This window comes from Callithrix jacchus, chromosome 8 (assembly GCF_049354715.1).
Source record: "Callithrix jacchus isolate 240 chromosome 8, calJac240_pri, whole genome shotgun sequence".
Taxonomy (NCBI): domain Eukaryota; kingdom Metazoa; phylum Chordata; class Mammalia; order Primates; family Cebidae; genus Callithrix; species Callithrix jacchus.
The window spans coordinates 108,728,780-109,234,687 of NC_133509.1; the positions used below are offsets into that span (position 1 = coordinate 108,728,780).

Sequence of the window (505,908 nt, forward strand, 5' to 3'; positions counted from 1 at the left end):
ATACTTACATAATCTTTATTTAAAAAAGAATAAAAACAGGCTGGGTGCGGTGGCTCATGCCGGTAATCCCAGCACTTTGGGAGGCCGAGGTGGGCAGATCACCTTAGGTCAGGAGTTTGAGACCAGCCTGGCCAATACGATGAAACCCCATCTTTACCAAAAATACAAATATTAGCCAAGCATGATGGCAGGTGTGTATAATCCCAGCTACCTAGGAGGCTGAGGCAGGAGAATTGATTGAACCCAGGAGGTGGAGGTTGCAGTGATCTGAGATTGTGCCACTGCACTCCAGCCTGGGCAACAGAGTGAGACTCCATCTCAAAACAAAACAAAACAAAAACAAAGAATAAAACAAACGCTATATCAGCTAGGTAATCAAAGTCGACATCAACACTCACAAATCATGTTGACAATATACCCTTGATATGATATCATGAAAATGACACCTTTATCTCTGCGATCTTCCTTCCCAAGTCTCATAACTCCAGTCTACTTGTGAGAAAACCATCAGATAAATCTCACTAGAGGGCCATCCTACAAAGTACTCCAAAACTCAGTAGGTCATCAAAAACAAGGAAAGTCTGAAAAACTGTCACAACCCAGAGAAACCTAAGGAAATATGACACCAAAATGTAAAGTAGTATCTTAAACAGGATCCTGGGACAGACAGACAAGGCTTTAGGTAAAAACTAAGGAAATATGAATAAACTATGGACTTTAGTTAATAACAGGTCAACATTAATCTATCAATTGTGACAAATGTACCCTCTCAATGTAAGATGTTAATAAGAGGAGAAAATGGATGTGGGAAAGGGGAAGGTAACATGGGAACTCTATTATTTGCTCCATGTTTTTGCAAATCTAAAATTTTCTGAAAAAATAAATCTATTAATAAAAAATAAAATTGGCTGCCCTCTTAAAAAATTAGTTTACCTGGGCCGGGCGCGGTGGCTCAAGCCTGTAATCCCAGCACTTTGGGAGGCCGAGGCGGGTGGATCACGAGGTCAACAGATCGAGACCATCCTGGTCAACATGGTGAAACCCCGTCTCTACTAAAATTTACAAAAAATTAGCTGGGCACGGTGGCGCATGCCTGTAATCCCAGCTACTCAGGAGGCTGAGGCAGGAGAATTGCCTGAACCCAGGGGGCGGAGGTTGCGGTGAGCCGAGATTGCGCCATTCCACTCCAGCCTGGGTAACAAGAGCGAAACTCCGTCTCAAAAAAAAAAATAATAATAATTAGTTTACCTGATGATTCCACTTAAACCGTCAAGGTCTTGATATGCTAAAAGTAAGTATTTAACACATTCATATTGTTATGGACTAAACTTTCTAATATACTTTTTTAGAGACAGAGTCTTGCTATGATGCCCAGGCTGGATAGAGTGCAGTGGCTATTCACAGGCACCACCACAGTGTATTAAAACTCCGAACTCCTAGGCCAGGTGCAGTGGCTCACACCTGTAATCTCAGCACTTTGGGAGGCCAAGGTGGGCAGATCACCTGAGATGGGGGTTTCAAGACCAGCCTGACCAACATGGAGAAACTCCAACTCTACTAAAAATACAAAATTCGTTGGGTGTGGTGGCACATTACAGGCGTGTGCCTGTAACCCCAGCTACAAGTTACTTAGGAGGCTAAGGCAGGAGAATTACTTGAACCCAGGAGGCGGAGGTTGCAGTGAGCCGAGATTACGCCATTGTACGTAATCTTGTTACACCTGGGCAACAAGAGCGAAACCCTGTCTCAAAAAAAAAAAAACAAAAAAACCTAACTCCTGGGTTCAAGTGATCTCCCACCTCAGCCTCCCAAGTAGCTGAAACTACAGGCACATGGCACCATACTTGTCTAATTTTTCAAATTTTCTTTTAGAGATAAGGTCTCACTATGTTGCCCAGGCTGGTCTTGAACTCAAGCTATGCTCCTGCCTTAGCCGCCAAAGTGCTGGGATAATAGGTGTGAGCCACCAAACCTGGTCCCTAAACATTTTTGTGTGTGTTTTGTTTTGTTTTGAGATGGAGTCTCTCTCTGTTGCCCGGGCTGGAGTGCAGTGGCACAATCTTGGCTCACTGCAACCTCTGCCTCCCAGGTTCAAGCAGTCCTCCTCCCTCAGCCCCACTAGTAGCTGGGATTACAGGCACATGCCACCATGCCTGGCTAATTTTTGTATTCTTAGTAGAGATGGGGTTTCACCATGTTGGCCAGCTGGTCTCAAACTCCTGACCTCAGGTGATCCACCTGCCTCAGTCTCCCCAAGTTCTGGGGTTGCAGGTGTGAGCCACCACATCCGGCCCCTAAACATTTAAATAGCTGTTTTAAAACATATTTAAGTAGGGCCAAAGTCTATAATCTCAGCACTTTGGGAGGCCAAGGCAGGAGGATTGCTTGAGCCTGGGAGTTAGAGACCAGCCCAAACACATGGCAAAATCCCATATTTAAGGAAAAAATAAATTAAAAATTAGCTGGGCATGGCGACATGTGCCCATAAGCCCAGCTACTCTAGAGGCTGAGATGGGACCTAGGGGAGGTCAAGGCTGCAACAAACCAAGATCATGCCACAGCACTCCAGCCTGGGTGACAAAACAAGACCCTGTTTAAAAAAAAAGAAAGAAAGAAAGAAAGAAAGAAAGAAAAAATGTAAATATAATTGTAATTAGATTCTAATCTTTCCATTGGCACTGCTGAATTACTTCAGAGTAGGTGAGCACAGTTTGAAATCCACTAATCCACCCTGCTGGAAGAAGGGAAATAAAAGATAACTCCTTAGTCTTTGTCTCTGAAACTCTCTGGATCTCTAAGGTGGAGGAAAAACTCTTCGCATCAAGGCAAAGCACTTAAAATAAACTCAATGATTTCCCCATCCCTCCCGCCACCACCCAAGACACTGTGTGAGCAACTGTTTGAAGCCAAGGCTGCAGTTGTCTTTGTCCTGCATCTGCCTGTCAAGCCCAGTGCTCCCCAGCCATGAGAAGGGCAGAAAGCTGGAATTAAGTGGGGCAACAGATGGTTGGGACATGGCCTCTTGATGCTCAGCTGCACTGTCCAGCCTGCCAAGCTGTGTACATTTCAAACGTTTGAGGTTCAACCAAAGGAGACAAGTAATGATTTTAAATCACTTGCTGAAACACATGGTTAATCCCTGGGTAGCCAGAGAAGAGTGCTTTCAAACCCTACTTAAATCTAGTTGGGGAGCAAGGAAACCCCGTGTGCTTTCTTGGCTTTGAATCCAGATCGGGCCATCCTATGTGCAGCTGGGCATTTGTTCAGGATGGCAATGTGCATCCTGCTTTCTATGCTTTTTGAAAGGGTCAGGTGTTTCTGTCTGTGTGCTGATTTGGGGTGAGGGTGGGGAGAGGATAGAATGTTCAGCAGGTAGGTTTGGATCCCAAGGAATGAGGTACCCTGGCATTTGCCTCCTGGTCTGGAATTGGGGAACTCCTAGGTTAAACTGCTTCGTAAATTCCATTAGCTGTTTTTCCCTGCCCTGGTTCAGGTCTTTCTTATTTCTTGGATAGATATTGCCAACAGTCTTTGGTTTCTTCTCAGTCCTGTCAGTAGGCTCTCCCACTACACAGGGGCATCTGTTATTACGTGGCATCTCCCATCCTGAACATACCCTTTCCTTGCCTCTGCCTCTCTCTCCAACTACTGTTCCATCTCTCCCCTTCATCACAAAACTTCTTGAATAGTCAGGGCCAGGTGTGGTGACTCATGCCTACCATCCTAATGCTTTTGGAGGCTGAGGCAGAAGGATCGTTTGAGGCTAGGAGTTGGCGACCCACCAGGGCAACATAGTTGGACACCGTCTCCACCAAAAAATTTAAAAACTAGCCCAGCATGGTGGTGCACACCTGTACCCCCAGTAACTCTGGAGGCTGAGGTGGGAGGATCATTTCAGCCCAGGAGTTCAAGGCTACAATGAGCTATTATCCTGCCACTGCATTCCAGCCTGGGTGACAGAGCAAGATCCTATCTCAAAAAAAAAGGAAAGAAAGAGAGAGTCTGCTCTCCCTGGTTTCATTCTTTCTGTTGACTCATCTGCCCCTACTGTTCCACTGAAACTTCCCTTGTAAAGGTCACCAGCAACTTATATGTTGCAAAATCTAGTGGATCTATCTCTGCCCTCGTAGAACTTGACCCTTCAGTAGCATTTGACACAATTGACAACTTCCTCCTTCTGGAGGCATTCTTCCTTCTTGGTTTTAACGATGTCACTCTCTCCTGGTTTTCCTCTACCTCTATAGCCTCCTCTTCTCAGTCTCCTTGGCAGGCTTCTCCTTTACCTGACCATTATGTGTTGGGGCACTTCAGGGCTTGGTTCTGAAATAGCATCTAGTCTCAATCTAAAGCTCTCCAAACCATCCCCTCTACTCCAGAGCTCTAAGTACCACCGAGATACTGATGACGCCCAATTTTACGTCTCCATGCCTGAGCCCAGACTCATCCGTCCTGCTCCTGCTTTGTCTCCACATGGCTAACGGGCACTCCAAATCATGCATTTCCACAACGGAGCTCTTCATTGTCTTTATCCTCAAAGTCTCTCCCTCTTCTCTCCCCACCCCTTCACCCCTTTAACTTCATCTGTTTGCACAGGGCAAATTTTAGAAGTCGTCTTTCATTCTTCCTTTTTCCTCATCTCCCACATCCAGCCCATCACCATGTTTAGTCAGTTCTCCTAATACCGCTAATACATCTTGTCTCTACCCCACTTTTCTTTCCATTTCCGCAGACACAACCTTAGTCTAAGCCACCCTCATTTCACCCCTAGACAACTGAAAAAGCCTCTTTAGTAGCCTCCCTGCTTCACAACAGTCCCTCCCAAATTCCTTCTCCACCAGAAGTGAGAATGAACACTTCAAAAATGTAATTTGGGGCTGGGTGCAGTGGCTCCTTCCTGTCATCCCAGCACTTTGGGAGGCTAAGGTGGGCAGATCACTTGAAGTCAGAAGTTCCAGACCATTCTGGCCAACATGAAACCCCATCTCTACTAAAAATACAAAAATTTGCTGGGCATGGAATTACACCTATAATTCCAGCTACTCAGGAGGCTGAGGCACAAGAATCACTTGAACCCAGAAGGCAGAGGTCGCAATAAGCCAAGATGGGACCACTGCACCCTAGCCTGGACAACAGAGCAAGGCTCTGTCCCCCCCCCAAAAAAGGTAATTTGGTGATATATAGTCATAGTCTCATTAAAGGAGTATTTATTGAGTGTCTGCTGTTCTGCTGTGTATCAGATAGTGAAAAAGTCTCTGCTCTTGTGAAACTTACAGTCTCATGCTGAGAGACAAGCAATAAACATAATTAAATTAATGTGTTAGAAGGTAATAATAATAACTGTATAGAAAAAAGTAGATGAGGTAAGGGGATCTCAGGGAAATAGGTCTATGTGTTTGCTGCAGGGGTTGTTGTAATTTTAAATAGGGAGTAGGGAATGTTTGATCTCTAAACATCACTTCCTACTCAAAGAGTTCCTAAGAGCAATGTCTAGCCCCATGCCAGGGCTAAGAAATGCATAAGATGATTCTGAAATATCTTGTTACACCAGAAAGCAAAGAACCTAACAAAGACTGGGTGCCATCAAAAAGACCCAGTAGCCAAGTCAAGAGAATCCCATTGGCCAAATATGGAACAATTTGAGTGTCTGAAAGAATAATGACTGCAATGGGTTAAAATGTATACATGTCAAAATACCTGAGTTCATAGTGCTACTTTTAAAGTAAAAGCACAACCCATGGGTCACCTTTGGCAGGTTCTAGGGAACCAATTAATTATTCTGAAAACTGGCAAATAAAAGGACAGAATTAAGCTTATAGCCTGCTTTCTCTACATGAAAATAACCAGGGAAACCAAAGAGTTGATGAGGAAGAGTTCCTTTTTATAGACATATTTCAGCTAAGAAATGAAGAAAAATCAATCTAGGCCATGATCACCAACAGCTTCTACCATCACAAAAAAAGGGAGAGCCAGTCTGGGTGCGGTGGACGCCTGTAATCCCAGGACTTTGGGAGGCCAAGGTGTGAGGATCACCTGAGGTCAGGAGTTCAAGACCAGCCTGACCAACATAGAGAAACCTCATCTCTACTAAAAATACAAAATTAGCCGAGCATGGCGGCACATGCCTGTAATTCCAGCTACTTGGAAGGCTGAGGCAGGAGAATCACTTGAACCCAGGAGGTGGAGGTTTCGGTGAGCTGAAATGGTGCCATTGCACTCCACCTGGCCAGCACAGCAAGACTCTGTCTCAAAAAAGAAAGAAAAAAAAAAAGAGAGAGAGAGAGCCAGATATTAAGCTCCTGACGGAGGGACACAGTACATCTTGTGAAGTAGTTTGGGTTTCCAGATAAAATACACAATGTCCAGTTAAATTTGGATTTCAAATAAATATAAACTAATTTTTAGTATAAATATATCTCAAATGTTCCATGAGCCATACATATGCTAAAAGATGTTTGAGGACCATGGGTGGTGACTCACACCTATAATGCCAGCATTTTGAGAGGCCTAGACAGGCAGATCACTTGAACCCAGGAGTTCAAGACTAGCCTGGGCAACATAGCAAGATCTCATCATTACAAAAAATAACAAAATTAGCCGGGCAAGGTGGTGCATGCCTGTGGTCCCAGCTCCCTGGGAGGCTGAGGTGGGAGGATCACTTGAGCCTGGGAGGTAGAGTCTGCGGTGAGCCGAGATTGCCACTGCACTCCAGCCTGGGCAACATAGCAAGACCCCGTTTCAAAAAAAAAAAAGCTCATTATCTGAAATTAAAATTTAACTGGGCATCTTGTATTTTTATATGCTAAACCTGGCAACCTTAGAAGTAGTCTGGCCAAAATAGTCACACCTGAACCCACTTTAACCTCAAAGTCTAACTACCAGGAAATACAGCAACATCATAATCAGCAACATTCAGACTGTGAGAAACTTCGTCCTGCAGAACAGACAACGCAACTTTTTCAGCATGTAGAAAAAGAGAGAGAGAAAAAGAGACCGAATTTTGTTTAGATTCTGATTCAGAAAATCAAGGGTAGGTGCAGCCACTACAAAAAATAGTCTGGCTTCTGAGATCCCCTTCCTCTGACTCCAGGCTTCCCCTGGGGTGTCACATCATAGTGCACAACCCCAAACCACTTTGAATTGAGGCTCCTTAGAGGCAATCTTGAGAGATGCTTGGAGCCACGTCTTGTTTTACTAAACCCCCGGTTACAAGTGGAGGGGTGATGTGAGGAGGGGAGAAAAAACTAAGATCCTACTTTTTGGGGTTGGATGAGATGAGAGCTGAGGTCCAGCAACTGCAATGTGAGAGGGCACTTTGGGGAAGGAGAAGAGATGTTTTAAAAAGGCAGCGATTGGCAAGTTTTGTTGGTGATGTGTGATGTCTGCCCCTCCTTTTCCTGCTCATGCCTTTGGAGCAGGGTAATTTGGATGCTGGGCTGAATCTCCAGGGCTTAGAAGTGTGGATGAAGTCCGGGTGCAGTGGCTCATACCTGTAATCCTAGCGCTTTGGAAGTCAAGGCGGGTGGATCACTTGAAGTCAGCAGTTCAAGACCAGCCTGGACAACATGGTGAAACCCTGCCTCTTCTAAAAATACAAAAATTAGCTGGCCGTGGTGGTGCATGCCTATCTATAATCCCAGCTACTTGGGAGGCTGAGGCAGGAGAATCACTTGAACCCAGGAGGCGGAGGTTGCAGTGAGCTGAGATTGTACCACTCACAATCTCAGGGGACAGAGTAAGACTCCATCTCAAAACAACAACAACAAACAATGAGAAGGGTGGATGACAAAGTCATGGCTACCTTCAGGCCATATCACACCAGATTCTATTTAGACCTGTCTCCCTTCTACGAACCCCTCGAGGGTACAGACTGTGTTTCCAGCTTTAGGTTCCCTACTGCGTGTTAAAGTGCCTGTCACTTCATACATATCTGTTGAGTGAATGAATGAATGAGTGAATGAAGCCCCATCATTTACAGAGATGGTGGTCTTCAGGTATACAATTGCCTTATGGAACACTGTACTTAACCTTTGCCATTTTCGCACACCAGGAAGGAATATTCTAGACTTAGCAACTAGACTCTGGTTGGGCATAGTGGCTCAAACTTGTAATCCCAGCACTTGAAGAGGCTGGGATAAGAGAATCACTTGAGCCCGGGCGTTCAAGACCAGCCTGGGCAACATGGCGAGACCCTGTCTCTACAAAAAATAAAAAATTAGCTGGGCATGGTGGCATGTGCCTATAGTCCCAGAAACTTGGGAGGCTGAGGTGGGAGGATAGCTTGAGCCTGGGAGGTTGAAGCTGCAGCAAGTCGTGATTGTGCCACTGCACTCCTGCCGGGGCAATAGGGCAAGACCCTGTCTCATAAAAAAAAGAAAAGGAAAGAAAGAGAGAGAAAATGAAAAAAAAATGCATAGACCATATTTGGACAATTTAACAAATAATTACAAAGCAGCCCTCTGTGTAACCACACTCAAGTCAAGAAATAGTAATGGCCGGATATAGCAGTTCATGCCTGTAATGCCAACATTTAGGGAGGCCAAAGTGGGAGGATTGCTTGAGCCCAGGAGTTAAAGGCTGCAGTGAGTTATGGTTGCACCACGGCACTCCAGCCTGGATGTCAGCACAAGACCCTGAAAAACAAACAAACAAAAAAAAAAAACAAAGAAAAGAAAAAGAGAGAGAGAAGATTCAGCTCACTGGGGCTGAAGCCCTGGAGTCACTTTCCCAGGCATCCTGAGAGGCTTTCCTCTGTGAATGGAAACAGCAGGCTTCCTGTTTTCTCTTGCAGTGCAGCTTTGTGAGTGTCTGCGGTGTATGTGTCTTGGGATGTGTTATGGGAGCTGTGATGAGGCTCACATCACAATCAGAAGATGCCCTTGGAAGGAGGACCCTGGACAAGGCAGGAAAAATAATGAGGGAAACCAGGAGTCTGGAAAGCCCTGGCAGCCATGAAAGTTTTGAGCCTGCACCAGTCACCATCTGTATACAAGAGAAAGAAAGAAGAAATGAAAGATACCACTCCCTTCACCCCAAGCCTCTATCTAGAAGAAAGAAAAATGCAAAGAAAAAAACGTTGGAGAAAGGCTGCCGCGTGAGAACCCTGGGCTTGACTTAAAAGGTTCTCCGTCTATGGCATGATGTCACAATTCATTTTTTATATCTGAATAACATTGTTCTTCTGTAGCATCATCTTGTGAGCTAAAAATGTATCCCATTGGTACTGCTATTAAAATATTTTGTTTTTTTTTTTCCCTGAGGTTTTTAGGGGAAAAACTAAGACTTAATCTTTTTTTTCCTGCATAGTCATACATTTTATTCCTCAGACATAGTCCTGAAACTCATATTCGCCTGCAAAGGTGGAGGTTTTCACCACTGGCAGTGCACAAAAAACTCACGCTATGAGTTAGGCAGGCATTATACAGTGAGGAGGGCTAGAAAGGCACAGAGACAGCGGCAGCACAGGTACAGTAGTCAGAAGGCACCCCAGGCTGCAGACTCTGTGGGGGGCAGAGACCATCCACCATTGACACACAGTAGGTGTTCTGTACAGGTTTGTTGAATGAGTAAATGAAAAGAAAGACTATCACACATATATAATGATAGCAAGACTATCACTATCATATATATGTAAGCCACCATGCCTGGCCAAAAAAAAAAATTAAATTATTTCTTTAAAAAGTGAAAAAACAGGTCGGACATGGTGGTTCACACTCCTACCACTTCAGGAGGCCAAGGTGGGTGAATTGCCTGAGCTCAGGAGTTTGAGACCAGCCTGGGCAACATCGTGAAACCCCGTCTCTACTAAAACACAAAAAATTAGCCAGGCGAAGTGGCATGTGCCTGTAATCCCAGCTACTTGGGAGGCTGAGGCAGGAGAATTGCTTGAACCCAGGAGACGGAGGTTGCAGTGAGCTGAGATTGTACCACTGCAGTCCAGGCTGGGTGACAGAGTGAGACTCCATCTCTTAAAAATAAATAAATAAAATTTTTTTAAAAAGTAAAAAAATCCTAGAAAAAAGAAGCCCAATTTATCTATTGTTCAGTCTCACATAGGACCTGAAAATGGCATTTCCAGGTGCTTCTCAAGGAAGCTGAATCCATTTCACCAGAGTAGGAGGTACTAGAGCCAGCACCAGACTTCATCAGGAAACTCCAGCACTCTTGGGAACAGCATTGGAACCCCAGGGGATTTGAAGGTTGTTTTTTTTTTTTTTTTTTTTTTTTAAATAAATTAGGAAATTCCACCCTTCAAGTAAAGACTACAAATTTTTTTTGTGCAAGCTGATAGAACTTCAGTTTTGGGAGGCTGTGTTAGTTTCCCTGGGCTGCCATCACAAAATAAACAAACTGGGTTGCGTAAAACAACAGAAATTCCTTGTCTCACAGTTCTAGAGGCTGCATGTCTGAAATCAAGGTGTCGGCAAGGTGGTGCTTCCTCTGGCAGATGTCGCAGAGCCCTTCCTTGCCTCTTCCTAGTTGCTGGTAGTTTGCCTTGGCTTGCAGCAGCAGCGGCCCAGGCTATCCCTGTGGTTCTCTGTCTTCATACGCCACCTTCTTATGACACCAGTCATGTTGGATTAGGGGTCCATCCTACTCCAGTGTGACCTAACCTTAACTCATGACATCTGTAATGACCTATTTCCAAATAAGGTCAGACTCTGAGGTACTGGGTTAAGGGATTAAAACTTCAACATATCTTTTTTGTTTTGTTGAGATGAAGTCTTGCTCTGTTGCCCAGGCTGGAGTGCAGTGGCATGATCTTGGCTCACTGCAAACTCTGCCTCCCGGGTTCAAGTAATTCTCCTGCCTCAGCCTCCCAAGTAGCTGGGATAACAGGCACATGCCACACACCTGACTAATTTTTGTATTTTTAAGTAGATATGGTGTTTCACCATGTTAGCCAGACTGGTCTCAAACTCCTGACCTCAGGTGAACTGCCGGCATTGCCTCTCAAAGTGCTGGGATTACAGGCATGAGCCACTGCGCTCGGCCCAATATCTTTTTGAGGGGATCATAATTTAATTCATAACAGAGACATCAGGGGGAACATGCTCCAGTTAAAACTGAGTTCAATTCAGTGTCTCAATTGGCAAAGAGAATCAAATTGTTACCTGCTTGGTCACTGCATTCCACCTGAATCTGATGACGCTTTTCTGTACTCTGGTACCTACTTTCACCATAGCAGCTGTCATACTATAACGTAATTTACCATCTGTCATTTTTACCAGGCTGTACGTCTTGGCTCTTATTTTCCTTTTTTTTTTTTTTCGAGATGGAGTCTCATTCTGTCACCCAGGCTGGAGTGCAATGGTGGGATCTTAGCTCACTGCAACCTCCACCTCCCAGGTTCAAGCAATTCTGCCTCAACCTCTAGAATAGCTGGGATTACAGGCGCTCACTACCACACGCAGGTAATTTTTATATTTTTAGTAAAGATGAGGTTTTGCCATGTTGACCGGGCTAGTTTTGAGCTCCTGACCTCAAGTAATCCTCCCTCCTTGGCCTCCCACAGTGCTAGGATTGCAGACGTGAGCCACAGTGCCTGGCGTTACTTCCCTTTTTATTACCTCTCTTTAGCACTGCAGTAGGCACACAAGTTTCCTGAATAAAATGAATACCATGTCACAAATCATTTTGGAGATAGTCAATGACTACTTACACAGCTTCATTAAAAGCCACACAATTTCTGCTTAGTGCCCTTAACAGCTCTCTCTCTGCTCACATCTCATTCCAGGCAACCTGTAGAATTGGCCATGCTCTTTAATTTGTGAAATACCTTGGCTCCCACCTTCCTGCCTATCCCTCTTGCTTAATTCCAGTTGCCTCAGTTTCCGTGGGTTGCCACCTACCAGTTTTCCCAGTGAGCAATGACCATGTGTGTCAGTTTCACTTCTGCCCGTGGGTGCCTCCTCCTGACTGTCCTCGCTCCTCCCTTGGCAGCCAGTGCACGAGCCAGGCCTGGTCACCCCACCCAAGTCAATACTCTGCACCCCGGGCTCCTGCTCAGCTGAGAGAGGGGATCAGACTGTCTATGACCTCCCTTAATTTTTTTTTATTTATTGAAGTCCCTCCTAATTTAATTATTTATTTTGACAGCTTTATTGAAATATGGCTCACATGCCCATAAAAATCCCTCTTTTTAAAGGTGCAGTATAGTAGCTTTAGTGTGTGCACAGAGCTGTGCAACCAGCAGCATTTCCTAATGCCAGAGCATTTTCATCGCCCCCCCAGGAGAAATCCCAGACCCATTAGCAGTCCCTCTCCATTCCAATTCCCCTTAGGCCTTGGCTACCTAAGGGGAATTATTTGGATTGTTTCCACCTTTTTGGCCATAATGAATAATGTTGCTATAAACATTTAATCTACTTTCCATCTTGGTGGATTTGCCTATTCTAGATATTTCATATGAATGGAATCATACAATATGTGGTCTTTTATGTATGTTTTCTTTCTTTCTTTTTGAGTCAGGGTTTCTTGCTCTGTTGCCCAGATTCTCTTAGGCAGTGCCCTGCCAGTACTGTGGTACAAACATAACTCACTGCAGCCTCAACCTCCCAGGCTCAAGTGATCCTCCCACCTCAACCTCCTGAGTAGTTGACACTACAGGCACACACAACAACACTCAGCCAAATTTTTAATTTTTAATAGAGATAGGGTCTCACCATATTGTCCAGGCTGGTCTTTAACTCCTGGGCTTAAAAGACTCACCCACCTCAGCCTCCCAAAGTGCTAGGATTAAATGCATGAGCCACCACATTCAGCCTGGGTTATTTCACTTAGCATAAAGTTTCCTTTCCTTCCTTCCCTTTTTCCTTCCTTCCTTTTTTCCTTCCCTTCCTTCCTTCCCTCCCTCCCTCCTTCCCTGCCTCCCTCCTTCCTCCCTCCCTCCCTTCCTTCCTTCCCTTTCTCTCTCTCTTTCTTTTTTTTTTAAGGTAGAGTCTCTTTTATCCAAGCTGGAATACAGCGGCATGATCACAGTTCACTGAAATGTGAAGCCTCAAACTCCTGTGCTCAAGTGAGTCTCCCACCTCAGCTTCCCAAAACTCTGGGATTGCAGGCATGAGCCACTGCACCCAGCTAGCATACTGTTTTCTCTCTCTCTCTCTTTTTTTTTCCTTTTGAGACAGGGTATCTCTCTGTCCCCTAAGGTAGAGTGCAGTGGTGCAATCTTGGCTCACTGCAACCTCTGCCTCCCAGGCGCGAGCGATTCTACCACTTCAGCCTCCTGAGTAGCTGGGACTATAGACACACACCACCACACCCAGCTAACTTTTGTGTGTGTGTGTGTGTGTGTGTGTGTATTATTATTATTATTATTTTGAGACAGAATCTTACTCCATCTCCCAGACTGGAGTGCAATGGCATGATCTCGACTCACTGCAACCTCCTCCTCCCGAGTTCAAATGATTCTCCTGCCTCAGCCTCCCAGATAGCTGGGACTATAGACATGTGCCACCATGCCCAGCTAATTTTTGTATTTTTAGTAGAGATGGGGTTTCACCTTGTTGGCCAGGATGGTCTCGATCTCTTGACCTCATGATCCACCTGCCTCGGCCTCCCAAAGTGCTGGGATTACAGGCATGAGCCACTGTGCTTGGTCAACTTTTATATTTTTTGGCAGAGACAGGGTTTTGCCATGTTGGCCGGGCTGGCATAATGTTTTCAAGGTTCGTCTGTGTTGTAGCCTATATTAGTACTTCATTCCTTTTTATGAATAAATAAAACATAAGTTTATACCATGTTTATTTACCACTCATCAGTTGATGAACATTTATTTGGATTGTTTCCACCTTTTTGGCCATAGTGAATAATGTTGCTATAAACATTTATGTACAAGTTTTTGTTGGAATATGTTTTCAACTCTCTTGGAATGGGATTGCGGGGTTACAAGGTAACTTTTTGTTTTAACTCTTTGAAGAACTGCCAGATTATTTTCCAAAAAGTCTGTACCATTTTACATTCCCATCAGCAATGTGTAAGGGTTTGATTTCTCCAAATCTTTGACATTTATTATTATCTTTCTTATAGCCATTCTAGTGAACATAAAGTGGTATCTATTGTGGTTTTGGTTGGCATTTCCCTGATAGCTGATGATGTTGAGCATCTTTTCATGTGTTTATCGACCATTTGGATGTCTATCCCTTTGTCTATTTTCAAAATTTAGTTATTTGTCTTTTTATTGTAGAGTTGTGAGAGTTTTTTATATTCTGGCTACAAGCCTCTTAAGATACATGATTTACAAACATTTTCTCCCATTCTGTGGGTTGTCTTTTTACTTTCTTGACGGTGTTCTTTGCAATGCAAAAGTTTTACTTCGATGAAGTCCAATTTATCTATTTTTTTATTTTGTCACTTGTGCTTTTGATGAGATATCCGAGAACCTGTTGCCTAATTCAAGATTATATTGATTTACTGCTATATTTTCTTCTACAAGTTTTATATAGTTTTTAACCTCTTAACATTCATTGCCATAATCCCTTCCCTTCATTTTTAGTTTAGCATCTCCCAAAGGCAAATGCATTTTATAGCAGGTTTGTTTGATATAATTTTCTCTATATCATCTGTTGCTGTCTTTACCCTGGGATGAGCCATCTCCTTAAAAAAGCTGTTCATATTCAGTTCTGTGAAACATTCATACCTTCAACAACCTTTGCCTTCCATCCTGTCAAAAACAAACACATATGAAATAAAATATGCTTTCCAACTTCCAGTCATCTTTGTCTGCCTACCACAGACAAAGACTGGATTTCCTCCAGGCGTTGACAACTTTGGAGGTGGTTTGAAGGTTGATGGTTTAAAGCAGGACAATCTCCTGTGACCTAAATCCTGAGGAAGAAGGAAGATAACTGCAGAACTCTTCAGAGGGGCCCTTGCTGCTTGGCAAGCTGTCACCCCACCACAAGCCTGACCACCCAGGGCCCTTTCGCATCTGCGGCCCATTGTTCCTGGGGTTTGGATTATTCAGTTCAGCCATTGTCTGAGCCATTGTCAGCCAAGATGTTTGGGTTTGGAAATTTTTCAGTATGCCTTTGAGGAAATAATATCATACTTTCTCTCTGAATTGTATATTTATTGATCTTTGTAAGTTGGTAGCAAAATTAGTTTTTGTTTCCTTGGGCATTGGATATGTATGGTTGTTGATCCTGTCCCAATGTTGTGTTTGTTCTCATATTTGTTGGCAAATCTTTTAACTTTTTATTTATTTGAACCACTTCCAAAACAAGAAAGAATTCACTTTAAAAAAAAATCAGGCTCATGCCTGTAATCCCAGCACTTTGGGAGGCTGAGACTGGTAGATCACGAGGTCAGGAGTTAGAGACCAGCCTGACCAACATGGTGAAACCCCATCTCTACTAAAAATACAAAAATTTGCCAGTAGTGGTGGTGCGCGCCTGTAATCCCAGCTACTCAGGAGGTTGAGGCAGGAGAATCACTTGAACCCAGTAGGCAGAGGTTGCAGTGAGCTAAAATCACGCCACTGTACTCCAGCCTGGGTGACAAAGCAAGACTCTATCTAAACAAAACAAAACAAAAACTTCTTTTTTTTTTTTTTTTTGAGTTTTGAGACACTGTTTCAATCTGTCACCCAGACTGCAATGCAGTGGCATGATCATGAGAGCTCAGTGCAGCCTTGACCTCCCAAGCTCAAGCAATCCTCCCACCTCAGCCCCCTGAGTAGCTGGGACTAATGGTGCACTCCACCATGCCGGGCTTTTTTTTCTTGTATTTTGTATTTGTTTTTAGAGACGGGTTTTGCCATGTTGCTTGAACTCCTGGGCTCACGGGATACACCTGCCTTGGCCTCCCAAAATGCTGAGATTACATGTGTGAGTCATTGTGCCCAGCCCAAACAATTTTTTTATCTGGTTAAGTTTTCTAGGCACTCCTGGAAGAACAGGGCCAGAAGGAAAGACAGTTTAAATCTGACATGTCTTCGCATATGAAGTCATTGCTTTATTCTTTTTTGAACCAAACCTCCCCAAACAATGTAGTTAGCAAGAGCTACATTTATAAATTTCTATAATGAGATAATCACTTTCCCTAAGGGTGAAGCAGCTAAAATCTGGCCATCCAAATACTTCATTTTCTAATAAGTCAGTCCACACAAAACAGAGAGACATAGCCCAGTCACTTTTCCAAGGGAGATTTTCAAAGCCGATGTGCAACTATTTTCTGTTACCTAATAAATTGAAATAACATCCATTATTCAAAAAGTCGTCATTGTGTGGCCGGGCACAGTGGCTCGTGCCTGTAGACCCAGCACTTTGGGAGGCCACGGTGGGCAGATCACTTGAGGTCAGGAGTTTGAGACTAGGCTGGCCAACATGGTAAAACCCCATCTCTACTAAAAATACAAAAATTAGCTGGGCTTGGTGGCGGGTGCTGGTAGTCCCAGATATTCAGGAGACTGAGGCACAAGACTCACTTAAACCTGGGTGGCAGAGGTTGCAGTGAGCTGAGATCATGTCACCCCAGCCTGGATGACAGAGCAAGACTCTGTCTCAAAATAAAAAACAAAACAAAACAAAAAGAAAGGCACTGCATGAGGGAACCTATAGAAGACCACAAAACACTTGGTTGTCAAAACTCCACAGCCCTTTAGAAGTGTGGATCCAAGGAAGCACTTGATCCCTTCACTGTTGATTTGTTCCTGGAAATGCCAGGCCCTTTGGTCAAGATAGTATAAATAGATCTAAAGCCCAAACAGTGGCATGGGGATTTGGCCCATCTCAGTGAGTGTCAGGATGCTTTAATGGAAATAACTAGGTTAATAACATGTATGGAAATTTTATTTACCATTGAGCCTTTAAAAGATACCCATGAGGGCCAGGTGTGGTGATTCGCACCTGTAATCCCAGCACTTTGGGAGGCCAAGGTAGGCAGATCACGAGGTCAGGCAGGCAGATCATGAGGTTACGAGACTGAGACCATCCTGGCCAACATGGTGAAACGCTGTCTCTACTAAAAATATAAAAATTAGCTGGGTGTGGTGGCACATGCCTGTAATCCCAGCTACTCAGGAGGCTGAGGCAGGAGAATCACTTGAACCAGGGAATCGGAGGTTGCAGTGAGCCAAGATGGTGCCGCTGCACTCCAGCCTGGTGACAGAAGATACCCATGAGATCTTATTGATCCAGTTAAAATGAAGCAGTGTAAAATGATTGATTTGTATAGTGTGAATAAATCTTTTAGTAAAGTGTCTGTGTGTAAAAAGAAATAATTAAAGTGTTTTCTCCAGGTAATAAAACTGTTTTTCTCATTTTATACTTTTCCAAAAATGTTTTTATAATAAGTATATTTTTACTTTTATAATCATAAAGAAAGAAAGTAGGGTAATTCTATTTTGAAAAAAATAATTAGGTCATTACTTTTAACACAAATGCATGTTCAGAATTTTGAAAATATGCAGCCAAGAGCACATATTTGAATGTGCTGCTCTGCAGAAAAACTTAATAAGCAGCCTTAATGGTTATGAAGCAGGTGGGGCCCAGCCCTAAATTCCAGGTCACAGGGCAGGTTGCCAGGGCAGCCGGCTCATGGGTGCTTCTGCCCCCCAATGGACAATTCTGGAAAGTGCAGGTTCTGGCCTGCGTGTTTCTCCAGGGACAGGACCTGGAATGTTTTAGAACCCAGAGACATTTGGAAAAACTGGCCTCACTGCTCAAAACTGTTCTGGAAGATCTTACCATGGAGCAACTAATCATGTAGCAGTCGTTTCATATTTCCTACACTCATTTTCAACACACAGATTTATTTTTTTTAATATGCACACTTCATTCTAGACACTGGCATATGTGTAGAACGTACAGATAAAATCATAAATTTCTTTTTTGTGTCCCCCTACTATTAAAAAAAAAACTCTGGGTACATAGCCATTTTTATAGTACAAATTATACTGTATTATACTTTTATTCTTTTTTATTTTATTTGAGATAGGGTCTCACTCTCACCCAGCCTGGAGTGCAGTGGCACGATGATGACATGATGACAGCTCACTGCAGCTTCTATCTCCTGGGCTCAAGTGATTCTCCTGCTTCAGTCTCCTGAGTAGCTGGGACTATAGGCACGTGCCACCATGCTCGGCTAATTTTTGTATTTTTTAAATTTCCCTATGTTGCCTAGCCTTTTGTTATTCTTTATTTTTATTGTATTTATTTATTATTATTTTTTGAGATGAAGTCTCACTTTCTCACCCAGGCTGGAGTGCATGATCTTGGCTCATTGCAACCTCCACCTCCCGGATTCAAGAGATTCTCCTGCCTCAGCCTCCTGAGTAGCTGGGATTACAGGCATGCACCACCACGCCCAGCTAATTTTTGTATTTTTAGTAGAGATGGGTTTTTGCCATGTTGGTCAGGCTGGTCTTGAACTCCTGACCTCAGATGATCTCCCTGTCTTGGGCTCCCAAAGCGTTGGGATTACAGGTGTGAGCCACTCTGCCCAACCGCTTTTGTTATTCTTTGACTTGCTTCTTCACCTGTAGATATACCCTGGCAGGGTCAGGACTAGGGTAAGGCAGGCAGGACCCTGTCTGACCCTGAGAATGGCCTCCTTGCACGCTGTGCCCCTTCCCAGTACATGTAGGTCCACCTCATTCTTGTTGACTCCTGCATAGTATTCTACAGTAGGAATGAAACACCATTTCCCTCTTGATGAACCTTTAGGTTGTTTTCAATTTCTAGCTGTTACTAAAATGCTGTGTTGACATCCTAATAGATGGGTTGTTTTTGTTTTTGAGATGGAGTCTCACTCTGTCTCCCAGGCTGGAGTGCAATGGTGTGATCTCGACTCACTGCAACCTCCACTTCCCAGGTTGAAGTGATTCTCCTGCCTCAGCCTCCCAAGTAGCTGGGATTACAGGCATGCACCACCACACCCAGCTAATTTTGTATTTTTAGTAGAGATGGGGTTTCACCATGTTGGTCAGGCTGATCTCAAATTCCTGACCTCAGGTGATCCACCCACCTTGGCCTCCCAAAGTACTGGGATTACAGACATGAGCCACCATGCCCAACAGGACTTCGCTTCTTGTGTGTGATTTTTGGCCTTTCAAGTAGAATATAACACCTTGGCTAGTTTGTTGTTGTCTGTGTGGATTTTTTCTTTTTCATTGTCTTGGTTCATGAGTGACCTACGGGGATAGCCAGTGAATCTGAGTTCGTTGTTTGAATTCCACAAACATAACATTAAGGGAAAGAAGCATGATACAGAAGAATGTACACAGTGGGAATCCACACATATAAAATTCAAATGCAGGTGGTAGATTATAAAGAATAAGAAGGAATTAACATCATGAAAGTTAGGATAGGCCAGGCGCAGTGGCTTACACCTGTAATCCCAGCACTTTGGGAGGCCAAGTCACGTGGATCACTTGAGGTTAGTAGTTCGAGACCAGCCTAGCCAACATGGATAAACCCCATCTATACTACAAATACAAAAATTAGCCATGCTTGGTGGTGGGCATCCATAGTCCCAGCTACTTGGGAGACTGAGATAGGAGAATCACTTGAACCTAGGAGACAGAGGTTGCAGTGAGCCGAGATTGCATCACTGCACTCCAGCCTGGGTGACAGCTCGAGACTCCATCTCAAAAAAAAAAAAGAAGAAAGCCAGTTAGGATAATGGTAATTCTGATAGGAGGGAGATGGTTGTGATCACTAAGGGGATGCACAGGGAGCTTGTTGGATGCTGATTATTACTATTTCTTTCTTTTTTTTTTTTGAGACGGAGTTTCGCTCTTGTTACCCAGGCTGGAGTGCAATGGCGCGATCTCGGCTCACCGCAACCTCTGCCTCCTGGGTTCAGGCAATTCTCCTGCCTCAGCCTCCTGAGTAGCTGGGATTACAGGCACACACCACCATGCTCAGCTAATTTTTTGTATTTTTAGTAGAGACGGGGTTTCACGATGTTGACCAGGATGGTCTCAATCTCTTGACCTCGTGATCTACGCGCCTCGGCCTCCCAAAGTGCTGGGATTACAGGCTTGAGCCACCGTGCCTGGCCTACTATTTCTTTCCTTTTTTTTTAAGACAGGGTCTTGCTCTGTTGCCGAGGCTTGAGTGCAATAGCACAATCACAACTCACTGTAGCCTCGACCTTCCAGGCTCAAATGATCCTCTCGCCTCAGCCCTCCAAGTAGCTGGGACTACAGGCGCATGTCACCATGCCCAGTAATTTTAAAATTTTTTGTAGAGATGAGACATCACTTTGTTGCCCAGTCTGGTTTGAACTTCTGGGATCAAGCAATCCTCCGGCCTTGGCCTCCCAATATGCTGGAATTACAAGTGGAAGCCGCCATGCTTGGCCATAATTATTTCTTGACCTGAGTGTTGGTTACACAGCAGTCTGCTTTGTAATTATTTTTCAAACTATCCAAATATATTCTATACATTTTTCTTTTTTGAGACAGAGTCGCTCTGGCTGGAGTGCAGTAGCTCAATCTTGGCTCACTGCAACTTCTACCTCCAGGGTTCAATCAATTCTCCTGCCTCAGCCTCCTGAGTAGCTGGGACTACATGTGTGGGCCACCACTTCCAGCTAATTTTTTGGTATTTTTAGTAGAGACGGGGTTTCAGCATGTTGGCCAGGCTGGTCTTGAACTCCTGACCTCAGATGATCCGGTCAGCTAGGCCTCTCAAAGAGCTGAGTTTATAGGCGTGAGCCACCAGCCTTCTATGCATTTTTACTATTTTGAAAAGCAGAAATAAAGGAAGAAAGAAAAGGAGGGAAGGCGAAAGGAAGAAAAGAGAGAAAGGAGGGAGAGAAGAATGGAAGGAAGGAAAGGAATGCCAGCTCCTTGAATCAGACCTCTTTTGTTTGTATAGCTAATCCAGACGAGGTTCTGGGAGACCTGGAGAAGTGGTCAGGTTTTTGGCACATAGCATCTGTGAATAATCAACTGTGCTAGGCACTGCCAAATACTTTTCCAAGTGACTGAATCCAGTGTAGTCTCTCCCCAGTCGTGTATGAGTTCCCATTATTACACATCCTCTTTACCATTTGATATCATCAGATGTAGATATCGTATGTTGTTTAAGTTGCATTCTCCTGCTAATTAACAAAGTTGAGCTTTAAAAAAATTTTTTTTCTGAGACAGAGTCTCGCTCTGTCACCCAGGCTGAAGTGCAGTGATGTGATCTCAGCTGACTGCAACCTCCGCCTCCTGAGTTCAAGCAATTCTCCTGTGTCAGCCTCCCTAGTAGCTGGGACTATAGGCGTGTGCCACCACACTCAGCTAATTTTTTTTTTGTATTTTTAGTAGTGACATAGTTTCACCATGTTAGCCAGGATGGTCTCGATCTCCTGACCTTGTGATCTGTGCACCTTGGCCTCACTCTAGTTCATAAACCACCGCACCAGGCAGAGCATCTTTTAAATATATTTTTCGTCTTTTGTGAAATCCCCATTTTTTTTCTAATGTATTTGTTTGTTTGTTTTTCTATGAATTCATTGGAATACGCATGTACTTTGGATATTAGGGCTTTGCTGGTTGCAAATGTCTTTTTGACGGCTTGTTGCCTGTGTTTTTATAAGTGGGAAGGGTAGAGGCAGCGGGGCCCAACACCTCTGAATTCCTTTGTTTGGGTGCCTTGGGGAATTTGCTCAGCCTTCATGAGCAGTGGCTGCCCTTTCTGATGCAACTAGGAGTTCCTGGCACCACGACCGGAGGTCCTGCTCTCCCCTCAAGAGGCAAGTTGCCCAGGAAGCCAGGGAGGCCCCTGTGAGAATGACAGTGTGTGTGCTGCACAGGCAGGGCCTGTTTTGGGTTTTCTTTCCTCCTACTCTCTTCCATTAGCAGAGAAAATGGAGTTTGGGCGCTGTGTCAACCGCGTAAACTTTTACTCATACATCAGTGCAGAAAAGAACAAAATAGGAAAGGACTTCGTGATCTACCAATTTCTGCAGCCCTTTTTACTAGCCTGGATTTTGTCTAGGAAACAATAGAAGAGGCTACCTAAGAACATGAATGCAACCGTGCCAGGGCAGAGAGAGAATTTCCCATTTTGCCAGGGTACAGGCACATGGCCTGCATCAGCATGTGAAGCCAACATAAAGAATGTCACTAATGGGCTTGGAGGTCATTAGCAACCCTGCCTAAAATACCTATCTGAATAAGGGACTGGCTCCCAGCAGGAAGTGAGGGGTAACTGAATTGTTTCTAGTAGTCCTTTCCTATTATGCTATGCTAATTCTCTCTGAGCGGAGACTTGGCTGGTGTGGAGGGCATGGTAGATCCTGAATTAATCATCATTTAAACAATTTTTGCATGTGACAGGGACAAGAATTTTTGAGGTATAATTAGTCAATTTCTCTTTGCCTCCCCAATCCCATTCCTTCCCCAACCCCAACCTCTTGAGAAAACTTTTGGTTTGTGAGTTATGGAGACTCCAACATTTGTGGACCAGTACGGACTTGGAGGTGGGAGATAGTGGCGGGTGTGGGGGGAGAGAGAGAAAGAATGAACCCACAGGGCCACAGGGGTGTTGCAGCCTTTGGGGAACTGAAGACAGATTTAAACAATTTCCTTAAGAGGGGAACTTTGAAGGTGAAGAACTTGCTGTTGCTTGAATAAGGTAGCTCTTTCCTCATCCAACCTTCTGAAGGAGATTTATTTTTATTTTATTTGAGACAGGGTCTCCCTCTGTTACCTAGGCTGGAGTGCAGTGGTGCCATCAAGACTCATTGGAGCTTCAACCTCCTGGGCTCAAGTGATCCTTCTGCCTCCAAGTAGCTGAGACTATAGGCTCATGCCACCACATCTGACTAATTTATATATATATACATATATTTATTTTATTTTTTAATTTTTTGGTAGAGACAGGGTTTTACCGTGTTTCCCAGGCTGGTCTTGAACTCCTGGGCTCAACAGATCCGCCTGCCTCAGCCTCCCAAAGTGCTGGGATTACCTGAGATTTAGTAAAAGTTTTGTTACTTTCAAGGTTGTTTGCAGTTAAATTTGCATTTCTTTTGACCGAGATGCAGCTCTGATGTAGGCCTTGGGAAGGAGATGGGGGTTCAGATGTATGAGGGTGACACTAGTGTGCTCCTCTTTATCTGCTCAGCATCATCTTAAACACAAACAACATTTATTCATTTGGTATAGTTGCACAGGATGTAAAATAGTTGAAAACCTGGGACCCTTGGGACTTCCTTCCGAAATTCCCCACAGGCACATCCAGAAGGCTGCTCCAACTCTAAGACCTGCGACTCCTTGGGTGTGAGTATCTCCCTGTTATACCCATAAATGACTTTTGAATCTAAGGGCAGATCTTTAAATTTAACTTCATCTGGCCAGGGGCAGTGGCTTACACCTGTAATCCCAGCACTTTGGGAGGCTGAGGCTGGCAGATCAATCACTTGAGGTCAGGGGTTCAAGACCAGCCTGGCCAACATGGTGAAAGCCCATCTCCACTAAAAATACAAAAATTAGCTGGGTGTGGTGGCATGTACCTTTAATCCCTCAGCTAAATTGAGAAGCAGGAGAATCACTTGAACCTGGGAGGTGGAGGTTGCAGTGAGCCGAGTTAATGCCACTTTACTCCTGCCTGGGTGACATCACTCACATTTCAGCCTCTATCTCAAAAAATAAAAGAAAATAAAATGTAAATAAATAACTAAATTTAACTTTATCAGGTTCAGTCCATTGTTCCATCTTATGAGGTCTGTTTTAGGTTGGGTTTTCTCAGACGCCAGCCCTGAGATAAGGATTTGACTTTGGGAGGCTGAGGCTGAAGGATTGCTTGAACCCAGGAGTCTGAGACTCAGCCAGAGGAACATAGGGAGACTGTGTCTCTACAAAAATTATTTCTAAAAAAAATTAGCCAGGCATAGTGGCTCATGCCTGTAGTCCAAGGTAATCAGGATGCTGAGGTGGAAGGATTGCTTGAGCCCAGGAAGTCGAGGCTTCAATGAGCCATGATCCCGCCATTGCTCTCCAGCAACAGAGAGATACCCTGTCTCAAAAAAAAAGGGAAAAAAAAAAGGATTTGAATGCAAGTAGTATATTTGGGAAGCATCCCAGGAAGCATCAGTGGGAGCTGGAGGAATGACAGGCTCAGCTACTACCCCACACTAACAAGGGGAGCCAGCAAGACAATCATGATGTGTAAAGCCACTGTTTCATTTCTGCCGTCCAAATCGCATGCAATCGCCTACAATCTTTCACTTGTGGCCAAGCGTAACTCATACACCATGGGGGAGGGAATTCTGGGAAATGTAGTTCCAGTTGCTCTATAACTGCACAACTTCACTGATGAATGTACAGAGAGAACCAGTCTCAGTCCCCAGGCACTGATGAATGCATAGAGAAAACTAGTCTCCGTCCCCAGGGGTGGACATGCAGAACAGGTATTTTGTTTTCCAGATCAATTGAGTTTCTGCCTCTGTGCCCCAGTCAGACAGCTGACAAAATATTTAACTATGGTCATTCCCAGTGTTTGACAATTTGCAATCAGGCAAAGATTCCACAGTCTTACCCAATTCCAAGTTGGAAGTGGCCTTCTGACATTGAGTCATGCCTGGCTACTGAAGATCCCCACTGAGACATTGTCCCTTTCTCTGGAGCCCCTTCAGGTCTGCTGACACCTTTGTTTCTACACCCACTTGGGACATAAGACTTGTTTGCAAGACTGAGGGCCCCAATTCCTTTCCTCTCTGAGGCTTTGCCACCTCACTGGGGCCCTACTAGGAAACCAGGACTGAAGGAAATACGTTCCCTTCAACTTTCCTTTTTTTGAGACACAGTCTCACTCTGTTGACCAGGCTGGAGTGTGGCGGCGCCATCTCAGCTCATTGCAACCTTTGCCTCCCGTGGTCAAGCAATTTTCCTGCCTCAGCCTCCCAAGTAGCTGGGATTACAGGTGCCCGCAACCATGCCCAGCTAACTTTTGTATTTTTAGCGGAGATGGGGTTTCACCATGTTGGCCAGTCTGGTCTCAAGCTCCTAGCCTCAAGTGATCCATCTGCCTCAGCCTCCCAAAATGCTTGGATTACAGGCATGAGCCACTGCACCCGGCCCCCTTCAACTTTCTTAAAAACACTTCTGTAAAACTCTTGAAACTTTTCCTTCTCTCCTCCTTGCATTTCTACCGCAAACTTCCTACATTCTCCTAAGGACTTAGTAGAAAAGAACAGAAAAGATTCTATCCCTTTTCTTATTAATCTTTTGTTATAGGAGCGTCAGCCATGAACCTAGCAATGAGTGAGGAAAGACATTACTTTTCTCCCCTACAGAAGCATAAATAAAAAAGATACATTAAAAAAAAAAAAGTTCAATGGATCTCACAAGCATGGCCACCTATACACCTGGCCCACACAGGCTGACCCCTGGGAAGCACCAAAGCAGCTGGATTTAAAGAAAGTCTTATCAGACCTCCGGGTCTAAACAAGCTGCAGAATTAAAGGTGCCCCAGGGAGGCTGACTTTTATAAAGGAAATCCAGGAATAAAAAGAAGCAAGCTTTCAGGTGTTCCAATTTGTGACATGCCTTGAGCTGGATTTTATGTTGTTCTTTACAGTAAGAGGTGAGGTACTGTGTGTACATACATGCTTGGTATGTGGGGACTGTGTGTGCACCAGCATCTAAGACAGGGATTTCAAAAACTGTAGCAGCACAGGCACCATAAAACAGAGAGAACCTTGGCCGGGCCTAGTGGCTCATGCCTGTAATCCCAGCATTTTGGGAGGCTGAGGTGTGTAGATCACCTGAGGTCAGGAGTTCAAGACCAGCCTAGCCAACATGATGAAAACCCATCTCTACTAAAAATACAAAATAAATTAGCCAGCATGGTGATGGGTGCCTGTAATCCCAGCTATTTGGGAAGCTGAGGCAGGAGATTCGCTTGAACCTGGGAGGTGGAGGTTACAGTGAGCCGAGATCACGTCACTGCACTCCAGCCTGGGCAGCAAGAGTGACACTGTGTCTCACGAAAAAATAATTAAAAAAAAGAACGTAGAGAGTCGTGTTGGATGACTACATGATCAACAGAAACCCACTGTCCCCTGAAGAGCTACTTAACAAGAGTTTCTTCTTGCTGAATCTTAAAGTATAAAAATCTTTAATAATTTACTCACAGGAATATAACTCCGGGCACACAAAACACGTCTTTATTCGTGTGTTCGTCTATCCACTTTGATGATGCACCTGTCATTTAGCTGTTTCTCAAGATGATGTTCAGCAGTTGGCTGCTTACTAGTCCTTTTTCAACTAGTTCCTGAAAATAGTGGCTTAATTGAACGTTCTCCCTGTGAGTAATTTCTTACTATTGTTAAGGATTTGGTTGCTCCTTGTGTTTTAGACTAGTTGCATTTGACACCCTTTCAATTCATTTTCATTTCTGATTTTGTTATGCACAGACCTCTCCTCCCCCAAGCAAGGTACATCCTCTGCCTCCCACACAGAAGGTACATCTTCTGCCTCCCAACACATCTACCCAGTGGCACTGTGCTATCTGTCAGAAGATATTATTATAATATCAGCCTAGTGGATTTCGTGTTCAGGTTGGTGAAATGGTGAAATCAACTGAAAGAGGTATGTTCATAACAATGTTTATAAGGAGATCGGAAGAAATAGAGGATGGGCCAGGCATGGTGGCTCATCCCTGTAATCTCAGCATTTTGGGAGGCCAAGGCAGTCAGATCACCTGAGGTCAGGAGTTCGAGACCAGCCTGGACAACATGGTGAAACTCTGTCTCTACTAAAAATGCAAAAAATTAGCTGGGCATGGTGGCACATGCCTGTAGTCCCAGCTACTCAGGAGGCTGAGGCAGGAGAATTGCTTGAACCAGGCAGGTGGAGGTTGCAGTGAGCTGAGATCGTGACACTGTACTCCAGCCTGAAAAAAAAGAAAAAAATGAAAAATGACTACAGTTGTGAATAGATAACTGGTGAAAAACCTGAAAAAGCTGTTCATGTAACACATGTTGTTCACATGCACACCAGTGAGTGTACGGAAGGAAAAATGCTTCCCTCCACTCTTCTAGGCTCTTTGGCTGGTTTGTGAATGCAATTGACATGACAGTAACAGAAGAAACAATTTTATGTATGTATGCACAAGAGTCTCTCAAAATACAAGACTCAAGGAGAGGGCCAGACAATCCACATTTAGGTATCATCCTCAGCAATGGAAAGAAATAGGGGTTTGGGGCTTCTGGAGATAGAATCGAGACAAATGATGGGAATATATATATTTTATATATTACGTGATATGTACAGTATATACTACAGGTTGAACATCCTTTATTCAAAATATTTGGGACCAGAAGTGTTTTGGATATGGAATGTGAGGGGAGAAAATGTATGGGGAAGGTTGGGCGCGCATAGCTCACTCCTGTAATCCAAGCACTTTGGGAGGCCAAGGCAGGTAGATCACCTGAGGTCAGTTTCAAGACCAGCCTTACCAATATGGTGAAACCCCTGTCTCTACTAAAAATACAAAAATTAGCCAGGCGTGGTGGCACATACCTGTAATCCCAGCTGCTTGGGAGGCTGAGGCAGGAAAATTCCTTGAACCCGGGAGGCAGAGTTTGCAATGAGCTGACATCATGCCACCGCACTCTAGCCTGGGCGACAGAGTGAGACACTGTCTGAAAAAAAAATACATATATATGGGGAATAATAAAGGTTGCCTTGTTTTGCCAATACAGGTCTCTCAGGTGATAAAAGTGGTCTCAATGTAGCTCTCTTCCTGGTACAGATATTTTTACTAATGAAAATTTCCTTTACAAAAGGGGAAAATTATACTTTAGGCAATTGCAGGGGAAGTAAAGAGAGTTTCCGGTGTTGGCAGGTTCTCTATTTCTTTTATCTGCAAATAATTGATATTCCAAAGTGGCATATTTTGGGCTGGCATATTCTAAACTTTTTCAAGAGCCTGATTCCAATTACTTTTCTCCATGTGAACAGTTAAGGGCACCATGCTGAAGAGAAGACACCTAAGTGATGACTTGAATACAGTCTTCAACTACTTATTTTTATTTTTAATAAAGATATGGGGTTTCACTATGTTGCCAAGGCTAATCTCTAACTCCTGGACTCAAGCAATCCTCCTGCCTCAGCCTCTCAAGTGCTGGGGTTACAGGCATAAGCCACCATGCCTGGCCTTCTTCAACTATTTTTACTTATATATAATCTCTACACTTTTGTAAAACTATCTTTTGTCATGATAAACACTGAAGCAGGATGAGAAACAATTGCCTATACTGTAAAATAATTATTTGGAGAAAATTGGCATTTTCCCCAACTGTATGGTTGTTCTTTGAAAGGTAAATTGCTAGGTGAGCGCGGTGGCTCATGCCTATAATCTCATCACTTTGGGAGGCTGAGGCGGGTGGGTCACGAGGTCAAGAGATTGAGACCATCCTGGTCAACATGGTGAAAACCCCGTCTCTACTAAAAATACAAAAAATTAGCTGGGCATGGTGGCATGTGCCTGTAATCCCAGCTACTCAGGAGGCTGAGGCAGGAGAATTGCCTGAACCCAGGAGGCGGAGGTTGCGGTGAGCCGAGATAGCGCCATTGCACTCCAGCCTGGGTAACAAGAGTGAAACTCCGTCTCAAAAAAAAAAAAAAAAAAAAAAAAGAAAGGTAAATTGGTAATTTTATTTATTTATGTTTAAATATTTATTTATTCATTCATTTATTGAGATGAGATCTTGCTCCATTGCCCAGGCTGGAGTGCAGTGTCAGGATCCCAGCTCACTGCAACCTGGAACTCCTGGACTCAAGGAATCCTCCTACCTCAGCCCCGTGAGTAGGAGAAACTACAGGCACAGGTCACCAGCTAATCTTTTTTTTTTCCCCACAACAACAAGCAGGCTTTATTGCAGTATTATAAAACACTTTGCATTTTGGCAATATTTTACAACACATTTCACTCCAAGGGTTGGGGAGGAGAAGGCTGGAAACTAAAAGGGAAAATCTTGATGAACATTTCTTAAACAAACAAACCAAAAAAAAAAAAAAAACTGTCCCAGCCCTCTCACCCAGCCAAATAAAAATCTAACAATCCAAATGTCACTTAATTTCACTACCCAAGAAGATGCCATGAGGAAAGCAGAAGGCGAAACTCTGGCAATTTCCCTGTGGATCATGTCAGAGACAAAGGAACATTCAGAACAGTCATCAGTATGGTTGATTGCACCGATTGTTTCTGTAGTGGTTTCTTCCTTCAATTTTGCTTCCACAGCCACCTTGGTCTCCTCCGTAGGCCCCACCTCAGTCTCCTCCATAGGTGCCTGGCTAATCTTTTAAAAATTTTTTTTGTTGTCCAGACAAAGTGGCTGACATCTATAATCCCAGCCCTTTGGGAAGACGAGGCAGCTGGATCACCTGAGGTCAGGAGTTCGAGATGAGCCTTGCCAACACAGCAAAACCCCATCTCTACTGAAAATACAAAAATTAGCCTGGTGTGGTGTTGGGTGCCTGTAATCTCAGCTACTCAGGAGGTTGAGGCAGGGAGCATTGCTTGAATCCAGGAGGTGGAGATTGCAGTGAACCGAAATCTCACTACTGCACTTCAGCCTAGGCAACAGAGTGAGACTCCGTCTCAAAAAAAAAAAAAATTTTTTTTTTTTGTAGAAGCTGGGGGCAGTGGCTCATGCCTGTAATCCCAGCACTTAGGATGCCAAGGCAGGAGGATTGCTTGAGCCCAAGAGTTCAAGACCAACCTAGGCAACATAGTGAGACTCTATCTCATAAATTTTTTTTTTTGAGACGGAGTTTCCCTCTTGTTACCCAGGCTGGAGTACAATGGCGCTATCTCGGCTCACTGCAACCTCCGCCTCCTGGATTCAGGCAATTCTCCTGCCTCAGCCTCCTGAGTAGCTGGGATTACAGGCATGTACCACCATGCCCAGCTAATTTTTTGTATTTTTAGTAGAGACGGGGTTTCACCATGTTGACCAGGATGGTCTCAATCTCTTGACCTCATGACCCACCCGCCTCAGCTTCCCAAAGTGATGAGATTATAGGCATGAGCCACCGCACCTGGCCTAAATTTCTTTTTTAATAATGAAAATTTATTATAGAGACAGGGTCTCACTTTGTTGACTAGGCTGGTCTCAAACTCCTAGGCTCAAGCAGTTCTCTTGCCTTAGCCTCCCAAAGTGTTGTGATTACAGGCATAAGCCCACACACCTGGCCCAGATTCTTTATTATACAACACTCCTTTTCTTTAGAAGCCTAAAGCACTGGACAGAGAAAGTTCAGGGAATGATGACAGTAACCACTACAGTGTCATTCAGTATTTCAGTATGCAGTAAAGGTTTATGATCCCTTTACTGTAAAATATGAAAATCTGAAACAGTTCTTCAAAACATTTTTGTTGTTGGACATAAAAAACACAGTGTTTGACTCCGCTATAGTATCTTGTTGTTATATTACGGTTTACTTGCTTATGTGCTATTTATATCTTCCCTTTACTTTTTTTCCACCTCCCAAAGTAGTTAAACCTACCGCTTTCACATAGAATGTATTTAATTTCACAAAACTATAAGGTATTCTATAAATTATTGCTATAAATCACTAGTGTGAATTACTATAAATCAAACAAGTAATAATAGTATTACTTTAAATTAAATCACTAATGTGATTCATGGTAATTTCATTCTTTATGTTTTCACAGTTTCCTTTTTCCAATAGATACTCATGGGTAAAATAATTACCAATAAATTGACGTCAGCATTCTTCCCTCTGCTGTAAAAAATCTAAATGGAAATTCTGTATGTTTTTGTTTTGTGGGGGACAGGGTCTCCTCTGTCACCCAGGCTGGAGTGGCATGATCATATATCAGCATCACAGCTCAGCATAACCTCAAACTGCTGGGATCAAGCAATCTTCCCACCTTTGCCTCCTGAGTAGCTGGGACTATAGGGGTGTGTCACCACATTTGACTAATATTTTTTTGAAATTTTTGTAGAGACAAGGTCTCACTATGTTGTCCAGGCTCGAACTCCTGGCCTCAAGTGATCCTCCCTCCTTGGCCTACAAAACTGCTGGAATGATAGGTGCGAGCCACTGTGCCCAAATTCTGTATCTTTTTATGTCAAGGAATTTGAACTACTCATGCGCAAGTATATATATGGCATAGAGTGGTGTTTATGATCTGTATCTATATCATCATTTGGATGTACACGTATAAATAAAGTTATTACTTAACAAAATACTACCCAGTCACGTGGTAACTTCTTAGGACTGAATTCTGGCCACAGCAGGAGAATGTGGTAGCAAATGTCAATGGAAGACAGAAATTGAAGAGCTTTTGCAAGTGCCAAGAGTCATCACAATCGAGACTGGTTGATGAGAATGCATGCTGAGGTATGGATTGGCAGCTCCCCTAAAACCACAAGCTTTTGCCCACTATTTCTTCAGTAGCCAACAAGAAAAAGGGAATAGCTGGGGCCAGATAGCCGGAAGTCCCCTCTGGACTATAAGAAGGGAGTCTTATAGGATTGGTGGAACAGCTAGTTGAGAAACAGCAGCTATTATATAGCTTTTCAGGGCTGGGCATGGTGGCTCACGCCTGTAATCCCAGCACTTTGGGAGGCCGAGGCGGGTGGATCACAAGGTCAAGAGATTGAGACCATCCAGGTCAACATGGTGAAACCCCGTCTCTACTAAAAATACAAAAAATTAGCTGGGCATGGTGGTGCATGCCTGTAATCCCAGCTACTCAGGAGGCTGAGGCAGGAGAATTGCCTGAGCCCAGGAGGCGGAGGTTGCGGTGAGCCGAGATTGCGCCATTGCACTCCAGCCTGGGTAACAAGAGCGAAACTCTGTCTCAAAAAAAAAAAAAAAAAAAAAAAATATATATATATATATATATATATATATATATATAGCTTTTCATATAAAAGAAGTGTTTGAACGTATATGATACTAGGCCTCATCTACTCCTGGGTTCTCAAGAATTGAACGTGGAAAAGGAAAATGCAAATAACAGCAGTTAAAGTTGTTCCTACAGCACATGCTTTTACTCTGAAGGTCTCTCCTCTAAGCAGTAATTTAGCCCAACTCCTGTTTTAAGATTCTTATGAGGCTGGGTGCGGTGGCTCATGCCTGTAATCCTAATGCTTTTGGAGGCCGAGGCAGGCGGATCACTTGAGGTCAAGAGTTTGAGACCAGCCTGGCCAACATGGTGAAACCCTGTCTCTACTAAAAATACAAAAAATAAAAAATTAGCCAGGTGTGGTGGCACGCACCTGTAATCCTAGCTACTCAGGAGGTTGAGGCAGGAGAAACACTTAAGCCTGGGAAGCGGAGGTTGCAGTGAGCCAAGATCGAACCACTGCACTGCACTCCAGCCTGGGTAACAGAGCAAGACTCCGTCTCAAATAAAACAAAAAACAAAAGATTTTTATGAAATGACAAAATCACAAGTAAGGGTGTTATTGTTGCAATCATGTATGCTTCATTTTTCCACTACTGAAGGATAAAACTCTCTGGGGGGTAAAATTCAACACTCAATTTAACAATAGTGCTGCAAAGAAATTCACATCAAAGCGTAAAACCAGCCTAGTTTAAAAAAATCCAGATAAAATGAAGTGGGCCATGATAATGGTATAGTCTTTCAATTATGGGTCTCATGTTATGAGGATAATAAATTATTTCCTAAATATTGATTAAGGTTCTCAATGCCACTCATGGTAAGTAGAGGGGTAGCCACTTGACAGGTGAGAAAATTAAGAAAGACTCTATGACTGACCCAGAGATGAATGAGAAGTCACAGAGAAGATGCAGAAACTGAATTCCTGATCTCAGCTCCTTTCTCAACTGAATATCTAATGCTTTCCCTTTCTTTCTTTTGTTTTCTTTTTTGAGACAGGGTCTCACTCTGTCGTCTAGGCTGGAGTGCAGTGGGGCAATCACAGCTGACTGCAGCCTTGACCTTCTGGGCTCAAGTGAGCCTCCCAACTCAGCCTCCTGAGTACCTGGGATCACAGGCGCACACCACCATGCCCAGCTAATTTTGTTCATTTTTTTGTATAGACAAGGTCTCACTATGTTGCCCAGGCTGGTCTCAAACTCCTGAGCTCAAATGATACTCTCGCTTCGCCTCCCAAAGTGCTAGGATTACAGGTGTGAGCCACTGCACCCAGCATACCTAATGCTTTTCAAACCCTGACCGCAACGCTTGAAAGTCTTACTGAGATAATGCAGACAACTTGAATTAGGAGAAGAATCCCAGATTTTCCATCAAATTTACAAATATATCTTGTACTTTTAATATATGTCAAAGATTATACTAGGCACTGGGGCTCTAAAATGAGAAAGAGGCTGAGAGCAGTGGCTCATGCCTGTAATCCCAACACTTTGGGAAGCTGTAGTGGGAGAATTATGTGAGGCCAGGAGTTTGAGAACAGCCTAGGCCACATGCATGACTCTGTCTCTATAGAAAAATTAAAAAGAAAAAGAATCTTCCCTGGGTCTATGGGTTTTCATTTCTGAAGCCTCCTGTATCTTGTAAACCTTGATTAGGCCTGGCATGGTGGCTCACACCTGTAATCCCAGCACTTTAGGAGGCCACGGTGGTGGATCACCTGCAGTCAGGAGTTTGAGACCAGCCTGGCCAACACTGTGAAACTCCATCTCTACTAAAAATACAAAAATTAGCTGGGCATGGTGGCAGGTGCTTATAATCCCAGCTACTCAGGAGGCTGAGGCAGGAGAATTACTTGAACCTGGGAGGCAGGGGTTGCAGTGAGCCGAGATTGCACCACTGCACTCTAGCCTGGACGACAGAGGAAGACTCTGTCTCAAAAAAAAAAAAACCAAACAACAAAAAAACCCACCTTGATGAAATAAATTTGTTATGCTTTTTTCTCTTGTTAATTTGTCTGTTTTTATAGGAGTGTCAGCCATATCACACCTTTCCACCCCTATGATTATAAAAGTCTTGGACATGTAGCCATAGAAATAGTACATGAAAAGAAAGACAGAGGGGATCAACAGATGGCAGCAAATTAAAGAAATTAGAAAAAAAATACTCTAAGATAGGTAGCTTTATTCCCCACTATGAAAATGAAAACTAGCTTAATTTACTATTTTAAAAACTAACCAAGTTATTTTATCTTGAATAAGTAACATAACTTTTTTTTTTCTCTGTACTATGAAGGAGTTGAATTAGATCAGGGTTTCTAAAAAAAAAATTTTTTAAGCTAATGCCCCTTTTTTTTTTTAACAATACTGTCTCCCCCCCCAACTTTTATTTTTATTTTGTTATTTCTATAGTTTTTAGAGATGGGGTCTTACTATGTTGCCTAGGCTAGAGTGCAGTGACTATTCACAGGCACCATCACAATGCACTGTGGCCTCAAATTCCTGGGCTCAAGTGATCTTCCTGTCTCAGCTTCCCAAGTAACTGGGACTATAGACACGTACCATCATATTTGGCTGTGACAATGCCTTTTTTGAGTTACACAGAAATTTCAAGTCTTTCTCTAAAATTATTTGGAATTCAAAAAATAAACAGATTTCTAGTAATGATCAAGTGAGGAGATTGGTACATTCAATCTCCTTCCACTAAAAAGAAACAACTATGAAGCTGAACAAAATTAACATAAGCCACCCTTTTGTGCTTCATAAATTGACCAAAAGCATAGAACAATGAGAAGCATTTATGCTTGAAGAACACTGAACTTCAGGTAAGAATCAGAGGGATCTGAGGTATTCTGGCCTGGGGCTACTCCCATTTCCCCACCATCACTCCAGCTGAATATGTGGAGGTTCTGCAGGGTAGGGCAGGTCATAAAAACTGGTAGCTTTTTTTGCTGTGATTGAAGGGTGACACTTTATTTGGAGCAGGGAGAATGCCAATGCTTAGAGCTATTGTCAATGCAAGTGACTTCTCTGATCCAGGTGAGCAGGAGAGACCAACAGCTTGGCTCTATGAGTCTGTTGTGGTTGGGGCAAGCATATTCCTAGCTGAGGCAGCATGCATAGTGGAGACCAAAGAGGGGCCAACCTATTCACACAAGCCTTGATGACACTGGAGCTGTACATATATACGTAAGAGACTCAAAAAGGCCCTGTAGAACAGAAAACGTGGAGCATACTTGAAGACAGTCTCAACTCTGAACATACTCCCCTAAACATGCACAGATCCATCAGCAGAGGACAAAAGACTTACTAGCCCAGTCTGGAGTGCAGTGGCGCGATCTTGGCTCACTGCAGTCTCCACCTCCCAGGTTCAAGTGACTCTCCCACCTCAGCCTCCTGAGTAGTTGGGACTATAGGCAGGCACCACCACACCTGGTTAATTTTTGTATTTTTTTGGTAGAGATGGGTTCTTACCATGTTGGCCAGGCTAGTCTCAAACTCTTGGCCTCAAATGATCCACCCACCTCAGCCTCCCAAAGTGTTGGGTTTGGCATGTGCTGGGTCTTGTGCTGCACAAGAGTTTAAAGACCTAAGAGGGAACAGTGGGGTATAAAGAAAGACACATACAGAGACATAGAGAAAGCTGGGCCAGGCGGTCTGAGAGGTGAGGCTGTCAGTCTCTTTGGCCCCGACCTGTCTCAGTGTACTTTATTTGTTCACAAAGCGTATAGCAGAGGGAGGGTGCAGTTACTTAGAACAGCCTGTGGTTATTATTCTCATACTTCAGTTAACATACTTTAGCTAACAACTACCTTGCAGCAAGGTCAGTGAAAGCTGGTTATCTCTCCAGGCTCATCTCTGTTCTCTCCGAGACATACACATCCTCCTATTACAGTTTCACTTCTCTGAAGTTCAACCAAAGTTCACAGCAGCCTTGCTGCTGATCCCCCAGGGGTTGGAGGTGCGCTACTCTGGCTCCCTACAGTTGGGATTAAAAGGCGTGAGCCACCATGCATGGTCATTTCACTCCTAATGTCACTGCCACCTATTTCCCTGCATCCCTTAGAGGTAAACACCTTTGTCGTTTTTGGTTTATGTTTCCGGCTTCTTTTCATAAAAACAAGCAGATATATATTTAACTTTTTTTGTTTTTTTGAGACAGGGTCATGTTTTGGCCAGGCTGGAGTACAGTGGCACGATCATAGCTCACTGCAGCCTCCACCTTCAAGGCTCAAGGCGTCCTCCCACTTCAGCCTTCCAAGTACCTGTGACCATAGGCATGCACTACCACACCTGGCTAATTTTTGTATTTTTTTAGGGTAGAGATGGGGTTTTGCCTTTTTGCCCAGGCTGGTCTTGAATTCCTGGGCTCAAGCGATCCATCCACCTCGGCCTCCCAAAGTGCTGGGAGTATAGGCGTGATGAGCCACCGAGCCTGGCCCATATGTATGTTTTCTCTCTCTCTCTTTTTTTTTTTTTTTTTTTTTTGAGATGGAGTCTCACTCTGTCATTAGGCTGGAGTCCAAAGGCACGATCTCGGCTCATTGCAACCTCTAAGCCCCTGGTTCAAGCGATTCTTGGCCTCAGCTTCCCGAGTAGCTGCGACTACAAGCACGTGCCACCATGCCCAGCTAATTTTTGTATTTTTAGTAGAGATGGGGTTTCACCATGTTGACCAGGATGGTCTCCATCTCCTGACCTCATGATCCATCCACTTCGGCCTCCCAAACTGCTGGGATTACAGGCATGAGCCACTGCACTCTGCCTTAAAGAGCATTTTCATATCCCGTTTTGTGAACTGTCCATGTCTTTTGCTCATTTTTCTGTAGTAGTTTAGGGGTTTTTTTTTTGGCCCTCCATTCAGTTGTTAAAAGTTCTTTATAAATTCAAGATATTAGCCATCTCTTTATTATGTATTGCAAACATTTTCTCCCAGTTTGTTATTTATCTTTTGACTTTGCTAATGTTTTTCCATGTAAAAGCTTTTAGTTTTTATGTAAAAACTGAATGATATTTTATTGTGGTATTTTAACTTAGCAAAGAGAATTCTTCATTTGTGCAGAATAAATTTTAAGGTTAAATAGTGGAAGAAACTAAAATACGACATTATTACTTTAATTGTATCACCTTCTCGGTTTAAGAACATTACATCTTTCTTTAGACTGTCTAAGGGAAAGTAAAAAATTCCAAACTAATTCTTCAAGACTTCCACAACTGGGCCCAGCTGGGTTTTCCAGAAAGAGCAGACACTTTGAGAAGCTTCCACTTGGCGTATGATCATCTTATTTTTCTAGATGTAGAGGGATGACCGTGCAGACACATTATGTCACTTTGCCTCTTCAGGGTCACAGTGGTTCTCATCCAATCTCTTTCCTAAAAATTTGGGATTTTAACCTCGGACCTGGGAGTCTCTGCAGCTGAATCCAGAGAGAAAGTCTACATAGCTAACCTCAGACCTGGGAGTCTCTGGAGCTAAATCCAGAAAGTCTCCATAGCTCAGAACAACTCTGGTTTCTGCCTGGAGTTTGACTTTCAGTTCTCTCTTGGATTCTGAAATGTCCCACTATCTTTTGAAGAAATCTTCCCTTTTTTTAAAAAAAAACTTATGCTAGGTACTCAGAATCAAGAGAATCTTTTTTGTTTTTGTTTTGATACTCTACCTGTGTCATGTAGGCTGGAGTACAGTGGTGTAATCATAGCTCACTGCAGCATTAAACTCCTGACTCAAGTGATCTTCCTGCTTTAGCCTCCTGAGTAGCTGGGACTACAGGTCCACACCACAAGACCTGGCTAATTTTTCATATCTTTTTTGTTGAGACAGGATCTCACTATGTTGCACACGCTGGTCTCAAACTCCTGGCCTCAAAGCAATTCTCAAACAAAGAGGACAGGAATAGAAATAAAAGATGTTTAAAAAAAAAAAAAGAGCCGGGCGCGGTGGCTCAAGCCTGTAATCCCAGCACTTTGGGAGGCCGAGGCGGGTGGATCACAAGGTCAACATACGGAGACCACCCTGGTCAACATGGTGAAACCCCGTCTCTACTCAAAATACAAAAAATTAGCTGGGCATGGTGGCGCGTGCCTGTAATGCCAGCTACTCGGGAGGCTGAGGCAGGAGAATTGCCTGAACCCAGGAGGCCGAGGTTGCGGTGAGCCGAGATCGCGCATTGCACTCCAACCTGGGTAACAAGAGCGAAACTCCGTCTCAAAAAAAAAAAAAAAAAAAGCCTGTAATCCCCTCACTTTGGGAGGCTGAGGCAGGTGGATCACAAGGTTAGGAGTTCGAGACCAGCCTGGCCAACATAGTGAAACCCCGTCTCTACTAAAAATACAAAAATTAGTAGGGCATGCTGGTACACACCTGTAATACCAGCTACTGAGGAGACTGAGGCAGAATCGCTTGAACCCAGGAGGTGAAGATTGTGGTGAACCAAGAATGTGCCACTGTACTCCAGACTGGGGAACAGAACGAGATCCTGCCACTAAAATTAAAAAATAAAAAGATTTTCGCTGTAAACCAATTCACAGATTCAATGCAAGTCTAATGAAAATCCCATCAAGATTTTTAAGGAAACTTCACAGATCATCCCAGCACTTTGGGAGGCCTAGGCAGGCAGATCACCTGAGGTCACAAGTTCTAGACCAGCATGGCCAACATGGTGAAACCCCATCTCTACAAAAATACAAAAATTAGCTGGGTGTGGTGGCATGCACCTATAGTACCCTGAGGCTGAAGCAGGAGAATCACTTGAACCTGGGAGGCAGAGGTTGCAGTGAGCCCAGATCACACCACTGCATTCCAGCCTGGGCGACAGAGTGAGACTCAGTCTCAAAAAAACAACAACAAAAATTCATATGGAAGGCCCCAAAGTTGCCAAGACATTTCTGAAGAAAAATAATGTTGGAGACTTATCTTACTCGATAATAGAATTTGTAATAAATCTATAGTAATTAAAACAGTGTGACATAGAGATAGACCAAAACCTTACAAACATCCAGCCAACAGAACAATAGAACAGAATAGAGAGCCCAGAAACAGACCAACACGTAAGTATGTACAAACTTGCAGTATGACAAAAGTCAAGACCACACCTAGTATATTTAGAATTCCAGGCAAATTTTTATTTTATTTTTTTCACGGGGCCCCTGGCTATATAAACAACTTGATTTAAAAATGTATTGCCTGGCCAGGCACGGCGGGCTCACGCCTGTAATCTCAGCAGTTTGGGAGGCCAAGGCAGGAAGATCACTTGAGGCCAGAGATTCAAGACCAGCCTGGCCAACATAGTGAAACCCCATCTCTACTAAACACATGAAAAATTAGCTGGGAGTGGTGGTGCGTGCCTGTAATCCCAGCTATTCAGGAGGCTGAGGCACTGCCACCACGTCCTGCTAATTTTTGTATCTTTAGTAAAGACGGGGTTTCATCATGTTGGCCAGCCTGGTCTCAACTTCTGACCTCAGATGATCCACCCACCTCAGCTACCAAAAGTGCTGGGATTACAGGCATGAGCCACTGCGCCCAGCCTCCTTTTTTCTTTTTTGGAGACCGAGTCTCACTCTGTCACTCAGGTTCAATCTTGGCTCACTGCAACCTCCACCTCCTGGGTTCCAGTGATTCTCCTGCTTCCGCCTCCCCAGTAGATGGGATTACAGGCATTCGCCACCATGGCTGGCTAATTTTTTTGTATTTTTGGTAGAGACAGGGTTTCGCCAGGTTGGTCAGGCTGGTCTTGAAAATTTTAATAAAATTTTCTTTATTAGGCCAGGTGCAGTGGCTCACAATGGAATCTAGCACTTCGTGAGGCCAAGATGGGCAGATGACTTGAGCCCAGGAGTTTGGGACAAACCTGGGCAACATGGCAAAATACTGTCCCTATAAAAAATGCAGAAAATTAGCTGGGCATGGTGGCGTGTACTTGTAGTCCTAACTTCTTGGGAAGTTGAGGTGGAAGAATCACCTGAGCCCAGGAAGTTGAGATTGCAGTGAGCCATGATTGAACCACTGCACTCCTGCCTGGGTGACAAGGTAAGCCCCTGTCTCCAAAAATGTTTTCTCATTACTGAATAAAAAATAATATAAAAATAACAATAATTGGCCGGGCATGGTGGCTCATGCCTGTAATCCAAGCACTTTGGGAGGCTGAGGTGGGTGGATCACTTTTGGTCAGGAGTTCAAGACGAGCCTTGTCAACATGTTGAAACCCCATCTCTAATAAAGACACAAAAATTTATCTGGGCATGGTGGCGGGTGCCTGTAATCCCAGCTACTTGGAAAGCTGAGGCATGAGAACACTTGAACCCGGAAGACAGAGGTTGCAGTGAGCCAAGATTGTGCCATTGCACTCCAGCCTGGGTGACAGAGTGAGACTTTGTCTCAAAAAATAAATAAATAAAATAATAATTGAAGACAAAAAGTCCATGATTCAGTACCCTAATAATAAAATCAATATATGAGTGTTTCCACATTAACTTCTAGTCCTTGTCTGTGTGTACATTCAACAGTTACATTTTCCCAGTAATATTCAGATTTTACTTTCTCACTAATTATACCATTAAAATTTTTAAACTGCTTTATTGAGATACAGGTTACATATTATGCAATTCACCTATTGTAAGTGTAGTTAGATGATTTTTAGTGAATGTATACAGTGGTGCCACTGTTGCCATTATCTAGTTTACAGACTCTTCTTTTTTATTTATTTATTTATTTAATGAATTATTATTATTATTATTTTAAGACAGGGTTTCACCATATTGGTCAAGCTGTTCTTGAACTCCCAACCTCAGGTGATCCGCCCACCTTGGCCTCCAAAGTGCTTGGATTATAGGCGTGAGCCACCACGCCTGGCCATTTCCAGACTCTTCTATCACCCTGAAGAAAAGTTCTGTTTTGCCCACTTGGTGTCAATTCACATTCTTAGCCCAGCCTCTAATCTGCTTTCTGTCTCTGTAGTTTTGCCTATTCTAGAAGTTTCATATAAATGGAGTCCTACAGTATGTGACTTTTTGTGTCAGGCTTCTTTCAGTTTATATATATATGTATTGAGATGGAGTCTTGCTCTGTTTCCCTGGCTGAAGTGCCCTAGCCTTGGTTTCACCATGTTGGCCAGGCTGGTCTCAAACTTCGGACTTCATGATCCACCCGCCTTGGCCTCCCAAAGTGCTGGTATTATAGGCATGAGCCACTGTGCCTGGCCTCACTTGACATATTTTTGAGATCTATGCATGTTGCTGCATATATCAGCAGGTCATTTCTTTTTTAAAAAATAAATGGACTGTTTTGTTTTTAAGACAGCATTTCGCTCTTGTTGCCCAAGCTGGAGTGGCGGTGGCACAATCTTGGCTCACTGCAACCTCTGTCGCCTGAGTTCAAGTGATTCTCCTGCCTCAGCCTCTCCAGTAGCTAGGACTGCAGGTGCACACCACCTGCACACCACCATGGTGCACACCACCATGCCCGGCTAATTTTCTTATTTTTTTGTAGTAGAGATGGGATTTCATCATGTTGGCCAGGCTGGTCTTGAACTCCTTACCTTAAGTGAGCCGTCTGCCTCAGCCTCCCAAAGTGCTGAGCCACTGCTCACAGCCCCTGGGACCATTTATTAATTGGGTTGATTGTCTTTATATATATATCCTTGGTTTTTTTTCTTTTCTCATTTGGACATTCAGCAGCCCTATCTCATAATTATCTCTATACTATTGAGTTATGAGTTCTTTATGTGTTCTCAATATAAGTCCTGTATCAGATGTATGATTTGCAAATATTTTCTTCCAGTGTGTGGCTTATCTTTTTTTTTTCTTTTTTCTTTTCCTTTTTGAGAATCACAATCTGTCACCTGGGCTGGAGGATAGTGGCATGATCAAGGCTTACCGTAGCCTTGACCTCCCAGGCTCAACCAATCCTCCCACCACAGCCTGCTGAGTAGTTGGGACTATAGGCATGCACCACCACATTCAGCTATTAATAATTATTTTTTGAATTTCAGTAGAGACGAAGTCTCCCTCTGTTGCCCAGGCTGGTCTAGAAATCCTAAGCTCAAGCAATCTGCCTACCTTTCATTTTCTTAAGGTACTTTACGTTTTAAATTTTGATAAATTCTAATTTATTACATCTTCTTCTATGGTTTCTGTCTTTGGCATCTTTTTTTGAGTTTCATAGTTTTACCTCTTCGATTTTAGTTTATAATCCTTTTTTTTTTTTTTTTTTTGGATGGAGTCTTGCTTTGTCACCAAGGCTGGAGTGCAGTGGCGCGATCTTGGCTCATGGCAACCTCCGCCTCCTGGGTTCAAGCGACTCTCCCAGCTCTGCCTCCCGAGTAGCTGGGATTGAAGACACGTGTCACCACACCCGGCTAATTTTGTATTTTTAGTAGAGACAGGTTTTCACCATATTGGCCAGGCTGGTCTCGAACTCCCGACCTCAGGTGATCTGCCTGCTCAACCTCCCAAAGTGCTGGGATTACAGGCATGGGCCACCGCATCTGGCCATTTGGAATTAATTTTTGTATTTTGTGTGAGCAAAGGTTCAAGTTTCTTTTAGTTGTTGTTTTATGGGGTTTTGCTTTCGTTTTTTAGCATATGGATATCCAATTGCACCAGCATCATTTATTGAGATTATCATTGTACTACTGAATTGTCTTGATTCCTTTGTCAAAAATCAATTGACTATAATGAAGGAAGGGTTTATTTCAAGGCTGTCTCTTGTCTTCCATTGATCTATCTATCCTTGCATCAACAACACAATGCCTTGATTACTACATTTTATAAGTACAGTATTTATACAATTTAAGAATACATCCTAGGCTGGGCACAGTGGCTCATGCCTGTAATCCCAGCACTTTGGGAGGCTGAGGTGGGCAGATCACCTGAGGTCAGGAGTTGGAGACCAGCCTGACCAACATGGAGAAACCCCCATCTCTACTAAAAATACAAAATTAGCAGGGCATGGTGGCACATGCATGTAGATCTAGCTACTCAGAAGGCTGAGACAGGAGAATAGCTTGAACCCAGGAGATGGAGGTTGCAGTGAGCTGAGATAGCGCCACTGCACTCCAGCCTGGGCAACAAAAGTGAAAGTCTGTCTCAAAAAAAAAAAAATACAGAGATTTCAATTATACTATTATTACTTACCTAGCAAATTATCAAGTAAGGCAACTGTAGTAGGCAGCCTCTATGCTGGTCTTCCATGATTCTTACCTCCTAAAGAGGTATTGATTCCCTTGAGTGTGGGATGGATTTAGTGACTTGCTTCCAATGAACAGAAGTGGCAGAAATAATGGGATGTCACTCTTAAGCTTGGGTCACACAAAAGATTGCGGCTTCTGGCTAGGCTCACACCTCTAATCCCAGCACTTTGGGAGGCTGAAGCAGGTGAATCACAAGGTCAGGAGTTTAAGACCAGACTGGCTGAAACCCTGTCTCTACTAAAAATACAAAGAAAAAAAAATTAGCTGGGCGCAGTGGCTGGAACCTGTAATCCCAGCTAGTCAGGAGGCTAAGGCAGGAGAATCGCTTGAACCCTGGAGGTGGAGGTTGCAGTAAGCTGAGATCATGCCACTGCACTCTAGGTGTGCTCTCTATCTCTTTATTGGCCTGCTTGCTCTGAGAAGGCAGCAGGATGCACACACATGTTTTTACTTATCTGCTGGCTCACCTCACTAGCATGAGGCAGTTCCATGGAGAGGTGCACATGTTAAGGAACTGAGAGTGGCCTCCAGCCAACAATCAACCAGGAATTGAGGCCCTCAATTAATCCAACAGCCCATAAGGAATAGAGACCCATGTAAGAAAGCTTGGAAATAGCCAAGCATGGGGGCTCATGCCTGTAATCCCAGCACTTTGAGAGGCTGAGGTGGGAGGATCACTTGAGGCTGGGAGTTTGAGACCACCTTGGCCAACATAGTGAAACTCTGTCTCTACTAAAAATACAAAAATTAGCTGGGTGCAGTGGTGCATGTCTGTAGTCCCAGGTACTGGGGAAGCTAAAGCATGAGAATCACTTGAACCTGGGAGGTGGAGGCTGCAGTGAGCTGAGACTGTGCCACTGCACTCCAGTATGGGCAACAGAGTGAGACTAAAAAAAAAGAAAAAAGGGCTTTGAAGTGGATTCTTCCCCAGCTTAGTCTTCTTATGAGACCACAGCCCAGCCCAGACTGGTAGCTTGAGTATGGAGACCTTGAACCAGAAGTACCCAGCTAAACTGTGCCTGGCTTCCTGACCCTTCAAAACTCTGAAATGATATAATAAAATTCACTGTTTTAAACCACTAAGTTTTGGGGGTAATTTGTTTGCAGCAAAAGATAACAAATTGACTGTTGTTGTATTACAATAGCCAATCTTCAAAGATTTTTCTTTCAAGGTTTTCAGTTGGCATGCAAGAATTTCTAAACCTCTAAGAGTGTTTAAGCTATCTTTTCTGAAATTATACTTCAAAGGACAGTTGTGAATGCAGAGCCAAAAAAAGTTGATCACATTTATAAATATCCATAGAAGTTGGCAATCATATGAATGTTCTTTTTTTAAGACAAAGTTTTGCTTTTGTTGCCCAGGTTGGAGCACAGTGGTTGCTGGAGCAATCTTGGCTCACTGCAACCTGAGCCTCCCAGGTTCGAGTGATTCTCCTGCCTCAGCCTCTTCAGTAGCTGGGATGACAGGAGCCCACCACCACTCCCAGCTAAATTTGTATTTTTTTTCTTTTAACCTTGGAAATGTGGGTTTTCATTTTTCCAAAAATTGCACCAAGGTAAAGCAAAGCTCTAGTTGATGTGGGTGTGTTGTTTAGGCGTTAGCAGTATTGCCCTCATCATGTGCTCATTGGACAGTAGCACAACCCCAAGAAAAGGATGGTAGTAATTTTGTATTTTTGGTAGAGACAGGGTTTCTCCATGTTGGTCAGGCTGGTCTCAAACTCCCAACTTCAGGTGATCCACTTGCCTTGGCCTCCCAATATGCTGGGATTATAGGCATAAGCCACTGCGCCTGGCCCACATGAATGTTCGCAATTTAACACCTTATACAGTTAGAGTCTTTGAAATAATTTGATGACACAGAAAGATCTGTCTCCACCAGTAACTGCAGGGGAGAAGACAAATCTCACTCATCTCTTTCTGAGACATCTTTTGCTAATTTTGAAGACTTGGCATTTTTAGGTTCAGGCTCTGGATTTCATTAGTCAGCATTATAAGTAAAATGTAGATTAGTGGAACTAAACTTTACTGGCAGAAGTGGAGGAAAAAATATGGCCGGGCACAGTGGCTCACACCTGTAATCTCAGCACTTTGGAAGGCCGAGGCAGGCAAATCACCTGAGGTCAGGAGTTCAATACCAACCTGGCCAATATGGTGAAAATACTAAAAATACAAAAATTACCTGGGCTTGGTGGTGTGCGCCTGTAGTCCCAGCTACTTGGGAGGCTGAGGCAGAAGAATTGCTTGAACCCGGGAGGCAGAGGTTGCAGTGAGCTGAGATGGCAATACTGCACTCCAGCCTGGGTGACAGAGCGAGACTCCATCTCAAAAAAAAGAAAAAAGAAAAAGAAAATGATTAAATGATTCTCAGGAATTGCTTGAATGATGAGAAGGAGGCAGTAAAAATTTCTGCAAAGTGGGAGGAGTAGGGAATTCCAGATTTATAGCAAATATAACAAAGGGTCAGGTGCTTAGACTCAGGTAGGATAACTTGCTCCTTTACTTATTAGTAACTTAACCTGACTTAGTACTTAACTGGTTTAACCTCAATTTCCTCATTCGTAAAATGGGAATAATGGTAATAGGGCTGTTTTGAAAATTAAATCCTAGGCTGGGTGTGTTGGCTCACTCCTGTAATCCCAGCACTTTGGGAGGCCGAGGCTGGCGGATGACAAGGTCAGGAGTTCAACACCAGCCTGATGAACATGGTGAAACCCCATCTCTACTAAAAATACAAAAATTAGCTGGGTGTGGTGGTGCATGCCTGTAATCCCAGCTACTCGGGAGGCTGAGGCAGGAGAATCTCTTGAACCCTGGGGGGTGGAGGATGTGGTGAGATCGTGCCACTGCACTCCAGCCTGGGAGACAAAGGGAGACTTCGGCTCAAAAAAAAAAAAAAAGGAAAGAAAATTAAATCATGTAGGCAAAAAATAACATAAAGCATTATCTAACTCAAACTAAGCATTATATAAATGATAGTAATCTTTGGTGTTAGAGAAAATTTAGAAGTAGAGGAAAAACAAGATGAAAATGTACCTGTAAATCCTCCACTCATTTCTTGAATTTTTGGGAATGGCAACTCATTTTGGCGAGAAAAATTACACTTGTTACAAAGAGTTCACAGACCCTAGAATCAAGAGAGCTAAAACTAATTTACATATATATGTACATATATGTATTTTTTTAATTTTTGAGACAAGATGTCAGTCTGTCATCCAGGCTGGAGTGCAGCAGTGTGATCAAGGCTTGCTGCAGCCTACTGAGTAGCTGGGACTACTGGCAAGCAACACCACACCACACTACTGGCTAATTTTATTTTATTTTTTGAAGAAACATGCTTTCACCACGTTGTGCAGGCTGGTCTCGAACTCCTGGGCTCAAGCAATCTGTCTGCCTCTGCCTCCCAAAGATCTAAGATTACAGGCATGAGCCACTGTGCCCAGCCCCAAAACTAATTAAGTATTGCAGGGTTTCTTTTCTATTTTGAAAGATTGTTTCTTTTAAATCAAGTTCTAGATTACCTTTATTTTATACTACTACTTTTTGTCCATGACAGATAAAAGAGATTAGCTCCTGTCTGAAAATATTTGCAAAGTAGTGTAATTCTCTTACTCCTTTCTGAAGCTTTCCCAAAGAAGCAAAAATGTTCAGACATAAAGCTACCAGACGCTCCAATCTGTTTGGTTACTATTCCCTTGGTCACCAATCCAGTCATCTTTCAGCTACTCCACGCATGACGCGTGCTGAGCTATTAGCTCCCACACGAATACAAGCAATTCTTTTTTTTTTTTTTTGGGGGGGGGGGCGGAGTTTTGCTCTTTTTGCCCAGGCTGGAATGCGATGGCATGATCTCGGCTCACCGCAACCTCCGCCTCCCGGGTTCAAGTGATTCTCCTGCCTCAGCCTCCCGAGTAGCTGGGATTACAGCCGTGCGCCACCACGCCCAGCTATTTTTGTATTTTTAGTAGAGTCAGGCTGGTCTCGAACTCCCAACTTCAAGTGATCCGTCCGTCTCAGCCTCCCAAAGTGCTGGAATTACAGGCCTGAGCCACAGCGCCCAGCTGAATACAAGCAATTTTTTTGTTGTTGTTGAGACAGAGTCTCGCTCCGTCGCCAGGCACCAAACTGGAGTGCAGTGGCGCAATCTCGGCTCACTGCAACCCCTGCCTCCTGGGTTCAAGCAATTCTCCTGCCTCAGCCTCCTGAGTAGCTGGAATTACAGGCGCGCGCCACCACGCCCAGCTAATTTTTAGTAGAGACGGGGATTTCACCATGTTGGCCAGGATGGTCTCGATCTCCTGACCTTGTGATCTGCCGCCTCAGCCTCCCAAAGTTCTGGGATTACAGGCGTGAGCCACCGCGCCCGGCCTTATTTATTTATTTCTTTTTTACTTTTCTTTTTCTTTTTTTTACTCTCGTTTGTAATCTGAAAGGAGAATACAAACAATTTTTAATCCTGCCTAATTCAGATGATCTTTCTTAGAGTTTGAAGTCCCTGGGGATCCGAAGCTGTCCTAGGTACACACTTTGCACAACCCAGTCCGGCACAAAAAGAGACGACTAATAATTAATGAAATTGAGAAATCAACCCACACTGAATAATCTGAGGAACATGGTATTCTTTGTGAAATAAAAGAGTCGCAAAGGGGCCCTGGATCAGCGTCCAGAGAGAGGGGTTTCATCCCAGCACTGCCCCTAACCAGCTGAAAGGTAGGCGGTCCAATCACATCAGCTCTCCGAGACTCAGTTTCTCCATCTATAAAACAAGGAGTAGGCTTGACGGTCCCTCTCTCACTATAATTTCCCGGTCGAGGTTCTGGGAGAAGTCCACAAAACTAGTAAAACTCCTTCAAGAACTGCTAAATGTGAACCTACTGGTCAAAGTTGCAAGATTTGCTTTTTGGGTCAAGGCAGTGGGAACGGCCACAGGGAACCAATCGCGGTTAATTTATTAATACACTTTGCCCAGACTTGTAACTCTTCCGGGCCCGTCAGCATTTCCCCTGCTTCTCCCGGAAACGTGGGGCGCCCAGGAATCTTCCCTAAACTTCCAAACCCCGCCCCTGGGAGGGGAGGGGGCACGGAGCAGGGCCTAGTCGCGCGCCTGCGTACTGCGGACGGAGGGCCGCGGCCTGGCGGCGAGCTGGGGTTGTACTATATAGCCCCCTTTCCGGCAAATCGCGCGAGATTTCGCTCCCCCTGGGCTCCACGACGGTCAGCGACGCGCAAGCTACTGCTGGAACTGCGGCTCTCGGCTGTTTCGGGCCCCCGCGGTGAGAGAGGAGACTCTCAACCAGGGTGACTTCCAGGCGTCTTCCTGGAGCTACCGGGGACACTGGTGTTACTGCCCGGGACACTGGGATAGGGAATGCTCGAGAAGCAGAAGCAGGTTTTGGGGTGTTTTTGAATTCTTAGGGGAAAGCAGCCTAAGGTTTTGAGGTGTTTAGGGTGTCTCTGGAACTTTCATTTAACACAGATTTGTTGAGCACCTACCGTGTGCTGGGCTTAGGGGATTGGACTCACATCATTGAAAAAAAGCAGACGAGTCCTTATCCTCTTATCGCTGAGGATCTGGGCAGTTAGTTTGAAATTCTGGGCTAGAGACGCGAATTAATACTAATTTCCATATAAAGTGGTTGGTAGCTGGAGCTATAGGGTAAGGTGAGGTCACTGAGAAAGGGAAGAGCCGGGTAGGAATCCCCACATACAAGACTTGGGGAGAGGAGAGGACTGGCAGAGAGATCCAGAAAGACATGTGTTTGTTTTGTTTGTTTGCTTTTTGAGACAAAATCACTCTGTCACCCAGCCAGGCTGGAGTGCCCTGGCTCCGTTTCGGCTCACTGCAACCTCAACCTCCTGGGCTCAGGTTGTTCTCCAGCCTCTCTCTCCCGTGTAGCTGGGACTACAGGCTCTCTCCCGTGTAGCTAGGACTACAGGCACCCGCCACCACGCCTAGCTAATTTTTCTATTTTTGGTAGAGACGGGTTTCGTCATGTTGGCCAGGCTGGGCTCAAATTCCTGGCCTCAAGTGATTCTCCCACCTCAGCCTCCCAAAGCGCTGAAATTACAGGTATGAGCCACCGCCTTGGGCCCAGAAAGACACATTTTATTATTATTTTTTTTGAAACGGAGTTTTGCTCTTGTCACCCAGGCTGGAGTACAATGGCGCAATCTTGGCTCACTGCAACCTCTGCCTCCCAGGTTCAAGCTATTCTCTAGTCTCAGCCTTCTGAGTAGCTGGGATTACAGGCGCCTGCCCCCACACCCGGCTAATTTTTGTATTTTTAGTAGAGATGAGGTTTCACCATACTGGCCAAGCTGGTCTCAAACTCCTGACCTCAGGTGATCCGCCTACCTCAGCCTCCCGAAGTGCTGGGATTATAGGCCTGAGCCACCATGCCCGGCCCCTTTTCTCATCTATAAAATTGAGAGGATATTACCAACTTCACAGTTTTTTGGGGGGGGGGGTGTGGGTGGGGGGAAGTGGTTTAAATAGGATAATAAATGAGATTTGCTCAGTTCCTGGCATTTAGGCAAAGGAAACAGGTTGAGAGAAGGGACTTTTTCCAAGGTCCCATCTGGTTAGAACCAGTACAGGTTCTTCCTAGTTAAATGCCCTTTCCCTTTTACCAGGCTCCAAGGTATACACAGCATGCTCTTTATCATCACATCAGAGCAAATTCATCTGTTATTATTTTGGAATATTAGCAGCAAGTAGGAATGCACTTAATATCATCCCAGGCGAATAGGATTTGCTGAGTTTTTTCCCCCCAGTTGGGATGAATTTAACAATCCACCCATCTTTCAGATCTTGAACTTGGTGTGTCTTATTTTAGCTGTTAGTTTTATGACTAACGTTATCTAGATGTTATTTATCTTTATTTTTTTGGGGATGAAGTTTTGCTCTTGTCCCCCAGGCTGGAGTGCAGTGGCTCAATTACTGCAAACTCTGCCTCCTAGTTTCAAGCAGTTCTGCCTCAGCCTCTCGAGTAGCTGGGATTATAGGTGCACACCACCATGCCTGGCTAATTTTTGTATTTTTAGTAGAGACAGGGTTTCACCATGTTGGCCAGGCTGGTCTCAAACTCCTGACCTCAAGTGATCCATCCACCTCAGCCTCCCAAAGTGCTAGGACTACAGGTGTTAGCCACCATGCCCAGCTAAGTTATCTGTATATTAAATGTGTGGGGTTTTGGTACTCTTGAGGGATATCACACAATTAATCCTATATTAACTGTAGTATTTGACACTTGAAAAGTTTCTAATTTAATACAGAATGAAAGAACTATAATAGTATATTTTTCATGCTGATGAGCAGTGTTTGGACCAATCTATAATATACATATTAATATTTTAAAGAAGTAAAGCATACCATTGACAGAGAAGAGGGCAAATATAACATTTCATTTGGAAAGATTGCTTTGAAAATGTAGCCATTATGGTTCTATTACTACCTAAGGACTTTTTTTTTTTTTTTGACACTGAGTTTCGCTCTTATTGCCCAGGCTAGAATGCAATGACACGATCTCAGCTCACCGCAACCTCCGCCTCCCGGTTCAAATGATTTTCCTGGCTCAGCCTCCCGAGTAGCTGGGATTACAGGCATGCGCCACCATGCCCAGCTAATTTTGTATTTTCTTTTCTTTTTTTTTTGAGACGGAGTTTCGCTCTTGTTATCCAGGCTGGAGTGCAATGGCACAATCTTAGCTCACTGCAACCTCCGCCTCCTGGTTTCAGGCAGTTCTTCTGCCTCAGCCTCCTGAGTAGCTGGGAGTACAGGCACGCGCCACCATGCCCAGATAATTTTTTTTTGTATTTTCAGTAGAGACGGGGTTTCACCATGTTGTCCAGGATGGTCTCGATCTCTTGACCCCGTGATCCACCCGCCTCGGTCTCCCAGAGTGTTGGGATTACAGGCGTGAGCCACCGGGCCCAGCCTAATTTTGTATTTTCAATAGGGACTGGGTTTCTCCATGTTGGTCAGACTGGTCTCGAACTCCTGACCTCTGGTGATTGGCCACCTCAACCTCCCAAAATGCTGGGATTACAGGCAGTAGCCACCATGCCTAGCTACTTAAGGACTCTTAGACCCACTTAACTTGGAAAACTTTGACTTTTTAACCCTTATATAATTGACACATGGTGATTCTGTAGAAAATTTCCTTTTTAAAACATATGTAACCCTACATGACGTTAGGGAGCTCTTAGTGCGATGAATGCATGTGGCACTGCCCTTAAAGATTATTGCCTGAAAAATTGAACCTGAAGTAATGAAGCCTCTAGATGTAACTAGCAGTCATGGATAAGGGGAGGAGATAGAAGGGACTTTTCCTTTTTTCTTTAAAAACTAGTCATTTACCTTGTGATGATAAGTGACACCATGAGAAAGCAATCAGAGAACATTCTACAGAGTAATGAATAAACAAGTCAAGAGCATGAAATAAACAGGGAAGGAGACTTAAAGTGTAGTATGCGGACCTTGAATCCTTATTTTAATGAACCAACTGTAAAAAGACATCTTTGAGACAATCAGGAAATTTGAATATGCACTATGCATTACATGATGATAAGGAATTACCTGTACTATTACTTCTGATAGGTGTTATAATAATGGCATAGTGTTTATGTTTAAATCTGTGATGGCGGTGATTTGCTTCAAGGGGAAGCTGGGCTTCTTTTAGCTGGGCGACATAATGTCTAGAAGGAGAGGATAGTCTTTAAGGGCAACTAGCTGTCCTGTCAGAACCAGTGAGATTATACAGTCATTTGTCACATAATGATGGTTCAGACAGTGACAGACGATGAGTCTCCTATAACATTATAATGGAATTGAAAAATTCCTCTTGCCTGGTGATGTCATAGTCATCAGAACGTTATAAGGCAATTACTTTTTTTTTATTATTTATTTTTTGAGACAGGGTCTCACTGTGTTACCCAGACTGGAGTGCAGTGGTGCAATCTCAGCTCACCACACCTTCACCTCCTGAGTTCAAGTGATTCTCCTGCCTCAGCGTCCCAAATAGCTGGGATTACAGGTGCATGCCACCACGGCCAGCAGTTTTTTATATTTTTAGTAGAGACGGGATTTCACCATGTTGGCCAGGCTGGTCTTAAACTCCTGACCTCAAATGATCCACCTGCCTTGGCCTCCCAAAGTGCTGGGATTACAGGCATGAGCCACTGCAGCTACCCTGTTACTTTACTTTTTGAGAAATTTAGTGTAGTCTAAGTGTATAGTGTAGTCTAAGTGTATAAAGTCTAAATAACCTACAATAATGTCCTAGGCTTTCACATTCCCTCACCACTCACTCACTGACTCACCCAGAGCAACTTCTATTCTGCTAGGCTCCATTCATGGTAAGGTGCCCTATAGAGATACTATTTTTAAATCTTTTATCCCATATTTTTTTTACCTTTTCTATGTTAGATACACAAATACTTACCATTGTGTTCCAGTTGTCTGCAGCATTCAGTACAGCAACATGCCATATAGGTTTGTACCCTGGAAGTTATAGGCTAAACCATGTAGCCTAGGTGTCTAGTAATCTGTGCCATCTAGGTTTGTGTAAGTACACTCTGATATTCACACAACGATGAAATCACCAATGTCATATTTCTCAGCATGTATCCCAGTAGAAAAGCTGTACAAAGCACTCACAACAGTGCCTGGCATGTAGTAACACTAAGGGCTTGATTTTCTAATTTTCAGTGGTGGATAAAGTAAGCAAAGTTATTTTCTTTCTTTTTTCTTTTTTTTTTTGAGATGGAGTCTCACTCTGTTGCAATGGTGCCATCTTGGCTAACTGCAACCTCTGCCTCCCAGGTTGAAGCCATTCTCCTGCCTCAGCCTTCTGAGTAGGTAGGACTACAGGCTCCCGCCACCATGCTCAGCTGATTTTTGTATTTTTAGTAAACAGGGTTTCACAATGTTGGCCAGGATGGTCTTGATCTCTTGACCTTGTGATCCACCCACCTTGACCTCCCAAAGTGCTGGGATTACGGGTGTGAGCCACTGTGCCAGGCTAGCGAAGTGATTTTCAACAAGTCAGTTAGTGCTAGTACTGGAACTTCATTTTGTTTCTTTCATTAGCTCAAATTGTAAATCCAGAATAAACTGGCCAGATGCAGTGGCTCACAACTGTAATCCCAGCACTTTGGGAGGCCAAGGTGGGAGGATCACTTGAGACCAGCCTGGGCAATATAGCAAGACCCCATCTCAAAAAACAAAACCAAACAGAATAAACTGATCCTTTACTTGTTGGCCGTATTGTGATATGGAATTTCCTATAGGAAGGATTTTTAAATTCCTTTGATGTATTACTTTTATCATCAGCTAAACTATTAATAAATTTTTGTTTTTTTAAAATTCACCATTGATAAGAAGGCAAAGGAATTTTCATTTTGGTAAATGAATAGAAGAGCCTTTGAAAATTTGGTTACGTGGCTAGGTGTGTTGGCTTATGCTTGTAATCCCAGCACTTTGGGAGGCCGAGGCGGACGTATCACTTGAGGTCAGAAGTTTAAGACCAGCCTGGCCAACATGGTGAAACTCCGTCTCTTCTAAAAATACCAAAAAATTAGCAGGGTGTCGTGGTGCATGCCTGTAATCTCAGCTACATGGGAGGCTGAGTCAGGAGAATCACTTGAACCCAGGAAGCAGAGGTTGCGGTGTGCCGTGATTGCACCACTGCACTCCAGCCTGGTTGACAGAGTGAGACTCTGTCTAAAAAAAAAAATGTGATTACATGTCAATTAAGCAGTTAGTGTTTTTATTTTGCCACTAGATTAACTCCTAGCTCTGGGGTAATGTATCATATTGTTTGTTTTATGTTTTTTTCTTTTATTTAGAAAACAAGTCAAGTGCAGTATTGAGAAGGGGGAAGGCGTAGAACAAGGGATTTGGCCTGTAACTGACTGTGAACAATCAGTTGAGATAATTCACTACCTTTGGACCAGACTTGTGTTGTTTTCTTTTAATTGAATCATAGGAGGCTTCATCATAATGTGCTTAAAGATGCCTGAGCTTGAATTATCTGAGACCAAAAACATTTTGCCTCACTTAATCTTCAGTGAAGTTGTTTGTATTAAGAATTCTAACTAGATGTAGCCTTTTTTCATATGTTTGCTTTAGGAGGCAAACTGACAGGAGAGTTTGTCTTTTTTGGATCCTAAATGTGATTTTTCTCCCTCTTCATTGAGAAACACAAATGGACTTCTTTTTTATTTTTAAATTGTTGAGGCCAGGCGCGGTGGCTCAAGCCTGTAATCCCAGCACTTTGGGAGGCCGAGGCGGGTGGATCACGAGGTCAAGAGATCGAGACCATCCTGGTCAACATGGTGAAACCCCGTCTCTACTAAAAATACAAAAAATTAGCTGGGCATAGTGGTGCATGCCTGTAAACCCAGCTACTCAGGAGGCTGAGGCAGGAGAATTGCCTGAGCCCAGGAGGCGGAGGTTGCGGTGAGCCGAGATCACAGCATTGCACTCCAGCCTGGGTAATAGGAGCGAAACTCCGTCTCAAAAAAAATAAAAATAAAAAATTTGAAATCGTTTAAAAAATAAATAAATAAAAATAAATAAATTGTTGAATTCTTCAAATCTTATTTGTGATTAATTTTTTTTTTCTATTTGTAGGAGTATTTTATGCAGAAATCTTGTGAAACCACTGCCCAATCAGAGTGATGATCGTTCAAAGAGTGGTATTGAATTCTCGACCTGGTATGTATTTGTGAAGAAGGAACAGCTGTGGTCTTTGATAATTATTAATGCCAATGGAGGAATGAATAAAAACTAATGTGATATTCATGTGGTAAATTAAAGTAGTTAGATACTAACACTAGTAAAGATATTAAAAGACACTTTTTAAACTGTGTAATTGTTTTTAAGTGATAGCTTATCAAGGCCGTTTTTAAACAGTGTAATAGTCTTTCAGGTGATAACTTATCCATGCATTTGTTGGTGAAATAAGTTATTTTGGAATCATAATGTTTGAAAGGTTACATTACAAATATATGTGGCTTTTATTTCTTCTTTAGAGTATGTATTATTGGTCCTTAAAATTTGCTTTTCTTTTTTATGTGGAATGTACTAACTTATATCAGTGCTGACATGTAAACTGCATTGTAAAAACAGGTGTGGAAGTAACCTGAAAGATTTGGGTCACAGTTTGCCTGCACACTTGCAGAAGTCACTCAACTTTTCTGATTCAATTTTTGTAAAATGAGCAGTTAGATTAAGATCTTTATGTACTATTCCCACCATATAAATTTAATAATTCTATGAATAGTAGATTTGCATTAAACATATCTGAAGATGAGTACCTTCTAGTGGTAACCTTTTGTTCTTACAAACTTTTCTCAGACCTCAAATTTTCTTTTTTTTTTTTTGAGATGGAATTTCGCCCTTGTTGCCCAGGCTGGAGTGCAGTGGCGTGATCTTGGATCACCACAACTTCCGCCTTCCGGATTCAAGCAATTCTCCTGCCTCAGCCTACTGAGTAGCTGGGACTACAGGTGTGTGCCACCACGCCCAGCTAATTTTTGTATTTTTAGTAGAGATGGGGTTTCACCATGTTGATTGACCAGGATGGTCTTGATCTCTTGACCTTGTGATCTGCCCACCTCGGCTTCCCAAAGTGCCTTACCTCAAATTTTCTGATTTCCTACTTTCTGTTTTTTCAGACTTTATTATTACTACTTTTATATTCATTTAAGTTTCTATAATGATGACCTTTCCTTATAAATTGTTCTCATTCCTCAAATTTTCTAATTTTTCAGATTACTTTTGTATTCATTTAAGTTTCTATTTGCTTCTTAAAATGAGGAAGGAAAGTTTAGCTGCACTCCATCCTGGGTGACAGAGTAAAACCCTCTCTCTTAAAAAAAGAAATACATACGGAGTCATTTCTATAGTTAGAGAAGAATTACAAAACAATGTAGATTTACTTGTGCCTGTTTTAAAAGGAAGTGCTCTGAATCCTAGAGTGACCCTTTAAAGAATAAGTATGACTGGGTGGTAGCTCACACCTGTAATCCCAGCACTTTGGGAGGCCAAGGTGGGTGGATCATGAGGTCAGGAGTTCAAGACCAGGCTGGCCAAGATGTTGAAACCCCATCTCTACTAAAAATACAAAATTTAGCCAGGCGTGGTGGTGAGTGCCTGTAATCCCAGTTAGGCGGGAAGCTGAGGCAGAGAATCACTTGAACCCAGGAGGGAGAGGTTGCAGTGAGCCGAGATTGTGCCACTGTACTCCAGCCTGGGCGACAGAGTAAGACTCCGTCTCAAAAAAAAAAATAATAATAAGTATATCTCAGCACTTTCGGAGGCCAAGGTGGGTGGATCACGAGGTCAGGAGTTTGAGACCAGCCTGGTTAGCATGGTGAAACCCCGTCTCTACTAAAAATACAAAAAGCCGGGAATCGTGGTGCATGCCTGTAATCCCAGCTACTTGGGAGGCTGAGTCAGGAGAACCACTTGAACCCGGGAGGCAGAGGTTCCAGTGAACCAAGATTGCACCACTTAACTGCAGCCTTGGTGATAGAGCGAGACTCTGTCTCAAAAAAAAAAAGTGTATAGTAAAGTGACCCTGCTTACTTTATGTTTTTGCCTATTATTTTAGGAAAAAATGGTAATCCAGTGGCAGAGAATTTCCGAATGGAAGAAGTCTATTTACCAGATAATATCAATGAAGGACAAGTACAAGTTAGAACTCTTTACCTTTCTGTGGATCCTTACATGGTAAGAATCAGGATGTCGTAACTTGGTGTAAAATAACTTTATTTTATTATTTTTCATGTTGTATCTGAATTTTATTGTGCAGTCCCCTTATAGATTGGTAAATATTTGAGCAGTTATATATTGATACCTTTGAATTACAGATTGCCTTCATTTTTATTTACTAGTGAAATTAAGGAATGTTATAGGGGGAATAGATAATAATAGTATATGTATGTGGTTCAGGTGTTTTCAAATGTTCAGATTACTTTCCAGTAGTAAATAAAGCTTGAAAATGGTAAAATAGGATTGCAAATTATCTCAGATCCACTTTACAAGAGAGGCTATATATGAGATCTTTTTCTTTTTTTTTTGAGACAGAGTCTCACTCTGTCACACAGGCTGGAGTGCAGCAGCACGATCTTGGCTCACTGCAACCTCCACCTCTTGGATTCAAGTGATTCTCCTGCCTTAGCCTCCCAAGTAGCTGGGACTACCGGCATATGCCACCATGCCTGGCTAAGTTTCATTTTTTTTTTAGTAGAGATGGGGTTTCACCATATTGGCCAGGCTGGTCTTGAACTCCTGACCTTATGATCCACCTGCCTCGGCCTCCCTAAGTGCTGGGATTACAGGTATGAGCCATCACATGCCCAGCTGGGATCTTTATTTATTTCTAGTTGACGTTCTTTTCTTTTTTTTTTTTTTAAGAGATGAGGTCTTTCTGTGTTGCCCAAGCTGGTCTCAGTTTTGCTGGGCTCAGGCAATCCTCCCACCCTGGCCTCCTGAAGTGCTGGAATTATAGGTGTGAGCCACTGTGCTCAGCTCTGTAGTTGATCTCTTTTTGAAAGGAACAGACTCAGTTATGCTACCTCTAGATAACGAAGATTTATTGAAAAGGTATATATTACCAAACTACAAATAAGAAGCCACTAGGCACAGGGACTTAGGCTCTTTGAGCTGGCTTCTTGCTTTACTTCTGTCAGAGGTCATACAGTCTCTTCTTCACTTCTAACTTCATCCCATGGCCATGACAAGCACAGCTATATATGTCAGTTTACCCCCGCTATTAAGAGTCTCGGCTGGGCATGGTGGCTCATGCCTATAATCTTAGCACGTTGGGAGGCCAAGGCAGGATTACTTGAGCCGAGGAGTTCAAGACCAGCCTGGGCAACAGAGTAAGACCCCGTCTCTACAAAAAATTAAAAATTTAGACAGGTGTGATGGCTTGTGCTTGTAGTCCTAGCTACTTGAGAGGCTGAGGTGGGAGGATTGCTTGAGCCTAGGAGGTTGAGGCTGCATTGAGCCATGATTGCACCACTGCACTTCAGTTTGGGTGACAGAGTGAGACCCTGTCTCAAAAAAAAAAGTCTCATTGCTTGGAATCAGATTGCCGCAATAGAGAAATTGGCCCCATGTGACTGTTTCGTTAAAAATCTATTTCATAGGTTGCTACACAACTTTATGAGTTTCCTCATACTGTTTTAACACATTACTGTAAACTTAGTGGCTTTGTTTTTTTGAGACCGAGTCTCACTTTGTTGCCCAGACTGAAGTGCAGTAGCATGATCACAGCTCACTGCAACCTCCACCTCAGGTTCAAGTGATTCTCCTGCCTCAGCCTCCCGAGTAGCTGGGATTATAGGCATGCACCACCATGCCTGGCTAATTTTTTGTATTTTTAGTAGAGATGGGGTCTCACCAGGTTATCCAGCCTGGTCTTGAACTCCTGACTTCAGGTGATCTGCCCACCTCAGCCTCCTAAAGTGCTGGGATTATAGGCATGAGCCACAGCCCCTGGCAGCTTAGTGACTTCAAATAAAAATTTATTTTTAGAGATCAGAGATCCAAAATTGGTCTTACATGGCTAAAATGAAGATGTTGGCAGGGCTGCATTTCTTCTGGAGGCCCTAGGGACCATCTGTTTCCTTGCCTTGTCCGTCTTCTCAAGGCTGCCCGCATTCCTTGACTTGTAACTTTGCATTTCGCTAGTCTCTGCTTCAGTGGTTAGATCTCTGAACTCTAACTTTTCTTCCTCCCTCTTACAAGGATCTTTGTGATTACATTGAGCCCCCTGGGATAGTCCAGAATAATTTCTCGATTTCAAGATCATTAACTTAATTACATTTGCAAAGTCTCTTTTGCCATATAAGATAACATATTCACAAGTTTCAGGGATTAGGACATGGACATCTTTGTGAGACCATTATTATGCCTACCACACCACCTATGGGTTGGCAGTCCAGGGGTCAGATGGCCCTCTGAATCCGTTCAGCTGTGGTTGGAGGGAGGGTTGGGCAAGGGCTGCCCCTTGGTGGGAGAGCATTGGCCTTAAGAAGGTACAATTGGCCGGGTGCGGTGGCTCATGCCCATAATCCCAGCACTTTGGGAGGCTGAGGTAGGAGGATCACCTGAGGTCAGACCAGCCTGACCATCATGCTGAAACCCTATCTCTACTAAAAATAGAAAAAAAAATTAGCCGAGCGTGGTGGCAGGTGCCTGTAATCCCAGCTACTCAGGAGGCTGAGGCAGGAGAATCGCTTGAACCCGGGATGCAGAGGTTGTAGTGAGCCGACATCGTGCCATTGCACTCTAGCCTGGGTGACAAGAATGTAACTCTGTTTCAAAATAAAAAAATTAACCAGGCATGGTGGCATGCACCTGCAGTCCTGGCTACTCAGCATGCTGAGGTGGGAGAATCCCTTGAGCCAAGGAGGTTGAGGCTGCAGTGAGCTATGCACTCCAGCCTTGGCAACAGAGCAAGATTTTGTCTCTAAAAATATAAAAATAGGCCAGAAGCAGTGGCTCACGCCTGGAATCCAAGCACTTTGGGTGGCCAAGGTGGGTGGATCATGAGGTCAGGAGTTAAAGACCAGCCTGGCCAACATGGTGAAACCCCATCTCTACTAAAGATACAAAAAATTAGTTGGGCATGGTGGCATGCGCCTATAATCCTAGCTACTTAGGAGGGTGAGGCAGGAGAATTACTTGAACCCAGGAGGCAGAGGTTGCAATGAGCCAAGATCAAGCCATTGCACTCCAGCCTGGGTGACAGGACAAGACTCCATCTCAAAAAAACCCCCCAAAAAATAGATAGATGGATAGATAGATAGACAGATAGAAAAAAAGAGAGTACAAGCAAAAGCATGGAGAAAGAGCCAAACTCATTCTTTTATCTGGAACCCACTGCTGCCATAATGGCATTAGTCCGTTCACGAAAGCAGAGCCCTCATGATGAAATTGCCTGTCTTTTTTTTTTTTTGAGACAGGGTCTCACTATGTCCCTTTAGCTGGAGTACAGTGGTGTGATCACGGCTCGTTGCCCCCCCACCCCTTGAACTCCTGGGCTCAAGTGATCCTCCCACTTAAGCCTCTGGAGTAGCTGGGACTATAGGCGTGTTCCACCTTGCCTGGCTAATTTTTGTATTTTTTGTAGAGACAGGGTTTTGCTACATTGCCCAGAACCCCTGAGCTCAAGCAATCTGCCACCCTCAGTTTCCCAAAGTGTTGGGATCATAGGTCTAAGCCACTGTACCTGGCCGAGACCCTGTCTCTTAAAAAAAAAAAAAAAAAAAGATTTTTGGGGAGGAAAAATGATGGAACAACTAGGATTATAATATGAATTGAATTCATGATCTTTACTTTAAACACCCCCAATCTCAAAGCAAAAACAAAAACCAAAAGCCCCTTTTTCCTCCAGGGAAGTAAATATCTTGTCTACTTACTCATTTCATGCTAGAAAGCACAGGCTTGAGATTTTTGCCTCTTTGGTTCTCCATATTCTGTCAGTCAGTCACCAGGTCCTCTGGATCCCACCTCCTAAATACCTCTCAATTCAGTCCATGTCTTAGTAATTCCAGGGAAGTCTACCTAGTCTGAATCACCATTGTTTCTTTCCTAATAGAGTAGGTACCCTTGCACGCACTCTTTGCCCCTTTAAGCCATTTTTCACACTGCAGCCAGAGTGCCAGAGTGATTTTTTTTTATAACAGCAACTAATTGTGTTACCTTGCTTAAAGTGATTTAATGGCTTCCCATTAGTTTCGGGATTGAGACCAATCAGCCTTGACATGGTCTAAGAAGCTACATAACCTGAGCTGGGCTTGGTGGCTCCCCCTTGTAATCAATCCCAGCACTTTGGGAAGCCGAGGTGGGTGGATCACCTAAGGTCAGGAGTTTGAGACTAACCTGGCCAACATGGGGAAACCCCGTCTCTACTAAAAATACAAAAAAATTGGCCAGGCATGATGGCACATGCCTGTAGTCCCAGCTACTCAGGAGGGTAAGATGGGAGAATCACTTGAGCCCAGGAGGTAGAGGTTGCAGTGAGCCGAGATCATGCCACTGCACTCCAGCCTGGGCAACAGAGGAAGACTGTCTCAAAAAAAAAAAAAAAAAAGCTACATAATATGACTTGTTTACATGTCTAGGCTCAGTGAAGGCTGCCAATTACCCTCACACCCTTGTCTCAGTGGATGTCTTTCTTTTGTAACACATCAGTGCCCCCTTCTGCTCAAGCTTTGTATTAATCATGTTTTTAACAGTGTATTTTATGTTGCTTTGACATCTTAGGGGATTTGTGAATCCTAGAGAAACTGTCCCTGGCAGGATTTTCGTATTTTTAGAGATAGCAACTTGCCTTTGAGTCTTGCCATTCATATACAAACCAACCAATCCAAAGCCCACATCCCTAAACACCTTCTCTATCTACCTCACACTGCCCCAGGGCCAGATGCTGCACAACTAAGAATGACCTCTGCATATCAGAGCCCTCTGGCATTATTAAAACTGTCATGTAATGTACTCAAGGTTACCTGCCCTGCTTTCCTGGTTCCTTCCTGTGGAAATCAAAGATACCTCTCTCAAAAAAAAAAAAAAAAAAAAAAAAAAAAAAATGCCTGGGCGCAATGGCTCACACCTGTAATCCTAGCACTTTGGGAGGCAGAGGCAGGTGGATTGCCTGAGCTCAGGAGTTCAAGACCAGCCTGGGCAACAAGGTGAAACCCCGTCTCTACTAAAATACAAAAAATTATCCAGGTGTGGTGGCATGTTCCTGTAAGCCTACGTACTTGGGAGGCTGAGGCAGGAAAATTGCTAGAACCTGGGAGGTGAAGGTTGCAGTGAGCTGAGATCGCACCACTGTACTCCAGCTTGGGCAACAGAGTGAGACTCTGTCTCTTAAAAAAAAAAAGACTCTGGGCCACATTCTTCCTTGCTCCTTTAGCCTCTTGACCAACTCTGGTGCTTCCCCATGCAACCCTTCTTGGCATAGTGTGCCCTCCCCTTTTGGCAACTGTAAGAAATTCTTCTTTCAAGGCAGTTGTCTTTGTATCTATCATTTTACCATACCTGGTTAAAACAGAGTCCCAGGTACATATTAAACCAAGCTCTCATACATGTTTGGCCTCTATCTAAAAGCCTCCTCCCACTCTTTTTCCTTTACCTGGATAATCCCTGTTACTTCCTAGATGCCTGCTTAAAGAGGTTTCCTTTGGTAAATCTCTCTGAATCCTCAGACTAGTCCAAACCTCTCTTTTGTATTTTCCGCTTGACATTTGGCATTTATCCCAATTGAAAGTAATAATTACATGTGTAGTTATTAGATTATCTGTCTCCCCTAATAAAAAGCAAGTTTATGGCCTGGCTGGGTGCCATGGCTCATGCATATAATCCTAGTACATTGGGAAGGTGAGGGAGGAGGATCACTTGAGCCCAGGAGTTTGAGACCATCCTGGGCAACATAGCAAGATGCCATCAATACCAAAAAATGAAATTAGTGTGAGGGTTAAGGCACATACCTGTAGTCCGAACCACTCTGGAGGCTGAGGTGGGAGGATTACTTGAGCCCAGGAGGTCGAAGCTGCAGTGAGGCGTGATCATGCCACGGCACTCCAGCCTGGGCAACAGAGTGAGACCCTGCCTCAAAAAAAAAATAAGTTTATGAAAATAAAGTTTTTATTTATCACTGTATTTCCAGTGACTAGCATAGTGTTTATTAAGTGTTAATTGCAGAAATGAAGGAAGAAAAATCACTTTGGGGTACTTTCACTAGACATTCTCTATGTATCAGTCCTTTAAAAAAAAGAATCAGGCCAGGCGCAGTGGCTCACGACTGTAATCCCAGCACTTTGGGAGTCCGAGGCAGGGGGATCACTCTTGGTCAGAAGTTCGAGACCAGCCTGGCCAACATGGTGAAACCCCGTCTCTACTAAAAACACAAAAATTAGCCAGGCATGGTAGCATGTGCCTGTTATCCCAGCTACTTGGGAGTCTGAGGCAAGAGAATGTATTGATTGAGCCTGGGAGGCGGAGGTTGCAGTGAGCTGAGATTGTACCACTCCAGCCTGGGTGACAGAGAGAGACTCTGTCTAGAAAAAAAAAAAAAAAAAATGGCTGGGTATGATGGCTTGAGCCTATAAATCCCACTACTTGGGAGACTGAGGTGGGAAGATGATTTGAAGCTGGGTGTTCAAGTCTAGCTTGGGCAGCAAAGCAAGACCCCACCTCTAAAAAGTAGAAAAACCTTAAGCAACTTTTTTTTTTTTTTGATACGGAGTCTTGCTCTGTATAGTGGCATGATCTCGGCTCACTGCCACCTCTACCTCCCAGGTTCAAGCAATTCTCATGCCTCAGCCTCCTCAGTAACTGGGATTACAGACGTAAAGTTGCCTAAGAGGCCTGGCACAGTGGCTCACATCTGTAAATCCTAGTGCTCTGGGAGGCTGAGGCAGATGGATCACCTGAGATTAGGAGTTTGAGACCAGCCTGGCCAACATGCGAAATCCTGTCTCTACTAAAAATACAAAAATTAGCCAGGCGTGGTGGTGCATGGCTAAATTTTGTATTTTTAGTAGAGACAGGATTTACAGACGTGAGCCACTGTGCTGGGCCTCTTAAGCAACTTTAAAAAGGAAAAAGGAATAATTGAGATTTTATATCATTCCCAATTCACAGCTAAAATTTATCATCATGTATACAAAGTACATGATTATCCTTAAATGTACATATACAACTTGGCTTCCATATTCTTTTTTATTATTTAAAAAGTTTTTATTTTCATTTGATAGAGTGAGGGGTCTTGCTTTGTTGGCCAGGCTGATCTCAAAGTCTGTGCCTCAAGCGATCATCCTGCCTTGGCCTTCCAAAGTGGTGGGTTTATAGGTGTGCTTTTATATTCTTTTTTTTTTAAAACAGAGTTTCGCTCTTTTTGTCCAGGCTGTAGTGCAATGTTGTGATCTTGGCTTATGCAACCTCTGCCTCCTGGGTTCAAGCAATTCTTCTGCCTCAGCCTCCCGAGTAGCTGGGACTACAGGCATGCGCCACTACACCTGGCTAATTTTGTATTTTTAGTAGAGACCGGGTTTCTCCATGTTGGTCAGGCTAGTCTGGAACTCCTGACCTCAAGTGATCCGCCAGCCTCAGCCTACCAAAGTACTTGGATTACAGGTGTGAGCCACCATACTGAGCATTTTCATATTCTTTAAGTGACTTTATAGGAAAAACTAGTTCAAATATTATTATTTTGGTGGTTAATAACATTCTGTTGTATTAACATCATTTGTTTAGCTATAGGGAATTACTTGTGTGATATTGCGATTTATAAAAGGAAATATTTGGTGTTCTTACTCTTTGCTGGCACACAATTCCTAAAGCCCTTGGAATCTCCAAGATGTCTTTTTGTATGCTAATGAGATGCCTAGTGGCTAGGGGCTCCTGAATAGCCTCAGGATGGGGGCTGATTACCAAGGCAACCAACGGAATGATCTGAGGTTGGAACTTTGGGTTTATCACCAATGGGCAGTGATTTAATCAATCATGCCTACATAAAGAAACCTTCATCAAAACCGTAAAGGACCTGGTTAAGGAGTTTCCAGAAAGCTGAACACATGGAGATTCCTGTAGGGTGGTGTACTAGAGAGGGTGTGGAAATTCCTTGCCTTTTCCGGTATACCTTGCTCCATGCATCTCTTCTATTTGACTTTTCTTTTTTTTTTTAATTCATTAATTTGTTTTTTGTTCTCTTTTGGGGGTCTCTTTTTTTTGGGGGGGGTCTAGCTCTGTCACCAGGCTGGAGTGCAGTGGCACGATCTCTGCTCACTGCAACCTCCTCCTCCCGGGTTCAAGCAATTCTCCTGCCTCAGCCTCCTGAGTAGCTGGGACTACAGGCGCGCACCACCATGCCCAGCTAATTTTTGTATTTTTTAGTAGAGACGGGGTTTCACCATGCTGGCCAGGATGGTCTTGATCTCTTGACCTCGTGATCTGCCCACCTCGGCCTCCCAAAGGGCTGGGATTACAGGCATAAGCCACCGCGCCTGGCCATTTGATCTTTTTTTAATTTTAATTTTTATTTGGCTATTTATCTGTATCCTTTGTAATATCCTGTATAATAAACAGTAAATGTAAGCAAAGTATTTCTCAGAGTTCTTGAAGTGCTCTAGCAAATTAAACCAAAGGAGAGGGTAGAGTGGAGACACTGATTTATAGCCAGTTTGTCAGAAGTACTGACCATAACCTAAGATTTAAGATTGGCATCTGAAGTAGGTGCAGTCTTGTGGGACAGAGCCCTTAATCTATGGGACCTGACACTATATGCAGGTAGATAGTGTCACAGTTGAATTGAATTGAATTGAATTAGACACCCAGTTGATGTCCTCTGCAGAATTGCTTGGTTGGTGTATAGGGAAATACCCTTCCACATCTGTTTGTTTCAGAAGTGTAGTGTTGAGTGGTGAGTGAAAGTAGGAAAAGAGTAGATTTTTTCCCTATATCTCACAGAAGTTATTTCCATTTTTTCTACTAGCTGTGTTTAAGTATCAGGCCCTTGGTCTGGCCGGTGTCTATGGCTGCACTTGCTTTTAAGGAATAGATGGGAGGTGGCACACAAGCAGAAGTAAATGTATTCTTATACAAGCTTCTGCATTAATTCTCTGTTTTGTTTTTTACCCGGGTAAACTGAACCACATAGGACCCCTTCATCAAGAGTCCTTCCATGTTTTCCATTTCCTGGTCCATGCTGTGGTCCTCTACATTTTGGATGTCATGATAGAGGCAAGAGGAAGAGAGCCTTGACTGCTACCCAGAGAAGTTGCTAGCCCTCCTCTGAGACAAGGTGGTCCGACTGTGGCACTCTGTCTTTGAGAGATGAAGAGAGCATTTGTCTGTAATTAGGGGGCATGAAATAGGGAAAGTGCTTGGTCACTTCTTTTTGGGTTCTTTTCTTTTTTTTTTTGGGAGTAAGGCAGGAAGGGAGGGAAGGAGGAAGGTAGGGAGGAAGGAAGGGATGAAGGAAGGAAGGGAGGGAGGGAGGAGGAAGGGAGGGAGGGAGGGAAGGAGGGAAGCAGGGAGGGAGGAAGGGAGGGAGGGAAGGGAAGGAAGGATATCAAGCAATGAGAGAGACATTGCGGACCTGGGTCTAGAGGTTTACAAGTTGATTGCTTTTTTTTTTGAGAGAAGGAAAGAAAAGACAAAAAAAAAAAAATGAGTAAAGGAGAGGAAGAAAGAGGGAGAGAAAGAGGGAGAGTGAACGGAAATATTGCTTTATTCTGAAAAAAAATGGGTATTAATAATGGCCAATCAATGTTTCATTTAAACCTATGAGTAGGTGTGATGTGGTATTGAGAAGAATGTATATTTTGTGTATTTGAAGTGGAGAGCTCTATAAATATTTATTAAGTTTACTTGTTCCGGATCTGAGTTCGAGTCCTTGATATCCTTATTAATTTTCTATCTCATTGAGTCTAAGTCTCTATGTATTTGGGTGTTAGAATCATTAGCTCTTGTTGTTGCATCGGTCCTTTTACCACTATACCTTTGTTGCTTTAAAATCTATTTTATCCGATACAAGAATTGCAACTCCTGCTTTTTATTTATTGATTGATTGATTTTTGCTCTCCATTTGGTTGTTAAATCTTTCTCCATCCCTTTGTTTTGAGTCTTTGTGTATCCTTGCATGTGAAACAGGTCTGGATGTAACATGCCATTGGGTTTTGGCTGTGTCTTTTGATTGGGGAATTTAGTCAATTTAAATTTAGGGTTACTGCCATTTGATGTTAACTGGCTGTTTGATCCATTCGTTGGTGTAAATTCTTCTTTATGTTGGTGCTCTTTACTTTTTGGAATATTTTTAGAAAGGCTAATACTGGTTGTTTCTTTCTGTGTGTAATACTTCTTTCAGAAGCTCTTGTAAAGCAGGCCTGGTGGTAATAAAATCTCTGAGTACTTGCTTGTTCATAAAAGATTTTATTTTTCCTTCAGTTGTGAAGCTTAGTTTGGCTGGATATGAAATTCTGGGCTGAAGGTTCTGTTCCTTGAGGATGTTGAATATTGGCCCCCACTCTCTTCTGGCTTGTAGAGTTTCTGCTGAGAGATCTGCTGTAAGTCTGACAGGCTTGCCTTTGTGGGTAACCTGACCTTTCTCTCTGGCTGCCCTTAGTATTTTCTCCTTCGTTTCAACCCTGGTGAATCTAACGATTATGTGCCTTGGGGTTGCTCTTCTTGAGGAGTATCTTTGTGGTGTTCTCTGTATTACCTGGGGTTGAATATTGACCTGCTTTGCTAGTTCAGGAAAGTTTTCCTGAATAATATCCTGAAGGGTATTTTCCAGCTTGGATTCATTCTCTACGTCACATTCAGGTACACCTATCAAACGTAAATTTGGTCTTTTCACATAGTGCCACATTTCTTGGAGACTTTGCTCATTCCTTTTTATCCTTTGTTCTCTAATCTTGTCTTTTTGTTTTCTTTCATTAAGTTGGACTTTGACCTCTGTTATCCTTTCTTCTGCTTGAACAATTCGAGTGTTTAAACCCGTGCATGCTTCTCGGAGTTCCTGTATTGTATTCTTCAGTTCCATTAATTCACTTATATTCCTCTAAGTTGTCTATTCTCAATAGGATTTCGTCAAACCTTTTTTCAAAGTTCCTAGTTTCTTTACGTTGGGCTACAACGTGTTCTTTTAACTCACCAAAGTTTCTTATCCATTCCTTGAAGCGTGATTCTGTTGTTGGGAGTCGCTCGTTCTCCATCAAGCCTTGTTCCATTGTTGATGTGGAAATGTGATCATCTTTAGAGGAAGAGGCGTTCTGACTTTGAGTATTCTCAGCCTTTTTACGCTGGTTTCTTCCCATCGTTGTAAATTTATCCTCCTGTCCACTTTGAAATTACCAACTTTCAGATTAGGTCTCTTGAGTGGACTTCCAAGTTGTTAGTTCCCAGGGCCAGAACGGCGGTGTTAAGACTGATGGTGCTTTTCTGCCCAGGATTCTCCTGTCTGGCTTCCTTCTTGTGTCCGTAGTAGGCGACTCTGCCTTCCCGGGGCTCCAAACCTTGGTCAGAAGGGGAACCAGTCTCCTTTACTCTGCGCTGAGAGCTGCTGCGCCAAGGTGCTGTCACAGCTGCTGCGCCGGCCTCAGGAGTCATGCTGGGGAGCCGTGTGGGTCCTCCAAGCCTCGGTCAGAAGGGGAGCCGGCCCTGTTTACTCTGCTCCGAGAGCTGCTGCGCCGAGGTGCCAGTGAAACCGCTGCGCCAGCCTCACGAGTTGCTCTGGCGACCTGTGTGATTCCTCCACTGGGGATCTTCTGCTCCGTGAGCGACCAGAATTTGAAAGTGTGGCATCCTCTAGTTCTCCGTGCCTTCCCTGAGAGCTGCAATCCCGAGATGTTAGCTGTCCGACCTACCCTCTGTGGGAAGACTGAGCTCGTTCGGAAAAAACCGGACCGCAGGCTAGAGGAAATTCCTTAAGTTCAGGCTTTATTGAGAGGAAAGAGCCTCCGGGTGGACCAGCCGGGAGGAAGAGGAGAATGGCCGCGCTGCTCAGAGGGGCAGGGTTGTTTTATAGGGGGATGAAGGGCTGGGGGGTGGGGAAGCCAAAAGCCGAGGTGGTGGGCAACTGTTGGTCAGTTTGAACTGCTGGGCGGGAAGCTGGGCGGCGGGAAGCTGGGCGGCGGGAAGCTGGGTGGCTGGAGGGCTAGGGCCGGTATGTAAAGTGAGAGATAAGGGAGCCTCTTTGTGGGGGAGGGAAAGAGAGAGAGAGAGAGCTTTCGCGGTAGGGGCAGAGTTTTCCAAACATTCCCGACTCCTTAAAGAAAAGAAAACGAGGGGGTCAGTGGCATCGGTTGTCTCTCTGGCTACTTCCTGCTGACAAGGGTCGACGGGGGGTTCTGAAGAGGTCTCTTTTCTTAAGGAGCCTGGATGTTCGGGGAGAGGTCTGTTTCTTGGCACTCGTTCAGGGTAGGGTTGGAGCAGCATCTGGTGGATGGTGACTCGAGTCAGTTCTTGAAAGCGCCGCTGTAGGAACTGTAGAAAGCAAGGAGCAATAAGTAAGATTAGGCAAACGGCTACTAGGGGCCCAAGCAATGGGGACAAGAGGGTATACATAGAGGAAGACCACCACACTGTGGCTTCAGCCGAGAACTTCTGACTCTGCAGGTTAGTTTTGAGTTTCTGGAGGCTCTCGATTCGGGTTTCTACTAGGCCAGATTCATTGATGTAGTAACAGCACTCTTCTTGTAGGAAGATACAGGTCCCTCCTCGTTCAGCAGTGAGCAGGTCTAGGGCTCTTCGGTTCTGCAAGGCAACTTGGGCAACTGAGGTGATCTGTCGTTGGAGTGATGCTAAAGACTCAGTAGAGTCATCAATAGCTGCTTGGAGTTGTGAGGTCAGTCGGGCTATGGCCAGGTGAGAGTGGACTAGTGCCCCTCCTCCTAATCCTGCTGCAAGTGCTGAACCAGCAAGGGAGACTCCAACGGCAATGGGTAGGAAGGCAGCTCGTCGGGTGCGGCGATGGGGAGTTTGCAGCATCTGGAATTCGGCTGGGGAATATATAGTGAGTCGAGGGACTAGGGTTACCGGGAGGCATAAAAGAGATGAGGAAAGGCCAATGTAGAGAGTTTTTGTTAAGGTCTTGTTACACCCGAAAAACGTTCCTTGTGGGGCTGTTATATTAGTGGTTACCCGTATAGTTCTGTTACAGCTAGGGAAGTTTCGGCCTAGGGAATAGCACACAGGTAGCTGTTCAAAATCAGGTGGAGTGTAGAGATCGACTTCCCTGACGGGGGAGAAGGAAGAAGTTGAGGCTGAAAGGTTGAGAGGGATGGGGTAGGGGACTGCAACAAAGGGAGTCTGTCCTAAGAAGGCACACATGAGGCATGAGGTTAGGTCAGTTAATCCTGAGAGGTTAGCTAACTTGATTCCTTCTTGGAGAAAGGTTAACCAGGAAAACGGAGGCGAATGTGATTGCAATTGGTCATTCAGAGATTTTTCTTGTAGGCTAATGTCAGAGTGGACTTGGTGGACTGTACGTACGTATGCCTGCCAGATGTACAGGTGGGAAGAGGGATATTTGGTATCTGTGGTCATACACGGCAGCTTTCTGGGGGCTTTTCCACCGGTTGTCCCAGGGGTCAGGTATGAGAAGGGAATACCGTGTAGAACCAATAATGGTGTTTCCTTCTCCATCTACATCTGGGATGATTTTGAGCTGAGATCGGGCAGGTACTGTGGACTCGATAGCTATATGTAGTCGACAGTTCATCCAAGTACATCCCATGCAGGAGCGCCAAGGAGTATTATTGCATGCTCCTGATGGTTGGTCATGGTTGAAGCACATGAGAGGTATAGTAGTATGGACGTTGCGGAATTTGGTGAAGTTCAGCTATATGGCACTTTGGCATCCGGCTGCGGGGCAGTCGGAAGTTGCAAGAAGGTGGTTGTGGCTGTATGGGGGGGTATTACAGATGAAGGTGGTTTTGGCATAGTTCTCAGTTAGGAAGAATCTCCATCTGTAGGGGGTGTGGCTGCTAGGCCCTGGTAAGTTTGACAGATAAAGGGCCAGTAGGAACAGCCTTCCAGCATAAGGAGGGTCCATGAGGGGCCTTTTTTACCCGAGAGAGGTGAACCCAAGATGGGATTTCAGCAATTCTTATAGCTGATGGAGTGGTAAGGAGGACTGTGTATGGTCCTTCCCACTTGGGGGCGAGGGGCTTTGGGGAGAGGGACCTGATAAGAACTGAGTCCCCGGGGGAGACTTTCTGTGTATTTTCAGATGGCTGGGTGGGTTGGGGAAGAGAAGCATTGGCGTGTTCTCGGAGAAGGCTGCGAAGGAGAGTAAAGTAGGGGAGGTAGCTGTCTAGAGGAGTAGTCTCTGGCGGTGGGGGAGTTGAAAGTAGGAAGGGGCAACCATACAGCAGCTCAAATGGGCTAAGCTGTGATGGGCCCCGGGGGCCTGCTCTTACCCTGGTGAGGGTGATAGGAAGTAAGGTTACCCAGGATTGGCGGAGCTCAAGAATGAGCTTAGTCAGATGCTCCTTTATTAGGCCATTGGCCCGTTCCACCTTACCAGAGGACTGAGGATGGTAGGCGGCGTGTAGCTTCCACTGAATTCCTAGAGAGGTAGAAACGGCATTAGTGACTTTGGAGATAAAGGCTGGGCCGTTATCTGACTGTATTGTGGCTGGGAGTCCAAAGCGTGGGATGATGTCTTGAATGAGATGAGTGGCTACTGTCCCAGCAGACTCAGAGGCTGTGGGGTAAGCTTCAATCCAGCCTGAAAAAGTGTCAACAATGGTTAGCAGATACCGGTACTGTTTGTGCTTTGGCATATGGGTGAAATCAATTTGCCAGTCTTGGCCAGGTAGGAACCCGCGTAGCTGATGAAGCTGGCGCCGGGGATGACAGGAACCCTGGGAATTAGTTTTCGCGCAGACAGTACATGAGGACTGGACTTCCTGTATGGTACTGAGGAGATGGTGAGGGTGAAAAAGTGGGTTGAGGAATTGGTATAAGGCTTTAGGCCCAATGTGGAGTGAATTATGGATGTCTTGGATTATCTGGTACCTTTGCTTTTCAGGGAGGATGAGGAGGTTATGCCTGAAGGTCCAGTCATCCTTGAACCGTACCCCGGGGGTAGACTGGAGGGGCTGGAGTTCCGAGGCAGAGTATTGAGGGCTAGGAGAAAAAGGCTGTGTGGGCTGGCGGTGGGGAAGGTTATGACAGCCTTCAGCTTTGAAAGGATGTCTCGCCCCAGAAGGGGAACTGGGCAGGTGGGGATTACTAAAAAAGAGTGGGTGAATGGAGTGGAGTTATATGAGCACATGAGTGGTGGGGTTTGGTAGGGGATACTCGGGGTCCCATCGATTCCCATGACTAAGACCTGGGAAGGGGTGAGATGGCCAGAATAAGAAGGAAGTGCGGAGTAGGTAGCCCCCATGTCTTGTGACCCTAGGTTCGGCGAGGGTAACCGGAGTCGGAAAGCCAGGGCCCCGCTAGTCATCTAGCAGCCCTAGTAGACTGGGGAACGGAGCTCCCTCGGAGGTCGGCTCCTGGCAAGCAGGCTCCTCCCTACTGAGGGTGACCGCCGGCTGCGTAACGCCAGTGTGTCTGTTTTGAGGAACCGGCACCCTGGGGAAGCTGGGGCAGTCTGACTTCCAGTGTCCCGGGAGCCGACAGATAGGGCAAGGCGTAGTTGGTGGCCGTGGTTGTGGACAGGCTCGGGACCAGTGTCCTTCCTTTCCACATTTGAAACATGCCCCTGGAGGGGCATGGGTTTCGGCCTTGGGCTTCTGGTTCCCTGCCGGCCTTAGAGCCGCCACTAGGGCTTGGGTCTGGAGGGCAGCCTTCTGCTTCATGCGAGTTTGGCGGGCAGCCTCAGCCGCATCTTCCCTGGCATTGAATACTTTAAAGGCCATTTTTACCAGGTCTTGGATGGGAGTCTCTGGCCCCTCTTCTGCTTTCTTTAGTTTCTTTCTTATGTCGGGTGCTGATTGGGAGATAAAATGGGAGGCTAATACAGTGGCCCCGTTTTGGGAGGCTGGATCTAGTCAAGTGTACTGGACTAGGGCTTCTTATGTTTGAGTGAGGTATTGGAATTCTTTAACATAGGTGGACGGGTTGGCTGAGAAGGATCCTAAACGTTTCTCAATTTGGGACAGGTCTTGGAGTGAGAAAGGAACATGGACCCTGATTAAACCTTCTGCGCCTGCTACTTCTCGGAGTGGGGCCAGGATAGCTGGCTGGTGGGAGCGGGTGTGGGCCGCCACCGGAGAGGCAAGAGGAAGTGCGGCCTCTGAGGGAGGGGGCTCGGAGGGAGTAGAGGGAGAGCGAGGCATGGCCTCTGAGGTAGGAGGTGCAGAGGGAGTGGGGGAAGGGCGTGCCATTGATGGCGACTGGTTGCTGAGATTGGCAGGAGAGGACAGATGTTCAGGCAGATCCTCCAGTGAGGAGTAGGGAGGGGGAGAGGTAGTGGAGGAAGATTTACGGGGGGTTCGAGATAAGAGGATTTGGTAGGTGGAGCAGGAAGAACATAGGTCGGGGTGGGTATGGAGGTCCCAAAAAGCCTGGACGTAAGGAATTTCATTGTCTTTGCCCGCGCGGCGACAAAAATCGTCGAGATCTCGGAGGGTGTTGAAATCAAAAGTGCCAGTCGGGGGCCAATGTGACTGGTTACTGAGTTTGTATTGGGGCCAAGCCACCTGGGACAGGAAAATAAGCTTTTTCTTTCTGAGGGTTTGGGAATATCCCAATTTGGTAAAATTTTGCAGCAAGCACCCGAGGGGGGTGCTCAGAGGTATTTTGGACTCCGAATTTCCCATGGCAGGCGCAGCTACAGACCCTCCGGCGCGGATGGGCAGATGCAACGAAAAGGCGTCCCCGTTCGTTGCAAATTCCTGGGAGTACAATTAAGTACGGAAAGGGAAGCGGTCAGAGGGGCGTCCCCCGTCTGGCGGCTGTCCCTCGGAAGGCTCCTAGAGCCGGAACGGAAGACTACCTTGGCTCGGCCGAGACTAGGCAAGGAGTCCGTGCGGAACGCCGGAGAGGGAGCAACTGCACCTTGCCGTAGGAAGAGGAGACGGGAAGCGGGGGAAGGCAAAGCAAGAAAAACTTGGCTTACCTTAATCCGAACGTGGAGGTGGCAGGGCCAGTGTTGGGTAGGTCGGGGAGGGGGGCCGTGGCCGGGCCAACGGCCCCAGCTCCCGGGTTTCCGGCACCATTTGTCCGACCTACCCTCTGTGGGAAGACTGAGCTCGTTCGGAAAAAACCGGACCGCAGGCTAGAGGAAATTCCTTAAGTTCAGGCTTTATTGAGAGGAAAGAGCCTCCGGGCGGACCAGCCGGGAGGAAGAGGAGAATGGCAGCGCCGCTCAGAGGGGCAGGGTTGTTTTATGGGGGCTGAAGGGCTGGGGGGTGGGGAAGCCAAAAGCCAAGGTGGTGGGCAACTGTTGGTCAATTTGAACTGCTGGGCGGGAAGCTGGGCGGCGGGAAGCTGGGCGGTGGGAGGGCTAGGGCCGGTATGTAAAGTGAGAGATAAGGGAGCCTCTTTGTGGGGGAGGGAAAGAGAGAGAGAGAGAGAGCTTTCGCGGTAGGGGCAGAGTTTTCCAAACATTAGCGATTGGCCATCTTGAATCGTTCTGGGTTATTTTTAATGGGGAGACAGAATTGCTAGCCCAAAAGAAATCAAGATTTATGGCTTATATGTTGCTAGTTGGTTTTCCATAAAAAATAGTTGTATTATATCAGCAACGTGTGAGTACCTAATTGGCCACAATCCCTTGAAACCATCAAAAAGGATTTTGTATTATTTTTGCTAGTATATTGTGTATAATATTACTTTAATTTCCTTAAGTAATTCTGTAAAAATTTTAGCTTTATTCACTAGCATACATTTCATGCATTCAAATGTATAATTCAGTCACTTTCGAATATTCACAGAGCTTTGCAACTGTCACCACAAATTTAAAATTTTTTATTTAAAAACAAATTTATTTGGCCGGGCACGGTGGCTCACGCCTATAATCCCAGCACTTTGGGAGGCCGAGGCGGGTGGATCACGAGGTCAAGAGATCGAGACCATCCTGATCCACAATGTGAAACCCCGTCTCTACTAAAAATACAAAAATTAGCTGGGCACAGTGGTGCACGCCTGTAGTCCCGGCTACTCAGGAGGCTGAGGCAGGAGAATTGCTTGAACCCAGAAGGCGGAGGTTGTGGTGAGCCGAGATCCTGCCATTGCACTCCAGTCTGGGTAACAACAGCAAAACTCCATCTCAAAACAAAACAAAACAAAACAAATTTATTGACAAAAATTGTTGCCATGCATGGTGGCTCATGCCTGTAATCCCAGCATTTTGGGAGGCCAAGGTAGGTGGATCATGAGGTCAGGAGTTCGAGACAACCAGCCTGGCCAATTTGGTGAAACCCCATCTCTACTAAAAATACAAAAATAAGCCAGGCATGGTAGCACATGCTTGTAGTCCCAGCTACTGGGGAGACTAAGGCAGAAGAATTGCTTGAACCCAGGAGGCAGAGGTTGCAGTGAATTGAGATGGCACAACTGCACTCCAGCCTGGACAATTGGGCGAGACTCCGTCTCAAAAAAAAATTGTCTATGTTTATGATGTACAACATGATATTTTGAAATGTGTTTACATTTTGTAGTAGCTATATCCTGCTAACATGCTAATTAACATGAATACATCATATACTTATTGTTCATGGTGAGAACACTTAGAATTTATCCTTTTGGCAAGTTTCTTTCTTTTTTTTTTGAGATGGGCTCTCACTTTGTCACCCAGGCTGGAGTGCAGTGGTGCAATCTCGGCTCACTGCAACCTCCACCTCCCAGGTTCAAGCAATTCTTCCACCTCAGCCTCCCTAGTAGCTAGGATTACAGACACCTGCCACCATGCCCAGGTAATTTCTGTATTTTTGTAGAGATGGGGTTTCACCATGTTGGGCAAGCTGGTCTTGAATTCCTCAGGTGATCCACCCGCCTTGGCCTCCCAGAGTGCTGGGATTACAGGTGTGAGCCACCTTGCCTGGCCAGTGGCAGTTTTCAAGTATAGAATACATTGTCATTAACTATAGTCACCATGTTGTTTCAGGTCTTATGTTTAAATCTTTAATCTATTTTGAATTGATTTTTGTGTATTGTATGTGATACACTACTCATTATATACTTTTAGTCACTGGGTAAATTCGAGTCGTTTGATATTGGATAAAATTATCTCAATATCTTTTTTTTTAGCGTTGTAGAATGAATGAAGACACTGGCACTGATTATTTAACACCTTGGCAGCTATCTCAAGTGGTTGATGGTGGAGGTATTGGAATTATAGAAGAAAGCAAACACACAAATTTGACTAAAGGCGATTTTGTGACTTCTTTCTATTGGCCCTGGCAGAGCAAGGTTATTCTGGATGGAAATAGCCTTGAAAAGGTGATGTGTATATATATATATATATGAAAATAACTGATTTTTTTCCCCGTGTAATTCTCACTCTGTGCATTTGATACTCAGTTGTGTTTGTAATCAGAGAAAAATAAAAGCATATATTTTCTTTTAGCCAGCTGCTAAAATGCCGAAAGCCTTTGTTCCTTTTCCACTGCTGTGTAGGGAAGTTTAAATTTTCCTTCTGAAGGTTTGTTAATTAAGCCTATTAAACTGATAATAAACAGATTAACAAGAGAAAAACCATTTTATTTATTGTTTTATCTTTTTTCTTTTTCATTTTTTTTAAGCATTGTGGATGTGAATATTATTTTTTCTTTACTTTTTTTGTTTTTTAAACTTGAGCCATAGGTTTCACGAAGCAGGGGAGAAAAAGCATTTTAATTCATGCATGTGCACTGGAGCCTCACAGAATGGGAGACTTAAAGGAGAGGCCTGATGGTTGAAGGGTTTTTTTTGTTTGTATCTGTGCTTGTTTATTTTAGAGATGAGGTCTCACTATGTTGCCTTGGCTGGTCTCAAACTCCTAGGCTCAAATGATCCTCCCACCACAGCCTCCCAAAGTGCAGAGATTACAGACGTGAGCCACTGCGTCTGACTGAAGTTTTTATAGTGTAAAGGAATGGGGCTTGAGGTTTTTGGGGGAAATGACGACAAGAAGGGAAAGGGTAGGAGTGGCATGGTGAACAAAGGTTATCTTATTGTAGAGAAAGTCGCTCACATAATAAAAGTTGTTTCAGAGCAGCCTCCAAAAGAATAGGCATAGCCTGGCTGGGTCTGCTAATGACTTTTATTTTATTTTTATTTTTTATTTTTTGAGGCAGCATCTCACTTTGTCACCCAAACTGGGGTGCAATGGAGTGATCTTGGCTCACTGCAACTTCTGGCCTCCTCGGTTCAAGCCATCCTCTCACCTCAGTCTCCTGAGTAGCTGGGATTACAGGTAAACATACACCACCACGCCCAGCTAATTTTTTGTATTTTTAGTAGAGAAAAGGTTTTGCCATGTTAGCCAGGCTAGTCTCAAACTCCTGACCTTAAGTGATCTGTCTGCCTTTGCCTCACAAAGTGCTGGGATTATAGGCATGAATCACTGCGCCCAGCCATTTTTATTAAACTTTTTATAGAAACAGAGTCTCATCATGTTGCCCTAGCTGGTCTTGAACTCCTGGCCTCAACTGATCCTTCTGCCTCAGTCCCACAAAATGCTGGGATTACAGGTGTGAACCACTGTGCCCAGCCTTTATGGTACATTTTAAGCATCAGTAATGAGAACTGTTGGAGTTTGAGTTGATTTTTTTTTCTTTTTCTTTTTGTCCCTTTTTTTTGTGACAGAGTATGGCTCTGTCACCCAGGCTGGAGTGCAGTGGTGCAGTCTCAGTTCACTGTAAACTCTGCTATCTGGATTCAAGCAATTCTCCTGCCTCACCCTCTCGAGTAGCTGGGATTACAGGCTCCCATTACCACTCCTGGCTACTTTTTGTATTTTTAGTAGAGATGGGGTTTCAGCATCTTGGCCAGGCTGGTCTTGAACTTCTGACCTTATGATCTACCTGCCTCAGCCTCCCAAAGTGCTGGGATTACAGGCATGAGCCACCTCGCCTGGCCTGAGTTGATTTTTATAGGTAAATGTTTACGTTGGAATTGCTCAGAGACTTAAAAATTAATGTTGCCAAGTATTTTTGCATTAAGCATTTCCTTTTTTTTTTTTCATAGTGGGGCATTAACGAGAAAGAATATTTGGTCTCTTATGTGGGAATTTTTTTTTAAGTTTCTTTTTAATATAAAGAGAAGTAATATAGTTTTTTACTCTTTACAAATACATTTTAGAATTTTAGCAAGATTGATGAATGGTTTACTCTTCTAGAAACCATATTGGGTTGTTTATTATACTGACGGACAGACTGCCATAACAAAATACTACAGGCTGGGTGGTTTAAACAACAGAAATTGAGGCCAGTGCGGTGGCTCACGCCTATAATCCCAGCACTTTGGGAGGCTGAGGCGGGTGGATCACGAGGTCAAGAGATTAAGACCATCCTGGTAAACAAGGTGAAGCCCCGTCTCTACTGAAAATACAAAAATTAGCTGGGCATGGTGGTGCGCGCCTGTAGTCCCAGCTACTTGGGAGGCTGAGGCAGGAGAATTGCTTGAACCCAGGAGGCAGAGGTTGTGGTGAGCCGAGATCGTGCCATTGCACTCCAGTCTGGGTAACAACAGTGAAACTCCGTCTCAAAAAAAAAAAAAAAAACCAGAAATTTATTTTCTCACAGTTCTGGAAGCTAGAAGTCCAAGATCAGAGTTCTGGAAAATTTGGTTTCTGGTGAGGCCTTTCCTCCTGGATTGCAGATGACCACATTCTTGCTGTGTCCCCATCTCCAAATAAAGTCACACTGGGGCTTAGGGCTCTACTATATAAATTTTGTGTGGGACACAATTCAGTTCATACACATTGTCTCTACTTTGTCGTCTCAAAACAGGAATTCCTAGTATTATTCTAAAAGGGTATATATTTTTATTTTAGGTAGACCCACAACTTGTAGATGGACACCTTTCGTATTTTCTTGGAGCTATAGGTATGCCTGGTTTGACTTCCTTGATTGGAATACAGGAGAAAGGTCATATAACTGCTGGATCTAATCAGACAATGGTTGTCAGTGGGGCTGCAGGTGCCTGTGGATCCTTGGCTGGACAGGTAAAGTTTCTGAAAATTATTTGATTTTCTGATTGTTTGAGGATTATTATAATTCATAATTGAAATTCCACATATATGTATATCATTTAAAATATAAAATTGGATAATTTTTTTTTTCATGCCTCAGCCTCAAGAGTAGCTGGGACTACAGGTGTGCACTGCTACACCTGGCTAATTTTTGTATTTTTAGTAGAGATGGGGTTTTGCCATGTTGGCCAGGCTGGTCTCAAACTCCTGGCCTCAAGAGATCACCTGCTTCAGGCTCCCAAAGTGCTGGGATTATAGGCATGAGCTACCATGCCCGGCCAAAATTGAATAAATTTATAATGACTTCACACATTTCTTGTATAAATGGTGTTTTCACCCACATAGACTCTCTTAGTAACAGTATGAAAAATGTAGATTTTAGTGTCTTATCCTCTGTTAACCAAAAATAGATGTAGTAAATGCTAAAGCTTTGCTTTCATTATTTTAAGGAAAACAATGAGAGAGAAGCTGTTTGGAATTCCATGAATTAAAAGTCAAACTCACATTTTAAATTAATATACTCAAATAAGAAAGCACTTATTGAATTCTAGAAATGTAAACATTTTGATAGAATTTTATGAAGTGAGCCTGGCACAGTGGCTCATGCCTGCCATCCCAGTGCTTTGGGAGGCCAGGGTGGCAGGATTACTTGAGGAGGGAGCTCAAGACCCGCCTAGGCAGCATAGTAAGACTCTATAGTAAATAAATTAGCCCAGCACGGTGGCATGCCTGTTGTCCTACCTACTTGAGAGGCTGAGGCAGGAAGAAAGAGTACTTGAGCCCAAGAATTCGAAGTTACAGTGAGCTATGATTGAGCCACTGTACTCCAGCCTGGGTGACAGAGTGAGACCCTGTCTCTTTAAAAGAAAAAAAAAAATCTTATAAAAGTACATCCTTTTATAAGTAATAGCCTTTATAATGTGAAACCATTAAAAACAAACATTGTGTCTGAGCTGTGATTTTAGTTCATCACAAGTTTGAAAAATAATGAATTTTGTCTGATGTTTTGGATCTGATTATTCCTTTTATGAAAGCAGATTTAAATTGTTAAATTTTGTTTTTATTTTTATTTTTTTTTAGATGGAGTCTCATTCTGTTGCCCAGGCTGGAGTACAGTGGCGTGATCTCAGCTCACTGCAACCTCTGCCACCTGGGGTCAAGTGATTCTCCTGCCTCAGCCTCTCGAGTAACTGGGATTACAGGCATGCACCACCATGCCCAGCTAATTTTTGTATTTTTTTTTTTTTTTTAGTAGAGACAGGGTTTCACCATATTGGCCAGGCTGGTCTTGAACTCCTGACCTGGTGATCTGCATACCTCGGGCTCCCAAAGTGCTGGGATTATAGGCGTGAGCCACCGTGCCTGGCCGAAATTTTATTTTTTAAATTTAATTATTATTTCTTCTTTGATTTTATATTTTTCAATGAGTGCAAGCCAAAAATTGTGATATTTTAACATTTAAACTACAGATGGTCCCCAACTTATGTATGATAGTTCTACTTTACAATGACACAAAAGTCCTATGCATTCAGTAGAAGCCGTACTTTGAATGCTGAATTTTGGTCTTTTCCCAGGCTAGTGATATCAGTATGACACTCTCTCAAGATGCTGGGCAGCAGCAACAAGCTGTAGCTCCTGGTCAGTGATGTGGTCATGAGGCTAACGAGTGGTACGCTATGGTGTACTGTGTTGCCAGATGATTTTGCGCAGCCATAACTGTTCTAAGCATGTTTTAGGTAGGCTAGGCTAAGCTATGATGTTCAGTAGGTTAGAGATATTAAATGCCAAAAAAAAAAAAGAAGAAAGAAACAAACAAAAAAAGATGTATTAAATGCATTTTTTGTTTTGGATATTTTCAACTAATGATGTGTTTATTGGGATATATCCCCATCATATGTTAAGGAACATAAATCTAACTTTATTCAATTTTAATAATTTTTTTTTAGGATGACGTCTGCCCTCAGTTCTTTAATTTCAAATGAATTTTTATTAAAAGCAGCTTAATCTAACCTAAATTATAATGAACATTGTCATATACCTGTAATATCTTTTATACTTTTACATTTTTACATTTTGATGTGACAAAAGAAAGCCATTTAATTTTCAAATTTCCCCCTTAGATTGGCCATTTATTGGGTTGTTCCAGAGTGGTGGGAATTTGTGGAACACGTGAGAAATGCATCCTTTTGACCTCAGAACTGGGCTTTGATGCTGCAATTAATTATAAAAAAGAGAATGTGGCAGAACAACTTCGTGAATCATGCCCAGCTGGAGTGGATGTTTATTTTGACAATGTTGGCGGTGACATCAGTGATACAGTGATAAGTCAGGTTGTTTGCTGATTTCTATTACAAATTTGAATACTGCATTTTATATGCTATATTTTTACCTAATACAGAAAAAAAATTTATAAAATCGGAGGGATTATTGTGACATAATGTGATGATCAGTATTATATTTAAGTGATATAAAGGAGCTTGCTGGTATCTACTTCCATTCACTTGCAGATTTGTACTATAAACTTCAATTTCAGTTATTTGCTACCAATATTGTATTTTTCACTTTTGGTTTATTTTTGTGAAAAATTTCGTTTGCATTGTTGAAATGATGAAGCTCTGACACCTAACTCACCACTGACCAACTCACAGCCATGGCCCCAGACCTTGTGTAGAGAATGGGTTTCATAGACTGCATGTATTTATGTATATTTACTAACAATATTATAAAATATCAACATGAGGTATTAACACTACATAGTCCTTTGCTGCATGTAAAATTATTTGCAGTTGATATTAAATTATTTAAATCTAAAAAAAAATACAGTTCTACCACTAATAAGTAGCAACAACAACTGATGTAATTCTTTTGCTGATTACCAAACATTTATTTGCCTCTATATGTTCCTTTGGAATGTAATTATTTCTAACTACTTAAAATTCTTAAGTACCTCTAACAGGTAAATCTTAAAAAAAATTGAATTAGTTGACAAAAAAGGATGAATAAATAGTCAAGGAGGCTTTCATTGTGGCAGCTATAAAATCAGTACACGTAAGAAAGGAATATTTTATCATCAGTTTTCTCTATGCAGATGAATGAGAACAGCCACATCATCCTGTGTGGTCAGATTTCTCAATACAACAAAGATGTGCCTTATCCTCCCCCGCTATCCACTGCTATAGAGGCAATCCAGAAAGAAAGAAACATCACAAGGTGTGTTCTCCCCCTTTGCCCTTATTACCAGGTTCAAGGGGGTTTAAATATCATAGATGTGTATCAAATCTATTGTTCTTCATAGATACTTTTTTTTTTTGAGACGGAGTTTCGCTCTTGTTACCCAGACTGGAGTGCAATGGTGCGATCTCCACTCACCACAACCTCCGCCTCCTGGGTTCAGGCAGTTCTCCTGCCTCAGCCTCCTGAGTAGCTGGGATTACAGGCACGTGCCACCATGCCCAGCTAATTTTTTTTGTATTTTTAGTAGAGACGGGGTTTCACCATGTTGACCAGGATGGTCTTAATCTCTTGACCTCGTGATCCACCCGCCTCGGCCTCTGAAAGTGCTGGGATTACAGGCTTGAGCCACTGCGCCTGGCCCACTTTTTCTTTATTAAATAGAACTTTAGGCTGGCCGAAGTGGCTCATGCCTATAATCCCAGCACTTTGGGAAGTCAATGAGGGTGGATCGTCTGAGGTCAGGAGTTCCAGATCAGCCTGGCCAGTATGGTGAAATCCCGTCTCTACTAAAATACAAAAATTACCCGGGCGTGGTGGTGCATGCCTGTAGTCCCAGCTACTCAGGAAGCTGAGGCAGAAGAATTGCTTGAACCCAGGAGGCGGAGGTTGCTGAGCCAAGATCATGCCACTGCACTCAAGGCTGGGCAACAGAGCAAAATTCTGTCTCAAAAAAAAAAAAAGGGCACGGAGACTCACACCTGTAATCCCAGCACTTTGGGAGCCTGAGGCAGCTGGATCACAAGGTCAGGAGTTGGAGACCAGCCTGACCAACATGGTGAAACCCAGCTCTACTAAAAATACAAAAATGAGTGTGGCGGGCACCTGTAATCCCAGCTCCTCGAGAGGCTGAGGCAGGAGAATTGCTTGACCTGGGAGACAGAGGTTGCAGTGTGCCACTGCACTTCAGCCTGGGTGAGAGAGCAAGACTCCATCTCAAAAAAAAAACAAACCTGTATCTGACCAGACTCAATGTGATTAAGTCCTTATATTTTAAGGATGAACAGATATTAGAATTCTGGAATGATTTGATCTTGGAATATCACTCCTGTTATATTCTCTAATCATTATCCTTTTCTTCCTCATTGCAGGGAAAGATTTCTGTTGTTAAATTATAAAGACAAATTTGAGCCTAGCATTCTACAGCTGAGTCAGTGGTTTAAAGAAGGAAAGCTAAAGGTAGAACTTCTATTCTTTATCAATATAATTCTTCCTGTTACTTGATGTAATTTTGAATTATTTAAATGTACTATAGCAAACGTATTAGTTTCATTATAAAACTTCCTACAAAAGTATATTGAATATTATAAATTAACTGTACCTCCCATGTGAGTATAGCCTCCTGATTAAGAAACCCTTACTTATTATTCCCTTTAGCTAAAATTTTCTAGCCTTACTTTCCATAGATTATATTACAGAATCAATAGGTTTTCACCCAAATGTAAAATTGTTATGTTTATTAATTTAACAAATATTTATGGGATGTTACTCTGTTAGAACTGTGCTTTCTCAAGAATCACGTAAGCACCTCCCAATGCTTATACCACCATACTTCTTCCCTGGACATTCTAATATATCTCTTAATTGTTGATTGAAAATCAGGAGTTATTAATCTGGGGTTCAGACATACTGGTCTAGGCTATTTTATTTTTTTGAGATGGAGTCTTGCTGTGTCACCCAGGCTGGAGTGCAGTGGTGCAATCTCAGCTCACTGCAATCTCCACCTCCTGGGTTCAAGCGATTCTCCTGCCTCAGCCTGCCGAGTAGCTGAAATTACAGGCATGTGCCACTTGCTCAGCTAATTTTTGTATTTTTAGTAGTGATGGGGTTTCACCATATTGGCCAGGCTGGTCTTGAACTCCTGACCTCAAGTGATCCACCCACCTCAGCCTCCCAAAGTGCTGGGATTATAGCCATGAGTCACTGCACCCAGACTGGCCTAAGCTATTCTTGAAACCCGCAAATGATAGGCAAGGTTGTACCTTTGTGTGCTTCTGTACTTTTCTTTTCTTTCTTTCTTTTTTTTAAAGAGAGTGTATAGCTTGTGATCTGTTACTGATTAAAGAGATTAAAATAACGGGAAAATAGGATATTACTTTAAAAAAAAATCAATTGATAGGAAACTTTTCTGGGCCACCTACATGAAATAAAGAATATCTATTTTTAGACGGAAAGTGTTAAATAGTATTGCTGGCTTTTGTAAGTATGGAAACTATTATATAGAAACATTGAAGTTCAAAGCCTATTAAATCTAGCTATTTTGATTTACAGATTAAAGAGACAGTAATAAATGGATTGGAAAACATGGGAGGTAAGATGAATGTAACTTATTTATTATATTCATGTGCTCAGCACAAAAAGATAAGTCTTTCTTTAAATTTTATTTTAATTAAAAAAATTTTTTTTGAGACGGAGTCTCACTCTGTCACCCAGGCTGGAGTGCAACGATGCGTTCTTGGCTCACAGCAACCTCTGCCTCCTGGGTTCAAGCAATTCTCCTGCCTCAGCCTCCCAAGTAGCTGGGATTACAGGTGCTCACCACCACACCCGGCTAATTTTTGTATTTTTAAGTAGAGACAGGTTTCACCATGTTGGTTAGGCTGGTCTCAAACCCCTGACCCCGTGATCCACCCACCTCAGCCTCCCAAAGTGCTGGGATTACAGGCACGAGCCACCTTGCCTGCTAAAGTCTTTTATCTTCTTTTTTTTTTTTTTTGAGACAGAGTCTTGCTCTGTCTCCTAGGCTGGCGTGCAGTGGTGTGATCTTGGCTCACTGCAGTCTTCACCTCCCAAGATCAATTGATTCTCCTGCCTCAGCCTCCCAAATAGCTGGGACTACAGTGCCTGGTTTATTTTTATATTTTTAGTAGAGATGGGATTTCACCATATTGGCCAGGCAGTCTGAACTCCTGAACTGAAGTGATTTGCCTGCCTCAGCCTCTCAAAGTGCTGGGATTACAGGCATGAGCTACCATGCCTGGCCAAAGTCTTATATCTTTTAATATTACCTCTCTGGTGTTTTCTCATTTTTTCTTTTCTTTTCTTTTTTTTTTTTTTTTTTGAGGCGGAGTTTTGCTCTTGTTACCCAGGCTGGAGTGCAATGGTGCGATCTTGGCTCACCACAACCTCCTGGGTTCAAGCAGTTCTCCTGCCTCAGCCTCCCAAGTAGCTGGGACTACAGGCGTGTGCCACCATGCCCAGCCAATTGTTTTTGTATTTTTAGTAGAGACGAGATTTCACCATGTTGATCAGGATGGTCTCGATCTCTTGACCTCGTGATCCATTCGCCTCGGCCTCCCAAAGTGCTGGGATTACAGGCGTGAGCCACCGCGCCCGGACTTGTTTTTCTTTTCTTTTCTTTCTTCTTTTTTTTTTTTAAAAAAGAGAGAGTCTCGTTCCACTGCCCAGGCTGGAGCTGACGGTAACTTATGAACCCCTGGGATCAAGCAATCCTCTCACCGAAGTAGCTGGGACTACAATTACCTGCCACCATGGCCAGTGTTTTTTTTTTGTTTGTTTGTTTTTTTTTAATTTTCTATAGAAACCTCGTCTCTACTAAAAATACAAAAAATTAGCTGGGAGTGGTGGCATGCGCCTATAGTCCCAGCTACTGGGGAGGCTGAGGCAGGAGAATCACTTGGACCTGGGAGGCAGAGGTTGCAGTGAGCCAAGATTGCACCACTGCACTCTAGCCTGGTGACAGAGTGAGACTCTGTCTCAAAAAAAGGAAAAAGAAAACAGGGTCTTGCCCTGTTTTCTTGCCCAGGAAACTCCTGGCCTCAAGTGATCCTCCTGCCTCAGCCTCCCAAAATGCTGGAATTTACAGATGTCAGTGCCTGGCCCTTTTTTTTTAATTTTTGAGACAGAGTCATGCTTTGTCACCCGGGCTAGAGTGCAGTGGTGCAATCGTGGCTCACTGCAGCCTCCACCTCCCAGGCTCAGGCGATGCTCCCACCTCAGCCCCCAAAGTTGCTGGGACTACAGGCACACACCACCAATCCTGGCTGATTTTTGTATTTTTATTAGAGATGGGGTTTCACCACATGGGCCAGGCTGGTCACAAACTCCTGACCTCAAGTATTTGCCCACTTTGGCTTCCCAGAGTGCTGCGATTGCAGTCATGAGGCACCATGCTCGCCCTTCACTGACCTTTTATTTCCATATTTTTTTTTAGCTCTAGTCTTCAGACACTGTAAAGAATAATCATTGACGTACATACCAATTAGATACCAATTAAATATTTCCAGTATAGGCAAAAGTTCTTTGAGATGTTAATTGGGTTAGTTTGTGTATAACTTTTTACTTGAGATTTCTTTTCATGACAGTTTTCTTCTGTGATTAATATTCAAAATAATTGAAGTTATTGAAACTAATTTTATATGTTGTACCTTCTGGAAACAAGTATGATAGTGACATTTATCTTTTCAGATAACCTACTTTCTCTTTTTCCAGCTGCATTCCAGTCCATGATGACAGGCGGTAACATTGGAAAGCAGATAGTTTGCATTTCAGAAGAAATCTCTTTGTAATCACTGTAAATGTCATCAAGGCAATCACAGATTTCTTTTCCATTTTGCATATTTTCAAAGATACATTAAAAAATCCTTAGGACATACATAGCTCTTGATTTAAATGTGATGATAGGTGTTATTTTTAGTGGCCATAGGGGATTTGATATACTCATTAATGAATCATACATGTTTTTTTTTGTTTTTTGTTTTTGTTTTTTTTTTTTTAGTAACTATAACATTTAATACTTTATTGAGTCAATCTGTTATTCATGGTGGTTATTATTCTGGAATCACCACTGTAAACATTTAAATTAACCTTTGCATTTTGTTATTTTCTTTGTTCACCACAAACTTTCAACAAATTGTAGCTAGTGTCAGTAATTAGTGAAAACTCCTTACCTTTTTCCATAAAATTCCATGACTGGTATTGAGTAATATTCTTTGTATCCTGAATCTTCTATAAATGTATTAGCAGCACAATCTCGTATATTTTCTAAATTTTTTAAAAATATGAGTTAGGTTATTAAAGACATATCTTTAAACACATCTAAACAATTATAAGAATTATTTGTATGAAATGGTATATATGTAAATGACAAATTTTAAATTTACTATTCCAGAAGACCCTGATAGCAGCTGCATGTATCTAATCCTTACTTTGAGAATGAGGAAAAAAATACAAAAGGGAAGACATACAGTATACAGAAGGTGGAAAAGCAATAACAGTTGAAAAGTAGAATGTTTACACTAAATTCCAGGTGAAGAATTACTGTTCTATAACTTTAGAGGATCTCTGTTCTAATCCTAATTCTTTGAGAAAAAATGGAAGAATGAGTGTCTAGAGATTTCTTTTTTTCTTTTAGGGAGGGAAAGAGGAAGGGAGGAAGGCAGGAAGGGAGGGCAGGAGGAAGAGAGGGAGGAAGGAAGGGAGGAAGGGAGGGAGGGAAGGGAAGGAAGGAATTCAAGCAGTGAGAGAGACGTTGCCGACCTGGATCTAGAGGTTTACAAGTTGATCTCTTTTTTTGGGAGAAGGAAAGAAAAAAAAAAAGAGTAAAGGAGAGAAAGAAAGGAAGAGAGAGAGGGAGGGTGAACGGAAATATTGCTTTATTCTGAAAAAAAAAAATGGGTATTAATAATGGCCAATCAATGTTTCATTTAAACCTATGAGTAGGTGTGAAGTGGTATTGACAAGAATGTATATTTTATGTATTTGAAGTGGAGAGCTCTATAAGTATTTATTAAGTTTACTTGTTCCGGATCTGAGTTCGAGTCCTTGATATCCTTATTAATTTTCTGTCTCATTGAATCTAAGTCTCTATGTATCTGGGTGTTAGGATTGTTAGCTCTTGTTGTTGCATTGATCCTTTTACCACTATACCTTTGTTGCTTTAAAATCTCTTTTATCCACTACGAGAATTGCAACTCCTGCTTTTTATTTATTTATTTTTGCTCTCCATTTGGTTGTTAAATCTTTCTCCGTCCCTTTGTTTTGAGTCTTTGTGTATCCTTGCATGTGAAACAGGTCTGGATGTAACATGCCATTGGGTTTTGGCTGTGTCTTTTGATTGGGGGATTTAGTCAATTTAAATTTAGGGTTACTGCCATTTGATGTTAACTGGCTGTTTGATCCATTCGTTGATGAAAATTCTTTATGTTGGTACTCTTGACTTTTTGGTATATTTTTAGTAAGGCTAATACTGGTTGTTTCTTTCTGTGTGTAATGCCTCTTTCAGAAGCTCTTGTAAAGCAGGCCTGGTGGTAGTAAAATCTCTGAGTACTTGCTTGTTCATAAAAGATTTTATTTTTCCTTCAGTTGTGAAGCTTAGTTTGGCTGGATATGAAATTCTGGGCTGAAGGTTCTGTTCTTTGAGGATGTTGAATATTGGCCCCCACTCTCTTCTGGCTTGTAGAGTTTCTGCTGAGAGATCTGCTGTAAGTCTGATAGGCTTGCCTTTGTGGGTAACCTGACCTTTCTCTCTGGCTGCCCTTAGTATTTTCTCCTTCGTTTCAACCCTGGTGAATCTAACGATTATGTGCCTTGGGGTTGCTCTTGAGGAATATCTTTGTGGTGTTCTCTGTATTACCTGGGGTTGAATATTGACCTGCTTTGCTAGTTCAGGAAAGTTTTCCTGAATAATATCCTGAAGGGTATTTTCCAGCTTGGATTCATTCTCTACGTCACATTCAGGTACACCTATCAAACGTAAATTTGGTCTTTTCACATAGTGCCACATTTCTTGGAGACTTTGCTCATTCCTTTTTATCCTTTGTTCTCTAATCTTGTCTTTTTGTTTTCTTTCATTAAGTTGGACTTTGACCTCTGTTATCCTTTCTTCTGCTTGAACAATTCGAGTGTTTAAACCCGTGCATGCTTCTCGGAGTTCCTGTATTGTATTCTTCAGTTCCATTAATTCACTTATATTCCTCTAAGTTGTCTATTCTCAATAGGATTTCGTCAAACCTTTTTTCAAAGTTCCTAGTTTCTTTACATTGGGCTACAACATGTTCTTTTAACTCACCAAAGTTTCTTATTATCCATTCCTTGAAGAGTGATTCTGTCATTGGGATGCACTCGTTCTCCATCAAGCCTTGTTCCATTGTTGATGTGGAACTGTGATCATCTTTAGAGGAAGAGGCATTCTGACTTTGAGTATTCTCAGCCTTTTTACGCTGGTTTCTTCCCATCATTGTAAATTTATCCTCCTGTCCACTTTGAAATTACCAACTTTCAGATTAGGTCTCTTGATTGTACGTTCAAGTTGTTAGTTCCCAGGGCCAGAACGGCGGCGTTAAGACTGATGGTGCTTTTCTGCCCAGGATTCTCCTGCCTGGCTTCCTTCTTGTGTCTGTAATGGGCGACTCTGCCTTCCCGGGACTCCAAACCTCGGTCAGAAGGGGAACCAGTCTCCTTTACTCTGCGCTGAGAGCTGCCGCTCTGAGATGCCATCACAGCTGCTGCACCGGTCTCAGGAGTCGTGCTGGGGACCCGTGTGGGTCCTCCAAGCCTCGGTCAGAAGGGGAGCCGGCCCTGTTTACTCTGCTCCGAGAGCTGCTGCGCCGAGGTGCTGGCGAAACCGCTGCACCGGCCACAAGAGTCGTGCTGGCGACCGTGTGGTTTCTCCACTGGGGATCTTCTGCTCCGTGAGCGACCAGAATTTGTCTGAAAGTGTGGCATCCTCTAGTTCTCTGCGCTTTGACTGAGAGCTGCAATCCCAAGCTGTTATCGATCGGCCCTCTTGGATCGTTCCTCGTGTCTAGAGATTTCTACCGCACTCTTTGGTTACCTACTCTAGGGCAAATATGGTCCATTAGAAGTCTGTAAATTCTGTGAGGATGATAGCTGTACCTAGCTTATTTATAATTTTATCTCAGATATCCAACACAGTACGTTACATATAACTGTACTTAATTCATTTATGTTAAAATAATACATGAATGAGTGAGTGAGTTGTAAGAATAGTCATTTGGAGAGCTGTCTAGTGCCTCTATCAACAAAGGCTCTTTTTGGTTGGAGAATAGGATAAAAGAGTTGTGAAATGACAAACTGTCTAAGGAATGATCATTTAAACCTGAAAATCTTCCAAAGCATTTTCAATTGAAGGGGTGCTGATATCAAATTCAATTCCTGAAAATATTGATTCTCTTTGTAGTGAAAATTCTGGCATTTAAAATCTCTTCCATAAATAAATGGAGGCAATTCTCACTCTGTCTTGACCTTGTCATCTGTAAAAGGCTGAAGTAGACTAAATATCGAATTTTCATTTTCTTCTTTAAATTCAGTAGAAATGGAATCAGAAAACATATTAACTTTAGGTATCCTATCCCTCTTCTGATATCTTCTTTCTTCTCAAAGTGTTTTTGAATAATCTTTTTTTGAACATATAATCTTTGCTGTAGTCTCTGGTAGGTATAAGTATCAAGATAATCTTGATTATATCTTATAGCATTAGTAAGCCAATAGTCTGTTTCAAATATAAAGACATTTTCATACTGTTGAACTTGTGTGGTACTGAATGTTAACTTTAGCATAATATTTTCAGCATATTTCATAAATACAGCTGTTTATTCAGGGCTACTGGGATCATATGTTGGATCTTCATTTATGTCTTCATCATAGATTCCATTAAAGTCTGGATCCTTTGTAATATCAGTCAAACCTTGTATTTCACTCCGATCATATTTTTCAAAAAAAGCAGATGCATTTCTTTGTATTGCTAAATTTTCCAGCACAGTTTCTTCATCTTGAACTTGATGAGTCTAGGCATTCCTTTTTCGGGCAATCTTAACATTACTAATTAAATCTATGAAGTTTCCTAGAATGGCTGTTTTCCTGTCCGGGAGAGGAACGCTGCATCCGCGCCGTTCCTGTGGTACTGAAAACAGTTGCCGCCGCCTTAGATGGCTTCTCGCAGGGCCTTGAATCCGCCCTTAAGGCCCCCGCAGGGGCGAGCGGAGGCGCACCAGAAAAAACTGAGAGGAACTTTCCGGTAGGTTCGCCCCACCGTGGCGGCTCAGCCCTCCTGGCCTCACCAGCCAACACAACTGCTGCCTGGCCACATGTTTTTAAAAATTAATAAATTTTTAAAAAATAGAATGTTTAAGAGGCACTTTGGTAAAGATTTGTTAAACTAGAAACGTTTTACATGATCTGATACAACCATGAATGACTCTTACACAGTAAGTTTTTTAAAATTAATGTTTAGTAATAACTTTTATTAAAATAGATTGCCTTAAAAATAGAATGAGAATGCTTGTGAAGCACTCAGTAAAGATTTGTTGAACTAGAAATGTTTTACATGATTCTTAAATTGAAACTTGGTGTAAGAATAGAATTGAGATGGCCTTTTCTTCACATTGTAGACAGAAAAGGCTTAATAGTATGACGTGTACATAGGGACTGGGAGCAGGATTGGGGGTTTCAGACTTGTGGAAGTTTTTGGGATAGGAGACCAGCGGCTTTGGGTTGGGAGTAGTATGGGAAGATAAATAACTGAGGTTGGTTAAGTTGATAGATTTACTCCAGAGGATGATCTCTTTGTATTTTGCCAAATAATTTATAGCCGAAAAACTCAATATATATTGCGAAAAATATATGTTTATTTTATGTTAGTAGGCACATACTGTCAAATAGTTTTAAAGATTGAGAGTACAAATAGATGTAAACATCACTTGGAGTATTAGGTGATTAAAAAGATTGATGGCCAGTGCCATGGCTCATGCCTCAAATCCTAGCACTTTGGGAGGCAGAGGCAGGTGGATCACTTGAGGTCAGGAGTTGGAGACCAGCCTGGCCAACATGGTGAAACCCTGTCTCTAAAAATACAAAAATTAGCTGGGTGTGGTGGTGGGCACCTGTAATCCCAGCTACTCAGGAGGCTAGGGCTGGAGAATCGTTTGAACCTGGGAGGCGGAGGTTGCAATTAGGTGAAGATTGGGCCACTGCACTCTAGACTGGACAACAGGAGTGAAACTCCGTCTCAAAAAACAAAAACAGATTGACAACAAAGACAGCTTCAGAAAATGACAGGACTGGGCAAATTAACAAATGTTTGTAAACATGAATATTTAGAACCTTCTGATGTACCTCAATAAGAGTTTGTTTCATTAATTGTAATCAATCCTCGCAGAACAGTAAAACTGAAGGTTTTTCCTGAATGTTTTGGCTTACGATTGTCTACACCCTGCCAATGTAACTTTGTATGCAACATTTGTAATAAGTGGATTAAAACTGTGTTGGTAATCAGCCTCTCCAGTTTACTTGAGCGGCCCTTTCTTGTTACTTTTCCTGGACCATTTCATCTCCTGAGGGGGTTTCATCTTTTCTCTGTATTTGTTAACTAACTCCCAAATCTCCATCTGTATTTCTGACCTCTTTCTTGAGCACTGGACCTTCACCTGCAACCTCCAAGTAAATATCCTCAACTCTGGACTGGTACCTTACACAGTGCTTTTTTGTTTTTGAGAGGGTCTCGCTCTGTAGCCCAGGCTCGAGTGCAGTGGTGCGATCTCAGCTCACTGGAACCTGCGTTTCCTGTGTTCAAGCGATTCTCCTGCCTAAGCCTCCCAGGTAGCTAGGATTAGAAGCGTGTGCTACCAGGCCTGGTATTTTTTTGTATATTTAGTAGAGCGTGCCACCACGCCTGGCTAAATTTTTTGTATTTTTAGTAGAGACCGGGTTTCACCGTCTTAGCCAGGATGGTCCCCAACCTGAAGTGATCCGCCCGCCTCAGCCTCCCAAACTGCTGGGATTACAGGTGTGAGCCACCGCGCCTGGCCTACTCTGCTTTTCTAAAGAGGATTTATCTTCCTCTGAAAATTTCTCCTTTATTTTAAATCACCGTTAGTAATTTGTGTACCCAAACTTGTCATCAAGGCTTATCTTTAACCTTGAAAATTCTTTCTTTCTTTTTTTTTTTTTTGAGACGGAGTTCCGCTCTTGTTGCCCAGGCTGAAGTGCAATGGTGTGATCTGGGCTCACCGCAACCTCCGCCTCTCGGGTTCAAGCGATTCTCCTGCCTCAGTCTCCCGAGTTGCTGGGATTACAGGCATGTGCCACCATACCCGGCTAGAAATGCTTTTTTAAAGAGAACTCCTTTAATTCCCATGGCCGCAACATTAGTTGAGTCTCTCATTCTTCCGCACGCAAATATTTAAATCTAAGTAATTTAAAGAAGTCACTCAAACTCATAAAGTTTTAACAAGCAGTGGCTTCCTGGAAGTCAAGTGTTCAAGCCCCTAGTTGTGACATCCAGGAGCTCTTTACACCCTAATTACAACACGGAACCCAGACTCTGCATAGCCCGTCACGTATATAATGCAAAACTTGATTCTGCAAGTTCCTTTCTCGAGCGGTGAAACTTCGAGGTCCTCTCCATGGAGACCTCTGATAAATGTTTAAGTAGTGATCTTTTCTTTCTGGTTTGCATCCATTGCAAAGCCTCCGCTGATGGGAAAAACTACTCCCTCCGCTACGGCGGGGAGGCAGTGACGTCACAGAATTAGCTGACCTGTTTTTTCGGGCTTCGGAGACCTAGAAGCCCCGAAGGCCGAGAGTGAATGAGTGGGATGGGGGAGGCTGAGGCTCCTCCTGTCCGGGGCTGAGCCGGATGTCGTGAGCCTGGGCAGGGAGCAGCCTTGACGTCGTGGCCAGGAGCGGTGCGGTGCGGCTGCCGCCCAACCCGGCGGCGAGAGAGTGGGTGTGTGCGTGGGGGGCCGGCCAAACTTCCTGTCCCGCGCTCGAGCTGCTTCCGGCGGGAGCCGGAAGACGCTGTGTGTGGACGGAATTCGGGACCGACTGACGGCCTGCTGGCTGCCCGGAACTAGAAGGTGAGCTCCGAGGTGGGCCTGGCCCCACCTGCTCCGCTAGGTACTACCCTTGAGGTCGGGAGCCAGTACCGGCTACTTGGGGGCTGGGGTCGAGTTCGCCCCGGGAGAGGATGGGGAAACCGCCTTCTTTGGGCATCCTTCCTGGATCTGGCGGGCTCGGGAGCGGCCAGTCTGAAGCCCTGCGGCTTCGGCCCTTCCCCTTGCATGTTTTTAGGGGCGATGTTCCAGTTCCTTTGCTTGGTTTTGGGGGCAGGGACCTGGGAACCGTATGTCCTGAGAAAGCCGGCGTCAGCGAGTCCCCGGGGCGGGGACTCGGACTACATCCGCAGCCGGGGCCTGCCTACGGACCTTAGGGCCTTATTACTAAGGCCTTTGTGGTTGAGAGTAGAGGATGCCAGGAGGCCCTCCCCTGAATGTTTCAGCCCAGAGCTGTCCTCTCCTACCACTTACTTTCTGGGTCTGGAAGAGGGACAGCTACCTACTTGGCTGGGCTGGGCTGGGCTGCCGGTTTCTCCTTTGCTTGTCAATTGGGGGAATAGGGGAGAGTGTGTGGGTTGTGAGTGTTTGCAGCCTTTATGCATTTCGCGTCAAATTTATCTTCTGAAGTTTCTCAAGATAATCCAACTTATTAAAAGTTTATCTCACGTGCTCATGAGGCTTGGAAATGCATTTAGGCACCATTTGGAAGTTAAATATTGTTAACTTGGGACTTAAGAATTAGTACTTAGGTTGGCACAAAGGTCAACGCAGCATATTTGCAATAAAAGAAACATTTGGAAATAAAGGGCATTTTGTTAGGAAGTGAGAAATTGCACTTTGTGTTATCTTAGTGTGGTGCAGAGTAAAAGACAACTAAAGTAACAGTCAGAAGTTTCAAGTGGTAGTTTTTTACGTTTTGCATCTAAATAGATGTCTAATTTTTGGCAAGTGACTTAATCTCTAACTTTGGGGAGTTTTTCTGTATGAACAAAGGGGATTACCCTTAGGGTTATGACAATTATTCCGAGGCACTGAACTTTGAATAGGAATGACAAGTATTTCTGTGTTTTGGAAAGATAACTTGAATGGGTGCATAAAAGATCGTTGGAAAGGGGAGTTTTAAAGGCCGGTGACTAGTTAGAAGTCAGTTTTAGGGGCCGGGCGCGGTGGCTCACGCCTGTAATCCCAGCACTTTGGGAGGCCGAGGCGGGTGGATCATGAGGTCAAGAGATAGAGACCATCCTGGCCAACATGGTGAAACCCCGTCTCTACTAAAAATACAAAAAATTAGCTGGGCACAGTGGCGCGTGTCTGTAATCCCAGCTACTCAGGAGGCTGAGGCAGAATTACCTGAACCCAGGAGGCGGAGGTTGCGGTGAGCCGAGATCGCGCCATTGCACTCCATCCTGGGTAACAAGAGCGAACTCCGTCTCAAAAAAAAAAAGAAGTCAGTGTTAATAGTATAGTAGGAAGTTACTAAGAAACCCAAACAGGGCATTACATAGGGAACAGAGAATCACGAGAATTATTTAAAAATGGAGAATGAGAGAGATTTAAAGACCTAGAATTTGCAACTGAGTGGGAGGAAGATTGGGCGATCATTGAAACAGATAATACAAGAAGAAGAACAGGTTTGGTAAGATAATCTGGATTTTGGACATTGTTAGGTTTGAGTTGCTATTGGATATACACGTGGAGATACCTAGCAAGCAGTTAGAAATGAAGGTTTGGAGTTCAGAAGAGAGGACTAGAGAAAAACGTAGTTATAATTTGTAGTGTCATTCATTCATTATACAAATATTTATTTCGTACCTACCAGGTGCTTACTGGGAAGCTTGTGTGGAAGCCTTTAAGCTCATAGTAAACACATTAGAAGTGGGAAGTGACTGGGAATGGGCACAGGATTTCCTTGTGGGGTGATGAAATGTAAAATTGATTGTGGTTTTGGTTGCACAACTCTGAATAAACTAAAGATATTTTAATTGTACTCTTAAAATGAGTCAGTAGTGTGGTATGTGAATTATATCTTAGTGAAACTAATTTTTAAAAAAGATTTACATTGCAGTTTTGGAAATCTGTTAAGTAAGGAATTGGGAACAGGAATGTTTAATTGCATGTTTGTCCTTACACCTGTAGCTAATGTACATGGTACATTGCTGTGTTAAAGATGAGATCCCCACAATACACTTGATAAGATACTGAGTACTCTAGTACAGATTCTTTTGAATTCAGTTGTGTATCTTAATGCATCCTGCTATTTTCTATTTTATTGATATTGTACACATACAAATCATAAACTTGGGCACCAAAATTGTATGGCAGTACTTAGTTATAATATGAATACCCACTTTGAGAAAATGCTCATGTTAATTTTTAAAGATTACTGAAGCAAAAACCCTGAAATAAAAAGATGTGTTAGATAACATATAAGGGACAGTAAATAGTTGTCTGGTTCCTCAGAGATTTTACAATCCCGGAATCTCAAAGTTGGAGGAACCTTAAGAATGACTTAAACAACAAACATATGTTAATTTCTTGGCTTGTTAAGACAAGCTGGAATTGGGGAAGAGGAATTCTTGTTTTTTTGAGAGTCTCCCTTTGTTACCCAAGTTGGAGTACGGTGGCATGATTGCTGCTCAGTGCAGCCTCGATCTGGGCTAAAGCGATCCTCCTACTCAGCCTTCGGAGTAGCTAGGACCACAGGCATGTGTCACCATGAGAAGCTAATTGTAACTTTTTGTTGTTGTTGAAATAGGGTCTTACTGTATTGCCTAGGCTGGGAAGAGGAATTCTTAAGACATGGAGATTCAAGATCAAACCTAGAATATATAGTAATCACTATTCAAGCCAATGATTCCTGTGTCCCTCCTCTGTGGGTGGGAGTCCTGGATTTGCAACTTAATAACTTGGTAATAACCTTGGTTCCTTTCTCACTAAGTAAAGGGATGGATAAATCATATGAAGCTGTTGCAGTGCTTTGAATAAGAAAAATGTGTGTGGAAGGAAAAGTCAGGGATTTATGATACTTTATGTGGGAAACTTGAAAGGAGCATTTCCATTTATATCTTGTAAATGGTTACTTCTTTACAATGAAAAATGAGAATTTCAGGCAGCTAGAAAGAGAGAGGGAGGAACTAATAGGAAAAAAAAAAAACATTTATTCAGGTACTTCTTTTTTTTTTTTTGAGACGGAGTCTTGCTTTGTCGCCCAGGCTGGAGTGCAGTGGCGTGATCTCAGCTCACTGCAACCTCCCGTCTCCCAAGTTCAAGTGATTCTCCTGCCTCAGCCTCCTGAGTAGCTGGGATTACAGGCACCCGCCACATGCCTGGCTAATTTTTGTATTTTTAGTAGAAACAGTTTTGTTGTATTAACCAGACTGGTCTCAAACTCCTGACCTCAGGTGACCTTCCTACCTCAGCTTCCCAAAGTGTTAGGATTACAGGCGTGAGCCACTGTGCCTGGCCTAAATGCCCTCTTTGTAAAGTCTGTCTTGTTCTACCTTTCCATGCAACCTGGTATTAACTGGAAACTTAAAGTATCCATTGATTGAAACTATACCCATCCTGGATACAGTTTACACTGTGTAATTATTTATAATAGTTCTCCCAATTTTAGCAATAATTGTTTCAAATAAAATGGACTCATACTCCAAAATCCTGAAAAGAAACTAAGCTTTAAGAAAGTAAGAATTTAAATTATAGGGAGTGGCTGGGCACAGTAGCTCATACCTGTAATTCCAGCACTTTGGGAGCCTGAAGAGGCGGATCACCTGAGGTAGGGAGTTTGAGACCAGGCTGACCAACATGGTGAAACCCCATGTCTACTAAAAATACAAAATTAACTGGGCCTGGTGGCGCATGCCTGTAATCCCCACTACTTGGGAGGCTGAGGCAGGAGATTTGCTTGAGCCCGGGAGGTGGAGGTTGCTGTGAACCAAGACCATGCCACTGTATTCCAGCCTGGGCAACAAGAGTGAAACTCTGACCCCAAATAAATAAATAAATAAATAAAGTAGGCTGGGCATGGTGGCTCACACCTATAATCCCAGCACTTTGGGAGGCCGAGGCGGGTGGATCACGAGGTCAAGAGATCGAGACCATCCTGGTCAACATGGTGAAACCCCGTCTCTACTAAAAATACAAAAATTAGCTGGGCATGGTGGTGTGCGCCTGTAGTCCCAGCTACTTGGGAGGCTGAGGCAGGAGGCAGAGGTTGCGGTGAGCCAAGATCGTGCCATTGCGCTCCAGCCTGGGTAACAAGCGCGAAACTCCGTCTCAAAAAAAAATAAATTAATTAAAAATAAATAAATAAAGTAAATTATAAGGAGAGAACAGCTGCATCAGGGTCCTGAGAATACTATATTTGGGAAAGACTCTTCAAATTTCAACTTTTTCTTTGTAATTTTATGTAATGTAATTTTAAAAATTATCAAAACAACATGGTTGCCTTTTAGAAAAGTTGGAAAATTGAGAAAAGAAAATTAAGTCACACCAGCCTACCAGACAATATAGCTACTGTCATAGCTATATGAATCTTCTTTTACTTTTTCTGATGCTTATTATAACTAGTTTTAATAATAGCAAGTATATAATTTTGTATTTTATTTTTATAATTTTTTTTTTTTTTTTGAGACAGAGTCACGATCTCAGCTCACTGCAACCTCCACCTCCCGGGTTCAGCTGATTGTCCTGCCTTAGCCGCCAAAGTAGCTGGGATTACAGGCGCATGCTACCACGCCCAGCTAATTCTTGTGTTTTTAGTAGAGACAGGTTTCACCATGTTGGTCAGGCTGGTCTCGAACTCCTAACCTAAGGTGATTCACTGGCCTTGGTCTCCCAAAGTGTTGGGCTGGGATCCACTGTGCCTGGCCTTATTTTTATAGTTTAACATGTCAGTCATCTGCTGTTGCATTGTCTTCATAGCGTTTATTTGTTTGTTTGTTTTTTGAGATGGAGTCTTACTCTGTCGCCCAGGCTGGAGTGTGATGGTTCGATCTTGGCTCGCTGCAACCTTCACCTCCTGGGTTCAAGGGATTCTCCTGCCTCAGCCTCTCGAGTAGCTGGGATTACAGGTGCCTGCCACCATGCCCAGCTATTGTATTTTTAGTAGAGATGGGTTTTCACCATGTTGGCTAGGCTTGTCTTGAACTCCTGACCTAAAGTGATCCACCTGCTTCAGCCTACCAAAGTGCTGGGATTACAGGTGTAAGCCACCATGCCCAACCATTCATAGTATATTTTGAAGTGACAGTACCATATTTCATCAACCATTCCCTAACTGGGCTGTGTGTGTGTGTGTGTGTGTGTGTGTGTGTATATACACACACACACATACATTGCTTTCAGTTTATTATTACATAGGATAAGATGGACATCTTTGGACATGGTTATATCCATATTTAAGATAGTTTCTTAGAATAGATTATTAGAGGTTGAAATACTGCATGAAAGTATAATATTTTTATGGCTTTTGATGCCTGTTGAGCTTGTTGTATTTTAAAACGAGTGTTTTGGTTTGAATTCTTTATTTGCTTGCTTGTTGTGATTTTTTTGGATATGTAAAGAAGTGCCTCTATTTAGCTGTGTTTTCCCACCGCTCTTAATGCCCCTTCTCTTTTTTACCCCTATTCTAGGTTAAATTGGTTACCTACCTAGTACAACATCTTACAGGAAGAGCATAGTATTTCCTAGAGGAATATGAACATAACAGGAAGGTATCATTGGCTCTGAATTAAATTTGAACTTGTCCCCTGAATAGCTACAGGTTTTGGAAGCTGAATCAATGTTATCAGATGAGTTAGAATCCAAACCAGAGGTGAGCCCAGTCAGCTTGTTTCCTTTTCTTTTGGTGGGCTGTATTTCAAAGTTTATTTTTAGTTTAGGGGTCAGCAAACTTTTTCTTTAACGGGCCAGATAATAAATATTTTAGGTTTTATAAGTTATATGGTTTTGATTGTTGCTAAGTATTTTTTCAAAGATTAAAAATTATATTTTTATCTTTTGTGATTGTTTTTATATTTGTTTTTCAGTATATGCAAAATCATTATACATTTAGATAATTATGTAATAAAATCGTATAAATAAAAATATGTGTTTATAAGTATGTATTTACATAAATATGAGATATATGTGATGAATAGGTCTATACATATATAAATATTTACTACCACAAATTCTTTTTATTTTATACATATCTGTGAGTATTTTCTTTCTAAATGTGATTAGGGGATTTAAACATTTTTTGTTGTTCCCTTTTCTTATTTAAATTTAGCACTTCTGTGTTGCAGAGTGGTTACTGATTTTAGAATCAGATTACTTAAATTTGAGGACTGACATTGTGCCTAACAGTCATGTGACCTTAGACAAGTCACTGTAATGTCTATTTGATTCCTCAGCTCTAAAATACACCTTAAATCTTACTGCATTAATGCGATGATTGAATGAGCCAGTACACAGAAAAGTGCTTTGTAAAATATAATCAATATGATACAGTTGATTTTTTTTAAGTCATTATTTTAAAATATAATTATTTTTTATCATTTCTCTATTTGACAGATGGTGGCAGAGGTTAACTTAATCACAGTGAAATGTCACTTAGCAATAGAGATATATGCTGAGAAATGACATTAGGTGATTTCATTATTATGCAAATGAAATGTTAGAGTATACTTACACAAACCTGGATGATGTAGCTTGCTACACTCCTAGGCTACAAACCTATACAACATGTTAATGTACTGTATACTGTAGGCAACTGAAATGCAGTGGTAAACATTTGTATATCTAAACATATCTAAGCATGGAAAAAGTACAGTAAAAATAGGGTATTACAGTCTTATGGGAACCATCATCCTATATGTGGCCTGTTAACTGAAATGTCGTTATACAGCACATGACTTTATAACAGCCATTCTCTAGAACAGAGAACTTGATAAAATAACTTTAGTTATTATGTTGTTTAGTTTTTCTTTGAATATGGATGAGAGACTAGTGAAAAGTCTTAATTATATTACCTTTTGGTAAATTCAGAGGTTTAGATACTTTTCTAACAACTTGTATTTCTCAGTGTTGTCTTTTTTCCCCCCAGCTCCTGGTACAGTTTGTTCAGAATACGTCCATCCCACTGGGACAGGGGCTAGTAGAATCAGAAGCTAAAGATATTACTTGTTTGTCCCTCCTTCCTGTGACCGAAACCTCAGAATGCAGTCGGCTAATGTTACCAGGTAAAGATTAAGATCACTAGAAGAGACAGGATAAAGAAGTCTTAAGAACTTAGTCTACTCTATGTTACTGGTGTAATGAATATATCACTTAATAACCAACTGGTAAAAATTAGGAGTCATGGAGAAAAAGCATCATGAAATCATTGGCATGTTGGTAGTTTAAGCCGTAGGAACCTAGATGATCACCCAGAGAGTGTGAGAATGGGGAAGAAAAGGCCGAGACAAAACTGTGGAACTCTGTATTTAAGGTACAGGGTAGGGCAGGAGAACCTGTAAAGGAGGGAAGAAACAAAGACTAGAGTAGTTATGGCCAGGCATAGTGGCTCATGCCTGTAATTCCAGCACTTTGGGAGGGTGATACAGGAGGATTGCTTGAGCCCAGGAGATTGAGACCAGCCTGGGCAACATGGCAAGACCTCATCTCTACAAAAAATTAGAAATTAGCTGGACATGGTAGTGTGCGCCTATAGTCCTAGCTGCTTAGGAAGCTGAGGTGGGAAGAGCCCAGGAGTTTGAGGCTACAGTAAGCCATGATTGTGCCATTGTACTCCATCCTGAGTGGACAGAGCAAGACACTGTCTAAAAAAAATAGTAATAATAAATTAAATAAATAAATTGTATATAAATACAATGAATAGTTAAGGAAATGGAAACAGAACAGGGTGTCCATCTTCCCTTAGAATAACTGTTATCATAAAGATGGAAGATAACAAGTGTTGATGAAGATATGGAGAAAAGGGAACGTTTGTACACTGTTGGTGGGAATGTAAGTTAGTCCAGCCATTATGAAAATCATATGGAAGTTCCTCAGAAAACTAAAAATAGAGCTACCATATGACCCTGCAATCTCACTTGTAGGAATATATCCAAAGGAATTGAAATCAGTAAGTCAAAGATGTCTACGCTTGTTAATTGCAGCATTATTCACAATAACCAAGATATGGAATCAGCTTTAGTGTTCATCAACTGATAAATGGATTTAAAAAAAGTACATTCTCTGGGTATGGTGGCACATGCCTGTAGTCCCAGCTACTCAGGAGGCTGAGGTAGGAGGATCGCTTGAGCTCAGGAGTTCTGGGTTGTAGTACACTATGCCGATCGGGTGTCTGCACCAAGTTCAGCATCAATATTGTGACCTCCTGGGAGCCGGGGACCACCAGGTTGCCTAAGGAGGGGTGAAGCAGCCCAGGTTGGAAATGGAGCAGGTAAAAACTCCCTTGCTGATCAGTAATGGGATCATGCCTGTGAATAGCCACTGCTTTCCAGCCTGGGCAACATAATGAGATCCTGTCTCTAGGGGGAAAAAAAAAGTACATTCACCTTTTCCATGTTTTAGTTTTAATTTTGATTTAAAGTATTTTAGACATACAAATACAGATATAAATGAAAACCCAAATACTTGCCTCCCAGTCATAAAACACAATATTACAGGCAGGTTGTACACCTATAGTCCCAGTACTTTGGGAGGCCGAGGTGGGTGGATCACTTCAGGTCAAGAGTTCGAGACCAGCCTGGCTGGTGAAATCCTGTCTCTAATAAAAGTACAAAAGTTAGCCAGGCATGGTGGCATAGAAAAAATACCACAGCCTGAAAAACAGCCAGAGGTAAAAAGGTAATGGCAAAAACTGCAATAGCTTTTGCACCAACCTAATATAAAAGTTAAGGAGAGGGAACTCTCTCCAAGAAAAATAAAAAGTAGATCTTATTCTTGAGTTAGTATTCATTTTATAGCTATATTTTTCAAGGAAAAAGTACTGATTTCTGGCCTCAAAAAGGACTAAATTCTGTAATGTCCTAATGTGAATGGTTGGTTATTCACCAACCGTTACTGCCAGGTGACAGAGGATTCTGTTCCTCACTTTTTGGCTGACTGCCTTTGGAACTTAAAGCCATCTCTCTGTTCTTCTGTGAGACAAAGTTTTTATTTGTATAATGAGAATGCTATCTGCTCCTGTAACGATGTTAGCTTCCAAGAGATGTTGGGTGCTGTGTATCAAAATGGTGAGCTCCTGAAAATAGATGCTACATAAAGCTGTGGTATTTTCCCTTTACTAGATGATACTACAAATCATTCCAACTCCTCCAAGGAGGTCCCTTCCTCAGCTGTTTTGAGAAGCCTTCGGGTGAATGTTGGTCCAGACGGAGAGGAGACGAGGGCTCAAACTGTACAGAAATCCCCAGAGTTTTTGTCCACTTCAGAGTCTTCTAGCTTGTTGCAAGATCTACAGCCAAGTGATAACACTTCTTTTATTCTTCTCAACCTAACAAGAGCAGGTATTCTTTGCCTTTTTTGAGTTCTCATGCCTAAGAAAAAAATTAGGGGTGGGGCATATTTAACTTAGTCATACTTAAAATAGAAAGAAGCTTTATTATTTTATTATTTTGGAGAATTGCTGTGTTTGGTGACCATTTGAATATGTAGAGGGAGAGGGAGAACTCTAGTATGACTTTGTGACTCATATCTGGTTTAGGAAATTAGGTAGTGCCATTTACTGAGATAGCACAGGAAGAACAGGCTTGGGGGGAAGTGATTAGTTCCAATTTGTGCCTATTTATGTTGAGATTTTGGAGGGACATTCAGGAGGACGTGTCCTTTAGAGAGTTAGAAACAGGAATCCAGAGTTCTAGAAAAGTCAGTTCGGTGCTTATCAGCATTCAGGAAATGTATGAAACAATGAGCGTGGACTCTGATTCAAGAAAGTCTGAAGCATAAACAGAAAAGAAGGCAAGTCTGGGACCCTGAAAAAAATATTTAAGGGGGCAACAGAAGAACAGGAAGGAGCAGCTGAAAGGGGATGAAGAGAACTAGGAGAGAATGGTAACGGGGAAGCCAAGGGAAGTAGTTTTAAGGCAGAAGAGATACTAAATCATGCCAAATATTACATAATGGGCTTATTAGTGAGATGAAGTGTGTTTCCGGTGACCCTAGCAAGAGCAATTGTTACTGTGGTAGCTGAGGTAGAGGCCAGGGTTAAAGAGACAGGGAATGTAAGACAGTAGATATGCAAGTTAGAAGTAAACTTGTTCAAGAAACTTGACTTTAAAGGAACAGAGGAGAAGGTAATATCTAGAGAAGTACTTGGGGTTTTCTATTCTTTTAAGGTGAGAGACTTGAATTAGGACATATTTAAAGACTGTAGGGAAATATTGGCCGATAGGAACCAGTTGCAAATGGGAGAGAGGAGAAGATTCAAGTATATATGGGGGGATAATTGAAGAATGAGAATGAAATATTGTAGGTGGGGATTAGTCTGGTTGACCAAGAAAGACAGCTTTGCCTCTGTAACCAGAGGAAAGTTAACAACAAGCCTGCAGGCTAAAGGTAGAAAGGTGATAGCCTACTCTTCAATGTGGAAGTTTGAGGTAAAAGGTGAAGGTCTGGAATTGCTTATGTAGGACATGGAGAGTTTTTGAGCCAGGGCAAATAAAAAGCATGGTTGCTAACTTTTCATATAATTTGTTTCTTCCAGGTCTGGGCTCTTCAGCTGAGCACTTAGTGTTTGTACAGGATGAGGCAGAAGATTCAGGGAATGATTTTCTCTCCAGTGAGAGCACGGACAGTAGCATTCCATGGTTCCTCCGGGTTCAGGAGTTGGCCCATGACAGTTTGATTGCTGCTACTCGGGCACAACTGGCAAAAAATGCCAAAACCAGCAGCAATGGTGAGGCCTGTTGCATTTTCCTTGCCACTACTATGTGCAAAGAGATTTGGTAATGCAGTGGCTGCTTTGAGTTGTATATAATTCAAGTTATTTTATTGATGAGAGCAGAAGGCTAGAAATCTGTAAATGGTTTAAATTTTATTTTCTATAAAATAACTTGGCCATGCCAGATTTGTGTCCAAAATCCACTAGTATTCTGAATTTTCAACTTTAATATACAGAGCCCCTTTTAAAGAAAAAATAATACACATTTTGGGGTTAGAGTTGTTTTTATTGTAATGTCCCTTAAATACGCAAAAACAAATTCTGTGTATACCTTATATACCTAGAGCTCTTATACCATCATGAAATCAAAACAGTTATCAGTTAATAGAAATAAAACTACCAAACCCATAAAAATAAAAATAATATTAAGTCATTGTGGCAGAGGATTATCTAAATTGCTGCTCATGGCAATTTATCAATTAGGTATGATGTTTTTAATGCTTTTTCTTTTCAGTTCAGCATACCTGTACTACTTACTCTGTGCCACTTTTCTCTGTTCTGGTAATTTTCAAAGTATTGTCACTGGATCGTCGATGTCATGAGGGAATTGAGAAATGCAAACTCTCAGGCCCATGCCAGACCTACTGAGTCAAAAACGTGGTTCTGATTCGTGTTAAAGCTTGAGAAACACGGTTCTAATCAAACCACTGCAGAATCTTTGCTTATGTAGCATGTTATTAATACTTTTTTAGGTCTGCCTCTGTATTTTCTCATTAGCATGTGATGACTCAATCAATACTGCATGGTTCAGTGCTATCATTATCACAAACTAAGCTTAAACACTTAGTACACAGCTGTTTGGAGTTTATGCAGATGATCTAGTATATACTTATTATTTTTTGATTACTATTCAAATGAAAATAAAAAGTTAAAATTTCTTATAGACAACTAGAGTTTTCTGTGAATATTTTGAAACATGTAATTTTTTTTGGTCTTTTTTTTTCCTTTTTGTGGAAAATGGGGTTTTGCTATATTGCCCAGACAGGTCTCAAACTCCTGGACTCAGGTTCTCCTCCTGCCTCTGCCTACCTAAGTCCTGGGATTATAGGTGTGAGCCACCATGCCCAGCCAAACTCTAAACTTCTATTTGTTTTCAAAATACTTAGTTCTGTTTATGACTACCATAGTGGTACTTTGAATGGTTCATTTTACCATTTTGGTGGGACCTTTAAAGTTCAGATTCTTCCTGAGATGTATGTGCCGATCTCTGGATGCTGAAACCTTCAGCATTTCCTCTTGCATTGAAGAAATAGTGCCGTATTTGCTGGTGAGAAGCAGTGTAGGGAGGGGAGTTTGCAATTTAGAATCTAGGGCGTGGGATCTAGGCCTGGCACCATCATTTACTGGTTCCCTCCCTTGGGCAGTTTAACCTCCCCCTTAGCTTCAACTTTCTTACAATCTGAACATAGAGATCACACAGCTTACCTGATTGGCCTGCTATGGAGATTATATAATATTCTGTCTGGGAAATGCTATAATCAGCAAAGCATTGTGTGGATGTTTTTCTTACTTTCAAAATATGTTGTCTTACTATCTTAACAACTACCATGTATGCCTAAATATTAAATCTCCCCAAATATAAGGCAATATTTCGTTTTTCAACAAGGTAATTCCCTAAACACCTTTTTTTTTTATAAGTTAATTATGCAAACCTTTAGGCATGTAGATAAAATTAACATTGTAGGTTGCTATTTGGAAACTTTATGATTTTGGTTATACATACACATTTTATTTTATTTTTGAGACCAAGTCTTGCTCTGTCACCCAGGCTGGAGTGCAGTGGTGCAATCTCTGCTCACTGCAAACTCCGCCTCCGGGAACCAAGCAAGTCTCTGCCTCAGCCTCCCAAGTTGCTCAGAGTACATGTACATGCCACCATGACTGGCTAATTTTTGTATTTTTGGTAGATACAGGGTTTCACCATGTTGGCCATGGCTGGTCTCAAACTCCTGACCTCAGGTGGTCCACCTGCCTTGGCCTCCTGCAGTGCTGGGATTACAGGCATGAGCCACTGCACCTGGCCCCACATATACATTTTAAATCATATAAAATATATCAATATTGCTTTCACCCACTAACACAAGCTTGTCCAACTCACAGCCTGTGGGCCACATGTAGCCCAGCATGCCTTTGAATACGTTCCAACACAAATTCATAAACTTTCTTAAAACATCATGAGCGGTGTGTGTGTGTGTGTGTGTGTGTGTGTTTTAAAGCTCACCAGCTATCGTTAATATATTTTATGTATGGTCCAAGACAATTCTTTCATTGTGGCTCAGGGAAGCCAAAAGATTGGACACCCTTGCACTAACATGTAATGAAATGATTTTATTCAATATTTTAATGCATTTCTAAGATAAATATCTTTGGCATTGTTAACACTGAAGTTATTTTGTGAGTCCTCTAGCATAGTTTTTCAGAGCACATTATCTTCACTTACAATCTAAGTTTGAAATACAGAAATGTTTTAATTTTGCATAAAATGTATATGAGATCAGCAAAGGCCTTTGGGCCAAATCCCCACTTGTTTTTATAAAGTTTTATGGGAACATAGGTATGCACATTACTTACAAATTGTCTAAGGCTGCTACTATGGCAAAGCTGAGTAGTTGTAACAGAAACCATGTGTCGGTGGGGTGCAGTGGCTCACGCCTGTAATCCCAGCACTTTGGGAGGCCAAAGTGGGCAGATCACTGGAGGGCAGGTGTTCAGGACCAGACTGGCTAACATGGTAGAACTCAAATATACTCTTTTCTGAGGGTTTCTTTTTTTAGGGAAAAATTTGCCTTATTTGAGCATATATTGATTATCTTCATTGTTGAACAGAAGGAGTTTCCGTGATTTCTTAGCCTTGCCTTATTCCATGTATTCATTTTTTCCTGTTTTATGATTATATCAATATTCTTACTATATTTACAAAACTGAATGCAGAAAGCCCCTCTATCACTGATTTGATCTCTGTATTAACATGATTTTTTGGCCTGTGCAGTGGCTCTTGCCTGTAATCCCAGCACTTTGGGAGGCCAAGGTGGGTGGATCTTTTGAGCTCAGAGGCCCTCCTGGGCAATATGGCAAAACACAATTTCTACAAAAAAAAAAAATAAATAATACAAAAAATTAGCCAGGTGTGGTGGTGCACACCTGTCTCTAGTCCCAGCTACTTGGGTGGCTGAGGTGGGAGGATCACCTGAACCAGGAAGGTTGAGGTTGCAGGGAACCAAGATCATGCCACTGGATTCCAGCCTGGGCAACAAAATGAGACCTTTTTAATTTAAAAGAAAAAAGTATGATGTTTTAACAGACCTTTCATTAGAAATCATAGCTGGAGCTCTGGGGTTGGTGGGAAGATTCTTTCATGGCATGTGTATTTTTGCGCTACATGTGTAGTATTTTAAGTAAACACATTTTTAAAAACCTTGGGACAATATTAAAAAGTTAATAGTAACTAGCAGAAAACATCCTAGGTTCTGCTCTGACCTTGGAGCAATTAGTTTTATGACTCATATTTGGTAAAGTATAGCAAGGAGTATATTAATAGATGGGACAAAACCTGCCTTTGATTAACCATCAGGTTCCAGGTAATGTGATAGGTACAACATGCATATTGTCTTTTGGCTGTTGAGGGAGAAATTTGGAGACACAAATCTTACTGCTAAGGTATATTTGGTGGAAAGATATACTGCCTGCATGTGCACATAGCAGAATTAAATGACTATTAATTTTTTTTCCTCTATTGACGTTCAAGTATTTCTTGAAGAAAGTGAAGGAAAAGGACCACCACCTGCTAATCTGGAATTTATACAATATTTAAGTAACTGATTTCATTTACATTTAAGGGAAGCACTCTGTATTCTTCTCCTCACCTCTCTTTATTTTGTTGAACAAAACTCCAGTAGATATTTTCTCTTACTTTTTAAAATGTGGTTAGAAATTTAAATCACCTGAGATTTTGTATTCCTTAAGTATTTTATAACTAAAGAAGAATGGTATGGGAAATTGGAAGGTGGTTCTTAGTTTCTAGAATGATAGGAAATGGCCAAATTCATTTCAGAAGATGGAATCTAAAAATGTCTGTCCGTCAAAGAAATCAGCTGTAAGCCCACACTGGGCCAGAATGACTGCTTCTTCTTAAAATACAGTGGGTTGGTTGGTTTGTTTGTTTTTGAGACAGGGTCTTAACTCTGTTGCTCAGGCTGGAGTGCAGTGGTGTAATCTCAGCTCACTGCAGCCTCCGCCTCCTGGACTCAAGCAAAATACAGTGTTTTTATTCCTCAGAAGATTACCATCTTTGTAGCACCCCAGAATGGGTGTTGCTGTCCCTGCTTCTCCACCAAACTATAATACAGAGTGGGTTTAATTCTGCCTTTTAAGATTTCTAATAGCAAACCATTTTGGATATTTCTTACATTTGTCAAAGTGGCCTAGTCTTGTGAAACAAAGCATGATAGTTTTTGGTAGTTTTTCTGGAGTAAGGGGATGAAGATGTAAAGTACTTGTGTTTCTGTCGTTTTATTATATATATATTTTTTTTTTTGAGACAGAGTCTTGCTTTGTCACCCAGGCTGGAGTGCAGTGGTGCAGTCACAGCTCACTATAGCCTCAGCCTTGGAGCCTCAACTACAGGCCTGTGCCACCATGCCTGGCTAATTTTTGTTTTTTTGTGTTTCATTGAGATATAGTTTCGCCATGTTGCCCAGGCTAGTCTTGAAACTCCTGGGCTCAAGCAGTCCTCCCACCTTGGCTTTCCAAAGTGCTTGGGATTATAGGCATGAGCGCCACACCTGGCCGAGTTTCTACTGTAAGTGCATACAAAGAGAACTGGGGAAGATGAAGATAGATACCTGATTAATGATCACTAGGAGTAAAATATAGGAGCTTTATTGTTTGAGCCTATGTATCTGAGTAGGGTCCTTCCCTGGATTCTAAACATGTGACTCTGTTATAGGAGAAAATGTCCACCTTGGTTCTGGTGATGGGCAACCCAAAGATTCTGGGCCCCTTCCTCAAGTGGAAAAGAAGCTCAAGTGTACAGTTGAAGGCTGTGACCGGACATTTGTATGGCCAGCTCACTTTAAATACCACCTCAAGACTCATCGGTGAGCAAATCCGAGATCTCATATTTGGATATACGTTGATGCAAAAGTTGATTCTTAGAGGAACTTGTCCCTCAGGTTGACAGAATACAGCAAAGTAGGAACTCCAGTTAACTTCTGGTTAAGATGTCTTTTTTTCTTTAATAGAAAGATTGCATTGTCTCATTTATAATTCTTTATAAATATTTAAGGAGACATTTGGGACCTAAAGGCCTTAAACCATGAGTTCTCAATTTTCATTATAAAACAGTTCCTTTGAGAACTTAAAAGTAACAAATAAGCATGGGCCCCTTCCTTTAACCTATGAAATCAGTTTAAGGGGTGGTGCTAGGCATCTGTAGTTTTTTGTTTGATTTTTTTATTAAGAGACTGGATCTCACTGTCTCAAAGGCTGGAGTGCAGTGGCACCATCATAGCTTACTGCAGCCTCAAACTCCTGGGCTCAAGTAATCTTCCTACCACCTCAGCCTCAGTTGGTATTACAGTCTTGCACCACCACACCTGGCTAATTAAAAAAATTTTGTTTAGAGATGAGGTCTCGCTGTTTCACCCAAGCTGTTCTCAAACTCCTGGGCTCTAGTAATCTTCCTGCCTCAGCCTTCTGAGTAGCTGGGATTATAGGCATGAGCCACCACCCAGCTATAGTTTCACAAAGTCTTCAGCCGATTCTCATGTATCCATTTTTTGGACTTACTGTTTGCCTTGAGAGTCAATAGGAGCTTTGATTTGCCATCTCTAGCAAAGAGTATTTTCAGATATTTTTGCTTATGTGATTATTTCTGCAGAAATGACCGCTCCTTCATCTGTCCTGCAGAAGGTTGTGGGAAAAGCTTCTATGTGCTGCAGAGGCTGAAGGTACACATGAGGACCCACAATGGAGAGAAGCCCTTTATGTGCCATGAATCTGGCTGTGGTAAACAGTTTACTACAGCTGGAAACCTGAAGAACCACCGACGTATCCACACAGGTGTGTGCAGCACCAATATTCCCTTGGGCAGTCTATTCCTTCGCTCTGCATGTTTGCCTATCCTTAGGAAAAACTCAAGTGGGAATAGAAATGAAGGTCTGGGGTTGTTGCTAGGACTCTGAAGATGGGGTTTCTTTTTCAAGTGACTTATGGCACTTATAATAACATTTATTGTATTTTTAGCTGTGTGTGTAGAGTGGACAATGTTGATTTCTGTCTCTAGGAGCCAGACCTGTAGGAAGAGTTATTAGACTTTCTCAGACAACAATGATGTGGGGAGATGTGGACAAGATCAGTCTGTGTTCAAATCTTTTTGAACACTGCACAGTTTTAATTTGGAGCAGTAACATTTATTGAGTCACACAAACCATACAGAATCTGTTCTAGTCACTAAATGGGGTAGGGTGGGTAAAAATATAAAAGATAAGATATAATCCCTGACTTTCTTGTTAGAGCCTCACAACATGAGAAACAGAATAGCGAAGTGAATTATTCTGGGTCACACAGCATGTTAATATCTAAGGAGCAAAATAAAGATTCCTTGACTCTTAGTCTAAGAATCTAAGAATCAGCCAGGAGTGGTGGCACATGTCTGTAATCCCAGCTACTTGGGAGGCTGAGGCAGGAGAATTGATTGAACCTGGCCAGCAGGCGGAGGTTGCAGTGAGCCAAGATTGCGTCATTGCACTCCAGACTGGGCAATAAGAGCAGAACTTCGAAGCAAAAAAAAAGAAGAGTCTAAGGGTGATTTTCCAAGCCACTTGGTCCAGCATGTGCTAGTCTCTAGCCAAAGTGTAATCACTGAACCCAGACCACTCTTAGAATGTGTAACTGTTCTTCCCCACTTTCTTGTCACTTTCATTGACTCTTCTTTCTTGATTCTTGCATTGGTAAAATGACAGTGGTAAAAATTAAAAGGCATATATATATAAGGCACATATATATCTATATGCCTTTTATATATATTTATTTATATATGTACTTTTTTTTTTTTTTTAACTGAGTTTCGCTCTTGTTACCCAGGCTGGAGTGCAATGGCGCAATCTTGGCTCACTGCAACCTCTGCCTCCTGGGTTCAAGCAATTCTCCTGCCTCAGCCTCCCGAGTAGCTGGGACTACAGGCATGTGCCACCATGCCCAGCTAATTTTTGTATTTTTAGTAGAGACAGGGTTTCACCCTGTTGACCAGGATGGTCTCGATCTCTTGACCTCCTGATCCATCTGCCTTGGCGTTTCAAAGTTCTGGGATTATAGGCGTGAGCCACTCCGCCCAGCCTTACTTTTGTTTTTTAATCAGTCAAGTGCACTAGTGAGAAGAGGGGAAAAAGTAAAACAAGGCACTTGATCTGTAACTGACTGTGAACATCAGTTATCGCTACTTCAGATCAGCCCATTGTTGTAGCATTTGATAACACTGAACATCTTAAAATGCTTTCCTACTTTCTTATATATTTATTTATTCTTGAGAGAGTCTTATTCTGTCATCCAGTCTGGAGTGCAGTGACGTGATCTCAGCTCATTGCATCCTCTGTGTCCCGGGGTTCAAGCGATTCTCATGCCTTTGCCTCCCAGTAACTGGGATTATAGGCGTGCACCACCATGCACAGACAGTTCTTTTTTTTTTTGAGACGGAGTTTCGCTCTTGTTACCCAGGCTGGAGTGCAATGGCGTGATCTCGGCTCACCGCAACCTCCGCCTCCTGGGTTCAGGCAATTCTCCTGCCTCAGCCTCCTGAGTAGCTGGGATTTCAGGCACACGCCACCGTGCCCAGCTAATTTTTTGTATTTTTGAGTAGAGACGGGGTTTCAGCATGTTGACCAGGATGGTCTCGATCTCCTGACCTTGTGATCCACCCGCCTCGGCCTCCCAAAGTGCTGGGATTACAGGCTTGAGCCACCGCGCCTGGCAATTCTTGTAATTTTAGTAGGGTTTTGCCATGTTGGCTAGGTTAGTCTGGAACTCCTGAACTCAAGTAATCCACTGACCTTGCCCTCCCAAAGTGCTGGGATTACATGTGTGAGCCACCACACCCAGATTTAAAATTCTTCTACTTCAAAATATGACCGGATTTTCCTGTTCTTTTTTTTCTTTCTAATTCTTGCTAGTTTTTATCTCTGTTAATCTCTGAATTGTTCACCAGTTTCAGAATTTCTTGTTCCTTCTCTTTTACTCAGTGAACTCTCTTGTCATAATCTCAGGCCTCAATTTAATTATTTCTCCCTAATAATCTAAATGTCAGTAATAATTAATATGATAATAAAATTAGCATTTATCAACTCCAAAGCTCTTCTAAGGATTTTATTTTCAAATGCTGCAACTCAGTTTATCTCACATGTCAAAACTGGCCTCAAATTTTTATTAGTAGTAATGATAGTAATTAAAGCTACAATTAAGGTCAGGCACAGTGGTTCACACCTGTAATCCCAGCACTTTGGGAGGTCAAGGCAAGCAGATCACTTGAGGGCAGCTGTTCAAGACCAGCCTGGCCAGCACAGCAAAACCCTGTCTTTACTAAAAATACAATTAGCCAGGTGTGGTGGTGAGTGCCTGTAATCCTAGCTACTTGGGAGACTGAGGCAAGAGAATTGCTTGAACCCGGGAGTTGGAGGTTGCAGTGAGCCAAGATCGCACCACTGCACACTCCAGCCTGAGAGACAGAGTGAGACTCTTATCTAAAAAAAAAATTTTCTTTTGGCAGTGGCTTATGCCTGTAATCCCATCACTTTGGGAGGCTGAGGCAGGTGGATCACCTGAGGTCAGGAGTTTGAGACTAGCCTGACCAACATGGTGAAACCCCGTCTCTTCTCAAAATACAAAAATTAGCCAGACGTGGTGGTGCACGCCTGTAATCCCAGCAACTAGAGAGGTAGAGGCAGGAGAATTGCTTGAACCCAGGAGGCGGAGATGCAGTGAGCAAAGATTGAGCCATTGTACTGCAGACTGGGCAACAAGAGTGAAACTCCTTCAAAAAAAAATAAAAATTAAATGAAGCTGTGAATTCAGTGGCTTACTATGAGGGCTTACTATGTGCCAGGCACTATGGTGAATATTTACCTGGTATTATCTTATTTAATGCTGAAACTGTATTGTCTCCATTTTATAGATGAAAAGGGGATTTTTAGAGCATTAAATACCTTCCCAGTACAAATAAGTGATAGGGCCAGGATTTGAAGTCAGGATTGGATTAACAGACCCCAAAGGCCATGTTTTTCACCATTTTGCTGCATTGCCTTTTAAACCCCTTCCTTCTCCTGCATCCCTTATTCCAGCAAAATAACCATCCTCTCAGTTTCCAAATAGGCAGGTATGTTCTCTAACCAGCTTGATGCAGAGATTAAACTTTTTATAAATCCTTTTTGTGTTTTTAGTCTTTAGCTCATCTTTTGAAACATTTGACCTTGTTATTACTAAAATTTTTCGTTTTCTTGACATTTGTTTTGTCACATACATTAGTATATTGTTCATTCTTTCAATAACTTTTGAGTACCTAGCATTCTGGGGGTAGGGATGAGTATACAAATAAGCATTGAAAAAAGTTACTGTTGGAGAATCACAAACATTAAGCTGTGTGGTATAGTCTAAAAGAATGGAATAATCTAGCAGTGCTGTTTCCTCCCAGCAAGCTGAGCTCCCGTATTGTCACCATGCCATATTCCATGCCATTTCCTGAACTTGTCCTGGGCACTCTCAGTTTCAGGGCTCTGCTCACACTATTCCTTGTGCTTGAAATGTCCCTCCATCATTGTCATCTTTTAAATGAACTCTAATTCAGCTGCTTTCAAAAATACTGCAGTGGAGCACTTTTTCTTCTATTTATGAATACATTTGTCTGTCTCACACTAGTCTGTGACCCTTGGAGGATAGAGACTGCATCTTTTTTGTTTGTTTGTTTTGAGTTTTTTTGAGACAGGGTCTCTCTCTGTAGCCCAGGCTTGAGCCTAGGAATTTGAGATCAGCCTGGGAAACATAGTGAGACTCCATCTCCAAAAAAAAACTTATACTTTTAGTTGGATCTAGAAACTGAGTCTTAAAATTGTTAGAAGATAAAAATCCTGATAGCATGTACAGTATTAATCTTGATATCCTCAGAGGGTGGGAATCACTGAAGAAGGTAGGTCAGTGCAGCTCTCCAGCTCTTGGGCCAGGAGGGGAAAGGAAGTATGAAGCTCAGAGGCAGCCATTTTAAGGAAAAGGGCAAGGCTGTCTGGTGGGATGTATACTAAAAGATCACTGAGAGGCAACACTTGCTAGGTAGCCCAGTTGAAATTATAATATGGATTAAATAAATCGGAGTAAGTAAGTCATTTGACTGAATAATGTTGGTGGGAAAAGAGAGTAACAGGTAATCAGTTCATCAGAAGACTGAGTCTTTATCTCATTTTCTGTCTCTAGGAGAGAAACCTTTTCTTTGTGAAGCCCAAGGATGTGGCCGTTCCTTTGCTGAGTATTCTAGCCTCCGAAAACATCTGGTGGTTCACTCAGGTATCAGAACCTTTGCCATTCATAGATTTTAGGAAAAGTAGACAAAAGAATAAAAGGGTCCTGGGGTGATGTAAAGAAATTTAAAAATAAGCCGTTTGCTATAAAGATAGAAAGCTTCTCATTTCTCATCATCATGATGGAATCATAAATCAAGACCCTTAATTCTTATAATCAAGGGGGACATATAATTATTTTCAGCTGCGTTTCTAATCCAGCCCCACCCCCTTTTTTTGAATAGATCAGCAAATTCATTTGGCACTCTGCTGGGTGCTTTATAAGTTACATGAAACGTGGACCCTCTAGGAATTGACATTTGTATTCTTGGAGAGTATTTCGTGTCAGAAGAAAAGAGAGTGATATAAGTTAAAGAGATTGATATAAGTTAAAGAAGCACCAGTAATATTATTGCCTTCTGAGCAGGTGTTAGTGATCCTACTTGAGACACCATTTTGGCAGAAAGTATGCCTTTGGTAAATAGAGCCACAAACCTTATCATTGCAGATGTGGAGAAGAGACAGGAGTAAGATTTAATGACCTGTTTTCTGTTGGGAGCCTTAAATTAATTCCCTGCAGTTTGTCCGTTAGCACACTCTGTGCAGGTATGTCTCATCCTCTTAACCAGAAGTCAGGTACAGCCCAGGGTAAAACCTGTATCTTGTTAGAAGGATTTTTTCCTGTAGGACATGGTTATTTACTTTGAAAACAAGTCTGGGAGTCTAGTTTAAGAAGGGCTTACAATGCCAGGAAGGAGAGTTTCTGGAGCCTACTGGAGGTACAATCTGATGAGATCTGGCCTACTAAAGATGAATCTGGCAATGATGCAGAAGCTAAACTATAATAGGAAGAGATAAGACTTTTTTTCAGTCTGGTCAAGAAGTCTGCTCCATTGTAGTGGCAGGGAGCATGGGAAGAGACCCAGTGGAAGAATCTGTTCAACTCCACAAATGGTTGGCTATAAAGTGATACAGAAATGGAGGCAGCAGGTGAGGATTATTGATTCAAGAAGCATGGTAGCTCACGCCTGTAATCCCAGTACTTTGGGAGGCTGAGATGGGTGGATCATGAGATCAGGAGTTTGAGACCAGCCTGACCAACATGGTAAAACCCCGTCTCTACTAAAAATACAAAAATCAGCTGGGCTTGGTGGCGGGCACCTGTAATCCCAGCTACTCAGGAGGCTGAGGCATAAGAATTGCTTGAACCCGGGAGGTGGAGGTTGCAGTGAGCTGAGATCATGCTACTAGGGGGCACTACAGCCTTAGCGACTCCGTCTCAAAAAAAAAAAGTGATAGTGAAGATAAGGAGGAAAAGGGGGCTTTTCAGTTGTTAGGCTGACTCATTTATTTATAAGAGGGGTTAGAAAAGCGTTGGATGATGAGTGCTAGAGGGGGTCTGTAGACTAGCCTTGTATGCTTGTTGGAGTTCCTGGCACGCAACAGGTTTTTATAATTTGTTGATTTAGTGAGCCAATTAGAATGAATAAATAGATAGCTAAGTAGCAGTGAGTGAGGATACAGCTGAGAGTAAGTAGCTTAACTTTTTTTAGTAGACCTGTTCAGATTTTATTATTTTTCTCTGCTACTGCTCATCAATTTAAAAGCTGGACTCTGGAGAAAATAGGTGATAGAGGTTAATCAGAGTGAGGCTTGCTGAGGAATGAACTCAAGGAGGAGAGGGATTCTAGAATGTAATCAGGTCATTGTTGAGTGACTGGCCATGGGAAACAAGGGGAAGCTAGAACATGATGAGTGGAGAGGAAGAACCAGGAGTTACTTATGAGGAAAGCAAGCTAGTGGAGTACAAACAAGGATGTTGGAGAGAGATAATCGATCAGGGATGTATATTTCAGAGTTGAGATTTTAGGAGTGGAGCAGTTTTTTAATAGGATGACAAGTTCTAAGCAGAGGTGGCAAACTAGTATCCTTTAGGCTAGATGTGGACCTCAGATGTGTTTTGCTTGGATTGTAGAGTGTTTTTATTTTACTTTACTGTGTAAGATTACATGAAAGATTCACAAAAGTAGAGAAAATAAAGATTTTTCTTACATAGCAACAGTACTGGTATACCTATCAAAATTAATACTTTCTTGGTTTTCTCGTATAATCAATCCATGTTCAGTTTTTTCTACTTGTCTCGAAAATCTCTTTTAAAGTCGGTTTGTTTAAATCAGGATCCAACAAGGTCCAATATTATACTTGGTTATTAAGTCTTTTAAATCGAGATCTTTCTACATGGAGTTTTTTATTTTTGTTTTTGTTTTTTTCCCCATAGAGTTGTTGCAAAACAGAGTCAGTTGAGTCCTATAGAATATCCCACATTCTGGATATGTTGGTTCACTTCCATTTATGTCATTTAACTTGTTCCCTTACATTTCCTGTAAATTAAGTAAGCTCTAAAAGCTTCAAAGTTTGGAAGTTTTGTGCAAAAATATGTCAGAGATGGTTCTGTGTGCTTCATTTTGTATCACATCAGGAAGCTCGCAGTGCTTGGTTGTCAGAATTGATCCATGAGTTCAGCTGGTAACAGCCTGATCTCTGTATTGTAAAGTGCCCAATCAACCTTTCTGCCTTTTTTTTTTTTTGAGACAGAGTGTTACTCTGTTGCCCAGGTGAGAGTGCAGTGGGGCTATCTTGGCTCACTGCAGCCTCCACCTCGTGGGTTCAAGCAATTCTTCCTCAGCCACCTGAGTAGTTAGTATTATAGGCGTGTGCCATGACCCCAGCTAATTTTTAGTAGAGACAGGGTTTCACCATGTGGCTAGGCTGGTCTTGAACTCCTGACCTCAAGTCTTCCGCCTACCTTGGTTTCCCAAAGTGCTGGGATTACAGGCATGAGCCACCACACCCAGCCCACCTTTTACCTTTTGATTTCATTCCTAAATGATGCCCGAATCTGTTATTTCATTAAGGATTGTAAAATGGTGGTTTTTCTTATTCTCTTACTCCTTTCACATTAGTTGGAATTCTTCTGTACTATGGGACACTTTAGTTGGACTCTTTTCCATTAATATCAAGTAGGGCTATTTTATCATTTGCATAGGCAAGGCAGGATAAATGTGTAATTCTTTTAATTGTGAATTTTGAGAATAAGGAATTGATGCTCTATTTACTACTAGTGTTTCATGTTTGATGCTCTTTCAAATGAAATGTTTTCTTGATTTTATTTTTGAGTTGTTCATTGCCAGTATATAGAAATACAATTGAATTTTGTACATTGATCTTGCAACCTTGGTAAAACCTTGAGTTTTAGTAGTTTGTTTCTTTTCTTTTTTTCCAACTTTTTAGTTCAGGGGTACATGTGCAGGATGTGCAGGTTAGTTATATAGGTAAAGGTGTCCCATGGTGGTTTGCTGCACAGATCATTTCATCACCTAGGTATTAAGCCCAGCATCCATTAGCTGTTCTTTCTGATGCTCTCTCCCTCCTCCTACTCACCCACCCCCCGTTTTTTTTTTTTTTTTTTTCTGTTTATTTTTTAAGAGACAGAGTCTCACTCTATTGCCCAGGCTAGAGTACAGTGGCACCATCATAGCTCCCTGAAGCCTTTGAACTCCTCGGAACAAATGATCTTCCCATCTGAGTCTCTCCAGTAGCTGGGACTACAGGCTCACACTACCACATCTAGCTAATATGTATTTTTTTGTAAGATATACAGTCTTTTTATGTTGCCCAGGCCGATCTTGAACTCCTGGACTCAAGTGATACTCCCACCTTGACCTCCCAAAATGTTGGGATTGCAGGCATGAGCCCACTGCACCTGGCTGAGTTTTAGTAGTTTTTTAAAAATAGATTTCTTAGTGTTTTTTATATACAAGATCATGTCATCTGAGATTAAAGATAGTTTTGCTTCTTCCTTTCCAATCGAGGTGCCTTTAATTTCCTTTTCTTTTTTTTTTTTTTAGACATGGCTCCCTCTGTTGCTCAGGTTGGAGTGCAGTGGCATGATCATGGCTTATTGCAATCTCAACCTCATGGGCTCGAGCAGTCCTCCCACATGAGCCTCCCAAGGCTGGGACTACAGGCACATGCCCAACTAATTTTTTTTTTTGAGACCGAGTCTTGCTCTGTTGCCCAGGCTGGAGTGCAGTGGGGCAATCTTGGCTCACTGCATCCTCCGCCTCCCAGGTTCAAGTGATTCTCTTGCCTCAGCCTCCTGAGTAGGTGGGATTACAGGTGTGCACCACCATGTCCAGCTAATTTTTGTATTTTTGGTAAAGATGGGTTTTCACCATGTTGTCCAGGGTGGTCTCAAACTCCCAACCTCAGGTGATGCCTACCTCAGCCTCCAAATATGCTGGAATTAAAGGCGTAAGCCACCACACCTGGCCCCCAGCTATTACAAATTTTTTTTTTTTTTTTTTTTTTTTTTTTTACAGAGACAGGATTTTGCCATGTTGACCAGGCCTGGCTCAAGCAATCTTCCTGTCTCAGCCTTCCAGTGTTGGGATTACAGGCGTGAGACACTGCACCTGGCCTTTAATTTCTTTTCTCTTCTTTTTTCCTTTCCTTTCCTTCCCTTCCCTTCTCCTTTTCCCTTTCCCTTTTCCCTTTTTCCTTTTCCCTTTCCTTTCCTCTTTGGAGACAGAGTCTTACTCTCTCCCAGGCTGAAGTGCAATGGTGTACTCTCAGCTCACTGCAACCACTGCCTCCTGGGTTCAAGTGATTCTCCTGCCTCAGCCTCCTGAGTAGCTGGGACTATAGGCACACATCACCACACCCAATAATTTTTGTATTTTTAGTAGAGACGGGGTTTCACTATGTTGGCCAGGCTGGTCTTGAACTCCTGACCTTAGATATGCACCCACCTTGGCCTCCCAAGTGCTGAGATTACAGATGTGAACCACCGTGCCTGACCTAATTTCTTTTTCTGGCTAGAACCTTCAGTACAACATTGAATAGAAGTGTGAGGCTGGGTACAGTAGCTCATGCCTGTAATTCCAGCACTTTGGGAGACTGAGGTGGACAGATCACCTGAGGTCAGGAGTTTGAGACCATCCTGGCCAACAACATGGTGAAACCCCATCTCTACTAAAAATACAAAATCATCCGGGTGTGGTGGCTCACACCTGTAATCCCAGCTACTTGAGAGGCTGAGGCATGAGAATTGCTTAAACCTAGGAGGTGGAGGTGGTAGTGAGCTGAGATCATGCCATTGCACTCCAGTCTGGGTGATGGAGCAAGACTCTCTCAAAAAAAAAAAAAAAAAAAAAAAAAAATGTTGAGAGTAGGCATCCTTGTCTTTTTCCCAGTCTTTGGGGGAAAAACATTTGTTCATTCTTTCATAATTTCTCCTTTTTTTTTTTTGACAGAGCCTCACTCTTTTGCCCAGGTTGGTGTGCATTGGCATGATATCGGCTCACTGCAACCTCCACCTCCTGGGTTCAAGCAATTCTTTTCCTCCAGTCTCTGGAGTAGCAGGGATTACAGGCTCCTACCGCCACGCCCAGCTAATTTTTTTTAATCGAGATGGGGTTTCACCATGTTGATAAGGCTGGTTTCAAACTCTTGACCTCAAATGATCCACCTGCCTCAGCCTCTACAAAAAAATCAGTAAGGGAGGGAAGGAAGAGAAGGGAGAAAGGGACGGAAGAAGAAGGAGTCCATATGTTCATGAGGAATATTGGTCTGTAATGTTTTCTTTGATATCTTTGGCTTTTTTATCAGGGTAATAATAATATTGGCCTCCCTAGTTCAAGTGATTCTTGTGCCTCAGTTTCACCAGTAGCTGGGACTACAGGCATCTACCACCATGTCTTGCTAATTTTTGCATATTTCTAGTAGAGATGGGGTTTTGCCTTGTTAGGCTGGTCTTAAACTCTTGACCTCAAGTGATCCACCTGCCTTAGCCTCCCAAAATGCTGATTTTATAGGTGTGTTATACTGTCCCTGGCCTGGTTGTTATTTTTGGAGCTTCTTATGCTGTATTTATGCTTTTGACATGACTCATTTGTCTTTGTAATAGCCTCTTTGCTTTTTAACACAATAGCAGTTCTTAGGCTCACCTTGGACTTGGAATCAGCTATTCCTCCATGGAGTCTTGATTCCTTATAGTTGGAACCACAGTCTGGGTGCTATGTACCTGTTGCTATTAGGTTGTCATCATTGACAGGGTGCAATGCTTGTAATCCCAGCACTTTGGGAGGCTGAGGGAAGCAGATCACTTTAGCCTAGGAGTTCAAAACCAGCCCGGGTAACACAGTGAAGCCCTGTTTCTACAAAAAAAATTAAAAAATTAGCTGAGCATAGTGACTCATACCTGTAATTCCAGCTACTTGGGAGGCTGAGGCATACGGATTGGTTGAACCCAGGAGGTGGAGGCTGCAGTGAGCTGGGATGAGCCGCTGCACTCTGGCCTGGGCAACAGACTGAGACTCTGTCTCAAAAAGAAAGAAAAAGAAAAAGAAAAGGTTGTCACTGTTTCTAGAACTTTTCAGTGTAAAGAACTAGAGAAGACATTTTTGTTGTTGTTGTTGTTTGTCTTTTTTGAGGTGGAGTCTCGCTCTGTTGTCCAGGCTGGAGTGCAGTGGCATGATCTTGGTTCACTGCAACTGCCACCTCTGCCTCCCTTATTCAAGCAATTCTCCCACCTCAGCCTCCCAAGTAGATGGGATTACAGGCGCACACCACCACGCCTGACTAATTTTTGTATTTTTTTTAGTAGAGAGGGGTTTTGCCATGTTGGCCAGGCTGGTCTTGAACTCCTGGCCTCAAGTGATCTACCCACCTTGGCCTTCCAAAGTGCTGGGATTACAGGCGTGAGCCACCATGCTTGGCCTGTAGAGAAGACATGTTTTTGAAAGGAAGATAATTGGTTCATGTTGATGATTCCAATTTAAATTTTCACATTAAACAATTTTCAGAGGATTTTTTTGTACTTCATATTTTTCTCTTACATTGAAAATCTTGGTTCCTAACATTAATACAATATTGTTTCAAAATGATAATACCAATATTGTTATCAGTTTGTCTAGAGAATGAAGTTGAAGACTTTTGTAGCTGTTTTTCTTAGAATATCTTCTATTAAGGACATACAGTAAAATATTATGTTTAAATACCCTTTAAATCATTGTTTTCATATATCACCAGCCTGATAAATAGATTTGTTTCAGTTTCTTTTTCAAGCTTTTTTAATACGTCAAGTCAAAGCTAGATGTATTCAAAAAGCCTTGATTATAGGTGTCTCATTACCCTCTTCCCTCCCTCCTTCTCTTATAGGTATAACCATTTTTTATTTCCTATTTGGTTTACTTTTCCAGTGGTTCTTTTTGCATATACAAGCAAATCCAGTTTATTTTTTATATTTTTATCCATACATTTTTAAAGTTGAGATATAGTTCACATACCATGAGATTCATCTGTAAAAAAGTGTGTAATCTGGCCGGGCATGTGGCTCCCAGCACTTTGAGAGGCCTACCCGGCTGGATCACCTGAGGTCAGGAGTTCAAAACCAGCCTGGCCAACATGGTGGAACCCCATCTCTACTAAGAATACAAAAATTAGCTGGGTGTGGTGGTGTGTCCTGTGATTCCAACTACTCAGGAGGCCAAAGCATGAGAATCACTTGAACCAGGGAGGCGGAGGTTGCAGTGAACCGAGATCATGCCACTGCTCTCTCCAGCCTGGGTGACAAAGCGAGACTCCATGTCAAAAAAAAAAAAAGCAAAAAGGTGTGTAATGAAGTAGTTTTTAGTACTAATATAGTTATCCTTTGTTATCTGTGATGTATAGGTTCCAGGACCCCAGCAGATACCAAAATCCACAAATACCCAGGTCTCTTACATAAAATGGCATGGTATTTGCATATAACCTACACATATCCTCCCATATGCTTTAAATCATCTCTAGATTACTGATAGTACTTAATACAATGTAAATGCTATGTGAATAGTTATGCTATATTGTTTTTTTTGTGTTTTTTATTGTTTTATTGTATTTATTTATTTTTTGAAACGGAGTCTCCCACTGTCACCCATGCTGGAGTGCAGTGGTGAGATCTCGGCTCACTGCAACCTCCGCCTCCCAGGTTCAAGCAATTCTTCCTCAGCCTCCCGAGTAGCTGGGATTACAGTCACCTGCCACCATGCCCAGCTAATTTTTGTAGTTTTAGTAGAGATGGGGTTTCACTGTGTTGGCCAGGCTGGTCTCAAACTCCTGACCTCGTGATCCGTCTGCCTTGGCCTCCCGAAGTGCTGGGATTACAGGTGTGAGCCACCACGCCGGCCTTATTTATTTATTTTTTAGGCGGATTCTTGCTCTGTTGCATAGGCTGGAGTGCAGTGGCCCATGATCTTGGTTTAATGAAACCTCCACCTCCTGGGTTCAAGTGATTCTCCTGCCTCAGCCTACCAAGTAGCTAGAACTACAGGTGCCTGCCACCATGTCCGACTAATTTTTGTATTTTTAGTAGAGAAAGGGTTTCACTATGTTGGCCAGGCTGGTCTCAAACTCCTGACCTTGTAATCCACCCACCTTTGCCTTCCAGAGTGCCGGGATTATAAGCGTGAGCCACCACATGCAGCCTACTTTATTCCTTTTTATGCCTGAATAATAGTCCATTGTATGGATATACCACATTTTGTTTATCCATTCATCAGTTGATGGATTTGGGTTGTTTGCCACATTTTGACTATTATGTATAATGCTGCTATGAACATTTGTGTACAAGTTTTTATGTGGTTATGTGTTTTCATTTTTTTTAAGTGTATACCTGTAAGTGGAATTGCTGAGTCATATGGTAACTTTCTGTTTAGCTTTTTGGGAAACTGCCATTTTTCCAAAGTGGCTGTACTATTTTACATTCCCACCAGCAGTGTATGAGGATTTCAGTTTCTGTACATCCTGCCCAGCAGTTGTTTCTGTCTGTCTTTGATTATAGAAATACTGGAGTGTATGATTCCTTTTCTTACTTACATAAAGGTGTTGTAGCATGCTGGTTTTTTTTGAGTCAGAGTCTCACTCTGTGGCTCAGACTGGAGTGCAGTGGGGTGATCTTGGCTCACTGCAACCTCCACCTCCTGGGTTCAAGCAATTCTCCTGCCTCAATCTCCCAAGTAGCTGGGATTGCATGCACCCACCACCACACCTGGCTAATTTTTGTATTTTTGTAGAGATGGGGTTTCACCATGTTGGCCAAACTAGTCTCGATCTCCTGACCTCGTGATCCACCTGCCTCAGCTTCCCAAAGTGTGAGCTACTGTGTCTGGCCAAAATAAATTTATTTTAGATTCAGAGGGTACATGTGCAGGTTTGTTATAAGGGTATATTGTGTGATGCTGAGGTTTGGGCTTTAATGATCCTGTTGACCAGGCAGTGGACATAGTAGCTGATAGGTAGTTTTTCAACCCTTGCCCTGTACCCACTTTTGGAATCCCCAATGTTTATTGTTCCCATCATCATGTCCATATGTACCCAGTGTTTAACTCCTACTTATAAGTGAGAACATGTATTTGATTTTCCATTTCTTTGTTAATTTGCTTAGGATAATGGCCTCCAGCTGCATTCATGTTGCTGCAGAGGATATGATTTTGTTCTTTTTTATGGCTGCATAGTATTCCATGGTGTGTATGTACCACATTTTCCTTATCTCATTTACCATTGATGGGCACCTGGTTTGATTCCATATCTTTGCTGTTGTGAATAGTGCTGCAGTGAACTTGTGAGTGTAGGTGTCTTTTTGGTAGAGCAGTTTATTTTCCTTTGGGTAGATAGCCAGTAATGGGATTGCTGGTTCAAATGGTGATTCAATTTTTAGTTTTAAAGCTTTGTAATATTCTACCCTGTTTCTATTATATAGCCTTTTTTCTTCTGTGCAGGACTATTGCAATATCTATAGCTTTTTAGTCAGTCTCTGTGATTAATATTTAGGTTGTTTCCAGTATTTAGCCATTTTAAAATAATGTTGCAGTGATGAATAACCTTGTGCATAGATTATTTCACATTTTGTCACTATAGTTTGGGACATATTCCTAGAAGTGGGATTCCTAGGTCAAAGGGCAAGTGCATCTACATTTTTTCTAGATATTGTCAGATTCCCCCAAAGAGGTTTTTGTATTTTGCATTCCCAGCAAAATACAATCAGCAACGAAGATTGCTGTACCATGTGTTTATCAATTGTGAATTTGTTCCTAGCATTTAGAAATGGAGAGATTCTACTTAAAAATCCTATTTCCAGTGTGTTTAAAACACAAACAAACAGAGAATCTGGCAGTGGTACGCCTTAATCTAAATATGGCAACAGTTGGCTAGAACGGAATAATAGCTGCCCCTTTTCCGGGAAAGGTACTCTCTAGGTTACTGTGACCCCCACTTGGCCATTTTACTTACTTTTGCTGCCTATCAGTCCCCTACAGACATGAGATTTTGACCCCTGCTTCTGAGTATGATTGTCTGGGTAGGTAGAATAGAAACAGAGAATTTAGAACTTGAAGACATAGAAGACAGTTTAGATCATGTTAGAAGAGCCACCAGTGTGAATGTTGATGACCCTAAAGAGTAGTGCCAGGGAGTATGACAAGGGGATATTAGGAACCCAGGATTGGAGTCCTCGAGGAAAGTACATGTCCTAGAGGTCCCTGGAACACTATCTGAAAAAGGAGGCATATTTTTTTGGCTGTCATGATCCTATACCACAGAGATTTTGTGAAGACAGCAGTAGAGCGGGTCTGGAAAGGTCCAGGGGCTAGAAGCAGGGAGTGTGCTAAATCCCACCCAGTGTACTCTTCCTGCCTTCCCCCATGTACTGAGAGACTGGGAAAGGTGGGGAATGGGAAAAGGAGCAGCTGTTTATGTTCAGTTTAACATTCTCTGAGTTTCTTCATCTAGGTCTTGAGTCCATTCTCTTCTGTTGTTTTGGCTTCCCTGTTTAACCTGCTCCCTGTTTCAGGAGAGAAGCCTCATCAGTGCCAAGTCTGTGGGAAGACCTTCTCTCAGAGTGGAAGCAGGAATGTGCATATGAGAAAGCATCACTTGCAGCTGGGAGCAGCTGGGAGTCAAGAGCAGGAGCCACCTGGTGAGGAGGGTGGGTGTAGTAGAGGGCTATCCCTTCTAGGGTTCAAAGAGCCAAATCACTGTCCTGCCTGGTTATCTGGAAATTTTTTGATTCTGTTTTGGGTAGATAGACCTGGTCTCATTTGATGGGCTGATGGTTTCCAAACATAGCTATACAGTAGAATCATCTGCAAGCTTTTAAAATTTATATATTTTTTTGTTGCTTGTCCCCCCCCACCAATAAAACAAAGCAATCTCATAAATGAGATAATTTGCAAGATCCCAGAATCTGTAGTTTTAAAAGTTCCCGTAGTAAGTTTGATGGTAACTAGTGCTGATCCATGAACGAGGATTTCAGTAACACAGTGACAAAAGATTTCTGTATGGCAAAAGTTTAAGCTTTTTTTTTTTAGATGGAGTCTTACTCTGTCACCCAGGCTAGAGTGCAGTGGCGCCATCTCAGCTTACTGCAACCTCCGCCTTCTGGGTTCAGGATTCTTCTGCCTCAGCCTCCTGAGTAGCTGGGATTACAGCCAGGTGCCACCACACCTGGCTAATTTTTGTATTTTCGTAGAGATGGGGTTTCATCATGTTGGCCAGGCTGGAAGCATTTTCTGCTTACCAGTTGTGACTACCTTTTTGCCCTGTCTGAAATTTGACAACTTTTTAATTCTTATTCCTTTGCCATTAATTGTCTTATTCCTTTCCTTAATTGTTCCAAATATTCCTTTCTAAAGGTCCGCCTATCCTGTCTCATATACTAATTCTTCAGATGCTGAAAACAAGCAAGGGTCATTAGGCTTATTACTCTTTCCCTTCTAGGTTTATTCTTGTTTCTCGAAAGTAGGTGAAATAAGAGGTGGCATCCAATACATAGGTTAACTTCTAGTAATGAAAGAGAAGTCCAGCTTCCCGTTGAAAGAAAATGAGGACCAGGCACAGCCTTGACTGCTGTATGTCTCTCACAACCTATTCTCTGTGCAGCTGAGCCACTAATGGGCAGTAGTTTGCTTGAAGAGGCTTCAGTACCCAGTAAAAACCTGGTGTCTATGAATTCCCAGCCCAGCCTTGGTGGAGAGTCCTTGAACCTACCAAATACCAATTCTATCCTGGGAGTTGATGATGGTAAGACTTCCACCTCTCCTTTATTTGGGAAAAATGGGCTGCAACTAGGGGCTAAGGAATGGGGTGTCTCCACAGTGGAGGTTTAAATCTCATTTCTTATGAATAGCTGTGGTATGATTGAGTAGCATTTGTGTTCTTATTCTCTGGGGTGGATAAGTGAGTCTGTTTAAAAAAATTTTTTTTCATTGAAGATAATATAACAAAGAATAAAAAGAAAAAATCTTAAGAAAAAATTATTCATAATCCTAGCATCCTAGCACAACTATTTCTATCTTTCCTATTGCAGTTATGGAAGAACTTAACTTTTAAAACATTTAAACAGAACATAACCAGGTTTTACAGAGGAGATATAAAGCAATTTCTCCATACCTTCAAAAGCCATATCTTCTGGAGAAAAGAAAGGGCTCTCTAGGAAACACTTGCTCCTCTCTGGTATAGAAATTTCACCCAAGTTACACAGGCCAGGCCCTCTTCTCTGAAAAACTTAACAGGTGAGGTCAGCATGCATTTATTCAGTGCCTACTGTGTGCCTGGCACCATGGGAAAGACAAAAGTAGAAGCTAGGGACCTTAATATCCAGTTGAGAAGTGAAAGCTTACATATATATGGGAAACAACATTGAGTACATAAAAGGCAGTATATAGTGAACATTAAATTATATGGTACAGTATAAAAGAGTTATATCAGCTAGAAAACCCCTAGAAGAAACTTTTGATTTTCTGAGGGCTAAGTGGTATATCCTTAAAATATTTCTAGATTTTCATGGTGATCCCACTGATGAACATTTAGTAACTGTGAGATCTTGTGTTTTGCTCTTCATATCATTTTCAGTCAGTGAGTGCTATCAGTGTCATTGGTTCATACCATATTCAGTCAGTGAGTGCTGTCATTATCATTGGTGACTGCTTTAAGGGTGGCTTTGGTTCCCTGACCTGCTTGCCTAAGCAGCTTTTGCCCCGTTTCATACATAGTTTTAATTCAGTTAACAGTGCTAATACCGTATTATTCTAAATCCTGAATTAAGATTTCTTGTCTTTTTTTCTATTCTGTTTCTATAATACTTTCCGAATTCACTGATAGTGCTTATCAGACAGGATTAACTTGGAAGAAATAGAGGAATGTGGGAAATAGAGGAATAGAGTCTGAGAGTTGTTAATGACAGGCTTAATGATGCAGATAGGTATATCTCTGGATTCACTTTTCATTGAAACATTTTTCTGTTGCTTCACAGAAGTGCTTGCTGAAGGATCCCCACGTTCCCTGTCTTCAGTGCCTGATGTGACACATCACTTGGTGACCATGCAGTCAGGGAGGCAATCATATGAAGTTTCTGTCTTAACTGCAGTAAATCCACAAGAGGTAAAGTGGTCTCTTGCCCTTTGTTTCTGTGGAACCTAAGGTGGGGAAGGACTGAGAATTTAGAGGATCTGAAAAAGTCTCCAGTTTCCATTTCCTGGAAACTTTGAAATGAGTATTTTCTTTTAAATTAAGCATGAGTTCAGCTGACAAATTGGAGATTGGTCTGTCACACCTGGGACTCTCAGCTTTAAAGTTCTTTTATACACATTCCTCATTGATGTCTGTTCCCACTGTTCTCTGCCATACTATAACATGAAGATACAGCTTTTATTTTATAAAGGCACACAATGAGCACTGAATAAATGCATGTTGACCTTACCTGTTAAGTTATTCAGAGAATAACAGAGAAGGGCCTGGACTGTGTGGCTTGGGTGAAATTTCTGTACTAGAAAGGAGCAAGTGTTTCTTAGCCCTTTCTTTTCTCCATAAATAACATCTTGGAAAAGGTCCTCAGCAAAAAAGATAATAACACAATCATTAAACATAATTATTGTTCATTCTGCTAGGGTCGTATGTCTGGGAGATACCAGGCTTAACCAAATGGGCATATACAGATTTGTTCATTTGCTTGCTAAATGTGAACCGTTATCTAAATCAGTGGTCTCCAACCTTTTTGGCACCAGGGATCAATTTTGTTCCACCTCAGATCTTCAGGCATTAGATTCTCATAAGGAGCACACAATCCAGATCCCTCAAATGCACAGTTCACAATAAGGTTTGCGCTCCTGTGAGAATCCGTTGCTGCTGCTGATCTGACAGGCATCTGAGGGGGTGTTCAGGTGGTAATGCTTGCTCACCTGCTGCTCACCTCCTGCTGTGCAGCCCAGTTGCTAAAACTGACCATGTGGTCCTCTGGTCCGTGGCCACTGGTCCGTGGCCTGGGGGTTGGTGACCCCTGATCTAAACAGAAGAAAGGTTTTAGGTTGTAAGCACTTTCAACTCTGTGGTTTGGCTTTGACTCAGAAAACAGAATGCAAACCAGTAAGTCTTTTAGAATCTTAGAATATTTTATTCGTCTTGTGTCAGGGAGTGGATGACTTCATCATAAGTACATTCCATATGCATAGGCTTTTGTCAGAATCTATGTAGCTTGGATCCCTTCAGTATTACATTAGGTTTTATGGTGCTCTTCCATCTTCTCTCCTCTTTCTTTTCATTGTAACTTTTACCACAGTAAGCTGTTACATCATTCAAATGACTCTGCATCCTATGTTGAATAGTCTTCATTATTCTGTAATATCCTTGGGGGTATCCAAGATTGCAGGGTTCTGGGCATACATGTTAATGCTTTTGCCAAGACCTTTCTTTTTATTCATTGTTGTGACCCATTGTGTTTGCTTATATTTAGTTTTTGCTGTTGATATCATTTATTCTTTCCTAAGTCACGTTTTCTGGTAACTGCTTTGGAATGAGTCATATATGTCTCACTTACAGAGCCTTCCTCTTTCTCCTCCATTTTTTCTTTTCTTCAATTTTCTGTTTTAAAGCTTTTATTATGGAAATTTTCAGAGTATAGTGAGAGAGAGACACTAGTATAATAAACCCATGTACCAATTTCCTAACTTTGACAATTTTTTTTGTGCAGTGATTGTGCCACTGTACTCCTGGGTGACAGAGTGAGACCCTGTCCCAAAAAAACAAAAACACAATTAACTTTATACTGTTCTTGTTTTATTTCTTTCCTCCTTTTGTTGTTGTTGCTGTTTGTGATGGAGTATTTCAAAGCAAATTGTAGGCATGTCATTTCTTCTGTATATGTTTCAGTATGTGTCTCTTAACAGATACAATGTTTTTTAAAAAATATCACATCTAACAAAGCTGACATTAATTCATTGTATCCTCTAATAGTCTGTGTTTTTTTTTTCTCCCCCTGAAAACTACCTTATGGTGGTTCAGGCTGGGCATGGTGGCTCACACCTGTAATCCCAGCACTTTGGGAGGCCAAGGCTGTTGAATCATGAGGTCAAGATCAAGACCATCCTGGCCAACATGGTGAAACCCCATCTCTACTAAAAATACAAAAATTAGCTGGGTATGGTGGTAAGTACCTTTAGTCCCAGCTACTCAGGAGGCTGAGGCAGGAGCCAGGAAGCCGAGGTTGCAGTGAGTTGAGATTGTGCCACTCCACTCTAGCCTGGCAACAGAGCAAGACTCTATCTCAAAAAAGAAAAAGAAAAACTTCTCTCATCCACTATACGGTTGCCCTGAAATCATTTCAGGAAAATCATCTCCTTTTTCTTTTACGAGTACACATTATTCCAGTAAGCCAATCCACAGCACCTAGCCTTTTCTTTTTTACATTTGAAACCTCAGAGCTTTTCCCTTCTATATTGGTAAGATTTTTTTTTTTTTTAAAGACAGAGTGTCACTCTGTTGCCCAGGCTGGAGTAAAGTGGTGTGATCTGTTCACTGCAACCTCTGCCTCCCAGGTTCAAGCGATTCTCCAGCCTCAGCCTCCTAAGTACCAGGGATTACAGGCATGTACCACCACACCCAGCTAATTTTTGTATTTTTTTTTTTTTTTAGTAGAGACAGGGTTTCACCATATTAGTCAGGCTGGTCTTGAACTCCCGACCTTGTGATCTCCAGCCTTGGCCTCCCAAAGTGCTGGGATTACAGGCATGAGCCACCACACCTGGTCCTATATTGGTAAATGTCTTTTAAAAATTCTCCACATTACCCAAATAAATGCCACATGTACAAAAATTTAATTCATTCAGATAGTTATCACATATCTAGCATGTGTGAGGCACTCTGCAGGTTACTAGTTATATGATAGTAAACAAAGTACAATCTCTGCCTCAAATAACTTATAGGCAGAACCTTCATAGCTATATTTATGGTACCCCTGGAGTTGTGCTGTACAGAGAGGTTAGGATAGGAGGAGTGACAGATCAATCAACTGGCAATTTTTTTTTTTTTTTGAGATGGAGTCTCACTCTGTCTCCCAGGCTAGACTGCAGTGGAATGATCTTGGCTCACTGCAGCCTCCTCCTGGGTTCAAACAATTCTCATGCCTCAGTCTCCCGCATAGCTGGGATTACAGGTGTCTGCCACCACACCTGGCTACTTTTTTGTCTTTTTCATAGAGATGGAGTTTTATCATGTTGGCTAGGCTGGTCTCAAACCCCTGACCTCAAGTGATCCACCTACCTTGGCCTCCCAAAGTGCTGGGATTACAAGCGTGAGCCACTGCACCCAGCCTAAACTGGCAATTTTTTTTTTTTTTTTTTTTTGAGACGAGTTTTGCTCTGTCTCCCAGGCTGGAGGGCAGTGGTACATTCTTGGCTCACTGCAACCTCTGCCTTCCAGGTTCAAGCAATTCTCCTGCTTCAGCCTCCTAAGTAGCTGGGATTACAGCTGCAGGTCGCTGTGTCTGGCTAATTTCTTTGTATTTTTAATAGAGATGGGGTTTTACCACGTTGGCCAGACTGGTTTCAAACTCCTGGCCTCAGGTGATCCACCCACCTTGGCCTACCAAGGTGCAAGGATTACAGGCATGAGCCACCGCATCCAGCATAAACTGGCAGTTTTTAAGTGTAGTAAGTGCCAGTCTTGGGAGAAGTCAGAGAATATGTTTTAGAGTTTGAGACGGGAGGGATGAATAGAAATCATCTTGACGGAGAAGTAGGAGTTGGAAGAATGTAACAGGCAGAAGGACAGCAGTGTGTACGAAGGTAGAAGGTGAGAGGGAAAAGAGCACCTCTGTGGAATCATAAAGGGTTGAGTGTGATAGGACATGGGATGGAGAGATGGGCTGGAAAATTGAGAGCTGGAAAGATAAGCTAGTTCCTCTCTTGAAAGGTCTTACAGACATGATTTTATCCTGGGGGCACTGAAGAACCACTGCACAGTTTTAACTAGGGTATGACATGATCAGATTTGTGTATACAGAATATCCAGTAATAGTACATTTGTTCTCTAGGACCTAGGCACATGAGTCTTGGAACTGACCTCAGAGCATCCACATATGATAGGTGCTGCCCACTTACAGCCTCAAGGAGACAGCACAACACAGGCTGGGTGTGGTGGATCATGCCTATAATCCCAGCACTTTTGGAGGCTAAAGTGGGAGGATCACTTGAGGCCAGGAGTTCGAGACAGGCCTGGGCAACACAACAAGATCCTGTCTCTATAAAAGGTTTTTAAAAAATTAGCCAGGCATGGTGGTATGTACTTGTAGTCTCAGCTACTCCAGAGGCTGAGGCAGGAGGATCGACTTGAGCCCAGGAGTTCAAGGCTACAGTAAACTATGATCGTGCCATTGCACTCCAGCCTGAGAGACATCTCGTCCCAAAAATCAAACAAAAAAAGGAAGTACGGCCTTCACTCCAGGAGAGTGCAAAGGGCCTATATATAAGACACGGTCTCACTCTGTTGCCCAGGCTGGAGTGCAGTGGCTTGATCTTGGCTCACTGCAACCTCCGCTGCCCAGGTTCAAGCAATTCTCCTGCCTCAGCCTCCCGAGTAGCTGGGATTACAGGCACCCAACACCATGCCCAGCTAATTTTCCTATTTTTAGTAAAGACGGGGTTTCACCATGTTGGTCAGGCTGGTCTTGAACTCCTGACCTCACCTGCCTCGGCCTCCCAAAGTGTTGGGATTGCAGGCGTGAGCCACCACGCCTGGTCAGGAAAATATTAATAACACAATGGGGAAAGTGCTGCCCATGATGTAGCTGAAAATCCTGCACTGTCACTTTTTCCTCATTTTTTTTTTTGCATTTACAAACACACTCTCTGTCTGAGCCTCACTTCTTTTGTGTTTTCTCCACTTTTACCATTATTCTTCTCCTCTTATCACAGGCATTTCCACTGCTTATTCCCTCCTTTTCTTTCTTTGCTAGTTTGGATCCTCCAATACCTTCAGTTTTTTCAAGCTATGAGCCCTTCAAGGTTCCAGGCTTAGTCCTCTTCCTCATCCAAGGTCTAAGTATTAACTTGCCATTTCTCCAGTGAGTGAGGAATGTTGATTCCTTAAGAACTTTCAGGTGCCAGAGAAGGTGAAGGCTATTTGCAATACATGCCCATTTCAACTTTTTGGAGATCATCAAGCAGTATAGATCAAAGTCTACTGATACTGATGAACTTGTAATTCCTATAAATATGCTCTAAAAATAAAAATATCAAGCATATCAGAGAACATATCAAGCATATCAGAGAACAACCAAATCTGTTATCAGAAATTATGAGAGGCTGGGTACAGTGGCTCACGCTTGTGATCCTAGCACTTTGGGAGGCTGAGGTGAGAGGATCAGTTTGAGGTGGGAGCATCAGTTGAGCTTCAGAGTTTGAGACCAGCCTGGACAACACAGGGAAATCCTATCTCCACAAACAAAAATAAAATAAAATTAGCTGGTCCTAGCTACTTGGGAGGCTGAGGTTAGAGGATCACTTGGGCCCAGGAGGTTGAGACTACAGTGAGCCATGATCATGCCACTATACTCCGGTCTGGGTGACAGAGCCAAACCCTGATTGTTGTTTTTTTTAAACGAAATTACCATGGGAAAAATATCAAAAACTACAAGTCACCTCTCTCTCTGGTTTAGATGGATAATCTCTATTTTCCCTCATTGTGTCACATCTGAGAATTAGATGGAAGACTCTTGGCACAGGCCCAACTGGGACCCCCCCCCCCCCGCCCAGGGCTTTTGGGCTCTCATACTTACTAAAGGTCATCCTAAATGGGCCTCCATATTTACATTGAGTTCATATTCTTGAACTCAAGAACCAGTATAAGAGATTCCCAGCTAGCTTTAACTACATCTTAGAATGCTTCCCAAATCAAGGCCAAAACAGGAATTACAAATTCTATAGCATTTCTCATAAAGTACCTTTGCAAACATCTGGATCTTGGCCTCCATTAAAAACACACTATTCTTACTTCCCTGCCACACAGCAGCAAATGAAATATGTGGTTTCTTTAAGGTTTCATTTTTCTTTCAATTTTGTTTAAATTTCTTTAAATTCCATATCATTAAACTCTTTTTTTAAACTGTACCATGTATTTATTAAAAACTAAAGTAAAAGTCATTAAGAAAAGAAACAAAGTATAAAACATCTATCAAAATTACAAAAATTCCAGAAGAAGTGGACAAAAATCCAAAAACGCTAATAAACCAATTGAACAGTTACTTAAGGAATAAAATGTAAGCTACAATGACACAATGACAGATTGTGTCTTACAAAAAGCAGAATAAGGTAAGAATTTTTTTTTTTTTTGAGATGGAGTCTAGCTCTGTCACCAGGCTGGAGTGCAATGGCACAATCTGGGCTCACTGCAACCTCTGCCTCCTGGGTTCAAGTGATTCTCCTGCCTCAGCCTCCTGAGTAGCTGAGACTACAGGCGCCCGCCACCACACCCGGCTAAGTATGTCCTCAGAACAAGTCCTGGAGGTTTTCAGCAGGGACTCAGCGATTCCAGCAAGTGTTCCCACAGAGGATCCACTGAAGGAACTTCCCAAGGAGGTCCCATGTCATGTGAAGGAGGCCTGGGGAGTCCAGGAAAGCGATTGCTTACTCCACGTGCAAGGACAGCTTCCTGGAGAGATGTCCCCAGAACAAGTCCTGGAGGTTTTCAACAGGGACTCAGCAATTCCAGCAAGTGTTCCCACAGAGGATCCACTGAAGGAACTTCCCAGGGAGGCCCCATGTCATGTGAAGGAGGCCTTGGGAATCCAGAAAAGTGAATATACCCTCGTGGAAGACTTCTTGTACCAATCCTCAGATGAGGAGGAGCCACCACAGTGTAAAGTGGCCTCAGGAGTCTCAGAGAATGATAAGGAGCAACGGCCACATTCTTCAGTCCCTGGGAGCAGCTCTGTGTTCTCTGCTGGAGCAGATATGGAAGAGTTAGTGCAGACGACCATCAGCATATGCCAAGAAGTCCTCTCCTGGCACCTGTGGAAATAGCAATAGAGATAAAGCCTGAACAGGCAGAAGAAATGACACCCGGCGAGTTCAAGGAGGATGAGGATGTTGAAGAGCCTCACCTGACCTGTTGTGACCTTTGTTTGTCATGCTGCAAATCCCTATAGATTTTTCAAACATCTGGAAGGGCTGAGACACAAGACCTCATCCTGGCCCAGCCACCATCTGGATCATGAGAGTTTTGGGGACTGTGCTACACTCTCTGGACTTTTATATTCTCTAGTTCAATTTTTAAAAAAATATTCTTACTTTAGGCTGGGCGTGGTGGCTCACGCCTGTAATCCCAGCACTTTGGGAGGCCGAGGTGGGCATATCACTAGGTAGAGATTGAGATCATTCTGGCCAACATGGTGAGACTCATTAAACTCTTAATGGTAGATAGGGGGTCTTACCATGAGGCCTCATGGTAAGAAATCCTCCCACTTCAGCCTCCCAAAATGGAGTTACAGGCATGAGCCATAGTGCCCAACCCAGTCATTAAATACTACTGTATAAATTACCTTCATCCAAATTAGGATCACCAAGTAAATACATCTCAAGCTGAAGAATTTGTTTGTTTAGATTTTAATAAGCTCAGTTTTTCTTCTGAATTGTACTGAATTGTTGCCATCTCATTTTTGTCTGTCTGAAAACAGTCTCACCCTGTCATCCAGACTGGAGTGCAGTGGCATGATCATAGCTCACTGCACCCTTGAACTCCTGGGCTCAAGTGATCCTCCTGCCTCAGCCTCCCAAGTAGCTAGGACTACAAGCATATACTACCATGCCTGGCTAATTTTTAAAATTTTCTTTTAGAGACAGGGCCTGTGTTGCCCAAGCTGGTCTCCAACAGTTCTCCTGCCTCAGCCTCCCAAAGTGCTGGGATTATAGACATGAGCCATTGCACTCAGCCTCATTTTGTTTTTATGTTAAAATGGAAACCAACCTCATGAATTACCATACAAAAGCTCCTTTGAATATAGCCTTGTGTATAGAGTAGAATGTTAGTGTTGGCTGCCATTATTCAGGACTCCCTTAAGCTTATCTTCCTTCATCACAGCAAAGGTATTCTTTTAAGCCTAAGGAACCCCTGGGTTGCTTATGAGTGGATTCCAGCTCTCATATAGAACTTACAAAGTGAACAGCTCCTCTTCCTATTTCGTTCTCCTACTTGAGCCTTCAGCCTATCCTTTGGCTGATACTTACTTAAAGAGATTTAGTTTCCACCATTTGTTTTCCCTGTAAGTTAGAGATTCCTCTATCACTAACTGGTGAGTAGGTAACTAAACAAACAATAGTTTGGCTTATAGACTCAAGATATTTGATAGCCAGAGTTAAAATGCCAGCCTTATGACATGGCTAAAGTGCTGTCCCAAGGCCACACTGGGATCTATTAGTTAACGTGTGTGTTTGCTTTGGAAGTAGATTACCCTTCATTCACCCCTGCAGTACATTCTCCATCCTTTACTCTTAAGCCTTTTTCTTAGTATGAATTATTTTTTCTTTAATTCAACTGTAACCTATTCTAGATTTGCTTTCAATCTTTTACAGTTACTAAACCAAGGAGATTTAACTGAAAGACGGACATGAGCACGGGTGCTGACTCCTGGAAGAGCAGCTCTATCTGATCTCAAAACGCATACACTGGGAACAGGATGCCATAGCTCACAACAGAACCAGAATGAATCTTTGAAGGACAGGACTCTGCTTTTGCCACTCTTCCTCTTTCCTGGTACAGAAGATGGATGTAGGAGAGCTTCTTTTCTAACTGCCATCTTATCCAGACAAGGAATGAAGCAATGACTGTGGGCTAGGAAACTGTACCTACCTCTCTTCCCACTGCAAAATTCTGGGATAGACCAAAAGTGAATTTGATTATGTGTTGGCTGAAGTTCCTCACTATGACTGTTGAGGGGAGGTTTTCCTTTGAAGAGTTTTCATCCCAAACTCAGCTGTCTTTTCACATGGATGAAATAATTCCTGCCACCAACAACAGAGCTTCACCAGGAAGTTGAGTTTTCATGATGCCTTGTTGCTTTGAAGAAGGGAGTGATGTCAGTTATCTTGTTACATTCTCCCTTTAGCAACCTGAGTAAGAGACTCTGCCACTGGGCTGCAAAAAAATTAATTACTTGAATCTCCCCTTGGCCCAGGCTGAGGTACTATCTTGTCCTATACCTTCTACTTGGTCACTTTGCTTTCTTTGTTAATGGAACATAAAGTAGCATGTTAAGAGGGATTTCATGTTTTTGTTTTTTTAAAGTTAAAAATTAGATGATGCAGAGATTCAGTTTTTCCTTTAAATAAACAAAACAGCCCAGTCAGTTCTTTGGCTCTTGTTTTACACAAAATTTGTTTTCTTAGAGATTAGGACTTCAGTCTTTCCCTTTAAGATAGTGTACTCATTTCCCATTAGGATTCCATGCAGGGAAGATTGAACTGAGGAATCTTAGGAAACATAACCAGAACATCTTCATTTCTAACTAGCAAGCCCAGGTAGTTATTACTGGATTATCACTCTGTCTCCACCAAAAAAGATACATCTGACAATATGGCAATAAAAACAGATACTTCTGAATTTTTCCAGAAAGATTGTTTTTTTTTTTTAAAGGCATTGAGAAAGGTGCTTTAGTTAGAGCAGGCGCTCTTGCTATCATCCTGTCTCTACAGCTACTGAGAAAGAATATCCAATCATCATCATCATGATTTGAGGTAGAGTCTTGCTCTGTTACCCAGGCTGGAGTGCAGTGATGTAATCATAGCTCACTGTAACCTTGAACTCAAGGGATCTTCCCACCTCAGCCTCCTGAATAGCTAGGACTATAGGCATGCACCACCAGTCCAGCTAACTTTTTGTATTTTTTTTTGGTAGAGATGAGGTCACACTATGTTGCCTAGGCTGGTCTTGAACTCCTGGCTTCAAGCGATCCTCCTGCCTTGGCCTCCCAAAGTGCTGGGATTACGGGCATGAAGCACTGTACCAAGCCAGAAGATCCAATTATTACTGGTGAGAAGAAAGTATTCCAAAGTTCATCTACTAGTAGAAAATCTTGGTTGGTTGGGAAATTTTAAGTTTATTTAAAACGAACTTCATGCTCACAAACACATAGGCACATTCTAAACAGATAATAGGAAATAACTTTTAAATTATTATTAATTTGTTAATGACATGCATGATCATTTAGTATGTAGATTGTGTTCATGGCAATTACTTGTATTCTTAGAATGCCGGTTTTTGCTTCATGCAACCTTTTATACTAGAGCAGTGGTTCTCAACCAGGGACATTTTTGCCCCCTGGGGACATCTGGCAATATCTGGAGACGTTTTTGGTTGTTATAGCTGGGGAGGGGGGTACTAACTGACATCTAGCAGGCAGTGGCCAGGGATGCTGCTAAACATTCTACAATGTACAGGACAGCTCCCTCCTGCAACCCTCAGCAAAGTATTAGGTGGCCCAAGATATTTTTTTCTTTTTCTTTTTGAGGACAGTCTCGCTCTTGCCACCCAGGCTGGAGTACAGTAGTGCGATCTTGGCTCACTGCAGCCTCCACCTCCCGGGTTCAAGTGACTCTCCTGCCTCAGCTGCCCAAGTAGCTGGGATTACAGGCACCCGCCACCAAGCCCAACTAATTTTTGTATTTTTAGTAGAGATGGGGTTTTGCCATGTTGGCCAGGCTAAGGCCCAAAATATGAATAGTGCTAAGGATAAGAAACCCTGTACTAGAAGTTCTAAGTTTTTCATCCCCCATGGGCTAAATGTGATACACAGATGTATTTTATTTTGCCCATACACTATTTCTAAGTAATTTTTAAATTAGTTTGACAGCATGCAAGTTTCTGGCTTGATGAAAATGTGGTTGATGTAGTAATTCTGAGCCTGTACTCTAGCAAGACTTGATACTTTCCAGTCTCTTGTCTCCTACTGTCTGCACCTACCCTACAGATGCATTTATGTTTCCACACTAGCCCCTATAGGCATTTGGGCTTGTGTTCTTTTTTCCTCTACCTATACTCTTAAGTGTGAGGCACAGAGCAGGAACCCTCAACTTCAGGCTACGATCCCTCCCATTTTGATTTCCTTGAACCATTGAACCATTCCCTGTTATCTGCTACTTTTTTTTTTTTTTTTTTGAAGACAGAGTCTTGCTCTGCTGCCCAGGCTGGAGTACAGTGGTACAGTGGTGTGATCTTGGCTTATTACAACCTCTTCCTCTCAGGTTCAAGTGACTCCTGCCTCAGCCTCCTGAGTAGCTGGGATTAGAGGCATGTGTCATCACACCCAGTTAATTTTTGTATTTTTAGGAGAGACAGGGTTTTGCCATGTTGGCCAGGCTGGTCTCAAACTCCTGACCTCAGGTGATCTCCCCACCTCAGCCTCCCAAAGTGCTGGGATTACAGGTGTGAGCCATCACGACCAACTCTTCTTTTCCCCCATCCTGTAGCAGTAGCCATGACTCAAAACCCAAGTTTTGCCTGCCTTGACTCAAACCCAAATTAGCTGCTTAATATTTTTCAAAAGCAATAATTTTAAGTGTAGGGATTAAGCAAGTGATTGGAGATTTTCTGGTGATTGATGAGATAGCTCCTCCAGTACTTTCCTGGGGCTTGCAGGCTGTTCTAGAGATCCTTCTAAATCCTGCTCTGGATCTCTGATGCTGAATTTTGTAGTTTCTTGGATGCTGCAAAATAAATTAAAACATGAATTTTTTTTTTTTTTCCCAGACAGGGTCTCACTGTGTCACCTAGGCTGGAGTGCAGTGGCATGATTTTGGCTCACTGCAGCCTGGACAGCCCGGCTCAAGCAATCTTCCCACCTCAGCTTCCCAGGTAGCTGGGATTACAGGCACACGCCACTGTGCCCAGATAATTTTTTTTTTTTTTTACTTTTTGTAGAGATAGCGTTTTGCTATGTTGCCCAGGCTGGTCTCGAACTCCTGGCTTCAAATGATCCACCCACTTCAGCCTCCCAAAGTGCTGGGATTACAGGCCTGAGCCACTGTGCCCAGTCTGAAAAATAACATTTTAAAGCACTGTGTAAGGTTTAAGAATGGTCTCAACATTATTATTATTTTATATGGGATGTAAAGGAAAATTTCTAGGGGCATAAAACTGAGATAGAAATTAGGGTAGGGGCTAGTAGGATTTTTTTATTTTTGAGACAGTCTCATTCGGTTGCCGGGCGCCAGGCTGGAGTGCAGTGGCACACTCTTGGCTCACTGCAACCTCCGCCTCTTGGGTTCAAGCAATTCTCCTGCCTCAGCCTCCCGAGTAGCTGTGACTACAGGTGCACACCACCACGCCCTGCTAATTTTTGTATTTTTTAGTAGAGATGGGGTTTCACCATGTTGTCCAGGATGGTCACGATCTCTTGACCTTGTGATCTGCCTGCCTTGGCCTCCCAAAATGCTGGGATTACAGGTGTGAGCCACCACGCCCGGCCGGGGGCTACTAGGGTTTAAGATACAAAACAATTAAGAATAATGGAGATAGATCTGTCTTTTCTCAATATCAAAGTGGGTAATGGAGAAGGTGATAATAATAAGCTACCTTCAAGGAATGATAGAAAAAGAGTTTTATAGTTTTATAAGAAGTCAAAATATACGTGATTTTTTTCCAAAAATAAAGTAGTAATAGTTTCGGCTCATGGAATTGGAACTGGAATTGGAAAATGATCTGTTTCAAAATGGAAGAAAACTAAACATAATTTGTCAGATTTTATTCACAACTGCACCACTGTCTAAATTCAAATGTGTTACCTGGAGATCTCTGGATTAGTTATTAATATCATATAAATACAGGATTATGATATCCTAATACCAGTGGCCATTCTAAAGCTTCCTCCCAGTGGTACTACTGGGGATGACAATTTAGAGAGGTGACATCAACATCTCAGGTTACCTGGAAAGGTCCTTGACTTGGGTCTCCTCCTCTTGTACAGCCTGGATACCTTGTCCCTTGCTTCTCACAAAGTCTTCCTCCAGCCCAGCCTGCTTCAGGGCGTCTAGATACCATTGTTCTGCTTCTTTCTTGGCTAGATCCTGTGGGATGGAAATTAATCTGCTGTAGCTGTCTTATGAATTACCAGACAATTCTAAATTACTTAATCAGCATTCTTAGAATACTGCCACTACCACCACCACCCTTACTGTGGGGTACAGATTTGCATGAAAATTACTTAACCCTTGTTTTCATGCCTTAATGTATGTATAAATCACCTGTGGTCTTGTTAAAATGCAAATTTCTCATTTGGTAGGTGTCAGATGAGGCCTGTAATTTTATATTTCTAACACTCCCCAGAGATGCCAAACTGTTGATTTGGGAGCCACAATTTTGAAAAGCAATGACTTAGACTTTTGGGAGACAGATTCAAAAGGACAGATGAAAGATTTTAAAGTAACAAACCATTATCAGGAATACTAAAATAAAATAGAAAATAAAGTACACCAAGACTCTTAATGAAAGGACAGATGGTCTACATGTGGACCAGAAGAATGTTATTTTTTTTGTTTAAGTCTCAAGAACAAAATCAGTACTTTGTATTTTTCCTAGAGAGGTGAGACTGTTGAGCTCTGAAGAGTGAGCTTGCTTAACATTAACATGAAGCACGAGAGATTTCAAACAATGCAGGTTGCTAAGTAAATCCAAGACCGTGTGTGTTTGTGTGAGAGGAGAGACTTATGGATGGAGGAGGAAGTGGACCCAGCAAATGTCTGGATAATGTACTAGCTATAAGATGGAGCTAATGCCCCACCACTGGAACTAGGTCACTAGGGAACCCCAACTTGTCTGAAACTAGAGAGGAAAGAAACCCACATAGCCTAATGCAGCAAATCCAGAGAATCCTTAGGGAGATCTCAGCTGAGTCCAACGTCTGTAAAGTTTTGAAAAAAATATATATATATATTTTGAAATGGAGTCTTGCTCTGTCGCCTAGGCTGGAGTGCAGTGGCACGATCTTGGCTCACTGCAACCTCCGCCTCCTGAGTTCAAGCGATTCTCCTGCCTCAGTCTCCTGAGTAGCTGGGACTACAGGTGTGCGCCACCACGCCCAGCTAATTTTTTGCATTTTTAGTGGAGACAGGGTTTCACTGCATTAGCCAGGATGGTCTTGACCTCCTGACCTTGTGATCCACCCACCTTGGCCTCCCAAAGTGCTGGGATTACAGGTGTGAGCTACCACACCCGGCTGAGAATATCTTAAAATGATAGTCTTCCAGGATACTTTGGGTACACTGCCTATGGGTTAGCTAGCCCTGCTCCACAAGGAACACACACACACACACACACACACACACACACGAAAAAAATAATAATCTTTGAGCCTGAAAGCCACTTACTCTAAGAAGAGCCTTGAGGGGTGTTTGTGAGCTTCCTAATCCTTGGAGACCTATAAATGTGCCACAGATCTAGAGGTGGGGAGGCCCAGGGCAGTAGCACTGCCAAAGGAGAGATGACTTCGCGCACTGTGACAGTGGCTCCAGAGAGCAGAACAAGCCAATGGGCCCTGTGTCTCTGGGGTGTAATGCCCACTCTGATGAAATCTGAATGCTAGACTATAGTGAAAGCTCTAGAAGTAAAATATCCCTTTACAGATGTATTTGGAGTTCACTCTTGGATGAAATCAACACAAGCAGCATTCTCTATTGTACCATTTATTTTGGGAAAAGGTGGGAATGAAATTAGAATTTCTGGGCCTCAAGGAAAGATTTAAAACCTACATATTAAAATTGTTTTAATAATTTCTCAGAGCCCTTTTATATAAGGCAGAAAACAAATAATGGTTTAGTTTTACCTTGGCAACTTGTTCAAAGAGATAGGGCCTTGTTTGTATTCTCTTCTTCATTTCTCCCAATTCTTTCTTATATTCTTTCACTCTTTTACGGTCATTGTTCCTGGAATTAGCAAGATTTTTAGAAATAATTCCATCTTTTCTAATCTAGAATACCCTTCATTTCCAGTTAAGCAGTGTATCTCTCATGTACATTGTAAATTCCTATCTGACTTGGAAAATCATGACCCTGCTGTGATTACAGGAGCCTACCTACCCCAGTAATTCCATTTTGCATTTTCTGGCAACAGGCCAGTGGTCTGTTGGATCTCAAGGCAAGTACCCCTTTTGACACTGACCGGTTCTCTTTCAGCTTTGCTTTGAACACTTCCTCCAGGCTTTTATGGGGATCCATGGCCTTTGCACGCAAGGTCACAGATTTGGACATCGCTTGAGACTTCTTTTTGTGTATCTCCAACCACTGAATACTCTCATCTGCTTTGTTCTTTTTTTCAAGTGCACTTCTAAAGGGAGGAAGCAGAAAAAGAGTATAGATTACTAATTTGGGTATATTGAAAACCAATCTTAGACTGGGCGCGGTGGCTCACGCCTGTAATCCCAGCCCTTTGGGAGGCCAAGGTAGGTGGATCACAGTTCTCCTGAGGCAGGAGAATTGCTAGAACTCAGGAGATGGAGGTTGCAGTGAACTGAGATCGAGCCACAGCACTCCATCCTGGGCAACTCCATACTCTGTCTCAAAAATTAATTAATTAATTAATTAATTTAAAAATGAAATAAAAGCAATCTTAGTAACCTCTTCTGGAAAGTAAGTTGGTGTTTTCAGTGAATGGGGGCATTTTGAAAACAATAAAATTCTAGGATTAAATGTACTGGCAGATGAAGCCTTTCCAGCACTAGGGACATAGTGATTTCCTACCCTAGAAGTGCATTTACTGAAATGGAGAAATGTCAGTTAAAATATCCTTAGGCAGGGTGCAGTGGCTCATGCCTGTAATCCCAGAACTTTGGGAGGCCAAGGTAGGCGGATCACAAGGTCAGAGTTCAAGACCAGCCTGGCCAACATGGTGAAACCCCATCTCTAGCAAAAATACAAAAAAAAATTAGCTGGGTATAGTAGTGGGTAGCTGTAATCCCAGCTACTTGGGAGGCTGAGGCAGGAGAATCACTGAACCTGGGAAGCAGAGGTTGCAGTGAGCCGAGATCAGGCCACTACACTCTAGCCTGGGTGACAGAGCAAGATTCCATCTTGTGGGGGGAGGAGGGGAATATATATATATATATCTCCTTACTTAAATAGCCCAACACTCAATAGGTCTTTGCCTATTTGGATACAAAAATAATACTAACAGCTACCATTTACTGAGCTCCCTATCATGAACCAAGACCGTTACATTTCTTTTTTTTTTTTTTTTAATATATATTTTATTGCATTTCAGGTTTGGGGATACATGTAAAGAACATGCAAGATGGTTGCATAGGCAACAATCTTGTTACATGGCAATGTGGTTTGCTGCCTTCCTCCTCATCACCTATATCTGGCATTTCTCCCCATGTTATCCCTCCCCAACTCCCCACCCCCCGCTGTCCCTCCCCTAGTTCCCCCTAACAAACCCCAGCCTGTGATACTCCCCTCCCTGTGTCCCTGTGTTCTCATTGTTCAACACCCACCTATGAGTGAGAACATGCGGTGTTTGATTTTCTGTTCATGTCAGTTTGCTGAGAATGATGGTTTCCAGGTTCATCCATGTCCCTACAAAGGACACGAACTCATAGTTTTTTATGGCTGCATAGTATTCCATGGTGTATGTGTGCCACATTATCCCTGTCCATTCTATCAATAGGCATTTGGGTTGGTTCCAAGTCTTTGCTACTGTAAACAGTGCTGTAGTGAACGTTTGTGTGCATGTGTCCGTATAATAGAACGATTTATAATCCTTTGGATATATACCCAGTAATGGGATTGCTGGGTCAAATGGAATTTCTATTTCTAGGTCCTTGAGGAATCGCCACACTGTCTTCCGCAATATTTGAACTAATTTACACTCCCACCAACGGTGTACAGGTGTTCCTGTTTCCCCACATCCTCTCTAGCATCTGTTGTCTCCAGATTTTTTAATGATCGCCATTCTAACTGGCATGAGATGGTATCTCAATGTAGTTTTGATTTGCACTTCTCTAATGACCAGTGATGATGAGCATTTTTTCGTATGTTTCTTGGCCTCAGGTATGTCGTCTTTTGCAAAGTGTTCATATCCTTTGCCCACTTTTGAATGGCCTTGTTTTTTTCTTGTAAATCTGTTATACTTCTTTGTAGATTCTGGATATTAGCCCTTTGTCAGATGGGTAGATTGCAAAAAGTTTTTTCCCATTCCGTTGGTTGCCGATTCACTCTGATAACTTTCTTTTGCTATGCAGAAGCTCTGGAGTTTGATTAGTTCCCATTTGCCTATTTTGGCTTTTGTTGCCAATGGTTTTGGTGTTTTAGTCATGAAGTCTTTGCCTATGCCTATGTCCTGAATGGTTTTGCCTAGATTTTCTTCCAGGGTTTTTATGGTGTTAGGTCTTATGTTTAAGTCTTTAATCCATCTGGAGTTAATTTTAGTGTAAGGTGTCAGGAAGGGGTCCAGTTTCTGCTTTCTGCACATGGCTCCACTTTTCCCAACACCATTTATTAAACAGGGAATCCTTTCCCCATTGCTTGTTTTTGTGAGATTTGTCAAAGATCAGATGGTTGTAGATGTGTGCTGTTGCCTCCAAGGACTCTGTTCTGTTCCATTGGTCTCTATCTCTGTCTTGGTACCAGTACCATGCTCTTTTGATTACTGTAGCCTTGTATAGTTTGAAGTCAGGTAGTGTGATGCCTCCATCTTTGTTCTTTGTACTTAGAATTGACTTGGCTATGCGGGCTGTCTTTTGGTTCCATATGAAGTTTAAGGTGTTTTTTTCCAGTTCTGTGAAGAAGGTCATTGGTAGCTTGATGGGGATAGTGTTGAATCTGTAAATTACTCTGGGCAGTATGGCCATTTTCACGCCATTGATTCTTCCTAACCATGAGCATGGAATGTTTCTTCATCTGTTTGTGTCCTCTCTTATTTCTTTGAGCAGTGGTTTGCAGTTCTCCTTGAAGAGGTCCTTTACATTCTTTGTTAGTTGTATTCCTAGGTATTTCATTCTCGTTGTAGCAATTGTGAATGGCAGTTCATCCTTGATTTGGCTCTCTTTAAGTCTGTTATTAGTGTATAGGAATGCTTGTGATTTTTGCACATTGATTTTGTATCCTGAGACTTTGCTGAAGTTGCTTATCAGTTTCAGGAGATTTTGGGCTGAGATGATGGGGTCTTCTAAATATACAATCATGTTGCTTGCAAATAGAGACAATTTGACTTCCTCCTTTCCTAATTGAATATTCTTTATTTCTTTTGCTTGCCCGATTGCTCTGGCTAGAACTTCCAGTACTATATTGAATAGGAGTTGTGAGAGAGGGCATCCTTTTCTAGTGCCAGATTTCAAAGGGAATGCTTGCAGTTTTTGCCCATTCAGTATATTGGATGTGAATTTGTTGTAAATAGCTTTTACTATTTTGAGAAACGTTCTGTCAATACCTAGTTTTTGAGAGTTTTTAGCATAAATGGCTGTTGAATTTTGTCAGAGGCCTTCTCTGCATCTATTCAGATAATAATGTGGTTTTTGTCTTTGGTTCTGTTTATGTGGTGAATTATGTTTATAGACTTGCGTATGTTGAACCAGCCTTGCATCCCCGGGATGAAGCCTACTTGATCATGGTGGATAAGCTTTTTGATGTGCTGTTGCAATCGGTTTGCCAGTATATTACTGAAGATTTTTGCATCTATGTTCATCATGGATGTTGGCCTGAAGTTTTCTTTTTTTGTTGAGTCTCTGCCGGGTTTTGGTATCAGGATGATGTTCGTCTCATAAAATGATTTGGGAAGGATTCCCTCTTTTTGGATTGTTTGGAATAATTTCAGAAGGAGTGGTACCAGCTCCATTTTATATGTCTGGTAGAATTCGGCTGTGAACCCATCTGGACCTGGGCTTTTTTTGGTTGATAGGCTATTAATTGCTGCCTCAACTTCAGCCCTTGTTATTGGTCTATTCAGGGTTTCGACTTCTTCCTGGTTTAGGCTTGGGAGGATGCAAGTGTCCAGGAATTTAGCCATTTCTTTCAGGTTTACTGATTTATATGCATAGAGTTGTTTGTAGTAATCTCTGATGGTGGTATTTCTGTGGAATCTGTGGTGATATCCCCTTTATCATTTTTTATTGCATCTATTTGATTCTTCTCTCTTTTCTTTTTTATTAATCTGGCTAGTGGTCTGTCTATTTTGTTGATCTTTTCAAAAAATCAGTTCCTGGATTTATTGATTTTTTTGAAGGGTTTTTTGTATCTCTAACTCCTTCAGTTCTGCTCTGATCTTAGTTATTTCTTGTCTTCTGCTAGGTTTTTGAGTTTTTTTGATCTTGCTCCTCTAGGTCTTTCAATTTTAACGATAGGGTGTCAATTTTAGATTTTTCCTTGCTTCTTCTTTTTTTTTTTTTTTTTAAAGATGGGGTTTCACCATGATGGCCAGGCTGGTCTTGAACTCCTGACCTCAGGTGATCCACCCACCTTGCCCTCCCAAAGTGCTAGGATTACAGGTGTGAGCCACCGCACCCGGCATTTTCTTTTTCTTTTTTTTTCCTTGCTTCTCATGTGGGCATTTATTGCTATGTATTTTCCTCTAGACACTGCTTTAAATGTGTCCCAGAGACTCTGGTATGTTGTGTCTTTGTTCTCATTGGTTTCGAAGAACATCTTTATTTCTGGCTTCATTTCATTGTTTATCCAGTCAACATCCAAGAGCCAGTTGTTCAGTTTCCATGAAGCTGTATGGTTCTGAGTTAGTTTCTGAATTCTGAGTTTTAACTTGATTGCACTATGGTCTGAGAGACTGTTAGGATTTCCGTTCTTTTGCATTTGCTGAGGAATGATTTATTTCCGATTATGTGGTCAATTTTAGAGTAGGTATGATGTGGTGCTGAGAAGAATGTATATTCTGTGGATTTGGGGTGGAGAGTTCTGTAAATGTCTGTTAGGTTTGCTTGGTCCAGGTCTGAGTTTAAGTCCTGGAAATCCTTGTTAATTTTCTGTCTCGTTGATATGTCTAATATTGACAGTGGAGTGTTAAAGTCTCCCACTATTATTGTGTGGGAGTCTAAGTCTCTTTGTAAGTCATTAAGAACTTGCTTTAAGTATCTGGGTGCTCCTGTATTGGATGCATATATATTTAGGAGCATTAGCTCTTCTTGTTGCATTGATCCTTTTACCATTATGTAATGCCCTTCTTTGTCTCTTTTGATCTTTGTTGGTTTAAAGTCTATTTTATCAGGCCGGGCATGGTGGCTCACGCCTATAATCCCAGCACTGTGGGAGACCGAGGAGGGTGGATCACGAGGTCAAGAGATCGAGACCATCCTGGTCAATAAGGTGCCACCCCGTCTCTACTAAAAATACAAAAAAATTAGCTGGGCATGGTGGTGTGCGCCTGTAGTCCCAGCTACTTGGGAGGCTGAGGCAGGAGAATTGCTTGAACCCAGAAGGTGGAGGTTGCAGTGGTCCGAGATCGTGCCATTGCACTCCAGTCTGGGTAACAACAGAGAAACTCTGTCTCAAAAAAAAAAAGTCTATTTTATCAGAGACTAGGATTGCAACTCCTGCTTTTTTTTTGCTCTCCAGTTGCTTGGTAAATCTTCCTCCATCCCTTTATTTTCAGCCTATGTGTATCCTTGCATGTGAGATGGGTTTCCTGGATACAGCACAGTGATGGGTTGTGACTTTTTATCTAATTTGCCAGTCTGTGTCTTTTGATTGGGGCATTTAGCCCATTTACATTGAAGGTTAATATTGTTATGTGTGAATTTGATCCTGTCATTTTGATGCTAGCTGGTTGTTTTGCTTGTTATTTGATACAGTTTCTTCATTGTGTCGATGCTCTTTACCATTTGGTATGTTTTTGGAGTGGCTGGTACTGGTTGTGCCTTTCTATGTTTAGTGCTTCTTTCAGGCGCTCTTGTAAAGCAGGCCTGGTGGTGATGAAATCTGAGTAATTGCTTGTTCGTAAAGGATTTTATTTCTCCTTTGCTTATGAAACTTAGTTTGGCTGGATATGAAATTCTAGGTTGAAAGTTCTTTTCTTTAAGGATGTTGAATATTGGTCCCCACTCTCTTCTGGCTTGTAGGGTTTCTGCTGAGAGCTCAGCTGTGAGTCTGATGGGCTTCCCTTTGTGGGTAACCTGACCTTTCTATCTTGCTGCCATTAGCATTTTTTCCTTCATTTCAACCCTGGTGAATCTGACTATTATGTGCCTTGAGGTTGCTCTTCTTGAGGAATATCTTTGTGGTGTTCTCTGTATTTCCGGGACTTGAATATTGGCCTGCCTTGCTAGGTTGGGGAAATTCTCCTGGATAATATCCTGAAGAGTCTTTTCCAGCTTGGATTCATTCTCTCCGTCACATTCAGTTACACCTATCAAATGTAGATTAGGTATTTTCACATAATCCCATATTTCTTGGAGGCTTTATTCGTTTCTTTTTACTCTTTTTTCTCTAATCTTGCCTTCTCGTTTTATTTCATTGAGATGATCTTTGACCTTTGATATCCTTTCTTCTGCTTGGTCAATTCGGCTATTTAAACTTGTGTATGCTTTGCGAAGTTCTCGTGTTGTGTTTTTCAGCTCCATTACAACATTTATATTCCTCTCCAAGGTGTTTATTCTCATTAGCATTTCATCAAATCTTTTTTCAAGGTTCTTAGTTTCCTTGCATTGGGTTAGAACATGTTCTTTTAGCTCAGAGAAGTTTCTTATTACCCACCTTCTGAAGCCTGTTTCTGTCAATTCATCAGACTCATTCTCCATCCAGCCTTGTTCCCTTGCTGGTGAGGAGTTGTGATCCCTTGGAGGAGGAGAGACGTTCTGGTTTTGTGTGCTTCCATCCTTTTTTGCGCTGGTTTCTTCCCATCTTTGTGGATTTATTTTCCTGTGGTCTTTGTAGTTGGTGACTTTCAAATGGGGTCTCTGAGTGGATGTCCAGTTTGTTGAAGATGAAGTTATTTCTTTCTGTTTCTTAGTTTTCCTTCTAATAGTCAGGCCCCTCTACTGTAGGACTGCTGGAGGTCCACCCTGCTTGCCTGGGGATCACCTGCAGTGGCCTCTGAGCTCTCGCTTGTAGCTGCAATCTAGAGCTGCTCCTAATCGGCCATCTTGGATCCTTTTCTGACCATTGCATTTCATGTAGTCCTCATAACTCCCATACGAGGTAAATACTAAATCCCCCTGCTGCCATTTTTTTGTAATGAGATGGAATCTTGCTGTTGCTGCCCAGGTTGGAGTGCAGTGGTGCCATCTCCGCTCACTGCAACCTCCGCCTCCTGGGTTCAAGCAATTTTCCTGCTTCAGTATCTTCAGTAGCTAGGTTTACAGCTGCCCACCACCACGCCCAGCTAATATTTATATTTTTAGTAGAGACAGGGTTTCACCATGTTGGCCAGGCTGGTCTTGAACTCTTGACCTCAGGTGATTCATCTGCCTTGCCCTCCCAAAGTGCTAGGATGACAGGCGTGAGTCACTGCACCTGGCCTAACTCCCCTTTTTATAGGAGAGGACGTTGAGGCTCAAGGGAGGTAAGCCACTTGCTCAAAACTACCCAACACGCCAGTAGAAAAGCCCCTATTGGAACCAGGATCTTTTGACTCCCAAGCCTTTGCCCTTGACCACTCTGCTATAAACAGTAGGCTGGAAGGTGCCTGGGTTCATGGTACTTTGGGAATACAAATATGCATATTCAGAGAGAACTGGAAAATGAACCTCCTTCAGTGCAGACTATTTGGGTTCAATTTGTAGCACTTCGTTTGTTCAGTTATCTACAAGGTAATATGTTGAGTTCTTCCAAAAGGAAAATCAATCAAGACTCATATTTGGATGTTTACATTCAAATGGACAGACTAGGAAGAATAACATGAAAATTTAATCTGCTAATATGTCAGATTCCCTGTGGCTGGAATGCAGTTGTGGATATCCTCTATAGGTGGGCCAGCCTCTTTGTTCATGAGGCCTGTGTTTTTGGGCTCTCAGGATACTGAGCAATTGGCCCTGGTTTAGTAGATCTAACCGAAGTTTGAAGAAGAAAGGAGTATCTCTTGGACTGTAAATACTTTTCTATGATCCCTGTTGTGAGGCTTAAGGACCAAGTAGGTTCTGAGTACTCCCCTACAAGCCCCACAGGAAGACATGAGTCCTCTCCCTGGGCTAAGCTGCTCAATACACCATGATCTCTCTTGCCTGCTTTGGCTCAGAAGCCCAGTGTAGGAACACTCCCTGGGGGCTGGCTCAATGAGAACATCATAACAGAGTAAGGTCAGCTGAAGAGTTGGGCTCTTGCTGCCCAACTGACTCTGACATCTCCCCAAGATGAATCTCAGAGAATCTCAAATCTGTGCAATGGATGTCTCATCTTTGCAGCAGCTTCAGCCACCTGCTAGCATTCTTCTCTGAGTTCTTGTTCCTCACAACTCCCTTCGTCTCACCCATGGGCTTTTATCCAGGTTCTCTCTGTTTGGAACCTTCCTTCTCTCCAGGCTTTGTCTGGCCAACTCATCCTGGTTCTTCAGGTTTCACTTTAGACATCTATTCCACAAGACAAGACACCTCTGCTTCAGGCTGCCCAATGCCCTCACAGTCCCATTCCCCCCATCATTGCAGTGCTCAAAAAAGACAGCCATTGCCTCTTTGCTTTTCTGTATTTCAGACTAGATCATAAACTGTAGGGTCCCCAAGATCTCCAGCTTCAACACTGTTGCTGGTACAGAATAAGCCCACGGTGAATATGTGCCAAATGCTGGCTAGCTGTTCTCCAGTACCAGGTATGGAGAACTGCACTTGTTCCTGTCCTAATCCAAAAATTTCCTTTGACCCCTTGAGGTGTCTCTGACAACAGAAAAGGAGGCCCCTCAGCAGGGAGGTTTCCAGCATTTTGGGCCAGAATCAGAGCATGGGTCTTGTACAGCCTGAGCACTCACCTGACTGCAGATTCCCTCTTCCTGGTGGCATCTGTGATGTGCACAGGGAGAGTGTTGGCAGAGAGGGAGGCAAGGCCACTCAGAGAACGACTCCTTGGCAGGGGTGTAGCTGGTGGCTGTGGGGAATCCTAGAAGAAACAAAGACTGGTATTGGTGGGACAGCATGTGTGATTAGTTTCCTTTTTTTTTTGAGACAGTCTCACTGTTTTGCCCAGGCTGGAGTGTAGTGACGCAATCTTGGCTCACTGTAATCTCCACCTGCCTGGTTCAAGCGATTCTTATACTTCAGCCTCTCAAGTAGCTGGGACTATACAAGTTGTGAGCCACCATACCTGGCTAATTTTTGCATTTTTAGTGAGATGGGGTTTTGCCATGTTGGCCAGGCTGATCTCGAATTCCTGACATCAGGTGATCCACCCGCCTCAGCCTCCCAAAGTGCTGGGATTACAGGTGTGAGCCACTGCACCTGGCCATTTTCTATCTCTTTTTTTTTTTTTGGAGACAGAATCTTACTCTGTCACCCAGGCTTGAGTGCAGTGGCGCAATCTCAGCTCACTGCAAACTCTGCTTCCTGGGCTCAAGTGATTCTCCTGCCTCAGCCTCTACTAAAAATACAAAAATTAGCCAGGCATGTTGGCAGGTCCCCGTAATCCCAGCTACTTGGGAGGCTGAGGCAGGAGAATCACTTGAACCCAGGAGGTGGAGGTTGCAGTGAGCCCAGATTGCACCACTGCACTCCAGACTAGGGAACACAGTGAGACTCCGTTAAAAAAAAAAAAAGATAGGAACATGTTGAGAAATCCTTTCCAGTCAGACCTGGACCCACCCTGCATTTCAAGCCCCAGCCCTGACCCTACCACAGCTGCCTGGGCTCTCACTGTCCTCTCTCTGCTGGTGGTGGCATCACAGGGATGCTGAGGGTGGCGCAGGTTGGCAGTCCTCAGCAGGAAGGGCTTGTTGTGAGTGGCCTCTTGGGTTTCTCTTCTTTTGGCTGCTCTTCTCTGGAAGGCCTTGTAAAGGGCTTCATAGTCAGGGACCACAGGATTCACCCGAGGCTGGAATCCAAAGTTAGTGTGCAGAAACCCAAGCTTTTCCTGCTGGGTCCGGGTGGCTGTGCGGGGCTGTGGGTTAGCCCTGTTACTAGAGGAGGCGATAGGGGAAGAGGCCATCTGGAGCATGTCCAGGGCTCTCATCTGGATACGAATTTTCCTGAATAGCTCGGCTTCTGTGGAGAAAGGATGGTGATGGGTAAGAAAGGACCAAGCATGAAACCTGCAGGGTTGGAGGACTTTTCCTTTTACACACTAGCCCTAAGTGTACTGGAGGCAACTATGAACTTTTCAGGAATTCTGACACATGTTAACATCCCATGGGATGCTTGCAGATGGCCTTGATAGGAGTATTTATACCACAGAAAATAACAAACGTTACAAAACAGCTTGCTTTTTTTGTTCTGGAGAGCTTGTCATCCAGAATACCACTGCCTGGGCCAATCGGGCTGCAGAAGCAGCGACCGTCTACACTTAGCACTTCCTATGATTTCTTCAGAGATGAAGCAGGAGGAAGTGGGCCAGTCACCTGCTCCTCTCTCAGGTTTCCTCATCTTAGAGAAAGGCCCCACCAGCTACCCAGCTGCCCAAGCCCTTTGCCCAAATCACTGATTCCTCTGTCTCTCATCAGTCACAGGTTCTGTCCTTTCCTCCTCTTTAACCTCTCTCCAGCCCATCCTCTTTTCTTCATCCCTGCCCCCAGCTGCATTGATTTCTCAACTGAACTGTGAAGTAGCTTCCTCTTGGCTCAACACCCTCCAGTCTTGCTGCCTCTTGGATTATCTACACAGCAATCAGAAGGACCCTTCTGAACTGTATTTCTGGTCATGGGCCACTCTGCTTAAATCCCTCAGTGGCTCTCCTATACCCTTGGGATGAAGTCCAGACTCCCTAACGTGGTTGCAAGGCTCCACGTGTGGCCTGTGCCTGCCTCTCCCTGCCCACTCCCTCTTAGCCTCTACCCTTCCATCCCTTGTAGATGATCCACTTTCTCTCCCCTCCCTGCTACATTCTGCTTACTCCCCTTTTCCTCCCTCTTTGCCCCTCCTTCAATTCAGCCCCAGGGGACCCTCCCTAACTGCTCCCTTCCTTCACCAAACCCCGGGTTAGGTCCCTCCGATACATGCTTCCATGTGTCCCCCCTTTAATCCTTATAAATATCTCATCACATTTGTATGTATTTATCTGTTTTCCTCACATGTCTACAAAGTCCATGTCTGTTCACCATGGAACAGTGCCTGGAGCATGGTATATGCTACTGAAGAGTGAAGAAAGCCTGAGCCCCTTATTTGGAGCTCTACTTTTTGAAATGTGTAATCATCCCCCTGGCTGGGTACGGTGGTTCACACCTGTAATCCCAGCACTATGGGAGGCCAAGGCAGGTGGATCACTGAGGTCGGGAGTTCGAGACCAGCCTGACCAACATGGAGAAACCTCATCTCTACTAAAAATACAAAAAATTAGCTGGGCTTGGTGGTGCACACCTGTAATCTCAGCTACTTGGGAGGCTGAGGCAGAAGAATCGCTGGAACCTGGGAGGTGGAGGTTGCGGTGAGCTGAGATCTCACCATTGCACTCCAGCCTGAGCAACAAAAGCAAAACTCTGTCTCAAAAAAAAAAAAAAAAAAATCATCCCCGAGGTAATTTTTCAGTGACTGACACTATGTCACCATGATGAAGGAGCCATGGGGAGCATCTCAGGGTAGTGTGCTGGTGGTGATGTGAGCCTAAGCTGGTCCTTGAGTGTCCCACTAGTTCTCGATTCCTGCATCTGTGCTGGTACAGAGGCCATCATGTTCATCCACTCAGATGTCAACAGGATGAGCCTTGGGGACACTGTGGGACCTCTCACTCCTTGGTCCATACAGGGCTCCCAATTGTATAGACAGACCTAACCCTCCCTGATGGCCTGCACTAAGCATGCAGTCTCTAGTGGGTCCACCCAGGTAGCGCATCTTCAAGCCAGGCCAACCCCCAGGCGCTGACTAAATCCCTACAGTGTAAGAGGTGAGTGAGGTTAAGATTAAAAAAAAAAAATCCCTATGGTGGGATTGGGACCCTGAGGCAGGAGGTGGCAAGGTGGCAAGAATGTCTTTACCCTGGAGTTTATCCCCAAGGGCTGGCTCCAAAATGGACTTGGGGATCCTTCTGGTGGGCTTCTGCTTGGAGATCTTGGCTTCAGCTGTGGCAGCCAAGTCTCTCTGTCGAGCAGCTTCCTTTAGCTGATCCTCCTTCTCCAGGAAGCTGAAGGGCTTCACAGAAGAGAGGAGCAGTTCTTTCCTCTTCTGGATCCTTGCCCGCCTTTGGGCCTCGCTGCTCTCCATGATCTCTTGGTAGAGGGGCAGGTAGACATGTGCAGGCACAGGTTGTGCCCGGAACTGCCTATGGCATTCGGCCTCTTCCTCGCCCTGCCTTTGGGCCCGCTGCCTCTCCTGCTCAAAGGAGGCAGGCGAGGCCAGCCACTCGGCCTTCTTCCGGGCCTCGCGCAGCATCATGTGGAATGGCCGAGGGACAGTGATGGATGATGCCCAAGAGCTGACACTTCTGTGCTGGGAGGGAATCCTCAAGCCTGAGCAGGGCTGAGTCTGAGCCCTGGGAATGTTGGAGGGAAGGCTGCTCAGGGAGCTGCAGCGCCTTGTGGAGCCACTCCTGGGAAGAAAGCAGATCTGTGTGTGGAGGACAGGGCAGTCAGGAGGCCCCACTCCCTCCAGACCTCCTCCCTGACCCTCCTCCCCAGTTCTCCCTTCCATTGGTCACAGCTGGCTTCTCGGCCTAATACCACAGCCCAAAGGCCTCTATACCCATAACCTTCCCACAGACAATCCTAGCAGCCCTAATGGAAAGTCTCTTCTCAGAATTTTCTCAGAACTGATCACAAAATTGCCACTTTGCACTCGGATATTTCTTTTTTTTTTTTTTCTTTTTTGAGATGGAGTCTTGCTCTGTTGCCCAGGCTGGAGTGCAGTGGCACGATCTCAGTTCACTGCAACCTCCAGCTCCTGGGTTAAGGCGATTCTGAGTAGCTGGGATTACAAGTATGTGCCACCACACCCAGCTATTTTTTTTTTGAATTTTTAGTAGAGATGGAGTTTTACCATGTTGCCCAGGTGGGTCTTGAATGCCTGACCCTTTGATCCACCCGCCTCAGCCTCCGAAAGTGCTGGGATTACAGGCATGAGCCACTGCGCCTGGCCTGCACTCTAGTATTTCATGAGAGAACAGACAATGAGCAAAGTAGAGCTTTAGAGTCAAACAGACCTGGGATTAAATCTTGCTTCAAACTTTGAGCAACGTACTGTTAAAACCTCAGTTTCTTCCTCTGTAGAATGGCAAAAATTAATGTCTACTTACCAGGGTATTGGAGGAGAAAGACTTGACCAAGATAAACGTACTGTGTTGTCATTCTCAGGGAAAGTGTGTTTAAGAAAGGCTTCCCTATATTTTTTATATTTTTATTTGTTGAGACAGAGTCTCACTCTGTCACCCAGGCTGGAGTGCAGTGGCGTGATCTTGGCTCACTGCATCCTCCACCTCCCAGGCTCAAGGGATTCTCGTGTCTCAGCCTCCCGAGTAGCTGGGATTACAGGTGCCTGCCACAACACCTGGCTAATTTTTGTATTTTCAGTAGAGATGGGGTTTCACCATGTTGGCCATGCTGGTCTCAAACTCCTGACCTCAAGTGATTTGCCTGCCTCGGCCTCCCAAAGTGCCAGGATTATAGGTGTGAGCCACCACACCTGAGGAAAGGCTTCCCTTTTGATTAATTTAAGTGCATCCCTGGACTAAGTGTTGCCCAAAGTGATTTAGGATTCCTGGGGCGGAATCAGAACCCCTGTCTGGAGCCAAAAGTTGATTGTTAACTGGCGCCTCAGTAAACGACAACTTGCAGAAGTGCATGAAGCCCAGAGACACGGTGTGACCTGTGCGGAGGTGTGGAGCGAGGCAGCTGTGCAACCGCAGTGCCTTACCTCAGAGCCTGGGGGCACTGGGCCTGCACCTTCCCTCTGTCCTCGTCTTGGAAGAAACTCTCCAGGTCCTCCTCATCTTCAGAGAGGTTTTCATCACTATCTGGGTCAGACTGAAAGAGAGACTCCAACAGATATGGTCTGCCTTTCTGCTTTAGTACCTGTAAGGTCTGGTAAAAGCTCCCAGTTGAGTCAGAAGTAGAATCTATCTCCTCCTCTGGGCTGAGGAACTCAACAAGTTTGCCAGCCCTGGGCAAAACCAGTTCATGCCCAGACAGCTCCTCTCCTGCCTCTGTGTCAGAGGAGGATTTGGGGAGAAATATCTAAAATAGAATAGAAATAAGACTGTGGGTCAAACAATAATTTCAAAGGTATTCAAAACATAACAGTTTCACTTTGAATAAGCCTCTGTATATTAGGGACTGGGGAGGAATTTTTAAAAATAAGCTGTGTTTCTTGCTCTAAAGAAATTTCACAACTTGGTCTATGAAGTGCGCTTGGTTGAAGGGAAGGAAGGGGAGTGAAGAGCTGAAGCTGGTTCCCTGCGCCATACAGTGCAGTAAGCTCTTAGAGTACCTCAGCTGCACCATGCATTCTGACCCCTGTACTCCAGGAATCCTGCCTGTGACAATGTGGCAATGGCCACACTCTGCCTTACTTGGGTTTTACCTACTTCTTGCTCATCTTCCTTCTTCCCCTTTCCTTGTCTCTACTTCTCTGCTTTCCTCACATTCTAGCTAATCTGCACTCTGTCAAGGAATGGATGAAGGCTGGGCACAGTGCTCACACCTGTAATCCCAGCATTTTGGGTGGCTGAGGCAGGCAGATCACCTGATGTCAGGAGTTCGAGACCAGCTTGACTAACATGCTAAAACCCCGTCTCTACAAAAATACAAAAGTTAGCTGGGTGGGGTCCTGTAGTCTCAGCTACTTGGGAGGCTGAGACAGGAGAATCGCTTGAACCCAGGAGGCAGAGGCTGTAGTGAGATGAGATTGTGCCATTGTACTCCAGCCTGGAAAACAAGAGAGAAGCTCCATCTCAAAAAAAAAAAAAGGAATGGATGATTAATGAGAGAGTATGGTCTGGCTGGAAGAGCAATGTCCTAAAAAGTGGGACAGCCAATTAAGTTTTTCAGTACTCCATTGATTCATAAAATATTTACTGGGTGCCTGATGTGCACTGGGCATTTAACCGAGAACAGGACAAACAAGGTCCTTACTCTCATGAAGCTTACACCATAGTGAGAGGAGACAGACAATATAAGATGATAATAAATTCTGTGAAAACCATAAACAACCATGAGCTTATAAAAAGTTGGAGTGCCTCTGGAAAGCTTTTTGGTTGATAAAGTCCATCAGATCTTCTAAAAATGTACCTGTAATCAGTACATCAGTTAGGTTTCTTAACTTGCTGCAGGACACTATGGAAAACCGTAGGGAACTTAGGGTGGGGACGTGATTTTTATAGGGTTCGCTTTCCTGATTTATTTGGGGAACCAGGTATCAACCTGGAATTGTGCTGTCATGAAGTAGGGACAATTTAGTAAGTGAATGAATTAGCAATTTTTTTTTTTTTTTGAGATGAAGTCTCAATCTATCACCCAGGCTGGAGTGCAGTGGTGCAATCTTGGCTCACTGGAACCTCTAGGTTCAAGCAGTTCTCTGCCTCAGCCTCCCAAGTGGCTAAGATTACAGGTGCCTGCTAATTTGTTGTGTATTTTTATTAGAGACAGGGTTTCACCATCTTGGCCAGGCTGGTCCTGAAATCCTGACCTCGTGATCCACCTGCCTTGCCCTCCCAAAGTGCTGGGATTACAGGCATGAGCCACCGTGCCTGACCCAAGCAGTTTTTTTTTTTTTTGGAGACAGGATCTTTCTGTTATCCAGTTTCTGGAGTGCAGTGGTGCAATCATGCCTCACTGCAGCCTGAACCTCCTGGGCTGAGGTGATGATCCTCTCACCTCAGCCTCCTGAGTAGCTGGGACTACAGGCACACACCACCACACCTGGCTAATTTTTGTACTTTTTTTTTTTTTTTTTTGAGACGGAGTTTTCGCTTTTGTTACCCAGGCTGGAGTGCAATGGCACGATCTCGGCTCACTGCAACCTCTGCCTCCTAGGTTCAGGCAGTTCTCCTGCCTCAGCCTCCCAAGTAGCTGGGATTACAGGCACGCGCCACCATGCCCAGCTAATTTTTTGTATTTTTAGTAGAGACGGGGTTTCATCATGTTGACCTGGATGGTCTCGATCTTTTGACCTCGTGATCCACCCACCTCGGCCTCCCAAAGTGCTGGGATTACAGGTGTGAGCCATTGCACCCTGCCTAATAGCAATTCTTGTTCAAAAGGTAAGAATAAAATAGGGTGGGTAATTGATCAGTAAGCATTATCATCTGGAAGAAGGAGTGTACCTATGGTATGGCTCTGAGAGAATCACTGTTTTCTGATGCTCTTGCCTTTGGCATTATCTGTGCCTATGACAGTCTGAGTTATACTTTCTCAGTCCTGGGCTGATTTTTATTTTTCACTGGAGAAATTTTGAATTGACAGCTGTTTGATGAGGAGCCAGGCTTACTAAAATCCAGGGTAAGAGTCAGAGCTATGTATGCGTCCTAGCCCTCACTCTTCTACTGAAGAATGTGCGATCTTTTGGGCAAACTTCTCTTTTTTTTAAAAGACAACTTTATTAAGATATAATTTATTTACAATATATTCACTCATTTAAAGTGGACAATTCAGTAGTTTTTAGTATACCCACAGAGTTGTGCAATTACCATCACAATTTTAGAACACTTTCATAGCCCCTAAAAGAAACTCCAGGCCTCCCCTCTTCCCTCGGCCCGGGAGCCTCGGGGAGGCTGGCGCCTCTTTATTATGTATTTACATTTATTAAAATTAAAAAAAAAAAGAAATTCCATACGTTTTAGTAGTCACTCCCTATTTCCCCTAACCCTCCACACCCCACCAGCCGTAAGCAACTACCAGACTACTTTCTGTCTTTAATAATTTGGGGTCGGCCAGGCGCGGTGGCTCACTTTGGGAGTAATCCCAGCATTTTGGGAGGCTGAGGCTCGTGGATCACTGGAGGCACACGCCACCACACCTGGCTAATTATTCTAAACTTTTTTTTTTTTTTGGAGATAGTCATGGCCTAGGCTGGAGTGCAATGGCCCAATCTCGGCTCACTGCAACCTCCGCCTCCCGGGTTCAAGCGATTCTCCTGCCTCAGGCTCCTGAGTAGCGGAGGATTACAGGCCTGCGCCACCACGCCTAGCTAATTTTTGTGTTTTTGGTAGAGATGGGGTTTCAACCTGTTGGCCAGGCTCTGGTCTCGAACTTCTGACCTCGTGATCCAACTGCCTCGGCCTCCTGAAGTGCTGGGATTACAGGGGTGAGCCCGGCGGCTAATTATTATTATTATTTTTTACTATGCCCCGCCCACCCCGGCTAATTATTTTTGTTTAATTAATTTATTTAGTTTTTGAGACAGAGTCTCCTCCTGTCGCCCAGGCTGGAGTGCAATGGCGTGATTTCAGCTCACTGCGACCTCTGCCTCCTGGGTTAAAGCGATTCTCCTGCCTCAGCCTCCCAAGTAGGTGGGATTACAGACGCCTGCCACCACGCCAAGCATTTTTTTTTTTTTTTAGTAGAGATGGGGTTTCGCCATGTTGGCCAGCCTGGTCTCGGATTCCTGACCTCAGGTGATCCACCCGCCTCGGCCTCCCAAAGGCTGGAATACAGGCGTGAGCCGCGCTCAGCCACATTTGAGGGCAATTTTCTTAACCACTTTGTGCCTCAGGTTTCTCTTCTACAAAAATGGGACGGCAATTATACTACTGATCAAACAGTACTGAGAAGATAAGCGAAAACTGAGTGGCATTGCTATGGTCCTATGAAGAACCGCGTATAAGGTCCAAGAGATACAGGTCTCCAAGTCAGAGTCCGCCTCTTGGTCTCTAAATGATCATTTTAATCCCACGGCCCTGCAGTCTGTCTCCAAGGCAACGCCAAACAGTTTCCTCTATGGGATTTCTTTCCGGGGGGCAGTCCTGATTCCTCTGGTCTCTTTTTCTCCTCACCTGACGCCTCCCCTCCGCGCCGCCGGGGCCTCCCTCAGTCCTCCCCATTTCATTTCAGCTGGGCAGAGTCAGCAGCGATAGTGGCAGCAGCGGTAGCAGCGATGACAGCGGTAGCTATAGGGGCCAGGGTCCACCGCTTTCTAGCTTTGGTGTCTGATTGGTTTCCAGGGCAGCCCCACCCCCGCAGGGTTAGCTTTCCGATTGGCCTATTCTTTTCGTGCATTTTATTTCCGGTTCTGAGGACGCCGCTGAAGCGGGACGGGATTGGAGGGTTCTGCTCCGGAAGCACTATCTAGGTGGGCCTGCTCGTGTCCCGAGTGCGACCGCGCACGTCTGCACCATGGCGGCCCGGCTTGTGAGACGATGGGGCGCTGTGCGTGCAGCTGCCCACAGCGGCCCGCTGGTGCCCTGTCGCAGGTGGTCCGGCGCCTCAACAGACACTGTGTACGACGTGGTGGTGTCGGGTGGAGGCCTGGTGGGCGCTGCCATGGCCTGTGCCTTGGGTAAGCTCCTCTCCAGGCTACTAGTGGCGGGGAACTGGGCCGCAGAGGCACGATGAGAGCCGTGGAGGCCCTAGCACTGCTTGCCCAAAGACAGGTGCTCGGGTCTCGCGACGCTTCTCCCCTACACTCCTAGAGGAACCCCAGGGCCGGCCGGAATGCATGTGGTCGTTCAGGGTTCAGTAGGGTCAAAAGTGGGAGGGGCGTTCTAAGAGCCCTACTCATGGGAAAACAGGCCTTTCCAGGGTTTTCTTTTATATTTGAGAGTTGCAGTTTCTCCAGATCCTGGACAGTACTTGTCATTGTCTTTACTCGGTGTAAAGTGGAATCTCCAGGTTTTAATTTGTATTTCCCGAATGATTAATGATGTTGAATATCCTTTCAAATGCTTATTGGTCATTTGTGTATCTTCTTTGGAGAAATGCATATTCAGACCCTTTGCACTGTTTTTAACTTATTTTTATTTATTTTTTGAGACAGTATCTCACTCTGTGCCTAGGCTGCACTGCAGTGGCACGATCATAGCTCACTGTAGCCTCAACCTCCCGGGCTCAATTGATCCTCCTGCCTCAGCCTCCCACATAGCTGGGACTGCAGGCATGCACCATCACGCGGCTGGTTTTTTGTATTTTTTTTGTAGAGATGAGGTCTCACTATGTTGCCTAAGCTGGTCTGGAACTCCTGGGCTTGAGCAATCCACCTGCCTCAGCCTCCCAAAGTGCTGAGATTACGGGCATTAGCACTCCTGCATAACCATTATCTTATTCTGTATACAAGTCCCTAATCTGATAAATGACTTACAGATATTTCTTCCATTTTGTAGTCTTTTTACTTTCTTGATAATGGTCTTTGAAGCACAAAAGATTTAAGTTTTGATGCAGTCCATTGTATCAGTCTTTTTATCATTTGTGCTTTTGGTGTCATAGCTAAGAAAGTCACAAAGATTTACTACTTGGGCTTTTTTCTAAGTATTTTATGGATTTAGCTGTTACAGAAGTGTATGATCTGCTTTAAGTTAAATTTTGCATATCCTGTGAGATGAGGATCATAGGGTGGAACAGCTGACCTTAGATCAGGGTGTCCAATCTTTTGGCTTCCCCAGGACACATTGGAAGAAGAATTGTCTTGGGTCACACATAAAAAACACTAACAATAGCTGATGAGCTTACACACACACACACACACACACACCTCATAATGTTTAAAGAAAGTTTATGAATTTGTGTTGGGCCAAATTCAAAGCCGTCCTGGGCCATGGTTGGACAAGCTTGCCTTAGATTAAGGGCAGAGGTATGTGGGACTAGAAAACAGTGCCTGTTGGCCAGGCACAGTGGCTCATGTCTAATCCCAGCACTTTGAGGGCCGAGGTGGGTGGATCACCTGAGATCAGGAGTTGAGACCATCCTGACCAACATGGTGAAACCCCATCTCTACTAAAAAAAAAAATACAAAAAATTAGCCAGGCATTGTGGTACGCACCTGTAGTCCCAGCTACTTGGGAGGCTGAGGTGTGAGAATCACTTAAACCTGGGAAGTGGAGGTTGCAGTGAGCTGGGATCACACCACTACACTCCTGGGCAAAAGGAGACTCTGCCTCAGGGAAAAAAAAAAAAGAAAAAGAAGACGGTGCCCTTTACAGAGGATGTCCCTGTGCCCCATCCTCCACAGCAAAAGCTTACTGTCTGTATGGCTGGAGCTTTTTTTTTTTTTTTTGAGACAGTCTTTGCTCTGCCACCTCTGTCACTCAGGCTGGAGTGCAGTGGCAGGATCCCAGCTTACTACAACGTCTGCCTCCTAGGTTCCAGTGATTCTCATGCCTTAGCCTTCCTAGAAACTGGGACCACAGGCACCCGCCATCATACCTGGCTGTTTGGTTTTTATTAGAGACGGGGTTTCACCATGTTGCCCAGGTGGTCTCAAACTCCTGAGCTCAAGTGATCCATCCTCCTTTGTCTCCCAAAGTTCTGGGATTATAGGTGTGAGCCACTGTGTCTGACCTAATGTTTTATTTTTAAAGTTAAAAAAAAATGGGCTGGGCTCAGTGGCTCACTCCTGCAATTGCAGCACTTTGGGTGGCTGAGGCGGGTGGAGTGCCTGAGCTTGGGTAACACAATGAAACCCTGCCTCTACTAAAATACAAAAAAATTAGCCAGGGTGGCAGCATGCCCCTGTAATTCCAGCTACTTGAGAGGCTGAGACAGGAGAATTGCTCGAACCTGGGAGATGGAGGTTGCAGTGAACTGAGATTTCGCCATTGCACTCCAGGCTGGGCGACGGAGCGAGACTCTATCTCAAAAAAGAAAAAAAAATTAATAGTAACTGCCACTTCTTTGTTTTCTTTTTTCTTTTTATTTTTTGAGACAGGCTTTTGCTCTGTCCCCCAGGTAGGAGTGCAGTTGCACAAGCTTGGCTCAGGTTGTGCCACCATGCCTGGCTATTTCTTTTTTTTTAGCCGGAGTCTCACTCTGTTCCCCAGGCTGGAGTGCAGTGGCACAGTCTTGGCTCACTGCAACCTCTGCCTCCCGGGCTCAAATGATTTCTTCTGCCTCAGCCTCCTAAGTAGCTGGGATTACAGGCATGCACCACCACGCCCAGCTAATTTTTGTATTTTTAGTAGAGACAGGGTTTCACTATGTTGGTCAGGAGGGTCTCAGACTCCTGACCTCACCTGCCTAGGCCGCCCAAAGTGTTGGGATTACAAGCATGAGCCACCATGCCTGGCCACCTGGCTAGTTTTTTAAAAACTTTTTCTTTTGTGGAGACAGGGTCTTGCCATGCTGCCCAGGCTGGTCTTGAAGTCCTGGGCTCAAATGATCCTCCCACCTAAGCCTCCGAAAATACTGGAGATTACAGGCATGAGCCACCATAGCCACCATGCCTGGCCCACCTTTTCTTTTATAAACTCTCAATTCTTTTTTTTTTTTTTTTTGAGATGGAGTTTCACTCTTTTTCACTGCTGGAGTACAGTGGCGCAATCTCGGTTCACTGCAACCTCCACCTCCCAGGTTCAAGCGATGCTCCTGGTGCAGCCTCCCAGGTAGCTTAGATTACAGGAGCCTGCCACCACACCTGGCTAAGTTCTTTATATTTTTAGTAGAGACAGGGTTTCACCATGTTGGCCAGGCTGGTCTTGAACTCCTGACCTCTGGTGATCTGCCTGTGTTGACCTCCCAAAGTGCTGGGATTACAGGCGTGAGCCACCACACCCAGCCTTTATAAACTCTAATTTTTTATTCTTGGTTTAATCTTGAGACTGCATTGAATTTTGCTTATTTATTCCCCTTTTTCTTTTGACCAGGAGTTGTAATTTTTAGTGACTTAATACTCTGGAGACAGGAAATAACTGGTGTTTAAATACTGTAGTCTTCATTTTTCCTTTCTAGGGCATTCTGTTTGCTAGTTATGTGTTTGCCGTTATTTGCTTCCTGGCATGTGGCATGTAGTGGTGTTTAGAGAAGGCTTACAGTTGTGGGCACCGTGCTTCTTATGACTGACATGGTGGTGTATGTTATTGCTTAGGACTCTTCATGGGTATAGTGTTTATGTACTCTGTAAGAAATTCATATTCTAAGGGTTAAGTAGTTACTCTTGTTTCTTTTGGTAATGGGAAAGGAACTAAATTGATTTTACTAAAATGACAAAATGTTTGATGTTTGCTTTTTTTTATTTTTTTAGGATATGACGTTCACTTTCATGACAAGAAAATCCTGTTGCTAGAAGCAGGTCCAAAGAAAGTATTGGAGAAATTGTCAGAAACTTACAGCAACAGGGTCAGCTCCATTTCCCCTGGCTCTGCAACGCTTCTCAGTAGTGAGTAGAAGATCCTCCTTCAAAGATCCAATCTCCTTACCCCCTCAGCTTCCTAATATGTCCCATGGGGCAGAGTCATCAGAGCATCTGACAAGGAGGGAGCTCACTGAGGTGGGTGGAGAGAAGCGGGTGGGTTTGGTAGTCTAGCGCATAGTTGAAATTGCTACTGAATCAACTCCCTGTCTGAGGAATACATCCTTGAGGTATGTGGGTCCATCATGTTGACTTCACTTGTGATGTTGTATCATTATGAATTGGTGGAACTGAAATCAGATGAACTAATTATGAACATGCACTTCGAATAGCAGTGCCCTTTTCATCCTGAGTCAAGTCCTCTAGCAAGCTAAGGAGCTTGCATGTGAAATGTTCCTGGGGTGCAGATGAATGTGTGCACATGGAGCCACTGAGCAAATTGTCCTTAGGTCTGCTAGATGATTCCCTCAGACCATCCTGTCTGAAATCACACCATCTCAAATTAAACTCTTCCATCACATTCTAGCCCCTTCCTCTGCTTTTTTTTTTTTTCCATAATGCTTACTACTACCTGGCATTATATTATGTGTTTGCTTTTTATTGTCCATCTCTCCAATTATAATGTCAACTGCAGAAGTGCAGGGACTTTGTTTGTTTTCCCACTCTATTGTATTTGGCACATAGTAGGTGCTCAGTAAATAGTTCTTCAATGAATGAATCTGTTCAGTGCTGTGAAGGACTAAAAAATAAAAAATAGGCCAGACACAGTCATGCGTACCTGTAGTCCTGGCCACTTGGGAGGCTAAGATGGGAGGATTGCTTGAGCCTGGGAGTTTAAGTCTGGCCTGGGCAACATATTGAGACCTTGTATCTTAAAAAAAAAAAAAATGGTTTCAAGTTACTAGAAATCACTTTGTAAAAATAATTTTTTAAAAATTGTCTTTAGGAAGTTTATAATTTCAATAAGATGATGAAGATAAAGAATGATATAGGTTTGGTTTTCTTTTTTATTTCCCCTTTATATGATTTGGCCTTTTGATCATGGAAGCTGGGTCTTTTTTCATGCTGGAACTGGGGAACAGAGTAGCTTAGGTACTAACATCAAACAAAATAGAAGTGGAGAGTATTATTAAAGCACACTGAAAACAGCCTCTTATGGAACAGAATGGAGGGACAAAGGGGAAGCCCAGGTGTCTGTGAGGTCACTCTGATCTTCAGATCCTTTCTTTTGTAGGTTTTGGTGCCTGGGACCATATCTGCAACATGAGATACAGAGCCTTTCGGCGAATGCAGGTGCCCCTTTATCTTTTTCAATTTTGTTAAGATGTCTTGGTCTGTCTTGTGTTAAGATATCCGAGTCCACATTCTCCAAGTGTTCTGTACATGTAGGAGGAATCAGACAAGGTTCACATTCAGTCCAAGGAAGTGGGGAGAAGCATTCTCAGGAGAATTTTCCTATTATTTTATACTTTTCTGCCAGGGAGGCTGACAAATTGTGGTTTTTTGCTCGGTCACTTGGGAAGGCAATATTGTTTCTGATTGGAGTGATGTTTCCTTCTTGGTCTTAATGCAAACTCTCATTTTGTTTCCAGGTGTGGGATGCCTGCTCAGAGGCCCTGATAATGTTTGATAAGGATAATTTAGATGACATGGGCTATATCGTGGAGAATGATGTCATCATGCATGCTCTCACTAAGCAGCTGGAGGCCGTGTCTGGTGAGGCCCCCATCTTCCATCTTGCATTCATTGGGAAGTGAACTGCTTAGGACTTACTGGAAGAAAGGATCTCTTTTACAGATATTCAGTGTCCACCATAGAGAAATCCTCTGATGATTATTTCATGGTTGTTCTTTTTTTTCCCCCTTGAGATGGAGTTTTGCTCTTGTTGCCCAGGCTGGAGTGCAGTGGCGCAGTCCTGGCTCACTGCAACCTCCACCTCCTGGGTTCAAGCAATTTTTTTGCCTTAACCTCCCAAATAGCTGGGATTACAGGCACCTACCACCACGCCTGGCTAATTTTTGTATTTCTAGTAGAGACAGGGTTTCACCATGTTGGCCAGGCTGGTCTTGAACTCCTGAACTCAAGTGATCTGCCCACCTCAGCCTCTCAAAGTGCTGGAATTACAGGCATGAGCCACCGCACCCGGCCAGGATTGTTTTTTTTTTTAAAAAAACAGTTTTATTCAGTTATACATGCCATAAAATTCACCCATTTTAAGTGTACAATTCAGTAACTTTTAGTGTATTTATAGAGTTCCACAACCATCACCTCAAAAAGAAACCCATTTATTCATTCTCCATTCCCACCCCTAGTCCCTGGCAACTACTAATCTGTTTTCTGTCTTTCTAGATTTTCTTATTCTGGACAATTCATGTGATGGAGTCATATAACATGTATTCATCTGTGTCTGACTTCTCACTGAGCATAGTATTTTTGAGATTCATCCATGTAGCTTGTATCAGCTTGATTCCTTTTTGTTGTTGAATAGCATTCCATTTTGTGGATATGCCAAATTTTGCTTACCCATTCATCAGTGATAGACATTTGGGCTGTTTCCACTTCCTGGCAATTGTAAATAATGCTATGAATATTTGTGTACAAGTTTTTGTGTGGACATGTTTTCATTTCTCCTGGCTGTATACTTAGAAGTGGAATTGCTGGGTCATATAATAATCCTATGTTTAGCATATTCAGAAGCTGCCAAACTTTTTTTCTAAAGAGGCTGTACAATTTCACTTTCCCACCAGTATATAAGGGTTCCAGTTTCTCCACATCCTCACCAACACTTGTTTTCCTTTTTTAGAAAAAAAATTGTAGCCGGCTGGGCGCAGTGGCTCACACCTGCAATCCCAGCACTTTGGCAGCTCAAGCGGGTGGATCACCTGAGGTCAGGAGTTCGAGACCAGCCTGACCAACATAGAGAAACCCTATCTCTTCTGAAATTACAAAATTAGCTGGGTGTAGTGGCACATGCCTGTAATCCCAGCTACTCGCAAGGCTGAGGCAGGAGAATTGCTTGAACCCAGGAGGCAGAGGTTGCAGTGAGCCGAGATAGTGCCATTGTACTCCAGCCTGGGTAACAAGAGCGAGACTCCATCTCAAAAAAAAAAAAAAAATATTGTAGCCATCCTAGTGAGAGTGAAGTGATATCTCATGGTAGTAGTGATTGCATTTCCTTAATGACTAATGATGCTGAGTATCTTTTCGTGTCCCTACTGGCCATTTGTGTACCCACTTTGGTGAAATGTCTGTTCAGAATTTTTGCCTCTTTTTAAATTGGATTATTTCTGTTTTTGACTTACAGTTCTTTACATATTCTGAATATAAATTTATCAGTTATGTGATTTGCAAATATCTTGGTGTTCTAGAGAGAGAAAAATTGGAAGCAACTTAAATGCTTTTTGATTTTGGATAGTAGTTCAATGAACCATGATGCAGCTTTTAAAGATAATTTGGATCTAAAATTTAATAGCTTAGAAATTTGTTCTGTAATATATTGGGTCATATGATCATACTTGTGTGTGTGTGCATGTACATGCATAGGAAAGCCATACACCAAAGCTGTAACTGCGGTTGTCTGTGAGTAGTTTGATTAAGGGTGATTCCTGCCCCCCCCCCTTAACCCTTCTTTGTCTTCCAAACTTTTACAGCTGGCTCACTATTATTATTTAAATCACTTTGTTGAGGGTATGACTGACTGACAGAAAAAGGTGTAAATGATGTATACAGTCTGATGTTTTTGGAGAGTATTTTGTTCTGTTTTGAGACAAGCTCTTGCTTTGTCCTCCCTGGCTGGGGTTCAGTGGCTCAAGCAATCCTCTCTCCTCAGCCTCCTGACGAACTGGCACTACAGGTACATGCCATCACGCCTGGCTGATTTTTTTGTAGAGATGTTTCACCATGTTGCCCAGGCTGGTCTTGAACTCCTGGGCTCAAGTGATCCTCCTGCTTCAGCCTCCCTAATTGCTAGGATTACAAGCGTTAGCTACCCGTGCCTGGGTGCATAGAGCATATAGATCTAAATATGGTCATGTCCTTACTGGCCATTTGTGTATCCACTTTGGAGAAATGTCTGTTCAAAATCTTTTGTCTGTTTTTAAATTGGATTATTTCTCTTTTTGAGTTATAGGAGTTCTTTATATATTCTGATATATATTCTAAATCCTCTGGTTTTAGATCTAAGCTATAGTTTAATTTTAGGCAAAGGCTAGGCACGGTGGCTCATGCCTGTAATCCCAGCACTTTGGGAGGCCGAGTCAGGTGGATCACAAGGTCAAGAGATCAAGACCATCCTGGTCAAAAGAGTGAAACCCCGTCTCTACTAAAAATACAAAAAATTAGCTGGGCATGGTGGCGCGTGCCTGTAGTCCCAGCTACTCAGGAGGCTGAGGCAGGAGAATTGCCTGAACCCAGGAGGCGGAGGTTGCGGTGAGCCGAGATTGCGCCATTGCACTCCAGCCTGGGTAACAAGAGCAAAACTCCGTCTCAAAAGGAAAAAAAAATTTTTTTAGGCAAAGCTTTTGGTTATAAGGACCAGTACCCATTCAAGTCAGCTCAAGTTGAGATTGTCTCGTCATAAAGAGGCTGTACAGTTTCACTTTCACACCAGAATATGAGGATTCCAATTTCTCCACATCTTCACCAACACTTATTTTCCTTTTTAAAAAAAAAAAATGGCCAGGCGCAATGGCTCACGCCTGTAATCCCAGCACTTTGGGAGGCCAAGGCAGGCGGATTATGAGGTCAGGAGATCAAAACCATTCTGGCCAACATGGTTAAACCCTGTCTCTACTAAAAATACAAAAATTAGCTGGGTGTGGTGGTGCACGCCTGCAATCCCAGCTACTCGTGAGGCTGAGGCAGGAGAATTGCTTGAACCCGGAGGCGGAGGTTGCAGTGAGCCGAGATCATCACGCCACTGCACTCCAGCCTGGTGCCTGGTGACAGAGCGAGACTCTGTCTCAAAAAAGAAGAAAAGAAGAAAAGAAAAAAAATCGTAGCCATCCTAGTGAGACTGAAATGATATCTCACAGTAGTTACAGTATGCCTGGGGCCACAGAGCATATTGTTTTTATGATCAGAAAAATAAAATGATTTCCAGCTGGAAGAAAATCTTGTACAGGATTTGTTTCAGCCTACGGTGTTCCCAGCTTGTCTACTGTGAAAGCACACATGGGCTCATTTAGGTGTAGGGTAAAAACGGAGGTGCAGAAGCATGTGGACAGTAAGGAAGACTGCCTCTGACGGAGTTCACTGAGAACTTAAATGCCTTTTTTTTTTTTTTTTTGACATTGAGTCATCTCTGTGGCTTCTGTCATCTATTAGCTCACAGACCACAGCATTAATCACTTTTTTTTTTTAATCTTAAATATCAAGACACTGCTGTCCTAGGACCTTGCTTTAGGTTTAGCTATAGCTTTTTCCTCAGCCTATGTAGCCCACCTTTCTAATTTTTTTTTCTCTCTTTTGACCTCCCCAGACCGAGTGACAGTTCTCTACAGGAGCAAAGCCATTCGCTATACCTGGCCTTGTCCATTTCCTATGGCAGACTCCAGCCCTTGGGTTCATATTACCCTAGGTGATGGCAGCACATTCCAGACCAAATTGTTGGTATTTGATTCTTATTTTGCTAGGGGTCTTGTATATCTACATCTTATCCTAGATTCCAGGGCCTCTGGTTTTAGATGTAAGCTATAGTTTAATTTTAGGCAAAGCTTTTGGTTATAAAGAACAGCACCCATTCAAGCCAACTTAAGTTGAGATGGTCTCATCGTAAATCCTAAACAGGAAGCAATCTCATGGGCTGTCTTAGGTCGTGAAGTAACAGACAGCTGGGCCTCCCAGGGCAGGCACCAGAGTTTTGGGAATGGCGGCTGTTCTTTCCCTCTGAGGAGTCGGTGGTCATTGATCTCCTGCCTCTCAGTTTTCTCCTTTCTGCTCACAACCTTCCCTTTTTACTTGGCAGCCATTCCAAACCCTACATCAGAACTAACTATTCAGCTCCAGTGCGTGCCTCATACTGAAACTTTCCTCATTGCTGTAGTTCGAATATCAGGAAAGCCTGGCTGAGTTAACCCATGGCTGGCATCTTTTGAGTCATGTCCAGCTTTGGCTCTGTTGGCCAAGGCTGAGGCAGCACAATGCAGGGGCTCTGCCTCTAGGGGCTGTGAGTGAAGCAGGCCTGGTGGAAGTCTCCTGCCACAGAATGGGCTCACCAACAGTCAGAGCTGGAGGAAACTTTAGCTGGGGGGAGAAAAACTGAAGCAGTTTATGAAGAGGCTGTAAGACTTAGCAGGTTTGTGTGTCCATGCAGATAGGTGCAGATGGTCACAACTCGGGAGTACGACAGGCTGCTGGAATCCAGAATGTGAGCTGGAACTATGACCAGTCTGCTGTTGTGGCTACTCTGCATTTATCAGAGGTAAGATGAGCTGCCATCTGGGGACTCTTCATAGGCACTAGGTACTTCACAGAGAAACTCTTCTCCTCTCTGTTGCAGGCCACGGAAAACAATGTAGCCTGGCAGAGATTTCTTCCCTCTGGGCCCATTGCTCTGCTTCCGGTAAGAATCCTTCTGGCCAGTCTGCCCACATACATGCAGCCTTTCCTCTTCACTTTCTCTCAGCCTTTTTCTGGTTTCAACGGAATATTCCCAGGCTAGTTTTATGTTTGCTTGTTTGTTTGTTTTGAGATGGAGTTTCACTGTTGTTACCCAAACTGGAGCGCAATGGCACGATCTCGGCTCACTGCAACCTCCGCCTTCTGGGTTCAAGCAATTCTCCCGCCTCAGCCTTCCGAGTAGCTGGGACTACAGGCGCGCACCACCATGCCCAGCTAATTTTTGTATTTTTAGTAGAGACGGGGTTTCACCTTGTTGACCAGGATGGTCTTGATCTCTTGACCTCGTGATCTACCCGCCTCGGCCTCCCAAAGTGCTGGGATTATAGGCGTGAGCCACCGCGCCCGGCCCCCAGGCTCGTTTTATGTTCCCTTCTTTTTGTGCTTGAGAGCTTCCAAGTGTAGAAGAAGCTTAGCCCTTGGTATTGGTGTTCTTTTGACACAGCTCTCAGACACCTTGAGTTCCTTGGTTTGGTCCACATCCCATGAACATGCAGCAGAGCTAGTTAGCATGGATGAGGAACAATTTGTGGATGCCGTTAACTCTGCCTTTGTGAGTATCAACTTACCTGGCTGATGATGTGTTGCAGGGGGAGATACAGAAAGGTGGGGTTTTTTTTTTTTTTTTGAGACAGAGTCTTGCCAGGCTGGAGTGCAGTGGCACGATCTTGGCCCACTACAACCTCCATCTCCCAGGTTCAAGGGATTCTCCTGCCTAAGCAGGAGACTACAGGAACTACAGGCATGTGCCACCTTGCCCGTCTAATTTTTGTATTTTTTAGTACAGACGGGATTTCACCATGTTGGCCAGGCTGGTCTCAAACTCTTGACCTCAAGTGATCTGCCCACCTTGGCCTGCCAAAGTGCTGGGATTACAGGCATGAGCCACTGCGCCCAGCCAGAAAAGTAGTTTTGAGTCAGGAAAAAGGAATAAGCATTCATCTGTCCCTTCATAATGATAATGGTTGGTTTGCATTATGTGGAGGAGGGCATACAGGGAAATGTAAAACAATAGAAATAACAAATAACCTTTTGAGGGTCTGGGGCTGCTGTTAGGCCGACTGAAACAGTTGCCTGCGTGGTGGTTAGCATTGGCCTTTTTTTGAAGCTGTAACACTTTGATCATTTTGAACACTGCTAGGTTCCAGTTACCTGAACCTTTTTTTTTTGAGATGGAGTTTCACTTTTGTTGCCTAGGCTGGAGTGCAGTGGCACGATCTCAGCCCACTGCAACTTCGCCTCCTGGGTTCAAGCGATTCTCCTGCCTCAGCCTCCCCAGTAGGTAGGATTATTGGCATGTACCACCATGCCCAGCAAATTTTGTATTTTAGTTGAGACAGGGTTTCTCCATGTTGGTCAGGCTGTCTCGAACTCCCAACCTCAGGTGATCTGCCCACCTTGGCTTCCTAAAGTGCTGGGATTACAGGCGTGAGCCACTGCACCTGGCCTACCTAAACTTTAAAGCCTGATTCATTGCAAGTATTCCCAGGGAAAGGCTGAGCGAATTTCAGCATGGAGCTTAAAAGTAAGCTTAGTAGACAGATGTGGGTTCAATACTGGTTCAACCTGTTAATTTCCTGAAAAAATGGAAATAGTATCACCAACTTCTCTACAGTGTACTAAAGCTATTCCGTGTATTTTTAAAAAGTTCTCTCATTTTGAAAGTCTTTATTCAAAATGAGAGAACTTTTTAAAAATACACGGAGTATCTTTAGTACATTGTAGGTGCTCAACAAATACTAATAATTATTCTGGAGTAGACACAGCCTTTGGATAATATGGGTACCAGTATTATTTTTGGAGCCTAAATGACACTCAAGGCCTGCTATCTTCATAACAATGAACTGAGACTCCACTGCTCTGTAGTAGCAAGAAGAATAAAAGGAACTGAACATACTTAAGTGGGTTCCAAGATAAATGGTGAACAGTACCCCCTCTGAGTACCATACTTAGAGGTCTAGGACCTCTGCAGTGCAGTCATTCACCATTAATTGTGCTTTCTATGTAGCAGGCTCTGGAGATACTGAGAATGGTCTCTGCTTTCAGGAAGTTCCTAGTCAAGTGAGGAAGACCATAAATGACAATGTCAGAAGTAATGGAAGTATGCATAGGATGCTGTGGAAGCATACAGGAGGAAATAAAGGTTGGAGGAGTTACAAAAAGAGGTGGCATCTTCTGGATGCTCTGAGGTGTTATCCTAATGAAATACAGATGGGCATTCTAAGCAGAGGAGAGTCATGTAGGTAGAAGGATATATTATGAGCCACTCTGTGGCCGGTGCATGGTTATTGAGGGTGGGGACTAGTGAAAGGTGAAGCTCAGAGGTAGGCAAGGACCAGCTCATGTGCAGTTTGGCTTGATCCTAAAACCCGTGGGGAGTGATGGGAAGTTGAGCTTTGCACTTGAGGGGTTTATCACTTGTGATCAAGATCAGTGTAGGCAAGTTAGGTAGCATTACCCTAAGCTTTGGTTACAAACAAGGTTTCTTTGTTGAATTTTTAATTCCCTGCTACTCAAATTTCATCTTGTTTGTCTTGTGGCTGATGCTGCTCAGTGGAGTGATGCTGACCACACGGACTTCATCGACACAGCTGGCGCCATGCTGCAATACGCTGTTGGCCTTCTGAAGCCCACTAAGGTCTCGGCTCGCCAGCTGCCCCCAAGCGTAGCAAGGGTGGATGCCAAAAGCCGAGTTCTGTTTCCTCTTGGGTTGGGACATGCGGCTGAGTACGTCAGGCCTCGGGTGGCACTCATTGGGTAAGATGGTAACAGAGCAGGGCCACTCCCCTCTCACTCTGCTGCTAGAGGTTTCACCTGAACTCTTCTTTATTCTTAGGGATGCAGCCCACAGAGTCCATCCGCTTGCGGGACAAGGTGTCAACATGGGCTTTGGGGATATCTCCAGCTTGGCCCATCACCTCAGTACGGCAGCCTTCAATGGGAAAGACTTAGGTAAGGATTCACGTACTGTGGAGAAGTATCCAGAGGTCAGATAGTTAGGCAAGATCAGGGCGCCAAAATGGCCCACAGTAGCAAGAGGGAGTGGACATAAAATATATCTGACTTAAGGGAAGGAAACATTATTGGATTAGAAATTTAATCTTTCCTCTGTCCTCCAGGCTCCATGAGCCACCTCACAGGTTATGAAACAGACAGACAGCGTCACAACACTGCTCTTCTGGCTGCTATAGACTTATTAAAAAGGCTCTATTCCACCAGTGCCACCCCGCTTGTGTTGCTCAGGACGTGGGGCTTGCAGGCCACAAATGCAGTGTCTCCACTCAAGGTAAGAGGGTAAGAGGTTGCTCACAGAGGAATGACTTTGCAAATAGCTCTTAACTTCTTTGAATTAATTTTCTTGGCTGTACAATTATCTTTATGTATCTATCTTCCCAAGGGTTATGAGCAAAAAAGCACTTGCTAGGCTTATAAGTGTTAACATCTAAGCAATAACTTTACCTATAAGAAGGACTTAATAGTGAGTAGGGGGTGTGGTGGCGCATGCCTGTAGTCCTAGCTATTGAGGAGATTGAGATGAGAGGATCACTTAAGCCCAGGAGTTTGAGGCTGTAGCGAGTTATGTTCACATCATTGTACTTAGGCTGGGTGACAGAGCAGGACCAGTGTCTTGAAAAAAATAACGAATAGGGTTTTCTAATGATGAAGATGTTTCAGTTCCTTTTGCTGCTTGGCTTGTTTCCTCCCTGAGAACTTCCATTTAAAGATATATTTTTTTCTGCTGGGTGCAGTGGCTCACACCTGTAATCCCAGCACTTCAGGAACCTGGGGAGGGAGGACCGCTTGAGCCCAGGAGTCTGAGGCTGCAGTGAGCTATGATCACACCATTGCACTCCAGCCCAGTCAACACAGCAAGAACCTGTCTCCAAACTGTGTGTGTGTGTATATTTATATATATGTATATATTTTTTTTAGCTGAAATAAAATGGACTCTTGAGAAGAATATCGACATGGTCTTTTGCTAAGTTTTTGCTTTAATCACCTTGGATATTTTAAAGTTCTTTTCTTCACCTTACAATGTTAAGAGTTTCACTTTTTTCTCCAGGAACAGATTATGGCCTTCGCAAGCAAATGAGTACTCCTAAAGATTACATTGATGAAAAAGAACATCCTGCCACAAGACCGTCATACATATTTTCAAGATGTAATTTAATTTAATAAATTTACTTTACTTGAGAATTCTTTTTCTTCTTTGCTTAATGGGCATCTGGCACCCAAATAATGAATGACAATTTGCCGTGAGGAGTATATATTAGCCAGACCAAAGGTAAAAACTTCGAAGGAAGACTATTACAATTTGGTTGAAAAGAGCTTTTTATTACTAAAACAACAAAAACCCACCAGGTGCTGTCTCACTCATTTCTAATTGTTAACAATCACTTCTAAAGAGAAAATATATATATATGTAATATATATATATATATATATATATATATTTAGTGCTGGTCATAAATTTATAGTTGTTTTTTGATAGAGGTAAGAATTACAAATACTCAGTTGATGCATTTTTGTTAGAATTGCTGTTTAAAAATTAACATCAGAATGCAAATTAAATGTAAATTGCTTCAACCTTTGTTACAGGTACATTGGATTTGCTGAAATCAAAACCAGATCTTATTAATGCTAGTTATTACTTTATCACAGCACCAGATTTCCATTTTATGGTTCCTTTCTGGAACACCATTGTCTGTTTAATAAATAATTCATTGCACAGATCCAAAAACCTTAGGAACCAGATCAAAAGGGAAATTGATTAGCAGCAGAATTTGTTCATGTTTGGTGGCAGACTGGTGGCCAGCTGGAGGGAGGGGAGTTTTACATTGGGTTTTTGAAGAGGTCTCTTCACAAGACCAGAGATGCCTCGTTAAGAGATTTTTAGGTCGTGGATTTGCTTACTATAAAGAACATCTTGCCCAAAAGTCTGATTTGAAGATGAAATGAGAAGAAACAGTCTGCTTTTGAACCAAGTAAGGGATTCTTGGGAATAATTTTTAGAACCATGAGAAATCTGTTCCCACAGGGGCACTTTTCAGGCAAATGCAGAAAATTTAAAAGATTCTACAACAAAAAAGTGACAATGTCATAATCTTCCTGGAATCTCAGGAAAAAGACTTAAAGATGGCAGCTGCTGTGCAAAGCTACGTGACTACTGGTGGAGGCTTTGGGGACAAGTTCATTTTTCACAAAAAAATGGAAAGGTGGCCTAGGTGAGGAAGACACAGACTCTCCAGAAGATTCTTTTTGCAAACAAAATCGGGTAAGATGAAGAATTTTAAGGGACACCTCCATTGACCCACGAGGATGTTCTTCATACTAAAGTGATGTTAACATCTGTCATGTGCCAGGCCATGTCCTAAGTATTTTAAATATATTAACACATTTGCAAAGAGGAAACTATTAGAATCTGTAAGACCTCTTACAAATTCTTAACAAAAAGCCCAAAGGATCCACTGCAGGCAGGATAGGCCTTACAGAAAAAAGTTTTTTTAAAAAATTCTCATTCCAAACTGCTTGTATGATGGACAAGTTGGCTAATTCTCCAGAAGGTCTAATCAAAATTAACAAAAGATATAGATAAGTTTCTGGAGTTAGACTGCAGCTACCCTAGAGTTCAAAGGTATTTGGGATGATCAAAGGAGTCTGCTGGACAGTATGTATGCTTTACAAAATGGCCCCTGCTGTGAATAAAGACCAGAGATTTCTACATCTCTGCATTTGTCAAGCTGGAAGAACCTTGAATGAACACAGATTACCTCTTTATTTATTTTTTAATAGAGATGGGGTTTCACCATCTTGGCCAGGCTGGTCTTAAACTCCTGACCTCGTGATCCACCCATCTCGGCCACCCAGAGTGCTAGGATAACAGGCATGAGCCACCACACCAAGCCCACAGATTACCTCTTGTAAAACTACTGGTTTCTACTGGAGGAAACATGGATGACATTGAGTATTCTGTGACTGGTCTGGCACCCTACTTTTTTTTGACAAAGATGGAAAGAGATCTAAAAGTCATGTCACTCAAGGAACTTGGGAGGAGCTTTTTTCCAAAATACTGAAAGATTTTGGAAGAAGAGACTAGAGCAGAACTAAGACCACTTAGAAGACAGGTAGCTTTCAGCTCAATATAAGGAATTTTTTAACATCAGTGCGGTCCCAAGTGGAATAAGCTGTTTGAACATGCCTCAGCAGAAGCTGAATGACAACCTGTTAGAAATTCTAGGGAATTCTGCACTGAGTACAACATTGGCTTATTTCTTTGGGCTGTTTCCAACTCAAGATTCTGTTATTTCATTATAAGGATTTTTTGAGGAAGGCAGTTGGTGTAAAGGTGACCTTAGTAATAAAAGTCAGTGTGAGAAGTCTGAAGAAAATTCCAAAATGAATTTAAAGACAACAAGAATTTCAGGGACAAGGATACAGAAATTTGCCTCGTTCCTTGCACATGGGAGATGGTCTATTTATTGACTCAATGGAGTAATGTTAAAAAATAAGGTTCTCCATGGACTGTGTGAGGGCCAGGCATATTTAACATCTTTTATGAGAGAGGATGGAAACGGAGTCTACTGTGAAAGCCACAAGTTTGGGGAAATAAAAACACTCCTGGAAAGAAGCTGAACGTTAAGAGCCAAGGCAAAGGGGCCAGACCACAGGGAGATCTTCCAGGTCCAAGAGCATTACAGGGCAGATGAAAAGCAGGGATGAGTATGTCAAAAGTTGCAAGATAAGGCCGGGCGTGGTGTCTCATGCCTATAATCCCAGTACTTTGGGAGGCCGAGGCAGGCAGATCACTTGAGGTCAGGAGTTCGAAACCAGTCTGCCCAACATGATGGAAACCCTGTCTCTACTTAAAATACAAAAATTAGCCAGGAATGGTGGTGGGTACCTGTAATCCCAGCTACTCAGGAGATTGAGACATGAGAATCGCTTAAACGTGGCGGGGTAGAGGTTGCAGTGAGCCAAGATTGCACCACTGCACCCTAGCCTGGGTGACAGAGTGACTCCATCTCAAAAAAAAAAAAGTGCAAGATAATGAATTTGGGATAAATCACAGTCAAGAGCTCTGACCACTTTGATTCAAAAAGGAGAACCTGAGGGACATTAAATATGGTTCTCCTTGGAAATGTTGGTCCAGTGTTCTGATGTGCGCTGACAGCACCAACCAAATCCATGTGGGGTTTTGTCAGGAACGGTGTTGGAAACTCTGAACTAGATAAATAATTCCGAGGATATTAGCTAAACTGATCAGGGGCCAGGACAGGAAGGTACTGTTATAAACAGAGAGAATAAAAGGGCTAACTGAAATAATAGACCCAGGAATAGCACAGACACTGACCTCTCACCACAGACCAGAAGTTAGGGCCTACTTGTATTTCTTAGAAATACAAAGAAAACGAGTTTAGAATCATAGAAAACACTGTTAACACATTAGCCTGGGAGGTGGTACTGGCACTGAATATACACCCATAAAGTCAGATATGTTCATTAATCCCAGAGTTGACTGATGAAAAGCTGATTAAAGGAAAGGTAGGCTACATGAGGCAGCCACACCCTCCCAAAACATGTCCCCAGAGACTAGGTGGCCTCCTTTCTTAAGGCTGTAGTCTATGCACATTTAGGAGTTACTCTCCATCCTATAATATTTAGGATGGCTCCCAGCTGGCTGATTGGAGCTAACACAGAACAGGATCACACAGATTCTGACATGGTCCCCTTTTGTGTTGTTGAATTATACATGGAAAGCAAAACCAGGTATTTTTTTCTTTTTTGGGGGAGGTGGGTGCAGATGAGGGTGGGCGGGGCACCGTATAGGGACGAAAAAATACTCATGTTGATAGATCATGGGATTGCAGTAAGTAGGCTTAGTTTACCATTTAAGAGGAAAATGTAAAAGTATTCAACAGAATGAGGCACTCAAAGGGTTGAAATGAGATTTTTCTTTGGTTCCCAGGGGCCTGTCCCTGGGCTCTCAAAGGTGAAGTTCCAAAGCTATACTTTTTGGCTTACACGGCTCTCTGTGATGCTCTGGTGCCAACTGTGTATTCAAGTGGTTAGGCAGCAGTTCACATTAAATCTAAATCTCTTGGTTCAAGTCCAGGATGTCCCCAGACTAGCTCAGAAACTAAGTCCTCTCTCCTCCCCTTAAAAAGGCTATTGGCAAATGCAGGCCCCCAAGGAAGTGCGTGGCCTCAATGGGAGATGACCAGAGACTGCAGCAGGTGAAAGGTGGCCCCCAAGGCCCATCCTGTCTCTATGTTGTTCACTTTCTTTGTGAGCTGTTGAGAAGAAAAAAAGTCTTCACATTTTCATCCAATTTCCAACTCTTGCATGCACAGCTCTTGGGCAGACAATATTGACCAAGAATAACCACATTGGCAAACCAAGGCAAAATTGACAGGAGCCAGTCTTTGCAGGCTTCCCACTATAACAATTTCCCTGTAGCCATGGCCCATTGGCCATTGCTCCTACATCTGCCTTTCTCATCTCTGAACTGAATGCTTCTGGCCCAGGTCATAGCCCACCAGGCCTTCTAGAGAGATATTTCAGACAGACAATATTCTGAACTCTTCCCTTAACCTTGAAACTACACAGGGCCAGGCGCGGTGGCTCATGCCTATAATCCCAGCACTTTGGGAGGCCGAGGCGGGTGGATCACGAGGTCAAGAGATCGAGACCATCCTGATCAACAAGGTGAAACCTCGTCTCTACTAAAAATACAAAAATTAGCTGCGCATGGTGGTGCGTGCCTGTAGTCCCAGCTACTCGGGAGGCTGAGGCAGAAGAATTGCTTGAACCCAGAAGGCAGAGGTTGCGGTGAGCCGAGATCGTGCCATTGCACTCCAGTCTGGGTAACAACAGTGAAACTCCATCTCAAAAAAAAAAAAAGAGGAAAAAAAAAGAAACTATACAAAATATCCCCTGCTTTATTTTCTGATTCACTAATTTCAGATAAGGCAACCTGTAATGGTAATAGATGTGGTAGAAAGGGCATGATCGACATTGCTTTCTCTTTACTACTTCTGTCTGTCTGTCTCTCTCTCTCTCTCTCTGACTCACTCACTCTTCTTTCCTTTGGTCCATGTCAGTCTTTCTCCTCTAGGATTTTTTTTTCCCCTCTCTGTCTTAGAAGCTCTTTTGGAGGTTTATCTTTTTAGTTCTCTAGTAATCAATTTATTTTTTGTAACTTCTTGTTAATATTTGGCCAATTGTTAGTGACAAAATGAAGTTTTAACATTCCCTGCACAGGAAGATCCTTAGCACCTAGACCAGCATATGTTCCTGCATGTTTTCTTGGTCCGGTCCTTCAGGGCCGCGTAGCCAATCAGATCCTCCCTGAGATCCTGAACAACCCCCAGCTGCCGGCAGCAGTCCAGGTCCTGCCTTCCAACTACAACCTAGAGATCCCCAAGACCATCTGGAGGATCCAGCAAGCCCAGGCCAAAAAAAAAAGGGCATGATCAGGAGGTGAGAATAGATTTAGGAGTATGAAGCAAAACAAAGCTTCTCAACTCCTGCTATGTAAGCAGGTGCCTTTTATAAGCACTAATAATAACCAAACATGGGCCAACACACAGTGGCTTATGCCTGTACTCCCAGCACTTTGGGAGGCCAAGGCAGGTAGATTGCTTGAGCCCAGGAGTTCAAGACCAGCCTGGGAAACATGGCAAAACCCCATCTCTACAAAAAAATTAGCCAGGACTGGTGGCACACACCTGTAGTCCCAGCTACTCGGTGGGCTGAGGTTTCGGTCACTTGAGCCCCAGAGGCAGAGGCAGAGGTTGCAGTGAGCTGAGATCATGTCACTGTACTCCAGCCTGGGTGACAGGGCAAGACCCTGTCTCCAAAAAAAAAAAAAGATGGAGAGCAGTGGCTCATGTCTATAATCCCAGCACTTTGGGAGGCTGAGATGGGTGGATTGCCTGAAATCAGGAGTTGGAGGCCAGCCTGACCAACATTATGAAACCCATCTCCACTGAAAATACAAAATTAGCCAGGCATGGTGGCACATGCCTGTAATCCCAGCTACTTGGGAAGCTGAGGCAGGAGAATCACTTGAACCCAGGAGGTGGAGGTTGCAGTGAACTGAGATTGCACCATTGCACTCCAGCCTGGGCAACAAGAGCAAAACTGTGTCAAAAAAAAAGGAAAAAAAAATAACCAAACAGGACATTTAAGACATTCTAAGCCTTAGGCAAAACTTTAGACCCAAATTCCTTAACTATGTAAGAAGAGGGGCTGGGCATGGTGGCTCATGCCTGTAATCCCAGCACTTTGGGAGGCTGAGGCAGGTGGATCACGAGGTCAGGAGTTTGAGACCAGCCTGGCCAACATAATGAAACCCTGTCTCTACTTTAAAAAATTCAAAAATTACCTGGTATGGTGGCATGTGTCTGTAATCCCAGCTACTCGGGAGGCTGAGGTAGGAGAATTACTTGAACCTGGGAGGTGGAGGTTGCAGTGAGCTGAGATTGCACCACTGCACTCTAGCCTGAGTGACAAGAGCAAGTCTCCCTCTCAAAAAAAAAAAAAAAAAAGGATTAGATTAGTGTTTATCGATGTTTAGTGGTTTCTTGGAAATGCTTCAAAGGAAAAAGGGAGGCCAAGTGATAGAGGAGTTTCAGGCTTCTAATCTCTGCTTCAATTAGAATAGCTCTACTTTTACCAGTTTTGTAATACTGATTTTTGTGTTTTTCTGAGATGGAATTTCACTCTTTGTTGCCCAGGCTGGAGTACAGTGGCATGATCTCAGCTCACTGCAATCTCCACCTCCTGGGTTCAAGTGATTCTCCTGTCTCAGCCTCCCGAGTAGCTGGGATTACAGGTACCCGCCACCACGCTGGGCTGATTTTTATATTTTTAGTAGAGAAAGGGTTTCACCATATTGGCCAGGCTGGTCTCGAACTCCCGACCTCAGGTGATCCCCCTGCCTCGGCCTCCCAAAGTGCTGGGATTACAGGCATCAGCCATCAGGCCCAGCCATATTACTGATATTCTACATAAGCTTTTGTTGAATAAAGATCCCACCATCATCAAAAAAGATTTGTAAACCAGTGGATTGTTCTCTATTGACCTAATATAATTGAGACTAGTCACTGTGCCCAAAACTGGGGATAAATCACTTACTACAGATAAAGTAGAGCCTGCATGTACTCAAACAGATGGAGAGAAACAGGAGGACAAACAGACCTAAGATTCAAGAGGGACTAAATATATGAGGCACACATGAAATATATGACACATGACATGCATGAGGCATTCAGTGTTCATGAGGCCTTAAATAAGCCATTCACTGGTGACACCCTTTTGGTCCCTCACATCCTCTGCCAAAAAAACCCATCTTACAGGCTGAGGTAATGCTACTGGCCAGGTGTGTCTGCCCCCCAGGGCCTCTCCAAATAGGGCAAGTTTGTGTGGGAGCCTCAGGCACACAAACTTGCCCTATTTGCCCTGCCTTGTCTTTGTGCTCCCATGACCAAAGCTCTAGTACATGTAACTACTCCATCAGCAGCAGAGATAGGCAGGACATGCAAACCCAGGACAAACAGAACCCAGGATTCAGAAAGCGTGGCACTCCATCCTGCTTGTACCATGTCTTGTGTGTTTACCTCTCCATCTCTTTCCCCTTGCCTCTCACTCTGAGTTCTAAATTGATTTAATAAACCATGTAGGCCAGGCATGGTGGTTTATGCCTGTAATCCCAACACTTGGGAGGCCAAGGCAGGCAGATCACCTGAGGTCCGGAGTTCAAGAACAGCCTGGCCAACAGGGTGAAATCCGATCTCTACTAAAAATATAAAAAAAATTAGCTGGGCATGGTGGCACATGCCTATAATCCCAGCTACTTGGAAAGTTGAGGCAGGAGAATCGCTTGAACCCGGGAGGCAAAGGTAGTGAGCCGAGATCATGCCATTGCACTCCAGCCTGAGCAACAAGAGACTGTCTCAAAAAAATATCAACCATGTGACTTGGCATCTAAATTTGGGCTGCTAGTATTTCTGTTCTGTGACCTCTGATAGTTTGCCTGGTAACATACTCAGAGGCTGCCACTACATGGAGGTAATTTCCCATATTCCTGGTGCCCAGCACAGTACTTTGTTCATAGCCCAAACAAAAATACCTTATAATTTCACTTCTAGCTACTCTGATTACTGAACAAACTCTTACTCCTCCTCAACCCTGACAAAAGAGGACTGTTAAGGGACTCTGGTGTCCTGTCTCTTACCTGTAAGACTGTGCTATCTGTAAAACCAAAGCCATCCTTTAACAGGGCTGTGATGTAGCTGAGATCCATGCACAGGAAAGGACTGCCTGAGGTGAAGTCTTCCAAGTTATCACACACTGAAAAAGAGAGTGAACAGTGGAGTTCACGTTTGCAACTAACTGAGAGGTGTAGGATTTTCTCTTAGAAGTATAATAAGCAGGCTGGGCGCAGTGGCTCATGCCTGTAATCCCACCACTTTGGGATGCCAAGGTAGGCAGATCACTTGAGGCCAGGAATTCAAGACCAGCCTGGCCAACATGGTGAAACCCCATGTCTACTAAAAATACAAAAATTAGCCGGGCATGGTGATGTGCACCTGTAATTCCAGCTACTCAGGAGACTGAAGCAGGAGAATCACTTGAATGCGGAAGGCAGAGGTTGCAGTGAGCTGAGATTGCTCCGCTACACTCCAGCCAGGGTGACAGAGCAAGACCGTCTCAGAAAAAGAAGATGGGAGGGAAGAAGTAGAATAAACAAGGCAGAAGTCTCCCTTTGGGTAACGCCTAGGCATCTCAGAGACTAGACTGCACTGACTGCCTCTGGAAGACTGCAGCTTCTTAAGAACTTGCACATCTCTGCTTTGATTATCTATTCAAATTTACATGGGCTCTAGTTTATTTGCTTAAGTTTCTATGACCTATTGTGAGGGTTTAGTTCTAAGTCCCTTACCTATGATTAATGCTGAGGCCCAGAAGACAGGAAAATATTATTTAACCCTATTATGGGCTACTGGATAAGATCATTTGCATTTTATTTTTAATTTTTAAAAATTAATTAATTATTTTTTTTAGAGAGAAGGTCTCATGCTGTCACCCAGGCTGGAGTGCAATGGCATGATCACAGCTCCTTGCAGGCTCAAGACCCTAGGTTCACACTATCCTCCTGCCTCAGCCTCCCAAGTGGCCGAGACTACCGGCTCAAGCCACTGTGCCTACCTCTCTGGTAGTTTTGACTGAGTCTCTCAAGGAAGCTTCTGTTGCTGTTTCCCATGTCTTTTGATGCTTAGTGTTTTATTAACACTGATAACACTATTTCAATTTAAAAAAAGAAAGCAAGAAATGTGGAAGGTCTTCACCATTTCCCTAAAGTTTTTTTTTGCTTGTTTTTTAGTTGGATTCTCGCTCTGTTGCCCGGGCTGGAGTGCAGTGGTACAATCCTGGCTCACTACAATTTCCACCTCCAGGTTCAAGCAATTCTCCTGACTTAGCCTCCCAAGTAGCTGGGACTACAGGTGCGTGCCACCATGCCCAGCTAATTTTTGTATTTTTAGCAGAGATAGTGTTTCACCATGTTGGCCAGGATGGCCTCAATCGCTTGACCTCATGATCTGCCAGCTTCGGCCTCCCAAAGTCCTGAGATTACAGGCGTGAGCCACCGCACTTGACTGAAACCAGTCTTCTGACTCGCCTTCTGAGCTGACTGAGATGCTTTTGGTCACCAGAGTTAGCAAGCAGTCTCATAGGCTTGCCTTCAAGGGCTTCCCTCGATACTCACCTTCCCTGGCTTTTCTTTCAAAATCTTCAACTGTTAAAATACCCCCTTTTTCATAATCTGAAATAAAACAGAACATTAGCTGATATCAAAATGCCTTCAAGGAAGCATAAGGAAATTAATTCATTATATACATGTACGTAATGTAATCTATGCACCATATTTTATTTATAATCTATTCCATGTTATGTATATTTAACCACAATAAAAAAACAGACCCATAAAACACAACAATTGGAAATTAATTCATCTTTCTCAGGCCATGACATATCATGTACATATACTTTGACAGTTAAGCAAAAATACTACTTTTGTGATAAGAAAAGTGATCATCAACAGACAGGAAGAAATTTGGGGTGATATGTTTATTATCTTCAATGTAGTGATGGATTCATGGGTGTATACATGACAAAACTTAAATTGTATACTGTAAGTGTACACTTATTGTATGCCAATTATACCTCAATAAACACGTTAAAAAGAAAAAAGACCTCATATAGTTGTTTCAGTCATCTCTCACCTCCAAAAGATTCTAAGTCACTTCCACCCTTTTGTTCGAGTGTACTTGAGAAGAAGTGGGCAATCACCCCAACAAGCACCTCAAGTGCTCTTTCTCCTTTACCTTCTCCACCACAGCCCTGTCTACCTTCCTCTTTGGACACCTGAGGTGAACTCACCAATCATGTCTGTGTCAACAGCTCGGTCATAATAGTAAGAGAAAGCATAGAAGGAGCTTCTCTGGATCTCCTCTGGCTGGTGAAGTTTTCCTTGTACCACCCTCAGCACTTCGGCATAGCAGGGCTCAAAGCCCACCTCCCCTGCCAGGCAAAGGTGCACAGGGGTAAGGTGAGAACAGTGCTGGGGGAAGGGGACTCTCTCTGAGGCGAGCTGCTGGAGACAATGAGGGAACAGCAGAAGGGTCAAAGAAAGCAGGAGAAGGCTGAGGCTCGGGACAAGAGGCTTCAAAACAAAGATGAGCAACGTCTGCAGCCTCATGGCTCTGCTTCTCCATGGCCACTCCCCTGCCTAATCTGTATTCACTAAACCATGGCCAACCTCGTGCTACTGCCTAGCATTACATTCCATAGCATTTATAAACAAGTAGCTAAAGGGCTCACATGCTTCCTTCACTGGAAAGTTCATTTCTTTTTGTTTTGTTTTGTTTTTTTTTGAGACGGAGTTTCGCTCTTGTTACCCAGGCTGGAGTGCAATGGTGCAATCTCGGCTCACCGCAACCTCCACCTCCTGGGTCCAAGCAATTCTCCTGCCTCAGCCTCCCAAGTAGCTGGGATTACAGGCACACGCCACCATGCCCAGCTAATTTTTTTGTATTTTTATTAGAGACAGGGTTTCACCATGTTGACCGGGATGGTCTCGATCTCTTGACCTCGTGATCCACCTGCCTCGGCCTCCCAAAGTGCTGGGATTGTAGGCCTGAGCCACTGCACCCAGCCTCATTTCTTGATATTGTGGTATATACCTTTAATAAATCATTCTTATCTCAGTTTTAAGTTTTACTATACTTTAAATAGTTAACCATTAACTAAATGGGGTTTCACACTGCTGCATTAGACCTAGGCTTAGAATAGGTTTTTTTGTTGTTGTTGAGACAGAACCTCAACTCTGTCACCAGGGTGGAGTGCAGTGGCACGATCTTGGTTCCTGCAACCTCCACCTCCGAGGTTCAAGCGATTCTCGCGCCTAAGCCTCCTGAGTAGCTGGGACAGGCACATGCCACCATGCCCAGCTAATTTTTGTATTTTTTAGTAGAGATGGGGTTTCACGATGTTGGCCAGGATGGTCTCCATCTCTTAAACTCATGATCTGCCCACCTCAGTCTCTGAAAGTACTGGGATTATAGGCGTCACTCACGACACCCAGCTAAAATAGGTTTCTTAATTAATCTGTAAGAGGTGGGGTCTCCCTCTTGCCTAGGCTGGAGTGCAGTGGCATTGCACACTATAGCCTTGAACTCATGGGCTCAAGTGATCCTCTTGCCTCAACCTTTGAGTAGTTGGGACTATAGATGTGCACCATAGGGCTGGGTGCGGTGGCTCATGCCTGTAATCCCAGCACTTTGGGAGGCCGAGGCGGGTGGATCACGAGGTCAAGAGATGGAGACCATCCTGGTCAACATGGTGAAACCCATCTCTACTAAAAATATAAAAAATTAGCTGGGCATAGTGGTGTGTGCCTGTAATCCTAGCTACTCAGGAGGCTGAGGCAGGAGAATTGCCTGAACCCAGAAGGCAGAGGTTGCGGTGAGCCGAGATCGCGCCATTGCACTCCAGCCTGGGTAACAAGAGTGAAACTCCATCTCAAAAAAAAAAAAAAACGATGTGCACCATAGCACTTGGCTAAGTGCAAGTTATCTAATGGGTCCATGACACTTGTCTGATGCAGTATGACAGGTGCCTTGTTCACTGTCACTTCACATCAGTCCTTGGAGGCACACCAAGATTTTTGGAACAAGTCCCTGCAACAAGATAAGCTTTTCTTGAGCTCTGGAAGAAGTTTCCTGTGGGACTTTTCCAGAACTTCCATTGTAAAGGTAACTTTAGTGAAAAAACATCACTTGCCTTCTGGGTTGCCACCATACTGGTATTTCACACCCCCAAAGATCCACTCTGCTTCTAACCATCTCGGTAGACAGGCACTCCGGAAAGTGCGTCCATCAGTCCCTGAAGGAATCCAGGGCACAAGGTAAGAGGTAAGTTAAGTGAGAGAGAGGGAGGAAGTCAAGCAAAGAGCCACTGGGGAGACAAAGAATCACCATGGCAGCTGGGCCTTAAAATCTTATGAAATTCAGTCCTTGACCACATCCTGTGACAGAAATCCTTAACTCAAGATTCACAGACAGGCTTTGTGGGGTTGGTGAATCCCCTGAAAACAGAAGCAAATTTTCATGCACATGTGCTTTTGCCAAAGGGATCCATGGATTTCATCACATCTCAAAGAGATCCAAAACCTACAATAGAGTAAGTCTCCACACCTTTCTAAAAACAGGAAAGAAATGCTATGCTACCTTCCACACTGGTTACTGAGAGGCTTAAATGAAATACACTTGAAGATGTTTCGTAAGCTCTGAAATGCAAAATAGATGTCACTCCAATAATAGCTTACTGTACAAAGTGCCTTAAATGCAAATTCTCATTTAATGTGAGGGAAGGGGCACAGATAGGTTAACTAATGTGCCTCAAATGACAACACTGGGACTGAACCCAGTTCTGCCTGAGCGCAACTGTGAAGAGATGGAGTTACTCAGTTGTTCCACCTGCATGTAGAAGGGACCCTGCTTCCTGTGCCTCCAACGTAAAGCTCAGGGCTTGAGCAAGCTCCTGCCAAATGTATTCTTAAAGCCTGGGATTTCTGCAGACACTTCAGCCTCCTAGACATAGGCTGTTCCCCTGTATAAGTAGACTTCGTTCTACAAATGGCTAATAATATACACCAAAACTTCTAAACTTATCAAATAGAAAAGGAATTTGCTGTTATTAGGTCCATTATATAACATTTGCTTCACGATTCAGGATAAGCTTTTCCTCCAATCAAGGAAGGGAAGAAGCAAGCAGAGTATCTGTGTCGCCCTCACCATCCCCCACCTGGCATAGGTACCCAGACAAACCTTCTGTCTCGAGGGCTCCCAGGGTTGCAAGTCTTGCAGCTTTCAATCCAAATCCCAAGTAACTGTAAAATACAAGATTGGCCAGTTTCATGCTGGTCCTGAAGTTCTCTAGCCTAAAGCTACCGCTTTCAAAAGTAACATGGTTTCTGTTTCCCTCTGGAAAGATGAAAACCTTGTTCTGTCTCTGTGACATATTCATCTCCTATGGTCGACAAGGGGTAACTTCTGCACAGTTTGGATGAAGGCTATGCAGAAAGAATTCCCCATAGTTATCATTCAAAGGCCAGAGACAGTGACAATTCCTAGGGTCCCACACTAGGAACCATTCCCAGAAAAGCTCTCTTTAGCTTAGCTCCCAGTCCCAATTGGGATCAAATTCCAGGCTGGATTCTGAACATTGGAAGGCTAGCTCAAAGGAGCTGGGAAGGACCTTTGCCTGAGCCTTCTTTAAGTGTCCTCTCCCTAGAGAATTTTGAGATGGAGTTTTGCTCTTTCACTCAGGCTGGAGTTAAATGGTGAAATTTCAGTTCACTGCAACTTCCGCTCCCTGGGTTCAAGTGATTCTCCTGCCTCAGCCTCCTCAGTAGCTGGGATTACAGGCGTGTGCCACCACACCCAGCTAATCTTTGTATTTTTAGTAAAGATGGGGTTTTACCATGTTGGCCAGGCTGGTCCTGAACTCTTGACCTTGGGTGACCCAACCGTCTTGGCCTCCCAAAGTGCTAGCATTATAGGCATGAGCCACTGTGCCTGGTCTAGAGAAAATTTTTGACTTTTTTTTTTTTTTTTTCCTCATACCGAGTCTTGCTCTTTTCGCCCTGGCTGGATGGAGTGCAGTGGCATGATCTTGGCTCACTGAAACCTCCGCCTCCCGGATACAAACGATTCTCCTGCCTCAGCTTCCTAAGAAGCTGGGATTACAGGTGCACACTGTTATATCCGGCTAATTTTTGCATGTTTAGTAGAGAGGGGGTATAGAGAGGGGGTTTCACAATGTTGCCCAGGCTGGTCCAAACTCCTGACCTCAGGTAATCCGCTCGCCTTGGCCTCCCAAAGTGCTGGGATTACGGAAATGAAGCCACTACACCCAACCAAAAACTTTTGACTCTTAAGTCATATATTTTAAGGCCAAGAATGGAGAAGGCTCTCAGGTTCCTTGGGCCTTGTAAGTAGCCTGGGTTTCAGTTGATAGGCTTTAGGGAATTGGCAAAGACTTTGTTTTTGCTTATCAAATACAATAACAGATTTGAGAACGCTTTGAAAAGTTAGAAGAATCATACAACATGAAATATTATTCTTCCCTGCCCCCTCCTCACCTATGTGTATAGAGCTTATAGGTGCTGTTAAACATCTCAAACGAAGTGAGGTAGCCCTTAGGAGTTTGTTCCAGAGTTTTCTGCAAATCAGAAAAAGCAAAAAGGCTATTCAGAATCTGTAATTACCTGAGGATGTTCATACCACCACCCCATCCCTCCCAGCAAAAAATCAGAGATGAAGACAGATTAAGCTGCTAATCTCACTAGGCTTGAGGAACTGAAGGGATTCTAAACAGTGAGATGGCAAAGAAATGTTCACCCAATTATTAATTGACTCTGCCTAAGTGTGGTAGAGCTGCTGTCTGAAAATAAGGTGCCACTTTCTTGGCACCATGATATGCCTGCTAAGTGTACCTCTAACCAGATCTTCATTAAATGACTCACCTCAAACTGGGGCAGAAACGTGATTTGGGTGGAGGCTCCCCCCAGGTCCAGGGTCCCCACAGTCTCCTGTCTGTGGCCATGCAGCTGACCTGTCAAATGAGAGCTAGCTCTAAATATCCTCCACATCCTGGGCAGCCCAACACTTGTCTCTCTTGCTCCTATCATACACTGAAGGTATTCCATAAATATTCCACTACTCCCCAGCTCCAAAGTTGCAAGTGACTGTCAACTCAGGACTCTCGTTGCAGCAGAGGCCTTGAAGGCAGGTTATTTATTTTTTTATTTTGAAGTCCTTTTTTGAGACAGTCTTGCTCTACTATCCAGACTGGAGTACAGTGGCACAATCTTTGCTCTCAGCTCACTGCAACCTTTGCCTCCTGGGTTGAAGTGATTCTCCAACTTCCCAAGTAGCTGGGACCACAGGCGTGCACCACCACACCCAGCTAATTTTTGTATTCTTGGTAGAGACGGGTTTTTGCCATATTGGCCAGGCTGGTCTTGAACTCCTGGCCTCAAGTGATCTGCCCACCTCAGCCTCCCAAAGCACTGGAATTACAGGGATGAACCGCCACACCCAGCCTCTTTTCCTTTTTTAAAGAAAAAGAAACAATACAGAATGAAAGAAAGCACTTTTCACTCTTCTGACTATGCATATAAAAAGCTAGTTAAGGTCTAAAGGTAAACTTGAGGATGTATTACCTGTCAGAAAATTCACAGTAACCCAAGCTAATATGCCTAAAAAGAAAGAAAGACAAGATTACATCCCAGAGCATTTTTTTTCTCTTTCCTGACCCATCCTTGTTTTTTTCTCTCTAAATTTCAAGTCTACAGCACATGTTCCCTTCTCCCTGTCTTCTATTTCCTGCTTTCTCATTCCTCCTGTTTATTCCTTTCTCTTCAGGACCCTGTCCCTGGCCCCAGTTCCTCTGGTTAGATCTTTCACTGACCCTGCCTCTCTCCCACTGGAACACATATCAACACCTCTCCCACCTTCATAGGATCCATCCATGATGCTAACACTGTCCTTTGGTACCAGAAAAGGTGACTTCCTGAAGATCTCCTTTACCTAGAGAAAAAGGAAAATTAAAAAAGGATTCCCTAAGGCAATAAAATAGATTTTCATATTTTGACAGTGTCCTGTAAGACTTAGAAAATGACTCCATTTTCCCTAGATAAAATGTTGGCAAAACTCATTCCTTTGCCCTAAGAAATTAAAGAAGCTAGGCAAGCCATTACCAATTTCTTACAAAAACACAAACAGGGATTCCTTTGACTTTAAGTAAAGCTAAATCAAACTATCTAAATGTATAAGTGAACTGGACCTAGGGAAAGGCATACACTTAACACTACCAGCTCAAATCAGGACCCTGTAACTTTTTAAACCTGATGAACTCTACCTGGACATACATTGGAAACTAGGAAGAGCCTTCCCACTCCATTCCTTAGATAAGCTGACATGAACCCACCGTGGTGATGGAGTTCACACCTAAGGGCTGAGGTACCCTACTACCAGCTCCTGTCGGATTCTGGCACATGACTAGGGCCTCTAGAGTATGAGGAGACTCCAGATCTAGACTTAAGGAATCCTGTTTCAGGAGATGAGAATGAAAATCTTACAAAAACATCTTACGCCTCCATAATATAGGCCACTGATATGGGTGTTATGCCTTATGTTTATATAATTATATAATTATCAAGGGAAAGAAAAAAGAATTCTCCAAATAGGAAAAGGAAGAACTCTCGTCTGTTTGCTGTTCTCATTCATATCTGATGAGATGAAACATATCACATGACCACCTCTGGACTGTTTCAACCAGGTAAAACCAGTTAAGTGATCTATAAACAAACTTTTTTTTTTTTTTTTTTTTTGAGACAGAGTTTCGCTAGTTACCCAGGCTGGAGTGCAATGGCGCGATCTCCGCTCACCGAAACTTCCGCCTCCTGGGTTCAGGCAATTCTCCTGCCTCAGCCTTCTAAGTGGCTGGATTACTGGCATGCGCCACCATGCCCAGCTAATTTTTCGTATTTTTTTTAGTAGAGATGGGGTTTCACCTTGTTGACCAGGATGGTCTCAATCTCGACCTCGTGATCCACCCGCCTCGGCCTCCCAAAGTGCTGGGATTACAGGCGTGAGCCACTGCACCCGGCCTTATAAACGAACTTTTAAAGAAAAGACAAATAAATGAACAGGATGAAGCCCAGCCAGAGAGTTTCTACTCTTGCCTTCTCCACTTTGCTCCCCCATCCTTCAGTTTATTCTCAAAACAGCAGCCAGAACGGTGCCTTAAAAATGGATGTTGGCTGAGCACAGTGGCTCACACCTGTAATCCCCCTGTAAAACTGAGGTTAGGAGTTTGAGACCAGCCTGGCCAACCTGATAAAACCCCGTCTACTAAAAATACAAAAATTAGCTGGGCGTGGTGTAATCCTAGCTACTTGGGAGGTTAAGGCATGAGAAATCGCTTGAACTCGGGAGGCAGAAATTGCAGTGAGCCGAGATCAGGCCACTGCACTCCAGCAATGAAGTGAGACTTAAAAAAAAAAAAAAAAAAAAAAAAAAAAAAGGATGTCAAATCACATCTTTGCTTGGCTCAAAACCTTCCAGTGGCAGTTGGGCATGGTGGCTCACACCTGTCATCCCAGCACTTGGGGAGGCAGAAGTCGGTGGATCATCTGAGGTTCGAGACCAGACTGGCCAACATGGTGAAACCCTGTCTCTCCTAAAAATACAAAAAGATTAGAATGGTGGTGGGCACCTGTAATCCCAGCCACTCAGGAGGCTGAGGCAGGAGAATCGCTTAAACCCAGGAGGCAAAAGGTGCGGTGAGCTGAGACCACACCATTGCACTCCAGCCTGGGCAACGAGAGTGAGACTTTGTCTAAAAACAGACAAACAAAAAAAACCACTGAAAAACAAAAAACCTTCCAGTGGCTTCCTTCTTTTTCTTTTTTTTTTTTTTGGGAGAGTCTCTCTCTGTTGCCAGGCGCCAGGTTGGAGTGCAGTGGTGCGATCTTGGCTCACTGCAACCTCTGCCTCACAGGTTCAAGCAATTCTCCTGCCTCAGCCTCCCAAGTAGCTGGGACTACAGGTGTGCGCCACCATGCCCAACTAATTTTTGTATTTTTTATTAGAGACAGGGTTTCACCATGTTGGCCAGGATGGTCTCAATCTCCTGACCTTGTGATCTGCCCACCTTGGCCTCCCAAAGTGCTGGGATTACAGGCATGAGCCACTGAGCCTGGCCATGGCTTCCTTCTTACAGAGAAAGCCAAAGTGCAGGCGATCACCTGAGGTCAGGATTTGGAGACCAGCTTGACCAACATGGTGAAATCCCATCTCTACTAAAAATACAAATTTAGCTGGGTGTGATGGTGCATGCCTGTAATCCCAGCTGAGGCAGCAGAACTGCTTGAACCTGGGAGGTGGAGGTTGCAGTAAGCTGAGATAGAGCCATGGCACTGCAACCTGGGCAACAGCAGCAAAACTTCATCTCAAAAAAAAAAAAAAAAAGGCAAAGTGATTATACTGGCCTTTAAGATCCTACATGATAAGCACCCCTTAGCCCTGCCTCTCTGACTTTACCTCCCATTTATCTCTCATATCACTCATTCCTCTTCAGCTATGTTGACCTGGATGCTGTTCCTAACATACCAACCAAATTCCTGCCTCTGGTCTTTGCCCCTGCTGTTTGCTTAGCCTGGAATATTCTTCCCACAAATTTTTTTTTTTTGAGATGGAGTCTAGCTCTATCACCCCGACTGGAGTGCAGTGGCTTGATCTTGGCTCACTGCAACCTCCACTTCCCGTGTTCAAGTGATTCTCCTGCCTCAGCCTCCTGAGTAGCTGGGATTACTGGCACCTGCCTCCACACCCAGCTAATTTTTGTATTTTTAGTAGAGATGGGGTTTTACCATGTTAGCTAGGCTGGTCTTGAACTCCTCACCTCAGGTGATCCTCCCGCCTCAGCCTCCCAAAGTACTGGGATTACAGGTGTGAGCCACTGTGCCCAGCCTGCTGTGATTTTTAGTTTCAATTTTCTTTTTTTCAATCACCCAGGCTTAAGTGTAGTGGCATGATCTCAGCTCACTACAACCTCCGCCTCCCAGGTTCAAGTGATTCTCCTCTGCCTCAGCCTCCTGAGTAGCTGGGACTACATATGTGAGCCACCACACCCAGCTAATTTTTGTATTTTTAGTAGAGATGGGGTTTCAAACATGTTGGCCATGCTGGTCTCAAACTCCTGACCTCAGGTCATCTGCCTGCCACGGCCTCCTATAGTGCTGGGATTTCCAGCATGAGCCACCACACCTGGTCTTACTTTTCTTTACAGAAATAGGGGTCTTGCTTTGTTGCCTGGACTGGTCTCAAACTCCTGGCCTCAAGCAATCCTCCTGCCTTGGCCTCCCAAAATGTTGAGATGACAGGCTTGAACCACTGCACCCAGCTTGATTTTTTGTTATAATGAGATTCTGCTTATATTCTTCACAACATGAAATTTAAATCTTATTAACTTACATGTTATTGCATAACAAATATGTACAATAAAATTTATAAATACTGAGTTTGGCTGGACACAATGTCTCACACCTGTAATCCCAGTGCTTTGGGAGGCCTAGGAAGGCAGATCACCTGAGGGTAGGAGTTTGAGGCTAGCCTGGGAAACATATAGTGAAACCCCATCTCTACTAAAAGATACAAAAATTAGCTGAAAGTGGTGGCGCATACCTGCCCCAGCTACTTGGGAAGCTGAGGCAGGAGAATCGCTTGAACCCTTGAACCTGAGAGGCAGAGGTTGTAGTGACCCAAGATCATACCATTCTACTCCAGCCTGGGTGACATAGCAAGTCTCCATCTCTCAAATAAATAAATAAATAAGAATAAAAATACTGAGTTTAACAAAACTCTCTATACTTAAATTTTTTTATCTGAATAAGAAAGGAGTTTGAAATATATGACTTGGGGCTGGGTGTAGTGTCTTATGCCTGTAATCCCAGCACTTTCGGAGGCTGGAGCAGGTGGATCACTTTTAGGCCAGGAATTCAAGACCACCCTGGCCCACATAGTGAAACCCTGTCTCTACTAAAAATACAAAAATTAGCCAGGTGTGGTGGCATGTGTCTGTAATCCCAGCTGCTCAGGAAGCTGAGGCTGAAGAATTGCTTAAACCCGGGGGGCAGAGGTTGCAGTGAGCTAAGATCATACTGCACTCTAGCCTGGGTAACAGAGTGAGATTCTGTCTCAAAAAAAAAGGAAAAAAAAAAAAAGAAATATATGACGACCAGGTGTGGTGGCTCCCATCTGTACCAATAATCTTAGCACTTTGGGAAGCCAAGGCAGGTGGACTGCCTGAGCTCAAGAGTTCGAAACCAACCCTGGGCAACATGGTTCTGAAACCCCGTATCTATTTTTAAAAAATTATAAAAATTAGCCAGGTGTGGTGGCACATGCCTGTAATCTCAGCTAATTGGGAGGCTGAGGTAGGAGAATTGCTTAAACCTGGGAGGTAGAGGTTGCAGTGAGCCAAGATTGCACCACTGCACTCAAGCTTATAATTTTTTCTTTTTTTTGAGATGGAGTCTCACTGTTGTGCAGGCTGGAGTGCCATGGCATGATCTCAGCTTAATGCAACCTCCGCCTCCTGGTTGAAGCAATTCTCCTGCCTCAGCCTCCCAAGTAGCTGGGACTACAGGTGTGCACCACAATGCCCAGCTAATTTTTGTATTTTTAGTAGAGAAAGGGTTTCGCCATGTTAACCAGGCTTGTCTCGAACACCTCATCTCAGGCAATCTGCCCACCTTGGCCTCCCAAAGTGCTAGGATTACAGGTGTGAGCCACTGTGCTGGGGCTAAAATAGATACATTTTATTGTACATAAGTTTATCTTAATAAAGTTGATTAAAAACAAATTGATTCTGCTTTAAAAAGTTAAAAGAATGAAGACTATCCTAGATAGAAAGTACTTTAATTTTTGTGTGTGTGTGTGTGTGAGATGGAGTTTCACTCTTGTTACCCAGGCTGGAGTGCAATGGCATGATCTCGGCTCACCACAACCTCTGCCTCCTGGGCTCAGGCAATTCTCCTGCCTCAGCCTCCTGAGTAGCTGGGATTACAGGCACGTGCCACCATGCCCAGCTAATTTTTTGTTATTTTAGTAGAGACGGGGTTTCACCATGTTGAACAGGATGGTCTCGATCTCTTGACCTCCTGATCCACCCGCCTCGGCCTCCCAAAGTGCTGGGATTACAGGCTTGAGCCACCGCGCCCAGCCAGTACTTTAAATTTTTTAGAAAAAGCTCTATACATTTAAGAGTGATAGTTAAAAATGTAAATAATTAGCTATATATAAGAAGAAGTCAGAATCATCACAGTGCTTTGGCAGTGGTGGAATATTGAAGGTAGTGGTCACATTCCAAAAGGCTAAAAATCAAAGTATTCATATAGGGAAAAGGGCAGAATTATCCCAGATGCAGTTTTAAAACTTACCTCAAAGAGCAGAGCCTGGGCTTTGTGTTCTGGCAGTAAACGTAGTCCTGCAGTTGCCTTCAGGACCACTGGGGTCTTTTTCCAGTGACTTCGGGGGATTGAGTCTTTGGCCACCTCTAAGAGCCCTTGAACAGTCTCAGCACCCTTAAAAAAAAGATAACCCATTCATCTGATGTCAATTTAGTGGCTGGCACTGGTCTATTCTGTCAACATACTTTGTGGGAACAAGAGGAGGGAGGTGGCACAGGACTCCAACCCCTCTCTGCTCTGTAGCAGGAGAAACCTAGAGAAGTGGGCCACTTTGAAGGAGGAGAATTGGATAACTTGAGGTCAGGAGTTCAGGATCAGCCTGACCAACATGGCGAAACCCCATTACTACTAAAAAATACAAAAATAAGCTGGGCTTGGTGGCACATGCCTATAGTCCCAGCTACTTGAGAGGCTGAGGCAGGAGCATCATTTGAACCTAAAAGGCAGGGGCTGCAGTGAGCCAAGCTCATGCCTCTGCACTCCAGCCTGCGTAAAAGAGCAAGACTCCATCTCAAAAAAAAAAGAGAGAATCCACTTAATTTTGACAGTCCTAATAAAAATTCTTTTTTTTGAGAGACAGTCTTGCTGTTCCCCAGGCTGGAGTGCAGTGGCATGATCTTGGCTAACTGCAACCTCCACCTCCCGGGTTCAAGTGATGCTCGTGCCTCAGCCACCCAAGTAATTCGGATTACAGGCGAGCGCCACGACACCCAGCTAATTTTTATATTTTTTAGTAGAGATGGGGTGTCACCATGTTGACCAGGCTGGTCTCGAATGCCTGACCTCAAGTGATCCAACTGCCTCAGCTTCCCAAAGTGCTGGGATTATAGGCATGAGCCACCATGCCAGGCCAAATTTTTCTTTTATATTATGGTCATTTTACTTGATTATTTCATGTTTCGTATAAATCAGCTTTAGGTTGGAGAGTTGGGTATAGTGAAGAAAACACAGGCATTAGAGACAGAAGACTTGCATGCTAACCCTGTGGCCTAACTTAGGTCACTTGGCCTTGTTGGGACTTGGTTTCCTCAAGTGTGGGATGGTCGATGTGCCTTCAACCACCAATAACTATTGTGTGTATGAGGCATAGTGAGTGTAGTTGCCACATAAGGTGTGGCAGTAATGATGCGACATTTTTTTATGATCTCCTAAAGAACATGTCAGGCTCATTTTTGTATCACCAGCACCTATATATATGGCACACAGTAGATGCTCAATTTGTAATAAATGAAAACTATTATTTTAAATCCAATGTTTCCCTGAGTAAACTTTTATTCTGATATCTGACTGTTTTTTGATCATTTATTGTTAGCAACTACAACACAATCACCTTTTCTAAATGCCAAGTCAGTTTCTGATAATGTAGTTGCTTTCAACAGATCCTAATTTTCTAGTAGATTTGCTATCCACGTGCTACTGAACTAAGAAAATACACCCTTTCAGTTCTCCAAATGCAAATTATTTTTAACATCAGGCATTTGAATAATGATTATTCTTGTGACAGTGAACAATAAATACCTTTATGTTTGCTCCCCAAGTTTAACATTCTGCCTTATTATATTTTGTTGGTCTCAGACACACAGGATGTAGTATGTTGTAGGTGCTCAAATGTGAAATATAGTCGCCACAAACTCTCCATTCATCTTCTACCACCAAAGATTTTTGTCATCATGGGTTGTTGCCTAATTTCTCAAGTATTGGCATGGTTCCATCCTGCATCAAGGCACTCTGAAATGAAATTCACTGGTCTCCGTCCCTTCAATTGCACAATGTTTATACATTGTGCCCTATAGAACTTCATTTCTATCTTCTGCATTTACATGAACAAATGCACATTGATGGCTTTAACTCAAAATTTTAAACAGTAAATACATAGGGAGAAATCTCTTAAAAGCTAGTGTCATCCTTGCATGACCATACCAATTTTCTAGCCTTCTTCCACCCAGCCCTCAAGAGCCTGGGAAATATAATTAATGTTATCCAGGAAATTAGCTGAGGAGAGAAAGCTGATCTCACACATGACCTCAATCTCATTAGTGAATAGCATGAAATATTTAATAGCAGTGGTGTGGTCAAATGATCAAGGCATTGAGAGTTTAAACATCAAATCATAAGACACTCACCTGCTTAGGTTGATCCACAAAAGCAGAAAGTCCTGGCTTCACAGAATCAAAAACTTCCCCTTCTAGAATTGGAAGCTGTCCTATTTTGTCCATGGAACAAAAGAGAGAGAGAGCTGGTTACCAAAAGTTAGGCAGCTTCAGATGCTGGGCTCTGTAAGCTTTCCTATGACTTCCCATAGTTATCCCAAATGATCCCACTTGTGAGGAATATCTTGCAGGAGAACTGGAAAGCGGGACTAGAGCAATCTCTGAGGGTCCTGCTACCATTTATTTGGTGGACATCTAGCTCCTACTCCTTTCCCCAGGCTCCATAAGTGACCTGAGGAAAAAACACTAACAATTCAGAGAAAGTTAACCCTCAGAGTCCCCTAGCCTTTTGTCCAAGGATGGCAGCGAAACTCTCATGTGATCCTTCTCCCAAAACCACTCCCCATATTCTGAATATTACGGATCCCTGAAGTATCCCATGTTTAGAGAAGAGGAAGAACAAATTATAGCTATTTTTTTTGAACACATGGGTTTCAGACTACAGGCAGCCCAGATCTCTGCTAATTTCACATTGAATTAAACCATGTGTTCTGGCCAAGCATGGTATCTCATTCCTATAATCTCAGCACTTTGGGAGGCCAAGGTGGGAGGATCACTTGAGCCCAGGAGTTTGAAACCAGCCTGGGCAGGTCTCTACAAAAAATTTAAAAATTAGCTGGGCATTGTGGCAAACACCTGTAGTTCCACTTGGAGGACTGAGGTGGAAGGATTGCTTGAGCCCAGGAGATTGAGGTTGCAGTGATCTGTCATCATACCACTGTATTCCAGACCGGGCAACAAAGCAAGACCTTGACTCAAAAAAATTAAAAAATAAAAATGAAAAAACAAAACAAATAAACCATGTGTTCAATTATAGTCCAAAGTTCTCTGAAAAAAGACATACACTATGTATGCAATTCTCTAATTCACATAAAAAGCCTCTCAGCATATTTGTTTCTGGGAACAGATGCTAAAGTGTGGATTTACAGACTCTGGTAAGGGTCCCAGTTGCACTCACCTGGCATTTTCTGCACAAAGGTATAAACATGAATTCGAGTTCCAGTGCTCCCTGCATCAAACATAATTCCATACAAGGTGCTGGCACTCACATTGATGGGGCACATGGAAGACAGGAAGATACCCTCAAACCAAGTCTGCTGGTCCCTGTGGGAGACAGCGCTGCAAACACAGGATACCACCAGCATAAAAAAGACCGTGCCCCAAGAAGTGGCCATTCTCTTCCCAAGATGTGGCTGGGTGGAAGCTTTTGTTTCAGAAGCAATCCTGTTCACACACCTGCAGAGGTGTATAGGACAAAGACACTCAGTTAGACCAACCAGCTTTTTAAATTACACCTGTGAAAGAAGAAACCCTCACTCCCATGCCCAGTTATTCTCTATTCTAATAACCTGTACAGCAAGCTAAACCAGGGTAATGTTGGCTCTTAGCACCTTTTCCAAAGGGTATCTAGTTACAAAAGGAAGTTGGAATTAAAGATAGATTTTCCCATACTTTCCTTTTTAAAAATTAATACAAAATAATTGTACATATTTATGAAATATGGCCAGGCGCGGTGGCTTATGCCTGTAATCCCAGCACTTTGGGAAGCTGAGGTAGGTGGATCACTTGAGGCCAGGAGTTCGAGACTAGCCTGGCCAACATAGTGAAACCCTCTTTAAAATGAAAAAAAAGATTAAAATAAAAACACATTTATGAAATACATGTGATATTTTGGTATATGCAGACAATGTGTAATGATCAGAGTATCTAGAATATCTATTACAACATTTATCTTTTTTGTGTGTGTTGGAAACATTTCAAATCTTCTAGCTATTTTGAAATATTCAATAAAATACTGTTAACTCTAGTTACCCTACTAAACTATCAAACACTAGAACTTATTCCTTCTAATTTTAAGTTTGTACCCATTAAACAAGTTATTTTCATCTCTCCACATCCCACTACCCTTCCCAGGCCCTCTGGTAACTGTGATTCTACCCTACTTCCATGAGATCAACATTTTAGTTCCTATATGTGAGAACATGAAGTATGTATCTTTCTGAGCCTGGCATGTTTCACTTAACATACTGACCCTTTGCTTTTAATTATAGGGTGGGGCCAGGAACAGTGGCTCCTGCCTATAATTCTGGCACTTTGGAAGGCCCAGGTAGAAGAATTCCTTGAGCCTGAGAGTTCATGATCAGCCTGGGCAACACAGCAAAAGCCCTGTCTCTAAAAAAATAAATAGGCCTGGCAATGGTGGCTCACGCCTGTGATCCCAGCATTTTCGGAGGCCGAGACAGGTGGATTACATGAGGTCAGGAGTTTGAGACCAGCCTGGCCAACATGGTGAAAGACTGTCTTTACTAAAAATACAAAAATTAGCCAGGCATGGTGGTACACGCTTGTAATCCCAGCTACTCAGGAGGCTGAGGCAGGAGAACTGCTTGAACCTGTGAGGCAGAGGTTTCAGTGAGCAGAGATCATGCTACTGCACTCCAGCCTGGGTGACACAGCAAGACTTCATCTCAACAAATAAGTAAGTAAGTCAGATATGGTAGCACATGCCTGTAGTCCCAGGTATTTGGAAGGCTGAGGTAGGAAGATCGCCTGAGTCCAGGAGCTCAAGGTTACAGTGAGCTATGATCTGGCCACTGCACTCTCGCCTGGGTGACAAAGCAAGACCTTGTCTCTAAAAATAAATAGTCATTGTAGGGTGGATCTCACATACTCAAAGGCTCTCTGTCACTCTGCTCCTATTGTTGAGTCTAATTTCTCCTTCCATTTTGATGGTTTTCCCTTTAGAATATAAATACCCGTTTCTATCTCCCTCTTTCTTCATTCTCCACCTTTTCTTTTTTTTTTTTTTTTTTTGAGATGGGGACTTACTCTGTCACCCTGGCTGGAGTGCAGTGGCACATCACAATTCACTGCAATCTTTATCTCATGGTTCAAATGATCCTTCCACCTCAGCCTCCCGAGTAGTTGGGGATTACACATGTGTGCCTCCATACCCGGCTTTCTTTTTTGTGGGGTAGAGATGGGGTTATGCCATGTCACCCAGGCTGGTCTCGAACTCCTGGGCTCAAGTGATCCACTTGCCTCGGCCTCCCAAAGTCCTGGGATTACAAGTGTGAGCCACTTCACCTGGCCGGATTTGTTATCACTGGGAAATAATTTTTTAAATGTATAGAAGACTTTTTTTTTTCATCATCCCTCAACAAAGTAATTATAGTGAGTTTGAATGTTCTTGAAACCTATGATAAAAAACACTTGTGGCTGGGCACGTTGGCTCATGCCTGTAATCCCAGCACTTTGGGAGGCCGAGGTGGGTGGATTACTTGAGGTCAGGAGTTCAAGACCAGCGTGACCAGTATGATGAAACCCCATCTCTACTAAAAATACAAAAATTAGCCGGGCATGGTAGCATGTGCCTGTAGTCCCAGCTACTCAGGAAGCTGAGACAGGAGAATTGCTTGAATCCAGGAGGCGGAGGTTGCAGTGAGTCTAGATTGCATCACTGCACCCTAGTCTGGGCTACAGAGGGAGACTCCATCTCAAAAAAAAAAAAAAAGAAAAGGATCGGGCGCAGTGGCTCATGCCTGTAATCCCAGCACTTTGGGAGGCCGAGACGGGTGGATCACGAGGTTGAGAGATCGAGACCATCCTGGTCAACATGGTGAAACCCTGTCTCTACTAAAAATACAGAAAATTAGCTGGGCATGGTGGCACGTGCCTGCAATCCCAGCTACTCAGGAGGCTCAGGCAGGAGAATTGCCTGAATCCAGGAGGCGGAGGTTGCGGTGAGCCGAGATTGCGCCATTGCACTCCAGCCTAGGTAACAAAAGCGAGACTCCGTCTCAAAAAAAAAAAAAAAAAAAAGGAAGAAAAACCACTTGGTAGTATTCAATGGAATCATAGAATCCATCCTACACTGTTGCTTTATTGGCAACTTTTTTTTCCCCGTCTTTTTTTCTGGATGGACATTAAATGAGAAGCAAACACAAAAATGAAGTTTTTTGTTTTGGTGGTTTGTACCTGGCCTCCTGTAAAGTTCAGACTGTGTCCTATGATTTCAACAGTAAAAGAGAATTGGAGTTCCTCAAGGTCAGGGTTTCTTAATCTGAGCACTATTTACTTTTAGGGGCAGTGGCTCACACCTGTAATCTCAGCACTTTAGGAGGCCAATGCCAATGGATCACTTGAGGTTAGGAGTTTGAGACCAGCCTGGCCAACATGGTAAAACCCCATTTCTACTAAAAATACAAAAATTAGTCAGGTGTGGTGGTACAGACCTGTAATCCCAGCCACTTGGGAGGCTGAAGCAGGAGAATCACTTGAACCTGGGAGGCGGAGGCTGCAGTGAGTCAAGATTGCACCACTGTGCTCCAGCCTGGGTGACAGAACCACACTCTGCTTCCAAAAAAAAAAAAAAAACAACAACAAAAACAAAAAACAACAACAACCAAAAAACAAAAGACATTTAGAGCTGGATAGGTTTTTGATGTGGGTCCTGTCCTGTGTAAGGTAGGATATTTAGCAGTATTCCCAGCCTTTACCCACTAGAGGTCAGCAGCACATCCTACCTCTCCACCCACAACCAGTTGTGATAACCAAAAACATCTCCAGAAATTGTCAACTGTCTGTTGGCTAATTTTTCTGCTCTATATATTTACATATAAGATATATTCTATATATTTTACTTTTATTTTAAAAATATTTTCATATATATATATATATATGTATGTATATAAAAATATATTTTCCCTGCCATTTTCTTCTGGTATTAATGAACAATGCCTTTTCTATCCTCTAAGGTAAGGCTTCCTGACTTGCACTTCATATACTTTGAACAGTTTTGCGTCTTCTGATCCAGCTTTCGTCTCTGGATCTCTTATGCAAGTCAGTTTACTGGTTAAGTGACAAGATCTGATCCCAAAGTTTCCCAGGCCCTTCAGCTCTAGCAAAATACTTAATATATTTGGGGTACAGATTAAGGATTCTCAATCATCTCAACTTTGTTGAGTATCTAGAGTTTATCAAAATGTCTCCCTCCCCACAGGTGACATATTACATAAAATAAAGCAAATTAGGCCAGGCATGGTGGCTTACTCCTATAATTCCAGCACTTTGGAAGGCCAAGGTGAGTAGCTCACTTGAGGTCAGGAGTTTGAGACCAGCCTGGCCAACACGGCAAAACCCTATATCTATTAAAATACAAAAAAAATTAATTGGGTATAGTGCCACACGTCTGTAGCCCCAGCTATTCGGGAGGCTGAGGCAAGAGAATTGCTTGAACCTGGGAGGCAAAGGCTGCAGTGAGTGGAAATTGTCCCACTGTACTCCAGCCTGAGCAGTGGGGCAAAAAACAAATAAACAAACAACAAAAAAAGTAAAGTTAATTGCAGCTGGGTGTGGTGGCTCATGCCTATAATCTCAGTACTTAGAGAGGCTGAGGCAAGTGGATCACTTGAGGTCAGGAGAGTACGAGACCAGACTGGGTAGCATGGCAAAACCCCTTCTCTACAGAAAATACAAAACTTAGCCAGGCATGGTGGTGCGGGCCTATAATCCCAGCTATTTGAGAGGCTGAGGGCATGAGAATCGCTTGAACCTTGGAGGATGAGGTTGTAGTGAGCCAAGATTGTGCCACTGCACTCCAGCATGAGAGACAAAGTGAGACTCTATCTCACAATAAATAAACTACACTACATTTGGAAACTTCATCCCACGAAATCACTGATACAGGATAGCTGCCTCGCCAGATTCACATCTTAAATCACTCCCTTTGGCTGATTCTCCTACAGCAAATGAGCTAGACATGCAGATCAAACTAAGTAATTCAGAATGGAAACAACTCTTCAGATTCTGAGTGTTAACAGCTCCTTGCTTTGTCCAACTCTTGGTCCCTCTTCTCCCTTGGAAAGTGAATTAGAGGCATTCTACGCAGCAGCCTGCCTTCCTCTCTGTGACTGCAGTTTCTTCAGAGGTCACCCATATTTTGTATTAATATACCATTGTAGTTTTTGAAAAACCTCCCCTGCTTCTATCTCTATTAAGTAAATGTTTTTCTTCCAGAGATTTCAAGAGAGAAAAAAAGCATGCTAGGTATCTGTTTTCACGGAAAAAACAAAAATCTGCAGAGTCATACCAGGTATTCAGTGCAAAACCAAATAATAGATTTCAGAGAAAACAAAGGATAAACAAATAGAACGCCCCTTTCTGCTCTCAGTAACTACATTCTGACATCACTTCCAACCATAATTTTAAGAATATTTTAAAATGGCATTAGGCTTTAGTTATCTTATTTAAAAATTTTTTTTTTGAGATAAAGTCTCATCCTGTTGCACAAGCTGGAGTGCAGTGGTGCAATCTCGACTCACTACAACCTCCACCTCCCAAGTTCAAGCAATTCCCCTGTGTCAGCCTAGTAGCTACGATTACAGGCACATACCACCACATCCAGCTAATTTTGTATTTTTAGTAGAGATGGGTTTTCACCATGTTGGCCAGGCTAATCTCGAACTCCTAACCTAAGGTGATCCACCTGCCTCAGCCTCCAAAAGTGCTGGGATTACAGTGTGAGCCACAGCGCCCGGCACATTAGTTATTTTTAAATAGCTTACATTTATAGAATGACATCCTATTTTCCACAACCCTAGTCTGCACAGCTTGCTCATTCATTATGTTAAAAATCTTTGTTAAAATCTATGTTAAAAATATGTCACCTTCTCAGTGAGACCTTTCTTGTCCACTTTATTTAAAATTATAACCCATCTGACCACATACATGTTTTTCTACCTTCCTTTTTTGTTTTTCTCCACAGGATTTTTTTTACCATCGAACACATTATATAATTTACTTTTATTTTCATATTTCCTGTTTCCTGCCACCTCCATGCACTATGTGAACTATAAATAGGTAGGCAGAAAAAAAAAATTTTTTTTTATAGAGTCTCGCACTATTGCCCAGGCAGTGAGGTGCACTCTCACCTCACTGCAACACACTCTGCCTCCCAGGTTCAAGTGATTCTTGTGCCTCAGCCTCCCAAGTAGCTGGATTACAAGCATGTGCCATCATGCCTGGCTAATTTTGTACTTTTAATAGAGATGAGGTTTTGCCATGTTGGCCAGGCTGGTCTCAAACACCTGGCCTCAAGTGATCCACCCGCCTCAGCCTCCCAAAGTGCTGGGATTATAGGCGTAAGCCACCTTGCCCACCCCACAGGCAGGAATTTTTATGTTTGCTTTTTATGCACTCCTGGTGCTTGAATAGTGGTGTGAGCACATCGTAGATGTTGAATTAATGCTCCAAAGGGATAAACAATAACCCAGTAAATTCAGGCACTAGATCTCACCCATTTAATAAAAATGTAACGGCTGGTCAGGGACAGTGGCTCAGGCCTGTAATTATGCCAATGCACTCCAGCCTGGGTGACAGAGCGAGACTTTATCTCAAAAAATATATAAAAATAAAAATAGTAATAGCTGACTGCTTTCCAAAAGATTACCCAGCCACTAAAAAAAATCACAATTCCAAGCTTCCAGGAAAGGTTTTCCAGACATTTGTCAGTTATATGAAGGTGACATTAACCCAAATGTGTCAAGTTTTATATGTTACTCAAAACAGTGCAGATAGGTGTACTTTTTGTAGACTAGGGAGATATGCACACAACAGTACATTTAAATCCACTCCTTTCAGAATTGGCTTTCTCATTATCTCCTGCTCACTCTTATTCACCCCCAAAAAAGCCCCATGTCCAATTCTTTTTGTTGAGACTCTGGTGCCAGCCAGTGTTTGTCACTATGTCTGTCTCCTTCTATGGTCTCTTGTGTCTCTTTATACATGGAGTAAACATGAATTCTCCCCACTCAGCCTTCCCAGAGCGTCACACTCTGGCTTCTCTTCTTCCATGTCACTGGAAGCCTGAGACCACAATCCCAGAGGACCTGGGCCCCATTTGTGTGCTCACCTGCTTGTGTCTGCCTGTTCCCTGAGTCCTTGCTTTCGCTGCCGGCTGCCTTTTGCTCTTTGCTCCTGTTTCAGCTCTTCTTAAGCAAGCCTCATGAATCACATTCACCTTTGTGCCAGTTTGCAACTAAACAGTGTGGCATTTTGCTAACTCACTCCTTTCTCTATCCTTCCCTCCTCCCTTACCTTTTCTCTGGGTACAGAAGTGGTCCATCTACTTTTATGATAGTTAACTGCCAACTAGTAGGACTATTGCTTATAGGGCGGAAGTTGCTCAGGAACTCATTTCTGTGTTTTTGTTAACCAAAAAGAAAAGTTAATAGCACTTCTCAATACCTTCCATCCCTAACACACAAGTTAGAAACCTGGTTGGAATATAACTTGGTCTCTTTTTCTTAAAGTCCCAGACTTTAGAAACCTGGGACCTGGGCATTGAACTAATTAATAAGCACTTACTGAGTATCTAATATATACCAGCCACTTGTGCTAGGTTCTTGATATACACAGAGGAATCAGATTATGGGCTCAGATGCAGAAGAAATGTCATCTTACTAGAAAAAACATGACTAGGCATGGTGGCTCATGTCTGTAATCCCAGCACTTTGGGAGGCTGAAGCAGGAGGATCACTTGAGGCCAGGCTTTAAAGACCAGCCTGGGCAACACAGTGAAATCTTTTCTCTACAAAAATTAGAAAAATTAGCTGGGCATGCTGGCATACCAACTGTAGTCCCAGCTACTCAGAAGGCTGAGGTGGGAGAATTGCTTGAACCTAGGAGGTCAAGGCTGCATGAACCATGATTGCATTACTACACTCCAGGCTGGATTACAGAGCAAGACCCTGTCTCAAAAACAGCAGCAGCAGCAGCAGCAACAAACAACCCAGGCAAGTAAACCTACTGTGGTAAGTTCTCTGACAGAAATGCACACAAAGTGCTATAGGCGCAGATACAAGGGACAAGAAACTCAGGTTGGAAGGGGAAAGGTAGAGGTGGGAAAGGACTGGGAGACTTCTTGAGGGATGAGAGGCAGGAATTATCCTGGGAAAATGACACAAGGAGAATTCTGAGAACTTCAAGTATTAAGAGCTTGGTATAGCTGAAATACTTGGAGGTGTACCAGAATAAAGAGGGCCAGTGTGAGGAAAGATGGCTCTGGAAGCAGACAATCAGATTTCAAAAGGAGTAGACTCCTTTTTCTTTCCCATGGTAACATGTGATTGTTAGTTAGGTCTTTCTATTCCCTCCCTAAGCAAACATCATTATTGATTGACTTGGATAAAATGACACAGTATTTCACAACAGTGGAAAATAATGGAATGAGATAGGTGATTAGAAAGGTCCACTAAAAAGTCTAAAAAGAGTGAAATGTAGGCCGGGCATGGTGGCTCACGCCTATAATCCCAGAACTTTGGGAGGCTGAGGCAGGTGGATCATGAGGTCAAGAGATCGAGACCATCTTGGTCAACATGGTGAAACCCCGCCTCTACTAAAAATACAAAAATTAGGTGGGCATGGTGGTGTGCGCCTGTAGTCCCAGCTACTTGGGAGGCTGAGGCAGGAGAATTGCTTGAACCCAGGAGGTGGAGGTTGCGGTGAGCTGAGATCGCGCCATTGCATTCCAGTGTGGGTAACAAGAGCGAAACTCAAAAAAAGAAAAAAGTGAAATGTAAAAGATCCCACTGACAATTCATCTGAGTTCCACAGCTAAGCTAGCCTTAACAAGTTAAGAATTAAACATAAGGCAAGTTTAAAATGTAACTAGAATGAAATTTTTAAACAGTAAGCTGAACTATGGAACCAATATAGTCAAACCACCCAGTGCATAAATAAGCTGACCCAAGCCAAGCCAAACCAAGGTAAATCTAATAAACTTTAAGTTCAGGACAGGCTGCAGCAGAGTGAGCAATGCCTCATTTGAGGATTTAACTTAAGACCTACCCGCTCAATACAAAGGGCCACCGCCCCGACACACCTTGCTATCTGAAGGATGTCTAAGGTGGGGTGTGTGATACCTTTTGTATTCCCAAAGCTAAGTATTAATATTAGGCCTGGAACATGTTGGACACAAGTAATTTAATCCCAAATGGACTTAGTACAATTAGGCTAATGGAACACGCAGGCAGAATAGGGCAAGGAGCACCCACTTTCCCAGTGTCCCACCATGGCCTATATATCACATGTCTGACTCCCAATTTCCCTCCAAACCAGCACAAGGATAGGGCATGTGAAGTCTATTTATTCACATATTAATTCATTCATTTGGCCATTCCAGAAATTAGCAATTGCTTACTGCTGCTTACAAGTACAGCATGCAAAGATAAATCATCTCAGAAACACTTAGAAACTATACTAAGTTGGAAAAAAAAATACATGTCCATAAATTACCTCCACAAAGTGAAAGTGTGTCAAGCAGCACAGTTATTATGCTCTGAAACTTCAAAGCTGGGATGACACAGAAGGCTCTGTGAAAAAGATGGCATCACAGGAGGAGCCCGAGGAGGGAAATGAACTACAACAGGAAAGGAATGCTTTTCAGGAATTAAACCATGAATCAAGACATGGATGTGGAAAAGGGATGGGGGCCCCTAGGGAATAGTGAATGGATCAGTTTGACTATAGCAGGAAATAAAGTTGGAAAGTTAGACTGAGGTCACATAGTAGAGGATACCAAATACTCAGCTAAGGAGTTTGGACTTTACTCTGCAGGTGATAGAAAACACCAAAGATACTGAGCAACGGAGTATCCAAATAGGAATCTGGTAATTACATGTAAGGACTGCAGTCAGGAGCCTTGTCAGGACCACTCAACTGCTTATTTCTACAAATGTTTACTGATGCCTATTAAGTGCTAGGAGCCAGAAAATTAAAGGTGAGGAAAACAGACCTTTTTATTTAAGATGCTGAATCTGGCAGAGGTGGCAGACATATATACAATTAACCATAACATTTTAAACTAAGCATAGCCGGGCGCGGTGGCTCACGCCTGTAATCCCAGCACTTTGGGAGGCCGAGGCAGGTGGATCACGAGGTCAGGAGATCAAGACCATCCTGGTCAACACGGTGAAACCCTGTCTCTACTAAAAATACAAAAAATTAGCTGGGCATGGTGGCGCGTGCCTGTAATCCCAGCTACTCAGGCGGCTGAGGCAGGAGAATTGCCTGAACCCAGGAGGCAGAGGTTGCGGTGAGCCGAGATCGCGCCATTGCACTCCAGCCTGGGTAACAAGAGTGAAACTCCGTTCCAAAAAAAATAAAAAAAACTAAGCATAAAAATGTTAAAGGGGTGAGCCACAGTAGCCCCTGCCAGTAATCCCAGCACTTTGGGAGGCAGAGGTAGATGGATCACCTGAAGTTAGAAGTTTGAGACCACCCTCGCCAACGTGGTGAAATCCCATATCTACTAAAAAAACAAAAATTAGCCAGGTGTGATGGTGTGCACCTGTAATCCCAGCTACTCAGGAGACCGAGACACAAGAATTGCTTTAACCTGGGAGGCAGAGGTTGCGGTGAGCCGAGATCGTGCCATTGGACTCCAGCCTGGGTGAGAGAGTAAGACTCTGCCTCAAAAAAAAAAAAAAGGTAGGCCAGGTACAGTGGCTGACACCTATAATCCCAGCACTTTGGGAGGTCAAGACAGGTAGATCGCTTGAGCTTAGGGGTTTGAGACCAGACTAGGCAACATGATGAAACCCTGTTTCCACCAAAAATACAAAAATTAGTCAGCATGGTGGAATGCACCTGTAGTCCCAGCTATTTGGGAGGCTGAGGTGGGAGAATTGCTTGAGTCCCCAGGGAGGCAGAGGTCACCATGAGCCAAGATTGCACCGCTACACTCCAGCCTGGGTGAGAGTGAACCCTGTCTCAAAAAAAATATATATATGAATATATATTTTTATGATTTATGACTATATAATTTATATATGAATATATATTGTTTATGAATATATATTCATAAATATATGAAAACATATATATATGAAATGGCTGGGGGCAGTGGCTCAGGCCTGTAATCCCAGCACTCTGGGAGGCTGAGGTGGGCGGATCATGAGGTCAACAGATCAAGACCATCCTGGCCAACCTGGTGAAACCCCCTCTCTACTAAAAATACAAAAATTAGCTGGGCATGGTTGCACACACCTGTAGTCCCAGCTACTCAGGAGGCTGAGGCAAGAGAATCGCTTGAACTCATGAGGCAGAGGTTGCAGTGAGCCGAGATTGCACCACTGCACTCCAGCCTGGCAACAGAGTGAGACTCCATCTCAAAAAAAAAAAATTAGCCTGGTGTGGTAGTATTCACCTGTAGTCTCAGCTATTTGGAAGGCTAAGGTATAAGGAGCATTTGACCCTGTGAAGTGTAGGCTGAGGTGAACTATGATTGCACTGCACCACTGACCTCCAGCCTAGGCGATGGAGTGAGACCCTGTCTCAAATAATAATTAAAAGCCAATGTCCTCAATAATTTTTTATATGAATTTGAGAAACAAAAAGTAGGAGGGTATAGGAATGGGTTAGCACTTAATGCAGAGGATAAAGACTGTGGTCAAAGGAACATAATCTGAGATTTAAAAAAAATAGTAACCAATATTTATGGAGATCTTAGCAGTTGCCAAGGACAATGTTAAGTATTCCATGTAAATTAACTCATTTAATTTCACATTACCACTCTGTGAGTTAGGTGCTAATATTAAGATTCCCAATTTATAAGTAAGAAAACTGAGCTTAGAGAAACTAAATATCTTAAGGTCTTTTAAGTGAAAAGGGCCAGAAATCAAACCCAGATGGTTTAATTCCAAAGCCACATTCTTAACTACTAGGCCGCCCAAGGATTATCTAGTATGGCTCTTGGAAAAGACAGATATAGGAGTGGGAGGAGAGTACAGAGCAGAGAATGATCTGAGATGAGGCTGGAAAGTGAGACTTCCATCAGGATGTGAAAGTCTTACAGTAGTCTGATCTTCCTATATTCAATCAAGAGCTTATTTATGTAGAGACAGAGTCTCACTGTTACCCAGGCTTATCTCGAACTCCGAGCCTTATGCAATCCTCCAGCCTCAGCCTCCTGAGTAGCTGAGATAACACGGTCGAGCTACTGTACTCAGCTAATCGAGAGCTTTTGAAGATCTTAGCTTCTTGCTGTTGAATACATTTCCAGAATCCGATCATTTCTGACCACTTCCATTGCTACCACCTTTGCCCAAGCTACTATCACCTTTCATGTGATTTACTAATATCGTCCTAACAGATCTTCCTGTTTTTATCCTCACCCTGCGGAAGTCATTCTCTTGCCTCAGCCTCCCAAGTAGCTGGAGTTACAGGCACCCACCAGCATACCCAGGAAATTTTTGTATTTCTAGTAGAGATGGGGTTTTGCCATGTTGGCCAGGCTGGTCTGGAACTCCTGACATCAGGTGATCCACTCGCCTCAGCCTCCCAAAGTGCTGGGATAACAGGTGTAAGCCACCGTCCCTGGTCTATCTCACCATTTCTGTGGTTTGGGAATTTGAGAGTGGTTTAATCAGATAGTTTTGACTCTGAGGCTCTCTTGAGATTGTAGTCAAGATGTAGGCTGGGGCTGCAGTCATCTGAAGGCTTGACTAGGCCTGGAAGACCCACAACTCCAAGACAGCTCACTCAATGGTTGGCAAGTTGATGCCAGATGTGGGCAGGAAGCCTCAGTAGCTCCCCAGGTAGATCCTCCATAGGACTGCTTCAATGTCTTTATAACACAGTGGCTGGCTTCTTCCAGAGCAGTCAATCCAAGAGCAGGGCAGAAGCAGTAATGTCTTTTATGAGTTAGTCTTGGAAGTCATACACTATCATATCCCTATATTCTAATGCTCTAATGCTCGCACAGACCAGATGACATGTACGAGGGGACTACACAAAGGCATGAATATTAGGAGGTAAGCATCACTGGAGAGCATTATGGAGGCTGGCTATTGTAAGCTGTAACCGATATTTGTGTAATATTTTGTAGGATTTTTTTCCAGTATACCATATATATATTTCTATAAACACATCTTACATACTTATTTTAGAAGCTGCATGTTGAGCTCTCTAGGTGGGCAGTTAAAGGCTGTGGTCGGCTGCCAGAGCTCCTGGCTGTGGGGCCTGAACTAGCAGAGGACCTGGTGAGCACTGAGTTCGGTCACAGAGAAGATATGCTGGTAAAGATTATGACTTCCACTCACTCCTTTGTGCCTCCTGGTGTTTATCCACATGTCCCTGCATGATGTAGTGAGGCTCCCCTCTCAGGAAATCGAAGAACAAAGGAGGGAGGGATCCAGATGGCCGAGTAGGAGCAGCTCTGGATTGCAGCACCCAGTGAGAGCGTGGAGGGACGTTCACTCAGAGACCCCATCTGAAAGTCACCAACTACAAAGACCACAGGTAAATAAATCCACAAAGTTGGGAAGAAACTGGCGCAAAAAGGATGAAAACACACAAAACCAGAATGCCTCTCCTCCTCCAAAAGATCACAATTCCTCACCAGCAAGGGAACAAGGCTGGATGGAGAATGAGTCTGATAAATTGACAGAAACAGGCTTCAGAAGGTGGGTAATAAGAAACTTCTCTGAGCTAAAAGAACATGTTCTAACCCAATGCAAAGAAACTAAGATCCTTGAAAAAAGGTTTGATGAAATGCTAACGACAATAAACAGCTTACAGAGGAATATAAATGAACTGATGGAGCTGAAAAACACAACACGAGAACTTCGCAAAGCATACACAAGTTTAAACAGCCGAAATGATCAAGCCGAAGAAAGGATATCAGAGGCTGAAGATCAACTCAATGAAATAAAACCAGAAGGCAAGATTAGAGAAAAGAGTAAAAAGAAACAAACAAAGCCTCTAAGAAATATGGGATTATGTGAAGAGATCTAATCTACACTTGATAGGTGTAACTGAATGTGACAGAGAGAATGAATCCAAGCTGGAAAAGACTCTTCAGGATATTATCCAGGAGAACTCCCCCAATCTAGCAAGGCAGGCCAATATTCAAGACCAGAGAACACCACAAAGATATTCCTCAAGAAGAGCAACCCCAAGGCACATAATCGTTAGATTCACCAGGGTTGAAATGAAGGAGAAAATGCTAAGGGCAGCCAGAGAGAAAGGTCAGTTACCCACAAAGGGAAGCCTGTCAGACTCACAGCAGATCTCTCAGCAGAAACCCTACAAGCCAGAAGAGAGTGGGGACCAATATTCAACATCCTTAAAGAAAAGAACTTTCAACCTAGAATTTCATATCCAGCCAAACTAAGTTTCATAACTGAAGGAGAAATAACATCCTTTACGAACAAGCAATTGCTCAGAGATTTCATCACCACCAGGCCTGCTTTACAAGAGCACCTGAAAGAAGCACTAAACACAGAAAGACACAACCAGTACCAGCCACTCCAAAAACATACCAAATGATGAAGAGCATCGACACAATGAAGAAACTGCATCAAATAACGGGCGAAACAACCAGCTAGCATCAAAATGGCAGGATCAAATTCACACATAACAATATTAACCTTCAATGTAAATGGGCTAAATGCCCCAATCAAAAGACACAGACTGGCAAATTAGATAAAAAGTCAAAACCCATCAGTGTGCTGCATCCAGGAAACCCATCTCACATGCAAGGATACAGATAGGCTCAAAATAAAGGGATGAAGGAGGATTTACCAAGCAACTGGAGAGCAAAAAAAAAAAAAAAAAAAAAAAAAGTAGTTGCAATCCTAGTCTCTGGTAAATAGACTTTAAACCAACAAAGATCAAAAAGACAAAGAAGGGCATTACATAATGGTAAAAGGATCAATGCAACAAGAACTAATGATCCTAAATATATGCGCACCCAACACCGGACCCAGATACGTCAAGTTCTTAATGATTTACAAAGAGACTTAGACTCCCACACAATAATACTGGGAGACTTTGACACTCCACTATCAATATTAGACAGATCAACGAGACAGAAAATTAACAAGAATATCCAGGACTTGAACTCAGACCTGGACCAAGCAAACCTAACAGACATTTACGGAACTCTCCACCCCAAATCCACAGAATATACATTCTTCAAAGCATCACATCACACCTACTATAAAATTGACCACATAATTGGAAGTAAATCACTCCTCAGCAAATGCAAAAGAACGGAAATCATAACAAACAGTCTCTCAGACCATAGTGCAATCAAGTTAGAACTCAGGATTAAGAAACTCACTCAGAACCACACAGCTTCATGGAAACTGAACACTGGCTCTTAAACAGTGACTGGGATAACAATAAAATGAAGGCAAGATGTTCTTCCAAAGCAACGAGAACAAAGACAACACACCAGAATCTCTGGGACACATTTCAAGCAGTGTCTAGAGGAAAATATATAGCAATAAATGCCCACATAAGAAGCAAGGAAAGATCTAAAATTGACACCCTATCATCAAAATTGAAAGAGCTAGAGGAGCAAGATCAAAAAAACTCAAAACCTAGCAGAAGACAAGAAATAACTAAGATCAGAGCAGAATTGAAGTAGATAGAGACACAAAAAACCCTTCAAAAAAAAATCAATAAATCCAGGAGCTTGTTTTTTGAAAAGATCAACAAAATAGACCACTAGCCAGATTAAATAAAAAAAGAAAAGAGAGAGAATCAAATAGATGTAATAAAAAATGATAAAGGGGATATCACCAGATTTCACAGAAATACAAACCACCATCAGAGATTACTACAAACAACTCTATGCACATAAACCAGTAAATCTGGAAGAAATGAATAAATTCCTAGACACTTGCACCCTCCAGACCTAAACCAGGAAGAAGTCAAAACCCTCAACAGACCAATAACAAGGGCTGAAGTTGAGGCAGAAATTAATAACCTACCAACCAAAAAAAGCCCAGGTCCAGATGGGTTCACAGCCGAATTCTACCAGACAAAGAGGAGCTGGTACCATTCCTTCTGAAATTATTCCAAACAATCCAAAAAGAGGGAATCTTTCCCAAATCATTTTATGAGACCAACATCATCCTGATACCAAAACCTGGCAAAGACTCCACAAGAAAAGAAAACTTCAGGCCAATATCCATGATGAACACAGATGCAAAAATTTTCAGTAAAATACTGACAAACCGACTGCAATCGCACATCAAAAAGCTTATCCATCGTCATCAAGTAGGCTTAATCCCAGGGATGCAAGGCTGGTTCAACATACGCAAGCCTATAAACATTATTCACCACATAAACAGAATCAAATACAAAAACCACATGATTATCTCAATTGATGCAGAGAAGGCCTTTGACAAAATTCAACAGCGCTTTATGCTAAAAACCCTCAATAAACTAGGTATTAACGGAATGTATCTCAAAATAATAAAAGCTATTTACGACAAACCCACAGCCAATATCATACTGAATGGGCAAAAACTGCAAGCATTCCCTTTGAAATCTAGCACTAGACAAGGATGCCCTCTCTCACAACTCCTATTCAATATAGTATTGGAAGTTCTAGCCAGAGCAATCAGGCAAGAAAAAGAAATAAAGGGTATTCAATTAGGAACAGAGGAAGTCAAATTATCTCTATTTGCAGGCACATGATTGTATATTTAAAGACCCCATCATCTCAGCCCAAAATCTCCTGAAACTGATAAGCAACTTCAGCAAAGTCTCAGGATACAAAATCAATGTGCAAAAATCACAAGCATTCCTATATGCCAATAACAGACTTAAAGAGAGCCAAATCAAGAACAAACTGCCATTCACAATTGCTACAAAGAGAATAAAATACCTAGGAATATAACTAACAAAGGAGGTAAAGGACCTCTTCAAGGAGAACTACAAACCACTGCTCAAGGAAATAAGAGAGGACACAAACAGATGGAAAAACATTCCATGCTCATGGTTACAAAGAATCAATTTTGTGAAAATGGCCATACTGCCCAAAGTAATTTATACATTAAATGCTATCCCCATCAAACTGCCAATGACCTTCCTCACAGAACTGGAAAAAAACACCTCAAACTTCATATGGAACCAAAAGAGAGCCCACATAGCCAAGTCAATTCTAAGCAAGAGGAACAAAGCTGGAGGCATCACACTACCTGACTTCAAACTATACTACAAGGCTACAGTAATCAAAACAGCATGGTACTGGTACCAAAACAGAGATATAGACCAATGGAATAGAACAGAGGCCTGGGAGGCAACACCACACATCTACAACCATCTGATCTTTGACAAACCTCACAAAACAAGCAATGGGGAAAGGATTCCTGTTTAATAAATGGTGTTGGGAAAACTGGCTAGCCATGTGCAGGAAGCAGAAATTAGACACCCTTCCTGACACCTTACACTAAAATTAACTCCAGATGGATTAAAGACTTAAACATAAGACCTAACACCATAAAAACCCTGGAAGAAAATCTAGGCAAAACCATTCAGGACATAGGCATAGGCAGGGACTTCGTGACTAAAATACCAAAAGCAATGGCAACAAAAGCCAAGATAGACAAATGGGACCTAATCAAACTCCAGAGCTTCTGCACAGCAAAAGAAACAGTCAGTAGAGTTAATCGGCAACTGCCAGGCATGGTAGCTCACGCCTGTAATCCTAGGACTTTGGGAGGCTGAGGTAGGTGGATCACCTGAGGTCAGGAGTTCAAGACCAGCCTGGCCATCATGGTGAAACCCCATCTTTAAAAAAAAAAAAAAAAAAAAAAAAGTGAATCAGCAACCCACAGAATGGGAAAAAATTTTTGCAATCTACCCATCTGACAAAGGGCTAATACCCAGAATCTACAAAGAACTGAAACAGATTTACAAGAAAAAAACAAGCCCATTCAAAAGTGGGCAAAGGATATGAACAGACACTTCTCAAAAGAAGACATATATGAGGCCAACAAACATACGAAAAAATGGTCATCATCACTGATCATCAGAGAAATGCAAATCAAAGATATCATTTCACACCAGTTAGAATGGCGAACATTTAAATATCTGGAGACAACAGATGCTGGAGAGGATGTGGAGAAAAAGGAATGATTGTACACGGTGGGAGTGTAAATCAGTTCAACCATTGTGTGGCAATTCCTCAAGAACCTGGAAATAGAAATTCCATTTGACCCAGCAATCCCATTACTGGGTATATATCCAAAGGATTATAAATCGTTCTACTATAAGGACACATGCACACGAATGTTCACTGCAGCACTGTTTACAATAGCAAACACTTGGAACCAACCCAAATGCCCATTGATTATAGACTGGACAGGGAAAATGTGGCAAATATACACCAAGGAATACTATGCAACCATAAAAATGATGAGTTTGTGTCCCTTGGAAACCATCATTCTCAGCAAACTGACAGAAGAACAGAAAATCAAACACTGCATGTTCTCACTCATAGGTGGGTGTTGAACAATGAGAACAAATGGACACAGGGAGGGGAGCATTACACACTGAAGTCTGTGTGGGGGAACCAGGGGAGGGACAGCGGAGGGTGGGGAGTTGGGGAGGGATAACATGGGGAGAAATGCCAGATATAGGTGATGGGGAGGAAGGCAGCAAACCACATTGCCGTGTATGTACCTATGCAACAATCCTGCACGTTCTTCACATGTACCCACAAACCTAAAACGCAATAAAAAGAAACTGCATGTTATTCCAATGATATTTTTTGTTTATTCTTAGAAAAAAAAATATAGAAATAAGATGGACTGGTGGCTCACACCTGTAATCCCAACACTTTGGGAGGTCGAGGTGGGTGGATTATCTGAGGTCAGGTGTTCCAAGTCCAGCCTGGCCAAGATGGTGAAACCCCATCTCTTCAAAAATACAAAAATTAGTCAGGATTAATGTCAGGTGCCTGTAATTCCAGTTACTTGGGAGGCTGAGGCGGGAGAATTGCTAGAACCTGGCAGGTGGCGATTGCAGTGAGCCGAGATCGTGCTATTGTACTCCAGCTTGGGCAACAGAGCAAGACTCCATCACAAAAAAAAGACAAAGAAAGAAAGAAAGAGGCAGGGTTTCACTATGTTGGTCAGATTGCTCTCTTCCTGGCCTCAAGCAATCCTCCACCTTGGCCTCTCAACGTGCTAGGATTACAGGTGTGAGCCACTACACTGATTGATATTAACTATTAAAAATGAACAACTGGGCTGGGTGCAGTGGCTCAAGCCTGTAATCCCAGCACTTTGGGAGGCCGAGGCAGGTGGATCACGAGGTCAAGAAATCAAGACCATCCTGGTCAACATGGTGAAACCCTGTCTCTACTAAAAATACAAAAAATTAGCTGGGCATGGTGGCGTGTGCCTGTAATCCCAGCTACTCAGGAGGCTGAGGCAGGAGAATTGCCTGAACCCAGGAGGCGGAGGTTGCGGTGAGCAGAGATCGTGCCATTGCACTCCAGCCTGGGTAACAAGAGCGAAACTCTGTCTAAAAAAAAAGCCAGGCATGGTGGCTTACAGCTATAATCCTAGCACTTTGGGAGGCAGGTGGATCACCTGAGATCAGGAGTTCAAGACCAGTCTGGGCAACATGGTGAAATCCCATCTCTACTAAAAATACAAAAATTAGCTGGGTGTGGTGGTGCACACCTGTAATCCCAGCTACTTGGGAGGTTGAGGCAGGAGAATCGCTTGAAGTCAGGAGGTGGAGGTTGCAGTGAGCCGAGATTGCGCCACTCCAGCCTGGGAGACAGAGTGAGACTTCATCATGAACAAACAAACAAACAAAAAAAAACAAAACAAACAAAATGAACAATGTTGATTTGACTTTAAACTTCTCTGAAAATATCATACCCCATCACCTGAAGCTTTCCATTTTCTATTATAGTCATAATATTTTACTTAAGGAAAATAATTAAAGTCAGAAAAACCAGTACTCACAAAATGTACTTTTTTTTTTTTTTTTTTTTTGGAGATGGAGTCTTGCTCTGTCACCCAGGCTGTAGTGCAATGGCACAATCTCAGCTCACTGCAACCTCCTGGGTTCAAGCAATTCTCCTGCCCCAGCCTCCTGAGTAGCTGGGATTACAGGTGCGTGCCACTATGCCTGGCTAATTTTTGTATTTTTAGTAGAGACAGCGTTTTACCAGGTTGGTCAGGCTGGTCTCCAACTCCTGACCTCATGATCCACCCACTCAGTCTCCCAAAGTGCTAAGATTATGGGTGTGAGCCACCATGCCTGGGCTGTACTACTTGTTTTTTTGTGTGTTTTTTTTCCTTTTTTTTACCATGTCCTTCAGTCAGCTGTACTACTTGTTTCTAAAGGTGGAAATGAATTTAAATATCTCTTTTTTTGAGATGGAGTTTCACTCTTATTGCCCAGGCTAAAGTACAACGGTGCAATCTCAGTTTACCACAACCTCCGCCTCTTGGGTTCAAGTGATTCTCCTGCCTCGGCCTGCAATGTAGCTGGGATTACAAGCTTGTACCACCATGCCCAGCTAATTTTGTATTTTTAGTAGAGACAGGATTTCTCATCAGGCTGGTCTTGAACTCCCAACTTCATGATCTGCCTGCCTCAACCTCCCAAAGTCCTCAGATGGTATAAGCCACAATGCTGGACCTGAAATTTTTTTTAACTCAGTTTTTCTTAGATTGTTGTTAAGGACTTACATATAATGAGACCAATGAGCATGGCACCTCCTGGGGGAAGACACTGAGCAGAAAGAACTTCCAACAGGTAGAGAGGGAAGGTCCTTGCTCCAAATCTGACCATGTTTCCAGAGTAGATTCACAGATCAGAAGGCTAGTGGAATGATATATCCTTTTATTTTTTCTTTTTTCAGACAGCATCTTGTTGTGCCCAGACTGGCCTCAAATTCCTGAGCTCTAGTGATCCTCCTGCCTCGGCCTTCCTAGTAGCTGGAATTATAGGCTCATACCACCATGCCTGGCTGGATATATCCTTTAAGGTCTAACTCTAAAATAAAGTACCGTAACTCCCAATAAAGCAATGAGAATTGATGTAGCTGGTAGTTACCAACAAATATATAATTCTTTCCTATAAACAAGTCCCTTTTTTCTTTTTTTGAAGATGGAGTCTCACTCTGTTGCCAGGATGAATAAAGTACAGTGGTTTGATCTCGGCTCACTGCGACCTCCAACTCCCGGGTTCAAGTGATTCTCCTGCCTCAGTTTCCCAAGTAGCTGGGATTACAGGTGCTTGCCACACAATGCCCAGGTAATTTTTGTATTTTTAGCAGAGATGGAGTTTCACCATGTTGGCCAGGATGGTCTCAATCTCCTGACCTGGTGATTAGCCCACCTTGGCCTCCCACAGTGCTGGGATTTCAGGCACTTTGAGCCATCACATCAAGTCTACAGGTCACTTTTTTATGTACATTATTTCATTTCAATCAAAACATCATTAGTTAAGTGTCAAAAAGGCCCATTCTGTACAACGAACCCATTTGGGTGTAATAATAAAATGAGTCAGGCAGTGCATGACCTCATTCTCCATTGTTTCAGGCTTGACTTCAATACAGTAATCACTCAGGGGAAAAGCTGTTGCTATTGTTGCCTCTCTTCACAAATCAGGAGGTCTTTTCTTGCCCATTCATTAAGAATCAAAGTCCTTTAGATAAGAAGATAGTACATTTTCTGTATAAACAAAAAAAAAAAAGAAGATACTATCAATCAGGAGGGGGTTCATACTGCCCCAGTGAAAAAACACAATGAAAATCTGAGGTGACAAGCTCTCTCTCCCTCCAAACCCATATCCATCGTGGGAGCCACTATTTAAAGAAAAGTAACTGCCACTAGGATCAGTGCCACTGGGCATCATTTATACTGGATTTTAACTGAGGGAACAGAATAAAAACATATTTTGCCTTTCTTGTTATCAACTGAAAAGTAGCTACTGCTTCAAACATGTTAAAGCAAAATGAAAAACATGAGAAAGATGAAATATTACAATGATAATTTCATGTATAAAGGGAAGGAAGACGGGTTCTCCACAATTACATTTTCCCAAATTTGTCTTTCCCCTACCAAATATGCTTTTAAGATGCTTTCCTTCTAAATACCAAAAAAAACCCTGGGGTTTAAAAATAAATTTTATTTTTATTGACAGGGTCTTGCTCTGTCACCCATGCTGGAGTGCAGTGGAGCAATCACAGCTCACTGCAGCCTTGAACTTCTGCGCTCAAGCAATCCTCCTGCCTCAACTTCCCAGAGGGCTGGGACTTCAGGCATGAACCACTGCACCCAGATAATTTTTATGTGTTTAAAAATTTTTTTTTTTTAATTTTTATTTCTTTTTGGGAGGAAGGCAGGAAGGGAGGGAAGGAGGATGGTAGGGAGGAAGGAAGGAAGGGAAGAAGGGGGGAGGGAGGGAGGGAGGGAAGGGAAGGAAGGAAATCAAGCAATGAGAGAGACATTGTCGACCTGGATCTAGAGGTTTACACGTTGATTTCTTTTTTTTTTTTGAGAGAAGGAAAGAAAAAAAAAAATAAGTAAAGGAGAGGAAGAAAGAGGAAGAGAAAGAGGGAGAGTAAATGGAAATATTGCTTTATTCTGAAAAAAATTGGGTATTAATAATGGCCAATCAATGTTTCATTTAAACCTATGGGTAGGTGTGATGTGGTATTGACAAGAATGTATATTTTGTGTATTTGAAGTGGAGAGCTCTATATTTATGTGTATTTGAAGTGGAGAGCTCTATAAATATTTATTAAGTTTACTTGTTCCGGACATGAGTTCGAGTCCTTGATATCCTTATTAATTTTCTGTCTCATTGAATCTAAGTCTCTATGTATCTGGGTGTTAGGATCGTTAGTTCTTGTTGTTGCATGATCCTTTTACCACTATATCTTTGTTGCTTTAAAATCTATTTTATCCGATACGAGAATTGCAACTCCTGCTTTTTATTTATTTATTTATTTTTGCTCTCCATTTGATTGGTAAATCTTTCTCCATCCCTTTGTTTTGAGTCTTTGTGTATCCTTGCATGTGAAACAGGTCTGGATATAACCTGCCGTTGGGTTTTGGCTGTGTCTTTTGATTGGGGGATTTAGTCTATTTAAATTTAGGGTTACTGCCATTTGATGTTGACTGGCTGTTTTATCCATTCGTTGGTGTAAATTCTTCTTTATGTTGGTGCTCTTTACTTTTTGGTGTATTTTTAGAAAGGCTAATACTGGTTGTTTCTTTCTGTGTGTAATGCTTCTTTCAGAAGCTCTTGTAAAGCAGGCCTGGTGGTAATAAAATCTCTGAGTACTTGCTTGTTCATAAAAGATTTTATTTTTCCTTCAGTTGTGAAGCTTAGTTTGGCTGGATATGAAATTCTGGGCTGAAGGTTCTGTTCTTTGAGGATGTTGAATATTTGCCCCCACCCTCTTCTGGCTTGTAGAGTTTCTGCTGAGAGATCTGCTGTAAGTCTGATAGGCTTGCCTTTGTGGGTAACATGACCTTTCTCTCTGGCTGCCCTTAGTATTTTCTCCTTCGTTTCAATCCTGGTGAATCTAACGATTATGTGCCTTGGGGTTGCTCTTCTTGAGGAATATCTTTGTGGTGTTCTCTGTATTACCTGGGGTTGAATGTTGACCTGCTTTGCTAGTTTAGGAAAATTTTCCTGAATAATATCCTGAAGGGTATTTTCCAGCTTGGATTCATTCTCTCCGTCGCATTCAGGTACACCTATCAAACGTAAATTTGGTCTTTTCACATAGTCCCACATTTCTTGGAGACTTTGCTCATTCCTTTTTATCCTTTTTTCTCTAATCTTTTCTTCGTGTTTTATTTCATTAAGTTGGACTTTGACCTCTGATATCCTTTCTTCCGCTTGAACAATTCGAGTGTTTAAACCTGTGCATACTTCTCAGAGTTCCTGTATTGTATTCTTCAGTTCCATTAATTCACTCATACTCCTCTCTAAGTTGTCTATTCTCAATAGGATTTCATCAAACCTTTTTTCAAAGTTCCTAGTTTCTTTACATTGGGCTACAACGTGTTCTTTTAACTCACCGAAGTTTGTTATTATCCATTCCTTGAGGAGTGATTCTGTCATCAGGATGCGCTCATTCTCCATCAAGCCTTGTTCCATTGTTGATGAGGAACTGATCACCTTTAGAGGGAGAGGCGTTCTGACTTTGAGTATTCTCAGCTTTTTTACGCTGGTTTCTTCCCATCATTGTAAATTTATCCTCCTGCCATCTTTGAATTTACCACCTTTCAGATTAGGTCTCTTGAGTGGGCGCCCAGGTTGTTAGTTCCCAGGGCCAGAGCAGCAGCGTTAAAACTGATGGTGCTTTTCTGCCCAGGATTCTCCTGTCTGGCTTCCTTCTTGTGTCCGTAGTAGGCGACTCTGCCTTCCCGGGGCTCCAAACCTCGGTCAGAAGGGGAACCAGTCCCGTTTACTCTGCCCCGAGCGCTGCCGCGCAGAGGTGCTGTCACAGCCGCTGCCGGGCTCTGGTGTTGTGCTGGGGGCCCTTGTGGGTCCTCCGAACCTGTTTACTCTGCTCTGAGAGCTGCGCGCTGAGGTGCCGGCGGAACCGCTGCGCCGGCCACGAGAGTCTTGCTGGCCACCTGTGTGTTTCCTCCACTGGGGGATCTTCTGCTCCGTGAGCGACCAGAATTTGTCTGAAAGTGTGGCGTCCTCTCGTTCTCTGCGCCTTCCCTGAGAGCTGCAATCCCGGGATGTTAGTGATCAGCCATCCTGGATCCATCCTTAAAATTTTTTATAGAGGAAGGAGTCTTGCTATGTTGCCCAGGCTGGTCTCAAACTCCTGGCCTCAAGTGACCCTCCAGCCTCAGCCTCCCAAGTCCCAAAACTCTCAAGGGATTACAAGCATGAGCCACTGCACCTGGCTCCACTTTAACACTTTAACAGTGTTACCAAACACTATTTTAAAATGAGCTGGATGTGTGGTAAGAGTGGCTGAGGTTGTAGTTTGAAAGAGAAGAAAGTATAGGAGAGGTAAAAGAGCTTAAGGGTATCAGACTACAAGTCAGGAGATGAACTTGGTGATCTAGCTTCCAAAGCCTGAACAGATTAGAAATGAAAATGTAGAAAGAGATAACTGAGTCAAAAATTGGCATACTGATAGCAGTATGTAAGTACTGCTGTTTCCAATGTGAATTATATCATTTTCTATAGGGCAATTATAGTTTATTTATACACACACACACACACACACACACACACACAAAATCAGGGTCATGATTATGATTATCAGTTATATTTTCCTGTAAACCTGAGATGCTTCCGGGGGCTACAGGACTGTTTGCCCTTCTGTCTCTAAATGGTCCCAGACTGCTATGCTTTTCGAGCTAGCTTCCTCTGACATCGTGCTATTATCATGGATTGGTGTTGCCATGTGCCCAACTCCATAAACCACCATTACCTCCTAATTTTCTTTTAAAATCTGTTGTAGGATGTAAATCAGGGAGCCATAATTATTAGAATTTCATGTCAATATAAGCAAATGAGGGCCTCTCCAATGGAATAAGGGTACTGGACTTTGTGACAGGTCTTTCAGTGCCTTACAGACCCTTTTCCATCTACTGTGAGCTCTCGGCTAGGAACAACAAAGCAGAATTTGCAGAAATCTGACCTATGAAAAAGTGAAGTATTCTTTATATAGGTTACTTACCAATTTTTTCTTTCCTTCTGAGTTTTCTCCTTTGTTCCTTCAACTATTATATCACTTTTTCAACCTGTGTAAGATGTACATGGATAATTATAAGAACAGTTTCTTTTCTTTTCTTTTCTTTTTTTTTTTTTTTAAAGAGATGGTGTTTCACCATGTTGGCCAGGATGGTCTCAATCTCCTGACTCGTGATCCACCCACCTCGGCCTCCCAAAGTGCTAAGATTACAGGTGTGAGCCACCACGCCTGGCCCAGTTTTCTTTTTTTTTTTTTTATCTGCTGTCAATATGCCTATTTTTGACTCAGTTATCTCTTTCTACATTTTCATTTCCAATCTGTTCAGGTTCTGGAACCCACATCACCAAGCTCATGTCCTGATTTGTAGTCTAATGATCTTCAGCTGTTTTTCCTCTCCTACATTTTCTTCTCAAACTACAACCTCAGCCACTCTTACCACACATCCAGCTTATTAAAAAGTCACTAAAAGCAAAAGAAGCAAGTCATACTCCCTGTAGAAGCTGGTGTATATGTGTGTGTAAAGGTGGAGAAAGCAATGACTAAGGAGCTAATTCGTTAAGTGAAGTACATAGACTGGGCACAACAACTCACACCTGTAATCCTAGCACTTTGGGAGGTTGGGAGGTCAAGGCAGGTGGATAGCTTGAGCTCAAGAGTTCGAGACCAAACTAGGCAACATGGTGAAACTCCATCTCTATAAGATATACAAAAATTAGCCAGGTATGGTGGCATGTGCCTGTAGTCCCAGCTACTTGGGAGGCTAAGGCAGGAAGACTGCTTGAATCTGGGAGGTCAAGGCTGCAGTGAGCTGAGATCGAGCTGCTGCACTCCAGCCTGGTGACGAAGTGAGACCCTATCTCAAAAAAAAAAAAAAAAAAGTACATAAAATCTAGTTTATGCTTTTTTTTTTTTTTTGCCATTAAAATGCCAGCCATATGTTCTGCAGTATGATCAATGAGTGGCTACTTACATGCATGAGTATGTGGTTAAAAGGTACCAAGAGGTGGAGGGCTTGGTGGCTTACGCTTACCTCTCAGCACTTTGGGAGGCTGAGGTCAAAGAATTACTTGAAATATTTGAGTTTATATGTTATTTTCTAACCCCTCAGGAACAAAAAAGTTAAACTTGCCTACACAACACAAATCTAAAGATTACACAGTCAAGACAGGATTTGAATTATGGATTTGACTCATGCAACCAATATTATAAATTTTAACTATAGGGCCTCCAAAGTAAGCTTTTTTTTTTTTTTGAGATGGAGTCTCGCTCTGCTGCTCAAGCTAGAGTACAATGGCATGAACTTGGCTCACTGCAAACTCTACCTCCTTGGTTCAAGTGATTCTCCTGCCTCAGCCTCCAGATTAGCTGAGATTACAGGTGCTCACCACCCTGCCCGGCTAATTTATTTTTAGTAGAGAGGGTGTTTCATCATGTTGGCCAGGCTCGTCTCGAACTCCTGACCTCAAGTGATCAGACTTGACCTCCCAAAGTGCTGGGATTACAGGCGTGAGCCACCAAGCCCAGCTGGGACTCATTCATCTTTGAAAACTGATTACTTAGCAGAGTACAATCTGGCATATCTTTTTAATTAATGTTAAATAAATTAAATACATACATCTCATCACTCTCCTCAAAAATTTCATTCATGTCCCACTGTCCACAACAGAAGTTACAAACTCAAATACCCACAGGGACTAGGCAGGAAATGTAAACAAGTAAAGATGTGTGTAAGATAAAAGGAACTGGTGGGGATTATGTAAACCTGAAAGCGTATGTCCCATCTAAAGGGGCAGCTTCTTGCTGTTTCCACCAATTGCTACCATAATGAAATGTAGACCCCCATACTGCCAGGTCTTTGATTTTTCAAGGTAAGCTGAAAGCACAGATTTCTCTGTAAAATCTGCTTTTTCTTTTTTTTTTAAAAAAAAAAGATGCGGTTTCACCTTGTTGGTCAGGCCGGTCTTGAACTCCGGACCTGAGGTGATCCGCCCACCTTGGCCTCCAAAGTGCTTGGATTACAGTCAGAAGCCACCATGCCTGGCCACATCTGCTGATTTTTAAATGACAACAACCAATTTCACTTAGAACCCCCCAAAAACCCACCATTCGGGCCAAACAAAACACATTCTATGAGCCAAATCCAGCCAAGTCACATTCTATGAGCCAACTAGAGCCAAGTCACAAGTTGGTGGCTCTAGTCTGCAGGATAAAAGACAAACTCCCTGCCTGACATTCTAAGTCCTTCACAATGAGTTCTCAGCCTACCTTTTTAGAGTTTTCTGTCTACTCATTCCATACAACAATCCTCTGCTCTAGTTTAGTGGTTCTGAAACTTTAGCATGCATCAGAACCACCTAGAGGGCGTGTTAAAACATAGATCGCTGGGCCTCATTGCGTGGGGCCTGTGAAACTGCAGTTCTAATAAGTTACTAGGTGATGCTGATGCTACTAGTGGTCTGCGGACCACACTTTAGGAACCAATGCTCAAGTTAAACTACTCCCTATTTTAGGGATACTCTGAATTGTACTCACATTGTTCTAACTTCCTGGAGAAATTTCCCTCTCCTTTCGGTCCATCTCCTTCTATAAACTTTCCCTGACTACAACAGTCTTAAATGCCTACAAATTCTATACCACTTAGGGTCTAGGCCATGCTTGGTCAACCCACAGCCCACGGGCCGCATGCAGCCCAGGACGGCTTTGAATGTAGCCCAACATAAATTTGTTTCTTAAAACATTTTGAAATCTTTTTTGTTATTGTATTTTTTATCTCCTCAGCTATTATTAGTGTTAATATATTTTATCTGTGAGACAAGACAATTCTTCTTCCAGTGTAGCCCAAGGAAGCCAAAAGATTGGACACCTTTGGTTTACACCATCCTTCTTTATCAATCGCTGCTTGGTACTGTTTAGTGTTTGTTTGTGTATGGGTGACAATGAGGTTGTATATTCTCAGAGATCAACATCCAGGTCAGAGCTTTATACATCTGACTGTAAACAACTTGAGGGCAAGGGCCTTCTCTTGTTCCTTACTGTTCCCATCAAGTTATCAGACAGGCTGGTATACATTTATACATTTGGTATTCATTAAATCTTTCTTAAATGAATGAACGTTTGACAGATTCATCACATGCAAATGCAGACAAGTGGGCCAAAATATGGGTAATTTTTGCTTTTTTTTATTAAAGAAAATAAAGATAGGGTCTTGTTATGTTGCTATGTGGTCAAGGCTGGTCTCAAAATCCTGGGCTCACACAATCCTCCTGCCTCAGCCTCCCAGTGCTAGGATTACAGATATGTGTCACTGTGCCCAGCCCAGGTAAGTTTTCTTAGAGAACTTTTAGTCTGTGGCTCCGTTAGGATGGACAACTAATAAAAATGGGATATTTTAGGCTGGCGCAGTGGCTCACGCCTGTAATCCCAGCACTCTGGGAGGCCGAGGCGGGTGGATCACGAGGTCAAGAGATCGAGACCATGCAGGTCAACATGGTGAAACCCCGTCTCTACTAAAAATACAAAAAATTAGCTGGGCATAGTGGTGCATGCCTGTAATCCTCAGCTGAGGCAGGAGAATTGCCTGAACCCAGGAGGCAGAGGTTGCGGTGAGCCAAGATCGCGCCATTGCACTCCAGCCTGGGTAATGAGTGAAAACTCCGTCTCAAAAAAAAAAAAAGGGATATTTTGCAAATAAAGTACCAATAGTTAATAATTATTTGTAGGCATAGTGGTACATGCCTGTAGTCCCAGCTACTTGGGAAGCTGAGGTAGGAGGAGCTCAGAAGTTTAAGTTCAGCCTGGCAACCTAACAAAACCCCATCTCAAAAACATATGGCCAAGTGTGGTGACTCACAACTATAATCCCAGCACTTTGGGAGGCTGAGGTAGGAGAACCATCTGAGCCTAGGAACAACATACTAAGACCCAGTTTTCACACATACACACACACAAGTTAACTGGGCCTGGTGGCTTGAGCCTGTGGTCCTAGCTACTCAGGAGATTGAGGTGGGAGGACTGCCAGAAGGTTGAAGCTGTAGTGAGTCATGATTGCACCACTGCACTCCAGCCTGGATGACATAGTGAGACCCTGTCATTCATTAACAAATACATTAAATCAATAAATAATTATCTGTGGAAATAGATCTTATATATAAGTAAAATAGTAAATTTGTTTTTGTTTTTTTTTTTTAAGATGGGGGTTTCACGATGTTGGTCAGGCTGGTCTTGAACTCCCAATCTCAGGTGATCCACCCGCCTTGGCCTCCAAAGTGCTTGGATTACAGGCGCGAGCCACTACGCCCGGCAGTGAATTTAATTTTTTTTTTTTTGAAATGGAGTCTTGCTCTGTCACCTAGGCTGGAGTGCAGTGACACGATATTGGCCCACTGCAACCTCTGCCTCCTGGGTTCAAGCGATCCTCCTGCTTCAGCTGCCCAAGTAGCTGGGACAACAGGCGGGTGCCACCATATCCAGCTAATTTTTCTATTTTCAGTAGAGATGGGGTTTCACCATATTGGTCAGGCTAGTCTTAAACTCTTGACCTTGTGATCCAATCACCTCGACCTCCTAAAGTGCTATAATTATACGCATGAGCCACTGCGCCCTGCCTAAATTTTTAAAAAATTTATCTAAAACTGATAAGATTAAATCCTTGACAGCCAGGATTTCTTATAATGCTCCTGCAGAGATGTGAACTAGTCTTACTGTCACAAGAAAATGTCAATTTAGTAGAATTCTGTATTTGTAGCACATGCAATAAAAAAGCAGGATGAAAGTAACTCCTGACCAGATGCAATGGCTCACACTGTAATCCCAGCACTTTGGGAAGCCAAGGTGGGCAAATCACCTGAGGTAAGGAGTTCAAGACCAGCCTGGCCAAGATGGTGAAACCCTGTCTCTACTAAAATATAACAATTAGCCGGGCATGGTGGCAGGCACCGGTGATTGCAGCTACTTGGGAGGCTGAGGCAGGAGAATCGCTTGAACCCACAAGGCAGAGGCTGCAGTGAGATGAGACTGTGCCACTGCACTCTAGCCTGGGCGACAGAGCAAGACTATGTCTCAAAAAAAAAAAAAAAGGAGAGAAAGTAACTCTCATTAGAAACAGATTATTCCCTTCCGATGCAGTTTGGATAATAATGTATTTATTCAGGATTCTAAAGGCTATATAAAAACAAAATCTAAACCTGTTCCCTTAGTCTGTTGCACCTATAAAGTAGCACCTGCTATTAAGTGATTTCAAGAGTGATTTATGAAGAGAAATATGGCATCTAAGGTAAATAAGAATAAAGTTACAGATGAGTTTATAAAGTAATCCCAGTTTTGGAGCTACTTGAAAAAAGTAGAAGTACTACCCCCCCTCTTTTTTTTTCTTAAGAGTCACACTGTTGTTCAGGCTGGAGTGCAGTGACAAAATCACGGCTCACTGCAGCCTTGACCTCCCTGGGTTCTAAACTCAGCCTCCTGAGTAGCTGGAACTACAGGTACATGCCATCACGCACGGCTAAGTTTTGTATTTTTTGTAGAGACAGAGTTTTGCCACATTGTCCAGGCTGGTCTTGAACTCTTGGGCTTAAGCAATCCACCACCTTGGCCTCCCAAAGTGTTAGGATTGTAGATATGAACCACCATGCCCAGCCAGAAGTTCTATCTATTTTGATACATAATAGTTCTAAATTTTATATATGGCTTGTTGAACAAAATGAGTATCACTTGGCAAAAAAAAATGGAGAATCAAATTTAGGAAAAAAAGAAAACCACCATTCAAGAGCATTTGAAATACATTTACAACTTTAAGCTAGTGGAGATGTTACCTTACATCTGGATACAAGCCCTACCTAACAGCACCATAATGATCTTGTCTGTATGAGGATTCAGCTGAGATATTCCACATTTCTTTGTTGACCAGGAACAAGGAAAACTGGACAGAAAAAGAATTATAAAACCAAATCAACAAAACATGAAGTGGCTTATTCCAAATTTAAAAGCATTAGTGTTCTAAACAATGAAACAACGCAAATGTATTTAGTAAAATAATTCCTGAAATTTCATAATAAAGGCACCTACCAGTAATTGTGGAAAACCAGATGAATTGCTAAATAGCAACTTCCTACTCTACTATCTGTACTATCAGTTGTTGCTCACCAATAGATGACAACATCCAGTTCTTTGGTAGAAAATAGGAGATTCAGAAGACTGTAGACTCTAGATCCACCTCTACCAGACTATGAAATCTTGGCATTTCTCTGAGCCATATTCATGTCACTACAGCTTTATCTACAAAATCAAACTTTGTCATTAAAAAACATATAATACAATAAAATAAACCAGGCCAGGTTTGGTGGCTCATGCCTATAATCCTGGCACTTTGGGAGGCCAAGGCAGGAGGATCACTTGAGCTCAAGAGTTCCAGACCAGCCTGGGCAACATGGCAAAACCCTGTCTCTACAAAAAATACAAAATTAGCCAGGCATGGTGGTCCATACCTATAGTCTCAACTACCCCAGAGGCTGAGGTGGGAGCATCGCTTGGGCGTAGGAGGTTGCAGTTGTAGTGAGCCATGATCCTGCCACTGTACTCAGCATGGGCAAGAGTAAGACCCTGTCTTAAACCACCAAAAAACCCACCAGACCAATACAAGAAACTACAAAGTACCATATCTAAGGTACTATACATATGTTAATAATCTTGTGGTCAAATTTTTATGTTTATAAATCAATCTGTAAATGTTCAAATGAAGAGTCTTGCATTGACTTTCATATTACAAAGTTACCAATTTCTAGAATAAATTTCAAATATACGGAATGTGACAGAAGATGTCCTACTCTCTTTTCTGCAGCTTATCAACAGTGTGCTTTTTCAGAACCTTAAACATACAAAATTAATGGTAACTTTATAGATTCTGTATCAGAGATAACCTTTTCAATAGTGATTCCATCTATGGACCATGGGAGTGTAAAAATGTACCAGAAATACAGTCAGAAAAAGCCATGATCGGCCAGGTGCAGTGGCTCATGCCTGTAATCACTTTGGGAGGCTGAGGTGGGAAGATCACCTTAAGTCAGAAGTTTGAGACCACCAGCCTGACCAACATGGAGAAACCCTGTCTCTACTAAAAATATAAAATTAGCTGGGCATGGTGGTGACTGTATGTAATCCCACCTACTTGGAAGGCTGAGGCAGGAGAATCGCTTGAACCCAGGAGGTGGAGGTTGCAGTGAGCTGAGATCATGCCACTGCACTCCAGCCTGGGCAACAAGAGTGAAACTCCATCTCAAAAAAAAAAAAAGAAAAAAAAAAAAAAAAAAAAAAAAAAAGACAAGAAAAAGCCAAGATAATGCTGGCAGATGGTATGTATAAAAAGGTTTACGGTGGGTGGTGGGCCACAACACTTTGGGAGGCCAAGATGGGCGATTACCTGAGGCCAGGAGTTTGAGACCAGCCTGGCCAGCATGGTGAAACCCCATCTCTACCAAAAATACAAAAATTAGCCAGGCGTGGTGACACACACACCTATAGTTCCAGCTACTTGGGAGGCTACTTGGGAGACAGGCGAATCACTTGAATCCAAGAGATAGAGGTTGCAGGGAGCCGGAGACTGCCCGACTGCACTCCAGCCTGGGCCACAGGAGGAGACTCTATCTCAACAAAAAAAAAAAAGAAAAAAGAAAAATGTTTACAGGGCTTATCATTACCAAACTGGCATGTTCCCGCTAATCACAGAATTCAGAAATAGAAACTATTTAAGTGGGAAATAAGGGGAAGTGGTATACGGATTAAGTCCTCCCCAGAGAAATGGAGAGGAAGGATCTACGACGATGTTTAAAATAAACTTTTTAATTTGAAACGGAGTTTAACACAGCAGAGCTTCAACCACAAGTCTCCTAACTATTGGCTTGGCACTCGGAATACGATTATCTTCCTTAGTGACTCACTGCCTGCCTCTCACTGAAAAATGAGAATACTTGCGAGTACACTCTTTTTCAGAGGTGTATTCGGGATTTGGGAGAGGCAAGCTGAAGCGCTTTTAACTTTATGTAACTTTCAGGAAAGAAGGCTGTGGGCGGGTAAGGTTTAAGCAAATGGGAATCCAGGGGGGACGGGGGTCGTGGGTGGGCAGTGTCGGCCACAGGACCGAGTGGGGCTGAGGACCCTGCTCCTGACCACGGTGGCAGCACTCCCCACATCGCCCGGCTCCCTGGCGTGCTGCTGCCCTTGGGAGGCTGGCAGCCTCGCCCCCAACCACCGCCCTTGGGAAAGTCCTCAACTACCTATCAAAAAACGTTTGGCCTGGGACGTCCGCCGGTTGCGCCATCCCTTACAGAATCAGCAAGGGTGAGAAGCCAGGAATAAGATGGAACGCCAAGGAGTCGAGTAGTGCCGGGAGCGGCGGAGGCAGGGCAGGGGGGAGGGCAAAGCAGCCCCGGCCACGCTGGCTGCGGCGTGCAGGCACGGGAAACGCTGCAAAACCGCTAGGGGTCACAGCTCAGCCCACCGCGGCGGGACGGGCGGACACGCGAGGATTTAAGCCTCCTGAGGCAAGGGAACCCGACCGTGGCGACGCCCAACACCCGGGCCCCAAGACGTGGCACTACCGCCCGAGGCTGCCGGCTCCCACCTCCCGCCCGCCGGGCCGCTGGCCTAGCTCGAGCCCCAGGTAGAGGCTCAGGCGCAGCTCACTGTGATACACTCACCGCGCGCGCGCGCTGCCCTGGCGCAGCGACCCGCTGCCCTCGGCGCGACCTCCGGCCCGCCCTCCGCGCGGCGGCGCCTGGGCTACGTCACGGGCGCGTGCGCCCTCCGTGCGCTGTCACCGGCGCGGGGGGTGGGGGGAACGTTACCTGCTCAGCATCCCGGTTTCCTTGGAGACAGAGCCGGGCCGGGCGGCCGCGGCGGGGCAACGGCTACAGCGTAGCCCCTGGGGAAGCCAAGATGCCGTCGAAGAAAAAGGACAAAAAGAAAGGCAAGAGCAAAGGCAAAGACATGAAGTAAGGAGAAGCCGCCCGAGGGTCCTCTCTCCCTGGGCCTGCCTCAGATTTCGGGTCTGGGAGCTGGCTACCTGGCGCACCCTGCTCCCTCTCTGGCACTCCTGGCTTGTGAGGATTACAGGTCCCATGCCCATAGTCTGACAGATCCCTTCTATGCGGCTCAGCTGATCTTAAATATCTAGAGGATGTATAGGTTGTTAAAGTAGTTCCTTGGGCCTTTTCAGAGATCCCTTTTGGTTTAAAGGGGACACCTAAAGTATTTTACCAAGCTGAGCAATTGTTGAGGTTTTCCCAAACTGATCAGAGCCACTGAGGTGGGTAATGTTCTATCACTATCCAGTCCTGGAGTGGCTGCTAGATTGCTACTAGCCCTACTGGGGGACCCAAGTGGTTTCCGGACACATTGGAGTCACATGTGGTGTCCAACAACGCCATATATAGGAACACAGGACACCAAACTGGAGATGTTTGTAAAGTAACTTAAGAGAGTAATTCATACTCTACCGAGACCAGCTCAGCGTAGAGAAGCCCACCTAGGCGGCGCTGAAGGCATTAAGAAGCAGACGCCCAGATAGAATAGCAAAGCGAGTCCATAGGGGGCCGACAGCCCTCCAAGCTGAGCGCCTCATGGGGTTGACAGCATTCCGGACTGAGGGCCTCGAACAGATTTTGACCCACGTATTTATTCTCTCTGAACAGGTAATTATTATTAAAAACAGGTGTCCAGTGTTTTCTCATAGAACTAAGTTAAACTAGGTAGACAGCTGGTGCCTGCTTACCACTGATACTGTTAACAAACAGGTGTCCTGTGTTTTCTCATAGAACCAAGATAAACCAGGTAGACAGCTGGTGCCTGCTTACCACTGATACTGTTAAACAACAGGTGTCCTGTATTTTCTCATATAACCAAGATAAACTAGGTAGACAGCTGGTGCCTGCTTACCACTGATACTGTTAACAAACAGGTGTCCTGTGTTTTCTCATATAACCAAGATAAACTAGGTAGACAGCTGGTGCCTGCTTACCACAGATCTCCACGAGGGAGCCACGGAGGCAGGGTCATGTATCCCATGCTTAAGGAATTGTTTTAACTGGTGTATGATATACCTGTACTGTAATTTGCTACTTTAGAATGCCCCAAGTAGTTTTCCACTTGGTGAGAGGGTGGGCGGGCAGTTAGGTTTTCCTTGCCACTGTTCTTAGCAAACAGTATATTTTATCATACACTCAGCACTTCTCAGCAATCATACACTCATCATTTCTCAACAATACTCAATACAGAAAGTTTGGGAAACATGGGAAGTACCAAAAGAGAAAGCAAAAATCACCTGTAGTCTCATCATCCGAAGATAAACACTACTATATTTTGGGCAATTCTTTTATTTATTAATAAAACGATAGCCCAGCCGGGTGTGGTGGCTCATGCCTGTAATCCCAGCACTTTGGGAGGCCGAGGTGGGCGGATCGGTCAAGAGATCGAGACCATCCTGGCCAACATGATGAAACCCTATCTCTACTAAAATAGAAAAATTAGCTGGGCGTGGTGGCACATGCCTGTAGTCCCAGCTACTCAGGAAGGCTGAGGCAGAAGAATTACTTGAACCGGGGACGCAGAGGTTGCAGTGAGACGAGATCGTGCTACTGCACTCCAGCCTGGCGACAGACACAGCAAGACTCTGTCTCAAAAATAAACAAATAAAAATAAAACAAAACAAAAGAAAAAAATGAAAAAAAGAAAAAGAAAAAAATAAAATGATAGCCCAATGTACATAGTTATATGTAAGTTTTTTCTTCCCATGTATTAATGTAAGTATTCTTTTATGATATATATATTTTTTGTTTTTACATAACTGCGCAGTCTAGCACTTAAAGTGCCAAGGGTTTATCACATTCCTTGAACTCACTAACATATGTTTTCAGATTTTGTCCATGCTTCTACAGTACACATTTGAACAATGAGGAGCACTGAGGGTAAGAGACCTTATTCCTTAGATTTCCTATGACCCATTGTTTGAGAAACCTGGCTTTATTTCTACAGTTAGTATCAGTGGTCCTCTTAGAGTGTCTAATTTCTTCTTTTTGTTTTGTTTTGTTTTTGTGAGACCAAGTTCCACTCTTGTTGCCCAGGCTAAAGTGCAATGATGCTATCTTGGCTCACTGCAACCTCCGCTTCCCAGGTTCAAGTGATTCTCCTGTCTCAGCCTCCCAAGTAGCTGGGACTACAGGCGCCCACCACCATGCCGGGCTAATTTTTGTGTTTTTAGTAGAGATGGGATTTCACCATGTTGGCAGGCTGGACTCTAATTCCTGATCTCAGGTGATTCACCTACCTCGACCTCCCAAAGTGCTGGGATTATAGGCATGAGCCACCATGCTCAGTTGCTTCAAGTACTTTGAGCCATTTAGATCTGATACTGGGATGGTTGTAGTGAGACAGTGTATCACTAGTGCCTAAATCATGCCATATAGGGACATCAACAGCTGTAACAGGCTGAGGGGTTGGGAATGGAGCTAGCCTTAATTTGAAGAGAACAAAAGGTGAAAGTGGGACTTTGGTTCTCTCCACTACAAATCCATTACCTCTGTGGAAGAGGACTGAAAACCAGAAGTAGGAAAGTAGATGTGGAGGTGACAGTATAGAAGGGTCCACATAGATATATGTGTGAAAATATTTAGAATTCAAAAATAGCTGAAATATTCTTAAATATGTACATATTTACATATCATATTGGGCGCCTTCAGGGTGGTATTGCCATAGACTAGTACCTACCATATATATAAGGGGTAGTGTTTTGTTAATGCTCATACAATAAATATTTTGAAAAATCTCTTCCTTTAGCACTTTAGTCTTTGAATCCATCCTTTTTCCTCTCCACCTCTGTATAAATAATTACGGTTTCTCAGGCACCCTTAAAGCCCAGTGTTCCAGGCATTGTGGCTCTTGCCCAGCACTTTGGGAGGCTGAATGGGGGAAGATCACTTGAGCCCATGACTTCAAGACCAGCCTGGACAGAATAGGAAGACCCTGTCCCTAAAAAGTTTTTATTAAAAATTAGTTGGAGGCCAGGCTTTGTAGTTCATGTCTGTAATCCCAGCACTTTGGGAGGCCGAGGCGGGCAGATCACGAGGTCAAGAGATCGAGACCATCCTGGCCAACATGGTGAAACCCCATCTCTACTAAAAATACAAAAATTAGCTGGGCATTGTGGTGTGTGCCTGTGGTCCCAGCTACTCGGAAGGCTGAGGTAAGAGAATTGCTTGAAATTGGGAGCCGGGCAACAGAGTGATACTTTGTCTCAAAAAATAAAATTAGTTGGGCGTGCTAGCTCATGCCTGTAATTACAGTTACTCAGGAGGCTGAGGTGGAGGATCGCTTGGGACTAGGAGGTCGAGACTGCAGTGAGCTGTGGTGGTGCTACTGCATTACCGCCTGGATGACAGAGCAAGACCTTGAAAAACGTCTGGTGAACTGTGGCACTAGCTGATAAAGTATTTAGCATACTTGTCCTAGTGACAAGACTTTTTGTCTAAGACCTAGCCAAAAACAAAACAAAAACCAAAAAAACTCAAAAGTGGAGGGTCAGTGGGTGGGAGATCACAGTTACGCTACCAATGGGTATCCTCATGCATAAAATGAACAGAGATAATGGGTTTGCAGTGGAGAGAACCAAAGTCCAGCACTGAATTAGTAGGAATAGAAAAGATAGTTTAACCATAGGACAATCAGGCCAGGGCACTGGCTCACACCTGTAATCCCAGCACATTGAGAGGCAGAGGTGGACAGATCCTTGAGCCCAGGAGTTGGAAACCAGCATAGTCAACATAGCAAGACTCCATCTCTATTAAATAAAATAAATATGGGAGAATCAAAGAAGTAAATGAAAAGATACAAAAGCTGGCCAGGCACAATGGCTCATACCTGTAATCTCAGCACTCTGGGAGGCTGAGGTGGGAGGATCACTTGAGCCCAGGAGTTCAAGACCAACCTGGGCAACATGGCGAAAACCCATTTCAACAAAAAATACAAAAAGTAGCTGGGCATAGTGGCATGAGCCTGTAGTCCCAGCCACTTAAGAGGCTGAGGTGGGAGGATGGCTTGAGCCCAGGAGGCAGAGGTTGTGGGGAGCCGAGATCATGCTACTGCACTCCAGCCTGGTGACAGAGCCAGGCCCTGTCTCAGGAGAAAAAAAAAAAAGATGAAAGCTTTATGAAACGAGTTTGGCTTATCCTGTCTTTTCCCTTTGTTTTTCCAGTCTTTTTAGTTTTGCTCCAGGGCTCCCCTCTTCCAGGAAGAGACACTTACTTAATTCTCTTATGTGAATACAATTGAATATTTATTCCTTTTTTTAAATTTGAATGTGTATTTCTTATTAACTCATTCATCCAACAATGTTTGTTCATGTGTGCCAGGCAATGCCAAGCAAAACAAATTTAAGAAAAGAAAACTGTAATATTAATGGAATTATATACTGTCTGTATATTAGAGTTGTATAAATAGTCATATACTGTCAATGTCCTCTTCCCATGCAGGAAGTTAATAAAAACAGATGAATCTATAGTGGACAGAGCCAAGGCCAATGCCTCTCTTTGGGAGGCCAGGTTGGAAGTCACAGAACTCTCTAGGATTGAGTATCGTGATACTTCACGGATACTGGCAAAAAATAATGAGGACTTAAAGAAACAGCAGTATAAAATGGAGAAAGACACAATGTCTGTATTAAGTTACCTGAAGAAGCAGGATCAGGAGAAAGATAATATGGTAGGTAGGTAGAAAGCCTCCTCAGCCTCATTAACTACCTCTATGGTGATACTGATGTGGTTATATATATCAAATATTTTTAATTCCTTGAAATTCCTTGAAATATTGCCATATAGTTAAGACATTTTGATTGACCTTAACTCTCCCTGAAGCAAAACACTTTTTCAGAATGGTTTTACTGTTATTTTTTTCAGTCTTTCTTATTTTCAATCCTTGTTCCATGTTTTCTTATCTAAAGCAAATGAGATTGATGATCATAAGGGAATATTATGATCTACTTTATTTTAAGGACAGGAGCATGGTATGTGGTCTATATATTTTTTATGCTGATTTTTAGTTTTAAAAATCTATAAAGCAGTTCACCAATAATCCATGATAACATTCTGAACCCAGCAAGTTGAAACTTTTTTTTTTTGGCCAGTTGAATCTTGTGTCTTATTGGACCTTATTAAAGTGTTGAGAGTAAAGCTATCATTTTATATTTGGAAGAAAAAGGGAGGCTGGGTGTGGTGGCTCACGCCTGTAATGCTAGCACTTTGGGAGGCTGAGGTGGGCGGATTGCCTGACTTAGGAGTTCATGATCAGCCTGGGCAACACAGTGAAACCCCATCTCTACTAAAATACAAAAAATTGGTCGGGCGTGGTGGCTCACGCCTGTAATCCTAGCACTTTGGGAAGCCAAGGTGGGTGGATCACCTGAGGTCAGGAGTTCAAGACCAGCCTGGCCATCATGGTGAAACCCCATCTTAAAAAAATAAATAAATAAATAAATAAAATAAAATGCAAAAAATTAGTTGGGTCTGGCAGCTTGCACCTATAGTTCCAGCTACCCTGGAGGCTGAGGCAGGAGAATTGCTTGAACCCAGGAGGTGGAGGTTACAGTGAGCCAAGATCACATCACTGCATTCCAGCCTGGGCGACAGAGCCAGACTCTCATCTCAAAAAGAAAAGCAAAGGGAAGGGAACTAACATTTTGGAGCCACTACAGTGTACTATGCTGGGTGCTTTACCTCTCTTATTTGATTCTTTTACTAACCTCCTATTTAATTATTTTAATAACCCCATGTAGCTATAATATTGTTATTCCCATATAACAGATGAAGAAACTGACTCTCAGAAAAGGTAATTTGCTCAAAGTCACACTCCCAGTGGGTGTTAAAAGTAGAAATTCAGGCTGGGTATGGTAGCTCATACCTGTAATCCTAACACTTTGGGAGGTTGAGGCTGGAGGATGACTTAGCCCAGTAGTTCAAGACCAACCTGGGGAACAAAGCAAGACCCAGTCTCTACACAAAATAAAAAATAATTATCCAGGCATGACAGTGTGCACCTGTAGTCCCAGTTACTCAGGAGGCTAAAGGTGGGAGGATCACTTAAGCCCAGGAGGTTGAAGCCATGGTCATGCCACTGCAGTCCAGCCTGGGCATCAGAGCAAACCCTGTCTCATTATTGTTATTATTTTTGAGACAGGGTCTCACTCTATTGCCTGGTCTGGAGTGCAGTGGTGTGATCACTGTTCACCACAGCGTCGACCTCCAGGCTCAGAGGATTCTCCTGCCTCAGTCTCCCAAGTAGTTGGAACTACAGGCACATGCCACTATGCCTGGCTAATTTTTTGTATTTTTGGTAGAGACAGGGTTTCACCACATTGCCAAGGCTGGTGTTGAACACCTGAATTCAAGCAATCCACCCACCCTGACCTCCCAAAGTGCTGGGATTGCAAGCGTGAGCCACCATGCCCGACTGATATTTTTGTATTCTTTGTGGAGATGGGATTTTGCCCTGTCACCCAGGCTAGCCTTGAACTCCAGGGCTCAAGTGATTCTCCCACCTCGGCCTCCCAAAGTGCTGAGATTACAGGCATCAGTGATAGCGCCTGGTCCAGCTTTTTCTATTTTTATTTATTTTTTGTATTTTTAGTAGGGATGGGGTTTTGCCATGTTGTTGGCTAGGCTGATCTGGAACTCCTGGCCTCGAGTGACCTGCCCGCCTCACCCTTGCAAAGTGTTGGGATTGAGCCAACAAACCTGGGCCATTTTTTTAATTTAAAATTATTCTTCTATTATTATTCTAATAGTATGTATTATTAAATTGCCTTCTACAAAGTATTATTCCAAAGTTAGTTTTTAAGACAGCCATACAAATAATTTTCAAAATTTACTAGATGCTTTGCTTTGTGGCTTGTAATAGCTCATTGTTATTGGTCTACATCAGTATCACTTGTATTTTCTGATTCTCATCTGCCTCCTTATTCCAAAAGCCAGCATCTGGCAATAACATATGGGTAATTTCTACAAGCATAGATTGCCATTAAACCAAAGGAAACAACCTTGGTAGACAGAAACAAAGCAGATTAAATATTTCCTCATTAACTAGCTTTCCCATAGATTTGTTACTCATTCTGCTATATCCTAAAAAATGTTATTATGTTAAACTTTGTTTAAACTGTTTATATTCTTATTTCATGTTAATTATAGAAATAATAGAAATGAAATGTGTTTTGAAAACTATTTTATTGTGAACAAAATCAGATTTTCCTTAAGAGAATTTAATGATATACTGAATTAATCACAAAATGATCTCATTAAATGTCACACCTGTTTTATGTGATTTAGGATTGTCCTAGTATATTTTTTAGAATTTCTGTATTTTTTCTTAAGGTGGTCTAAAACATTGTAAATGGTATCTTACTTGTGTATCCTATGATTCTACAACTATGTCAACAAGTCTTTAGCTTAAAAAGCTACTCAGATTCCCTTCTAAAACAAACTAGCATTCCTTGGAGAAATGGTTGATTTCAGGACTGCAGCAGGGAATATAAAAGATGAGGCTGGGCTATTCACGGTGGCCCATGACTGTAATCCCATCACTTTTTTTTTGTTTTGTTTTTATTTTTATTTATATATTTATTTTTTACAGCATTTTGAGAAATAAACAAAAGTCATAATCCCAGCACTTTGAGAGGCCAAGGTGAGTGCATCACATAAAGCCAGGAGTTTGATACCAGCCTGGTCAAAATGGTGAAGCCCCATCTCTACTAGAAATACAAAAAATTAGCTGGGCATGGTGGAGTGTGCCTGTAGTGCCAGCTGCTTGGGAGGTTGAGGCACAAGAATTGCTTGAACCCAGGAGGCAAAGGTTGCAGTGAGCCAAGATTGTGCCACTGCACTCAAGCCTGGGCAACAGAGCAAGACTGTCTCAAAAAAAAAAAAAAAGGCTGGGCACGGTTGCTCACCCCTGTAATCCCAACACTTTGGGAGGGTAAAGCAGGTGGATTACTGAGGTCAGCAGTTTGAGACCAGCCTGGCCAACATGGTGAAACCCTGTCTTTACTAAAAATACCAAAATTAGCTGGGTGTGGTGGCAGGTGCCTGTAATCCCAGCTACTCAGGAGGCTGAGGCAGAGGTTACAGTGAGCCAAGATTGCACCATTGTACTCAAGCCTGGGCAACAAGAGTGAAACTCTATCCTCTCCCCCCACGAAAAAAAGAGATGAGTCTGGAATATGTTATTGTGCAAGAAAATAAAAAATTTTAAAGGACATGGCCTTGTTTGAAGGGGCTTCTATTGGCCAAATCTGGGACAATCAAAGTATTAGGTTGGTTGTGCTTCAACCTAATAAAGAATGGCAAGAATGGCTGGGCGTGGTGGCTCATGCCTGTAATTCCAGCACTTTGGGAGGCCGAGACAGGTGGATTACCTGAGGTGAGGAGTTTGAGACCAGCCTGACCAACATGACAAAACTCCATCTCTAGTAAAATTACAAATGTTAGCTGGGCATGGTGGTTCATGCCTGTAATCCCAGCTATTCAGGAGGCTGAGGCAGGAGAATTGCTTGAACCCAGGAGGTGGAGGCCGTAGTGAGCCTAGATTGTGCCACTGAATTGCAGCCTGGGGAACAGGGTAAGACTCTGTCTCAAAAAAAAAAAAACCAAACAAAAAAGAATGGCAAAAGCTACCATTGCTTTTGCACCAACCTAATAAATAATGACAGTAATAGATTACAACCTATTGAATGAAATAAAAATCCATGAGTGTATACTAATAAATATATACATTAATAAATAGAAAGGAAGCCTTTTTTTTTTTTTTGAGACGGACTCTTGCTCTGTCACCCAGGCTAGAGTGCAGTGGTGCAATCTTGGCTCACTGCAACCTCCCCCAGGTTCAAAGGATTTTCCTGCCTCAGCCTCCTAAGTAGCTGAAACTACAGATGTGTCATGACCATGCCTGGCTAATTTTTGCATTTTTAGTAGAGACGGGGTTTCGACATGCTGGCCAGGCTGGCCTCAAACTCCTGACCTCAGGTAATCCACCTGCCTCAGCTTCCCAAAGTGCTGGGATTATAGGCGTCTATGATCCACCATGCCCAGCCTTTTTTGCTTTTTTTTTTTTTTCTTCAGTAGAATGCCATTTAATAAATTTCCAAGGAGTGATGGAGTTAGAGAAATCACCATTTGGCATCATAGTAATAACTGAATCAGTCAAGAATCACCAATAGATGCTAAAACCTATTGGGTGAAAGTTTGATGAGGAGGATAATTGCCTAGTCTCAAAAGATCTTTCCATAAATTACTTAATAATCACAAAAGAAAAAATAACTTTTAGGTGGATAAACTGGACAGACACAACCTTAACCTATTGGTTAAAATTAACATCAATCACCTAATGATGTGATGTACTGAAAAGGATACATCATCACTTGGGTACTATGTATGGCCTACCAAAAACGTACAACCTGAATCTACTCATGAAGAAGCATCAGCCAAACCCAACCCTGGCCAGTATTCTTTTTAAAAAGTCTATTTAAAGGCCAGGCGCAGTGGCTCACGCCTGTAATCCCAGCACTTTGGGAGGCCGAGGCGGGTGGATCACGAGGTCAAGAGATCGAGACCATCCTGGTCAACAAGGTGAAACCCCATCTCTACTAAAAATACAAAAAATTAGCTGGGCATGGTGGTGCGCGCCTGTAGTCCCAGCTACTCGGGAGGCTGAGGCAGGAGAATTGCTTGAAGGCGGAGGTTGCAGTGAGCTGAGATCATGCCATTGCACTCCAGTCTGGGTAACAACAGCGAAACTCCGTCTCAAAATAAATAAATAAATAAAAAAGAATGGCTGCTATCAATAAAACAGGAAATAACAAGTATTGGGAAGGATGTGGAGGTATTAGAATGCTTGTGCACTGTTGGTGGGACTGTACACGGTTGTAGTGATTACGGAAAACAGTATGGAAGTTCCTCAAAAAATTAAAAATAGAATTACCAATCTCACTTCTGGATATGTTGAATATATCCAAAACAATTCAAAACAAGATCTTTGTTGTTGAGACAGGTCTCACTCTGTCACCCAGGCTGGAGTGCAGTGGCGTGATCTTAGCTCACTGCAACCTTCACCTCCCAGGCTCTAGCTGGGATTATAGGTGCTTGCCACCACACTTGGCTAATGTTTTTATTTCTCAGTAGAGATGGAGTTCTGCCATGTTGCTCAGGCTGGTCTTGAACTCCTGAGCTCAAGCAGTCCACCCACCTCAGCCTTCCAAATTGCTGGGATTATAGGCATGAGCCACCATGTCCAGCCCAAAGCACAATCTTGAAGTCATATTTGCACATCCATGTTAATTGCAGCACTATTCACAATAGCCAAGCGGTGGAAGCAACCCAAATTATCCATCAATGGGATGAATGGATAAAGAAAAGGTATATGCATGTGGTGTAATATTATGCAGCCTTAAAGGAAATCCTGTCATGTCCTATGACGTGAATGAACCTCAAGAACATTATGCTTAATGAAATAAGCCAGTCACCAAAGGGCAAATACTGTATGACTCCACTCAAGAAGTATCCAAAGTAGTCAAAATTATAGAATCAGAGAGTAGAGGATGATTGCCAAGGGCTGGGGAGAGGTAAGGGAAAATTGGGATTTACTGGGTATAGTTTCAGTTTTGTTTTGTTTTTTTGAGATGGAGTCTCACTCTGTCCAGGCTGGAATGCAGTGGTACAATCTCAACTCACTGCAACCTCCGCCTCCTGGGTTCAAGCCATTCTCTTGCTTCAGCCTCCCGAGCAGCTGGGACTACAGGTGCCCATCACCATGCCCAGCTAATTTTTGAATTTTTAGTAGAGTTGGGGTTTCACCATGTTGGTCAGGCTGGTCTTGATCTCTTGACCTCGTGATCCACCTGCCTTGGCCTCCCAAAGTGCAGGGATTACAGGCGTAATCCCATATCGCTCGGCCATAGTTTCAGTTCTGTAAAATGAAAAGTTCTAAAGCTTTGTTGCACAACAATGTGAATATACTTAACACTACTGAACTATATGTTTAAAATGGTTAAGATGGTAAATATAATGTTGCTTTTTTTTTTACCATAATTAAAAAAAAAGTTGTCCAGGTAATTCTGATGATAGCCAGGTTTTAGAAACTGGCAATAGCAGGTTGAAGGTATGGGGAATTTCTTATCCCCTCTTCTCTTCCCACCTCACTCACCTCTCCTGCCATATTGGTTTTTGTATTGTGTGAAATTAGTCTACTTAGTAAAGGTAGACATAGAGCAGTTTCTCTACCTTCCTGACCCTGTATTTTGATTTTTAACAGATTGAAAAACTGAAACAGCAATTAAAAGAAACAAAGGAAGAAGCCCAAGAGGAGAAGGAAAAATTGGTGAGTTATCTATGTATACTACTCCACTTACTGGGTGGTCAGGTTTCTGGCAAGCTCAAGTATTTAACACCCAATGACAGTGAATGAATACATTCTCTGGGCAGCCTAATCACCTTAAAGCTTAATTGTATAGAAGTTCAGGCCAGGCATGGTGGCTCACACCTGTAATCCCAGCACTTTGGGAGGCTGAGGCGTGTGGATCATGAGGTCAAGAGATCGAGACCATCCTGGCTAACATGGTGAAACCTCATCTCTACTAAAAAAAAAAAAAAAAATTAACTAGGCATGGTGGCATGCGCCTATAGTCCCAGCTACTTGGGAGACTGAGGCAGGAGCATTGCTTGAATGCAGGAGGCAGAGGTTGCAGTGAGCCGGGCTTGTGCCACTGCACTCCAGCCTGGTGACAGAGCAAGGCTCTGTCTCAAAAAAAAAAAAAAAAAAAAAGATCAAAAACAAAGCTAGGCATGGTGGCTCTTGCCTGTAATCCCAGCACTTTGGGAGGCCAAGGCAGGCAGATCACCTGAGGTCAGCAGTTTGAGACCAGCCTGGTCAACATAGTGAAACCCTGTCTCTACTAAAAACACAAAAATTAGCCAGGCGTGGTAGCACATGCTTGTAATACCAGCTATTCAGGAGTCTGAGACAGGAGAATCTCTTGCACCTCGGAGGTGGAGGTTGCAGTGAGCTGAGATCGTGCCATTGTACTCCATCCTGGGTGATGAGGGAAACTCCATCTCAAAACAAAACAAAAAAAGTTTAAATACAACATATTATAAAAATGTTATTGTAAAAAACCATATAATATTAAGATTGTTTCCTGATACTGAATTTGTTATTGTTTCTAGGGTTTTTCAATGGATGGAGCTAGGAAATATAAGTTTTTTAAATATTAAAATAGATCATGACTCCATACTAATACTTTCAGTTTAGATGCAGGAATACAGGGTTTTTACCTAACTTTATCTGTATCTCCTGTATCTCTTGCCAAAAGTCCTTATTCTTTTTTTTTTTTTTTTTTTTTGAGACGGAGTTTTGCTCTTGTTACCCAGGCTGTAGTGCAATGGAGTGATCTCGGCTCACCGCAACCTCCGCCTCCTGGGTTCAAGTAATTCTCCTGCTTCAGCCTCCTGAGTAGCTGGGACTACAGGCGTGCGCCATCATGCCCAGCTAATTTTTGTGTTTTTAGTAGAGACGGGGTTTCACCATGTTGACCAGGATGGTCTCGATCTCTTGACCTCATGATCCACCCGCCTCGGCCTCCCAAAGTGCTGGGATTACAGGCTTGAGCCACCGTGCCCAGCCAAGTCCTTATTCTTACTGATACCAGTATAATTACCTAGTTGCTTAAACCCCAGTATATCAATCTCAGAATACTAATATTACCACCGAAAATAAATTACTGGAAACAGTTTAGGATTTTGGTGGGTACTTTTCTTCATTAGGATATATATCAATAAGGATCTATGATAAAATTGCAATGTTTAAGAACCATTTGAAAATTTTTTCTGTGAGATTATGCCACCAACTCAACAACACATTTTGCTTTTGATTTTTAGAGGTTGCTGTTAATTTTTTTATTTTACTGTATTTACTTAATTTTTTTTAGAGGTGAGGGTTTTGCTATGTTGCCCAGACTGGTCTTTTTTTTTTTTTCTTTTCTTTTTTTTTTTTGAGGCGGAGTTTTTCTCTTGTTACCCAGGCTGGAGTGCAATGGCATGATCTTGGCTCACCGCAACCTCCACTTCCTGGGTTCAGGCAATTCTCCTGCCTCAGCCTCCCGAGTAGCTGGGATTACAGGCACGTGCCACCATGTCCAGCTAATTTTTTGTATTTTTAGTAGAGACCCCAGTTTCACCATGTTGACCAGGATGGTCTCGATCTCCTGACCTCATGATCCACCTGCCTCGGCCTCCCAAAGTGCTGGGATTACAGGTGTGAGCCACCCCACTCTACCTGTTTCTCTTATTAAGAGGTAGGTTGGACATTTTTTCACATTTGATGGCCATTTGCCTTTCTTTTCATACCTTTTGTTCATTTTTTGTTTTTGGCCTTTCCTTTTTTTCCCCTTCCTTTTCTCTGTCCTTTTGCTTTCACTTCCCTCTCCTCTTCCTCCCTTCTTTTATGTCTCTTTCCCCTTTTCTCCCTCCTCCTTCTTCCTCAACCTCTTTCTTTCTCCTACCTACCTCTTTATTTATTAGGAATGTTTACCACCCTCCCTTTGACTCCTAGCTAATTAATTTTAACTTAGTTTGGGATGTTATTTATATTAGAGATAAAAAGTATGTTTAGTTTTCTCATATTCCTTTTTCATAAACATCTGAATTTTTTTCCTTTCCATACAATCAGCTTATATAGACACTTTTCCAAAATTTTTTCTTTTGAGATAGAATCTCATTCTGTTGTCCAGGCTGGAGTGCAGTTTCGCAATCTCAGCTCACTTCAATATCCACCTTCCAAGTTCAAGCTATTCTCCTGCCTCAGCCTTCTGAGTAGCCAGGATTACAGGTACATGCCACTATGTCCAGCTAATTTTTGTATTTTTAGTAGAGATGGGGTTTCACTGTGTTGGTCAGGCTGGTCTTGTATGCCTGACCTTGTGATCTGCCCACCTAGGCCTGCCAAAGTGCTGGGATTATAGGCGTGAGCCAACATACCCAGCCAAAATTTTTTCTTATTTAATGCAGTTGGTATCTTTTTACAGAAATGAAAACTTTATGCAAAAATAAAAGGGGGGCTGGGCACACTGGCTCACGCCTGTAATTCCAGCACTTTAGGAGGCTGAGGCAGGCAGACCACCTGAGATCAGGAGTTCAAGACCAGCCTGGCCAACATGGAAACCTTGTCTCTACTAAAAAATACAAAAATTAGCTGAGTGTGGTGGTGGGCACCTGTAATCCCAGCTACTTGGGAGGCTGAGGCAGGGAGAATTGCTTGAACCCAGGAGACAAAGGTTGCAGTGAGCTGATATCATGCCACTGCACTTCAGCCTGGGCAAGAGAGTGAGACTCTGTCTCAAAAATAAATAAATAATATAAAAATAGAAAAAAAAACCCTAAACGGGGGTATTTCTTTTTTTTTTTTTTGAGATGGAGTCTCACTCTGTGGCCAGGCTGGAGTGCAGTGGCACAGTCTTGGCTCTCTGCAACCTCCACCCCCTGGTTTCCAGTGATTCTGCTGCCTCAGCTTCCCGAGTAGCTGAGACTACAGGCATGTGCCACCATGCCCAGCTAATTCTTGTATTTTTAGTAGAGATGGGGTTTTACCATGTTGTCCAGGATGGTCTCGATCTCTTCAGCTCATGATCTGCCCACCTCAGCCTCCCAAAGTGCTGGAATTACAGGGGTGAGCCACCATGCCTGGCCAGTAGCAGGTATTTCTTCAAAGAAGGTATGCAAATGGATTAAGGCATTAAATGAAACAACTCAGTGGGACTTCCGTTCTTTTTCCTAACTTGTTTACCTCTTTTTTGAATACAGGAACAAAAGTATACCAGGCAAATCAATGAACTAGAGGGACAGTTTCATCAAAAAGCCAAAGAAATTGGCATGATTCACACAGAGCTGAAAACAGTAAGACAATTCCAGAAGAGAAAAATGCAAGTGGAGAGAGAGTTAGATGATGTAAGTTTTATTCCTTTTTTTAAAAAAAAAAAAAAAAAGAAATTAGAATTAACTACTTAATGCCTACAGAAGCCTTCACAAACATTTACTCCTGTGAGACAGCAAAGAACTTTGACATTTTAGAAATTATTTAAGAGGAAAAAGGTGAAGACATATCAGGGTAGGACTGGCTGTCAAAGGTCTTGACTTAAGACTTCTCTTTTTCTAATCATTGATTGCTTTGGAAACTCACCAAATCTCAGCTGACACATCCTCCTGTGCTTATCAACAGGTAACCCTTTGGATTGAATTTAGTAAGAAACAAACTACAAGTTCTTAGAATATATCAGGGACACAGTAGCATACTTCTTTATTTTATTTTATTTTATTTTTTGAGATGGAGTCTTGCTTTGTAACCCAGGCTGGAGTACAGTGGCACGATCTTGGCTCATTGCAACCTCCCACTCCATGGTTCAAGCTATTCTCCTGCCTCAGCCTCCTGAGTAGCTGGGATTACAGGCATGCGCCACCACATCCAGCTAATTTTTGTATTTTTAGTAGAGACAAGATTTCACCATGTTGGCCAGGATGATCTCAATCTCCTGGCCTCATGATCCACCCACCTTGGCCTCTCAAAGTTGCTAGGATTACAGGTGTGAGCCACTGCACCCAGTCAAAAGTAGCAGACTTCCAAAGAAAAATATTTAGGCTAATGAATGATAGTTATAGAGAAATTTATTTATTTATTTATTTACTTAAGACGGGGTTTCACCATGTTGGTCAGGCTGGTCTTGAACTCCCAACCTCAGGTGATCTGCCTACCTTGGCCTCCAAAGTGCTTGGATTACAGGCGTGAGCCACCACACCTGGCCTAGTTTTAGAGAAATTTAGAAGGCTCTATATTAGGGGTCAGGGGACGAGAAACACTAAGTACTTTCAGAAAGTTTCTCTTACTTCCTTGGCTTAGAATATAGTTTTATTACATACTGATAATTCAATAAATGGCACAGGTGAGTTCCAGGAACAGATAGCTGAAATTAGCTTTGTGACTATAGGCAAGTTACTTAACTTTTTTATACCTTGGTTTCCTCATCTGTAAAATGGGATAGTAAGAGTATCTCAGCCAGACATAGTGGCTCATGCCTGTAATCCTAGCACTTTTGAAGCCAAGGCTGGAGAATCTCTTGAGGCCAGGAGTTCAAGACCAGCCTAGGTAACATAGTGAGATCCCACCTCTACAACAAAAAAATTTTGTTTGTTTGTTTGAGACCTCCACCTCCCGGGTTCAAGCAGTTCTGCCTCAGCCTACCAAGTATCTGGGATTACAGGCATCCACCACCACGCCCAGCTAATTTTTGTGTTTTTAGTAGAGACATGGTTTCACTGTGTTGGCCAGGCTGGTCTTGAACTCCTGACCTTGTGATCTGCCTGCTTCAGCCTCCCAAAGTGCTGGGATTACAAGCATGAACCACTGCACCTGGCCAAAAACAATTTTTTTTTTTTTTTTTTTTTTGAGACAGAGTTTAGCTCTTGTTACCCAGGCTGGAGTGCAGTGGCACTATCTCAGCTCACCGCAACCTCCGCCTCCTGGGTTCAACCAATTCTCCTGCCTCAGCCTCCCGAGTAGCTGGGACTACAGGCGCGTGCCACCATGCCCAGCTAATTTTTGTATTTTTAGTAGAGACGGGGTTTAACCACGTTGGCCAGGATGGTCTTGATCTCTTGACCTCGTGATCCACCCGCCTCGGCCTCCCAAAGTGCTGGGATTACAGGCGTGAGCCACCATGCCCGGCCAAAAAAAATGTTTTTTTAATTAGCCAGGCATGGTGGCTCGTACCTGTAGTCCCAGCAACTTGGGAGGCTAAGGTGGGAGGATCACTTGAGCCCAGGAGATTGAGACTATAGTGTGCTGTGATTGCACTACTGCACTCCACCCTGGGTGACAGAGTGAGGCTATGTCTCAAAAATAAAGTAAAACAAAGTAAGAGTTGCTAAATATGTAAAGTGCATAAAATAGCATGTCATATCGTAAAAATTATATGAACAGAGGTGTGCAGCTCTCTGTAAAAAAAAAAAGTATGGATTTGTAGCATTTGCTGATTTCTATGGGGGAAATACTTTAGTATATAACATGGGCTACAGTCATCTATCTTAAGGCTTGATTGGAGCTTGAGGACTTGCTTCCAAGGAGACACACTCAAGTGCCTGTGAAGTTGATGCTGGTGATTAGTGGGAGACCTCTCCTTACATGGGTTTTTTTGGTTTTGTTTTGTTTTTTGAGACAGAGTCTTACACTGTTGCCCAGGCTGGGGTGCGGTGGCATGATCTCAACTCACTGCAACCTCCACTTCCTGGGTTCAGGTGATTCTCGCTGCCTCAGCCTCCCAAGTAGTTAGGATTACAGACGTGCACCACTATGCCCAGCTAATTTTTTTTTTTTTTTCAGTAGAGTCAGGGTTTCACCATTTTGGTCAGGCTGGTTTCAAACTCCTGACCTCAAGTGATCTGCCTGCCTCAGCCTTCCAAAGTGCTTGGAATATAGGCGCAAGCCACCATGCTTGACCCATATGGGCCCTTTTATAAGGTGCTTGTATGTTCTCATGACTTCATCCAGAGTGAACAATTTTTTTTTTTTTTGCTAATTTTTTTAAATTGGATTTTAGGTTTTGGGGTACATGTGAAGACATGCAAGATTGTTGCATAGGTACACACGTGGCAGTGTGATTTGCTGCCTTCCTCCCCTTCACCTATATCTGGCATTTCTCCCCATGTTCTCCAACTCCCCACCCACCGCTGTCCCTCCCTTATTTCCCCCCAACAGACCCCAGTGTGTAGTGCTCCCCTCCCTGTGTACATGTGTGTCCAGAGTGAATAATTTAAATGAGATGTAGACAGAAGCTGTTTTTTTCTTTTTTTTTTTTTTTGAGATGGAGTCTTACTCTGTCACCAGGCTGGAGTGCAGTGGTGCAATCTCGGCTCACTGCAACCTCCGCCTGGGTTCAAGCGATTCTTCCGCCTCAGCCTCTCAAGTAGCTGGGACCACAGGCGCGTGCTACCACGCCCGGCTAATTTTTGTATTTTTAGTAGAGACGGGGTTTCACCATGGCCAGGATGGTCTCAATCTCTTGAACTTGTCATCTGCCTGCCTCGGCCTCCCAAAGTACTGGGATTACAGGCGTGAGCCACCACGCCTGGCCAGAAGCTGTCTTTTTCATGACCTAGGCTTTGAAGTCACATAGCATTATTTTCACCATATTTTATTATTAATAGCTAAAAGTGAATCCTTAAGTCTGGCACACATTCCTAGGAGTGGGGAATTAGTTTCTGCCATTTGAAGGGAGGAGTGTCAAAGAACTTGTAGACATATTTTAAAACTACCATACCACTATAGTTCAGTGTATATGCAGCTACAGGAATACTTTTAAAAATCACAGTTTTTTCTTTTCTTTTCTTTCTTTTATTTATTTATTTTTTTGAGACAGAGTTTCGCTGTTGTTCCCAGACTGGAGTGCAATGGCACTATCTCGGCTCTCTGCAGCCTCCACCTTCTGGGTTCAAGCAATTCTCCTGCCTCAGCCTCCCGAGTAGCTGGGACTACAGGCGCGCACCACCATGCCCAGCTAATTTTTGTATTTTTAGTAGAGATGGGGTTTCACCTTGTTGACCAGGATGGTCTCGATCTCTTGACCTCGTGATCTACCCGCCTCGGCCTCCCAAAGTGCTGGGATTATAGGCGTGAGCCACCACGCCCGGCCTTGTTTTTGTTTTTTGAGATGGAGTCTTGCTCTGTTGCCCAGGCTGGAGTGCAGTGGTACGATCTTGGCTCACTGTAACCTCCTCCTCCCGGGTTCAAGAGATTCTCCTGCCTCAACCTTCCGAGTCACTGGAACTATAGGTGCGCGCCACCATGCCTGGCTAATTTTTGTATTTTTAGTAGAAACGGGGTTTCACCATATTGGTCAGGCTGGTCTTGAACTCCTGACCTCATGATCTGCCCACCTTGCCCTCCCAAGGTGCTGGGATTACAGACATGAGCCACTGTGCCTGGCCCATAGGTTTGTTTTTTTTTTTTTTGACATGGAGTCTTGCTCTGTCACCCACACTAGAGTGCAGTGATGCAATCTCAGCTCACTGCTACCTTGACCTCCTGGGTTCAAGTGATTCTGGTGCCTGAGCCTCCCAAGTAGCAGGGACTATAGGCACATGCCACCATGCTAGACTAATTTTTCATATTTTTAGTAGAGATGGGGTTTCACCATGTTTACCAGGCTGGTCTCAAACTCCTGGCTTCAGATGATCCACCAACCTTAGCCTCCCAAAGTACTGGGATTACAGGCATGAGCCACCACACCCGGCCTAAAATATCACAGTTCTGGTCACGTCCTTCAAGAGTTGTGTTTAGACTGGGCACAGTGGCTCACACCTGTAATCCCAGCATTTTGGGAGGCTGAGGCAGGTGGATCACCCGAAGTCAGGAGTTCGAGACCAGCGTGTCCAGCATGGCTAAACCCTGTCTCTATTAAAAAATACAAAATTAGTCAGGCATGGTGGCATGTGCCTATAATCCCTGCTATTCCAGAGGCTGAGGCAGGAGAATCGCTTGAACCTGGGAGGCGGAGGTTACAGTGAGCTAAGATCATGCCACTGCACTCCAGCCTGGGTGACAGAGTGAGACTGTCTCAAAAAAAAAAGTTGTCTTTAGTGTTTCTCTACTGTAAACAGAATATTGTTGCCACAACTTAGTGTGAAAGTCAAGACCCTGTACTTACCTGGAAACATTATTTCCTTTTACTACATACCCACCTACCTTCACAATTCCTTTAATTCACCATTCATTAATCCCTGAAATCTTGTCTCTTTGTTACATTGTTGACATTGTTTCTTTTATCCGGAATATAATCCTGATAGATCTTTGCCCATTAAAAATATTATTTTTTTTTTTTGAGACAGAGTCTCGCTCCGTCACTCAGACTGGAGTACAGTGGTGCAGTCATGGCTCACTGCAGCTTCTACTTCCCTGGGCTCAAGTGATTCTCTCATTTCACCCTCCTGAGTAGGCAGGACTACAGGCATGCATGCCACACCTGGCTAATTTTTGTATTTTTTTTTTTTTTTTGAGATGGGGTTTTGCTGTTGCCGGTCTGCCTGCCTGGGCCTCTCAAAGTGCTAGGCCTATAGGCATGAGCCACCATGCCTAGCCACCTGTCTTTCGAAGGCTCAGCTAAAATTCATGTTCTCCATTAGACCTTCCCCTAGAGTCCCATTTAAAAGTAATAATTTTCTGTATGTTTCCATAGCATTTTTTATCTCTTTTATACCACTTAGCCCCATTCTGTCTTTTTTTCCCTGTCCTTTTATGCGCCTAAAGATATTGTCTTGATATTACATTTATTTGTAATTTATCTTATCTCCCCTAATAGATTGCACTCATTTGAGGCATGAACAGAGTTGCCCTTTGTATTCATTGAAAAATAAGATACACAGTAATGTTGAATCAATCTTTGTTAAATGCCGGGTGGATCTTTTTGTTAAAAACATAATTGAAAGAATGTCAACTTTTCTAGAAGGAATACAAGTTGTGTTTTATATGAAAATGCCGCAGATTGAATCAACATAATTAACTTTCACAAACTCTTTTTTTTTGTTTGTTTTTTTGAGATGGAGTTTTGCTCTTGTTACCCAGGCTGGAGTGCAATGGCATGATCTTGGCTCACCGCAACCTCCACCTCCTGGGTTCAGGCAATTCTCCTGCCTCAGCCTCCCGAGTAGCTGGGATTACAGGCACGCGCCACCACGCCCAGCTAATTTTTTGTATTTTTAGTAGAGACGGTGTTTCACCATGTTGACCAGGATGGTCTCGATGTCTTGACCTCATGATCCACCCGCCTCGGCCTCCCAAAGTGCTGGGATTACAGTCTTGAGCCACCGTGCCCGGCCCATAAACTCTTAAAATAGCCTATGTATTAGATGTACATTATGAATCAAAATGAATTAAAAACTAGTTGTGCATATTCAAGTAGGCCATGATGTAATTTTTTTTTAAAGAATAGTGTTGCCACCCAGTGGAGAAATAGATTTCAGACCCTTCTTTTTTTTTTTTTTTTTTTTTTTTTTTAATTTTAGACCTTTCAAAGTGGGCAGTGGAGGAAGACTTAAAATTCAAAAGATAGTGGCTTATGGGAAAAAATAAGGTGGTACTGTGGAATCCCAAATGTGACACAATTGTGGCAAGTGTGAGGGCCCATGAATTTTAAATTGGGAGATATACATTAGGGAAAAAAAATTATACTGTGTATATAGAATTCATTATACAAATTACAAAGAGAGCTAATTAAATTGAGATTCTCAAAAGGTCTTCAAGGCATATATTTTAAAGAAAAAATTTCTGTGGCTGGGTGCGGTGGCTCACACCTGTAGTTTCAGCACTTTGGGAGGCTGAGGTGGGTGCATCACCTGAAGTCAGGAGTTTGAGACCAGCCTGGCCAAGATGGTGAAACCCCATTTCAAAAAAAAAAAATTATTTCTGGCTGTGCACAGTGGCTAATACCTGTAATAACAGTACTTTTGAGAGGCAAAGGTAGGTGTTTCACTTGAACCTAGGAGTTCAGACCAGCCTAGGCAACATGGAGAAACTCAATCTCTACGAAAACTATAAAAATTATCTGGGCCTGGTGGTATGTGTCTCTAATCCCAGCTCTTCTGGAGCCTGAAATAGCAGGATGGCTTGAGCCTGGGAGGCAGAGGTTACAGTTAGCCAAGACTGTACCACTGCACTCCAGCCTGGGCAACAGAGCTAGATCCTGTGTCTGAAAAAAGAACAGAAAAAGAAACAAATGATTTCTATATACCTGATTAACAGAAGCAGTATATATTGTATATATTGTTAGATTGCAGTTACTATGTTTTAAATAGTTTTAGTCTTCTTTCAACAGTGTTAATACTCACTTCAACAAATTTAGCTTAGCTGAGAAAATTAGATAATAAAAATACTCCATGGTTTACAATTACACTATGTAACCATTGTACAGTTTTTTTCCTCTACTGTAGAAACATCTAAAAATAGTGATGTTATTTTTATAAAAGTGATACAAATTGTTAACCTTATTTTTTACTTTATATCTTGTAACATTTTTCTGCCATATAAATATTTTCTATAACATTTTTTTGGTAAGCCAGGCACAGTGGCTCACGCCTGTAATCCCAGCACTTTGGGAGGCCAAGGCAGGCAGATCACCTGAGGTTGGAGTTAGAAACCAGCCTGACTAACATTGTGAAACACTGTCTCTACTAAAAATGGAAAAATTGGCTGGCTGTCGTGGATACGCCTGTAGTCCCAGCTACTCAGGAGGCTGAAGCGGAAGAATTGCTTGAATCTGGGAGGCAGAGATTGCAGTGAGCCAAGATTGTGCCACTGCACTCCAGACTGGAGACAGAGTGAGACTCTGTCTCCAAAAAAAAAAAAAAGATATAGCTATTCAGTGGAATTCCATGCATCTATTTAATTTTTTTTTCTTTTGAGATGGAGTTTTGCTCTTCTTGTTCAGGCTGGAGTGTAATGGCGTAATCTCAGCTCACTGCAACCTCTGCCTCCTGGGTTCAAGAGATTCTCCTGCTTCAGTCTCCTGAGTAGCTGGGATTACAGGCATGTGCCACCATGCCTAGCTAATTTTGTATTTTTAGTAGAGATGGGGTTTTACCATGTTGGTCAGGCTGGTCTCAAACTCCGGACCTCAGGTGATCCACCTGCCTTGGCCTCCCAAAGTGCTGGGATTACAGGTGTGAGCCACTGTGCCCAGCCAGGGTAGCTATATCTTTATTTATTTATTGGTTGCTTGCTGTTGGACATTTGGACTTTTTCCTCGTTTTTTACTATTATAAACTGTGGGGAACATCTAAGAAATGAAATATTTTTCTATATCTTTAGTTTTGTTTCTGTTTTTTTGAGATGGAGTTTCACTCTTGTTGCCTAGGCTGGAGTGCAATGGTGCAATCTCGGCTTACTGCAGCTTCTACCTCCTGGGTTCAAGCGATTCTCCTGTCTCAGCCTCCCGAGCAGCTGGAATTACAGGCATGTGCCACCATACTTGGCTAATTTGTTTTTGTTTTTAGTAGAAACGGGGTTTCACCATGTTGGTCAGGCTGGTCTTAAACTCCTGACCTCAGGTGATCCACCTGCCTTGGCCTCCCAAAGTGCTGGGATTATAGGCATGAGCCACTGCACCTAGCCTATGTATAATTTTTAGGATAACCCAAATTTTATGGGTTAATAGACATGAGCTTTTAAAGGTTTGTGATGTGTGCTGCCTACTTATCTTTTGAAAGCTTCATTAATTTATAGATTTTTGGGGTTTTTTTCTTTCTTTTTTTTAAAAAAATCTATAGCTAGATGAAATTTCCTCAATAAATTTATAGATTTTTGAGGGAGTCTAATGGTGGATGAAAAATCCATCTCCACATACAGTGGGATAGTAGATACTTCTATAAACTTGTATGTTGATATTAATTTTGAAAATCTTGTTAATGTTGTGTTCCTCCCTCCCTCCCTCTCAAAACATCTTTTTTATTATTATTATTATTTTTGAGACTGGTCTCGCTCTGATGCCCAGGCTGGAGCAATCTGGGCTCACTGCAGTCTCCTCCTCCTGGGCTCAAGTGATCCTCCCACCTCAGCCTCAGTTCTGGAGTAGCTGGAGCTACAGGTGTGCACCACCACACTGAGCTATTTTTTGTAGAGACAGGATTTGGCAATGTTTCCCAGGATGGTCTCAAACTCCTTCAAGCAATCTGCCTACCTTGGCCTCCCAAAGTGCTGGGATTACAGGTGTGAGCCACCATGCTCAGCCTCTTAATATTTTGGAACTATCATTGATGGCAGTAATCTGAAACTGCAAAAAGTGAAACTGCACATAAGTGGGGGGAGCACTGTACTAATGTTACCAATCTGTAGATGATTGAGGGAAATTTGGTACTCAGAGGTAGGACCACAGAATTTTTCTGTGTGTTTAGGAATAAGAGGTAATATATAACAGAAAATGTTTCCTTATTGATAATTTTCTGATAATATGCCCAATGAACCCCATTTTTATTAACCATTTTTATTTGTTTATTTTTTTCATTTTAGCTGAAGGACAATTTAAGAAACACAGAGCAGATACATCAGGAGACTCTTAGAAGACTGGAAAGCAAATTTTTTGAAGAAAAGGTATAGATTATTAGGGCTAATTTAAAATGTGTTGTTTACTAGAACAACATAACTGTATTCACATGCATGCTGAGACATCAGCCTTTCATTTGGTATCTTATTGGAAAATTAGAAGATTGGTTTTTTGTTGTTTTTTTGAGATGAAGTTTCACTCTTGTTACCCAGGCTGGAGTGCAATGGCGTGATCTCAGCTCACCAAAACCTCTGCCTCCTGGGTTCAGGCAATTCTCCTGCCTCAGCCTCCTGAGTAGCTAGGATTACAGGCACGCACCACCACGCTAATTTTTTTGTATTTTTAGTAGAGACGGGGTTTCACCATGTTGACCAGGATGGTCTCGATCTCTTGACCTCGTGATCCACCCGCCTCGGCCTCCCAAAGTGTGGGATTACAGGCGTGAGCCACCGCGCCTGGCCTTGTTGTTATAGCTCAATAAAATCAAGAAAAGTAAAACCTAGAAATCTCAGTATCTACTCTCCTATTCAGAGATTCTTGTCCTCTTCTGAAGGCTTTGGACATGTCTGCCTCAGCTTGATATTCCCCTGATGAGACTAAAGCTACATGTACTCCATGGTATGTGTGCAAAAATGTTTCCTTGGTCAAGCTGAGCTAAAGATGTTAATCAAAAATATTACTTAGGTCGGGCATGGTGGCTCATGCCTGTAATCCCAGCAGTTTGGGAGGCTGAGGTGGGTGGATTACCTGAGGTGATGGAGACCAGCCTGACCCTATCTCTACTAAAATACAAAAATTACCTGGGCGTGATGGCACGTGCCTATAGTCCCAGCTATTCAGGAGGTTGGGGCAGGTGAATTGCTTGAACCCAGGAGGCAGAGCTTGCAGTGAGGCAAGATTGCACCACTGCACTCCATCCTAAGTGGTAGAGTGAGACTCCATCTTAAAAAAAAAAATGTTCCTTAGCACAACACAGCTTCCAACTTTTTTGTGTTTCTGAAGTTAATTCTCCAAATCGTGGGAAGTACATTGGAACACTTCTACAGAATCCTTTCAGAGGCCTCATGGTTATTCTTTATTTTAATCTTTAATTTTTTTGTTATTAGGGAAGAATTAAATAGTCTTTCAGAAATTGGTAGGAGTGTAGGCACTTGAGGGTGGGCCAAATGAGGTTTTGTTTGTTTGCTTGTTTGTTTATTTGAGACAGGGTCTTGCTCTGTGTCACCCAGGCTGGAGTGCAGTGGTGCCCTTACAGCTCACTGCAGCCTTGACCCCCACCTCCTGGGCTCAAGCAATCCTCCTACCTCAGTCTCTTGAGTAGGTGGGGCTACAGACATGTATCAACATACCTGGCTAATTTTTACCTTTTGTAGAAATGGGATCTCGCTGAGCCAGACACGGTGGCTCATGCCTGTAATCCCAGCACTTTGGAAGGCCAAGGCGGGTGGATTACTTGAGGCCAGGAGTTTGAGACCAGCCTGGCCAACATGGAGAAACTGTGTCACTACTAAAAATACAAAAATTAGCTGGGCATGGTGGTGTGCACCTGTAATCCAGGTACTCAGGAGGCTGAGGCAGGAGAATTGCTTGAATTTGGGGGGCAGCAGTTGCAGTGCGCCAAGACTGCTCCACTGCGCTCCATCCTAGGCAACAAAGTGAGACTTGGTCTCAAATAACAACAAAAACAAAAAACAATCCAAAATGGGATCTCACTGTGTTGCTGGTCTGAAACTCCTGGGCTCCAGCAATCCTTCCATCTTGGCCTCCAGAAGTGTTGGGGTTACAGGCATGTGCCACCATGTGCTGCTCCTATGAGGTTTAGACAAAAGGAATTGCTATAGAAAGTGACTCTAGGTTTCCAGTTTGTGTATGGAAAAACCTGGAGGAAATGGGGCAAGAGCAGCACCTTGGTGCTTTCCTTCTGAAGACCTTCCTGGCACAGGAATGGAAGCCTTCAGGAATAGGCTGTTCTCATGAGCCACTCCTGTTCCGCCCTAATCTTGATCTCTTTTCTACTGGGTGTAGAAAATGAAGGTTAGAAACAGTTGGTCAGTTTACAGAATACCCCAACAACAGTGCTTATGTAAATAGGATTTTTATTTTATTTTATTTATTTATTTTTATAAAGACGGGGTTTCACCATGTTGGTCAGGCTGGTCTTGAACTCCCGATCTCAGGTGATCTACCCACCTTGGCCTCCAAAGTGCTTGGATTACAGGCATGAGCCACCACACCCGGCTTAATAGGATTTTTATGTATGAGAGTAGGTAGCTGCTGGCCTTTCCCTCATGGCTACAAGATAGTTATTGCAGTTTGAAGTTTTGTGTTAAAGACAAGAAGGGAAGCTTCAGCTGTGTCTGTCCCTTTTATCTGGAAGCCATAACAACTTTCCCAGAAGCTCTTAGCACATTTTCTCTTACATCTCACTGACCAGAACCATGTTATAAAGAATGCTGGGTGGGGGGCATGGTGGCACACGCCTGTAATTCCAGCACTTTGGGAGGCTGAGGCAGGTGGGTTACAAGGTCAAGAGATCAAGACCATCCTGGCAAACATGTGAAACCCTGTCTCTACTAAAAATACAAAAATTACCTGGGTGTGATGGTGCGCAGCTGTAGTCCCAGCTACTTGGGAGGCTGAGGCAGGAGAATCACTTGATCCTGGGAGGCAGAGGTTGCAGTGAGCCAAGATTGCGCCACTGCACTCCAACCTGGTGACAGAGTGAGACTTCGTCTAAAAAAAAAAAAAAAAAAAAGAATGCTGGGTGGCACACGCTGTCCTCCCATCTACTCTGGAGACTGAGGCTCAAGGATTGCTTGAGCCCAGGAATTCAGGGCTGCAGTGAGCCATGATTGTGCCACTGTACTCCATCCTGGGCGACAGAGCAAGTCACACTCTTTTTTTTCCTCTCTCTCATACACACACACTCTCTCTCTCTCTCTCTCTCTCTCTCTCTCTCTCTCTCTCTCTCTCTCTCTCTCGAAAGTGAGTGTTTCGTTTTCCCAGCCACTAATAGAAGCTGGGAAGGAAAACGAAGGATGGGAATGAATGTTGGTTTGGACATCCACAGCAGGGTCTGCCTCCCCATGTTAGGTATATACTTCATGGATATTTCTCCTATGCTGGTTTGAGCCCCAGTGCTGCTGTTTCATGGCATTGGGCTTTCCAATAGGCCTGTTTATTTACTTCATAGCTCGACATGCCCCACATAGCCACATAAAGGATTTTCCAGGTCATTGGTGTTTGGTTTAATTTTCCAATTTATTTCTTTCTCTACTTTGAATCACAAAGCCCTGTCCTCCTACATCCATCATATATATATATATAATTATTTTTTTAAAGACAAAGTCTCACTCTGTCACCCAGGCTGGAAGGCAATGGCATGATCTCGGCTCACTGCAACCTTCACCTCCTGGGTTCAAGCAATTCTCCTGTTTCACCCTCCCAAGTAGCTGGGATTACAGGTGCATGCCACTATGCCTGGCTAATTTTATATTTTTTAGTAGAGATGGTTTGACCGTGTTGGCCAGGTTGGAACTCCTGACCTCAGGTGATCCACCCGCCTTGGCCTCCTGAAGTGCTGGGATTACAGGCGTGAGTTACTGTGCCCAGCCTCTGCATCTATATTTTTATATTGCTATTTCGTCTTTCTGGAATGCCATTCCTCCAGCTCTGGATCATTCTTATTTAGAGCCCAAATACCATTTCTTTAGAGAGATATTTCCTAAACTCTAATCTAAAATGAGGCTGGGTGCAGTGGCTTATGCCTGTAATCCTAGCACTGTGGGAGGCCGAGGCCGGTGGATCACTTGAAGTCAGGAGTTCGAGACAAGCCTGGCCAACATAGTTAAGCCCCATCTCTACTAAAAATACAAAAGTTAGCTGGTTATGGTGGTGTGCACCACCTGTAGTCCGAGCTACTTGGGAGGCTGAGACATGAGAATTGCCTGAACTTGGGAGGTAGAGGTTGCAGTGAGCAGAGATAGTGCCACTGCACTCCAGCCTGGTTGACAGAGTGAGACTCTGTCTCAATAAATAAATAAATAAATAAATAAATAAATAACAAAAGGACCTCCTCCTGTTACTATTTTATTGCCTTATTTATTTTATTAATAGCATTTATCATAGTCTGTTAATTCTTTCAATTAAAAAAAATTTTTTTAGAGATGGGATTTTACCATGTTGGCCAGGCTGGTCTCGAACTCCTGACCTTGGGTGATCCACCAACCTTGGCCTCCCAGAGTGCTGGGATTACAGGTGTGAGCCATGTGCCTGGCCTTATTAATTCTTTTTGTTTGTTTACTTGTTAGGGCACTGTATAGCCTCAGATGACCCGCATGTAAATCCCTGCTCTGTCACTTACTAGCTTTGTGACTTTGGGCAAGTCAATAAACTCTTCTCTTTTATTTTTATTTATTTATTTATTTTTTAAGGCAGGGTCACCCAGGCTGGAATGCAGTGGCACAATCATGGCTCACTGCAGCCTCTACCTCCCAGTCTCACACAGTCCTCCTGCCTTAGTCTCCTCAGTAGCTGGACCACAGGCTTGCACTGTCATGCCTAATTTAAAAAGGGTTTTTTTTGGCCTGGTGTGGTGGCTCACACTTGTAATCCTAGCACTTTGGGAGGCCAAAGCAGGTGGATCATGAGGTCGACAGACAAGACCATCCTGGCCAACATGATGAAAACCCGTCTCTACTAAAAATATAAAACTTAGCTGGGTGTGGTGGCTCCAGCCTGTAGTCCCAGCTACTCGAGAGGCTGAGGCAGGAGAATCACTTGAACCTGGGAGGTGGAGGTTGCAGTGAGCCAAGATCATGCCACTGTACTCCAGCCTAACAACAGAGCGAGACTCTGTCTAAAAAAAAAAACACTCCAGGTGCTGTGGCTCATGCCTGCAATCCCAACACTTTGGGAAGCCAAGGTGAGTGGATCACCTGAGGTCAGGATTTCAAGACCAGCCTGGCCAACATGGTGAAACCTTGTCTCTACAAAAATACAAAAATTAGCGGGATATGATGGTGGGTGCCTGTAATCCCAGCTACTTGGGAGGCTAAGGTGAAAGAATTGTTTGAACCTGGGAGGTGGAGGTTGCAATGAGCCAAGATCATGCCATTGCACTCCAGCCTGGGTGACAGACTGAGACTCTATCTCAAAAAAAAAAAAAATAATAATAATTTTTTTTTTTTTTTAGAGATGGGGTCTCTCTATGTTGTTCAGCTGGGCTTGAACTCCTGGTATTTAGTCGTCCCACCTTGGCCTCCCAAAGTGCTAGGATTACAAACCTGAGCCAGCATGCCTGGCCAACCTCTCTTTTTCTGTTTCCTCAGTCCCTGCTTTTGGGTATAATAGTAGTATCTATATAACAGGGGTGCTGTGAGAAATAAATGATACATGTAATGTTCTTAGAAGTGTTCCTGGCACATAATAAATGCTCAAAACATGATAATTATTGCTTATTGTTTAGATTTCACCTTACAATATATTAGGGACCTTGTCTGTTTTGTTTGCCACAGAATTTCAGTATATAAAACAATCTGGTAATTATTAATACTCATAGTATTCTCTTATTTCTTTTTCTTTTTTTTTTCACCCTGAAGCCCAAGATCAAGTATTCTCTTATTATTTATTTATTTTTTTGAGATGGAGTTTCGCTTTTGTTGCCCAAGCTGTAGTGCAGTGGCATGGTGTTGGCTCACTGCAACCTCTGCCTCCTGGGTTCAAGCAATTCTCTTACCTCAGCCTCCCAAGTAGCTGAGATTACAGGCCAAAATTAGTCACCACTATGCCCAACTAATTTTGTATTTTTGGTAGAGATGGGGTTTCTCCATGTTGGTCAGGCTGGTCTTGAACTCCTGACCTCAGGTGATCCACCCGCCTTGGCCTCCTGAAGTGCTGGGATTACAGGCATGAGCCACTGTGCCTGGCCAATGCTCATAGTACTTTTTAAACTGACCAAGCACTTCTAATTTTTATTTTCTATACCAAGTAAAAAAGGGATTAAGTTTAGGGTTGAGTAGAGGGGGAGAAGCTACTGTGAACAGCCTAGTCCTGAGGGCTTCCATTCTTGAATGAATAAACGAATGACTCTTATTTCAATGCATTCAGCAGAAATTCCTCCCAGCTCTGCTTTCCCATAGGGAATTTTCTCCCCTATTTATATGTTATATTGCTTCCTTAAATGGGGAAATTGAGGGGTACCCTAAGGTTCCTGTGTTGGCTCCTCCACCAGTGCTTGGAGTCCTTCTTTCAGGTCATGGGGACAAGAGTTTTTTATTTGACATTCTAAAATAAATACTATTTGATGAGTAAAATTTGCTGTTAGAGGCATAACTTTTAAGCAGCCCATTTTCTTTTTTAGCACCGACTAGAGCAAGAGGCTGAAAAGAAGATAGTAATGCTGGCAGAGAGAGCCCACCATGAGGCTATTGTGTAAGAGAATGCTGCCTCCTTTCTTACTCTGATAGCCTCTCTTACCTCTTTGCTGGTCTGTTTTCGTCTTACCTTCTTATCTTCCCCTTGATGTCCTGGCTTGCTTTCTTCAAATTTTCTGGTCTACTCTCCCTCACTGTTCCTTTCTTTTCGTGTACTCCCACCCCTTTTACCTCCACTCTTTCTGTGGCAGGATGGTGTGGTGGAAAGAACCTGGGCTTTGAACTTGCTTGCTTCTTTATTTATTGACATGGAGTCTTGTCCTGTCACCCAGGCTGGAGTGCACTAGCATGATCTTGGCTCACTGCAACCTCCACCCCCTGAATTCAGGCGATTCTTATGTCTCAGCCTCCTGACTGGCTGGGATTACCCACCACCATGCCTGGCTAATTTTTGTATTTTTAGTAGATATGGGGTTTTGCCATGTTGGCCAGGCTGATCTTGAATTCCTGACATCAAGTCATCCACCCACCTCAGCCTCCCAAAATGCTAGGCTTACAGGCTTGATCCAGTGTGCCAAGACTGAACTTGACTTTGGTTCTGAACAATATACTAACTAATCATAGGAAGATTTCTTACCCTTTTTTTATTTTTATTTTTTTTTGAGATGGAGTCTCATTCTGTTGCCAGGCTGGAGTGCAGTGGCATGATATCGGCTCACCACAACCTCCAGCTCCCTGGTTCAAGCGATCCTCCTGCCTCATCCTCCCAAGTAACTGGGACTACAGGCGTGTACCACCACACCAGCTAATTTTTGTATTTTTTAAATAGAGATGGGGTTTCACCATGTTGGCCAGGATGGTCTTGATCTCTTGACCTTATGATTTGCCGGCCTCGGCTTCCCAAAGTGCTGGGATTACAGGCGTGAGCCACTGCACCCAGCCTTTATTGTTTGTTTGTTTTTGAGACAGGGTCCAGCTCTGTCACCCAGGCTGGAGTACATTGGTGCAATCACGGTTCACTGCATTCTCCACCTCCTGGACTTAAGTGTTTCTTCCACCTCAGCTTCCAGAGTAGCTGGGACTACAGGTATATGCCACCATACCCTAATTTTTGTTTTCTTTTTAGAGATAGAGTTTTGCCATGTTGCCCAGGCTGGTCTCAAACTCCTGGGCTCAAGCAATCCACCCGCCTTGGCCTCTCCAAGTGTTGGGATTACAGGTGTGAGCCACTGTGCCAAGCCAGATTTCTTAACTTTCTTGAAGTTAAATTTCCTCATCTAAAAGCAGGGCTAATTTACTTCTCCCAGTAATCTGAGTTTATAAAAGTAAGTAAATAATAAATAAAAGTAAATTAATAATAAAAGGGCTAATAATAGCAATCTTGCAGGGTTGTCATGAGGTATGTTAGTGGAAGTACCTCTAAATCTCAGGACTTAATGGTTTATTTCTTGCTCATGGAACAATCCAATGTGGGTCTGGCAACTCTCTTCCAGGGATGATTCAGGAACCTGGCTACTTTCTTCTTGCACCTCTGCCATGTTGGAGTTTTTCATGTCCAGTCATGTGCACAGGAAAGAGCATGGGAGACTCATACTTGCTCTTAACTGCCTTAGATTAGAAGTAACACATCTTTTTTTCACTTGATTTATTTAGTTTTAAGACAGGGTCTCGCTCTGTCACTCAGGCTGGAGTACAGTGGTGCATTCACGGCTCACTGCTGTAGCTTCGACTTACTGGGCTCAAGTGGTCCTCCTTCCTCAGCTTCCTGAGTAGCTGGGACAGATTGCAGGTGCAAACCACCATACCCGGCTAACTTTTTAGATTTTCTGTAGAGATAGGGTCTCACTATGTTGCCTAGGCTGGTCTTAAATTCCTATGCTCCAGTGATCCTCCTGTCTCAGCCTCTCAAAGTGCTGGGATTATAGATCTGAGCCACCGCTTTCGGCCCTTTTCACTTTTTTATTGGGTGAGAACTTAATTATAAGATTTCCTTAGGGGTAGATGAGTCTCAAAAAGAAAAAAAAAAAGATCTCCACCTATTCTGAGTACCTACCTTAAGCTAAATAAGTATAAGTGGTGGTCACTATTGCTAATATTGGGGGCTGCAGGTGGTAAAGCAATTATTTTTCTATTTCAGTGATATTTAACAGTTAGGCCTGTGTTTTGAGATCTTATATCTATTTCAGGCAATTGAACGATGCTGGAAGAAATGTTTTTAAAGAGAATGTTTATCTCCAGAAAGCTCTGGCATATCACCTGAAGGAAGCTGACGCTCTACAAAAAAACTCCCAGAAGTTGCAAGAGAGTCATACTTTACTTTTACATCAAAAGGTTCCCTCTCATTCAGACTTTGTTTCCTTTTTTTTTTTAAGGATTGAGTTGGTAAATACCAAAAATTGAGTATAATAATGACATATAACGACAGTGAGACCATTTTTCTTCTGTCTGGATGGTGCACTTTTTTTTAATCTGAAAAGGTTAATCTTATAATGCTTATAAGAAGCATTAGACTCAATTTTATAAAGAATATATCAGAAACATAAATATGACCCTTATCCTCCTTAGAATATTTATTTTTCTTTGCTTAGAGTTGGTCCCTGAGTCACTTAGGAATACATTTAGCTGTGAGTTAACAGTCCTAACATCAGTGGCATCATCACACAAGGGTTTATTCTTTCACCTAAAGGAGGCCTGGAGGTAAGCAATCTACAGCAGGAATGGTAGTACCACAAAGTGAACAGACACTCAGCTTCCTTAACTCTAACCTGCAACACATGGCTTACATCCTCAAACTCACCTCACAACCCAAGGGGGCTGCTGGGGCTCTAATCATTCCTTTAAATAGCAGGAAGGAAGAAAAGAAGAAAAAAGTGTGCCTCTTTAAGAGGTCTTCCTGGAAGTCCTACACATATTTTTCACTTAGATTTTATTGACTAGAAAATGGCTATGCTGAACCTGAAGGGAGACTGGGAATTTTCAGCTGGACTTAACTGCCTTTCTGAATGAAGTTGGGGTTTTATTACTAAGGAAGAAAGGGAAAATAGATATTGGGATAGGCAAGAAGGAGATGCCACAGTTTCCAATATAGTTATTAATGTTCTACTGTATAGTTATACGTATATGTGTATATATATATATATATTTGTTTGTTTGTTTGAGATGGAGTCTCACTTTGTCACCCAGGCTGGAATGCAATGGCACGATCTTGGCTCACTGCAACCTCCACTTCCTGGGTTTAAGTGATTCTCCTGACTAAGCCTCCCGAGTAGCTGGGAATACAGGTGTGGTGGCACATGCCTGTAGTCCCAGCTACGTGGGAAGCTGAAGTAGGAATATTGCTTGAACCCAGGAGATGGAGGTTGCAGTGTGCTGAGATCATGCCATTGCACTCCAGCCTGAATGACAGAGAAGACTCCGTCTTAAAAAAAAATCACCTCTCTCATTCTGTTTTTAGGAGATCAATGATCTGTTGGTTAAGGAAAAGATTATGCAACTTATCCAGCAGAGATCACAAATCCAAACCCTTCAGAAGAAGGTACTAAGCTTGGAGACTGCTCTGAGTCACATGACCAAAGAGTTTGAGAGTGAAGTTTTAAAGCTGCAGCAACAAGCAATGATAGAGAACCGAGCGAGTCAGGTAGAAATTGATAAGCTGCAGCACCTTCTTCAGATGAAGGACAGGGAAATGAATCATGTGAAGAAGCTGGCCAAGAACATACTGGATGAGAGAACAGAAGTGGAAAGATTCTTTTTAGATGCTCTACACCAAGTGAAGCAACAGATCCTAGTTAGCAGGAAGCATTATAAGCAGATAGCACAAGCTGCTTTCAATTTAAAAATGAGAGCAGCATGTGCAGGAAGAACAGAATATCCCAAAATCAGAACATTTGATGGCAGAGAGCACAGCACCAATAGTGTGAATCAGGATCTTCTGGAGGCTGAAAAATGGTACTAGTAATACTTTATTATCTTTTTTGCTGCTATTTTTATGTCCTTTACAGAAATAAGTCTGAAAAGTTTATAATATTCAATTATTGAATAGATTGATCAGTAGTTACTGAGGACAGGAACTGACTTACTCATCTTTGTAATTTCTGTGCTTAGCATAGCATGTGGGACTTTGGATGTATTCTTAGTACATTCCCCTCTGCCTCATGATAGAAGTCTTGTTACATGGTAATCATAAGATGAAATCTAGACTTTTTTATTTTTTTGAGACAGGGTCTTTGTTGCCCAGGCTGGAGTATGTCATCATGGCTCACTGTAGCCTCCAACTGCTGGGCTCAAGCCATCCTCCCACCTTAGCGCCCCAAGTAGCTAGGACTATAGGTATATGCCACCATGTCAGACTAATTTTTAAATCATTTTTATAGAGAAAAGGGTTTCACTATGTTGCCCAGGCTGGTCTTGAACTCCTCGCCTCAAGCTAGTCTCCCACCTTGGCCTCCCAAAGCTCTAGGATTACATAGGTGTAGGCCACTGAACCTGGCCAAAACCTAAACTTTTTTTTTTTTTTTAATGGAGTCTTGCTCTGTTGCCTAGGCTGGAGGGCAGTGGTGCATGCAGTCTTGGCTCACTGCAGCCCCAAACCTAAACTTGTATTTTTTATTTAAAAAAATTTTAAGGCTGGGCACGGTGGCTCAAACCTATAATCCTAGCACTTTGGGAGGCTGAGGCGGGTGGATCACAAGGTCAAGAGATCGAGACCATCCTGGTCAACATGGTAAAACCCATTAGCTGGGCATGGTGGTGCGTACCTGTAATCCCAGCTACTCAGGAGGCTGAGGCAGGAGAATTGCCTGAACCCAGGAGGCGGAGGTTGCAGTGAGCCGAGATCGTACCATTACACTCCAGCCTGGGTAACAAGAGCGAAACTCTGTCTCAAACAAAAAAAAAAAATTTAAATATTTTCTTTCTCTCTCTCATTTTTTAATGGTGATGAGGTCTTGCTGTGTTGCCTGTGTTGTCCAGGCTGGTCTTGAAATCCTAGGCTCAAGTGATCCTCTCATTTCAGCCTCCCGAAGTGCTGAGCTTACAGGCATCAGCCACCCCACCTGGCGCCAAAACTTAAACTTAAAACAAAAACAGTTGCATTTAAAGAAAAAAAGAAAAGAAAAAAAAACTAGCCCAATTGACCTATATGCAAAAAATATTTTTTTACAGTATCAGAACTCTACATGTTAGCTTTTATAAACAGAAAGTTAGACTATGACTCCTCTGGAAAGTTATAGTGTAGATAGAGCCCTGTCTGGAAAGTTTACCTGTACTTTTGTTTGAAGGTAAGAAAATAGACTACATAAGTTATATGTTATTTTAAACATTCGGTTACTCTGTTTTCACAGTAAACTATTTAATACAAAAAGAAATGTTAATGGAAAAACACATAAGTCATTTCACCAAACAACTTTTTTTTTCTTGTTCCCTTTGTCGGTGTATATCTCTAGATACATGTTACATTACAGTTTTTTTTTTTTTTTTTTTTGAGACAGAATCTTGCTGTCTCTCCCAGGCTGCAGTGCAGTGGTTCAATCTCTGCTCACTGCAACCTCTACCTCCCAGGTTCAAGTGATTCTCCTGCCTCGGTCTCCTGGGTAGCTGGGATTATAGGCATGTGGCACCACGCCCAGCTAATTTTTTTTTTTTTTTTGAGACAGAATCTTGCTCTGTTGCCAGGCTGGAGTGCAGTGGCACAATCTTGGCTCACTGCAACCTCCACCTCCCGGGTTCAAGCGATTCTCCTGCCTCAGCCTCCTGAGTAGTTGGGACTACAGGCACACACCATCATGCCCTGCTAATTTTTTGTATTGTTAGTAGAGACAGGGTTTCACCATGTTGGCCATGATGGTCTGTCTCCATCTCTTGACCTCATGATCCACCCGCCTCAGCCTCCCAAAGTGCTGGGATTACAGGCATGAACCATTGCTCCCTGCTTCTTCTTTGTTTTTGTTTTTTTTTTTAATTGAGACGGAGTCTCACTCTATCACCCAGTTTGGAAAGCAGTGTAGCAATCCTGGCTCACTGCAGCCTCCATTTCCCAGTTCAAGCAATTCTCCTGCGTCAGCCTCCTGAGTATCTGGGATTACAGGCATGTGCCACCATGCCCAACTGATTTGTGTGTGTGTGTGTGTGTGTGTATATATATATATTTTTTTTTTTTTTTTTGAGATTTTGTGTCACTCTGCCACCCAGGCTGGAGTGCAGTGGCGCCATCTCAGCTCACTGCAACCTCAGCCTCCCGATTCTCCTGCCTCAGCCTCCCGAGTAGCTGGGACTACAGGTGCATACCACAACCCAGCTAATTTTTGTGTTTTTGTAGAGACGGGGTTTCACCATGTTGACCAGGATAGTCTTGATCTCTTGACCTTGTGATCCGTCGCCTTGGCCTCCGAAAGTGCTAGGATTACAGGCGTGAGCCACTGTGCTTGGCCTAATTTTTCTATTTTTCGTAGAGATGGGGTTGCACCCTGTTTGGTAGGCTAGTCTCAAACTCCTGACCTCACATGATCTACCCCCATTGGCTTCCCAAAATGCTGGGATTACAGGCATGAGCCGCCATGCCCAGCTTCCTTAGAGTTTCCTATTTTGCTTATTTGCTTAATGTCTGAGCACAAATATTTTTCATGTTGTTAAAGTTTTTGTCATTTTCATCTTTATGATATGTAACATTTTGGATTGGTTAGTATATTGATGTCCTTATCAACTTATGATTTTGTGATAGTTTGCTTTATAGTTGTTTCATAATATTCAATTATGGTATGGAATTTATCTTATGATTACACATTATATACTTTTAAAAAAGAAGAGAAGCCTACTTTGGCCATATTTTTCCTTTTCACATTTTTTTTTCCTTTGAAATTCTTCAGGACACATATTGAAGGAAATGTGGATATTGGAGATTTGACCTGGGAGCAGAAGGAAAAAGTCTTGAGATTGCTCTTTGCAAAAATGAATGGCTGTGCTTCTAGGTAACTTCCTATTTCTGCAGTGAAATATCAAGTTGTTATCAAATTTAGAAACCACATAGGAGCAGTGAACTTACTCTTTTTACTTAGAACTAAAGGGATGGGAATGGACCAGAAAATATAAAAAGGCCCTACTGCTTAACTGCTCTAACTCCCAAAGATAAAGAATGGGATTAATGAATGAGCATGAAAATGAAAGATGAATTGGAATTAAACAGGGAGGGGAAAGATTCATCTTAGATGTTTAAGGTAATGCTTACTAAGGAGTTACAGTATTGTTCAGCTGAATCAGTGGCAACTGAAGAGAAACAAAACAACTATTAAGATTTTACTGGTTTGCAAATATAAGTGTATATATATATATTTTGAGACAGGGTCTCACTCTGTCACCCAGGGAAGAGTGCAGTGGCACAATCACACACAAGCTCAAGTGATCCTCCCACCTCAGCCTACTGAGTAGTAGCTGGGACTACAGGCACGTGCCACAGTGCCTGCCTGGCTAATTTTTTTTTTTTTGAAAAGGCGTCTCACTCTGTTGCCCAGGCTGGAGTGCAGTGATGTACTCTTGGCTCACTGCAACCTCCCCCTGCCAGGTTCAAGTGATTCTCGTGCCTCAGCCTCCCGAGTAGCTGGGATTACAGGCACCTGCCACCATGCCCAGCTAATTTTTCTATTTTTGGTAGAGATGGGGTTTCACCATGTTGACCAGACTGGTCTCGAGCTCCTGACCTGAGGTGACCCACCTGCCTTGGCCTCCCAAAGTGTTGGGATTACAGGCATGAGCCACTGTGCCTGGCCCTAATTACGTAATTTAATAGAGATGGGGTTTCACCATGTTGGCTGGGCTGGTCTCAGACTCCTGACCTCAGGTGATCCACTTCCTTGGCTTCCCAAAGTGCTGGGATTGTAGGCATGAGCCACTGCACCTGGCCAGTTGTATATTTTAAAATAGATAAAAGAGTAATTGGATTCTAACACAAAGGATAAATGCTTGAAGGGTTGGATACCTCATTCTATGTGGTATCCATGATGTGATTATTTCACATTACATGCCTGTATCAAAACATCTCACATACCCACAAATATACGTACCTACTATCTACCAACAAAAATAAAAAAATTAAAAAAAATTTAGATACGAAAAGAAAATATGAAGGCACTAGGAGACACTGCCTCATTATCTTTGTTGACTTTTACCCACCACAGGAAATACAACCAGAGTTCTAGGCCTCCAGTTCCGGATTATGTTGTTTCTGACAGTGGAGAAACAAAGGAATTTGGGTAAAAGCTCTCTTGCTAAAGTAACGAACATGAGCCCAACATGATGATTCTTGTAGTCATCTTGAATGTGCTAATTGAGTGAAAGTAATATGACAAGTCTATTACTCTAAACCAGGTTTCGTGTTTGTAGAGTTGTTGACAGCTCTGTTATTTTGTCATTATTGCAGGGATGAAAGTAAGCTTCAAGATCAAACCTTTATCACCCAGCAAGTTCCGATATCAGACTCTTCTGGTAAAGTGGTGCTACCCACTATTCCAAAAGGATCTCAAGAGTCTGACACAGTAAGGAGTCTGTATCTAACCAAACAATACATATTGTTGTCACCTTTCCCCATGTTGCTTCTTGCTAAATCAGTTATTTTCTCTACTAGTTAAGAGACTTCAGGGATCAGTGGAATGAGTAATAAATACCATGAGTAGATTAAATAATTTTTTTTTTTTTAGATGGAGTCTCACTCTGTTGCCCAGACTGGAGTGCAGTGGTACGATCTCAGCTCACTGCAACCTCTGCCTTCCAGGTTCAAGTGATTCTCCTGCCTCAGCTACCTGAGTAGCTGGGACTACATGCACATGCCACCATGCCTGGCTAATATTTTCTATTTTTAGTGGAGACTGTGTTTCACCATGTTAGCCAGGATAGTCTCGATCTCCTGATCTTGTGATCCGCCCACATCAGCCTCCCAAAGTGCTGGATTACAGGTGTGAGCCACTGTGCCCGGCCAGATTACATAAATTTTTAAAGCAATATCCACACAAATGTATATTATACTAATGCAAATGCAAATTTGTGCCTCTTTTAGTGTGGAGATCTATAGGTTGCCTTTTGAAGTAAGCAGCCCAGCCAAAATGTGTACTATTTTTTGTGTAAGAGTAAGCAAAGTGACCTTGTTACTCTTGGCTTTGGATCACAGGTGGGAAGTCAGAGTCAGTATAACCCAGGGGACAAAGGCTTATAAGGAAATATGAAATTATTTTTTTAAAGCCATGTTTTTCTCTTTTAAGAGTTTTTTATTTATAATTTGTTATTCATAATCTATTAGTACAATGTAGAATCTTGAGAAATTTCAAATAAAGCCACATTAGAGCACAAAGAAAATAAAATACTGACTTTTTAGCTGCATCACATGAATATAACTGATGAGATTTTTTTTTTCTTCTAAGAAATAAGAAACTCTCTGAGTAGCAAATAGCTGGCCAGACAAGTTGTTTCTAATTACAGCAGCACAATTCTGATTAGTGTGTGTTTTTTTTAGAAGTGATTTTCCTTAAATGTAAGGAAAATGTTAGGAGTCTCTGTGACTATATTTAATTCCATTTGGAATTTAGACAATAATGACCTTTGATTCAATCCAGCTTATAGTTGTTGGATTGGATTAAATATCACTACCAGTTGCCAGCTGTGATAAGAGCTAAAACAAGGGGTAGTATAGTCTCAAATTATAAATTTCTATTGCCTCATCTTTAGGAAAGAAAAAAAAAAAAAGACCCAGTAGGGTCATCATGTATTTTACACAAGTTTCAGTCACCTTAAATGATTGAAGGTTTTGATATTCTATCCAGTCAGGTGGTAGTAATAAGCCTCAAATCCACAGATTACACAATATTTTCAAGGTCTTTTTTTAATCATCCTAATTCACCAAATAACTTCCATAGAGTAGGTTAGCACTATTCAAGTGACTAGTAAGGAAGCAGGAAAACAGAAGATTCAACTGGGATGGTACTGCAGAAAGAATCCATTCTGTTCAGCGCATGAATTTCTGTTCTGACCTTAAGTTTAAATATATCAAAGAAACAAAAAGCATAAAGGTGGCTGGTTTCGCTGGCCCATGCCTGTAATCTCAGCACTTTGGGAGGCCGAAGTAGGCGGGTCACCTGAGGTTGGGAGTTTGTGAGACCAGCCCAACCAACATGAAGAAACCATGTCTCTACTAAAACTACAAAATTAGCCACGTGTGGTAGCACATGCCTATAATCCCAGCTATTTAGGAGGCTGAGGCAGGAGAATTGCTTGAATCTGGGAAGTGGAGATTGCAGTGAGCTGAGATCACACCATTGCACTCGAGACTAAGCGACAAGAGTGAAACTCCGGCTCAAAAAAAAAAAGCATAAAGATACTTAAACTACTGGCAGAAGACTGTCAAAGCATATTTTTAAACCACTTTATGTCATGTAAAGCTTTGAAATTCCTTAGTCCCAGTCAATTGCTCTACATGAAGAGTTCTTTCATTAAAAAGTATCACTAATGAGAAATACAGGCAAGAGAAAAGAATATATAAACAAGTAATATCAGGTTAGATTTGCTTAAGGCAGGTGTCTTACCCATTTTCATGGTTGGAACACTCCTTGATTTCTGGACCTATTTTACTTTTGAAATAATTTTCAAATTATTTGCATCTGAATTAATGGCTGAAGCATTAATGATTGCTGAAGAGAACCCTGAAACTTAATACTTAGCACATAAAACAAAAAGTTGACTTAGCCATTGCTTACTGAGGTATCCTTGAGAAATGATCTTAAGAAGCAGGAGCAGTGACAATGACAGAATTAAATAATGGTCCTGAATTACTAGGAAACAAAGTGGCATTGAGCAGAAAAGAAAGAAGCTGTTGCCATAAATTTGGGATACATAAAAATGGATTATATCTTGTATATTGTATATTGTTGGATAAAAGAGGGGTACAAGAAAACTTTGTAGGAGGTCTCTCCCAGTGGCATTTATGTAGGGCTGTGTTAAAGGATCAACCAAAAGCAGTGAGTTATTTCTATCCTGTTTCCCCTTTCCCCATCTAAGAGTTCTTGCAATTACTGGAACATCATCTTTTCAATTTTTTTTTTTTTTTTTTACTTTTTCAATTTTTTAAATAGAGACAGGGTTTCACCATGTTGCCCAGGCTGGTCTTGAACTCCTGGGCTCAAGCAATCTGCCCACCTTCGCCTCCCAAAACGCTGGGATTATAGGCATGAGCCACCGTGTCTGGCCAGAACATTTTCTTTACATACACTGACTTTTCTCCCCTTTGAGTCATCAGAAAAGGGGATAATTTTTAGAAATCAGGTTTAAGCACTCATTTCAGATAAGAATTTCATGGTTACAACAGTTACCTCAAAAATAGAAGTATGAAGAGTAAGTGAAAAATCTGGTTTCAGATTACACTAGGCAGCTCCCTACAGAAACTTTGCAGGGGCTAATAGTCCTGAGGAAGATTTTAGTTAGTATTCCAGTCCCATAGATCTGATCTGAGCAAAGCTGAAAAATAAATCTGGTCAAAAATAAAGGGAGATTACTCAGGATGGACTGAGTCTTAAAACAAACTTGTTTCTAACGGCCCATGGTAGGCATGACGACAGCAGGTGAGGAAAGTGTAGCATCTTCTTCTTTCCATTGAGAAGTAATGGTCTTTAACTGAGTGTAGAATTGGATGCCCTAAGAAAAACAGAAAAAAGGTTAGCATATATTTCAGGGGTTTCATAATTCTTCTTTTAATTAGCTTTTGAAGGAGGTATTATAAAGTGCTACGTTTCTAATTGAGTAATGCAATCCAAATCCAATATATTGTTCATAAGATAATTGATCTAAAACATTTAACATAATATCTGGCAGATAGTAAACAATCAAACCTTAGCCATCATTATTATGCTGAAACTAGTATTTCTTTCTTTCTTTCTTTCTTTTTTTTGAGATGGAGTCTTGCTCTGTCACCTAGGCTGGAGTTCAGTGGCATGATCTCAGCTCACTGCAACCTCTGCCTCCTGGATCCAAACGATTCTCCTGCCTCATCCTCCCACGTAGCTGGGATAACAGGTGCATGCTACCCCGCCTGGCTACTTTTTTGTATGTATTTTTAGTGGGGATGGAGTTTCACCATGTTGGCCAGGCTGGTCTCAAACTCTTGACCTCAAGTGATCCGCCTTCCTTGGCCTCCCAAAGTGCTGGGATTACAAGTGTGAGCCACTGTGCCCTTGGCTGTAATATAGTAGGCCATTTCTTTCTTTATTTTTTTTGAGATGGAGTCTTGCTCTGTTGCGCAGGCTGGAGTGCAGTGGTGTGATCTTGGCCCATTGCAACCTTTGCCTCCCAGGTTCATGCAGTTCTCCTGCCCCAGCCTTCTGAGTAGCTGGGATTACAGGTGTGTGCCACCACACCCAGCTATTTTTGTATTTTTAGTAGAGATGGGGTTGGCCAGTCTGGTCTTGAACTCTTGACCTTAGTTGATCTGTCCGCCTCAGCCTCCCAAAGTGCTGGGATTACAGGCAGAAGCCACTGCTCCCATTTCTGATAATTATCAGAGATCATGAGCTCTATATTGAAGTGGAAAACCCAAAGTATCTTACAAATCTAAGTAAAATGTCTGATATTATACAAATTCACTTCTAAATTACCTATGACATATGAGCCCCAAAATTCAGCTCTCTCTGTATATAGATATAGTTTATTTTATAAGAGTAGGCTTGAGCAAATGAGAATACATTGTACAAATTTAACAATTATACAGTTACTAGCAAGCTAGAATGATGTTTTATCAAATTATCAGAGTAATATAATGTAATTATAATATAAATATAATAATTAAACTGGGGGATGCAGTCAGGAGCTGTGGCCTATGCCTGTAATTCCAGCACTTTGGGAGGCTGAGGTGAGCGGATCCCTTGAGGCCATGAGCTTGAGACTAGCCTGGCCATCATGTGAAACCCCATCTGTACTAAAAATACAAAAACAAGTAGTGGACCTGGTGGCTGATGCCTGTAATCCCAGCTACTTAGGAGCCTGAGGCAGAATTGTTTAAACCTGGGAGGGGGAGGTTACAAGTGAGCCAAGACTGCTCCACTGTACTCCAGTCTGGGCGACAGAGCAAGACTCTGTCTCAAAAAATGACTAACTAAATAAATAAATGGGAGGATGGGCAGGGAACAATTTTAAACAATAGTTGTACTCTGTTTTGCTTAAAAGAAATGTTTGTTACTAGTATCAAATTGGTAATTTTTACAAAAGCTGTGACTAGGCCAGGTGTGGTGGCTCACACCTGTAATCCGAGCACTTTGGGAGGCCGAGGTGGGCAGATCACCTGTGGTCAGGAGTTTGAGACCAGCCTGGCCAACATGGCAAAACCTTGTCTCTACTAAAAATACAAAAATTAGCCAGGTGTGGTGGTGCATGCCTGTAATCCCAGGAGGCATAGACAGGAGAATTGCTTGAATCCAGGAGGTGGAGGTTGCAGTGAGCTGAGATCACACCACTGCACTCCAGCCTGGGTGACAGCAAGACTCCATCTGAAAAAGAAAGAAAAACAAACAAGCATAAAAGCTCAAAATAAACAAAAAACCAAAAGCTGTGACTAATATACTAACTGGATAATTGTTGACTTCTTATTTGGCCACACTGTCATAATGTGATGCAATCCCATTGTTAATTTTTAATAACCCAAACATAAATAAAATAAAGTCCCACATCCCCTGCCCTCTGGCAGGATACAGCTGGCACAGAAAAAAAAAATTATTAACCTATAAAAGGGGAGACTTGTATAGAAAAAGACATAATTTATTAATGAAGGTTAAAATGGCTGTATTCCTATGGGACTACAAAGAACTTCCCCTAGCCTGTTTGTTCAACAAATGTTTGGGCAGCCTGCTCTGTGCCAGGTACTGCAGATATGTAATTAACAACTATAGCGTGATGAGTGCTTCTTTACATGGCTTAAAGAGCTGTAGATGAGTCAACTCCTGCCTGCCTCTTTAACCTCATTTCTTCCCTTTCTTCATTTGCTCACTGTGCTCCAGCCCATTTCCACTGTTGGAATGTGCCATGTTTCTTCCTGCCTTAGGACATATGCACCTGCTGGCAAATGTAGCAATAGTAATAATTTTTTTTTTTTTTTGAGACAGAGTCTTGCTCTGTTGTCCAGGTTGGAGTGCAGTGGTGCAATCTCAGCTCACTGCAACCTCTGTCTCTTGGGTCCAAAGGATCCTTCTGCCTCAGTCTCCCAAGTAGCTGGGATTACAGGCATCTGCCACCACACCTGGCTAATTGCTGTATTTTTTGTAGAGAGGAGGTTTTGCCATTTTGGCCAGGCTGGTCTCAAACCCCTGACCTCAGGTGATCTGCCTGCCTCAGCCTCCCAAAGTGCTAGGATAATAGGCGTGAGCCACTGTGCCAGGCCCACAGCAGTCCTTACATTATGAAATATATAGGTACTACTGTTATTCTTTTTATATGTGAATAATTTAAGGGATAAAGAAGGTATCCCCACCAGGTGCAGTGGCTCATGCCTGTAATCCCAACACTTTGGGAGGCCGAGGCAGGTGGATCATCTGAGGGCAGGAGTTCAAGACCAGCCTGGCCAACATGGTGAAACCCTATCTCCACTAAAAATACAAAAATTAGCCGGGTGTGGTAGTGGGCCCTTGTAATCTCAGCTACTCCAGAGGCTGAGGCAGGGGAATTGCTTGAATTCGGGAGGCGGAGGTTGCAGTAAGCTAAGATCGCACCACTGCACCCTAGTCCAGGCAACAAAGCAAGACTCTGTCTCAAAAAGAAAAATACATAAATAAAATAAATAAGAGAAGGTATCCTCCAAAGTCACACAGCTAATAACTGGCTGAGCTGGGATTTGAATGCAGGCAATTTGGTTCCAGATCTGCTTTACTTTTCTTCTTCAGTGCTATATTCATAGTGCCTAAAATGTCTGCTACAAAGAAGGTGTTCAATAATATTTTTGTAAGTGAATAACTATTACAGAAAAAATATGTGCAGTGGGAACACACTGGGGACATACCAGCCAGCACTGAAGAAAGGGTTGTGGTGGTTGGAGGAGGTTTTCTGGAGGGGCCCATTCTTTAAAGTAAGAACATGACAGATGATTAGGAGTTAGATGAAAGGGGAGAGATGGAGAAGAGGGTCACGAGCTGAGGAAATGGCATATCAAAGGCTTGGACTTCCCCATACTCTTTCCTCAAAACTTTGTTACTCTGAGTTATTCAGGAAGAAGCAGCTTTGGCAAAATTTTGTTAACTTTTAAATCTTTTTTAGGTAACCTTCTGAGAAGCACTGATAATGACCCCACAGATGCTGCTGGCAGGCCCTTCCTTGCAGAATCCTTGCTCTTGAATATCTTTAAGAAAATTTCTTAAAGGAAAAGACAACTATTTTAACTCAAAAGTTACCTGTTTGCCATAGAAATTCGTGTCTCCTCTGAAGGAGGATCGAGAGCCGGTGAATGAGAACATTGGCAAAGGCACTGGAATGGGAACATTCACTCCCACCTAAAAGAGAACAAATCCATGTTGTACCCTAAGGACAAAGGAACTCTCCATTTAGAAGCACCAGTTTCAAATACCCACCTTCTTCTCCATCCTCTACCTCTTGAACTTTCATTCCTGAGGAAGGAAATAGGGCACTGTGGGAGGTCATGGAGGCAATCTTAAACCAATGACTCACCATTATTTACTGTTTCCTCTTAGGAAATAGAAAACGGATATAAGAATCTCTTAAAAATTCTGTTCACAAACCTGTCCAACGTCCACCAGGTGGGCATATTTCCGAGCAGTGGCTCCATTGGTGGTGAAAATAGCAGTTCCATTTCCATATGGGTTGTTGTTTACAATCTGGATGGCTTCATCCAATGTTTCTGTCTCCAGAACCACAAGAACTGGACCAAAAATCTCCTCTTTGTAACAGGTCATATTTGGCTGCCAGGAAGGATGCATCAAGAAAAGAAGTCAGCCTTTTGGATTCTGAGTATTTGATGTTTATTTGGTACTTTCACTTACTACACATCGTTTACATGGACAACTTTTATAATCTCTTTTCATTTCAAATCAGCTATTTTTTAAAAAAATCCTCTCTTAACCGTGTTTCATCTTCCAAGCTACCAATCATATAAACAACTTGGAATTCCTATCAACCATAACCACACTTCCTTTAAGGCACTGTATTTTTAGTTCATGACCCATCATTAACTTCCTTTTTAATACCTGAACAACTTGTTTTATCCAATTGTTATCAAAAGGTTACATAAAAATTTATTTTTTATAAAACGAATATATATTATACCAGGAGAATTTTTCTCTTTATAGAAACCCCAAGCTGTTTTCTGTAACGTAAATAATCCATTCTTATTCACTCCTTCCTTTGCCTCCCAAATATGTCTGTATGTTTATATTTTGATATCAGGTCACACTTAGACACTCAAAACATCATCACTGCAGCTAATGTTTGTTGCTGATAAATGGATTTTTCTGTATGGTTCTGTGGCAAGAGATTTCATAATTTCTGCTACACTTCAACACTTGGTGATTCACTATTATATATGAATTTCAAAAAAAAGCTTCATAACCTCAATTTTTAAGTCATATTAGCTGAGAGACTTTCAAAGTTTTGATAAATAAAAATTGACAAGTATTATTTTCTCATTTTCAATAAATATTGGGTGGTTTGATATAGTGGTTGAGATAATGCAGTACTCATAAGCTAGGCAGCAAGAGGGAGAGGGGAGAGAAAACATTAACAAACCAGTATAAAATAAGATAGCATTTGGTAAACTGTAGCCTGTGGGCCCAAATGTGGCTTGCTGCCTGTTTTTGTACAGCCCCCAAGTTAAAAATGGTTTCTGCATTTTTAAATGGTTGAAAAATTATTTAATCATATATAAACTGACATGAAATTCAAACTTCAGTGTATAAAGTTTTATTGGAACACAGCCACACAATGTTTATTGCTGATCTCACACTACAATGTCAGATTTTCATTGCAACAAACACTATATCCCTGCAAAGGTGAAAGTATATATCCGTTTATGGAAAGTTTGCAGACTGCTGGGATAGTGGAAAGAGTTTGGTTGTGAGTTAGAAGGGGAGACTCATTCGGATTCCATATAAAATAACTGATCAATCCTGGCAAGAGATGAGGTCTTAGTCATTAAGCATTTTCATTAATAAATTAGAGGAATGAGATTCTATAGCCTTAAGGTGCCCTCAACTCTCATATTTGTGAAACCAAACTTGTTCACCTTGACATTCGAGATGATAGTTGGTCCAACGAAGTTGCCATTTTCATAGCCTTTCACTTTAATTTTTCGTCCATCAAGAAGGATGGAAGCTCCCTCCTTTGTTCCACTATCAATCAGATTACAGACTCGCTCTTTGGCCTGGGGAGTGATCAGAGGGCCAAGATCAGCTCCTGGCTGATCTCCTGTAAAACAACACAGAAGTATTTAAGATCCTCATTAACATAAATTGTGACTGCTGCCAGGGCTCATGCCTGTAATCCCAAAGCTTTAGCGGACCAAGGGAGGAGGACTGCCTGAGCCCAGGAGTTCAGACCAGCCTGGGCAACAAAGTGAGACTTCATCTCTATAAAAAAATTAAAAAATTAGCCAGGTGGTGGTGCACACCTGTGGTCCAAGCTGCTCAGGAGGCTGAGGCAGGAGGATCACTTGAGCCCAGGAGTTTGAGGCTGCTGTGAGCTAGGATGATACCATTGTACTCCAGCTTGGGTGACAGAGAGCCTCTGCCTTTAAAAAAAAAAAAAAAGACTGCTAATAAGATGAATCCAAATGACAACTACAGTATAAAGACAGGAAATGGCCAGAATAGACATGATTTTCCCACTGGCCAAGGCCAGTGCTAGAACCCCAGAGTTTAATGCCACATATGCAAAAATCTAAGCGAGCTAGGCAGGTGATTGATTACCTGCATTGACTCTCAGGTTTTTGGCACGCTCCACCAGCTCTGGCAGCCACTTCCTAGCTTCTCCCACAAGGATTGCTGTTGAAAGAGCCATGCAGCGCTGACCAGCAGCTCCAAATGCTGCCCCAACCAGCTGGTTCAGGGTATTTTCCTTATTGGCATCTGGCATGACTACCCCATGGTTCTTGGCTCCCTAAATACAGAAAGCACATGAGTCTTCCTTGGCCAATACAATTAAGCTAAGAAATTAAGCAGTGGGCCAGGCGCGGTGGCTCACGCCTGTAATCCCAGCACTTTGTGAGGCTGAGGCGGGTGGATCCCAAGGTCAAGAGATCGAGACCATCCTGGTCAACATGGTGAAACCCCGTCTCTACTAAAAATACAAAAAATTAGCTGGGCATGGTGGCGTGTGCCTGTAATCTTAGCTACTCAGGAGGCTGAGGCAGGAGAATTGCCTGAACCCAGGAGGCAGAGGTTGTGGTGAGCCGAGATCACGCCATTGCACTCCAGCCTGGGTAACAAGAGCAAAACTCCATCTCAAGAAAAAAAATTAAAAAAAGAAATAAGCAGTGGACCAGGTGAGGTGGCTAATGCCTGTAATCCCAGCACTTTGGGAAGCTGAGGTGGGAAGGATCACATGAGGTCAAGAGTTCGAGACCAGCCTAGGCAACATGGTAAAAGCCCATCTCTACAAAAAAATTAGCCAGGCATGATGGCGTGTGCCTGTGGTCCCAGCTACTTGGGAGGCTGAGGTAGGGGGACCACTTGATCCTGGGAGGCGAAGGTTGCAGTGAGCCAAGATCTCACCACTGTACTCCAGACTGGGTGACAGAGTGAGACCCTGTCTCAAAAAAAGGAAAATAATTTATTGTCTGCTAGGTTTTTCAGTTATATGAAGAGCAATGTTTAAAAAAGAAAAAAAGGCTGGGGGCGGTGGGTCACGCCTGTAATTCCAGCACTTTGGGAGGCTCAGGCAGGCAGATCACCTGAGGTCAGGAGCTCAAAACCAGCCTGGTCAACATGGAGAAACCCCGACTCTACAAAAAAAAAAAAAAAAAAAATTATAGCAATAATGCCAGTAACCAGCTGAAAAGCAAAATGGAAGGCAGACCTCTTAATACAGAATTTCAAGAAAGAGGCCAGGCACACTGGCTCATACCTATAATCCCAGCACTTCTGGAGGCAGAGGCAGGCAGATCACCTGAGGCCAGGAGTTTGAGACCAGCTTGGCCTACGTGGTAAAACCCTGCCTCTACTAAAAATACAAAACTTAGCCTGGTGTGGTGGTGTGGTGGTAGGCACCTGTAATCCCAGCTACTTGGGAGGCTGAGGTATGAGAATTGTTTGAACCCGAGAGGTGGAGGTTGCAGTGAGATGAGAGCACACTACCGCACTCTAGCCTGGGTGACAGAGTGAGAAGCTGTCTCAAAAAAAAAAAAATAATAAGGTGATTAACATGACTTAGAATGAAACTCCTCAAAAAGTCTATTATTAAAGAGAAAACATTCAGGATGACACGGTAATTAAGAAACACTGACACTGAAGTGAGATGAGTGGCCGCTTTGCTTAAGGTCTATTCCTAGGTAATTTTAATATATAGAACAAATATTGGAGGAAAAAAGGAATAAGAAGTCACCATATTGGCTTGAACCCTCTTGCCATGTCTTGATCCTCTCTCGAAGATATACTCTCCTGCCTGGTTGGATCCCACAAAGCTGATTGCTTTAATGTCCGGATGATCGCAAATAAAATTTACAGCTTTAAGAAGAAAATAAATGATCACTCAAAACAAGCAAATGGATTCTCAACATGGCAAATTTCCCCTTTCCCCACTGCTGTGGATTTGAAGTTTTCCTGTGTTTGTTTTTCTATACTGGATTCTCATTGTGAAGTTCTCTTCTACTTTCTTTTAAATTCTATTTAGCCAGGTGAGCACGGTGGTGCACACCTGTAATCCCAGCACTTTGGGAGGCTGAGGCAGGTGGATCACCTGAGGTCAGGAGTTTGAGACAATCCTGGCCAACATGGTGAAACCCCAGTTCTACTAAAAATACAAAAAATTAGCCAGGCATGGTGGTGAGCACCTGTAATCCCAACTACTCAGGAGGCTGAGGCAGGAGAGTTGCTTGAACCTGGGAGGTGGATGTTGCAGTGAGCTGAGATTGTGCCATTGCACTCCACCCTGGGCAACAAAAGCAAAACTCCATCTCAAAAAAATTAAAAATATATAAATTCTATTTAGCCTCTTTCCTTTCATGATTTTTCTCATTTGCTATTCCAGAATTTCCACTTCTAACTTTTTTTGTGTGACAGGGTCTCACTGTTTCACCTAGGCTGGAGTGCAGTGGTGCCATCTTAGCTCACTGCAACCTCTGTCTGCCTGGCTCAAGCCATCTTCCTACCTCATGGGATTACCTGCACATGCCACCATTCCTGGCTAATTTTTGTATTTTTTTACAGAGACAGGTGTTTTGCCCCATAGCCCAGGCTGGTCTAGAACTGCTGGGCTCAAGCGATCCACCTGCCTCTTTGCCTCCCAAAGTGCTGGGATCACAGGTGTGTGCCACTGTCCCTGGCCTTAATCTAACTTTGAAAACTGTAACTCCTATCTTCCTCCAAAATAACAGCCTTTGAATACGGAATCCTTCTTTTTTGTCCTTTAAGAAGAATAATAGGCCATGCACGGTGGCTCACACCTGTAATCCCAGCACTTTGGGAGGCTGAGGCAGGTAGATCACCTGAGCTTAGGAGTTTGAGACCAGCCTGACCAACATGGTGAAACACTATCTCTACTAAAAATACCAAAATTAGCTGGGCATGGTGGCACATGCCTGTAATCCCACCTATTCAGGAGGCTGAGGCAGGAGAATTGCTTGAACCTGGCAGGTGGAGGATGCAGTGAGCTGAGATTGCGCCACTGCACTCCAGCCTGGGTGACACAGCAAGACTCTTTCTCTGTCTCAAAAAACAAAACAAAACAAAACAGAACAAAACAATATTTCCTCAATGGCAGCTATGTACTAGGACACTCAAATACTATTGTGCCCTCATGTGAGAGGTAATATAGCATAATTTTTTAAAGCAAAAATCAGAGTCAGTCTTCCTGAGGGTATACACATCCTGGCTTTGACATTTTCTAGCACTGTGATTTTGGGCTAATTACTTAATTTCACTATGTCTCATTTTTCTCTTCTGCAAAATAGAAAAATAATATCTAACTCAAAGTGTGATTATAAAGATTAAATAATATACAAAAAGCACTATTTAAGTATTAGCTATTATTACCTGAATTAGAAGGCCTACAGTATCTCTGAGATCTACAAATTATCTAAGTTAAATATCCTCATGAAAAAAAATTATTTTTAATCTTATCTGTATCTAGCCCTAATCCAGATTTCTAGTGTCCCAATATGTACTGTAGGACCAGGAGCACTGCTATTCCCCAGTCATTTACCTCAGTGCACGAAGATGGCAAAATCATCAACAAATATGGAGGTTAAAATGAGTAAATCCTTTTCTCCTTACAAGTAGCTTCCTTATGCTAAAACAGCCAATCATCACTCAACCCCTTAATTTTTTGGTAGTCAGATTATGTAGCCATATGTAGAAGGGCAGTTACCTTCATGTTGTCCATGGATGATATTTAATGTTCCATCAGGGGCACCAGAATCCTGGAGCAACTTAGCAAGAAGTATAGTTGCTCCAGGGACTCGCTCGGATGGTTTCATTAGGAAGGTATTTCCACACACCATCGCCATGGGAAACATCCAAAGGGGGATCATGGCAGGAAAATTGAATGGAGCAATGCCTGCACACACTCCCAGAGGCAGACGATAGGAATAAAGGTCCATGTCTTTGGTGATGGATGGCATGGTCTCTCCCATCATGAGGGATGTCACACTACAGGCATGCTCAACCACCTCTGGAACACAGAAGTCAGGCCATCAGCTCTCCACACTGTGTGCTAGTTAGCTTTGTCATGTTCTCTTCAGCCCTGAGGACAGAGAGTGGCTCAGGCCAATGAAGGGACACAGGGTACACTGACTGGACCTTCCAAGTTAAGGGTTTGTGTAAAATGAGATTCTCTGAATGGGAAAATACAGCAATACGTATATACCTACTGGAAGATCATTTGAGTAAAGAGTAAAGTAAATCAGTCTTAGGGATACTGAGTACTGCCATTTTTCACTAGTATTAAAAAAGATATCATGGGATGGCAAAATTTATATAAAGGAAGAAGCAACCTCCCATTCTGGGATCTTTGCCTCCTGTCTTCCTTTGTTCCTTCCCAAAAGTCCCATAAGGGGCTCCCAGCTTACGAAGGCCTCGAAATACATCTCCTTCAGCATCAGCTAGGGTCTTCCCTTGTTCCAATGTGATTAACTTGGCAATTTCTTTCTAAAGAGAAAACACATAAATAGAAATTAATGAAAGAATGTTCCTCTTTCAAATTCTCAGATAGCCAAGGAAGAGTAAGACTGGAAGAGATACAGTACAAGGGGGAGAGGCATGATCAACGTCTCTGCATACTGCAGAGTAAGGGAGGTTGCTGAAAAAGTCTCTGTGAGAGTGACAAACATGCCCTAGGCAACAGTTTGGAAAATCATACTATTCAGATTTCATACCAAGTTTTCTTTAATAAGTTGTTGATAGCGGAGCAAGACCTGCTGACGGCTTAATATTGAAGTGTCTGCCCATGCAGGAAAAGCACGTTTGCAGGAAACAATGGCTGCATCCATTTCTGCCTTGGTGGCCTGAGGGACCCGACCAATTACCTCATTGGTGGCCTGATGGGAAAAATAAGCACATGATCCTTTGCCCCTGACTCACTTTCTTCACTGTACATCTATTCACAGAAGTGGCACTATCTGCTTTATAACAGACATCCAGGTCCCTACTTGCCCATCATGTGCCTATAATTCTAGGCTCATTAAGTTGAAGTCCTAAAGCAGCTTCGCTTACTGGGTTGTGGATATCGATCCATTTGTCACTTTTGGATTCAACAAATTTCCCATCAATGAAGAGCTTTACAGTTGGCTGAAAAAAAAAAAAAAACCATGAAACTTTGTATTAGTTAATTGCTTTGTTTTTCCCTTTCCCTTTCACCAAAAGAAAAGAAAACAGGTTGATAATGGAATCTTCTGGTCTTTAGAAATGTTCCCACTAGGAAAGGGACACAGAGACACATAATATCCTTGTCTATTGTGTATGCATGTGTGTGTGTGTGTGTGTGTGTTTGTTTGCGTGTGTGTGTCTGTGTTTCCTTATTTTTTTTGGAGACACAGTTTCACTCTTGTCACCCAGGCTGGAGTGCAATGGCATGATCGCAGCTCACTGCAACCTCTGCTTCCCGGGTTCAAGTGATTCTCCTGCCTCAGCCTCTTGAGTAGTTGCGATTACAGGTGCCTGCCACAACGCCCGGCTAGTTTTTGTATTTTTAGTAGAGATGGGGTTTCACCATGTCGGCCAGGCTGGTCTCAAACTCCTGATCTCAGGTGATCTACCCACCTTGGCTTCCCAAAGTACTAGGATTACAGGCATGAGCCTCTGCACCTGGCCCTTGTTTAACTTTATTTTTTTGAAATATGGTCTCACTCTGTCATCCAGGTTGGAGTACAGTGGCATGATCATGACTCATTGCAGCCTCAACCCCCAGGGCTTAGATGATTCTCCTACCTCAGCCTCCTGAGCAGCTGGGACTATAGGCACATGCTACCATGCCCAGCTAATTTTTTGTATTTTTGGTAGAGACAGGGCTTGCCCATGTTGCCCAGCTGGTCTCAAACTCCTGGGCTCAAGTGATCTATCTGCCTCAGCCTCTCAAAGTGCCAGGATTACATCGTGAGTCATTATGCCCAGTGTATAGTATATATTAAGATATGGCAGAGCCTCTTGATAATGTGATCTCTCTCAGAAGGGGAAATCCCTGCTATTCATACACTGGAACTTCATGACTGGTAACATGACATTGTGAAGCTTATACTGAAAAAGCAGCAACTCTGTTAACAAAGATTAGCTATTATGACTTTTTGGCCCAGCTAACTGTTAGATTACTGTGAGCATATATTACCTTTATGGTCAAAAGATTTTTGGCCAGGCGCAGTTGCTCACACCTGTAATCCCAGTACTTTGGGAGGCCGAGGCAGGTGGATCACTTGAGGTCAGGAGTTCAAGACCAGTCTGGCCAACATGGTGAAACCTGTCTGTACTAAAAATACAAAAATTAGCTGGGTTTGGTGGTGTGCACCTATAATCCCAGCTACTCGGGAGGCTGAGGCAGGAGAATTGCTTGAAACTGGGAGGCAGAGATTGCAATGAGCTGAGATCATGCCACTGCACTCCAGCCTGGGCAATAGGGCAAGACTCCATCTCAAAAAGAAAAAAAAATTTTTTTTTAATGTTTCTATGTATTTTTTTCTGAGATATAGCTCGCTTTCATTATTATTTTTTTCTTTTTTAGATATGGTCTCACTTTGTCACCTAGGTTGGAGTATAGTGGTATAATCTTGGCTTACTGCAAGCTCTGCCTCCCAGGCTCAAGCAGTCTCCTCACCTCACCTCACCCTCTCACAAGGAGCTGGGACCATAGGTGTACACCACCAAACCTAGCTAATTTTTTGTAGAGATGGGGTTTCACCATGTCACCCAGGCTGGTCTTGAACTCCCGAGCTCAGGCAATCCACCCGCCTCAGCCTCCCAAAGTGCTGGGATTACAGGTGTGAGACACTGTGCCCGATCTCTTTCACCAAATTTTTAAAGCAGTCTGTGAATCAAAAAATTGTGTAGATCTACTGTGGTACAGTGTGTGCATACTTCTATATAAAAAGAATTTGAGCAATAGTTCTTATTTATTAGATTTTAGGTACTTGAAGTGGTTGACTGGTTGACAGACAGATGATCTGTAAAAAACAACTCTAAAGGTTGTTAAGAAGACAACTATCTGGCAGGTCAGCATAATCTCCAGGAGCCTTGAAAATGTTTATATCTTTTGACACAGTAATCCTATCTCAGGAGGGAAATAATCCAGAAGGAGGAAAAAACTATATAAATAAATGTTTGTTTTATAATTTGGAAAACTGAAGCAATCTAAATGTTATATAGGGAAACTATTAATTCAGGCTGTAACTAGTTGATGGAATATTATTGTAGCCATTAAAATTATAAAGACTGTCTTGCAATATTAACAATGCTTACTATATAGATCTAATATTAGAAAAGAAAACCAAGATAGAAAGTTTCACATACCCTCTCATGACAATTAAGTAAAGATGAATAGAGATACCGAAAAACTATACTGAATTTTACAGTCAACTCTTCCTTCTCAGAAGTCAACTTTTATGCCAAATAAACTCACCACTGACGAAGAGAAGGGAGATGCTGAATACCAGGGGGATTTCACTTTGGAAGAAACCTGTAAGGCAAAAGAATGATTATTTTGGTAAATGAGAGCAGAAAGTTATTTAAAATTTAGCAAATAGTTGCTATATGCTGAATACCGTACTAGCTACTGTGCGGGTATGGAAAAGGACTTGATGTTTACTCTCAAAGGTCATATAAAGAGAAAAGATGGGCTGGGTGAGGTAGCTCATGCCTGTAATCCCAGCACTTTGGGAGGCCAAGGCAGGCAGATCATGAGGTAAAGAGATGGACACCATCCTGGCTAACATGGTGAAACCCCATCTCTACTAAATATACAAAAAATTAGCTGGGTGTGGTGGCGCATGCCTGTAGTCCCAGCTGCTTGGGAGGCCGAGGCAGGATAATCACTTGAACTTGGGAGGCAGAAGTTACAATGAGCCAAGATCCTGCCACTGTACTCCAGTCTGGTGACACAGCAAGACTCCGTCTCAAAAAAAAAAAAAAAAGAGAAAAGATATGAATCTATGACACACAGCAAACTATGAACAAACAATAAACCAAAATAATCATGTCCTATATTCCCAGGATAGTACTGATCAAAAAAAATATTTTTGTCATTGTATTTTCCTAATTTGGGCCTGGCAAATATACCATAATTCTAACAATAAGAAAATACTTAGCATGGTATCTAACACAATAGGTAATGAATTTAAGATGATATAAAATCAATGTGCTGGGCATGGTGACTCACGCCTGTAATCTCAGCACTTTGGGAAGCTGAGACGGGTGGATCACTTAAGTCTAGGTGTTCAAGACCAGCCTGGGCAACATGGGAAGGCCTTGTAGACAAAAAAATACAAAAATTAGCCAGGCAGTTGTGGCGCATGCCTGTGGTCCCAGCTACTTACTAGGTGGAAGAATTGCTTCAGCCCAGGAGGTTGAGGCTGCAGTGAGCCATGATTGTGCCACTGCACTCCAGCCAGGGAGACAGAGCAAGACCCTGTCTCAAAAAAAATTTAAAAACAAACAATAAAATCAAGGTAAATATAAATATATTATAAATAAACTATAAATAAGAGAATATAATCAATATAAGTATAAATCAAATGGTATATAACCAAATGCAATTAAAATATGTCCATACAGATACATGAAAAATGAATGTTCATAAGACCTTTAAAATTTGTAGTAGCCCAAAGCTTGGAAACAACCCAATGTCCACTATGGGATGGATAAATAAGGAAACTAATATGATATATTTATACACTGGAATAATACTCAGCAAAAAAAGGAATGAACTACTGATACATGCAATACAAATAATCATAGTAATTATGGCAAGAGACAGAAGTTAGATAACTAAGAGTACATACTATATGATTCTATTTATGTAATACTAGAGAATGCAAACAAAAGTCTGTGACATCAGAAAGCAGAACAGTAGTTACCTGGGGATGAAGAGGGAAACTTCTTGGGGTGATGGACATATGTTCATCATGTTGATTGTGATGATGTTTTCACAGGTGTATACAAATGTTAAAACTTATCAAACTGCATTTTTTAGGTACAAATTGTTTTATGTCATTTTATTTTAATAAAGCTGAAATAAGCTTTATTGAAATGCTATAAGTACGTTATAGGAAAATGCTATACATACTTATTGAAATGCTATAAGTATGTTATAGGAAAAAATGTGTTGGATAGATAATATTTGATGGAGTAAAATCAGTAAATAGGGAGGGAGGATCAGTTTCAACAAGATAACTCTCAAACTGTAACTCCCTAAAAAAATGTCTGTATAGCCCGGGTGTGGTGGCTCATGCCTGTAATCCCAGCATTTTGGGAGGCTGAGGCGGGCAGATCACCTGAGGTCAGGAGTTCGAGACCAGCCTAACTAACATGGAGAAACGCCACCTCTACTAAAAATACAAAATTAGCCTTGTGTGGTGGTGCATGCCTATAATCCCAGCTACTCAGGAGTCTAAGGTGGGAGAATCGCTTGAATCTGGGAGGGGAAGGTTGCAGTGAGCTGATATCTCACCATTGCATTCCAGCCTGGGCAACAAGAGTGAAATTCTGTTTAAAAAAAAAAAAAATTCTGCATATATGTTATCAAAGTTGATAACATATATATATATTTTTTGAGATGGAGTTTCACCCAGACTGGAGTGCAGTGTCATGGTCTCAGCTCACTGCAACCTCTGCCTCCTGTGTGATTCTCCTGCCTCAGCCTGCCAAGTAGCTCAGATTATAGGTGTCCACCACCATGCCTATATTTTTCTTTTTTTTGAGACGAAGTCTAGCTCTGTCGCCCAGGCTGGAATGCAGTGGTGCCATCTGGGCTTACTGCAAACTCCGCCTCCCAGGTTCAAGCCATTCTCCTGCCTCAGCCTCCGAGTACCTGGGATTACAGGCGTGTGCCACCACACCCAGCTAATTTTTTGTATTTTTAGTAGAGATGGGGTTTCACTGTTTTGTCCAGACTGGTCTCAAACTCCTGACCTCATGATCTGCCCACCTTGGACTCCCAAAGTGCTGGGATTACAGGTGTGAGTCACCATATCTGGCTTTGTTTTGTTTTTTTTTTTTTTGAGACGGAGTTTTGCTCTTATTGCCAAGGCTGTACACTGGCATAATCTTGGCTCATTGCAACCTTCACCTCCCGGGTTCAAGTGATTGTCCTGCCTTAGCCTCCTGAGTAGCTGAGATTACATGCCCAGCTAATTAAAAAAATTTTTTTAAATTTTTAGTAGAGACAAGGTTTCACCCCCTTAGCCTGGCTGGTCTCGATTCCTGACCTCAAGCATCCACCTGCCTCGGCCTTTCAAAGTCCTGGGATTACAGATGCAAGCCACTTCCCCAGCCTGTATCTGTGTTATCAAAGTCGATTTAAGACATACTTAAATCAATTATTTAAATGAGCAAACTAAAATACCCAGGACTGGGATATAAAGGAAAGCTGCAATCTAATTATCTTTTATCTTGCCTGAAAAGGGACTTGGTTAACCACGGAGTTTAGGGCTGGTGCCTGCAGCACTGCCCAGAGGAAAAGGTGGTGGTCCTTTCGTCCAGCAGACAATCCTTCCAAATACCTCATTTGCTTGCTCTCCTATTCCCTACCAAAGCCATTTCAAACCACTGACACTCTGCCAGAGCCCATGTCTTCTTTATAGCCATGTTCCCAATACCAACATAGTACCTGGTAGGTAGTAGGTATTCAGTAAATATCTGCTGAATAAAATAGAAGCCCACTGCTGTCTGCTTCCTACCCCAAACTAGGTTAAGAGGGTTTTTTTTTTGGCTGGGCGCAGTGGCTCATGCCTGTAATTCCAGCACTTTGGGAAGCCGAGACGGGAGGATCATGAGTTCAGGAGTTCGAGACCAACCCGACCAACATGGTGAAACCCTGTCTCTATAAAAAATAAAAAAAAAATTAAAAAAAAAAAGTTTTTTTGTCCTCCCATTGCAGCCAAGACTTCCCCTTTCAGGCTTATCTCTCTGTATTGTAAATGTTTGGTGTCTCATTCCATTTTGTGTTGCCATAACAAAATATCCAAGACTGGATAATTTATAAGGAAAAGAAGTTTATTTAGTTCATGATTCTGTGGACTGGGAAGTTCAAGGGAATGGTCCTGGCTTCTGTCCTGTGTCATAACAGAGAAGATCAAAGGGGAAGCAGTCCTGTGAGGAAGCAACACTGGAGGGATATCCTGGCTTTATAGCCCACTTTCACAGGAACTAATCTATTTCCATGGGAACTAATTCAGTCTTAAAAGAGCAAGAATTCACTCAGTACAGCACCAAGCCATTCATGAGGGATCCACCTCCATGACCCAAATACCTCCCGTTAGGTCCAAACACCACCACACTGGAGATTAAATTTCAACATTAGTTTTGGTGGAGACAAACCAACCATATCCAAACCACAGTACCTAGGTAACTTATCTGTTACCAAGAAAGATGGTCAGTTTCAGGAGGGTAGACAATGTATCCAACTTTTTCACCTGCTTTACAGAGTTAAAAATTGTAATTGATCAGGACTGTCCAGTTATGGAAAAGTAGTTAGCACAAAGTTGGTACTCATTAAAGATTATTATGTCATTGTAAATAATCACATGGTAGCTTATGCCTGTAGTCCCAACTACTCAGGAAACTGAGGCAGGAGGATCTCTTGAGCCCAGTTCAAGACCAGCTTGGGCAACATAAGACCCCATCTCTATAAATAATAAATAAAGGCTTATTATTATTATTATTATTGAGATGAAGTTTCTCTCTTGTTGCCCAGGCTGGAATGCAATGGTGCAACCTCCATCTCCTGGGTTCAAGTGAGTCTCCTGCCTCAGCCTCCCAAGTAGCTGGGATTATAGGCATATGTCAGCATGCTCATCTAATTTTGTATTTTTTTTTTTTAAGTAGAGACAGGGTTTCACCATGTTGGTCAGGCTGGTCTCAAACTCCTGACCTCAGGTGATCTGCCTGCCTTGGCCTCCAAAGTGCTTGGATTACAGGCGTGAGCCACCATGGCCAGCTATGCTTTTTTTGGAGACAGGGTCTCGTATTGTCTCCTAGGCTGAAATACAGTGGCATGATCATACCCTCCAACTCCTGGGCTCAACCATCTTCCTGCCTCAGCCTCCCAGGTAGCTGTGCCTACAGGCACGCAACACCACACCCAGCTAGTTTGCTTTTATTATTTATTATTATTGTAATTTTTGAGTTGGAGTCTTGCTCTGTCACTCAAGCTGGAGTGCAATAGCATGATCTTGGCTCACTGCAACCTCTGCCTCACCAGTTCAAGCAATTCTCCCTGCCTCAGCCTCCCAGGTAGCTGGGATTACAGGTGCCTGCCACCTTGCCCGGTTAATTTTTGTGTTTTTAGTAGAGACAAGGTTTCGCCTTGTTGGTCAGGCTGGTCTCGAACTCCTGACCTCAGGTGATCCGCCTGCCTTAGCCTCCCAAAGTGCTGGGATTACAGGCATGAGCCACCCTGCCCGGCCATTTCCTTTTATTTTTGTAGAGACAGGGTTGTGCTGTTTTGCTCAGGCTAGTCTCACTCTTGGAGTCAAGCAATTCCTCCTGTCATGGCCTCCCAAAGTGCTGAAATTACTGGCATGAGCCACTGCGCCCAGCTGTTTTATTCTTCTGTCAAAAGCTAATCACTGCACCATTGCTCTAAAGCCAGTCTTCCATCCCAAAGGCTCAGAAACTTCTATCAATTATCCTTCTTTACTGTACTGCAAACCTCTCTACATCCAAGAGGCCCTTTATTAGCATATTATATTAAAAAAAAACCTGCTTCTTTCTCAAACCCAAATCCCCATCTCTTAACCACTGTCTTCTTAAAAGCCAAACTTCTTCCAAGGGTTCTCCACTAATTTTATTTCCTCATCTCTCACAACTCTTCACTCTACTCCAACCTTCATGAGTGAACACCAGTGATCTCCTATATCCTCTGGACTTTTCCCAGTGCTCCTTGTACTTGACTGCTCAGCAGAGGTGATATGGTTAACCATGTCCTCTTCCCGAACCCCCTTTTCATCTGCCTTCTGTGATGCCCTGGTGCCTCTTTTGTTGACTTATCCTCCTCTATTTGGCCATTAATTCTCCCCCCTCCCCTTTTTTTTACTCTGTTGCCCAGGCTGGAGTGCAGTGGGATGATCTGGGCTCACTGCAATCTCCACCTCCTAGTTTCAATTGATTCTCGTGCCTCAGATTCCCGAGTAGCTGGGACTACAGGCTTAGACCACCATGCCCAGCTAATTTTTTTTTTTTTTTTGATACAGTCTCACTCTGTCACCCAGGCTGGAGTGCAGTGGCACGATCTCAGCTCACTGCAACCTCCACCTCCTGGGTTCCAGAGATTCTCCTGCCTTAGCCTCCTAAGGAGCTGGGATTACAGGCATGCGCCACCACGCCAGCGAACTTTTTGTATTTTTAGTAGAGACGTGGTTTCACCATGTTGGCCAGGTTGGTCTTGAACTCTTAACCTCAAGTGATTTGTCTTGGCCTCTCAAAGTGCTGGGATTACAGTTGTGAGCCACTGCACCAGGCAGCCATTAACTCTTTAAGTTTCTTAAGGCTTGGTCCTAGGCCTTCTTTTCTTCTCATTCTGTATATGCTCCTTGGATGATTTTATCATTTCTCATGGCTTAACTATCTAGATCCTGATGATGCAGAACTCTTGAGTCCTTGGCCAGAATTTTCCTCTTCAGATGATAGCCACGTAATTATCTTCACCACATCTCTATTTGGATGTTACTTAGGCACATGTTAAAAGAGAGGGCTGGCCACAGTACCTCATTCGTATAATCCCAGCACTTTGGGAGGCCAAGGTGGGAAGATCACTTGAGTCCAGGAGTTTAAGACCTGCCTGGGCTACACTGAAAGATCCTGCTCTGTCGCTCAGGCTGGAATGCAATGGTGCAATCTCAGCTTATTGCAACCTCCACCTTCCAGGTTCAGGTGATTCTCCTGCCTCAGCTTTCCGAGTAGCTGTGATTACAGGCATGTACCACCATACCTGGCTAATTTTTTGTATTTTTAGTAGAGATGGAGTTGTGCCATGTTGGCCAGATTGGTGCTGAACTCCTGGCTTCAAGTGATCCACCCATCTCAGCCTCCCAAAGTGTGGGGATTATAGGCGTGAGCCACATCACCTGGCCCCTACAGATAATTTTAAAAATTAGCTAGGCATGGGCCAGGCACGGTGGCTCACCTGTAATCCCAGCACTTTGGGAGGCTGAGGTGGGTGGATCACCTGAGGTCAGGAGTTTGAGACCAGCCTGGCTAACATGGTGAAACCTCATCTCTTCTAAAAATATAAAAAATGAGCCTGGCATGGTGACACACGCCTGTTGTACCAGCTACTCGGGAGGCTGAGGCAAGAGAATCTCTTGAATCTGGGAGGTGGAGATTGCAGTAAGTTGAGATCATGCCATTGTACTCAAGCCTGGGCAACAAGAGTGAAATTATGTCTAAAAAAAAAAAAATTAGCTGGGCGTGGTTGTATGCACCTGTGGTCCCAGGTACTTGGGACAATAAGGCAGGAGGATCACCTAAGCCCAGGAGAGCGAGGCTACAGTGAGCTGTGATTGTGCCACTGTACTCCAGCCTGTGTGACAGAGTAAGACTCTGTCTAAAAAACAAAAAAAGCAAAAGCTAAACTCTGTATCTTCCTTGCACCAATTTGCTATGCCTCCTATAGCTCACCTCTTGGTAAATGGGGCTACTCTTTACCAAACTGCCCAAGGAGAAACCCAAGTACTCTTCCAAATTTTTCCTCTCTTCAGAGAATCAAAAAACTGGCAATCTGTTCTAGAATTGTTTGAAACACATCACTTTCCTCTAGCCCTCCTGCCATTATCCTGGTCTCTGCCAACATTGTCTCTCACTTGACCAGAATTTCCCTCTTCAGATTTCCCTCCCTTGACCTTCAGTAATAGCTTCCTAAACACCTCTCTCCCTCCCTCCCTGCCTCTCTTTCATTCTCTTTCTTTCTCTCTCTCTTTCTTTTGTGCGACAGTCTCACTCTGTTGCCCAGGCTGTGGCTCAGTGGAGCCTCAATCTCTGGGGCTTAGGTGATCCTCCTGCCTTATCATCCCAGGTACCTGGGACCACAGGTGCACAGGACCACACTCCGAGGCCCAAGTGATCCTCCTGCCTCAGTCTCCCAAATTCCTAGGATTAGAGGCACATGCCACCATGCCTGGCTAATAAAAAAAAATTTTTAGTTTTTGTAGAGATAGGGACTCCCTATCTTGCCAGGGCCAGTTTTGAACTCTTTAGGCTCAAGTGATCCTCCTGCCTGGGCCACCCAAAGTGTTGGGATTACAGGCTTGAGCCATTGCACCCACCCTACTCTTAATCTTTTGGAATCTAGTTTCCATCCCATAATCAGAGGGTTTTTCTAAAATATGAATCTGGTCAGATTATTCCCTTGTTTAAAATTCTTCATTGGCTTTCCACTGCCCTTGGGAAAAAGACAATCCCCTTGATGTTGCTTAGAAAACGCTACATAGTATCTTTGTTCTCTAGTTATATAACTAGCTACTTTCCTCCCTGCTCTCTGTCCTCGGCCATTTGATATGCATTTTGCTTTCTTTGCTCTTGCACATGCCGCTCTCTCTTGCCTGGCTCACTCCTATTCCTTTAGGTTCCCACTCAGCCATCATCACTTTATCTAGGAAGTTTCAACTTCAGGTCTATGGTAAGCACCTGATTGTGAAGTTCATAAAGCACCAAAATTCCTTTATTCCTCGTCTCACACTATGAAATAACAGCTTGTTTAATTATTTTATCCCCTTTTAAATCACTAGATTGTTGTGTCCCCAGCCCCTACCATGATTCCTGGAATAGAGTAAGTACTTGATAGTAATATTTTGCAGAATAAAAGAATGAGTACTTACCAAACAATCATTTGATATTCTTTCAGTACTCTCTCATTATAGGGCAGACAATGCACTGATCAACCAACTTGAGCATTCTAGGCCACTTAAATTTTATTTTTTCACTGCTGTTAGGAGGACATAAAAAGCACTACATCTGGTATAATAAAACATATTCATACAGTTTTTTTTTTTGAGACAAAGTCTCGCTCTTGCCCCCCAGGTTGGAGTGCAATGGCATGATCTCAGCTCAGTTCAACCTCCACCTCCCAGGTTCAAGACATTTTTCTGCCTCCCAAGGAGCTGGGATTACAGGTGCTGGCCACCACACCTGGCTAATTTTTGCATTTTTAGTAGAGATAGGGTTTCACCATGTTGGCCAGGCTGGTCTTGAACTCCTGACCTCATAATCCGCCTGCCTCGGCCTCCCAATGTGCTGGGATTACAGGCATGAGGCACCACATTTGGCCTTATATAGTTTTTTGACAGGTTGATCTCCTATTTTTTCTTCAATTCCTAAGAAACACCCATTAGCATTGTTGCAAAGAAACTATCCTGTCTCCAGTCACCCCAAACTTCTGCTCCCTAGATGTTTATTTCCTACTTGCTATATCCTTTACCAGGAATTCCCTCCCCTCCTGGTTCATGGTCTGCTAGATCTGCAACACTTGGCTCTTTCCCTAGGTCCCCACAGTATCCCAGGTACTCCTATTGTTTATCACTTATTGTAGTACCATAAAGGAGCTTTCAGTGAGCATATTACTAAAAGCCTGTGTCAGTGACTAACATAGGAAGAGATGGCAAGATTTAAGTTTTGAATTCCCTGCCCCATCAGTTACTAGTTCTGTAACCATGTCACCGAAAGTGCAAGTCATTACATCTCTTTAAGACTAATTTTCTTTGCCAGGTGCATTGGTTTGTGCCTGTAGTTCCAACACTTTGGGACACTGAGGTGGGAGGATCACTTGAGTTTAGGAGTTCAAGACCAGCCTGGGCAACATGGCAAAACGCTGTCTCCATAAAAAATACAAAAATTAGCCCGCATGGGGGCACAGCCTGATACTGCAGCTACTTGGAAGGCTGAGGTGGGAGAATCACTTCAGCATGGGAGGTAGAGGCTGCAGTGAGTTGTGATTGCACCACTGCACTCCAGCTTGGGTGACAAAGCGAGACCCTGTCTCAAACATTCCTTTATCTCTGAATGGAAATGATATCACAAAGAAGAAGAGAGAAGTTTTAGGTTAAGTTTTCCTACTCTCCAAAGCAGAGAAAAATCAGCTGGATACTTAAAATAACTGAAAACTTGAACTCTCTTCTTTATAAACGCCATTTAATAGTCCTCTAATATTCATGGCTGCCAGAATCTAGGCTTTTTTTTTTTTTTAGATGGAGTGTTGCTCTGTCACCCAGGCTGGAGTGCAATGGCATGATCTTAGCTCACTGCAACCTCTGCCTCCCGGGTTCAAGTGATTTAGCTGGGATTACAGTTGCCTGCCACCACACCCTGCAAATTTTTGTATTTTTAATAGAGACAGGGTTTTAACATGTTGGTCAGGCTTGTCTAGAACTCCTGACCTCAGGTGATCCATCCACCTTGGCCTCCTAAAGTACTGGGATTACAGGTGTGAGACACAGTGCCTGGCCTCCAGGCTACTTTTCATCAAACTTTTATTCAAAGTTTCACATTACAACAACTCCTAGTTTGCTGAGGATTACTTTATCTGTTCTTTTCCAGGTCACTTCAGAAGTTTCTCCAAATGAATCAGAAAATACATAGTGTCTGTTTCTGAAATAAAGTACATGGAAAGAGATTCTTCTACTTGATGGAAAAGGACAAAATACTTTTTTTAAGGTTCTCAATGACTCATTGTGATGGGAGGGGAAGAAAAGGCAAAGGAAAAAAGCCAATTTCAGTAAAAGATTGCAAGAAGTTGGTAAGAAAAATATAGGGTGGAAACTTTGTTTTCCTGCTACCAAAAAAAGATACTAGAACAGAATGAGGATCAAAGCAAGAAATATGAGTGAGGCCAGACCACCTGGCAAACTCTTCAAACTCATCTTTCGTACCGTCCCCATTAAATAGCATATTTAAACATGAACCTTTGCTGACTCTGCCAAGAATCTTTAAAATGCCCAAGTTTCTGTAGCAGAACTCACTGAAACCGGGTGAATACTAATATTACCTAAAAGCCCAGCAATATAGGGGAAATTCTCAGACTGGATGTAATGATTAAGAAGGGCAATGTTGTTTCTTGCAGATTTGTTTCTTGCCTGCAGTAAATCTTGCCTTGTACTCTAAATCCTTGCTAGAATATATAAACAGAGTTGGAGATTACAGGCCTCAGGCATGCAACTCCTGTAGCTTTGTCATTTCTCCTTTGGCTGGCTTCAGAGAGGAATCAATCCCCCAAAGGCAGAGATGATGAGGGTGTGTGGCACTAGAAGAGCTGATTTTGGGGTGAGAACTTTGACTTCTTGTCTTACTTGGCTCCCACTTTCTATCACCTGTCTTAAAGATGTTTAGTACCTTGAACGTACATGGAACACACTGGTAGCGTTAACTATGTGCCCTCATCTACCCTATGTAGATGTGCCCTATCTATGTAAACTGTAACTTAGCTGAGAGAAAGTTTAGCTGAAAGTTTTGGCAAGAAAGGGCACAACCCAGTCTATGGAAAATACAAAGAGCCACGCTTGGGGAAAATAGCTTGCAAATGGCTGCCTTTGGTGAATACCTGGAGTACACGTCTAGAAGGAGATTCAAAGTTCATACACTTACCCTCTCCCCTCACATCCCCTCTCCCCCTTACCTCGGATCAAGGAAAGTGAAGTAGGGTGGGGAAAGGGAGCAATGGCAACGTGGACGCTCACGGCAGGGAAAGAGTAATCAAAAAGAGTAGTTCTCGGGGGAGAGAGAGAAGGCTGGTGCAGAGGTGAAAAGGAAAGACGGTGGACGGATGGAGTGGTGAGGGCAAGAGAGTGACAGCAGGGACCGGGCAGGGCTGGAGGAGAGTGGGCGAGAGCCAGAAAAGAGGAGGCTCAGGAGTAAAAGGGTGTAAGGCCAAGAGTAACAGCTCGGGTGGGATCCGGGACGAGGTAGGGTATGAAGTGAGAGCTGCGCATGGGACAGGGCCGCACAGGTCGCGTAGGAACACGAGGTCCGGCCAAAAAGGGGCTGGGCCAAAAAGGTGGTCCCGCCCGAGGATGGTTCACGGAGTGGACGGAAAAGATCTAAGTCCTGGCTTCATGGTCCCTTGGCACCACCCTCACTCGCCTGCAGGATCCGGGCTCGCACTGCCGCCGCCGCCACCACCGCCGCCATGGCTCTCGGCCTCCCTAGCTCCGCACCCTGCGCCTCTACTGCTCAGAAGCACTACAGCTGCCAGGCCTCGCCCTCCATCCTGACTGGCTTCCTCATTGGTGGGTAGGACTATTTTTTCCAGCCAGTCACGCGAACCAACACCTGATTCCGCCCCTCACACGCCAGTCCTGTGAATAAGTGATTGGTCAGGAGCGAAAAAGGTCTCGCCCTCTCCCACTTCAGCCAATGCTGTTGGCGGAGGTAGAGAAGACGCCCCTGACTTGGACACTCCATACTGTGCACACGGGGAAGACGCCCCCTAACCCGGAACTCCGATTGGCCAAGGGCGCAACCGAGGCCCCGCCCTCTCACCGAGAAAAGTAAATAAGACCCTCCAAGAATTTTGCAGTCGCTCCACCTCAACAACTGCGCGAGGGGCGTGGCTATAATTAGGGGCGGGGATAGGCAAATGTTGCCCTATGAGGCGAGGGAATGAGACTAGGCTGTGAGTTGGGGATAGGGTTTCTCTTTGGGGGAGTGGCTTATGGATCCTCGTTTTCCCGCCGACGGTTGGCCATGTCACGTGACATGGGTTGGAAGATGGCGTCTCCCACAGACGGTAAGAGCCGGCTTGTAGATCTTTGCCTGCAGCCTCCTTCTTTGCTCTACCGGCAACGTCTACTCTGTCTCTGCCCCTCAAACATACATTTCTTTCTTGGGCTCTTCTCCTTTCCCTTTTACTTTTTTTCTTGAGATCCATCGCCGTCTTCAGCTCACTGGTTCTTCACAGCGGCTCCGGAGGTGCCCAGTTTCCCCGCTCTGTACCAGGCGTGTGGAGGAGGGCACCAGGGAGGGACTCACTTTGGGTAAAAGGACAGGGGGTTGCCCTGATCCTTCCTTGTCTCTATTTGGGTGAGGCTGAGAGCCTCGGAGGAGATGTTAGTGGAGGAAAGGACGTGCCTTAAACTAGTCTCCTCCTTGGAGTATCACACTGAGGGATCAGTTTTCTTCTGATTGAGCGCAGGGATGGAACGATTCTCACAAACTCTAGCAGTGGCTGCTGGCTGACCTCATCTCGATACTGAACCGCAAGAGAAACATGATCTCTCTCCTGTCTCTTGTTTGGGACCACTGCCGTGGCAGCAAGATAATCGGGGGACGTTCTCGGCCCCTCACCGTGAGAGTCGCGAGGAGAATGAGTATTGAGCTTTTAAGTGTTGTCTTGCACAGGTCGCAACCTCTTTTGCATCTGCTTTTTGTGTTGTTTCTTCAGGCTGAGTGAATGAACGATTTCTGTTTATGTATTGTAAAATGCAAGTCATTTCAAGTAACAATTAGGTTGTCTTGGTATATTCCTATGCTTTTGGTCTCGGTTCTGCTTTAGAGAGTTAGGGTCTTGCAGTCATTTTTAAACTCATTTTTGTTTCTGTCGTTCCCATCCCAACTATATATATCGATTTCATTGATATATAGGTTTCCCTCCCTTAGACAAACACATTTTGTATTTGGAAGGAATCTTGAAAGTTCATTACAGGAATGAGGAAATTGAAGCCAAGGTGAGCTTTATTAAGTACCTGCTACATGAAACGCATAATGCTAGGTGCTTTGAGATTCCAAAAGATTACTCAAACATATAAATATTTTTTTTTCAATTTCAGATCTTTTTTTAGATGTCACCTCCCAAAGAGTCTCTTAGAACACAGGATCTGGAGTCGCTCTTCCCCACCATTATTCATTATCTCAGTGTCTTCCTTGTCAGCATAGTAATTCTGTTAACTTTGCCCCTTTTATGCTAGATTATAAATTTCAAGTTTGTCTTGTTTATAGTTGGATCCCAGGGTTTAGCACAGTGCCTGGTGAACAGTAGGTCTTTAATTAGCATTTATTGAAAGATTGATTAGATATATGCAGAAATAATATATTACTTGATCTTAAGTTTTAAGATCTTGGGAGGCTGAGGCGGGCAGATTGCCTGAACTCAGGAGTTCAAGACCAACCTAGACAACATGATGAAGCCCAGTCTCTACAAAAAAAAAATACAAAAATTAGCTGGGCATGGTGCCACACACCTGTAATCCCAGCTACTTGGGGGGCTGAGGCAGGAGAATCTCTTGAGCCCTGGGGTGGAGGCTGCAGTGAACCATGTTCATGCCACTGCACCAGGCTGGGTGACAAAGCGAAACCCCCGTCTCAACAACAACAAAAAAGAAATTATGGATGTTTGGAGTCAAAAGAGAGTCTCCTGCCTGGGTGCTCTCTTGCTGAAATGTCCTTCTCTTGCCAGAAAGAAGGGCATTTAAAAAGCAAGGCGAGGGAATAGGGAGTTACTGTTAACAGGTACCAAATTTCAGTTTAGGTAGGTGAAAAACATTCTGGAAATGAATGTGCTGATGATTGCACAATTAATGTACTTAATACCACTGAACTGTATACTTAAAAGTTGTTAAAATGGTCAAATTTATGTATATTTCACCACAATTTAAAATAACAAAGCCAAGTGATAGAAGTAGAGGTAATTGTTATTAAATTTTTTAGTTTATTTTTAAATTGTTTTTACAGATTTGGGGGATTTTAAAGATGTGTTTCTTGAGTTGGATTTTTTCCCCTGTCTTCTCAATTTAGTTTCCTTTCTTTGGCCAGGAAGAGTATTAAAAACATTGTATGTTTTTCCTTTGGTCTTCTAGCCATCTTTATGGTCACTTTATTTGCACTCTTTATTTTTTAAGTTTTCATTCTTATCTCTTACAGAGTTTCACTCTTCTCCACCTAATCTTTTCTTTTTAATCTGACAAAATCAAGTCGAGCACTTTGAACTTAATTAAATTCATCTTCTAAATAAGTAACTCATTCTAAAATATTCCATGGCCTAGCTCTCTCACTTCTATTTTTAGTGTTCCACCTGTCACTGTCTTTAAAATTTAATTCAAACAATATTGATTTAAAAATGTTTTTTATTTACTCTTTTGTCTTTTTCATGCTAAATTTGCTGGAACTTCTTTGAAAAGGAGAAAACTGAAATTCAAATACAGCCATCTAATTACTTAATTTGTGAGAGTAAGACTCACAGCAGAGTTCTGTCCCAGATTGTGGTATCATAAGGTCACCGGTGTAGGTTATAGATCCTACCCTCAATGATTTTTTTTTAAATTTTCTTTTAGAGACAGGGTCTCTCTCACTCTATTGCCGGTGCTGAAATGCAGTGGTATGATTATAGCTCCCAGCACACTGAAAGGCTTAAGCTATCATTCCATCTCAGCTTCCCAAGTAGCTGATACTACAGGCTCACACCACCATGCCCAGCTAATTTATTTTTGTTATTATTTATTTTGTTTTGAGATGGAGTCTCATACTGTCATCCAGGCTGGAGTGCCATGGCACCATCTTGGGTCACTGCAACCTCTGCTTCCTGGGTTCAAGTGATTCTCATGCCTCAGCCTCTCCAATAGCTGGGATTATAGGCACATGCCACCACACCTGGCTAATTTTTGTATTTTTAGTAAAGATGGGGTTTCACGGCCGGGTGCAGTGGCTCACGCCTGTAATCCCAGCGCTTTAGGAGGCGGAGGTGGATGGATCACAAGGTCAAGAGATCGAGACCATCCTGGCGAACATGGTGAAACCCCATCTGTACTAAAAATACAAAAATTAGCTGGTCGTGGTGGTGCGTGCCTGTAGTCTCAGCTACTCGGGAGGCTGAGGCAGGAGAATTGCTTGAACCCGGGAGGCGGAGGTTGCAGTGAGCCGAGATCGCGCCACTGCACTCCAGCCTGGCACCTGGCAATGGAGCAAGACTCTGTCTCAAAAAAAAAAAAAAAAAAAAAAAAGATGGGGTTTCACCATGTTGCTCAGGCTGGTTTTAAACTCTTGACCTCAGGTGATCCACTCACCTTGGCCTCCCAAAGTGCTGGGATTACAGGCATGAGCCACCGTATTATTTTTTGTAGAGATGGAGTCTCACTCTGCCCAGGCTGGTCTCAAACTCCTGGGCTCAAGCAATCTTCCTGCCTCAGCTTCCCAAAGCACTGGGATTACAGACATGAGCCATTGCACCTGGCCCAATAACTATTTTTGTTATGGTTGAGCTTTCCATCAGTAACATTCCTCAAAATTGATAAGAAAAAAAAGCTAATTTTAGATGCTTTAGTTAAGGCAATATATTAGTTGAGTTCTTTACAATTAAAATGCCATTGGAAATTCCTTTGGGATATTTGGCAAAACAAATACGGTTTAGAGAAAAGTACATGTTGAAAAATTTTGTACGTATGTATATTTTCTGGGGAGTGAGTTTATAGTTGTTTTTTCCAGACTTCCAAAGATGTGGCTTACCCAGAAAATGTTATAGCTGTTTATAGCATTAAATGAACTAGTTATGCAACTGGTTAGCATACTGAGCATACAGTAACAACTCAACAAATGTTAATATTGAGTACTACTGTGTGCAAGGTAAGAGTGGAAGGGAAATGATGTCAAATAATTAGGCAGAGGCTGAATCATGTAAGATTTTATGGAGCATGGTAGATATACACTGATGGATTTAGCTGGAGGAACTTTAAGCTGGAGAGTGACATGAACTGATTGACATTTTAAAAAATCAATTCTGGCCACTTTATGGAGAATAGATTTGGGGGCATGAAGAGGAAAGGGTAAGAATGGGAGCAGAGAGATCTGTCGAGAGGCTGTTGAAGTAGTCCAGGAAATAAGTGATGGTTTCTTGGATTATTTGATTTCAGGGGGTATTTTAAAGGTAGAAACAACTAGATTTAATTTAAAAAAAGAAAAAAAAAAGAAGCAACTAGATTTACTGGTGGATTGGTTATGGAAGGATGAAGGAAAAGAAAGTATAAAGGATGATACCTGGGTTTTTGATTTGAGAATTGGGGTTTATGGTGGTGCTATTTCTTGAGATGGGAGAAGATTGGATTGGGGGAATATGGTTTTTAAGATAATTAGGTTTAAGTGGGTTTTCTGTTTGTTTGTTTGTGGTATTTTTGTTTTTTAGACAGAGTCTCGCTCTGTCGTCCAGACTGGTGTACAGTGGCACGATCTTGGCTCACTGCAACATCTGCCTCTCAGGTTCAAGTGATTCTTCTGCCTCAGCCTCCCAAGTAGCTTGGATTACAGATGTCTGCCACCATACTTGGCTAATTTTTGCATTTTTAGCAGAGACGGGTTTTCACTATGTTGTCCAGGCTGGTCTCTCGAACCCCTGACCTCAGGTGGTCTACCCACCTTGGCCTCCCAAAGTGCTAGGATTACAGGCATGAGCCACTGCACCGGGCCGTTTTTTGTTTTGTCTTGTTTTGTTTTTCAGACAAAGTATGGCTCTATCACCCAGGCTGGAGTGCAGCTACATGCCCTTAGCTCACTGCAGCCTTGGCATCCAGACTTAAGCCATCCTCCTACCTCAGCCTCCCAAGTAGCTGAGACTACAGGCTGATACCACCATACCTGGCTAATTTTTTAATTTTTTGTAGAGATAGGTTTTCACTATGTTGGCCGGGCTGGTCTCAAACTTGTGAGCTCAAGCAATCCACCCACCTTGGCCTCCCAAAGCGCTCAGATTACAGGTATGTACCACTGTGTCTGGCCGTAAGTGTTTTTTGTTTTTTTGTTTGGAGACGGAGTCTCGCTCTGTTGCCCAAGGTGGGGTGCAGTGGTGCAGTCGTGGCTCACTGCAACTTCTGTTCCTGGGTTCAAGTGATTCTCCTGCCTCAGCCTCCCTGGTAGCTGGGATTACAGGTACCTGCCACCATGCCTGGCTAATTTTTTGTATTTTTTAATAGAGACGGGGTTTCACCATGTTGCCCAGGCTGGTCTCGAACTTCTGACCTCATGATCCACCTGCCTCAGCCTCCCAAAGTGCTGGGATTAGAGGTCTGAGCCACCGCGCCCGGCCAGTTTTTTATATTTGTAAATAGAGAGGGATTCAAGTAACCATGTGGACATAAACCTTTGTAGTTATTTAGAAAGATTGGGACTAGAAATATAAATATGGAACATTGGCATGCAGATGAAGGTAAAATCCTCATGTCGAAATAGGAGAGTTCCCTGACCCTAGGACATGTGACGGGGTGTGGCTTGTCTGTGTGTACTCAAACCTCTTGTGGGAGTGGGAACATGCAGTTGGGCAGGTGTAGGAGTCAGGGCAAATTCTTTTAGGCTCCAGCCCCACAGTAGCGTCTAGGAGTGGGTGCCTGTGACTCCCAAAGCCCAAGTGGGCATTTTTTTTTTTTTTTGAGATGGGGTCTCACTCTGTTGCCCAGGCTGGAGTGCAATGGTGTGGTCTAGGCTTATTGCAACCTCTGCCTCCCAAGTTCAAGTGATTCTCCTACCTCAGCCACCCCAGTAGCTAGGACTACAGGCATGTGCCACCACGCCTGACTAATTTTTGTAGTTTTGATAGAGACAGGGTTTCATCATGTTGGCCAGGCTGGTCTTGAACTCCTGACCTCAAGTGATCCACCTGCCTTGGCCTCCCAAAGTGCTGGGAGGCCACCACGCCTGGCCAATGCACTCTTAGCTTTGCTGTCTGCAGATGCTTAAGTGTTAAGTGGCTCAGTGCCCTCTTGGTACCCAGGTCCTTGTCTGTGTCCAGGAAGAATCAGGTCACACAAAGACTTGAAGGATGGTGAATGTGGGGATTTTACTGACTGGTGGAGGTGGCTCTCAGTGGGATGGATGAGGAGCTGGAAAGCGGATGGAGTAGGAAGATGATTTTCCCTTGGAGTTTGGCCATTCAGCCTCCAATCCTCTCTTACCATCCCCAGTCAAACTCCTCTGGGCATTCAGATGCTCCTCTTCTTTCTGATGTGGTGTTCTGCAGTTCTTCTGCCCATCTGTTCATCTTGTAGAGCCTGAGATATGGGGTTTATATGGGTATAGAATAGTGGTGCATGGTGGGCCAAAAGGCAACTTTTGAGCATGAAAACAGGAATGTCTATTCCCATTTCAGGCCGCAGGTTTCCAGGCTTAAGTGTGGGGCCTTTGCTGGGGAACCACCCTCTTCTACCCAGTATTTCCCTGTCTCCCATTCGTATCAATTTATGGGACTAAGTGAGTTAGAGAGTAGAATGGGGCCTTAGAGGAAAAAGAAAAGGAAAAAGGAAAGTCAATGAAGTAGGAGAGAAACCAGCATAGTAGTTTTATAGAAGCTGGGAGTAGTGTTTCAAGGAAAATGGTATGTGTTTGCTTCAAAGAGGTCACATAAGACAAAACAGGCCGGGTATGGTGGCTCATGGCTGTAATGCCAGCACTTTGGGAGGCCTAGATGGGTGGATCACCTGAGGTCAGGAGTTTGAGACAGACTGGCCAAATGGCAAAATCCTGGCTCCACTAAAAATATGAAAATTAGCCTGGCATGGTGGCACACGCCTGTAATCCCAGCTACTCAGGAGGCTAAGGCAGGAGAGAATTGCTTGATCCTGGGAGCCAGAGGTTGCAGTGAGCCAAGATTGTACCATTGCACTCTAGCCTGAGAGAGAAGAGCAAAACTCCATCTGAAAAAAGACAGAACAGAGAAGTGACCATTGTTTTGGCAACATAGGTTGTAGATGCTTTGACAACAGCAGTTTATATGTATGTAGGGAGAGAAGCCTGATTGTTGTACATTAAGGAGAGAGAGTGATGTGAGGAAGTAGAGACAGCAGAAAAGACATTGCAAGAACTTTTGCAGTGAAGAGGGTATGGAAAAGGTCGTGGATCAAGAGAGAGGGATTTTGGTTTTCTTTTCCTTTCTTTATTTTTTTTGAGACCAAGTCTTGCTCTTTTGTGAGGCTGGAGTGCTGTGGCGTGATCTCGTCTCACTGCAACCTCTGACTCCCTGATTCAAGCTGTTCTCCTGCCTCAGTCTCCCCAGTAGCTGGGATTATAGGCACGTACCACCATGCCCAGCTAATTTTTGTATTTTTAGTAGAGACAGGATTTTACCATGTTGGCCAGGATGGTCTCGATCTCCTGACCTTGTGATTCACCTGCCTTGGCCTCCCAAAGTGCTGGGATTACAGGTGTGAGCCACCACGCCCGACCTGTTTTTTTTTTTTTTTTTTAAAGCAGTGTTTCACTTTCTCATCCAGGCTGGAGTACCGTGGGACAAACACGGCTCACATTAGCTTTGGCCTGCCAGGCTCAAGTGATTCTCCCACCTCAGCCTTCTGAGTAGCTGGAACTACTGGAGCATGCTACCATGCCCAGCAGGATTTCACTGTGTTGCCAGGCTGGTCTTTTTTTTTTTTTTTCCCTTCCCAGATGGAGTCTTGCTCTGTCACCCAGGCTGGAGTGACACAATCTCGGCTCACTGCAACCTCTGTCCCCCAGGATTTAAGTGATTCTCCTGCTTCAGCCTCCTGAGTAGCTGGGATGGATTAAAGGCTCCTGCCACCAAACCCAGCTAATTTTCCAGGCCTGTCTTGAACTCCTGAGCTCAAGCCTCAGCCTCCCAAAGTGCTGGGATTATAGGCATGAGCCACCCCACCTGCCCTGACGTTTTTGTTTTGTTTTGTTTTGTTTTGTTTTTTTGAGATGGAGTCTCACTCTGTCGCCCAGGCTGGAGTGCAGTGGCATGATCTCAGCTCATTGCAGCCTCCATCTCCAGGGTTTAAGTGATTCTTCTGCCTCAGCCTTCCGAGTAGCTGAGACCACAGACACGTGCCACCACACCCAGCTAATTTTTGTATTTTTAGTAGAGACGGAGTTTCACTATATTGGCTAAGCTGGTCTCAAACTCCTGACTTCGTGATCTGCCCACTCGGCCTCCCAAAGTGCTGGGATTATAGGCATGAGCCACCGCACCCAGCCCTGTTTTTTTTTTTAAGCACAGAAATTGTGCAACAGGCTTGCTACTGAGCATAAGCCTAGAGAAGGTAGAAACTGATGGTGCATGAGAAAGTGATGTTCAAATGATGTCCTTGACAAAGCAAGAAGAGATGGCATCTAGAGTGCTAACATAAGAGTCTGTTTCATGGAAGCAGGAACACTTAATTCTTTGTAACTGGAGGAAAGCACAGGAGTTTGAGGGAAGATGCAGGTGGGTTCATTGATATTCATTTTTCTTAACACCCCTGATAAAATATCATTCCCATTCATAGTTTGAAAGAGTGAAGTTTGGTAAGGGAGAGTGATTTATTTGTATTCTATCACGGACCAGTGGCATCCATAGTTATAGAACTCATATCTCTAGACATGCAGGTGAGTGTTCCAGTTTATGTTCTTTGAGATTGAAGTGTCATATAAATTAATGTGTTTTCTGTCTTCTTGGTTCATCTGGATGTTTTGTTCTAGGGACAGATTTGGAAGCATCTTTGCTAAGTTTTGAAAAACTTGACCGTGCCTCACCAGATCTTTGGCCAGAACAATGTAAGTTTTTGCTTTCTTTAAATCAGAGTCAATGCAGGAGAAACAATGCTCCTTGGGAGATTTTTAAAGAGTTATCATTTATTCTGTAAATTTTTATTAATTTTGAATCTAGTTAGCAGTGGGGGTTTGTATACCAACCTTAGTGACATTAATGTTAATTTCTGATAACTGGCTGAGCCTGGTGGCTCATGTCTGTAATCCCAGCACTTTGGGAGGCTTAGTTGGGAGGATCATCTGAGAATCAGAAGTTTGAGAGCAGCATGGCCAACATGGCAAAACCCGATCTCTACTAAAAAAAATGCAAATATTGGCTGGGTATGGTGGCACATGCCTGTAATCCCAGCTATTTGGGAGGCTGAGATATGAGAATCTTTTGAACCCAGGAGGCGGAGGCTGCTATGAGCAGAGACTGTGCCACTGTCCTTCAGGCTGGGTGACAGAGTGAGACTCTATCTCAAAAAAAAAAACAAAGTTCTGATAATTCACTACCATTGGATCAGCCTGAAGCATTATCATTTAACTTAAATGATTAAAGATTTATTTTATTTAAAAGAGAAGAGACCGAAGTCCAGTGTTAAGAATACTGTTTGGTGGTTTAATATTTTTGGAACACAGTGTGACTCAGAGAATAAGAAGCCTTTAAACAATAATTATTATTTTGTTTTGAGCCATAGTCTTGCTCTGTTGCTCAGGGCTAGAGTGCAGTGGTACACTCAGCTCACTGCAGCCTCTGCCTCACGGGTTCAAGCAGATCTCCTGCCTCAGCCTCCTAAGTATCTGGGACTACAGGCACGTGCCCCCACATCCAGCTAATTTTTGGTATTTTTAGTAGAGATAGGGTTTCACCATGTTGGCCAGGCTAGTCTTGATCTCTTGACCTCCTGATCCGCCCGCCTCAGGCTCCCAAAGTGCTGGGGTTACAGGCGTGAGCCACCTGCTCGGCCTACTTCATTCTTTTAAATGTATTTCATTGTATAGATATACTATAGTTTATGTATTCATACATTATTTGGAAACTTAAGTTATGTCTAGTTTTTTTATTTTTTTATTTTTTTTATTTTTTAATTTGAGCCAGGATTTCACTGTGTCACCCAGGCTTTATGCAGTGGTTTGAGCACAGCTGACTACAGCCTCAACTTCTGGGCTCAAGTGATCCTCTCACTTCAGCCTCCTGAGTAGCTAGGTCTACCGGCATGTATGACCATGACCAGCTATTTAAATTGTTTTCTTTTGTAGAGACAGGGTCTCACTATGTTGCCCAGACTAGTCTCAGACTCCTGGGCTCAGGTTGTCTTTCTACCTTGGCCACCAGAGTGCTGGGATTACAGGTGTGAGCCACTGTACCTGGGCTATTATCTAGTTTTTGATTTTACAGTTTATCAGTGAATACCCCTGTACACATATCTTTGTATAAATGGAAGAGGTTACCTGTATGAAGGCCCTTTTCCTCATATACTAGCCAGTATTAGATGTTACTAATCTATTACTTTTATTTTGCATTTCCTTTTTGGTAAGATTGAACATTATCTTTTTTTTTTTTTTTTGAGAAGCAGTCTTGCACTGTCGCCCAGACTGGAGTGCAGTGGCTCAATCTCAGGTCACTGCAGTGCAGCCTCTGCCTCTTGGGTTCAAGCAATTCTCTTGCCTTAGCCTCCCGAGTAGCTGGGACTACAGGCGAACACTGCCATGCCTGGCTAATTTTTTGTATTTTAGTAGAGACAGGGTTTCACCATGTTGCCCATACTGGCCTCAAACTGAGCTCAGGCAATCCGCCCAACTCGGCCTCCCAAAGTGCTGGGATTATAGGCATGAGCTACTGCACCTGGCCCACAGTATTTTATTTTTAAAATTTTTATTTTAATTATTTATTTGTTTAGAAACAGAGTCTCATTCTGTCACCCAAGCTAAAGTGCAATGGCATGATGATAGCTTACTACAGCCTCCAACTTCTGAGTTCAAGCCATCCTCCTGCCTTAGCCTCCTGAGTAGCTAGGACTATAGGTGTACATTACCATGTCCAACTAATTTTTTTTTTTTTTTTTGAGACAGGGTCTTGCTCTCTTGCCCAGGTTGGAGTGCAGAGGTGAGGTGTGATCATGGCTCACTGCAGCCTCAACTTCTTGGGCTCAAGCCTCCCGAGTAGCTAGGACATCACTATGCCTGGCTAAGTTTTGTATTTTTTGTAGAGACAGTGTTTCACTGTATTGCCCAGGCTGGTCTCCAACTCCTGAGCTCAAGTGATTCACCTGCTTCAGCCTCCCAAAATGTTGGGATTACAGACATGAGCCACTGCACCTGGCCTAGTTTTTTCATTTTTTTGTAGAGACTGGGGTCTTGCATTCTTGCTTAGGCGGATCTTCAGGTGATCCTCCTGCCTTGGCTTCCCAAAATGCCCAGCCCTAATGTTTATTTTTCTGCCGTTTAATGTGACTCTTTGGGTGAGAAATTTAAATAAATAAAATTGGATTGACAGAACAGCACCTCTAAAAAGGCAGTTTATACTTTCTGGTAAGAGATACTGTATCTTAGCACCCTCCCAACCAGCTAACTCCTGGTTCTTCAAAGTTCAGTTGAGGCATTATTTTCTCTGAAAAGCTTTTTATGCCCCTGTGTCTGACTTAGCTTTCCACTTTTTGTCTTCCCATAGCCCTGGCATCTTTCTTTGAGTGCTGAAATAGTATTATAATTATTGGTTTATTCTCTCTCTTCTAAACTGTAAGAAAACAGACAAAGCTGTTATTATTTGAATCCTCTATGCCTGAGCAGTCATACTTACTGAATAAACAATGTGTTGCTTTTCTGTTTAGTACCAGGTGTTGCTGAATTTGCGGCTTCCTTCAAAAGTGTAAGTAATATCCCTTATCTACTGAGGTCTATCCAAAGTTTCACTCCTGGGTAAAAGCGTAGCTCTCTCTTCTTTATTTTAGTTTTCTATTTATGACAGAGTCTCACTCATTGCCTAGCTTGGAGTGCAGTGGTGCGATCCGGCTCACTGCAACTTCCACTTAACCAGGTTCAAGCAATTATCCTGACTCAGCCTCCTAAGTAGCTGGGATTATAGGCACCCACCACCATGCCCAGCTAATTTTTGCATTTTTAGTAGAGACAGAGTTCACCATGTTTGCCAGGCTGGTCTCGAACACCTGACCTCAAGTGATCTTCCCACCTTGGCCTCCCAAAGTGCTGGATTACAGGTGTGAGCCACCTTACCCAGCCTTTTAAAGTTTTTTGTGGAGATGAGGTCTCACTACTCATTATGTTTCCCAGGCTTGTCTTGAACTTCTGGGTTTAAGCCATCCTCCTGCTTCAGCCTCTCATAGTGTTAGGATTACAGGGGTGAGCCAACATAGTTGGCTTTTTTTAAATATGAAAAATGGGGAGAATAATAACTACTTTATAGAGTTGATTGGAGGTAAATGACATGATGCATGTAAAGTGTTTTGCTTATCACATAATTAGTACATTTTAATTAAAAAAAAAAGAGAAGGACACAAAGCTGAAATAATGTTTCTCAACCCTACCTTTTGTGTATGACAGAATCATTGACCTGCAGCTATGGAGCTCTTGAAAAATGCACTGTAATAAATGAGCACCAAGAGAAAAAAATAAATTAATTAGAAAAAAAGAAAAACACATGTGAGGAGTCCCTTGCTCTACTTTTTCCACTGGACCCTTCCCTACCCCTTATATTCTAAATCATTATGTCTGGGGTGTGACCAAGGCATTTATATAATATATATATATATATATGCATTTTATATATATATATATATGCATTTATATAAATGCCTTGTTTTATATATATATAATATATAATATATATATAAATATATATATTATATATATAAAAACATATATATTATATATATATAACATATAATATATATAAATGCACTCCAGCCTGGGTGACGGGGCAACAGTCTCAGAAAAAAAATATATATATATATATATATGTGTGTGTGTGTGTGTGTGTGTGTGTGTGTGTATAAATGGAGTGCAATGGGATGATCTTTGCTCACTGCAACCTCTGCCTCCCTGGTTCAGATAATTCTCCTGCCTCAGCTCAGCCTGCCAAGTAGCTGGGATTACAGGCGCATGCCACTGTGCCTGGCTAATTTTTTGTATCTTTAGTAGAGATGGGGTTTCACCATGCTGGCCAGGCTGGTCTCAAACTCCTGACATCAGGTGATCCCCCGGTCTCAGCCTCCCAAAGTGCTGGGATTGCAGGTGTGAGCCACCACACCTGGCCTGGCATTTATATTTTTAAAAGTTACATAGGTGATTCTGGTGTGCAACTAGCATTGAACTGCTGACCCAAAGTTATTCTAAGAATGGGCTTTCTTTCATAGTTCTAAATTCACTTTCATAAATGAAAAATTGTAAAATTCTGAAGTTTTCTAAAACCTCTACAATAAAATTGTGAAATTCCTAGTGATGACCATTCCAGACTTCACACACTGAAATGAGGATTTTCTCATTCTTGATTCATCTTTGAATCTTCTTTTATGCCATAGAATGTTACTTACTGATTAGTGTTTCAAATGTTTGAATTGGAGGCTTTGACCAGAACTGAATTTCAAGTAATTTCTTTCATTGCTATGCTAACTTGTTAGGCATAAATCAGTAACAGTGGTCATACTTATTCTTCCACAATAATTTCTCTGAGACTGACTTTAAAGATGAGCCATATTTTTTACAGTAACTATTTGTAGGCCATATCTAAACCTGGAGATATCCAGATTTTTGAAATTGTAATCTGACAGTATTTTCAAACAACTTGAAAACTATGTGACAAGCTACATTTCTTCTTCTTCTTCTTCTCCTTCTCCTTCTCCTTCTCCTTCTCCTTCTTTTTTTTTTCTGAGACAGAGTAATACTCTCACCCAGATGGGATTACAGTGGCACAATCTTGGTTCACTGCAACCTCTACTTCCCATGTTCAAGAGGTTCAGGCAATTCTCATGCCTCAGCCTCCCAAGTAGCTAGGATTCATTACAGGTGTGTGCCACTGCACTTAGCTTTTTTTTTTTTTTTTTGCATTTTTAGTAGAGACAGAGTTTCCCCATGTTGGCCAGGATGGTTTTGAACTCCTGACTCCTGACTTCAAGTAATCTGCCCACCGTGGCAGCCACCACATCTGGCCCAGGCTATATTTCTTATAAGAATAATAAGGTCTTGGGCAGGTGCGGTGGTTCACACCTGTAATCCCAGCACTTTGGGAGGTCAAGGAGGGTGGATCATGAGGTCAGGAGATCGAGACCATCCTGGCTAACACGGTGAAACCTGTTTCTACCAAAGATACAAAAAAATTAGCTGGGCATGGTGGCATGTGCCTGTAGTCCCAGGTACTTGGGAGGCTGAGGCAGGAGAACTGCTTGAACCTGGGAGGCAGAGGTTGCAGTGAGCCAAGATTGTGCCATTGCACTCCAACTTGGGCAACAGAGTGAGACTCTGTCTCAAAAAAAAAAAAAAAAGAATAGTAGGATCTCTTCACACTTTTTATGTATCTTATACATAATGGATATATGTATATATATATATATATATATATTTTTTTTTTTTGACAGCCTATTACTAGTTCTCCACCCAAATGGATGGCCGAGATAGAACGTGATGACATCGACATGTTGAAAGGTAAGTGATGCTGGTGGATAACTTTAACTGGTTATTTATGTTTTTCCATAAACTGCTTCTCCATTTTTTTACAAGTATTTTTGGCTTCAGAATTCTCATTTAACTCTTCTTATTTGTACTTTTTCATATCTACAATGCCTTTCTGTACCGTTTCCTTGTGTAGAAATCCTGCCAATTCAAGAGTCAGTCATAGCGAGTTCTGCTGGGGCTGCTAAATTCTTCAAATGTGAACTTAAATTTGTATAACATAGTTAACAAATAGCTCTAACAAATTTTTTCATTTAATTATCATAAGGGTCCTGTGCGTTGGGTATGATGATACTCAAAGTTCATAAGTTAACCAAAATAGAATGAGTTAAAATTTGGCTGGGGGTAGTGGCTCATGCCTATAATCCCAGCACTTTGGGAGGCCTGGGGGGCCAGATCTCCCGAGGTCAGGAGTTTGAGACCAGCCTGACCAACATAACAAAACCCCATCTTTACTAAAAATACAAAAAACCAGGCATGGTGGCAGGCTCCTGTAATCCCAGCTACTCTGGAGGCTGAGGCAGGAGAATTCACTTGAACCCGGGAGGTGGAGGTTGCAGTGAGCCGAGATCATTCCACTGCACTCCAGTCTGGGTGACAGAGCAAGACTCTATTTCAAAAAAATAAAAATATAAATATAAAGTTAAAATTTAAACTCTGATTTTTTTTTTTTTTTTTTGAGATGGGAGTCTCTCCTGTTACCCAGGCAGGAGTGCAGTGGCCTGATCTCACCTCACTGCATCCTCTGCCTCCCAGGTTCAAGAGATTCTCTTGCTTCAGCCTCCTGAGTAGCTGGGACTAATAGGTGCCCACCAGCATGCCCAGCTAATTTTCGTATTTTTAATAGAAACGGGGTTTCGCCATGTTGGCTAGGCTGGTCTCGAACTCCTCATCTCCAGTGATCTACCTGCCTCGGGCTCCCAAAGTGCTGGGATTACAGGCATGAGCCACCACGTCCAGCCTAAACTCTGATCTTTTAAGTATAGTCTCTTTCCATTATAACACAAATGCCTTATTTAAGATTTACTGCTATATATTGTCAGTATGATTAAATGATAACCTCTTAGTGGGTTAAGGCCTATTTTTAATTTTTTTATCCCATCAATTTCTTCGATAAAGAATACTATAAGTAGTGAATATTGTTGCTTGATAAACGATTTGAAACTCAACCACAAAGTGGAAATTTAAATTAAAAAACATTAATTTTCCATGATTTTGCCCTACTTTACTTATTTTATCATCCTTCTGATGATAAGATTCATGATGATTGTGAAGTAATAGACTGAAATTAAGGTAAAAACCTGGGATTCTTGAGGTATTTAAACAGCTGAACATATCAAGAAAGTCTACTTATGCTAGGTATAGATAATGACTGTGGCATGATAAATGGGATTTAAAAAACGCTTTTATTTGATTTTAGAAGTAATTCATTGTTCTTCCTGAGATGCTTAAATGCAGATTCCCTCCTCCAGCCATGGAAAAATTAAGTCTCAAGGGCATCTCAGGTTCATTCTTCTAATGTTTCAAACTGACGTTTATATAATATCTCATCAGCATGTATTTCTTAAGGCAACTTTAAATATTTAGTGAGGGATCATAGCATTATGTTCTGTGTAAACTGACCTGTGTCTTAAACTTAAAAGGAATTGGGTGCTATTTAATTAAAATTCAGGAAAGAAAATTTTTAAGTATTATCTTTTTTTTTTTTTTTTTTTTATAGGCGACTGGAGGTTTTTATTACTCAGTCTCCCTGAGAATTTGGGGATCAGGATTTTTAAGGATAATTTGGTGGGTTGTGGGGACAGTGAGTTGGGAGTGCTGATTGGTTGGCCCAGAGATGAAATCATGGGAGTTAAAGCTGTCCTCTTGCGCTGAATCAGTTCCTGGGTGGGGCCCACAAGATCAGATGAACCAGTTTATTGATCTGGGTAGTACCAGCTGATCCATCAAATTCCAGGCCCACAAAATATCTGAAGCACAGAAACATCCAATAGTGAAACTGCCATTGCAGAATTGTAACTGAGATGGTGAAAGAGATCTGACCTAACCAACTCTATCTTGCTCCTAACCTCCAACAGTATGCTGTCTTTTTACTTAGTAAACTAATAGATATTTTTTTTTGAGACAGAGTTTCACTCTTGTTGCCCAGGCTGGAGTGCAGTGGCATGATCTTGGCTCACTGCAACCTCTGCCTCCTGGGTTCAAGTGATTCTCCTGCCTCAGCCTCCCAAGTGGCTGGGATTACAGGCATGGACCACCACACCTTCCTAATTTTGTATTTTTAGTAGAGACGTGGTTTCTCCATGTTGGTCAGGCTGGTCTTGAACTCCTGACCTCAGGTGTTCCCTTGACCTCCCAGAGTGCTGGGATTACAGGCCTGAGCCACCGCACCCAGGCAGTAAACTGAAAGATTTTAATAGGAATTTGGTTTGAAGGGAAAGTTTAGATTTTTATTTAGTCTTTGTTTTCTAAACTTAGGGAAGTGGGGAATAATAAGTGTTTTGTTGCTACTTTATTGTAACTTGAAATAATGTGGACTTAAAATCCACAGTGGAGACAATGTCCATTTTGCCAGATAAGATCTGCCTTCAAGGCTTTTTTAATGCTATATCAGAAGACAGGGTTTTACATTTTAAGGGTGTATTCCAAATGAATGTTAGAAATAATGTTTCCTGAGTATGAAACACTTAATTTGTTATTTTATTTTTTCTTTTTTTATTTGAGAAGGGGTCTTGCTCTGTCACCCAGACTGTAGTGGAGTGGTGCCATATGGCTCACTGCAGCCTTGATCTCCTGGGCTCAAGTGATCCTCCTACCCAGCCTCCTGCGTAACTGGGACTACAGGCATACACCACCACACCCAGATTTTTTTTTTTTTTTTTTTTTTGAGAGGAAGTCTTGCTCTGTTACCCAGTCTGGAATGAATGCAGCAGTGCAATCTTGGCTCACTGCAGTCTCCACTTCCTGGGTCTAAGTGATTCCCCTGCCTCAGCCTCCGAGCAGCTGGGGTTTCAGGTGCCCGCCACTACACTCATCTAATTTTTGTATTTTAGTAGAGATGGGGTTTCACCAGGTCTCTACTAAAATACAAAATAGTCTGGTCTTGAACTCCTGACCTTGTGATCTACCTGCCTCGGCCTCCCAAAGTGCTGGGATTACAGGCCTGAGCCACAGCACCTGGCTTTTTTTTTTTTCCTGAGACGGAGTCTCACTTTGTCTCCCAGGCTGGAGTACAGTGGTGCAATCTCGGCTCACTACAATCTCTGTCTCTGGGGTTCAAGTTATTCTCCTGCTTCTTCCTGAGTACCTGGTACTACAGGTACCTGCCACCACACCCAGCTAATTTTTGAATTTTTAGTAGGGACAGGGTTTCACCAGGTTGGCCAGGCTGGTCTCGAACCCCTAACCTCAGGTGATCCACCTGCCTTGGCCTCCAAAAGCGCTGGGATTACAGGCGTGAGCCACTGTGCCTGGCTGAATTTTTGTATTATTTTTTGTACAGGTGAGGTATATTACTCAGGCTGGTCTTGAGCTCCTGGGCTCAAGTGATTCTCTTGCCTTAGCCTCCCAAGTAGCTAGGACTGCAGGCATGTGGTACTGTGCTCAGCTAATTTTGTTTTTATGCTAATTCTTTTCTTATTAAGTGAGTAAGCCTCTATGAGGAATTTTGCAGTAGTGGAAAAATTCCCTGGGGTGTGTGTGTTTGTGTGTGTGTGTGTGTGTGTGTGAAGATTCGGGGAGGAGTTATGGATCCACTTTCTACTTATTCAATGGGAATTAAGCTTGAAAACTTCTATAACAGGAATTCCCAACCCAAATGAGTTGCTACTAGAGAAGAGTAGAAAGAAATGATGTTGAAATAAATGATTCTGTTTCAGAACTGGGGAGTCTCACCACGGCTAATTTGATGGAGAAGGTACGAGGCCTACAGAACCTAGCCTATCAGCTGGGGCTGGATGAGTGTGAGTACCCCGATCACATTTGTTCAGGGTTATGTGCTGTGTATTCCACAGGGAGTTCCAGTTACAATTCAGAAAGTATATTAGGGAAAAGAGAAGCATTCTGAAGGTAAGAAGTCAGTGTAATTCACTGACTTTTTAAGGTGGAGTGTAGTGGAATAATAACTGGATTTACTAGGTAACAAATGATTTTTCTTTATATAGTAAAAGTACATTGAAATCCTTTCAGGTTATTATCTCTTTTTTAAATAGACAGAGTCTTACTGTGTTGCCTAGGCTGGTCTCTGACTCCTGGGCTAAAGTGATCCTCCTGTCTTAGCCTCTGAAGTAGCTGAGACTACAAAAGTGTACCACCATGTCTGTGTAATTTTAACATTTTTCTGTAGAGACAGAGTCTCACTATATTGTCCAGGCTAGTCTTGAACTCCTGGGTGTAAGTGATCCTCCCATTTCAGCCTTCCTAAGTGCTGGAATTATAGGTGTGAACCACTGTGCCCAACCAACATTTTACTTTACAAATTTAAGGCTGGCTGCAGTGGCTCATGCCTGTAAATCCCAGCACTTTGGGAGGCCCTGGCAGGTGGATCACTTGAGGTCAGGAGTTCGAGACCAGCCTGGCCAACATAGTGAAACTCTGTATCTACTAAAAATACAAAAATTAGCTGGGTGTGATGTCACATGCCTGTAATCCCAGCTACTCAGGAGGCTGAGGCTGGAGAATCGCTTAAACCCGGGAGGTGGAGGTTGCAGTAGTCAAGATTGTGCTACTGCACTCCAGCCTGGACAATAGAGTGAGACTTATCTCAAAAAAAAAAAAAAAATTAATGTAAAATTTCTAATTTTCAACTAACAGTTGTCACTCCCTTAGACCTCTTTTTTTTCCTTTTTGAGACAGTCTTTTCTGTTGCCCAGGCTGGAGTGCAGTGTTGCGACCTTGACTCACCTGCAACCTCTGCCTCCTGAGTGTAAGCGATTCTCCTGCCTTGGCCTCCTGAGTAGCTGGGACTTGGCATGTGTCACCATGCCCAGCTAATTTTTGGTATTTTTCGTGGAGATGGGGTTTTATGGTGTTAGCCAGGATGGTCTCAATCTCCTGACCTCATGATTCACCCACCTTGGCCTCCCAAAGTGCTGGGATTACAGGCATGAACCACTATGCCCATGCCTGGCCGTTTTCTTAGACCTCTTTATCTTTTATTTCTGTTACTGTCTCAGCAGTTGGCTTTCTTTTACCAAGAAAACATTTTTGAATTGATTATGGAATCAAGAAATAGAGAACAGCAAACTGCTTCGAGATATGGTTGTTAGCTGGCCTGCTAAGTTCACTCATTAGTACCTAACTCTTCTCTATATACCGGTAATTTATTTCTTATGATTCAAGTTTATACCTTGGCAGAATTACTAGTTACCATGTATGTCATGGACCTTCTTGATTTATAATGAAAAGGCAAATCTGTGATTAGTAAATTCATGAATGTGAGACTTTCATAGTTGATTTTGTTCCTTGGTTTTGTTTCTAGCTTTGGGTAATAAATGCTGTAAGATCAAGCCTTTATCTCTTTGTGTCAGTGTTTTTCAATGATGTAAATCTTATGCTTGTTATATCAAGAAGATGCTATATTACCAAATAGATTTGTCAGCAGTATTATCTATAGTTGTAGCGGAAATTATGGTCCCTCTAATTAAAGTTTCTTTTTTTCTGCTTTCCTACTGAGAAATGTAATGAAGTATTTTTTCCTGCTTTTTATTATTTATACCAAAGTACAGTGAACAGAATAATGACCCATGGCCCTGCATCAATAATCAACATATAGCCAATCTTGTTTTACTCCTATAGCTACTTTAAAGCAAATTAAAGTATCATCATATTACCCCATCATCGAGTAACTTCATATGCATTTTCAGAAGACAAAGACTCTTTCTTTTTTTTTGTTTTGCGACAGAGTCTCACTCTGTGGCCCAGGCTAGAGTTCAGTGGCATGATCTTGGCACACGGCAACCTCCATCGCCTGGGTTCAAGCGATTTTCCTCCTTCAGCCTCTCAAGTAGCTGGGACTGTCGGTGTGCGCCACCATGTCTGGCTGATTTTTGTATTTTTAGTAGACATGGGGTTTCACCATGGTGGCCAGGCTGGTCTCAAACTCCTTACCTCAAATAATATGTCGACTTTGGCCTCTCAGAGTGCTGGGATTACAAGCATGAGCCCTGTGCCCGGCCTGGCGTTTTTTTTTTCCTTCAGGAACACAATGTAAGTTTTTTTTTTTGTTGTTTGTTTGTTAAGAGACTGGGTTTTTCTATGTTGCCTAGGCTGGACTTGAGTTCCTGGGCTCAAGCGATCATCGCACCTCAGCTTCCTGAGTAGCTGGGACTACAGGCACATACCACTGTACCCAGCTACTGTTATTTAAAAAAAAATAACCATAGTTTCATTATTGTGCATAAAAATTTTTTAACAAACTTGTTTAATATCATAAAATAGCCAATTAGGGTTTAGATTTCTCTAGTTGACTCAAATGTCTTTATACAGTTCATTTATTTGAGTTTGGGTCTAAATAAGGTTCATATACTTACTGTATTTAGTATGTCTCTGAAATCTTTTTTAGTCTGTCATAGTTCCACCTGCATTTTATTTCCCCTTGTCATTTGTTAAACCTACACATTTGTTCTGTAGATTTTTCAAAATTCTGGGTTGTGTTGATTACAGCTCTGTGGTGGAGCTTAACATGTTTACCTATCCCTTTTTATTTCCTGATAGTTAGATCTAGAAACTTACACAGATACAGGCTTGTTTTGTTGGTTTTTTTTTTAAATTTTGGCAAGAATATTTCACAGGTCGTATTGTGTACGTTATGTGTGCTGGTCTTTCTTTTTATGATGTTAAGATTAATAGTTGATGGTTTCTAGATCTAACTATCAGGAAATAAAAAGGGATAGGTGAACATGTTAAGCTCTACCACAGGGGTGGAATAAACAATACCCAGAATTTGAAAAATCTACAGAGCAAATGACTAGTTTTAACAAATGAGAGAGGGAAATAAAATACAGGTGGAACTATGACAATCAGATTTATTCATTGTAATATTCTTCATCAGTCTTATAACTAGAGTAGCAGGCTTTGATCACAGTCTAGATTTACTATTTCGTTATAGGTTGCAAGGTAGTAAGATTCTGTCATTTCTCTTATTGGCTAGAATTTTTCTGAAAAGGACTTTATCTTATCAACTATTTGGTTACCTTGAAAACTGCTCCTACTGGCATGATGGGCTAAATGATTCTTTTTCTTTCTTTATTATTTTTCAGAATAATTAGTTTGTTCCCTAAGCATCAGTAAAGTTTATTTTAATGGCTTTCAACAGAATCAAAAACTTGGTGTGGCGTTTGTTATTTTTTAAAAATCTACACGGTTAAAGCCATTATTACTGCTGTTTGTATTTCTAAAAACTTAAGGCTTTGGGGGTGGGGATTTGAAGTCATTTAATTCAGCCACCTTCAGCACTAAACCAGAACTGTACAAGAGAAATGCTTGTTTCTGCCAAATGAGTCCCATGAGCATAGCTGAGATTTTTCAAAATTATCTTCTAGTTCGAAATTTGGTGTTATTTCAATTTCTGTAGTAGTGCTTTGCAATTGATTGCCATTTTCCTTGACCATAGTGAATTTAGCTGACATGAAATAGTTTTAAAATTTAGAATTAGAAGCAATAACATTGATGTGTATTGAACTTCTTAGATACAATGTCTCTTTGTTTTATTGTGTATAGTGTATTTGCATAAAAACAAGATTTTTTTTCGTCCTTACAGATTATTCATTTACTCTAGGGGTTGGCTTTTACTTGACACCCTAATCTGGTGTTTCAATGTCTAAATCCTCTTTCTGCATTAATTGAGAAGATGACATGGATGAAAAATAAGCGGTAGGAACTGATGAATCCCCAAGGACCAGTGATCCTGTTTTTATGCAAATATCTGCACTGATAAAGATGATGGAAACAAAAAAAATGCAAAAAATATTTGTCCTCAAAACATGATTGTCACTTCCCAAGAACATTGTTAAATGTTAATGTAGAAATTATAAGAACCTTCAAGGGCTGGTAGTAACTAGGTTGTGTCTTTTGGAAGATGAACGCTACCCTTTGAATTGGTATATGATTATGCCTCAGATAACTCTTTTGGTGTGGAAAGTTTGGAATGCAGTAACTCTTCTTATAGGCATCTATAGCCTCTCAGATGATTGGGGCCCCTTGGCTTGATTGGGGCAGTTAATTTATATGAAATTACCTTGAAATATATAGAAATATATTTTGGCCGGGCGTGGTGGCTCACGCCATTCATCCAAGCACTTTGGAGGTCAAGGTGGGTGGATCACCTGAGGTCGGGAGTTCAAGACCAGCCTGACCAACATGGTGAAACCCCATCTTAAAAAAAACAAAAACAAATATATATATATATATATATATATATATATATATATGTAAAATTTTGCCTTAGCATATAAAGAATTCCATTTCTATGATTTCCATCTGAGCTCAGAGTCCTCCCACTCTTACAGGAACTATGTTGCAGTCGCCTTCTAGCTTGTCCCTCTGCCTCTCAACTACTCTATTCCAATCTGTCTTGTTATTGCTGCCATATTATTTTTCTGTTTGTTTTTTTGACACGATTTCTCACTCTCATCCAGGCTGGAGTGCCATGACATTATCATGGCTCACTGCAGCTCAAATTCCTGCACTCAAGGGATCCTTCCACCTCAGCCTCCCAAGTAGCTGGGACTACAGGTGCAATGCCACCATATCCAGCTATTTTTTTTTTTATATATATAATTTGTAGAGACGAGGTCTATGTCTCCCACATTGGTCTTGCACTCCTGGGCTCAAGCAGTCTTCCCTCCTTGGCCTCCAAAAATGCTAGAATTACAGGCATGAACCACCACACCTGCTCTGGCCTGATTTTTTTTTTTTTAATTGAGGCAGTGCCTTGCTTTGTCTCCCAGGCTGGAGTGCAGTGGTGCAACCTCTGCTCACTACAACCTCTGCTCACTACAACCTTCGCCTCCCGGGTTCAAGCAATTCTCCTGCCTTAGCCTCTCGAGTAGCTGTGCCTGCCACCACGCCCGGCTAATTTTTTGTATTTTTAGTAGAGAGGAGGTGTCACCATGTTAGCCAGGGTGGTTTCGATCTCCTGACCTTGGCCCCTTTTAAAAATATTTTTAGTAGAGGCAGGGTTTCGCTATGTTGGCCAGGGTGGTCTCAAACTCCTGTCCTCAAGTGATTCACCTGCCTGGCCTCCCAAAGTGCTGGGATTACAGGTGTGAGTCACTGTGCCTGGTCACAGCCTTATTTTTTGAAGTACATTTGCTTCTCTTTGTCTTTTGCTCATAAATCATTGGTACTATTTCATTACCTATAGGATAAAATTTAGGCTCCATAGTATGACATTCAAAATCCTTTGCACTCCGGCCCTTGCCAGATTACTCTAGCCTTCTTACTCATCCGTTTCCAAAACACATGCAGTATCTCTATCTAAAGCTTCTGGAAATTGTTTTCTGGTAGTTGGTGTTTTAGTGATGAGAAGTAATATTTGAAGGTCTTATAAAGTCTGGAGTGTCTTCTGTTAGGACAGTGGGTGGTTAACAACGCAGAGTAAATATGGTGTGAAACTTGTTGATGATGGCTTGGTTTATGTTCTGCTTGAATCCTGCTCCATCACTATTACCTGGGTATGATCCTGATTTAGACCTGTAAGTTTCAATACAACATTTCTTTCTTTATCCTAAGAACCATTGTCATGAATCCTATTGAATACTAGTTGTCAGCAGTCTCACTCTTTCTGGAATACTTCCCCATCTTCTTAATTCTACTCACACTATTTCTTTTTCTCAGTAAGGTGTCCTTCTATCAGCCTTTTCTCTCAGCTCATGGCAACCTCCACCTCCCGGATTCAAGCAATTCTCCTGCCTCAGCCTCCCGAGTAGCTGGGACTACAGGCATGTGCCACCACGCCCAGCTAATTTTTGTATTTTTTTTTAGTAGAGATGAGGTTTCACCATGTTGGTCAGGATGGTCTCGATCTCTTGACCTCGTGATCTGCCCACCTTGGCCTCCCAAAGTGCTGGGATTACAGGCGTGAGCCACCGCGCCTAGCCTGATTGTAACTTTTTAAGATAAGAATTATATTTTTGCCTTTTTAACCATAGCTCATAGATTTTCTCCCCATCTCTGAAGATCACAAACTAGTTAGTAGTCATGCAAATGACCTGCTTACAATCTTTGAAATATTTTTAAATAAAATGTGAAAATTGGGAAAACAGGGGATCATATCATTTGAAATTAGGGCTAAACCTTGGAGCTCTGATGCATTTGGGTTTTTTCTCTTTTTTTTTTTTGTAATGCTTTATTGAAATGTAATTCACATAGTCTATAATTCACCCATTTATAGTATGCAATTTGATGGTGTTTGTGTTTGCAGTCACCACCACGACCAATTTTAAAACATTTTTCATCACCTGAAAAACCTAGTACCTGTTAACAGTCACTCCCCATTACTTCCCAAACTCCCCAGACCCAGGCTGTTATTTACTGACTTGATGTTTCTATGAATTTGCCTAGTGTGGACATTTTATATAAATGAAATCATATAATAAGTGGTTTCTTGTGACTGGATTCTTTCTTTTAAGATAATGTTTTCTGTGTTCAATTATGTTATAACATGTTATCAGTGCTTTATTTCTTTTTATGGCTGAATAATATTCCATTCTATAGATACTCCATATTGTATTTATCTACCTGGTGATGGGGGCATTTGAGTTGCTTTTACTACTTGGCTACTATAAATAATGCTACTGTGAACACTCGGGTTCAACTGAAACAAATTTCTGTATAAACATGTTTTCATTTTCTTAGGTTTATAACTAGAGGTGGAATTTCTGGATCATGTGGTAACTTTATGTCTGATCTTTTGAGGAACTGTCAGACTATTTTCTAAACTGGCTGAACCTTACATTCCCACAAGCAGTGTGTAAGGATTCCAGTTTTCTCACACCCTTGCCAATATTCGTTATTTATTTATTTTTTAAAAATTATTATCATGTCCATCATAGATGGTGTGAAGAAGTGTCTCATTGTGGTTTGAATTTGCATTTGTCTAATAATAATGGTGTTGAGCGTGTTTTCATGTGCTTATTGACCAGTTGTGTATTTTCTTTGGAGAACTATCAATTCAGATCCTTTGCTTATTTGTAAATTGGATTGTTTGTGTTTTTAATATTGGATTGTAAGAGTTCATTATATATTCTAGAAACAGGTCACTTACCAGATATATGATTTGCAACGTTTTCTACCATTCTTTGGGTTTTTTACTTTCTTAATGGTGTCCTTTGAATCACAAAGCTTTAAATTTTGATGAAATCCCATTTATCTATTTTGTTGTTGCTTGTGTTTTAGTGTCCTGCCTGAGAAACCATTGCCTAATCCAGGGTCTCAGAAATTTATGCTTGTGTTTTCTTTTAAGAGTTTTATAGTTTTATCTCTTAGATTTAGATCTTTGACTCATTTTAAGTTAATTTTTATACTTGGTGTGAGATAGGGATCTAAATTCATTCTTTTTTCTTTCTTTCTTTCTTTTTTCCAGGTATGTCTTAGTAGCATGAAAATGGATAAATTCATTCTTTTGCATGTGGATAACCAGTTTTCTTAGCATCATTTGTTGAAAAGACTATCCTTTTTCTATTGAATTGTCTTGATATCCTTGTCAAAAATCAGTTGGCAGCCGGGCATGGTAGCTCACACCTGTAATCCCAGCACTTTGGGAGACCAAGGTGGGAGAATTGCTGGAACCCAGGAGTTTGAGACCAGCCTGGGCAACAAAGTGAGACTCCATCGCTACAAAAATAAAAATAAAAATTAGCCAGATGTGGTGCTGCGCACCCATAGTCTCACCTACTCAGGAGGCTGAGCCTGGGAGGTCAAGGCTTCAGTGAACCATGATCACACCACTGCACTCCAGCCTGGGCTACAGAGCAAGACCCTGCCTCAAAACAAAACAATGAGTTGGCCATAAATGTGAAGGTTTACTTCTAGACTCTCAGTTATATTCCATTGATTTACATCTCTATCCTTTTGCCAGTAATTCACTTTCTTGCTTACTGTAGCTTTGTGTAGTAAGTTTGAAAATTGGGATATGTGACCTTCGAACATCAACAATGTTTTGTGGTATTCAAAGTATAAATATTATACTTTATTTATTAAATTTATTCCTAAGTACTTTATTTGTTTTGATGCTATTATAAATGGAATTGTTTTCTTAATTTCATTTTCAGTTTGCTCATTGCTACTATTGAGAAATAGAATTTATTTTTGTATATTGATCTTGTATCCTGCAACTTTGTGAACTTGTTTCTTAGTAATAATAATGTTTTAATAGATTATTTATAATTTTCTATATACAGAATTGTCATTTGTGAATAGAGATAGCTTTACTTCTTCATTTCCATTCTGATTGCCTTTAAATTAATTCTTTTGCCTAATTGGCCTGCTAGAAATTCCAGTACAGTGTTGAATAGATGTGGCAGGAGTGGACATCCTTGACTTTTCCTGATCTTTGGGAGAAAGGGTTAAGTAAAGTGTTAGCTGTGGGTTTTTTGTAGATGTACTTTAATGTAAATAAGGTGACACCAAATATATTACCCTCTAAAAAAGCTTTGAGGAATTTAGCCTACTTCGATATAAGTAGTTGCTTCTGCTGATTAATCATATAATTCTACATGTTCATGTAGCAGTTTATTGGGACTGTCATTTGGCTGAATTTAATCACTGTTGTTTTTTAAAAGCAATATTTCATTGTAAAAAGATTGAGAGGGATGCCAAGGGGGGATGATTTTTTGAAGCCAAGAGTTTGGAACCAGCCTGGGCAACAAAAACAAGACCCCATCTCTGAATAAAAAGATTAAGGCTGGTGTGATGACTCAAGCTTGTAATCCTAGCACTTTGGGAGGCTGAGGCAGGCGGATCATCTGAGGTTAGGAGTTTGGGACTAGCCTGGCTATTATGGTGAAACCTTGTGTCTACCAAATACAAAAATTAGCCGGGCATATGGCTGTAGTCCCAGATACTCAGGAGGCTGAGGCAGGAGAATCGCTTGAACCCAGGAGGCAGAGGTTGCAGTGAGCCAAGGTTGTACACACTGCACTCCAGCCTGGGCGACAGATCGAGACACCTCTCAAAAAAAAAAAGAGAGAGAGAGAAAAGAAAAACATTAAGATGTCCCCATTGAAAATTTAATACTCTATCCCATTATTCTACATTGCTGAAGTTGTCTGTACAGCTTTACTATTTGGTACTTTCTTTGATTGTGATAACCAAGAAAAACTGCTTTCAAAAAGCAGAAGTTTCCACAGCACTAGCCTGTGGTATACTAGACTTCTCTACCCTCTGGGCACGTGATTTTGAAAAAAGTGACCATTTACATTTAGAATTTGTTTCTCATCTAGATAAAATTCTAAACAGTTAGCTCTTTTGATTTGTAATTTTAATATATAGAGCAGGGAAGGGAGAGTATAACTGTGATTCTTACACCTTTTTTTTTTGGAGACAAGGGTGTCTGTTGCCCAGGCTAGAGTGCAGTGGTGCAGTCATAGCTTACTGCAACCTTGACCTCCCAGGTTCTAGCAATTCTCCCATCTCAGCCTCTGAAGGAGTTGGAACCACAGGAGAGTGCCACCATGCCTGACTGATTTATTTTTTATTTTGTAGAAGTGGGGTCTCCTATGTTGCCTAGGCTGACCTCATCCACTTGGGCTCAAGCAGTCCTCCTGCCTTGGCCTCCCAAAGCACTGGGATTATAGGTGTGAGCCACCATGCCCTGCCCCTGGGTATTTTGTGTGTGTGTGTGCCGGGGGAGCTGACATCAGAATTATTTGTCTGGCTTCTGTTATTAGGCCTGTTAAGTTCTACCTCTCATAGAGTTAAATTAATAGCCCTTGACTGAGGAGAAACATTATCTAGCCTTTAACCTCTAGATGGCAGCATGAGTCTTTCTGTACTACTAACAGAAAGACTACCCACATCTCTTGAACTGGATTTTTAATCTACATAAAAACTTCTTGTGATTTTTACAAGACTACTTGCCTGACTTTGTTGATCCCTTGTTGATTTTTATTTTTAGCTTTTTTTATTTTTAATCTCTTTGTCTTTTTTTTTTTGGAGACAGGGCTTCACTCTGTTGCCCAGGCTGGAGTACAGTGGTGCAACCTTGGCTTATTGTAACCTCTGCCTCCAGTTCAAGTGATTCTCCCACTTAGTAGAAAAAAGTTCCAAAAATGTGGTTAATTCAGTAGCTTTTATATCTGCATACAAGATCCTAAAAATGGGTTAAGTTCTCTTATCTCAATTATTTCCTTTGCTAGTGGTTTATCTTGTATTCTTGGACTTGGTTGGTTTTCATGTGATATCAGGCACTACTCTGTTACATTAAACAGGAATGTTAGCTAAAATTAATGAAACTACTTGAACTAATTATTCCTTCAAGAAAAATTTGTTTTAAAATAAAGCTTTCAAATATTTAGCCATTTTAAATGATAATAGCCAAAGAATGAAGTGTTCTGTTCAGCAACTTCATACAAGGCTATGTAGGGGATAGGAAGATAATTACTGCCCATGTGTAGGTTAAAATGTAGTAAGAAAGGAAGATAAGACAATTAAGTTAATGATTCTTAAAAATATATAGAGGAGAAAAGCTCTATAAGAGTACAAAGAACTATATGGATGGGGGAGAAGAGGGCAATTGCATCAAGATTGCTACAGGAATGGCAGATAAGTTTCATTTTCTATGTCAACAGGAATTAATTAGTAAGGCCTGCCTAGGACCATTGAATTGAGAAGGATTTTGAGAAGGAGCCTAGATTCAGAGGAGAAGGCAACTACTGATGTCTGTTATGGAAAGGGGAAATGAGTGTGGTAATATTTGCAATTTCTGGAACATTGAAAATAAACTTGGCAAGGTGTGGTGGCTCACGCCTGTAATCCCAGCACTTTGGAAGGCCGAGATGCGTGATCACTGAGGCCAGGTGTTCGAGACCAGCCTGGCCAACATGGTGAAACCCCACCTCTACTAAAAATACAGACATTAGCCAGGCGTGGTAGCAGGCACCTGTAATCCCAGTTACTTGGGAGCCTGAGGCAGGAGAATTGTTTCAACCCAGGAGGTGGAGGTTGCCGAGATTGCGCCACTGTACTCCAGCCTGGGTGACAGAACAAGACTCTGTCTCAAAAGAAAAAAGGAAGGAAGGAAGGAAAGAAACCCTTAAAGAACACAGAGATGGGTAGAAATGAAAAGAGAGTATATTCTAGGGGGAGTGAATATTAAGGGTTTGAAAGCAACAGCTATGCTCAAGGAACAGTGTGAATGGTTGAATCTAGACCCCAGGTTATATTAGGGCTCATAATAACTAAGACTAGGAAGAAGATAGAGGGACCAGACTGAGGAGGCTCTTGAACTACAGGGGACAAGAAGTTATACTCAGTGGCAGTAGGGAGCATGTGAAATATTCTTTAAAAAGTATCTTAATGCTATCATATTAACTGTGTGCATTAGAGATGGTTTAGGAAGACACTTTACTAGAAGAGATTTTACTACAATTTTTTTTATTGTAAAAATAAAGAAGAAAGTAAAAAAAAAAAAAAAAAAAGAAAATTACCACAAACCATAGCCTTACCACTCATGTACCATGTACACAGAAATGCCTTTTTTTTTTTTTTAAAATAAAGACAGGGTCACCCTCTGTCACCCAGGCTGGAGTGCAGTGGTGCGATCTTGGCTCATTGCAACCTCTGCCTCTTGGGCACAAGCCATCCCCCCACCTCGGCTTCCCAAGTAGCTGGGACTACAGGTGTGAGCCACAGTGCCAGGCCAGAAATGCTTTTTTAATGTAATTGAGATTATCGTGTGTGTGTGTAGTTTTAACTTGTGCTTTAAAATTTTTTATTCTGTCTTAAGCATTTTTCTGTGTCATTAAAAGTTCTACCACTAAAGATTTTTGAATAGGAAAGATACACACCTTTAGGAGGCATTGGTGCATAGGATAGAGTAGGATAGTAGAGACTGGAGGCAGAAAGTTACAATGGGAATCCATGATGAAGGATTGAGAGCTTGAATGGATGGTGGCAGTGAGAATGGGAGGAAGTACATTGACAATAGATTTTTCAGATTTGGAATTTTCAAGAGTAGGCAAATGTCTGGATGGGGATATTACGGGATTAGCTGAAATTAGAGCTTAACATTATGTTTTAGCCTAATTAATGACAGGGAAGTCAGAAGGAGCCTAGATGCCTGCTTAACAACAACAAAAATCACATAAATCTTTTACATGCTCCTGTGTAGGCAGGCATCTTTATTTTCTTAGACATAAGTAAATATCATTTGTAGAGGTTAGTGTTGTTAATAAGATGTCTAGTTCAGTGATATTACCTAGGCAACAGATAATGTTTTAGATAGTGAATGGTGAGTTATTTGATCTCAAAGAGATCAATAGGAGAAAGTAGGATTCCATATAATTCTGCAGAAAGTATGATAAATATGAAAACTTACCCTTCAGTATTTTATTTTTAAAAATGTTTTAGGGTAATAGGATATTCACAACTTCAGAAATTGATTTGTGAAGTCCCTATTTTTTTTGGCTGGTCATTAGGCTAAGTAGAATGACTGACTTTTGTATAGTTTTCTTTCACAGGAGTGCTTTTTTATTCAGGTACCTACCTATGAACTTTTCCTGGACTTTCCTATACATTTAGGAAGTTATTATGGTCCTTGCATACGTAGATATCCAGTTTTTTGTTAACTGTAAAAAAGTTTCAGGAGTTTAAATCTGAAGTAACAGGAATTGGTCCAAAATATTTGCTGTTGCTCATGTTTTAAGTAAGTGACAGTGGATTATATCAGCACTGGGATAACTCCTGCTTGGTGTTATGACTGCAGTTTACATGCCACTGGAGATTAGTGATTGAGAGGGAAACAGAGTGCCAAAGTGTCTTCCAAAAAGGTACTTTGCACCCCATATCCTTGCTAATAACAAGTATTATAATTTAAAAAATCATTGCCAACTTGATAGGGAAAATATTAATGTCTTGTTTTAATGTTCATTTCTTCTATTGTGAAGGTGAACTCTTTTTTCATGTTTCCTGATCCTATCGGTTGACAAGGGCTGGAAGTTCAAGAAAGTATAAATTTAAATTATTTTAACCTGAAAAAGCCAGGGAACTTGATTCAAAAGCACCCTAAAGACTGTGTTGAAATCTGCATATCTCAAATACCAATTGAGCCTTATCCTTGTTTTCTTTTTTTATGCATGTTACAGCATAAAATATAGAAACTCCACTTTGAAGGGATCATGGTTATTCTTCATAATTAGAAATTGTCAATTTAGACTTAAGTATTTTATTGTTAAAAATGTTTTATGGTAATGGGAAATAAATCATGCCATTATTTCTCATTTTTCTCTTGGTTAACAAATTAGGATATACAAATCCTCAAATTACCTTTAAGGCTTGTAAACATTCATATCTTTTATCCATTACTCAAGTTATTGCATAAACCCAACATTGCCTCTAAAATGGCTTTACACACAAAGAGGATTTTACCATAAAATGCTGTGGTGTTTTATTCTCTTTTTTTTTTTTTTGTAGGGGGAGGGGAGAGGAGAGCAGGCAGAGTATAAATTAATTTGGGTGGTGTTGGTTTTAAAGTAGGATTCCATATAATTCTGCAGAAAGTATGATAAACAAGAAAATGGGCCAGACACAGTGGCTCATGTAGTAATCCCAGCACTTTGGGAGGCTAAGGCGGGTGGATCACCTGAGGTCAGGAGTTTGAGACCACCCTGGCCAACATGGTGAAACCCTGTCTCTACTAAAAATATAAAAATTAACTGGGTGTGGTGGCACATGCCTATGGTCCCAGCTAGTGGGAAGGCTGAGGCATGAGAGTCTCTTAAACCCAGGAGGTAGAGGTTGCAGTGAGCTGAGATCATGCAACTGCACTCTAGCCTAGGAGACAGAGTGAGACTCTGTCTCAAAAGATAAAAAATAAAAAAAGTACATAGTAAAACAAAGTCCAGCCTTTGGGAAATACCAGGTGAATTATAGTGTTACCCAGACAGTAGGACACAATGTAGTCATTAAAAAGCATTAAAGGTGCTGGGCATGGTGGCTCATGCCTATAATCCCAGCACTTCAGGAAGCGGAGGCAGGCGGATCACTGGAGATCAGGAGTTCAAGATCAGCCTGGCCAATCGGGTGAAACCCCATCTCTACTAAAAATACAAAAATTAGTCATGTGTAGTGGCTGATGCCTGTAATCCCAGCTATTCTGGAGGTTGAAGCAGGAGAATCACTTGAACCCAGGAGGTGGAGCTTGCAGTGAGCTGCCGAGATTGTGCCACTGTACTCCAGCCTGGGTGGCAGAGTAAGACTATGTCTCTTTAAAAAAAACAAAAAAAAAAAGCAAGCATTAAAGGGCATTTCATGACAGAAAAGTACTCATTATATCTAAGGATAATAGCAAGTGACAAAATAACAGCACATAAAATTTTACAGCAGATGTTTTTTTTCTTTTGAGTGCATGGACATAGACAAATATCTGGAAGGAAATACACCAGTATGTTTTTCTTGTTTTGTTTTTTGTTTTTTGTTTTTTTTTTTTTAATTTTTTATTGGATTTTAGGTTTTGGGGTACATGAGCAGAGCATGCAAGACAGTTGCGTAGGAACACACATGGCAGTGTGCTTTTCTTTCCTTCTTCCCTTCACCCACATTTGGCATTTCTCCCCAGGCTATCCCTCCCCACCTCCCCCTCCCACTGGCCCTCCCCTTTTCCCCCCAATAGACCCCAGTGTTTAGTACTCCCCTTTCTGTGTCCATGTGTTCTCATTTTTCATCACCCGCCTATGAGTGAGAATATGCGGTGTTTCATTTTTTGTTCTTGTGTCAGTTTGCTGAGGATGACGTTCTCCAGATTCATCCATTTCCCTACAAACGACACAAACTCATCATTTCTGATTGCTGCATAATATTCCATGGTGTATATGTGCCACATTTTTCCAATCCAGTCTATTATCAATGGGCATTTTGGTTGATTCCAGGTCTTTGCTATTGTAAACAGTGCTGCAATGAACATTCGTGTACATGTGTCCTTATAGTAGAACGATTTATAGTCTTTTGGATATATACCCAGTAATGGGATTGCTGGGTCAAATGGAATTTCTATTTCTAAGGCCTTGAGGAATCGCCACACTGTCTTCCACAATGGTTGAACTAATTTACACTCCCACCAACAGTGTAAAAGTGTTCCTTTTTCTCCACATCCTCTCCAGCATCTGTTGTCTCCAGATTTTTTAATGATCGCCATTCTAACTGGTGTGAGATGGTATCTCAATGTGGTTTTGATTTGCATCTCTCTGATGACCAGTGACGATGAGCATTTTTTCATATATGTCTTCTTTCGTAAAGTGTCTGTTCATATCCTTTGCCCACTTTTGAATGGGCTTGTTTGTTTTTTTCCTGTAAATCCGTTTGAGTTCTTTGTAAATTCTGGATATCAGCCCTTTGTCAGATGGGTAAACTGCAAAAATTTTTTCCCATTCTGTTGGTTGCCGATCCACTCTAGTGACTGTTTCTTTTGCCGTGCAGAAGCTGTGGAGTTTCATTAGGTCCCATTTGTCTATTTTTGTTTTTGTTTTTTGTTTTTTTGAGACGGAGTTTCGCTGTCGTTACCGAGACTGGAATGCAATGGCACGATCTCAACTCACCACAACCTCTGCCTCCTGGGTTCAAGCAATTCTCCTGCCTCAGCCTCCTGAGTAGCTGGGACTACAGGCACGCACCACCATGGCCAGCTAATTTTTGTATTTTTAGTAGAGACGGGGTTTCACCTTGTTCACCAGGATGGTCTTGATCTCTTGACCTTGTGATCCACCCGCCTCAGCCTCCCAAAGTGCTGGGTTTATAGGCGTGAGCCACCGCGCCCGCCCCACCAGTATGTTTTAATGGCTATCTTGAGTGGTTTTTAAATTTTTCTGAATTTTCCATATTATCAACAATAAACACATTCTAGTCTGTTGAATAGGAAAAATGCTACTTAAAAAAATAAGGAAAAGTATGCCATTTTAGAAACAGAATTTTACTTGAATCTCCAAATTTTCTAGGCAGTTAAAGTTTTGAGCTCTTCTGTGAATTGTTTCTAAATAAAAATGAGTAGATCCATTAACAACAATTGATCAGTTTATGCAAGTGATAAATAGCAAGTTGAAAGTTAATGATACCTCATTTCCCATACTTAGGACATCCTTGCAGAAGTAGTAATTGGGGGAAAAATAAATGGTAGGCTGTTGGGTCATGGATAAGAGATTATTTAGTTGGCCAGAGAAGCATATTTTCTTAAGCAAATGTTGGCCAAGATGTTACTTTATGTTTTCAGGCTATCTTCACAGTAGTTGGAGAACTGAACTCTTAGTATTAACTCTGGGAATTATACCGTAGCCTACTCAATAGGAGCAAAGTATCCTACTAAGTAGGAGCAAGAACCATTTGGAATGTCTGTCAGTCTTACATAGAACTGCAGCTATTTGAGAGTTGAAATGGCCCTGGATATTTGTTTTGTTTTGTTTTGTTTTTGGCTTCAAAAATAGTTTTAGTAGAACAAAGAGGTGATAAGAACTGAGTGATTACAAAAGTGTTCATAGGAGTTCAAATTCTTTCCAGGCTTTGGGTTTAAGAATGACTGTTTCTGCCTGTGAGGAAATAAATTGGCATTTTTCTGTTTTCGTTTGTTTTTAGTTATTGATGTTCTAGAAATTTCAACAAAATAAGGAGTGTTTTTTGTATTTCAAATGTAGTACCTGTTTATTTTTTTCTGGTTCTTTCCACTGGTTTGTGTTGGTAATGTGATCTGGAAGGGTAGAGATAATGCATGGGAATTTGTAAATGATCACAAAGTACTTTGTCATAGGAAATCTAGAGAAATGATGACTTTGGCATATGTATAAGAGAAGTATCTCTAAATGTTAAGTCTAAACTAAAAGGTTGGCGCTTTGCTTTTACTTTCAGTTTGGTATAACCAAAAAAATATATACAATAAAATGGAAGGAATGATTTGTTTTCTTTGGTGTAGTTGTTATATTTGATTGACTCTATTATAGGAGGACACATTTAAGACCAAATGGTTGGATAATGGTAAAGAAGTCCTTTGAGAGGAGAGTTTAATCTGATAGGTAGAATTTTTGGTTATAGAGAGAAAGAGAGTTGGGCAAGCTGAGAATTCCTGTAGTCCCAACTACTGGGGAGGCTGAAGTGAGAAGATCACCTGAGCCCAAGAGTTTGAGACTGCAGTGAGCTATGATCATGCCACTGTGTTCCAGACTGGATGACAAGAATGAGACCTTCTCTCAATCAATCAATCAATCAATCAATTGAAAAAAAAGGGGAAGGCGCTAAAATGAGAATTCTGATTCAGAATTTAAAAATATTCTGTCCCGGCCGGGCGCGGTGGCTCATGCCTGTAATCCCAGCACTTTGGGAGGCCGAGGTGGGTGGATCACGAGGTCAAGAAATCGAGACCATACTGGTCAGCATGGTGAAACCCCGTCTCTACTAAAAATACAAAAAATTAGCTGGGCACGGTGGCGCGTCCCTGTAATCCCAGCTACTCAGGAGGCTGAGGCAGGAGAATTGCCTGAACCCAGGAGGCGGAGGTTGCGGTGAGCCGAGATCACGCCATTGCACTCCAGCCTGGGTAAACAAGAGCGAAACTCCGTCTCAAAAAAAAAAAAAAATTCTGTCCCATCATTTTTTGTTCTTTAATAAGGTTTAACATGGAAGTATAATGTATATAAAGAAAAGTGTACAAATTTTAATGTGAAGTTCAATGAATTTTCATAAAATTAATACTCCTCTGTAACCACTGCACCAAACAGATCAAGATATAGAACGTTGCACCTCATGCTGTGGCTCATGCCTGTAATCCCAGCATTTTGGGAGGCTGAGACTAGTGGATCACTTGAGCTCAGGAGTTCCAGACCAGCCCTGGGCAATGTGGCAAAATGTGGTCTCTACAAAACATACAAAAATTAGCTAGGCCTGCTAGTGCACACCTGTAGTTTTAGCTACTTGGGAGGCTGAGGTGGGAGGATCACCTGAACTTGGTCAGTCAAGGTTGCAGTGAGCCAAGATCACACCATTGTACTTCAGCCGAAGTGATAAATACAAAATGTCCTTTGTGCTCCTTCTAGTCCCTACTTGCCCCTTCCTTTCAAAGATAAGCGTTACTGTGACTTATACTATCATAGAATAATTTTGCTTATCTTTGAACTTTATATAAATGGAATAACAAATCACATCCTCTTTTGTGTCTGACTTTTGATCAGCGTTTAAATTATGACATCAGCCATATCATTTTGGTTGTTTCCCATTGCTATATGGTATTTCATTGTAAGAAGTTACCACAATTTATTTCCTCATTCTACTAATGATGGACATTTGGACTATTTCCAGCTTTTGGCTATTACAAATAAATACTGTTGGTATTTTTGATATATGTCTTTCTTTTGGTACATGCATTTTCATTGGATATATAACTAGGAAATGGAATTGCTAGATTGTAGGGGTATGTGTATATTTAGCTTTACTAGGTACTTCCAAATATTAATAGTTTACCAAAGTGGTTATATCAATTTATAAGCCTATCAGGAATTTCAGTTGCTCCAAATCCCTACCAACAGGTATCTTCTCAGTCTTTTAACTTCTAGCCATTCTAGTAAATGGTATCTTAATGTGGTTTTAATTTGTATTTCTTTAATAGCTAATGAGGTTGAGCAGCTTTTCATATGTTTATTGGCCATTTGGATAACATATTTTGTGAAGTTCTTATTTGCATCTCTTACCCATCACCCATCTTTAAAAACTGGATTATCATTCTTTTTTTTTTTGAGATAAAAGTTTCACTCTTGTCGCTCAGGCTGGGGTGCAATGGCACAATGTCAGCTCACTGCAACCTCTGCCTCCCTGGTTCAAGTGATTCTTCTGCCTCAACCCCAAGTAGCTGGGATTACAGATGCATGCCACCATGTGCGGCTAATTTTTGTATTTTTAGTAGAGATGGGGTTTCACTATGTTGGCCAGGCTGGTCTTGAACTCATGACCTCAGGTGATCCGCCTGCCTCAGCCTCCCAAAGTGCTGGGATTACAGGGATGAGCCACTGCACCTGGCCTGGATTATCAGTCTGTAAAAAAAAACAATTTGTAAGTATTGTTTTCTTTTTTCTTTTTTTTTCATCTCCTTGTGAATGCATAAAACTGAATGGTAAGTATTGTTTATATATTCTGGATGTGCACCTTTGTCAGTTACATAAATTGCAAATACTCTACTTTGTAGCTTCTCTTTTTATTTTCTTAATGGTATGTTTTAATGAACCAAAGAGCTTTTTCCCCCAACTTTTTATTTGTTGAAATTTGAATCTTTAAAACAGTTTCTGCCAGGAGTGATGGCTTGCACCTATAATCCCAACACTTTGGGATGCCAAGGTGGGTGGATCACCTAAGGTCAAGAGTTCGAGACCAGCCTGACCAATATGGTGAAACCCCATCTCTACTAAAAATACAAAAATTAGCCAGGCATGGTGGCATGCACCTGTAGTCCCGGCTATTTGGGAGGCTGAGACAGGAGAATTGCTTGAACCCGTAAGGTAGAGGTTATAGTTAGCTGAGATCGCACCACTGCACTCCAGCCTGGGCAACAGAGTGAGACTCTGTCTCCAAAAAAAAAAGGTTCAAGCCAGGTGTAGTGGTGGGCACCTGTAGTCTCAGCTACTCTGGATGCTGAGGTGGGAGGATCACTTGAGCCCAGGAGTTTGAGTCCAGCCTAGGCAACATATAGGGAGATCCTGTCTCAAGAAAAAAAAAAAAAAAGCTTAAAACCATTCTTCCCCCCAAAAAAGCCTATGTAGTAGGCACAGCTGTTTCTAAAAATAAGCTATACAGGGTAGATTTTCCACTTGGAGTCACATTGTAAGTTCTGTAAGCACAGCATTGATCTAAATCATTATAGCCCAACTGAAATCGGTGGCTCTGGTATAATTCCCAGAGGTTTCCCCAACCTCACCCAAACAACTTTTCTCTATTCAGCAATTCTCCATTGCTTAGATCTGCTGTTTCTATTCTGTATTACTGATTCATTCTATATATATCTTTTTATATTTTTTTTTGGAAACCGAGTCTTGCTCTGTCGCTCAGGCTGGAGTGCAGTGGTGCAATCTCGGCTTACTGCAACCTCCATCTCCCAGGTTCAAGCAATTCTCCTGCCTCAGTCTCCCGAGTAGCTGGGATTACAGTTACCAGCCACCATGCCCAGCTAATTTTGGTATTTTTAGTAGAGATGGAGTTTCACCATGTTGGCCAGACTGGTCTTGAACTCCTGACCTCAGGTGATCCGCCTGCCTCGGCCTCTTAAAGTGCTTGGAAAACAGGCATGAGCCACCATGCCTGGCCTTACTCTGTATTTCTTATACCACTAGCCATAATGATTTTCATGTATGTACAAAAAGATGTCATCTGTTGATTTAATAATTAAGTGAGGCAAGTTTTAATGACTAATGTAAGACTAAAATTTTCCTTATTTGTTCCTTTCCAATTCTAAGATATTTTAATGCATCAACTGAATAGTGAAGTCATTATTGCAAGTTCTTTTATCACATAGTGCCTAAGTTAGTCAGCAAATAATTAAAAATGCTTTGGTTTGTCCAGGAAGATGGTTTTCTAAAAATTTTCAAATCACGATGGTAATACATTTAAAAATGTATCTCAACAAGGTTGTCGGAAAACTTATAAATCAAATAAAAAACCAGTCAGTTAAGGAAAAGAGGAAAACACACCTTCACTTTCTTTTTTCTCTGGAGATGGAGTCTCACTCTATTGCCCAGGCTGGAGTGCAGTCAGTCTCAGCTCACTGCAACCTCCACTTCCCAGGTTCAAGCGATTCTCCTGCCTCAGTCTCCTGAGTAGCTGGGATTACAGGTGTTTACCACCACACTGGCTGATTTTTGTATTTTTAGTAGAGATGGGGTTTCACTATGTTGGTCAGGCTGGTCTCAAACACACCTTCACTTTCTCCACTGGAATTTTTGTTTACCATGTAACCATTAACAATATTCTCATACTCCTATGGAAGAGAAGAGGTTGAGGAAGAAAAGAATTCACACTAGTAATTTAGTATTTTATTTCTGAGAGGCTACAGCTTTGACATTATTATAGCCCAAATTAAAAGAGCAGGAGATAAGATCTTGTTCCTGTGACAAATTAAAAAAAACAAACAAAAAAAAAAAACAGGAGTGGCATTAACCAAAAAGGATTATATTGCTAAACTGAACTATAGTAAAATTTAAAACTTCTGTTCAAATCGGAAAAATTTTATTATGGATTGAAAATCAGATAATTGTATTAAGTTTTTTTAGTTTGTTAATTATATTGTAGATATGTAAGAGAATACCTTGTTCTTAGGAGAATATCTTATTCTAAGGAGATAATGCTGAAGTATTTAGGGATGAAGTATCATGGTGTCTGCAGCTAGCTGTTGAACAGTTCAGGAATAAAACAACAAAACTTATAAGTAGAGACATAAGCAAGTGTCTGATAAATGTTAACAGTTGGTGAACAGGTGAAGCATATATGAGTATTCATTGTAGTATTCTTGAAACTTTTTAAGGTTTAAAAATGTATTAAACATTACCATCGTGATTTGAAAATTTTTGGAAAACCACTTCTATTTTAAAATATGTTATATTTTAGGCTCTAGAAAACTTCACTGTACACTTGTGAGAGAATGAGTGAAAAGAACATGTTAGTATTATACAAATAGTTTTGACCTGTCCTGGCATGGTAGCTCACACCTGTAATCCCAGCACTTTGGGAGGCCCAGCTGGGCAGGTTACTTGAGGTCAGGAGTTCAAGATCAGTCTTACCAATGTGGTAAAACCCCATCTCTACTAAAAATATAAAAATTAGCTGGTCCTGGTGGTGGGCGCCTGTAATCCCAGCTACTCAGGAGGCTCAGGCAGGAGAATTGCTTGAACCTGGGAGGCACAGGTTGTAGTAAACCAAGATCATGCCCTACTGTACTCCAGTGTGGGTGACAGAGTGAGACTCTGTCTCAAGAAAAAAATAAAGTTTTGACCTAGTGGACCCCAAAAAGAGGTATGTAGAGTGCAGGATCTGCAGCTGTTCCCTCACCACAGTTTGAGATTTGTTGCCTTAGAGTATTATTTTGATGATTTGATATAGTCTTATTTATAAAACTCCTAGTACACTGTCTGGATCTTAATAAGTGCTTAGAAACTACTAACTGTTGTTATTCTTATAAGTAGCATATGAGAAATTTTAAGCACAGTAGACATCTGATCATATTTACAGTCTTAGGTCATTTTACCAACATGATAGAAGGTAGATTGGTGAGGAATGAAAATAGCAACAGGGAGATGAGTTAGATTCCTTAGTAAGCTGTCTAAAATGGTAAGCCCTTGAACTAAGACAGCAGAAGTAGAATTGGAGAATTGAAGGATGGGTTCTATAAATCCTGGAAGAAGAATGGAAAGTCTTACTGACTGATTGGATATATTGGGGTTGGGAAGTCCTGGGCAGCAAGAATGAGGAACGAAGAACAATTCTTAGGTTTCTAGCTTAGGTATATGTAGGAAGAAGAAGACCTTTGAAAAGAAAGATTAGGGAGTTCAGTTATAAGTGTATCTGTAGGCTACCTAGGTGGAAATAAATATCTAAGACAATTGAATAGATACTAGATCACAGGGAATTTGGATCCTTGATCCATAGGTTTTAGTTAAAGCCATAGATAAGAGAAGCCAGAAGGATGTGTAACATTAAATATAGAACTGTGGTGTGGTAGGCACCCTCTAAAATGGTCCCCAATGATCCCTGCTACTAGCGTGCCCTTTAATTTTCTCTTGAGTGTGGGCTGGACCTAATGATAGCAAAAGTAGAAGTGGAAGGCCACTTCTGAGATTAAGTTACCAAAAGACCATGTCTTCTGTTCTCCCCTTTATCCCCCAGAAAAGCAAATTGCCATATTGTAAGTATAAAGAAAACTGGCCTGGATTTTAAAAGATCCTGGTTATTGGAAGTAGATCTGTTCTACTTACTGACTTGATAAATAACCTCTCTCTGGGCTTCATTTTCCTTTTCTGTGAAATCAGCATAATAATAATACCTCTCAATGAGTTGTTGAGAGAATTAAATTGGATGATTATTATAAAATACTTAGTATGAATCTTCATGATTTTAGATTTGGCCATGGATTTTTATTTTTATTTTCTTACAAGATGATCATGAACTTTATTCATTTCCAATTGTAATGTTCAGATATGTAACTGGAATCAAAAAGAATTGAGCTAGGTTTCTGGAAATAAAATAAATAGACCAACTAAATTCTATATACAAGACAAATTGATAAAAAGAAATTAAAAATACCACCTAAGATGTCAGACAATAATAAAGATGAAGTACTGGAAATACATCTACAGAATGATGTATATAAGACCTCTATAGTTAAATAATAACACTTCATGGAGAGCCTTTGTAAAACACCAAATAAGTGAATATGAATAAATACTATAAGTAGATTAGAAAGCTCAGTATTTTAATGATTTAAATTTCTCCCAAAAACATTGTGGATTTAATATAATTCCATTTACAATCTCCCAAAATTTTATTAAACTTATAAAAAAGCAAAGAGCCAGTAAAAGCTAAGAGGCTCCTGGGTAGGTGCAGTGGCTCACGACTGTAATCCTAGCCCTTTGGAAGGCCAACGTGGAAGGATCGCTTGAGCTCAGGAGTTTGAGACCATCCTGGGCAGCATGGTGAAACCCCATCTCTGCAAAAAATACAAAAGTTAGCCGGCTGTAGCGATGTGCACTTATAATCCCGGCTACTTGCAGGGTAGGGGGCTGAGGTGGGAGACTCACTTGAGCCTCAGAGATGGAGGTTGCAGTGAGCCAAGATTTCATTACTGCACTCCAGCCTGGGTGACAGAGCAAGACTGTCTGAAACAAGGCCAAAAAAAAAAAAAAGCTGAGAGGTTCTTGATAAGTAAGTGACCGTGAATTTAGATGTTCAGATATGTAACTGGAATGTTTAGATATGACACCAAAAACACAAACAACAAAAGAAAACACAGGTATGTTGAACTTCATTAAAAGTAAAAACTTTTGTGTGTCCAAGGACATTATCAATAAAGCAAAAAGACAGAATGGGAGAAAAATTTTGCAAATTATATTTCTGATAAGGGTCTACCAGAATAAATAAAGAAATCTTAGAACTCAACAATAAAAAGGCAGCTCAATTAAGAAATGAGCAAAGGACTTGAATAGACATTGCTCCAAAGAAGGAATACAAATGGCTAACAAACACATGCAAAGATGCTCAACATCAGTAGTCGTTAGGGAAATCCAAATCAAAACCACAGTGTAATACCACTTTATACCCTTTAGGGTGGCTACAAAAACAAACAAACAGAAAATAACAGGTATTGGCAAGGATATGGTGAAATTACCACTCTCATTACTTTGCTGGTAGCAATGTAAAATGGTATAGCCCTTGTGGGAAACTGTTCAGTATTTCTTCAAAAGGTTAAAAGGTAGAATTACCATATGACCCAGCAATTCTACTGCTAGGAATACCCAAAGCATTGAAGACAGGTACTCAAACAACTGCTTCTACACAAATGTTCACATCAGTACCATTCACAAGAGCCAAAAGGTGGAAACAACCGAAGGGTCCATCAACAGATAAATGAATAAACAAAATGTGGTATACAATGGAATATTATTCAGCCATTCAAATGAATTAAGTACTGATGCTACAACATATAAATGAATCTTGAAAATACTATACTATATTAAGGCAGTTAAACCCAAAGGGACACATAATATATGATTTCATTTATATGAAATATATAGGGTATATAGATTCAGAAGACATGAAAAAGCAGATTAGTGGTTCCCAGGGCCTAGAGAAAGTGTGGAATAGGGAGTGACTGCTTCACGGATTTGGGATTTTTTGGAGGATGGTGAAAATGTTTTGGAACTTGTTATAAGTGGTGGTTGCACAACATTGTGAATGCACTAAATGCTACTGAATTGTATACTTTAAAAATGTGAATTTCACCGCAATCAAAAACTACCTAGTTTGGTGTTTGACAGCTAGCAAGCAACCAGTAAATTTAAAATATTATTGCATAGTATCACCTTTATGAGAAATTTAGCTTTGTGACCTTGGTCATCAGTTTCCTGAGCTGAAAAAATGAAGTTGTTGAAATAGAAGACCTCTAAGGAACTTAAAACATTACAATTCTATTTTAAGGCCTAGTTTTTTGTTTTGTTTTGTTTTTTCCTCCCCCTTTTGAGACAGAGTCTTGCTCGGTCTCCCAGGCTGGATGGCATGATCTCGGCTCACTGGTTTCAAACCGTCTTCTGGTTTCAAGCAATTCTCCTGCCTCGGCCTCCCAAATAGCTGGGATTATAGGTGCCCGCTACCATGCCCAGCAATTTTTTTTTTTTTAGTATGGACGGGGTTTCACCATGTTGGCCAGGCTGGTCTCAAACTCCTGACCTCAGGGGATCTGCCTGCCTCAGCCTCCCAAAGTGCTGGGATTACAGGTGTGAGCCACTGCGCCCGGCCAGGCCTACTATTTCTAATTCATACAGTTAATATTTATTGTGTAACTTCAGAGTACTATGCTAGGCAGCAAGGACTTAGCAGTAAATAAGACAGACATGGTTCCTCCTGTCATAAAGCTAACATTCTACTAGATAAGGCCCTACCCAAATAATTATTTGATGAGACATTGTTCTAAGTACAATGTGGGACAAAGCTTAAGAGGGCGGGAATGGGTCTCCTGAGAAAAAGATATTTAGTAATGACGAATGAGTAGGAGTTAACTGAGTGGAAAGAAGGGAGATGAGCTTTCATAAGGGAACAGCAAAGTCTGGTAGTGGGAAGGCACACAGTACCTTTGAAGAACTGAAAGTTAAGACTAATATGACTGGAATTCAAACAGTGACTGGTGAGATAGACAAAGGTTGGATCATGTGAGATTTCTCAGGATTTTTAAGTGTTTTGGATATTATACTGAGAGCACTGGGAAGTCACTCAAAGCCTTTAAGCAAACAATATTCAGTTTCTGATTGTGTAGAAAATGGTTTGCAGGAAGGCAAGCGAGGAACTAGGGAGACAAAGTAGGAAGTCATTGGAATAGCTAAGACTGCTGCCTACAACTAGGGTACTGGTAGTCGACATGAGATAAGTAGTCAATTTGAGAATGATTTAGGACAAGAATAAGTTTTTTTTTTTAACTTAAAAAAATTTTTTTTTAGAGATGGGGTCTGGCTGTGTTGCCCAGGCTGATCTTGAACTCCTGGCCTCAAACACTTCTCATCTCGTCCTCCCAAAGTGCTGGGATTACAGGCATGAACCACCACGCCTAGCCAGGACAGAGAATAAGTCTTGATGGACTAGCTGTGGGAGAGGGCAGAAAGGTGACAGGGATGACTCCTAGATTTCTCTTGAGCATATAAGTCAGTGGCATGCAACGAACAATGGAGGGACCTCTGCTTTTGGTCAACTTGGTGTGTCAGAGACTAGATTCACCTTACCTGAAACAATTTTTTTAAATGACAAACTATATGAAATAATGATTTTCAGGATGCTGGACATCAGACAACAAAGGACAGTGATCACCAAAGAGAAAGGATATAAAAGAGGTGAACTTTGTGACTGCCCTAGTTTACTGCTTTGAAAGAATTTCCAGGCTCTGGTGCAGGGAGAGGGATCCAGGCAGAGGTTGGTGGGCTTCCTGAGTTGAAACAGCTAAGAGTGTGGAGAGGCCAACGCAGCTAGAGTTCACAGGACAGCAGAGTACCGGAGAGGAGAGGGTGGCACAGAGAAAGAAGAAGGATCCACAGAGAGTCCTCCTGGAGTAGTTAGCTGAGGACTGATCACCACATTCATGTGAGGGAGCTACTGGATGACGAAGACAGAACCGAATGAAAGGATTGGAAGGAACAGTGCCTGGCACCACTGGGCCAATAATAGTGCCTACTTCCACCAAACTGGAAAAACCTCATTCCCAAGACACCTGGGAGGACACAAAAGGATGTTGCCTCTGTAGTGTGGAATATATTTGTCAAAATGTATCAAACTGTACGTTTCAAATGTGTGCATTATCATATATGAATTATATCTCAGTTAAGCTTTGTACAAAAGAACGCTGTGGCTGGGCTCACGCCTGTAATCTCTTTGGGAGGCCAAGGCAGGCAGGTCATTTGAGGCCAGGAGTTCGAGACCAGCCTGGCCAACATGGGGAAACCTTGTTTCTACTAAAAAGTATAGAAAATTAGCCGGCTGTGATGGTGCACACCTGTAATCCAAGCTAATCAGCAGGCTGAGGCACGAGAATCACTGGAGCCTGGGAGATGGAGGTTGTAGTGAGCTAAGATAACACCACTGCACTCCAGCCTGGGCAACAGAGCAAGACTCTGTCTGAAAAGAAAAAAGAATGCTGGAGGAGGAACAGATTGTAAGGAAAGATTTTGCATTTGGTTTTTGACATGGGGTTTGGCTTTGGATGTTAACTGGACACATTGCGTAGGCAGTTAAATGTATGGATGAGTGACATAGTTTTAGTGGGATGGTGGAGGCAGTGTGAAACAGAGTGAGGAATGAATGGAAGGTAGGAAATGGAAATAAGAAAAGGAGGTCATTTCAGAGTTTGACTCTTAAGAGGGACAAAAGGTGAAAGCTAGTGGGAGAAGTGGAATCAGAGTTTAGTTGCTTTAGGTCAATAGACTTAATATATACTTAAATCTCAAAGCAAAGATAAAACTCGCAGGCAAATCAAATATAAGTAAGGTTTCTGAGAGGGTTTGAAGGCATGGGACTTAGTATACAGGTATGTTGGTCTTAGACTGGAAGAGAGCTACTTTCTCATTTCTCTTGATATGAAAGAGTAGACGGGATAGATGAAGATCAGATCTGTGAGTTGGTGGGAAGATGAAAGGGTGCTTATATGTTGGATCCCAGACTTTGCCTTTCTGTATCTCTAAAGTACATGAAGCCAGGCACAGTGGCTCACACCTGTAATCCTAACACTCTGGGAGGCTGAGGCTGGAGAATCACTTGAGCACAGGAGTTTGATATTGCCCCGAACAACATAGTGAGAACCCATCTGCACAAAAAAATAATTAGCTGGATGTAGTGACACATGTCTGTAGTCCCAGCTACTTGGGAGGCTGAGATAAGAGGATTGCTTGAGCCCAGGAGTTTAAGGCTGCAGTGAGCTGTGATCATGCCACTGTACTCCAGCCTGGGTGACAGAGCAAGTCCACAGAGTGGACTATAAAATGGATGTATAGTCCATTTTCATGCTGCTGATAAAGACATACCCCAGACTGGGAAGAAAAAGAGGTGTAATGGCTTACAGTTAGATTTCATGGCTGGGGAGGCCTCACAATCATGGCAGAAGGCAAGGAGAAAAACATCACATCTTACATGGAAGCAGCAGGCAAAAAGAGAGCTTGTGCAGGGAAACTTTTTTTAAAATCATCAGATCTTGTGAGACCCACTTACTATCAGGAGAACAGTATGGGAGAAACTGCCCCCATGATTCAATTATCTCCCACCATGTCCTATCCCTCCCCGAAAACATGGGAATTATGGGAGCTATAAGATGAGATCTGGGTGGGGACGTAGAGTCAAACCATATCATCTTGTCTCAAAAAAATAAATTATATGAACACATAATAGGAAATGAGGAATTTATCAAACAGTTTGGTTGGTTGGTTTGTTTTTGAGATGGAGTTTTATTTACTCTTGTCATCCAGGCTGGAGTACAATGGTGCGGTCTCGCCTCACTGCAAGCTCTGATTTCTGGGTTCAAGTGATTCTCCTACCTCAGCCTCCCAAGTAGCTTGGATTACAGGCATGCACCACTATTCCCAGCTAATTTTTGTATTTTTAGTAGTGACAGGGTTTTATCATGTTGGCCAAGCTGGTCTCAAATGCCTGATCTCAGGTTATATGCCCGCCTCAGCCTCCTAAAGTGCTGGGATTACAGGCATGAGCCACCATGCCTGGCCTAAGTAGGCTTTTGTTTTTGTTTTTTTGAGATGGAGTCTCGCTCTGTTGCGCAGGCTGGAGCACAGTGGCATGATCTTGGCTCACTGCAACCTCCCCCTCCAAGGTTTAAGTGATTTTCCTGCCTCATCCTCCTGGGTAGCTGGGATTACAAGTACGTGCCACCACGCCCAGCTGATTTTGTTTTGTTTTAGCAGAGATGGGGTTTCGCTATGTTGGCCAGGCTGGTCTCAAACTCCTGGCCTCAAGTAATCCGTCTGCGTAAGCCTCCCAAAGTGCCGGGATTACAGGCATGAGCTGCCATGCCCAGCCCTAAGCAGGCTTTTTTTTTTTTTCTTTCTTTCTTTTTTTTTTTGAGACAGAGTTTCGCTCTTGTTACCCAGGCTGGAGTGCAATGGCGTGATCTCGGCTCACCACAACCTCCGCCTTCTGGGTTCAGGCAATTCTCCTGCCTCAGCCTCCTGAGCAGCTGGGATTACAGGCACGCACCACCATGCCCAGCTAACTTTTTGTATTTTTAGTAGAGACGGGGTTTCACCATGTTGGCTAGGCTGGTCTCAAACTCCTGACTGCAGGTGATTCACCTGCTGTGGGCTTCCAAAGTGTTGAGATTACAGGTGTGAACCACCAGTGGTGCCCAGCCCTAGGCTTAAACTTTTTTATACATGCCCATTTTATAAATGAATAATTATGTTTCAGTATTTTTAATATGTATTTCTTGGGTTTCTAATAATGTTTACTGGCCACTTGTTTTTCCTCCTTTTATGAACACTGTTATAGTCCTTACCTGTTTTTCTGTTGATTCAGTTTCCAGTATTTAAAGATGAGGAAACTGAGATCTGAAAGAAGTGACTTTCCCAGGGCCACCTAGTAATTTAGTGATAGAATCAATCATCATAGCATGTTAAAGCTGGAAGGAATCTTAGAGATTGAATCACAACCCTGTAATGTTACAGATGCAGGAACAGAGGCCTAAAGATCTTAGGTGACTTACCTAAGGATAGCTACAAAGCTCATCAGTGACAGAACCTGGCATCTGAATCATGAGATCATGAAAAGGGAAAGGGCTGTTAACATTTATGAGCCTGTTATATTTCTTACATGTGTTTTCTCATTTAATTCTCACTACTATTTATTATTGCCATGTAAACAGATGAGGTAACTGAGGTTCACAGAGCTTCAGTGATTTGCCCAGAGTCACAGTTATTTGTAAAACTGGCGCTGAAGTCCAGGTCTTCTGATTCTTAATCTAGGGGTTTCATTGCCTCATAATAGTAACAGTGGATGTTTCTTCCCTTCATTCAAATGTTCCTTTGATAAAATATAATTTGCTTCTTGAAGCTTGTAAATAAACCTTTATTTCACAGTTCCTGTTGATACTGGACACCAGTCTGACACTTAAGACACTTGGAAGCTTAAGGAACTTTTTGTTATAAACAAAAGCAGATCAAAGACCATCTTAATGCTTACTGGATGAATAGAATTGAGATCCATGCACTAGATACGACCTAAGTGTTTTTTGTTTGTTTTTGAGATGGAGTCTTGTTCTGTCGCCAGGCTGGATGCAGTGGCACAATCTCGGCTCACTGCAAACTCCGCCTCCCAGGTTCAAGCGATTCTCCAGCCTCAGCCTCTCAAGTAGCTGGGACTACAGGGGCACACCACCATGCCCAGCTAATTTTTGTATTTTTAGTAGAGATGGGGTTTCACCATGTTGGCCAGGAGGGTCTCAATCTCTTGACCTCATGAACTGCCCGCCTCGGTCTCCCAAAGTGCTGGGAGTATAGGTGTGAGCCACCATGCCTGGCCATGACCTAACTTTTTTATGGTAGTGATAGTCTGAGTTGAAACTCTTAGCATTTCCTTAGAACTGTTTTTATTCCGCAGAGAATAAAATGTTAATATATAAAATGAAAATGACATTCTGGTTCTGTGAAGTGTAAAGTGGATCTCAAATCAACAAGGAGTCAAATAAGAAGATAATCGAAACCATGTCAATTACATCCTCCATATTTGTAAAAAAGCCTCATTTCTTGACAGGGCTCAAAATTTCAAAATCTGTCAGAGCTAATTTGGTTGCGGCTTCATCCTATGGAGATGCACAAAGATTAGTATTGACTTGTGTATAACTTTGATGACACTCTTGATTTGGTCCAGTTATGTAGAAGTTTGTTGGTAAAATCTGTGTTCTACATTTCTGCTTTGCAGAGAAATCTTGTAAGTGATTGGGTTGGTGTTTTTAAAACCTGCTAGTTGCATCTAAATAAGCTGGGGAAGATGGAGGAGAGCAGCATGTAACAAAATGTTCCTTTTTTCCCTTCACATACGATTTTATTAAAAGCCTTCTAGAATATAGGTACCCAAAATTAACTTACTTTATTCTTTCTAGTTTTCAATAGTGGGGATCTATTAAGCCTTAAAATTTAAGAAATAGACATTAATTATTATCTCTGGTATTTTTCTGATTTGCTTTATTGTAACAAGAGCTGCATATTAATTAACACAATAATCAGTGCATGCAGAGATGGTTACATAACAGTCTGAGCCATTAACTCAGTCCACTATTGAAGAACAAGTATCTCTAGAAGTAATTCTTGTTCTAGTATCAAACATAACAGTCCTTTAAAATATCCTTTGGAATGTTGAAAAGAGATCAAATGAAACCTTCAGAATAGTTATTTATTAGGGAACAAGAAACCTCCAATTTCATTCACCCATTGTAGCTCCACTTTCTCATTTTAATGCTCAGTCCACAGTGACGATGGTAAAAGATGTCTTGCACCTACAGAGATGTCAGTGGGAGAGGGGACATCACCTTTCCATTTATTGCTTGTTGCAATTTGGCCTGTTTACAGAACGCATTGCTCTGTGGGTTCTTCTAGTGGAGAGTGGAGGAAATCAAGATAGCAACAAGAAATCAACATTTACACATGACCCATGAATTGGCTAATTTTTAACATGTAGTTAAGAAATGATTACAGGCTGCAGAGTCATGACCTCAACTTTTCATCAGCTCCATTGGATTGTGCCTCAGTTTGGAAATGAAGGAGGTATACGGGAAGTTTTAATTGTACCTGTGTGATTTATCCCTAGTCAGCTCTTTAATTTCTTCTGGCTGTCTGAGGTTTCCGACATGCTGTAAATTTCCCCAACTTTTTCATTATCTGCAATTTCTTTATGACTTGTGAATCGGAGTGGAGAGAGAGTGTGGATTTACAGCTGAGATAAACATGTCCATAAAGTCTGTATCTGTGTCAGTAATTGTACTGCTGTCAGTGACTGTCCTGTTTTACAGGCCTCTCTTGGGAAAGGAACAGGCTTCACTACCAGTAGCAGTGAAGTGCTTGCTTTGATTTGCATTAACTTGCTAGGAGATTAGGTAGGAATTGTGGGACAGGAATTGATACTGGACCTTGGCCTCTCTTGTTTGTTTGTTTGAGGTCAAATGATCACCTAGGATAACTGTGTGTTGAAAATAGAACAGGGACAGACAATATTCATTTTCTAAATGAAAATGCAACTTGAATTGATATGGTAGATGTTAAAAATCCTTTCTAACATCATTTTATAATGTACCTTTAAGGTGACTTCCCTTTCCTATCACTGTTGATAATTAAACGTAGGTTCCCTCTGGCCATTTTCCTTTTCTTAGAATTAAAACACAGGGTTTCTCTTTCAGAGCACTCATTTCTCCTCAAGGTGGGCCAGCTAGAGTTAAGGTGAAGACTGCATCTGCCTCATCTTAATTATCAACTATTATTCTTTTCCATCTGCTGAAAGTGGTGTGCCCACAACCATTTACCATGAGAAAGGCAGTCTTTTTTTTTTTTTTTAGAGATAGGGTTTCCCCATGTTGGCCAGGCTGGTCTCTAACTGACCTCAGATGATCCATCTGCCTATGGCCTCCCAAAGTGCTGGGATTACAGACATGAGCCACCATGCCCAGCCAAAAGGCAGTCTTAAAGAGCAATTATTAATATTCCTGTCTTTAAAAGGCCCTTTTGGATCTCTCTCTTGTTTTCTTTCCTTATAGTAATTTTGAAAAAAAGCAAATTAAGAGAAGTCCTTTTTAAGTAGATGAAAAAGAAAACACATAGTTTTCTTCTAGTACATTTAATACTCAACAAATCCCTCAAGAATCAAAACTATCCTTGCATACCCTGAACCTTCTTTGAGATAGTTTAAAAGCAGAGTAGGGGGCTGGACGCAGTGCCTCCTGCCTATAATCCCAGCACTTTGGGAGACTGAGGTGGTGGATCACGAGGTCAGGCGTTAGAGACCAGCCTGGCCAACATGGTGAAACCCCGTCTCTACTAAAAATGCAAAAATTAGCTGGACATGGTGGTGCATGCCTGTAATCCCAGCTACTCAGGAAGGCTGAGGCAGGAGAATTGCTTGAAACTGGAAGACGGAGGTTGCAGTGAGCTGAGATTGCGTCACTGCACTCCAGTTTGGGCAAAAGATCAAAACTCCCGTCTCAAAAAAAAAAAAAAAAAAAAAGCAGAGTAGGTGATAGAAGAGTTTTAACAGTGAGGGGATAAGATGCATGATAAGTTGATATCTCCATAACTTCTCTTCTGCTTACATTCCTTTTTGACTGGAACTGACCATAGTCATTCATTTTTCTACCATGGGTGTGGGAAGATTAAAGGAGGTGATGTGATATAAAATTGTTTGGCATCTTTCTAGAATCTGTGAAAAGTAAAAAGGGGTGAAAAGTGTGGTTAAAATTGTGGCAAAAATGAGATTTGAAATTATCTGTGGTTTTAATTCCTTATCACACCTATTGCCATAGTGGAGTTTATTCTTACTTAACAAGGGATAAACTTACATAACAAGTTTATTCTTACTTACTTTCTTTGAGCAAAAGGGATAGTCTAATCAGGCCTTTGTCAGTCATTTCTTACCCTCCCTTAGAACAGGGAGTTTTTAAAAAACTCTTTAAACCAATTTTTTAAATAACTCTTTGTTGAGATATTATTCACATACCATAAAGTTTATGTTTTTAAAGTTTACTGTTCATTGGCTTTTAGCACTCTCAACAATAAAAAACTGGATACCTAAACTATTGAGATTGTTTTCTCCTTTTCTTTTTCATTCCATGCTGATGGTATTCCTTGTAGAGTAAGCTTGTGAAATTACATTGTTACCTAATTCTAGTTTGAGGAAACTTCCAGTGTATCACTTGCTGTGTCCAAGGTAGCAAACAAATACAGTAACCTAAAAACAACCTAACAAAACCTAGAGTTGTGTTAGTGCTGTAACTCCTTATCTTAGGAACTTAAATTTTTTCTTCAGTGACTGCCCATATTGGAAGTGCTTGACATCCCTTTTGATGCAGACCATTTATTTTATACAATCTGATTGTAAGTACAGGTTTGAACTAAGTTAAGGAGTTTCACCTGTATGCCCAGTCAGTATGTCGAAAGAAGAGTAAGAAGTCTAGGTGGGTCTGATATTGGAAATAAGCTTTCTAATTGCTCAGGTTGAAAAGCTTGTTATTACTAAGAATTTCTCCTCCCAGAAAATAGTTTGAAAGGTGGGGAAAGTGTAGTATTCTAGCTTCACAGGGGAAGCATTTTTCTTCTCGTCGGAGGGAAAATAGTTTATGGTTGTTTGCATCCATTTCTGCTGCTGTGAGCTGTCAAGTTCAGTAAAAACAAGGGTTTAATTAGCCAACAGTCTCACAGTGTTGGGGGAAAATGTCATTAAAAAAGAAAAGAACAATACAATAAAATATTATTTGGATAATAAATTGTGTACCTACAATTTATTTCATTCTTTGAAATGACTCTGCAAGAGGGATTGATAACTTTGTATTAAAGGTTTAATAAATATAGCTGCTGGAGTATGATTCAGTCACATGTCTCCAGATTGAACGAGGACAGGCAGCTGCCCTCTTTAATCAGACTGAGAATGGAATCCAACAGTAGTAGCCAGGCTTGAAACTAAAGGAAGAGTTGGAGTACTAGTCTGTTTACTTGTAGAAGGGATCATTCTTGGGTCAAAATCCTTATGTGGTATTTTACTTTTTAAAATCCTGGACTTCCTTGGAATTGTAAAACTTTTCAAATTATCAAGTAAATGACTATCAATGCCACAGATAGATCAGGAAAGAATCCCCTCTTCAATAAATTAAAAAGTAAAGCCATTATGTCTTCTTTTCCTCCAATAGTTCATTATGAAAAAATTTTAATCACCCAGCAAACTACACTCTGTGTGTATTACATGTAGATAGTCTCTCCTTCCTCACCCATTTGGAAGTAAATTTCAAACATCGTGGCACGTTACCCCTAAATGCTTAAGGACGCATCTCCTAAAAATAAGGATAGTTTTCTATAATATTATCACATCCAAGATAAATTAATAATTTTAAAATCTAATATATTTTCACATTCAAACCTCCCCAATTTGTTCTTAAAAATCTGTGTAGTGTTTTTATTAAAACCAAGATCCAACCCAAGTTCTGGCATTGTAAATGCCGTTACATTCTTGATAAGAGAACATTTAACACTAAATTCTGCACAGCAGCCTTTCTTTTTTGAGACAGTCTCACTCTGTCACCACACTGGTGTGCAGTGATGTGATCTCGGCTCACTGCAACCTTCACCTCCTGGGTTCAAGTGATCCACCCGCCTTGGCTTCCCAAAGTGCTTGGATTATATGCATGAGTCACGCACCCAGCCCACAGAAGCTCTTTTACTAAATATTTACCAACTTTTTCCTATAGTGAACATATATTTACTGAAATGACTATCATTTTCCTCTAGAGTATTGAGTTTTGAGTTCTCCCTGTACAATAAGCCTGCTTTATCAAGCTTCTTTATTTCTGGTATTCTTTCCTTCTTCCAATTGAATTACATGTAGAATTCATCTTTTCTCCAATAACTATTCCATAGTCAGAGTAATATTTTTGAAACACAAACTGACATGTGACCTCATTCCCTTCTCCTTAAAAATCTGTGAATGGCTTCTCATTGTTCTTAGGATAAATCAAAAACCTTTAACTTGGCCTTACAGCTCTGCCTGATCTGACCTTTTTCACACCATGCTCCCTGTCTGAGCATATGTTCTGCACATTCAGAAGACAGAGGGAAAAGTGAGGTAAATGATCCAGGGAACACCTCTTGGAAGAGATGAAACTTGAAGTAGTACTCGATGGGTAATATTTGATATAAGGGGAAAGAATACACTTCAGACTGGGAAGGAATTTTTGAGAATGGATGAGAGATACTTTGGGGGAAAAATTGATAAATTGTAAGACTAGAGAGATGAAGACTCAAAGTGATTTCAATATTTTAAGCCCTTGTGACTAGGAGAATACAATTTAGAGTGGAACTGAGATATGAATTATAAAATGTCAGTTTTGTTTGCTATGGTGGTGTTAAAGCATCTTTGAAGGCCAAGGTGGTATGATCACTTGAGGCCCATAGTTCAGGGTTAGCCTGGACAGCATGTGAGTCTCCATCTCTACAGAAAAATTTAAAAATTAGCTGGCAAGGTGGCTCATGCCTATAGTCTCAGCTTCTTGGGAGGCTAAGGTGGGAAAATCACTTGAGTCCAAGAGGTGGAGGCTGCAGTGAGCTATCATCACACCCTCACCCCATCCTCCATCCTCTGCACTCCAGCCTGGGAGACATCGTACCCTGTCTCAAAGAAAAAGAAAAAAGCATCTTTGAAATGAGTAACTTAATAACTTAAAACCACTATCAGGATTATAGGCTAACAGATTGTGAATATGTGGTCTGTTGTGATAAAGTGCAGCCACACGTAACAGGAAATCTAAAATGATTGTGGCTTACACAAGGTAGAATTTTCTTTTCAACAAAAAGGAAGGGTGGAGGTAGATGCACCTAGCAGGTTGGGCAGTTCCACGGTGTCATCAAGGACTAAAGCTTTCATCCTTCCAGTTCTAAATGTATGCACTCTAGAGCTCTAGCCATCATGCCTGAGTTGTAGGCCAGAAGGTGGGATAGGAATTTAATTTAATTTAGAAAAGAGATCCCATACAGCTGATACTTCTTTTTAAACAGCCTTCCTGGAAGTCCCACATAACTTAATCACCTGGCCTGGCTGCAAAAGAGTGTAATCGTTTATTCTGAGCTATAATTTTGGTAGCTAAAAAGTTGGTGTTCTATTAATACAGAGGAAGGGGAACATGGATCTTGGAACAGGCAGCCAACATTCTCTGCCATAGCAGGGGACAAGAGACCTATGCAAGAGCAGTGGTGTGTGTAGAGGATGTGAGGTGATGGTTATGCTGAGAAAGCAGCTCAGAATTAGTGATTTTACAGGTGCACATATGGACTTAATTATCTTGTTTTCTTTACCATATTAAGTTTGTTTGGTGCTCCATAAGTGAGTGACTGCGTGCCCAGCATGTCCTGTTAAGGGATCTTGCAGACCATTTTTTCCCCATCCCTTCGGCTATTTCTCCAAGTAAATAAATATTAGAAAATCTCAGCTCTTTTTCATCTTTAGGGAACAAGCCACTTAAGAAATGGTCAGTTTTTAAAATTGCTGAGTAGAACCTGCTACAGATACTTCTGGTATGGAGAAGAGAAACATTGGGTTTTCTGATTTTTGTATGTTTACCAAAACAGATTCTAAGATACAAGAAAAATATTGTTAGACTAATATTTTCTTTTATGCAGCTAACATAGACTAGTGAGTCCAAGAGTTTATTATTTTCACTGTGTTTCACATAGGCTTGATTATAATAGGCTATCAGTGTTGTTGAATGAATGAATGAATGATTTCTGAAGCCCGTCTGAGATAGACTGTTGTGATATTTAGAAGTTAAAGGCAGTCTTTACTGTTTAACATAATAAAATGTGCTTCACAGATATTAAAAAAGCTATAATCCCTTTAATAATATATAACATACAGATTACATATTATATAATTAATATAATATACAGCCACACTAGCTTTATTACTCATTTAAAATTTGAACTCCTAAGAACACTTTTCAGCAAAAACACAAAAAGATTCCTTAAAAGCTTTTTAATAAGAACTTAGCCCAAAACACTAAATAAATCTGGTGGGGTTTTGCTGCTTTAAATGGTAAAAAGCAGCATTTTACTGTTAGTATCTAAAGGCGACTCCTTACCTTAATTGTAGCACTTTGTCTACTGCAGAATGTGCAGGATTTTGCTCTACTTATGGTGACTGGATCCTCATCCTCTCAATAGGATCAATATTAAGCCAGCCTTCTTTACCTCCTCGATCCATATTAAACCTGTCTTGGAAAGAGTCCGTTTATTGGATAATATAGCTACACCGGGGCTCTATGACAATATCTTTTGCTGCCTCATTAACTCTCGAGCATTAGAACAAGATAAAAATGCCCTAAAGCCTCTTATCTGATGGCTGGTGTAACCTGCTGAAAGCAGGAGTACCATTAGTTTATGTTAGAAATCAAATGACCCTCTCCAGTGCAGGAAGTACTGATTAAACCTGAAGTGTCCCTGGAGGACTCTACAGCTGTCAGAGGGGTGGTGGCTGTCCCTCACGAAAAGGGAAATCAGGGCCAGAGGTCCCAGTGGGGCGGTGCTTTAAGAACTTGCACGTGGCTGCCCCAGCTGTTCTGCTTTGCCTAATGAATTGTTTTACAAGAAGAGGCTGGGTATTATCATCACAAGCTGCCTGCCTTAGGGACTGGAGCAGGCCAAATAATAAGTAATGTTAGTGATGGTAATTGAAATGTGATGGCTCTCCTGAGATCTTTATGGCCCAGGAGCTGGTTGGCACTTGTGGATTGCCTTATCCTATCAAGGCCTGATTGCCTTGTCCTAGCAAGTGCCGTATTTTTTCTGTTTTGTAATACTGTTGTGTGCATTTTTCTCTTCTATCCCCCATGGAAATTTATTAACAAAAGCTGTTTTAGGATCATTACAATGATGTTAACTATAAAAGGAACAGTTTTGACTTTTTAACTTAAATTATCAACACATAATTGTAAAGAAGTGGTTTCTGGAGGAAAAGTAAAAACCTTATCTGTTGACTTTATGAGAGGTAACTGCCACCAGCGGTTTCTCCATGGATGCTTCCAGACATTGTCTGTACATAGTAAAGTTTATATACATTACCACACACAGATGCAATCATAATATACATACTGTTTTGTGACTTGTCTGTATGACCTCACAACATATCTTGGATATCTTTCCACAGTGATACACATAGATTGCTTCATTGTTTTCCAAATGGTTCATAGAATTTCACTATATGGATGTACCAATTCAAGACTCTTTATAGATAGTTTGACTTCGACCTTATAACTGAAGCCTTACCATACAAACAGGTTGCATCCACTGACTTGAATTTCATGGTTCAAACTCTGATTTTACATGAAGTGAGTTTCCTTTCTTCAGGAATGTTATATTTTAGTCCAGTATTGTTTTAAAATAGGAAATGCTAGAGGCAACACTTTTAGGGAAGAGGTAGTATGAGTCTTGTCATGCATCATTAGCTGGACATATATGTAGTGATATGCACCCCACTGTGTGCTTTTAATTTGTTGCTTACTTAAATGAGAAGCATTCTGTCCCAGATAGGTGGGGGAAAACAAATAGCCTTTGATGAGTGTTGTCTAAGACACTGACTGGCGGCTTCCTCTAAAGTTGAATAAGTGTTTTCGCCCCTAATTTTCTACTTCAGAAGTTCCAGGAATCAAGTTTTGAATGCATTAATGGACTTGGGAAATGATTTGTCAGCACGTGGAAATGAGGACTTAGGTTTCTTGTGTAACAGCTTGGCTAACAAAGCCAGTTTGTGCCTCATGAACTTTAAGGGCCTTGCTGGGAGTGGCAGTGTGATGAATGAAGCAAAGCAATTTTCCAAGAGCATTTCAGGTCAGTGATGGGAGAAATCAGTTGTCTTCTCAGGCAAACAGAAACTTAATTTTAGTTGCATCTATCTTAATAATAGAATCTGTATGTAAATTGAATGGTAGAAATTTCACATCTGCCAAAGATGGGAGCATTGCAAGTCTTTTTTTTTTTTTTTTTTTTTAAACTCAATGCCCTTTAGTCCTATTCTCAGCACTTGAAAGTTGTGATTTGGCCAAATATTATTGAAGAGATGTCATACTACTAAATTGCAAAGTGCAAACTAGTTTTGTTTCAGACTTTTTATACAGTGTTTTTCCTGTCCTTGATGTTAGTCATTTCAATTGATGCCCAATCCTTAATTTAATAATTGGAGGCCATTATTAATAACAATAACTGATTTACTTCTTGTCCAAGCCTTTAGTAGATTCATGGGAAGCAGGTATACAGAGATTTTCTTGAGCTGTTCTGGGCTATTAGAGATCCTGTAGACCTAAACTGTTCAAAGCAGTAGCCACTAACTGCATGTGTTTGTTTAAAGTTAAGTAAAAATAAATACAATTTAAAATCTAATTCCTCAGTAGCCATGTGTAGCAAATGGCTACCATATTGGACAGCACTGCTCTAGACCAAAGGTCAGTGAACTGTGGCCTGTAGCCTATTTTTGTATTCTCTGAGCTAAGACTGTTTTTTACGTGTTTATGTTTACGGGGCTATAAAAGTAAAACAAAAACACAGAAGAGAAGAATATGAAACAGACTGAATGTGGCCCACAAGCCTAACGTACTTACTGTGTGGTCCTTTACAGAAAACCTTAGCTCAGCCCTGGACCTACCCTTGGTGACATTTCAGCTTTCTGATCAAATTAGATTAGGACTTTCCATAAGCCATCAGAAGATTAAACCTATTAAGCAAATAGACAAATTTCAGAGAAAGTTTCTTACTATAGATAGATTATGGAATGAGTCCAGAGTGTACACAAATCAGTTAGTTCCCTGAAGCTAGCACAAGTGATGCATTTGAAATGAGAAAATATAGTGTAAATTATCAATTTCCTACAAGCTTTGTGCGTAATACCTATAGTTTAACAAAACATCTTCCTTATTTTGTATGCTATTTTGTGTCTTCTATGTTCTATACTCTCCTCTCTTACTCTGAGAGAAACAGAATCAGGCTGGGCACAGTGGCTTATGCCTATAATCCCAGCACTTTGAGAGGCCAACGTGGGAGAATCACTTGAGCCCAGGAGTTTGAGACCAGCCTGCATAACATAGAAAGACCCTGTCTCTGCCAAAAAATACCAATAAAATTAGCTAGGTGTGGCGGTGTACACCTGTGGTCTCAGCTATTTGGGAAGCTAAAGTGGGAGGATCTGTTTGAGCCCCAGAAGTAGAGGCTGCAGTGAGCTGTGATTGGTTCACTGCACTCCAGCCTGGGCAACAGAATGAGAAGCCTCTGTCTCCCACAGCCCACCAAAAAAGCAGATGCACTTGACCTTTTAACAAAGAATTTACTGTGAGAATTTTTTTTTGACTATACAAATTGTCATTTTTTCAAAATTTTAATTGATACATTATAATTATACATGTTTATGGGGTGCAGTTTGACATTTCAATATATATATATGTTGTATAATGATAAAATCAGGGTAGTTAGTATATCTATTACTTCATGCATTTATCATTTCTTTGTGGTGAGAACATTCAAAAGCCTCTCTTCCAGCTATTTCATAATATATGGTACCTTACTGTTAATCATAGTTGCCCTGCTGTGCAACAGAACACCAGAACTCCTGTATAATTTTAATTTTGTGCCCATTGACCAGCCTTTCCTCATCCTCTTGCCCTGCCCTCTTCTCTCCCCAAAATTTGGTAACCACTCTTTCTTACAAGATTCCACATATGAGTAAGGTCATGGCAGTATTTGTCTTTCTGTGTATGGCTTATTTCACTTAACATAATCCTTTCTGGGTTCATCCATGTTGTCACACATGACAGAGTTTTATTCTTCAATTTTTTTTTTTTAAGACAAGGGTTTGCTCTGGCACCCAGGCTGGTGTGCAGTGGTACAAACATGGCTCACTGCAGTTTTCTTTTTTTCTTTCTCGCAGCCCCACCCTCCCCTCACTGCACTTTCGACCCTGGCCTCAAGGGATCCTCCTGCCTCAGCCTCCCAAGTAGCTGATGTGGGAGCTACACCCAGCTAATTTTTTTTCTTTTTCTTTTTTTGTAATTATGGCCACAGGGGTCTCACTTTGTTGCCCAGGCTGGTCTTGAACTCCTGGGCTCAAACAGTCCTCCCACCTTGGTCTCCTGAAATGCAGGGATTACAGGTATGAGCCACTGGACCCTGCCTCAAATTATTTTTAAACTGTCTTGTTATTTCAGACTCCCCTAGGAAGAATGCAGCAAAAAGATTCTTTTTCTAGTATCCTCAACATCTGAGAGATTGTCTTCCCTTACAAGTAACTTTAACAAATTCTTATTATGAATTCTACCTGTAAAATGAGCACCTGGCACTTGTGTGGTAAATTAGAGAGTCACCTTTTAAGATAGGACCTTGACATTCATGAGGTAACTTTGTGAATTTCCAAGTTTGCGATAACCCGTAATGTATCATTTTTCCTCTAAAATATGGTAAAGTACAGTCCAAAAAAATTGTTACCCTTTGGGTCTTTGATATGAGTCATTCTATAATTAGAAGTAACTAAAGTTTCTCCCACTAAAATAAATGTCACACTATAATATATTTAATTACAAATAGAAATGTTAACTGGAACTTGTCTGAATCTTCAAACTCAACATGTCAGATGATCACGGGTTGTGTAGTTGAGATAATGAAGTGTACTGAGCCACAGAAAAAGTGACATTTCAACCTTGAGAATAAATCACATGGTGGAAGGGATAAGGGATATTACTTTGAAACAGTATTCTGAGAGGGAAACTTTGTGAAGTGATTGCTTCTTTCTAAAGAACTCCGAGTGGTAGCTGTGGTTTGCTTTTATTCCATGGTATAAAATCAGTGCAAATTTTAGTAGTTGAAGCTCTATCCATTGATCATAAGCAGTTACGCTGTGTATTAGCTGATTCTCCATTGGAACATTGACTAAATTTATGAAAACCCCAAAAAAGTTCTTCTAATTCTTCAGTGTCATCCCCTTTGCTATTCTTTGTCAACTCATTTATGAGTCTTCTTGCTTTTTCAGTTCTTCCATGTCAGTTTTATGTGTGCTCTCCAAACCTTTGCCAACCTCTTGCCTCTCCAGTATTAACAGTATATCCTTTTTCATTGCCTGTAAGTCATACACTGCCTCCCTCCTTATGGTATGCCAGTAAGCATCCACTCTTGTGGATCACCTGATTTCCAGTAAAAGATTCTCTATGGAATCCTTATATAATCAAGGATGTACCTCTTCTAAAGCTGCCTGTTAATAAGTTTGCTGTCTTTGTCCACAGCATTTTTTGATGACAGTGAAAGTGTGGCAGAGTCATATGCCGTGAGCTTATGATGTCTTACATCTGATTGAAAAGTCAGAAGTATTCAGGGGAAGGAACATCACTTAAGGATTTAGAAGTGTAAACTATAGTCATTAAGGATAGCCTTCCACATTGTCCACAGAGGGGAGAAATTGAAATTCAGTCTTAGACATTTCTGGCAGAAAGTATTTTGTTTTTTGTTTTTTTGTTTCTGGGCCCTTCTGAGGGCCCAAAACATTTCATGTTTTGTCACCATCCAAAACACCTTCCTCTGTATTTAAGGGTTTTTTTCTTTTTTGTATTGGACTATCAATATTTGGAAAGACATTCCTTTTATGTCTTGGGGCTTTCAGATTAGATGGGAAAACTTGATTTTTTCATAAAGACTGCAGATTCTATGATGTGAAATAGTCAAATCTGACCTTAAACTCCCTCATAGAATTCTATGAGGATATCTGGGTATTTGGGGGTTTCACCACTGAATTCCCAGCATTTACCATAATTGGTACATAATAGATAGGTACTTACTTTTCTCCCTTTCACTGTTTTTTCCCAAATCACATTTTGGTCATGAATCCCGTGTTTCCTGAATCATCCTCGCTGCCTTTTCAGAAAGGTATGTATTTTTTTCTCTCTATTAATGAACATTTTTGATAAAAACTGGCATACTTGTTAAAACATTCCTGCACAAGCTGGATACATTATGGAACTATTTATGTCATGTATCTGCACCAACCCCAAGAAAGGTATGCCTTCCAAATTCCTTTTAGTTTTCCTCAGTTTCCATAGAATGTTATTTGTATCATGTGTGAGAGTACTGCTAGGGAATATCATAGCCATGGTGGGATGCAGGTGCTGGGTGGACCACTAGGCCCACTAGCCAGCTGAGTGAATCACTCCTTCAGTGTGTGCTGTTCAGGTTTGTTCCTTAGCAAAATTGCAGATAAACTCCTGTGTTACATTGACTTTCATGCCTTTATAGTAGAAATCCCATAGATGTTAAAGACTTGAATTCAGATAATAGTAACAATTATAGATTGTTCAGAATGATTTGGTTTCCTTCTTAAGCATGAGGTTCAGAAAAAAACAGACAAGCTAATCCTAAAAATCACATGGAAATAATTGCAAGGGACCCAGAATAGGTAAACAATCTTGAAAAAGAACAAAGTTGGACTGGGCGTGGTGGCTCACGCCTGTAATCTCAGCACTTTGGGAGGCTGAGGCAGGTGGATCACCTGAGGTTGAGAGTTTGAGACCAGCCTGACCAACATGGGGAAACCCCATCTCTACTGAAAATACAAAAAATTAGCCGGGCATGGTGGTGCATGCTTGTAATCCCAGCTACTCAGGAGGCTGAGGCAGGAGAATCACTTAACCCGGGAGGCAGAGGTTGTGGTGAGTCGAGATCATGTCATTGCCCTCTAGCCTGGGCAACAAGAGCAAGACTCTGTCTCAAAAAAACAAACAAACAAACAAACAAAGTTGAAGGACTTACACTTCCCAATCTCAAAACCTACTACAAAATTATAGTAATTAAGACAGTGTGGTAGTAGCATAAGGATAGACACTGGAATATAATTGAGAATCCAGAAATAAACCCCCATATTTACGGTTAATTGATTTTTGACAAGGACACCAAGATCATTCAATGGCAGGAAGTAGTCTCTTTCAACAGCTGGTGCTGGGGAACAATATCCACATGAGGCTGGGTGCAATGGCTTATGCCTGTAAGTCCAGCACTTAGGGAGGCTGAAGTGGGTGGATCACCTGTGGTCAAGAGTTTGAGACCATCCTGACCAACATGATGAAACCTCATCTCTACTAAAAATACAAAATTAGCTGGGCATAGTGGCACACACCTATAATCCCAGCTACTCAGGAGGCTGAGGCAGGAGAATCGCTTGGACCCCTGAGGCGGAGGTTGCAATGATCTGAGATCGTACCATTGCATTCCAACCTGGGCAACAAGAGGGAAACTCCATCTCAAACAAAATATTCACATGAAAAAAAAAAATTGGATCCTCTACCTTGTATCATATAAAATATTAGCTCAAAATGGATTATGGACCTAAATATAAGAGCTAAAAATATAGAATATAGCCATGAATCATGACCTGGAATTTGGCAGTAGTTTCTTAGATATACCAAAAGAACAAGCTCCATTAAAATTAAACACTTCTGTGCTTCAGAGACACCATCAAGAAACTACTTGGATAGGCTGGGTACAGTGACTTATTCCTGAAATCCCAGCACTTTGGGAGGCTTAAGCAGGTGGATCACTTGAGTACAGGAGTTTGAGACCAGCCTGGGCAACATAGCAAAACCCTGTCTCAAAAAAACAAAAAAGAATAGGTATTTCCCCAGAGAAGATGTATAAATTGCTAGTAAACATATGAAAAGATGTTTAACATATTAGTCATAAGGGAAATTTAAATAAAAACCATAATGAGATGTTACAAGTGTTGTCGATGATGTGGTGAAATTGGAGCCCTTGTGCACTGTTGGTAGGAATGCAATATGGTACAGCCACTATGGAAAACAGTATGGCAGTTCCTTGAAAAATTAAAAATAGAATTACCATATGATCCACTAATTCCACCTCTGAATATATAACCAAAAGAATTGAAAGCAGGAACTTAAAGAGAGATTTGTACACCTGTGTTTATAGTAGCATTATTCACAATAGCTAAAAGATGGAAGCAACCCAAATGTTAATTGACAGGTAAATGGATAAACAAAATGTAGTGTAGATACATACAATGGCTATTCAGCCTTTAAAAGGGAAGGAATATCTGACACACAGCCTTGTGGACATTATGCTAAGTGAAATAAGCCAGTCATAAAAAGACAAAACACTACGTAATTCCACTTATGTGAGGTAATTAAAGTAGTCAGATTAATAGAGATAGAAAGTAGAATGCAGGCTGGTAGGAATGGGGGAGTTATTGTTTAATGGGTACAGCATTTCAGTTTTGCCAGCTGAAAAAATTCTGGAGATTGGTTGCACAGTGATGGAAACGCACTTAATGCCACACTGAACTGTACACTTAAAAATGGTTGAGATGGTAAATGTTATGTGTATTTCACAGTTTTAAAGTGGGTGAAGGTAGCTTTTATGCTATGTGAATTACATCTCAGGTTTTAAAAAGTTATATGGGAAAAGAAGAAAAAAGAAAATAAAACCTATCTAGAAAGCCCACAAGGTTTTGACGAACTCTATTGTGGGCCTGCTCCTAATCAAAGGCCTTTTTTTTTTTTTAAGGTGTAGTGATTTTTTATTCTACTTTCCTCAATTCGTGAATAAATCCCTTCTACCTCTGCTCTTCCCTGTATTCTTTCCCAAAATAGATTGGAAATAATCTCCTGATCCTCCTCAGTACTTATGTTAACATCTGGGAGCCTACTAAAGGTTCACATCCATTTCTTAGGATTTGGATACTATCATAATAGGTAAATATTTATTATGTAAAATAATGTGCTAGACCCTGGGTGTCAAAAATACGTAAGCTCCTCTCATGGCACTTATAATCTGACTAGAGAGACAAGGCAAATGTATAAAAAGTTTGATCACAGTACAAGACAGCATGTACTGAGAGCCAACTGAGGAGCATAGAGGTTGACAGAAATGGGAGATCACAGTAGGCTAAAGGTTTTTGGGAAAAGTCTTATTTAAAAAAAGTGAAAGACAAACTGGAACAAGAAAACAAACAAATCCTACATGTTAACAGTGGCAAATTGGTTTCCTTCTCACTGTAGGATTCCATGTAAAATGTATTTTATATAGCAGTTGCTATTTGATTAACCTGCAAAAATTATTTTTTTCTCATATTCATTTTCCTTATTGGTATCCCGGTTTGTTAGTACAGTTAAAAAAAAAAAAAAAGAGCTTGATTCTCTATTCCTCCACATATAGATCAGTCTGTTAAGGGGGTGAAGTAACTTTACATCATAATTTGGCCACCATGCAATAGACTGTCTAGCTTTACCCTGCTAAGCCTGTAAGTGGCAACAGAGAGAGAAGAAAGCCACCATTAAGCGTCTCTGGCCTAGGATGAATCTGACCTGCATCTTGACAATGATTTTGATTATTTCTGCTTTCTATGCTGAATGGATTTACTACCTATCAGAGTTACAAAAACCCTTAATTTTAAAAATATTTTGGAGTTTTTCTTGTCTTTTACATGTTAAATATTAGCTTCCTCTGACATACAGTGATGATTTCTGAATTTTCAGTGGGCACAACTCATTGTTGAAGCACTGAAATAGTTGGTTACTATTGCAGCTAATTCTTATTTAAATGAACAAGAGTTCTTTAGAAAGATTAGGCAGAACAATTTTAAAAATTCACAGCAACACTGATGTATATCAGTTTTGGCTTGGCAGACTTTGACCCAGGGCTGTGCAGTGTTTTATAACCGTCAGCTACATAAGGACACATACTTATAGCATTGCTTTTGTAGCAGGTATTTTTATAACTACAAAATGATTAGACTGACGTAAAGCAATTCTCTAAATTCATAGGTATTAAAATATTCTGGCAGCTGTCTCCTTTTTGCCTTTAAGTTGAGACATCATGATGAGATAAGACTTCAGCAGGCCTGATCGGTACATGAATAAGGTTAGGTATGGTATTCTCACATTATTGACAAGGGTCTTTGTTACTATAAATAGGGGAAATCTTGGGGGAGGGGTTGTCGTTACAGTAATTCCTATTCAATTCCAGCAATATTCTTGTTTTTCATAAACCTTTTTACTTCAAAATACATTCCATGCAATCAAATAAAAATGACATAAAAATGCCTTTGAATTATAACTAAAATAATTTAGCTTGTAGCTGAAATATATCTGGGAGTCTGATGTATTGATTAGGATTAGAGAGTGTTTAGGAGAACCTGGATGAAAGAAACCTGCTGGTAAATTGGCTCTAGGGTACAGTGATATGGGATACAGACTCTTCTGTTTGCAAAATAGGCTTCTACCAACCCCTGGACTCCAGATCATAGTCCTCAAGGGGGACCGAGAGTCTGCAAAGGTCTCATGTTATGATCTTAGCAGCTCTCTAACCTCTTTCCCTAAGTGCTTCTTACTGCTTCCAAGTGTCTCAGGTTCTTTTAACTGGGAATAATTTATAGTTAAAAGATTGTCTCCTTGCTGAGAAATAGGGGTCTTTAAATGGCAAGTGATTATCAGAACAACTGTTTCGGAAAACCCTTAGGCAGTATCTACTAAAGCTGATCATACCTCTACCCTGTGCCTCAGTAATTTTTATGCTGTATACCCTAGAAATAGGTATGCATACATTTGTGTGCTGAAAGATAAAGATATATAAAAAAATGTTCACAGCAGGACTATTTATAAGGGACCCAACTAGAAACAACCCCAAATCAATTGGCGGTAGAATGAATAAATAATAATAATTTATTATACGAAAATGTAATAGAATACTGTATAACCATGAAAATGAACCAGCTGTTGCTGCAGGCAACAACATGAATGAATCTCAGGAATATATATAACATTGAATGAATGAAGCCAGATACAAAAGAGTATATATAGTACAGTTTCATTTATATGAAGTTCAGAAACAAGTGAAGCTAATCCATGGTGATACAAATACAAATAATGGTTGCATTGGGGTTATGATGATGGCTGGGAGGGGGCCCGAGGAGGGAGGCTTCTGCAGTGCTCCCCTATTCTCTATGTATCTATATGTGGTTGTTACACAGTGTACTTATGATTTCTACATTTTTCTGTTCACATGTTATACTTTTTAAAATTAACTAAAAATATTTAAAGACAAATAGTGACTGAGATAAAAATGAAAACGAATATACTCGAAAAGTTAATAGCCAGTCTGACCTTAAGTTGAAATGTTAGCACTTAAAGCCTTTCTGGTTTGATATGGGAAAGTCATGAAAAAAAGATTTTGAGCATCAGTAGTTTTCCAGCCAGTTAGGAAAAGCAGATTTTAAAGATGAAGGAAACTAACTCCCCTGCCTCCCTGCTCCAAGCTCCAGATTTCTAAATATTTCTTGAGCAGGCCTTATGTAATGGGATAACAGTAACTGGAATTGTTTTCTAAGGTATTTTTCTCATGGGCAGCTATGAATGTATACAACCTTTTCTGCCTTAAAGATTTGATTTTTAACATAAACATCCTTAAAATGCAATTTTTATACCCAGAGAGTCATTAAATGAGGTCACTGGAATAGAAAGGATGGTGATGAATGTGATTCAGTAGATGGCAGTATTCCCTTTGAAGATTTTAGTTAAAATGTGGGTATATTGGGGTAACTGTTAGAAACTTTTTTCTTTGGGAATGAAGAAAAGTCACACACTAGGATAAGTAGAACAGAAAGAACATTTTATTATTTTTGTCGATTTGTTGCATTACTATTGTGAATGAAGCAATAATAACAACATATTGAGTAAGAGGCAGTTGGTTTAATGTAGTATTGCTTTAAGTAGGACTTATTGGATAGAATACTTGGAAAGGATTTGGGCAGTGTCCTTTTTTCCTGTCTTATATTTAGGAAGATTGAGATAATGACTAACTGCTTTGTACAAAGATGTCAGTGAAATTTATTAATGAGGTGATTAGGATGCAGTTGAGCAGAAATTAAAAGAAAAAGGTGATTGACCAGTCTGTTTCTGCTGGTTATTTTAATATAAATCAAATGCTATTTGAATAGCTTCTCTTTTTTAATGTTGAAGTTTTCTTATAAGAGTAGTGCTTGGTGGGGTTTAAGACTCTTTGCCATATGGGAGTTTTAATTGTAAGGAATTTGACATGGATTATAGTAACATGCCATGGAAGTCAAGAGTTATCAGCCAGTTAAAGCACGAAACATGGCTATAGTGCAGAACGAGAGACCAGTTAACACACTAATCAGATGGAGTCAGAAAACTACATTCAAGTCCTGACTTTGCTTCTTATTAGGTAGTGACCTTGGGCAAATCACTTAACCTGCCTGTTTTGTTTTGTTTCCTCATCTATGAAAAATAAAGGTGATAAATGACTACTGTGCCTTCCCTATAGGTTGTTGCATCAAATGGGTGCATTGTCTTATTTAAGAGTGCTATGTTAGGCAGGGTGCGGTGGCTCACGCCTGTAAACCTAGCAGTTTGGGAGGCCAAAGCGGGCGGATCACTTGAGGCTGAGGTCAGGAGTTCGAGACCAGCTTGGCCAACATGGTGAAGTCTCTACTAAAAATACAAAACTTAGCCCATGTAGTGGCACAAGCCTGTAATCCCAGCTGCTCAGGAGGCTGAGGCACAAGAATTGCCTGAACCCTGGAGGCGGAGGCTGCAGTGAGCTGAGATCACACCATTGCACTCCAGCCTAGGTGACAGAGCGAGACTCCATCTCAAAAAAAAAAGAAGAGTGCTGTATTAATGGTGATGGACTGTACAGATGGGCTCTACACTGTTTTTATACTGTTCAATTAACATTTGTTTCCTCCTGTTCTGCCTGTAGTCATCAGGTGCCTGGTAAGAAACATCGATAATCATTGCTTCAACAGCCATCATTATATGAGTACTTACTAATAGGTACTTCACTAAGTGCTTTAGGCACGTAATCGCTAAAGCCTTACAACAGCCCTATAAGTTGGAACATTGTTTCCATTTTACATTTGGCAAGGGTCTGGACTAGCTCAAGATCTGTGAATCAATCCATGCTATCTGACTCCATAGCCATTGCTTTTCTTATATTATGCTATGCCTGCCATTATGCCATTGAGTTTTGATTTTTCTACAATTTCTTTCTTTCTTTTTTTTTTCCTTGCATTGGAAGATTTTTGACTTTTCTGTATCTAGTATTTTAGAAGCCAGGGCCATAGATAGTATTTTTATGTATTAGACACTTAAAGACATTGGGCCTTAATGGAAAAATTTATTATTATATTTCCCTTTGGAGTTAACAAAATCCTAATGTATGTAATTACTAATTTGGGAATGGGAGGAGCTGTGCTCCTGACCTGAGCCTACCTTTTGTCTTTACCAGAGCACGTGCAAATCGTTTCTTGAAGATCCAAACAAGGAGAGGAATCCAGTAAAGAATCTAAAGAATGTTAATTTTTGGTTTGAGAATATATTATATAATTTTATTTGCAGATACCCCTCCCAACTATATTTTAATGTTAGAACTAGGTTTTTTTTTCTTTGTGTGTGTATACTTTATGGGGGTTTCCCATTTATTGTAATAGTCCTTGACATTTTGCATGGGGGTATCTTCTGGAGAATACATTTAAAACTGATAACTGAATATGCTAATAGCTAAATATATTTTTGTCATTCATATTAGGTTAAAAATAAGTATATATGAAATTTTTTATTTATAAACAGTATCTCAATGTTCCAAAAATATTGTTTTTAATGGATAATGATTTTTTTTCTTTTTTGACATGGAGTTTTGTTCTGTTGCCCAGTCTGGAGTGAAATGGTGCAATTTTGGCTCACTGCAACCTCCACCTCCTGGATTCAAGCGATTCTCTTGCCTCAGCCTCCCGAATAGCTGGGATTATAGGCGCCCACCACCATGCCCAGCTAATTCTTGTATTTTTAGTAGAGATGAGGTTTCACCATATTGCCCAGGCTGGTCTCGAACTCCTGACTTCAGGTGATCCACCCACCTCAGCCTCTCAAAGTGCTGGGATTACAGGCATGAACCACCACACCTGGTGGAAAATGATTTCTGCTAAAACTATATCTTCTCTTGTAAAAACATAAAATTATTTATATTTTTGCCAGCATCTGATTTAGTTTGTAAATTGTCATTAGTTGTTTTTCAATAAATTTTAAATTTTAGAATATTTTTTACTTTACAGGAAAATTGTGAAGGAGAGTTCCCATATAACCCACATGGAATTTCCCCTGTTGCATTAAGTACATATAAATTGTACAAATGAATTGTAATAATAAAATTAATGAACCAGTAAAATCTATGCTTTATTCAGATTTCTTTAGCTTTTCCTTAATGTTTTTTTTTTCTGTTCCAGGTCCCATCCAGGACACTTTATTTCATTTAGTTGTCATGTCTCCTTAACTCATCTTGGAGTGGCAGTTTCTCAGACTTTCCTTGTTTTTTGATAGCCGTGACAGTTTTAAAGAGTACAGTCAGGCATATTGTAGAATGTCTCTCAACTGGGATTTGTCTGATGTATTTCTCGTAATTATGGTTTGCCTTTCACTACATAAACTGGGCTATATGCGGAGATTGCCCTTAATCAAAATGTGCTCTATAAGGAAGGCAGATTAGGATTTGAAAATATTGGCTGTGGTAAAGATAAGCATTGACATCATTCTTTCTTGGATCTGTAACAATGGCTACATTTTTTATGTTTTATCATTTTTCCAAAGCAGCCAGTCCTAATTCTGGCTAGAAGTAAGAGTCTAGGTTATATGATCTGCTCATATCCCTGAAATAGTTTCTTTTCTAATTGCACCTACTGGGGCAGTTGGGATGGGTTTTAATGTTACTCCTAAGAGCTTTATTTAATCTGTATTGGCTTTTTAATTAGTAATGGGCAATTTTGGGCAAATTGCTAATTGATTAGAGTTGTGGAAATTATCCACAAAGCTGTTTTGTCTCTGTAGCCTAGAAGATATAAGATTAAAACAGGATCTGTTTTAGTTACTAGTGTAAGATGAATGCTTGAAAAGTATTATTTTAGTGGCTTTGGTTTGTATTCCAGCCTGGTGTTGGTTTTAACTCTGCTGAGAATTATTGTCTTTTAACTCACTGAGATCCTCAATTCTACTCCATTAAGGGCCACTTTTCTGCCAGTCAAAAAGCAGCATCCCTGAGATTGATTTTTGTTACAGTGGATAGTAATGGCTGCCTAGTGACAACATTTCAAACTCTTTTATGTAAACAGAAAGCAATCAAATAAGTACTAATCCAAGGATTATGTGAACCCAAATCCTGTGGCCAAAAGAATCTCTGCAGTGTATGTCCCTGGCTCTTTGCCTTCTAGTGCCAAGCAGCACCTCTGCTTCTTCCTGGAAAGCTTGCTTGTTGCTTGTGCTGCCTGTTAGATTTCAGTATGCTAAAACCAAAACACTCCTGCAGCTCCTGAATGAAATTCAAAAAGACACTTACATTTCCATAAATAAATTAGGAATTCAGCGGTTTCTTCTGGCTAATCAGGGCAGGCTGATAAACCTTGCTAGCTGTTTAATAAATGAATTGTGACTGATTACCTATTAATATGGACGCCTCAGGAATTCACCCTGGGGGAAGCAGAGCAGTGAAATAGAGAGGGGCATGGCCCCTTGGGAAATCAGGGCTTCATGTTTGCAGCTTAAATATCTCTGTGAAGTATCAATAAGGAGGTAATTGAATTTTGAACACAAACACGAGTGCCGGACGGATGAAAGGGGGTGGGGGATCTGATCGTCTCTTCTCTGCCCCTTCATTCTCCCCTCCCCTTTTCCTTGGAGACCACTCTAGTAAAGATAGATGCTAAATCCATTAAATAAAGATTAGACTCTGTCGTAGTAGAAAATGGCAGCTTAGCGAGATCCCCAGGCAAATTGGAGCCTTTTGCAATACAGAAAATTAAAATATACATTTTTAACAAGTGTGCTATCTTCCTAGCAATAATGCTAGGCTAGCTTGTGGGGTTTATTCCTCCTTCAGATTGGCTTTTGTTTGGGCAGATCACTTTCTCTTGTATTAATGCCAGTCTTTTCTGTATTCCTGGAGCAGAAGGAACTGGGTTTATTTATTTATTTTTAAAGCTTCTGTTGAGGCCTTTCCTCTAGCATCCTGCTTGCTTGTAATCAGAGGAGTGGGAAGGAGATTAGTGTCCCATGAATTGACGGTAGATAAATGTTCCCTCCCCTTAACTGGTGGGTCCAGAAGAGCCCAATCACTTGTATTTCAGGGATGATTGGAAGCTGTACAGCCAAGCAAGAAAATGCCTTACAGATTGAAAGAAACATTGATGTTTTAAATGCAATTTTACTTGGCTTTATTTCCTGTAGATAAGGTTATTGATTTGCTTTGTCCTATTTTAAGCCAGGTAAAGTCATATTAATGTAGGAAAAAAGATTGGGCATTATTTGGTTACAGATCATAATACTTACTCCTTTTTTAGCAGTAACAAAAAACAAGCATCAAACCTTAAATGCCTTTTTTTTTTTTTTTTTTTTTTGTAGAGACAGGGTTTCACCATGTTGACCAGGATGGTCTCGATCTCCTTACTGGGTGATCCACCCGCTACAGCCTCCCAAAGTGCTGGGATTATAGGCGTGAGCTACGCGCGCCCAGCCAATGCTTTTTTATGTTGATGTGAATGCCCAGCATTGGTTTTTTAGACTAACCCTTGTTTACATGTCAATCTGAAATTCTAATAACCCTTTCCAATAGTCAGTCAGTCAATCAACAAGTATAAATTGAGCATCTCTTAGGTGTGTAGCATGGCCAATGGTGAGAAAAGTCTGTCTTCTGCTACCATGGATACTTATTTTTTTCTGTTTTTGTTTTTTTTTTGCTTTCATTATTTTTAATTGACACATGATAATTGCACATATTTATGAGGTGCAGGGTGATATTTTGTTACGTGTATACAATGTGTAATGATCAAATCAGGGTAACTAGTATATCCATCACCTCAACATTTATCATTTCTTTGTGTTGGGAACATTCAAAACCTGCTCCTCTAGCTATTTGAAAATATACAATAAATTGTTAATTATAGTCACCTTACAGTTCTATGGAACACTAGATCTTAGCCTCCATATCTGGCTGTAATTTTGTATCCATTGACCAACCTCTCCCTATCTTTACCTTTCCCCATCTTACCTCTTCCTTCCCCTTCCTAGCTTCTAGTAACCACTATTTTACTCTGTACTTATGTACTCTGTACTTATGAGACTTTTTTAGCTTTTACAGGTGAGAACATGTAATATTTATCTTTCTGTGCCTGGCTTGTTTCATTTAACATAATGTCGTCTAGTTCCATCCATGTTGCTGGGAATGACCAAATTTCATTCTTTTTTTATGGCTAAGTAGCATTTTATTATGTATGTATGTATACCACATTTTCTTTTTTCTTTTCTTTTCTTCCTTTTTTTGTTTTTTGGAGACAGAATTTTGCTCTTGTCACCAGGCTGTAATATAGTGGTGCAATCTTGGCTCACTGCAACCTCCACCTCCCAGGTTCAAGCTATTCTCCTGCCTCAGCCTCCCAAGTAGCTGGGATTACAGGCATGTGCCACCACACCCGGCTAATTTTCGCATTTTTAGTAGAGATGAGGTTTTACCATGTTGGCCAGGCTGGTCTTGAACTCCTGACCTTAAGTGATCTCCCCTGCCTCAGCCTCCCAAAGTGCTGGCATTATAGATGTGAGCCACCTCACCTGGCCTCCACATTTTCTTTATCCATTCATCTGTTGATAGACACTTAGGTTGATTCCATATCTTGCCTACCCACAGATACTTCTTTGAAAACAAAGCTAATCATGGCATACTCCTGCCACTTCCTGTGTGTGTGTGTGTGTGTGTGTATTTGTTTGTTTGTTGTTGTTGTTGTTGTTTTGAGACGGAGTTTCACTCTTGTTACCAGGCTGGAGTGCAATGGCGCGATCTCGGCTCACCGAAACCTCTGCCTCCTGGGTTCAAGCAGTTCTCCTGCCTCAGCCTCCTGAGTAGCTGGGATTACAGGCACGCGCTACCATACCTAGCTAATTTTTTTGTATTTTTAGTAGAGACGGGGTTTCACCATGTTGACCAGGATGGTCTCGATTTCTTGACCTCATGATCCACCCGCGTTGGCCTCCCAAAGTGCTGGGATTACAGGCATGAGCCACCGCCCGGCTTGTTCGTTGTTTTTCAGAGACAGGGTCTTACTCTGTCACTCAGGCTGGAGTGCAGTGGTGTGATCTTGGCCTACTTCAGCCTCAACCTCTTGGGCTGAAGGGACCCTTCCACCTCAGCCTCCCAGGTAGTTGGGACTACTCACTACCACACCTGGCTCATTTTTAATTTTTTTTTTTTTCTGGAAATGGGATTGCTCTATGCTCCCAAGGCTGGGATTACAGGGATGAGCTACCATGCTCAGCATGTTCCTCCTTATCAAAGTTATTTGTCCCCTTGGGTCCTACAAGATAAAATTTAAATTCTCAGGCTTTCACAAAAGTGCCTTTGATGTTAAGACAGGCTTTCTCTAGTTTGATCTGGGAAAACATCTCCTTATTCTTTAAGCCATTTCAAATCTCATCTCTCTCCCTGTAGCACCTGCCCATTCCCCCAGACAGAATTAAACTTTGTCATCTTTCTGCGGGATCTACACCTGAGGCTCTGGGGATTTCCTGTGGAAGAACAAAGATGGAACTTCTTGCTCTCAGCAGTTAAGGACTTTGTGCATCATTTGCAAGATGGTGTTTCAAATGTTCACAATTCTTTCTTTCAACTTTAGAGGTATATTGATGTTCAGATTTCTTTTTTCTTTTCTTTCTTTTTTTTTTTTTTTGAGACAGATTTTTCCCTCTGTTGCCCAGGCTGGAGTACAATAGCTCTATCTTGGCTCACTGCAACCTCCGCCTCCCAGGTTCAAGTGATTCTTGTGCCTCAGCCTCCTGAGTAGCCAGAATTACATGCATATGCCACCATGCCCAGCTAATTTTTATATTTTTAGTAGAGAAAGAGTTTCACCATGTTGGCCAGGCTGGTCTCAAACACTTGACCTCCCAAAGTGCTGGGATTACAGGCGTGAGCCATAGTTTCTGACCCCCCACTGCTGTCATAAGTTATTTATTTCTAGAGATCAGAAATTGAATTTATTTAATTCTGTCACCACAGTTCATAAATGGCCCTTATAATTTTGAATGCTATTACTGAAAGCCAAATAGCACAAAATTTCAGAATTTTCTTGCATCTTCTCATGTTGCAAGTTACATTGATGTTATATCCAGATGGTTATAGTTTTCCTCCCAGGTCTCTCTATTCTCTGCTTCCAACTGTATTGCCAGGCCTCATAGCTCCTTCCAATAACACAGGGTTGCTGGGCCCATGGGAGGCAAACATTTAAAGGCTCTGTATTTCTAGTGGTTACGTCTCGACTGCTGTAAACTACATGTTTTAAACCTTATTTAACATTAACAGATTAATGCAAGTGAAATATGTTTTCTTATTTGTATTTATTCAGTATACAGTGTATCTTTTCATTTACTTATAAGATTTAATACCAGAAATTCTGAGGTTAAAAAAATAATCTTACCCAAGTTATCCCTACAATTTTTAAATATAATAGTGTTGTCGACTTTATCCCTTTGAGAGAAGATCTCTTGGTAATTCCCTTTCCTAATGCTTTCTGGTGATCTTAGCATGACTTAAATTCAATGAAGTATCTCTTGCCTGCCTTAATATATACTTAACAAAGTACCATTAGAATTATCTGCTATATAATGTTACTACTTATACAGTTACTCATTTAAGTTTCTGTACATGTGTGGATAAATGCTCAAATTGTCTTGTCCTGTCCAGGCAGATTCTGTAGCCATGGTTCTTAACCGAGAGTCCTCAAATGTGGGTTTTGTTTTGTTTTGTTTTGTTTGAGATGGAGTCTCATTTTGTTGCCCAGGTTGGAATGCAGTTGCATGATCTCGGCTCACTGCAGCCTCTGCCTCCTGGGTTCAAATGATTCTTCCACCCCAGCCTCCTGAGTAGCTGGGATTACAGGCATGTGGCACCATGCCCGGTTAATTTTTGTATTTTTAGTAGAGATGGAGTTTTACCATGTTGGCCAGGCTGGTCTCAAACTCCTGACTTCAAGTGATCCTCCCACCTCAGCCTCCCAAAGTGCTGGGATTACAGACGTGAGTCACCGCACCCAGCCTCATCATATATTTTAAAATTATGAAATTGTGTTTGTGTGTGTGTGTACATGTATAATTTTCATCAGAGAGTCTCTATGACTTTTATCAGATTTTTAAAAAGATCTCTTTTATGGATTGAATTTTGTCCCCCACCCCCCAAAAAGATATTTTGGAGTCCTCATCCCCAGTACCTCAGAATATGACCTTATTTGGAAATAGGGCCTTTACAGAGTAATTAAGTTAAAATGAGGTCATTGTGTGAACCCTAAACCAATATGACTGAAGTCCTTTTATAAAGGGGAGCTTTGGACATAGAGATAGATATCCACAGAGGGAAGACAGTGTAAAGAGACACAGGGAGAAGATGCCATCTACAAGCCAAGAGAGGCCTGGGACAGATCCTTCCCACACAGCCCTCAGAAGGAACAAACAATTCTAGCATTAGCTCAAACTGCTATATGATGTAATCGTGTGAAGGATTATTTATAGCCCAAATGCCCTTATCTCCACAGGAGTTTATAATCTCTATAGACTAAAAGGAATTAGGTCTGCAAGGTTGCTGCTGCTGTTCTTAGTCAGCTCTTGTCACCAAGCTGGAATGCAGTGATGCGATCTTGGCTCACTGCAACCTCTGCCTAAAATTTAAAAACCTTTAATTCTTCACTGCCAACTTAATGTAGTTCCATATGCATTAAAGATTTCAAGATCATTAGGTGAAAATTACTTTTTAAATTAATTATAGTAAAGGGAAAGGGCTTACGTTTCAAAAATATATATATATCTTTTCCATTTTTCCAAATCTTCTACACTTTGAGCCATACTGGTTTTCAAAAATCCCTTCTAGTTAATGTCTACTAAACACTAATTAACTTACTCTTTATTTTCTCAAGCACTAATGGAAATACTGGATTATAACCAATCTAATACTCTCTGGACACTTCTACCAGACACTTTGCTCAGTGTGATTTAAGGCAGTTTATAATCACTCCTTGTGGTCTTGAGGCCAGTTTTCAATTCATGAGACTCATATATCCTGGCTAGTTTTAATTAATTTTGCAAGGAAGATGCCAGGAGAAGCAGTATTAAATGCTTTCTTATAATCAGGTTATTTCATCTATTGCATCCTCGTTAGTCACTAATCTTGTAATTTTATCTCAACAAAATACAGAAGTTGCTTTGACATAATTTGTTCTTTACACATCATGTTTTTCAGTACATAGAATTTATGATTTGGGTAACCTTATATTCATGATTGTCTTAACATTAGGATTTGGGATAGACTTTAATTAGTGTCACATTGTGTTTCATGTATTTGGTCTTTTTGGGTAATTGTATCAGCCAAGAACAATCAGGAGTAATTTGAACAGGGAAAATTTATTTATTCGTTTATTTATTTTTGAGACAGAGTCTCATTCTATCGCCCATGCTGGAGTGCAGTGCACAATCTCAGCTCACTGCAACCTCCACCTCCCGGGTTCAAGTGATTCTCCTGCCTTAGTCTCCCAAATAGCTGGGGCTACAGGCGAGCACCACCTTGCCCAGCTAATTTTTGTATTTTTAGTAGAGATAGAGTTTTGTCACGTTGGCCAGGCTGGTCTCCTGACTTCAGGTGATCTGCCTCAGCCTCTCAAAGTGCTGGGATTACAGGCGGAGCCACTGTCCCTGGCCTGAACAGGGAAACTTTAAAATATTAAATGATAACTAAGTGAAAAGTGGTTAACTTCTGAAAGGAAAAGAAGAGTCAATGGTCTACAGAGGTACCAGGAAGCTGCTGACCCCTAGGATTGAAGAAGAGTAAACAAAGGAACTTAGCGGAGGTCCCCACAAGACTGAGGTTCAGCCCTCTGAAGGGAAGACACGTGGCCACGGGAACATGCTGCCTACTGCCGGAGGGCACTCTGCTGGTGCATTGCAGGAGCAGCCTACCTGATGGCAGTGAAGAATCTTTGGGGGAGGGAGCCCCACCACGGAAGTATAAGGACTGCCATTGCCAAGGTGAAGATAGCTGTGACCCTGCATGCCAACCTGCTTGTCACTGTACAGAAGAGCCACACAGTGCAAGAAGGAAAAAATGCCTTTTTCTTGCTTCAGCTTTGCAGTCTCCCTCCAGTGCCCTTTATTGGCAAAACACAGCACCAGGCTAGGTGTCAGAGGAGAAACATAGCCTGCTGCCGGGTCCAGCTTCAGTATCACAAGGCAGGGCAAAGGGTGAGTTAGGAACTAAGAGACAGTAAATGGATAACTGGCACAGTGAGTAAAAACTTTGTGTAAATTCAAATCTTACAAATTAAATTATTTTGTATCATGGAGCTTAATAACTATCATTCAATTAATAGGTTTTAACAAATTTTCAAAATTAAAAAATCTGACAGTAATTGGAAGATAACAAAGCATAAGTGTGAATAAAAGATTGCTGCTTGTAATCCCAGTGCTTTGGGAGGCCAAGGTGGACAGATCAATTGAGATCAGAAGTTCCAGACTAGTGTGACCAGCATGGTGAAATCTTGTCTCTACTAAAAATACAAAAATTAGCTGGGCTTGGTGGTGCACACCTGTAATCTCAGCTGTTCAGGAAGCTGTGGCAGGAGAATTGCTTGAAACTGGGAGATGGAGTTTGCAGTGAGAGGAAATTACCACTGCACTCCAGCCTGAGCAACAAAGACTCTGTCTTTAAAAAGAGAGAGACTCTGTCTTAAAAAAAAAAAAAAAAAAAAAAAAAAGATTGCTCTCCCACCTTCTTAGCCACATTGAATTTTCTTACTGTCCTTATTTATTTACTTATTGTTGAAAAAAATAATAGAGATGGGGTCTCACTGTGTTGCCCAGGCTTATCTCAAACTCCTGGGCTCAAGGGAGTCACCCACCTCAGCCTCCAAAAGTGTTGAGATTACAGGCATGAGCCACTGCACCCAGCCAAATTTTCTTAATTTCATATATGACTAATTTTCTCTTCTAATCATTGCATTTTCTTGAATTATTAACTATTCTCTCCCAACTTTTCTTCTTTTAACCACATTGAGCTCTCCTGTTCCTATCTTTCATTAGCACCTTTCCTAACAACCTTATTTGTTCTTCAATTGTTATATAATGCTTGTCTTCTCAACTAAATTGTAAGGCCCTTGTAGTGAATTCAGGGACTGTGCTTTATATTACTTCTGTATATTACAGAATAGTACTGTACAAATGCATGTTGAATAGATGGAATCATTTTATATTTACAAAATAAGAAAATGGAAACAGCTTTCAAAGCAGTCAAAGAACAGATAGGCACTTACCTTTTCTTTTCTACCTTGCTACTTTTTTTTTTCCTTTGAGACAGGGTCTGTCTCTGTCTCCAGGCTGGAGTACAGTGGTGCTATCTCAGCTCACTGCAGCCTCAACCTCCTAGGCTCAAACCATCCCTGCACCTCAGCCTCCCAGGTAGCTGGGACTACAGGTGCACACTACCATGCCCAGCTAATTTTTTTGTATTTTTGTAGAGGTGAGGTTTTACCATATTGCCCAGCCTCTCTCAAACTTCTGACCTCAAGCAATCCATCCACCTCAGACTTCCAAAGTGCTTGGGTTACAGGTGTGAGCCACTGTACCCAGCCTTTGTTGCTACTTTTTCAGAAGCTGTTAATAGTCTGCCAGTTGTCTCCTGTTCTCTAGAAAGAATACAGCTAACATTAGAAATGTAAAAACGAAACCAAGGTATAAGTGGGGGATGACAAAACAATTATAATCACGGAAAAAACTAAAAACATCTAAAGTGAAAAGTAAACGTAGAAAGAGGGTACTGTCAGACTAAGGATGGTTTTAATGTACACACTGGCTTTTCCTTTAAAACCTTATAAAACAATTTTCTTTTTTTTTTTTTTTGAGACGGAGTTTTGCTCTTGTTACCCAGTCTGGAGTGCGATGGCACTATCTTGGCTCACCGCAACCTCTGCCTTCTGGGTTCAGGCAATTCTCCTGCCTCAGCCTCCTGAGTAGCTGGGATTATAGGCATGCGCCACCATGCCCAGCTAATTTTTTGTATTTTTAGTAGAGACAGGGTTTCACCATGTTGACCAGAATGGTCTCGATCTCTTGACCTCGTGATCCACCCGCCTCGGCCTCCCAAAGTGCTGGGATTACAGGCTTGAGCCACCGCGCCCGGCCTACCTTATAAAACAATTTTCTTAAAAAAGAGCCCTCAAGGAGAGAACAGGAAAGATGACAACAGCAGCAAGATTTTAGAAGGTGGAAAGGGTATGAACTTAGCAGACCTATGGAAAACAATACTAAACTGAGGAAAGCGAAGAACCAAGGTGTTCATAAAACTCCAAAAGGCTGAAGAGTGGTGGTAACAGGTGAAGGGGGAGATGGCTTAAATAAGAAGAATTAAAGTGTATTTAGGAGCCACATACCTGTATCACCTGCTTTATTCTCTCCCACAAAAGACTGAAGCTTTGTTCTCTAAAGGTTAAAACACAACTTGTGGATACTAGACCAGAGGAAGAAGCGGTCTGTACTGAAATGTTTTTTTTTTTTTTCTTTTGAGACAGGGTCTCATTCTATTAGCTAGGCTATAGTGGGGTGATGCAGTCTTGGCTCACTGCAACCTCTGCCTCCTGGGTTCAAGGGATTTTCCCATCTCAGCCTTCTGAGTAGCTAGGAGTACAGGTATGTGCCACCATGCCCAGCTAATTTTTATATTTTTTGGTAGAGACACGATTTCACCATGTTGTCTGGCTGGTCTCAAACTTGTGACCTTGAGTGATCTGCCTGCCTCGGGCTCTCAAAGTGCTGGGATTACAGGTGTGAGCCACTGTGCCCGGCCTGCACTGAAAATGTAGCAAATTATGCACACAGTATATACTGAGGCCATCTCTCCCTCCACACCCAGGCCTTCACTCTCCAGTCAGGAAATTGAAAGAGACTTCTCTGGGGAATCTGATCAGCCCAAGAAAAATAAAGGCACTTACAATAGAAGTTTGACAATTAAACAGCCTGATCATACTGTAGCAAAGCTTACAGTCAACAAGCCCAGCTCCTACTTGAGTTTTCAAGCAGCTTTTTAGTCCCCTGTTCTTATATAGGCAAAAAAAAAAAAAAAAAAAAAATTACCAATGGTTGCAAAAAGCCCCTAACATGAAAAATAAAGACTTAAGGCAATGAATGGAAAAAACAACCTGTGGGAAACAATATGCCTTCAGGAAGGTAAAATCGATAAGCTGCATGATACATGTAAATATCTTAAGTTTAGACAGCAGGCAGACATAGTAGATTCTATGGTTGAATTAGAGATAAGTACAAAGAAAATCAAGCAAACTAAAAAACTCAAGGAAAACAGAACAACAAAAAAAAGTTCAAGTAAGGAAAAGTAATCATACTTTATAATATGCCATAGCCATAAATAGTATTTGTATAATCATAATAATGTAGAAACTGAATGTTAATTTAAGTTACCATGTATAACCCTGAGAAGATAGGCGATAGGACACTTGGTATGTGTATTGTGAGGAATTAATGTGAGAAAGGGGAGGAAAAGAGTCAAGTTATCACTTCCTGTATTGGGGGAAGTCAATATGCCTCAAATTGAAAAATCAAGAGGTAGTAATATAGGCACTTTTTTTCTTTCCTTTGGTTCATTCCTAGGAATACAGGCATATTATTCAGTCATTTAAGATATAAAGGTAATATAAAATAGTCAGCTAAACAGAGTGAAAGTGATTTCCACTGGGAAGGAGTTCATGGAGAATTACAGGGTTTTTCTTGTTTTTTGAGATGAAGTCTCACGCTGTCTCCTGGGTTGGAGTGCATTGGTGTAATCTCGGCTCACTGCAACATCTGCCTCCTAGGTTCAAGTGATTCTCCTGCCTCAGCCTCCCGAGTAGCTGGGATTACAGGCACCCACCACCACACTCAGCTAATTTTTAATATTTTTAGTAGATATGGGATTTCACCTTGTTGGCCAGGCTGGTCTTGAACCCCTGACCTCTTGATTTGCCCACCTCAGCCTCCCAAAGTGCTGAGATTACAAGCGTGAGCCACCACGCCCAGCTGAATTACAGGTTTTCCAGGTCTTCTTTTCTCTCCTCTCCTCCTCCCCTTCCCTCCTCCTCCCCTCCCTTCCCCTTCTCTCCCCTCCCCTCTTCTCTTCTTCCCTCTTCCCCTCCCCTCCCCTCTCCTCCCCTCCCCCATTTCAAGACAGAATCTCACTCACCCAGACTGGAATGCAGTGGCACTGTCTTGGCTCCCTGTGACCTCCACCTCCCAGGTTCAAGCGATTCTCTTCCTCAGCCTCCTAAGTAGCTAGGATTACATGTGTATACCACCACGCCTGGCTAATTTTTGTATTTTTGGTAGAGGGGGATTTGACCATGTTGGCCAGGCTGGTCTCAAACCCCTGACCTCAGGTGATTCACCCAGCTTGGCCTCCCAAAGTTCCGGGATTACAGTTGTGAGCCACTGCACCTCGCCTATTTCTTACTAAACATTATTTAGCCTTGTTTCCATAAATGTTAATATCTAGTCTCTGTTCCTCCTATTATCTATTTCACCAATTTTTTTTTGAGACAGAGTTTTGTTCTTGTTGCCCAGGCTAGAGTGCAATGGTGCTATCTTAGCTCACTGCAACCTCCACCTCCCGGTTTCAAGTGATTCTCCTGCCTCAGCCTCCTGAGTAGCTGGGTTACAGACACGTGCCACCACAGCTGGCTAATTTTGTATTTTTAGTAGAAACGGGGTTTCTCTATATTGGTCAGGCCGGTCTCGAACCTCAGGTGATCGCCTTGGCCTCCCAAAGTATCGTGATTACAGGTGTGAGCCACTGCGCCTGGCTATTTCACTTATTTTTAACAGTTATTTTTTATTTATTTACTTTTTTTTTTTTTTTTTTGAAACAGAGTCTCGCTCTGTCACCCAGGCTGCAGTACAGTGGTGCCATGACGGCTCACTGCAACTTCTACCTCCCAGATTCAAGCGATTCCAAGCAGCTGGGATTACAGGCATGCACCACCACACCCAGCTAATTTCTGTATTTTTAGTACAAAAAATACAGCCTGTTGGCCAGGCTAGTCTTGAGCACCTGACCTCAAGTGATCCACCCATCTTGGCCTCCCAAAGTGCTGGGATTATAGGTGTGAGCCACTGCGCCCAGCCAAGAATTAAGTTTTTTTTTTTTTTGTTTGTTTGTTTTTAATTAAAGTTAGGCCAGGCATGGTGGCTCACACCTGTAATCCCAGTACTTTGGGAGGCCAAGGCATATGGATCTTGAGGTCAGGAGTTTGAGACCAGCCTGACTCACATGGTGAAACCTCATCTCTACTAAAAATACAAAAAATTAGAGGGGTATGGTGATGGGTGCCTGTAATCCCAGCTACTTGGGAGGCTGGGGCAGGAGAATCTCTTGAACCAAGTTCATGCCATTGCACTCCAGCCTGGGTGACAAGAGCAAGACTCTGTCTCTAAGTAAATAAATAAATAAATAAATAAATAAATAAAATTTAAAAAATAAATAGAAGTCAAATAGGCAGTGTATATGAATAAGCCACAAATAAAAGATCTTTAAAATATTGTTGCTTACATATTTTCAATTTTGTATTATGAAATCTGTGTGCTCAAACAATCCAAAATAAATAATTCATTTTCTTGGTGGGAAGCAACTATATATCTGCCTCGTGATAGGAAATAGAACCCAAAATTCAAGGCTTTAGCAGTATGTTGATGATACCATTTGATTAAGGAATTTCACTTTTTCCCATCTTTCTCCCTTGGTGTAAGTGTCTTTTCCTGAATATTTAGCTGGATTGCAGTTCACTTGGGAAAAAATAAAATTCCATGCCATTTTTCACTATGAAGGTCCTCTAAATATTGACCTCTGGTAATTACTAGGTTTTGGTGGATGGAATTTTACTTTTTGACATGATGTTGAATTGTACATTTAGCCCTAGGTCCGGGTAATCTCTCTGGGGAGAGTGGAATTGATGGTTCTTTTTTCTGTCAGTCCCAGGTGGCCAGTTAGAAGAGCAGGTGTTGCTGGGATGGTGCATGCATTCAAGAGTCATAGTGCAAATCTGATCAAGGCATATATTCCCAAACCACTCAGGCTGGTGTCTCTCCTGGGGAAGGGGTCAACACTGGCCTCCTGCTTTTCTTTTCTTTTCTTTTCTTTTTTAAGAAAAAGAAAGAAAAACTAATTATCAACTTGCAGCAAATGTCATTCAACTCAAATCCATGAAGGATAAAGGCATAAGTGACAAAGGGTTGAGCTGTCACTTGTCTTTTTAATGGATCGTTGTTTCGCTATAGAATCACATGTTATTTCTCCTAATTGTGTATTTCATCTGAAGAAATACTGAATAGAATTGTACAATTTTTATAAACCCCCGGGGTTTGAACAGAATCCTAGCATTAAGGAAGATGTAAGAGGTTAGTTCCATTGTTCTTAAACATTCAGGGGACAGGTGTCTATTGACTTAGTTGTCCCTAGTGCTTCACCTGTTTTTCCTTTTTAAAGTTTTTATATTTTTTATAGAGATGGGGTGAGGTGAAATCTCACTATGTTGCCCAGGCTGGAATTGAACTCTTGAACTTAAGCAATCCTGCCTCAGCCTCCTGAGTAGCTAGGACTTTAGGTGTGAGCCACTGAGCCTGGTTTCCTTTCTTTCAATTACAGTTGTTATATTCTATTTTATCTACTTTGACTAAACCATGGGCAGTTAGGCAGTGAGTGATCCTTGTCACATTCCGGAGGGCAGAATTAGGAACAATGAGAGAGAGGCTGGATTTTTGTTTTTGGGTTGGTTTGTTTTGCCACACTATTGAGGAAGAACTTTCCAAGTGCCCAAAAATTAAATGGACCCTCAAAAATACAGTTTTCTATCAGTGGGAATGCTCAGGCAGAGCTCTGCAACTAATTCTAGAATGTTGTGAGGTACTGCTGAATATTAGGTGGGAGTTTAGATCAGATATTCTTTTCAACTATAAGAATTAAGGATTCTACCAGTTTTGCTTTCAATAGAAGATACACAAAATAAACAGTGTCCATCTTGAATTGCACCATTGTTTATAATATTTATGTTTAATCTTACAGTCCTCTCTGTTATAAGTTTGTTACTTATAAATGGGGATAGCAATGCTATTAGTACTTGCATTGAATTAGTAAGTATTCCAATAGAAAAATTAACCAGATTTTCAAGCAGCATTTAGAGTAAAAGAAAACATACTTAATCTAAAGCCTGAGGGAATTGGGTTACATGTTAAGAATTTCTGGACATAGGCCAGGTGTGGTGGCTCATACCTGTTATCCCAATACTTTGGGAGGCCAAGTAGTGGGGCGGATCACTTGAGGTCAGGAGTTCGAACCAGCCTGGCTAACATGGTGAAACCCCATCTCTACTAAAAATATAAAAATTAGCTAGGCATGGTGGCCCGTGCCTGTAGGCCCAGCTACTTGGGAGGCTGAGGCAGGAGAATCACCTGAACCCAGGAGGTGGAGGTTGCAGTGTGCTGAGATCACACCACTGTACTCCATGCTGGGCAACAGGGTGATCTTGTCTCAAAAAAAAAAAAAAAATCTGGACAGAAAGGGATGTTAAAATTTGGAAACTGTTCTATGGGCCTTGAAAATGAAACACATTTTCATATGTGGGATGTCTCATTGATTTGAGCCTTACCTTAGTGACTGTTTCTAAAATGTCTTCTTTTCACACATCCCCAGTCCACATTTCTTTTTCTATTGTTTCAAGAGAAGTTCTCTTTTACCAGTAATACCTAGACTATCTTGAGTAAACCTTCTTTGTCTTTCCCTTAATATTGAATTTCTCCTTTGTGTCTTTTCTCCCTTTTTCCAAATTCCAAGAAATACCCTTTCCCTTAAGAGTTATATTCCTTTTCCGTGTATTCTGGTTGCTGTTTTCTGGTGACTTGTAAGGGACCTTCAGCCTTATTTCCACGTTTATTTCCTGTCTCTCCAGCATCATAAGTCTATTCCTCTTCTAACACCATTTCCTCTCCAACATTTCCAGTGGTAGGGATCTCATTTCCATTGCCACACAATTAGAATCATCTCAATAGAATTCTCCTATCTCTCCACTTCTCTTAATTACAGCCACAGTTGTTATTTATGATGTTAGTTGCAACATAGAAAGAAAGCAAATTTTTCCCACACAAATAGTGTATTTGAAGAGATCTGTCAGAAATCTATCATCGTATCCCCTTTTAAAGCTTGTTCATGTTGCCAATCATGTGCTTCTGTGGTTTCAAAATTAGAGCTTATATTATGCCTGAGACACTGTTAGATTCTAGGATCTCAAAGATAAAACATCTGTGAGGTACTTATCCAGTGAGGGACACACATGTAATCAGATAACCGTAGTTCAGTGTAAAAGAAGTTTATGTGAGGTGCGTCGCTGACATGATGGAAGGAAGAATCAGCTCTGCCTGAGTGGGGGTTTCAGGAAAAGCTTCACAGAAGAGACACTTGAAGCTGGGTCTTGAAGAACACATAAAAAGCTGCCAGATGGACATGAGCAGTACTGGAGTACGAAAGAGGGGAGGAGTGATAGACCTGTTTAAGTAATTGGAATAATATGCACAGGAACAGAAGTGCAAAGTCACGTGGTGCATTTGAAGACCTGCTAGTTGTTTCTGTGTAGCAGGAGCATGTGGAAGAAAGGAAGAGATGAAGTTGTTCCTTAGATGTGAACTCCATGAGTGCCAGGACCTCACCTGGCTCATTCATTACTGTATCCACATTGCCTAGTGCATAACAGATGCTTAGTAAATATCCAATGAATAAGTAAATAAAGAGATGGGTAAGGGCCAGATCTAGAAGTGATTTTTATCTAAATTCTACAGAGACTGACTTTTTTTCTTCTTTTAGGACTTGTGTATCTTCTACAGAGTCTTAAGCATAATTATTAATGGGCATTTTTTCCCTTTTTGTGTGTTTTTGAGGTAAATATGAACCACTAATTTATTTGATTACCTGCCACAACTCATAGTGTCACATTTTACCAAATTACTAACCTCAAAAAAAAAAAAGGAAATGATTTTTGGTGAAGTGAACTCTACAGTACCCTGTTTAACTTTTTAGAAGTTGCCTTGGAGTTTAAATGTTCCATTTTCTCCCTGATTAAAAACAGAAGAGATAGAAAAGTTAAGAGTTTTTTTTTTTAGTTTGATGTTTCATGTAAGACTGTAATGTGATATGATATTATACTTTCTATAAGCAATAGAAACTATAGAGAGAGATAGAAACTGTTCAAAATTAAGTACTGAGAGAAAAATATTAAAAGCAACATTAACAGAACCCCAGCGGGACAATATCAAGCACTCTGACATACATGTAATTAGAGTTCCAGAAGGAAAGGAGTTGGGCAAAGGCCAGGAAAAATGTTTAAAGATGTAAATAATCCAGGGCCTGGTGGTTCACACCTGTAATCCCAGCACTTAGAGAGACTGAGGCTGGTATATTACTTGAGCCCAGAAGTTTGAACAAGCTCGGGCAACATAGTGAGACCCCATCTGTACAAAAAAAAAAAAAAAAAATTAGTTAGATGTACTCTATACTTTAACATGTTTCTGAAAAATTCTGCCATTAAATGAAAAATATTAGCCAGGCAGAGTGGCTCATGCCTATAATCCTAACACTTTGAGAGGCTGAGGTGGGTAGATCATTTGAGCCCAGGAGACCAGCCTGGGCAACATAGCAAGACCCCATCTGTACCAAAAAAAAAAATTAACCAGGTATGGTGACATGTACCTGTAGACCCAGCTACTTGAGAGACTAAGGCAGGAGGATTACTTTTGAAGGTCAAGGCTGCAGTGAGTTGCAGTTGTGCCACTATACTCCAGCCTAGGTGACAGTGAGACCCTGTCTCAAACAAACAAACAAACAAACAAACAAGTCTATTGTATTTTTTGCATCAGAAACAATTAGAAAATAATGTTTCAGAAAGATGATTTTCCCAAAAGCAGTAACAATAAGACTATAAAATACATTGTTTTAATCTACCAAAAATTTCATAAAATTTTTGTGGGAAAAAGTTGTAAATTATATTGACAGACATTAACAAAAGCTAAATAAATGTTATGTACTAAAAGGAAAACAAAAGCCATTATATTAGAAACTTAGTAAAAGAATGTTGTCTAAAAAGTAATGAACAGTTATATGAGCAAAGTCCAAACTTACATAGGCCTAGAATTTAAAATGGATTTAGATCCAATATTATTATATGTCTCTCTTCATTTTAATATTTTAATTCTTTTTTTTTTTTTTTGAGACAGATCCTTGCTCTGTCACCCAGGCTGGGGTGCAGTGGCATGATCTGGGTTCACTGCAACCTCCACCTCCTGGGTTCAAGCAATTCTCCGGCCTCAGCCTCCCAAGTAGCTTTGATTACAGGCCCACCCCACCATGCTTGGCTAATTTTTTGTATTTTTAATAGAGACAGGGTTTTGCCGTATTGGTCAGGGTAATTTCTAACTGACCTCAGGTGATCCTCCCGCCTTGGCCTCCCAAAGTGCTGGGATTATAGGTGTGAGTCACCATGCTTGGCCCATTTTAATTCTTAAAGCAAACTTAAGTCATATATTTTGGGAAATTTGTGCCTGTAATATTTGAAACATTGAATGGTGTTTCTTCACTATTGAAAGGCTTTGTTCATTTCCCTAGCTTTTCTGTGCTCCTACATTCTTCTGTTATAGCACTATCATATTATAATGGTATGTGTATCGCTAGTCTGTGAACTTTTTTATGTCAGGGACCATGGGGAGATAATTGTAGCAAAATGCTTAAGAACACAGGACATGGAGATCAGGCCACCCAGATCCAATGCTGCCTCTGCCATTTACTGGCAGTATAACCTTAAACAAGTTATGTAACTTCTCTTTCTCAGTTCCTTCATTTATAAAATGAGAATAATAAATGATATCTACTTATAGGGGGTTGTGGATTTCATAAGCGATGAAATCCACAAAGGTGATCTTGTCCCCAAGAAACCATGGCCGCTTCCCCAGAAACTGTGAGTAGAGCTTCAGCATTTCAGGAAGTCCCTCCAGGTATTCTGGCTTTAGTCTCTCAAAATCTGGATCGTAGCAGAGTCTGGCCAGCTGCATGTGGTTGTCCATAAGCTGGTTCTCCAAAATGTCTTCTCAAATCTTCTCCTTTTCTGTCTCCCCACACAGGTTGTGCTTGCGGGCAATATAGCGCAGGATGGCATGGCTCTGAGTGATCTTGTGAGCCCCATCAATCAAGTAGGGCAGATTGGAAAAGTCCAGGCCAAGCTTGAACTTTTCATTCAGCCACTGGCTTCTGTCATAGTCAGGAGCGTCCCCCATTGTGTACATCTTTTCCTCGTAGTTTGAGTCTGTGTGTGTATTCCAGGAGCAGGCAGATGGCGTGGGCTAGCGCGCGGATGTCCCAGTATCCCAGTATCATAGGCATGATGCTGGTTGCTGTGGAGTCTGCCAGCGGGCTACTTAGTTTTTATAGCAACATTAATCTTTCATTTTGTGGATTTTTATATGTTTAAATATATAGCTTTGTTAAACTTTTTTTTTTTTTTTAATTGAGACAGAGTTTCGCTCTTGTTACCCAGGCTGGAGTGCAATGGCGCAATCTTGGCTCACCGCAACCTCCGCCTTCTGGGTTCAGGCAATTCTCCTGCCTCAGCCTCCTGAGTAGCTGGAATTACAGGCACGTGCCACCATGCCCAGCTAATTTTTTGTATTTTTGGTAGAGACGGGGTTTCACCATGTTGACCAGGATGGTCTCGATCTCTTGACCTCGTGATCCACCCACCTTGGCCTCCCAAAGTGCTGGGATTACAGGCGTGAGCCCCTTGCGCCCGCTTAAAGGTTTTTGTATTTAATGCATTTGCATTTATCTAATCTACTTATTTTAAATCTAATTGTATCCTGACTTCTTGGCATGAGTAGTTAAATGAATATTTTTTCAAATAATTATTCATAGTATTTAAATAACCTAAGCACTGTACTTTTAAGTCAAAATATAGTAACTTTGTTATTAGAAATGGTGCAACATAAATACAAATTCTGGTGTTACTTGAATTTAAACAATTGAATTTATGAAGTATTTTTTCTTGAATTACATGGCAGTAATGTCCCAATGCTCACGTTTTTTATCCAGAGCATTGATGGATTAGATTTTCTGCCAGTTCTTTTGCAAGAACAAAGCCAGAAGGACAGGACAAGTTTCCTTTGTTCTTCAGGATAGAGGTAAGAGGTGCCTGTGTCTTTAGTGAAGAAACTCAGCTTCTGTAGCCATAGATCTCTTCTTTGTGAATGAAGTCTCTTTATCAAGGGTTTGACTTGAACCTGAAGGTCTTTTTACACCTCTACATTTGATTTTTGCTCAACTCTAGACATCACCCATTTTTAAAAGCAGCTTTATTGAGATATTTTCCACATACAATAAAATTCACCCACTTGAAGTGTACAAGTCAGTGGGTTTTTAATACAGTCATATGTTGCTTAACTCTGGGGATGTGTTCTGAGAAATTCAATATTAGGTGATTTTGTTGTGTGAACATCATAGTGTGTTCTTTTTTGTTTGTTTTCTTTTTCTTTCCTACTGTATAAAGTACATCTGAGCAGACATAATGTGTCCTTACACAAACCTAGATGGTATAGCCTACTACACACCTAAGCTGTATGGTATAGCTGATTGCTCATAGGCTACAAACCTGTACAGCATGTTACTGTACTGAATTCTAGAGGCTGTTGGAACACAACGGTAAGTATTGGTGCATCTAAACATATAAAAGGTAGGGTAAAGATACAATATAGCTGGGTATGGTGGTGGGCACCTATAGTCCCAGTTACTCAGGAGGCTGTGGGGTGGGAGGATTGGTCGAGCCCAGGACTTCTGACCTATAGTGTTCTATGCCAATCAGGTATCTGTACTAAGTTTAACATCAGTATGGTGACCTTATGAGAGCAGAGTCCACCAATTTGCCTAAGGAAGGGTGAACCAGCCCAGGTTGGAAACTGAAGGTCAGAACTTGTGTTCTCATCACTAGCGGGATCATGCCTGTGAATGAATAGCTGCTGCACTGCAGCTTGGACAACAAAGTGAGACACTTTCTCTTTTAATAAAAAACAAAGCTAAAACATACATTTTTTAAAATGGTACACCTAGCCTGGGCAACATGGTGAGATTCCATCTCTGCAAACAAATTAAAAAATCAGCCAGGTATGGTGGTGCATGCCTATGGACCTAGCAACTCAGGAGGCTGAGGCAGGAGGATAACTTAAGCCCTCGGTTAAGGGAGATCAAGGCTGAAATGAGCCATGATCACACCACTCCATCACTGTCCTGGCTGACAAAGTGAAACCCTGTCTCAAAGAAAATAATAATAATAATGATAATGTACATCTGTATAGGACACCTACCATGAATGGAATTTATAGGACTAGAAGTTGCTCAGTGGGTGAGTCAGTGAGTGGTGAGTGAATGTGGAAGGCTATACACTACTGTAAACTTTTTAAACACTGTATACTTAGGCTACACTAAATGTATTAAAATATTTTCCTTTGGCCAGACGTCACTCATACCTGTAATCTCAGCACTTTGGGAGGTTGAGGCAGGAGGATCATGAGGTCAGGAGATCAAGACCAGCCTGGCCAACATGGTGAAACCTCATCACTACTAAAAATACAAAAAATTAGCTGGGTGTGGTGACGTGTGGCTACTCGGGATGCTGAGGCAGGAGAATCACTTGAACCCAGGAGACAGAGGTTGCAGTGAGTCAAGATCACGCCATTGCACTCCAGTCTAGGCCACAAGAGTAAAACTCAGTCTCAAAACAATAAAAATAAAATATTTTTCTTTGATAATAAATTAACCTTAGTTTACTATAACTTTTTTACCTTATAAACTTAAAAAATTTTTTTTAACTTTTCGACTCTTTTGTAACAGCACTTAGCTTAAAACACAAGGCTGGGGCGTGGTGGCTCATGTTTATAATCTCAGCACTTTGGGAGGCCAAGGTGGAAGAATCAGTTGAACTGAGGAGTTCAGGGTTGCAATGAGCCATGATTAGGCCACCACACTCCTGCCTGGGCTACATAGCGAGGCCCCAGGATTGCTTGAAGCCTGGAGTTCAAGACCAGCCTGGGCAATATAGCAAGACCCTGTCTCTACAGAAAAATTAGAAATTAGCTGAGCATGGTACTGTGTGCCTGAGATCCCAGCTATTCAGGAGGCTGAGGTGGGAGGATCACTTGAGCCCAGAAGTGTGAGGCTGCAGTAAGCTATAATCACACCACTGCACTGTAGCCTGGGTGACAGAGTAAGACCCCATCTCTTAAAACACACACACACACATACACACACACACCCATCATACAGCTATACAAAAGTCTTTTCTTTATATCCTTATTCTATAAGCTTTTTCCATTTTTAAAATTGTTCAGGACAGGTGCAATGACTCACACCTGTAATCCAAACGCTTTGGGAGAGTCAGGCAGTAGGATCACTTGAGTTGAGGAGTTCAGGGTTGCAGTGAGTCCTGATCGGGCCACCATACTCCTGCCTGGGTGACATAGCAAGGCCCTGTCTCTAAGACACAAACACACACATTAACTTAGGTCTACACAGGGTTAGGATTGTCAGCATTCCTGTCTTCTATCAATCACCACATCTTGTCTCGCTGGAAGGTCTTCAGAGGCAACCACACACATGGAGCTGTTGTCTCCACTGATAACAGTGTCTTCTAGAATACCTCCTGTAGGATCTGCCTCAGGCTGTTTAACTCTTTTTTTTTTTTTTTTTTTTTTTTTTGAGGTTGAGTCCCGCTCTGTCTCCCAGCCTGGAGTGCAGTGGCACCATCTCGGCTCACTGAAACTTCCACCTCCTGGGTTCAAGCAATTTCCAGCTAGTTTTTCAATTTTTAGTAGAGACAAGGTTTCAAGCTGGTCTTGAAGGTTTGGCCAAGCTGGTCTCGAACTCCTGACCTCAAGTGATCCGCCCACCTCAGCCTTCCAAAGTGCTAGGATTACAGGCATGAGCCACCACATCCAGCTATAGTTTAACTTTTTTTTTAAATAAGTAGGACTACTTTCTAAAATAATGACAAAAAGTATAATAAATACATAAACCAGTAATATTGTCATCTATCAAGTATTATGTACTGTACATTATTGTGTGTGCTAAACTTTTATGTGACTGTCAATGCAGTAGGTTTGTTTATACCAGGTTTGTTCACACCAGCATTACCACAAACACATGAGTAATGTGTTCCGCTATGATGATGCTGCAACAGCTACAACATCCCTAAGGAGATATGAATTTTTAAGTTCCATTATAATCTTATGGGACCAACATCATGTATGTGGTTCATTGTTGACTCAAATGTTTTGCAGCGTGTGACTATGTTTATAGAATACTTCAGCTGTCAGCACAGTCTAATGTTTTAATAGTTCTGTCACCCCAAAAGAAACTCCATATCCATTTGAGCCATTCCTTATTCCTCCTCACTCTCCCCATCCTGCCCTGCTAGACCAAAGTAACTACTAACCTTTTTATTCTCTGGATTTTATTCCATTTTATTGCCAAATAATATTCCATTACATGGATAAACTGTTTTGTTTATTCATTCATCAGCCAGACATTCGGGTTGTTTCCACTTTTTGACTATTATGAATAACGCTGCTGTGAACATTCATGTACAAGGTTTGTGCCATCATTTTCAGCTTTCTTTTGATGTAAGGGAATATTTGTATATTATGCCATAAGTATGCATTAGAACATCCTGGATAAGGTTGTATCTTAATGTGAGTATAACAAATATCATCCAGTGGTCCAAATACATTTTACTAAACCGTTAGGTCACTCAGCCATTTATTAGTCTCTCCTTTGTCTTTTTGAGTTATTTAGGGACTGTGACTTATCAAAAACACAGTCCTTTTTGTTTTCATCAACCTCAGGATTCATTTCAAGGGACCCTAAAGTTTGATATTTTATATCTTGAGCTAGGATGGAAAAGAATTACTTATTGTGAATTCATTTACAGTTGGTTGGCTATCGTGGGGCATGAAAAGCTGAATGACAACAACTGATCATACCTCTGGTTTTTTGTTGTTGTTATTTATTTGTATTGTTATTATTTTTGAGATGGAGTTCTGCTCTGTCACACAGGCTGGAGTGCAATGGCATAATCTCTGCTCATTCCAACCTCTGCCTCCCGTGCTCAAGCAATTTTCCTGCCTCAGCCTCCCAAGTGCTGGGATCACAGGCACCTGCCACCAGGCCCAGCTAATTTTTTGTGGTTTTGGTAGAGACAGGGTTACATCATGTTGGCCAGGCTGGTCTCAAACTCCTGACCTCAGGTTATCTACCCACCTCAGACTCCCAAAGCACTGGGAATTACAGGCATGAGCCACTGCACCTGGCCTATTGTTTTTGAATCTCAGTCGTACATTCCTGTTTCATTTTTGCTTAGAGTGTAACTTTGAGAGAAAGAATCCATACACTTAAAATGCTGAACAGATTCTGGCATATAGAAATTAATTTTTATATTGACATTAACCTCAAAGACACATCATTGATTGTACCGATGAAGTGAATGTACCCAGCAGCTCAAGCTGAACTTGAACAATCATTGAGAAAGTGGTTCAAAGAATGTGATTAATGGTAGGAATCTTTAAGTGTGTTATTCATATTGTCTTTTGTCTGTTGACTCAATTCTGGATTTTGGGATTTATTAGAAATAGGATCCCTTAATCAAATCAGAGCTAGATTAGTGGGACTTAATTAATAAGTAGTCTTTATTAAAATGAATGTTTTAGCTTTTGTAATTTTTTAGTTTTGTTTAGTTTAGCTTTTTTTTTTTTTTTTTTTTGAGACAAATTCTTGCTCTGTCGCCCAGGATGGAGTGCAGTGGCGCAGTTTTGGCTCACTGCAATCTCTGCCTCCCAGGTTCAAGTGATTCTCATGCCTTAGCCTCCTGTAGCTGGGATTACAGGTGTGTATCACCACACCTAGCTAATACCTGTGTTTTTCAGTAGAGATGGGGTTTTGCCATGTTGGCCAGGCTGGTCTCGAACCCCTGGCTCAAATGACCCACCCACCTTGACCTCCCAAAGTGCTGGGATTACAGGCATGAGCCATTGCACCCCGCCTAGCTTTTGTAGTTCTTCTACCTTCAAAAAAATACAGAGGCTGGGTGTAGTACCTCACGCCTGTAATCCTAACACTTTGGGAGGCCATGGTGGGAGGATCACTTGAGGCCAGGAGTTCAGGACCAGCCTGGCGAACATACTTGATTCCCCATCTCTACAAAAAAAATTAAAAAATTAGCTGAGCATGGTGGCATGCACCTATAGACCAGCTACTCAGGAGGCTGAGGTGAGAGGACTACTTGAACCCAGGATTTTGAGGCTGCAGTGAGCTACGATCATGCCACTATACTCTTGCCTGGGCAATAGTGAGACCTGTCTCAAACAAACAAACAAAACAAAACAAAAACACAATAATACATTTCTAAAGGCTCATTCAGCACATCAGCTTTCTAAAGCTTTTCCTGTCTATTCAAACCAAGTCTTCTGCAGAATTAATTGTCTTCATTCTATCCTCATAAATGTGTTGTATACTTGTATAGGATTTATGCTATTGTTTGATAATAATTTATTGTCCATGCTGTCTTCTGTCAAGATCCTCAAGGTTAAGGACTGTACTGTAGCCTTAACACTGAGTACAATAGATAGCAATAAAAAGAGGGCTACAATTTTCGTAAAAAGTTGTAATTCTTTTGGCCAGGTGTGGTGACTCATGCCTATAATCCCAACACTTTGGGAGGCCTAGACAGGTGGATCACTTGAGGTCAGGAGTTCGAGACCAGCCTGAACAACATGGAGAAACTTCTGTCTCCACTAACAGTACAAAATTAGCCGGGTGTGGTGGTGTGTGCCTGTAATCCCAGCTACTCAGGAGGCTGAGGCAGGAGAATCGCTTGAACTGGGAGACGGAGGTTGCAGTGAGCTGTGATCACACCACTGCACTCCGGCCTGAGCAACAGAGCAAGACTCCATTTTGGCTAAATGTTCTCATTTCTCTTTCTGTTGGTCATATTTTCTAAAAGACATCCCCCGTTGTGGTTTAATTGTGAGAAGTATGCTTTATGATTATAATTTTGATAAAATGAAAGTCTACCTCCTTTGTTGGTAATGAATTAGCACTGCAGGGAACTGGAAACCAAATGAAAGAGCCTAGATAATATAAGCAAATGATTCTTAGACTTTAGCATGAGTTAGGATCACCTGTAGGGCTGGTTAAACTATGGATTCTGTATTCAAGCTCTTGAGTTTCTGATTGAGTAGATTTGGTATGGTGCCTAACAAGTTCTGAAGTGATGCTCATGTAGTTTGGTCCAAGTACCACATTCTGAGAACCACTAACATTATAAATTCTAACCTATCTGAAAGACATTCAGTTTATTGAAATAGGATCTGTTCCTGATATCCCCCACCTGGCCCTCCTCTTGAAGGTCTTGCGGCGTGGTGGTGGCGGCGGGGGGCTGTGGAAAGCACTCCATATTTACAAAGCTTTCTACCTGTATGGTGTCTACACAGAGGACTAATTCTTTGTGAGCAAACTTAAGTGCTCAAAGGAGAGAGGAGGAATTTTTTAAGGAAGAATGGTAGATCTCTGTTGGTGTCTCAGCACACAGTAAAATATTGACTAACTGATTAAACTAGTTCAGAATTCTAACCTGATTTTGAGGCCAGTGGTCTGGCATATAAAATGCTTCTTTTCACTTTTACTTTGGCATTGTTTTAAATGAATTAAAATTAATTAAATTAAAAAAGACATTTTAGATTTGATTATTAAAAATTATAGGCCCAGCCGGGCACAGTAGCTCGTACCTATAATATCAGTACTTTTGGAGGCTGAGGTGGGAGAATCACTTCAGCCAAGGAGTTTAAGACCAGCCTGGGCAATATAGTGAGACCTCGTCTCTACAAAAAATACAAGAATTAGCTGGGTGTGGTAGCACACACCTGTAATCGCAGCTACTCAAGAGACTGAGAGGTAGGAGGATCGCTTGAGCCAGGAGGTTGAGGCTGCAGTAAGTCGTGATCATGCCACTGCACTCCAGCCTGGGTGATGAAGCAAGACCCTGATTCAAAAAAAAAAAAGGAAGAATATAGAGCCAGGTACAGTGGCTCACACCTGTAATTCCAACACTTTAGGAGGACAAAGTGAGAGGATCACTTACAGCCAGATCAAGATCAGCCCTAGCAACATAGCGAGACCTCATCTATAAAAAAATTTTTTTTAAAAGAAAAAAGCCAGTCCAGGCATGATGGCCAGTTACTTAGGAGGCTAAGGTGGGAGGTTGTTTGAGCCCAGGAGGTTGAGGCTGCAGTGAGCTGTGATCACACCAGTGCCCTCCATCCTGGGCAACAGAGCGAGACCAAAAAAAAAAAAAGAATTCTAGTAAATGCTTATGCTTATACAGAATCTAATTAACCAGATTTCCCCCCCGATTGTGTTTTGCCATATTGATTATGTATTTATTTTAAGATCCTAAATTATGGTCTGTATTATCATTGAAATAGTATTATTTCATTTAATACACATTTACTGTGTGTTAACCATATACAGGTTAAGCACTAGGGTTTCAGTGATACAAACTATTATACTCAGTCTAATATAATTTTCTGGCTGAGGATACTTTTGTGTTTTAATTATTTTAAACTAGTAGTTCATGAATTTTATAAATAAGATTATTCAGAAACATCAATAATGTTTCACATATTCTGAAAAAACAGAAAGTTTATTAGCTGTTATTTCTAATCATGGGAAAATAACCACTACCATATGACTTCCTAAGAAGACACATCAATCAGGTTCTTATCTGACTATGATGTGGCTTTAAAACAAATTCATAAGCAAATTAAGACAGAAATTGTACCTTTGTACTGTTACATGATTTTTTTTTTTTTTTTTTTTTTGAGACGTAGTCTTGCTCTGTCACCAGGATGGAATGTAGTGGCACAATCTCGGCTCACTGCAACCTCTGCCTCCTGGGTTCAATCGATTCTTCCACCTCAGCCTCCCAAGTAGCTGGGACCAAGTAGCTGGCACAGGCGTGTGCCACCATGCCTGGCTAATTTTTGTATTTTTAGTAGACACGGAGTTTCACCATGTTGACCAGTATGGTCTCAATCTTTTGACCTCGTGATCCCCCACCTCAGCCTCCCAAAGTGCTGGGATTACAGGCGTGAGCCACCGTGCCCGGCCACTGCTACATGATTTTAAAGGAAAAGTTTTTTAAAGTTAAGGCTGACTAGATGGCTGTTGTATATTGTGCTTTTAATTAATTTATTTATTTTTTTTGAGACGGAGTCTCACTCTGTCACCCAGATTGGAGTGCCTTGGCGCAATCTTGGCTCACTGTAACTTCTGCCTCCCAGGCCCCAGCCTTCTGAGTCACTAGAACCACAGGTACATGCCACCACACCCTGATAATTTTTTGTATTTTATGTGGAGAAGGGGTTTCCCTGTGTTGTCCAGGCTGGTTTGGAACTCCTGAGCTCAAGTGATCTGCCAGCCTCAGCCTCCCAAAGTGCTAGGATTACAGGTGTGAGCTGCTGTATCCTAACTATTGTGCATTTTTTCCAAGTCCATTAGGGAAATTATCTTTAAAAGTATTTTCCATTGATGAATTTATTGTTCAGTCAGGTTGAGAAAATGAACCATATATATTAAAACCACAATGCAAACAATTAACAATCAAATTAGCAGCTAAATAATGTAGTTGCTGATCGGACAAATCAGCATCTATGAAGTTAAAGAATGATGTCAGGGCCGGGCTCACGACTGTAATCCTAGCACTTTGGGAGGCCCAGATGGGTGGATCACCTGAGGTCAGGAGTTCAAGACCAGCTTGGCCATCAAGGTGAAACCCCATCTTAAAAAAAATAAAAATAAAAATAAAAAAAGAATGATATCATGAAATTGGATTAGTGAGGTCATCATTTATATACACAGTTATTGATAGTGTGAGGGCAAAGTATAAATAGTAGAAATTTAGTTAGACTAGTGGAAGTTTAGCTTAAGCTATTCCTTTTTGTAACTTGTTAGCTATAAAACTGACCTGAACCTTAAAGTTAGTCTTCCTACCTATCTCAAAAGCTCCTTCTGAGAAGATTCAGTAAGTAAGTAACCAAGGACTCTTTCTCTCCACATGCCAATGAATTTTGTAGAAGCAACATGTTGAGCTGGGGAGTTTCCCTCATAGCTGTTTTATGGACAAAGTGAAAATTGTGTTCTCAGATTCATAAGTGTGATTTCTTAAATAATTAAGAGACAGAAAGATTGGGAGGTAGTAGTTCCTTATTATTAGGCTTAACCTCAGTTTGATTTGGTAGATTTTTAAAAATATATAATCTGCATTTGATTATTGGTTGTATGTAATTTGTTCCTCATCCAAAGAATTTAACGATGGAAATAAACATTTGTGACATGAAAAGTTACCCCTTTCTAAAGCTTTTTCTGTCCATCTATTTCCATGGCCTCAGGGGAATTAATCATCCCCATCTCTGCTCCCTGGCCTACTCTCCCTGAGTATTCATTCATGTTGCTTATAGATTATGAATTATATTATGATATGTAGTGATAATGAGAAAAAACTATATTTCCAGGGAAGCATTTGGTGAGGTTTTCTTTTTATTATGGAAAATTTTAAGCTAACTGGAGAGAATGTTACAATTACCCCATGTACCCATTCCTGGCTTCAAAAATGATCAACTTTCTGGTTTTATCTGCACCCTCTTTATCACACTTTTTATTTATGTTGTTTGCTGGAATATTTTAAGGCAAATTCTAAATGTCATACCATTTCATTCATCAATATTTTCGTACGTGTTTATAACCAGAAGATCCCTGCTTTTTTAAAACAACACAATTGTTAACACATCAAACAGAATAAAATAATAATTATTTAATAACATCTAATAGTCTCTGTCCAGTTTGGCTCAAGGTTGTGTTTTTTACAATTGGTTTGTTTGAATCAGGATCCAGACAAGGTCTGTACATTTGCATTTAGTTGACAAGAATCTTAAGTCTCTTTTAATCTCTTTACAACTGCAGTCCCTAGTTCCTCCAGGTTTTTCCCCATTAATTAATGAAGAGGCTGAGTTGTTTGTCCTATAGGATTCCCCACATTTTCTCACTCTGTCACCCAGGCTGTAGTACACAGGTGTGGTCTTGGCTCACTGTAGCCTTGACCTCCTGGGCTCAAATGATCCTCCCACCTCTGCCTCCCAAGTAGCTGAAACTACAGGCACACACCACCACACTTGTCTAATTTTTGTGTTTTTTGTGGAGATGAAGTTTTTCCATGTTGCCTGGGCTGGTCTCAAACTCTTGGGCTCAAGCGATTCACCCACGTTGCCTTTCCAAGGTGCTGGGATTACAGGTGTGAGCCACCATACCCAGTCCCTACATTGTAAATTTGGATAATTGTATCCTAGTGATATCATTTAACATGTTCTTCTTTTCCCCAAAATTTCCTGTAAGCTGATAGAGCTAGAGAATGAATTGGGATTGGATTCAGTCTTTTTGGCAAGAGTACTTGATAATGGTACTGTGTGCTTCCTGTTCCTTCACATCAAGACTGACATGACATCTGTCTGTTCCAGTTTGAGTGAATATCAGTGACTTTGGGCAGTATCAGTCATCTTATTTTCAAAATGATAACAGTAATGATAATAATTATTATTCTATTAAATCAGAAATTGTTTGGCTTCCCTGAAATAAATTTCAAAGAGGAATGGCAGGAAAAATGCTATGTTTTTTCTCTTTTGATTTGTCAATTTTCAGAATGAGATGAAGTGACTTGAGACTTTTCTTTTTAAATATCATAGATGTTTGTATTTGTTGTATTTAGATCTATTACAGTCATTCTTTTTTACTACAAAATGGTCCCATCTTTAGTGGATGCCCCTTCAAGCTGGCTGCTGTGTCTTTTAACATGACCCTGGTAATTTTTTTTCTTTATTTCTTTTTTCTTCTATTTAAAATTTTTTTTCCTTATTTTTTGTTAGACTGCAACATGGAAGACCCTAGTAATCTTCTTACTTTCAGACATGTCAGGATATCCCTGGTTCGCTTACTTCTCTAGACTTGGAATCTCATCCATTTCTCCAAGGAACCCTGGTTTCTTTTAGTAGAAATCTAGGCACTAATAGTATTAACTGTTAAGAGACTGTCGTTGTCTCTAGGCCTGTTCTATGAACAGGGTTGGTAAATACAGTTTTTGTGAAAAGAGAAAAATCAATATTCTTACCAATAATGTACCCTGTTCAAATTTAAAATATTTGGGGGTATTTATGTTGTGTATTTGATTTTATAATGATTTCTTTTTTTAATGCTGAAAATCTTGATTCCTAATAACTAACATAATTTATTTAACCTCCAATAAAAGTTACTTCAAAATAACTAACTACATATAACAACAAGACTCCTGGTGGCAGCTTAAGGTTTCTGTTTCATTTATTTATTTTTGAGGCAAGGTCTCACTCTGTTGCTCAGGCTGGAGTGTAGTGACACGATCACAACTCACTGCAGCCTCAACCTCCAGGCCCCAGTGGTCCTCCCACCTCAGTCTCCCAAGTGGCTAGACTACAGGTGTGCACCGCCACACCCAGCTAATTTTTTTTTGTTTTTTTGTTTTTGTAGAGACAAGGTCTCACTATGTTGCCTATGTTGCCCAGGCTGATTGTGAACTTCTGGCCTCAAGTGATCCTCCCACCTTGGCTTCCCAAAGTGCCGGGATCATAGGTGTGAGCCACTGTACCCAGCCTCTGCTTCTTTTATATTCTTAGGTTATGCATTTCCAGGAATTTATAGTCAGAATATGTCTTTTAAAATTCACTTTTTCTTTCTTGAAGGGAGGTCTATAAAGAATAAATTTTTAAAAAAATAAAATTTGCTTTTGTCCTGTGTAGTTATGCCAGACCTTACAGATTCAAATTACTCTCCATTCATTTCAAATTTTAGAGATTGCTTTTTTTTATTTAATAGATTTTGTTTTTTAATATGTAAGGTATGGCTGGGCACGGTGGCTAATGCCTGTGATCATTGCAGCAGTTTGAGAGGCCAAGGAGGGTGGATCACTTGAGGTTAGGAGTTCGAGACCAGCCTGGCCAACATGGTGAAACCCCATCTCTACTAAAAATACAAAAATTAGCAGTGCATAGTGGCATGCAACTGTAATCCCAGGTACTCAGGAGGCTAAGGCAGGAGAATTGCTTGAACTCGGGAGGCAGAGGTTTGTAGTGAGCCAAGATTGCACCATTGCACTCCAGCCTGGGCAACATAGCAAGACTCTGTCCCCCCAGCACAAAAAAAATTACACACACACACACACAAATATATATTGATCCACATATATACAAATATACACACACACACACACACACACACACACACACATATTTATATAGTGTCCCAAAGTAAAAACTATAAAATAAGTTACGTTTAGAGTATCTACCTCCCATCTCTCTCTCTTCCCCCTCTGTTTTGCTTCTCCTAGGTAACCATCTTAATTAGAAAAGACATATACTAAACCTTATCCTTTTAAAAATATAAATATATATACATTTTTAAATGTATTTTCCCCTCCTCCTAAATTTGAGTGTAAAGTAAGATACTATGCACACTCTTCTGTACCTTGCTTTTTTATTTAAAAGTATGTTCTGGAGGTCTCTTCATAGCAATATATAGGAATCTTTCTCATTTCGTTTTACAGCTGAGCAGTACTCTGTAATATATACCGTCGTTTATTCAACTATTCCCCTCCCTATTGATGGACATTTGAGTCGTTTCTCATCTTCATATTCCTAGATATATTATATATATTATATGTTATATAATATATATTCTCATTCTCATATTCCTAGGCATATTATATAAATAGTGTGCTGAATTGAATAAGCATGTCCTATTGAATAACTCTAAAGTGGAATTTCTGGGTTAAAGGGTAAAATATGTATGTAACTTTACTTAAACAAAAATATTTCATACTTGGTGTTTAAGAACTGAGGCGGGGCACAGTGGCTCATGCCTGTAAGACCAGCCTGGTCAACGTGATAAAACCCCATCTCTACTAAAAATAAAAAATCAACCAAGTGTAGTGGCTCATGCCTGTAATCCCAGCTACTTGGGAAGACTGAGGCAGGAGAATCACTTGAACCCAGAAGTCAGAGGTTGTTGCAGTGAGCCGAGATCACGCCACTGCACTCCAGCCTGGGCGACAGAGAGAGACTCTATCTCAAAAAAAAAAAAAAAAGGAACTGAAAAGGAAACAGAGTTCCTCTTTCCTCACATATGAATATATATATATTGCATTTTAGGTTTTGGGGTACATGTGAAGAACATGAAGGATTGTTGCATAGGTATAACATGGCAATGTGGTTTGCTGCTTTCCTCCCCATCAACAATATCTGGCATTTCTCCCCATGTTATCCCTCCCCAACTCCCCACCCCCCGCTGTCCCTCCCCCAGGTCCCCCCAACAGACCTCAGTGTGTGATGCTCCCCTCCCTGTGTCCCTGTGTTCTCATTATTCAACACCCACCTATGAGTGAGAACATGCAGTGTTTGATTTTCTGTTCTTTTTTCAGTTTGCTGAGAATGATGGTTTCCAGGTTCATCCATGTCCTTACAAAAAACACGAACTCGTCATTTTTTATGGCTGCATAGTATTCATGGTGTATATGGGCCACATTTTCCCTGTCCAGTCTATCATCGATGGGCATTTGGGTTGGTTCCAAGTGTTTGCTATTGTAAGCAGTGCTGCAGTGAACATTCGTGTGCATGTGTCCTTATAGTAGAACGATTTATAATCCTTTGGATATATACCCAGTAATGGGATTGCTGGGTCAAATGGAATTTCTATTTCTAGGTCCTTGAGGAATCACCACACTGTCTTCCACAATGGTTGAACTAATTTACACTCCCACCAACAGTGTAAAAGTCTTCCTATTTCTCCACGTCCTCTCCAGCATCTGTCGTCTCCGGATTTTTTAATGATCGCCATTCTAACTGGCGTGAGATGGTATCTCAATGTAGTTTTGATTTGCATTTTTCTAATGACCAGTGATGATGAGCATTTTTTCATATGTTCGTTGGCCTCATATATGTCTTCTTTTGAGAAGTGTTTGTTCAGATCCTTTGCCCACTTTTGAATGGGTTTGTTTGTTTCTTGTAAATATGTTATAGTTCTTTGTAGATTCTGGATATTAGCCCTTTGTCAGATGGGTAGATTGCAAAAATTTTTTCCCATTCTGTTAGTTACCAGTTTACTCTAATGATTGTTTCTTTTGCTGTGCAGAAACTCTGGAGTTTAATTAGGTCCCATTTGTCTATTTTGGCTTTTGTTGCCAATGCTTTTGGTGTTTTAGTCATGAAGTCCTTGCCTATGCCTATGTCCTGAATGGTTTTGCCTAGGTTTTCTTCTAGGGTTTTTGTGGTGTTAGGTCTTATGTTTAAGTCTTTAATCCATCTGAAGTTTTTAGTGTAAGGTGTCAGGAAGGGGTCCAGTTTCTGCTTTCTGCACATGGCTAGCCAGTTTTCCCAACACCATTTATTAAACAGGGAATCCTTTCCCTGTTGCTTGTTTTTGTGAGGTTTGTCAGAGATCAGATGGTTGTAGATGTGTGGCATTGCCTCCAAGGCCTCTGTTCTGTTCCATTGGTCTATATCTCTGTTTTGGTACCAGTACCATGCTGTTTTGATTACTGTAGCCTTGTAGTATAGTTTGAAGTCAGGTAGTGTGATGCCTCCATCTTTGTTCTTTTTGCTTGGAATTGACTTGGCTATGCAGGCTCTCTTTTAGTTCCATATGAAGTTTAAGGTAGTTTTTTCCAGTTCTGCGAAGAAGGTCATTGGTAGCTTGACGGGGGTAGCATTGAATCTATAAATAAATTTGGGCAGTATGGCCATTTTCACAATACTGATTCTTCCTAACCATGAGCATGGAATGTTTCTCCATCTGTTTGTGTTCTCTCTTATTTCATTGAGCAGTGGTTTGTAGTTCTCCTTGAAGAGACCTTTTATGTCCTTTGTTAGTTGTATCCCTAGGTATTTTATTCTTTTTGTAGCAATTGTGAATGGCAGTTCATTCTTGATTTGGCTCTCTTTAAGTCTGTTATTAGTGTATAGGAATGCTTGTGATTTTCGCACATTGATTTTGTATCCTGAGACTTTGCTGAAGTTGCTTATCAGTTTCAGGAGATTTTGGGCTAAGATAATGGGGTCTTCTAAATATACAATCATGTCATCTGCAAATAGAGACAGTTTGACTTCCTTCTTTTCTAATTGAATACCCTTTTTCATGCCTGGTTGCTCTGGCTATAACTTCCAATACTATATTGAATAGGAGTGGTGAAAGAGGGCATCCTTATCTAGTGCCAGATTTCAAAGGGAATGCTTCCAGTTTTTGCCCATTCAGTATGATATTGGCTGTGGGTCTGTTGTAAATAGCTTTTATTATTTTGAGATACATTCCAGCAACCCCTAGTTTATTGAGAATTTTTAGCATAAAGGGCTGTTGAATTTTGTCGAAGGCCTTCTCTGCATCTATTGAGATAATTGTGTGGTTTTTGTCTTTGGTTCTGTTTATGTGGTGAATTATGTTTATAGACTTGCATATGTTGAACCAGCCTTGAATCCCTGAGATGAAGCCTACTTGATCGTGATGGATGAGCTTTTTGATATGTTGTTGCAGTCAGTTTGTCAGTATTTTATTAAAGATTTTTGCATCTATGTTCATCATGGATATTGGCCTGAAGTTTTCTTTTCTTATTGAGTCTCTGCCAGGTTTTGGTATCAGGATGATGTTGGTCTCATAAAATGATTTGGGAAGGATTCCCTCTTTTTGGATTGTTTGGAATAGTTTCAGAAGGAGTGGTACCAGCTCCTCTTTGTATGTCTGGTAGAATTCAGCTGTGAACCCAACTGGACCTGGGCTTTTTTTGATTGGTAGACTATTAATTGCTGCCTCAACTTCAGCCCTTGTTACTGGTCTGTTGAGGGTTTCAACTTCTTCCTGGTTTAGGCTTGGGAGGATGCAAGTGTCCAGGAATTTAGCCATTTCTTCCAGGTTTACTAGTTTATGTGCATAGAATTGTTTGTAGTAATGTCTGATGGTGGTTTGTATTTCTGTGGAAGCTGTGGTGATAGCCCCTTTATCGTTTTTTATTGCATCTATTTGATTCTTCTCTCTTTTCTTTTTTATTAATCTTGGTAGTGCTATATTTTGTTGATCTTTTCAAAAAACCAGCTCCTGGATTTATTGATTTTTTTTAAGGGATTTTTCTGTCTCTATCTCCTTCAGTTCTGCTCTGATCTTATTTCTTGTCTTCTGTTAGGTTTTGAGTTTTTTTGATCTTGCTCCTCTAGCTCTTTCAATTTTGATGATAGGGTGTCGATTTTAGATCTTTCCTTGCTTCTCATGTGGGCATTTATTGCTATATATTTTCCTCTAGACACTGCTTTAAATGTGTCCCAGAGATTCTGGTATGTTGTGTCTTCATTTTCATTGGTTTCGAAGAACATCTGTATTTCTGCCTTCATTTCATTGTTTATCCAGTCAACATTCAAGGGCCAGTTGTTCAGTTTCCATGAAGCTGTGCAGTTCTGAGTTAATTTCTGAATTCTGAGTTCTAACTTGATTGCACTGTGGTCTGAGAGACTGTTTGCTTGTGGTCTGAGAGACTGTTATGATTTCCGTTCTTTTGCATTTGCTGAAGAGTGATTTACTTCTGATTATGTGGTCAGTTTTAGAGTAGGTGTGATGTGGTGCTGAGAAGAATGTATTTTCTGTGAATTTGGGTGGCAAGTTCTGTAAATGTCGATTAGGTTTGTTTGGTCCAGGTCTGAGTTCAAGTCTTGGATATCCTTTTTAATTTTCTGTCTCGTTAATCTGTCTAATATTGACAATGGGGTGTTAAAGTCTCCCACGATTATTGTGTGGGAGTCTAAGTCTCTTTGTAAGTCATTAAGAACTTGCTCTTTGTATCTGGGTGCTCCTATATTGGGTGCATATATATTTAGGATTGTTAGCTCTTCTTGTTGCATTGATCCTTTTACCATTATGTAATGCCCTTCTTTGTCTCTTTTGATCTTTGTTGGATTAAAGTCTATTTTATCAGAGACTAGGATTGCAATGCCTGCTTTTTTTTTTTTGCTCTCCATTTGCTTGGTAGATCTTCCTCGATCCCTTTATTTTGAGCCTGTGTATATCCTTGCATGTGAGATGGGTTTCCTGGATACAGCACACCAATGGGTTTTGACTTTTTATCTAATTTGCCAGTCTGTGTCTTTTGATTGGGGCATTTAGCCCATTTATATTGAAGGTTAATATTATTATGTGTGAATTTGATCCTGCCATTTTGATGCTAGCTGGTTGTTTTGCCCGTTATTTGATGCAGTTTCTTCATAGTGTCGATGCTCTTTACCATTTGGTATGTTTTTGGAGTGGCGGGGTGGTACTGGTTGTTCCTTTCTATGTTTAGTGCTTCTTTCAGGAGCTCTTGTAAAGCAGGCCTGGTGGTGATTAAATCTCTGAGCAATTGCTTGTTCGTAAAGGATTTTATTTCTCCTTCGCTTATGAAACTTAGTTTGGCTGGATATGAAATTCTAGGTTGAAAGTTCTTTTCTTTAAGGATGTTGACTATTGGTCGCCACTCTCTTCTGGCTTGTAGGGTTTCTGCTGAAAGATCTGCTGTGAGTCTGATGGACTTCCCTTTGTGGGTAACCCGACCCTTCTATCTTGCTGCCCTTAGCATTTTTTCCTTCATTTCAACCCTGGTGAATCTGACGATTATGTGCCTCGGGGTTGCTCTTCTTGAGGAATATCTTTGTGGTGTTCTCCGTATTTCCTGGACTTGAATATTGGCCTGCCTTGCTAGGTTGAGGACATTTTCCTGGATAATATCCTGAAAAGTGTTTTCCAGTTTGGATTCATTCTCTCCGTCACATTCAGGTACACCTATCAAACGTAGATAAGGTCTTTTCACATAATCCCATATTTCTTGGAGGCTTTGTTCGTTTCTTTTTACTCTTTCTCTAATCTTGCCTTCTCATTTTATTTCATTGAGTTGATCTTTGACCTTTGATATCCTTTCTTCTGCTTGGACAGTTCGCCTATTGAAACTTGTGTATGCTTCACAAAGTTCTCTTGTTGTTTTTTCAGGTCCATCAATTCATTTATATTCCTCTGTAAGCTGTTTATTCTTGTTAGCATTTCATCAAACCTTTTTTCAAGGTTCTTAGTTTCTTTGCATTGGGTTAGAACATGTGTTTTTAGCTCACGGAAGTTTCTTATTACCCACCTTCTGAAGCCTGTTTCTGTCAATTCATCAGACTCATTCTCCATCCAGCCTTGTTCCCCTGCTGGTGAGGAGTTGTGATCCCTTGGAGGAGGAGAGGCATTCTGGTTTTGGGTGTTTTCATCCTTTTTGCACTGGTTTTTTCCCATCTTTGTGGATTTATCTACCTGTGGTCTTTGTAGCTGGTGACTTTAAGATGGGGTCTCTGAGTGGATGTCCTGTTTGTTAATGATGAAGGTATTTGTTTCTGTTCCTTAGCTTTCCTTCTAACAGTCAGGCCCCTCTGCTGTAGGACTGCAGGAGGTCCACTCCAGACCCTGCTTGCCTGGGGATCACCTGCAGCGACCTCTATGTTTTCACTGGAAACTGCAATCCAGAGCTGTTCCTATTTGGCCATCTTGGATCCTCCCTCTGAGTATATTATTTCAACAGATACATTTTTGACCTCCAACTATATGCTTGATATTGTTCTAATTGCTGGGAATACAGCAAGAGGTTCTTCAGAACTTCATGGAGCATGAAAGTAAATAAACAAAGTTAATTTCAAGGCCAGGCCTGGTCGCTCACACTTGTAATCCCAGCACTTTGGGAGGGTGAGGGAGGCGGACTTGAGCCCAGAAGTTCAAAGCTGCAGTGAGCCAGGATTGTGCCACTGTTCTCCAGGCTGGGCAACTGAGCAACACCCTGCCTCAGGGGGGAAAAAAAGTTGATTTCAGATTTTGTTAAGTGCTTTGAAGGGAGTAAATGGGTTGATATTAAAGAAAGTAACTGGGCCCGGGCGCAGTGGCTCATGCCTGTAATCCCAGCACTTTGTCAGGCCGAGATGGGTGAATCACAAGGTGAAGAGATTGAGACCAGCCTGAAGAGCATGGTGAAACCCTGTCTCTACTAAAAATAACAAAAATTAGCCAGGTGTGTTGGCGCATGCTTGTAGTCCCAGGTACTTGGGAGGCTGAGGCAGGTGAATCCCTGGAACCTGGAGGCGGAGGTTGCAGTGAGCTGACATCACACCACTGCACTCCAGCCTGGCGACGGAGAGAAACTCCCTCTCAAAAAAAAAAAGAAGGCCTCTCTGAAGAGGTGACATTTGAGCTTAGACACAAAAGATAAAAATTATTAAGTGCCATTTATTGACATCTCTCCTATACGGTATAAAAGATTTTTGGCCAGTCATGGTGATTCATTCCTGTAATCCCAGCACTTTGGGGGGCCAAGGCTGGTGGATCATTTGAGGCCAGGAGTTCAAGACCAGCCTGGCAAACTTGGTGAAACCCCATCTTTATTCAAAATACAAATATTATCCATGTGTAGTAGTGCATGCCTGTAATCCCAGCTACTCAGAAGGCTCAGGCACAAAAATCACTTGAATAGGAGGTGGAGGTTGCAGTGAGCCAAGATCGCACCACTGCACTCCAGCCTGGGTGACAGAGTAAGACTCCATCTCAAAAAGAAAAAAAAAGTAAAAAAGAAGAAAGATTTTTGTGTATTACCTTGTTTAATCACATAAGAGCCTTTAAAGTCTGTTGTATAATTCCCATTTTCCAAGGAAAACTGACGCTCAGAAAAGTAAATTACTTGTTTGTTGTCTTAAAATTTGAAATGGGGGCTGGGGTTTGAATAAAATCTAGATCTGTCTAATTCCAAAGCCAGATAAGATAAAACCTTTTTCAGTGTATTGCATTGCCTCTCTTAACCAAAAAGAAAGCAGAAAACAATGAGTTGAGTAAATGGTTTTGATTCTCATTTTAACCTGAGAGAAATACATTTTTTTTATTTTAAAGCACTCCTGTTTATCACTGGATTATTACAAATTCAAAATATATGTGCTTGTTTTATTTGGGGATATTTGTTATGTAAGAAAATAGAGGAATATGCCTTTTTGTCCAAGCTAAATAGAATAACTTCAGTATCTATTTTTATTGTTTTTTATCTAATGATGGCTCTACCTTCAAAATACCATAGCAAAAATATCTCCCAGATATTTCTAGTCTTTTCAAATTATGTACCTTCTAAGTGTCCTATTTATTTATTTCACAAATATTTGGTAAAATCTACGTGCAAGATACTTTACAAGTTCTGTTGAATTAACTTTCAGAAATGTAGTAGCAAAAACATTGTCTAGGGTTCTGTCAATAGGCATAAGTTAAATGGGGGAATTTTTTTCTTATGCCAGCACTTATTGAGTACTTAACTGTGTTATCTTTAAGTCTCACAGTGACTCAGTAAGGTAGATACTTCCACTTGACAGAGGAAGGAACTGAGGCACAGAAAACCTATGTAATTCATCTGAGACCACCATCTAATATGTGATAGATTTATACCTAAGGTAGATTAGGTTTTCTGTCATAAGTACTAAAAGTTCCTATTAAACAACAAAATAGCTTATAGGGAAATACTATCCTCATCCTCACAAGTATTTTAAATTAAATACATAATGTTGTCCAATGAACCATACACAAAAATTCATAGACATTTTTCGTGTGTGCCTTAAACTAGAACTAGCTTCAGTTAAAACCCAGATTCTAATTTTACAAACAAGGCCACCTCTAAAACTAAAATGATATTATTCCTGGCTTAAAGAAAAATTCTCCAATAACCATAGGAATGCTTGTGGTATGAAGAGAGCATCTTAAATCTCGATGCAAGTCATACACAAAGTGTTATTGCGACGAAAAAATAGTGGTGTGAATAATACCTGCTCACAGCCCAAGACACTTGATGCCTCAGTGTTTGTTGGATTTTACAATTTCATGAGCAAGATTTGTATTTTTTTTAAAAAAAGTTCTGTATCTCTATGTGTTCCACTTGATGTCAAATCTGTATTCTTAGGTTGTAGGGTTCCATTAAAAAAAATAAATAATCTCAGCCCCTCCTCCCTCCACCCTTCTTTCCCCCCATACTCATTTTGTATAATATGGTAATGATATCACCGTAGCAGTAATTACGGGTCATCTTCATTTCTTTCATCTCTGCCTGTTCTGATGGCTTCATTCCTTTGACGGAAAAGATTTGGCTCTGGGTGCTATGATTATTTTGTTAAGCGTTATTCGAATAGACAGGAGTGAGAGAAATTAATCAATCCAAATGCAATTAGCATCATGTTTAACCCAGTGATGGACATCTCAAGGTGAAACAGCGAGGGGAGTTTTAGACATTATTATTCAATCCAGTGGTTCTTATCTAAATTATAATCAAGAGAGGTTTTTATTGGCTTCTCAATGTGAAGATGTAACTCTTTCCCTGCCCTGAGGGTCAAGAAGACTAGACCTTCATCATCCCTAGACTTCAGCCATTGCCAGCACCTTGAAGTCAGATAGACAGTCAAGGCAGGAAAGTTGTCTGAATATGCAAGTCATTTGAAATAATCTGTACTGTGATCCTGGTCTGATTTTCCTGAGAGTGGAACCTAGCCTATGAATCAGTTACTCTGTCTAACTTTGGGCAAAATATTTTGTTTTCTGATCAAGTCACTTTGACTAGTTGTTGTTCTTCTGTCTTAACCTTACATGATAGATTATTATTGCTGTTCCTACTTTATGGATGAGGATATTAAGACTGTGAAGCTACTAGCCTTTGGTCATAATAAGCGTTTCACCAGGATGTATTACTATGTAAAGGCCCTGAAGCATGAATGTTCTGCACAAATTTATGAGTATTTAATAAAATTTCTAGCCCCCAGAGTATTAATTCATTGCTTTGATCTCATTGCCTTTCATTCAATTGAGTTTTACCCTTGAAAAGGAAACCGAGTAAAACTGTGAAATAGGCCTGTGAGGTCCTCCAAAAAGGAAACAAAATACAAATAAGAAGTTGTTAGCTCTAATTTCTCTAACACAGATCTTGGGGTTATTTTACTATTGTTTTGGTTTGTTTTTAATAGGAAGAAGGATGATAAGAAAGATTACATTTTTGAAATCTAGTCTTGTTTTGCTCTTAAAAGAGGGCAGGGCAAGGAGAGTTGATGGAGAAACAGTCTTTCACTTGAATGCAACATTTTTCAAATGCCTGACAATTAAAATTCTTCTACTTCTGCCTTCAATCATCAGGCATCATGGCTGACACTTCCCATATTTTATGTTCCTGCTCGATGTTTTATATTCTGAAAATAAATCTGTTGGCTGGATATTTCTGTCCTTTTTTTATGTTATGAAAAGCCATTAAAATTATTTTCCATATTGGAACTGTCCAAATTTGTTTACCTGCACACTGAGTCCTGACTTTTCTTTTTCATATTACTTCTCGGATAAAACACTCTCTGCAAATGGGCCTTACTATGAATTGAAGAAAAAAAGTTTGATGTAAAATTATCTTTCTCAGGCTGGGCACGGTGGCTTACTCCTGAAATCCCAGCACTTGGGAGACTGAGGCAAGAGGATTGCCTGAGGCCAAGAGTTCAAGTCCAGTTCAACATAGCAAGACCCCATGTCTACAAAACATTAAAATTAAAAAGTAAAATAAATAATAAAATTTTCTTTCTCAGAAGTCACTGGAGAGAACATTGTTTTTGGCCACTCCACCCTTTTGGAAGAGTCCTAATAGAGAGCCAAGATACCCAATAGAAAGATAATCTAGAAAGTGTGCTCCCAAAAAGACTTTTTAGAGAATACTGAGGACAAAAATTTTTATAGTCTGTAATAGTTTGGTCCAATCTATTCTTTTCTCAGATATATAGTATTTCAGACTCCTTTTTGTAATTTTTTTATGCCTAATTAACTTTTTTTTTTTTTTGGAGACAGAGTCTCACTTTTTTGCCCAGGCTTGAGTGCAGTGATGTGATCTTGACTCACTGCAACCTCCACCTCCCAGGTTCAAGCGATCCTCCCCTTTCAGCCTCCCAGGTAGCTGGGAGTATATGCGTGTACCATGCCTGACTAAGTTTTATATTTTTACTAGAGACAGGGTTCCACCATGTTGCCCCAGCTGGTCTTGAACTCCTGACCTCAAATAATCCGGCCGCCTCCACCTCCCAAAGTGCTGGGATTGCACACATGAGCCACCATGCCTGTCTGCCTAAAGAACTTTAGGTAAAAGCCTTCAAGTGCTGCACTTGAAGGCTGCTAACCTTCAAGTGCTACTTTGATACATTTTAGAGACAAGTAAGATTTACACCAAAGACTATCACTTGTGTGTACTTCCTCACAAGAGTTGATTGAGAACATTGAACCTTATTACAGTTATACCACCTGCTGAGGGCCACCAAGTATCCTAATGAAATGAAATTCCAAAAGAACCCTCCTCATCCAGTGACACCATGTACTCTTCACAGTTCCTTCTTCTTTCACAGTGACTCCAGCACCAGCTGCTCTCATATCATAGACATTAAAAAGTGCTTAGTCTTTGACTTATTGATCACTTAGTGATACTTTTCCTATGGAGATCTGACACCGAGCTGGAGCGTGACAGAGAGTCTCAGTCTGGCAGACTGCCCTGAAACTGCTCTGCTGTACACCAGCTCTGTGCCAGAGCCACAGGGAAACTGCACATTCCTGCAAGACAGAAATCAGCATTACAAATCACATTGCTCTCTTTTTGTTCTCTGCCACTCCACCAAAATACCTGTTAACTGCTAATTCTATCTTGAAGGCAGCATGGCCTTTGAGAATAGTCTCTTTCTGTGGGAAAACATGTCTTTTTCTTTATTTGAATCTTCCTAATATCTCGTACATAGTATGTACTCCATGTGACTGCCTTTGCTCTTTGCCACGCACTCCATGCTTCTTTTCTGCACAGCACACACTGTTAACTGATCAGTAGGTCTCTTTTGTCATAGATGTTAGAATACATTCAAGAGGCCAGGTGCGGTGGCTCATGCCTGTAATCCCAGCACTTTGGGAGGCTGAGGTGGATGGATCACCTGAGGTCAGGAGTTCGAGACCAGCCTGGCCAACATAGTGAAACCCTGTCTCTACTAAAAATAAAAAAAAAAAGTAACTGGGTGTGGTGGCAGGCACCTGTAATCCCAGCTACTTGGGAGGCTGAGGCAGGAGAATTGCTTGAACCCAGGAAGCAGAGGTTGCAGTGAGCCAAGATTGCGCCATTGCACTCCAGCCTGGGCAACAAGAGCTAAACTTTGCCCCCCCAAAAAAAAGAATACATTCAAGATTTCAGGGACCAAAAAAGTAATTTTTAAATAGGAGATAGGAGTCAAAACTATAACAAATGGCATCATTTCTATAAAAAAAATCTTTTGTGAAGCCAATTACATAAACAGTCTTTAGCACATTGATTTAAACTAAACTGGGATTTTATGTGTTCCTTTTGGCTAGAAGTATCTGCTGGTATAGTTAAGGAAGGTAGCTGCCTCCACCTAATACCTGACGTTACTCCAGCCAGGCTTAATATGCCACAGTATATGTTACACAGATGCAAGTCATTCGTGTTAACCATTTGTCTTGCATTGGAAGATCTTTTTAGAAATAGTGAGGTCTCCTTTTGCCACTCCTGGTGCTATATGTGCGCTTACTTGGTGTAGACCTGGTACCTTCTGTAAAGCAGCAGCTAAGGAGACTCTAGTGCGCACCATGACTGACAAGAAGGCCAAGGAAGGAGGCAAGACTGAGAACAGTGGTCATATTAATTTGAAGGTGGAGGGGTAGGATAGTTCAGTGGTGCAGTCTAAGATTAAGTAGCATACACCACTTGGTAGATGAAAGCTCATTGTGAACAACAGTTTATCAATGAGGCAGATCAGATTCCAATTTGATGGGCAGCCAATTAATGAGACAGACACACCTATACAGTTGGAAATGAGGATACGATTGTTATGTTCCAGCAGCAGACAAGAGGTGTCTGCTACAAAGGGAACCCGCTCTTTACTCCAGAACTCCATTCCCACAGACTAGGAATATGTTCTCAGAAAACTAGAACTCCATTGCACTCCATCCTGATTATAACGGTGTGGATTTTCTCTGTTCTTTCACTTACCCCTTTCTTATTCCTGTATTGTGCATAAAGTGACTGGCATTTATGCACAAGCATATTATTGCCTTTTAATTTTTTAAACTAAATGGCCAATCGTATGTTTTGATCAGCATCAGATGGAGATTTGATGGGGATAAATACTGATTCTGTGGTGATGCCCCCTTTCTCCATTAGTGGCATGCTCATTCAGCTCTTATCTTTTTACTTTCTTATTTTGCTCCCATCATTTAACAAAAATCAGTAACAAAAAATCCTTCCATGCTTGAAGCTAGTAGTTCAAGACTGGCCTAGGCAACAAAGCAAGATCCTATCTCTACCAAAAATTTAAAAATTAGCCTGGTACGGTGGCTCAAGCCTGTAATCCCAGCACTTTGGGAGGCCGAGGCAGGTGGATCACGAGGTCAGGAGATCGAGACCATCCTGGTCAACATGGTGAAACCCCGTCTCTACTAAAAATACAAAAAATTAGCTGGGCATGGTGGCGCGTGCCTGTAATCCCAGCTACTCAGGAGGCTGAGGCAGGAGAATTGCCTGAACCCAGGAGGTGGAGGTTGCAGTGAGCCGAGATCGCGCCATTGCACTCCAGCCTGGGTAACAAGAGCGAAACTCCGTCTAAAAAAAAAAAAAAAATTAGCCAGGTAGCGCATGCCTATAGTCACAACTACTTAGGAGGCTGAGGCAGGAGGATTGCTCGAGTCCAGAGGTTGAGGCTGCAGTGAGCTATGACTATACTGCTGCACTCCAGGGAGGGTGACAAAGTGAGACCTTGTCTCTTTAAAAAAAGAAAAAATCCTTCTATACCTTATTAAATTGGAGAGTTTTGCAGTTTTTTACTTGTCATTCTAAAATCAGCTAGGTTTTAAACTCTGGTACATACCTGTTATTGTAGGGCAATATGTCTTTAGGTAGGGACAAGTTACTCTAAAAGAAATGAATCGTAGATAGTTTTCCCATCAAGCATCCTATTGCTTAAATAAACATCTTGTTTGAAATGAAAGAAATGGTTGTACAGTAGCTAGCATTTACTGAATGCCCGTGTGACTTTGTATTAATCCTACCTTGACTGGATGAGGAAACGAGCTCAGAAAAATAACTTGGTAATTTGCCTATGTGGCCCGGGGTCAATGTAAGAGTTGAGGTTCAAATCCAAGCCTATCCAGCATTAAAGTCCTGCTCTTGTCACAATGTTATGTTGTCTCCTTTGTTTCCTGGCCACTCATATTAGAGTCTCCTAAAAGCAGCCTGTTACTGCTTTTCTGAACGTGGGAAAACCAGTGGAAAGTAATTTGTCCCCACCGCATAAACATTTTTAATTATATTGAGGCATAGAAATGTTTAAAGTAGTTTGCATTGGAATTGAAAAACTGAACTATGAGTTTCTTCTACTTCATTAAAAAGTTACTTAATCTTTTACATTGTTTCCTACATAAAAGCTGAGCAGAATTTTATCAGGCAATTGCCTCAAAGTTATAATCTGGACAGTCTTTCTGTAATAAAACTCATATGTCATTGGCGAAAGGTGCAAAGCCCTGGCAGAGAGGGCTGGTCTCGAGAGAGATTCTGCACCCAATCTCGTTAACCAGGGTGCCTCTGGTAATCCCTCATCCCCTCACCAGTGAGAAATCAATCTGTACCACTGAATCTTTTTCAACCAGCCACCAGAAAATTTACTGCGGAGAAGGCAGTTTGGAGATAGTCAACATGGAAGGGGAGCCAGAAGCAAGGCTAAACATAGGATGGAGTTGGAGAGTCTAAAGAAGAGATTATATTAAACCACACACCACCTTCAGAGCAGGCAGGGTGGAGTCCTCCTTTCAGCCCTGACCTCTCCAAGTAGACCCAGGGGTTTACAGCTGCCATGACCTGATAGCCCTGGAAAAACTATGAAACGGGGTGGAGGGGGGTTAGTAATAGAAAGAGTGTAAGCCTGGAAGTTGATTACAGTCTATCCATTTGCTGTCTCTCAGTGTGTAGTACCAGTCCCCTCCCTACACTCTCTGCAGCATTTCACATGTTAACCCTATGCTGACAGTCTCAATTGTGGCTTTCTCAATTTGTGATCTATGTACACTATAATAGGGCCTGTAAATCATGACTTGACGTAGGGGTCATGCTTCTCTCCTGCACAGCATACACCAGTGGCTGATGACCAGTGGACCCCTCTTGGCCTAGTTATTAGAATGAAAGCAATGTTACCTTCCTGTTAAATCTTGTAATCTTAGCAATCCAGAATCAGAAAATAGTTGACAAGCCAGACCCGGTGGCTCATGCCTATAATCCCAGCGCTTTAGGAGGCCAAGGTGGGCTATCACCTGAGGTCAGGAGGCCAAGACCAGCCTGGCCAACATGGTGAAACCCTGTCTCTACTAAAAATGCAAAAAATTAGCTGGGCATGGTGGTGCATGCTTGTAATCCCAGCTATTTGAGAGGCTGAGGCAGGAGAACTGCTTGAACCCAGGAGATGGAGGTTGCAGTGAGCCAGTCACTTGAACCTGGGAGGCAGAGGTTGTAGTGAGCTGAGATTGCACCATTGCACTCTGGCCTGGGCAACAAGAGTGAGACTCTGTCTCAAAAAAAAAATTAGTTGACAGATTTCACTGACTCTAGATAACACTCTCTCTCCCAATCCCAATCTTATTGTCTCTAGAATTGTTTTCTATATAATACATTATGGGGAACAAAGAACCAGAATAAAATAGAGGAACTGGGAGTGCCATGCTGAAGAGCATGCAGTCTTACCCTGGCCATTCATTCTAGAATTATACCAAGCTATAACCATTGTGAAGAGGAAGGGACAGAACTAGGCAGGGGGAAATAGAAAGAGCTTTCTCTTCTCTGTAAGCAGGCAGTAGTCATCTCTAAAGGTTTTTCCTAAAAAAGGTTTGAAATTTCTGGTGGGAGCTTAAAAAGCTAAGAGTAATGTACATTTATTTATAAAACCTTACTAGAAGAGGGGTGTGTGTGTGTGTGTGTGTGTGTGTGTGTGTGTGCGCGCGCCCGCAGACGAGGAATACAGAATAGTAGCAGAAGGCTGTCTCCCTACTCCTAATGGGATTTTGTAGCAGCATGTGCGAGTTTGTTTCAGAAGTCAAAAATGAACAGATGTTGGTATAAATTACCTCTGTGTCTGATGTCTTGCAAATTAAAAGCGCGGTTGGCATCACTAAACAATTTCACTAGGTTTGGGGGGTGCGGTTAGTGGGTGGTGATTACTGTAGCAGGTCGGTAAGAATCTTTGCACTGCAGCAGAGCAAGGATAAAGAAATGAGGAATAAAATAAGGGCTATATGAATTAATCAGAAATGTTAACATCTCTGATGACAAGTGAACAGGAGGGCACGTGCTCTGGAGCAGCCCCTGACCCACAGCAATTTCTCTGTGCACAAAAAGGGGTTGGTGCTTAGCATCTGATTTATAGGGCACAGCCCTCTTTTAGGGAGCGGCTGTGTCATACATTCGTATATCTCCTATATGGGACTGGCGAGTAGGAAAACTTTCTCTCCTCCCATGTAGGAGATGATGTCTTTTGAATTACTTCTACTTTTACAGTGGTTTCCTGGAGCTCTGTGTACTTGGATTAGGTTGAAGGGGGAGGAATGATTGAGTGGAAAAGGGTTGTTAAAAAGGATTGGTTAAATTCAAGGAGAGCTTGCTGCTGAGAGACTTCAGAATATCTGTTTATTTTTCCTTTTAAGCCCTTTTGACCCCTTAAATAGTTTGGGTCTTTTAAAATTCCAAGTCTTCAAATATTGGTCATTTTGCCATTTGGGTAAAAGCAGTAAGGAGTTGGTGGGTCTGAAGGTCAGCAGGCAGAAATCATTAGTTAGAGCACTGCAGTGCTCCAGGCCCATGATTTTTGGAACAAGGCTCTGTTCTCTCCAGAGGAGTTTTGTATTGCCTGTGTCTGTTTTCCAGAGCTTCTGCTTCTAGCCATGATGCAGGATCATTTGTTACATGTTGTTTAAACTTGAGAGTAGGCAAGTAACCTATCTAGTAGAAATAAGTGAGACCCAATCTGCCCAAAAATATAAGTAAATTTCTTTTCCTTCAAGTTGAAGGAAAAGATTCCAAGGAATGGAATTTTTTTCTTGTTTCCTAGCCTCCCTTTGCACAATTCATTTGTTCATTCATTCATTCACTCAGAAAATACTGGGTGCGAGAGAACTTGCTTTCCATTATCTGGAAAATGTCCGTGTTAATGATTAGCACTATACCAAGCATGTTCATTGCTAATATCCAAGGGAAAAGAAGGGTATTAATATGCTCTTTGTTACAAATGAAGAGACTGAGGCTCGGAGATCTGCCCAGCCCCAGGTGTCACCCTGCTGCTAAGTGCTAGAGCTGGAATGTAAACTGAGTTCAAATTCCATGTTCTCTGCAAGAAGCCGATGCTACCTCCTATTGGCAAGATAGTACATGATTGGATTTTCTCTAGAGTAGTCCTTGACCCCAATCTCTCCATGAACTTGGCATTAATTTGCATTAAGGGAAATGGTTTTTCTTGCCAAATAAACAAGGTACATTTAAAAAGACTGCCATCATGTAGAGAATGGAGCACTGTGTGTTGATGGAAAGGAAAGAAACTAACATTTTTTGCATTTCTACTTGGTTCTCGTTCTTTGGTGTATTATCATTTATCCAATCAACACTTATTCAGCAGACACTAGGTCTAGCACTAAACAATCTCTGCCTTCAGTTTTTACATTTTAGTTGAGGAAGACAACTAAATAAACAAGTAATTGCATGCAAGTCTTACAGGAACTTTGCTTGCGCAGGATTTGCTGTAAAACCACGAAGGAAGGAATGGCCTCTTTGATTTGGGCCAGGGTGGGGTCGTGGGTACATGAGGCAAGACCCAACACTGGGCTTCCATGCTTAGTTAATGGAATTTCCTTTTCCTTTGTTGGAGCGCAATAACAAGTGAAATATGGGGAATATATAAACTGAAGTTACCAAAAGCCTCCCTGTGGTGCCAGAGGTTGTGTTGTTTTATTTCTTCATTGTACAAGAAAACAAGAAACTGTTAAACTTAGGTTGGGACAGAGGGAAGCTGAGCTGGAGGCCATTCATCTAGCTCCATTGGCTCTGGACTTGGGAAAGGCAACAAGGAGGCCAGGGTGAAGGTCCTTCTCATTCCTGCGAGTGCATCCCTAGCCGCCTCACTTCTTTGGCCAGGATAGAGATGTGTTCTGGGGAGACCACACAGCCTGCCCTGTGCCTACTGCATGGTTCCAGAAGGCCTGGTTTCCAGAGCCAGCCATCAACCATCAGAACTTTCTGCGCTGTTAAATCCATTTAAGAAATCTAAAAAGATGGCCTTGCAGGATGAGGATGAGGAAGGGGGTGTTATGCTACATATGCTTTCTGAGATCTAAAATGGGGGACCTCTGGAGTGGCCCTTGTAATTGAGAGATGTTTTACTTTCAATTTGGAGCCTTATATGTAGGAAAGTAGCTGTATAAACCCACTTGTAACTACTGCATTCAAAGATTGATGGTGCTGAAAGCCAGAGAAAGACACATAAACCTTGGCTGGCTATATTAAATATCTAAGGACTGACAATGCCAAGGGAGAGAAGACCAAAGCTCTATAAACCCTACTTTATGACACCATCCACAGATGAACTGCACTGAGGGAATATAAACCCTGTTATATTACAGTATCCAGGGACTACCACTGCTGAGAGATGAGGTAAATGATCTCCAATTTTGATTTGAGATTATCAATGTCCAGAGACCAACAACCTAGAGAAGACTCTAATCTTGGTTGGATTTTAGGCTCCAAGAGCAAGCCCCTGAGATAGTGAACATGAGTATTAGGTTTGATTCTTGACACAGATAGGTTTTTGGGGAATTCCCTGGTGATTTGTTTAAAGGTGGATGATAAACTCTTTCGCAGTCATTTGGTGTGTATCTCAATTGCCAACTTCAGAGTGGCTTTTACCATTTTCGTTGTTTTACAATTTTAGTGGTTTGTTTTCACCCCCTTTTAGGAGGTTAGTTGGTGGTGATTGAATCTGTTGTGAAAGCAACTTGATATGCAATTTAAATCAATCTGCATTTTAAAATTAAATCTTCCTGTGATTCTTTTTTCAGATTTTAGGTTTTCATTGATCATTTGTTTGCTTTGTGATTCCAGCCAGAGAGATGACACGGGGGAAATTCCTCAATATTTTAGAGAAGCCCAAGAAGTAGCAGCTGCTTGCGGACAGGATGTCCTGGGGTCCAAAACCAAGCTCCCTTCCTGGTGCAAGTCTAACAATGCACACCTCACTGCTTCCTCTGGAGCGGCCAGAGGGTGTACCTCCAGACTACCCTCTCCCCTGCTCCTGGCACTCTTCACCTCTGAGGACATTCGGCAACAAGCGAAGAATCTGCTCTACCCAAGGATCATTGCAGTTACTCAATCCAGCTTCCAGACTTTAACCTTCTTAGCCTTGGATATTGGTAACAGCTGAGGGCATATCATTCTTAAAGGTCAAAGTCCTGCTTTCTCATGTCCGGAAGTGATTCATGAGCCCCAGGATCTTATGGTTGATTTGACTCAGTAATGGCAAAGTCAGTTGTGACACGTTGATTGGATGGGTTCTTTTGGATTGTCCTTGATCTCCTAGGAAGTGTTTATGATGTGAGGAGACCAGAGACCGACTAGATTCTGGACCAGACTGTGCAGCCTGACCTGTGAACTCTCAAGTATATATTAAGTTCCAAGAATCCCTGGCTGGAGAAACCAGAATCGTCTCGAAATGTACACCTGCTTTTTAAAACTTCTATACCTCTTACGATAGCCCCATTTGCTTTTCATTCCTTACTTCCCAGCCCCACCTTCCAGTTCTAACTTCGAGCAGAGAGATCCCTGAGTCCCTCCTGGAATTAGCTTGTGCAGTGAAAGGCCCATGCAAGGTTGCCTTGGGGTCTAGATCTGAAGACCAATGTGAAGGTAACAGAAAGGACTTTTGAGTTTGAATTAATCTGTTACAGTTTCAAGCAAGAAAGTCAGTACAGCCTCAAAGACAGGAGGAACTGGATGGTTTACAGGAGTTTCCATTTGGCTGAAAGCTAGAAGCCCTAATTGACCTTAAAGGAGCATGCTATGGGATGGTAGGATTGTCCCCTCTGACAATACATATGAGATAATTCACCTATATAATAGAAATACACACATACACAAAAGAGAGTCTTCTGACTTAAATACAGCTTTCATGGAGTTCTTCACCACTTATCTGTCTCTGTTAGAATCTGAAAATCTAGCCCATGGGTAAAATCTATTATCTGTCTGCTGCATATGTCTCATATAAGCCAGCCCCCAGCATCTGACGTTTTGAGAAGTGCATGGAGTTTCCTAAACTTTGCACAAAAGAATATCCCAGGGCCAGGCGTGATGGCTCACACCTGTAATCCCAGCACTTTGGAAGGCTGAGGCAGGCAGATCATGAGGTTAAGAGATTGAGACTATCCTGGCCAACATGGTGAAACCTCATCTCTACTAAAAATACAAAAATTAGCCGGATGTGGTTGTGCGTGCCCGTAATCCCAGCTACTCGAGAGGCTGAGGCAGGAGAAATGCTTGAACCCGAGAAGTGGTGGTTACAGTGAGCCGAGATCATGCCACTGCACTCCAGCCTGCAGCCTGAGCGACACAGGGAGACTCTGTCTCAAAAAAAAAAAAAAAAAAGGATATCCTGGCCAGGCATGGTGGCTCATGCCTATAATCCCAGCACTTTGGGAGGCCGAGGCAGGCAGATTACTTGAAGTCAGGAGTTCGAGACCAGCCTGACCAACATGGTGAAATCCTGTCTCTACTAAAAATTAAAAAATTAGCTGGGTGTGATGGTGCACGCCTGTAGTTCCAGCTACTTGGGGTCCTGAGGCACAAGAATTGCTTGAACCCAAGAGGTGGAGGTTGCAGTGAGCCGAGATTATGCCACTGCATGCCAGCCTGGGGGATAGAGTAAGACTCTGTCTCAAAAAAAGGAAAAAAGAGAATATCTCTGTGGCAATAGTCTTATGGTGTTTGGACACAAGAAAAGTTGTCAAGTTTTGAGTTGTGAGTGTTTGCTAGGGCATGGCACCCTTCAGTTTAACAGCTAATCCATTAACCGTTTTCTGACATTAGTGCCTTGTTCTCATGCTAGAATCAATGCTGGATTTTTCTCTCATTTGACCATCCATGTAGTTTTACTTATTGAAAGGAAAAAAGACTAAACACAAGATACAAAAGATAAGTAGGAGAAGTAAAACTTCTCCTGGGGTGCTACATAGAAGGTTAGGTTGTAGGGGCTTTGATTTTAAGTTAAACTTATTGATATTTCTGTATCTCATTTAATGCGGTTGAAGTGTGTGTGTGTGTGTGTAGTGTGTGTGGCCAAAAAATAGTGCCATAATGTCAAATTCTTCCTTTGCTCTGTTTTTGAGAGTTGATGACGTCAGTCACTTTTAAGTGTTTGGGGAAATTGAGTGGGATACCACCCCCAAACCAACTCAAGTCTGTAACTGGAAGCCAGGTAGTTGGTTTTCTGGTCTGCTTTGGCCTCTTTCTTTTACCATCATCCTATTCACCAGCACTTAATGTAAGTGGATGTTTTAGAATTGCAATATTTATTGGTTTTGTATTTGTCATCCTTAGAAATGTTAATGATGTATTTTTATATTGACTATAAATTTATGTACAATGTGTGTGTATGTGTATTTCAGGATGTTAGAAGATTGTACTTTGAATGTGATAGTTTCTGTGTCTTCATAATAAATATGTCCCTTTTACAGGAGAGTGAGTTTTTCCTCAAAGGGCCAAGTTGCATATTTAAAGAACAAACCTCATCAGAAAGTACAACTGTAATGATAAATAACCCACTGTCTTCCCCCTTAATATACTTAGTCGATCGTTTGGGGCTTTACAGTCATCTAATTGGTCTCCTACCTTCCAGTCTATCCTACCACTGCTCAACTCCCTAAAGTAGTCTTTAGAAACCTTTAATACCTTCCCCTGTCTACTAATGAAGTCTCAATCTCTTGACCTGGCATTTTAAGACTCTCTACATGTAATCCTAATCACCCTTCAGTTTGGTTTTCTTCCTATCGCATATATGAAGTTGGTTCCAGTTACTCTGAACAAGTCCCAATTTCTCACCTGAGTGCCTTTGCTCCTGCCTTTGAGTTCCTAGAAGGTCTTGCATCCCTTTTGCATCTATCAAACCTATGCTTCCTATAACCCCTGATGATCCAACTGGAAATGGTCTTTACTCTGCATTCCTATAACATTTACCCATATCATCCCTGTGACTCTTACCACACTCTGCCTTATGTTTAAGTGGTCTAAGTACTTTTTTTTTTTTGAGATAGTTTTGCTCTGTTGCCCAGGCTAGAGTGCAGTTGTGCAATCTTGGCTCACTGCAACCTCTGCCTCCCAGGTTCAAGCAGTTCTCTGCCCCAGCCTCCCTAGTAGCTGGGATTACAGGCAGGTGCCACCACCCCAGCTAATTTTTGTGTTTTTAGTAGAGACGGATTTTGCCATGTTGGCCAGGCTGGTCTTGAACTCCTGACCTCAAGTGATCCTCCCATCTCAACCTCCCAAAGTGCTGGGATTACAGGCATGAGCCACTGTGCCTGGCCCTGAGTACATATCTTATTGCCCTTCTAAATTCAAAGCTCCTCAAGGTATGGCTGTCTCCTACACATCTAGTTCTTCAGTGTCTTCTTTGAATTGGGGGTTCAAACCCTATTTGTTTGCAGACTTCTGGTTACAAACGATAGATTGAAAACAAGTATTTATCTGCCACCTACTAGTCCCTTAGTGTGGGTTCCTTTTCAACCATGTTCAAGAACTAGAAAAGAGGAAGTACTCATTACTGCTACTGCTATCACCCATTGATAGTTTACCTGCTCTAGACCAGAGTATGCCCTTTTAAAGAAAGCATTACATTTTAAGGAAGCAAATTGCTTCTCATCATAGGCCCATCATTTATTTCCAAAAAAAAAAATTAATAATCTGGATGAACAGTAGATCTCTGTGATCTAGAAAAGCATGGCTGATTGACTAAGTAGGGACAGTGTTATCAATGTTCTAAGTCTTTAGGGACTATTTTTCCAGTAAATAATTGTTTGTTATTTACCTACAGATATTTTTTCCTTTGCCATTTCTTTTTTTTTTTTTTTGAGACAGAGTTCCGCTCTTGTTATCCAGGCTGGAGTGCAATGGCGCTGTCTCGGCTCACTGCAACCTCCGCCTCTTGGGTTCAGGCAATTCTCCTGCCTCAGCCTCCTGAGTAGCTGGGATTACAGGCACACGGCACCATGCCCAGCTAATTTTTTGTATTTTTAGTAGAGACAGGGTTTCACCATGTTGACCGGGATGGTCTTGATCTCTTGACCTCGTGATCCACCTGCCTCGGCCTCCCCAAGTGCCATGATTACAGGCGTGAGCCACTGCGCCTGGCCTCCTTTGCCATTTCAAATATCATCCTGTAAAGCTTCCTAGCAGTGAGCAGCAACATTCTGAAAAGCATAGTTTTGGAGCTTGGAGACACGTTTGCAGATTCTTATTAACATTTTTTCTTACCAGCACTCTCATTACTTCTCGCTGTCTTCAGTCTCACAGAGTCTAGGCCTCTGCTGATTTGCTTGGCCTGCCTTCCATAGGTTAGAGCACTTAAAGTTCACAGGGTATTAATTGTGTTGATATTGAAATGCCATCATTCATTTTTCTTTATGTTTTCGTTACCCAATTGTCATATTTTTTAAATAGACTAACTGCTCCATGGTTTTAGTTCTCTAGATGCTCTTCTGGACTCTCCCAGATGAAGGCAGTGAAAATGGAACTGATGACAGACATTCCTTGTCCCTATGGCTTCAGAAGGGTGTTTGGACTTCCACAGGAGTTCTGAAATAAAGCCAAGAAATTTTGTTTCCAGTGGGATGCTCTGACCCTTCCTATTTCCTTCAGGATTAAGGCATCACAGGAAGGTGAATAGGGAGAGCAGGAAGCAAGGAAACGGACAGCTGGACCAAGACGGTTGGTCCCAGAAGCCAAATAACACAGTTTCTTACCAGTTCTCAGCTTCTGCACTAACTCCAATCATTTGGTTATGTTCTCCGTTTTCTGTTTTCTTCATCCTGTGAGAGCTACAAGGATACCTGATCTCTATGTGGGCTTTGTTTCATCAGAGAGTCTTGCAACCCCCAGCCCCAGAGAGTGGGCAAAGAGTGGTGTCTCCACAGTTGTAAGTTCTGATGGACTGGAACTGACTTTCCTGTCTGTGTAGGCTTTTTGGCATTACGGGTGTGTGTCCCTGTCTAAGCCTAAAGAGGCCACTGGCCTTCCCACCCTTTGCCTGGCACTCTTTCCTCTTGAGCAGCTGGGGGCTTCAGACGATACCAGGTGTAACTGTGAGGCTCCTGGTTGGCGTGAGTGCTGGCAGAGCCTGTTAATTAGCACAGGAACACCCCAGTGCTCCATTAGCCGGGCCAGGCATTTGGAACCTTCCCCTCCTGTGGGCCTCTTCCTCCTAATGAGAGCTGGAAGAAGGGCCCTCACAAAACACTGCCTCAGAATAATATTCTGCATTGTCCCCACCAGTAACCAGGGCTGACAGGATCACTCTGTCCATTTCTCTTCTAATTAGCACAATTCCAGCATGGCCTGAGCCAGCAAATAGAGAAAAGCGATCAAAAGCGATCGGACAACCGTACCGAATCACAAACACAAAGAGGGCCATTCCCTGTAATTAGGTGAGACAATTCCTCAGTCTTTTCTCGGCTGGAGTTTGCTGCTAAGACTCTTGCTGTTTGGGTCCCAGCAACACAAGTTACATGTCTCCCTGGGACACTAATAAGCCCCAAATTGTCTTCCGCTTCACACAACTCTAGCCAGAGGACAGACATGGGGTGGTGGGGCAGGTGAAGGGGGAGGGGGATGGCGCAATGCAGTGAGGGGACAGGGCCTCCCAACAAGCAGCTGCTGTAATATTTCCCCAACTTCCAGAAGCAGACACGGGCTGTGGGCAGAGAGGGAAGAGTCAGTTGGCTTGAGATAACTGCTCTGGGCACAGCCTGGCCCCTGTCAACTTGAGCTGGAGTCTGAAGCACTGAGAATTTCTGACCCTCAGAGGAAGCCCCCTCTCAGCCATTTGCCCCACCCTGTTCATTCACCACCTTCTGTCTGTGGCCTCCTCACTCCTTTCACCTCTGCAGACTAGTGGCATCATTCTGGGAACTACATTGAGCCCTTCACAAATTGTAACCCCGATGCAACTATAGTTACCATTGCAAAGAAAGCTAACACAGCAGTGAGTGAATTCTGCCCTAGAAGACCACATGATCTGGAAGGGGTGCCCACTGCCCCCTCACTCTGGTCCTCACTTCTAGCACCCATCACCTTTATGTCTCTGGTTGTGTCTCCAGCCCCTGACTACTATCTCCATTCGCTCTCTTGGAAGATGCCTGTTTTTTGTTTTCGTTTTTTTAACAGAAAAGTGGCCGATCTGCCAGGCCAAGAAGCCATAACTGGCCGCACTCCATGTGGCTCAGAGGTTGGCCACTTAATGAACAACAACAGCTCCCCCAGGGTTGCAGCCCATTACCGGGATTACTTAGAGCGATACAGCCTACAGCCGTAAACTTGGTCATAGCCAGGGACAAAGGAATGCAGGGGAGAGTGGCAGATGGAATCTCAATTAATCTCAAGTTGGGAGTGGAAGTGGGCTCACAAATTTTCATCTCTCTCTTGCCCTCTGCTTTCTGTCCTGATCTATACCTGATGTTTCTGAAACTGACCTCCAATACCAAAAGAGATTCAGTTATATAGAATTCAAGGAGCCAAAAAATGCAAGTTATCAGAGTTGCATATTTCCACCTTTTTCTGAGACACAGAGAGGATAATGATAAGATTTGACTTTTTAAATAAATTTTGGGACATGCCAAATAATTGATCCAGATTTGTTCAATTTCCTACAGTTTCTTTGGGTTATAAATGGAACTACCTGGCACATACGAGGTGCTAAAATAAGAATTTGTTGAAAGAATGAACTGTGCCTTGACATTCAGCGTTCATAGCCTCATTGCTGGTCAAAGATATAATACGTGCTTGGGGCCGGGTACGGTAGTTCATGCCTGTAACCCTAGCACTTTGGGAGGCCAAGGCAGGTGGATCACCTGAGGTCAGGAGTTTGAGACCAGCCTGACCAGACCAACATGGAGAAACTCTGTCTCTACTAAAAATACAAAATTAGCCAGGCATGGTGGTGCATGCCTATAATCCCAGCTACTTGAGAGGCTGAGGGAGGAGAATCACTTGAACTTGGGAGGCAGAGGTTGCAGTGAGCCAGAGGTGTTGCCATTGCACTCCAACCTGGACCACAAGAGTGAAACTCCATCTCAAAATAAAAAGTGACTTTGAGAGAGAGGCAGGGGTGATCTTATCTAAGTTACTTCTCTCTAAGTCGTGGTTTCTTTAGGATTTTTTCCACTTTAGAGAGTCATATCAACATCATGGACAAGAGTGCAAGCTCTGAAGTCAGGCTGCCTGGGTGCAAATCCTGTTTCTGCCATCTACTAGCTGTGTGACTTTGGGTAAATTGCTTAACCTCTCTGTGTCTTGACTTACCCATTTATGAAGTGGGTCCAATAATAGCCCCTAACTACCAGTGTAGTTGTAGAGATTAAATGAGTATTGCAAAGTGTTTAGAGTGGTGCATGGTATATCTTACCCATTATGTACATAATTGCTTGATGGATAGATATATAAAACAGATTCCACGTAGTATTTAATTTTTTATTATACTCACATTTGTTAAAAATTGACATTCCCTAGGCCGGGCATGGTAGCTCATACCTGTAATCCCAGCACTTTGGGAGGCTGAGGTGGGTGGATCACTTGAGGTCAAGATTTCAAGACCAGCCTGGCCAACATGGTAAAACCCTGTCTCTACTAAAAGAAAAACTATAAAAAAAAATTTAGCCAGGGCCTGGCATGGTAGCTCACGCCTGTAATCCCAGCACTTTGGGAGGCCAAGGTGGGCAGATCACGAGGTCAAGCAATCGAGACTATACTGGCCAAGGTGGTGAAACCCTGTCTCTACTAAAAATACAAAAATTAGCCAGTTGCGGTGGCAAGCGCCTGTAATCCCAGCTACTCGGGAGGCTGAGGCAGGAGGATCACTTGAACTCAGGAGGCAGAGGTTGTAATGAGCCGAGATTGCACCACTGCCCTCCAGCCTGGTGTCAGAGTGAGACTTCATCTCAAAAAAAAAAAAATTTAGCCAGGCATGGTGGTGGGCACCTGTAGTCCCAGCTACTTGGGAGGCCGAGGCAAGGGAATTGCTTGAGCCCGGGAGACGGAGGTTGCAGTGAGCTGAGATTGCACCACTGCACTACAGCCTGGGTGACAGATTGAGACTCTGTCTCAAAAAAAAAAAAAATTCGTAATTCCTACAGGGAAAATACAGTAAATTCTGGTTATCTTGACTAGTCAGTTAAGCAGAATACCATTTCTGTAACCCTTCAGAAGAGCTGACAGTTCACTATTTCTCTTACCTACATCCTTCCATCCACTAAGGCCCTGTGCCAGCATGGACACTCAGTAGGTACCATCATTGACTCTATAGACAGTGGCATTAAGGGGGGGAAATGTGTTCTTTGTGACAGTGGCAGGTTTCTGAGTTGGTACTGAGCTTGGCATACATAAGCCTCAAATCACTGTCCTTTGCTAATCTTTGTGGTCCTAGTACTTTCTGAGCAGCCGCACTAGTCACTGCACAGGAGGAACACACTTGTCTGTTTTACTTGGTCATAACCCCCCTACCCCTCACTGTCCAGTCTTTCACATTCCTCCATATAGTTTTCTTTCCTTTTCCTTTTCCTTCCTTCCTTCCTTTTCTTCCTTCCTTTCTTCCTTCCTTCCCTCCCTCCTTCCTTATTTCCTTCCTTCCTTCCTCTCTCTCCCTTTCTTTCCTTCCTTCCTTCCTTCCTTCCTTTCTTTCTTTCTTTCTTATTTCCTTTTTTGAGAGACAGGGTCTCCCTCTGTCACCCAGGCCAGTGGCACAACCTCAGCTCACTGCAACCTCTGCCTTCTGGGCTTAGGCAATCCTCCTGCCTCAGCCTCCAAAGTAGTTGAGACCACAAGCGTGTACCACCACACTTGACTAATTTTTTTTTCTTCAGAGATTAGGTTTCTCCATGTTGCCCAGGCTGGTCTCAAACTCCTGGGCTCAAGTGATCCACTCACCTTGGTCTCCTAAAATATTGGAATTATAGGCATAAGCCACTGTGCCTGGGCCAGATAGTTTTCTATGGTGTGAGATTTGTCAGGTTCTCACTCCTTTTCCAGGACTGAGCAGTGTCCACTCAGGCCTCTGCTCCCCCGGCAGCCTCCTTTGGCCTTTGCCTTCTCTGGGAGACCCTGACCTCACTCTGCAGCCTGAGGCCTCAGGGTCAAGCGAGGCTGAAGGTCACATCCCAGGGCCTTCCTGGATGCAACCAAGCGCCAGGAGCCAAGTTGGCCTGAGCCAGTGACTTCACACAAAGGAGCAGCTGAGAAGAGTCAAGTTGGGGAAGTCAGTGACTTCAGGCTGAGTGGAAATGAGAAGTGCTGGCCACGGCAGGACCCATGAGGGATGTGTGAGGATTGAAACCAGAAACGGTCTCTGAGGAATGAGGGAGGGGGCTCGTGTTAAAGCAAGGTCCTAAGAGTGGCTTCACCTTGGCCTCCTGCTTTCCACCATCCACCTCTGCTGCTGCTGCCTCTGCCGCTGCTGCCTCTGCCTTTAAGTGGCCCAAAAGCCATTCAGATGTACAGCTGTGGCGTAAATCATGGTACATTCCCATCATGAACCACCATGCAGCCATTTAGTATGTTGGCAAAGAGGTTATGATATCATGGAAGAAATGGTTTTGTTGTAAGGATAAATGAAATAGCAAGATGTAAAATTATAAATACAGCAATGTGAGGTGGTGAATGGAAGGTAATAGACAAAGGTGGTCACAGTGCTTGCTGCCTGGTTGGAGGAATATAAGGTATTTTTGTTTTCCTCTACATTTTCCAAACTCTCTACAGAAACAGGTATTGATTTTATAATACAGGGAGAAAAAAGCCTCTGGGGCCGGACATACAGATTTTAAAATCCCTGCTTCTCAGCTCAGCCTATTATCCTGCACACATGCGCACACATACATAGTTCAGGGACGACCGTTGTATATGGCAATGAAATTTGTTCTTTTGTATGCAAATGCCTATCAATCTGTACACCAATAAGTGTTTACTGAGCACCTAATAAGCATCCAGCTGTGCCCTGGGATCTCTACTCCACTGCATGTAATATGGAAAAAAACAACTTGTTCCCTATTCACGAGTCCCATCTCTTCCCACACTCCTCAGAGCCTTTGCCCAGGAACAGAAGAAAACGTTCAGTCAGTAGGTGTTCAGCATTGCCACACAGCTATCCTTTTCTCAGTCTTTCCCTACCCTGAGAAAATATGTCTCACCTAACTTTGCCGTAGAGTCTTAGTGTTAAATTTCCCCAGCTCTTGGGCATACAGCGCATTTCTTCAGATGCTGTGTTTGTGAGAGTTTCCTTCACTGCTTCTCCCTGCTTACCTTCCCCTTCCCAATTGGGAGAGGAGGAAGAAAAGATGAGTTAGGGGGTCCAGAGTAGGAGTCTGGGTCAGAGAAGAGTCTGGACTTATACTTAGGTTTTCATCACAGACAACCAGGTGGAGGCGCTGCACCATCAGGAAAGAGAAGGAGGTGCATTTCATCTGAGTTGGGGTCTGAAAGACACAAGGGGTGTGGCGGAGGTGGTTCTCACTTTTATTGGGAGACAAGTGTGTATATAAAGTCAGTTTCCCTGCAGGATAAGAAGCATAGTCTTGGAATTGCTAAAGAAGATATAAAACCCTCAGGACCAAATGACATGAGACAATAGTGGAGAAGAATTGACCTTGTCCCCAAGAAGTGACTTGACCACATCAGCCCCAGGTACCCAGAATCTACAAGCCCACACATCTGACTAGGCCTTGGGCTAGAAAATGGGGGGAAAGGGGGAGAGCTCCCCATTTTCCTTAATAGAAATAGGTGTTGCAATGAGTTAAAAAAAAATTCCATGCCTGCCACGTCTGTTCCCTCCTCCACTGGTGTATGCACTTGTCCATCCTGTTTTCCGAAGAGAGACTGCTTTCTGCCCAGCTCAGGTGAGCGAAACAAAGAAGGAACAATGTCAGCCATGTGTAGCCCTGAATCCTGCCTGACTGTTGCAGTCACTCTGGGGCTTTCAGCCAGAAGAACTGGGGTGGCCAGATCTGATCAGCTTTCCAAAGGAGAGGAGAGCACTCCAGAACAGACAGCTGAAGCAGTTGTTACAGCAGCAGGACCGCAGGGCAGGCGACACTTTACAACATCACCAAAGATTGATGCAAATTGGTTTGGTTCTGACCCTGTCACACCAGGAAGGATAATGACTCCAGCAGCGCCGGGCATGGGAGGGGGCACGTGGCGGGGGCCGTGAGGATTGGTGTCTCACTTCACATCTTCATTAATGATCTGAAAGACAGGGGTAAACAGCATGCTAATGAAACCTGCAGATGATTGGTGTTACAAACCCCAGAGAGGACAGAGAAATAGCACAACAAGACCCAGAGAGCTTAGAAATATGGGCAGGAGACTGTCAAATGAGACTCGTCCTAGGAAAATGAAAGTCGACGTGTCAGGGAGGAATGATGAAGGTGCCTCTGGGTGGGGGGCCTGCAAAAGCAGGGTCAGGAGGTTGAGCGATGCGATAAGGTTTGGGGTGTGTTGGAAGGAGACAGAGGAGCTGACCTTGAGGACCTACGGGACAATACCCTGTGCATTTCTGGTCAGGACTGACCGTGGGGCCAATAGTTTGTGCAGCTGGGAGACCAAGCAAATTGCACTGGCCCAAGGGCCTGTGTCAGCCCCTGGACCCCTTCGCAAGCCGGGACCTCTGATTTCACAATCACAAGCTGTGCCTCTTTGCACTCAAGACACTAAAGCTAAAAATGCCGTTTTGACCCAACCTGCTATTTTCCTAAAATGAAACGAGCCAAAACACATCTTTAAAATTTTGTGCTAAATAATTGGGGATAGGATATTCAAGAGCAGAGAAAAGAAAAAATGTTCATATCTTCAAGGATTTCCCATTCAATAAAGATTTCTCGGAGGTGTAACTCATTTGTGTTAAGTGCACAAATCCTAAGTGAACAGCTCAATGACTTTTTCCTTGACCAAATCGCTTCACCTCACCAAGCCTTGGTTTCCTCATCTGAAATGAGCATAAGAGTAGAACATATCTCATACCTGTGTTGTGAAGATTAAATCAGAATCGGTAAAGCCCCTAGGGTACAGTAAGTACTGTATATGGGGTGATTATTATTACTGTTTATTATCCTCTAATTTTATTCTTTCAGCTTTACTCTTAGCTCCCAAAGTAAATTATTAACTTTTCAAAGTCAAGGACTGCCTTAAACTTCTTTTCAATTCATGGATGCTGAATAAATCCTTGTTTGATGGATTGATGTGTTAGAAAATTCTTTTCATATAAATAATTTTACTCTAACCCAACCCAGATCTACCATAAATGAAATCACTTTCTTCAGAGTAAAACAAAAATAAGTAAAATCCTGCTATCACAAGTGTTTTGAAGACAAAACATCCTGCCTTGAGTCTGTGCTAACACCACGTGTGCTGTCTGGGAAATTTTAGGCCAGAGGAAATCCCAGCCTGATGATTAAGAGCTCAGCTTTTGAGTCCAGTCAGGTTTGAATTAGGGTGACTGTCTGGTTTGCTTGGAACTCAGGGTTTTCCTGGAATGAGGAATAGTTTTGACCATGTGACAGTCGATCACTCGAGTTTGAATCTGGGTTCTGCTACTTAATAGCTGTGGGGTGTGGCCTTAGATAGGATTCTTAGCCCTATCGAACTGAATTTGCTCTTCTGCTAAAGGGGGAAAGTTACTACTTCACCAGGTTGTCCAAAGGATCAAGTGTCCCAGATGCGGTGATTCACGCCTGTAATCCTGGCACTTTGGGAAGCTGAGGCAGGAGGGTTACTTGAGTCCAGGAGCTAGAGACTAGCCTGGGCAACATAGTGAGACCCCATTTCTACAAAAAAAGTATTTGTAATTAAATAAAATAAGTCAGTGCAGTGGCACATGCCTGTAGTCCCAGCTGCTCAGCAGGCAGAGCTGAAAGGATGGCTTGAGCCCAGGAGTTCAAGGCTGCAGTGAGCTAGGATTATGGCATTGCACTCCAGCCTGGGCCACAGAGTGGCACCCTGTCAAAAAAAAGGACAGGGCTGGGGGGCATGCATGGTGACTCACACTGTAATCCCAATACTTTGGGAGGTTGAGGCAGGAGGATCATTTGGGGCCAGGAGTTCAAGACCAGCTTGGGCAACATAGTGAGACCTCACCTCTCCAAAATTAAATTAGCCAGGAGTGGTGGCACACACTTATAGTCCCAGCTGCTTGGGAGGCAGAGTCAGGAGAATCACTTGAGCCCAGGAATTTGAGGCTGCAGAGTCATAATTGTGCCACACTGCACTCTAGCCTGGGCAACAGAGTGAGACCCTGTCTCAAAAAAAAAGAATATGCCTATGCCTGTTCTGCTTATACCCAACAAAAATGAGTTGACACCAAAAGATACATGGGAAGACAATAGCAACTTTATTCGTGCAAGCAAAAAACTGGAGAAACAAAGGCCATCAGCAGGAGAATGGAGACTGTATATTCATATGTGGAATGCCAGCTGGCAATAAAGAATGAACAAAGTACCATGCTGCTTCACACAGTAAGATGAATGAATCTCCCAAACACAAACGAGGAGTACACACCCTATGACTCCATCCGTATGAAATCCTAGAAAAGGCAGAATTAGTCTGGTTGATAGAAGTCTAAATAGTAGTTACTTTGGAGGTATTAACTGGAAAGGGGGCCAGGGAGCCTTCTGGGGTTTGGGAATATTTTCTATCTTGATCTGAGTGCTGGTTAACACAGGAGCATATGTATATGAACGTTCGTTGAGCTGTGCATTTATTTTTTATTTATTTTTTTTTTTGAGATGGAGTTTTGCTCTTGTTGCCCAGTCTGGAGTGCAATGGTGTGATCCTGGCTCTACCTCCGGGATCTCTACCTCTGCCTCCTGGGTTCAAGCGATTCTCCTGTCTCAGCCTCCTGAGTAGCTGGGATTACAGTCATGCACCACCATGCCCAGCTAATTTTTTGTATTTTTAGTAGAGATGGGGTTTTACCATGTTGGTCAGGCTGGTCTCGAACTCCTGACCTCAGATGATCTGCCTGCCTCGGCCTCCCAAAGTACTGGGATTACAGGTGTGAGCCACCACACCCGGCCGTTAGATTTCATTTGGGGAAAAAAAATGTATTACTTTTTAAATACTTTTGGAAAAAGATAGTAAATACAAACTATATTTAAAATGAGCAGATTATGAAAAATACATCTCCTTGCCATCCTCTAACCCTCAGACCACTAGTTAGCAGGTTGTTGGAACTATACCTGTTCTGCAGCTTGCATCTTTTCTATGTATCTTGGATCTTGTTCATTTTGGTACCTAGAGATGTAACAGCTACATACTATTCCACTGTATGGATGTACCTTCAGTTACCTAATGAGGCCCCGTGATGGGCCTTCAGGTTGTTTCCCATCTTCTGCTACTACAAACGATGTGGTGATGAGCAAGTATCCTTGTGTTTAGATGTCTGTGGATATATCACCAGCAGGGGAATTGATGGGTCAAAGGCCATGTGCATTTTAAACTTTAATACATTGCTGAATTGCACTGCCCCATGCACAAAGGAGACAGTAACAACGAGGTCTTTCCCCCACACCTTCCACCAGCCCACTGTGATCAGGTGTGCAGATTTCCTGCAGGCTAACAGTGGCTTATCTTGGGAGGAGGGTACCATTGCCTCCCCACAACCCTGGGGCCCACTCTCCCCACTCACTCTCTCTTCATGTCATTCCTTCCACCAAGAATAGTTAACTTTTTATTTTAAAATTTTTAATAGACTAGTTAACATTTAATTGAGCACGCATCAGGCCCCCAGGTGTGAATCTTACTCAGCCTGGGCCGGCCCATCCAATTCACAGATTTGTCCTTGACTTCAGGATTTCATAGACTCTTCACAACCACCTCCTATTATTCCCATTCTACAGAGGAGAAGCCTGAGGTTTAGTGGTTAATCACCGGTTCATAGTCACCTAGCTGGTTAATAGCAGAGCTAGGATCCAGCCCCAGGTCTGTGTCATCCGACAGCCTATGCTTAGTTCCAACAGGCTGCCCCACACAGCCGCTTCCCCTCACCCCTCCTTCCTGCACGGACACCAGCTCTCCCCCCACCCCGCCCCCGGCCCTGTTCATACCCTATCTCTCTTGGGTGTCTTGACCAATGTGCCCACAAGCTCTCACTCCCTGCCCATTCTCTCCCTCCTAATGTCAGGGCAGACACCTCCATCTGGACCCTTCCTCCCTCACTGCCTTGGTTTCCTCTGTTCTTGGCCTTGGGGCTGACCCACCTGAGCCCAGCCCTCCCCCAGGTGATTGCTTCAGCCTACAGGGGCCCGGAGAGCTGGGGAGGGAGAAGCAACGGCTTCCATCACCTGACCCTACTCAGCCAATTCACGAAGACAAGATGTCAAGTTAATGAGCCTGTGGGCCTCTAATTAGCTGTCAATTACCTCAAATTAATCACCTCCTCGCCTAATTAAGCATTATCGGCAGGTGGGCACAAAGCAGACCATTGTGTGGGAGCCATGAGAAAAACTGGGCTGGCAAACTTGGTTAGGATCAGCGCTGTGCACTGTACCCGCCTCCCCACAGTGCTCAGCCGTGGGTCCAGCTGAGAGGCCCAGGGGCCCTCTGCCCACCACTGTCCCCAGAAACTGGGATCCTCAGGGACCTCCTGGGAAGCTGAGTGAACTGGGAGGGAGATGCAGAGCTTAGAGGCAGGTGAGACAGCTTTGGGGCAGTGGGGTGGTAGGAACTGGAAGCCACAGAGAAGGGCGGGGCTTCAAGGCCTGGTGACCAGATCCTGGCACTTACTGAGAGCTGAGGTGGGAGCTGGGCAGAGGGGACGCCGGGTCGTGGCTGGGTGTCCAGGCCTGTGCGGGTAGGCAGAGCTGGCTTCCAGTGCTGGTCTGGCCACTTGTGAATTCTGAGACCTCAGGAAGTGACTTAACTTGTTTGAGCGACAGTTTCCATCTCTGGGAAGAAAATTTTTTTTGTTCTAAAGACTGTCCTGGGTCTTTGTGGGGGTTCAGTGGGATCAGGCTTGTGAGGAGCCTGCCACATGGTAAATGTTCAGTGTCTTTAGTAGTGGCAACAGTGAACATGGGTGGTTCAAGACCCAGGGACACCTCACTTAACAACTGCTGAAGCTGTACTGTATCCCCAAATTCTGAGCCCCCAGGGCACCCCTGAAAATTGAGTGTGCTGGCTGGTTGCAGTGACTAATGCCTATAATCCTAGCGCTTTGGGAGGCCAAGGCAAGTGGCTCACCTGAGATCAGGAGTTCAAGACCAGCCTGATCAACATGGTGAAACCCTGTTTCTACTAAAAATACAAAAAAAAAAAAAAAAAAAAAAAAAAAATTAGCCAGGCATGGTAGCACGCACCTGTAATCCCAGCTACTCAGGAGGTTGAGGCAGGAGAATCACTTGAACCTGGGAGGCAGAGGTTGCAGTGAGCCAAGATCGAGCCACTGCACTCCAGCCTGGGCAACAGAGTGAGACTCTGTCTCAAAAAGAAAAGAAAAGAAAAATGTGAATGGGCTACTAGGACTCGAGTTGCTGGTTGCTGGGCTATCCAGTTACCACTTCCTCTCCATTCCCTTCCCACTGCAGTGCCTTCCAGGGATCAGAGCTCCACTCACAAAGAGCCCTTGGTGCCATATGGAGCTTGCCAGATAAGGGGGCCACAGGTCTCTAACCAGGAAGAAGAGGGCCCCTTGGGTCTTTGGGATGCAGGGCCTAAAGCAATGGGGGTCTCCAGGCAGGCCCTGGGCACTGAGTTCATGCCCCAGCCATGGTCCTGGGGGCTGAACAGAGTTCCCACTCTCCTCGGTACAGGGCAGGGTGAGGCTGGGGGCCAGCTGGGCAGCTCTGTGCTCCCATTGATGGTCAAATGGCACCACTCCCATGCCAGGTCTGTCCCCTCACCCCTCCCTAGCCACTCCTTGTAATCTGTACCTGCTACTTCAACCCTGGCACTGGAAGACCTTTCCCTGTCTCCTGGGATGACAGAGACCCTCAGCCTCGCCGCCATGAAAGGTCTTCCCCCTCCCTGGTCTCAGTCATTTAGCAAACATTGAACCTTACTAATTAAGGTCAATATAAAGGGTGATGGTCAGGTGAACACAAATCATTAATGCATGCCCTGGAGAGACAAGGAACAAAAGGGAGCTAGCATGTATTAAGTGCCTACTGTGTGCTGACAGGAGTGGTAAGAGATTCAATGAATATATTCCACTTGTATATACTGTTAGGTTTAATGAATTATTTATCAAAATAGAGAATACATATACATACAATTTTTTAAACTAAAATAAGGGTGTAGAGGAAACCGGAGGCTTCCCTCACTCCCCTGCCCTCCAGCCAACTGATTCCCTTTCCCACAACCAACCAGAAACCAGTTTTTCATATACTTTTCCAGAAATTAAATATTTATATATACATATTTATTTTTCACAAGTGGAAATAAAACATACTGTCCATCTTCCTTTTTTAAAAATAATACTGTCAGGTGTTGTGGATCACCTGACCTTAGGAGTTTGAGACCAGCCTGACCAACTAAAAATACAAAATTTGTCTCTACTAAAAATACAAAAATTGACTGAGCATGGTGGCGCATGCCCTTAATCCCAGCTACCTGGGAGGCTGAGGCAGGAGAATCACTTGAACCCGGGAGGCAGAGGTTGTAGTGAGCCAAGATCTCGCCATTGCACTCCAGCCCGGCTGACAAGAGCAAATCTCTTAGAGATTGCTCCAGATCAGAATGTGGAATAGCAGCACAGTATTCCATTGCATGAATATGAACTTTTTTCTTCTTTTAAAAATTATATAAAAGTTGGCCAGGTGCAGTGGCTCACACCTGTAATCCCAGCACTTTGGGAAGCCAAGGTGGGAGGATCACTTGAGCCCAGGAGGTTGAGGCTGCAGTGAGCCATGGCAGCATCACCATACTCCAGCCTGGGCCACCGATCAAGACCCTGTCTCTAAAACCCAGGGGGATAGGGCTCTTGAAATTGAAAGGGTGGAACTACTGACCTGGTCTCACCCTGTCAGTTCACTATGAGGAAACAGACTAGAAAAGGGACTGACTTGTCCATAGTCTGGCACTGCCATGTCTGGTTCTTCCAGGTACCACTCGAGCACACGGACAGACTGGCATTAGCCATGCATACTGGGCAAATTCCCGAGGCCCTCCCTGCTCTGCTGGCCTTGGGATGAGTATGCAGTGGCTCAGATGTCCCTGATGTGTTATGCCTCCAGGGAGACCTTATTTTCTTATTTGTTTATAGTTGAGTCTCACTCTGTTGCCCAGGCTGGAGTGCAGTGGCGCTACCTCAGCTCATTGCAACCTCTGCCTCCCGGATTCCAGTGATTCTCCTGCCTCAGCCTCCCAGGTAGCTGGGAGCATGCGCCGCCACGCACAGCTAATTTTTTGTATTTTAGTAGAGGCGAGTTTTCACCATGCTGGCCAGGCTGGTCTCAAACTCCTGACCTCAAGCAATCTGCCCTCCTCGTCCTCCCAAAGTGCTGGGATTACAGGCGTGAGCCACCGCACCCGGCTCAGGGAGGTACTCCCATTCCTACAGACATAGAAGCTAAGGGACAGAGGCTCCTAGGATGGGTGCTATGCATTGCTTAAGAAGGGGAGCCTTTGAGGACTTTCGAAATCCCTCCCCTCTGATGCCTTGGAGGAAGGTGTACTGGCCCAGATCCTCGGACCGGCATCCCCCACCTGCCTCACTGGCATCCCTCATCTGCCTCTGGAGTGTCCTCATACCCCGAAGGGGTCGCGCCCGCGCCGCGCCACCCGTGCGGCCACCGCTAGAGGGAGCCCGGAGCGGCCCCAAAGCCTCCCGCCGGCGGCTTCGCTCAGGCGCTGCCTTTAACCCGCTTCGCAGCGGCTGGGAGGCTCCGACAAGACTGGTCCCCTCCTGTTGTTAGGCCTTAGGCCCACTGTCCCCCCCGCGGCCCTGACCTCTAGGAGGTGCCGAGCACCAAGAGGCCGACGCTGTGCCCGCTACCCAGCCCTCCGCTGCGAAAACTCTAACACTGCCCTGTTAACTGCCCCTATTTTACCAATTAGGGAACAGAGAGGCTGTCAGATGTACCTAGGGTCACACAGCTAATGCGTGGCAGAGCCAGAAACTCAGGAGACCTGGTCCCGGACCCCTATGCCTCAGAGGATCTCAAGCATCTTCCTGTAGCCTTCAAGGGGAAACTGAGGCACAGAGCAAGGCTAGGGCATACTGCATGGGTGACCCCTCTGTCAAGGACCGACAGGAGGCTAAAGCTAGGGGGCCAGCCCCTAGGCAGATGACCACAGCAGAAAAACCTGTGGGCAGAAGAGGTGCCAGCCTGCACCAAGGTGGGGGTGGAGGGGGCTGTTGTGCCTCCCAGGATGGGTGACAGCTGCAGCCTTGGGTGGGAGGCCAAAGGCCCCACATGATAATAACTTTCACTAACTGCCCAAGAGCTAATCCCATTACTCTGCATGGACCCTCTGGGACCACCTCCCTAACCCCCTTTAATCCCCTGTCTCCCTCTGGGAATGGTCCAAGGGCCTCTCTGCCAGCCTATGCCAGCCCCAGGCACAGGCAGATCTTGCCCCTAAAGCACTGTCAGACCACCTGTGCCCATGAATGCCCACCTGTCCCTGATTCTTGGGGCCCCAAAGGGACAGCCAAGAAGGCTGGGGTACAACCTCTCTCACCCACCTTCCCTGCCATCCCTGACCCTGCCTGCCAGTCCCCAAGGTACCTTCCCAAGATAGCCTCCGGCTGGGCTCCAGGTTTTCTGAGCTTCGTGTTCCTTTCTAAGCAGGCTTCTGGGGCTTGTTACCGTTTTTGTTGAAGGAACTGGCAGGAGAGAGCTTGGGTCCACCGTATACTCATCTGTAAAATGGACACAATCGCCCCACTTTCTACAATTGTTCTGAAGATACAATGAGACACAATACATCAAGTGCTTAGCCAATGTAGGGCACATAGGAAAATCCTCCATCAGTGATGCAAGTAATTATTTTCAGTGGTACAGAGCTGTCTTCAGATGTGCAAAGGAAGTGAATTTCTTTTGTGTGTTATCAGAAGGAAGCTCCATGGCCAGAAGGCAAATGTTAGAAAGGAAGATTTTGAAAGATACACATGGTCCTATAATGGCGAGAAGAACCGCCATGTACTCGTCTTGGTCTCTTCCTTAGGCACCAGGCACTTAAGCTTCACAGCACCCTGTGAGGTAGGTACTGTCGCTACCTGCGTTTTGCAGATGTGGGAACTGAGGTTAGGAACCGGCACCCAGTGGTGGAGCCGGAATCAGACACAGCTCTCACTCCAGAATGCTCTGGGGCTTGTTATTGTTGAAGGAATTGGCAGGAGAGAGCTTGGGTCCGCAGTATATTCATCTGTAAAATGGACACATTCTGCCTCTAAGTAACTGTTTCTAAAAAAAGGGAGCTGATGTCTGAGAGCTACCCCCACGTCCAAAGTAGTGAGCTCCCCATTTGCCAGAAGTGTTCAAGGTGATGCTGAGAGGCCGTGCTAGGAACCACAAGTCAGGAACCCTGAGGTCCCAGGGCAGCCCCTAATCCTTTCTGTGTCCGGGAGGGTGCCTGTTTCCAGGAGGACCCGGGCCACTGCCCCCTCCCCAGCCTGGATATGAGTGGGGGTGGGGGAGGCCTTTGGCCCTGGGCCTCCAGATCCCCCACCTTCTGCTGCTCCTCATTTACATAAATTATCTCTCTCCAATTATCCATCCAGCTGTCCCAACGGTGATCTGTGAATGAATTAAAAATGGAATATAATTTAATAATGGCTGATTAGAAGGAGATTAGTTGTTATATAAAAAGGAAAAACCAAGAGCCAGCTAGTTGCCCTTAATCTGAGCCAATACCATCGTTATTCAGGAAAGGCCCCCCTGGCCACCATCAGGCAAGGCAGACATGGGGACAAAGATTGGGGGAGAGCCAGGTGGGGCCAGACCACCTCAGAGAGAAGATAGGGCACTGGGAGCCTGGAATTTGCAGCCCCTCTGAGCTGTGGGGAGTGGGCATCTCTTGTGGCTTCCTTCAAAATAGGTTTGGGTGGCTTCTGGAGTCCCTTTTTGCTCTAAATTCTGGGCACCCTCGAATCCAACCAAGGCAGCCACTGACACCAGACCCTGCTGGGCATAGGATCTGGGGTTCTTAGAGTCAAGACTCGGGTTGAGAGTCTTGCCTCTAAGAACACATAGGAGTTGGGAACACAGACGTCCCTGGAGGGGTCTGCCTGTCTAGGATAGGTGATCAGAGAGGGTCTCAAGCTTGGTTGGCCCAGAGGTCCAGGAGGATGGACTGACTGAGACAAAGAAGTGTGAGTGTGCCCAGTGGGACCTCTGGGCCATCTGAATGTCAGGTTAATGACTACACCTAGTGAAGGGAACTAGTTCCTCTCCTTCAGGAAGCCTGCCCTGATCTCTTGGGTGTTGGGGTGTCCCAGTGTTTCCATAATGCCCTGTGTTTTCTCCGTCGGTGCCTATGGGGTGTTCCTGCCCCATTTGTGAGCTGCATGGCCTTTTCATCTCTGCATCGCCAGTGTTGGGCACACAGTGGTTGCTCTACCACATCATTGAGCAAATAAAGACATCACCTCCAAAAAGCCTCTGTGAGTGCCCTAGTGTAGGTTAAGCGCTTTCTTTGTTCCCCAGGCATTGTGATTACACCTTTAAAAATAAAGCAAGTTGGCCAGGTGTGGTGGCTCACGCCTGTAATCCCAGCACTTTGGGAGGCTGAGGCAGGTGGATCAAAAAGTCAGGAGATCGAGACCATCCTGGCCAACATGGTGACACCCCGTCTCTACTAAAGTACAAAAATTAGCTAGGTGGGGTGGCAGGTGCCTGTAATCCCAGCTTCTCAGGGGGCTGAGGCAAGAGAATTGCTTGCACCTGGGAGATGGAGGTTGCAGTGAGCTGAGACCACACCATTGCACTCCAGCCTGGGCAACAGAGTGAGACTCTGAAAAAAAAAAAGAAGAAGAAAAGTCATTGCTGTGGAGAATATAGAGAAAGACAAAGTTTTAGGTAAAGATGGATAGATGGAGATAGAGCGAAGTGGTTAAGAGGACTGGTTTGGAGTCAGACTGCCTGGGTATGTATCCCAGCTCCACCTCTTGTTGCTGTATGACCTAGGTAGGACATGTTACTAATCTCTCTGTGCCTCAGTTTCCTCATTTGTACAATGGGTGTATATAATAATAGTACCTACTCCATAGGATTTTGTGAGAATTAAATGGAAGCACTTGTGTTTCTTACAGTGCTGGTCACACTGTTTGGTACTTGACCACTGACTGGTCTGTCTCCTCCCCAGACGTGGGCTCTCATCTCTGTGCGGTTGGTGCTGGTGGGACAGTGGGCCTGCATGAAGCCATCCCAACAGTGCTGGCTGCTGCTTTCTATACTTGCAGGCCCTCAGTGACACAGCACTGGGGCGGGACCAGAATGTTTCACCAACCTCAGACCTTCCTGAAGAGGCTCGAAGCTCATGGACTGTAACATGCCCACAGGAGCGGTCTGAGCCCCGGGGCTCATGTCTGGGCAGCAAGGCCTGTGTGACAGACAGAAGAGGATGTCTGCTAGGCCTGAGCTTGCACAACAGGCATGAAAGGCCCAGGTGGCCAGAGGAGATGGGCATGCAGACCAGGAAGGGAAGGCTAAGAGTTCCCTGCGGGTGCTGACTTAGGCCTCTGGGGCCATCATGGAGCAGGCAGCAAAGGCAATATTATCCACACAGTACCAGAGGCTGGGAATGAATGGGGTGGACACCAGAGGAGGCTGATTCTCTCAAAATGGGAGTGTTTGTTGATTGGCTAACTGAGCTGCACCAGATTTTTCCAAACTTTCCTAGTCAAGAAAATCTTGATTTCTTATGTTTGTGGAAAGGCCTGGGAATCTGCACATTTGACAAGAGCCTCCGGTGAGTCTCATGAACAGGAGGTTTTGACCCCCAATCCCATCTGTCCCTCAGTCACTGCTGCAGTGCCCTCTGGGAGTGGGGGCTGACTGGGGACCCCCACCTTGCCCACTACCTTCAGACCCTCACTACATCTCCCCAGCCTCAGCCTCAGTCACTCCCAGAACAATCTTGCTTGTGAAGCCCAGAGCACATCCGTCCATATTGCAGCTGGGGGAGGCCTCCCAGACCAGCCCAGGCTGTGGGATAATTTGATATTCAAATCCTGGCAAAGACCTGCTTCAAATTGCTGCAAATTAAGCTGATTTCGCCCCTTTGAATGAGGGATTTGCTCCTGTGGATCAACCCTCTTCCCAGGACTTGATGAGGTCAGGATTAGAGACGGGGAGAAAAAGCTTGAGGTTGGAGAGCTGGAGAGCAGAGGGGAGGGGGGAGCCGAGACCCTGGAGTTAGTGAAGGTTTCCAGGGTCTCAAAAGGCAGCTCTCCCCAGTAATGGCAGGGCCTCTGTGGCCCAAATGGGTCAGCCCCACTCCCCCATCCCCCAGGAGAGCATAGCTCAGTACTGTTCTCAAACCAGCTTGTGGGCCTCATCCAATCTTTCCAAGCACCTGTAACCCAGGGCAGAACTGATCACTCCCATTTCCCTGATGAAAGGGGAGATGCGGTTCTGTTGGCAAACACAATCTGGACTCAACCACTGCCACCAACTTGCTGTATGACCTTAAGCAAGTGACCTCTCTGAGCCTCCTTGTAAGAATGACTGGCGATGCACGCACAGTGCCAGGCACATAGCAAGCCCTCCATAGCATGGGCCAGTGTTCCTAGCCAAAGCCCTGAAGTCAGAAAGTAGCTGAACAGAGAAACTGGGGCTGTGGGCTGTGGGAAGAGTCAGGCCCCTGCCTTCTCCTGGAGGTCCGTGCCTTCTCCCGACTCTACCCGCTCCTGACAGGACCTCCCTAAGCCCTGGCAGAACCTCATTTCCATCTGTTTTATCAGGGCCTGTACTGTATATTGCAGCAATTTCGAATTGCACCATTAAAGATTTTATGCTGGAGACGTTAAAATTAAAAAGATCTATGTGCAAAGAGTCACAGCGAATTTAATCAACTTGATTTAATAGAAAACAGCAATTGGAATTTATGATGCTCCAAAAGACAAGGGAATTTTTTTTTCAACAAAAAATAATAAAAAGCACTTTGTAGAAAACAGAAAGTGGAGTGGGGTGGGGGTGGGGGCCCCCCATCAGAGAGTTGATCAGAACCTAATCCGCCGCGAACAACCCCAGTCGGGGCTGTTTGCCCACTAATCCCAGCTGCCATTAAAATATTAAAGATAAATCTAATCGTCTCTTTATCCAAAATAAGCGACTTTCGTGTGGGGAGAAAACGTCTAACCCTTTGGGAGGAGAATTAGTCCTAATGCATCAAATGGAATTCGGTCCAGGCAGGGGCAGAATAGGGTTTAGAAGCAAATGAGATGGTAATAGAAATAAAACCCAGAATAACAAATTAAAAACCCTCATTTACACGAATTAAAAGGGCTCACAAAAGAGCTGGAGGCCCAGCCCTGCCCTCCTCGGCCCCAGGCCCAGTTCCCCCTCCCCTGGTCTCACCCACCCGCAGGCCCCAGAGGAGCCAAGGCCTGACCTCATCCTGGCAACTTCTGCCCTACACCCTCCGGGATACTTACAGGAAGAGGCATCCAATATTTCCTCTCCAAACCCAGGCCCAGGCTGGGTTTCTCGAGTCTTCATTCATTTCTCCATCTCCCCTGCACCAGCTTTGGGGTCAGACAGAACTTCATGCTTGTCCCAGTGCCGTCCCCTAGTATGTGAGGTCTTGATTTGTCTCTATTTATTTAAGGTGTATTTTGTAGAGACACAGCCTCGCTCTGTCACCCAGGCTGGAGTGCCGTGACTCAATCATAGCTCTCTGCAGCCTCAAACTCCTGGGCTCAAGTGATCCTCCTGCCTCAGCCTTCCTACTTAGGTGTGCACCACTGTGCCTGCCTATTTTTTTTTTTTTTTTTTTGGTAGAGAGGGGATCTTGCTATGATGCCCAAGCTAGTCTCAAACTCTTGGGCTCAAGTGTTCCACAGGTCTCGGCCTCCCAGAGTGCTGGGATTAGAGGCTAGAGGCGTGAGCCACCTTGCCTGCTCCTAGTTTTATTTTTTAAACCCCCTGAGCCCCTATTACTTGGGGAAGATGAGGATAATAACGACTCCTGTCCTCACACAGCCCTTCTCCCCAGCCTTGACCCCACTGCTGTTCCCTGGCCTGGCTCAATGGAAATCGATGAGGCAGCAGCATATGGAAGGCACAGCACTGTGTCTGATCCATCGGGACTGCTCCATCACAAGCGTCACAGGAGCCTCCCCCGAAAGGATTCTTAGTCAGCTCAGCCACTGAAGGACCCTGGGGAAGTCAGGCCTCTGCCCCTGGGAGGAAGGACACCTAGCAGCAGGCCAGCCAGGGGAGCAGAGGGAGCAGGTAGCAGTCAGTTTGAGTAACTATGTGGGGTCACCCATTGGGTGGCCACTCATGGGAACTGAGGCCACCCCAGATCTTCAGGGTTCTCCCTGAGTGGCTCCTTGACCCCAAGGTTGCCTAAAGTTTTGCCCTGTGGCTCCTCCTGCATACCCTTCCCTGAACTGGGAACCCCCCCACCCCACCTTCTGCTCAAGGCCTGGATTCCCTCATATGAAAATCCTGCTTTCTGCCTTAGCAGTTGGACGCTTCTCAGAGGAGACGCATGCTCCCTCAGGAGGTTCTAGGGCCCTCTGCGAGCCATCACGAGTTCATGAGGCCTTGGTACAGACAAGTGTGACAAACCTCTTCCCAAGAGCCTGTTTGGCCTGCCGAGGGGAGAGGGTGATGAGGGGCCCTTGTGCCTGAGTAATCCCCCCAACACACCCTACTGGAGCCCCCACACCAGGAGAGCCGGAATACACCTCTGACCTCCCCAGCCGTCCTAACAAATCCACTTGAACAGGAAACTCATGTTGACAGCTTTCTATTATGGGATATTAAGTGGAATTGGATTGTGGGGCTAAACCTTTCCCTGGCTGGGTTTCTGCCTTCGGTTGGCCTCCTCCCCTCTGCGCCTACCACAGGCCTTCTTCCCTCCAGCAGGGCTCAGAGGGGAGGGAGGGGCTTTCCTGCCCACCATTGTCAAGTTCTTCCCCCAGACTCTGTCCCCAACCCTTGTACTATGACAAATGCTGATTCTAGTAGTGATTTTCAAGAGAAAATTGGGCTCTGGCCATGTGAGAGTGGGTGACCTTCTTCCTAACTTCTTCCCAGGATGGCTGAAAGAAAACATGAGGATGACCAGGTGAGGTGGCTCATGCCTGTAATCCCAGCATTTTGGGAGGCCGAGGCAGGTGGATCACCTGAGGTCAGGAGTTCGAGACCAGCCTGGCCAACATGGTGAAACCCCTTGTCTACTAAAAATACAAAAATTAGCCAGGTATGGTGGCACACACCTGTAATCCCAACTACTCGGGAGGCTGAGGTAGGAGAATCAATTGAACCTGAGAGGTGGGGCCGGGCACAGTGGCTCACACCTGTAATCCCAGCACTTTGGGAGGCCGAGGCAGATGGATCAAGAGGTCAAGAGATCGAGACCATCCTGGCCAACATGGTGAAACCCCGTCTTTACTAAAAAGTACAAAAAATTAGCTAGGTGTGGTGGTGCCTGCCTGTAGTCCCAGCTACTCGGGAGGCTGAGGCAGGAGAATTGCTTGAAACCGAAAAACAGAAGTTGCAGTGAGCCGGGATCATGCCACTGCACTCCAGCCTGGCGATAGAGCAAGACTCGGTCTCAAAAAAAAAAAAAGAATAAAAAGAAAAAAAGAACCTGGGAGGCGGAGGTTGCAGTGAGCCGAGATTGTGCCACTGCACTCTAGCTAAGGCAACAAGAGTGAAACTCCATCAGAAGGAAGGAAGGAAGGAAGGAAGGGAGGGAGGGAGGGAGGGAGGGAGGGAAGAAAACATGAGGAGATGGTGGTAAGGATGGGATTTTTCCAGAGGGATATCCTAAGCCTGAGATTTGGTGAAAAAGCGCTGGGAGGAGATGGTCACAGGCAAAGGAGCTGGGGCCCCACTGCTGCAGGCCAGCGATCATTCTGGGGGCGCGGAATGATGAGGCATGGTGAAAGCTAAGTGGCCAGGTCACACAGCTAGCAGGTGGTAAATGGGGGAATTGAGCCCAGGACTGTGTGATTGAAGAGCCAGTGTCATTAACCACTATATCACGCCGCCTTGTGGGTGACTCTCTTTTCCTTTTGGAGATGGAGTTTCACTCTGTCACCCATGCTGAAGTGCAATGGCTTGATCTTGGCTCACTGCAACCTCTGCCTCTTGGGTTCAAGTGATTCCCCTGCCTCAGCCTCCCAAGTAGCTGGGACTACACAGGCACACACCACCATGTCCAGCTAATTTTTTGTGTTTTTAGTAGAAACAGGGTTTCACTATGTCCGCCAGGCTGGTCTCAAACTCCTGACCTCAGGTGATCCACATGCCTCGGCCTCCCAAAGTGCTGGGATTACAGGTGTGAGCCACCACGCCTGGCCCTTGTGGATGATCTTGGCCTGAAGGAGATCAGGGGAGAAGGAAAGACTGAAAGACCCAGCACCCACAGAGCGCCAGGGCCTGCCTGCCTGCACCATTGCCGTCACACCCCTGGGTCCTCTCACTGTCACTGCAGAGCAGCTTCTCAAAAGAGATTCCCATTTGACAGAATGAAAAACAGAACTGACGCTGTTAAGGAAGACTTTTCACCACTTCGTTCACATTACGGGCCTTCCTCAGGAGCCCTCTCTTTCTCTTCTAACACCTTGCCAAGTAATGCTGACCCGTCTTCTTGCTCACAACAGTGTTCTGGGCAGCCTTCCTGGATGCCTTTCTCCTGAGACCTTGGCCCTGGCCCTCCACCCCCACCCTACCAACCTTCCCATCTTCCCTCCCACCCCAAGTCCCGCCAGAACACTGCCATTTGCACTCCACCTCCCGATCTTGTCCTTTGCCACCCACAGCTTCTGTGCTTTGTGCCAGTCACTGAGTGCCGTGAGGCAGAGGCCCTGGCATGAGCCCTCCATGGACCCATCCCAGTACCAGGGCATGGCAAGACATTGAGAGTAATGGGTGGTTCTCTGGGTGGGTTCTGTTGGCCTTCAGTGAAAAGGACTTGAGCTCGCGTCAGGGAACACCCATAGACAGGAAAATATGGCACCATTTAGTAAAGGTGTGGAAGAATATCGAAGAGGGTAGAAGACATTTGAGGTTTATTACAGTGTATTCAGGGAGAAAGAAAGTTTACAAAACAGTATAGAGTAGGATCACTTAAAAAAAAGAGACAGGGTTTCACTATGTTGCCCAGGCTGGTCTCAAACTCCTGGGCTCAAGTGATTCTCCTGTCTCAGCTTCCCCTGTAGCTGGGATTACAGGCGTGAACCACCGCACCCGGCTCCCCATTTTTGGAAATACAAGTACTTATATTCTTAGAAAGCTGCCAAACAACAGGTGAACCAAAATGTTAATGGCAGTTATCTCTGGGTGATTTGAATGTTTTTCTTTTTATTTATCAGTATTTTCTTATTTTTCACCATGAACATGTATTACTTACATAATAATAATAATAATAATAATAAAGCTATATTGGGATAAGGTTTTCCTGGCAAGGAACTTTTCAAATTCTTGGTGATTCGTCTTTTTTTTCTGCCCAGGCTGGAGTGCAGTGGCAGGATCTCTGCTCACTGCAACCTCCCCATCTCGAGTTCAAGTGACTCTCCTGCCTCAGCCTCCCAAGTAGCTGGGAGTATAGGTGATAGGTACCGGCCACCATGCCCGGCTAATTTTTGTAATTTTTTCTTTTTTTTTTGAGACAGAGTCTCACTCTGTCACCCAGGCTGGAGTGCAGTGGCAAGATCTCGGCTCACTGCAACCTCCACCTCCTGGGTTCAAGCAATTCTCCTGCCTCAGCATCCTGAGTAGATGGAATTACAGGCACACACCACCATGTCCAGTTAATTCTTGCATTTTTAGTAGAGACAGGTTTCATCATGGTGGCCAGGCTGGTCTTGAACTCCTGACCTCAAGTGATTGGCCTGCCTCGGACTCCCAAAGGGTGGGATTATAGGCATGAGCCACCGAGCCCACCCTTCCTAAGTCTTGTTTGCCCCTAAGCAGCTGCTGGCAGGGAACTAGGGTGTACCACAGGCATCTGGGAGTCATCGAGGCTGGGCCTTGTCTGATCCCAGCAGGCTGGGGAATAGGAAGAGGTAAACCTGGGCCAAGAAGTGGGGTGGAGTAGAGGGTGGCCCCTGGAAGTGCTGGAAGCAGCCCTGGGGGCTAAGGAAGGAGGGGAAGGAGAAGGTCTAGAGGTGAGGCAAGGGTGGTAGAAGGAGGGGACAGAGGACGCCTAGAAACAGACCGTGCGCAAGCAGGGGCCCACTGGGAAGAGGCAGAAGTTCAAAGCCAGTGAGCCCAGGGGAAAGCAGCAGGAGGGCGCTGCATCCCAGGCTGAGGCTTTGGAATAGAGAGGGCGGTGACCCTTGGGATTCACATCTAGAAGCCCAGGGCCCAGCCAGGGCTGAAAACAGAGACGCTCTGAAAAGAAGAGGTTTGGGGGGACCATTGAGGTGAGGCTTCACTCCAGAGGCTGGATGGGCATGGCCAAAAGAGACCAGTGCAGATGAGGCTTCTACACAGCCACTTAGTAGGGTTGGCACCAAGACTGCTTCTCTTCAGCCTCCTCATCACCAGCCTGGGAACTGTTTGTCTGGTGAGGTTACAGGTTGGCCAATGACATTGAGCTCTTTGGGGGAAGGCCACAAGGAGCATGGCTTTTGGTGTCCTGGGCCTGGATTCAAACCCCATCTCTGCCAGTCGCTTCTCTGTGGCATTAGCCAAGCTACATACCCTGTCTAGCCCTTCTCTAAAATGGGATTTGTAACATAAGAGGCAGTGTCGGCCAGCCGTGGAGGCTCACGCCTGTAATCTCAGCACTTTGGGAGGCCGAGGTGGGCGGATCACCTGAGGTCAGGAGTTCAAGACCAGCCTGGCCAACATGGTGAAACCCTGTCTTTAAAAAAAAAAAAGAGGCAGAGTGTCTTAGTTAAGATCTTCTTTAGTTGAAAGCGTGACAGAAACCCACGCTGGACTGACGGGAATGCTGGAACATCACAGTGAAACTTGGCCAGGGCAGGAAGGTGCACTTGAGCCAAAGGAGCGATGGAGAAGGGACTCCCATGTTGGCCCGCTCCCTCTTATCATCCCTGATGCTCTGGCCGTGGACTTTCTCCAGAGGCAGAACAAATGGTTGCTGACAGCTCTCAGGATTGTTGTGTTACATCTTTTCCACCACCAGCAAGAGACCAAACCCAAATCTCAGTCTCAAATGCAGAAATCTCAAGAAATTGCAGGGGGACCTATGCCGGGTACCCATCCCTGAACCAATCAACTATGGCCTGAGAGATGAAGTCATTTAGAACACAAAGAAGGGGGTAAATTCCCAGAATAATGCGTGGTTCTGAGTTCACAAACAGGTACCACAATACAGGGTTGCTGGAAGGATTCGAGGTAAATATAACTTATGAAGTGCCTATCACATCCCAGGCACCATGTCAAGCATTTTACATATATCCTTTCATATAATCCTCACACAACCCCATACTGTGGATTTTTAAATAATCCCCATTTTACAAAAGAGGAAACTGAGGCTCCTAGAGGCCAAGTAGATGGCCTGAGAGCACATAGCTTGTAAGTATTGGAGCCGGGATCTGAACTCCAGCCATCTGACTCCAGGTATGTTTTCAGCCACGGTGCCATAATATCTCACGCCAGGTGCTGCACTCGCTACTGATGATGAAATGGCCAAGGGCATGGGCTTTGGTGGCAGATGGCTGGCGGCTGGCTAGATAGTGCGTTTATTAACATTTCTTCCTTCTCTCTCTGCCCTTGCCATAGCTTCCTTTGTGGGGGGAGATTATTGCCCCAACCCATTGTCTTTGGCTTGATCACATGACTGGTTTCAGCCAATAGGACATGAGCAGACCTGACCCACGCAGAGGCTGTTAATGAGCTTGCATCGTTTGACTCCATCCCTGGTCATCCTGGCATCTGCCATAAGAAGAACATGTCTTGTAGCCACTGGCCCCAGCATATGTAAAGCAGCCTTGGAACCAACCCATGGTTCAGAGCCAAGCTTTGCTGCGCCTGGCTGACCCCGGGACCCTGAGCAAGAAATAAACCCCTTGAGATGTGAAGGTTGCTTGTGATGCAGAATTTGAAGATGACGTTGTAAGAGGCGTTCAAATCAGAGCGACTCATCTTGAATAGGGGCTGGGTCAAATAAGGCAGAGACTTACTGGGCTACATTCCCAGGAGGTTAGGGTATTCTTAGTCACAGGAATGTGATAGAGGTCAGCACAAGATACAGTTCACAAAGACCTTGCTGATAAAACAGGTTGTGGTAAAGAAGCCAGCCAAAACCCACCAAAACCAAGATGGCGATGAGGGTGACCTCTGGGTACTCATGGCTCATTATATGCCAGTTAATTAGCATGCTGAAAGACACTCCCACCAGCATCATGACAGTTTACTAATGACATGGCAATGTCAGGAAATTACCCTATATGGTCTAAAAAAGGGGAGGAACCCTTAGTTCCAGGAATTGCCCACCCCTTTCCCAGAAAACTCATGAGTAATCCACTACTTGTTCAACATATAATCAAGATATAACCGTAAAATAGCCAATGAGCATGCTGCTGCATGCTGCTGCTCTGCCTATGGAGTAACCATTCTTTTATTTCCTTCCTTCCTCCCTACCTGCCTATCTCCCTCCCTCCCTCCCTTGCTTCCTTTCTTTTTGAGATGGAGTTACACTCTTGTCTCCCAGACTAGAGTACAATGGCACGATCTTGGCTCACTGCAACCTCCGCCTCCCAGGTTCAAGTGATTCTCCTGCCTCAGCCTCCCAAGTATCTGGGATTACAGATGTGCACCACCATGCCCGGCTAATTTTTGTATTTTTAGGAGAGATGGGATTTCACCATGTTGTTCAGGCTGGTCTCAAACTCTGACCTCAAATGATCCATTTGCCTCGGCCTTCCAAAGTGCTGGGATTACAGACTCACCCTCTCTTGGGGTCTGGATCAGGACCCCTTTCCAGTATCACTGTGGCTTTGCACACAGTGCAAAGAACTTGCTGAATAGGTGCAAGAATGCAGTTAACAGACGACCTCTAGCTGTAGCCCCTCTGAACTCCACCGCAGTGTTTGAGTGACACAGGGTCTGGCCATTTCTGCCCAGCTCAGGCTCCTCTAACAGATAGCCTTTTCTCCGAGCTCCCTGTTCGGTTGACTGAGACAGTCAGATGTGCACTGCAGTCCGAGGCTTCTCCTGCCCAGTCCTTCTTTCTCCTCTTCACCTTTCACAAGTGTCACCCCTCCCCTGGTAAGCCACTTGCACTCCCAGCTGTGTCCCAGCTTCTGCTTCCTTAGCATCCCCAAGCTGATTGCCACAAAACCTCATTCAACGAGTTCAAATACTGACTATACGACTTCACTAGCTGCCTGACTGCAACCATGCTGTAACTCAGTTTCCTCATCTGTAAAAAGGAGACAATAGAAGCTCCCACCTCATGGTTTTTTGTGAGTTTTAAATTTGATAATCTGTGTACAGTGTTAAGCAAAATGCCTGGCCGATAGTAAACACTCAATAAACATTAGCTGGGATTGCTAGAGGTAGTTGTAAATCTCAATAGATCAATGCTAGCCATATGTAAATGACAGACAGTAAAATACCAAGTCAACAGGAATAAATCTTCAGGTGGATCTTCAAAGGACTGAAAAGTGGGAAACGTGGGAAGATGAGTGGACAAATATAATACAGAAAAAATAACTAAAGCTTGTAAATGAGACAGTTGATATACTCTGAGCTGTCATTTATAAACAAGAAACAGATGACCTGACTTCTGCACAATCCTTCATCATCTTCGGAGCACTTTTCCGAGAGCCCTCTAAGAAAGCTAGGACAGGCATCACCATCTCCACTTTACAGGCAAAAGAACTGAGGAACAGAGAAGTTCTATAAAAGACTTACCCCACGGACACCACAAGTACTAGAAGCAGGATTAGAATGATTGTAACTCTGCTGCAGGGCAGGGGAGCCCCCAGATTGGGGCTCTGTCTGGGAAGGTTTTTTTTTTTTTTTTTTGAGACGGAGTCTTGCTCTGACACCCAGGCTAGAGTGGGTGGTACAATCTTAGCTCACTGCAACCTCTGCCTCCCTGGTTCAAATGATCCTCCTTCCTCAGCCTCCTGAGTAGCTGGAATTACAGGTGCACACCACCACGCCCGGCTAATTTTTGTATTTTTAGTAGAGACAGAGTTTCACCGTGTTGGTCAGGCTGATCTTGAACTCCTGACCTTAGGTGATCCGCCTATCTCAGACTCCCAAAGTGCTGGCTGGGATTACAGGCGTGAGCCACTGTGGCCGGCTGAAAACAGCTTTACTGAGGTGGCGGCACTGCAGCTCTGTGACTGCTCCTGCGGAGCGGGACTCACCCACAGGCATTGTGTTGAGAGTAGCAGCTCAGGTGCAGGTCCGCAGTCACATTTAATTAAATTACATGCAAATTAAGGGGTAAGTTATTCAGAAATTTCTAAAAAAGAGTGGTGACGTCTGCGTGTTGCCATGGCTACGGTTAACTGTCTTGGTGCCCTGGTGGGTGTGTGTGAGGGGGAGGTGCTTTAGCCTCTTCTCTGTTTCAGCCAGTCTTCAGTCTGGTCCGGAGTCAAGTCCCACCTCCTACCTCAGCTTTTTTATGTGCTGAGAATGCTGGGCATTATGGGAAAAAAATCACCAAAATAAAACAGTGAGGAGCTTCCCTGAAGCAAAGTCAAAGCTGTTGGTACCTAGTCCACTGCAAAAGCTATTCTAGGGACCACCACTCAAGACCCTGGAGAAGGACATCTAGATGACAGATGCAAGAGAGATTTCCAGCTGTTAGGACCTGAGGACAAACCCGATCTCTGCTACAACAGCAACACTTCCATTTTCCAGCAGGTCAGAACAGTTGATTTCCAATGCTTCTCCATGGTATCCCTGAGGAATCACTTGCGGTCTCTAGTAACACAGACCAGAGACCAGTGGCTTAAACGCCGAGCTCATTGGGGCGGTCCTGGGCTGATATGGTGGTGCACAGGTTTTTAGACACCCAGACTCCTTCCTTCCTTCTGCTGTTATGTTGGTTTCCATCCTTAAGGTCACCTCATAGTCCAAAACAGCCACTGGAGCACTAGCCATCATGTCTGTGTTTCAGAAAGGAAGCCAGAAGAAAGGTGAAAAGAGCAAAAAGAGTGTGTGCTAAATGTCAGAGTCTTCCAACATGAAGGAAGCTGGGAAGTATAGTCTTTTATCTAGGGATAGTACTACTGAAAAAAATTAGGATTCTGAGGAAAGAGAGGATGTAAATTGGGATGAAAACCATCGGTCTCAGCCATACCCATAGAGCCAGAATTTATAGAGATCTCTCTGCAAAGCCTTTCTTTTTATAATCTCATGCTAATCACAGCTCAAATTTGGCCCATATTAGATTATATAGAGAAATTAACATCCCCAGCTTAGATTGTGGTGGAGAGTATGGTTAGGTACCACATTCACATTCTGTAATAATTTGGGTTCTGGGTTATGAGCAACTCTATATGATTTCATCAAATAAGGAATTTACTATAAAGATACTGAGTAGTGGCCAGGAGCAGTGGCTCATGCCTGTAATCCCAGCACTTTGGGAGGTTGAGGTGGGCAGATCACCTGAGCTCAGGAGTTTGAGACCAGCCCGGCCAACATGGTGAAACTCCATCTCTATTAAAAATACAAAAACTAGCCAGGCATGGTGGTGCATGCCTGTAATTCTAGCTACTGGGGAGGCTGAGGCACAAGAATCACTTGAACCCAGGAGGTGGAGGTTGCAGTGAGCCGAGATGGTGCCACTGCACTCCAGCCTGGGCAACAGAGCAAGACTCCATCTCAAAAAAAAAAAAAAAAAAGATAGTAGCTCAGAGAGTCACTACTAGGTTTAGGGACCAGAATCAATGCCCAAAATCTTGCCACAGTACTTGTCTGATGAAGCTACTGTGATTACTGTCACCTTCACAGAACCCTAGGTAAGTGCCAAGGTGCCCACTGCTGCCACCATCAACCCTGGGCATGGAATTCTGTTGCTAACTTATTGCCCTGCAACTTGATCTTGCTGCAACCACTACTGCCACCAGAGAAGATTCTCCACAGTCCTTGCTTCTTGTGTCACTGACTCTGGTTAAAAGCCCAAGATGATTGCTTCTGACTGGTGAATTTTAGGTCACATGGCCACATTCTAGCTGCAAGAGAAGCTGGAAAAGCAAATGTTTGGCATTTCCATTTCATTGCAGAATAAGAACTATGGGCCAGGTGTGGTGGCTCACACCTGTAATCCCAGCACTTTGGAAGGCTGAGACAGGAGGACAAGGTCAGGGGTTTGAGACCAGCCTGGCCAACACTGTGAAGCCCCATCTCCACTAAAAATACAAAAATTAACCAGGTGTGGTAGCACGTGCCTGTAATCCCAGCTACTTGGGAGGCTGAGGCAGGAGAATTGCTTGAATCCAGAAGGTAGAGGTTGCAGAGCCTAGACTGCACCATTGCATTCCAGCCTGGGTGACAGAGCAAACTCCATTCCCCCCGCCAAAAAAGAGAGAGATCCAAGATGGCTGATCACTAGCAGCTCGGGATTGTAGCTCCCAGTGAAAGCACGGAGAACAAAAGGACGCCACACTTTCAGATGAATTTTTGTTGCTCACGGACCAGGAGATTCCCAGCGGAGGAGCCCCACGGGTCGCCAGCGCGACTCTTGTGGCTGGCATGGCAGTTTTGCCAGCACCTTGGCGCGGCAGTTCTTGGTGCAGAGTAAACGGGACTGGGTCCCCTTTTGGTCAATGTTTGGAGCTCTGGGAAGGCAGAGTCGCCTATTCAGCTGATTGAAGGAGGGACTCAAGAAGGATGCCAGACAGGAGATTCCTGGGCAGAAAAGCACCATGAATCTTAATGCCGCTGTTTTAGCCGGCACAGTGGGTTGCTCAGATTCTGGCACTGGGAATCAACAAGTTGGACGTCCACTCAGAGACCTAATTAGAAAGTCAGTAATTACAAAGATGACAGATGGATTAATTTACAATGATGGGAAGAAACCAGCCTAAAAAGGCTGAGAATACCCAAAATCAGAATGACTCCCCCTCTACAGGGGATCACAGTTCCTCATCAGCAATGGAAGAAGGCCTGATGGAGCATGAGTGCGTTCCCTTAACAGAAGTAGGCTTCCGAAGGTGGATGATAAGAAACTTCTGTGAGTTAAAAGAACATGTTCTAACCCAAAGCAAAGAAACTAAGAACTTTGAAAAAAGGTTTGATGAAATCATAACAAGAATAGACAATTTAGAGAGGAATATAAGTGAATTAATGGAACTGAAGAATACAATGCGAGAACTCCACGAAGTATGCACAGGTTTTAACAATCAAATTGATCAAGCAGAAGAAAGGATATCAGAGGTTGAAGACCAACTTAATGAAATGAAACAAGAAGATAAGATTAGAGAAGAAAGAGTAAATAGGAATGAGCTAAGTCTCCAAGAAATATGGGACTCTGTGGCCAGGCGCGGTGGCTCAAGCCTGTAATCCCAGCACTTTGGGAGGCCAAGGCGGGTGGATCACAAGGTCAAGAGATCGAGACCGTCCTGGTCAACAAAGTGAAACCCCGTCTCTACTAAAAATACCAAAAATTAGCTGGGCATGGTGGTGCGTGCCTGTAGTCCCAGCTACCCAGGAGGCTGAGGCAGGAGAATTGCCTGAACCCAGGAGGCGGAGGTTGTGGTGAGCCGAGATAGCGCCATTGCACTCCAGCCTGTTTGTTTGTTATTTTCTTCCCTTATTCCTTCCTGTCTCCACTGATAAGTACAATTTTCGGCATAAAAGAGGTTTTTAATACCTATTTTTAGATTGCATTCCAGCCTGAGCAATAGAGCAACACTCCTGTTCTTTCTCCCCCTTTCTCTTTCTCTTTTTCGTTCAAAAAAATAAAAATAAAAACAAAATCCATATAGGATCATCTTAACAGATGCAGAAAATGCATTTAATAAAATCTAACTTCTCTTCATGATAAAAACCCCCAACAAGGTAGGCATTGAAGAAACATACCTCACAATAATAAGAGCTGTCTACAACAAAACCACAGCCAAAAACATTGAATGGGCAAAAGTTGGAAGCCTTTCCCCTAAAGAACTGGAAAAAGACAAGATGTCCACTCTCACCACTCCTATTCAACGTAATACTGAAAGTCCTAGCTAGAGCATTCAGGCAAGAGAAAGAAATAAAAAGCATCCAAATAAGAAAAAAGGAAGTTAAATTATCTCTCTTCACTGGCAATGTAATTGTATACCTAGAAAACTCTAGAGATTCTGTCAAAGGACTCCTAGACCTGATAAACAACTTCAGCAAAGTCTCAGGATACAAAATCTACATACAAAAATCAGTAACATGTCTATACACCAATAACACTTAAGCTGAGAGCCAAGTAAAGACTACAATCCCTTTTACAATAGCCACAAAAAAATAAAATACCTAGGAATACATCTAAGCGAATAAGTAAAAAAAAAAAAAAAAAAAAAAGAACTCTGTCTTCCACTAGGACTCATAAGTTGGGGGATTTCCCTAAATAGGAATCAAATTGAAATGTAGAACAGCCCATAACATAATCAATGTCCATTATGTTATTTAGAGAAACTAACGTCACCAGCATAGATTGTGGTGGATAGTAGGGTTAGGTACCATGTTCACATCCTGTAATAATTCGGGTTCTGGGTTATGAGCAACTATGATTTCACCAAAAATGGAATTTACTAGAGAGATATTGAGTAGTGGCTTGGCGCGGTGGCTCACACCTGTAATCTGAGCACTTTGGGAGGCCGACATGGGCAGATCACCTGAGCTCCAGAGTTTGAGGCCAGCCTGCCCAATATGTTGAAACCCTGTCTCTACTAAAAATACAAAAATTAGCTGGGCCTAGTGGTGCGCCCCTGTAATCCCAGCTACTCGGGAGGCTGAGGCAGGACTGTAAGACTTTGCATTGTTTCTTGTGATCCTCATAACAACCCTATGAAGTAGGACTTATGTTCCCACTGTTTTGCATGAGGAAATGTAAGTTCAAAGAATGAAGTAACTTTCCCAAGGTCATTTAACTAGTAAGGGCCAAGTTGCGCCCCTCAGAGGGCCAATAAATATGGAATCTAGAAATGTCTTCTTGCAATTAGATCCTGGTGGCACCTCTGCAGCCCACATCCCTTTCCTTCCCTTGACTGGATGTTCCATGGCCATGGTCCCTGGCACCCACCTGCTTTCTGTGTCTCTGGGGAAGCTACCCTCAAGGTCATGCACTCTGTCTTCCTCACATCCACCTGCCTTTCCACCTATTTACAGCTTAATAGCAATGGCTGCTGTAGGCGCCGACGGTTCATCGTGTGATACTAGCTTTGCCCCCGATTTTGACAAAGAGCTGGAAGACGAATTTCCAGGAGCCCGGAGAGAGGCTGCGGGGCCCTTGACCCAGGAGAAGCCGACATGGGGGCTGCTGGAACTCTGTTGGGAGAACACAGAATTGGTTTTCAAAAAGATTTCTGGTTCCAAGGTCTACAGACCTATAGGAGTCAAATTCTGCCTTGGGAGAGCACTGGGTACTCTGAAATTTCTTCTCTGTGAATCCCAAAGCCATCCTCTTCTCTCCATCTCCACTGCCACCCTCCACCCTGAAGCTATCCCCTGCTGGCTCTTGCCTGGACCACACTCTGAGCCTCCTCGTTGCCCTCCCTGTTTCACAACTGCCAACAGCTTTCTCTCCCACTGGGGATAACATTCAGAGTCCTTCCCCTGGCCCAGGAGGGCCCAGCTTATGGACCCCAGTGAGCTCTTCTCAGAGGCTCACTTGCTCTTCCACCTTCCCCTCTAGCCTCCCTCACCTCTTCACTGGTCCTCAGAAACACCTACCTGGTTGACCCCAGGACATGCACACTTGCGGACCCCCCAACCCCACCCTCTGCCCCCAACCCCACAAGGTTGGCTTATTCTCCCCACCCAGGTCTCTGCCCAAATGCTGACTCCTCAGAAAGGCTGCTCCTGCCCTGCATCCAAAAGAGGCCCCTCAGTTAGCCAGGTATGTGGTGTATGCCTATAATCCCAGCTACCTGGGGGGCTGAGGCAAGTGAATCACTTGAATCCAGGAGGCAGAGGTAGCAGTAAGCTGAGATCGCGCCATTGCCCTCCAGCCTGGGCAATAACAGTGCGAGACACCATCTCAAAAAACAAACAAACAGAAAAACCTGATAGGTAATGTTCTCCTTGAATGAGACCCTCATCTGAGCTACAGAAGGTACCTGGAACATGACTGACAGAGCGAAGGCCTTCTATAGGGCTGGCTGGGGACAACACCAAGAGCCTATTCCTTTCCTCCAATGCCCCCAGGCCCTTCAGGAAAACTCTGAGTACAGATGACTCCTTGGGCTCTTGGAAAACTAGAAGAAAAAATCAGGCCCAGGTGTTTGAGGTAAGATGATCTTAGTAGCCCTGGGTTCTGGGGACGCCCCCCAGCCTGGACATGGGTAGCCCTTCCCAAGCCCTCTGAGGACCCCTTCCTTTCTTCCCTCCCATTCTCCATGGGGCTGGTAGCTCAAGCATTCTGGGGGCAGGGTTCATCTCCCTCTATCCAGGATCCCTTCCTCTGCTTGAGGCTCTGGTTCTACCTTCAAGAAAACCAGAATGCAGTGGACTTGGACTCCAGCTTGGACCTGGACAGCTGTGCGTTGTTGGGGAGGCCACCCAGGCTCTCTGAAGTTGCTTCCTCATTTGAAAAATGTCACACATCTTTCTGGGTAGTTGGGAGAATTCACTGACACAGTGCAAACAGTCCAGGAGTTAATAAATGTCCAGTGTGTGTAGGTTACATGTGAATCAAAATCCCCCGTTTTCCTCCCAGAATGAGCCTCTTTACTGAACAAAGGGAACTGAATATCTGGTCCAATGTCTGATACAGGAGGAGGGGAGAGCAGAACCTTTGGGGAAGGTACTTCCCGAGACGCTCTCCAGAGAACTGTCCAGCACCGCGAAAGATAAGGTTTACCCCTCAGGGTAAGCCGAGAATACACAAGCGTATTAAAAAAGTGAAGCACACTCATGGGTGACAGATTCATAATGGGATTATTGATTCAAACACAGATCCTTTCTCTTCCCTGCATTTTCCAACCCCTCCCAAAAAATTGTTGCTGATGGCTGGGAAGTGACTCAGGGAGGCAGCTAGCAAGGGAGAACGGTTTGGCTGCAGCTGGTGCTAAAAATGACCAGCAGCTGAGACAAAGGGTAGAGGCAGCATCCTCCCTCTTCCCTCATCACCCTCTCTGAGCTTTAGTGTCTTACTTGTGACAAGGGGAACAGAACTCCTGGCCTCTCACAGAAGTCGAGTGGATTAGATGGGATAAGGGACCTAGCACCCATTCACCATGGCAGTAAGAGGCATGACGTATTGAGTCCCCAGGGTCAGACATCATGCTAAGTGCTTTAAATATGTCACCTCCTCCCACCACTGGCCCACATTCCAGGAAGGTGGGGACCGGGTCTTTGTTCCCTACCACACGGCCAGTCCCAAGTACAATGTTCTGCTGCATGGTAATCATAATAGCAAACATCACAGGAGCCTTAATTTGTAGCCTGTTTTATATGCAGTGTAGCCTGATTCGCCATGTGCAGCACTGGAGAGTTCTGATCTTCATGACAATTCTTTTTTTCTTTTTCTGAGACAGGGTTTCACTCTGTCACCCAGGCTAGAGCGCAGTGGCGCGACCTCGGCTCACTGCAACCTCTGTCTCCCAGGTTCAAGTGATTCTCCTGCCTCAGCCTCCTAAGTAGCTGGGATTACAAGCGCCCGCCACCACTCCTGGCTGATTTTTGTATTTTTAGGAGAGACAGAGTTTCACAATGTTGACCAGGCTGGTCTCAAACTCCTGACCTCAGGTGATCTGCCAGCCTCAGCCTCCCAAATTGCTGGGATTACAGGTATAAGCCACTGTGCCTGGCCCTTTATGATAACTCTAAGGGGTGGGTTCTACTATTATCCTTATTTTACGGATGACAAAACTGAGGCACAGAGGGCACAAAGAGGTTAGATAACGTTCCCAAAGTCACCAAGCAAGTGATAGAATGGGAGTCTGAACCCAGGGAGTCTGGCTCTAGAGACCATGCCCTTGACCTCTGCGCTAACTCAGGGGGTCAAGGGATGCTCATGACCCGGTTATCCGGCTGTTTTATAGGTAAAGCAATTGATGTTAAGAGAGAAGAGTAATGATGAGCTCAGAGAAGACCCAGGCTTTGGACTCAGAGTGACCAACCTAAATGCCTCTGAAAGGGTTCACTTTACTCCCCACACCCCCGGCCCAAGCTTCAGGGGCCTGCCTTTCCTTGTATGGTCTCCCCTATAGTCCGCAAATGTCTTTTTTTTTTTTTTTTTTGAGACAGAGTCTCCCTCTGTCGCCCAGGCTGGAGTGCAATGGTACCATCTTGGCTCACTACAACTTCTGCCTCCTGGGTTCAATCAATTCTCTCACTTGAGCGTCCTGAGTAATTGGGACTACAGGCACACACCACCATGGCCAGCTAATTTTTGTATTTTTAGCAGAGACAGGGTTTCATCATGTTTGCTAGTCTGGTCTTGAACTCCTGACCTCAAGTGATCCTCCCACCTCTTCCTCCCAAAGTGCTGGGATTACAGGTGTGATCCACCGTGCCTGGCTCACAAATGTCTTAAGTCTGGGTCCAGCTGTGGAGCAGTAACAATGACACTTCAAAAGCTCAGAGACAGCCCCGCAGCCAGGAGTCTGTCAAGGAGTCGGGCTCCCAGGGTGGAGCTGACCACAGGTGGAGGCTGAGTCCTTCCTTCACCTTTCTTTCCCACTGGGGATAACATTCAAAGTCTTTCCCCTGGCCCAGCCTCTAGCCGGATGCTGCTTCTCAGAGGGCCTGAGGTTGTCCCAGTCCCCAACCTAATATGGCAGGATGGTGACTGTCTCTCTGGTACTGGGAACTGGCACCTTTAGACATGGGGTTTGGTCAAGAGATTTTTCATCCTCATCTCCTGGCAAGAGCCGACTTCATCACTCACACACTTGTTTTTCATCACTCAGGTTCGCCCATCGCTGGCATCTGGCTCATCGTGGAAGTCTCATGATAAGTCAGGGACATGACAGATGCCATTAACATAACATCCTCATCCATCCTCCCAGGGTAGGCTGGCATGGAGAGTGGGCTGCGAGAGGGATGGAGTCAAAAGAGAACAGGTCCTGACATCAGACTCATGAGGTTGACTCATCTGACCTCTGATGCTACTAGCTGGGCAACCTCTTAGGCCACCTAAGTTTCTGTATCCATTAAATGGGGACAGAAATTCTTTTCTGGCAGGCAAGTCTACTGCTTTGCACGACTCCATAGGGCACCATTCACATTACTGTCTACGTGAATGGTGTTACTTGGGAACCAACTTCATATGAGGTGAAGGATGCTTCGAGATTGTATATCACTGAGTCTGCACTTAGCAAGTAAGAATTGCTATGTCAATTTTCAGATGTGGAACCAAGGTGCTAATGGAGTTGTAAGGACCAGAGATTACACCATGTAAAGGGCCTGGGACAATGTAGGTGCACAGTAGGCATGGCCTTATTATGGGATATGGAGGCACCCCTCTCCCTCCCAGATACCTCCTGCCTGTGAGATGCCCTATCTAATTCCAGCATCGTGTGGACCAAACCAATGGGGGTGGAGACCCTCCTCACAACAGCCCTGCTAGCAAGGTCTAGCTTCCACCTCCTGTAGTGCCTCCTCTTACCTCTCAGGCTGGCCCCATGGCAGCCACAAGGGTACCAGACACCTTGGCAGTAGGCTGGACATGGCTAGGGAGTTTCCCTCCATTTGGGGATTTGCACCTGACTGGCTAAGAAATCCTGGATGGAATCTTCACGGCCTGGTTTTCCAACCTCTGCTGAAAGCAACGGACCTTGTCCTTATCTCCCCATAGGGTGCCTTCAATCCAAGGAACATTAAAAACTGACCATATGTTAGGCACAGCAGAGAGGGAAGCCTTAAGGTGGATAAGCTAGTTCCCAACCCCAAAAAGGTCACAGAAGTGTTAGCTGAGGTGGTGGAGTGCAAGGGAAAGAAGCTCGCCTTTTAATTGCCTCTCACCCCCTCCCTCCTTCCTCTCCCTCCACATCAACAATCCCTTCCCCTTCATTCTGTTTGCTCAATGAACTCTGAAGTATAGCAGGCCCCTTGCCTTGTCTGATTCACTACAGAACCCCTGGCTACTAGCTCAGAGCAAGTAGCTCAGTACATATTAGTCGAATGAATGGGTGGAAGAATCAAGTCCTCCCATGTAAGTTGGGCAAGCTTCATGCTTACTCTATCTAGGAAGAGGTTTGGCTGTCCGTGGTTGTTCTACAAAAGCAGTCATCACCATTCCTCTTTCCCACCAGGGACCCCTATTTCTGATCCGTTTATCATTCAATCATTGGGCCAGTATGTATTTAGTTCTTTTGAACTAGGCATTGTACCTTGTTCCGGGAAGGCAAGCCCTGAGCTTTCCCCACCCCCTATATCACCCTCTGCACATCTTAGCCCAGTCTTTTCCCTGCTTACCACCACACAAGTAGCCTGGGGCTCTTGCCTCTCCCTTGTTCCACCTTTTACACAGAGGTGCCATGCCTGGGTTGCTCTGATGCCTCCAACCTGCATAGGAGTTGAAGGAAGGAGGTCTCCCAGTCTCTAACCTCTGCCCTTACCCCATCCTCCCACCTGACCTCAGGGACCTGTCCCTGCCAGGATCTGCCCAGAGCCCCAAGCCACTCTGCCTCCTGGAACAGCCCTGAACCTGAACCTGAACCTGGTTGTCTCACCTCGGCCCCTGGGGTCCCTGCCCACGGGGGTCGTGCAGAGCCCATCCGATGCTCGACCCCCACCTTGGCCCCTCGACACTGCCTGCGGCGGGAGCTGCCAGCTTTTTGGAATTCCTAATCGCTCCTGGCCCCGGTGATTGGCTGCTCAGCTCTGACCCCACTTGGGCTGCCGCCTGGTTGGATAAAAGGGGAATCTCCTTGGGCTCCAGAGCATTAGACACCGGAGGGGGCACCTGGGACCAACTTCGCGAAGCGGGGAGCCCGGCGGGGGGGTGGGGTGAGCTAAAGACCTGCGGCCTCAGCCCCTCCAAAGAACCGGGAGATGACGGGGAAAGCAGGGGAAGCGCTGAGCAAGCCCAAGTCCGAGACAGTGGCCAAGAGTACCTCGGGGGGCGCCCCGGCCAGGTGCACCGGGTTCGGCATCCAGGAGATCCTGGGCTTGAACAAGGAGCCCCCCAGCTCCCACCCGCGGGCTGCGCTCGAAGGCCTGGCCCCCGGGCACTTGCTGGCGGCGCGCTCAGTGCTTAGCCCCGCGGGGGTGGGCGGCATGGGGCTTCTGGGGCCCGGGGGGCTCCCCGGCTTCTACGCGCAGCCCACCTTCCTGGAAGTGCTGTCCGACCCGCAAAGCGTCCACTTGCAGCCATTGGGCAGAGCATCGGGGCCGCTGGACACCAGCCAGACGGCCAGCTCGGGTAGGTGAGGCGAGGCTGCGCGGCTGCCTGACTTGGGGCGACAGCTGGGAGCCCCGCGCCGTCGGCTCTTGCTTGCTGGACCAGGCTTCCTTCCGGCGGAAAAGTTCCTTCCAGGCCGGGGGTCGCTGCCTGGGCCTTGGGCCGACGCGTCTGGTGCCGGGACCGGGAGGATGCTTCGGCGTCTGCCGGGTTTCTGTCCCAGTATTTCGGGCGGTCGCGCCTGAAATACTCCAGTCCCCGCGTCGGGCCGGGCTCGGCCACGGCACTCTGTTGGGGCCCCACAAAAAACGCGGTTTGGGGTGTCGGAGGCCGTGGTGCAGGGTCTCCGGCCGGGTCGGAGGGCCACAGCTCCGCGGCTCCACTGCGGCCCGGGCCTCGTGGAGTATCCGCACTCCCGGAGCCCGATGCTATTCCGGCTCCGGCCGGGTCCCTGGTGTCCAAAGTTGTCTGTCTCCTCCTCCTTTCCCCATTCCCAAACCCCGCGTTGGTCAATTGGGGTTTATTTTTCACCCGCACCAGCTCAGAAGACCCGGCCACCGCGGCAGCCAAAGCGCCCACCATCCGCTCCCACGTAAGCGCCACAATATACCGGAGCCCGGCGACGCGCGGGCTCGGGGACCCGGGGACCCTGGGTGACCTCCTCGCCTTCTCCCGGCGCTGCTTTCCCGGGGGTGCGTCGCGGCCCGCTCGGCCCTCCGGTTCTTGTTCGAGCTTGGCTTGGCAATTCCCCCGATTTTTCGTTGCGTTTTATTTTGTTTTACGTGGAAAGGCAACGCAAACCAGCGCGTCGCAGGCTCTCGGGCCTCGAGTGGGGAAGCATCGTGCTGCCCCGCGAAAGGGATGGTGCCCGCAGCCCAAAGCCTTCCCGGAGCCCAGCTCCCCACGCCTAGGCTCCACTCCTCGCTCCTCCGGGCCAACTTTCCGTCCCGGGGCACTGGGGCTGGTCTCGCAGGGCAGGACGCAGAGGGGTCGGGAGCGCCAACCGGGGTCTCTGCGGCCCCCTAAGGGTGCCTCGTTCTCGACCCTCCCTGTCCCAAGCGCACCGGGGCCTTTGCCTCTCTTACAACGAAATCTGTTCAAAATCTCCGGATTCGGGCCCGGCGCGGTAGAGGCCAGTCTGGGCTGAGATGGGACGGCCACCCTGGCACCCCAAGGCTTCCAGGGGAGACAGAGCAGGCTCCCGCCGCTTGCTGAGGCGGCCCGGAGTGGGGCCCTCGTGCGTTTCGGGCACCGTGGAGCGCGTCCCCCACTCTCCCGCATGTCCTTCCGTCCGCTTTTCAGATTCTGAAGATGTTTCCTCCACCGATCGAAAAATGTCCAAATCTGCTTTAAACCAGACCAAGAAACGGAAGAAGCGGCGACACAGGTGAGGCCCCGCGGCGCTTTCTCTTCTCTCTCCTGTCCGCTCACCCCCGCCGCCCCCCTCGTCCGGGCTGGGGTCTCTGGGACCCTATTTTCGGCGACCCCAGGTCTGAGGTCCGAGGCCGTGCCAGGGCTCAGACCACCCGTTGTTTGGCGGAATCTGCCCGGGGCCTTGGCGTCCGGGGCCTTGGCGTCCGCGCCCGGTGAGCACGATGCCGTGGGGGGAAGCCGTTCGGTTCGGGCTTTCTCCTTCCGCAGGAGAAAGCAAAGACTCCAACACAGGCCACACTGAGCCACAGAGCGGGTGGCGGCCCCCAGATCCCCGCATCAGTACATTCCAAGAGCCACACAGACCGCGCGGCGGGCAGATTCGCTCCCACCTCCCGCGGGAGCCGGTTCCTTTGCGCTCGGCCTCACTCGACAACCGCATTTCTCTCCCGGGGTCCCTGTCCTCTTTGCCAACTCCCTAGCTTTCTGCTCCCACCGTTCCCCAAAGCTGGAGCGCACTGACGGAACATTTTTTTTTTTTTTTTTTGAGCTTCTCGTTTGTGATTCTGACCGAGTCGCTTCCCTTCAGTGAGCCTCAGTTTCCTCGTCTGTAAAATGGAGTAGGGGGCGGTGTAGACTGGACGGTCCCACCAGCCATAGCTGGAGTGGGATGGGCTGCATCGGGGTACAGACTAGAAAGGGTTTTTTTTTTTTTTTTTGATCTTTGAATAAAAATTACTTGTACAAAGTTAAAACTCAATAGATGTCGACAAGTTTATCTTGAAAAGTAACCCACCCTTCTCCCCACCCCCGCCCTGCACCAGCCTCACTGCTATTCGTTCCTTGGGTACTTTTTTTTTTTTTTTTGAGACGGAGTTTTGCTCTTGTTACCCAGGCTGGAGTGCAATGGTGCGATCTCGGCTCACTGCAACCTCCTCCTCCTGGGTTCAGGCAATTCTCCTGCCTCAGCCTCCCGAGTAGCTGGGATTTCAGGCACGCGCCACCATGCCCAGCTAATTTTTTGTATTTTTAGTAGAGACGGGGTTTCACCTCGATCTCTTGACCTCGTGATCCACCCGCCTCGGCCTCCCAAAGTGCTGGGATTACAGGCTTGAACCACCGCGCCCGGCCCCTTGGGTACATTTTTAAGGTGGTTTGCAAGGAAATAAAGGAGAGAGAACCAAAAATCTGCCTGCCTTTCTGCGGGTGCGGCCCGCAGGTGCTGCCCCGGCGCTCACCTCGGAGCTGTTTCCCCGAAGCTTCCTCCGCCGCCGCAGGCTCCGCGCCCTTTCGGGGACACTTCTCCACTGGGGTGTGCCTCACCCCCCTACAGCGTTTTCTCCCACCCCAATTTGTTCTCAGCCTCTTGCACCCTCTCTCTTCGAGCTTTTCTTTGCTTCTTTCTTCCTTGGCCCTAGGAAACTCCACTGTTGACCCTCCACCTTTCAAAACGGCCTATCATGACCCCTCAGGCCCTAAGAGGTTTTGGCTTGAATGTAGGTGAACTTGGACTTGGTTTCTCCGGACCTTGTTTTATTCTTTTACAGCAGCTGTTTGCTTTTGTTTCATTTGTATTGTTTTATTTTAAAAGGAAAAGGAAATTGTTTTTGGTCTTGATCATTGGTCTTTTTCTTTACATTCAATTCATTCAACGAATATTCGTTAAAACACTTTTTATGCACCTATCTTATGCTGGTCCCAGGGTGGGTAATCCTGTCATCTTCCCAAGCAGGGACAGGGACAGGGCAGGTCAGAGACTGGCAAAACTGCTCTTGTGCTGGTGCCCGAGGGGCGGGAGGGGGTTCCCACAGCTTGGGGAGCGCTGGAAAAAGCATCCCCAAACCCCGAGTACAGGAACGTTTCTGCATCAGGAGGTCTCATTGTGTGGCACTTGGACTCATAGCCTAAATTCCATGCTTAAGTTCGCTGACTGACTGTTCTCTTCTGCCACTCTCTTCAGCAGGGACACCTTTGGGGGCTTTGGTGGGTTTTCATGGGGGGCAGCACAGCAACTCAGCAACATCAGATATTAACCGCCTGGGATTTCTATTTCTGGTGCATGAAAGGAGAAGGTTATTAGAGAGAGGAGAATGGCTACTGATTTCAAGTGCTGTTTTTAATTAGGAAAAAATACATTTTATCTGAGCTTCTGTCATTTGGGGATTTGGGGCAAGAGACCCTGGAATCTGGTGATGAGAGATGGGCTTGCTTTTATCTCCCAGAAACAAACCAGACTTAGAAGCGTTTGGAGGGTGGGGTGGGGATGAGGCAGCCATGGTGAGAGTCTCTCTCTCGGAATTTGCTGTTTCTCTCTACTGGGAAAGCTCAGGTCCTCTTCAGACCGGACACAACAGGAGCCGGCAGAGTCTGGGGTTCTGCATAAATCAGGAACAGAGAGGTTGGATCATACTGTGGGGGAAGCATGTCAACTCTGAGGCATGAATGAGGGAAAGTTTAGGAGATTTGAGTTTTTGTTTCGTTTTTGAAGAGGAGGTCTCCCAAGTAGAGGGTGGGACTTGAATGGTTCTACATGACCTACAGTTGGCTCTCCTCTTTGATTGCTTTTGTGCCTCAGTTTCTCCAGTTTCAGAAAGGACTTGCATTTTTTGATTGTTTATTTTGGTGCTCTGTCCATGGGCCCTTCTGCACATGGCAGGAGCGAAAAAGCAGCAGATCTTCAAATTCTCAAGAATTAACTTTCTGTGTGCATAAGCATTTCATGTCACTGCCCCCCGCCAGAATAACAGAAACGATTTAGTATCAAACCAGTCATTTTCTGTAAAGAGCACCATTTTTCTTTGCTGCATTATCCCCTGAGATATTAAAGTGGACACCAACATAAGGAATGTGTGAGGCTCACATCTGTACTTTTGGGTTGTGTGACAAGGGTGAGGGCACAGCAGTGAGGAATTCTACACCTCTGTGCTGGCCCTGGGGTCCATCCCAGGGGACGAGGCAAGGGCTGTACCATTTCTACAAGTTCAGTTTGTGGACGCTGGGCTAATTTGCCTTTTGGCTTGTTAATGAGGTTTCAGGATAAAGATCACCCAAAAGCTGGTGAAATTAAGGTCTGAAAAAAGAGGAATTTATGTCTGGAAGTAGGTGTTTAGTGGTTTATTCAGGAAAGGGGACCCCTGAATCCCCTAATGTTGGAGGCAACATTTTACAAGTTGGGGCATATTCATTTGCCCATTTTCCTAGGGTGAGAGAATGTAGTTTTTACCAGATTCTTAAAGCCGTTTATAACACAGACTAGATCACCATGAACTGCCCTGTGGGGGGTGGGGAACTGTGCCCGTGGGCTCTCAGGGTCGCCGTAATGGACCCCCCCCTCCAGGTGAGTGGCTAAGTTTGGAAGTTCGAGATGGTTGGATGGCGACCCTTGCCTTCTCAGCACAGAAGAGGACTGGAAGAGGCTCTGGGCAGTGCAGGGAAGCTGGCAGGTCTGGGTGGTGTGGAGGAAGGGCAGGAGGAGGAAGGGGCACTGGGGTGAGTCGAAGAAGTGGGAGATTCAGTTCTCAACTGTGTAAACACTGAGGTTGGGGCTGCATTTGACCTTCTGGTGAATCTTCCTACTTTCAGAGGCATTTAAAAATTCAGCTCTAGTGTCTGTGAGGGCCCAGGAAGCTGGTCTGGGTGGAGCTGGGCTGTTTGGTTATCTGGTAAGCGCCTCTTCTCTGGCTTGGGCACAAGAGGGGCTTTCTGCTTTCCTAGAATGTGCTTCTTAATAGCCTTTTCCCCAGAGCAGTTCCAGAAAGATCCCCAGTGTGAAATGTCACTGAAGGCTGAAATAATGGCCATCTCATACACACACACACACACACACACACTCACACTCGGAAAGGGTAGTGTGAGCCCTCAGCCTTGAGAAGGAAGTAGCTAGAGGGTTAAACTATGAGTGAATGAGTGTGTGTGTGTGTGTGTGAGAGAGAGAGAGAGAGAGAGAGAGAGAGAGAGAGAGAGAGATTGCTTCCAATTGTGCTGAGCCAGCCTGGGTGCAGAGGAAGGTGGTTCTGTCCTCTCTGAGACAGGCTCTTTCAGTTTCTGGGGTCCTGAGTGTCTGGTCTTGCTCCCCTCAGGACAATCTTTACCTCCTACCAGCTTGAGGAGCTGGAGAAGGCATTCAACGAGGCCCACTACCCAGACGTCTATGCCCGGGAGATGCTGGCCATGAAAACGGAGCTGCCAGAAGACAGGATACAGGTAACATCCCTGAGCCCTCTCCCTCCACGCTCCCCGCTTTTGGTGACACCTACCGCTCCAGGGTTCCAGAGGCCCAGGAGCCCAACTCCCAGCCCGCTGTGGGCATGCGCTTGCCTGTGATCGCATTCTCAGCCTACTGAAGCTGAACACCTGCCACATGAGGTGGGCGCTGTGGGGGGATGAGAGACGTCCAGCTGTGGTCTGGCTGTTCCAGACTTAGGCTTCCCGGGGAGACAGGCAGACAGATCCTGCGGGGGTCTGGGTATGAGAGGTGGAGACTGTATGGGCCCCCGGTCCTGGGCAGAGTCTCTGTTGAGGTGAAGGTGTCCTTGGACAGTAACCCCTGCCTGGCCTCTGTTCCAAGGCTAGAGGGAGCCCCAGGCCTCTGGGTGGCTGCGAAGAGGAAGCTGGCTTCTAGTCCTGACCCATCTGTTTACCTCCCCTCTGCTCCCCTCACCATGACGAAAGTGTTACCCCTTCTCTTCCTGCTCCCCACCCCTCCATCCACCTCAGGCTCCTTCCTCCCACACACAGCCCAGCAGCTGCTGCCCTGATTTGCTCCTCCTTCTCTTCTCTCTGGTCTGGCCCAGGATGTGAGCTGGGCAGGCGCCTGCAAGTGGCTCCTGGGCACTTTTGTGGCATAACCAGTCACTGATATGGGCATGTGGTAGGCACGGGGCCTCCACTTGGTGGCAGCAGGACCTTGGCAAGTTCAGAGTCCCCTACTTGGGCAGGAGTGGGGCTGCGTAATCATTTCTTTGGGAGAGGATGAAGTCTGGGCAGGGCCTCCAACAGGCAGAAGGAGTGGGGTGGGAGGAACATTTCCAGAAGATTTAGGGTTGTCTTAGCTGGTGCTCAACCTTCAGTGAAAGCTGCTCCCAATGCCTGAGCGATCCAGAGGATCCAGAGCTAGATTACTGCAGAGGCTGGGGCCTGTGGGCCGGGGCCCTGTCCTGACTTCCTGGAACTGCTCTGCTCTGGGTCTCCTCCCTAGCCTAGGTCCCTTGTGTCTCCAGGTGTGACGTGTGCCTGGGAGGCGGGAGGAGCCAAGTAAGGTGTGTGAGTTGCTCTGTCCTCTCTCACTGGAGGACCAGAGAATGGGAAATGAGGCTGTGAGGTTTCCTCTCCCCTGGAAATCTATGTGGAATTTCAGCCCATGGTTTTAGACATTGACACTAACAATAAGCTCAATTATTCATAAGCAGATTATGTTTGGTGCATTATCCATGGTGCCCTGGACCCATTACCCTCCACCCAGTTGGGTTCTAGTGAGGTAAGCTGGGCATGGATGTTGAATTGTGTGTGTGCACGCGCATGCATGTGTGTAAGCCAAGCCAGTCCAGCCAATGCATAGCAGTAACCCCTGCCTGGCCTTCATTAGCACAAAGTTAGCCATTCCAGGTGGCTGTGGCAGGGAGGAGCAATGACAAATCCCTGCTGTTGGCAGGCCCCACATTTGCAGTATTGACCAGAATGAAGGAACAGCTTGTCTTTTGCAGTGGGTTGTCCTAAAATCTACTTGGTCGATTAGGTAGGGGAGGGTGGATGAGGTGTTTGGAACCTGCTGAGCTCAGGATTTGAGGGCAGGCTCTCCCTCAGCTGTAACTGCATTGCTATGAATGCCCCAACAGGTGCATTGAACTTAAAAGGGCTTTGTTAAGTTGCTTGGGGGTTGTCTATACGGTGATATCTGAGGGCACCAGAATCAGCACGAAAGAGCTTGGGGTGTGGGATGAGGAGCGCTCATCACCCTGTGACTGTGAGGGCTCTGCAATTTGTGGATATTGGAGAAATGAGGGAAGAGTCTCAGAGTTTCAGCAAGGTGGCCTGGGACACATCTCAGTGTGTATCAACAGCAGTCACAGCGATCATTTCCAGAGGAGTTTCCACGTGCCAGTGTTCTCCTGAATTCATGACGTGCACAGGAGAGGCAGGGTGGGATAGTGCTTAGGGCCACTGACCTTGGAGCCAGACTGCCTGGGCTCCTGGCCCGGCTTCACCTCCCAGGCCCTCCCACCCTTCATCTGTACAATGGGGGTGACAGTGGCATCTGCCTTTTGTGCAGAGGCAATGAGCCAAATGTGTGCCGTGTTCGGGACAGTGCCTGGCACGTGCCCCCCCCCCCCCGTTCACCTGGTGTCAGATCTGATCTTATTAAATCCTGGTGACAACCAGGGGCTGAAGACCATGAATTTCCTTTGAGAACTGAGGTAGCTGAGGCACAGCCACTTGCCCAGGACCCACGGCTAGTAAGTGGGAGACACAAGATGCAAGTACCCTGTCCTGCCGGCTCTTCTGTTTGAAGTCTTTTCTTTGACTTGAAGCTGGGGGAGCAGAGGTGATTGGAAGTCAGGAGGGGGACCTGTATCATAGTAAAGATAATCAATGTTTATTGAGTACCAGGCACTGTCATTAAAAAAAAAAAAGGTAGCTCAAAACTCACTTATATAACAAAATTATTTTTTGAATATGCAAATTCTGTACATGAGTTCCAAAGGGTGAAAACTCAGTCCTCCCGCTGTTGCCTCTACAGCAGCCCGCCCATGTCTTTCGTTTCCTCACAGAGCTAGTTCATGTATATTCAGCAGAGCCCTCAGAACACCCATGAGCTGGGAGCTACTATTTATTATTCCCATTTGACAGATGGGGAAGATGAGGTGCAGACAGAGGCCAGAGTTTAGTCCCTTTAGACTCCAAAACCCTTGCTTCCCTCCCTAACATTTCCCCTCAATGTGTTGGCTGCCACTCCTGAGCCAGGCCCCTCCCAGCCCAGCTTTGGGTCAGAGGACTCTGTGGATGAGATAAGGGGGAGGCTCCAAGTCTGGAGTTAGAAACTCTCGGCCAAGCAGTGGCACAAGCCTGTGGTTCCAGCACTTTGGAAAGCCAAGGTGGGAGGATTGTTTGAGCACAGCAGTTTGAGACCAGCCTAAGCAAAAAACAAGACTCTGTCTTTGAAGAAAAGAAATTCCTGGCTAGGTGCAGTGGCTCATGCCTGTAATCTCAGCCCTTTGGGAGGCTGAGGTGGAAGAATTCCTTGAGGCCAGCCTGGGCAACATAGTGAAATTCCCATCTCTACAGAAAAAATTTAAAAAATAAGCCAAGTATGGTGGACCCAGCTATTCAAGAGGCTGAGATGGGAGGACCACTTGAACCCAAGAGGTAGAAGCTACATTGAGCTGTGATGGCACCACTGCACTCTAGCCTGGGTGATGGAGAGAGACTGTCTCAAAAACAAACAAACAAACAAACAAACGAAAAACAGGAAGAAATTATCAAGATGGAATGGAAAGATTATTGAACTGGAGATCAGGAACTCGGATTTTAGCTCTAACTCTGACATCTGGTGCAGTAGAGGCTAGGCCACACCATCTGTGAGCCTCAGCTTCCCCATCTGTAGAAGGAAGAGGTGAGATCCCTTCCAGGGAGGGGCCTCCTGAGGATCCCTCCCCCACAAGCCCCTGGGCTACCATTGGTGGAACAGGTGTGCAGGGCAGGTGAAGTTTAACACCCCCAGGGGTGGGAACAGACCACTGGGGCACACATCCCTGCTGGGCCAACTCAAGGAAGCCCCTGCATGTTTGAGGTCTATTGGCTGATGTCTAATGAGAACCTGCCATGTGGACATGGAAAGGCAGACACGCCTACTTCTAGTCTTTGTATCACTCCCAGCAAGCCAAACTCTGAGTTTGAAATTACTCATTTGTAAGATAATAGTATTTTTCCATAATGCTAACTTAATAAAAATAGTGTTATTACTGGCATTTATTAAGTACTTACCATTGTCCCAGATACTAGGTACTTTCTATGCCTGGTTTCTTTTCTTTCTTTCTTTTTTGAGACAGGGTCTCACTCTATCACCCAGTCTGAAGTACAGTGGTGTGATCGCGGCTCACTGAAACCTCAAGTGGTCCTCTTGCCTCAGCCTCCTGAGTAGCTGTGATTACAGGTGCCCGACACCATACCCAGCTAATTTCTGTATTTTTAGTAGAGACAGCATTCACCATGTTGACCAGGCTGGTCGCAAACTCCTGACCTCAAATGATCCACCCACCTCGGCCTCCCAAGTGCTGGGATTACAAGTGTAAACCATCCCACCCAACCTGCCTTATTTCATTTAATCCTTAACAGGCAAATGAGTTAAATATCATTCCTACCCATTTTCCAGATGAAGAAACTGAGGGGCTGAGAGGTAAAGTAAGACTGGGATTGAACCAGTACTCACTTACCATGACATGAGATCCTATGAGAGACATGAATGCCTCTCTACAAACGAAAAATGCAAAGAACAGGGACTACAAACCAGTCCCACCATAAAGGCATGGCGACGTCCTCTGCCTGTGTGCTTGGAGGGTAAACACGTCCTCACTCTACATCTCTCTGGGCTGGAGGTGGAGGAATATGGTGCAGTGTTGGGGAAAGAAAAGCTCCTATGTCTCCACATCAGACTCAGGCACTTGGTCCTCTTTGTGTCCCAAATAATTAAGTAAAATGCTGGCGCCTGTGATCCCAGCACTTTGGGAGGCTTAGGTGGGAGGATCACTTGAGGCCAGGAGATTGAGACCAGCCTGGGCAACATGTCGAAACCTCATCTCCACAAAAAAATACAAAAATCAGCAGGTGTGGTGGTACATGCCTGTGGTCCCAGCTACTTTGGAAGCTGAGGTGGGAGGATTGCTTGAGTCCAGGAGGTCAAGGCTGCAGTGAGCTGTGATCGTGCTACTGCACTCCAGCCTGGGTGACAGAGCAAAATCCCATTAAAAAAAAAAAAGAATTTTAGAAGCCAGGAAGTCAAAAAAAAAAAAAAAAGAAGAAGAAGAAAAAAATTTTTTTTTTTTTTACTAGGATATGGCATTCTGGAAGTCCCTGCCAGCTATCAGCCCTGGGGAAAAGAAGGTGGGTTTCCAGACTGACTTTATTTTCTCTGTGGGGTCACTTGTTCCTAGAATTGTAAGGGCAGGCTACATATATACCCACATGTTTCCTCTATATTTTTTTCTAAGATGTACTTGTTATAAAATGCAAACATTACAGAGCTATGGATGTTCAAAGTGAGCAAAGACTACATTTCACCTTTCTTAGAAGCTTCATTTATGTTGAAGACTGAGGTTTAGATTCTCTGTCAAGCACTGAGACTTTGCCTCTTTTAAATTGGTCCCTGACTAAGGGTAGGGAACAAAGTATCAGGAGGTCATATTCCAGAAGTAAGAAGATAGATGCCTAGGTGGGGAAGGGTTTGCATGGATCTCATCTCAGGATGGTTATTAGGGCAGATTTTAAAAACACCCATGGGGGCCTCCCCTACAACCAGCAATTCTGATTTAATTGGTTTAAAATCAAACATCTTCGGCCTGCCACAGTGACTCACACCTGTAATCCCGGCACTTTGGGAGGCCAAGGCAGGTGGATCTCTTGAGGTCAGGAGTTCAAGACCAGCCTGACCAACATGGTGAAACCCTGTCTCTACTAAAAATACAAAATTAGCTGGGCATGGTGGTGGTGCACACCTGTAATCCCAGCTGCTTGAGGCATGAGAATTGTTTGAACCCGGGAGGCAGAGGTTGCAGTGAGCTGAGATGGTGCTATTGCACTCCAGCCTGGGCAACAAGAGCAAAACTCTTGTCTCAAAAAAAAAAAAAAAAAAAAAAAAATGCCGGGTGCGGTGGCTCACGCCTATAATCCCAGCACTTTGGGAGGCCGAGGCGGGTGGATCACGAGGTGAAGAGATCGAGACCATTCTGGTCAACAAGATGAAACCCCGTCTCTACTAAAAATACAAAAATTAGTTGGGCATGGTGGTGTGCGCCTGTGGTCCCAGCTACTCGGGAGGCTGCAGCAGGAGAATTGCTTGAACCCAGAAGGTGGAGGTTGCGGTGAGCCGAGATCGTGCCATTGCACTCCAGTCTGGGTAACAACCGCGAAACTCCGTCTCAAAAAAATATATATATATATATATTCAAACATCTTCATGTTGGCATCTGTATGCTTTTCAGTCTTTCTAGGTGATTCTGTGTGCATTGAATGTAAACGCACCGGGTTGGAGGCTCGGGAGAGGGGTGTTTCTGTAATATGAATGGAAGGAAGTGGCATTTTGGGTGGCAGGGAGGGGTGGGGTGCGGAAGGAAATGACCTGTTAGTGCTAGGGCAGGAGGCTGCCTGGAAATGTGGTCGGAGTTGCCCCCTAGTGGGCAACAAAGGCTGCAGCAAGACTCAGCTTCTCAGCCTTAGGCTGGGCTGCGCACAGCGCGCTGAAATAAAACCATGGCTGAAGTACTGAGTGGATGCAGAGTGTGAAGCCCCCTTAAGTCAGGGCGGAGACGAGCCCAAATTCATCAGCTTCCAGCCAGAGGGGAAGAGACTGGGCGAATGTGATGGATGCTCACCCAGAGCATGGCCAACAGAGCCAGGCCTGATGGAATGTGGCAAGATTGCAGAGCAAGGCCTGGGGTAGTGAGGAGACCAGAATGTGCAAAGGGCATCTGCCACGCACAATGTCTCCTTAGGAGGGTGATCCCGGAAGGATTGCAGAGGTCTCCAGGGAGACGATTGAGGGACGGAGCCCTGCTGTCTGGTGGTGATGCCAGGGTGGGAGCTTGCAGGACAGGAGCTATGTGATGATGCAGAGACAAGAGGAGGCATGGGGCATGGCCTTGGCTGTTCCTGCTGATTGCCCATGTAGAGAAAGAGCTGATAGGGTCACCCGGCATGCTAGCTGTGCCTTTGTATCCACTTGGCAACAGGTCCTTCCCTGGGCAGAGTCTACCCTTGGAGGCACAGGCACACTCTGTGCCTGCTGTGGAGGCACCCGCCGGACAGCTGTGGACAGCCATAGACCTTCCACAACCCGGACTTTCTCATGGCTGCTGGGGTATAGCTGCTGATACCTCTGAGGGGAAATGTATCAACCCTGGCTCAGCCGAGCACCATGGCTCACGCCTGCAATCCCAGCACTTTGGGAGGCCGACGAGGGTAGCTCACATTGAGATCAGCAGTTCGAGACCAGCATGGCCAATATGGTGAAACCCTGTTTCTACTAAAAATACAAAAATTAGCTGGGCATGGTGATGCATCCCTGTAATCCCAGCTACTCAGAAGGCTGAGGCAGGAGAATCGCTTGAACCTAGGAGGCGGAAGTTGCAGTGAGCCAGGATTGCACCATTGCCCCCCAGTCTGGGTAACAAAGTGAAACTCTGTCTCAAAAGAAAAGAAAAGGAAAGAAACCCAGGTTCATTCCCAAACTGAAAGGCCCTCCCAACTCACCTTTTCCTGGGACTCCAAATCTGGTGGCCCTGGGTGTCACTTTGGGCCCCCTCTCAGGCACTTGGCACCCTGAAGTATAAGGCAGGGCTCTGGTCATCGCTGGCACCTTGATGCAGGGTCTCCCAAAGAGCTTGGGACCAGACTCCCATGTGAGAGGAGCAGTCTCTTCTAGAAAATGGGTGGTCAGGAAAGTGAGTGAGAGAGGGATCAAAGGAATATTGTGGGCCGGTCAGAAAGAAGAGTCCAAGCAGAAAAAGGAGCCTAAATGCTGAGAAGAAATGTCAAAGATGGGAGATAAGATGATGTGGTTTTATGTGAAAGGTGTCCTAGAGCATTTCCTTGCAAAGCAAAGCTCGTTGCACACCCGACCACAGCATTCATCAAGCATCAGGCCAGAGAGTTTCAGCTCTTACTATGTGCCAGGCATTTCCCACACAAGGTTTAATTTTCACCAGAAACCTGAAAAGAGGTGGTGTCACAGGGCAGGTAAGGAATGAGAAGCTCAGAAAAGTTAAGAAATGCACTTGGGGCTTGGGTGTGGTGGCTCATGCCTGTAATCCCAGCACTTTGGGAGCCCGAGGTGGGCGGATCACCTGAGGTCAGGAGTTTGAGACCAGCCTGCCCAACATGGAGAAACCCCGTCTCTACTAAAAATATAAAATTAGCCGGGCGTGGTGGTGCATGCCTGTAATCCCAGCTACTCGGGAGGCTGAGGCAGGAGAATCGATTAAACCCAGGAGGTGGAGTTTGCCGTAAGCCAAGGTCACAGTGAGCAAGGTCGCAATTGTACTCCAGCCTGGGCAATAAGAGCAAAACCATGTCTCAAAAAAAAAAAAAAAAAAGAAGAAGAAGAAGAAGAAAGAAATGCATTCATAGCCACAAAGACACCTAGAGGCAGAGCAGAAATCTCCAGCCAAGGGCTTCTAGCTGCTGCACCACAGTTGACTCACAGGGAATATGGGCACTTCGTGGATATTTTCCTGCACTGGAGACTTAAGGGCTTGGAATATATTAAAAATGTGGGGAGGCCAGGCATGGTGGCTCACACCTGTCTCAGCACTTTGGGAGGCTGAGGCGGGCAGATCACCTGAGGTCAGAAGTTTGAGACCATCCTGGCCAACATGGTAAAACCCTGTCTCTACTAAAAATACAAAAAATTGGCTGGGCATGGTGGCTTGGGAGGCTGAGGCAGGAGAATCGCTTGAACTCAGGAGGTGGAGATTGCAGTGAGCCGAGATTCCCACCAGTGCACTCCACCCTGGGCAACAAGAGTGAAACTCTGTCAAAAAGAAAGAGAGAAAGAAGGAAGGAAGGAAGGAGGGAGGGAGGGAAGGAAGAAAGGAAGGAGAGAGAAAGAAGGAAGGAAAGAAAAGAAAGAAGGAAGGAAGGAAAGAAAAGAAAGAAGGAAGAAAGGAAAGAAAGAGAAGAAAGGAAGAAAGAAAGAGGAAAGAAAAGTGTGGGGAGAGTTTTGGGTCATCTGTTTAGCTCTCCAGATGCCTAAAGGGGAAACTAGAGGCTGTCTGTGTGGAATATTACAGCCGAACGTTGGCTCTATCTTCCCCTCGTCCTGGATTGTGGTTATTATTGTCAGTCCAGACTTGAAGGGCATGTGACAGAGGCCAGAGGGCCAGATAATGCCATTGATTAACTTCTGGGCAGGTTCCCGTTTATTTTCAGTGCCTCTACCGAAAACACACTTCTTGGGCCCCTTCTCTATGACAAGTGATTTTAGGCACTCACTCATTTCATGTAATCCTTCAAACAACCCCGAAAAGTGGATATTCTTATTTTTTATTTGAAGAGACTGAGACTGAGAGAAGTCAAGTTACTTGCCTAAAGTCACACAGCAATTTTTCAGAGCTGGGAATTCCTCAGGACTGGCTGGTCTCAATGCTTCTTGTAAATGTTTAAGTTCTGTATACAGGCTGGCGGCTTCCAGGAAAGGAATGGAAAGGGACATATATGGAGCTGTTAGGGTTAATTCTAATTCCTTGTCCACTTCCCTCCAAGGCACCATTGCCACAGCTTCCCTGCCAACTGTCCTAGAAAGAAATTGTTTTGGCCGTCCAGGTTTCCTCCATAAATTGGAGTAGCATCTGGTCTTCACAGAGAGCCAGGCATTCCAGGAGCCTATAACTGAGGGTCTGGATGACTTCTGGTTTGAGCGACCAGCTGGCACCGGCTCCCCTGGGAGAGCGTTTGTGGGCAAAGTCTGATCTGTGCAGATCAGCCAGATATTCATTTGCCCAAATTAGGAGACCCAGGAAAATGGTTCTGTTTATAGGCCCCAGAGATGATCTGAATCCCGAGTCCGCACGCCCTTCTTTAGTACCCTAAAAATGCTGTTTCCATCTGGGAAGCTGCTCCATCTCAAGCACGGGTATTCCTGGAACTCCTGGTGAAGCCAGGGCAATGCACCAGGTACCCATGCTGGGTGGGCGAGGGCACCACTGTCTTTGTATATTCCACAATGCCTTCTCCAGAATCCCTAAGTCCCAGCTACTGATTTGGCTCACTGCAATCTTCACCTCCTGAGTTCAAGTGATTTCTCCTGAAAACGGAACTCTCTTTTATAAACTTAGCATCAAAACTCAGTGATGGCAAAAACCGGACCAGACCTTGAAGAATTTTTTATCGTTCTTAGTGTAAACATGTACATACATGCCGTGCTGCAGAATTCGAAGCTGTGGGTTAGATCATGAGGTTCTGCTGCAGGACAGTATGTTACTGTGGTTTATGCCTCACATCTTTTGTCTTAAATCCAAAACACTCTCCAATCTGGCTGCACAGATACCAGTCAAAGGGTTGTGGCCTTGTTTTATTAGGATGGTGCAAAAGTCATTGCGATTTTTGCCATTGAAAGTAATTATTTTTGGCCAGGTATGGTGGCTTATGCTTGTAACTGCAGCACTTTGGGAGGCCAAGGCCGGTGGATCACCTTAGGTCAGGAGTTCAAGACCAGCCTGACCAACAAGGTGAAACCCTGTCTGTACTACAAATACAAAAATTAGTCAGGTGTGGTGGCAGGTGCCTATAGTCCCAGCTGTTGAGACAGGAGAACTATTTGAACGAGGGAGGCGGAAGATGCAGTGAGCTGAGATTGCACCATTGCACTCCAGCGGGGGCCATGGAGTGAGACTCTGTCTCCAAAAAAAATAATAATTACTTTCAATGGCAAAAATTCCAATGACTGTTTTGCACCAGTCTAATAGAATGTACTGTATCCAAGCAGGACAGACTGTCTCCTGACCAGGAAGCAGGTGGCTTCTTATAGTCACGAAGCAAACCTCCCCAGTTCTTTGTGGTCATGGTGTCTGGAATTCCATCACCAGGGGATTCATTCTTTGCTCTCTTCTCCGAGAAGTGGATAAAACCTGGAGTCATCCTTTGTTTGTTTGTTTTTGGTTTTGAGACAGAGGCTTGCTCTGTCGCACAGGCTGGAGTGCAGTGGCTGATCTCTGCTCACTGCAACACCCACCTCCCAGGTTTAAGCGATTATCCTGCCTCAGGCTCCCAAGTAGTTGGGATTACAGGTGTGCAACACCACAGCCGGCTATTTTTTGTATTTTTAGTAGAGACAAGGTTTCACTATGTTGGCCAGGCTGATCTCGAACTCCTGACCTCAGGTGATCCACCTTCCTTGGCCTCCCAAAGTGCTGCAGTTACAGGCGTGGGCCACCGCGTCGGGCCGGGAGTCATACTTTCATGTGGATTAGTCGTTTTAGATTTTTCCTCTGTGGGAGAAAGCAGCTTGCAGCAAGCGGGTATGCTAAGGGGAGGGCGATGGGGCAGGATTGAAGCCCCAGACAAACCGCAGGCCCGGGGTAGGACAGCTAGTCGGGCACGCATCCTGCAGCACAGGCCCGCAGCGCCGGTGAGATCTACGCGGCGTGGAGCCCTGCGGGGGATGGCCGGCCGCGCTCTGCCAGACTCCGGGCGGCCGGACGCTCACCCCGCCACCTGGCGGCGACGGCGGGAACCGCAGGAGTGCGCGGACCCCGAGCCCCGCCGGCCCCAGCCCGGGCTCCCCAGGCAGCAAAGGGTTAAGCTGTCAGCAGTGCGATGTTAAACAGGTGTCAAAGGCGCCCCATATATCTGCAGACTGAAATCAAATTCTTTGCCGTATAAAAAGATAAATTACCCAGGCGCTGCCGCGCGTCCCACTCATCACGCCAGCGCCAGACGGCAAGCAATTTTTTTTTTAATGTGCTAACGACCTAATCAAGCAATCAAGTCGGAGGAGATTGCAGCGTGACCCCGGCAGCCATCTGCCGCCGAGCCCGCATGCATTTCCGCGCCGCGCGGGGCGGGGGCCGCGAGGGGCTGCCGGGGGGAAGGGGGAAAATCCTAAACAAATTAACACCCAATTTTCCCCGTCTAATTAGTTAAATGAGAAGAGTTGGGGGTCCCCGGGGGAGCGGGGGCGGCTCGCGGCGAGGCGAGCGCTGCCTCCCCAGCATTAATTAGTGCGGGTCAATGCCGCGGCTCCCGGGAGAGCAGCCGCTTTAATTTCCCGTGATATTTCAGTGCCTGAGGCCCATCGATTCAAACTGAAATTAACTTATTTTTCAATCAGCCCAGGGCTGCCCCTGGGGGTGACTCTTCTTTTGCCGCCTCCTGAATAGAGCTGGAGCAATTTTTCATTAAAAGCTGGTACCTCAGCCGCGGGGGAGGGGGCCCGGAGGGAAGGGCGGGGCCGGCCCAGACTCTGGCAAGGAAATCAGGAGGAAATTAACAGATTTCCCGAGCCCGCCTTGGTCTCCCCCTCCCTTCTCCCCCGCCACTTCCCTGGGGCGACTCGCTGCCCCCGGGGTCTGAGGCTTAAGGGCTGTGGCGAGAAGGGACCCGCCAGGCTTGGGACCCAGCAGTTCCCCGCGGGCCTCTCATCTCCTCCGGGGACAATGCAAGGAGCTCCTGGTTCTGACAGCTGCGGGAAATCTCCGGAAAGCTGCTCTGGGGGACCAAGAAATCTTCCTTCCCCAATCCTGACAGGGATTCTGGGATCTCTTCCAAGAATGAGCTAGAGTGCTGCGGACACCAGGGCACCCTACTCTCATTCAGACTCTGCACCAATCAGCTTTGGGGCCAGAGACACAATTGCCAGTGCTTCCTCCACCCCCACCCCCTCCCAGGGCCCTCCTCCCATTTCCTCCTCAATCCTGGAGAATGCTGTCTTCATCCTTGGTCCAGGTCCCCCAAATACCATTCAGAGTTAGGCCCGGAGCTGTGGCGAGCAGGTACCTGGAGGGCACATGGGGCTTGGCACAGCGCAGAGGAGGGATGCTGACCCAGGCCTTCCCAGGGAGTCTCCCTCCCTAAGTTCCCAGCCTCCCTGATACCTGAGTGAAGTGCCCCTAAAACTGTCCCCTGCCCTTTGTCCCTCACCTGCAGCCTTTCTGGATGGTTCTGGCTCTGGGCTTCTGGCAGAGAGGAAGCCTCGAGCCAGAGACACTGCTAGTCCAGTGCTGGGAAAGGAATTTGTCCCTCTGCAAATCAGAAAAAGATTTGTATGCTGGAGGTGCGAACTCATGCAAGAGAGCCATCAGTGGCGGGGCGGGCTTCTCAGCTGCAAACAGCGTAAGACCCTGACTCCTGTGCACCTGCAACACCCTGTCCAGGAGGCATCCTACCCCATCTCCCTAGAACTACCTGTTATTCTCATAAGACTCATATCCTCTTTCTGAATACTCCCTGGCCCTGGAGGAACCCTGGGGGCACCATGGAGTGGGTGAGCTTAGATTAAGGATGCCCTGCTGGAGAAATCTTCACTCCAGGCCTGCAGGGGGTAAGGCCCTTGGGCCCAAAACCTCTCAGAGTGAGCCTCTGACCCGTTCTGTGCACCTACAGGTCTGGTTCCAGAACCGCAGAGCCAAGTGGAGGAAGCGGGAGAAGTGCTGGGGCCGGAGCAGTGTCATGGCAGAGTACGGGCTCTACGGGGCCATGGTGCGGCACTCCATCCCCCTGCCCGAGTCCATCCTCAAGTCTGCCAAGGATGGCATCATGGACTCCTGTGCCCCGTGGCTACTGGGTAAGAGCCCGCACCCTCCTTGGGGCCCTGCCCCTGCAGTGAGGAGAGCGGGCTCCCTGGAGGAGGGGACAGAGCCTTGGGGCAGGGGACTTGGGCCACAGCAGCCTATCAGGAGAGAAGCTCTTCAAAGCAAGCCTCTTGGTCTACCCTGGGGAACCCAGGGTGGGGGGGGGGTGGGCCTGGGGCCTGGTGTCTGTCACTTGCACTGGGTGACAAGAACTCTCATCAACGAGTCCCTATCTAGAGGGTCCCTAACTGTGGATTCTTTTGTCCTGTGAGAAGGGTGTGGCTATTGCCCTGGAGTCTGTACCCCCCTCTCCCCTTGGCCAGAGGTCGGCTTATGGTTGAACAGAACAGCCTCCCTTGGTGGTTGAGAGGACCCCTAGGTCCTTCTGGCTGCCATTCTGCTTTGCGCAAAGGACTTCTGTTCCCCAAATTTCTCTCCTTGCTATCTTCCCCACCTGCCGTCTTCCCCACCACTCTGGGCCTATATTTGAGAAGAGCACAAGCTTCTCTTGGGGTTCTAAGATCCGGAATCCCACAGGGGAAGGACAGGGGAGCATGTGCTGTGGCCTGGAAGGGACAGAACAGGCCACCTGGGCCCAGGTGCCCAGGGCTTTGGCAGGGGGAAGTCCCCCACAGGCCTGGTGACCCCATCTCCCCATTCCCTGCCCCTGGCCCTGGCCCAGCCCTGGGACTCGTGTGACTGTGGTGTGGGAGGTAAGGCTTTCTGCTCGTCCTTAATTCTGGCCTCTCTCTATCTTTGCCGTTTTCAGTTCAAGATGGCTTTCCCAGGCGCTTTTCTAAACCCGAATACCAACAATTCTTTTTAGGGATGCACAAAAAGTCGCTGGAGGCAGCAGCCGAGTCGGGGAGGAAGCCCGAGGGGGAACGCCAGGCCCTGCCCAAGCTCGACAAGATGGAGCAGGAGGAGCGGGGCCCCGACGCTCAGGCGGCCATCTCCCAGGAGGAACTGAGGGAGAACAGCATTGCGGTGCTCCGGGCCAAAGCTCAGGAGCACAGCACCAAAGTGCTGGGGACTGTGTCCGGACCGGACAGCCTGGCCCGGAGAACCGAGAAGCCAGAGGAAGAGGAGGGCATGGATGAAGACAGGCCGGCGGAGAGGCTCAGTCCACCGCAACTGGAGGACATGGCTTAGGTCAAGGGGTGTTCAGATGCCGGAGTCCCAAGACTCTGCTCTCCTCGGGACCTGTGGTGCTGGGAGGTACTCTCTGAGGCAAGGCCCAGGCCTGGCCTCTGCCATCCTCCTTGGCCCCCACAGGCCTTCCATCACCCCTGGTGGCTGCAGGCACAGCTGGGTTCCGACTCTGGACCATGCTGAGACATCCCTGATCTAGTCTTGACCTCTCCAGCATCCCAGCCTCAGACGCCTTCTTGCTGCCCACAACATTCCCTCAAGCCCCTTTTCTCTCAATCCCTTTGCAACCATCACTGGCTTGGCCACCCTTTGCTCTCTGTTCTCTTGCTTTAAAGAGCCCTCCTTCCCAGCTCTACATCCTTTGTGGATTCTGCTCTGCCCATGCCTAAAGCCCATTGCTACAAATACATTGCCAGCCACAGCTGTGACGCAGATGGAGTACTGGAACTGCAGCTCCAGTGTTCTGAGCACCCCAGTCCTCAGCAAAAGTCTTCTCCTCACTCAGCCTGTTCCTCCCTGCAGACCTGGCTGGGCCTGGGTTTCCGAAGTGGGAAGACACCGCCCTGCAGGCCCAGGCAGACACAGCCTCTCCCGCACCCATCAGTGGAGTAAAGATGGCAGGCTACACTTGGGAAGTCTCAGCCTGGGCCCCTCAGCCACCCTTGGTCTCATGCCCTGCCATGGTTACCCTCAGGAACCCACCCTCTCCACGCCCAGCCTGTCCCACTGGCTCCTCCCAGCATAGGCAACTACATGGCATGTGGCAATATTTGCTGCATGCTGTGAGTCCATGTCCTATGCCTCACAAATGCTGTAGCTCACTGCACTGTTCAGGAGTCTAAACCCTCTACCCTGAGTCCTCAGGCCCCTGGACCTATGTTCTGAAGCATCTTGACTCTCCTGATATGCTGCCTGTGACCTTGACTTGCTGTGAAGTCACCCTTTCCCCACAGCTCGTTGCAAACTGTTAGGTCGCATGTGCCCTGCCTTGAACAACCCAATCTAGCTGGTAAATGACATCTAGGAAGCCACAGGCCTGGCCTCCACTGAGAAGCCAAACCTGGAGTAGGCCTGGGACTATGCATATGCATTAAGGGCCTGTTAAAGAAACCTTCACTCCAGGCAGAGAGGGAGCTAAGGGCCTAGGGCTGAGCACCTCTCAGAGCAAGCTTTTACCCTGTTCAGAAGGATGGGAAAAAGGATGGAAGGAAAGCAAAGTAAAAGGCCAGGTATAAGCCCAAGCAAAGCTGTAGGTACACATGCCTTCATGCCAGTGTATGCCAGGAGGCACATCCACTAGACTAAAAAAGTAACCGTGATGGAATAAAGAGCTGGGGCTTCTTTCTGCCGGTGGATGGGTGGACCTGTTGTTGTGGCGACCTCTCTGGCCTGGCCTTTTCCATTCGCATGAGCAATGGGAGCACATAGCCCTGTTGACCCGCCCAATCCAGATTCCCAGGCCAGGCCCCAACCCCATCCACCCCACCACCATCCCACCCACCTTTGCAGGTACCTCGTTAGAGAAAGGCCCGAAACAGTGCATTGCAACTTTAATTCCAGATCAAAAGTTGATTTCTCCTTCATTTGATTTATGGAACTTCCCTCCCTGGTTCTTCTTGTCTTTGCCCTGTTGGTTTGAAGTGTTAGACTGTAGCCCCTGGTGTGTAAATAATGTACATAGAGTGAGAAGAAAGAAACTTGATATTGAGGTGTTTGAAATATGGAACTGTAATAACTCCTAGATATTTGAAACCTGTGATTTCGGTGCCATTTTCTGTAAAGAGACAAGTAAGAATAAAATTGACATAAAAATAGCAGGGGAGGAATTCAGGAGTCCATTGTGGGTGGACAGTGGTTTGTGTTCTGTGTGTTTGGGTGGCATAAAAGTAAATATACGGCCAGGTGCAGTGGCTCACACCTGTAATCCCGGCACTTTGGGAGGCCGAGGGGGGCAGACCACTTGAGGCCAGGAGTTTGAGACCAGCCTGGCCAACATGGCAAAACTCCGTGTTTACTAAAAATATAAAAATTAGCCAGGCGTGGCGGCATACACCTGTAATCCCAGCTACTCAGGAGGCTGAGGCAGGAGGATTGCTTGAACCTGGGAGGTGGAGGTTGCATGAGCTGAGATCACGCCACTGCACTCCAACTCGGGCAACAGAGCAAGACCCTGTCTCAAAAAGGAAAAAGTAAATCTACAAGTTGATTTTAGGTCAAACTGACTGGATTCCTTTTTCAAAATGACTCTAATTGTAGACGTACAAGTGGTTTATGTCTCTCCACTGAGCTGACACCACCCTTCAATGACATTAGTCACTGTGACATGGGATCTGCTTCCATGACTGAAACACAACTTAAATGTCCCAACTATTCATACTTCTTACCTCTGACTCCCTCCTGCTCCCCACACACTAGTCTGCATTTGCCTTTCTCCTTGGTACTGACTGATAACCCTGTTCCTCCCCTACTCTGTGGAAGGCCACAGCCCACACATGCCCTCATGCCAGTGTATGCCATGAAGGCCCCTAAGAGGACTCCCTTCCTTTTGTGCACAACTGTGCTCTTCCACATCTTACCCTCCACCTAAACAACAGCAAACAAAAAAGGCAATTGTCTCCGAAACTGCAAGACAGACAGATTATGTTAAATCCTTGTCAAAGGGAAGGAGACTCAACAAGAGAAACAGCTGGAGGAAGACCACATGAAATTGTCTGCAGACAGCTGTGACCCACAGACTTGATGATGTGCTGGAATTACAAGATGAGAGAGGGGTAAGCAGATGAGAGAGGTTGTATTTGAGCTTTGGGCTCAAGGAATTTCATAAGATTGTTTCAAATTGGCTCAGATGTGAACTCCCTTGTGGATGAGGTTTCTGGCAGCCCATCAGTGAAGGAGAATGACAGGTTAGCAGTCCTTACACCCTGGACTGGACCCAGATGTGGTCCTCGCAGCCCCAGACCCTGAGAGGCACACGTGAGAAATCTCCAGCATCTGTGTGGGGACGGGAAAGAGCCTTGAGCCTGGCTTCAAGTCCTGCCATGCGCAGCTGCTCCCGGGCCTTCCCTGGCATGTCAGCTCCTGCAGGACTCATCCTCGGTCTAGGAATGCCCTCCTCACCCTGTCCTCCCCCAACCCTCCAGGAAGTAAGCCAACTGTCATCCTTCTAGTCTCCTCCCCTTTGAAACCCTCCTGACCTTCCAGGAAGAGTGTATTTATTTACTGATTTATTTATTTTTGAGACAGGGTCTCTCTCTGTCGCTCAGGCTGGAGGGCAGTGGCGTGATCGTGGCTCATTGCAGCCTTGAGCTCTCAGATCAAGCCGTTCTCCCACTTCAGCCTTCTGAGCAGCTGGGACCACAGATGCTCATCACACTGGCTAATTTTTAGTAGAGATGAGGTCTCACTATGTTACCCAGGTTGGTCCTGAACTCCTGGGCTTAAGCAATCCTCCCACTTCGGACTCCCAAAGTGCTGGGACTACAGGAGTGAGCCACTGCGCCTAGCCAGGAATAGTTTATAACCGCTGTTCTCTGATAGCATTTGGGACATTCCTGATTATGGCATTTTACACATTGTGTTGTAATTTTTTTTAACCAACTCTATCTTTCCCATAAGACAGATTTCTTCAAGGGTATGGCTATATCTTATTCACCTTTTATCCCAGGACCCATCGAAGGGCCTGACCCTCACTCAATCCACTGTTGAATGCATGGATGAATGTACTGCCTATAAACTCATCACGTATTCAATAATCTAAAAATAACGATTGCTGGGCACGGTGGCTCAAGCCTGTAATCCCAGCACTTTGGGAGGCCGAGGCGGGTGGATCATGAGGCCAAGAGATCGAGACCGTCCTGGTCAACATGGTGAAACCCCATCTCTACTAAAAATACAAAAAATTAGCTGGGCATGGTGGCATGTGCCTGTAATCCCAGCTACTCAGGAGGCTGAGGCAGGAGAATTGCCTGAACCCAGGAGGCGGAGGTTGCGGTGAGCCGAGATCGTGCCATTGCACTCCAGCCTGGGTAACAAGAGGAAAACTCCGTCTCAAAAAATAAAATAAAATAAAATAATAAAAATAAAAATAACGATTGAGCATCTAATATGTATCAGGCAGTGGGGCAAGGCACTGAGGATATAGTAGCAGGCAAAGCAGTCCCAAATTCCCTGTTCTTTTTTTTTTTTCTTTTGAGACAGAGTCTTGCTCTGTCACCCAGGCTGGAGTGCAGTGGCGAAATCTTGGCTCACTGCAACCTCTGCCTCCCAGGTTCAAGCAATTCTCCTACCTCAGCCTCCTGAGTAGCTGGGATTACAAGTGTATGCTACCACATCTGGCTAAATTTTTGTATTTTTCATAGAGATGGGGCTCAAACTCCTGACCTCAAGTGATCCACCTGCCTCAGCCTCCCAAAGTGCTGGGATTAGAGGCATGAGCCACCATGCCTGACCCCAAGTACCCTGTTCTCATGGAACTTACAGTCTGGAGGGAAAGACAAATAGAAGGTAAATAACCACACAAATAAAATATAAAGTTGCAAATGTCCTGTGAACTTGGAGGCACGCTATGAAAAACTGTGAAAGCATCTAGTAGGGTGACTTGATCATCTGTGGGCCTTGGGCCAGGGTGTTTACCCTCTGAGCCCCTCTCTCTGTGTTCTAAAATGAAATGGAACATCTGCTCTGCCTGTTATGGCGTAGAGTTGTGAGGTAGAAGTGAGGACCTGGGGAAAGGCACTATACAGCACAAAGGAAAGGTGGCGGGATGCCAGGGGGCATCCTTGGCAGCTGCTCACCCTCAGGTAGGCCTAGGGGACCTTGGACGATCACTCCAGGGGATTTGCCTGGAGAAGCAGCAGCTCTCTGCACAAGGAAATGCAAACAGGCTTACAAGTAATCGATAAGGGGAGAGGCTGGACAGGAAAGGAAGGCCTGGACGGCCAGGCCCAACTGAGGCAGAACATAGAGAAGTCCTGCTAGGTGCTGACTGCACCCCAGGAGTGTCGTCTTCCCTCCAACCCTGACACCCGGTTCCTGGAAGGGAGATTTTATTCCAGGCTCTGCAGGGCTCACAGGCTGCCAAGAGATGGCGGCATGCACCAAGAAGAGCAGCAGAGAGCTACAGGGGCAGGAGGTACTGGTTCATGAGGGCTGTGGGAGCTGCTGAGCAGGCCTGGCAGAAATTGATGAGGAAGAGTCTGGCTAGGGGGGCAGGAGAGTGACAAGCAGGGCTGGTGACAGCGGGGGAGCTCCTGAGGCCAGTCCTGTGGCCTGGAGAGAGCAGCTGCTGCAAGAAAGGGGGACACTATCGAAGGGATTGCTGGGACCTGGTTCCAGCCTCCTGCTGGCCCTCCAGCCTCCTGTGTCTCTGCACCCAACAGCTCCCTGGGGCCTTGGAGTCTTTCTCTTACTGCAGTGCCTTCTCTGCCTCTTCAGAGTGTGGAGCTGCGGGCAGCCTGGCCCATCAATTCCAATGGAGGTACCATACTAAAGTCAGATGTCAATAAGAGGCAACACTGGGTGAGGGGGTGTCTGAGTCTGTTTTGTGTGGCTATAACAGAATACCATGGACTGAGTAATTTATAACGAAAAGAGAGACTGGCGCGGTGGCTCATGCCTGTAATCCCAGCACTTTGGGAGGCTGAGGTGGGTGCATCACTTGCGGCCAGGAGTTTGAGACCAGCCTGGCCAGCATGGTGAAACCCTGTTTCTAAGAAAAACACAAAAATTAGCTGGGCGTGGTGGTGGCATGTGCGTATGGTCCCAGCTACTCAGGAGGCTGAGGCACAAGGCTTGAGCTTGGGAGGTAGAGGTTGCTATGAACCAAGATTACACCACTGTACTCCAGCCCCAGCAATAGAGCCGTATCTAATCCCCCCCCTAAAAAAAAAGAAAAGAAAAATTTATTTCTTAACAGTTCTGGAGGCTGGGAAGTCCAAGGTCAAGGGACTACATCTGGTGAGGGTCTTATTGCTGCATCATAACATGATGGGAGGTAGGACACAAGAACATGTGTTAGAGAACAAGAGGGGGCTGACTTTGCTTTTACAACAGGCCCACGACTGTGATAACTTTAATCCATTCTCCCTTATGACCTAATCAGCTATTAGGCCCCACCTCCCAACACTGTGGCATTGGGGTTGTGTTTCTAATACATGAACTTGGAGGAATGCATTCAAACCACAGCATGGATTCTGAGGTCTCTGTACTATGGACCTGGGAACTCTGTAATCTTCACAATGTTTTCGTAAATCTAAAATTGTAAAAATAAAGCTTGCTTTTAGGGTGGGCGTGGTGGTTCACACCTGTAATCCCAACACTTTGGGAGGCTAAAGCAGGTGAATCATTTGAGGTCAGGAGTTCAAGACCAGCCTGAGCAACATGGCAAAACTGTCTCTACTAAAAATACAAAAATTAGCTGGGCATGGTGGTGGGCACCTATAATCCCAGTTACTCAAGAGGCTGAAGGTGGGAGAATCCCTTGAACCCAGGAGGAGAGGGTTGCAGTGAGCCAAGATGGCACCACTGCATTCCAGCCTGGGTGATGGAGTGAGACTCTGTCTCAAAAAAAAAAATTTATATTTTAAAACAAACTAGTTGGTTTTCTAGAGGAAAAGCAACAGAAGGCTTCTTTGGGTTGGAACAAGTGCCAGGGCTGCCCCTCTCCCTGTGTCTGACCCGCAGGGGTCTATTTACCAAGTATCCCAGTTGGTCCCCTAGGCCCTGAAGTCTTGGAGAACTGAGAACTTCCCTCTGGGGAACCGAGCTGGGGTCAAGAGCCCCTGGCCCCAGCTGGCCCTGTCTCCTGGAGCTTCCCACCTCCCGTTTCTTCTTTAGGTCTCCCTGATGTCCCCACCTCCTGACTGGCTGCTGTTCAACTCAGGCAGCAATGAAGTCAGGGACATCTGTGCTTAGTCACAGCTGAGCAGGCCCAGCAGTGATCTGCTCCATTAATTCCTCACTCCAGATCAATCCCTCCCAATGCTGACTATTTTCACTGACTGTTGGCCTCCTCCTACCCCCACTCCTCACCTCTTAGCCAAAGACCCCTCCCATTCATCTCCAGGGCTCTGCTCCTCAAGAGGCAGAGCCAGGTTGTGGACCTCAGGAAGTCTCTGTAAGAGAAAGGAGTCAAAAAATGAGAGGTGGCATTCTGTTCAGCTGCAGAATTGCTTGAGCTGCTCACCAGGCTGATATTCACTCACCCCTTTTGTGATGGCTGAGGCCAGAGAAAAGGTGGTTGACCAGGGGGACCATGGTGGGCTTGGAGGTGAGAGGGAAGAGGAGGAAACGTTCACTATTTCCACCACACAGTGAGGGTGGACCAGAGCAGTTTTTATCTGCTCAGAAGCAGAAACAAATTATTAAAAGGCAAATCTAGGCTCAGCCACAAAGAGCTTTGTAGCCATCAAAGAGATGATTACACAGGAATTAGACTGATGGATATATTTATGAACAATAAAATATTAAGGCTGGGCTGGGGCCAGTGGCTCATGCCTGTAATCCCAGCACTTTGGGAGGCTGAGGAGGTTGGATCACTTTAGTCCAGGAGTTTGAGACTAGCTTGGCCAACATGGTGAAACCCTGTCTCTTCTAAAAAATACAAAAATTAGCCGGGTGTGGTGGTGTTCACCTATAGTCCTAGCTACTTGGGAGGCTGAGGCAGAAGAATCACTTCAACTTGGGAGGTGGAGGTTGCAGGGAGCTGAGATCATGCCACTACACTCTAGCCTGGGTGACAGAACAAGACTCTGTCAAAAGAAAGAAAGAAAGAAAATGGAAAGAAGAAAGAAAGAGAGGGAAGGAAAGGAAGAAGGGGAGGGGAGAGAAAGGAAGGGAAGGGAAGGGACGGGAAAAGAAAGAAAAGGAAAATATTAAGGCTGGGCATGATGGCTCACAACTGTAATTCTGGCCCTCTGGGAGGCTGAAGTGGGAGGATCCCTAGAGCTCAGGAGTTTGAGACCAGCCTGGGCAACCTGGGGAAAAGAAAGATTAAGACAAGTGCTGAGCATAACAGCAACAGATACAAGAGGATGTTCAAAGGAGCAAAGGACAACTGCATCTCTAACAGGAGTGCCTCTTTCTCCTCCACCCCACATTTCTGTCTCCCACAATGTCATGTGATTCAGGAGTCAGTCCATGCATAGTTTCCATGCAGAAGGCACAAGTTTCTAGGAAGGGAAGGGCAGAGTCCCACGAAAGGTGAAGACATCCCGATAGCCCTCCCTCATCTGGAACCATTCCTATACAGATGGGGCAAGGCGCCATGGCCCAGGAAGGGCAACTCGTGATGAGAAGAGTGTGACCTAAAATGGGAAGAACATCAGAGTGAATCTAGAAGACCTGAGTTCAAGTGCTTATGTTTTTGAGACAGAGTCTCACTCTCTTACCCAGGCTGGAGTGCAGTGGTATGATCTCAGCTCATTGCAATCTCTGCCTCCCAGGTTCAAGCAATTCTCCTGCCTCAGCCTTCTGAGTAGCTAGGATTACAGGTACATGCTGCCACGCCTGGCTAATTTTTGTATTTTTTTCAGTAGACACAGGGTTTCACCATGTTGCCCAGGCTGCTCTCAAACTCCTGAGCTCAAGTGATCTGCCTTCCTTGGCCTCCCAGAGTGCTGAGATTACAGCTGTGAACCATAGTGCCTGGCCTTAAAAATCATACATTTCTAAGTTTTATTATAGTTATATCCCAAAATACTGCATAGAGTTTTCACTTATTTTCAGTTTCACATACTTATTAAATCCCATTTTTAAGCTTCTGAATGTTTTGGAATTTCCAAGTTCTAAGATTTTTGTGAGGTAAGCGATTGTTTCTGTTATTGCCTTTTAATTTTTTGTTTTTGAGACAGAGTCTCGCTCTGTTACCCAGGCTGGAGTGCAGTGGTGCGATCTTGGCTCACTGCAACCTTTGCCTCCTGGGTTCAAGCAATTCTTATGCCTCAGCCTCCCGAGTAGCTGGAATTACAGGCGTGCACCACCATGCCCAGCTAATTTTTGTAATTTTAGTAGAGACGAGGTTTCACTATGTTGTCCAGGCTGGTCTCAAACTCCTGATCTCATGTGATCCACCCAACTCGGCCTCCCAAAGTGCTGGGATTAAAGGCATGAGCCAACATGCCCGGCCAGGACTTGCATTTTAAATGCCCATGTGGGGTCTGAAGAGCCGACCTCACGGTGTGGACAGGAAAGAACACTTACACAGGGCAAGTATTCTCACAGAAAAAGAAAGAGAAAAGCCTGTTGTGCTCAGCAACAAAACACACAAGCAGACAGTGGTGCAATCATGGCTCACTGCAGCTTCAACCTCCAGGGTTCAAGTGATTTTGTAATTTATGTATTTTTAGTGGAGATGGAGTTTCACTATGTTGCTCAGGCTTCTCTCAAACTCCAAGGCTCAAGTGATCTGCCCACTTTGGCCTCCCAAAGTGTTAGGATTACAGGTGTGAGCCACTGTACCCAGCCCTTAGGACTTGCATTTTATTTTAGTTATTTTTTCTTAGACAGAATCTCACTCTGCTGCCCAAGCTGGAGTGCAATGATGAGATCTCAGCTCTCTGCAACCTGGGTAATGCAGTGAGACCCTGTCTCATAAACAAATAAAACACAAGTCCTAGTCAACAGTCACCTTCTGACTCTGAATCTCATACCTGGGATTCCCTTTCTTCTTATTCCAGTCATGCATTAAACTTGTTTTCATTATATTTTATTCATCTCTAGGTGTTCTTAATCAGAATTTTTTACTAGCCTACTCCACCATTGTCCTAGAAGCTCCTTTGTAAACCAGAAAGGGCTGTGAAATTGGAATAACACGTTACCTCTGAAGCTTTTGGCTTTTTGGTTATCCTTCCCTATGGTTCGTGGTCACTGCTCCACTCAGTTCCCTGTTGGGACATTTCCCCTGGTGCTGACATCAGTTATCTGTTTGGCTTCTGCCTTCAGAAATGTCAAGTAATCATTGGAGGAGCAAGTGAGTGTTTGGTTAGGCAGAGAGACATGAAAATATTAAATGTATTTTGATCCAGGTTAGGTGCAATGCTAGCTGGAAGAATGGAAGTTCTCCCAAAGGCACATAGACCACACAGTTGGTAGCATAGTCAGGGAGTCAGGTAGGAATGAAGGGAAGGGCTTAGTCTTTTAGTAGTACTTAAAGAAAAATACTCGTCCGGCACACCTGTAATCCCAGCCCTTTGGGAGGCCCAGGCAGGTGGATCACCTGAGGTCAGGAGGAGTTGGAGACCAGTCTGACCAACATGGAGAAACTCCATCTCTACTAAAAATACAAAATAAGCCTGGTGTGCTGGCACATGCCTGTAATCCCAGCTACTTGGGAGGCTGAGGCAGGAGAATCAATAGCTTGAATCTGGGAGATTGAGGTTTTGGTGAGCTGAGATCATGCCATTGCACTCCAGCCTGGGTAACAAGAGCAAACACCTTCTCAAAACAAACAAAAAACAAACAAACTCGCTGAGCAAGGTGGCTCACGCCTGTAATCCCAGCACTTTGGGAGGCTAAGGCAGGAGGATTGCTTGAGGTCAGGAGTTCGAAACCAGCCTGACAAACAGGTGAAACCCCATCTCTTCTATAAATACAAAAATCAGCTGGGCATAGTGGCACATGCCTGTAATCCCAGCTACTCAGGAGGTTGAGGTAGGAGAATCACTGGAACACAGGAGGTGGAGGTTGCAGTGAGCCAAGATGGTGCCACTGCACTCCAGCCTGAGCAACAGAGCAAGACTCTTGTCTCAAGAACACAAACAACATTCTGTGGTTTGGCTGCTGAGTAGAGACAGATTTCAAGAATGTGGGCAGACCGGCTGGGCGTGGTGGCTCACACCTGTAATCCCAGCACTTTGGGAAGGCGAGGTGGGCAGATCACTTGAGGTGAGGAGTTTGAGACCAGCCTGGGCAACATGGCAAAATCCCATCTTTACTAAAAATACAAAAATTAGCTGGTCATGGTGTTGCATGCCTGAGAAGACTGCTTGAACCCAGAAGGCAGAGGTTGCAGTGAGGCGAGATCATGCCACCAAGCTCAACCAAAGCTCCAACTGTACCTCACCGGCAGATAGAACCACCAGAGGAATCTGATTTCCCTTTGGTTCCAGGCTGGGGAGGCCATCATCACACCCCTCTAATCCTGATGTACCACAGCCAGGAAGCCGCATGCAGCCAGTGCCCTCACAGGGCTACGGTTAACTCTGGACACACATCCACTATGCAGTATTTTTAGTAGAGACTATATGGGGTTTCACCATATTGGCCAGGCTGGTCTTGAACTCCTGACCTCATCCACCTGCCTCGGCCTCCCAAAGTGCTAGGATACAAGCATGAGCCACCATGTCCGGCCTGGATTCCTTTTTATAATTTCTATCTATTTCTTGATATCCATTTTGTTTGTATATCATTTTTCTGGCTTCCTTTGGTTCTTTGTGCTTTCCTTGAGCTCGCTGAGCATATTTAAATGTCTAGGCTTCCTTAGAGACATGTTCTGTCAATTAACCGTTTTCCTCTTGAATGGACCATAGTTTCTTATTTCTTGTATAGTCTGTGAGGTTCTACTTGTTATTAGAAAACTAGACATTTGAATACTACAATATGGCAACCCTGGAAATCAGTTTCTCCTCCTTCCTGAGTTTACTGTTTTTAATGTTGAAGGCTGTAGCTGCCTATTTGTTTGGTCACTTTACCAAACTATTTTTGCAAAGTCAGTAATCCTTGTCATGTGTGGTCTCTGTTCAGCTAGTGCCTTGAGAGATTTCCTTGAATACCAGGAGCTAAAAACAAATGAACCCCTCTGTCCTGCCCTGAGCTTGAGCCTTCTCTGAGGCTTTCAACCTTCAAGACTCTTACCTACCTACAGATGAACAAATTCACTGACCCACCCTGGCCAGCCTCACCCTGTTTGAAGGCTCAAGGTCAATGTTTCCTAGCCCATGTCCTTCTGCCTGATGCCCCCAGGCCAGGGCCTAGCTAAAATTCACCCCACCCACTAGGAGGGCATTGCTGCAGTCTCCCACAAGGGTACTGGGCCCCCTCTCAGCTGACTCATTCTTCAAGGGCAGGATGTCCCAACATTTGCACGTGCCTCAATAGAGTCCTCTCTGTCCCAGGGATTAACTCAGGAGCACTCATTGTCCCAATCACCTGTTGAGCATCAGCCAGAAGCTCCTGGCACTGATAGGACAGTGCTTCCAGAAAGGCCGCATTTACAGAGACTAACAGGCATCGCGTTTCTCTGGCTTCCTGGAACTGACAAGCTCAGCTCTGTTGCAGACACAGAACACAGAGCACAACTCTGGCCTATGGCAGGAACAGAGGCTGATTTGTGACCTGCCAGTCCCTGCCAGCCTCAAAATGACTGAGGTGACTAGCCCAAGTCTCTTGGGGGTGCCTTATCCTCTGCCCATGAGAAGCATCTCCCTTCTTCCTTCCCCTGCCCAGAGCCTTTCCCACTCTGCTTCCTTCCCAACTGGCCTGGTCCATGTGGCCAGGTTACCAGCTCACCCTCCTCAGTCCCTGTCTTTCTTCCATACCCAGCAGAACCCCCAGGCATTCTGTTTTGCAAGGACTCAAAGACCCGAACTCTGGCAGCCCCATCAGCGATAGCCCAGGTCCTACAGCCTTTCTTGTTTCGAGGTCTGTGGTGAGGATTAAATGAAAAAATGTACAGGGCCCAGTGGTTCATGCCTGTAATCCCAGCACTCTGGGAGGCAGAGGCAAGAAGACTATTTGAGCCCAGGAGTTCAAGACCAGCCTAGGCAACATGATGAGACCCCATTTCTAAAATAAAAGCGGGGCATAGTAGTGTGCATCTATAGTTCCAGCTACTCAGGAGGCTGAGGCAGGAGGATTGCTTTAGCCCAAGCAGTCAAGGCTGCAGTGATCTATGATTGTGTACTACACTTCAGCCTGGGTGACAGAGCAAGACCCTGTCATTCAGACATATACATATATATAAATGAAGAAGTGTCTGGAGAATGCTGGATGTGGGGGAGGAGTGGCAGCTGTTCATTAGAACTTCTGTCTGCAGTGTCTGCCCCACAGATGTTGCATTCATGAATTTTTGTTCAAAAGCTAAGATCACTTCCATCCTCCCTGGTCTTTCCTGAGATAAACTGTCCTGGAATCCAACTTGTCCCCTCCAGTACCCAGTCCTTTTGGAGGGGTTCAAGAGGTTGCAGGGGAGAGACAGGAAAGGGAGAGAAGACACAGGGCTCCGCATAAGAAGTAAAACTGAGAGAAAGATAATGGGGATGATAAAGATGGTTTGCTTTGCAGCAGGAAACAGAACTCCCTACAAACTCATGAACCATCTGGTAACATTCTGTAACAGTCTTCCATGGTTTTGTAGTTGACTTGATGTTTTGGAAAATGCTAGAATGCTCAAGTTCTAGAGGCAGCTCAAGAAGACCTGCTAAGTATCACAACAGACATACAATTTTGTAAATGTCTTCCACTTGTGGTTGAGCCCAAAGCGTTTTCCAGCTTTCTGTCTTCAGACCCACCACGTACCACATTTGGAACACATGAGCTCCAGCAGAGGTGCTAGATCCATCGTGCTACCCACCGTCACCCTAGAACTCACAATGGCACCTCCAACATGGTTGGTGTGCAGCAAACCGAAGTGTCCTCACTTTCAAGAGCTGCCCCATTGCCCACAGAATGGCCACACCACCAGTTACTAACATATTCTACATGGCAGGCTCAGGCTGCCTCCTGACACTTCTTTTCTTCAGAGTCTATCTGCCGTCCAGGCTCCTATTCCTCGATTCCCCTTGTGGTTTTTCTCATTTTTCTGGCTCCCTCTGAGCTGCCTCTAACTAGGATTCAAGCAGGTGAGAGAAGTGAATGGCTGGAAGATTTACTTACGGGGTCAGATCGAAGCACCTGGTGATGTGCTGAATAAGGGGCCAAGGAGGTACACCAAAGCCAGGTCTAAAGTTCTGACTCACGTATCCAGATGGACAGTGAGTGGCGCCACGTGCCATCAGAGGAGCTGCTTGAAAAGGCTCTGGGGAAAGCTCTTCAGTCCAGTTTGGGACATGCTGGTTTGAGGTGCCTTTACTAGACACACGTTGACATGCTAAGCAGACAGTGGATAGAGATGACAAAAGATGGCTTTCCTGCCTGTCCCGCAGCTTAGAACCCTCCATAAGAGCGATGGGGAACCTATGGCTCTCTTTATGTCTCATCCACATGGGTCACTGTAGATCCCTGGGTGGCCATAATGGGTCTTAAGTTTGGGAAATTATTTGCCTGGCTGATGTATGATGCATTCAAAACATTTTGTCCATAATGTACTATGAAGGAAACAAAACCTGATTTTCCTTCATGCACGTTTGTATTGACTCATCTACAACTCTGAGCAGTCTCCATCTCTGATGTGAGGGAGGAAATACAGGTGCAGAGTGTGCCTCTAGTAGTAGCTTTCTTGGGCAGTTTTTGTGAGGGAGAAGGCTGAGTGTTAAGAACAAACAGCACTGGGAACCAGTTAGAGGCACAGGAAGCAGCAAATGCAAAGTCCCTGAGTTAGGAATGAATTGGCCTCCAAAATAATCTGGATGCTGGGCATGGCAGCTCATGCCTGTGGTCCCAGCTACTTGGGAGGCTGAGGTGGGAGGATCCCTTGAGCCCAGCATGTCAAGACTGCAATGAGCTGTGATTGTGCCACTACACTGCAGCCTGGGCTACAGAGTGAGGCGTGAGACACTGTCTCTAAATACATACATACATACATACAAAATAACCTGGCAGCAGCAGCAGCACCTGCGAAAAAGGCTTAGGAGTTGAAGAAGTCAGTAAGGATAAAGTCAGTCATTTTAAGTGGTACCAAGAAGGTGTGAAATAATCTTAAATCTAACAGTGAGAAAGTACAATTCTCACTTCATCTTTCTAATTTTATTAAGGAGAAAAATCTCAGCTGGGTGCCAGTCTGTCTAACTCCTCTCCTACTTTTTTTTTACAAAAAGAGCAAGCCTCAGGCTCAGAGACTATGCAGACAACAGCATCTAGCTGTGATTTAGTAACACTGTTTGGTAGTTTTTATTGTATTTGTTTTTAGTTACTTTCCATTTATGTTAAGTGTAAAATTTCATTTAAAAATTCATTTAAATTTAAAAGGTGAGTTTGTTTTTAAAAATAAGTAACTCGGGTACAAAAAGTACAGAAACCTGGCAAAAATCATGAAGGTGAGGAAGGTGATATGTAGACCACCTACCTGGAGGGGCGTGGTCTGACCTGGTCTGAGT

At 43.3% G+C, this 505,908-nt stretch overlaps 9 protein-coding genes, 1 long non-coding RNA gene, 1 other non-coding gene and 3 pseudogenes across 125 annotated transcripts; 8 read left to right on the forward strand and 6 right to left on the reverse strand.

The window, feature by feature from the left end:
* Positions 1-44,540: 44,540 nt before the first annotated feature.
* LOC118145408 (U4atac minor spliceosomal RNA) lies at positions 44,541-44,666 on the reverse strand. Its single transcript, XR_004730525.3, has one exon. It is a non-coding gene; the product is annotated as a U4atac minor spliceosomal RNA (small nuclear RNA).
* Positions 44,667-48,118: 3,452 nt separating this feature from the next.
* On the forward strand, positions 48,119-92,150 carry PTGR2 (prostaglandin reductase 2). Of its 7 annotated transcripts, XM_078335434.1 has the most exons (11): positions 48,207-48,394; positions 48,984-49,075; positions 54,641-54,724; positions 56,625-56,743; positions 75,740-75,931; positions 78,468-78,638; positions 80,786-80,995; positions 81,754-81,875; positions 82,988-83,075; positions 84,168-84,207; positions 86,349-92,150. In XM_078335434.1, the coding sequence occupies exons 3-11, from the start codon at positions 54,688-54,690 to the stop codon at positions 86,423-86,425; spliced, it is 1,056 nt and encodes a 351-aa protein (XP_078191560.1). In that variant the 5' UTR covers positions 48,207-48,394; positions 48,984-49,075; positions 54,641-54,687; the 3' UTR covers positions 86,426-92,150. The 7 variants fall into 7 exon arrangements, 6 of the variants coding, with proteins under 6 accessions (XP_017832701.1, XP_078191562.1, XP_009004565.1 ...); XM_017977212.4 differs by lacking the exon at positions 48,984-49,075 and having other exon boundaries at positions 48,119-48,394; XM_078335436.1 differs by lacking the exon at positions 48,984-49,075 and having other exon boundaries at positions 48,119-48,278; positions 75,740-76,886.
* LOC118145163 (ankyrin and armadillo repeat-containing protein pseudogene) lies at positions 89,857-93,869 on the reverse strand (annotated as a pseudogene).
* On the forward strand, positions 93,677-137,885 carry ZNF410 (zinc finger protein 410). Of its 11 annotated transcripts, XR_013521381.1 has the most exons (14): positions 93,677-93,733; positions 96,468-96,621; positions 99,346-99,527; positions 100,800-100,935; positions 102,991-103,209; positions 104,406-104,597; positions 109,588-109,738; positions 110,521-110,702; positions 115,095-115,184; positions 126,066-126,191; positions 127,154-127,294; positions 127,581-127,785; positions 128,526-128,653; positions 137,113-137,885. XR_013521381.1 is itself a non-coding variant. In XM_035260987.2 (13 exons), the coding sequence occupies exons 3-13, from the start codon at positions 99,495-99,497 to the stop codon at positions 137,149-137,151; spliced, it is 1,437 nt and encodes a 478-aa protein (XP_035116878.1). In that variant the 5' UTR covers positions 93,677-93,773; positions 96,468-96,621; positions 99,346-99,494; the 3' UTR covers positions 137,152-137,885. The 11 variants fall into 11 exon arrangements, 6 of the variants coding, with proteins under 6 accessions (XP_035116878.1, XP_009004566.1, XP_002754185.2 ...); XR_013521383.1 differs by lacking the exon at positions 96,468-96,621 and having other exon boundaries at positions 126,992-127,294; XR_013521380.1 differs by lacking the exon at positions 96,468-96,621.
* Positions 134,638-161,626, reverse strand: FAM161B (FAM161 centrosomal protein B). Of its 4 annotated transcripts, none has more exons than XM_054240167.2 (9): positions 161,518-161,626; positions 157,443-157,762; positions 155,573-156,123; positions 153,283-153,650; positions 152,426-152,553; positions 143,690-143,854; positions 143,355-143,454; positions 141,461-141,600; positions 134,638-135,552 (listed from the first exon to the last, which is right to left on the reverse strand). In XM_054240167.2, exons 1-9 carry the CDS (start codon positions 161,563-161,565, stop codon positions 135,306-135,308), a joined length of 2,067 nt encoding a protein of 688 aa, XP_054096142.2. In that variant the 5' UTR covers positions 161,566-161,626; the 3' UTR covers positions 134,638-135,305. The 4 variants fall into 4 exon arrangements, 2 of the variants coding, with proteins under 2 accessions (XP_054096142.2, XP_054096143.2); XM_054240168.2 differs by having other exon boundaries at positions 134,638-140,241; XR_013521375.1 differs by lacking the exon at positions 143,355-143,454.
* A 195-nt stretch (positions 161,627-161,821) lies between these two features.
* On the forward strand, positions 161,822-176,615 carry COQ6 (coenzyme Q6, monooxygenase). Of its 6 annotated transcripts, XR_008474496.2 has the most exons (13): positions 161,822-162,020; positions 165,693-165,827; positions 167,035-167,093; positions 167,393-167,516; positions 171,280-171,410; positions 172,114-172,221; positions 172,300-172,362; positions 172,864-172,971; positions 174,973-175,175; positions 175,255-175,370; positions 175,538-175,704; positions 176,168-176,310; positions 176,482-176,615. XR_008474496.2 is itself a non-coding variant. In XM_002754120.7 (12 exons), exons 1-12 carry the CDS (start codon positions 161,858-161,860, stop codon positions 176,509-176,511), a joined length of 1,407 nt encoding a protein of 468 aa, XP_002754166.3. In that variant the 5' UTR covers positions 161,822-161,857; the 3' UTR covers positions 176,512-176,615. The 6 variants fall into 6 exon arrangements, 4 of the variants coding, with proteins under 4 accessions (XP_002754166.3, XP_078191515.1, XP_035116880.3 ...); XR_008474497.2 differs by lacking the exon at positions 172,864-172,971; XM_002754120.7 differs by lacking the exon at positions 176,168-176,310.
* On the reverse strand, positions 166,792-235,509 carry ENTPD5 (ectonucleoside triphosphate diphosphohydrolase 5 (inactive)). Of its 50 annotated transcripts, none has more exons than XM_078335414.1 (20): positions 235,431-235,509; positions 232,575-232,657; positions 226,726-226,789; positions 222,582-222,733; positions 219,717-219,758; positions 214,337-214,520; positions 204,470-204,587; positions 201,193-201,470; positions 200,148-200,227; positions 197,995-198,138; positions 192,502-192,577; positions 192,211-192,246; positions 191,512-191,600; positions 191,128-191,207; positions 189,812-189,873; positions 188,766-188,867; positions 186,864-187,004; positions 186,190-186,246; positions 184,657-184,772; positions 180,284-180,709 (listed from the first exon to the last, which is right to left on the reverse strand). In XM_078335414.1, the coding sequence occupies exons 8-20, from the start codon at positions 201,407-201,409 to the stop codon at positions 180,623-180,625; spliced, it is 1,287 nt and encodes a 428-aa protein (XP_078191540.1). In that variant the 5' UTR covers positions 201,410-201,470; positions 204,470-204,587; positions 214,337-214,520; positions 219,717-219,758; positions 222,582-222,733; positions 226,726-226,789; positions 232,575-232,657; positions 235,431-235,509; the 3' UTR covers positions 180,284-180,622. The 50 variants fall into 50 exon arrangements, with proteins under 50 accessions (XP_078191559.1, XP_078191540.1, XP_078191539.1 ...); XM_078335413.1 differs by having other exon boundaries at positions 232,551-232,657; XM_078335403.1 differs by lacking the exon at positions 180,284-180,709 and adding an exon at positions 181,080-181,303.
* A 22-nt stretch (positions 235,510-235,531) lies between these two features.
* Positions 235,532-283,174, forward strand: BBOF1 (basal body orientation factor 1). Of its 25 annotated transcripts, none has more exons than XR_013521378.1 (14): positions 235,532-235,724; positions 237,645-237,695; positions 240,255-240,483; positions 247,075-247,140; positions 250,617-250,760; positions 259,861-259,941; positions 266,256-266,326; positions 268,455-268,599; positions 269,723-270,216; positions 273,132-273,233; positions 274,437-274,511; positions 274,679-274,793; positions 278,192-278,313; positions 281,536-281,677. XR_013521378.1 is itself a non-coding variant. In XM_078335382.1 (13 exons), the coding sequence occupies exons 3-13, from the start codon at positions 240,418-240,420 to the stop codon at positions 281,545-281,547; spliced, it is 1,371 nt and encodes a 456-aa protein (XP_078191508.1). In that variant the 5' UTR covers positions 235,532-235,724; positions 237,645-237,695; positions 240,255-240,417; the 3' UTR covers positions 281,548-283,174. The 25 variants fall into 25 exon arrangements, 13 of the variants coding, with proteins under 13 accessions (XP_078191508.1, XP_054096145.1, XP_078191512.1 ...); XR_008474489.2 differs by lacking the exon at positions 240,255-240,483 and adding an exon at positions 258,685-258,807; XR_008474481.2 differs by lacking the exon at positions 237,645-237,695 and adding an exon at positions 258,685-258,807.
* On the reverse strand, positions 275,499-303,342 carry ALDH6A1 (aldehyde dehydrogenase 6 family member A1). 9 transcript variants are annotated; one of them, XM_078335378.1, is made up of 14 exons: positions 303,210-303,342; positions 292,460-292,551; positions 291,918-292,038; positions 291,547-291,603; positions 289,155-289,229; positions 288,818-288,979; positions 288,512-288,590; positions 287,812-288,114; positions 285,829-285,950; positions 284,196-284,385; positions 283,514-283,695; positions 282,015-282,194; positions 281,670-281,768; positions 275,499-277,935 (listed from the first exon to the last, which is right to left on the reverse strand). In XM_078335378.1, the coding sequence occupies exons 6-14, from the start codon at positions 288,929-288,931 to the stop codon at positions 277,831-277,833; spliced, it is 1,374 nt and encodes a 457-aa protein (XP_078191504.1). In that variant the 5' UTR covers positions 288,932-288,979; positions 289,155-289,229; positions 291,547-291,603; positions 291,918-292,038; positions 292,460-292,551; positions 303,210-303,342; the 3' UTR covers positions 275,499-277,830. The 9 variants fall into 9 exon arrangements, with proteins under 9 accessions (XP_078191504.1, XP_078191502.1, XP_078191506.1 ...); XM_078335376.1 differs by having other exon boundaries at positions 288,437-288,590; XM_078335380.1 differs by lacking the exon at positions 291,918-292,038.
* A 475-nt stretch (positions 303,343-303,817) lies between these two features.
* LIN52 (lin-52 DREAM MuvB core complex component) lies at positions 303,818-428,527 on the forward strand. 7 transcript variants are annotated; one of them, XM_078335440.1, is made up of 7 exons: positions 303,818-303,855; positions 312,513-312,587; positions 315,395-315,432; positions 318,155-318,221; positions 322,127-322,210; positions 327,177-327,237; positions 328,133-328,336. In XM_078335440.1, the coding sequence occupies exons 1-7, from the start codon at positions 303,825-303,827 to the stop codon at positions 328,230-328,232; spliced, it is 456 nt and encodes a 151-aa protein (XP_078191566.1). In that variant the 5' UTR covers positions 303,818-303,824; the 3' UTR covers positions 328,233-328,336. The 7 variants fall into 7 exon arrangements, with proteins under 7 accessions (XP_078191566.1, XP_002754148.2, XP_035116890.2 ...); XM_002754102.5 differs by lacking the exons at positions 327,177-327,237; positions 328,133-328,336 and adding an exon at positions 425,907-428,527; XM_035260999.3 differs by lacking the exons at positions 327,177-327,237; positions 328,133-328,336 and adding an exon at positions 425,907-428,527 and having other exon boundaries at positions 312,519-312,587.
* On the reverse strand, positions 393,421-393,956 carry LOC103795859 (glutathione S-transferase Mu 2 pseudogene; annotated as a pseudogene).
* On the forward strand, positions 419,222-419,924 carry LOC144577441 (small ubiquitin-related modifier 2 pseudogene; annotated as a pseudogene).
* A 28,011-nt stretch (positions 428,528-456,538) lies between the features above and the next one.
* Positions 456,539-465,976, forward strand: LOC144577442 (uncharacterized). The gene is made up of 3 exons (XR_013521386.1): positions 456,539-456,757; positions 465,500-465,581; positions 465,745-465,976. It is a non-coding gene; the product is annotated as an uncharacterized LOC144577442 (long non-coding RNA).
* Positions 465,977-470,180: 4,204 nt separating this feature from the next.
* Positions 470,181-492,472, forward strand: VSX2 (visual system homeobox 2). Of its 4 annotated transcripts, none has more exons than XM_035261001.3 (6): positions 470,181-470,663; positions 471,945-472,029; positions 476,093-476,216; positions 481,059-481,109; positions 489,321-489,501; positions 490,278-492,472. In XM_035261001.3, exons 1-6 carry the CDS (start codon positions 470,294-470,296, stop codon positions 490,658-490,660), a joined length of 1,194 nt encoding a protein of 397 aa, XP_035116892.2. In that variant the 5' UTR covers positions 470,181-470,293; the 3' UTR covers positions 490,661-492,472. The 4 variants fall into 4 exon arrangements, with proteins under 4 accessions (XP_035116892.2, XP_035116894.2, XP_035116893.2 ...); XM_035261003.3 differs by having other exon boundaries at positions 490,335-492,472; XM_035261002.3 differs by lacking the exon at positions 481,059-481,109.
* Positions 492,473-505,908: the final 13,436 nt, after the last annotated feature.

What these genes read in the sequence shown, in the direction of transcription:
- FAM161B (XM_054240167.2), bottom strand. Translation starts at nt 161,565, where the DNA reads ATGGGGAGGACTGAGGGAGGCCCCGGCGGCGCGGAGGGGAGGCGTCAG. An exon ending in CCTTGGGGATAAACTCCAGG is followed by an intron (nt 153,651 to 155,572) that starts GTAAAGACATTC and finishes CTTTCTCCACAG; the next exon opens with AAGCCGAGCTATTCAGGAAA. An exon ending in CAAGTCAAGGACCTTTCCAG is followed by an intron (nt 135,553 to 141,460) that starts GTAACCTGAGAT and finishes CTATTTCCACAG; the next exon opens with GTGCCAGGAGAGGACTTCTT.
- ZNF410 (XM_035260987.2), top strand. Translation starts at nt 99,495, where the DNA reads ATGTTATCAGATGAGTTAGAATCCAAACCAGAG. An exon ending in TACCACCTCAAGACTCATCG is followed by an intron (nt 109,739 to 110,520) that starts GTGAGCAAATCC and finishes TTATTTCTGCAG; the next exon opens with AAATGACCGCTCCTTCATCT. An exon ending in ACATCTGGTGGTTCACTCAG is followed by an intron (nt 115,185 to 126,065) that starts GTATCAGAACCT and finishes TCCCTGTTTCAG; the next exon opens with GAGAGAAGCCTCATCAGTGC.
- BBOF1 (XM_054240170.2), top strand. Translation starts at nt 235,669, where the DNA reads ATGCCGTCGAAGAAAAAGGACAAAAAGAAAGGCAAGAGCAAAGGCAAA. An exon ending in GCCCACCATGAGGCTATTGT is followed by an intron (nt 266,327 to 268,454) that starts GTAAGAGAATGC and finishes TATCTATTTCAG; the next exon opens with GCAATTGAACGATGCTGGAA. An exon ending in CTTTACTTTTACATCAAAAG is followed by an intron (nt 268,600 to 269,722) that starts GTTCCCTCTCAT and finishes TTCTGTTTTTAG; the next exon opens with GAGATCAATGATCTGTTGGT.
- COQ6 (XM_002754120.7), top strand. Translation starts at nt 161,858, where the DNA reads ATGGCGGCCCGGCTTGTGAGACGATGGGGCGCTGTGCGTGCAGCTGCC. An exon ending in GAGCCTTTCGGCGAATGCAG is followed by an intron (nt 167,094 to 167,392) that starts GTGCCCCTTTAT and finishes TTTTGTTTCCAG; the next exon opens with GTGTGGGATGCCTGCTCAGA. An exon ending in CTTCAATGGGAAAGACTTAG is followed by an intron (nt 175,371 to 175,537) that starts GTAAGGATTCAC and finishes TCTGTCCTCCAG; the next exon opens with GCTCCATGAGCCACCTCACA.
- VSX2 (XM_035261001.3), top strand. Translation starts at nt 470,294, where the DNA reads ATGACGGGGAAAGCAGGGGAAGCGCTGAGCAAGCCCAAGTCCGAGACA. An exon ending in CGGAAGAAGCGGCGACACAG is followed by an intron (nt 472,030 to 476,092) that starts GTGAGGCCCCGC and finishes TGCTCCCCTCAG; the next exon opens with GACAATCTTTACCTCCTACC. An exon ending in TGCCAGAAGACAGGATACAG is followed by an intron (nt 476,217 to 481,058) that starts GTAACATCCCTG and finishes TTTTTTTACTAG; the next exon opens with GATATGGCATTCTGGAAGTC.
- ENTPD5 (XM_078335392.1), bottom strand. An exon ending in CGTGCAGGATTGTTGCATAG is followed by an intron (nt 201,471 to 219,716) that starts GTACATACACGG and finishes ACACCTCTGCAG; the next exon opens with GTGTGTGAACAGGATTGCTT. An exon ending in GGGAGCCCTCGAGACAGAAG is followed by an intron (nt 188,868 to 189,811) that starts GTTTGTCTGGGT and finishes GGATTCCTTCAG; the next exon opens with GGACTGATGGACGCACTTTC.
- LIN52 (XM_078335440.1), top strand. Translation starts at nt 303,825, where the DNA reads ATGGGTTGGAAGATGGCGTCTCCCACAGACG. An exon ending in TGACATCGACATGTTGAAAG is followed by an intron (nt 318,222 to 322,126) that starts GTAAGTGATGCT and finishes ATTCTGTTTCAG; the next exon opens with AACTGGGGAGTCTCACCACG. An exon ending in CTCTGCTCACTACAACCTCT is followed by an intron (nt 327,238 to 328,132) that starts GCTCACTACAAC and finishes ATGGCAACCTCC; the next exon opens with ACCTCCCGGATTCAAGCAAT.
- ALDH6A1 (XM_078335374.1), bottom strand. Translation starts at nt 293,049, where the DNA reads ATGATGAACATATGTCCATCACCCCAAGAAGTTTCCCTCTTCATCCCC. An exon ending in GGATCGATATCCACAACCCA is followed by an intron (nt 288,980 to 289,154) that starts GTAAGCGAAGCT and finishes TTTTCCCATCAG; the next exon opens with GCCACCAATGAGGTAATTGG. An exon ending in AAACCTGAGAGTCAATGCAG is followed by an intron (nt 283,696 to 284,195) that starts GTAATCAATCAC and finishes GTTGTTTTACAG; the next exon opens with GAGATCAGCCAGGAGCTGAT.
- PTGR2 (XM_017977212.4), top strand. Translation starts at nt 54,688, where the DNA reads ATGATCGTTCAAAGAGTGGTATTGAATTCTCGACCTG. An exon ending in TTTCTGTGGATCCTTACATG is followed by an intron (nt 56,744 to 75,739) that starts GTAAGAATCAGG and finishes CTTTTTTTTTAG; the next exon opens with CGTTGTAGAATGAATGAAGA. An exon ending in ATGGAAATAGCCTTGAAAAG is followed by an intron (nt 75,932 to 78,467) that starts GTGATGTGTATA and finishes TTTTTATTTTAG; the next exon opens with GTAGACCCACAACTTGTAGA.